The sequence below is a fragment of the Myotis daubentonii genome, chromosome 10, assembly GCF_963259705.1.
Source record: "Myotis daubentonii chromosome 10, mMyoDau2.1, whole genome shotgun sequence".
In the NCBI taxonomy this organism is placed as follows: Eukaryota; Metazoa; Chordata; class Mammalia; order Chiroptera; family Vespertilionidae; genus Myotis; species Myotis daubentonii.
The window spans coordinates 56,379,166-56,955,881 of NC_081849.1; the positions used below are offsets into that span (position 1 = coordinate 56,379,166).

The window sequence follows — 576,716 nt, forward strand, 5'->3', positions numbered from 1 at the left end:
ATAAAGAGAAGAATGAAGCAAAACCGAGTCCCTACTTCTGATGCTTAAAATATAACTTATTTTTCCATTATACAAAATTTAAACTGCCTCTCCTTTTCTAGTTTGAAAAATAAATGTACTGCAATCCTGCCTCATGAATCCCAATACACACCTTTAGTCTCTTTTAATAATCAATTTTTCTGTACAAAGCTTAAATAATATATTTTTAAAATGAAGTTAACCAACTGATCAGTGTAACACAATGATTAATATTGGCAGAGCTCAATGAAGGAAAGCATTCATTGATTTGGTGCTTATGACTCTGATTTCTTAAATTGTAACTTTAAATCTAAGAAATATTGGAAGAATGGAAGAAAAATATTTCAACTGCCTTCAGTTTTCTCCCCTTTGAACCTTATGCTGCTTTATCCCTGTCAGTTTCCTCCTAATGATTTTGGCAGATTACAATCCCAATGAATAATGTACACAAAATGCCTGGGGTGATTTAGCTTACAGAGTTTTATTAACATTATTGTGACAATTTAAAATAACAGAATTACCGTCTGCTTCTCAATCTACCAAAACAAATTGATCAAACATATGACATATGTATCACAAATTAATCTGTTGAATCAATTAATTCTGACAAATTATATTCATTTTCATTTCAGTTATGTCTTTTTCTGTAATGTATAGTCTTAGGTTATATGGTTTTCAATGGTAAATATAATCCTAGGCAGACAACTAATGTAATACACTTTTTATGATGATAAGTATTTAACTAAGCACAATTTTAGCTGAATGGTCAGACAATGGTACAATTTATCTCCTTATCTGTTTAATCTGTAAAAGGCCATATCATATGAAAAACTGGGCTAGTCTCAGAGGAAGAAGGAGGAAATATGAATAACTTAAGCAATGTAGATAACACCATCTTATGGGCAAATAGTAGCAATGATTTGAAATGACAGCTGATACAAATGAAAGAAGAAAGTACAAAAGCAGGACTGCATTTGGACATTAAGAAGACAAAATTTATACCCTAGCTGATTTGGCTCAGTGGATAGAACGTTGGCCTGCGGACCAAAGGGTCCCGGGTTTGATTCCTGTCAAGGGCAAATACCTTGGTTGCAGGCTCCTCCCTGGCCTGGGCCCTGGTTGGGCTCTTGCAACCAATTGACGTGTCTCTCTCTCATTGATATTTCTTTCAGTCTTTTCCTCTCAATTTCCCTAAAAATCAATGAAAACATATCCTTGGGTGAGGATTAACAAAAAGAAGAGGAAGAGGAAGAGGAGGAGGAGGAAGGAGAAAGAGAAGGAGAAGGAGAAGGAGAAGGAGAAGGAGAAGGAGAAGGAGAAGGAGAAGGAGAAGGAGAAGGAGAAGGAGGAGAGGAGAAGGATGAGGAGGAGGAGGAGGAGGAGGAGGAGGAGGAGGAGGAGGAGGAGGAGGAGGAGGAGGAGGAGAAGGAGAGAAAAAAATTATGACTACAGAAGAAATATGCATCTTTAACATACAAAATGAAGACATTAAAATTGTTCAAGATTTTGCTTACGTTGATTCAGTCATCAATTCAAATAGAGACTGCAGTCAAGAAGTCAAGAGAGACATGGAAGGGCAACAATGAAAGAATTGGAAAAGATTAAGAGCAATGGTGTGTCATTAGAGACCAAGGCTAAGATCATCCACACCTCATATTCCCAATTACTATGTACAGAGGCAAAGGTTGGACAGTAAAGAAGGCTGATAAGAAAAATGTACTCATGTGAAATGTGGTGTTGCAGGAGAGCTCTACAGATACCCTGGACCTACAGAAACACGAACAAGTGTATCCTAGAGCAAATTAAACCTGAAACACTGTTGGGGGCAAAAATGGCAAAATTGAAGCTGTCCAACTTTGGACACATCATAAGAAGGCAATGGAAAAGACAGTAATTCTGGGGGGGGGGGGAATAGAAGGCAGCAGAGAAAGAGGCAGATCAAATATGAGACGGTTTGGCTGCATACAGGAAGCCATAGGCGTGAGTCTACAGGAGCTGAGCAGGGCCACTGAAGACAGGATATTGTGGACAAAACTCATTCATAGGGTTGCTAGGAACTGGAGCCCACCCAACAGCGAATAACTCACACAGTTTTAGCAAACAGCAAAGGGAACGCTGTCCAGTTAATGCAAATGGCATCTTTACTCTTTTTCACTGTTTTTATGTTTTCTCCCTTTCTTTTCTGCTTCTCATTAGATGCTACCAATGGATATAATATCATTACATTTGAAATCATTTATTGTCATCTCTATCAATAAAGTAACTGCAACTAACTTTAATTTTAAGAGAAGATAATGAATGTGGAAAGCAAGCAAGAGTATATATTATCTTACACTAAATAAGTGGTTCATTAATTATGATATAAGATCATTATTTTTATAGTTGGTATTAACATATTGTGGTTATAGACAACTCATTAAAACGAGAGAATTGTGTACAAACTGAAATTATTTCCAAAGGCCAGAGGCAAGTTGTTTCATGCTTCTCACTCCCCAGAAAGCAATGCAGATGGAGAAAAAAACCTGAAGAAGGAAAACACAAAGAGGAAAAACAAAATTAAATCGGTACTTTCATTCAACTGAGTTAAAAATATGGATAAAATAAACATAAACATTTTCGACAGTTAGGTCATTCAAATTGAATGTAGCAGTTGTTCACTGACAGAATTTAGCCCACCCAGCTAAAAACATGCTATGTGAAGACAGGACTGGAAGTAAGATGTTTTGTCTCTGTGACTTTTTCTTTTTTATATATACTCACAAATCTGGGTCATTTATAGGGATGGAGCTATAATAAGTCAGATACTGAATGAAACAAAAATTTCTTCTAGCACTTGGGCATAGCATTTATTGTATTGTAGTTAATGATCTCATTGTTTATATAGCTTAAGAAACTTTTGGAAAGGGAGAAATAAAAACATTAAAAACTAATTTCTTTCTAAGGCAATATGATCCAGCATTTTATGAACTTCACCCAACATGAATTAAATTATAAACACTACTGCTGACTTACCTTCTCAATCTTTTGATCAGGTATAAAAATATAAATGCAAAATTATTTTTAAAATAGAAGCTGTAACTAAGTCATAATAAGCATTTATGTGTTTATTAAGTTTATTCTTTACTTTCAAGTAATACCACATATTCCCATAAATCACCAAAAATTAACCAAATAAAATTCTTGATTTCTACTGATCCTAATAAAAATGACTATACAGTCATCCTTAGTAAGAATTCATGGTTGTGCCCTAACCCTGTGGTCGGCAAACTGCAGCTCACGAGCCACATGCGGTTCTTTGGCCCCTTGAATGTGGCTCTTCCTAAGCCTTAGGAGTACCCTAATTAAGTTAATAGCAATGTACTTATCTATATAGTTTAAGTTTAAAAAATTTGGCTCTCAAAAGAAATTTCAATCATTATACTGTTGATATTTGGCTCTGTTGACTAATGAGTTTGCCAACCACTGCGGCCTAACTGGTTTGGCTCAGTGGTTAGAGCGTCAGCCTGTGGACTCAAGGGTCCCAGGTTCGATTCCGGTCAAGGGCATGTACCTTAGTTGCAGGCACATCCCCAGTAGGGAGTGTGCGGGGGCAGCTGATCGATGTTTCTTTCTCATCGATGTTTTTAACTCTCTATCCCTCTCCCTTCCTCTCTGTAAAAAAATCAATATATTAAAAAAAAAGAATTCATTGTTGTAGAAATTTTCACAATGAATAATCAAAATGCCACAATGAATGAATTTTACTTGAGGTAAAATCCAAGCACTGCTATATTCATTACATCATCAGATCTTTCCTAAGCTAACTCTTTCTCTTACAATTACATATGTACTAAAGCTATAGGATTGCTTATATGATCATCATTTTTGGTGTTACTAGTATGATAATGTAAAAGAATGATGCCCAAACAGCAAGGTTAATGAAATAATTGTGTAAGAGTTTCCCCATCTTTTGTGTGTGTGTGTGTGCTAACTTCCTCTCCAAACTATTAAAATATGACCAGTTGCCTCTTCCCAGGAAGATCACTATTTCTGAAAGATCCGTAAAATATACAAAGGAGCGCATTTAAGTAATAAGATCTAGGCATAGGAAACCTTCTGGAGTGATGGACTGAAGTGAAGTCAAGGCCATTAACTGAGGCCAGCCATTAATTCACAGAAAAAAACTCTGAACTGTGTTAATTTTTTCTATTAAAGACTGAACATGGAAAACAACAACAAAAAGATCCTCCTAAACATTGATATTTAGATTTTATGGGTCGATTGTTCAGTTTCATGTGAACTATCTTGTTCTTTCTAGAAAACCATTATCCTTTACATTCTAAAATCTGACTGTTTTCTTCAAATACATGCATTCCTTTCAGCCTATAACATCTACAATATGAAAAAAGTACCCAAAATAACATCAACAATTATATTGAAGCAGAAGTCAAGAATAATATTAACATTTTGGCGTTACCTCAGAAATCAAATACAATATATTTAAAATCTGGTTTTGATTTTGTTTCTTTTGACTGTAATTCAAGAGAAATGACCTCATGGGATTCTTATGATGGTTCCAGATAGAATAATACCAGGATTGAAGGGTATTTGTGAAAGGCCTTAGATTATGCAATGAATTACATTTGTCTATGATGATGGGTTAATATTGACAGAGAGATAGCTGAGAAGATAACTTTCAAGTGAGAGATAAATATGTAACATCAGGATAAATAGTTTATTTTGTATCCATAATAATCCTGAAGCAATTAATGGGTACCTTGTGTTGTATAGGGTCCTGAAATCTGAAATATATTTGACAATAGGAGTTTTTATTGGTTTTGAATCTAGTGCGTAGGATCATAATTATTAATAATTATTATTTCCATGAGTGAAGGTTGGGGAGAACAATTTCAGTGAAACCTCTAAAACTGTATGTAATATCTTGTGAATATGTCATAATTTTTCCCTTCCTCAATTCCTACCCCTTAGATAATCCAGTTTCACCTGAGGTTCCAGAAATATTAATAACTTCTGATATAGCAAGAGAGTGAAAAAGATTACAATACCAGTTCATGCCTTTGTTGTTAATCAACCATTTTACAACTAAATCTTTTCCCTTTTGAAACTATAATCAATCTCTGGCGGGGTAGCTCAGTTGGTTAGAGCATCTTCGTGATACACCAAAGCTGTAGGTTTGATCCCCAGTCAGGGCACACAGAAGAGTCAACCAATCAATTCATAAATAGGTGCAGCAACAAACCTCTCTCTCTCTCTCTCTCTCTCTCTCTCTCTCTCTCTCTCTCTCTCATAAATAAATAGGAAAAAATAAACTGTAATCAAGTCCTATTTACTTAGGGAACATTCCTAACAAACACAAAGATCTTGTACTTTCCAATTTTATAAAATGCTTTTAGAGTCTTACCAAAAATTCAATATTGCACATTTTGCAGTCTTATTTCATTTATCTGTGTTGTTGTTGTTTTCTAGGCCCTCATGTTTTATCCCTCAAAGTGATGAGGGGATAAAAGCTGATGAATCACAGGGTCAGATTCAGATTCAAATTAATGTTTAGGCTAGGCATTGTCATAGGTACCTTTTACAAGATTGTGATGTTTAATTCTCATAAGAAACCATGAAGCATTGGTATCCAGTTTGCTGATGAGGCAATAGGAACTCAGAATTTATGTGGTTTACCAAGAAATCACAAACTACAAAAATGCAGAGCTGAGATGATGTTTTTCATTTATTTAGTGTCCCTCCCCAGAAAATCTAACTGCACATCCTTGGAAGTCAGGTCAATGAATATGAACATCAATAGTGAATTCATTTCCTCTTCTTTAGTCATCACCTGCACTTGCCTGGTGATTTTTGAGTCAGAAAATGCTAGGTTTCTGAGACCTTTTCACAATCAATATTTTAAGCATAAATGGAGTTCTTATATATAATGAAATCCAGATTGGCACAGGAGCATAGAAATTACATGCAATGAATATGTCCTACGCAAAATATGTATAACCCTGAAATATTAACCCTGTTCCATTAGAAAATAAGTAGGAAAAAAGATTTACTTTTATATTTTTGAAAATATGTCTCTATGTGCACAATCTAAATACATTATTTATATAAAATTTTAAGCTATAAAATTATTTAATGTGTATTCAATATAACCACTTGATTATAACAGTCATTCCATTTTAAATTTTCCCTCATCCAATCTTTCTCTTAATTTTCATATCAAGCCGTTATTTTAGCTCTTCATAGTTGATGATTAAATATATCACTTGAGATCCATTCACTAACACATTTCTCATTCAACTATTTTTTAAATGAAGATGGGAGAATTATTACTCACACTAGTAGCATAAGAAAAAATGGCAACCATAGTTTTTTGCAAAATTCTTCTCTAGTCTACAGATACTATGTTTCTGGATATGTACAAACTCAACAAACACTTATTTTAGTCTAAATCTGAGCAAGTCCCATGATTTTAACACCTGGACCCAAAATATGTCAAGCCCTCATTGTGCTAGCACATCATTAATGGCCCTCATCTTCGGGCTATTTCCTTGACTTCCTAGGGCCCTCGACTCTGATGACTGAACTTTGGCCTGCACAGATGCTCTCCACGTTTCCTCCATCCCTTTCCAAAAAGTTCATCAATTGGCAGGTGGCTAATCTGAGTCACTAATCTACACTAAAACCCAGTGGGAACTGATGTATTATTCTGCTGGTCCTCCCCATTAAAAAAAAAATGGCTCTATATATGAGCAAGTCAGGCATCTCATCTTAAATGAAAGAGAAAATATAAGAAAGTGTGCATGAAACCCCTCTTCAAACTGCTACCCCTTAAATTACAAAGTTACACCTATGTCCATATCCATCTCTCTTGGTTTAAATCCACCTACTGTATATATTAATAAATGACCTGGTGAGCAAAGACAATTAAATATCACCTTGGGAAGTGGACACATTTTCATTAGAACTAGCTAGAAACATCTCACTTCTCAAAGCATTTAACCATTGGCTAAACATGTGAATAAAATGAAAGCTGTAACATACCCTAAAGAGAAATAAAATTTCTAAAATAGTTCAAATTTATGTTTATTCCCAAACATGTATTTATTTTTACAAATATGTATTGACATAGAAAACAGTCACTGAGACATAATATCTCATATAATTATATTCCTATTCTTAGTGGTAACATAATTATAACTAACCTGTTCATTCAAATTTTTAAATCACTAAAATGTTGAATGAACAAGTTAGAGAAATTAAATCGTTTTGTAACTAATGGGTAAAATTGCTTGCTAAATTCTATCTTGCCAAGGATGAAACTTAAAAATATTTTAAATATAAAATAGAATTTTTGTGAAGATTTGAAACTTGATAACTTTCAGATACTTTAAAAAAATGCATTACCATTTATGTGGCTGTGTCAATAATTCTCCTGGAATGAATATCTCTTTTTGTATCCCTAACAAATAATAAGCTGTCTATAAACAGAAGAGTAGATTTTTACTTAAAAAGTATTTCTTTGACATTGATAAAGTTCATAAAATACCAGTTAATTGCATATTTAACACAACCATAACAGTAACAATTTTGATGGAAATACATTAAACATACAGAAGCTTTTATGAAGTTATTTGGAGAAAAAAAGCAATTTGTTCTTAAATATACTTTTAAACATAATATACTGTGTGTGTGTTTTTTGAGATAACCATTATCTGTTGTACAGATAAGAGCTTAATCAGAGATCAAACTTGAATTGTTAGAAAATATCTCTATTTCCTATTAATACAAGAGAACAAATGAACACAAACAGAATTAGAGTAGAAATTGAACTCAAATGTACTTAAGGTTCTTTTGAAATGAAAATATTAGGAAGATATTAGGTAATGATAGATTCCCCCCCACCCCCAGAACTTTCTAAGAATACAATTTGACAAATGCCAACTCAAAAGAAATAGAGAATTATTCTTCCAATTATCCTGTATATGATTAAAATACTGACATGCACATGCAGAAAAACAAACAGCAGGGTTCAAAGAAAGAACTTAGAGACACTGAACCTCTTACTGGGAAGTTTTGTGTCTCTCTGTTTATTTCTATACCCTATTCAAGACCAGATACAATTACAGCTGTTTTATATGTGGTCTTATAAATATTTATTACTATTTAGACTTTAAATGAAACATTATTATTTTATATTAGTTCTAAAAATATATATATTAAAGTTTTTCATTAAGGAAAAACAACATAAAAAGAAAGTTTATGTGAATTCTTATGTGATAACAATGCCTTATTGGAAAAGAATATATACTTTCCTTAATCACTAAATATTTTCAAATATGAATTTTAAGTAAGATAATATACTAAACATACCACAGTCATATTATTTTTTAAAGAAAATAAACACAAATTAAAATTAGAACAAAGTTTTAAAGTAATTTGGCTGAACTCTGAAACCAGAAAACTCAGATATTCACTATTTTACTACTACTAGAGGCAAAAGACCTTTATAATTTTAGTGACAAAAATATAGTAAGTTGCTCTGGCTGGTTTGGCTCAGTGGATAGAGTGTTGACCTGTGGACCAAAGGGTCCCGGGTTCGATTCCGGTCAAGGGCACATGTCCAGGGATGCGGGCTCGGTCCCCAGTGGGGGGCGTGCAGGAGGCAGCCAATCAATGATTCTCTCTCATCATTGATGTTTCTCTCTCCCTCTCCCTCTCCCTTCCTCTCTGAAATCAATAAAAATATATTAAAAAATATATAGTAAGTTAATTTAAACTCATAAAAAACCCCCAGAAACTTTGCTGCAACCACTATTTCAGTTTCTCAGAAATGAATACATCTTATTATGTACAATTCTAAAATTCTAAGCTGCTCAAGAAGGTGTGTATCCCTTTCAATAATACTCCTATAGAATATCCTATTGTTTGTCCATATCACATTTGCACAATCACAATAACATTTGAAAAGAAGAAATATTATTAGTAAGAACATTTGCAATCACTTAGATGTCTCCAAAATCTACCTACAATTCAGCAGAGACCATTGGCATAAATTAGCTACTGTGCATGCAAACACATCTGGTGGAAATTGTATAAACCATAATTAGCATTGAGTGAAAATAGATGCTACATTTCTCAAAAACATCTGTGGATTTTTCATCTTTAAATGCAAATTGATGAATAAAGTCTCTTTATAGATATACAACATTACAATGATATATCTTACATTTATATAAATTTCCTGGGAAATTTCTAAATATTCTAAGCACATTTTTTCTATATCCAGGCTTCCTTCTTCTTGTTTTTCCAGATTATTATTACTATTACTAGAGGCCCGGTGCATGAATTCATGCATGGGTGGGGTCTCTCGGCCTGGCTGGTGATCAGGGCTGGCCACCGAGGGTGGGGGAAAGGCTACAGGAGGTTCAGATGGGGGCGATTGGGGCTGGCTAGCTGGGAGGAGGGGCCATGGAGGCTGGCTGGCCAGCTGGGGGAAGGGGCTGTGGGAGCACACTGACCACCAGGGGGCAGCTCTTGCATTGGTCATCTGTCCCCTGGTGGTCAGTGAATGTCATAGCAACCGGTCGACTGGTAGTTCTGGTCATTCAGTCATAATGGTCACTTAGGCATACACACACACACACACACACACACACCACACACTAGAGGCCCAGTGCATGATGCACTGGAGGGGGGATTCCCTCAGCATGGCCTTCCCCCCTCACAGTCTGGGAGTTCTCAAGGGCAGGAGGCGACCCAGCAATCAAGGGAAGGCGATGCCATCACACCTCTGCTGCTGCTACTGCCAGCAGTGTAAGCCTCAGCTGGCCCTGGTTACCTTGGACGGCCCTGGGTGGGTGGGCAGCCACCATCCGAGGCTTGCCTGCGCCTTGGGCCAGCTCTGGGCGGCTGGGAGGCTAAGGGGACTGGGGGACTCCAGAAGCAGGCACACTGGCGGGGCTGAGGGGACTGGGCGTCACCATCTTGTGGCTGTGGGCACCATCATCTTTGAGAGCGTGGCAGTCAATTAGCATATTCCCTCCTTATAGGCTGTGGGCACTGCCATTTTTGCAACAACATGAGGGTCAATTAGCATATTCCCTCTTTATTAGGATAGATTATTTTAGTTTGCAGTTTGTTATAAGGACAAGTGCAAAGAATGCCCAACTTACCACAACTAACAGAAAAATTAGAGACAATTAAAGTTGATAAGACATGGTATATATCCATGGGATGATTAAAATACATGCCTTTTCAAAACTAAAGCCTAACTTTATATTTTTCTAATCATTCAAATTCTTAATGCTATAGGAGACTAAGAACTTTTAGAACATTTTTCTTGAACTACAGGGGAGAAAACAATATGGAGATATGGAGAGAAGGTTGCAATAAGGTCAAATTAATAAAGGACCAAATATCACTTGTTCAGAATTAATGTTATGGTGACTGTTGACCATACTGTTGGGAAAAATTTTAAGAAAGGTGTACTTCATGGAAAAAAAAATCTTTTTATACTCATACTCTTCCTCTTGTACTCACCATAGACCCTCAAAGTCTTTCCTTTTTATAGATATCAGAAGGAAAAAGAAATCAGGAATATTAAATTTTTTAAGGAAAGTCTATTTTAGTTTTTATAAAGCTGGGAATAAAACAGAGTAAAAAACAATAAGAAGGCACTCAATGAACATTACCTACTTTGACTCTGCTGAGACTTTTGTGTGTACTAAAATTAGTGATGGTCTAACCATTGAAAATAACCTGACCCCTTGACTTAAAAACTATGACTGCATTTTTTTTTGAAGTACAGGAGAGTTTAGTAAATTTTTAAATCCATTAATTAATTTTTTAACTTTCATATTTCTGCAAATAAGTTCTATCACTAGAAATATTTCATTTAATTTACCTCTGTATGCCTAGCTTTACCACAAATTTGTTTCCCTCATATTTAGCATGTTTTGAAACTAAAAATTTTTAAATAAATGTTGTTAGATTAATTATGGCTCTGAAGTGTCCTAACAGAACTCTTTGTAATGGTGAAAGACATGATATTTAACCCAAAATTAAAATACTACACCATTCTAAACCCCTTTTACATTTGATTATTAAAATTTGAAGCATTTACATTATAAAATAAGAGCTTTGTTTCAACAAGAATTATCAAGAAAACCATTCAGTCCTACTCTACCAAAATGCCATCACAAGAGCATCGTGATTTTCACTGTATCCTAGGTAGTAAGAGCAGGCTTCTGGCATCTCTCTCACAAAATAATCAAGATCCTAGGTCATTTCACATGGATTATAATTTTTAACACTTGATATACAAAAATGTATATATGGAAGAGCATGTTTATAAATAGAGAATAACATTCAATACTGCTAATCCCGGTCTTTTAGTGTGTTGTTAAAAATTATTTTTACTTGCCTACTATTTAGGAAACAAAACAAGTCTCTTAAAAAATGGGTTCATTTTTCGGGGGGGAAATGCCATGTTTACAGAAATAACAGTGATGTCTGGTTTTAAAAACAGGACAGTATATCTTGGAAACATATGTTTTGAACAGATTCTTTTGTACTGTTTTGCTTGTGTCAAAGAGATCATTATAGCCCCAGTAAGTACCTCCAAGAGTAGGCTAAATAGAAGGCCAACAGCCAACGTATGGCTTGCAGCTTGAGGGATTTCTTTCAATGTTCTGCCAGATATGGGAACAACCAAAAGATTTCTCACGTAAGTCCTAAGTCATAAACTGCATCCTACCAGGCCAGCCATGCCAGAACTAGACCCAAGGGTATTCAGAGACCTGGCTGGTGGGAAAACAATGACTGCTTCCCAAGGAAGCCACAGCTGCTTTCCTGAGAGACACCCCAGATGCCTGAATTTCCCTTTACTTTCCATTTCTGACTACCTGTTCTGGCAACAGTTCCAACAAAGGGGGAGAAAGGCAGCAGAACCCAGCTGTTTTCAATAAACCTTGGCAATGTAGGTACTGATTACATAAACACTGCAAACATTCAAGGAGCATATTTTCTAGCTTTTCAGCTATAAGAAAGGTGTGAGCCTGTACCAACACCCTTTATCTCCTCCACTCCAAATAATGACGATGACGACCATGATGATGATGCAGAAGATAATGATAATAACAATAATAATGGCTTTAATATAAATATAAAGATTAGTAAAGGAAACATGATATAATGTATTGCTAGGAAAGAGCTCAAATTATACAAAGAGAATTGGAAAGATATGAAACTTCCACATTTCAGGAACAAGAATATATATTTTTCCCTCTATGGAAGGAGATAAAAATGTACACTTAACTTACTTGATGTTTTATTTTTCCCACAACCAGGCCAAAAAAAACAAAACAATCAGACTTTGCATTATCCATCTGCATTAAAGTAAATTTTCCTTTTCATTCACATATATTTGAAAATACTATTTTAAACTTAATATAGGTAAATTATCCAAAAAAGTATTTTGATGACATATTACATAAGGTTCTCTGTTTATATTAATATCAGATCCAGAAAAATAGAAAAGATGTTACATTATAATTAAGATTAATTTTCCCTGTTTAAAATATATCTATATCTCTATCTATATCTACATATCTATATCTATATCTCCACATTTTGGATCTGACATTTGAAAACTGGAAGATTTAAATAACTCACTTATACTCAGATGTCACAAATGCAGGTTTAGTATATTTAAATGTTTCCTATATTTGATATATCAGATCAAGTATCTATACAAACATTCTAATAACTGAATTGGAGCTCCAGTAAGGTATGTTTCTAGGTGTATGTTTAATTTCCTGTAGAGCAAAGTGAGTTTTTATTATTATGAACAGAATTGCCTTTAATTCTTTACCTTAAGATTCTCATTAATTTTTACCTCAATGGTTCACAAGAAGGATCTTTGGCTTTGTCAATTTTCTTCAATGTATCTGTTGTTTTTGCCATAATTTTCCTTTCTCTATGACAATGGTATATATTGTTTTCTATGGGATTTAAATTGAACTCTTTCAAAGAACAAATGATACTGAATAAAAGCAGTGGAGGGAATATTTTTCAAGTTGTTCTAGAAAAATAACTTTGGTAAAGTGATCAACTAAGTCAAACACAAAGCTACTGACGGGAAATCTGAATATCACTGGTAAATTAGTGAACAGACTGAGAATGATAAGCCACATATACATTGCAGTTAATTTGGGAAATAAAACTAGAACCAGAAGAACTTTGGGGAAGAAATAAGGTTTGGTTATCCCAACTCAAGTCATTGGTTTGCCTCAGGAGGTTACATGGAATTTCAGTTTCTGCCTCTTTAAAGTGGGAATAAAAGCTTCCCTATTTTTTCACAAGATTATGGTAAATATGTACCCAGTTATGGTAAATATGTACTCAGTTATTGAAATTGAAAAGTATTATAAAAATATAAGATAAACTATTAAGTTTGCTATTTTTCTTGCTAAAAGAATTCAATAACTAAAAAGTGAAAACAAAGAGAGGCAGATAAGGATTCATGAATTCTAAGTAGAATTTGGAACTTGAGAGATCTTAGCAATGACGGTTCTTTCTTATTGATAGACACATTAAAATGATTCTTTTAAAGCTGTGGATATATAATTATCACTGGGGATATATACTATCCAAAGTAGGGTAAGATTTTAGTAGGTAAGTACAATTATAGATACATTTACATTTTTTAACTCATCCTATAAAAATATGGAGTTCAATTTCTTGATGAGTTTTTATAATGCTAGCATATTTTTGGTGTTCTGCAATGTTTTTAATTATTTATGACACAAAAATATGGAATACATATCATTTCTCTCCCTCCCCTATTACCAAACTACTGTTTTGATATCTCCTGCTACATTAAATTTTCTATCCATAGCTAAAATTACTTTTAAAATAATTACTTTTACACAGTTGTTATTATAGGGGGATCCTGAGCAATATAATTGATATTATCTTCCTCAAAAATTTTATAATAAATAAAGAGATAAGCGTAATATGCTAATGATATGCTAAGGCCACTCAACTGCTTGCTATCATGTACACTGAACACCAGGGGGCAGATGCTCCGACTAGTACAATGACGGCGAACCTATGACACGCGTGTCAGAGGTGACACGTGAACTCATTTTTTTGGTTGATTTTTCTTTGTTAAATGACATTTAAATATATAAAATAAATATCAAAAATATAAATCTTTGTTTTACTATGGTTGCAAATATCAAAAAATTTCTATATGTGACACGGGGCCAGAGTTAAGTTAGGGTTTTTCAAAATGCTGACACGCTGAGCTCAAAAGGTTCGCCATCACTGGACTAGTAGGTTAGCTTGCTGCTGTGGTCTGGCCGATTGGGACTGAGCAGGACTGAGCAAGACAGGCCTGACATGCCCTGGAGCCCTCCCACAGTCCCTCTCCAGCTGGCCAACCTCCCGCATCCCTCCCAGGCCTCAATTGTGCATCAGTGGGGTCCCTTAGCCTGACCTGCACCCTCTTGCAATCCGGGACCCCTCAGGGGATTCTGGAGAGCCAGTTTCGGCCTGATCCCGCAGGCCAGGCCAAGGGACCCCACTTGTGCATGAATTCATGCACCAGGCCTCTAGTTCATAATAATATTGAATGTAAACTGTAATTGAAAAATTAAAAAAGAAAACAAAAAGAAAAATGCCAGCAAGGAATTATTATTCTATACCTTTGTTTTATTATAAACAACACCCTGACAATCAAAACTCTTGAAAAACAAAATATTTTAGTAAAGACCCAATGTAGGAAAATCTGGTATGTAAAGTCACAACTGACAACACACCTTAAAAACCTTGCACATTATTCTAAGCATTCATTATTTATTCAGTGCTAGGTGTAGAGTCCATAAGAAAAAATAGCTTGGCACCTACTTCAAAGATGAGTGTATGTACAAAAATATTACATTGAATCAGTCCTTATTATGTTGCATTTATTATACAGGTATTTATCACACTCTTGTTTTATGTCAGGCATCTCACTGCTGACAAGTCACTAGTGGGCAATATAGTCCTTATATTCATAGAACTTAGATCTACACAGTTTTCAAGAACATCTACAAATAGCTGGTATTTTTGTATAATTTTACTTCTAAATCTTCACTTAGAAATATCTTCACAATATTATGGTTAAGTAGAAAAAAATGTTTTATTAAAATGAGGTTAATCACAGAATTATGTTAAACTTTCCACTGACTTAGCTACCTTGTAGGATTCATAGATGACTATGTGAGAATCATCTTCCTTCAGCAGGTAGAATGTTTCCTAAAGAATCCATAACTCAGTGCTTTGAGTTGTAATATTTTAATATAAAGGAAGTGAGCTGGAATCACAGTTCCATCTTGAGCAAGTTATTTAATGTTACCATGTCTCAGTTTCTTCATCTGAAAAACACGCATCTTACAAGATTATTGGAATAATTATCAGAAATCATGTACATAAATATTTATTTCATTGCTTCATATACATAAGCGCTCAACAAATGTCAGTAGTTTTAGTTTCTGCTGTTGGGTAATTATTGTCACTATTTATACTAGTCAGTTTCTACGGCAGTGTTTTTCAAACTTTGTTTTGAAAATATATCATAGCAGTTCTTCCCCCATCCCATTATATTTAACTTCAATTTTTTTCAATTATTTGTAAAGACATATATAAAACATATTTCTTTTAAAAGAAAGATAGGACAAAACAACTATAGATAGAAATGATAATATTCACTTCTCTCAAGATGCCAAAGCTTGTGCCCTGGAAGAAACACTGGCTGAGAGCCTGAAACCTGGGATCTCATCCTTTCTGTCACAAAATGGTTGAGCATTTTATTTTCTCAGGACGTCAGTTTCTTTTTCTGTCCAATGACAGAGTAGAAACATAAAAGCACTAATTTGTTTTCAGTTCTATTATCTAAAAAATAATAAGTTGGTCAAGACAGTATTATAATGGTGGAGAGCTCCCAGGATAACTTGCAGTAACAATTAAATTTATAAGGAAAAGAACACATTAGAAATCCTTCTTTATCTTGCCCTGATTACTAGTACAATAAGGTAATTGAAAGAACATCAAAAAAATGACAGAGAAAAACCTTTTAAAAAATCATCCTCCAGAGAATAGTGTGGTAGAGACCTGGGGGTGGGGGTGTACAGAGGGGTGGAAAGTATTATTTATAATACTGTCAGCAAGAAAAACATATATGGTATTAAAAAAAATCATCCTCCACACATGTCGAGTATGTGTAGAGACTAGCAAAGAATGAAGAGAGGGATTCCTAATCACCCCTTTCTAGATATCAAGATCCTTAATCTCCTTAGACATAATCTGACCTCCTGGCAATCTTCGGTCTGAAATTTAAAAGTTAAGACAAGTCAATGGTTAGAGCACCTGCCCTCGCACCAAAGGGTCCAAGGTTTGATTCCAGTCAAGGTCAAGTACCTGGGGTGCAAGTTCCATCCCTGGTTCATGTCTCCCTCCCTCCCTCGCTCCCTCCCCTTCTTCCCTCCTTCCCTCACCTTAACTCCATTAATTTTCTTAAAAATAATAAATGGAAAAAATATCCTTAGGTGAGGATTATAAAAAAAAAAGTTAAGACACGCTAGGTTCATCTTTTAAACAAATCAGTGAGCGGGCAGCACCAAAAAAGGTACAGCAGTGATTCTTACAAAGCTTTTCAGAGCCATATGTTGAAATATAAACAAGTAATGGTCAGTTTTGATGGTTATTGGTAAATAATGATGAGTTTTTAGGACAACAGAAATTTCAGAGGGAAAACATTTTGCCTGCTTGTGTTTATACTTAAATAAATACAAGTTTACCGCAATAAAACTGGGGGGGGGAGGATAAATATAATTTCACATTAATAGACTGTCTAAGCCGAGTTATAAAATGAAACCTTCAAAATTATTTCTATCTAGTCCATAATTCATTGGGGGAGGAGGATTATTACGTGGATCCTTTAAAACAATTTTTATATTGTAAAAATATTGGGGGAAACTGGTAATCAATATACAATATGAAATAAGGGAAATTATACTTTAGTACAGTATGATTTTTCAGAAAGTGTCCTTGTAGCTGAAAATGTGTTTATAATTATGTCAAAAGGTATATTTTATGGATTCCAGGGAAATGTGTTAATAATTCTCATAAGTAAGTAAGGGCAAGTGGAAACTCTTTGGTTAGCTTCTGAAGTTAGCACATACGACAAAAGTTGTCCAGAATTAAATTGCCCTAGAAAAATCTCTTAAATAACCCCTGTAGTATATTACACATGGTTTTGTGTATACAAATCCTTTATGGTAAGTCTTTCACACATTCAAGTTTGAGAACTATTGTGCTGCTAGACTGAAGAAAGTAACTAACCAAAGGAAAGTCTCTAGGTAGATAGCTGGGTGTCTGGCAATGAAACTCTATACTGCTTTTAGGTTAAGAAGTAAAATTTAGAAAAAGTAAAGAAAAGAAAAGGATGATGAGCTCTAAATTGTTTCTGTTTATCTAGGGTTTACTGTTTATATTTTTTAAATTGAGCCTTTATTTTTCTAATGCTGAATTTTTAAATCTTTTCATCTCATGGTACACATAAACTAATTACTAAAATTCTGCAACACAGCAATATATATATATATATATATATATATATATATATATATATATATATATATATATATATATATATATTGCCGATCTAACAAAAACATAAACTAGGTATTTCATTCACACCATATGGCTATTGTCCTGTTGGCTGTTGTCATTTTTTTTTTTAATTTGACAACCTAAGGAAAAAGAAGTCAGCGCCCCTGACTAAATAGTCAGGTATTGCATGTATTAAAAATTCTTACAGCACACCAGTTGAAAATGGCTCTCTGATACATGGTAAGTGGATGCGTTTGCTTTTGTGAGGGTCATACAAGGTAGTGGAATACACTATGGAGCTAGCGGTAAGTCCCAGAATCTGAGAGTAGCTTAAAGGCACATATAATGTCACTTCACTTTATCTTAAGATGCTAGGGAATACTTAGTTTGTCTTCTTTGACATAAACATTTTGTTTTAAAGTGATGTTTTAACTGCCCTCAGCTTTTTGTGTCCCTTGCTATTTCTAACTGCATCTTTTACAGCAATGATCCTCTCTAAGACATATCCAGGCAGCAGTTTTAAGTCACACGCTCAAATGAACAAATCCAATATAAATTCAGTTACAAAAAATGTGATGTATCAAAATTTCCTGTTATAAGTAAAGTAATTTTAGATTTAGATTTGCATACTATCTTTTTTTTACCTAGTATGCCCCCAATGAATATCGAATAAATTGTATTATAAGCAACTGAAATTTTCTATGCTCTTCTCAGAGAAAGCACACACATTCAGAAATGTTATTTTCCTTTCGTTTTCTCTTTCTTTTTTTAAAATTTGCTGTGGGGTAGTGAGTTACAAGCTCCCATAAGACCTGAAGACTTAGTACAACTTGGATTGTGGACTGGATTTCTCCCACATGGGTTTGGTGGCCGGGTCACTCAGAATGGTATTAGAACATTTAATTTTCAAAACACACACACACTGCAACAGATGTGTTTTATAGGGACTGCAAAATGAAATTCAGAAGTAAGAGGTCTGGGTAATGTTCTGGTACAATATGGTTAGAGATCACCACATAAAACTAATTCCTGCTGATAATCATAACTTGTCTCTGTGAAAACTGGTTTATAATATTTGTGTATAGCACTATGGAGAATATCAAAGTTACCAAGATTTGAAACAGAGCAGCAGGAGCTCCAGAGCATTATGTAAATTAACCCTACAACATGGAACACATTAACTTGAGGGTTTCAGGAATTTGGAACTCCGAATGCCTAGGATGTGGGTTTAATTGAAATGGAATATTATGACAATCAGTTTTTCTCTAGAGACAGAAATTTTTAAGGTGCATGCAAACATATAATTGAGCACTGACATATTACAGCATAGCGATGCATTTTAAACAACCCATATCTGCTTCACAATACTTATTTCATTGAAATACTGCTGGATATTTAAAGATTCCTCCTTTAGAGTCTAGCCATCTGAATAAACGAACAGTACACTGAGGTGAGCCAGTCAACTCTCAGATGGGGCCAGGACTCAAAGGCTCACACATACACAAAGCACTTCTTCTGGAAAAAATGTTTCTGGGTTTTCAACATAAATCAGGGTCAACACATAATACAATCACACTCTAGCACATCGAAAGCTGGAAAACAGTCTACTAGGCCGGTGATGCTTCCAGTAAACCTTCGGGCCAAACAGCAATCAGAGAATTCATGGCTTTGTGATCAAACCCCATCTCTGTTCAAGTCCATGAAGGGGTTGCCTGCCCTTTTGGAGAAATTTAAATGGGAGTTAGAGAACTACACTTTCTCCATAGCTATGATTTTATAGGATTTCTTTTTCTTTTCTTTTTCTTTCTTTTCAACTGTAGCCACAAATGGATAAACTTGTGAGTAATACTAAATTTCAGGAGCCTTGAATTTCACACCTTAACAATTAACTTCTACTTTTTATGATAAAAGGATAAGCCAAATATTTTAAGTGAAATTCTATATGGAATCCTTATAAATAGTTGTGGTAATAAAATTAAATAATAAAATTTTTAATGGTAACAAAGATTGTTACAATATAAAAAAATCCTGTTAGTTCAAATTATATATTGGATTCATAATATGCCAAATAAAGTTGAGTATATTATTGCTTAGGGTTTTTTTTGTGTGTAAAATATCTATAATAATAAAACTGTAATATGCTAATTAGACCAGACAGCCGAACGACCTTCTGGACATCATTCTGGATATCCTTCTGGACAAAGCCATGGCAGCGGGCGTCTAGGCAGAGGTGGTTAGGGGTGATCAAGCAGGCAGGTGAGCATTTAGGGGCTCTCAAGCAGGCAGGCAAGTGGTTAGGGGCGATTAGGCAGACAGGGAGAGTGGTTAGGGATGATGTGGCAGGCAGGCAAAATGGTTGGAGGCAGTCAGGCAGGCAGGCAAGCAGTTAGGAGCCAGTGGTCCTGGATTGCAAGAGGGATGTCCCCTGAGGGGTCCTGGATTGTGAGAGGGTATAGGCGGGGCTGAGGGACCCCTCCCCCCATGCACAAATTTTGTGTACCGGGCCTCTAGTCAAACTTAAAAGAATTAATTATTGCACAGCAGAGTTAGAAGTTCCAGGATCAACAGATTAATACATAATGTTGACCAGGTATTATATTCCTAGATATGTGTTAGAACAAAGTGATAAAGAAATAACATAAAATTAAAAATATAATTATACACACACACACACACACAGACATATACGTGTGTGTGTGTGTGTGTGAGTGTGTGTGTATCATGCATTGTAAACGAGGCTGGGTTTGCTGTAGAGTTGTAGAGTGACAGATTATTGGAATTCTGGGTAAATGCATCCTTTGTAAACCTAAAAATATCTTACCTCAAAAGAAAGAAAGACACTAGATGCTGGGAGGAAAAGAGCAGGAGAGGGCTGAAAACAGAGCCAGAGCTAGCGTTTAAATGCTCATTTGAGCCATGAGAGCCACACAATGTGGCCATGAATCTATGAAGTTGTAGCTGGAAATGCTAATACTTTAAATGGTGTCCCATCCATGAGAAGGTGCAAGAAAAGCAAATTCTGGCCATCAAAAGTGGCAAGGAAGCTATTAATTCACCCTATGCTACAGATGGGGAAAAATGAAAGTGTTCTGTGAAAAAATGAAAAGATAAATTAGTTCCGTAAGTGACTGTGGTTGAGATAGCCAAAGATGAGAAGTCATATAAAACTGAGTCTATAACATGAAATTGCTGGGGCCCCAAAAAGAAAGAAATGTTGAATACCACAGAGATATTTTCATATACAAACACATGAGAATCACAGGGATACACATATCCCACGTGAGAAATAGCTCATAGTAAGAATTGAAGTGTGTGCGTGCACATACACTAAAAAAAAAAAAAAAGAAGAACAAAAACACCCTGAGGAAGATTTTTACATAATCAATAAATGGAGAATTTACACCACAAATATAAGAAGTAATGAAGGAGCTAGAAAGATAGTATAAAGTAAGATTTTAATAGGTAAATAAATAAAAATAGTAGCAACAATGAGAAACAAATGAGGGACTCAGAAAAATAGCAGGTAAATTTAAACATAAACTAAATAAAGGCATCTCAAAACAAAAATTTATTTACACAGAGAAAAATAAAATTAGAAAGCTGAAAGATAAAAATACCACAGAACGATATATAGAAACAAAAATATGAAAGAGTTTGAGACATAGAAGTTAGAATGAGAAATCTAACTTGTATCTAACTGAAGTTCAAGAAAGAGGAAATAAAAAGAATGGTGGAGAGGTGACATTAGAAGTGGCTGATTTCAGAAGTGAAGAAAAAAGACAAGTATTTTTCAACTGAAAGACCAAAATGAAGCCAAATTTAAAAAGACACTTAATGTACATATCTTAGTGAAATTACCAAAGACTAAGGACAAGGTGATAAATCTTAATGGAAACCAAAACAAAAGACATTTGAAATAAAAAAAATATATAAATAAAGTATACAAGACTTTTGGTGAAACAGTAATAAGATATCTTTAAATCTCAATGTATCTCTTTAAATATCAAGTGTCAATGATGAGAGAGAATCATTGATCAGCTGCTTCCTGCATGCCCCCTACTGGGGACTGAGCCCATAACCCAGGCAATAGGAATCAAACCATGACCTCCTGGTTCATAGGTCTATACTTAATCACTGAGCCATGCTGCCCCACATGTTGTACATTTTAAATATCTTATCAAAAGTTAAATATCTTACAATTTTGTCAGTTATACTTCAATAAATCTGAAAAAATAAATTTAAAAACATTGTCTGAATAAATCTGGATAGTGTTAAATCATGGGTATTTTTAATTTATTTGTTTTTTTGTATTTTTTGAAAAGATTTATAGTATAAAATATATTTTTAATTTAAAAAAAGGAGAGACTCTACAAGACTGTGAAAATTCAGAACAGCTGCTGGCTAGAAGGGGTACTCCTGCTGGCCTAAGCACCAGATTGGACCTGAGGCGGAGAGAAAGAGAATTTACTCAATTGAAGTGTGGAGTCCACAGCCAACCCTGTTGTAGAAGGGTTTGGCCTTACTCTCTTTGACCATATTTGACAATAAAAGGGAAATTGAAAAAGTAGTCTTTCTAGGGGGACATTCAAAGCCACACTGAAGAACAGAGATCTCATCTGATAATTTTGTAGGAGACTACTATTACAAAAGGTTAAAATATGTGAGATAAATTAAGCCGTAGATCATTTATATCAGGAAAATGTGGCAGAATCATGTTTGGTAAGATAAAGAAATATAAATTTATCAATTTATTGATCAAATTTTTACTAACTGCCTCCATTTGTGGGTTATCTATATAATATTCACCAACATAAAGTAATAACTAAAACATGTATTTAGAAAATAATTATTTATTATGTTTCAATGATCAACTCTACTTTTGGCCCACCTCTACTCTTATGGGATTTGAATTAGAATAGATAATGCAGACAATTACAATACAGGGAGCTGTGTGTAGCAGGATACACAATATAACCTAGGAAATCACTGTCAGTGTCAGGGAAGAATAAAGTGCTTAGAACATAGTACTCCCTCAATTAAGTACTTATGAATAAACTAGGGGTCTGGTGTGCGACATTCGTGCACTGGGCAGGGATCCCTCAGCCCGGCCTGTGCCCTCGCTCCCCTAAGCGGGCCCAAGCTGACAGTCGGACATCCCTGAAGGGTCCTTAGTGCTGTTGCGGAGGCGGGAGAGGCTCCCGCCACCGCCACTGCGCTCACCAGCCGTGAGCCCGGCTTCTGGTTGATCAGCGCTCCCGGTGTGGGAGAGCACTGACCATCAGGGGGCAACTCCTGCATTGAACATCTGCCCCCTGGTGGTCAGTGCGCACCATAGTGACTGGTTGTTCTACTGTTAGGTAGATTTGCATATTAGGGTTTTATTATATTGGATGATTGCATGATTGAATAAACTGCTGTTTAAACCGAGTTATTAGGAATAAAGAAGAGTTTGTTAGTTCAGAATTAGAGACAAAATATTTTGGGGACAGACACAACAATCCAAAGAGAAAAAAGAGACTACTCTTTGGAAGAACTAAAGGACATTCAGAGAAGTCTAATGCCAAAGCACTAGAAAAGAGTAGAGAGAGATAAGGCTTGCATAAGACAGGGCAGGCAACTAAAGGATTTTCATCATGGAGTGATATGATTAGGTTAGTCCTTTTTAAAAAAATTATTGATTGATTTGAGAGAGAGAAAAAGATTGCTTTGTTGTTCCATTCATTTATGCACTCATTGGTTAATTCTTGTATGTGCCCTGACCAGGGATCAAAGGGACAACCTTGACATATCAGGACAACACTCTAACCAGCTGAGCTACCCGGGTGTTCTTAAGCACCTGGCTATGGTGTGGAGAATAGAAATTGGCAAATTGGATGAGAGACCTGATAGGACCCTGCCTCAGTAAATTGATGATGACAATGGCCAGAACTAGAGTAGCAATAATCATAGGGATAAAGAGAAAAAGAAGGATTTGAAGGATTTAATGAGATTAAACCATGAGAGTGAATGAATTCTCCAAGGAATTTATACATAAGAAAATATTTTATGCTCTCCTGATAATCCCCTAACATAGTTCCAGACAAACCAGATGGCTTATTACATTTTCCCTAAATACATTCCAGATATTTTCTGTTGTGTAGATCTCTTCATGCTCACGTTCTCCAATTCTCTTCTCCAATCCCATTTCTTTAAATCCCATCCATCACTCAAGGTGGGCCTCAGTGTTGCCGCCTTCATGGAACCTTCCATGATCTCAGTTCTACTCCAAAATACAAAATCTCTACCTCCTCAAAAACTCCTCATTACTTTTATTTCATTTACTACATATTATCTGCTATGATGGCTATTGTGTATTTTATGTATCTACCCAACTACGCTTTAAGGTCAGGAGAAATACCAACTTCACTTTGTTTCTTTCTAAAGTACTTGACATGCTGTCTGTCTTGTGCATATCAAAGTTAGGCTTTACATGTAGTATGCTACAGAGTATGCAATAATAATATACTGTATTAATCCAGAAATACTTCATTAACTATGTGTTTACAACTTATTTTCAGTAGAAAGTTAACCTCTATTATAAAACTTTTAATTTTAGAACTGATTGTAAAGCCAAGTATATCAATCATTGATGTCAATATATAAGAATTTATTATTTTCATATATGGTTTTTAATACCATATAATAAATAAAATAAATATAAATAATCAAATTGTAATAAATAAAATTAATCAAAATTTAAAGTAGGTATCCAAAGTGATATGTAGGTTTATAATGATCCTGTTTTCTGTGATAATATTCATAAATCTTACAAAACAATGAAAACCAGAAAAGCATTCAATAGAGTTGATCTAACTGGAAAAGGAACAAATTTTTAGATATTAGAATTTTTAATAGCTTGGTTTCATTTTACATTCCCCCAAGATTAGAAGGAAAGAGAGGCAAATTGGATAAACTTTTTGGGGGAAATTTTTCTGAATCGACGTGCCTCCTTGGTACTGGGCCAATAAAAAATGTAGAAGGATCATTTGGCCCCGATTTGGCTTCTGGATATTGAGGACATGTGTGCCGGATCAGAGTTACTGCGTGATTTCCATGAATCTATTCCAACCTTTTTGGAAGTAAAATCCATCTGTCAGTTCCTTGAGCCAGAGCTCTGCTCTCATAAGTCATCTATCAAAACTTTGGAATTTGGCTGATAATGCTGACTGCTGCAGAGGTGCCTTTCATGAAAGAACAACTTTACCTACATCATAATCACAGGGAGGGAAAAAATGACACAAGGAAAAAAATTCCTCTTTGTCTTTCTCTTTAAATTCTTTATTTCCCTTGCTGAGACAAAGGGCAATAGTGGCAACCATACACATAATTCTCCCTCCCCTCCGCCCTCGTCCAAATCAAATACAGGATCCTGATTTCATAGCAGTCAACTCTGATATTTTTTCTCTTTGCTGATGAGTTGGATATGCTACCTTGTCTTTTTGCAGGCATACTACAAGTAAGTTGTGGAATCCCTTTTAAAGAGAGAATGAACATATGGGAGCTCTTTTATTTCTAAAATGATTGTGCAACTGAATGTTAAACATGCCATCCATAAAATTAAATTTAAGCATCTGCTTCCTTCAAGGACTAGCCATTTGCCCTCCCTCTGGAGAGAAGCGCAACACAAGGAACACAGTTTTGCTTCTTTTGTAGTATGTATGAATTAGCATGTGATTACTAGGTACATGTTAGGCAGTTTCACCAATTTCTTAACAATTTCTGTCCATGTAAAAACCAAAGATTCTTACTCTTTACATAGCATTACTCTCTTTACTTTCAAATTATTTCAAACTTTACACAAAAGAAGTATATAGACAAGTCAAATAGTTATCAAAACTTAGTTATTCAATTTTTAGAATAAAACCTCAAATCTTTCCCACAGATTTCTTTGGAGATATTTTGGTCTAAAACACTTTTACTGGAGAAGAAGGCAAGATGTAAACTTTCAGTTGGTCCCTTCCACTAGTTTTTATTCACTTTATTAAAGCATTTTTTAAAAAAGAGCGTTAATACTATGAACTCAATATATTTTGGAAGGTATCTAACATTTTTGGTCTCAGTGAAGATTTTGTGACCGGTTCAATTAGTTTAGAGATATCTGAAATGCAGCCTTGACTTTTGGTACTGGAAACCAGAATAATCTAACGTTTAGACTGATTAAAAGCAAACTTAGACAAAAGGCCCAAAATATTTTCAAAATAAAACAGGCCAAAGGAAAGAAAATGAGAGAGAAAGGAAGGGTTGGAATTTGGCGATCTTTAATATTCACCCCACTGTTTCTCAAAGCAAACACTTTTTTCTGTATTAGCCCTCTTTTGTAACTTGCTATTTGTGGGGAAGCATGGGATGTGGTTGGAATGTCTGTAAGGAGGATTCTCCAAAAGGTCAGGGGCCTCTGAGGGGACCTTGCGGAAGACGGCAGCCCCCACACCTTGGCTTTCCAAATAAGTCCAACCCCCCGGGTGTTTTGCTAGAATCTCTATGTTTGGTCTTTAGACACGGCCTTATAGAAGCATGTGCTTTCTCAAGGATACTTATGCTGCTGATTGTATCTAATAGATAATTTATCTAATAGTTCAAGCTGTTGTATCTAATAGTTAATTGTATCTAATAGTTCAAGCGGTTGTTCCAATAAAAGCCTAAGGAGGCAGGCAAATGGAGCTACTTGATGGCATTGGCCAAGTAGTCCCTTATCCTCTCTTCCACAGAAACATGTGTCGGAGTAATCATTCGTCCATCATTTAGGGTCTGCCGGTCAGCCCTGGCAGCTATCTGGCTAATGATTAGACAAGGTCAGTAGTTACTAGCAACCCTACTTGGATAGTCCATGTAGAGGAAATTGTTGCACCTACTAACTTCTTCTATTAATCTGTTAAATACATTGTATGCTTTCCACATTATTTTACAATGAAAATTTTCAAACCTACACAAAATGTAAAGAATAGTAGTACAAATCCTCGACATCTTTCACACATATTATGCCACATGTGCTTTCTCCTGTCTATCCTTCTCTCTAAATATTCTGAACATCTGAAATTGAAAACAGCAAGAAATTTGTCCCTATCTACTTTGGTATTCATTTCTTAATAATAAGGATTTTCTCCTGCATAACTATAAAAATATCATCACATGCAAAAGATGTATATAATGATAAAATAATTATATAATATACAGTCCATATTCATATTTTCCCCCAAGCCTCAAGACTAGTGTGTGCATATATATAATCTGGATATACTCAAGAATCAAGCATTGCATTTTGTGAAATTTTATATTTAACTCAAACTTCACTTCAAGATCTTATGGGCTTAAAGTATAATAGGTAGACTCCAATAACTTTTCAAATTTGAAATAAATGTTCAAAAGGCAATTTAAAGAATATATTGAAATCCAATTTCTGCCCAAAAATGTGTAAAACAACTCAAAATGTCACAATAGCCCTCATCAACCCAGGAACCAAGAGTTCACCCATTTCATTCCCAATTAGGGCACATGCCCTGGTTGCGGGCTCAGTCTCTAGCAGGGGGCGTGCAGGAGACAGCCAATCGATATACTGTATGTCAGTGATGTTTCTATCTCTCTATTCCTCTCCCTTACTCTCTCTAAAATCAATAAAAACATATTTTTAAAAGTCACATTGATTGGTATATCCAATTTGATCAACAGTATCATTAAACTTAGAATTAATTCTGAGGGGTATTAGTAATGCTAGTACCTGATATCCAATATCCAATTAACATAAAACTTTTGATATAACATAGTTTCAGTGATGTCATCATTTTCTATCCATCATATATATTTTCAAGTTGTAAAGAACTGCTTTTTTATCCTTGTAAAAATACATATTTTTAAGTGAATCTCATAAAGGTTAAGAATGAACATTTGTTAAAGACTGTAGCCAGTGAGGAAACCAAGAAGATGTTATAACTGGTTCCAAAGAGAATGTGAAGAACAGGCACATTTGCAAAATATTAAAATGAATGTACACTAGGAGGCGAAATTGATTTTTGTCATGTGGGGAAGGGAGGCTAGACAGGACTGAATTTACATGTCTGCAGATAACAGTTATTTCACATTACTATCAGTTATCTATAATTTATAGAGTTGTAAAACAGCTTCCCCAGAATAAGAATCTGAAATCTGAAAAAGTCTTTGCTAAGAGTCTAGACAATGTAGCGTTTTTCACTGAAGCACACTTCCTCCCCGCCATCCCCCCAATAATATCCCTGATTCATACCTGCCCCCAACCACTCAATTCATTATATAGGTATCTCCTGCTTTCCAGAAGTTTGGGTATATGCCACTTCACATTAGCATGGTAATGGATTTTTTCACAAAAGCAAAAATCTTCTTTAGATTCCATTTGGTTAGAGAAAATAGGTGCTTAGTGTAGGTCTTTCTGTGAAAGCAAATGGCCTAATGCCAACTTGCAGAACACAGGGGACACTTTTCCCTTTATGCCATTTTGGCTTACAAAAGATTTCGCAGGAATCCTCTAATATCAGATAGGAGGAAAAGCTGTAATGATGACTACGTTTAACATCACATCAACAGCAGTTTTATGGCATTGGAATTACTGAGACCTATACAATTAAAAGATTCCTGATAAAGGGTAAAATAAATTATGAATGTGCAAATATGCAAACTGTTTCATCAGCAGCTTTATTGGCAAATGTGCCAATATATGCTCTAAACAAACACCTTCAGGCTGTCAAACTGAAACTATTACTTGAAGCATTATATTGATGAGCTTCTGATATGTAACACTTATTCATGATTCTGTGCGCCAGGATTCTTATGTATAGATAATAAGAATGAACAGAGATTTGATTAAATGGAGAAGCCAGATACCTGCTTTTTCTAAGGAGGTATGCGCTCCTCCCCACTGACCAGCATCCAAAGATTTCAAGAATAAGAGCAAAATGTTAAAAAATGATTTCACAGAGCCTCTCTATTCTTTGGAACTAAAATAGTTCCCCATTATTCGTGGGGGATATATTCCAAACCCCCAGGGGATGCCTAAAATCACAGATAGCTCTGAATCATATATACAAGGTGGGGCAAACATAGGCTTACAGTTGTGACTGTGAAACACAGAGTTTACTCTTGCATTATTTATTAATTATTGTATTAATTTTCCAAATGAATGATTGTAAATCTACTTTTGCCCCACCTTGTATATTCTCTTCATATGTATCAACCACCAATTTGATGCCTTTTCCATCTTAGCTAAGCACGTTTCACACACACACACACACACACACACTGTGGTCATAACCTTTGCAATTTGAGTTGTGACAGCAAAACTAACATGAATTTCTTGTTGCTTCTTCACAATTTCATGAATAGAAGATTCTCATTCTTACTGTGGATCTTAGCAAGCTCAGCATAAAATTATTTTCTTTCCTTATTAACTTGAGAACTTACACCTTTTCAATTAAAGGAAGCACTTTATGGCTTCTCTTTGGTCTTTCCAAATTGCCAGCATCACTACTCTTGCACTTTGGAGCATTATTAAGTAAAATAAGGGTTACCTGAACACAAGCACTCTAATACCGCAACAGTTGATCTGATAATGAAGGCAGCTACTAAGTGATTAATGGGCAGGTAGCATATTCAGGGTGAATACTGCATACAAAGATATGATTTATGTCTTGGATGGGATGGAGTGGCATGGCAAAAGATTTCATCATACTACTCAGAAAGGGGCACAATTTAAAACTCATAACTTGTTTATTTTGGGGAATTTTCCATTTATTATTTTTGGACCACGGTTGACTGTGGGTAATTGAAACCATGGAAAACAAAACTGTAGGTAAGGGGGGACTGCTGTCCATAATAGGGCCAAATCTTTAACCTCTATTTTATATCCCTCGTTCATCAACCTCTTTCCATGGAACTCTGTGTGCTTGGAAATTCTCTATCTTATGTCCTTTCCTAACTCTAAGTTATTAGAGATGACTGTCCATAGGGAATATGAAGAAATGTTTTGGGCCTTGTATAGAATCAAAGCAACAAGTAAATTGGTCAGTAGTAGTAACAGGGTCCAGTTACAGCTACAAAAAATAAAAAAAAATGCTTCATATTATACATCTAGAAATATCGAGAGGCTTTTAAGCTTTTAAATTTTTTGGTACTAAAATATACAAATTGGTTGTGGAAATATTAGAAAGTAGATATATTTTTAAAAATAAAGATTCTAATTCAGGATTAGGAGGCAATATTTGGGGAGACATTATTAGGATTTCAAATAATTCCTTCAATATTTTTCTTTATGTTTTTCTTTCTTTGTTAAAATCATATTAAGTAGCTTGCTTATATATATTTTTCTTTAACACAATGTGACCATTTTTCTATGCAATTATATTAAAAATATTATTCAGGATTATATAGTATTACGTTGCATGGATGCTCAATTTTTTTTTCCATTCTCCTAAAACTGAGCAATCCATATGCTCCTAATAATTTACCTCCACAGAGAGTAAGATGATGGTAATCTCTGTACAATAATCCTTCAGTTAAACCGTGTATTTTCTTATGATATGTGTTTGTGGCTAAAATTACTGTATCAAAGACTACAAGTATTTTTAAATTTCTCAATATGTATTGCCAACACCCCTTGTAAAATTGTGTGAATATTTATAATTCTATCATTAATATAAAAGTACATGCATCTCATTACACTCATATTAGTCTTGGTATTATTTGATTTTAAAAATATATGTTAATCTGAGAGATGAAAAAGGCACCCTAATGGTTTTTACTGAGATTTTTTAAAAAAATAATTGTTTAGGTTATTCAGCTTCTATTAGAACTGTTAGTCTGAATAAATACAGATTTATGCTTAAGGTAATTTCTCATATGAGTAAATAAATGTCTTGGTTTATAAAATATTCAGGAGAGACAAGCAAAGGCAGTAAATATTTTAATGTAACTTGTTAATTATTTGAGTACTGGTTAAACAGATCGATCCAAATACTTATATTTATTCTGTGAACGTGGGCTTTTCCTTGACCGTTTTTTTTTTTTCAATAGCTCTCCTCTTACCTGGACATCTAGGCACCAAGCCCACTGTTTCACTCATAATACATTCTCAATAAATATTTATTGAATGAATGAAAGCGACAAGTCAGCCTCTACTGTGATATGCGGTTTCTCATTGAATATTTCACATGTGTAAACGTGGCCAAAATGTGTCCTGGTTTTATTTGCCCCAGTCCTGTTCATCCTTCGCCCTAATAAAAACCAGCCTTTCACACATCAGATTTTATTGGCTAAAATCTTATCAAACCTGGGTCTGGAAGATATCCAAAAAAGCAGAACTTTGAGTTCTATGTTACTTCTACATAACATCTGATAATGCCTACTTTACTTTAAATATCACTGGGCCAAGTCCATATTTAAACTCAGAGTGACACACCGAGGAGATGAGGTGCACTGAAAAAAAACAAACCGTTTGCTCTTGGATTACAGGGACATGGTATTGTTTGGCCATGTCGGACATGACCTTAAAAAAGTCCATTAAACTGTGAGATGTCAATTATTTTCTGACAATAGTTCTGAGAAGGTATTCTGAGTTGATTAGTAATAAGCAATAGCAGGTATAAAGTTAATAATAGGATAATTTTCTACTGGTCCTAATTTAACAAATAATAATTGACGTTCCAGTCCATTACTTAGATTACGGAGCCATGCTACATTTTTAGAGAGGAAATATGGGATCAGAATTTCTGTTTAGAGTTGGCTTTGGGGGGAAAAATTCTCTGCATAGGACTTTTACTTTATTATTAGCACTGAAGAAAATAGCCCTGGAGAATGTCAGCTTGCTCACTGACCCACAGCAAATCATTTTGTCACCTAACAGCACACTAAATTACTCTAAAAAACCTTAATTTTCATCTATTTTTTGGGGGAGAACATTGGATCTTGACTGTATCAGGTATAACTCATTATTAGAGTTTATTTTTTGAAGAGTTTCCTATCCATGAAAAATAACCCAACAGGAAACATCATTATAAAATAAAAAAGAAAAACTAAGAAACACATCCCCACACGCAATATCTCCAACAAGATATCAGCTACCAGAGGAAAGGTAAAGACCTTCCCTTACAGTTAGGGAAGAATGTTGAATTATTACCTGAGAAATTAACTGGAAAATCCAGACAAATGCAAAAATCCTGCCTTCACTTCATCTTTTTTTCTCCCTAGAATCAGCTTACCCCTACTTTATCAGTCTCTCCTACTGTTTCAGATATAACTTGCATTTCTTCTATAGTGTTTCTTTCCACAGGAAATGAAAGTCTATACTTTTCCAACAGGCAATAGTACAAGCTTCCACTTTGGTGGGCAAGTGATAAAATATATCGCATATTAACAGGTAGCTTGAGGCACATGTGGCCAAAACCTGAACTGAAGGCTCTCCAGATGATGACAAAACATGTTTCATGGAGAACATGGAACATCCCCAAAGATCCATAGCGCTCAAGGAAAATTAATTAAAACCAACTCTGCAAGCTATAAAGATAAAAAAGGGTTTAAAGGGAGTCTGAGAAAAGAGAGACACATAGGAGAGAGAAACAGAGACTGAAGCAAAAGGGGTGGCAGAGAATTGTGTAAGGGTCAACTAAAACAACAGCCAAGAGGCACAACTAGAAAACAAAATATTAAGAGTTAGGCAGAATCACATATTGAAAATGCATGTAGAACAAAGAAGTGAGAGAGCAAGTCACCAAGAGAAAAAAAGAAAGGAAAAAATAACAATGAGAATAAGTAAAAGATACCAAGAGATAAAAAAAAAATCATTAAAAAAACACCACCCCATTTGGCATTTATTCATGTTTGGCCATACCAATTACCTGCCAAAGCTGAAATTACAGTATTCCTCTGTGATTCGCCTTAATAGACTCAGCCAGGTGCATTATCTGTAGGCATTCTCATTCAAGAGAAAAATTAGCCAATCATGGATCTGGATGTTAATTTAAGGGACAAGAATAAGTGAAAGCTCTCCAAATGATATTTATGCAGTGGTCCAATCAAAATTGCATAAATTACTGAATTCAATTGCCAGGAAAAGGGGTTAAATTTAATACAGCTAGACAGCTGAGCAGCTGCTTTCATGATTTAAATAAAAACAAGCTGAAACCCTTGCTGTCAGCTCAGTGATATATGACTTGTAATGGGATGTTTCCAACCTTCACTCCCATATGGCCGCCTACACTTTAGGTAATGCTCCTTGCCTCCAATGTAACTCACTTTTCAAAAAACATCTGGGTCCCATTCCTGCTCTATTAGCCACAACGTTGCCTCCTACAAACGCAAATGATTCATTGGACAACATCCCTTCGCTTCAGGATCAAATTAGAGAGTTTCATTGATAATTTTATCATGTTTACAACTAGAGATACTATATGCAAACATGGCACATATTCAAGCCACAAAATTCCTTCACACCATGTTCATACTAGTATAGATAATATAGAGAAAATTAAAGGTGAATTTTAGTGGTTGGAATTAGAACAACAAATGAAAGGCTATCCAACAGGGTGGATTTTTTATCTTGCTACTGCCTTACTCCTTTATACTAGCAACTTCTCTTTGTCTGCACAGTCCCTCTATCCTTCCAAAAATTAAAGGTCAAGGAAGAATAAAAGACAAGCAGTCCTCTGCAAGTACTTCAGTGTGGGAGTGGGGTGGGGGGGAATGAGAATTTTGCCAGTTTCACAAAACTTTCACTCACTGCAAGGTCAAATAAAAAAGAATTCATTCAACTGCAGAATTAAAATGTCAGAAATGATAATGCTTATGGAAAAATGAAAAATTTAATATAGGAAAATAATCATAATTTGAACCAGGTCATTTTGTGTCTTGCAAACCAAATAGATGCTTCTGTCTTCTAATGAGATATTCACAACTCTTGTAGAATCCAAAATATCCTAGAAGCTATCCTGAGAAAGGAATTAGAAATATTCTCTTGATACTTGATACTTTAAGACTCTGCCTCCAGTGATCAATTTTCAACTGCTAACAATAGTTAAATGCAAACCATATTTTACATTTTGAATTCATGAACCCCAAATTCATGTTAAAACTTATACAGTTTACATTAATTTCTCATTTTGAAACAGTGTCTACACATAAGCACACACAATTTTAAGCCCTGTTTTCTAAAATGATTACTTTCTCTCCATTAAAAGTTGACAGAAAAAGGTAAAAGGGGAAGGAGGAGGGAATGAAAAAGAGGAGGAGAAGGAAGCGGGGAGATGAAGAAGCAGCAGCAAGAACCGAAGCCGCTTACTAATGGCTGACTGCAACAGCTTTGAGACCTCTGTGTCAGGAAGGAGATCAACATTAACAGCCAAAGCAGTTTTGTTGTGTTTTTCTTGCAAAGAAATACAAAGGTTCTTTCATTTTGCTCCTTACGTTATAAGTGTATTGGTATTCTGAAAACTTGAAAGTCAGAAAAGTTATAATAAAGATAATTGGGGAGTCCAGCTCCTGCTTAAAAACTGACGTGTTTTTCCAGGCCTGACCATCAGCCATTACAAAGGCTCTACCTGGCCCCCATCATGGTGGAAAGCTGCCTTCCCCACACCAGTCTGGGTGCACAGCCCATACATTGCTCATGCCTTGAGTCTCTGGAGGGAGTTGCAGTCAGGGTCTCTGCATCCACTCCCATCCTACCCTGCCTGGGATCTGCTCTCTCACATGTTGACATCTTTAGCCCAGGGAACTTTATTTCTCAGTCTCTTTATCGGAGGCCTTGCGGGGTAAGGCAGGGGAACCTTGAAGACACCCCTCTGACTCAGTATGCAGTACTTTTCCACTCCTAGCCCTTCCCCCTTGCTGTCTCCCCAGCTCAGGCTTTATAAACCTGCCGGAGCATTTTACTTGGCAAAGTAAAGCAACTCCCACATCTGTGTTGTTTCACCTGACCCTCCACCTGTGTGGGAAAAATGGAACAGGGGGAGTTGGTGCTTTCTCTGGTTTGACTCCTGCCTTATTCGACCATCATGTTAAAGGCTGGACTCCTTCATTTGGGGCTCATTGCTTTAATCAGCTACTCTGACACCGGGTAGCTCAGCCCTCTCTCTCCCAGCTCAGCTAATCCCCAATCAGTAATAATAAGTAAAATCCACTCATTTAAAATTTAAAGCACCATCAGAAGAGGCTTTAAGAGCATGGGAAAATATAAAGTGCTTCCCTCTCAATTTCTCATTAATTCCTGAATATATGAGTTTGATGATTGCAGTTGGGCAAACAGGTTCCCATAGGGCAAAAACATGGTCCCTGGAAAGCTTGTTCAACTTCTAATAGCTTTTTATCCTGTTTGTTTTACAATCAAACCTATAAATAGGACAGTCTGGTGAATGCTGCCTCTACATTTCTTGTAGAGCTTGTACTCTCTTGGTCTTCCACATTCCCCAGCTTATCTGAAGGCATAGATCAAATTGTTATCTCTTACATCATGAACTTTCTTTGAAGGCCCATATGAAGTCAGTTTAATGTGTTAAATGTGATGACATTTAAGAGTGTATGTATTCCTGTTTATCCAATAGCTCTGCATAAGGCATGGCTCTAATGAATTGATACGCATATTTCATTTTGCAAAGCAAAATCTAGTGGAGCCAGTCAGACCTGGGTTAGAATTCTAGATCTTCTAGGCGTGACTGGATTATCTGTGGGGATAATATTACTAGTCTTCTGTGATCGTAAACAAAAATAATGTGATCTTTAACACCTATTTTTTCCCTTTCTTCTATACCTCTTTTCATATGCAGCTGTTTACAAAGCTGCTCAGCTCTGTGGCCCAGCTATAGCATGATATCATGGCTAAAGTAACACCAATCTAACAATCAAAAATAACAGAGAGGTAATTTATATATTTATTGCAGGCTCCTAGAAAAATGCTCAAGATGTGCATGCACAGAAAAGAAAAAGCTCATAACCTTCTTTTCACTATCTTTCCCCCAAAAAAGTCATATTTGTCATAGAAGTGTACTGTGGGGAAGCACGGGATGTGGTTGGAATGTCTATAAGGAGGATTCCCCATAAGATCAGGGGCCTCTGGGGGGACCTTGCAAAGGTGGCAGCCCCTACCTTAACTTTTCCAAACAAGTCCAATCCCCCTGGTGTTTTGTTAGAATCTCTATGTTTAGTCTTTAAAGACCCTACCTTGTAGAAGCATATACTTTCTCAAGGATGCTTACCCTGCTGATCATATCTAGAGGTTAATTTTAGTCCAAGCTGTTGTGATAATAAAAACCAAAGGAGGCAGGTGAACAGGGGTACTTGGCAGTGATAGCGAAGTGCCTTAGCCCTACCTTTCATAGAAACATGTGTCGGAGTAATCTGTTCATCCGTCGCTCAGGGTCTGCTGGTCAGCCCCAGCAGTGTGCCTGCTCTCAATCTCTCTCACAAAGTCTCCAAATTGAAAATCATTCTGCTCTCTCCATTACTCATTTGCTCACTCTGTACAATGTTCCAAAAATCCAGCTGGTCATACCAATCTTCTTACCAGGCATGGGAGATGAAGATGATGAGTGTTTCTAAGTTTCTAACATAGGGGTTGTGAAGCTAAGTGACTTGCACAAGGTCACAGATTTCATACGTGAAAGATTTCACATTCACTTAAAAAAATATAGAACACACATACATACTAGAGGGTCCAGTGCACAAAATTTGTGCATAAGGGGGTGGCCCTCAGCCCAGCCTGTGTCCTCAGGCAATCCAGGACCCCTCGGGGGATGTTGGGCCTAAACCAGCAGTTGGACATCCCTCTGGCAATCCAGGACACTGCATGCACCAGTAACCATACTTTCCATACAGGTGAAAGGCATCTTGCTGTTGTATGGGCAGCTACATTTTTTTTTGCCCTGATTATAAAAAGTAGTACATAACATGATCCTTCTGTGGCAGTAGTACCATTTTCCCCAACTTATGAGTGGAAAAACTGAAGCAGAGAGAAGTTAAGTAATTGGCTTTGTCACACAGTTAAAAGTGTCAGAATCAGGGCTGACCACAAAATGTGCAAGCCAGAGTCCATGCATGTCATCCCTGCATCATCCTGTTTTCTCAGTGTTAGAGTAGCCTTGCCAGGTCTTAATTTTTAAATCTAAGAGACTGTTCCCAATATTTAGGGTAGGGTGCCTAAGCCTGGCTGGCAATCAGGCCATCTGTGGGGCAACCGGTGGGCGGTGCAATCGGGGGGCCCCTGCTGGTACCTGCCTTGGCTGGTGGACTGGTGCCGCCTGCTGGCTAGCCCCCCCCACCACCTGTCGCCTCCCTCGTGGGGGGCAAATGCACAATGTGTTGAGTGTCTGCCCCCTGATGGTCTGTGCACATCATAGCGACCAGTCATTCCAATGGTCATTCTGGCATTCAGTCAATTTGCATTTTAGGGTTTTATTATATAGGATATAAATAATCTTTATTGATTTCAGAGAGAAAGAGGGAGGGAGAGAGACATAGAAACATCAGGATGAGAAAGAATCATTGATCAGCTGCTTCCTGCATGCTCCACACTGGAGATTGAGCCCACAACCTGAGCATATGCCCTGACCTGCAATTGAACCATGAGGCCTCCTGGTTCATAGGTCAATGCTCAACCACTGGACACTCCAGCTGGGCTCACAGTCACTTTTCTCTCCTCTTTCATTCCATCCATCTCCTCACTGTCCCTGACCCAGTGCTCTCTTTTCATAAACCAAACTGTCTAATCATGCATCAACATGACAGACTACATGAGGCATAAAAATGTGAGTTTTCACCACAGGTAACTGGATAGACAAGAGGACTGATTGCAGAAGAGCTGGACATGATCAGTTAATGAATGTCAAGGGACTTTATGGAGAAGTAAGTTTCACCTCTAGAACTTGGAATGTCTGTGCTACGATTTGAAGAATGTGTACACACAGCAGTAAAGAAAACATCTTCCAATGAGTAGAACCTTGGCCTGAGGCTTTTCATATACTTCAGATTTTCATACGACTTCTCAGTCTATCACCAAAATTCTCTTAAAAATTTTCCAAACACTATGATTATGATAAAACTAAACTGAAGGGCGAGGCAAGTGCAACCTCTAACCTAAACAACTAAGAAACAGCCATCCTAGAAATTAAAAAAAATATTTAAACTCCAGCATAAAAAGAAATCTATATAATTAAGAAAAAGAAAGAGCCTTTGAATGCTTTTCTTTTATGTCCATTGGTAATCAACCTCAAATTTGCCTTGTAAGTCTTGGAACTTCCTGAAAGATTATTTTGCTATGAAGCTTTGTGTCTGCATATATTCAGACCAGACAATGGAGAGAGAACAAGGGAAAGTAGCTTCCAGAAGCAGCAGCTGAGATCCAGAACATGCGGGTGGAGAAACTGTGTCTACCAATGTTGTCTGTTCTTTCTCCTGTGGATAGTCAGGCTTATGTCAGAGTTTTCAGGCAACATTAACAATAGGCTCATACAGACTTCCCTTTCCTTTTATTACCCCTGTGTTCTCTTCATTTGTGTAAGAATTAGGTCTTCTTGAGATTTAAGATATTGTCTATAGTTCCGTGGCAATATCTGTTTGGCACATCTGGGAAAGATCTACAGAAAGATTTTTTCCTTGAGTATAAAATAATTTACAGTTGAAATCTGTCTACATACAACTACAAAATTTAAATTCTGTTTCAGGAAGTGAGATATAAGAAGGCAGGGAAAATAAAAGTTACACTTCCTTAAGAATAATGTAAAGGTAAAAGTTAAGGTGAATATTTTTCTTGCAGGTGTAAAAGATCCACAGCTTTCCTCTAAACAATAAATTTATATATATATATATATATATATATATATATATATATATATATATATATATATATATAATTTTGTTATAAACAGTCAAGCATTATTGGAAACACAAGCTGAAGATATTTGAGGCAAAAGATTTTCAGAATTTAGAGCACGAACTGTCTGTTTATGCTTTCTGTTAAAGATGAATCAGTCTGGACCTGAATAAATTAACAATCAGTTTATATGGGCTAACATCAAGGAAGACAATGGAATAGGTAAGCCATGTGACTCTACCTAGTAAGCTGTATGGCAGCCATTTGGTCCTTAGGCATTTGGTCCTTACTTTCCAAAATGGGTGTAATACTTTGGGTCCTCCACATCTTCTAAAAGAACACTACAGCAATTTGTGTTTCCGTTGCCTGCTGAATAAATTTACTTTCTTAAGTTTAATATTTTAGTATGATTTTAAAAACAGCGTTTATGTTAATCCACCAATCAGTAATATTTGTAAATGAATCAAGGTGTTTTACAAATAATTTAACTTGCTATCATTTAACTCTAGACATTTCTAAAAATTAACATATTTCAATACCTTGTTGAATTGAATAAAACTGTTTAATAAACCTCACGGATTTTTAACCTTAAAAGCAAACCTTATAGTTTTGTCTAGGACATGTAAGAACAGACGGTTTTTCATAGGTGTACATCCTCATCCATGCATTTTGAAACTAACATTTTGCCTTTCAAGTATTTTTTTTCTTTTTTTAACCCATTGTGAAGCCATAGCTGCTGCTGCCAAGAGAAACTTTTAAAAGAGAATAACATGTTTTCTCCTAAAAGATGAGCAAATTAAATGAAAGAAATAATATGAGAAGATAAGCATCTGTTTATTAAATACATGCTAATGTCAGTTATGCCAGGCCTCTTCATATTAGGGTTTCCATATTTGCAAATAAAAACACAGAACAGGCAGTAACATTTGAATTTTAAATAAATCTCAGGTAATTAGTCCCCTGAACAGCTTAGAAACAATGTCATATAAGAGGAATAGAGTATCGCTGAAACCGGTTTGGCTCAGTGGATGGAGCGTCGGCCTGCGGACTGAAGGGTCCCAGGTTCGATTCCGGTCAAGGGCATGTACCTGGGTTGCAGGCACATCCCCAGTGGGAGATGTGCAGTAGGCGGCTGATCGATGTTTCTCTCTCATCGATGTTTCTAACTCTCTATCTCTCTCCCTTCCTCTCTGTAAAATACCAATAAAATATATTTTAAAAAAAGAGGAATAGAGTATCTATGACTAATCAATAAAACTGAGACTGTATCAGAGAAGAAACTAAATATGTATAATATAAAATAAATAGGCGAAATAATAAGCAGAAACTGTATCACATGACAATTAATTACCTTATCCATGGTCGGCAAACTGCGGCTCGCGAGCCACATGCGGCTTTTTTGGCCGCTTGAGTTTGGCTTAGGAGTACCCTAATTAAGTTCATAACAATGTACCTACCTATATAGTTTAAGTTTAAAAAATTTGGCTCTCAAAAGAAATTTCAATCGTTGTACTGTTGATAATTGGCTCTGTTGACTAATGAGTTTGCCGACCACTGCCTTAGGTATACTTTTAAAAGAAAATGATTTGATTTCTTGAATTATAGAAATAAGGCAAATGACATTAAGTGTAGACAATGATAGATACCACTAAAACATTTCACCAAATTCACTAATCTGAGCTGGAAGACACATTTTAAGTAAAAACACAAGCACTGTTCTACGGAAGGATAGGAATTTGGGAGAGTGTGAGAACAGCTGAAAAAAATTTTTATATTGCTTTTAAAACCCACTCTATTTTATGGTATTTATAATTTTATATACTCTAAAAATAGAGATTTAGATGTAAAAAATTATTTAGTCTTAATAGGTAGAGAATGCTCAGATCTCAGGAGGTTGCTTTTAGCAGCCTACTCACTAGATCCAAATCATCAGGAAAGTAATCTCCAAATTAAATCTAAGCAACACATCTTTTTAGAGTTGGGTGATAAACACTTATCAAGGTGTCTTTGTTCTAAGCAGCTACAGCATTATTTTTCTCTAGACTACCCTATTATTGTGATATCATCTAGAGACCTAGAGTGCATCTGGTTAAAATTGATGGACTCTGGTTATACAGAAATCCTCTGAGTTAGACTTCCCCAAGAAGATAGAGCAGAGAGTTAAATCAATCCAGATCCATCTATTGTATTCTCTGTTTGGGACTTGGCAGAATCTCTGTTTTTCTAGCGTTGGCCCATGACCTATTGCTATGGATAGTATCAACGTCATTTGACACTAAGTTGAGAAGAACTTGCAGTGATTGTGGCTGGATAGTTTCAAAGAGTGAAGCTATACTGTGATCAAGACATAGACCACTTAAGCTTTAAACTAAATTTTAAATATTTTAAGCAGTAATATAAAAACCATTGACTTAAATAAAAATGAGATTTTAGCAGTCATCAAAACCCAGAAATACCATCACCTCCAGGAAGGCACAATATGAATATTTGTTCCAAAGCAGGAAAAGTTTCAAGATTACAATGGTAAAAATACCCACAATTCCCCGACACCACTCATCTAGCTTTGTCTCCCCCTACTCTGTCCATTTATAGTCCAATCAACTGCTTGATGTTTTCTAATCATTCATTCCATAAACTTCCACTCTCCTGCCCCTTGGCTTTTGATATTCTTTCTGTATAAAATGTTCTTTCCCTGACTCACTATATTTTAGGTCATAAATCAAACAAATAAAATCATCCTTGAAACATCACTTAACTCTTCTTAGCTAAAAGTAATTTTCTTATTTGTCTTTTCTTAAAGGTTTTATGCACAAGTCATAGCTGTTCTTATATAAGCAGCAAAATGGCATAAACATAATAAGTTATATGTATAAAAAAGGAGGAACAAATAATACACATATTTATGTTTGAAAAACAAATAGTGCCAAGGATATATATAAAAAGCAGAACAAGGGGGAATTAACTATCTTCATATGTGCCTTTTCTAATTTTTGGAATGAGGTGATTACCGGTTTAAAAATGGACTTAAATATAAAAAGAATATCTTTAATCAGGGTTGTATGTTAATGAATATTCTCTTTCTTATTTTTTGGTAATTTTTACTAGAATAGGGACTATGCATTGTTTTTATCTTTTAAAAATCTCTTACCTGATCTTGTATAATGAATGTATTAAGAATACTGTATAAACCCCTGCCCTCAATTCACCCAATTTACTAGTAGGTATATTCTGAAAGAAAAGCTGATAAAAAACAAAAACAAAAAACAAACTAACAAACAAAAAACAGAAAGAAAGCAAATCTTTCTATCATGTAGAAGTAATAGTTTACACCATTAATGTTTTGATGGAAAGACCAGAGCTGCTTTCCTATCTTAATCAAAAACAAAATATTCATCAACTCTTAAAGAGATTAAAATATAATTTTAATTAATTTTCTATCTTGAAAATAACAGAAATATATACCACTGTTAGACTATTTAAAAGGCATCTTACAGTCTATAAAATTAAAAAGTTAGTCTGTGGATTCAAAGGGCAACAATGTCAACAGCAGATGATCTGCACATTCTGGATCACTTGGAAGTTCCAGCTCTCTAGTAGGTCAGGTTATTGTATATTATATGACACTTTCCAGTGCAAATCCTTCATTTCCTTTTACCTGACTATAATAAAAGATGTCCTTCCTCCAAACTAATCTCCCACTCCACCAGAATCCCCATGTCAGCCCTCTCTCTCCCTCTCCCCCCCACCTCTCTCTCTCTCTCTCTCTCTCTCTCTCTCTCTCTCTCTCTCTCTCTCTCTCTCTCTCTCTCTCTCCTTGAGGAGACACTACTGTAGTGTAAATTAGAGCCTGGCTAGACTAATTGACTGCGAGGGAGGCTGAGATTTGCGGCCTTCTAAATAAGCCCTAGATTCCTAATTAGCTCAACAGGGAACAAAATAGCACTCAGCCTTCCTTTCGTCTTCTGATTCTCCCCTGAACTTGGCAAGACAATTTGCAACCCATGAGACTCAGTAAAAATAAATCACCATCACAGAGGTACAGTGCACCATAAATATTAAAAACCTAGAATCACAAACCTACAAATTGGAAGGGTTTCATATATATGTCCTGAGTGCCCAGAGTTATGGACTCTTTTCTCTACTGAAAAGGAGAAAAATGCCACAGTGATTACTCATGGCAATTTAGCCAACTCTATTTTTAGTTAATTAAGAATATTATTTAACTGTTAAGTACAAGTCTAATTTTCCAATCCAGAAATAACATAAATGCTTGTGTTTTCTCCCCATGATTAGTACAGAAACCAGAGCTCAAAAGAATGATGGAGGAAGAGAAGGGAATCCCCAAAGCATTAAATAATAGGTCTGCATCTCACAGATCATCATCCCCAGACAATCAGACACTACATAAATGTTTCCATTGTTCATTTCCTTTATTGCACATACAATGAAACTGTCCAGTATGATTAAGAGATGTCTTACCTTAGAAAATAGAGGCATTTTCCTAGAACACATCATTGCAAGCATTTTTTAAAGCTGATTAAATGGCTCATCTGTTTCATCACAAACCCTCACTTACCAAAGATAAAGAAATCATGCCATAAATCAAACTGAATTTTTAGGGATTAAGTCTTATGCCAAAATGATTACATATTCCAGCAATAGCTCTCTAAGGATGCTGGTTTTACAAAATAGCTTCCAGTGGTTAAAAGAGATAAACATTTCCAAACTGAATACGCTGCATTTGGTACTCAGTAGAAATTTGTTTCACTAATGAACACATTTGCTGCTGTGGTGGTAAACGCCACTGATGCTAATTAAAACAACCCCTCCCCCAAATTTGTTTTCTACATGTATTAACCTTGTTCCTTATATTCTTTGGTAGACTTTTAAAATTGTCAGTTAATAGATGACCACTTTATGACCACTCCACAAATTAAGCTGCATTATTTTCCAACAGAAACTATCAAGTAGAGCTTTCTCAATTCTTATAGCCTCCCCACTTCAGCAATAACAGACATGCTACATATATGATATATATGTTTTTATATGTTATATATTTTATATTTTTACTCTCTTGCCTCTACTTTTCATGGTAAGGGGATCTCTGGTGGATGGGCTCTCCCCTGTGCTCTGAACCCAGAGTCCATATACTTCATCACATACCGATCCTATCTTTCACATGCCTCATTTTTCTCTTTAAACTTCTAAGAGCTCATCTCTTTTTAGTCCAACTTTTATATATATATCAATGATTAGAAAGAATCATTGAATAGGCTGCCTTCTGCACACCCCACACTGGGGATCTAACCTGCAACCCAGGCATGTACTCTGACAGGGAACTGAACCACAACCTCCTGGTTCATAGGTCAATGCTCAACCACTGAGCCACTCAGGCCGGGCTCCATTCCATCTTTAAACAGGCTTAAGACTCTCTAAATTCCCTTTTGTCCTCTTTGCCTTTTTGTCCTCCTTCTAGTTAGCATTCTTTTCTCCCCTTGAAAGCTAAGCTTCTAAAAAGCGAATCTATATATTAACATGAAAATATAAACCCATAAAATCTGAAAGATTATGAATCTGTATTAACTGCTATTTCATCTGGTTGGTGGGATAACAGTAAAATAAGCGAAGGTTGTTTCACACTGTTCTCTTATTCTTACTTTGCACATTGAATAGAACTGAACTAGGTTTGGCGTGAAGGCCTGGAAAATTTTACATTGTAAAACAGTAGTCTTTAAGAGATGGAGGAGAAAGAAAGCAATTCGACATGGTTATCAGAGCTTTCAGAGATGGTCTAAGCAAACTTTTTGATTAGAGGGCCACAATGGGTTCTTAAACTGGACCAGAGGGCCGGAACAAAAGCATGGATGGAGTGTTTGTGTGAACTAATATAAATTCAAAGTAAACATCATTACATAAAAGGGTACGGTCTTTTTTTTCAATAGTTTTATTCATTTCAAACGGGCCGGATACGGCCCGTGGGCCGTAGTTTGCCCACGGCTGGTCTAAAGTCTCAAATAGTCTGAATTACATTTTTATTCTACCAACACCAGTCGCTAATTTTCATTGAACAATATGTGCAAGTACTGTGTTAAAGCCTTAACATGAGCCTTCTGTTTGTTCCTTACAACAAAGTTATAATGTAGGTGCCATTATTATTCTTACTTTCAAAAGGATGAAAGGGAGCCAAAGAGAGATCAGTGAACTTATTCAAGGTCCTGCATATAAATGAGTAGTTTTGGAACCTAATCTGCCTCTAGATTCTCTACATATAAATACTGTTGTGTTCTGTCCTCATAGCTATCATATGTAGAGAGAAATTACCATTACCAAAAATTCTCATATACCTCCTAGTTTTAGAAAGCAGAAAAGTATAAATGGCATTTATAGTGTCTAGATAGAATATCATTCTCTTATATATCCTACTATTAAAATGGAAAATATTTTTCTTTAAAAGTCATTAACATTTCAAATTTAGAAGTGATAAAATATGATGAAACAATGATAGCCCCAAAATTATAATTATAGGTGCATATATATAACTTGTAGCTTTCTCTTTAATACATATATACATTACTTGTAGATAGGTAGATATATAGATAGGTATACACATACACTTATATCTCCTTTCACACATATGAATAGCCACAGTCACATATTCTAATTACCCCCAACATACACAGACACACACACAGTTCTATTGCAATATGAATATAATGTGTACCTAGATAAAGGAAAGGAGTATACAGTCATGTACCACTTAATACGTTATGAGTAATGTGTCGCTAGGTGATTTCATATTTGTGTGAACATCATAGAGTGGATTTACACAAAATTAGATGGCATAGCCCACTGCTATAATTGTGGGTGCTATCCTGTCACAGGACTGGCTGCACAGTAGGGATGTTTACACCAGCACTGCCACCAACAGGTGAGGAATGGTAGTGTACGCCCTGACCCCTGGCTTTTCTTTTTGTAACACAAGTGTTTGACTTAAGCTCTCATTGCCAAGGCATCCATTTCAGAGGCAGCAGATTCAAGGAAGACTATCTCCAATAAACATGTTGCCAACCACAGGACTAGCTGAAGCTCCTTTGTTTCAGAGATCCTGTTTGAGTTGGATAACTGACCACTGGGTACTTGTTTTTTTTTTTTTCTTCCTACACTTTAAATTCTCATGCTTATATTTTAAATTCACCTATACAGAATGAACCTGTAAATCCCTAGGCCCCCAATAACAGCAGAACCCCAGGCCTGCACACCCTCCTTCTGTACTCTCTCTACCCACAATCTTACTGTGTGCTCCCTGGTATGCCTTGTAGTAAGTTCCAGGGGCTATAAGTAATAAAGTCTACTTTTCTTCAGTTTCCTAATGGTTATTGCTAAAGGGTGTCTTGCAATTATAGTAAGAACCATAGGATTGGTCCAGTCGTAAAGCTGGCTTAGAAAGGGGAGATGTCTGTGGGAAGCTCACTAGGACCCAGGTGAGTGCCCACAGGCATTTCTAGCCAATGTCATTACAATCCATAGACTGAGACCAGCACAAAAGAGTAATGCATTGCACTACAACCTTATAAGGATTACCTCTCACTAGGTGGTGGGAATTTTTTAGCTCCATTATCATTTCATGGGACTACTGTCATCTGTGCAGCCTGTTGTTATGTGGCACATGTCTATATTCTAAAATGTACTAACAAAATATTTCTTCAAACAAGATCAAATGTTTTTACTTCATTACTTTATATACTCAAAGATGTAATTATTTTCTATTTAATTCAATAAAAATTTCCATATATGCCAAAACATGCTAGACACTGGCTATAAGAAATGAAATTTTGAGTTTAGTGGGAGAGTCAGAGGTATCAATGACAACTCAAAAGATGTTTTGACAGAAGAGTACCTAAAATGGGCCAAGGATGAATGCCTATCTTAGCAGAGAATGGGCTGAGGAGAGAGGGAGATCCAAGAAAGCTTGGTAGAGAAACTGGAGGGCTGCGCTCTTAAAAAGAAGGAAGGAATTAGCCATGTAGAGGAGTAAAAGAATGTTACAAACAGAAGAAGTCACAGGCATGAATGTGGACCACACAAGAGTAGACAGGAAAATCAGTAGCTGCTGTAGGCAGAAGAAGAGCTTAATCACGTCATAAGATGTGTCACAAAGTCCATGATCTCGCACAATTTTATTTCCCCTCTCAGCTCAGTTCCCAGTCAGTCAGTAATTCTTTTCTCTCCGAGGATTATACTGATAAAATCTCCCTTGCCATCAAAATTTGGGATAAAATGAGCACCACACAGAGCACAAAGCAGCAGGCTGTTAGGGAAGGATCATAAAGAGTCCCGTAGAGAGGCGGAAAGCTACAGCATATAAGTCTTTTAGAATGGGCTAGCTAGAACAGGGAGCACAAGGAGTTTCAACTGGAATGTCAGCTTCTATTAATTGGAAATAGCTGTGCTGAGAAAAATTTCCATTTCCATCTGGTAGGGCCAATGGGTGGCCTGTAAGACTTTAGTGCCACCCAATAATTGCAGAAATTTTATAGCTGCTACTGATACAGATTCAGTAGGAATGAGTGCTGCAAGCAATTAATGACACTCATCATGGACACTGAATTTGAGAATGGGGACACACAAGACACATATTATCTTGTGGCTATTTCTGGGCCACATACAAGGTGCATTTTGGGGGAGTGGCAAGAAATAATACTGAATGGGGAGGTTATCTTCAAGAGTTATCCTCAGGAGTCTTGACTCTAGTATATTGCAGTCCCCTCAAAGAACTTTAACTAAGAGGAGCTTGATAATCCCATTCTATAATGACACTCACCGTTCTGTTGTTCTACTGATTTCCTCAATAGGGTCTCAGCTCTTTGCTATAGCAAGGAAATACATCTTTCTGTATCCTCAATGAAAAGCTCAATTTAGTGAATGAGTATTGATAAGTTTCCATGGAAAGCCATCCTCAGTTGAAGACAGATCTGAGTAGAATGTGCTAGAACAGCAATTTTCAACCAGTGTGTCCCAAGAATTTTTAAAACATACAATACCCTGATCTCTTTTCCCTTAAATTGTGAAATAAAAAAAATATGACAACAGTCAAACACAACAGTAGCCATCCAGTGTAAAGGAAAAAAAATTATACCTATTTTTGTCAGATAGGCAAAAAATATAATTTTTGGAGTGCTGAAGTATTTTATTAATTAGTTTACATGTACAATGAGATGTTTTTAAAAGGTTGAAAATCACTGTGCTAGAGCTAGGGTAGTATGAAGGCGATGGGTATTTAGAAGAGAGTTATGAAAAGAGGGGGTAAGATGCAAGAGATAAGCTACATCCACTTTACAAGATTTCCTAGAATCAGATTCCTGGATGAGAAAGGGGTGGGGAGCTCTCTCAAAACTTTTTCTCCACATGTTAAATTAGGAAAGAATTATGACCTAGTGTCATAAGATTATTGGTTTCTAGAATTTCGATTGAGAACTTTAGACTTACATAACATTTTCTCTTAGGAAAATGTCCGAAGAAAGGTTTTAAATTCTGACTTAGAATATATCTTTTCATATACAGCCTTTTCACAAGCTTGCATCTGTCAGTATTTATTCCAGGCTAGGAGACAAGTGATTGCATTCCACTTATGGATTTGTTCTCAATCTTTTAGTAATTGTACTTGAAGCCTTCACAATGTATTATAATTGTGGTGAGTTACCACATTTTGTGAAATGATTATTAAGTGAAGTTCAATATTTATATTATTTGGCTGACCTAGGCTCATTTAGATGATCTCTGGGGAATGATGTCTGTGAAGTTCTGTTTTAAACCATCACAATGTATTAATTTTTTTCAATGATCCAGCTGGTTGTCAAAAAATATTTATTGGACTATTCCTAGTATAATATAAAGTATCCTAAGACACTTAAGGAGTGGCTAGATTTTCCTGTTAAGGGATCAGACTCACACACTTGAAAAATTAAGGCACACAATATTAACAAAAAGTTATTCTGCATGTACAAAGCATGCATTAGATATGAAAATTAATGATCTTTTTATTCTATAATAGGTAGGACCACTGGTAGCATTCAAGCATTATTCAGACTGTCTGATGCCCTAACAATATATTTCAGTAAGAGGAAGGCTCAGACGAAAATGAGCCTAAAAGGAAATTGAATTATAAACACACATATTTATATCACTGAATTGATTTGTAGATACAAATCCGAGGTTAAGGAAACTTTTGAGATGACCACTTGAAACCATTTCAAAAGTTTCACCTCTGAATTTTATTGGAGGGTCAAACAGACCAAGCATAGTGAAATGAGGAAATGAAGAATTTATGTGTGAATGTCTTCGCTAAAAAATTGTTTCTGAACCCAAAAGCACATATATTTTTGTGCTTTTGATCCAGGCATGTTTTGTTTGAATATGTTAATAAAATACTTGATAGCTCTATTAGAATATTAAATACAGAAGCCCAGCTCACAATACTTATCTCTTTTTTTGAAATAGCCTTCACTGTTGCCATCAGCCATTCCCATATTACATAGCCCTGTTTCTTTGTTCATAGCGGACAAATTCAGGGGTGGACACGAACCAAATGTGATACAATTGGATTCTCTCTCAAAACAAGTTAGAATTTTGAACTCAGTCACAGAATGTGGGGGGTGGGGGGAGTTGCACCAATCAAGGGCTAACCAGAAGAAGTGAGACTATCCTGGGTACTGAAAACAAAGGGATTTCCGTGTAGGGTATGTTACATTTGTGATGAAACAGCTATGAAGCCAAACAGGGGGAAAGTGAGCCAATGCAAAAAAGGAGCCACTACATCCCTAGGTTGGGGGAATAAAGGGAGGGGGTGGTCTTTCCAGAGCAGGCCAACGCTCCACCACTGAGCCAAACCAGCCAGAAGCATGGAGGAATTTTATAAGCTATAGTAAGGACTGATATTTTGAGTGAAATGGAGACATTAATTAAGGCATTTGAACAAAGTAACATGCTATACATTAACATTAGCTTCCTACTGACTGATGGGTTGAGAATAAGCTGTAGGAAATCAAAATAGTGGTGGGGGGGGGGAGAGAGAGAGAGAGAGAGAGAGAGAGAGAGAGAGAGAGAGAGAGAGAGAGAGACTGAATAAGAGGCTATCAAAATAATCTATGCGAGAGATGATGGTGACTTGGATCAGAATGACATTGTAAGTGGTGAGAAGTGGTTAGTTTCTGGTTGTTTCAAAGCTATAAGCCAACAGGAATCCCAGATGAATTAGATATGGTGTGTAAGAAAAGAAGGTTCAAGGGTTTGAATAAGAATAATCAAAATAAAAAAATAAAAAACAATTGAGGGTGAGCAGGTATTTTGTTTTCCTTAGTTTTTCTGCAAAAATGTAGTAAATATCAGCAGCTCAGTTAAAAACAATGTGACACTTGACATGTCTATTGGGCATACAGCTGGAAGTGTTGTATCAGTATTGCTATATCACCATTAGTTCATAGGAATTGTACAATCTAGAGTATACTTTGTATATTTAAAACTAGAAGGCTGGATAAGCTTACCAAGGGGGTAAACAAATATATATAGAGAGGAGAGAGCCATAAGGCTGAGCACGCCAAGGTTAAGTGGTTTCAACAAAGGAAGAAATCAGCAACAGAGACGGAGAAAAAGAGACAGATGGAGTAGGAAGCAAACCAAGAGATTGTGGCATAGAGAGAGAGCCAAGTGGAGACAATCCTTATGTGAAATGCTGCTGTGAGATAAATAAATTGAGAACAATTGGCTCAGTAGAAGTCATTGATAAACTTTATAAGAACAGATTCAGAAGTGCAGTGAGGTTACATTTGATAACTGTGCAGTAGGCTCATGGAAGGAAGAACAAATATCAGTTTATTATCAAAATTGTTTTGAGATAAAAGAAATAAGCTTTGTAAAACTGACCATGTGGAATAGAAATAGAAGAATCACTGGAGTGTTATTTTTGTGTAGATGAGAAAGAATTAGTTCTTGTCAAAAGCAAAGGCCTGGGTAGGAACAAGGAAGGTACATTTCTCAGAATAGGAGATGTCGCAGAGGATGGAGACAGTAATGCTGATAGAAGTTTACCAATATTGTTTCCTTATTGCTATCAGCTAGGAATGAGAATGTGGAGTAGCTATTGACAATTCTAGTAGAAAGTACTGTACAATAATCATCTGGGAGAATGAGACAGAGAATGCATGGAAAAGGGAAAATTATTACTGGGTATGGTGAAGAACCAACTTGCATTTCCTGATCATAAATTTGAAGTGAAATGACTCAGCATCATATTACGCTTTTCTTTTCCTTTCCTATCCAGATGGTCAGGTACATGAATGGAATAAGTGAGGATTTGGAATTAATCAGGGTTGGGGTTTTGCAAAACTCCATGACAGGATAAAGCAGGCAAGAAGGTTGAGAATACCTGTATAAAGAGGTTATTATAATGATTGACTGTGGGTTTCAAGCTGCAGAAAGAGAGAAGAGGGGATATCAGGTAATGAACAGATAAAACATTCTATCAATTCAATGCCAAGATGTAGTGGAAATATTGTTACAGTTGAGATACTGGAGGTGGTAGTAAACCTATAAAATAGGGTGGTCAGTGAGTGGGATGAATGAAATTGAGAATTGGAGGTGCCAGCACTTATTTGTAATGACAAAGATCATTGATGTATCCATAGGGGTAAGTGTTGAGATAGTGTGTAGGGCTGGATCTTTGGGGAAGAGTAGTCCAGAGATTTGAAAAAAACATATATAAGAAAGTTTCCCATGGGGAGAAATTAACTGGGGAATATATATGCATATGTGCATAGCCCATGGACACAGACAATAGTGTGGCAAAGGCCTGGGAGGGGTGGGTGCTGGGTGGAGGGTGTCAATGGGAAAAAAAGGGGACATCTGTAATACTTCCAACAATAAAAATACATTAAAAAAAGAAAGTTGCCCAAATGTAGTTCGGTAGAATGAACATAACTAAAAACATTTTTTTTTTAAGAAATGAGGGGGCATATCCTAGTAGCCTATAGAAAGGCAACTGTGAGGCATGTGTTTGATATAGACTTATAGCATGAGATACAAATCTGAGTGCTTTTTACAAAGGAGAGAGATAATGGACTCAAGGCATCAGCAAAGAGCAAAATAGCCACTTACTTCACTCTTAGACCCACTGATTCAATTGGGGTGGAAGAAAAAATACACCACATGACAGGACTCCGGGTGAAGCAGTGTCCCCACGGCAGACCTGGTTTTAGTTAGGACAAGACCATGCTGAGCGAAATAAGTCAGACAGAAAGTCAAGAGCCATATGATTTCACTCATATGTGGGCCATTAAACTGAAAGCAACAAATGAACAAACAAGAAAAACAAACAAAAACTCACAGACACAGACAATGGTGGTTACCAGAGGGAAGCAGGGTGGACGGTAGTAAAGGGTAAAGGGGGTTAAACATATGATGATGGAAGATGATTTGACTTCGGGTGGCAGGCACACAACACATATACAGATGATGCATCGTAGAATATCACACTTGAAACCTACATAATTTTATTAAACAATGTCACCTCAATAAATTTAATGAAAAAAGAAATTGAAAGGTGTTTTAAGATTGGCTTGTTTAGATGTTACACTTCACAGTGTCCCTTAAACCTACCAATTCATTCTCTGTAGTATAATAGAACAATATTTTTATAAAGCAACTATGATTCTGGGAATCCTTCCTTTAAATTATTTTAATGGCTTTTAATTCCTCTCAGGATAAAGTCCCAAACCCTACAGTTTAAACAATCTAGCAAAGTCTGGCACTTTCTTACATCTCCAACCTCAACTCCTATCACATTGCCACTTCCACACTATATACACTGAGCACACTGAAGTTCTTTAAGTTACCTAAAGACTCCAGCCATGAGCTTTTGCCTTCTAGTCTTCAAAAATACATAGTTTCTTTCCCCCCCTAAAATACTTGTTGAACCTTCCTGGTTCCATAATCTCTATCATCCATTTCATTAGCTAAAACCCCTAGAGTTCTTAGCTTTGAAAATAATTTTGTCTAGCAAGTTTTCCCATGACCCTACCTTTCCAGGCTAGTGTCCCTCTACTTCCTTCCAGAACAACATGTACTTTAAAAAATATATAGTTTTATTGATTTCCGAGAGGAAGGGGAAGGAAGAGAGAGATATAGGAACATCAATGATGAGAGAAAATCATTGATCACTGCCTCCTGCAAACCCCACACTGGGGATCGAGCCTGCAACCTGGGTATGTACCCTGACTGGGAATCGAACCATCATCTCCTGGCTCATAGGTTGATGCTCAACTACTGAGGTACTCTGGCCATCCAAGAATAACAAGTAATTCTTCATCCAATTACTTTTGATAGAAAATAAATTTCATGAGCAGATACCTTGTCTTTCAGGTTTACTCTTATAAATACAATATTGATCACTGTGCCTAATAAATAGTAGACACTAAATAAGCAATGGTTGAATGTACGAATGGTGATCAAGTACATATCAGTATATTAATTAAAAAAGAAATATCAAAAAAAGAGAAAAGTAATACACAATGTTTCCAACTTATTTACATACAAATAAGTGCCAATCAGAAATATAGAGGATTAAAGGTCTTAATATGTTACTAAAGTATCATTGTACTCACAGCGAAGATCATTACAAAATGAGTAAAATTTCAGATGGTACTGGAAAAGTGAAGACTGTTTAACTACCCTCCAAATTACCATGAAGACACCAGAGAAAATAAGTAAATAAATAAATACGCCATAACATTCTTCCTCCTAGCAAGTTTTTAAATAAAAAGGGACATTTATTCTAGGAGAATCTTATATTTGTATTTCCAAGGCTCTATACTTTTAAAAGGTAAGAATGATAAAAATAACTACCCTAACTTTTTAACATAGTTTTTTTTTTGTTTGGTTTGGTTTGGTTTTAGTATTAAATTTTCTTTTGAAAGAATTCTTCAAATCATACGATGAATGAAATCCATGAACTCAAAAGAAGTGACAAATGTTCCAAATACAATAGTTATATAAACCACATGAACTAAAACAGAATGAGTGGCTAAGAGGATCACAATATACAACACAGGACTTCTATCTCATGTAGATTTTTATATAATTCAAGTATTAAGGTGTAATTGAAATGGATATATTATAATTATTCAATGTTATTATTATGAAATAAAATTTGGGGTGCATTTATTGAAATACTAATTTCTCTATGCTCTTTTTATAAAAATGCAAGATATATTACTGATATTATGCTGATATATGGGTCATAAAAAAATCAATTTAACTGAATATCAATATTTCTTGATTGTAAAATACAAGGAACATCATTTTCCACTTAAGTCACATTCTTTTTAAAAAAATCCTCCCAATAATTATAAATACAATTTCTTTATGGCACAGATTTTCTCAAGAGAATCAAATATAAAGTAATAAATGAGCCAAAGGATGTTACATTTTATTTATTAAACACAATTTACCCGAAACACTAACTGCTCAGGAAATTGTAGTAATAGGAAAGGCAATTAAAAGACTGAAGAGTGGTGGGCGGAGGTGGAGAGGTCAGGAAAGAGAGGCTTCAGTCACTGCTCCATCAAAAGTGAAATTATAAGCTTTCATCCCACTTCTTACAACTTCTGTGTACAACGGGTGTGGGCAGAGGAGATTACTACCCATTTAACAATTTATGCTAAAACATAAAGCTGCTGTTTAGCACCACACCCAATCACATATTGTAAACAGATTTATTTTATGGAGTTTTTCTTTGTAGTTAACCAAAACTGTATTTTAAATGCTCTGTTTAGCATAATATGAAAACTCAGAATAATAAACTAAAAGCACATGATTCTCCAATCTTCCTTAAAATTACAACATTCCTTACCACATTGACATATTATACCAATGTGATTTACACTATCCACATAAATTTCTGGTATCAAGGTGCTGTTTTAGGTTATAATTTAACGAAAGTTAAGGTATCACCTTTAGTTATAAATCAATACGTTTTTTCCTTTTAAGGGCTTCTAATTTTGAAGCACATATTTGAACTGAATTTTTGAAGGGGTTATACATTATGTGTGACCAAAGATAAGTTTTTCAATTAGAGACTTGGAATATTATTATACTTTACTATTTTATTTTCTCCTTTTTAAAAAAATATTAGATGAACTACATTATCTATGTAAAACTCTCTGCATTTAAAAATATTGATTACACCACTGTTTTATTTTTTAGTAGGTTACAAAATTATTATGTCCAATTGGGACACCTGCAATATTTATTTACTTGTTATTTATTTTAAATAAAGAGATCAGAGAAAATTCATCATAAGTTCTTTTTGGAGATTTCTGTAGTTTTCAATGATAAGTATAACATCCAGAAATCACAGAAACTGTTTGTGAATGAAATAATGAAATGCTACATTGCCCTACAGGTAATTTCTATGCAGAAAAGAATGGGATATGAAAGAGAACATTAAAGGTTAAAAAAAAAACACAAATTGCCGAAACCGGTTTGGCTCAGTGGATAGAGCGTCGGCTTGCGGACTGAAGGGTCCCAGGTTCGATTCCGGTCAAGGGCATGTGCCTGGGTTGCGGGCACATCCCCAGTAGGAGATGTGCAGGAGGCAGCTGATCGATGTTTCTCTCTCATCGATGTTTCTAACTTTCTATCTCTCTCCCTTCCTCTCTGTAAAGAATCAATAAAAAAATATATTAAAAAAAAAACAAACAAATTAAGATGAAGGTTTGACATATCAGAAAAGAGAAGAAAGCAAACAATATTTGAGGGTTATATTAATTTATTACATGTCTGAATTCACAATAACTAAAAATAGCCTTTAAAAAGATTGATAATTATCCACTTTCAAATGGTAATTTTAAGAAAGTTCAAAAGATATATTTTAACTCCTTTAATCACATTATAACTTAGTAAAAAATGGCATAAAAATTATTTCTTCAGAGTGAAATAATTGCCATACATTCTATCTTAAATTGTCTGCAATAAAACCAAAAAAAATGGATAGACCCAGCCAAAAAAATACTTTAAATTTCTTTTGGGAAAAAAATGTACCTTGGCTTAATTCATCATCAAGCCTTTTCTGTGGTACTCATTAGTATTGAATATAATAAGGCAGGTAGTTCAACAATGCTTAGTAGTTGGACTCCCATTTTCAAGTTTCTTCAAAGGGGCAATTATTATGGAAGATCTGTTCTTTGTGATTCTCTCACATGAAATTTTTGCTAAATATAGGCTTTTCCCTCTGGACAGTGATTTATTTCTCTACTCAGATGATTTATTGCTACTTTTATTTCTATTTGTCCTCTGTTCAGTGTTTGTCATTTCAGATTCTTTCCTAGGTACGCACAACTTCATAAAAATATTCTAGAGAAGTCTAAGAGAGAGATACAAACTTTTCTAATATAGGGAGCTTTCCTTTGTTAGTATTTATGAAATTATTCTCCTCACTAACATAATTACACATAAATATTTTATATGTTCTTTTATATACATTTGTATAACCTTTGATTAACAGTCTTAAGAAATATTAGAACATTCCATGCATCTGACAAGTGTAACAAAACATATACAGACAGCATCACAATATCTAGACAAACAGAACAAAGAGTCTATCACAGTCTCAAACTAGACTAGCTGATTTTTGGAATTCTAAGGAAGAAGCAATCTGCTGTCTGAAACATTGACACAAATTGACAGTCATCTTCTTTACTTGTGCTGAAACTATCACTTAATGGAAGAAAGAACTCAGAGAAAACGGGAAAGGTTCTTTCTTTGACCTCTTGGATAAAACCATCCCATTAGAGGTGCTTACTTTGTTTTAGAGAATTTTAGTAGGTGGAAGATTGTTTCTCATTAAGAGGAAATCACTTGAGATTTATTTAAAAACATATGCAGAAAATTGGCAAATAATTAATGTATAATTAATCCTCATTATTTTTTACTTGAAAAAGTCATTTCCAAACTTATTTCTCTTATGTTTCTTGGGAAAATATACTATAGATAATTATACTGAGACACACTGACTATACCAAAGTGTGTTCTATAATTAATTTAAAGATAGCTGGTTTCACTGAGTGAGAAAAAGCCTGGAAAATAAATTCAAAGTATTTTCAAACATATTAAAAAAGTGAATTTCTTCTTGTCATAATAATCTTTAGAGGTAAAAAGGCATCAAGATTATGACACTGGGAGGTCCCAACTATTTCATCTAAACCAACCCACATCTACTTGCATTCAATAATTTACTAAGGGATTTATTCCAGGGATGCAAGGCTGGTATAATATCTGCAAATCAATAAATGTGATACATCACAAAAACAAACTGAGAGACAAAAATCACATAATCATATCAATTGATGCAGAAAAGGCATTTGAAAAAGTCCAACACCCTTTCCTGATAAAAACTCTCAGCAAAGTGGGAATAGAGGGATCATACCTTAACATAATAAAAGCACTATATGACAAACCTACAGCCAACATCATACTCAATGGACAAAAACTAAAACCATTTCCCCTAAGAACAAGAAGAAGACAGGGATGCCCACTTTCACCACTCCTGTTCAACATAGTACTGGAAGTGCTAGCCATAGCAATTAGACAAGAAGAAGAAATAAAAGACATCCAAATTGGAAAAGAAATAAAATTGTCATTATTCGCAGATGACATGGTATTGTATATAGAGAACCCTAAAGACTCCATCAAAAAACTACTAGAACTAATAAATGAATTCGGCAATGTAGCAGGATACAAAATCAACCCAGAAATCTATGGCGTTTTTTATACACTAACTAGGGGCCCAGTGCACAAATTTGTGCACCTTGAAAGGAACTGTGGACTGCGAGGCTGCTGTGAGCACAGGTGTGGGTTTTGGCCCAGCCTCTGTGCCCCCATCCTGCCCCTCCCACCTCGGCCCCCAGTCCCTTGTCTGCCAGCAGCCCTGCTCCCACCACTGCTGCTCCCACAAGCTGAAGGCCCTGGCCCCACTCACACCCGCTGATGGTGCAGAGCAATTGGAGCTGGCATCACCAGCAGGTGCGAGTGGCAGCTGCTGCCCTGATTGCCCCTCAGCAGCCGGGGAGGTGGAGAAGCCCTCAGGGGCGATTGGGGCCAGCAGCTGCAGCTCACACCTGCTGATGGTGTGAAGCGATCAGGATCAGTGCCAGGTGCTGGCAGCGGGTGCGAGAGGTGGCTCTGGCACCAGGTATGGGTATGAGTGGGGCTGGTGCTGGCAGCAGGTGAGTGCTGGGAGGGACCGTGGCACAAGGGAGCAAAGAATTTTTAGTAACCACCACAGGCTTGCCCCAGTGACAGCGACTGGCACCCCACCTTGGTTTGGTGTCCCTGCTCACCTGCTCCACCATCCCGTTGTGGCCAATGCCCACCATGTTCTACACTCTGACACCTGCTGCCAACACCTGCCATGTTCTGTGCGTGCCCTGGTGGTCAGCACACGTCATAGCGACCCATTATTTGGTTGTTCCTCTGTTCGGTCTATTTGCATATTAGGATTTTATATATATAGAAGATAATGAACTCACAGAAAGAGAAACTAAAAAAACAATTCCATTTACCATTGCAACAAAAAAAATTAAGGTACCTAGGAATAAATTTAACAAAGGAGGTAAAGGATCTATACACAGAAAATTACAGAATGCTAAAAAAAGAGATAGAGGAAAACAAACAAATGGAAGAATATACCATGTTCATGGATTGGCAGAATCAACATCATTAAAATGTCCATACTACCCAAAGCAATTTATAAATTCAATGCAATCCCCATTAAAATACCAACAGCATACTTCAAAGACTTAGAACAAATTCTCCAAAAATTCACCTGGAATAAAAAAGGACCCCAAATAGCCACAGCAATCTTGAGAAAGAAGGACAAATTTGGAGAGATCACAATACCACATATCAAGCTACACTATAAAGCCACTGTTCTTAAAACAGCTTGGTACTGGCACAAGAACAGACATATAGACCAATGGAACAGAACAGAGAACCCAGAAATCGACCCAAGCCATTATGCTCAATTAATATTTGACAAAAGAGGCAAGAGCATACAATGGAGTCAAGACACTCTCTTCAATAAATGGTGTTGGGAAAATGGGACAGATACATGCAAAAAATGAAATTAGAACACCAACTTACACCATTCACAAAAATAAACTCAAAATGGATAGAGGACTTAAACGTAAGACGAGAAACCATACAAATCTTAGAAGAAGCCATGGACAGCAAAATAGCAGACATTTGTCTTGGCAATATCTTTACTGATACCACTCCTAGGCCAATGGAAACTATGGAGAAAATAAACAAATGGGACTACATCAAAATAAAAAGCATCTACACAGCAAAATAAACCATCAACAAAACAACAAGAAAGCCCATTGCATGGGACAACATATTTGCCAATGTTATATCCAATAAGGGTTTAATCTCCAAAATTTATAGGGAACTTATACAACTTAACAAAAGGAATATAAACAATCCAATTAAAAAATGGGCAAAGGACCTAAATAGACACTTTTCTAAAGAGGACATACAGAAGGCTGAGAGACATATGAAAACATGCTCAAAGTCACTAATCATCCAAGGGATGCAAATCAAAATAACAATGAGGTACCACCTCACACTGTCAGAATGGCTATCATCAACAAATCAACAAACGACAAGTGCTGGAGAGGATGCGGAGTAAAAGGAACCCTCTTGCACTGCTGGTGGGAATACAGACTGGTGCAGCCACTGTGGAAAACAGTATGGCATTTCTTCTAAAACCTAAAATTGGAACTTCCATTTGACCCAGTAATCCCATTTATAGAAACGTATCCCAAGAAAACACAAACACCAATCAGAAAGGATATATATATCCTTTATATTTGTATATTTATTTATACAGTGAGTGGCCAGATTATTATGACCAGCCAGATTATTATGACCACCCCATCAGTACTTCATTGGGCCACCTTTTGCTTTCAATACTGTGGCGATTCTTCTTGGAATTGACTCCACGGGATGTTGAAAGGTGATGTGAGGAATATGAAACCCTACCTGATCAATAGCACTGTCCAGTTCTGTGAGATTTGATGGTTGTGGAACCAGCTGCCTGATGGCTCTTTTAACTTTGTCCCACAAATGCTCAACGGGGGGTCAAACCCACAACCTGGGTATGTATTATGACAACCTGGGCATGTGCCCTGACCAGTAATCAAACTCATGACCCCTTGGTGCATGGGACAACACTCCAACCAACTGAGTCACACTGGCCAGGGTAGGATTTTTTAAATTATATATGATTATACAATTATCAACTATCTTCTTTGATTTTTAATTTGTTTGGTTTTGGAAAGCTCTATAATTATAATAACTCAGTGTGTAGTTGTCAAATAATAAAAAAGTAAATTAATTACTTAATATTGTGAGGTTCTTAAAATAATCTTTTTTACAACATAGGTGAAAATTAACAAGTATTAAAACATTGGGAACAAGGTAACTCAACCAACTATATTACTACTATAAGTAATAGGAGTATAGTAACAGTAATTCCAGACCTGATATTTCTGTTCCTATTTTCTTTGCCACTAAAATTTTCACATCAGACAGAGCAATTATTTTCATAAAATCACTTTCTCTGTTCAAGAATATAAAACATTAACTCTGAAGTTCTCTACTTGGCTTCAAGATAATTCATAATTTGGTCCTTTACATGACACAAGATGGATTATTTTCCCTATCTGTGTCATGGGAGATTTTAGTCAATTTTTTAAAACATGTTCTCAAGATTTTATTGTCATATAATAAAACAGAGTATGAAGCTTAGAACTGGATCACTCGACTCTTTCTCTTCTTATCTCCCCCCAGATCAAAATGCTTGCATCTCTTCATAGCCAGCATTCTCTTAGATCTGCAGTTGGGCTCGATGCCTGCAAGCCTCAGCACAACCTTCTGTGTAGTTTTAGCCTTTTGGTGGAAAATCGGCTTAGTCTGCCCACAATAGCCACTCTGCTTCCTGTCATAAGGATGCTTTCCCTGTGCAGAGAAATCTTGCCCTCCTTCTACTGTGTCACTTTGTGGGCTTGATGCCAGCCACACTTCTTACAGAAAGTCCAGTGGGTTTTAGGAATGTTCATCATTTGCCAGAGTGCAATCGGCAGGGAAAGCTTTAGTCGATTTTCATTTATTTTTATTATCTTTTTAAAAATATAATTTTGTTTATTTCAGAGAGGAAGGGAGAGGGAGAGAGAGATAGAAACATGATAAGAGAGAATCATTGATTGACTGCCTCCTGCACATCCCCTACTGGGGTTGGAGCCCCCAGCCCCTGGAGCATGTATCCTTGACTGGAATCAAACCTGGGACTCTTCAGTTCTCAGGCCGATGCTCTATCCACTGAGCCAAACTGTCTAGGGCTTTAGTCAATTTTTATTTTATTAAATTTAATGTTATTGTTAAAAAATAAAAATAAAATAAAATTTAGTCAATTTTTAAATAGGTGAGAACATTCATAAATACAATGTTGACATAAAACTAATTTTAAGTTCTTGTTTTAAGATATAGAAAAAATATCTTTAAACAGAGTCTTTATTTTTTTTTAATATATTTTATTGATTTTTCACAGAGAGGAAGGGAGAGGAATAGAGAGTTAGAAACATCGATGAGAGAGAAACATCGATCAGCTGCCTCCTGCACACCCCCCACTGGGGATGTGCCCGCAACCAAGGCACATGCCCCTGACCTGAATCGAACCTGGGACCCTTCAGTCCGCAGGCTGACGCTCTATCCACTGAGCCAAACAGGTAACGGATAAACAGAGTCTTTAAACATAGTATCAGTCTCTAAACAACAGTGCTTTCTAAACTTTGAATTATGTTTCCCTGATTTTAAAACAATCTTGAAATATTCAAATATAAGGTCAAGTTTATATGATGAGCCAAAATTGTGTTAGTGGGGTCATTTCTTATAATGATGCTTTTTTTTCCAATAGTAGCCTGTGATATACTAAAACTGTGTGAAAACTATCTTTTTGTTTGTTTCTCTTAAGTAGGAATGGGTGAATGAACAATTCTGTGAATAAAGGCAGAGATTTTTGTCCCTAAATCTCTATACATATTTACTTACTAAAGAATTGAGACATGAAAAGGGAATAGCAATCCTATTTTCATCCTTTTATATCTGAAATTTTCTTGTTTTCATAAAGATTCCGATGCACAATTTTTCAAAATTTAATTTTATCATTTTTGCATGCCTTCAGAATAAGTTATTAAATGTGATATGGTAATAGATTTTGGGAATTAAATCATTCTGGAAATAAAAGAAACACTATTAATGGAGAAGAAAGAACATTTCCATCTTTATAAACAGAAGGCTTTTTTTTTTTTTTTTTTTTTTTACATTTTTAAAGTCTCCATCAGTTTTGGCAAACACCACAGCAGTTTCATCCAACTTCTAAAGCTGGGACTTGATCCAAAATTCTGGTAGTCAGAGATCTGCTTAGTGTGTTGTTGCTCTATTACCTGACACTTTTGGCTCAATTTGAAACATTTTTTATTCACTCTTTATATTTTCTTTTCCTATTGTTGTATCTTGAGAATAATGAAAGAATTGCTTTTTTTCTTCCTATTTACAAAAAACACTTAAATTTTTAATACTGTATCTCCATATAGAAAGTAATTTACTTAAATTCATAATTCAAATCATTAAAAACTTTATGGTTCTTTGTTTTGCATTATATTAAAAAAATTACAGTTTCTTTTTTCATTTTTCAACCATTTGCATAAAGTAGATTTTTAAGAATGTTAGTTACATTTCCTTATAGAACTAAGTAATGAAATAAGATTTATCAAATTTTAAAATGTATAATTGTTTTATGGTTGAGTTCCTGAGATTGCTTTAAAAATAATAGACATATTTTAATAATATTTAATCAGATATATTTATAGACAAAAATCCAAAATATTACTAGTAAGTATACAGTTTTACTCCAAAAACTTTGGTTTAGTCATTACTTTGGTAATATATGCTTTGTGACTCACCAAGAGTACATAATTTCTGAAAAAGAAATTTACAAAAGCATTTGATATATAGACGTCATTGAATCTATTATATTTCCTCAAAAATATATATTGTTCCATGAGTGTACCTATAAAAAACTTGTTACCAGCATCTATGAACCTTTTTGAGAAATAAAATGTGCCTAAGAAATAATACAAAGAAAGAAAGAACTAGATTTTGATATTTTAAACTAAAATTTTTAGTGTCTCAATGTATTGATATGACAAAACAGAAAACAATACTCAATGCTAAAATGTACTGCAATAAAAGGTGGATAAATGGGTGTCACTTTATTAGAAATATACACAGCTACTGTTTAGTCTGATTTTTTTCATTTTTAAGTGACAGCTATGTTTTATTTTTCAATTACAGTTGAAATTCAATATATTAGTTTCAGGTATACAGATAGTGGTTAGACATTTATATAACTTACATTAAGTGGCTGTTATGATGTCATAAACAGGAGTTTTATTTATTTCAGCATTTTCATAAAATTGGTTCTTAAGCATTGGTTTTGTAGAATATTAATAGTTGTTGAGGATGAGGTGGCACAGAAAAAAGTTTGTGAAATGTGTTAATTTAGGAAAGTGTTGGGTAAAATAAAATCCATGAAATGTTCTTTTGTAGGGATGCTTAAAGCCTAAGAGGAGATCATCAAATGCACTTATTATCTTCTGACAAGACTCAGTTCAATGCCTCTTCTGTGCTTTCTATTACTCTGAGTGACGTCTATCCTGATTATAAGAAGATAACACTGGCTTGCATGTGTGATTATATGGAAGAATGAAGCCTTCAGGAAGTTGGTTCAAATTATGACTTTTCATGGTGAATTCCTTATTTTTTAAAAAATATATTTTATTGATTTTTTTACATAGAGGAAGGGAGAGGGATAGAGAGTTAGAAACATCGATGAGAGAGAAACATCGATCAGCTGCCTCCTGCACACCCCCTCCTGGGGATGTGTGCCGGGAGCCGGTCCATCCTTGCTGTTTCAAGGGACCTGGCATATATGGCATACTGTTCTTAATATGTTTGCTCACCTTCTTGGCGCAGTGTTTTAACCAAGGTCACCTCTCCCAGAAAGGTTGTTTCCCCAGGTAGGGATTTTCCCCTGAAGTTAGGGAGGGAATAAAACCTCTTAACTAAGTGCCAGGTGGGTAATTAATCACTTTAACTACGAACAATCATGCTTAAGCTACATAATCTTTACTCCCTGGAATGGAGGTAAGAAACGCCCTAACCTTTGGAATAGAGATTGATAGGATTGGAATCAACTGGTATAAATACAGATGTAACAAGACAGAACTTAGAAGACAGAACCAAGAGGCACAGAACCTAGAGAAGAACCTAGAGACAGAACATGGCAAAAGATCCTGGACAGAAACTGGCCTCAGAACCTAGAGACAGAACCTAGCGAGAGAACATGGCAAAAGATCCTGGACTGAACCTGACTACAGAAATTGGCAAGAGAACCTGACTAGAACCTGGAGAATGAACCTGGCTGGAGAACCTGGACAGAACCTGGCTGGAGAACCTAGTGAGGGAACATGGCTACGGAACCTGGCTGGAGAACCTAGCAAGAGAACATGGACACAGAACCTGGCTGGAGATCCTAAGCAGAACCTCTCTGGAGATCCAGACCAGAACTTGGCTGGAGATCCTGGCTAGAGATCCTGGCTAGGCTGCTGATCAACTGAACGCTATCTCCGTGTCATTCCTTCTTCGCCAACTCCGTCCACACCTTTGGGGACCCTTGGACCTGCTGGGATTGGACCCCAGCATCTGGCGCCCGAACAGGGACCCCTAGGTAAGCCCCACTCTCAGGATGGATAGGACTCCACCATAGGAAGAGGGTGGATAGTCGTCGCCGACTCCGTCCATACCTTTGGGAATCCCTGGAACAGGATTCCCCTAGGTAAGCCCCCCCCCCATTGAGAACCCCACACTCGGGATGGATAGGACTCCACCAGGGTACTGCAGACCCCCCTATAGAGGATAAGTAGGGTAAGAAGGTGGATAGTACAGAACTTAGATTGAGAAGATGTGCCATACTGAGTCCAAAGAAAGAAGACTCTGTATTGATTCTTAGATTGAGAAGATGTGCCATACTGAGTCCAAAGAAAGAAGACTCTGTATTGATCTTTAGATTAAGAAGATGTGCCATACTGAGTCTAAAGAAATAAGACTCTGTATTGATCTTTTAACACATATGCTTGCTAGCAGAGGAATTAAGGTTACTCCCAGTCAGACAGAACGTTTTATACAAGAAGCATGTCCATGTTTTTCTGAGGAAGGAAAGGTAAATGTAAAGGCATGGGAGGAGGTAGGCCCAAGGAGCCTTATCCTTAACCCCACTGCAGCCTTTCCACCCTGGGAAAGCGCGGGATTGGCAAGCTCTCCCTGGGGTGATAGATCAGGACTCAGGTAATAGCGGATAGCACCAGTCCTACTCTTAAAATGGATACAAGAGAGCATTTGGGTTTTTTTCTTTTTAATGCCTGCTTTTAAAAAATAAAAAAGGGGGAATTTGCCGGGAGCCGGTCCATGCTTGCTGTTTCAAGGGACCTGGCATATACGGCATACTGTTCTTAATATGTTTGCTCACCTTCTTGGCACTATGTGTTTTAACCAAGGTCTCTAAGAAAGGTGGTTTCCCCAGGTAGGGATTTTCCCCTGAAGTTAGGGAGGGAATAAAACCTCTTAACTACGTGCCAGGCGTGTAATTAATCAATTTAACTATGAATTGTTTAAGCTACATAATCTTTACTCCCTGGAATGGAGATAAGAAACGCCCTAACCTTTGTAATAGAGATTGATGGGATTGAATCAACTGGTATAAATACAGATGTAACAAGACAGCAAGACACAGAACTTAGAAGACAGAACCAAGAGACACAGAACCTAGACAAAGAACCTACACAGAACCTAGAGACAGAACCTAGCAAGAGAACCTCGCTGAAGAACCTAGAGACAGAATCTGGCTACAGAACCTGGATAGAACATGGCAAGAGAACCTGATTAGAACCTGGTAACTGAACCTGGCTGGAGAACCTGGACAGAACCTGGCTGGAGAACCTAGCGAGGGAACATGGCTACAGAACCTGGCTGGAGAACATGGACACAGAACCTGGCTGGAGATCCTAACCAGAACTTCGCTGGAGATCCAGACCAGAACTTGGCTGGAGATCCTGGCTGGAGATCCTGGCTAGGCTGCTGATCAACTGAACACTGTCTCCGTGTCCTTCCTTCTTCGCCGACTCCATCTACGCCTTTGGGAACCCCTGGACCTGCTGGGGTTGGACCCCGGCAGATGTGCCCGAAACCAAGGTATATGCCCTTGACTGGAATTGAACCTGGGACCCTTCAGTCCACAGGCTGATGCTCTATCCACTGAGCCAAACCAGTCAGGGCTTGAATTCCTTATGATAAGGTATGTTAGATATACTCATATTTCATTTTACCGGGTCATATAAAGAAAACAAAAAATTAAAATTTTACTTATGTCAATATTTCCCCAATTTCCATGATAGAAAAAAAATAATTTGTAATGATTTAATTTAATTTACATAGCCAAAACTAATAAATTAACAAAAATTAGAATTTGTAGAAGTGTTTAATAAATTGCCAGTAGCAGTATAAGTATGGAATAATATTTCAACATATTAATGATATCAAATTATAAAATATAACAAAATCTTATTTTCAATAACAAAAATATAAACAATGTGGGGTAACCCTAACGAAAAATGTGTATATTATACATAAAGATAATCTTAAAGCAATACTAAAAATATTTTCTTTAAAATGTGAATAACTTAAGACAAATTTATATTTGTAAGTGGAAAGGCTGATTATTTTAAAGTTGTTGAGTATTTTATTATTTATTAGGGGCTGGAAACTATTCCATCAAAACATCATTGGTTGTTGTTTGAGCCTTAACATGTTATTCTAAAATGTACCTAAAGATTCATTCAGACCAGTAACACAACCTGGCAAATAGAAATGAAGACATAGACCGTATATGATAATTCAATACATGATAAAGAACATATATAAATAAAGACATAAAATTTATCCAAAAACTAGTACAATAATGAATGTGAAAACAGAATTTTAACCTCCACATCATAAAACTAATAACTACAGAAAATAATAAAACAATAAATAATGGAAGAAACCACCTAAATTAAAATCAAATAGAACTGAATATTTGTTTTAAAAAACCTCAAAAATTAAAAGAGAAATTGCTGATCTTCCAAGCTGTAGACATAATAGTAATTGCAAGAGAAAGATGAACAGATGTTTAAAATTTCAAAACATCTACTTTTTCCAGATTTATTGAGATACTAGAGGCCCAATGCACAAAGATTCATGCAAGAATGGGCCTTCCTTCCCCTGGCTGCTGGCACTGCCTTTGCTCTGGCCAGAGCCACCTTTCTGGCTTTGTTTTGGCCTGGAGCTGCCTTTCTGCCTTCCCATGCTGCCCAGAGTCCTGGCGTGGCTGGGGCAGTGCAGAAAGCCTGCGTCGTTGCCATGATGACAACGCAAGCGTCCCACCCCACCCCCGGCTGCTTGGTGCCTGTGTATGCAAATTAACCCGCCATCTTTGTGGGTAGCATATTTATCAGAATTCTTAAGAATCCTTGCCGGACTGGTTTGGCTCAGTGGATAGAGCGTCAGCCTGCGGACTCAAGGGTCCCAGGTTCGATTCCGGTCAAAGGCATGTACCTTGGCTGTGGGCACATCCCCCGTTGGGGCGTGCAGGAGGCAGCTGATCGATCTCTTTCATCGATGTTTCTAACTTTCTATCCCTCTCCCTACTTCTCTGTGAAAAATCAATAAAATATATATAAAAAAGAATCCTATATAATAAAAGGGTAATATGCAAATTGACCCTAACAGCAGAACGACTGGGAATGACTGGTCACAATGACACACACTGACCACCAGGGGGCAGACGCTCAATGCAGGAACTACCCCCTGGTGGTCAGTGCACTCCCACAGGGGCAGCTCTGCTAAGCCACAAGCCAGGCTGATGGCTGCCAGCACAGCGGTGGTGGTGGGAGCCTCTCCCACCTCCTCAGCAGTGCTAAGGATGTCCGACTGCAGCTTAGGCCTGCTCCCCGCTGGCAAGTGGACATCCCCCGAGGGCTCCCAGGCTGCCAGAGGGATGCTTGACTGACAGCTTAAGCCCGATCCCCCAGGGAGCGAGCCTAAGCCAGCAAGTGGACATCCCCTGATGGGTCCCAGACTGCGAGAGGGCACAGGCCGGGCTGAGGGACCCCCCTGAGTGCACAAATTTTTGTGCACTGGGCCTATAGTATTTAATAACATTTCACTCAGGAATTTCAATTCTGGAAAGTTATTTGTAGGAAAAGTAAAAAATATTGAAACAGCTTTTAGGAATTGCAATTCTCAACCACAGATTAATTTATAATAGTCAAAATTTACAAGTGAGTTTAGAAATCTGAATGTTCATAAATAGGGGATATACATATCATTATACACATATTTTATGTAATCTTTAAAAATTCCAGTGTCAAGTTCTACAAATAATATGAAAAATATAAACAATACAATATTAATTGAAAAAGATCAGAGTATCACCTTGTATATAATTGTTTTCAATTATTTTGACATTGACAAACATTGTTGGACAAAACAATAAGGTTCCATGAGATTAAATATATAAAATTAATCTGATTTGAGATGACAGTGTTTTTATCCAGAATTACAAAATTTCATTTTGAATGTGATTGCACAATTACTAACTTTAACCTCTCAACCAATAGAGAAACCACTCTACATTATTCCTAGATGATTGAGCTAATGTCAGAGGGCTGCCCCCAAAGATACACTTTTATTTAGCTTTGCCCTCTAAAAGGCTCAGAGCGGATGAAGCTGAATTAAATAATGTGACTTACTTTATCTTGTCTAACAAAACAGAAGTTCTCCAACTACAAGTTTTTTGATACCTAACAACTCTTTCCAGGAAATAGTAAAATAAAGAATAGTAGTACTAAGCATAGTAACAACAGCAGTAAAACACATCATAAAAGGAACATAATTGGGAGATTACTAGTGCAGATATTTTTACAAATATTAATTCTGTAATAGTTCCTTTCACTCCAAACCACAGTGTGGGTATTTTTATTTCTCTTTTACAAATTAGGAAGCTGGAATCCAGGAAGACCAAATAACTTCCCACAGCAACACACAAAATTAGCTGAGCAAGAATTTGACCTTGGGTCTGAGGGGAGTCCAACCTAGTTTTTATGGGTTTTTTTTTCTCCATCTTTCCATATTAGCATAGTCTCCCTAAGATCCATCAAATGGAATAAACCTCTCCCTTCCCTGTTTCTCAATTGTGCTTTGAACTTGGGTAAGCACTGACTTTACAGACTACCTTCTATCACAGGCATATATGCCTCTCTTCCTCATATTTCCCAACTCTCTCTCTTTCTCTCTCTCTCTCTCTCTCTCTCTCTCTCTCTCTCTCTCTCTCTCTCTCTCTCTCTCTCTCTCTGTCTCTCACACACACACACACACACACACACACACACACACACACACACTCCATCCACAGAGGAAAGTACTAGGCTCAATAAATGCTAGTGAGTACTGAACTGATATTAAGAGAATTGCAGCCTTAGTCAGTTTGGCTCAGTGGACAGAGAGTCAGCCTGCAGACTGAAGGGTCCCAGGTTTGATTCCAGTCAAGGGCCCATGCTCGGGTTGTGGGCTTGGTCCTCAGTAGAGGGCGTGCAGGAGGCAGCCAATTAATGATTCTCTCTCATCAGTGATGTTTCTATCTCTCTCTCCATCTCCCTTCCTCTCTGAAATCAATACATATTTAAAAAAATTTTTTTTAAAAGAGAGCCTCAGTTTAACCAGTAAGCCTTTAGTAACATTTCTAATTCCAGTGCTAAAGATAACATGGGCAAGAAATGCCTGGAATATACCATCAGAGACCAACCACATTGACACAGACCTATAAAGAATGTAGAGCAGTGAAAACGGAAAATACTTTTAATACTTCTAAAGGATGAGAGTATATAAATTCTAGGTGGTGTTACATTTTACTATTGTAGTTATTGGCATTACGGAATACAGTTTTAAATGGACTTTTTTCAAGTCAAATATCTTAATAGAAATGGAGCTATAATTATACAGCATGGTAAATTTTCAGCATCTAATGACTCACGGAAGCTTGCCAAAACATGCAGATTTTAAAGGAAAAGGTTCACCTTTTCTTGATTTACTACAGAGTAAATTACAGACAAGTTAGTGTTGCATTTGGCTCAGGGGTTGAGAATAAGATATACAAATGTGCAAAAGAAAAATATCTAAATAGTATATTCCCCTCCCTGGGCAACATTGATCGCTAATGTATGAGAATGTAAAAGATTTTTAAATGATTATAAAAGAATTACTTCATGAATATTTTCATGAAATCATTGTCATGTATGAGTAGAGAATTACTAGTATATGCATTTACAGAATTGACAGGAAAATAGGCAAACATAAGTGAATGAGCTTTGCATAAAAAATAAATGATAGTTTGAATTAACATGAAATTCAAATGGTCAGCAAGGCTCTCCTAACTGTTTATATATTTCTCCTTTGGGAGGATGCTGAATTTAATGTTGAAAGGAAACAGTTCATTTATTGACATGATGCCCTTCTAACGGCAATACTTTAATTCAAGATAAGTCAATAAATATCCAAGCACATTTGATATGCAGTATTTTAGTAAATCCACAAAGGGAACCACAAAGGTTCATATCCTCTGTGGTTTTGAAGAATATCTGTTTAAAGCTAAGGCACACATAGACACTAATCCATTTTCTTTATAATTGTATTAATGTGATATAAAATGTATAAAGTCTATTTCATTAGTTACCACATACATTTTTATTTTACTACTAGAGGCCCAGTGCATGAAATTTGTACACCGGGGGGGGGGGGCACAGGGGCAGAGAGTCCCTCAGCCCGGCCTGCACCCTCTCCAATCTGGGATCCCTTGGGGATGTCCAACTGCCGCAGACGGACATCCCTCTCGCAATCTGGAACTGCTGGCTCCTAACCACTCGCCTGCCTGCCTGCCTGATCACCCCTAACCCCTCTGCCTGCCTGCCTGCCTGCCTGCCTGATCGCTCCTAATGCCTCTGCCTGCCTGCTGGCCTGATTGCCCTTACCTTGCCCCCCCTGCCAGCCTGATCACCCCTAACCACCTCTGCCTCAGTCCTGAGCCTAAGCCACAGTCTGGCCTCCCTCGGCCGGAGGCTACCTGGCCTATCAGGGGAAGGTGCTGCCCCATCACCCCATTGCTGCTGCCACTGGCAGCCATCATGGCTGCCGGAGCCTCGGGCCTTGCAGCCGGGCGTGGCTGCCTGAGCCTCGGGCTGGCCCTCGCAGTAGTAGCTGCCATCCGCAGCTTACCTGAGCCTTGGGCTGGCCCTGCTTGCCTGAGCCTTGGGCCAGCCCCCCCAGTGGCAGCCACCATCTGTGGCTTGCCTGAGCCTCAGGCAGCCGCTGCAGCTTTGTCTGGTAGGACGTCCGGATGGTTGTCCAGAAGACATCTGCCCTAATTAGCATATTACCCTTTTATTAGTATAGATCTAGCCAACTAAATCTGATTCTTCCTCCTCTTAATGATTTTCCTTCACACTACTCCAATCCTTAAATATGTCTGGTCACTTCTATCTCCTAATTATCCATATATCTTCCATGTTTTTGGTCATCATTTCCACTCATTCATTTAAAGCTATGGCCTCTTAATTGTAATACTTGCCTTCAATCTCTAGAGCAACGCTAACAACTTTATTCTTCTACTTAAAACTCTTCATCATTATTGGGTTGAAATTCAACTATCCTTTTAAATATATCTATATTGATTTCTGAGAGGAATGGAGAAGGAGACAGAGATAGAAACATCAATGATGAGACAGAATAGAATCATTGATCAGCTGTCTCCTGCGTGCCCCACATGGGGATCAAGCCTACAACACGGGCATGTACCCTGACCAGGAATTGAAATGTGACCTCCTGGTTCATAGGTCGATACTCAACCATTCAGCTAAGCCTGCCGGATGAAATTCAACTGTCTTAACACTTAATAGTGCTCTACAATTGTATTCCTGTCCATTTGTTACTTCATCACTCTTTGTCTCACTCACACTGAACTATTTTCATTTTCCCTAACTCCACATGATCTTTCACACCTCACGTCTGCTCTTGTCATTGTCCTCCAGGCCTTCACACTTTGCTGTTTCTACTCATCTTTCAAGGCTCAAGTGTAACCTCCTCTTGGAATTGATCTGTAGCCACTTTCTATTCATCACTCCAAGCTGTTCTTCTCCTCTCATTTCTTTTAATTTGTGGTTAGCTAGATTGGAAATTCAAAGCCTGTCCTTGTTATTTATGAGTTATGTACTAGTATGTTGAGCAAGTTAACCTCACTGAGTTTCAGTTATCATATATAGTATACATAATAAATACATATAACAAAATATTAGTATATAAATATACAGTATTGTTCTTATAAAAGTAAAGTACATTGTTCAGAGTACATTACTTCATTTTTTTTCTCTCTGTTCTGTGCTCCCTGTTCTATGAAAATAATGATAAGAGTTGCTTTGCCACTTTTATTTTCTGCTTGATATCTTCAAATAGACTGTGAGCTTCTTGAAAGAAGAAACAGTGTATATTACTCAGCTCTGTATTTCAACACATAATCTAGGACTAGTAAGGGCTAATATCTATTTCTAATGTAAGCATTTACGAAGGGCTAGTGATGTGCTCAGAGTTTTATAAATTAGAAGTATAGATTTAACATATCCTTTGCCCTGACTTAGCAGATAAGACATGCAAAGAAGATACAGGCACACCTAAGGAAGGAAGCTGTAAATACCATTAAATTAAACAACAAAGGCATGGGATTTCAGAAGACAAAAAATACTTCCATCTTAAGAGATTGAAATGGGGGAAATAGAGGTGAAGGTAAAAGAGTAGGAATGAGGAATATTTTAAGGAATTTATAGCACTTGAATTGACATTTGGAAAGCTCATTAGAACTTGAACAGAGAGAGATCCAAGAGGTATAGGTAGAAATCTCAGAGGTGTGTGTATGTAGTGGGGGGGGGAGGGGTTGGCGGGGGGGTTGGGGGAGAGAAAAGCACGCTGAGAGATTGCTGGGCATGTTTTGTTGCTAGTCAACAGGTTCACTAGATTGGAGTTCATGATAGCAAGAGTAGTGAGTGTCTTCTACCAAGAAATAGGAGGCCTAGGTCGATGTTTCCATAGCTACTCAGATTCATATATGTTGAACATATCCAAGCATATTCTCAGGCTATAGTAGCTACATGATGGGGTGAATTAATTACATATAGTGGTATTGGTATTTTTAACTAATTGAAACAGTAGCTGATACAGCCATTTCTCATTAATGAATTAAGATGAACAATTAAATAAAAAATAATTTGGTATAGCCATCCTAAAATCTTTAAAGAGTGAAAGCACAGAGGTAATCATCAAAAGAAAGAAACTATCTTCTTTCTTGCTGATATCACTTAAACAAAACTCACAGTACATTCAAATGTGAATAGTAACAGAGCATTACCTCATCTGATGAATGGAAGAAGCTATTTTTCTACCACTAACTGGCATGAGAAAGAGCAAAACTCCTGGAGGAAATTAGCAAATCTTAAAGGTGTGGATGACATTCTGTAGTATTGCTTGTCCAAAAAAAATGACACAAATTATGGCACTGAACTCTAAAGCCAAGCAGCAGCAGACATTTTCTCCATGGCAAAATGCACATTTTTCCAGGGACTAGTCTTTAAACATGCCAACATTTCAGTGTAAGTTTGCAGTATATTACAATTTACACTAAGGAGTCCATTGAATCTAGCTCTCTTCCTCCTTTGTTTTAAACATGCACACACAGAAACAAATTTTCCACTGCAAAGCACAGGAAAACAACTTTTATGTTCCAAGAAACAACTATATGTTTAGGAAGTGTGTCCCACATTTTTATTGTTTCTATGATTGTACGTATTCATGAGTGAAATTAAAAGTGTCATTTATAGAAATTTTAATGCCGATAGTGAATGAATGCACAAATTAAGGCAAATACTGTGTGTTTTTAATGCCAGAGCATGACAATCAAAACTATGCAACCAATTCTCTAAGATAACATAAAAGCAATTCAACAAGTAGAAATGTAGTGTTCTTTATAGATGAATTTTTTTTCAATATATTTTATTGATTTTTTACAGAGAGGAAGGGAGAGAGATAGAGAGTTAGAAACATCGATGAGAGAGAAACATCGATCAGCTGCCTCCTGCACATCTCCTACTGGGGATATGCCCGCAACCCAGGTACATGCCCTTGACCGGAATCGAACCTGGGACCTTTCAGTCCACAGGCCGACGCTCTATCCACTGAGCCAAACCGGCTTCGGCTAGATGAATTTTTTATAGATGAATATATAAGCAAAAGTATAGGAATGATAAAGATTGAATTAAGAACTGACTTCTCTACCTTCTATAATAGCCACAGTGCCAAGGGGCCACAGTAATTTGCGGACTGCATGAATATGTTTTAATTCTAATTTATTCTAAAACCTGAAGAAATAAATGAATAATATTTAATATATAACACTGAATCCATTCTGAATTATATATGTATTTGTACCAACACAATTGTAAATCTAATTTTTTAAAGATTTTCTTTATTGTCAAGAAAGAGGGGTAAGAGGCAAAAGTGTGCAGGAGACATGAAAGTCAGAATTTATACTAGAAGTTATTACTGGAGCTGAAAGGAAAAAAATGGTGTTAGAGAAGAGTATGGAGAAAGAACATTTCAAGGCTTTTTATAATATTTTGTTTACTTAAAAATATTAAGTGGCTGTGGTAAAAAAGTCTTTTGGGTACATATGTTTGCTATCATTTTCTTTGTTTATAATAATTCACAATGAAAAGATGAATAACTGAGCCCTTTGATTGAATAAATTGCCTCTTAACATTAGAATTTTTTTAAGAGTAAAATTTTAGAATTAAGATAGCTGTTAGTTTAGTCTTTATAATAATTTTTCATCTCTGAAATGAACAAACTTTCCTTAGGAAAAATGTTTCGTCTCAAGAGAAATGAGATTTTAATTTACAGAATTGTTCTTCTAACTAAAATATTAGACAGTGGACTTTCTTTAAAACTCATATTGGTTATGAATTTTTATAGGATATTAATGTTTTGTAATAAAAGTTGTATGGTGACAAAAGGTATGGGATATTTTTGCCAAACTTTTTTATTTTAAAGTGTATTATTTTGTTCCAACTCCTGAATTTAATAAAACAAATTTAGGTGTGTAAAAATGATAGAAAATTTTTAAGTTATTTAAAAATTAAAATCACTGGAAACGAGAGTAAAAAAAAATACATAAATCAAGCTGCCTGGTATAGGAATCTCAGTTTGGTAGGGGTTACAGAGCAGACATTTATTTCCCAATATATTGGCTGTTTTCAATTAGAAAGTCTATCCTCACTAGACTGTAAGCTGCATGAAGAGAAGCCTTTTTGTTCGTTTTGTTCATTGCTATATAAGATCTGGAGTAATACCTGCCATGCAGCATGTTTTCAATTAATATGGGCCAAATTAACCAATCAACTAGGGCTGCGCTTCATAAAGAAGGCAGAATGCAAGCCATGAAACTGTTATTGATAGTAACAATTATTTCTGTAGACATCACTGCTATTAGGAAGATAAAAATAGACGTATTGTGTATATACTTCCAATCAGTACAAAACCCTCGCAAACTTGGATGTATTAGATGAGAAAATATGAAGGCCCTGAAAATAAACCAATTATCTGCAATAACCAATGAAGAAACTGTAAGAACAATCACACAGGAAGAACAGAGGAAATAGTATTCTCAGAGCTACTCCCCAAAAGACAGCTCAACGTGCAGGTGGTTATGAGAAGAGTGCCTGGGTGACATTAAAGTGGCAACACAGACACAGAGAGATGCATCTTCACAATGACTTTATAATATACTGAAATTAACCAAGGAGTTTCCAGAATTTTATACTCAAATTTAAAAAATGAATATCTGTGATCTAAAGTTTATTCTAAATCACAGTTGGTGTTTTTGTTTGTTTATTTTTACTCTAAGACAAATTAGATAGAAATAAAGATAAAACTTTTGTCAACCTAGTGAAAGATAAGCAAGATGAATGATGTTTAAGTATGTGTTTTTGGCAGAAAATGAGGAAGAGCATGGGAAAAAAAGGAGAAGGAGTGGTGAACATCTGGGGTGGTTTCTTTTCTATGAAAAGGAAAAAGGTCATATCCCACCCAGTGAGAAGAGGTGACCCCCTAAAAAATGTAAGTGATCTTGCTTGACCTGTGACGCGAGCATGGGGATAACCTCGTCTGTTTAAATGCAATGTGTGTTTCTTGTTAGGAAAAGTGAGAGAGTTGTGCTCTGCCATAAAAGAATGTGAGGGATATGAAAGTGCTGAAAAGCAAAAGAAAGAAGTGGGGTATTTGGAACTTGATGCAGGCTAAGGAAAAAATAGAATCTCATGTTGTTGACCCTGCTTTTTACAAATGGTAGGTAGAAAAGAAAGATAAATATAAGTTTATGTGTATATATGCTCCTATATACACTAATAGATCCACAGGTACACACACACACACACACACACACACACACACACCTTTTTAATTATTTAATTGTGGGGATAAATTATTTTTTTCTGACACTCTCTTCCATTTAACATTAAAATAATGGTATTTACCTGGAAGAAGAGAATAGGCCCATAGGCTTGTCTCTAACAGCTCAAAACATTTAACATTATTTTCTATGAACTCCTAGAGTTCCAAGTCTAAAACATCAATTTATGTGAGTCCTACTTACAGTCCTTTTACAGTAAATAATACCAAGTCAACACTGTTATATAATGCTTGACAGTATTCTCAGAATATTTTTATTCTATTAAATAAGTGCGCTCTCTGATAAAAGCAGCTGAAAAATCCTCACATTACAATATTAATAGGAGAAAACTTAAATGTCTTGACCTACATAAACTCCTAATTTGTTTCATCTTTCAAAGATTCTTTCATCCCTTTCTTTTTACTAGTGCTCTCTATTCCCTCAATCCCCTTGAGGTCTCCTCCACAGAGCCCCATTATTTAAGTAAGAATGCACCCAGAGAACAGCTGTGGAAGGAGGGAGTTGAACTGAGGCATGAGGCCAAATAAGGACAGGCATTTTGGGTACAATCTCAAACCTATTGGTAGGAAAACTGAACAATTTTGAGTTCTCAATTATGTTGTTAAATAGTGATGACTTAGTGTTTGCCACATCAGTTTTATTATAGAAAGATAGGGGACAGTTTACAACTGAAGAATTTAATTTTTTCCTGGCCATTTTATAACAAAAATCTTATTTATTCAGTCATGGGAAATAAAAATCATAACATAAAATTTGGGGGAGTTTCTATATTAAAAGCCATATGTGTTTATGTGTAAATATTCAATAATAAAATAATGATGAAGTTACTCCAAATGAAAAATGTAATAATTTCCAATTTATAATTATAGATACTGTTTATCTTTTTCAACAGTCCCTGTCTGAATTTTTACTGGGCTGTGATTTTTTTACTAGCCCAGTGGACCCAAAGAAACAGAAACTTTGATTTTTTTAGATGCTGCCTGCATGAACTAAAATGAAACAATTAATCAAGTAATTTATTCAGACCTGGGTAGTGATCTATCTTCTTCCATCCCCACACAAAATATTCTCATGAAAATATGAGGCATTGCCACTCTGTCACAAAGAGCACCAACATTTAATAAGAAAGTCAACTCTGGCCAATGATTTAGTTAAACCCTGGAAAGCCCATTGGATAACAATTTCCTGTTTCTTATCCTTTCCTCTGGGATTCCCTCCTGCAATCTTCAAGCAGAGTGAGCCAGCTGACATTCAGTAGTTAAAAATAAATTTAATATTAAAAATAGGACATTATTTTGAAATATATGAATTCTTACTAGGCATTCTTATCTAGTGACATGTGGTTACACCTATCCTAAGAATGTATTCATCATCTCACCATGGATGTTCTGCCATGTGTCTTTCCCCCCTTTTCTTTAATCCTCCTGTTGCTCCCCACAAGAGGGCAGGCAGGGGCAAGGAGAAGGCAATTTTGTTTAAAAATCTGGTAAAACAAAGTTGATAGGACAGGAAGTAAAAAATAATGTCTAAAATGAGATTTGAAAATTATCTGCAGATTTTAAATATCTTTCCAAATCCCCATCTCTCCTTGATATGAAAAAATGAGGACTGGCACTTATTGTAAGCAAGTTGAGTCAAGTATTTCTTGTGTGTTTGGGTTCATTGGTGAAACATGAATGATCAAAGTTTCAACACTTGGCATCTTTTTTCCCCCACCTGGTAATATGGGTGATTGTACCACTTTTAAAACCTTATGATTCTATATTTATTTCCTTTTGACTCAGATGGTTATAGCAAACAATTCTTAATAATAATTGCCAATTATTCTATGAGGAAAATTATATTCCTGTACATATATCCTGGATACACATGTGATCTAGAATTTGGAATTGTGATTTCGAGTTTACTTTGGATATGCTACTAATTTACTAGGGTGCCACAGTTATATACAACAACTCAGTTTTTCTACTGTCTTATTGTAAATGGAGACTGGAGTGTAGAAAAGTTATATAGAAGATTCTATAAATTAAACTTGGTTTCCTCTACAAAAGGTACTAAGAATGTACAATGCATCATAGGTAAAATAGCATTATGGATTCATGAATGGGCTAGAAGGACACATCACTTTTTAAAGCAATAAACAATCAAATACATTATTTTTCTTAAAATTCATAAATTAAATAATGGAATACAAATAAAAATGTATTTGTGATAAGAAAAAGGAGAAAAGTGTAACTTCTGCTTAAAGAACACTGTAAAAAATAATTTGAAGGCTACCTGAATGAATTCTCTAATATTCTGTGTTAATTAACCCACTTCCATTACTCACCCTACATTTCCTTTCACCTCATATTGTATTTACTTTAAATGGAATAAAAACTTTTGCTATGAATTGACATTAACTTCATTAAAATGCAAAGTTTTTTTGACATTTTTAAAAGAATTTTTTTATTCTACACTAATAAATGGAAGGGTTTTGAATTTCAATGACTAAAAGGAAGTCAGATTTTAGTTATATGAATCCAGGGTAACTTCATTCATGGATCAAAAAAGACCTCTTGAGGCTTACAAAATCTTTATTATTTTCAAGCTACAAGAAATAGTTTGGTAGAGAGCTGGATAATGAAAAACATATTCTTCTGTGATCAATCCACATCGGGGTGCTTTCCAGCTGTGAGACAGTCTCTCAAACATAAAAGTTCTCCAAAGTTCTCCTTGGCCTGGAGCCCAAATTTATTTATAACAGAATATGACTGCAAAAATAGCATTACAAAATATAGCAATTTTTGTCACTTTTCTAAGAAGTTCATATGATTTATGACACTGTTAAGTATTGCTAATCCTTCAAATGGTTAGATTTTAATGTTTAGAATGAGTACAATTTAAATTTTCACCTATTATTTTAGATTGTATTAATTCTTGTAGGCTGAACAGTATGTCCCAAAACTAAGATTTCTACTTAATTATGCTGCATTTGTCACACTGGAAAGGGCTAGTGGAGAAACATAATTTACATATCTGATATATAAATTTTTAAAATAAGTTATAATCATTATAACAAAAGCAATGAAGTCTTTATATAAAATAGTTCACCATTTCTAAATGCATAAGTTAAAATCATGAGAAATAAAAGTCATAACATCAAATTTTGGGGAGTTTCTATATTAAAAGCCATATGTGTTTATGTTTAAAGTTATTCAATAATGAAATAATGATGAAGTTACTCCAAAGGAAAAATGTAATAATTTCCAATTTATAATTATACACTTCTCCCATCACTAATAAGACACATCTACTGGTAGTAGTGAGTAGTAATGCGATTCAGACACTACAACTGCTGTCTAGCCTAGTCACCTAATTCTAATAGTCTTGTGAGAGAGAAAGACATAATTTATATTTCATCATGACAGATTGCTCTGGGACCTTACCATGTGGGAATTCTTGTTTGACATGTCTTCCAACCAAATCCATTTATATGAATCAATAATATATCACATGGTAAAAGTTAAAACAGGCATACTATTGTTTATAATTCAGAATATTTAATCTACAGGTGATAGTGACAGTGGCTGATATAGCACTTGTTTTCTTAGATGGGCAAATCAATTTAAAATCTAACTATATAAGTGTTAATTTACTTATTTTAAAACTAATGTGGATGTTTCAAAATAAATCACTAACTTATATTAGACTTTTTGTCTTATAAAACTAATGGGAAGGAGACATTATAAATTACCTAATTGGATAATTGCATCAAAATGAAGAACAATAAAAAAATCCCCAAGTTGATTGCTTTTATGCAGATGGTTGCAATTACCCCTTCAAATTGATACCCAAAATCTACAACTCCAGGCCTGACCTATTATCCTGAATTTCAGACTGAGATTCAGGTATTTCATAGGTACCTCAGTATAAATGTATCAACAAATAAACTCAATATCTCTTCTTTCAAATCTTTACCTTTAAGGTCCCAATCTCAATGAAAGTGTGAGCTCACAAATCCAGAAATTTAGAAGATTATGGCAAATTCTTCCCTCAGTCATCCCCAACCTCTGATCAGTCAGTAAACAAGTCTGATAGTTTATTTCTTAAATCTCTCATTAGTCCCAACTTAAATTTGTCCCTAAATACCTAGAATTTCTCCAGAAGATCTAATGCCTCCAGTCTTGCTTGTCTTTTTTTCTCACTGCCAGAAACATTGTCCAAAAGACTGAATCTATCCATGTCACTTCTCTTTTCAAAGAATTTTAGTACTCTTAACTACAAAGTGGGGTAATTCTGCTCGTCCTGAATGTATGTCCCTTACTAATCATATCCCCTTCACTTCTTCCACATACATATGCCATTCCAAGCCATTTGTTGCCCCCTAAATATAGAAAACTTGCCATAAATTGGCACGTGCTTTTCTTCCTACTCCCCCTCTTCTACTTAATTTTTTTTAAAATACATTTTTATTGACCTTGGATTGCAAGGGAGAGGGAGAAAGAGAATCACTGATCAGTTGCTCCTGCTTACACCCAGACCTGACCTTGATAAGGGTTGGAACCCACAACCTAGGTATGTGCCCCAACTGGGAATCGAACCAGCAACCTTTCAGTGCACGGAGGACACTGAGCCACACAAGCTGGGGCTGCTTTATTTACTCTCATTCTTCTTCCTTAAGCCTCTGATCAAGCGTACCTCATTTGAGAAGCCCTTTCTAAATGACCAAGCAAGACTGGATATTTCTTCTTCTACACTCTTGCAGCATCTACTTTATATCTACTCATAGAGTTGTTCACTACACACAGTAACGTTTTCCATTTGCACATATCAATTTACTATAAGCTTCTTAAGGGCAAATTTTTGTCTTTAAATTCATTTTCATCAGAGCTTTCCAAATTATAGGTTGACATGTTCAATAAATAAAATCCCATCAATACTTCTCTGTAAAGGAAAACTCTTTGACGCTCTTGCATCTGTTGATAACCATACTATATCACTTTTCATGAGAATACAGCAACTATTATGATATGCCTTATAGCTACAAAAGATTTCACATCATTGTTGGAAGTAGCCAATGTTTGTATGTTTTTTTTTAACATTTTGTGGATAAAATAAAGTTTCACAACATTTAAGTAATTTATCCAAAATCTTTCAGTCAGTATGTGGTAAACTGATATTTAATCCAAGTAATTTTGATTTCAATATCATTAACTTGTGGTTTGTCAAATGATTTAGCTTAAATTCACAGTTTAAAAGCTTAATATTTCTTTTTCATTTAAATACTAGAGGCCCAGTGCACAAAAATGTGTGCACTGGGGGGGGGGGGGGTTCCCCTCAGCCCGGCCTGTGCCCTCTCGCAGTCTGGGACTCCTCAGGGGATGACCAACTGCTGGTTTAGGACTACTCCCGGGGGATTGGGCCTAAGCTGGCAATCAGACATCCCTCTGGCAGCACGGCAGCCCTTGAGGGATGTCCACTTGCCAGCGGGGAGCAGACCTAAGCTGCAGTCAGACATCCTTAGCACTGCTGAGGAGGCAGGAGAGGCTCCCACCACCACCGCTGTACTGGCAGCCATCAGCCTGGCTTGTGGCTGAGCAGAGCTCCCCCTGTGGGAGCGCACTGACCACCAGGGGGCAGCTCCTGCATTGAGCGTCTGCCCCCGGGCGGTCAGTGTGTGGCATAGTGACCAGTCATTCCCAGTCATTCTGCTGTTAGGGTCAGTTTGCGTATTACCCTTTTACTATATAGGATAGAGGCCTGGTGCACGGGTGGGGGCTGGCTGGTTTGCCCTGAAGGGTGTCCTGGATCAGGGTGGGGGTCCCGCTTGGGTGCCTAGCCAGCCTGGGTGAGGGGCTGATGGCTGTTTGCAGCTGGTCATACCCCCTTCAGGGTGGGGGTCCCCACTGGGATGCCTGGTCAGCCTGGATGAGGGGCTGATGGCTGTTTTTAGGCTAGTCACACACCCTTTAGGGTGGGGGTCCCCACTGGGGTGCCTGGCCAGTCTGGGTGAGGGGCTGAGGGGCATTTTTGGCTGGCCAGCAACTGAAGCTCCCAGCCTCTCCTTTTTTTCTTTTCTTTTTTTAATTCTGAGATTTATTTACCTTCTATAATTGAAACTTTATTGCTGTCACTGGAGCTGAGAGCTGGGCTCCTGCTTGCTCCAGCTCTGAGGCCATGACCTGCTGAAAGCAGGTATCTGGGGTTTGTTTAGCTTCTATAATTGAAACTTTGTTGCTTTCGGAGCTCAGAGCCGGGCCGCGGCAGGTGGGGAACCTTGGCTTCCTCCATCACTAGAGCAAGCAAGCCTCCTGCTCGCTTCACCTGCATGGCTGCCGACCACCATGTTTGTTGATGGTTAATTTGCATATCTTCCTGATTAGCCAATGGGAAGCATAGCAAAGGTACAGTCAATTACCCTTTTGTCTTTTATTAGATAGGATATTTATTTTACAATGTTATATTAATTTCTGATGTACAACATAGTTACTTAACATTTGCCTACCTAACAACATGACCACCCTAGTAAGTCTAGTAGCCATCTGACACCATATAAAGCCATTATATTATTGAATATATTACCAATGCTGTACATTACATCCCCATAACTAATTGATTTTATAACTGGAAATTTATACCTCTTATTCCCCTGCACCAAGATTACTATGTCTTAATTTTAAGCAGCTTTACCACACATTCCATGATCCCAGGTATTGGGCTGAAATCACTAGTTGAAATAGTCACCATCAAGCAATAGTCCAAAAGCAATAGTTTCTTCAAGCAGTGACTTACCATAAGCTCAGTAAAAAAGAGACATGGTCTATTATTGAAATACAAGCATTGCTAAAAATCCTTTGGGGAACACGTTAATTGCAACTTCAGGCACACATTATGAAGAATCATCATTATCCTCACTTGAGCTCTTTTACAGACAGGCAAGATGAGTAGAGCCAACAGTTTTTCCATAGGAGAACATCTCCAAAATTTTGAGTAGGTACTGGTAAAAGATGATCAGCAGAGGGGAAATGCTTCATACTTTCTAAACATTGTTCTGTAATAGTGGTGATCTGCAATTCTACCAAAATAATTATAAAATAAACTTTTATGGGTGAGAGGAAACTAAGGTAACTTTGAAGTTCATTGTCCTAGCCACAATGAGATGTACCTTTTTCATTTCTTTCCTCCAACATAACTCACCGAGCCATTGTAACTCAGGTGTTGTTTTCATTGAATTTTATCATAAAAAAATATTCAGAATGTTACAGGAGAGTCCTTATTTATTGCTATATTTTATGTAAAGTACAATGGGGCCTTGACTTACGAGTGTCCCGGCTAATGAGTTTTTTGAGATACCAGCTGTCTCTCGGCCAATTTTTTGCATCGAGTTGACAGAGTAATTTGAGCTAACGAGCTCCTTAAGGAGCTCCTTAACGAGCTCGGTCTCGTAACGAATTTAACTCGTAAGTCAAGGCCCCACTGTAATATTATGCATGCATGTATATATGTGCATAGGTGTTCTTCTGTGTGTGAACCCTCTCTAAAATAGAATGTTAGAAAGAGACTATTAGTTATTATATTTATTCCTTATCATTTTAGAGATAATACAAATAAAACAAAAGGACTAATTGACTTGAATAAGTTCCTTCAATCAGTGATCATCATTTTATTTAATAAACATTGTTCCATATTTTTAAAAATCAACACTACCCATTGGAAAGTATATTGGCTTCAGGATCAGCCAAAGTGAGGTCTAATTCTCCAAATTTCATCTCTGCAGGTTTCCAAATCAACGCTATATACATCTAAATTCCTTCAGTTCCATGTAAATTTTATAATGAAAAATATATATCATATGCTCTCTGGAAGGAAATCTTTGCCCATCATGGTTTGTCAAAGGATCCCATCCCCAAGCTCCTCACATGATCCTTGCCAGTCCTTTTAGGATTAGCAGCTGCTATGAGCAAACACATAGCAGTAAGACTGAGTAACTTGGCACACTTTAAATAGATCAAGTTTGGTTTTAATTTAAAGAATAATTTGATTCAGTAATGTTATTTAAACAAATGTAAAGTCTCTCACAAAAACTCACATGTAGTAAATGATCAAAGCTGTGCTTATTTAGGATTCTATTTGCTAAAAATGTCAAGATAATATTTTTAGCAAAAATTTCCATTCCATTCTTAGCTATAACAACTTTGGAGGAAGGGAGCTCAGTTAAAATTTCAGTTTCTATCACTTTGCCAGAAATAAGCATATTTTAGTAACCATTTAGAACATTTTTGTCTTTTAGTTTCAAACTAATTAAGATTTAAGGTAGGAGGCATCAATTACTAATATCAAAACAAATTGGATCAGACAAAAAGGCCCTTACTCTCTTTACTATCATGCTAATTATTTCACTATTAAAATCTTGTAAATAATACTGAATAATACAGAAATATGGTGATAGCACTATTGTTATTTTCATATTTTTAATTTTAAACACACTTTATAAAATGATGGGGAGCTTCTATTTTTCGTAAGACAGAGCATATTATTTTTTATTTTTTCCTATTGTTGCTGTTCTAAATCACCACAAATCTAGTAGCTTAATATTAGCATAAATTAATTATTTTACTGTTCTGGAGGTCAGAAGTCTGAAATGGGTCTTACTGTTCTGAAATCAAGTATGTTGGCAGAGCTGCCTTCCTCTCTGGAGGCTCTGAGGGAGAATCTGTTTCCTTGCTTTTTCCAGCTTCTAGAGACTGCCCACATTCTTTGGCCCAAGGCACTCTTCCATTTTCAAAGCCAGTAATAACCAGTTGAGTGCTTCTCACATCACCTCACTCTGACTCTCCTGTTTCCTTCTTTCACTTATTAAAACTCTTGTGATTATACTGGGGCCCACCCAGAAAATTCAGGACAATGTCCCCATCAGATGATTAGCAATGTTAATTCCAAATGCAACACTAATTTCACCTTGACATTAGTATAACATAGACACAGGTTCTGGGAATTAGAATATAGACATATTAAAGAGGTCATAATTCTGCCTACCACAAAGGGTTAAACAATCCTGCTACAAAAAATGAAAACCGAAAATGCTAGAATTAAATATAAATATATAAAAACATATATAAAATGTGTTTAAAAGCACTGAGGAGCTAACAAGAGAATTACAGATCCAACTGTCTGAGGGCAAACGGGAATTCAGAGAGTGTAAGAACAGGTTTGGGGCCGAGGATATCTGTGCTCTATCAAATGTGACTTAATTGTTGACATCTTCACTATAGGTGAAGTCGGCAATAAATGAAAATTTAGGACCCACGCAAGGTGGGGACTCCAGCAGAAAACCCTCCCTGTATTAATCTGGAACCCCAAATGATTTTATCTACCCTTTTAACACCAGGTTACTAGAGAGGAAGTTGCTTTGGCCCTGGGCTGAGGTGGGGGGAAAATGTCCCCAAAAAGTTGTAATCTCAAGTCAACCATTGCTCAGATGTACAGCCAAGTTTATACGAGTTAGGAGGATCAATAACTGGTCAGGTAGAACCTCCAACTGCCAGGCCAAAGCAAATATACGTTCTCACTGGAGGAAGTCACCTTCAGTTTAGCCCTTAATGAATCACTAAATATAATTTTTTAAAGGTAGTGACCAACATATAATAAAAGTAACAAGTTCACAAGAAAATAAAACATCCTAAGAAAAAAACACAATTGGTAGACAGTTGAAATAGACATGCTGAAATTATTAGATATACATTGTAAAATAACTCTTTTTTTCAAATTTAAAAAAAGATACAATTGAAAATATTTGTAGAAAATAAGAAATAATATATACCCTGCAGATATAATTATAGTTATGAGCCTTAAGATACAAAGATCATCCTGAATTACTCAGGTAGACACAATCTAATCACCTCAGCCTTTAAGAGCAGTGAAATTTCTCTGACTAGAGGCAGAAGAAGAAGAAGAAAGATGTGGCAGAACTGGGAAGTCACAGAGAGATTTCAAGTGTGAGAAGGATTTGAAATGCCATTGCTTGCTTTGACATGCAGGGGTCTCAAGGCAGGGATTGAAAGGAGGCCTCTTGGCAATAACAGCAGCCCTGCCTTGACAGCCAGCAAGGAAATAGGAACATCAGTCCTACAACAACAATGTTCTGGATTTCCTCAACAACGTGAAAGAGCTTTGAGTAAATTTTTCCTAGAGTCTCCTGCAAAGAACCCAGCAGACTGCCTTGATTTTGCCCTTACAAGACTTAGAGCAGAAAAACTAGCTGAGCCAAACCAGACTGTTGACATACAGAGCTGTAAAATAATAAATCTGTATTGTTTTAAGCCACCAAATTTGAAGCATTTGTTATGGCAATAATAGAAAACTAATACATGTAGTAAATCTTTTAAAATATAATTGTAAAAATGAAGAGAAAAGCAAAATGTAGATAGTTGCGGTATATTTGACTGAGCTATTTAGCAATCAACACAAATAGAAAAATAAGATCTAGTTACATTAACAGGCATCAACATACTTAAGAGAAATATAAATGAGTAACAACTATAACTGTTACTAGGAACAGATAAAGTCTCCTTCATAAAGAGTACCATAATGAACAATGTCCTCAACTACATCCATAGAGTATCCGGCAATAGAGTAAAAAATATCATCACATAATTTTTCATAAATTTATTAATTGTAAGTCAATTACACAATACCTAAGCATTTAGTGAATGTCAAAAACACAAGACCTCTCTAATATCTGAAACTTCAATTATCTAGAAAACTAATTTCTAAATGATGTTCCAGCAGCATTAATTTTAAGAGAACTATTAGGAGTAATATTGTCTAGTAACATGCTAGTGCCAAGGGGAGGACTCCAAATCCATGGAGAAAAACAAAGATCACCACAAAGCCACCCACTGAAAACCGAGGTCCAAACGCTTCTGGATACTGCATCTTGGTATAGGAGTCTCCAAGCCTTGAATGGGACAATGCTTTCACTCAGAGAAGAGACAGAACAAAATAATCTCCAATAGTGTACAACAGTTCTCCCATGGCTAGTGGATCCTCTTGATCTCAGTAACAGGGCAAATGACTTAGCACACCCTTATGTTACAGTAGAAGGACACCCCGTCCCTCCTTCCCTGAAGTCTAAAATATTGAAAGCTGAGGGTGTTCCTGAAGGACATTAACAAACAGGCTTAAGCAGAACAAAGGAGTCTTCATTGAGTCTAAAACAGACTCAAGTTGATAAGTCCGCATAAGTTGTTTGGGCTCTTTACCTCTTAATAAATTAGTGTTATAGACTCGAGATCCATTGTTATGTGGCCAAACCCGGAAATTTGAAGTTTGGGGATAAGACTGCAGGCTTTCCCAACAAACATGATTTTTAAAGTTTCATTAATGAGATAAGTAGGCAAAGGGGATCTCAACATAGTAGACATTTTTGTTGCTGTAAGACATGGTGAAGTCTTTAATAGGCTAATGTGCATATTTAATCTCCAACTTTGTTAGCAATATAATTTTTAGCTAAAAAATCCAAGATAAAACAATTTCAAAGTAGATTTCTGGGTGTAACTGAATAAATCATCCCAATTTACAGATTTATTGACTGCATATATGGTACTTAAATTATTTTAGATAGTATGTAGATAGCATAATTTACTGTATTACCATGACACTCCAATTTCCTCGTGGTAAAACCAGACTGTCTTCATATAAAGAGAATTTTTAGCATTTCACTCTCTATAACTGGCAGGATGGACATCAGAAAAATGAAATGCTAAGCATATCTACATGTGGCATTGTTATTAAACTGTAAGTATTTCAAAAAGGACTTCCAGTTTACAACTCTGTTTTTCCCAAGGAAGTGAATCTTTCTTGTAACTTGGACTCTCAATTCGGTGTCATTGTTTAACACAAATCAGGGAAATAGTCCAATATATTGGGGATCAATATTAACTGGAATCTTTGTCTTTTATGTTAAGATTATTTTTACCAGAACTGTAGATATGCACTATATCTAACATGTAAAAGGTATGAATTTATGAACCTGAAAAGTAGTCCATTCCATAATCCCAAGACACTGTAAAAACTTATTTAACCAACCATAAACCTGACAACTGACAGATGTCTAGATGAAACCAGATGCTTGTATTTAGTGTTGAGACATAAAAATAAACACAGACTAGAATAAATCATAATAGAGTAATCCAGTTTTCTACATTATAGAAAGGAGTGGGGATAGGTAAAGAGGTTCAAATTCTACTCAAATTATTGGGTACCATATCATCTAGTAATAACAGAACTTTCCTAAATTACTAAACTTTCTGACCACTTTAAACACCTCTTATAAACTTGATTGGCGTGAACATGAACACATTATTATTAAAGCTGCTAACAGTAAAATATAATATCCCAGAAGACGTTCATTCATTCATTAACTTACAAACAAAAACTCAGAAGTGAATTGATACAAGTATCTGCCATAGCAAGCAGCAGAAGAGATTTTGCCACCCAGGAAGGCAATGGTAAGTGTTGGCCTTGTCCTGCTCTAACTTGCTCTGACTTGTTTCTCCTTTCCACAACATTGTTTGTTGATGGGATTGCCTCTCTGAGGAATGGCAATCTTGGTAACCAATCCCCTCACCCACTACTGAAGCTACTAAAAAAGTGAGATAAAATAATTCAGAAATATTTGTTAGGGAAATACTTGAATGTTAGTGTGGAATTACTAGAGCCAAAAAAAAAAAAAAAAAAAGGGAGAAAATAGAAATCCAGACAAGTGAATCCATCATTCAGGACTCTTTAGTTCTTACAGAATTTACCATGTAAAAGAGGCTATGGGAACAAAATCAAAGTCTGGGGTCTTCTAAAAGAGTGACCCTGGGAAATCAACATTGAATTTGGACGGGGACCCCAATGCAATGGATAATAGAACTGAGCGTGAAAACCAAGTTTCCCATGATTTGTATGACCTGAAGCTTGGTTTTGGGTCATCCATATAGAAAAATCTCATGCCTCAAGGTTGAATTAAAGTTAACTGGATTGTTAGGGCCTGTGGCAATGGTAATTAACAATACACTTTGGTGTAAAGTAACATTTTCCTGGGACTCAAGCTACTTTCTAGAAATTAAACTTTAAACTTAATATCCATCACACAAAGATCACCAGAAACATAATGACAGAAGTCTCCATGAGTGAGAAGCAAGAGAAATGATAGACTGATGGGCACTCAAAGATACTGAAATTATTGCATAGTTATAGATATGTACCTTTAGTATTTTTAAAGAGATATCGTTTGAATTACATCTCTATCACTAAGCTTTAGTTTGGGGCACGAAAATGGTAAAGTTGCATAAAAGATTTGCTGAAGAACTATCTAGAAACTATAGAACTGAAAAATACTAGTACATGAACTAAAATAAAATATTTAGAGGTTTTCTTTGGAATAAATTAGACATACATGAAGCAAAATTAAGTGAAGTAGAATGCAGACCTAACAAACCAAAACGAAACAATCCAGAATGAAACCCAGGAAGTGGAGGGCAGAAGTGGAGGTGGGAGGTGGAAACAGAAGGGAGTTAAAATGACATAGCAATAAAGTGTTTAAATATGTTATTTAGAGTTTCAGAATGAGAAGATGCAGAAGCAGTATTTGAGGAGATAAAAGATAATAATATCTCAAAGTGATGAAATATACCAAATTATAATTTCAAGAAACCCAACGATCCTAAACAAGGTAAATAAAAAGAAATATAAAACAAGATATATCCTAATGAAACTGCAGAAAACCAAATATAACATTTTCAAAGTAGCCAGAGAGAAGCCAAAACATAGTCCTCTACATGAAAATTCTAATATCTTGTTGTTTTTTTCGTATTTCTTTTCATACTAGTTTCACAATGGGTTAGAGATTTTCCTTCTAAATATTATAAATGAGTTATGGTTAAGTTTATGAAAGGAAATAAAGGACTTTAAATCTCTCAACTGACCATTTTGCATTAAGTTCACATTATATTTTCATCATGGGAAAATAATAAAAATGAGCATTAATATAAACAGAGAGAAAATTTATTTTCTAAACGGATAGATTTTCAAAGTAGCTCAACACTCTTGTTTTCCCTGTCTTTACTGGGAAATGAAATGACAACCATTATTAAATGAGATGATAGATGTCACAGAGTGCTATGTCCTATTAAATGCATGGACACAAATGAGCTTGAAAAAACAATCTCCACATTAGAAAAACAAACAAAAAACCTTTCCCTTTCTGATCAAGAAAATCAAGTTAAGGAAACTACTGTGCTTAACACATTTGTCAGATATATGTTACATTTTGGTTCTAGAGCTACGTTTTCTAGTCTTTAAAAACAATTAAAACTTAAATGTTGTATGACTTGTATTTTTAAATGTGAAGTTAAATGTTATGGCAAATTGTCTGAAATACTGCTGCTTAGGAAACTCTCACTCCAAATCTACTCACCCATTTAATTCAAGCCCTTATCCCCCTTATCCTGGAAAGAGAGAGAGAAGTTGAAGACAATTCTGATAGAATTCTTTGTTACAATTTTATAATATTTTTCTGCAATTCTGAAATTTAAAAGCCCTAAAATCCAACTTTTTTTACTTCTTTCGTTTGGCCATAGAACCTAACTGAAATAATCAGAAGGCCATTGCTATTCTTCATTTAGACAATTTAGGGTAAATTTGCTACTTTTTTTCTTTTTGCTAGCAAATTTCCTACAAAAATATTTATTGTTGGAATAAGGTTGCTGCCACAGACACCCTAGGGGTGTTTCATAATACATGGTACATGCATCTTTTTAAAACTCTAAAATATGCTTAATTCTAAACACATCTGGCACAAAAGCTTTCTGAGTGGGATATATGCTTGTACTAAGCAAAAGTGAAGATCTGTTGGGGGCAAATGTTTATAAATATATCATCACCTCCAAACAAGGACAGATCATAATTAACAAATTATAAGATTGCAACTCTTGAGGGTTTCCTTTGGGGTAGGGTGCAGAAGGCCACAGGGAAATATAAAGAAAATATTCTCATCTCTACAGTTTACATTTGTGGAAAAGGCAATTTGCTTAAAGTTTTGCATTTAACAGTGCAAGATCTACACCTTTCAAAAAGACATATATTACTGCTCCATTTAGAAGACAGTATCTACCAATAAAAATCAACTTTAAATTTTAATAGGAAAAAGAAACACAATGGTGTCCTGATATTCAGTTTCAATAGTTCTTGTTTTTCTGTAACTTGAATTCAAGGAGATTTCAAAAATATGGGTAGATGGGTTATTACTCTCTATAGGCTACTATACTGGCTGTTAATCTCTACTTTAACCTCTATACCAGACCCACTTTTCAGAGCCCCAAATCTTGGGCTATGACAGTGGAAAATTAGGGGTTTATTTAATATTTATTTTCCTGCTGGATTTTCTAGAATTAAAAAGTCATTAAAAATGAGAATACACTAAGCAAAGGTTAACAAAGGCTCAAATTGCTACAGGAAAATTTACTACATACACACACACACACACACACACACACACACACACACACTAGAGGCCCAGTGCACGAGACTCGTGCACTTGGGGGGGGGGGGTGGTCCTTCAGCCCGGCCTGCACCCTCTCACAGTCTGGGAGCCCCTGGGCCTAAGCTGTCAGTTGGACATCCTTAGCACTCCTACAAAAGTGGGAGAGGCTCCCACCACTGCTGCTGCACTCACCAGCCTGTGAACCCGGCTTCTGGCTGAGTGGCGCTCCCCCTGTGGGAGTGCACTGATCACCAGGGGGCAGCTCCTGCATTGAGTGTCTGCCCCCTGGTGTTCAGTGTGTGTCATAGTGACCAGTCGTTCTGCTGTTCGGTCAATTTGCATATTAGCCTTTTATTATATAGGATAAATGAGATACCAAATTATACATCACTATCAGACATCACTTGAAAAATCAAATTTACTTTATGTATCTTGGTGGAAAATTGGCCTATTTATACGGTACCAATTGGGAAGAAAATAGACCAATAAAGGGTGACGAGAATAAAAGTACAGGTTACTAAGACTGATAAATTCTGATTTAAATATGTATTAACTTTTTATATAGAAAGGTGACAATAGGTCATATATACACAACTGTGAAGATCATCTTGTATGAATAAAGATCAGAGGAGAGAGATTAGGCATACCTGATGTTTAAATAAATGCACTTAAACTAGAGTGCAGTTTTTGAAGTAAGAATATTTCTTTTCAATTTCCATTATAAAAGGACAATAAGCAAATGTATAAGCATAGAATGATCATGTTATTCATAAAAGAAAGATAAATGTATTTATTGAATAATCTCTAAAACCAGATACAGGCAATTTATCCTAAAACGTTTCAATAGTCAGAGACAAATGAAAGAATTGGAGTAAGGCAGAGGGAAAAAATAACCAGCATGGGAGTAATCCCATTATCTTCTTTCCAAGGGGAACACGCTTTTGATTTGCCCCATTATTGGTGAATTTAACTTCATTACGGTGGTGTCTATCCTTTCTCCCCTGTAAAATTATTCTTTTTCTCTTTGCAACTGGTAAATACTACTTTGAGACTGTCAATAAACCATTCATTCCTCATTGGAAAAAAAAAGCCAGTCGTTAATTAAAAAGAAATTCACTCCCGGAGAAATATATACTGGATAAATACAGTTGGTCTTAAGCAATGATGTTGAAATTTTATATCCAAACTAAAATGCATTTTAACTTTGCAGTGCTATTTTTATTGGGAAGGTATTAGAAATGAGTAAATTATATCCATTATCTCTAATATATATTTTCACATATACATACATACTTACATATAAAAGTTATTTTTTCAGTAATTTTATATGTAATTTAATAAATGATTGTACCTATACTATTTTAATAAATGAGACTCTAAAAGCATCTCAGCTTAAAATTTACTGTGTAAACCTTATAAATGTTTTTTAAACTAACTTACATCACAAAATTCACAAACAGATTTAATGAAGATTAAAACATTCTTCTTATACACATATGCACATACATAGTCAAATCACTATAATACATCAGGTCTTTCAAACATATATTAAATAATAACTATTGAAGTAGAAAAAAATAACAACCCAAAACATGTAAAAAGTAAAATTCTTAAATTAAAAAATATATTTAATTTATCACCTCACATCTTACTTTTAGCTAGTCATCTTAGTTTTTAAAATCCAATTTCAACTTTCTTTTATCCCATATTTGTTTTAGTAATTTATTATAATTTATGTTTATGTTTATTATTGTATTATTAATCATTTAAATTATAATACAATTTATGTCATCTTATCTTTGTTGTTCTACAATTTGTATCTGTCCTGTAGAGTGACAAAAAAAAAAAACCACACACATAAAACATCCAAAAGAATAAAAACATATAAATTCACTGCAATAACTGTGTAAGTCAAATTTTATAAAGTAGAAAAAATAAAATATTCTCATTAGGAATAGGGAAAACTAAAATAGTGGATACAAGTTTTAAACATTAGATATTACTGTTTCTTAGGAACCTAATTCATATTGTTCTCAATATCTAAACCCAATCAAATGCATTTGGAAAAAAAAAAAGTGGGGAAATGGTAAAAAAAAAACAAAAAAAAAAACCCTGCAGTTACCTTCTGCCACTAGATGGAGCCCAGGCATCTATATGGCAAAATCCTCACTAAGTTTACAATTGGCTATACCTATTTGATTACTCAGAAACTGACAAATGAGCCCCTTGATCTGAAGGGGTGGGGGAAAATAGGTGTTATTTTAGACTGTAGTATCTAGGCAGATGTTACTTAATTAAAAGTAGACATTACTTCTTTTCTTTAGGGTCCTCCTTCCTGAATACATATTCTCCAAAACACAAAACACACAGACCTCTTTAATTTGTGCCTGCCTCTCAACATTCTATTCTGTAAAGGCTTATCAGAAATGACCAATAACTCTCTTAAGATCATTCTAGCTTTATTTTAATTTTTTCTGAACCTACTTATCATACGAAACATTCATTCTTGTTCTTGATCATATATGTCTCTTATGGGTGGTCACAATGATTTCATTTAACGAAACTGTCTTCTCTATCATGAGAAATGACAAAACTCTATGATCACTCCCATGGATATCAACTTCAAAAATACAAATGGCCTACTTGAGACAAACAAATACCATCAATTTGTTGTGGGTTGCACCTTTAGGCTGCTGGGAAGTAGGGCAATCGTAGAGGAAATATTTCTATGTGCAAAAGGCATGGTGAGGAAAAATTAATCAGACATTTGGTGCATCCTACCTTCAATAATTAAAGTGGTCAGATTGCCAAGTATTATCTTGGACAATATTAAAAAAACCTATAGTCCCTGGACCAAGATGGGAAAGATTTTGCGAATGGCAGCAAAATTTACAACTTTCCAGATAATAGAATTTTGGTATTAGCATCTTATGTAAACAATTGTTGTTGTTTTTATATCTTCACCCAAGGATATGCTTATTGATTTAAGAGAGAGGGGGAGGGGAGAGAGAGTGAGGGTCAAGAGAGAGGGAGGGAGGGAGAGAGAGAGAGAGAGAGAGAGAGAGAGAGAGAGAGAGAGAGAGACATCAATGTGAGAAAGAACCTTGACTGGTTGCCTCCCACAAGAACCCTGACTGGGGATTGAATCTGCAAATTTTCAGTATATGGGGTGATGTTGCAACCAACTGAGCCACACTGTCCAGGACCATTGTTTTTGGTAAATCCTGAAAGTTCACAATTTACAGGAAGATTGTGACTAAAGAGCAAGAGAGACAGAACTGCCCAGTTAATCCTTTCTTGAATTTTGGATTGTTATTGCTTAAGCCACTAATATTCCAGATAATTTGTTATGCAGACATCATAACTACAACAGGAGTAACATATCTGATAAAAATGTTGTGGGGACAATTTGAGGAAATGTATCTAAAGAGGTTAGTACAGTAACTAGTGCACAGTATATGCTTAAAATACGGAAGTAGGTGCTACTAAAATTGTGTTTGTGAATGTGAATGTGAGTGTGTGTGTGTGTGTGTGTGTGTGTGTGTGTGTGTGTGTATGTGTGTCCAGGTGTTTAAGCCCAGGGAAAGGGATAGAAAACCCTAATTCAGGAGAGGGTGTGCTTTTGCAACTTGTAGGCTAGACTGTTTACTAAAACATATTTTCTCTTCTGCTGGGCTAGATTTTATTTCCCAGCCTCATTTTAATTAAGAATGGCCATGTGACTGACTAATCCTGCCAAGGCAATGAGAGCAGAGATTATATGTGCTGCTTCCACCAGGGCCTGAAAACTTTTCTTTCTTTTTTTTTTTTTCTTTTGTAAGACCTTTTTAAAAATTGATGTTTAGAGGTAGAGGAAGGGAGAAAGAGAGTTTAGAGAAACATCAATGTGAGAGCAAAACAACAATCAACTGCCTCCTGCATGCCCCCTTTGGAGGATCGAGCACACGACCTGGGCAGGTGCCCTGACCAGGAATTGAACTGGCAACCTTTTGGTGCATAGGATGACGCCCAACCAACTGAGCTACACTGGTCAGGGCCCAAAAACTTTTCAATGGATAATCTTCTACTCTCCTTCTACTTTTTTTCCAGAATGCAGGGGAGGGTAAAAACATAAGATATAAGGAGCCTGGGTTCCTAAAGGACCACGTAAGAGCTACATACCAAACAAGAACACTAACATTGGTTTTTTGTGAGCAGAAAAATAAACTTCTATATTTGTAAGGCACTGGTACTTTAGAGTTTATCCATTGCAGTAGGTAGTATGATATTAATTGATGTACACCTTTATTGGACCCTCATATCTTCCTATCAGGATACCCTCTCTTACTGGCATGCTACTCCATGTCTGATTCTGGCTTGAATTGTAGGAATTTAGCAATACATAAGGAATTGAATTGATCTCAACTGTTAAAAGTACCACTGAGAATAAGATCTGTTTCATCAGGAACTTTCACTAAATAAATCAAAATAAAAAAGATCACATTTTCAATGTACTTCACATACAATTTCCTCTATCCTAATATATTTTCTCATTATATCCTCTTTCTGATATTTGACCACATTTTGTCTTTTCACTTAATGAGCTCAGCTACAGCTTCTGGTCCAACCTAACCTTGTGTTCTGATTTTCTCATTTATTAGCTGTATGACCTTGGACAAGTCAAAAGTTGAAAGGAGACCTTTCTTGTATAATTTCAATATTTAATCTGAAATGAGATAAAGTAAACAAATCCAGGATCCCATGAAAGTACCTAGTACTAGTAGCAGCTTAATAAATAACTATTATTCAAAATAAAAATTATTTACCAAAATGACTTACATTTATTACCAAAGTAAAATTACATTTCACTTTTTTGAATACATAATGATATTTAAAAGTCTATATTTTTATATCCCAATTCTCTGGCAGATAGTACAGAGGAAAATATCTCAAATTATGGTATAACTTGCATAATGCATTCTGGGCATGTGAAAGTTAAATGGGTCAGTAACCCCCACCCCCTTTTTTTTAACCTTGAAATATCTCTGCTGTAGAAAACCTTCATGAACATTATAAGGGAAAGCTTATAGCCCAAACATACAACCTGCAAATTAAATTCAACTCTATCTTACCATAATATTTTCTACTAATGTGATGATACATCTGACAACATTTAACAAGCTTACTGATATTTATTTCAGAGCACCACTTTGTAGCCTGAAATGGATACTCATCCCAGCAGGTGTCAAGACTCAACAACAATTCACTTTCAAAGTTAAATGAAAATTGCACACTGAAATTCTATAAAGAAAAAAACTCCACTCATCAACCCCCTCCCCGCCCCACCACCACTGCCAAAGACTTCTTGCACAATATTCTCTAAATGAAATTGCACTTAACTGATACAGTAAATGAATCTGGGGAAAAAATCCCTGTGGCTTAAAGAAACATCAAAGTCAATTTCATAAATGAGAAATAAAATGTGACTTCCTTTCAACAAAACAAACACCTTGATGCTGATGCTTTACCACATTAACAAGCAATTTAAAGTCCATATATTTCCTTTGAACTTGGTAGTAAGTTTCAGTGTGCCTAGTATGTTGATGTTAAATATGGACCTGACAACTGCTAATGTATATACCCTTTGGGTTACTTGATACTCTCTATAGAGACACACTACTGAATTTAAAAAAAAAAAAAAGGAATAAAAAAAAAAAGAGTTACTTCCATGAGTTCAAACATTCACTTGTCGAGAAAATGACTACAGAAAACCATCACTATTTAAAGTGCTTAGAAAATACTGATTATGCAAATGATTTTATACTAATCTAGACATTACCATTTATAGCTAAAAAGACAATTGTAATAAATATCTGTGAAAAGTGGTTAAAATAATTGTAGTTTGGTATTTGATAGTCATTTTTATTTGCACAATTTCCAAATTTCAATAGCATTTATTCCTAGAATATCTTTTCTCCAGTGCTGTCAATATATCAACATTTCCTATAAACTCAAGTTGTGAAATGCCCAATAAAAGTTACTATAGAATTCAAGTAAGCCCAGAGAAGTGTGAAGGAAGCCATCAGTGGGAGGAATTTATCTCCCACAGCACAAAGAGGATTCCCAACAACAGTAACGCTCCAGATGAAATAAAAGAAAGTTTCACAAGCACCTTTATTTTTTCCTTTGTATATAAAAAGAACTATTACTAAATGACTTAAAAAGTGTCCAAGGAAAAGAGGCAACCAGGAAAGAGGGACTCACAAAGCAGATTTGAAACTCCATTCATCATCTTGAAAAGATATGCGGTAATGTGCAATTTCAAATTCTTCTCAAGCTTCTGACAACAATAAAACACTTTTCAAGAAGTGTTATTTATGTCCTTGTGATTAATGTAAGAAATATGTATGTGCTAGCTTGGGTATTTACAATTACAATTATTTGCTTTCCAATAGTAATGTCTTTGAGGAAAAAACTATCACCTCATTCCATTCTCCTTTTGTGATATCAGAGTGACTGAAAAGTAGGTGATTAGAAAATAACAATCTGTTGTAACTTCAACCTCGCTCTCCCCTGGGGCAGTGGATTATTCCTACATCATAATATCTGTTAGTTAATACCCAAGGCTTCACCCAACTTCAAAGCAGAGATATTAAAGGCTCACTTTCCACTACAAGCAGGTGTATTTTTATTAGCATTCTCTTTCAAAATTGCTATGACTTCACTTGCGGATATCCCGCCAACAGCCATTATTGAAAGCCTGACTGTAATTGCTAGGTTACATGCAACGTCTGAAGCACAAAACCAATGTCACTTACAGCCCTCCAACAATTGACTGAGACCAAGTGTTACATCATTAAAGCTGAATTACAACACACCCATGGCGTGTTTTCCATGTGTGCTATTTTAAACAATAGTAGAGCAAAACCTGGCTATAAATTCACAGATCCCCAATTTGTTCGAACTCATGAACAATAAGAGCTGTCCGAGAGTCTTTTCTGGCTCCATTTGAGTCAGAAATGTCATGCACCAAAATTAAATGTCTGTTTGGATTTTACTGGAGATGGAAAGGCTAGCTTTATGTTGTAAATTTAAACAACCTGCCACAAAGGGAGACTCGCATTTGTATCGCTTGGGAAGGCATATTCATCTCTAATTGCTTAGAGTAACACAAATAAACGAAGGTAAAGTGTTCAGTTTCTTAACTGGTTTTGTGTAGAATAAATCAGATGAAGTGATGATGGCCTGGGTTTACTGTGGGCCCAGATTGGATTTCTTTTCTTTGATAGAGCTGGATACATTCAGTTATTGTTAATGATCAGGAAGCTTTCTGGGAATTCATGAAAATTCGGTAAGATATTCATTAGTGCTGATAAAAGAATATTAGCAGGATACTCCTGTTATTTTTTTTCTAATTAAGTTCTACCCATTCCATCATTTGGTGATCTAAGTGGAAATAATTTTTCTGTCATAGTGGTACACAAAGCTATCATAATTACGTTTTTAGGAAGGTGGACAAGTTTTTATTCAGCTTCAGTAATTTTTATGGTGCCTAGATTCCACCGGAAAATATTTAGTCACTCGCTTACTTGGATAGAAATCCATCCCCTGGAATAGAAATCATGGTCAACATGCCAGCATCTTTGTGCAGACAGGCCCTGAAAATATATACTAGGCAAGGCCATTGCCAAATGACTTGTGTCTGGCCAGAACTACCTTTCAAATGTTCTCTGCATACCAGTAACTGTTAAGATTTATTGCATCATGTGTAAATATATTTAAGCTTTCATATCAATAATTAGATAATATAGTAGCAGTCTACATTCTATATATTACCTGTCTTCAGTTATGGTTTCAGTAGCCACAATTAATATTCAGATTTCTCACCAAAACCTAACAGTAGTCTTCATGTTACTTTAAATATTCATATTAAACCCATTCATATTAAATATTCTACACACACACACATACACAAAACTAATTCATAGAGAAATTAGTTTAGCTTCTTAATACATCCCTATTATGAGAAAATACATCATAATAAACAGAAAATTTATTCCAAAATACAGAAGGAAACTGGGGCCCTGTAAAAATATACATTAATCCTAAAGCTAAGTGCTAAGCCAGGCTAAATCAACTACTCCTGTACTCTCTATTATTTAAATCCTTGCATTCATGTAAAAAGTAACCTCTATGCACACAAACACACATACATACACATCAAAAATTCTTCGGCTCATCACTTCTACCACATTTAATTCACAAATTATGAAAGCAAAAGGAATCCATCACATCCACTAAGGCAGGAAAAAAACAAACCTATGCTCTCACCACAAATATATGTCCACCCAGTTCTTTCCTTTATTTAGGAAATCTCAGTGCCAACTGAATCAAAGCAACCACACTATTTTAAGGTTTATTTGTTTTCTTTAAATTTGGCGGGCACTGTTCTTTCCTATAAAATTGGTTGACTCAATATGGAAAAAAATATACACCATTGACTTTCAGCATACCCACTTGTTATTCTTCATCTTGAATCCCAAAATTAATCTTACTGATTCATGTTTAAGGATTGGTGTTGAATAAAAAATATTTTGTGAAGTTATGTGTTCTGAGTTCATGAATTTGGGGAAATTTAATTTAAATAAGTGCCATTGAATATATTAGCCACATTCTTTAGATTCTAGGATCTGGGCTGTTATACTCATTCAAGAATTTGTCATCAGAATACTTGGTGTGTTTTGACACACACTGAGAAAGCAAAAGAGAATCTAAACTTCATGTGATTTCCAATTTAGACCTATCTGGTAAGACTTACTTTGTGTAGCCTTTACATAATTAAAAATACATTTATTAAGTAATTTCTTATCAGGCCCCACACATATTTCAGCAAATTATGATGACCCGGATATTATTTACATTTGGACTGTAATTTTTCCAAACCATACAAACAACACAATTTTGACACCTGGTCCTTTAAAGTTCATGAACTTCAGCATCTAAAAACATGTGCAAGATTGTCAAACATTCCAGTGCCCTCCCTGGGGCACCCAAACATATGTAACCGTGTATATCACAATGTTTCATGCCATCAAGTTTCCTTGGAAGAAATAACGGGGTCCTTTAATCAAGGCAGCAAGATGTCACATCTCTGAATCTGTGAGATAAGGAGCAAGGGCTTTGACGGAGACACTTAACGGCAACCACAGCTTTCTAAAGTTTGAGTCAAGCATACTTGCTCTTCTGAAACTTTCTTTCATTCAAAGCCCATAAATAGCACCAAATAAAAATGCTAGAAGTACACAAGAGGAAAGCCCTTAAGCCAAAAATCACATTTCAATTACAAAGCACATTTGATAATTATATAATTTATATTATCAATCATTGCAGGAGGAAAAAAGTCTAAGAAGGGGAAAGAGGAAATGAGAGGAGGGATTACCCATAAAATAAGGGTGTGCCCTGCCCTATAGTTTAGCACAGCCGACAGGGACATTTGATGACCTCCACCCCAGATGCTCATCTCTGTCTTGTCAGAGATCTTGCAGGTTGAACAAAGGATTTTTGGAGAACGGGGCATGTGGGAAGGTGGATAAATCCACCCTTACCTGAAAGATACGCAGCAACTCCCCAGAGAAGAGCTCTTTATAATTCTGCCAGGGGAAATGGGAGGGCCAACTGCAACCCACCTGCTCACCCTACACAATCTTACAGCCTGCTAGCAAAACATACACAAAATGCCGCCACAGCAGCAGCCGTGGTACTCAGGGACAAAATGTCTTTAGCAGTCTTTGTCCACCTGTCTCTGAGAGCGGCGACTGGCTGAGTCCTGCCAGCTGTTTCTTACATTTACCAGATTGCTGACCCTTTTGCCCATGGACAGATAAATTAAGGCACCTGGGCTCCACCTTCCCAGTTTTGAACAGCAAGAGGAAGCGACTCTCCTATGGATTCTCAGCTCCAGCAATTAACTGAAGAAAGCATTAAGGGCGGCAAAACAGACACAATGGAGGATCTGGGGTTGTAATTAGGCAGTGACTTGGGCTGGCTGGAGGGAATATGTCATAAAAACTTTATCTCAGGTGGAGAGGACTGTTTTCTAAGTACTTTATAAATACTTTCATGTATGTGAATGAATAAAGTTTTATTTTTTAGCCATCTATAGACATTTTAATATGTTGATTTAGTATTTTCTCTGTGTAAAACTCTATTTTACATTTTTTGAGGTAAAATTCACATAACATAACATTATTTTAAAGTGTACAATTTAGAAGCATTCAGTCCAATGTTGTGCAAGCAACACCTCTATCAAGTTCCAAAACATTTTTATTACTCCAAAAGAAAAAGGTATATTTTCACACATTCGTATGATACACATTTAAAAGTTATGCAAATTTAACTGCAGATAAGAATATAGTTGCATTTGAATCATTTCAATTACTGTTACACAAAATGTTTTGCCACTATGTCTCTGTTTTCAGATTTGGTAGCTGTAAAGCTCTGACCTTCTTAGATTATTTAATTTGAAGGTCAACATTTGATGGAGATGCACTTTCAAAACTCTTCCACATGCACAAAGCTCCATAGGTCTCCTCTTCCTTCACTGCGGTCCCACTCGGGAACCAGAAAACCTAGCACTATAACCATCCTAACAATTAAATCAACTTTAAAATAAATGTATTGTTGAGTGTGTAAGTGAATGAACAAATAAGAGGATGAATGGAAGTCTTATTTCAAAAGTGAGTAGATTTTATGAGCACCTATATTGAACCTTTCATTAAAAATGTAGTGCACAGAATGAATCACCTTTACCTAATCACACTGCCGTTAAGCATTTATATGTTACTAGAGGCCCAGTGCACAAAATTCGTGCACAGGTAGGGTTCCTAGCTGTTGCCGGCTGGGGGGGCCTCCCTTCCCCCAGCCACCTGCTGCCAGCCCCGCTCCCCTGGTCAAACTCCTGGTCAAACTCCCAGTGGAGGGGACAATTTGCATATTAGGCTTTTATTATATACAGACTTTAATACGGACCAATGTTTGATAGTAGGAGGTTGAATCCCAGCTACTTGGTAAAGAATCAAGAATTAGTAATGATACCAAGTGATCTGGCTCATGTATAAATTGGTTAGAGTATAGTTTTTGAAGAGTAAATGCTACCTGGTGTTTCTCAAATAGAAACTGTTTCAATTAGGAATAATCATTATATCATCAACACTAATAAAAGAGAAAAATGGTAATTGGCGTACGACGATACCCTTTTCATTGGCTAATAAGGGCTATATGCAAATTAACTGCCAACTATGATTGGCAGTTAACTGCCAACTAAGATTGGCAGTTAACTGCCAACAAGATGGCGGTTAATTTGCATATGTAGGCACAATGCAGGGAGGCGAAAGGGAAAGCAGGAAGAAGCCCCCTGCCACTGACAGTGATCGGAAACCCAGGGGGGAGCTAAGAGCTGGGGGGCAGGGCAAAGGCGGCCCCGGGGCCGCCTTTGCCCTGCCCCCCAGCCATGATTGGAAAATCAGGCGCCTTTGCCGCCCTGGCCAGTGAGAGCAGGAAGTAGGGGTGGAGCCAGCGATGGGAGCTGGACACGGTCGAAGCTGGCAGTCCCGGGAGCTAGGGGTCCCTTGCCTGGACCTAAAGCGGAGCCCACGATCGCGGGGCCGCTGCAGCTGGGGGTCCCCTGCCCAGGCCGGAGGCCTCAGGCCTGGTCAAGGGGCCGATCCGGTGATTGGTGATTGGAGGGTGATGAGGGTCAACTCCTCTGGCCGAGACATCAGGCCTGGGCTGGGGGCGGAGCCAGGGATTGGGGGTATATGATGGTCCCCTTGCCCAGGCCTGAAGCCTGGGTCAGAGGCGTCAGGCTTGGGCGGGGGGTGGAGCAAGCGATCAGAGGGAGATGGGGGTCCCCTGCCCAGGCATGATTCCTGGGCCAGAGGCCTCAGGCCTGGGCGGGGGCCAGAGCCAGTGATCGGGGGGAGATGGGGGTCCCCTGTCCAAGCCTGACACCTCTGGCGGAGGCGTCAGGCCTGGGCAAGGGGCCGATCCCGCGATTGGAGGGTGATGGGGGTCAACGCCTGAGGGCTCCCAGTATGTGAGAGGGGGCAGGCTGGGCTGAGGGACACTCCCCCCCCACACACACACACCCAGTGCACGAATTTCGTGCACCGGGCCCCTAGTTAATCAAATAATCATTAATTGGATTTACATAACCTCAAATAAAGTACTATGAGCTAGTGCTGAAGTTGTTTTATGTTTCCATTTTTAAATATATATTTTTATTGATTTCAGAGAGAAAGCAGGGGAGAGATATAATCATTTATTGGCTGCCTCTTGTATGGCCCAACCTGGAGACTGAGGCTGAAACCCAGGCACTTGCCCTGACTGGGAATCCAACAGTGACCTCCTGGTTCATAAGTGGATGCTCAACCACTGAGCCACACCAGCAGGCATTTGTTTGCATTTTTGTAGTTTGAATAATGAAAGAAACCTATCCTATCTCTCTAAACTCATCAATTCCCATGGATATTTAACAGATGTCTCCCAAATTTATATCTTTAGCTTCGACAACTCCTGTTCTTTCCAAAGTTACATTTCCACATATAGATACAGAGTAGGCAATTAGATATACAAGTCTGAAATTCAGTGGATAAGCCAGGAAGGGGTACATACAATTTTATGTCAATAGAATACAGAAAGCATTTAAACCTATAAAACTGGGTAAATTGCCCCAGGTTGAGGAGAGATGACAGAGTGCAAGTAAGAAGGAACCCACCAGGCACTATAAGACCTGAGGTTCAGGAGAAGAGTTGGTTTCAGTGGATGAAAAGAAGTGACTAGTAAGGCAAGAATAAAACTTGCAAGAGTGTGCTGGGGTGGAAACCAGAAGGAACAGTGAAAGAGGAAAGGTCACGGTTGTTGCTCCCAAATTAAATTAAAGTGAATTCATAAATGTCTTCCAGATCCATTTCTACTGAAGAAAGCTCACTCACCTTTAAAATCCAGTGTTAATGACTTCACTGGTAAACTTTCCCACCCCCCATCCTCCCCTACCTCTGCCATTAGACCAGGCCTTATGTCTCAGGCAGTTTAATCAATAAATAGCTCAGAATGGGTATATTTTGAGGAAATCAAGAAGATTAGGCATGCTGTCCTGATCAGACTTCTAAAAAATCACTGATTTTATTCAGGTATGCATTTAGAAAGGAATTGTCACATGTGTTAATATTCTGATCAACATTCATTGTTTTTATTCTTTTTGTGGGAGTAGAGTACAGTAAAAAAAAGTACAGACAGACATCAAAATTGTAACCCACAATCAAATGATCTTGGAAAAGTGAATTACCTCTCTGCGCCTCAATTTCCTTATCTGAAATGTGGGGATAATAGCATGCAATAACAAGTGCTGTGCAGAGTAAATGAAATGGGTAAGTTCTAAGGATACCCCTTGAAATTATATATTAGTCGGATAGTGTATCTTCCAACTCTCCACTGTAAAATGATCAATTCTATTTATTAATAACTATGTACCTTTTATGATAGAATATATCAGTCTCTTTCTCTTAATACATCCAATAGAAAAGTGCCTTTTTGTCAATGAGAGCTTGAAGACTCTACTTGTTCATTCACCCATTTTTCAACTTAATTTAAGGATTAAATAGAAAATTATAATAACTATATACTGTATCAAATATTTAACTGATTTACTATTCTAACTCGAGCTTACTTTTAAGTTTTATAAAATGTAAACCAGAGAGACCCAAATCTTTGCTTTAGAATTTTTGAATGAAAGGGGTCAGCAAAAGAGATTAAAGAATCTTTAGTAGGTCCAGGTTTATTTTTTGGTATTTATGATATCTTAGTCATTCAGGACATATTACCATCCAGGGAGAAATTTTATTCGGAGGACAAATTACAAAAGTGACGAAGTTCTGACTCATATTCCTTACCCTCCTTGCTTTACCTCACTGCCGTTTTATTTTTATGTACATATGGTTGAAAATGGCATGAGCTTCATAGTTTCCACTTTCCTTTGGCTATGATAGGAACCACAAAATCCTTGCAAAACTTGTATTTGATGTTAGTTCTTGCCTTTCAAAAATAATTATGAATCATGAAAAAGGGGAGGAGAGAGAAGCATTTATTACTTTGCACTAGAATAGTGAACAAAAAGTGTTCTTCTGGTAACCTGTCCTAAACACATTTTAAAAGTTATGGGTTCAATCCCTGGTCAGGGCACATACAAGAATCAACCAATGAATGCATGAATAAGTGGATCAAGAAATCAGAGTCTCTCTCTCTATCTCAAAAATCAATCAATAAAATATAAATAAAATAGATCCTTATCGTGTTTGTCTCTGATTAGTTCCCCACCAACTTCTTCCTTACAAAACCACTTCAGTGTTTACACTAAATTGAGAATCTAATAAAATGGCTCCTATGCTTAAAAACACTCCAGTGGCATCAGTGGTAACATCCTGAGAACAAAGTCCAAACTTCTGACATGTACTCTCTACACATCTTTTTCTGCTCTTGCTGATATTCATTTTTCTAATATTATCCCTGATGTTCTTCCACTCTCAATAACACTCCAGCCATGAAGAACTATTGTCAATTTTCCAACATGGCAGGCATTTTCTTACCTACTGGCCTTGGCCCGAACTATTTGGTTTGCTTGAAATGCACTTTCTCACAATCCTTCAGTTGGTAAATGCCCATTCATGCTTAAGACACAGATAGTCACTTCGGGTAATCTTATCACACAATGCTGCATTATTTATCTTTTTCTTCTATGTTTTTTCAATGTGCTTAACTTTAATGTAGCATTTCTCAAACTCCATTGGAATTACTAGCTGATTTTCTCATCTCCTCCCAGTTCTTAAAGACTGGGATAATATTTCATTTGCCATTCTCCCCCAGTATCTGTCTCAGTACTTAGTACTGGTAATTTTGTTGTTATTTTCATTATCCAAAAACAGCTAGCAATTGTTAAACATTTATGATGTAGCAGAAAGTATCCTAAGCACTTTATATACAATATTTCATTTAATTCTTGTAACAACTATATTATTATTCTCAGAAAGCTTACAAACTTACCAATATTCACACAGCTGGTAAGTATCAAAGTTAGAACCCAACTCAAGATTTGTGAGTCCAGAGTCCCTGTTCCTAACCACTATTAACATCTCCATCACAAAGTTGGTAATTTCAAATATTTGTTGAGTATATGAATGATTGATTGGCCTATTAAATCCAAGAAAGGTGAATGAAACATCAATGTTTTATAATAAAATTATTACTCAATATAGTTGAACATTTTCTTATAAACCAAAGAGAGGGTCCTTTAAATAGATTTTGTTTTTAATAGAAAAGAAAATACTGTTTCTTAGAAGATGTAGTAAAAAAAAAAATAGGTGTGTTAAATTCAGGTGAAGTTCAAAACCCACTGATAGAATTCTTTTCCATATAAAAACCATATTTTTCAAACTAGAAACAGGCATCTCAAACTGCATATACTATATATTAGCTTTCAATCAGCAATGTAAACAATGTAATATAAGCATTACATGGACTCTACATTAAGATAAACCAAACCACTTTTGCCATGACAGATGTAATCACTCAAATTCCATTGGGAAAGAGGTAAGGCATTATTTGGTCTAGATCTCAGTACTTTAGTTAGTAAATAACTCGGGCTTTGTATATTCATTTCCTCATAACACCTATTTCCAACATTTAAACATTACAAAGTGTTTCAAGTGTTCTGGGCTTAGGATTCAATGGTAAAACATGACATTTGTTAATCTTCCTTCATCAGGCAGTTTTTATTTGACAGTTATGGGAATAATTTACTTTAAGTACTCTTTCCTACAAAACTCCTAAATAATAAGAGGAATATTTCATTGTAACCCTTCCTTATACTTAAGCCTCAGCATTTTTTTTAAAAAAATCACAGATCTAAACGTAAAACAGAAGCTACTTAAAAAGTTATACTTGGAAAAATTCAAAAATTAGACTTTAGCCAAGTTGCTAATTTTTTAAAAAAATTATGTAAGGGTTAAAAATCTGAAAAATGAGTTGAGCATATGCAACATATGGCTTTGGAAAAATAGTTATTTTAATGTTGATTATAAGCAAAAAAACAAAGTTGTCTGAATTGAACTGCATCTTAGTATTTTTTAAAAATTAGATTCAATTGTTTAAATTAAAAGTGCATTTTCAAGTAACTATTTTCTATATTTAAATTGACATGCTTTTATGTATTATATTTATTTCTTATGCATTCATGGGAAAATTACTCTTTGAAGTGTCAGGGTAGGTTATTTAAAAAACATAGGTAGTACATTCATATGAATCAACTTGAAAAGATTCTGTGAAAAGTTCTCTGCCACATTTGTCCTCCTGCCATGCAATTCTTCTCCCCAGAGGACTCCAGTGTTACCATGTATGTATGTATGTATGTATGTATGTTTGTATGTCTACTTCCTGACAAATTTTATGCACACATAACCACATATAAATACAAATACTAAAAGATCACGATCCATGCCCTGGCTCCTCATTAACCACATAACTCTGGACAAGACACTTAACCTTTTAGATGTAGGGCACATCTATAAGGTGAAAAAGGATAAATAGGGTTTTCCCCATTCTAAAATAGTTCAAATGATGAAAGCTGAGAACAACAGTTATTTTCATCTCAAAGTTTAAGCATCTTCCTTTAACCTGTAATAGGGAATAGAGTTTTTATTCCATGGCACAAAGTTACAGGGACTCACATGCTATCTTATCTGTTTGCCTCTTCTGCTTGATGCCTATTACCTGAAAAAGTAAAAACCCTGCCGAGATGACCATTCATGGACTCAAAACTGTTTGTTGCCTCCCTAATTGATGTCTTGAGGGACTGTAGGCTCAGGGTGGCCAGATTGTTTAATAATTCAAGAAAAACATTAATCCAGGTTCTTAAGTCTCCTGATTTAAACATGTTGGTAACTATCAAATTTTAAATGAAAAACAAATAGCTCTGTACAGGTCAAGCAAAGTACAACTAGGGGTTGAATTTAGCTTACAAACCCTGAGTTTTCAGTATAGACCAGCCGTGGGCAAACTACGGCCCGCGGGCCGGATCCGGCCCATTTGAAATGAATAAAACTAAATAAAAAAGACCGTACCCTTTTATGTAATGATGTTTACTTTGAATTTATATTAGTTCACACAAACACTCCATCCATGCTTTTGTTCCGGCCCTCCGGTCCAGTTTAAGAACCCATTGTGGCCCTCGAGTCAAAAAGTTTGCCCACCCCTGATATAGATCCTGCTCACTGGCAGGCACTGAAGTAAAACAAAGTCTGTTATCCTCCCATCTTGATATAAAAGGAGACTATTACTGGTATATTAGATCTATCCTTATGTCAAAAGTAACACCTTATAACTTCTTTTGCCTGTATTCTTACAAAATAAATTTCATTCATAGTTCTTACTCTCAAAGATATTTTCCTGTGGTTAACTCCTAGTCTTTGTCACATTTGCTATTCCAGAATATCTTTGACATTCATAATGTTCCTATAATGTTTTATAACATAACTAGAGGCCCAGTGCACAAAAATTTGTGCACTCGAGGGGGTCCCTCAGAATGGCCTATGCCCTCTTGCAGTCTAGGACCCCTCGGAGGATGTCCACCTGCTGGCTTAGGCCCACTCCCTGGGGGATCAGGCCCAAGCTGGCAGTCAAACATCCCTCTGGCAGCCCGGCAGCCCTTGGGGGATGTCCACTTACCAGCAGGGAGCAGACCTAAGCTGCAGTCAGACATCCTTAGTGCTGCTGAGGAGGCAGGAGAGGCTCTTGCCACCACTGCTGTGCTGGCAGCCATCAACGTGGCTTGTGGCTGAGCAGAGTTCCCCCTGTGGGAGCACACTGACCACCAGGGAACAGCTCCTGCATTGAGCGTCTGCCCCCTGGTGGTCAGTGTGTGTCATAGTGACCAGTCATTCCCAGTCGTTCTGCTGTTAGGGTCAATTTCCATATTACCCTTTTATCATATGGGATAGAGGCCTGGTGCACAGGTGGGGGCCAGCTGGTTTGCCCTGAATGGTGTCCCGGATCAGGGTGGGGATCCCACTGGGGTGCCTGGCTAGCCTAGGTGAGGGACTGATGGCTGTTTGCAGCTGGTCACACCCCTTTCAGTGTGAGGGTCCCCACTGGGGTGCCTGGCCAGTCTGGGTGAGGGGCTGATGGCCGTTTTCAAGCTGGCCAAGCCTCTCCTGCGACAGAAGCTCCCAGCCTCTCCTTTTTTTCTTTATTCTGGGATTTATTTACCTTCTATAATTGAAACTTTGTTGCTTTGAGTAGAGTTCAGAGCTGGCCAGGGTGGGCGGGAGGGAAGCCTCCTGCTCACTCCAGCTCCGTGGCCGCAGTCGGCTGAAAGCAGGTATCTGGGGTTTATTTACCTTCTATAATTGAAACTGTGTTGCTTTGAGTGGAGCTCAGAGCCGACGCGGCAGCTTGGCTTCCTCCATCATTGGGGAAATTAAGCCTCCTGCTTGCTCCAGCTCTGTGGCTGCCGGCCGCCATCTTGGTTGGGTTAATTTGCATATAGTCGCTCTGATTGGCTGGTGGGCGGGGCTTAAGGCATAGCGAAGGTATGGTCAATTTGCATGTTTGTCTGTTATTAGTGTAGACTAGAGGTCTGATGCACAAAGGATCATGCAAGAATAGGCCTTCCTTTCCCTGGCTGCCAGCACCACCTTTGCTCCAGCTTGGAGCCGCTTTCTGCCTTAGCGTGCTGCCCAGAGGCCTGGAGCGGCTGGGGCGGGGCAGAACACCTGTGTCATCGCCATGGTGACGACATAAGCAACCCAGCCCAGCCGTGATCTTTGTTGCATCAATTTGAATATGCCCTCCTTATTGGCTGTGGGCGCCACCATCTTTGTCATGAAGTGATGGTCAATTTGCATATTACAGCTTTATTAGATAGGATAATTAGTATCCTATCTAATAAAAGAGAAACATGCAAATTGACCATACCCCCAAATGCTTCCCATTGGCTAATCAGCAGGATATGCAAATTAACTGCCAACTAAGATGGCGTCCGGCAGCCAGGCAGCTGAAACAAACAGGAGGCTTGCTTGCTCCAGTGGCAGAGGAAGCCAAGGTTCCCGGCCTGTGGCAGACCAGCTCTGAGCTCCAGATGCAACAATGTTGCAATTATAGAAGCTAAACAAGCTCTACATAGCTGCTTTCAGCTGGCAGCGGGCTCAGAGCTTAGAGCAGCAGTGATTGCAAAAGAGTTTCAATTATAGAAGCTAAACAAAGCCCAGATATCTGCTTTCAGCAGCCGAGGCCTCAAGCTGGAGCCGGCCTCAGAACTAAAGCTGGCTCTCAGCTCCAGTGACAGCCATAGAAAGTAAATTAATACCAGAAAAAAAAAAAAAAAAGGAGAGGCTGGGAGCTTCTGTCACCCGCTAGCCTGAAAACAGCCCTCAGCCCATCATCCAGACTGGCCAGGCACCCCAGTGGGGACCCCCACCCTAAAGCGTGTGCAGGCAGCCTAAAAACAGCCATCAGCCCCTCATCCAGGCTGGCCAGGCACCCAAGCGGGACCTCCACCCTGATCCGGGACACCCTTCAGGGCAAACCAGCTGGCCCCCACCCATGCACCAGGCCTCTATCCTATACTACAGGCAGGGTGGGACAGCGCGAGCTGCCACCCGGGCCCCATGTGCAGCCCTGGGCAGTGGGGCATAAGCCCCAGCCCCAGCCGGGACCCCCATGCCGCCTAAGCCCCGCACTGTTAAGCCCCGCCCCCTATGACTATTGGAGAGCAGGAAAGTTACACTGGGCCCTGGGTCGCTGTGGTGATCTGGCCATCGGTAAGTAGAAAAGTGCGGCCTGTAGGCAGCCCCCAGCTGCGCCTGATCCAGGAGCAGGAAAGCCCGGCCTGAGGGCAGCCCCAAGCTGGGCCTGATCCAGGAGCAGGAAAGCCTGGCCTGCGGGCAGCCCCCAGCTGGGCCTGCTCCCCGGTCACCATGGGGATTTGGGAGCAGGAGAGCAAGCCTGGCCTGTGGGCAGCTCCATGCTGGGCCTGTTCCCAGGTTTCCATGTAGACCTGGAAGCAGGAAAGCCCGGCCTGTGGTCAGCCTCCAGCTGGGCCTGCTCCCCCGTCGCCATGGCGATCCTGGAGCAGGAAAGCCCGGCTTGCAAGCAGCGCTCCCATCCTGGCCATAGCTCAAGGGAGAGTACAACATGCAGTGGAGGCCAGGAGCCTGAGAGATCCACACAGACGGGCTCCTGCTCCAAGCCTCCATGGTGTGGCTGGGGGCAGGCCCCCAGCAGACACACACACACACACACACACACACACACACACACACACAGGACGCCTGCTCCGAGCCTCTGCTGCCAGACTGTGGCCATCAGTAGGACATCCACTGAGGACTCCCAGACTGTGAGAGGGGCAGGCTAGGCTGAGGGAACCCCCACCCCCAGTGCACGAATTTCGTGCACTGGGCCTCTAGTGATTACATAATCTGTATTCTATTATATAATATATAACAATGTTTTACATATATATTTTATCAGAAGTGGGAGTAAACAAAGGGTGGGTCAAACTAGGTTTACAGTTGTTCGTATGGAAAACAATACAATAATTAATAAATAACAACAGAAGAATTAAATTCTGTGTTTCATGTACTCAGAACTGTAAATCTACTTCTGCCTCACCCTTTAAAATCCCTTGTGACTTGTATGAAATCCAAAGAGAACAGTTGAGCGTTTCAAAGTCTAATTTTTCTCCAAAGGCCCACATTCCAATGACCCAACTCCATCCAAAGGATACCTGAATTCACTCACCTGAACCCTCTCTCATGAGAAAATCTCACCAACACATATTTATATTATTACTCCTAAGGTCAAATACTTGCTTAAAATGATGCTGGCCAGAACTAAGTACAAGTATACTAAATAATGGATGAAACTGCCCAGAAGGCTGCATGAAGAGAGTAAAAATAATCTCAAACTCCTAAGTAAAACTAAGTATATCATACAGTTTTTTTGAAAACAGGCATTTTCCAAGATATGCTATTTTGCTATAGCTTTACCTAGATTGCTTTCTATTTGCTCCCTTATAATACTAGTATAGAATCTACATTTCTAGGGGCATTATTACTGGAGTTAATATGAATAAAGTATCTCTCCTTTTCACCTGAATATTTTCCTCTGAAATAATGAAATAAGCCTGAATGACTACTACCACTGCAGGTTGAAATAAGCCCACCATTTTAGCTGTCATAGGGCTGAATTTAAAATAAGTGGAAATCTCATACAAAACTATTCATAGCCTTCCACAATCCCTAAGAGTATTTAGCACACTGAGAAAAATAATTCTTTTGCATTGTGATTTGTACACAGCATCAATAACAAAAACAGAAGAGCAACCTTTAAAGTTTCTCTAAATTATCTGCCTAATGCATTTTGATTAAACACGTCCACATGTTTACTGTAAGCCACTAACTATGTCTTACACTGAGATTTCTTTGTGTGAGTGACGCCTCAGTGATTTATAATGAACACTTAGTGAGAGTAAAGGGAAAGAATTCTATGCCTCTGGTTACTTTTACGCTAGGCCCACTGACAATAATTTAATCTTGCTGAGTATTGATAGCATTCTCTGTGCAGAGCTATCACTGGCTTTCGGCACACGGACGCTCAGGGAGCCTTCATAAAGGCTTGCTGTCATTTACTTCAAAGAGACTGGCTTCAGGATCCAATGCCCAGTGCTCCTGATCACAGGTTTGTTCCCGGCTCCACTCCAATGCCCTGACTCCGTTTCCACTGGCCGGGAATCCCTCTGAGCTCCATCCTTACCGGTAAGAAACCTTGTCTGGAAGATGGATTTATAGCAGGCAATTTTTTTTAAAAAATCTACTTTGATAATTCATTTGTTTGGAGTGACATTGTAGGTTGGAAAGAGCATGGTGGTGATTACACGAAGGTGCAGTCAAATTCTCACAGGGCACCGTGAGGATCATAATTGTATTAGTCCTGTCTTTTATGACCTCATGTGTCATGTACTAAAACATCTCATAGGTTCAACTCTTCATTTCTTAAAGATTTCTTGGAATATCATTCTTATTAGTGAATTAATTATATGAATATAAATCAATAGCAATTATTTAATCTGCGTGGTATTGTTTTATTTTTAAATCACATAATCAGTATGAAATCTTAAACACTGAAGTAACTTTAGAAATCTACTTCATTCCCTTGACCTTACAGATGGTGAAACTGAGAACTAAGTGACTTTCCTCACATTGTTAATTCTTAACAGCGTATGTCTGGAATCTGAATCCAATTTTTTCTCCATCTCGTCACAAGTAATTTAAATACTTGTATAAAGCTAGGCCAAGCCAGTGTCAGACATTGTCATAAACAAACAAAATTTAAGAAGGTATTACCTTCTTGTGCTGTAAATGAGATTGAAGCCCTTGGTAGAAATAGTATAAATGACAACATAAGCTGTGTGGAAAATTTTCTATTAGCTTTTAATCTGTAGCAGCCAATTCCCCTGGACCTACTATATAGGCATGCAGAGAGGATGACACCCATTAAACAGCAAACTTAGGAGTGGCAAGTGAGTGTGTCAGGCAGCAACTTTCCAGCAGGTGCATGCTTTTCTCTGAGATTACATGTCCAAATAGTGATTAGTGAGCTGACAGTCTCCCTTGAGACCTAACAGGACGCCTAATATTTGAGAGTCAGAGAGTAGATCTCCACTTCCTCCCTGGAGAGAAGGTTTCAACTGTCAATGGGTTCAATACCAAACAGCCAATTTTGCTCTTCCATCTGAACATTTGCCTGGGAAAAGCTGGCACCTGCCATGTTTCACCTCAGAGAAAAGGAATGAACAAATTAGCTAGCTTTTCCTTTCTGTAACAATTTGATCACAGCAAAGTAACTTCCAGGATGTTGTTAAAGGTTACACATAGCTTTTGTTTGTTTGATTTACTCTAAAGGAAGCTTGGTTCACCAGTGACATGCAGAGCTTATGAAGGATAAATGCATGATTTTTGAAAAATGGTTATTAAAAGTTGTTAAGTTGTTATTTTTTGTTAATAGTATGAGATCATTAGATTAAATATGACTTTTTAACCTTTTTCACATTATGGCATGCCTGGAAACATTAGGTATTCTAAGTAACCGAATTTATCAGCCTACTTAAAGTTATTCCATGAATATAATAAAATTGTACTATATTTTATGTACACTTACTAATGGTTATTTACTCATGCAGTTCACTAATTAATAGACCTCAATCTAGAAACCAGAGTGATTAATGGGCAAATGTCTACACATGTACAAAGAATGCACATAAAAATGCAAATTTAAACTTACCTCTGTCACCTTTAAATACAGAGATACTTCCAAACACAAAATACCTCTCCACCATTATAAAAGTAAAAGCTGTAATACTTTGGGGGGGGGGGAGTAGCAGGTGCTTAAAAATTCATCTATAATAATAAAAGGGTAATATGCTAGTTAGACCAGATGTCCTTCTGGGCCTCATTCCGGATGTTCTTCCAGATGAAGCGGGGGCTGGAGGTAAGAGCCCAGGTTCCGGGTGCCTGCTGGTGGCCAGAGGGAAGTAGCCAGGGTCCTAGTTGCTGGAGGGAAGCCAGTGCCAGCAGCCAGGGGAAGGAAGGCCTACTCTTGCACGAATTTTTGTGCATTGGGCCTCTAGTTTAATTATAAAAGAAGAGGTAGTTCTAAAAACTAAAATTCTGTTAATAGTGATTCTCTGGGGTGGGGGGTTTGATAGCATTTCTTGAAGTTATGAATGAAAGTTTTAGTGATAAAAATGTATGCTTGAAATTGTCTCTATTTTTTTAGCCAGCAGTAGAAACAAAAGCAGACTTCTAAGAAGCATATCATATATTCGAGGAAAGGAAAGGCCATGTGGTTGAAAGTGCCAAGTGATAATTTGGATACCTGGGTTTTTACTATAATTTTCAATTTGGCTTTAGGAAAATTATGTCATTTTCATGCTACAATTGCTAATGATGTTAACTGGACACATAAACATAAAAAAGGTTTATAGCATCATATTAAATAAGCATTAATAAAAGTTACCAAATACCTAGATTTAAAAAGAAAAACTATTGCAAATTTTTATTAATATCTTAAACATACACATAGATAGAGAGAAAGAAAGTAGGCCAATGTACTACACAGTATGCACATTAGTTTTCAGAAGACAGGTTCCATTAACCTTGACTATCTTTACTTGTCAAGTAGTTAATATGACAGAAGAAATAACAGATTCTCTTTTACCATTAACCTTCGGAAAGGAGACCCCTATTTCCAGTATTTATAACCATTTGACACAATCTATTAAAGCAACGAAAAGACTCCCCCAAACAGAGATCTCCAATTTGCTCACTGTGAATAAAACAAATACATAATCCAAATTTGACCTCACTTTCAAAGGCATATAAGACAGTTTCCCTAGTTGTCTTGCCTATTTTTAAATTTTTTATGGTGGTAAATAAACCTTGGAAAATTCCTTGGTAGATTTTACCACCTGAAACTGCAGCTGTTGGCTGCCACTATCAAAGCCTCACAACTCCAAACTCACGTGCAAACCTCATCAAGGGCAGACATTTCTAATTGATTCCAGAAGTATTTCTTTTGCTGAGATCAGGGGGCAAAGGAAGAATAATGAGCAGCTTTTTAGAAGGAATTGGGGGTTAGGGTGTTGAGGAAAGGGGGAGGGGAGCTTTTAAAATCTCAAGGCTTGGCCAGAAATGCATAGCAATTTTACGGTCAATTGGCGAGAGCATCTGGAACCAGGCATCCTGGCCTCGTAGTTGATGGTAGTGAAACCAGCTTACAGGCAACAGCAAGCCCATAATGAGTCCCTGTCATGTACTAGTGGAAACCACGTTGACGTTCTGCCAAATATCCCTGCACCTTTTTCTCAGGGTCAGGATTCCCCTTAGAGTCCTCCTCAAATATATGAAACACTGTCCCGTGGATCGTAACCCATTTGAGCTATTCGTAAAGGCAACTCAAAAAAGGAAAAACTAAAAACTTAGGTCTTGTATGTGTTTAATTCCTCGAGTGCTGACAAGGCTTTATATCACAAAGCCATGTTTGCTTTCATTCGGGGGATATATTTCAAACGCAGCAGGCCATCTTGTTAGTGCACGGAGAGTGTCGGATGCTCAGGCCATAAATCATCACACAGCGCGTGGCACACGGGCTGGAGGAGGCTCTTTGTTATTTCAAATGCAGGACAGGTGATTAGAAAAAGGGGCAGGGCCTCTCTTTTTTGAATGCCAAGCAGAAAAACTAGGTGATGTGGAAATAATTTCTTAGGAGTAAATGATGTTTACCTTAAGCCCCTGCTCGTAATTCACCAGGCTGCCACTGGTCGATTACACCCACAACTAAGGCAGGGGAAAGGACAGCCATGAGAAATGGAGGGGATGTGAGTCAACAGGATGGAAGCTGGTTCAGTGGACAGAAATGGGCCATGCAGAAAACTAGACTGCTAACATTCCTGACTTTCTATTTTTACCCAAACAATATAATTAATAGAGATTGGATCGATTTTCCAACTCACTCAAAATCCAAAGTTTGCAATGGTGAACTAAATTCAACATGTTTGCTCTTCTGGTTAATCTACTCTTGGCAAGGAATCACTTCCTGCTTTCAAACAAGAAAAGTAAAGCAAGCAAAAAAAGACAAGACAAAGTAAACTAAACTAAAAAGTGCATTTAAAATGCTTCTTTAAAAACTCAATTTTAATGTAAAATTCTGCTAAAAACACCTGTTTTGATAATGTTAGTATAAATTAATCAGAAATATATAGAATGTGTGTTCCTCATAATACACATAATATTAAAATGGGGGGAAAAGTGCTTGATGGTGGAAATCTTTTTGAACCTAAAGTATTTAGTAAAGCACTTGGTGGATGTCCACATGAGAACTTTTAAAAAAGGGCCTAAGGGATAAGGGATGGATGGGCAAGAATAAAAATGTATTTATGTCTCTTAATTTTTAACCATCTTAATAAAAAACATGATATAGAAAACTATCATGGATTAATATTTTCTAGGGTGCACATTCATAGTAGAAAAATCCCACAGGGCCAATAAATTATAGGAAATTTAATGCGATAATTTATAATGAGGAGACTATAAAACTAGTCTCCTCATTTTATAAAACAAAAAAAAGCAGCAATATATTCTAATATTGCTTTAATTTGTTTACCAAGTATTTTGTTGCTCGTAGAAGGTATTTACTTTTAGAAGAATCACAGGAAATGGACAGTAATTTTTTAAAGAGGGGCCTCAAATAAATAACCCCAGATAGCTTATTTTCACCTGCTACTTAGCCTGTATTATGTAATTATAATTCTGTAGAATTATAGGTAATTGACAAAATATGCAACAATTTTCATTTTCACCCTAAAAAGAAAAATCTCAAGTGACAAAGTCTTTGCCAAGAACTTTTAGTAATTAACTTCTACTATTTGTTGAGAACCAAGTATGTGGCCCAATTTCTTTATAAACATCATGCAATGTAACTTGTCCAACAATTGTGTGAGATTAGCCATGTCAATCCCAAATTAGAGACCAGAAAACTGAGGCTTAACGCTATTAACTAGCTCAAAGTGACACAATAAGTTTTGGTAAGTAGATGAACAGGTAAAAATTTCCCACAAGTACTAGTCACAAAATAGGCAAAAACATTGTTGAATAAGTGAATGAAATAAGCAGTAGATGTATAATCCTGCTATAGGCACCGAAAGCAAATGTCTTACCTCAAAAGCAAATGACAAGACAGGGATGAGAGGCTTCAGATGGCCAAATCGACAGAGCATTAGAAACACCAAGCAACGGGAAGCTTCCACGACAGCTGCCTTAGGTCTGAAATAGTGTCGTTAACAGGCATTAGCTTTAAGTACGCTCCTCACAGGTTTACATGCTATAATTAATACAGTGATATACATTTCTTTTAAATTTAAAGAATTGTGCTGCACTTTCATATATTTGGGGAGCATGTGCCTCTGAAGCTGTTTGAAAACAGGCATTAAAGGAAGAAATAAAATGCATCTTTTTAAAAAACTGTTTATCGATTTGAGAGAGAGGAAGGGAGAGGGAGATAGAAACATTAATGAAGAGAGAGAATTCATGGATCGGCTGCCTCCTTAATGCCTCCTGCTGGGGATGAAGGCCACAACCCTGGACATGTGCCCTGACCCCAGAATCAAACCAGCAATGTCTTGGTGCATGGGACAATGCTCAACCAACTCAGCCACATTGGCTGGGCAATAAAATGCATCTTTTAAAGAAAATCTGTTCTTTACCAATGTATTGCTTAGTTTGAGCACTGATGAATCAGGGTGAAGCATACTCTAACTATTGAATAAAATAGTAAACAACTAAATTTCTAAGGTTTAAAGTAAATGACACTTCCCTCACTCAATGCTTTTACCTGTACACTTCATTCATTAAAAAGTGACTTGGTAGGAGGACTGATATAGTTAAGTACTCTAAAATAAAGAAAAGTTGCCGAAACCGGTTTGGCTCGGTGGATAGAGCGTCGGCCTGCGGACTGAAAGGTCCCAGGTTCGATTCCGGTCAAGGGCATGTACCTGGGTTGCGGGCACATCCCTAGTGGGAGATGTGCAGGAGGCAGCTGATCGATGTTTCTCTCTCATCGATGTTTCTGACTCTCTATCTCTCTCCCTTCCTCTCTGTAAAAAATCAATAAAATATATTTTTTAAAAATAAAAAAATAAATAAAAAATAAATAAATAAAAATAAAATAAAGAAAAGTTGAGTTCTGAAATATTGGGAATGTGAAATTTGTGTAATTATACCTAATTTAATAGGTAACATTATAGATCTTTGGTAATTATTATGATGAATATTTTCTGTATATATGGTATCTAAAATATATGAAATACATGCATTTATGTATTTGGAACAGTGTTGTCACATGCAGATAAACATTTATTCACTGCCTCATAATGATGGTAATAAACAGATACTTTATCAGCTTAAAATAGTTTGATATGACATTTATCTAACACTTGTTGGAAATTTTAGTATTTTTGTAAAAGACAAATAGTATTGTTATGAAGGTGAATTTTCTAACTAAAATATTAGAGAATCAATGTCATTAAAGTGCAACTATATTTATTTTAGAATACAGAGGTATATAAAAAAAGGAAACCTAAAGTATATTTTTTAACTTAAGACTTTCTTCTATTGTCTATAATTTATGACCCATTGTTTCTGTAAAATTGAATATAACAACAACATTTTAGTACAAAAAAGAGAACACATTTTTAAACTCAATAGATACAGGATAATAGTTTATAATCTGTTTGCATTCAAGTAATGTGATTAAGTTTTTTTGAGAAAAAATATTAAGAAGCTTTTTCCTTGTAATGTCATAACTCATTATGATAATTTTTAATGATATATGGGTAATTTTAAATTTAAATTTAATAAAACAAGATTCCTATTTTAAAACACATAGCTTTTGTTGTTTTTAATATATCTTACCTTTTAAACTTTATATTGTGAAATGAAACATACATATAGAGAAGTATAAAAAACAGAAATATGCAGCTAGGTGATTTTCAGCAAATAAGCAACCATGTAACCACCACCCATTATCAGCACCCAATGATACCTCTTACCTCAATATTTTCACCCTCCCTCTTTCTCAACAAGAATCAATCCCTTGACTTTTATGTTAATCATAGCCTTTCTTGCTCTTTTTAAAAAAAATGTTTTACCACTTTAGCATAAATTTCTAAAAACTATCCTATAATTGTATATCTTTCCTACATTTCATATATGGAATTATACTGTATGCACCTTTTTGTATCTGGCATCTTTCACTCAGTATTGTGTGTGAGACAGACCTATGATGCTGCAAATAGCAGGGGTTCACTCTTTCACTCCTGCACAGTATTCCTTTGTGTGGGTATACAAAATGCATGCAACCATTCACCTTGTGAAGAACATTTAGTGTTGACAATATATGTTTTTTGTAAACAATGCTGTCTGCACATTCCCTTCCATGCGTTTAGGTGTATTTTTTAATACATAACTAGGATTGAATTACTGGATTACAAGATATATATATATATATATATATATATATATATATATATATATACACACACACACACACACACACATACATACTAGATGTATGTTAAAATTATGTTAGAAAAATTCTCAGTTTTTCAAATTAAATATCACAAAATAAACCCCTCTCTTCAGTGTGTGAGCATTTTAACAGTTGGTATTATTAATTCTTTTAATTTTAGTCATTTGGGATGTAAAATCTTTGCTACTTATAACATTTGCCAATAGTATCTCCTACTTGGTTTTATTTTCTACGGTCTTAATGATAATTAATCTTTGAAAAACTGACTTTCTTAATAGTATTATAATCTAGTTAATCAATTCTATCTAATGCATCATAATTAGGTCTTTTTGTGCACCATTTACTATTTTTACATACTCCAAAGTTATAGACGTACATTACTATGCTACCTGCTGGAATCTGTATTGGCTTTCCTCTCACTTTTCAACCCATAATCTCCTGACCCCAGAAGTAATTTTTATGGTGTGAAATATTTGTCAAGTTTATTTTTCTTATTCCTATGTGGAAATCCAATTTTTCCAAGACCATTTACTGAAAAGCCAGCCTTTTCCCACAGCTCTGCAGGGACACCTTTATCACAAATCAAGTCTATATATAAGCATAGATCTCTTTCTAGGTTTTCTGTTCTAATCTTTGTGCTAATAAAACATGTCTAATTACTGTGGCTTTATAATAAATCTTGATAGGGAGTTATGCAACTCCTGTTTTTTTTTTACCTCAACACTGTGTTGGCTATTATTGAACTACCTACATATATTTTAGAAAGACCTTGTCAAATTCTAGGAAGAAACCTTGTACAATTTTAATTCAGATTGTATTGAAATGTAATATATGGCCTAATATATGGTGACAGAAGATGGTTTTACTTTGGGTGGTTGACACATGGAGTAATATACACATCTTGTATTATAGAGATGTACGCTTGAAACCTATATGAATCTATTAACCAATGTCACCCCAATAAATTAAATTAAAAATAAAAGGATGGAAAAAAGTAAATCAATTTGGTATTGTAATCGTTACAATATTGAGCATTCCAATCTATGAATATAGTTATCTCTCCATTTATTTAGCTCTTTATTTATTTTTCATAATATTTCAATAGTTTAACCATGTTTATAAAGAGATTTCATACTCATTTTTTTAGGCTTGTATTTACTTGGTATTTGATATACTTGATGCTATTGCATATACAGTCATGTATACAGGATGGTGGTCCTATAAAGCTGGGGATACTTAAGGGTAAATGGTTTGCACTTCTCTTCCCCAACCAGAGGGTAAATAGCTGAAATCACCCTACTCAGGGAGACAGATAGCAGAAATCCTCTTAGTGCAGTAGTTCTCAACCTGTGGGTCACGACCCCTTTGGGGGTTAAACGACCCTTTCACAGGGGTCGCCTAAATACATCCTGCATATCAGATATTTACATTATGATTCATAACAGTAGCAAAATTACAGTTATGGAGTAGCAATGAAAATAATTTTAAGGTTGGGGGTCACCACAACATGAGGAACTGTAGGTAGGTTGAGAACCACTGTCTTAGTGCCAATTGCCAACCACACCCAAGGACAGATGAAGTTAAGAGGATAAATCTCATTTTGATACATCAGCATAAAGCTGATGAATATTTTATTGAGATCCTCCTGTAACAACTCTTATTGCCCAGCCTTAAAAAACCCTAAAAAAAATGAAGGTCCAGAGTATCCTCTCCTTTCCAGGAGCAAGCCTGCGCCTCCCACCCCTCTCTTTCCCCACAGGCACGCATCTCCTAAATTCTAATGGACCCCATGAGGCTTGGAACCAGGGCAGCAATGGTCAGTAGCAGTTCATCCAAGGCAACCCCCTGAACCTGCCCCTAAGATCCCCTTTTCTCTGACTTCTTATTGAGCCAAAGCAGACCAGCCTAGGCTCATTTCCAAAACCCTTTATTGTTTCATTGTCCCCAGTCTTAATAAACATCCTCTAAAATTAAAAAAAAAAATTATAAAGGAGACAAAAAATTCTTATTGCCTAGTGAGTCTTAGCCCTTATAAGGTTGTAGTGCAATGCATTACTGTTTTGTGCTGGTCTTACTTTATCAAAAGTAAAGCCTAGAAATGCCTGGAGGCACTCAACTGTCCCTGGTGAGCTTCCGAGGGACATCTCCCCTTTCTAAACCAGTGTTGCAACAGAATGGACCCTAGTGATCATTACTATATCGCAAAACACCCTTCAGCAATAACCATTGGGAACCTTTGACTTACATGCAGGTCCTGGAGTGTATAAGGCACACAAGGACTTTTGGGGCAGAGAGAAAGAGATAGACACAGAGAAAGGGAGGGAAGGAGGAATGGAGGGAGAAAAAGGGAGAGGGAGAGGGAGAAGGGGAGGGGAAGGGGGAAGGGGAGTTAGAGGGAGAGGGGGAGGGAGAGAGAGAGGGACCTGGGGTTCTTCTGCTTTTATAGGGGTTCAAGGTGGGGCCTAGGGTTTCATGGGCTCACTCTTTTTAGGTGAATTTAAAGTGTGGGAAGAGAAAAAATAAGTAGTCCAATGGTCAGTTTTTCAAATCAACCAGGATCTCCGGAATAAAGGAGCCTCAGTAGGGAGAGGCCACATGGCTCTTTATCTGGTAGGATGTGGCTGACCAGCAATTATTCCAGAGAGCCTGCCTTGAAGTGGATGTCTCTTTAAAGTGGATGCTTCAGCAATCAAAGCTTATGTCAAGCACTTTTGATACAAAAAGGAAAGCCAACTGTCTTTTTGGTAGGCTTACACTACCATTAATTACTCACATGTTTGATATGATGCTGGTGTAAACAAACCTACTATGCTGCCAGTCCTATAAAAGTATAGCACATCTAGTTACAGCAATCGAATAAACCATTCAGGTTTGCATAAGTACATTCTATGATGTTGGCACAAACACAAAATTGCATAATGACAAATTTCTCAGAATGTATCTTAGTATGAGCTCCTGAATAAAGCCTGAGGCAGTTTAGATTTTTAAGTGATTATATACAAGAAGAATAATTGGATATTATTGTAGACAGCCTTCTTATTTTGTCTAGTATCTGAATCCAGAGAGACAAAACCAATCTTCATAAAAAAAAAATGAAGCTATACAATTGCTATTGGCTGATTGTCAATTCTATTAAGTGCATCCAAATGATAGAATGGTGATGTTTAGTATGTGATTCAGATTTTTTGGATCTGAGTAAATATTTCAGGTAGACTTGAGACACATTTTTCCATTTTCCTGTTTTATGGCTCAGTATGTACTTGACTTCTAGTGTAGAAAAGTAGGATAAAGAGCCAAACAAAATGAATGGTAAAATAAACACCATTTTTAAAGTATTGAAGGGAAAAGGTTTAGATTTCTACACATTGTTTACATATGGCTATGTGAAATGTGCCAGCTGCATCGTTCTCTACCAAATGTTTCTATGGAATGCATATTATAAACAGTTTCATTAACCGGAAGTTCATTTGGAATTGGATCTTGATGAAACTCCAGAGTCTTGTGCTATTCCAGAACCTGAAATTAATGATTATTGATTATCTCTTTGGAAAACAATAATACCACAACAAAGACAAAATTTCAAGAATGACAGACCTTTTTTTGCAATTTTTCATCAAGTAAATTCTATAATTTCTGAATTCTGGACCATATGGCTTGGCTTTGTGTTCTGTTCGATATTTTACTGTCTGTTTGACTTTCTTAATTTATAAAATGTGCTTTATATCATTTTATCTGAGTATTGTTATAAGTATTAATAACCACCATATATGTTAATTACCTAAATGTTGGTATTAGTATTAATATTAATGATTGATAAATACCGAGCAATAACAAAAAAGTATTTTTTTATATACCTCATGCCAAAAAAAACAATTTAAAATTGTTCAAGTGAATATATTTTATGGCCTGGGTAGTATTTAAAACAGGATTCCTTAAATAAAATATCCTGTGTGAGGGTAAAGAATATAAACTTTAAATATATACACATTCAGACATATATTAGGAACTATTCAAATGGCAAAGGAAAAATACTCAAATGTGTTCTATATTTTATTAAGTATTCAGAATTATAGTCTATGTTTTGCCAAATTAATCATTATATTTATAGATTTTCTTTAATAAACTTGAAAATCCCAATTTTCATTTAAAAGGCTTAGATTTAAAATGCACCCTTGACATAAAATCAGATAAACTGCTACTCTGTTTCATTGAAAATACAGGGTGAAATTGTAGTTTTGAAACAGAATTTTAGAACTGGAACCCGGATTCTTTGTCTGCTGGAATCAAAGAATGAATCCATGCACAGAAAATGGCATAGCAAAGGTAGAAATTTATTGATGAACAAGTACAGACTCCCATGTGTGGAGAGGGAAAGAGTCCCACAGAATGGACTCCCACATGGGGAGGGGGAAAGGGTCCCACTGAATTCCTTTTCCCTCTGGCTTATAAAGGCTACAGATCCTGGTGCCTTGATATCCCCTCTGATTGGTCACTATTCCCTTAGACTGGTTACTATAGTAACTCCTGAGGCCCTTCTCCTTCATTGTTCTCCTATTCCTTCTGGGCTTTCTTCCTCCTTCTTTATTTTGTAAATATAGACCTTTCTTAGCAACTTCCAGCTCCCTTGTCTTATGGAAATGTAGCTGCATCTGGCTTCCTTGTGTTATGGAAATATGCCTTCTTCCAGTCTGTAGCCCTGTGTTTTTCCATGGACCCCAATTCTAAAAATTCCCTAAGCCTGCCTATATTCCCCTAAAGTTCCTGTTTCAGTTTCAACTTTATTTCTTCAATAACAAATGTTTGGTGAATAACAAAGTTTCACATGTATTTTTAAAACTACATTATAAAATTATATAAAGAGAAAGAATTTCACATCTTGCCTTTGATCCAGAAGAAATCCGATGGAGGTCAAGGTCAGGATAAAGAAGCAGACCCTCAGAAGGAGAGTGAGCTGAGTCAGTGCCTGTCATACAAACACACAAACCAACAGGTTTTTTAGGCGAGTTACCAAAAGGTGCATGAGAATTGAAAGCTGACATGAAAAACAGCCCCAAATACACCATTTGTCACTGACATTTTTCAAAGAGGTTGACATTTTCAAGAAGAAGACATTTGGTTTCCCTAATGTCATTTATCTCCTTGGATGCTTGAAGAATGAATTAGACAATTTCATAATGATACTTTACTTAGTGTGTTTTTTTCCTAAAAATTCTCCTTTAAAGTTTGACTTTTATAATTCTTTGAAGTGCCCTCGTGTACAGAGAAGTCATTTAGATTTTTGTGAATAAATAAATACCACATTCCAATAACTATATTTAATAAGGCCTATTCTTTGAGGTTTTAAACATAAAGCTGTCTTGAATACAAAAATATGTAAAGGAGAATGTCTTTATGAGTGCAAACACATAATGAAGACGATTTCACACACACAAATCTATACATTTGAAATCTATATGTTTATATAATGTCAAATGTATTATATTTGGAATTATAGTAATAACAATTTTGCCATAATTATAAATAAGTTATGCATTCTTTAACATTTTCACTTTCTTATTTATTATTAATTTTTATTTATTGATGTTAGAGAGGAAGGGGAGAAAGAGAGAGAGAGAGAGAGAGAGAGAGAGAGAGAGAGAGAGAGAGAAACATAGATTTGTTGTTCCACTTACTTACGCATTCTTGTATGTGCCTTGACTGGGGATCAAACCCACAACCTGGTTTGATTTATTAGGATGATACTCTAACCCACCGAGCTGATCTATCCAGACAGGGCTATGAATTTTGTTTACATGTCAAAAATAATAATAGTGTTTATGGAAGACCTACTATTTTATAGCTTCTATGCCAGGGGTGGGCAACCCCTGGTACGTGTGCCAAACATGGCAGGCCAGTAACTTTTGCTGGCACACGAAACCCTCTCTTATAATCTTCCATTTACAATTTTTTTCTTAATATCGACTTTTTTATTTTTCAGTTAAATTCAGTGTAGGTGCATCATAGATAAATAAATAATTTTACATAACAAGTTATCTTAAAGACCATAGACATGGATTGATGAGAGAGAGGAAGAGCAATTTTTATCCTCTGCCTTAACTCTCCCTGCCTTCATAGATCCGACCAGTGTTTTGGTTTCATCCACATACGCTTGTGAATCTTTGTTCTCAGTGATGAATTTTCTTAAGTCTCGTATTAGGAGTAGCCTGATGGATAAAAGTAGTAGCTCATGCATATCTCTGAAGGTCACGAAATATAAACCTGATGTAAAATCTCTGTCATCAGTGATGCAGCAGCAAAAGTCCCACTGATAATATCAAACGGAGTCATAAAGTTTTCTGTCGAACTATCAGTGTACATGTATACATTAAAAAATAATTGTATTTTTCATCATCATATATTGTGTTTTTGTCATTCAAATGAATTTTATTATTTCTTCAAGATTCTTCACATATGTACATCTTAAGAGAGATCAAGTAGGCATAACATGTTCTCAAAAAATTAGGGTTGGCATGCAGAAGAATTTTGAGTCAGAGATTTTGCTGATTTGGGCACATACTCACAAAACGGTTGCCCACCCCTGTTCTATGCTATGTGTTTTATATACTGTAATTCTTTTTATAGTTTCAACAACCTTTTCCAGTATATCTGCTTCATATCTGAAAAAAAAAATAACTGGGACACAAAAATTTAGTAACTTTTCCTTAATCACCCAGAAATAAATGCTGCCATAAAATTAAACTAGCCCCTTCTGACACCTCCTGGATCAAAGTGTGACAGTGGTAGAATACATATGAGCAAGAAACTTAAAGGGAGCAGAGGCAGAGATCTAGATTGTAGTTATGTAGCTGATGCTTATGCTCAGATAAAGATGGCTCTAGATTGAAATCGGATCAGTAAAAGCAAGGAGTTGGATACATAGCCCCTAGATAATTTCCTATTGACTGATGGTGTTTACATTTCACCTTTATGAGAACACCAGAATGTAATATAACAGGTTGGCTAAAATACTGATCAACCATTACACAAACACTTTCTCTTTTTACTGAAACAACTACAGGTAATTTCAACTCATTACTACCTAATATACATACCTATAACCTCTGTTCAAATTCGTAAACAATAAGCAAATGCCACCAGTTGTAATTACTGTTCACATCCAACATCCCAGTTCCACACCATGGTATAAATCAGCTCTATTCCCTTATGGCCAAAGTTTGCTTTTGTTTGTTTTTTTAATATGTTTATTTTTTAATTGATTTTAGAGAGAGAGGAAAGGGGAGGGAGAGAGAGAAAGATTTACTGGATGCTGGAATCGAACCAGCAACCTCTAGGTGCATGGGACAACACCCAACAAGTGAGCCACACCACCCGGGGCTATTGTATCATAACTTTTAAAGTTGCTACCTGATACTGACCATATTTGGGGACAGTACTAATTGGATAAAGATATATTTAATTTCATAATTGATATAATATTTGATGTACGTGACATTTTAATGTGCACATTCCTACTTTATTATATTTCAATATAGTAGAAAAATTACAGTTTTCATTGGAACTCACACTGATCACTTTTCTAAGTTCCTAAAGTATATGAGTATATGCTTATTAATAAGGTAACTTTTGCTAATATTCTTCCTTTACTACACATTTATTACATTCATTTTGTGGCTTTAAGTTATAATTGATGATCATTTTGGCTTACATTTCATTTTTTTCACGTTATTTCAGTTACTACCTAAAAACTTTAGGAAATTAAACTAAATCCCAATGGCCTGCACTGGAAGAAAACGATATACAGAGGATATTGACTTGAGTGGTTTCACACAGAACCTTAGCTTAATTGAATTTGTACAAATGATACTCTCTGTAATAAGAGTACAACTAAACACATTAATTACTTTTTCAAAGGGTCTTGTTAAAACAAGTCAACATGAAAACATTAGTTGCAAAATATCAGTGCCCATAATGTTTTATAGAATCAAGGGAATTTAGAACTATAATAATCTGTTCCCAAATTTACACAGGATTTTCTCACATGCCTCATTAACTTGAAATATATCATCAAATAATCTGTATAAAAACATATCTGCATCCTTGCTCATGTGTCTCAGTTGGTTGGAAGTCATCCCATTCACCAAAAGGTTGCCAGTTTGATTCCCTGTCGGGGCACATGCCCAGGTTGTGGGCTCAAGCCTTAGTAGGGGTGTGTAGGAGGCAGTGATCAATGTTTTGCTCTCATATCAATGTTTCTCTCCTTCCCCTCTAAAAATCAATAAATAATCTTAAAAAAACATATCTGTAAAGACAGGTACACATTCTAAGACTCTGTTAAATATTCAAACAGTTTTGAGTGTGTCTGTTATTTAAAGGATAGCATTGCCTTTATAATTTTACTTTGGAAATATATTTTGATTTCAAATGCGTATTCATGATATCACCCCATGAAGTGGACCCTGGCAGCTAAGGAATTGATTTTTCAAGCATTACCATACCAAAATCAACATAAAAGTCTGTGGGTCATATCACTAAACCAAACATTACATATTTAAATGTATGCATTGCATGTTTCAGAAAGAAAGGACTGAACCTTCTACATCCTTGTGGTGGCCATCAAATTGCTTCTTTGACTCCCAAAGTTATTTATACAAAACTCGCACACATAAGACAAGCGAGTATTTATCTACTCTGGTATATGCATAAACAGAAAAGGCTGTGGGACCGCAGCAGGATCCCCAATTACAAGTCAGCCACAACTTTTCTCTGTGATTATTGGCTACAGCAAATCTGGAAAAAAATATTGCTGTTGGATTTTAACATCTTTGTATGCTTTTAAACATCCCTGAGACTAGAAAGGCACTATAGAATTTTGCAAATAAGCAATCTTTTTTCCTAGTTGCACAGCATGTTTTTAGCAAAGAAAAACACGTGTGGGAAACAAGAAAATGCACCTTTCAAAAGTTATTTGTGTCAGGAATGAAGCTGTCTCCAACTCTAATTTCTGTTTGAAAAGGATTTCGACACTTGATATTTCTCTTTGTCAATATATTGACATGAGTTTCTTATAGAGTTTTTACTGCAGTTGAAAAATCCTGTGAAAACCAGGCTATACGTTACATATTTTAATATAAATAGTGTCTGGCCACATTTTTATGCAGGAAGCACTCACACTTGCTTAGACATTCAAATCTCTTGGTTAACTTAAGATTAAGGGTCTCTATTTCAAAATCTAAATGGGTAAGTTCCCATTTTTCTTTCTATAAATTACTACAATTTATTCTGTGATTTTATTTAGTACTACTAAAATAATTCAGTAATGCAAACTGCACTCAATACTGGTCAGGATACCAAGTGTTAGATACAGGGGTGGGCAAAGTAAGTTAATAATAATAACAAATAATACCGTAACTAAAATAATAAATAATAATACAAGAACAAACTATGGGTCATGTACTCACAATTATAGACCTACTTTTCCCTATCCTGTATTTAGATACAATGATTTTGCTTTTCTTCTGGTTTCATTCAACTACCTAAACTCTACATTGCATATATATTTTAGTCATAAATTAGATGAACAAATTAAGATAACAAAGTAATCACTGATGGGTTAATTACATAATACTTGAAGAGATGATTGTGAGGCCTTAGGTTAAGCCATCAATAATTCTCAACATTAGGGTAGTTCGATATCTACAGGTGCATTGCTGAGAGTGATATAGTTCATGTTACTTCTAAGAAAGCTTTGTTCCTGAAATACATTCTTGGGTTCAAATTTTGTCTCTTGTGAAGCTAAAGGCAAACGAAAGTGCTACAATGTGGAATTGGTTTCATTAGTTGTAGCGCATATGTGTATGAGGGTGCCAGCAGTAAGCCAGTATATTTCCCACCAGGATAGTCTCATGACATTTCTGGTATCCTTCAGGGAGGGTATATGTATATATATATATATATATATATATATGCATTTTTATAAGTGTTTAAAGAATATTTTTTGAAAACAAGTTCAAATCACATATTTTTGTGTGAGAATGATTTATGGAGATCTAATATTTATTTTTGCCAACTCCAATCTATTTCCCTTTTTCTATTTATTATCATCTCAATTTTTCTTTCAAACCATCCCATCCCTCCTCTCAGTCAATGAGGATCCTATGGAGCTTACCCTGTCTTCCCATTCATAGACTGAATGGCCAGTGACCCACACTTGACCTCATTGCTTGGTTCAGTGATACCCAGGTGAACCAAGCCTTCACATCAGACTGCACTGTAAAACTTTCACTTCTGGCATTTTTTGTGAGGCAGTGCTGAAAGCTAGAGTGACCTGACAGCCTCCTTGCTACCATGAAGGCTGAAAACCTGGAGGAGAATGTGCATTTTGAGAAAAGCAGAGCTGTAAGAAAGAATGAGAAAGTTCCCGATGGCATTATTTGACTCATGTGAGCTGTCAAAATTCCCGACTTAGTGAGATTATTTCATGAGATATATGTTTCCTGGTAACAAAGTCAAAGACACTGATTTTTTACTCTTCTGTGATTCTATGTTCAAGTTCACCTACTTCCAAATTAGATACCTTACTATAATTTATTTACCTCTTTGAACTAATGTAAATCCTTTCAGGAAGAAACTAATATAAATAAATCTAGAAAACAATACACATTTAAAAATACCTCTGTATTTATCTTTTTATATTTTTACAATGTACTGTGTATTAAGCTATTTTTGTTTTCTAAAAACTGTAGGCAGTAAGAGTATTTTTATGTGGCAAACACACACACATACATACGCAAACAAATAAAAAAAACCTCCCCAGGTGGTAATGCCTGATTTAGAATCCAGATTCTAAACCCTGGTCCTGTGCTCTGGTTATCCTGAATATTCTGAATGTTTAGAAAGAAGAAGACAAATGAAGTCAACCCACATTGAAAATTTTCTAATGTCAAAGTGTCCGGGTATGCTTTCATTGAAGGTAAGTAGGTTAACATTAATATAAAGTATTTTCTCAAACATTTCATTCTAACTTCCAAAATACTTTTTTTTTTTGTAAATGCTGAGGAATTTATTTGTGGCAAATTACTTACTCTTTATCATTTAGATCAATAGTATACCATTTGATGGAAATTCTATACTGAAGCACTTTGGATATAATTTATATTCAATAGTCTAGAAGAATTAATTTACCTGTTTTAATGTGAGATATTTTATCAAGAAAAATGACATAATTTATCATACTATTTAAAATGGACAAAACTTACAGCTTTATTTGCAAAGGTCTCTTCATAAAAGACTAGCATCACAGCAAACTGTACAACTGCATAGATCTTCAATAGGTAAGGCGCTGACGATGAGTAGGGAGCTTCTTCCCCGGTAACCTAGGAAGACAAGGAAGAAGCCTTTCATTGATATCGCTCCCTGGCTTATTCCTCTCACTGAAATTCAGACTATGAAGAGAAGATATGCAAAAAGAAATCAAAGGTTTTGCTATCCCCCTCAACCCCCTCCCCCCCCACACACAAAAATGACTCTAACATTCATTTTATGAGATAGAAAAAGTATAAAAGTTAGAGCACTTGTTTTTTTTTCAGTATTCTGATTCTGATTTAGTCTGCCTTATGTAGAACAAAGTAAGAATTGATTTGGCAATATGTACTGGTGATAAACATAATCAAAATGAATGTGAAAATATGAAAATATAAATAGAAAAATATGTCCATGATTATATGTACATGAAAGTATAGCAAAAGTGAAAATGGAAGGTGACTTCGGGTAGTGGAAATAATTATGCCTCAAAGGGAAATGTTGCTCTATTAGAAACAACTTTCTCAAGCTACAGAGTTTCCAAGAAACACTATGATTCTATTTTTTAATTCAGATTTAAGCAACAATATGACTTAAAAAATATTAACTTTAGGTTATCTATTTAAAAAACAACAACAAATAGACCATAGTTAACTAGACTTTTTGGAGCCGAAGTAAGCAAAATATTTTCACTTATATCAAGTTAGCTCTTATTATATAATTGACTGAACATAACCAAAAGGATCTGAGAAATTTCAACCTAGAATCTTTCATAACTAGATGAGAAAACAACCTTACTTACATCAGGATATTTTTGAAAATAAGAATAACACCCATATGAAATATATTATTTTATTTCCTTGAAATACTAGCTAAATTTTACACTCATAGTTATCTTTGAAATCAACAGTTTTCTATTTCTTTTGTTTCTATATTACCATTAATGGCAGCTATTTTCATAAGGAACAACAATATAAATCCTGAATAACTGGAAAGACATTCCTTTTCCGTGTCTATAAGAGGAATTCCAGAATAAAACTGAATATTTCATTTGGTTTCCAGTGTTTTAAATCTCGAGACCTTGCTTATTTTTTGTTTTAAAATGGGATTTCTGTATTTAATGTTTCTATTCTACTACAGAATGAATAATGGTGTGGTCTAATCCGATAACTACTTCTTGGTGTGACTTTAGACCTTCCATTCTGGAGACCTCAGGTTTTCATGAACAAAATAAAGGCTAGACTAACTCATCTTTAAGGATCCCTCCATCTCCAGTGGTATAGGATTCTGTGACTGAGCTGCATGGGTTTCTGAACTACACAATGTCTCCTGGCCATGGATTTGGGTGGGTCTCAAAATCGCCTCTGCTGCTCCATCCCCTACCAGTGACTGTGAACCTATGACACGCGTGTCAGAGGTGACACGCGAACTCATTTTTTTGGTTGATTTTTCTTTGTTAAATGGCATTTAAATATATAAAATAAATATCAAAAATGTAAGTCTTTGTTTTACTATCGTTGCAAATATCAAAAAATGTCTATATGTGACACGGCACCAGAGTTAAGTTAGGGTTTTTCAAAATGCTGACATGCCGAGCTCAAAAGGTTCGCCATCACTGCCCTAAACAATGCTCCCTGGGAAGAGAGCAGTGTCTGCCTGGGCGAAGTCACCCCTCTTATTGGCCCCTAGGTGGTGTCCACTCATTAAGTTATACACCACCAGGCTGCATCTGTTTAAGAGAACATCTTTCACATGAAGTCAGCATATACATAGGCTGGCTGTAGACCTCATTATAAGAGACTAATCATCACCATCATCAAACCCAGGAACTCTACTTACCTCGGGGATTTCTTCACTCAGTCCGAGTCTTGGTTTACCTGGTCCCCATCCTGGTCCTTTAAATATGACAGAGAACTTATTGCAGACTCCAGGTGTGGCCCAGAATGTAGTCCACATGTAAACTAAATGGTGGAACTAGAAGAATAAAAAATAGCTTATTTTAAATAAAAAATCTCTTAAAAAGATTAACTATAATAAATCATGTATTTAATTTAATGTACTTTACATATTTAAATGCTACAATAATTTGATTATTAGTTAATATGCAACTGCATTAAAAATTATAATCTATTTATGTATTCTGCATAACTTTAAATTTAAATGTGTCCTTGTCAGTATTCAGAATTATAACTTGGAAATTAAAAAATAGGTCAATTATTTAGAAACTCAGCAAAGTAGGAAAAGTTGGTTCAGAGGCTTTGCTTCCAGTGGAATTAACTAGAATCCTGAGTACTCAATATCCATGTCAAACGACATCTTTTCTAACATCTTGCTAAATGGATATTACCTTGAACATGGAAAGATATAAATATTGCATATATGTCACTTATTTAAAAATAATTATTTACTCTATTGAGTTATAGACAAACATGTCATATGAAGGAAAAATGTTGAAAGCTATTTCTGATAGCAGACCTCTGAGTACTAAATAGGTTATATTCTGTAATAAGAAAAGAAAAACTTTGATGACTGAGTCAAAAGTTTGCCTTAAGGGTTTTAACAGGAATCCCCACTCTTCAAATAGCATATATTTGACATGTAGAGAAGTTAAAAGTAAGTCCATACATGATAAGTACCCAATAAATATTAGCTATTAGGATAATTAGCTATAAATGCCACACTTGTCATAATCTATCATAGGATTAAAAATAATCCAGAGGTTGAATATCAACTATAGACTCTAGAGATGAGTTGTATTATAATTGTAGTAATAAATTCATGTATAAAGAAGCTTTGGCTCCATACAAATTTGTGGTCTTGCTTGTATTTTCACTGTGTCTCAAAGAATTCAAACTTCTAGGATTAAAAATGGTTTTAAAAATTGCTTAAAATATTAAATAAGGAATCTTACTTAAGGAACCATTCAGGATTTAGTGAAGCAAATTTTGAGGAAAAAGAAAATGTTAGATGGAAACTTATCCTGGAGCTTTGCAATAATAATAGTAATAATGTAGAAAGTTAATGTATTTAGAAATTATACATTAATATATACCTGTTGTGTTGTTTTGAAACCTGACTGCAATTTTATTGCTATCATACTAGACACAAACCATGAGAAGTATATGGTAATGTTTTAAAATCAGGAGTACCTTCTCACTTATTTGCTACCCAATGCTCTGAAACTCTTGGACCCCAAAGAAGAGCAGAGTGAATTGTTTATGCCAAATAATAAAGAAAAAAAAAATCCCAAGTTTTTTTGTTTGTTTTTTATGCTTCTGAGGACAAAGTGTGAGACTTAGCTGGATATAAGGGAATATAAATGAAAGTAGATATATGTTTTTATAGGTTCTGGAACTCCTAATTATCACATCTTGCTGATTTGACATTTCTGACCATGTGAGTGAGCATGTAGGAGACTAAACCATGGACACTGATGTGACACTACAGTAAAGAAAATGTTTATGTGAGGGTTAGATGCCTGGAAATCTGACACTGACACAAATTCAGCAGCAGCTCATAAATACTTATTATGATTATCTGAATAGTGTCTCTCTCCAAATCCTAAGCATCCAACTTTTCGTGTAGCTCATGTTGTACAGTTTCCAATCTCTTTATTCAGCTTCCACATGAGCTGCTCTTCCCAGCAAGTGTGCATATTTCCAAGGCCTTTCTATTTAAATGCTCAGCCATGAACCAGCAGCACACACACAGCCTGGGAGCTTGTCAGAAACAGAGTCTTGGACAGACCCAGCCCTGCTGTGCAGAATCTGCACTTTCATCAGATGCTCCCACGATTCACACGCCCTTTAAGTTTGAAAGGCTCTGTCATACATGACAGAAACCAAGTTGTCCAATTCCTTGTTAATCTCCTCACAACAGAGACAAGACTACACAAGTGAAGAAGCAGCTCTCAATGTATTTTTTCCAAATTGGTTTTGATTCTGTAAAGCTTATTATTAAGAAAGTACCCTGAAATGCTTCTTTAGTATTCTCCTGAGACATATGTTCTTAATAATGCGAGAGAGAGAGAGAGAGAGAGAGAGAGAGAGAGAGAGAGAGAGAGAGACACCAAGAAACCAAGAGACACCAAGAAAGAAATGCTCTAGAGAAAAAGTAGCCAATTTTTTCTTTTGAAGTATGAGATAAAAATGTCTTTCACTTGAAATAGGAAGGTAATTCGCAATGGCCTTTTCTGTAAAGAGGCAGGAGCGTGTAAAATTTAAATTGAGTGAAGCAAGTTTTGGGCTTGGCTGGGAACCCATCTTGGCTAAGTTCACCCTTAACAAAGTGTGTGTAGTTGGGTGAATCATTTAAATCCTGAGAACCTCAGTTTCATCCACCAACAATTGGAGCTGGAAAGAACCACTACCTCAACATGTTTTAGTAATGCTTACATCAAATATTTATGCGGAGCTGCTAGCAATGCCCTGCACATAATAACAGCTCAATAAATATCAATTTATTTTTATTTTCAGTTTCTTAAAAATGTGAAAAAGTAGGTTTGAAAAGAAGACCCAACATGAACCTGTAATTTTCTTCTTTCCTGGCTGCCATACACCTAGTCCCTGGGACCGCGCTGTCACTGACTGACCTCTTTAGGGTTTCAAGTGTTCTTATCTTTTTTAATTTACTAGTTTCTAACCCCAGGAGTGTCTGAAGTGGTCTGCGGCTAATATATCAGAGCTTCACAGACATTCCTAATTTCTCTAGTGCCAACCATTGAGACCAGTGAACAATCAATACTACATGTAGGATAGAAAACAAGTCTTCGCAGGTGAGGGAACATGCAGACCTAACCAACCCATAATAGTTCCTGGCACACAGATCCAGGAAGAGTGGGCAAAGCCTCACACTGAATTTCTAACCAGAGTCATGCAGACTTGAAGCAAATATTTTTCTTACTGTGGGATCAGCCTTAATTATACATGTTACTACCATCCGTTCTGAATACATGAATATATTTCAGGTCTATTCTAAGAAAGCATATGTTTGCTAAAGAGCCATGTTTAAATTCTAGGTAGTAGACATGTTTAAAAATTATATTAATTGCTTTCTAATGTATTTTGGCCAATTTGATTTAGGTCTTTTTTTAAATGCCAGGGTTATTGTCAAATTCATTCATAACTAAAAAAAATTTTCAGGATAGTGTCATCCACTACTACCTTTTAAAAGTGTATTGATTATCATCCTTTTAATGATAGAATATGATCAATTCAGAAAGAATAAAACTGAGTACATTACCTGCACCTTGAGTGGATCAAATGTATTAATGGGATGTGTCAAACCATATACAACTTTTTTATCCTCTGGCTCAAATGTCCCTGGAAGACAAACATTAAGGGTATAATCTTTGACTTTCTGAGAGTTAAGGAGCTAATTAAAATTTGAATATTCTGGGTGGGAGCGAAACCAACGCCTGGCTCGGAGTAACAGCAGCACCGCGGCTGCGGAGGGTTTCTCTGGCCAGTGTCTCTCCCTCCAGTCTACAGCATGGGGAATATCTTTGCGAACCTCTTCAAGGGCCTTTTTGGCAAAAAAGAAATGCGCATTCTCATGGTGGGCCTGGACGCTGCAGGGAAGACCACCATCCTGTACAAACTGAAGCTGGGTGAGATCGTGACCACCATCCCCACCATAGGTTTCAACGTGGAGACTGTGGAGTATAAGAACATCAGCTTCACTGTGTGGGACGTGGGTGGCCAGGACAAGATCCGGCCTCTGTGGCGCCACTACTTCCAGAATACACAAGGTCTCATCTTTGTGGTTGACAGCCATGACCGAGAGCGTGTGAATGAGGCTCGAGAGGAGCTAATGCGGATGCTGGCGGAGGATGAGCTCAGGGATGCTGTCCTGCTCGTGTTCGCAAACAAGCAGGACCTCCCCAATGCCATGAACGCAGCTGAGATCACGGACAAGCTGGGCCTCCACTCTCTGCGCCACAGGAACTGGTACATTCAGGCTACCTGTGCCACCAGTGGGGACGGGCTCTATGAGGGACTGGACTGGCTGTCCAATCAGCTCCGGAACCAGAAGTGAACCGAACTCCTCTCTTCCCCCTCACTCCCTCCTTCACCCTTGCTTTCCTCTCATGTGGCAGATGTGCCCCTGTGGTGTGAGTGCCAGAAGCTGTCTCCATGGTCGGTCCCAGTGTGCTTCATCATGCTGTACATGTGCAGACGCAGCCTGCAACCGAGTTTTTATTTAATGTAAATAGTTCTTGTTTCCAATGAGGCAGTTTCTGGTACTCCTATGCAATATTACTCAGCTTTTTTTATTGTAAAAAAAAAAAAAAGTATCAACCCACTGTTTAGTACTGAGAAGGGATTTTGGGCACCCAGGGCGGGGCCTCTAGGAGTTGCTATGAGATCACCTCAACGCTCCTCCTCTGGGCTTTAAATCTGTGTTGAGATCCATTTTGGTGGTTGGTTTTTAACCCAAACTCAGTACATTTTTTATAATATAAATACAAGGTAAGGAGACACTTGAACACAGAGAAGGGAGAAATGTGCCTAGTGTAGGTTCTGCAGTAATGGCTTGAGTCCAGTCTGCCCGTGGCCTGTCTCCCATCTGGAGCGTGCAGTGGGCAGAACCAGCCACAGTACATTCTGCATGGTCACTTACGGTCCCTGATTGGCTTTGTCTTGCTGGGTCATATGCATCCCATAGCATTTGTGCTTGTACCTGTGCTTACACCACCGCCTATGGGGGTGGGCTGGGGGCTGCGGCCACCACTCAGGCCCCTTGGAGGGACCCCAGCCTTCCCTTCGGTCAGTGTGGGTCAGCTTAGGTGCTTTGGTAGGACCACTCTGGCCAGAACGGGAGACCCCCATGGTCCCTACACACACTCACTTGCTCCAGGTTGTCTGGATCTCACCAGTAGGAATGCAGACAGGTGACCGGTCATCTTAGAGCCTAGCTCCTCAGAGCCCCCGTCCCCATGTGCTTTCACTCCCTCAGCCTGCAAGGGTCAGACTGACATCAAAAACAACAACCTCTACTTTTTTCTTTTGTATTTTGATAAACACTGAAGAAATTAGAGCTGTTAAAATTTATCTTGGGGAAAACCTCAGAACTGGTTTATCTGGTGTCGTGGAACCTCTTACTGCTTTCAATACACGATTAGTAATCAAAAAAAAAAAATAAATAAATAAAATAAAATAAAATTTGAATATTCTGGTACTTTTTACTTACCAAAAATTCTATCCCATATAATAAGTGTGCCGGCATAATTTTTGTCTATGCAATAACGGTTTCTGCCTATGAGAAAAATTATAAAAAATATTTTTTAAAGAATAAAGTTATGATTCTTGAAATATCTCATCATAGCTGGGCATAATTTATTTAATAATAATAAAATAAATAAATTATTATTAATAAATAATAAATAAATTATTATTTAATAATAATAAAAGACACAATCCAATGGTTGTCAATAGGATAAAGAATATTAACCCACCAAACCACTACTCCAACAAACCCACTGTCTTCTGGTGTTCTCATTTCTTTACACACCTTCCCCATATGCAAATACACATTTTTTCCCTTTATTGAATAAGATATTACAAATGTGTCCTTATCCCCCCCAATGTCCCCTCATCACCCCAATCCTGCCATCACCCTCACCCTCTGTTATCCACATCCATCACTTATGCTTATATGCATGCATACTAGTCCTTTGGTTGATCTTTCCCCCTCACCCCCATCCTCCCCTGCTTTCCCTCCGAGTTTTGAGCATCTGATCGATGCTTCTCTGTCTCTACATCTGTTTTTGTTCATCAGTTTATATTGTTCATTATAATCCACAAATGAGTGAGAGCATGTGGTATTTATCTTTCTCTGACTGACTTATTTCCTTTAGCATAATGCTCTCCAGCTCTATCCATGCTGTTGCAAATGGTAGGAGTTCCTTCCTTTTTACAGCAGCACAGTATTCCATTGTGTAGATGTGCCAAAGCTTTTCAATCCATTCATCTGCTGATGGGCATTTAGGCTGGTTCCAAATCTTAGCTATCAAATACACATTTGAAAGTGAAAATATCAGGAAAAATCTCCCGCCAGTACAAAAGTAGTGGGGCTGGTACACAGATACACAACCTGTGGCCATACACGGTGTAAACAGTGGCTCTCAGATGGATGGGGAGCACTTTGCCCTTTAGGGGACATGTGGCAATGTCTGAAGACGTTGGTAGTCACCGCTGCGAGGGGATATTACTGGCATCTTGTATGTAGAGACCAACATGCTGTAATACACAGGACAGCCCCCTTGGCCCAAAGAACTAGCTTATCTTTTTAAAATTAATATTAAAATGTTAATAGTGCTGAAGTTGATATAAAGCAACGTATGTGGGAAGGCACTCTGAAATCCAACAGGGGCAACTCTAAACTATTTCTTTTTCAAAGTGGCCTTGCTCTTCTCCACTCCTTATGGTTCTTTTTATATGGAGGAATCCCAAGAGTATAACACTCTTGGCCTCTCCACCCCTCACTAATGACGCCCTTGTGGTAGGGGAATGGCTGTTGACTTTACAGGAGGCAACTGAACATGTGTAGCACGACCTTGTCCTCTCCTCTTTCTGGGGGAGCTTGGGCACCCAATTTGCCCCCTGCCATGGGAAAAGGGACCTGCCGTGCCCCTGTGCTGATTGCTGGAAACTTATGAAACAGAACAGTAGTATTTCTTCTTTTATTACCAGCTTTCTTTATCTCAACATCATGTGTGTAAGATTCGTTCATGCCACTGTGTGTCATAATAGTGCTGTCAAGGGGGCATAGTTTCCCATCACATGAACTGTCTGCAGTTTGTCTGGTTCTACTGCTGATAAACATGGACATTGGGTCTCTTTTGCTCCTGTTACATGTACTGCTGATATGCACATTCTTGTCCAGGTCCTTGGGTGCACAATGCAAACATTTCTAATATTTCTTAAGCTGGCATCTTTAAACTTTAGGCACTAGCCATGTGGGTCTTTCTCTTTGTCAAGCAAATGCAGTGCAGGCAAGGTTTGTTTGCAGAATTGAAGCAGAAAACTTAAGTGTTTCTTATTAGGCTTTTCTCAAATCCCAAAAGTTTTCAAAACCAGGCACACTCTGGCTCTAGATAGGAATGACTCTCAGCATCAGGTAAAGGAGTGGCCTTCAAGATATAAAGTGCACATCCATCCACTCAGCTGTTTAGCTCAGTTTTTGTTTGTCCTCCCACTACAACTGAGGAGATTCAGGCAAAAAGAAAAATCCAAAAGCCAGATAAGAAGTTGATGTTGGGGGGTGTTTTTGTTTGTTTGTTTCTGGTTCTAGCTTTGGAGATTCAAAGGAAGAAGAGATGCCTACTTACACAGTGTGTGCTGACTATGTTGGGTAATTACAATGAAATGATGAAAACTAATATCATTTTAAATAAATGAAAAAGGACAGAGAGAAGAGATCAATTTCCTTACCATGATGTACCCTGTGATGGCTAGGCGTGTTAAGGATCAGTTCCAAAGGACCAAGGTTATCAATGACCTGTTTAAAGCAAAAGGAATCTTTATTTATACACGCAGTTATTATTAAATGCACATGTAACATATAAGTGCTCACATTAAAAACCCTCATGGGTTAACATATATTAAAAGTTTCAGGGTTGGCATCAGAATTGGAAGTTTTTCTATCACTTGGTGCTCACATAAAGACAGAAATAAGCTCATACATCTATTCTGAGAGTCTACTATTAGGTTAAGAGCTAGAATGCCTCAGTTTGGTTCCTGGATTCTCCATTTATCACTCTGTTCTTGGGAAAATAACAAGCTTTTTATAACTTCATTTTGTCACCTTTAAAATGGAAGTAATAACAGTATCTACATAATAATGTTCTGAGAATTTTAAATGGTACTGTAAAATGGTTCTATTGCCAATGCATAATTCTCCTTTTATTTTTTACTTTTCAACTATGTCTTTGATTATTTATTTATTTTTAATATTTTTATTGATTTTTCAGAGAGGAAGGGAGAGGGAGAGAGAGATAGAAACATCAAAGATGAGAGAGAATCATTAGTCGGCTGCCTCCTGAAAGCTCCCCTCTGGGGATTGAGTCTGCAATCCCAGCATGTGCCCTTGACCTAAATCAAACCCAGGACCCTTCAGTCCACAGGCCAATGCTCTATCCACTGATCCAAACTAGCTAAGGTTGTCTTTGATGATTTATGTTAGCAGAACATGAATAGGGGAGAGAAAATACAGTATTATATTTATTTTGGGGGTTGGTTTCACCCAATAATCAGCCATGTAGCAACAATCTACTATTGTAGCTGTTTATCTATTAGGGTGATCCTGCTCATTCAAATAGAATCCTAACTTGTCTCTTACCTGTAGATATACCATCTACCAGTGTATCCTAGAGGCACAAATCAACGTCAAATATATAAATGGGTCTTCTTTTATAATTCAAAAGCCCCTTCAAAATTTGGTATTCTCTTGCAACATTTATCAGTAAGAATCCACTGTTCCAGAGTCTGTAAATTGTAAGGCATATAGGAACCAGGTAGGTGTAATAAACAAGAATAGCAGGCCATGTATAAAAAAGACAGTAGTTATGTTATATAATTAATATTGGGCATGTTGGAATCTTTTAAATCTCAATTACACTATTCTTTCTTCCATGGGCTACAGCAGATAACAGAATATTTTACTTTCCTTAATCACTATTTAAATGGGTTTATTAGAGCCTACCAATGACAAAAAATAATACACTGTTATATTTTACAAAATTACTCACCCCTAGTGTTAAGTTCCATTTAGAGTATATATAAGTTCTAAAAAAATTTAAATAATCCTTAAGGGAATGTGATATTGATGTGCCACATAAATTTGGTAACATTGACATAAATTCATGACATTGACCTGAATTTGGTAACAAGTCAGTGATATGGGGGAAAAAGTCAGAGGGGACTACTTAAGATAAAAAGGCATTTCAAATAGATAACAACCAATGTTGTGAGGAATCTTGTTTGAATACTGATTTGAACACAGTAAACATAAGAGACATTTTATAGGCAATGTGAGAAATTGATTATAAACAGTATTATATGATAAAAGTACTGTTTGGGAGTTATAATGCATCATCATTATGTAGGATATTTAACTTTTATAGTTGTGTAACTGAAGTATATGTGACGTGAGATCTAGGTTTTGCTACAAAATATTTTGCAATAAAAATAAAATTAAAAAAAGATAGCTCATGCAAATTATTCAAAACCATAATGATTTTTTAATGGAAGGGATGGAGATACATAAATTCATTCTATTATTAATTCTACTTTTCTGAATAGTTGAAGATTTTAAGATAAAATTTTAAGTGAAAGATGCCCTAACTGGTTTGGCTCAGTGGATAGAGCATCGGCCTGCGGACTTAAGGGTCCCAGGTTTGATTCCGGTCAAGGGCATATACTGTGGTCGCGGGCACATCCCAGTAGGGAGTGTGCAGGAGGCAGCTGATCGATGTTTCTCTCTCATCAATATTTATAACTCTCTATACCTCTCCCTTCCTCTCTGTAAAAAATCAATAAAAAATATATTTAAAAACAAATTTTAAGTGAAAGAAACTGTTACTCTAATAATATATAATAATGCACAATTCAAATAGATCCCTAAAATCCCAAACACACTTCTAGAATACAACTCTATATAGCAGGGCTTAATCACTGTTTGACAATCTCTGACATTAAAACACCCAATTTACAAGTGTTCTGCCAATGTGCAGAGCCACAGCAGCCACTCCATCCTCAGCTGGTGGGGCCTGTACCCTCTTGAAGTGGAAATGATGGTAGTGTGGCCACATAACAATGCTGCATGCGCCTGTGGGGCAGGTGCCACCATGTCCTTATTAGACCCACCATTAACCCAACTGAGGGTTACAGAAACACTGGCATGCAAAGGACATGTAATATTACTTGTTGTATGAGAATTTAGGCCTCTTTCCCTCTCTTCTAATGGAGTCCTATCGCCATTTTTAAAGTTATTTCCATGAGAAATGTATTATGAGATGCAAACAACAGATTTTTTGATTAATTCACAGAATTCATAGACAAAGGGCTATCTGTATTTTCTTTATTGCAAGACTTTAAAATACTGTGAATAGGTATCCTTTATATCAAATAGCATTTCTATGAAGTATTATGTCACTAACACATTATTAGTGACCAAGAATTGGAAATGGAGTAGGGAGAAAGAACCCTGTATTTTATTAGCCTACATTGCTTTGTACTTGGTGGAAAAATATTTGCTGAGAAGAATGGTGATGGACAGAGAACAAGAAAATGGGGTTTCTCAGTAGTCAGAACATTGAAATCGGATGCTTTGGTTGGGATTTGTCTCTCTGGCATAGAATCATATGAGAAAGGAGAATACCATTTTATCCTTGTTTGTCTCCTTGGTGCCTAACATATGTTACAAAAACAGCCAACAAAAGGGGGTGGAGGAGACTACAGGGCCGGCTTCTGCGACCCAGATGCATTTCTGATCATTGGCCCTGGCATGTGTGTGCAGCCAGATTTAAAGCCACACAAATGTTGAGTGCATTCAGATGACTGGAGCCTTGGCGGAGCGCATTGTTTTTTAATGTCAAGCTCTTTTTTCCTCAAAGAAAATCTTTTGCTCCTGCAGGCTACAGCATGGTGATATCAATATTGAAAGTTCCTTTCTTTCTTTTTTTAAAGTTAAAAGCCAAGTACAACACAGGCAACCACAGTTAAATTTCCTGGTAGTGCCTGTGAGTACCTTGGAGCTGGGAAAGACCACCTCCGTGTGGGAGATGATTCATCATTCAGACAAGCCCAGTCAGAACCTCTCTGGTGGAAAACCCTTCTGATTCAAAGTCAAAGAGAAGTCATTAATAATTAATAAGGGTTGAGCATAACGACTCAATTATCGCCCACTTTTGCAAATTCAGTCATTTAGCAATTCCACCAAAGCTCGCTTTGAATCACTTCAGAAAAATACTGTGGAGATACTTGCAGCTATTTTCATTTTTAGAAGTTAGTTATTTGTCTTGTCTTTTTTTTAAATTTAAATGTATTAATTTAAATTATGAAATTTTAGAATGTACAGAGGACTTAAAAATAATATAGTCCAATATTCTATTATTTTAAAAAGCATAAAAATGAAGCTCACAGAAATTAAATTTCTAATGCAAGTTTAAAGGGCTTGGGAGGAAGCCCTAGAGTGTTTTCTGTTTTAGTTCAGAAATTGTTCCAGTTTTCTATCATTTTGCTTTTAAGAGGTTTAGCAATTTTTCTATCAAATAAAAGTAATTTACTCTTTTAGAACTTTAATGGAAAATAATAACTAAATACTTTTTGACTACATTTCTATTAAAAATGAATCCTGGAATTTATAAAAACTGCAGGGATTTCAGCTTCTATCCTGCCTCTCATGGATTTTAGGCACTGTTGGTGCTTCTTAGGTCTTTGACGCAATGCATCTGTAGTTTTCTCTTAGGGTTTTATAACCTGAGGGCCAGAATGATTTATTACAAAAGTATTTCATTTTACACATTTCTTAATGTTTCTTATTCTTCTTATTGGGAAGCACTGACTGGTTAGATTTCTGTAAGTCAGTTAAGAATACAGAAACAATTAACCAATGGTCAAGTTGAAGAACAAGCAGCCATTTTTAACAAAAATATTCAGTTAATTCAAAACAAAAAGTATTTTCTTTGTCTGAATTGCTTGGAAAATTGCCTCTTTTCACTTCAGTATGGCTACTGAAGTTGGAGAAAAGCAATTCTAAATACAATTTTAAAAAACCCTCTTAATTCTATTGTTTTGTTTAATTTTAGACTAATAGTGGGAATGTTGCCTTATCTGCAAATTGGCACTAAAAATACTGGAACATATTATTGAAAGGCCATAGGAATATTTATAAGTACTTACTTTTCAGAAAGAAGGCAGATGCTTACACTTAATTACAATGTTCTTTCCAAATAAGAGATGCTTACACATATTCATGCTTCCTGTCTGAGAGGGGAAAATCATAATAGGGAAAATATGTCCGCAGAAGCGTGTGCTTTACAGAATCCACATTATAAAGACAAATGTGCTAACAATATGATAAATGCTGAGGAGTGACTGGGTTGGGGGTGAAGTGAAATAAAATCTCCATAGTAGGAAAATGCCTGCATTCAGATGAGCATAGGTTAGAGTGATGACATTGACTCTAACTAGTCAAGACTTTTCTTCACAGCATCATGCATGATTGATGTTCCAGAGGGACCCATACCATTGTGGGCCTCCATGTTTCACTGCAGTAAGTATTTAAGGGAAATACTAAACCAGCTCCTAATACATTTATCATCTTATATAAAAATCATGGTTATGTTTTATTGAACTAAGAAAGATTTGCTTGAAGTGCAGTGTGAAAATGAGAAAAGTTTTCAGGTAAATTAGTGGCAATGTTCAATACAAACCTAAACTAGAATTAAATAGACTAATAGTTATACCATGATTACTGGTTTTTCCTGGTCAAATTTTCTTCTTTTCTTTTTTCTTTCCTTCTTCCCTCTGTCCCTTTTTTCCTTCTCCCCTTTCCTCTCTTCCCTTCCTCTCCCCTCCTCTCCTTCTCCTCTCCTCTCTTTCCTTTCCCCCCCATTCTTTCCTTTTTTTTCCATTTCTTTATCTAAGCATGTGTGCATGTGCATCTGTGTGCAAAATATTAGAGAATATTTTCTTTGGAAAGATCTTTATAATCAAATATAGGCTCATGCATATCTTTTTGTTGGTTATTTAAGTTGGTTATAAATATTTCTATGACCTTTCAATTATATATTCCACTTGTTAATCCCATTTACAGATAGAAAACCTGTATATAAATGTATTATTAATATACATTAAAACATTATGTTAATATGCATTATTAATATATATAAATAAAACATGTTAATACATATTAAGATATTAATACATATTAACATATTTATCATATTTTGAATATCTACTCATGTGCCAATCAACAATTATTTTAAGTACCAAACTACCAATAAAGGTTTTCTCTTAGCATTAAAACCTGTATTTATACATTCTTATCAAAGTCTCTTATTAAAAGCTACTTCCATAATAAGCAGAGCAAGAAATCTCTTGCCTGCCAGTCCATTCATTCAGCAAATATTACTGAATTTCTATGGAACTTACTAGGTTTTAGAAATAAAAATAAATATAGCAATAAATATTTAAAAGTAATAAATAATCAGGAAGATTATTTACAGTCCACTGGACTCTTCAGTGGAAAGGTAAAACTATTTCAGAAAAAAAGTTTTTACAAAAAAAGTTATTTTCCTCAATTATTTTGTTTTTTTAGTGGAAGGATGAGAAAATCATTTTTTTTTCTTTTTCAATTACCATATTGCACAGTGCAGATATTTGAATTTCTAATCAATTTGAATTTATAATTGGCACCAGAATTATCTAACAAGAAGCAGAGGTTCTAATATATAGTGATGGAAGGAGATTTAACTTTGGGTGGTAAACATACAATGCAATATACTGAAGATGTATTATAGAATTGTACACTTGAAATCTAAATAATTTTATTAACCAATGCCACCCCAACAAATTTAATTTAAATAAAAATGCAAAAAAACTTAGTTTGTTTTCTAGGTCAAAAGCTGAAAATTATCTTTGGAAAAAATATATGTTTTGTATAGCTCCCAATAGTGCAGCTTTGCAAAGAGTCTCATTGATTGTTTCTGGGGAATGCACAAAAATTCTACCTTGTTGATAAACTTCTTCAATTGACTATCTGGAAATCAAAATAATCTATGTGGGTTCAATTTATTCAACAGGTATTTATTGAGTGCCCGTGTTAAGATTTTTTTTTTAAAAGATTTTATTTACTTTTTTCTTTTTTATTGTTATTGGTTTGCGAGCGCAAGGAAGAGGGAGAGAGAGATAGAAACATCAATGAATAGAGATAGAATCATTGACTGGCTGCCTCCTGCATTCCCCTTACTCGGAATTGAGCCTGCAACCCGGGAATATATCCTGACTGGGAATCGAACTGTAGCCTCCTGATTCATAGGCGGAAGCTCAACCAATTAGCCACATGGGCTGGGCCTGTGTTAAGATCTCTTGAAAGATCACAGTGTGTAACAATGGAAATTACCACTTAATAGCTGATAACTTAATTATTTATTAACTTAAGGGAGAAAGAGTGACAATATCAGCTTTTATTATTTGAATATATATAGCAGCGGTTCTTAACCTGTGGGTCGCCACCCCTTTGGGGGTCGAACAACCCTTTCACAGGGGTCGCCTAAGACCATCAGAAAACACATATATAATTACATATTGTTTTGTGATTAATCACTATGCTTTAATTATGTTCAATTTGTAACAATGAAATTGGGGGTCACCACAACATGAGGAACTGTATTAAAGTGTTGCAGCATTAGGAAGGTTGAGAACCACTGATATATAGGAAAATGTTTTTCACTTTCAAGAAAATCTATGGCAATTCATGTAAAGTTTTAGAAAATTGATAAGACCCATGAACATTATAACTTAACATATTAAAATAATTGTCCCTCTTGTTCTGAATTAGTGGATCTCTAAACATTCATTGTTTTCCTCGTTAAAATCTTAATCAATCTGAACATTTATGGATAATTTATATTGCAGAGCATCTGGTGATAAAGTGTAAAAATAAAATCTTAATTACATCCCCCACTAGTTCTGCTGTGTTAATTCAAGACAACAACTCAAGTATTTAGACAGATGGCAGGGGCAGCCATATTAGCCTACGATTTCTCTACAGGGAAGCAAGAGAAAGCAAAGCTCATAGGCTATGTGCTTGCCTGCCTATTTTCACACTTTGAAATCCTCAGCAAATGCTGATTTATTCACAGCCAAATGTTTTCCTATCTGATTAGGCAGTTTTCTACTTCAGTAAGCATGTAATATGGAGGTAGCTAAATTTCCACACTAAAGAGTGAAAAAACAATATTTTTAGTTTGGAAATAAAACAATCTGGAAGAATCAGGGCTGTTGGGATCATAAAGAGCTTCATAGGGAGTAAATTTCTGATGTATCTGTACCACAGGGTTAACAAGTTAAAGGCTTGGTTTTAAGAAGAATGAGACTAGGCTATGTTTATATAATAAACAACAGTTTTAAATGACTGTGTTTATAATAAATGATCTTGAAGGCTGATTCTTGTCACTTAAGATTGAATTATTCCTCAAATAAGAGGACAAGAGCTGGACAAGTTAGCGTTTAAAAAATTGTCTCAGTTTACATTTTGGATAACACTTTTGACTTTTCCTGGAAAAATGAATGCAAGTAACTGCTGAATGTGTTCATTCAAAGGGAGGTTGATTCCAAGTGACTGTTTTTTAAAAACACCTATTAAATTGACAGAAGGAAAATGGGGAACATTCATAAAAATAATCATGTAAAACTTCATTCCTGTGACACCATTTTATATTTACCAGTTTGGACACTCAGTGAGAAAATGAACCACATTAGTAGTAATAGTAGTAGTAGTAACAGCATTCTGATAAAAGAAAGTAACTGATAAATTGCGAGGTTAAGTAGTTTTTGTTCAATCCCATCCAAGTAGTTACATAATGCATTCTTCAAACATTCAACTCATTCTAAAACTCAGTACATTGTGGCTGCCATTTTGAACAAATTTCCAATTTCAGGTGTTGCTTCTAGATTCATTAATCAACAAACGTTAATGGATTACCAGCCATGTACCTGGCACTGTCTAAGCATTATGATTTAATCATACTTTTATGATTAAACATATAAATCTGCATTTCAAATCTTACAATCTCATAGGTCAGATCTCCTGATTGTCACCTATTATAAAGTTTGATCTGTTAAAAACATTTGTATACTAATTTTTGAAAGTATACTCAAATATAATAGAGTGAATTCTCAATCAGTAGAAGTTACAAATATTTGTTTTTCTTAAATTCAGTTACCCTATGTCCATTTGCATATTTTTCTTCTAAAGACTAGCTAAGGTGTATCATCTGTCCCTTGTCCCCTCAGGATTTTCCTTTAATCAACACATCCTGTCTTAGTCAGTTTGGGATGTGATAACTAAATATAACAGGCTAGGAGGCTTAAACAACAATCATTTCTTTCTCACAGTGATGGAGGCTAGGAAGTCCAAGATCAAGGTGCCAGCAGATTCAGTGTTTGGTGAGAATGGCCTTCCTGCTATATCCTCTCTCTTTTAATGTCTCTTTTTTAAAAGGGTACTAATCCCATCATGAGGGCTCCACTCTCATAACCCAATTACCTCCCATCTCCAAATATCATCAATTTTGGAGGACACATAATTTAGTCCTCTCTGATCCAAGACTTTGCTATGAGTATTTTCTTCATGTTCTCCAATAAATGTATATATTATAAAGAATCTAGTTAACATGATCAAATCATTCATTAGTTAAGAATGTATTTGCTGCCGAAACCGGTTTGGCTCAGTGGATAGAGCATCGGCCTGCGGACTGGGGGGTCCCAGGTTCGATTCCGGTCAAGGGCATGTACCTGAGTTGTGGGCACATCCCCAGTAGGAGATGTGCAGGAGGCGGCTGATCGATGTTTCTCTCCCATCGATGTTTCTAACTCTCTATCTCTCTCCCTTCCTCTCTGTAAAAAATCAATAAAATATATTTTTTTAAAAAAGAATGTATTTGCTGATGGTCATTCAAGTTCAAGAAAGTGGGAGAGCAAAAATGAATAAAATATAGTATTCGTCTTCAGTAAGTTTACTGTCACCTCCTGTATTCAAACTTCAACACGTCAATGTTAAGTCTAATCCCTTAGGGGTGTTTGTTCAAATGGAGATTTTTACCCTCACCAGAAATTCAGATTCTGTTAGAAGGGGGCCATCATTCTTTATCTTGAGTAAGCACCCAGATAATTTTGATCCATGTGGTGATCACAAGAGTTATACTTGCTTTTATGCTAGCTCAGACTTTATGTACTAATTCTAATTTGTAGTATTTTGGCTTTTCTATAATAACTACCATTTGTTGAAAGCATATTATTTCCAAGACTATACACTTAATACAAACAGTCTTCAGGTTACGTGGTTACGTCGCCATCTCCCATTTATTTATAAAAAAAATAAAAGTTCCGTCATTTTGACGTATGTACATATGTGCTTTATGTTTTTTTTTTATCATTTATTTACCACCAGTAAAGGTCAGGAACTGTTATCTTTCTTTTAAATGTTTTTTTACTGTTTCACTTCATTACTGCTGTATATGTGCTCTATGTGAGTGATATAGGTGCTTATGTAGGTGGGTTCTGACTTAGGGCGAAAATCGTGTTATGTCGCCATAGGAACGGATCTCCCATGTAACCCGAGGACCTACTGTATATACATAATTTCATCAATCCTCATAACACTCCTATGGGGTAGGCATGATTACTTCCGCTTAACAGATTAGGAAGCAAGGTTAAAGAGTTCAATTTAATCTACTAAATATTCATACTTATTCATAAAACAAATATTTCTTAATTTTCCATTTGGAGGTACCCTTTACTTTTGATTACAAAACATGTACTTTAACCATTATGTCTTAGCCATTATGTCTCCCTTGTTCCAAAGATGTCCTCCTCTCCAATTCTGACAAGCAGATCCCCATAATATACCTGTGTCTGAAAGCCTCACACTACAGCTCTTTCACAGGAGACATTTTTTTAAGATTACCTCTGAATTTTTAAACAATATATGGATGAGCTTCAGGAAGATTAATAACATATCTTTTGAAGTTTTTTCTTCCCCTTTGGGAAAGTCACTAGAATCCAACAGATTCTTGAAGAAGACTAATCCTCAAAATGCTACTAACAAGGGGTGCTGATTCAGGTCAGAGGGCTGATAGCCTCTTTGGCACAGAGTAGGTGCTTATGAAATATTTTTGGAATGTGTGTATTTCAAAGACATTTATGTATCTAATACATTTGAAAACACTAAAATTTTATACATGAACAATCACAGTGGGTAAATTATTTTAAAATGAAGTGTATAATAGAACAAAAGATCATTTATCGAGAGAATATGTATAGGATTTGGATTAAAGACAGTCCACAAAAGAGAGAAAACCAACAAAGTGACAATAAGGTTTTATCTTGATGTCGACTTTAAGGAACAATGGAAGTAAAGAAGAGCAGCTGATTTGAGTCATAATGAAGTACATTTTAGACATGTTGACTCAGGGTGGTGCCAAATATTCCTGTGAATGTGTTAAGTGAGACAGTGGAAACACTGATTGCAAAGCCTTATGAGCATTTATATTACAGCTATAGACTAAATATGAAATCACATAGAGACAGTATAAAAATGAAGTAAATTAAATTTTAAAGAAGGAAGAATATTGAGAGAAGAGAGGATTGGAACAAGAAATTTAGGGAGGAATAAAGGAAGTAAGGAAATAAGGAGAACAAAAGTAACTAGAAATATCCCAACTTATTTTAAGGAAAAAACAAGGGGGGTGGGAATAGGAGTAGGTACTTTTTGAATAAGAACTTGATAGAAAAAAAGCATAAAATTTGATTTCGTTAAAATAAATATTTTCAAAAGCATGTATTTTGAAATATAACTTCTTCTCCCAAATTCCTTATCAATCCAAAAGATGTTGGACACTGGAAACAGGGGGATGAGAGCATGAGTGTGGGGGGGAGGTTGGGGGTTAATAGGGGGATGAGGACTCATTTGTAATACCTTAACCAATAAAGAAATTAAAGACAAAAGATGTGTAAACATAACTGTTCGAAATGTACACTCTATAAGGAGATAGGGCATAAGTATATTCCATATATAAATACAAATATATACATACATAATATATTAATATCAAACACTAATTTTTAGCTATCAAGGAACTCAGAGAATAATGGGAGAGACAGAGTTAAGCAACAAATACAATATAGAATTAAACGTCATCACCATTAGTTGGATTCTCCCCATATGCAGGAACTAATGTGTTATTACATTTATGTCCCCCCACAAACTCATGTTCTTAATCTGTAACTGCCAATATGGATATAGAAATAAACACAGGAATAGTTTAAAGAAAAGTACACTTAACTCTAGGAGGTGAAAAGACATTCCAGAAGAAGTAGTAATTGAATTGTATTATGAAGAATGTTTGGGAAAGGAGCTTCCCAGAGAGAGCATGTGCAAATACTCAGAACGAACAAGTATTTGCTGTACTTCGGAAGTAAAAAAACGGTGTAGTTTAACTGGGCCAGCTAATGGGATGAGAATGGAGGAGTAAACAGAGCTTATATCCTAAGGGCCCTGAAACCTATTGGTGAATTTTGGGTGTTTGATTGTAGGCAACAGAACCATTTGAAATCTCATGTTGTTGATGTTTGTTCACACCTTAGGAGTGTTTTAATCATCGTCTTCTAAATGGATCATCCCAGTTCATGTATTGAAATATAAGGGAGAGAAAAGAGTTTGTAGGAATAGAAAATAAATAGAATTCTATTGTAACCATCTATGTAATTAATAATAGAACCATAAATTAAGGTGAGGCAATGAAAACGGAAAGAGAAAGAGAGATTAAAGAGCATTTTAAGAGGAAAACTCAAGTGTATAATGAATAATTTAAGAGAGTATATAGCTGAGCTAGTAACAATCATGCCAGAAAGATAGGCATAAATTGGGGAAGTTCTGGGCAAACTAGGAATTCTCTTAGAAATGTAAAACCAATGATGCTATATTTGAGATGAGGAAAGGAGAGATAATTATTTACCAGGTTTTGAATCATGGATCTATTACCATTTAGCTGCAACAACAATAGATAATCTCCTTAATCTCTACATAGTTTCAATTTCCTCACTTTGAATGGAGACCATAGGGTTGTATGATCATCAATTAAATAGATCTTGTGAAATAGTAGTGTAGTAACTGACACACAATCTAAGCTATATAGGTACTTGCTCTTAAAAGAGAAAACACTTTGTGAAGAAGAATTTGAGTTGGGCCTTGAAAAACATATAATAGCAACGTGTAGAAAATATGAAAATGAGAGAAACTATGATTATACATCAGATATATGTGGGAAATGGAAAATGGTCTAGCTTGACTGAATTGCACGGAATGGAAAGTAATGGCATGTGCATCAAGAGAAGGCAGTGCATGAGAAACAGGAAACGCAAAAATAATTTAGACTTTTACTCAGCAAGCAATGGAACATCACCAAACACTTTATGTGGGACTAACCTCAGGGAATAGATTACATTTGAAGAAGAACATGTAGATGTGTATAGAGGTCACATGATAATTTGGAACAGGCAAGATTATACCTCATTTCTGTGTTAACTAACCTACAGCCTTGATCTTTTCACTATGCCATATAGGATCTTTATGAACCCTGTTGCCATCTATGGAGATATATTTAATATACACATTGTTTGAAGAGGAAGTGCAATGGGTGAGTAATGGCCAAAATGCAAGCACTGAAACCAACCATGTTACCTTATATAAACTCAATATTCTTAGTTTTAAAAGGGACAGTGTTTGTCACAGAGTTGGTGAATATAAAAATTCCAGTTTTCTAAAATTGTCTATTAAATTTCTGGAATGGTTTCCTGCTGCATGTACTTCTACATGTACCCTTAAAATAAAATCCCATTAACTGAAGTTACTTGAATTTATATTCATTCTTTACAACCTATAAAAGTTTAATTGGTCTTTAGTGATTCAAATTACTTTATGGGAATTAAATACAACATTTTTTGCTTGGAACATACTGGATGCTTAACACGTAGTGGCTATTTTATTATAGCATTAAGATCAGAAATGACCCATCTATAGGGAAGCTTTATAGTATAGTGGGTAAGAGCAAGGAATATGGATCCTGACTACCTGTTACAAAACCCAGCTTTGACATTTACTTATCATGAGATTCAGGGCAAGTTACTTGTATATTTAATTTTTAATCCTCACCTGAAGATATTTTTCCATTGATTTTTAGAGAAAGTGGAAGACAGGGGGAAATATTGATGTGAGAGAAACGCATTGATTTGTTGTCTCCTACATGTGCCCCAACCAGTGCCTGGGCTGGGGAGGAGCCTGCAACCAAGGTACATGCCCTTGACCAGAATCAAACCCCAGATCCTTCCGTCCACAGGCCAATGGCTCTATCCACTGAGCAAAACCGGCTAGGGCTAAATTTCCTAAATCTTTGCTCATGCTGTTACTAGTGTATTGTTTTGTTGCCAAAGAGCTACATTTTCCTCTTCCTCTCTATATGTCCTAGCTCAGCAGTTCTCAACCTATGGGTCGCGACCCCTTTGGGGGTCGAACGACTCTTTCACAGGGGTCACCTAAGACCATCAGAAAACACGTATATAATTACATATTGTTTTTGTGATTAATCACTATGCTTTAATTATGTTCAATTTGTAACAATGAAATTGGGGGTCACCACAACATGAGAAACTGTATTAAAGGGTCTCGGCATTAGGAAGGTTGAGAACCACTGTCCTAGCTTTTGCAAATTTCTGGCTTCTCTTGTCACTTCAGTTATATTGCTTCATTGTTCTACTGCATATTCCATTTGCTTTCTAATTCTGCACACTGCATTTATGCAATTCTCCTATACTCTAATTTCTATTGACCCTACATATAGGTCTAACATAAATACATCCTCAATGAAAGATATGATTGGGACAGTTGGTGGAGTATAAAGGTTGCTAAAGAGAAGAATTTGTTTTCTTCAGAGCTTAACCATTTTCAGTGATGTTTGTGTTTGGTGGATATAGTTGGCAAAGTAGTATTCTAATAGAATGGCTGTCCTAAAGAATGTGATACAAGTATAGGGGTCAGAGATGGAATTTTGATCTTCGGACTGGAAATTTAAAGTGGGACCCCTTCATGGAACCACAGAAGGAGGAACCACACTATCTGCACATAAATATCTCTCAGTTTAGCACTATACAGATCATTTAATTATACGGTGTAAATATTCAGTACCAAATAATTATTTCTGTTACATTTCTCTGCCCAAGCATCATCTTATATGTACATGAACACATGATGGTAAATTTAAGATAACTGAAAGATTATAGATAATGATACTATTACTTCTATATTGTAGAAATCAGCTAACACCCAACTATCATCTAACATCTCTAAAATAGTTATAACATTCCACACTTATTACATTTAAAACATGTAATAAGATTTTCTGATTGCCTTTAGTATACTCACAAGGAAAGAGTACAACTATATGCTGCAGACATTTCAAATGAATGAGTAAACAAAAATGTAGTCATAAAAATTAAGCAAGTGTATAGTTCCAAGCAGAATTTTTATAACTTTCAAAAGAGAGGAAGGGAAGAGATACTGTTGTTTCTTCATTAAAGTAACTCAAAAGTAAACAAAAATTTGATTATAAACTCTTGTTTGTTTTATGACCTTTTTTTTCATATAGAATCTTTCAAAGGCGTTATTTATTTATTTTTGTGCATCTTAGACTAATTGATTGAAGGGAATGAACTTTTCTTCACTTTTATAAAATCAGTACCTCCTTCAGACCAGATTTCCTTCTGAGTGAGAACTGATTTTATGGAGGTCAGCAGAAGTGAAACAACTGTACGAGTCAAATTTCCATTCAGGAATGTGCAGACTTTGGCCAACACTGTCATGTCTATGGCTCACATATTGTTTCTGTGAATTAACCATCAAGTAAGATGCCTGAAATGAAGCAGTGCTTAAGTGGACTAAAGAGGCATAAAGTGGGGATTCTTTTTAGACTCAGGCGATTGTTTTCAGTTTTTATTTTTAAATCTAATGTGTATTATTAACCTTTAATTACAAAGTAGAGAAAGCACATGATAAGAATAATTTTTTTAAGGCTGTCTTTTCCCCACTCTATTTTACTTGCCCCTTTCTCTAAAAGCAGCCACTGATACAAATCTCTTGGTTTTATTTCCTAAATTCTTTTATTATTTGTAAACAAGTGGTAATATGCTGTCTATAGCAATAAATGTAATTAAATACACAGTTGCAAAAAAACCCTTATAAATATATCCACAGCTAGTAATATAATTTAAAATTCCAAGATCCAAACCTTAATTTCAGAAAGTGTGCTCTTGCTTCCTGTGCAACTCAACTGTAGTAACTGCACATTGTAAAGTACGTTCAAAAGCATGATGTACAATACAAGTGAGAGTTCTGATGCATTGCTTTTGAGTTAGAAATGAAGCCACCTGGAAGTTCTGAGCTTGAAATAAATGCCTCATCAATGGCTTTCCTCCACTCTCCCTTTCTTCCTGAGATGGTACTCAAGCCCTGGCTCGTGATCCTTAGAGGGACACAGGAAAAGGCAGACTTTACTTAGGCACCATTGTTCTGTATCCAAACTAATTCGTGAACCCAACACATGGCATGACCTGGAGCAGAGCTGTTATAAAAATGTAATTCTCCTTGAACCCCTCCATGTAAATCATCAGAAAGCTTCCCTCAATGATTTAAACAAATTTGGTCTTTGACCTCTAGAGTCAGAATTGACCTCAACAACTCTTTCAGATGGTTGTAATATTGACTGTTTGATGTATGTCAACTACCATAAAATCCAATGCTATTTCATAACAGATCTTCTAATAATGCCACATATGCCCAAAGTCATGGTAACAGTCTCTTTATTCCAAGCAAGTCAGTAGCATGAAATACTGCAGATTAATGAAATAATGCTCTTTGTTGCATCAAGCTTTGGCATCTAATGCAACTGTGATTTGCGGTATTGTTCAACCAGTTGCAACACCTGTCAATGTGCTTCCTATAGAACTTCAAAAGACCTCTAATAAATACCAAATGCTTGAAAGGGTTCTCATGTGTATACGTAAGAATTTTTCTGGGTCTGTGATTTTTGTGGTACTTAACAACCAGTTCAGTACAATAGTTCGTAAACCAATCAGTTCCATAATGATCTTTCTGCAAACATTCAAGTCTGACAATTTGAGATATCACAGAAGACTCAAAAAATTAATATTTATTCATTTTACTGGTGGGAAAAAACCTAGTCTAACAATATATTTAACACCTTTTAAATAAAATTCAAACTCTAAAATTAAAGCAAGATTTCCAAACAAAAGTATTTTTATAATTTTTTAGGCATTAAAATTTTGTCAAGGAATTTTAAAGAACTTCCCACTTATATAATATGTAAATATTATACATTTATATATGTAATTAAATACTTACTAATATATAATACTAAATTATATTATAGAATAACATAAATAATATTTATATGTAGATATCACATATATTTAGAAACATACATAAATTTTATATATAAATTTATATCTTTATATTAAAATAAATTTCAACATCTTTTGGCAAACAATGTTTAATAAACTGCAATACAGGAAGATATTGTATTGAATAAAGTATTAAAATGTTTTGGTACTTAATAGTTCAAAAATGGTTTTATTTAATTGAGACCAACTGGCCTCATTGCTTCTTATAAACTTTGCAATATATATTCAGTAAAAAGGAATAAAAATGAACAGATGTTTCTCCTTAAAGAATGCAGACAAAGATTTTCTTACACAATAAATCAGCTGCTAGTGGATTTCCAGGACATTGCTGCAGGCTAGTTAGATATAAAACTTAAAAATATATATAAAATAAAAGGACTTACCTCTGTGTGGATCCAAAACTGGTAGAGGAGATTGAACTGAAGATGAACAGCATATACCGAAGGTGGTACAAAGAGGGCCAGGGGAGAGTAGAATATCTGAAAGATTAAAAATTTTTAAATTTGCACATATGATTTCTCAACATACTGTTACTAATGGTTCAACATCGGAATAAACACTTCAGCAAATATATCTTATTCTTTCATAAATTTACCTTATTTCTTATGTTTTATTGTCATGTTTGACTTTGCAACATTAGTTGGCAACATTAATTTTCCAGATGGTGATAAAGTTGGAGACATATTAGAGTTATTTTGCACTTCATGTTGTCTAGTTAAAATACCATACGTGGTGTGTTATATCCTTAATCCTTAAAAGACTGGATGTGCTTCCTGGACTTAAAGAGATTTTCTATACAGACATAAACACTTACTTTAAGTAAAAGAAATGCAGGATCATGTGTCTTCATACCTCGACAGCTCCCAAAGTCTGTATGTATTATACCCTGGCATTTTTAGTAGTAACATGAAATTATAATAAAACAGTGATTTTTTTTATCAAGAGAGGGTAAAATAAATTTTCCCTTTTAAATTTGTTTTTATGTGGTTGATTGAGGGTACAATACATTCTAATTTTTCCAAAGTTAGCAAGTCAGGGGCTATGATATAGTGCCATAGTGCAAACAAATTTTAAAGTTGAATATTTCTTAACGGATGGAAATGTCTCTGCCTTAAAAAAACCAAATTATGCTTAAACCGCAGAGCTGGTTAGAATCAACTAATAAGCACAATCTGCTATATTCTCCTAATGACTTTGATCCCCAAGAGTGGTTTCATGTTTTAGGAAAACATCTTAGTAAATAAAAACACTAAATAACCAAATAGGAATAAAAAGAAGCTGACTTCCTCTTTATGGTTTGTATTTTGTAGAGTTAATATTTCCAACATTCTAGATATTTTAAAATATTTCTTCTGAATGTTAAATTTTTATTTCTAAATTATTTTAAAGGTTTTGTTCTCAATTAGGCCAAATATATTTCAACAATGTTTAGTAATGAGTATGCAGTAGAAATTGGTCATTTACATAAACTCTTCTGGTTTCTGTTTCTAAACTTAAGCCATGAAAAATCTCAACTGTCATTTCTCTGATCAAACAAGATCAGTTTTATCATTTATAAATGCATCAATAGGCAATTAATTAGATTAGTGAGCAACAAAAAAGTATTGGGTTCTTCAAGATGTGCACTTTTAAGCTTTGGTTCTACTACAGAATCTCTCTATGACATTCACAAAGTTCTTAAACTTCTCAAGGCTTCCGTTCCCTCAAATGTATTGTGAAGAGGAAAGCCATTTGAAATCTAGCCATCGTTTTGGTTCCAAAAGATCTGTGATACTGTAATATGAATTTTTTGTAATATATAAAAATAGTTCTCTTACAATTGGTTCAAAAAACTAAACACATATATGACATATGATATAAGTACTCTGAGTTAAGGAGTATTTTGCAGTCTTTAAGATGTGAGTAAAAATGTAAGACAACTTGGATGCTTAATAAATAGTCTATTTGGAAAGAGAGTGCATACCAGATGAATATTCATGGTTCATTATAAGACCCCAAAGTATGGAGAAACAATCCTTTAGGATAGTAACAGCCATTATGGAAAAGGGGGTTCTATGCTCAAATACATTGTGAAGTGGTGAGTTAAACAAGTGGAGTTCAGCGCAGAACTTCTCAGAGCCGTTACCACTCTGTCGTCAACCACAAGCCTGTTACCCTATAGGATACTTTCTTAATAAGTTTTCCGTAGGATTGGATTTCCTAAAAACACACTTGAGGAAACAATGTCTCAGTTCTTACAAATCATTAAATATATGAACTGACAATTAGAAAAATGAACTCAGCATGAATGTCAGAAAATCACCTTTCTAATAAGAAATAAAGAAAGGAAGTAAGGTCAGGGAGTGACATGAATCACATGAAATTTAAATTCTTGTGATTAACGTACTGTACAAAGAATCTAATGATATAATCAAAATTCTAATTTCTATAGTTTAGTAAATGCCATCAAGATCTGAGGATTATCACTCATCTTCTCTACCTCCAATCTTTGCATTCCCAAATTATAGTTTTTAAAACCAATTTAAATGCCCCTTCAATCAGAAAGCCTCAAATGGTACTAATTTGACAGAATAAATTTCTCCTTCTTCAAACTTAAACTCTCAGAACCTGCCAGGAGACATTATACTATTTAACAAATATATCAATTTCTGATATGCATCCAAACTCATGTCATTCTCACTCCAAGGTTCTTAAGGTTACACTGGTCTACCATAGGTTATTTTATTATCTTTTGATAAAAGTCATATCTAATAAGTTCTTTTATAATTGAATTTTATTTTTATTAATTTTTATTGTTGAAAATATTATATATGTTCCTTATTTTCCCCACTGACCCCCTAGATCCCCCCACAACCAGCCTCAGCCCTTCATCACCCTATCATCTATGTCCCTGGGTTGTGCAAATATGCATACAAGTTCTTTGGTTGATCTCACCCACACCACCTTCCCTCGAAGATTCAAAAGTCTGTGCCAAGCCTCTATGTCTCTGGATCTATTTTGTTCATCAGTTTCTGTTGTTCATTAGATTCCAAATATGAGTGAGATCAGGTGATACTTATCTTTCTCCCACTGCCTTATTTTGCTTAAAGGAAAGGAATAACCCAGACCTGTGTGTGTGAGGAGGAATGATAATAAGCCTCAGGGTGACCTCAGGCTAAAGGAGAGAGAAGATGAGTGTTTTAGTCTATTCTTCAATTGAAGGAGGCAAGTGGGGTTTTGTGAGGGGTACTCTGATCAAGGAACAATATGGCATTTAGGGGGAAACGTAAGTATTTTGGCATTGCTGAAGGTATTGGAGAATGTGGCAAGAGACTGGTTGGGACCATGGCACTCATATATATATAGATCTCAAGGAGTCCGTGATCATCCTTGCTATCACCGAAAGAAAGTGTAAGCTTGTGCTAATGAGGGAATGTGCAATTTTCTGAAGAAACAGTCCACATCTTTCATCAGGGAGTCTGTGATAAAGATAATTTAGATATCAGTCAAACCAAAGGAAAAGCCCTTTAATGCCATTCTAAAGATACTGATTTTATCCGAGGCCAGGAAGGTGCAGTTAATGGTGTTTTTTAAAGCTTGTCAGAGATATAAAAATGGGTTTGAAATCTATTTTAATAGCCCGTGAAAGATCATGCGCTGGGGAGGGAGAGGCAGAATACTAAAGGAGATCTAACTATTTAAACATGAAAGATTAGAGGGACAGAAGAATATCAGAGGGCACCCAGATTTCTGGCTTATTTTTTGCACAACGTTCACCAAAACACTGAACAGGAGGGAAAAAAAAGGTTATAAAGTTCAACTTAGGAAATGTTTTGTTGGAGTCCTTGTAGTACTAGTATATCCCACGGAAGCTGCTTAGTAAGCAAATATGTTGTGCAAATATCAATTGAACTAAAAATGACACTGGATTTGCAGATGTGGATCAGTGGAGCAGTAGGTCTAGAATCCAGATCTAAGTAAGTTTAAAAATCACTCAGAGAAACTGATGGAATAGAGGTAGATATTACTTATTTCTTTCTTGAACAAGGAAGGAGTGAGCTGGAGGTATTCCCTGGAAAGAACATGTGGATGAGCAAGGAGATTTAATTTTTAAATGTGGAATATGTTAATATATTTATGGTGTATTCAGAAGGAACCAGCTGGGAAGAAGAGGGACAAATGCCAAAAGTAGCTGGTCAGACAAAGTCCAAGAAAAGAACTAAGATAGAAGCAATGTCACAATCTAAGAACTAGACCTGCGGAAGAGAGGTGAACATTTTCTATAAAAGTAGATAAAAATCATATGATCTCACTCATATGTGAAATATAATGAACAATATAAACTGATGAACAAAAATAGATCCAGAGACAAGGTAACACTGAACAGACCATCCAACCTCAGAGAGAAGGCAGGGGAGAGGGGGTTAGAGATCAACCAAAGGACTTGTCAGCATGCATATTAGCATAACCAACAGACACAGACACTGGGGCAGTGGGGGCTTGTCCTGCGGGGTGGGAGTGGCTGGGGGGGGGTCAATTGGGGGAAATGGAGATATGTAATACTTTAAACAATAAAAAAACAATGAGGTACATATGTATGTACTTACATGAGAAAAACTCCAATAGAAATATAATGTGAGCCACATATGTAATTTTTTAAATTTATAGCGGCCATGTAAAAATCCAGTAAAAAGAAACCAGTGAAATTAAAAAAAAAAAGTGGAGGTAAGAAACCACATGTACTTATAAATTCACAAATCTTAATGAAGATATCTGAACAGTAATTAGAGAGTGGGAAAACCTCACATTTCTCTGTGAAGTTTAAGATACATCCATTGGCTGACAGAAAGGGACAGCAGTGGAGAAGAGGCAGCAGTTCTGGCAAGGCTTCTCCCAGGCAGGCAGAAGGCTCCTGTGTACAGTCTGGTGAGCAGCACTGAAAGCTCAGCTGTTTCTGGAAGCCGTATACTGAAGAGCACTGCACTGCCCAGCTGGGGCTAGAGGACACCATGGCGCTCAACACTCAGAGTGTGGGAGTGAAGGAGGTGGGTGACCGGATTCAAGCACAGCTTGGGGAGTTCAATGCAGATGTAACCAAAGGCAGGGCCTGCTGTCCAAAATCATGGAAATTAGGTTGAGAGAAGCAGGAAATAAAGCCACGAAGCATGACAACTGAGAGAAAAGCAGAGACTGAGAGAGGAAAGCTGCCCTTGAATAAGCTGCTAAGCATAAAGGTTGAAGTTCAGTGAATAATTAATTTTTAAAAAATGAAAAAAGTATCTCTAAGTTCCAGGACTAACGTCTATGTTATTTTAATAAAGTAGTTTAACGTTACTAATATCTGCACGTCTATGATTCTCATTTTCAAATAATACTACTGTAGAGACAACAATTTTTCTTCATAACTGAGAAAAAAAAGATTGAATCATCAAGCAACTATTGCACATTTCTTATGTCTATGTTTAATAGTGACACAGAACCCAATTCTCTGGTTGCACATAGAAAGTAGTGATCTCTATCATTAAAACACATCTTAAATTGTACTTTTGGAATAAGTGCTTTAGGTCCATCGTTCTGTTCCCATGTCTATGGGTGTATCCATTTCCCCTTTTGCTCATTCCACCTTCTTATACATCCTGTATTCTAGCCATACTCATACTGTTACGTGTTGAATTGTGACCCCCAAGAAGACACAGGACCCCCACTCCCTACGAATGTGACTTATTTGAAAATAGGATCTTTATGGAGGTCAATAGTGCGGTGAAGGCCTTGGGGGGAGGGGGCAGGGTGGAAGAGGTCAATGGGGAGGGAATGAAAGGGGATATCTGTAATACATTCAATAATAAAGATACATTTTTTTTAAATGAGGTAATTAGGGTGGTACTAATGCAACGATGGGTTTCTTTATAAAAAGGGGGATATTTAGACACAGAGACATACATGCACATAAGAAGAAAGCCATGTGAAGATGAAGGCAGAGATCAGGGTGATGAATCTATAAGCCAAGGAGCACCTAAAATTGCCAGCAACCCCCCCAAAAGCTAGGAGAGAGGAATGAAACTAATTTTTCCTCACAGCCCCCAGAAGGAACCAACCCTGTCGACACCTTAATCTCAGATTTTCAGTCTCCAGAACTGTGAGACAATAAATTTCTCTGTCACCCAGTTTTTGGAACTTTGTATGGCAGCCCCAGAAAATGAATGCCCCAGAAAACTAATATATCTACCCTACATTTTATTTGTCATTCCCTAAATTTATCATATTTTTTCAATATTTTGTGTTTTCACAGATACTCTCTTTCTACAGTATTGTTTCATTTACAACACTATCCGAGGCAAAATATTACACTTCTTACAGATTGGAGTCAAGCATCCTTTCTTTTGTGATGCTTCCCTGGGTAATCAGAGCATACACTTCTCTCTGGAACCTTAATAAACTATAATACAAGGCTGTTGACCTGCGTGAATCCCTCCAAGTACAGCAATCACCTTAAGAACAGAAGCTCATGTCTTCTCATTATATCCCCTACCTCTGCCACCATGACTGGCTCCACCAGTCAAAACTGTATGTGGGGGGAAAAGTGAATGGATGCACTTCTCAAAATAAGAAGAGCATGTAAAAGGAGTTAAATATTTCAGCCAGTTATACATTGTTTAAAAGTGATAATAGGCCCTAGCTGGTCTGGCTCAGTGGATAGAGTGTCAGTTTACTGATTGAAGGGTCCTGGGTTCTATTCTAGTTAGGGGTGGGTACAGGCTCAATGGCCAGCCCTGGTCTGGAAACATGCAGTAGGCAACCAATTGATGTGAGACACATCAATGATTCTCTCTGCCTTTCTCCCTCCCTCCCATCCACTTTCTCTAAAAAAATTTAAAAAAATCAATGGAAAAATATCCCCAAGTGAGGATTAACAAAAAAAAAGTGACAATAGGATAATTCTGTTTTATGTAAAGTTCTTCACTATTATTCCCCTTATTTAGCCTTCTTTATAAGGACTAAATAACTAGCAGATTTCCATAAAGAAAAACACTGAAACTCAGAATAATTTAATTTTTATCAAATTTCAAATTATCCTGGTAAACTACAGAGTAATTTTCCTGATTCATGACAGAATAAGGGCTTTGAAAATGGTCAAGACACAAACCGGCAGAGGGCTTCACTTATTTTACTATGTGGACATGAACTTTCTTATTAGCTGGCTTTGAATGGATGAGTCTCGGAGAAGAAGGCATGCCTTGGAGTTCTGAGACATGGTACAAGGTCTGAGAGACGTTTTTGTTTCTTTACTTCATGGGGGGTGGGGTGAGTCAATGCTTTCCTCCTGTGACATAAGAGTTATTAGATTTTATCCCAAGTGCATTTGACTATATTATGTCAAGGTTGTTAGCTTCTTGCATCTTTTATTTGTTTACATTTGTCAATATATAACTCTAACTTCCGCATATTGAAAAAGTCTTTGTTTATGTAGTTTGGCAGGAAGTATGATGTAATAAAGAGATCTTAGATTTCACTAAAGGTTCCTATATAGCAGTGGTTCTCAACCTTCTGGCCCTTTAAATACAGTTCCTCATGTTGTGACCCAACCATAAAATTATTTTCGTTGCTACTTCATAACTGTAATGTTGCTACTCTTATGAATCGTAATGTAAATATCTGATATGCAGGATGGTCTTAGGCGACCCCTGTGAAAGGGTCGTTCGACCGCCAAAGGGGTCGCGACCCACAAGTTAAGAAGCGCTGCTCTATAGTCTTATATGTAATAAAAAACAATATTATACATGTGAATCATACTTGATATAGTTCAAAGAATTTCCACATTCTTTATTGAAGGTGATCTTCAAAATAACAGTATGACAAGGCAGAGCAAATGTTAACTGTCCCATTACATGTACAAAATCACTGTGATTGAAACAATGATGGATTGATTCAGAGTGGCAAAGCTAGTTCATTACTAGGCTACAGATGTGATCCAGATTTATTTATTCTTAGTAAATTGCTATCTACTATTTCTAAACTAGAGGCCCGTTGCATGAAGAGATTCATGCAATAGGCCTTCCCTTCCCCTGACTGCTGGCACCGGTTTTCCTCCAGCACCCGAGACGCAGGCCTTCGCTCTGGCTGGAGCCTTCAGTTGTCGCTCTGCCGTTTTGGCCTACATATGCAAGTTAACCACCATCTTTGTTGGGTTAATCTGCATACTCTCCTGATTGGCTGGTGAGCATAGCGGAGGGACAGTCAATTTACGTGTTTGTCTATTATTAGGTAAGATGTAATTAATATATTTTTTAAATTATGCTCAAAAATAGTATTATATATTTATGTATTCTCTAATTTATAGTAATAAAGGTTTTAATAAAGGTTTACACTAATTGATATTAAAACTATATTTCTTTCCTCTGATGGTGATTAAAATTTACTTCTTGTTACATTGTTAATATAATATAAACATATTTTATAATTCCATTTAAAATTTACTTACTTAAAAGTTAGTTATTTAAACTAATGCATTTATCATTAAATTCCTATGCTTTTAAGAGAATACTCAGCTCATTAAATGTAGTTTACTATTTCCTATTCAATAGCTTCATGTATCACAAGTATGTTAAAATATACTAACTTTAATGTAAGTATCTTACCTATGCTCTAAATTTCTATTAAATGAAAAATATTTAAATGAATGACAGCTTTGAATTATTTTATACATTGTGCCATTATCAGTTTCACATTGGTCTTACTTAGCTTAGCAAAATATTTCCTTTGACAAATTGCTTTTTGACAACTATACACCTTTTATTTCATGTATTCATGCTATGTACAGTAATTGGTACTATAATTGAGATATGTAAGCGTCTTATGGAATAAACAAACAAAAAGCAACCTGGGCAAAGTTAGAAAGGCATCTGTAAGAGACGAATGGATTGAATATTGAAGGATATAACAGAAATAAAGGTAAAATAATTCTCCATGCAATAATAACAGCAAGTACAATGAAGTATCAAGGTATTGTGATATACAGACTAAGAGACCAACATTGGTACATTACTCTTAACTAAATGCCACTAAACTCCACATCTTATTTAGATTTCATTAGTTGTTGGTTTGTTTGTTTTTCTAATGTTCTTCTGTTTTAGGATTTCTTCCAGGGTGCAATATACATTAAATCTTTATATCTTACTAGAAGCCAGGTACATGAAAATTCATGCACTGGAGGGGGGTCCCTCAGCCTGGCCTGCCCCCTCTCACAGTCCAGGAGCCCTCAGGGACGAAGATGACCCATCGATCAGGGGAAGGTGATGCCCCAATCACACCTCTGCTGCTGCCACTGCTGGCAGTGCAAGCCTCGGCTGGTCCTGGTTATCTAAGCCTTGGGCGGTCATCGGCGGCTGGGAAGCTGCCATCCAAGGCTTGCCTGCACCTCGCTGGGCCTGGGCAGCTGGGCAGCCAACATCTGAGGCTTGCCTGCACCTCGCTGGGCCTGGGCAGCTGGGCAGCCAACATCTGAGGCTTGCCTGCACCTCGGGCTGGCTCTGGGCGGCTGGGCAGCTGACATTTGAGGCTTGCCTGCACCTCAGGCCGGCCCTGGGCAGCTGGGGGGCTGAGGGGACTGGGGGAGAGCCTGGCCTTGCCACACGCCTGCCTCCCTGGTGGGACTGAGGGGACTGGGCGCCACCATCTCATGGCTGTGGGTGCCGCCATCTTTGAGGGCAGGCAGTCAATTAGCATATTCCCTCCTTATTGGCTGTTGGCACCACCATCTTTGAGGGCGGGTAAGTCATTTAGCATATTCCCTCCTTATTGGCTGTGGGCGCTGCCATCTTTGTAATGATGTGATGGTCAATTAGCATATTCCCTCTTTATTAGATAGGATAGCTCTTCTGATCTGTGACAGTTTCTCAGATAATGCTTGATTTTCTGACCTTTATACTTTTGAGGAGTACTGGTTAGGTATTTTTTAGAATGTCCCTCAATTGGGTTTGACACTTTTCTTTGGTTTGATTGGGGTTAGAGGGTTAGGGTTTTGATGATGAAAACCACAGAAGTAAAAGGCCATTCTCATAGTATGTCAAATGGTATATACTATCAAGACAAGCTTTTTTTATTTTATTTTGGCCAATGATTTTCTTTTTTTTTTTTCTTTTTTTTTATTATTAGTTAAGGTATTACAAATGTGTCCTCATCCCCCCCATTAACCCCCAACCTCCCCCCCACACACAAACTCATGCTCCCATCCCCCCGTTGTCCATGTCCATTGGTTTGGCTTATATACATGTATACAAGTCCTTCTGTTGATCTCTTCCCCTTACCCCCGCCCTCCCCTACTTTCCTTCTGGGGATTGATAGCCTGATTGCTGTTTCTCAGTCTTTGGGTCTGTCCCTTTTCATCAGTCTATGTTGTTCTCTATAATCCACAAATGAGTGAGATCATGTGGTATTTATCTTTCTCTGAATGGCTTATTTCACTTAGCATAATGCTCTCCACTACTAGGAATATATCCCAAGAAACCAGAAACGCCAATTAGAAAGGATATATGCACCCCTATGTTCAGAGCAGCACAATTCACCATAGCTAAGATTTGGAAACAGCCTAAGTGCCCATCAGCAGATGAGTGGATTAGAAAACTGTGGTACATATACACAATGGAATACTATGCTGCGGTAAAAAAAAAAGGAACTCTTGCCTTTTGCAACAGCATGGATGGAACTGAAGACAAGCTTTTTATTACATTTTATCAAAGGGTAAATGCTACCAACAAGACATTTCCCAGGATGTTACCTTGATCTGAGATTGTGTTTGCCAAGTTTCTCCACCCGACCCTCTGTCCCCTTTTCCATACTCCTTCTTACTAAAAGACTTACTAAACACAGGCCACACTCAAAATTCAGGGCTAGGGAGGCATTAAGCTTCACTTCCTAGACTGGGACCAATCTACATATATTATTTATAATTCTTTAAGGGAATTTGTCTCCTATTTATTTGTTCCCATTTATTTATTTAGTCAATCATCCTATATAATAAAAGCCTAATATGCAAATTGATCAAAGGGCAGAACCACTGGTCGCTATGACATGCACTGACCACCAGGGGGCAGACGCTCAACGCAGGAGCTGCCCCCTGGTGGTCAGTGCACTCTGGAGTGCCGCTCAGCCAGAAGCCCTCATCCCCTGAGGGCTCACAGACTGTGAGAGAGTGCAGGCCAGTCTAAGGGACCACCCCCCACCCTACCACCCGAGTGCACAAATTTCGTGCACTGGGCCTCTAGTTTATCTATATCATTATGGACCAAATTTCATAGACATTTATACTTTGGTTTGTAACTCCACAGTACATTATATATTTTGTTGTTCACACTGTTCCAGATTGGGACCAGGGGAGCTCTTTTAAGTTGGCGCCTGTATTCCTTTGACATTCCCCATTCTTTTATTTTTCCAGCACTTCTGTAGCTATGTTTTCAATATACAATTGCACCATTCAGGTATTTTATTATAAAGTTGGCAGAAAACAAAATGTTAATCCCTACACTGTTATATAGTACACAATATCCATGGGTCTAGACGTATTTTATTATTTGCAAAGTGGAGAGACTATCATGTTTAAGGCATTATATTAATTAAGATGTGTAATGAAAGATTGAAGTAGCATGCAAAACCAATAAATAAGCCTCACTTAAAATGATACTCACTTAAAGGTGCAGCAGCTCTTTTTGGATGAGTAATATTAAATCTAAGATTAAAACTGGCTAAAAATGCAAAAAGTATGGTCAGAAATTTTTTAAAATTAAATTTGTATCTTTCATTACTTTAAATGACAGATCTGCCACGCTAATTTTCATAGTACTGTCAAAGAAAAGCCCTCTGAAGCTCAATTTTGCTTTTCATTTCATAAATCAATTTTATCTTCAATGACATGACCCATTTATTTGTTCTAAAATACACTGTTACCTTAGTTACTACCAAATTATATGCCTTATGTAGCAGTATTGGATGAAAGAATCTTATAAAAGAGTCAAAGAAAATAGATACCTGATTACTGCTCTTTGACTTTAATGTCCAGAAAGGCCTTTCACAGACTATTAATTTTCACAGACCCTTAAACCATCTATGTTATCTTCAAACGGACCTGCAAATACTAGAAAAGAATCCATGCTGATTTACAATACAGACCTTCATTTCCTGAACTACAAGTCCGCAGAATCCACCCCCACCCTCACCCCCCCCCCCAAAAAAAAAAATTAGCAGCTTGTAATGCATTCCCAATGTTCATTTTCTTAATCAGCATGGTATTTTTCTGTGTCCTTGATCACGTGATATGAGGTTGCAAAGGAAATTTATTCCTGCAATAAATAGGTGTGAACCTGCATTTCACTTAGATTTTCTCCAATCTGTAACTTTGGGTGCATTGACTTAATGGGGCAGAAGATACAGTGAAACCAGGATAGAGATGACCATATACTGGACTGAGATGTCTGAACTCAAGTTCCAACCAGCAATGTTCAACACTGCATGATGTAGCGAGCTCCTGAGATTCTTTGGTAGCTTTCAAAATGGATGACTTAAAAATAGTTTTTCCAAGATTTCTCTTGGTTCTAAAATAAATCTATTATGCTCTGATAAAAATTTTCCTCTGATGATTCCTCAAATGATTAATTCACCAAGGAGCAACATGAAATACAGTTGCATCCTCTCATGGAGGCATTCTTCCCCCAAATGCAGGTATCAGAGTTCTGATTATTATCCTTATGCAAAGAGAAATACATAAATTAGGAGAGAATAAAGTTTTTTGAGATTATTATTTTAATCAGTCTGATATTCAGCCTATTTTGTACAGGATAATAAAACTTTGTATTGATGCCACTATTTCTTAGGAAGGAGGGGTGGGCAGTATCCCTTCTTTCCATCAGGGGCCTGTTCTTTGCACCATTCATTGGAACCCTAGACCAGTCTTGAGCTATGCAGCAATGAAATAGGTAGAATTTTCTTCCACTTTCAATCATCCAGAGTTTTCAGCACAAGCTATAGGATATGGTAAAAATACTAGTATGTATACTAGTATGTATCTATAATAATAAAAGCATAATAGGCTAATTAGACCAGACATCCTTCCAAATGTCCTTCCGGATGAAGCCGCAGTGGTGGGGGCCGAGGCAGCCACAGCAATGGCAGGGGCCACGCCCCTTGCACGAATTTTGTGCATCAGGCCTCTAGTCTATATAATCCTTTTACACACCTGCTTACAGTTGTGTTATGGATTACATTATGTGCCCCCAAAATTCATGTGTTGAAATCCATATCCCTTAATACCTCAAAATCATATTCCATAATACCTCAGAATGGGACCTTATTTGGAAATAGTCATTGTGGATGTAATTAGTTATGAGGTATTAATGGAGTAGGGTGGGCTCCTTATAAAATCAATAGAAATATGGACACAGGCACAAGGAGATGGCCATACGAAGACTAGGGTTATGCTCCCCAAGGCCAAGGAACTCTCAGAACCTAGGAAAGGGGACTAGACCAGCAACTTCCCTAGAGAGTTCAGAGGGACCATAGCCATGCCCATACTTTGATTTCAGACTTCTGGCCTTCAGAACTGTGAGACAATACATTTCTGTTGTAAGCAGCCCAGTGTGTGGTACTTTGTTATGGCAGCCCTAGGAAATTAATACAAGCTATAACGCAAGTATGTGGAATTGGGAGCAGCGGTGAGGATTACTTTTAATATCCATTTCAGCAAACCTATTAGTACCATCCTGCCTTACAGATTTGTTTTGCCTATTCTGATGTTTGAGTAAGAACACATGCCAATAAGTATATTTTTCTATCTATTTGGGCATCTGGTTTAACACATGGGACTCTAACACTTACTAGCTCTGGAATTAACCTCACTGATATTTGATTCCCTGACTTAAGTAACATTTGATCTAGCATGGCATGGGCCTATTTGTGAGGATCCAATGAGATAACATAAGTGAAAGACAATACAGAGGCATGTGGAAGAGGATGTAGTGTACAGGTTAAGATCTGGGATCCTGAAGCCAGGTAAACGAGTTCAAATTCTACTCCTCCTTTTATTAGTTTTGTGACTAAACTATGGATTCGGTTCCATCATTTAAAAATGAGAGTTGTAGTGATATTCGTATCTTAAAGTTGTCATGAATTTAAATAAGTTAATACATCAAGAGGTCAGCAAGTGGATGAGCTCTGCCCAGTGAATCAGAGGAACCTTCAAACAAGGGGGCTATTCGTGGTATTCATTAGTGTTATTATTTTGTGTGTGAAAATACTGTAGAGCCAAACTTTTTGTTGAGCATGATACTAACTGCTCTAACAAGTAGATAAAAAGCAAAGGGTTTAAGTAGATTTCCCTGGGACATTCAGAAATGGGAACTCATTTTTAAAAAAACACTTTTAAAAGTTTGTAATAAAATTTTTGTATATATTTGAATTGAGATACATTGTTGATCCAGCACTTCCCTTATTTAATAGTAAATAAAAAATAGACAGCCACTTTCTCACCTTGCTCCCAGGGTGAGTTTTATCAGTTAAATAAAAGAATGTCATTGGAAAGCACCACTTGCTTCATTTTAGTGTCCGTACTTAGAGGGGAGAAAGAAGGATTTTAGCAAAAACACCTTATTAGTTTACTCAAAGGAAATAGAAACAGCTGAGATGTTTTAAAAATGAATTATATTATCACATTTATTCAATTTCATACAACTTACCCAGGAAGTATATATTTGGAAGGAAGATTGTCTCAGAGCTGTGGATAAGTTATAGTCTTCAGAACTGTGGTGTGTTTGGTGTGCAGCCCACATAATATTAACCTCTGCAAAACACATAATTTGAAACGAGCCATGAGAATAAGAACAAAGCAAGTTCCATTTTCAGTTATGTATGCTGCTCTGTTGAGTGCGGAAGAAAATCTGGAACATCTCTGAAAAAGCTAGCCAATATGATTATAATTAAAATAAGCTGCCTCAAATCACTTTTGGAAGCAGGGAGGGTATAAATTACAAATAAGTAAAAAATTGAAACATAGCCAATAAACATGTATAGTGTATATGATATAATTAAAGGCCTCTAGCAAACTGAAATGACTTCCAAAATTTACACTTTGCTAACATATTACAATATGACAGATCATAAAAACTAACTGGTAATGTTATAATAATATAGTCAGTGAATAGTGATGATTTTTCAGCATGTGATAACATATTTCTAATTAAAGAAGAATACTCTGATGGGAGAAACTGCTGCATATATTTTGGAATAAAATATTACATAATATTATTTCCTGATGGCATTTTAAGAAATTTCAAAGTCTGTCTATTGAAATAAGAGGCAAAGCAAAATAATATTTGTTCCTCGGATTTAAGGTTTCACTTTTATTTACAGAAATACTGTATATTAGCTAATAGTTACATGGTTTTTTGCATGCTTTACCAAAACTCTATGCCATTTCTAAAATTGTCCCTCATAATTGCTTTATGCTCATAATAAAAAAGGAAACATAAGTTGTAATTTTCATCAAGTATTATACTAATTATCTCAGTTGCTCATATTTTAAATTATGTTCTTAGCTAAACTAACTTATATTTAGTCCTTTGCTACAAATACAAGAGGTAGAATTAACCATGTGATGTGATCATTGTATATCTGTCAGTATTGATTAGAAATTAAATCTTTGGGATCCTGAAGCCAGGTAAATGAGTTCAAATTCTACTCCTCCTTTTATTAGTTTTGTAACTAAACTATGGATTCAGTTCCATCATGTAAAAATGAGCGTTGTAGTGATATTCGTATCTTAGAGTTGTCATGAATTTAAATAAGTTAATACATTAAGAGGTCACCAAGTGGATGAGTTTTGCCCACTGAATCAGGAGAACCTGAACAGTGAACGTGAGTGAAAATTTGGGGTTAATTTTCTTTGCAATTGCCATATACTAATAGTTGTAATTCATGGCATATGACAGAATAATTTGTTACAGATTTTTATAAAAAGTATATCTATATCATATATACCTATATTATATATGTATACGTTACATATATGCTATATTACATATAGTACTAGTATATATGTGATATATATATACTATACCACATATAGTATATACTACATGTGTTGTATATTAATAATTACATATATATTTGTATATATTTCACATATGTTATACATTATATATTAATTACATATTATATGTTAAACATATATTATATAAACACATATTATATATACATACATACACTGTGTTCCAAGAAATATATAACAGATGGCAGCTCAATTTTGAAAATGAAATGTATTTTAATAAACACTGCCTTTATAATTTTTCAAAGTGTGTGTATACATTTTCTGGGGGGCACCCTATATATTTAATCTGGGTGGACTTCTTAGCCATTTGTCTAGAAAATGAAATCTCTCTGGAGAACCTGAAAATGAGTTACCTAACAAAATTTGCAAAAGAGTTTTGGTAAAAATATGATAGCTCAGAGATATAAGAACTTATTTCTGTAAGAATGAGAACATTGTGAACAGAATTATGAATCAATATCCCTATCAAAAGTCATTTCTATTAAAGTCATGTATTTGCAAGTATATTTATAAACCATTTATCTACTAGTATATGTAATTTAGATCCTGATTGGTTGACATTTTTTTTAATCATATATGATCCTGTATTTTTACCAAAGCAATTAAGAAAATTCTTCTTATACAAATAATAACTATTTCACCATAATGACCCCTAACTTCCCAGGCATAATTCTTGAAATAACCTAGAACCTAAATCTCTGGTTTATTAACTAGGCTATCTAGCTACAGATAAGAGATACACAAAGAAACCTGTGGCACTTGATAACTTTAGATGTTATGTGGAAATTTATTAAGAGGTAATATATTTGATGAATGTCCTAAATCTTTTAATACTTCTTAGAGATTGAGCCCCTGAAGCAATCTAAACAGTATTTTCTTTTTAGAACACACCCATTATTTCAGAACCCATGACTTACAAACTTCATCACAAATAAAATCACTGTCCATTTTTTTTGGAACTTTCAGGATTTGTTTTAAAAAAGTCATCATTATGCATCCAGGGTATGAGTTCACAAGGGGACAAACTAACCAACTGAGGTTTAATTAGAGGGTGATAAGACATATTGAAACTACCTCCTTATAACCTCCACAGAAGCAAAATGGCTGAACAAAGAATCCACAAAGGTGGAGGTCAAAGACCTGTCTCTTTAGTTGTTTTAAAAGCATTTACTTCCTATCACAAACTGTGTGTAACACAAGCCTTCATTCAATGAAGTACAGCTGTATAAACAGGGTACAGTAACTGGATCTTACTGCCTTACCTCTGTCACTTTGCAGAATTGGGGGAAAACAAAAATAGGGGATTTTTTTTCACAGACTATATTCCGCTTTCTTGGAGTAAATAAAAATTTTTATGAAATGTAACTTATTCTAAGTTATTATAATAGTTCTTTTATAAATAATATCAGAAAAAGTTGATAGTGCATTTGTAAATATGTTCATCTTTCCTAATTCTTGATTTGATGAAGTAACTGTCTGTTCTAATGAAAAAAAAAAAACAACAACACACAAGTAGTAAACTGAAACATATTATTGCAATAAACTTTCTATAAAAGAATATAAGTTGTAGTTAATAACAACTTTCTTTTCCTACAAGCTAATTACTATTATACAAACATGGTATATTATTATGGCTTTTCAATAATATAATTAGAAATAATTTTACTGCTTTCCATTGCCAAAATGTAGATTTATAAAAATATATTATATTAATACATTGGCCAATCATTCAATTTGTTTGGCCAAAATTTAATGTATTATGTGTTTTCATGTGTGTTATATTCTTGACTTTTTTCTAGTTTTTAAAAATTAAGCTTTAACTTACATACAATGAAATCCTTCCCTTGTGGTATTTAGTTCTATGCATTTTTACCAAGCAAGTACAGCTGTATAATTACTGTCAGAATCAAGATACAAAACAGATCAAGATAAGATTCTGGACTTTGAATTGACAATTGTAATGGGATAAAAGTCTGGGGACCTAGGAAGAGGTGAATATGTTTTGAATGTGGAGAAATATGAATCACTGAGGTCCAGAGGGCTGCCTATGGGTGGTAGCCTCTAAGATTGTCCCCAATAATTCCTGTCTACTGGTATTCATCCTCTTGTTTAATCCCTCCTCTTGAGTGTGAGCTGGATTTAATGATTCACAGTCTAGTGAATATGATTTTGGCAAAGCCAATGTGATGACACCCTTGGTATCCTATCTAATAAAAGAGAAACATGGTAATTAGTGTACGACCGCTACCCTTCCCATTGGCTAATCAGGGCAATATGCAAATTAACTGCGAGCCAGGATGGCGGCCGGCAGCCAGGCAGCTTAAAGTGAACATGAGGCTTGCTTGCTTCAGTGATGAAGGACTCCAACGTTCCCCGCCTGCCGCTGCCGGCATCTGAGCTGCAACTCTAAGCAACTATGTTAAAAATATAGAAGCTAAACAAAACCCCAGAAACCTGCTTTAGTCCGCCAGGCTTCAGCCAGCAGGATCGCAACATTGTTTCAAATACAGAAGGTAAACAAAGGCCAGAAACCTGCTTTTATCAGTGGAGGCCTAAGAGCTGGAGCCAAGCCTCAAAGCTAAAGCTGGCCCAGAATAAAAAAAAAAGAAAAAAAGGACAGGTTGGGAGCTTTAGTCACCCGCCAGCCTGAGAACAGCCCTCAGCCCCTCACCCAGACTGGACAGGCACCCCAGTGGGGACCCCCACCCTGAAGGGTGTGTGACCAGCTGCAAACAGCCATCATCTCCTCACCCAGACTGGCCAGGCACCCCAGTGGGGACCCCCACCCTGATCCAGGACACCCTTCAGGGCAAACCAGCCGGCCCCACCCATGCACCAGGCCTCTATCCTATATAGTAAAAGGGTAATATGCCTCCCAGCACCGGGATCAGCTGAGCCGATAGGCCTCCCGGCACCGGGATCAGTGTGACAGGGGGCAGTGCCCAAACCCCCTGATTGCCCTGTGGCTCTGTGTGTGACAAGGTGCGGCACCCCAACCCCCTGATTGGCCCTGCTGTGTGTGTGACAGGGGGCAGCGCCCCAACCCCCTGATCCGCCCTGCTCTGTGTGTGACGGGGTAGAGCCATAACCTCCCCATCGGCCCTGCCCTGAGTGTGACAGTGGCGGCACCCCAACCCCCTGATTGGACCTGCTCTGTGGGTGATAGAGGGTGGCGCCCCAACTCCCACCCCATGGGCCCTGCTTTGTGTGTGATGGGGTAGAGCCATAACCTCCCCATTGGCCCTGCCCTGAGTGTGACAGTGGCAGCGCCCCAACCCCCTGACCGGCCCTGCTCTGTGGGTGATAGAGGGCAGTGCCCCAACTCCCCTATCGGCCCTACTCTGTGAGTTACAGGGGGGAGCTCCTCAACCCCCTGATCGGCCCTGCTCTGTGCGTGACAGGGGGGAGCTCCCCAACCCCCTGATGGGCTCTGCTCTGTCCTTGACAGGGTAAGGAGCCCCAACCCCCCTGATGGGCCCTGTTCTGTGCATGACAGGGGGCAGTGCCCCAACCCCCTGATTGGCCCTGCTCTGTGCGTGACAGGGGGTGGCGCCGCAACCTCCCCATCGTCCCTGCCTTGAGTGTGACAGGGGGTGGCGCCCCAACTCCCCAATCGGCCCTGCTCTGAGCCCGACCAGGGGCTGCACCTAGGGATTGGGCCTGTCCTCTGCCACCCGGGAGCAGGCCTAAGCCAGCAGGTCGTTATCTCCCGAGGGATCCCAGACTGGGAGAGGGCACAGGCCGGGCTGAGGGACCCTCCCTTCCCCCCGAGTGCACAAATTTTTGTGCACCGGGCCTCTAGTTAAGTTATAAAAAGACAGTGTCTAGATGTCTTAGGTGCTTCCTCTTACATGCTCACAAACTCTGTCTGAGGAAAGTCAGCTGTCATCTGTGCTGCCTTTTGGAGAAGCACATAGGGCAGGGAACTAGGAGTGCCCCAAACTAACCAGTTAGCAAGAAACTAAACTCCTTAGTCCAAATTCCACAAGGAACTGAATGCTGCCAACAAGTATGTAAGTGAATTTGGACATAGATTCTCCCCAGGTGAGCCTTCAGATAACACTGCAGTCAGCAGACAGCTTAACTGCTTACCAATAACCTCATAAAGACCTAGAACCAGAAGCACTCAGCACTCACGTAAACTGTACCCAGATTTCTGACCCACAGAAACGCTGAGAGAAGCCACTAGTATGTCACCATGCAGTTGGTAACTAATACAGTGGTCAATTCTCCTCAACCTTATTCTCAGTACTAATGTCACTGATTTAGTTTCATTCCAGCCATTATAGCAATGCAAATTAAAGGCTATAAGTCTTTTTTGAACTGCCTATTGAAAATCTGTACCCACACTTTAATTGGGTTATTTACTATTGAGTTTTGAGAAGTCTTTATATATTCTGCATACAAGTCCTTTACTAGGTGTGTGATTTGCAAGCATTTTCTCCTAGTTTGCAGTTTGACTTTTCATATTTTAACACTATCTTATGAAGAACAAAAGTTTTAATTTTGATGTAAATCTAGCTTATATACTTGAGAGTCTTGTGAAAAAATATTTTTAGTATATATAACAAAGAACAGGGACAATTTTATAGAAATTTTTCAGAATGAGAAACTTGGAAGGGTCTAGAAACAAAGAGAGTCTATAGATATTATACATCTAAAGTATGTCTACATAAGTCAGTCCTCTCATGTCTTGTCAGCTATAGAATGGAGAGAAATAACTCTTTAAATTAATCTGAGACATAAACACAGGTCTACAAGGAACTTTTAAAGCTATAAGATAGCTATTTAATTTTCAATAGTGGATAGGCCAGGAGGTTTTGAGGTATTCGGAATTTGGAAATTCCTCAAGTTACAAAGGAAAAAATGTTACAGGCATATTTGCAAAATGTTAGTGATGCTTGGCACCAAGATAGGTATGTTAGCAACACTCTATGCAACATTTAGCAAATTGTGTGGTGACTGTGGAACATGAGAACTGCAGAATCTTTTAGTTCAAAATTTTAATTTTAGAAATAATAAAAATGAAATTAAAAGGGGAAAGGAAAAAGTCTCATTAAAGGAGAGAAAGATTTTTATTCTCTCTCTCTCAGCAGTGATTTTTGATGCATTTACTACCCCGTTGCATATTTTTTATTAATTTGTAATTTACATACAATATCCTATAATTTTAGGTATACACAGTAACTCTCTCTCTCTCTCTCTCTCTCTCTCTCTCTCTCTCTATATATATATATATATATATATATATATGAAAATGTTCCCCACAATAAGTCTAGTTACCATCTGTCACCATGCAAAGTTATTACAATATTATTGACTATATTCCCTGTGCTTCACATTACATCTCCGTGACTAATTTATTTCATAACTGAACATTTTCTCCTTTAGAAATAGAGGTGACTGGGTCCAAGTATTCTCAGATGGCACATATTTGGTAATATCCAATAAGTAAAAGACATTAAGGAGCTCAACACACCCTATTAAATGATGGTGCTAAACCTCTTGAATTGGAACAACTGCCTTATTGCCTTTTACAAGAAATCCAACACTGTAAAAACACTGGACTGGACTGTTCAACTTTTGATTGAAAACAATTGTCACTTTGAATTAAAAGATACCATATATGTAAATCCTTTAAAAGTTTGTTCCTTCTTTTTCTAACAGATGAGTATGATCAATAAATGATGTCAATAAGTTGAGTTAAGCAAACAAAGAATAAGTCACATACTCAAATTATCAAACTTTATAATCTCTAACTGGAGAATGTGAATAACATTGAATATAGTCTCAATTATTTTCCTACTCTCTACTCTTAGAATAAATTAGCAATGTCATCAATTTTTTCATCACAATTTTATTCACTTCCCATAGAAGCATATAGAAGTGTGATGATAAATTGATATGCTAATTTATGCAATGAGTAGAGACTGATATTGTTATATTTTTCTAATCTGTTCTTTGTCCACTTAATACCAAAACACAAATTACTAAATATATCTAAAAATGTTGATTCAGTGAGAATAAAATCGATAAGTTGGCTGGATGTTCATATTTTTGTTCAACACACTAAATATCCAGATGTTTAGCATCATGGAAACCAGCCGTCTGAAGGATTAACCAAAATGTTCACTAAACTTTTTTAAAATCAATTTTTTAAAATTACGGTTTCCATTCAATATTATTTCGTATTAGTTTCAGGTACACAGCATAGTGGTTAGACAACTGTTCCCCGATATTCCTAGTACCGACCTGGCACAATACACAGTTACTACAATATCACTGAGTATATTGCCTTTGCTGCTCTTTACATCCCCAGGACTATTTAGTAACTACAAAATTGTACTTCTCAATCCCCTCACCTTCTTCACCCTGTTCCCCAACCATCCTCCCCCCTCCCCAAATTTCCACTTTTTAACTGTATGTTTGGCAACATGCAGATATTAAATCATCTCTCTAGAGGAGGTAAGAAACGGTGGCTCTAAAATTGTCACAAATACTAAACTGTCACTCTACTCTTTCCAGTAATCACAACTTTAATACATTTTTTATTTACATTTTAAAAAGCTTTTAAATTCTGGTTTGCAGATTTTTAAAATGAGGATTCTCCATTTACATATTTATATTCTTTCAAAATTTAAACCAATAAATAAAAGAAGGTACAACTTTTCAGTATGCTACAAAAAAATCTATAAAAATTTATAATCTGCCGAAACCGGTTTGGCTCAGTGGATAGAGCGTCGGCCTGCAGACTGAAAGGTCCCAGGTTCGATTCCGGTCAAGGGCATGTACCTGGGTTGCGGGCATATCCCCAGTAGGAGATGTGCAGGAGGCAGCTGATCGATGTTTCTCTCTCATCGATGTTTCTAACTCTCTATCTCTCTCCCTTCCTCTCTGTAAAAAATCAATAAAATATATTTTTTAAAAAATTTATAATCTTTTCAATCAAAACCTGTTTCTATACAATGCAAAAACAAGAAGTAATATAATGATTATTATTGAGTTATTTGGACAAATACTAAAATTAAAACTATATAAGAATGTTATTACTACCTACCACATTTGCATGCAAAAATTAAAAATATTTTAAAATTTCAGAATTTTGATATATCCATGTATATGTCAGTTTTATTCTATTTTAAATCCCGTTTAAGTCTAGGAATTAAAATTATATTTAACAAAATTTCACTGTAATAAAGATTTACAGGGGTGGGCAGGAGGCAGCTGATCGATGTTTCTCTCTCATCGATGTTTCTAACTCTCTATCCCTTTCCCTTCCTCTCTGTAAAAAAAAAAAAAAATCAATAAAATATTTTAAAAAAAGATGAGGTAAGGAATTGGTGTGCCTCTTCCGAACTCTCTCTTTTCCCCTCTAATTGCAAGCAACATGCAGAATATTTAGTGGAGGATGCTGAAGCCCTGAAGTATGCAAAGGCAGAAGGAAAGATGGAAGAATCATGGATACATGTAGAGATTGGTGAGTGCCAGAAAGAAAGGGGGTTGGGGTTGACAGGATAAAGACTGGAAGGAATTAGCTAAGGAACACGTATGCATGCCCCATGGACACGAACAATACTGTGGTGAAGGCCAAGGGAGGCAGATGTGGAGGTGGGTGGAGATGGGTAAAGAGGGGAATTGGGGACATTTGTAATAGTATCACATTAAAATTTGTAATAAATAAAACTTTTATAAAAAGTTAAAAAAATACTTAGGTTTTGGTGCAGTTAGTGATTTGATCTTATAATATATTTAGATTCTAAGGAGTCTATATAGATTAAAAGCAAGAAATCTTCCAGAGTGTTTAATGACACATATTTGGCATTCATAGTGATCTTACTAGCACAATCATGGGGCAGAAATCTTGGGAGAATAACTGTCTTTATGTCAATACAGGCAGCTAGGATTGGCAAGCACTCCTACGACACTCCTGTGTGGCATACTCGCCTGCAGGGAAACACAATGAACTTCTGCTATATTATGTCTAGAACAATGATTTTTATAATTTGTCTCCACAAGTCACAGAATCCAAGAACAAATAACCTCCAAAGTTTGAAAAGAGAGCTACATAAGGAAGTGAACAGGGAAACAAAACCACCAGGGATTGTCCCGAAAAAGAGAAACAGGACAAAATTGCACTAAAACCATTAGTTAGAAAGCGGCTGCAATCTGTTTTCATTCTCTCTCTAATTAACCTCTCATGGATGTAGATTACCCTTGTCAACAACCATTAACACCTACCAGGATCTCTTTGCCAATAGTAAGGACTTTCTTTTGCTCTTACCATTTGCCCTTGTGTTTTGAAACTAAATGTTACTGCGTCATAGCAAATGAGCCTGGCTTTCATGTTAGCAACATTCAATATTACTGAATTCACTATTACTAAATGTCTCCATTGGAGTAAGTCAGTCTATCCTTTGTGAATGGTGTCATTTTGACATAGGTTAGCACTGTCACTGGTCTTTGAGGAAGCAATCTGCACCTGATAGATTTCCTTTTGTACAATGGGGAACTGTTGTTCCACATTCTGTTATTACTTGTTGACACATTTTAGAACTGAATGTTACTTTGATGAGTTACTTTGCCATTTCCTCTTTCCCTCCCAGGTAACCTTAAATCTGAATGTATGAAAGAAGAGGTACCAATGCCTATGAAGTCTTAGTAACACTGGAGAAAACATTCTCATGTAATATTCTTTGACCTTTAGGTATTGAGAGATGGGAGTGGTTATGCAGGAACATATCCCCCGTTATTCTCATAGAGGTCAGCTCATATTCTGCTTCATAGGTCCCCCGACTATGACCCCCTTGCTATAGGACCTTTAAATCCAAATGCTATTTATGAACTGAATTCATTATCTTTTGACTATGTTTCATGTCTCCCCGCCCCCCCCCCCCCCCCCCGCCATCTTGTAATATGACTATTGTATCTTCGATCACTCTCTTTTTCCTCCCTTTAACCTCCATCAAGATGCTACTATGGGCTTCCATCAATCACTTCTATGTATCCTTCCTTTCCTATCCAATAACCACTTCCCTAGATTGAGGCCTACTTGCTTCAGCATAAACAGAAAATATTCACTGCATGATGTCTGTGTATCAGATGTGCTGCCCTGTATGGCTCACAAGCTAGTTCATGGGTCAGCAAATGCCTGTCAGGGGCCAAATCCAGCCCACCCCATGCTTTATACAGCCAGCAAGCTAAGCACGGTTTTTACATATTTAAATGATTAAAGTAAAATCAGAAGAGTAACCGTTTATAATGCATGAATGTTACACAAAGAAAATATGTATCTGCCTCTTTCTCTTTCTCATGCAGCTTCTACTCCCTGTGCTTTGTGAACACCCTCAACACTTCCTTGGTCCCTGTCTTTGTACAACCTGTCAAAATGTTATTCGCTTTTCAAGGACCACTGCATATTTCATTTTCTTCAGGAAATCACATTTAGTCCTCCCCAGCCACAGTTATGCAATGCTTATTACTCTGAGCAGAGAACATCACAATTTCCCTGCTACTTTGCATCCTGCTTATTTTATTAGCTTCTTAATGAGAGATTAGTTTGTCCATCTTTGCATTTCCACAGCACCTACCATTGTGTTTTTGCATAATAGACACTCATATATTTTTGCTTTATTTAACCAATGATTATCAAATAAAACTGGTTCGTTTGAATAGTTAATAAACAAGTGACACTATTTAATTTGCTAAATACATGTATTTTAATTAGTAAAATCAATGCTTTTTAAATTTTTCTTTACATGGACTAACTTCTTCTATTTCAGTCATATCCAAACATTCCACTTTGCAAAACATGATCCTTTGACCTTCACTTTCCTTAATTTGTTTTTATCTCAAATATCTTAAAAGAGCAGATTATTTACTTCCTTACCTCCCATTCATTCTTAAACTCATTGTTAAAATCACTTAATTCTTTCCAAAATCATTATTGGCCTCTTTTTGGCCCAAACTAAAGGCCTCTTTTTAGATATCATCCTAGTTGAACTTCCTGAAACACTTAACCACCGCTTCTGTCTGGAAAGGCTTTGCTTCGGGCTTTACTAACACCCTTGCTCCCAGTTCTGCTTCTTCATTCAGGCCAAGTGCACTTCCCTGACTTTCCCTTATTCTCACCCACCTGAAAGAAACCAACTTTTGTTTTTCTTTGTTCCTCATTCTCATTGTTTTTATTTTATGTCATCAACTGAAGTGACTTTGACAACCAATTATCCAAAGGTTGATGACTTCCAAATACTTCCCATCTACAGGTCTCTGTTTACTTCTGGCTCTGAATACCTTGTGAGGATTCTATATATGTTGTGCCCTGAAACAACCTCATTATCTTGCTTTCTGTACCCTTGGTGTTCTTTCTTACTGGCATCACCATCATCTTGGCCACCCAGGCAAGGGAGGTAACAGGGAAGACCTGAGTGGAACTAAATCTCAAACTTTTTGTATCCTTTGACTCTCTTTAGATAATTATGATGTACTTAGCACATAATCAGGACAAACCCATTATTTCCCAATGAATGAATTGTTAAAAATGACTTCACACTAGTTTGTGATAATGTTTTCTATTATACTAGCTAATAGACCTAAAAGTTGGTTTTGTAACTAAAGGAACAATTAGATATGAAAAAATCTGAAGAAAAATATGAAATGGCAAAGGTAACAGAAAAATATTATTATTATTACTATTATTGTTAGTGAAGGTCAATAATAAAATACGATATTCTTTTTTAAAAGATTTAGTATTTTAGAGAAATTCGTAAGGAACAGTACATGAAAAAACTGAAAAACTGTATTTGACAAGTCAAATTCTAAAATAATGGGATAGTTTTCATATTAATGGACATTTTTCTAAAATTTTAAATACCGCTGTTCCTCTGGTCTTGAAATTAGCATATCAAACTTAGAGTCCATTCACCTAGATGCTGTTTTTAGATTTATTCACGATTTTCAGGATGTCATGACTAGAGTTATCTCAGTTGCTCATAATTTAGCTCATCCCATTATAAAATTAATCTTTACATGGAAATATATATATTCTGATACATTTTTGAGGTCAGGAAAATATAAATGTGATACATCATTTTCTTTTCTTTATAGAAGCTTCAACATTACAAAAAAAATATGGATATACAAAACTCCCTAAGCATTTTAAAATTCCAAAATGAAAAACAAAGACATGATCAAAATACATAGGGCTACCCATGCAGTTCTGTTGCAGTTTAACCCTATTTGCTTGTAAAATCCAAAGGAAGTGAATCAAGTTTTCAACACTCCCTCTCTCTCCCTCTTTTTTGCCTTTCCAAATATGAGTGGTTGTACTCTGAACTGGACTCAATCTGCCAAATATAAAGAACCATCAATCTTATTGGGGAAAAAATTCTCTATCAGAGTAACTTTGTATTTAACTATATTTCCTAAAATAAGTTGTTGTAAATAATTTATAATATCATTAGTATCAGGAACTATTATTTTTAAAGTTATTGTGCATGCAATGGCGATCAATTAACTTGGTTTCAGGTAAAGATCACAAAGAAAAATATGATCAAAATATAAGGCTCACATTGAACATTTCTCCACAAATCTAACAGCCATGAGTCCACAATAACTTGCCTTATCTCTGAGCTTTGCAGTACAATGTGAATGTGAGTAGACACAAATCTACTGGTAGATAACACAACAAATTAGTATAGGTCAAAAGAATGATTTTAACACATTTATCCTAGTAATTCGGTCGTTTCTTGAGATCAACCTATGTGAAACCTTGTCAAATGACAAAAACAAACAAACAACAAAACAAAAAACAGGAAAAAAAATCAACAATTCTCCTGGTGTTCAAAGTTGCATAACATGTTTTCCTATAATGATGTCACGTTTGATGCTGAAGACCATGTGAAGAAGATTAACTGTGACCAAATTAGCATTCTTTTAAAGGCCAGCTGATATGCACATGCAAAACATGAAACACACGTTCTTTGAGCTGCAACTAAATGATTCTCAAGCATTATGCTATAAATAATGTCAGCCTCATAAATATATACCTTATAAATTATAAATTGCTTTTTATTTGTTTCTTTAAACAACCAACGTGTCAACCTCGGTAAATTTCATCTTTGAGAAACTTGCAAGGAAAATGCTTTGATTGCACTTTTTTTGGTTGGATAATGCCTCGTTTGTTCTTGTGTTCTGGGCTGTCTTGATGAAAGATTGATGTCTAGTGTCACTGTTAGGAAGTGCAAACTGTTCAGCCTCACTGCAATCTATGTCCTCATCCTCTTGCTCCACAGGAGACCACATACTTTGGCAGCCAGCACTCAGATGGGAAGTGTTTTAATGGCAAAAAGTGATGCCAATGAGACCTTTCCCACAATGCTCAAAACTTAGTGGTTGGAGGCTGAGGCACCAAATGGCACTACTGAAAGAAATAAATGAATATGTTAGCTGAAAGGCAGCAGTGCTAAAAGAGATTCAAAATTTCCTCTACCATTAAACTTTTCACCAAAATATCATCCTTATGATAGCTTGGGAGAATCTGGGTCTGTTTAACCTTGACCCTTTTTTTTTTTCCAGACATGAGAGTTTAGTGATCAATTGTGTTAATAATAGCAATTGTCAGTGTGCTGTTTTATAAGTACTTTCCACAGTCTAACATGATCCAGCCCTATCCCCACCCCTACAGAGACTAGAGCAACGGGAGGCAACCCTTTTCAATGTAAATAAAATGAAAGGAATGTATATAAGATGACACGAAACAGGTGTTTAAGAAGCATTGCAAAATGTCAGACATATGTCATAGCAATATCTTTACCGATACAGCTCCTAGGACAATGAAAATTAAGGAGAAAATAAACAAATGGTACTACATCAAAATGAAAAGCTACTACACAGCAAAACAACAAGAGAGCCCACTGCATGGGAGAACATATTTGCCAATGTTATATCCAATAAGGGTTTAATCTCCAAAATTTATAGGAAACTCATACAACTTAACAAAAGGAAGATAAACAATCCAATAAAAAAATGGACAAAGGACCGAAATAGACCACTTTTAAAAACATGCTCAAAGTCACTAATCATCCAAGAAATGCAAATCAAAAGGACAATGCGGTACCATCTCACTCTTGTCAGAATGGCTATCATCAACAAATCAACAAACAACACATGCTGAAGAGGATGCACTGCTGGTGGGAATGCAGACTGGTGCAGCCACTGTGGAGAACAGTATGGAGTTTTCTCAAAAAACTAAAAATGGAACTGCCATTTGATTCCCAGTAATTCCACTTCTAGGAACATATCCCAAGAAACCAGAAACAACAATCAGAACGGATATATGCACTCCTATGTTCATAGAAGCACTATTTACAATAGCTAAGATTTGGAAACAGCCTAAGTGCCCATCAGCAGATGAGTGGATTAGAAGACTGTGGTACATCTACACAATGGAATACTATGCTGCTGTAAAAAAAGAAGGAACTCCTCCCATTTTCAACAGCATGGATGGACCTGGAGAGCATTATGTTAAGTGAAATAAGCCAGTCAAAGAAGGATAATTATCACATGATCTCTCTCACTTGTGGAATATAATGTACAACATAAACTGATGAGCAAAAACAGATCCAGAGACACAGAAGCATCAAACAGACCATCCAACCTCAGAGGGAAGGCGGGAGGGGGCGGTAAATGGGGGTGAGAGATCAACCAAAGGACTTGTATGCATGCTTATAAGCATAACCCATGGACACAGACAGTAGGGGGGTTAGGGCATGTGCTGGGGGGGGGGGGCAACCAGGGAGAGGTCAACAGGGGAAAAGGGAAGTATATGTAATACTTTAAACAATAAAGAATTTTAAAAAGAAGAATAAGCATTGCAGTCCTTAGTGGGGGGACGGGGGAAAGGTACTATTGTGGAAGTAAGATGTTCAGAAACTGTGTGATTGGAGCAAAGTCACCTTAAAGTCCACAATAGTCTCATCTCTGAGTTAAGGGATTGCTTTTCATGAAGAGAACAATTTGGCTACACCATGATATCAAGTAGGAATAGAATGTGGCCTTTACTTTCTTAGAGATGAGTTGGATTCTGATTGCCATAAAGAAGTGAATCATTTGATTGCCTCGGGTTACAAACGCAGTAAAGTCACCAAATCCAGTGAAAACAACTAACCACATGGTGGTCTGACGGTCTTATTATCTCCATGTTTTAAGCAAATGACTTACTTCTTTGAACCAGCCAGTGAAATAGACATCCAATAGTTTGCAAGTAAAATCATTAAGCAGAGCCTGGTTGCTGTTTTTCAGTGGTTGAGCATGGCCCATGAACCAAGAGGTTACTTGCTTGATTTCCTGTCAAGACATATGCCCAGGTTTCTGGCTTGATCCCCAGTATGAGGCAGGCAATTAATGTTTCTATCTCTTTGTCCCTCTCCCTTCCTCTCTCTCTAAAATCAATAAAAACATAGTTAAAAACATTTAAGTAGAAAATTTCATATTGATCTAATAGCCATGAGTGATTTTTCTAGTAAGCTTTTTAGTTATTGTTTATATTTTAGTTTTAAGCTTTTGCCTAGCTTACTACCAAGACTTTATCAAATACTAGAGGCCCAGTGCATGAAATTTGCGCACGGGTAGGGTTCCTAGGCCTGTCCGGTGATCAGGGCCAATCGAAGCCATCCTTTCCCTGTCTGCTGTCTGCCAACGGGCCTTTCCTTTGTTTGATCCTATCCCCTGGTGGTCAGCGCATGTCATAGCGAGCGGTTGAACTCCTGAGGGAACAATTTGCATATTAGCCTTTTATTATATAGGATAAGTAAAATTTACCAGATGTTTTCTGTTGTCTTCCTATTGCCCAACAATCTCCAGTCTCCCTGTAACATTGAATCACATCCCTCAGGTTCTAGCTCACTCTTAGCCCTTGTTCTCCCTGCTCCCCAATTTACATTCCCCTAATCTGTTTGATGACTGATCTTCAGGAGCCAAATGATTGGTTCTTTGTTTAAATCAATCAATCAAATAATCAGAGTAAGACTGTTAGTCCACATGAGATGAATTCAATTCATGTATATATTTTACCTTTACAAAGTACTACTTGATTTAAAAATGGTAAAGTATTTTTTTTTGTTTAAAGTAGCACTTGATTTAGAGATAAATACTACTTGACTACTTGATTTAGAAAATCATTTATGTGAATTTTCAGTTTTTATTACTAATGTTCAAAGTGAAGTCTAAAACAATTTAATAATATTTATGTCCTGGAAAGGTAAAATAAAATATTAATATCACCTATTTTAAATGAAGAAAACCACTTAGAAATTCATAATATCTTAAAAGTCCCTTTTCTAAAATGTTACAACAAATAGTTCTAAGACAGAGACACATAAATTTCTGCTCAACTCTTTCTTTAATTTACATAATCATGAAACTATTTTTCGTAAAAGCCTCAGTAAAGTTTAGAGAAATACCATAAATGCTTTCTAGTGTATCAACTGAATATTTTCTATTTCTATTTCAGTTAATTGAACTTACTGAAAAGGGTAATTTTTTCTCAAAAATTTTGTTCTACTGTCTTGAAATTGTCACCAAAAATATTTTTTGAGTGTATGAAAAAAAGAAAGAAAGAAAGAGAGAGAGAGAAAGGAAGGAAGGAAAGAAGGAAGGAAGGAAGGAAGGAAGGAAGGAAGGGAGGGAGGGAGGGAGGGAGGGAGGGAGGGAGGGAGGGAGGGAGGGAGGGAAAGAAAGAAAGAAAGAAAGAAAGAAAGAAAGAAAGAAAGAGAGAGAGAGAGAGAGAGAGAGAGAGAGAGAGAGAGGGAGGGAGGGAGGGGAGGGGAGGGGAGGGGAGGGGAGGGGAGGGGAGGGGAGGGGAGGGGAGGGGAGGGGAGGGAAGGGAAGGGAAGGGAAGGGAAGGGAAGGGAAGGGAAGAGAAGAGAAGAGAAGAGAAGAGAAGAAGGAAGAAAGAAAGAAAGAAAGGAGCAAGTCACTCTATGGACTTCACAGTGAATATTTACATAAATGAGACTATTAATATGTTAGTCTATTCACAGCCACACACACAGTGTCTGGTATTATCATCAATGCATAAAGTTATGAGCTTCTGTACCTTTTTAGCAAGAAAATGTGCTCCTACCAATACAATGCACGTGAATAATATGCTACTTCCTTTGGTTTTACTGAAAGGCCTGCTGCCGGCTCATTCACTCTCCTTTAATAGAACCAATGGATTTGGCAAATTTCTTACTTCTGTTTGAAAAATTTATTTAGGAATCAAAATGTGAAATACTGACAAAAATTAAGTCAATACTTTGATGCAATAATTTGGAGGGGGTAAATATTAGAGCCAAAATAAAAATAAAAAGTTCAATAGATACTGTAAACAGTTTTGTTGTTTAATTACAATGTTTTATTTCAGTGAGAAATGATGCTCAATATGTTAGGAAAATTGTATAACATCACATTTTACTCTAAGAAAATAAAATATTCAGTAGAATCTTCACTGGGCTTTTGCAGCTCTTCACTAGGGAAAGCAAGAGATACTGTAAAGGATTTTACATATTTTTAACGGAAAAGAAACCTAATATGATATAAAATTATAGTCACTGTAATGAAAACTATAAGCCTCAAAGAGGACAATATTTATAATTTGTTGTCTCTATTTTTAAAAAGGCAACAATGATTTAAATAATCTTTCTAAAATGGATAAGGAAGTCTGGATAAATATATATTCTGATTAATAGAGAAATACAACTTATATGAATTAACAATTTTCCAAAGAATTAGACTAACATAAAACAGGCTACAAGAATCTACACTGAGATAATTAAATCTTCTCTGTTGCTTCAAAACTATGTAATATTGAGTTACCTCAGGACCATTTCATACCCAAGGTATGTTGGCCTGCACATGTGCAGACAATGGTTAGTGAAAAGCCCTGGGTTGCAGAGTGCCTAAGACATGGCCTTTAACTTAATAACATTTATTTGTTATTATAATGTGTGGCATGGCTTTGGGGATTATTGTGCACCATTGAATGAAACAGAACATTGACCTTATGCTATTGATTCAGAGCTGCTTCAAACCAAAATATTGTTCAATACTTTGACATAGTTTAAAGGCATTAGTATTTCTTTCTTTCCTTCCTTCCTTCCTTCCTTCCTTCCTTCCTTCCTTCCTTCCTTCCTTCCTTCCTCCCTCCCTCCCTCCCTCCCTCCCTTCCCTCCCTCCCTCCCTCCCTCCTTCCCTTCCTTCCTTCCTTCCTTCCTCCCTCCCTCCCTCCCTCCCTCCCTCCCTCCCTCCCTTCCCTCCCTCCCTCCCTCCCTCCTTCCCTTCCTTCCTTCCTTCCTTCCTTCCTTCCTTCCTTCCTTCCTTCCTTCCTCCCCTTGTTTCTCCAAGAGCCTCCTTGGGGCTCTTCTCCTGTATAATAACCTCTGACCTATTGGTGTTATGCTCTTAGAGATGATTATAAAGGACTATTTTCACTTTTAAAAAGAATATATGTATACCGTAACACTCTAATCTAGAATGAGGATTTTTCTAATAATGTCAAAGGAACAAAGTTTCAAATGCTTCAAATTCTAGTATAAACTAATCCCAGTCATTGTATTAGGAATATATATATATATATATATATATATATATATATATATATATATATATATATATTTATCACTTTCAGTTTCTTCATTAGAAGGACAATGAAATTTCGACAGATATTTGTTGTAGAGCATTGTATCAATAAAACATCATATTCATTTGCACAAAACCTCTCAATGAGCTGATTCTTATTTGGTATAGTATGAATAGTCAAAAAGTGGCTAGCAATTGTGGGAAGCCGATATAGGATTAAGCCTCGGACTGACCTGTTGGCAAAGCCACAAACAAGTCCCAGCTTAGAGGGCACAGTCCTCTTAAGCATAATTAGGCTTGACCTTATAATGCTCCCTAGATCTTATCTGGGAAGCTAATGGGCTGAGGGAAGTGCAGCAAGAGCAAGAACAAAAACAAGTGAAACTCATAAAAACAGTGTAAACAAGTGAAACTCACAAGAACAGTGTAACTTTGGTAACCACTACCTTATTTACCTCTGAATATAAAATAAAGGCTCAGTTTGCTTCAGGATCTTTCTCTGTGGCCTCAGCCAGGCACAGGAAGATCCAAGGAGACTAAAGAGAGCTAGAGAGTTCTGAACGCTGTCGCCCCGGACTCCGTCCGCACCTTTGGGAACCTCTGGACCCCTGGGGCTGGACCCCAGCAGCAATAGCATTAGCCAGTAAAATTGAGATTTCTTTTTAAAAAATTACAAATCTGAACAAAGAAAAAAGGAAATGAATAGGAAGGAAGGACAGAAGAGAAGGAAGGGAGGGAGGAAGGGAGGGAGGGAGGGAGGGAGGGAGGGAGGAAGGAAGGAAGGAAGGAAGGAAGGAAGGAAGGAAGGAAGGAAGGAAGGAAGGAAGGAAGGAAGGAAGGAAGGAAGGAAGGGTAAAGAAAAAAGAAAGGAGGAAGGAAGGGGAGAAGAAGAAAAAGAAAAATTGAAACCAGATAGTAAACAAGTATTACCTGTCATAGAGTTATTACAATGTATTATCTATAGTATCCTGACTCCTAATTTTCACTATCAGTTAAAGATTAATATCCTGCTTAATTTTGTACATGGATCTCATAGCTACTTTTGCTATATCAAACACAAAAATTAAATTATGTCCCTTTGCATTTGATGTGTATAATGCTAATTGCATTAAACTTGTTTTTAATATAATTTTCTTTTCTTCCCCAGTTATTAAATATTCTGGCCCTCCAGTATCTTATCTCATCTGACTGATAGTTCTAGGATACTCTTATTTCTTGCTATAACTTATTTGCTGTCCTTAGAATATCAATATGACATATGTCCTTGTTTCATAGGCTCTGTACTTATTTTTTTAAAAAAGATTTTAAATCAATTTTGAGGGAGAGAGAGAGGGAAAAGGAGAGGGAGAGGGGGAGGGGGAGGGGGGGAGGGGAGGGAGAGAGAGGGAGAGGGAGAGAGAGAGAGAGAGAGAGAGAGAGAGAGAGAGAGAGAGAGAGAGAGAGAGAGAAACACTGATTGGCTGCCTTCTATACCACCCTGACAGGGGATGGAACCAGCAATTTAGGCATGTGCCCTAACTAGGAATTGAATCGGCAACCTTTCTGTTCACAGGACAATTGAGCCACACCAGCCAAAGCTGCATTCATTTCTTTATTCTTTTCACTGCAATATATGCAATCCCTCGACATTAACAAGTTTTCACATAGAAGAAAAATGAGATGCAGAGAGAGTGTGACACTTGCCCAAAGGCAACAAAGTAATTTGGTGACAAAATTGGACTAATACTACTAATAATCACCTCTTACATATGTGTAACAATTTACAGTGAGCCGCATGCTTTACTGTAGTTTATGTATTAAAACTACACTCTCAACAAATTAACAAAATAATATAGTATATGGGAAAAACAGAAATGAAATTCTGGAGGCTGAGATTATAGTTTGAAGACATTTGGGTGATTTTGGACAAAACTAAACATAAGCATACCATAATAAACAGCAATTGTGCTCTTTGAGTATTTAACCAAAGAAGTTGAAAATATAGGGTGTCCCCAAAATGTATACACATAGTTTGAATAATTATAGAGGCAGTGCTTATTAACTATGTATTTCATTTTCAAAATTGAGCTATCAGCTGTTAAAAGTGTGTATACATTTTGGGGGGACACTCTGTATATTCAAACGAAACCCTGCACATAGCTATTCATATTGGCTTTATTAATAATAGCAAAAATCTGGAAGCAAACAAAATGTTCTTCAGTGACATTTTGCGATATAATAGATAATGGTGAATAGATAAACTGTGGTATATCCAGACAATGGAATATTATTCAGCACTAAGAAGAAATGAGCTATTGAGTTGTGAAAAGAAGTGGAGGAACCTTAAATGCATATTAATAGGTGAAGGATACCAATCTAGAAAGGCTACATAGTGTATGATTCCAACTAAATGACTGTTCAGAAAAGGTAAAACTATGGAGGGAGTAAACAGATCAATGGTTGCCAGGGTTTGGAGCAAGGGGAGGGATGAACAGGTAGAGCACAGAAGATTTTTAGGAAAATGAAAATACTTTGCATCATACCATAACATGGATGCATGTTATACCTGTGTACAAACCCATTCAATATACAATACCAAGAGTGAACCACAATGTAAACAATGGACTTTGAGCAATTATGATGCATCAATGTAGGTTCATCATTTGTAACTAATGTACCATTCTGGTGGGGGATGTTGATAATGGAGAAGGCCACGCATGTGTGGTAGCAAAGGATGCAGGGGAAATTTCTATATATACCTTCCCCTTAATTATTTATGTGAACCTACGAATGCTCTATAAAAATGAAGTTTTAAGTTTAACAATTTTTTAACTTATTTCCAGGTTTTTTTTTTCTTTTGTTCTTGTATTCTATTCTCTAGAAGATTTTCTCGACTTTATCTTCCAACCTTTGTTTGGGGTATTTTATCTGTTCTCATATATTTAATTTGTAAGATACCATTTTCGTTCCTGCACATTTCTTTTATATAGCATTCTATTCTTGATCCCTAAATACAGTACCTACTCTTCCTAAAAACTATTTTCTTGTGCTCTTTGGATTGTCTCTGTTTCCTCCAAGTCTCTTTTGTTGCTATTGTCTTATTTTTTAATTTCTTGAAATTTTTGCCTCTATCTTTCTCAGACATTTTGAATATTTATAGGTCAGTAAGAAATCTGCCGATTTCCCTGGGTTCTTCAGTGTTCCTGGGTTTTCCTCAGTTCAATCATCTTGCCCTCAGCTCTACTTTGTATCCGTAAGTTCAAGACCTTCTAGTCCACTGTGATCAGAAAGTAAGCTTTTCCGTATTCTCTTTAAGTAGTAAATTAAGTTTGTCTAGCTGATGTGGGGTTTTGGGGATCACTAATGCTTATACAGAATTTTAATTGATCCTTCAGCTTTCAACTCCAACCACACATACTACTGTCTTCAATTCTTGAGATTTTTATGGATTCTCTGGTGTAGATTATCATTGTTCTTGGCACAAAACTTTGTAAGCTTAGGTTTCAATCTTTTTGATTCACCTATTTAATGTAAGTCTTATACATCAACTTTCATCTTCCAAATTTTGTTGCAGTACCCTCCATTTATTGCTCAATATTCTGGAGGTTTATGGCTTTCTTTTTCCTCTTGTTACTGTAACTGTCATGAGGTTAATCTCATTACTATAACTGTCCTGAGGCTTCGCAAAGAAGCAGAGATGAATACAAATGATCATCAGCCATGTTTAAGTGGAAGCTAATGACCATGTTTTTGTATAGTAAACTGATGTAATAATCTATGGAGTTACCTTTTAATAATATTAATAACATAACGAATATTCAGTCATTTGAAAAAACTTATTTTTCAGTGAAGTTTTGACAGTTTAATATCAAGACTCAACTTTTTAAACAAAGAATTGGAAATGCAGGTTGGTACTAAAGGAGGTTTATATGTGCTCTTATGGAAAATAATATAATTAATAAATCTTATATAATAAAACCCTAATATGCAAATCTACCTAACGGCTGAATTACCGGTTGCTATGACACGCACTGATCACCAGGGGGCAGATGCTTAATGCAGGAGGTGCCCTCTGGTGGTCAGTGTGTTCCCACAGGGGAAGCGCTGCTCAGCCAGAAGCCGGGCTCACGGCTAGCGAGTGCAGCGGAGGTGGTGGCAGCCTCTCCCCCCCTCCTTGGCTGCGCTAAGGACCCCTTGGGGTCCTGGACTGTGAGAGGGCACAGGCTGGGCTGAGGAACACTCCCCCCCACCCCTCAGTGCATGAATGTCATGCACTGGGCCTCTAGTAATAATATAAGAATAAACTGGTTTTTGTGTACTCACACCTGTAAACCTACCTGTGCCATACCTTGTAATGATTCATACTGCATATTATGTTTCAAATCAGTGTTTTCTAAAATATAATAGTTATTCATCGGTTAAATAATTTTAATAAAGGTAGGTCCTCTTCTTAGAGATACATGGTACTTATTAAGATAAAAGTTCAAATCTTTGCTATGGTAAATTTTAAACTTTTATCTTAGTAAGTACCATGTATCTCTAAGAGGAGGACCTATGAATAACTATTATATTTTAGAAAACACTGATTTTGAAACATAATATGCAGCAGATGAGTGGATTAAAAAACTGTGGTATATCTACACAATGGAATACTATGCTGCAGTAAAAAAGAAGGAATTCTTACCATTTGCAACAGCATTAATGGAACTGGAGAGCATTATGCTAAGCAAAATAAGCCAGTCAGAGAAAGATAAATATCACATGATCTCACTCATTTGTGGAATATAATGAACAACATAAACTGATGAACAAAAACAGATCCAGAGACAGAGAAGCATCAATCAGACTGTCAAACCACAGAGGGAAGTAAGGGGAGTGTAGGGGTAAGGGGGAGAGATCAACCAAAGGACTTTATGTATGCATATAAGCCTAACCAATGGACACAGACACCAGGGGGGTGAGGGCATGAGAAGGGGGTTGGGGAGGGGGCAATGGGGAGATAAGAACACATATGTAATACCTTAATTAATCAAGTAAAAAATATCAAAAAAAAGAATTGAAAAAAAAGATAAAAGTTCAGAGTAAAGAAAATTTAACTTTGTTTAAATTTGGGTTTTCTAAACACTTAAAAATGTGACAATTTCCCTATAAAATTTCTATCAATATCCAGTAGAATATTTTTTCTGTGCAATACATTCTTTGAAACTCTGCTATGGGTTTAATATTAACCCTGATACAGTTTGCAGACTGTATGTAATATGTAATTAATTTTTATTGCAATTATCATCAACTCTTTTAAATGTTTTAGAAAAGAGCTATAGGGGGTTAGCTTGCCATGATAACGATATTACTTGACTCAGATTTGGCTGATATGTTTGCAAGGATAAGACTATGCAATTAGTTCTTTAAAATGCAATGTTGCCCTGCCTTGGGTGGCTCAGTTTGTCACAGGTCCGTATACTGGAAAGGTTGCTGGTTCTCTCTCTCTCTCTCTCCTTTCCCCTCTCTCAAAAATCATTAAGCATATACTCAGGTGAGGATTAAAAAATTAAAATGTCATTTTTTGTTGTTGTTGTTAATCCCTTGACCAGGAATGGAACCTGTGACACTTCAGTGTGCAAGCTGTGCTCTAACCTCTGAGCAACACAGGCTAGGGCAAAAAATGTAAATGCCTTTTATAGGATATATTACTATAGTAGTATCATTAATATTCGGACTCTATCAGGTGTAATAGTTATATTTTATGCAGAAAATACTAATATAAAGAAGACATTACTCCTGCTATCTGTGCACTTTATCTGGTTCCATAGTTAATGAGAAGTCCCAGCCTTGCCATGTTTTATTCTTTGGTACAGACACACATAAGTTGAAAAAAAAAACAACCCACCTGAGATGCTTAAATTGTTATTTCAATGATATACTATATAATGAGGTAAACTGGGATAAATTTACATAAAAATGATTCAGAACTAGGAAGCAAAAAAAAGATTGTTTAGCTCATAGGACTGTTTATTCTTTCACTGGCCTACAAGAAAATGTCACTTGAATGACCAAAATAGCTATTTTTCTGCTGTTAGCTCTTAACCAAATATTGGCACCTAAGAGCAGTGTCTCTCCTTCAGCAAATCAAGCCAAATACAACTCCAGCCCTAAAAAGACATCCTGTCCCTCCTTCCACAGCCAGCAGTCTCCTTCCACACTTCCAAAGGAAAACAAGAACAAATATTTGCAGATTTTTGTCTTGTACCAAAAATGAGCATTAATAAAAGCATGCTTAGAGGAAAGCACTGAGAGAGTATATAAAAACAATATTGTAATGTCAAAGTGGGAAGCATTAATTCAAATATGCAGGAGTATTTTTAGACAGTCCTGACAGTTTGCACGAAGCTTAGGAGTGGTGTGACTTGCCTTCATAGGAAAGGAATGGCCTAGCATGGGAATTTTATTGGCAGATATCATAGCTTAAAAATGCACATGGGATGTCTGTCTTATAAAGCAACAAGTATAATATTTTACATTTTTTTCATTTTATGATAGGAACCAGTTATTATACAAGAGAAAAGTTTTCTTGCTTTTCTCATTATTCATCTTACTTTTGCTAGACAGTATTAAACAGAAGTCTGCATATTATCTTGGATTTTATGGCTCTCTATGGTTTGCAAACTACTTTCACATACATTGCTTCTTTTAATCCTTGCAACAACTACCAAGAGTGTTATTAATATTTCTGCTTTATCTAAGAGAAAACTGATGATCAAAAGGGATTAGTGAATTGCCTAAGACTTACAAAACCACTAAATGATAAAACTGCGTGTGGTACCCTAAACTTCTGCTTCCAAATCCAAAGAGGACACTCCGCCTCCCACCCTTGTGACATGTTCTTCCTCCTTTTAATTAATTTAGCATAGCTCCGACTTTACAAAATGTCAGCCTATATTAGGGAGTTATGTTCCATCCTGTGTCAGAATGAAGCACACAAAATTATTTTTCAGGACAGAAGCATGCAAATATCAGCAATTCCAAATAGTTCAATTTAATATATACAGAGCCCCTGTGAAGATATTTGATAATTTTCAGCACTACTCATTTGCAGCACTACTCATATCGAAATGTCCTGTTTTAAAACAATATCATAAAATATTTAGTGTTTCTTCTTGTTTTAAAACATCAGTTCTAGCACTTGAAGCTGTGTCTGTGTACACACACTGGTTTCATCAATTTGATTGAGTCAGTTAAGCCTATGCAACTAAAACCCTCCAGTGAGTTAGTTTGACAAAACTATTTGTTTGTTTTTGTTTTATTGTATACCAATAAAGATGGTTCAAAAGGGTTCGTTTGCCTAGAAGCAGTGTAAGTGATGCAGTGAGAAAAGGTGCTTGTGGGCAGGGGTTCAAGGGGGTTCTCAGATGACAGAAGCCCTTCTGCGAGGCCTCAGGATGCTGAGAGGGGGGAGGGTGGTCATGTTCAGAATGCTCTCATTTCCTGCCCTCTCCCCAGGGAGGCATAGATATCATAAAAGGTCCTGAAATGAACTTTTCTGGATCTTAAAATAATTCCTTTTTAACTTTTAAGGATGGGCAAAATTTAGGTTTGGTCTTTCCATTAAAAAAAAAAAAAAAAGATTGGCAGTCATTTAAAAAAGAACAATCACACTGTCCAAACCATGAATTTAATAACCTGTGTTCATAGATTTTACAATGTTTTTAAGCAAAGTACAGTATGGTCCTTTTTTAAAAAAATCATAGACTTTACTCAGTTTTAACTGAGGGAGAAAAGTAAGAGTAAGAAGAGAGAGATACCCATATGTCAAGCTATTTGACAAGGCATACTGTCACAATTACTGTTTAAGACATAGGCAGATTCCTCAGTCATACTGGGTTCTATCAGATGGATAGCAAGTTTTATAGCGCAGAGTCAAAATGTAATTGTAAGCTATACTATGATATGATTAATAATTAAGAATTTTCATTATTTCAGGCACTCACTAATTATATTTGTATATGTTCATAAATAAATAGCTATTGAGTGCAAATTGTAGGTATAGCAAGCTTACTCAGGTACTTTACAGCCCTGTGAATATAATTCTGAACGGAAGGGGTACATGAGGTTCCAAAGTGGCTATTTATATATATTTTTTTAATTAAACTTGCTTGTCCAACCTTGATCCCCACACTTTCTATTTTCAAAAAAATAAACACATTTAATAAATAAAAGTTTTAGAGAAATAGCTTCATTTGTATTACTTCTCAATGTTACAACTTCATCTTTACTACCTCTAGATAATAATAACCATAATAGATTATACTTAAGGTCAAGCATAAGGAGCTTCAGTAAAAACTATATGCCACGGTGATCTATTTAGACATTAGCATAACCACAAAGGACCTACTTTACCAGAGCACTAACTTGTCTATATCTGAGCCTTAGGGGTTTTCATGAACATTTATCAAATCCTCCTGCAGAGAGACCTGGGCTGCTGGTCTCTCTAGAATGAGCGCGTCTTTTGGCGCTTTGCTGGTCAGACCACTGGGAGATCAGGAAAAAAGCATACTCAGTAAGTGATTCAGGGTTTTAGAATTCATTTCCCTTGCCAAGAAAGGAAAACCAGAGTCTTTGGGGGACTGAGAAGCTCACATATTTACACATGTATTTACTTGAAGAAGTGTGGTGCAAATTCCCAGGACTCCTAGGAAAATAAGAATGCTGTTTTGTGGTTATATTTGGCAGAAGGACTAGAGATTCAATGTTATGACAGACAAATATTACAAACACTGAAATAAATGAAATAAGACATTTATCTTATTTATGCACCACAAATGTTTCAAATAATTCATAAGAGTTTTGCAAATGAATACAGGTCCACAAACTTAAGGTTGAATGATATTAAGTTGGACTCAGAAGAATCCTAGAGAAAAGTAAAAAATGTTGTAAAATAAAAACAAGACACAAAATATAGATGATATTGAAGGTCCATTTTATCACCTACATCAATGTACAATTTCTAAGTAACTTAAGTCCTGTGGTCTATTTTATGACCTACATCAACATAGAATTCTAAGTAAAATAGGTTTTAGAGAATATCAGAAAACAAATTTCATTGTATTTATTCCCCAGTACCCTAAATTATGCCTAATATACCAAGCAAGCTCAATAAATACCAATTGATATGGATATATTGCAAAATTTTGGTAAAGTGAAATTATTCTATTCTAATTTATTTCATATTCTGAAAATAATGAAAGATTTCAAGCCTACAGAAATCAAACAAGTGTTTTTATATAATTGTTCCATCAAATATGTCATTGAGATAATTTATGTCAGCCTGAATATCAATTCTACTTATGTCATAGACATTTTATTTCTATAGTATAAAACACTGAGAAAGTTCTATAAATTAAAATGTCAAATTAAGTGCTAAAATATAGAAAAGAAATAACTTTAAAAAACATATTTCCTGTAGCAAAATGATATAAGCCTTGACTACCGAACACTAACAAATAAAAGTTAATAGGCATGGCTAAATCACAGTCATTCGAGTTGCAAGCCATGTAGGAACTCTAGATCTATGTTACCTCTATCTAAATCTGTCTACAGTTCTGGTTCACTAACTGTAGAAGTTATAAATTTCTGTTATGGAACTTGCTATCACAGGAATAGGGATAAATTAAGCTCTATTGTGTGATTGGCCAAAATGTCCTAACAAACATTTCATATATCCAATCAATTTAATAGAATAATAATATTTTATAAATGAATCCATGTAAAATAGGGAGATAAAGAGTAAAAATAAATTTCTACAAAGTGCAGTCAACCCTGTCTCTAAAGGCATATTCTAAGGGTCATTGACCAATGTTATTAGCAGATAGGAGCAGTCAGTAGGCATAAGCTGTGGGATGACAGGCTGACTAATTCCCTGAAAAGGTCCCTTTCACTGAGTTTTACTGTAGGATGTGAATGAAATTAACTGAATGGGATCACCTGGGGTATCAGATTACTATGGATTAGATCATTGGACTAAGTTATGAAATGAAAATACATTCCACTTTCCTTTACTACTGAATCATGGGATAAAATGTTGGTGTGCCCATTAGGGATGTAATGATTTATCAGTATGCAGTACTTAGAGCACACAAAACAGGTATAAAAGACTATATTTTAAGCAGGGCTAATCTTTTTGTAAGTACAGGCCATGGGTGGCTCTCAGTAAGAAAGCATACTAGACACAGTGAGAACATACTAGAATTTTTTTTACATTAGTTTTTTTACACAATAATACTTGATACGTACTCCTCTTCTCTTCCTACTGTAGTCCCATAAGCTGAACCATAGTCACTTCACAATAGCTGCTTGAAGGGAAAGACCAGAGCTTCCTGCTTCCTTCTACCCTTACTCCTACTGGCATCTCTCTCTCTCTCTCTCTCTCTCTCTCTCTCTCTCACTCACTAATAATGATAAATTGGGTGCTCCTTAAGATTCTATAATTTTACTTTCATCTATTTACTTTTAAAAGAAGAATTAACAAGCATCTCTTGAACACATAACAGGTTCAACGCTGGGGAGCCAAGGAAAAAATATAGATAGGGTCCCTTTTCTTCCTCAACAAGTTCATCTGGGGATGTTTTCAATGAACTGTTTGAGTCAGTACCTCTATCTAGTGTGAAACTGGACAATGCAATACCTTTCTGAGAAGGACTAGATCAGTGATAAAATCTGAGTTGAGCCCTAGTTGGTTGGCTCAGTGACTAGAGCATTGGCTTGAAGGCTGAAGGGCCCTGGGTTCAACTCTGGTCAAGGGCACATGCCTGGGTTGCGGGCTCAATCCCCAGTGTGGGGTGTGCAGGAGGCAGCCAATCAATGATTCTCTCTCATCACTGATGTTTCTCTCTCCTTCTACCTTCCTCTCTGAAATCAATAAAAATATATTTTAAAAAATTTGAGTTGAGCTTTTTATCAGGTTGAAAGGGAAGGTGGGTGTATCAGATGGGGAGAAAAATGGTCAATTAAAAAGCAAAGAAAATATTCAGAAAAATTAAAATAATTATGTTTCTCTGAAGTCTACAGAAAGGTAATGAAAAAAACTGCCATTTCAACATTCAGGTATAGGACTCTTTACAAATTCTTCAAACAAAACTAATGCACACCCATTAGAGTTCCTGTTTGTGTACTGTTCTGGCAGAATTGGAACAGAACCAGGTAGGAGTTTAGCTCCTCCCTCCATGAAAACATGAAATCTTAGCCTGAGTTACTTGGTCACTTGACATAGTAAACTAGATACTTGGCTGTTGATGGTCTTTTAAAAATTAAAATAATTCTATTGCTTAAAAATCTAGACTTTAGCTAATCCTTTTAGGCAAAATAAATCTCTAGTGTGCTGCATGTGATATGGTACATTTGAAAATAAAAATTCCTCATAAAATTTTTTTAAACAAATAAATCAGACCAATCAATGTTCATGAAATACTTAATTCCTCTGGTAGTTTCCCTACTAGTAAAGTTCCTACACAACCCCTGAAAGATACTGGCCAATACATTCTCAAAAAGAGTCAGTTGATTAGTTTAAGAGGAATATCTTCTAATATAAAAACATTCAGTGGCCCAGCCAGTATGGCTCAGTGGTTGAGCGAGCATCGACCTATGAACCAGGAGGTCACAGTTTGATTCCAGGTCAGGGCACATGCCCATGTTGCAGGCTAGATCCCCAGGAGGGTGCATATAGGAGGCAGCCGATCAATGATTTTCATCATTGATGTTTCAATCTCTCTCCCTCTCTTTCTCTGAAATCAATAAAAATATGTATATATAAAAAAAAGCATTCAGTGAAATGAACCTAGAAAAATGTAGGCTGAAGTTTGTGGTTGTTTCAGGGTATTAGATGATAGTATTGCTGGTAGACAAGTAGTTACAAGTATTGCGCATTGTGTTGTCATAATAAGCAGTCTTTTTCTTTTTCTTTTTCTTTTAATATATTTTATTGGTTTTTTACAGAGAGGAAGGGAGAGAGAGATAGAGAGTTAGAAACATCGATCAGCCGCCTCCTGCACATCTCCTACTGGGGATGTGCCCGCAACCCAGGTACATGCCCTTGACCGGAATCGAACCTGGGACCTTTCAGTCTGCAGGCCGACGCTCTATCCACTGAGCCAAACCGGTTTTGGCAAGCAGTCTTTTTCTTAAAAGCAGTCACCAAGTATGATTACAAAAGAATAAATGCTAAGTACAAGGACAACAAAAGCAGTTATGAAACTAATTGATCTCTAGGACAGTAACTCTTGAATAGAAAATAATAACCCAATATTTATAATTAATAACATAAAATAAGGCAAGTTTGGAAGTGGTGCCCTATGTTTGTTGCAATTTGCAAACACAGACTGGAAGTCAATGACTGCTTGACACGTCCTTGAGTGCACATTGTTATCTTTTTTCCTATTAAATAAAGTAGCTCAAGAAACATTACCTTTCATAGGAAAAATTTATTGTATTAGTAATATAACCCCAGAAGAGCTTAAAGACTTTACTGTGATTTTTTTTCTTGAATATATTTGACATGTAATCATTGTGCAAATTTAAGGTGTACAGTATGTTACTTTGATATATTTATTATATGATTATGACATATTATAATATGATTGCCAATGTAGAGATAAATAATAAAAAGGAAAAGAGGCCTGGATTTATAGTAAATGTGTACAACAGGAGAGACACACTGGCTGGAATTTCCCACCACCCCCACTCAACCTGTGCACTAGACTTTCTTTATACCCTGAGATATTCTATCTCTGCTCTTCCTGAAATTGTGAGACCAAATTGCTACCATTGCAACCACCAACTGCATTACACACCCAGGAGCCTGCAGGGAGGGTTTTCTCAGTCCTCATGTGACTCCAAGTCACACATGGACCATGTCCTACCTTTGGGCTTTGCAAAATACCTCTAACCTTTTACCTTGTGAATCTGATGTTGTTTTTTAAAGCAAATACTATGGTGGACCTGTGAGGCCCCCAGGGATGTACACAGAAGTGTGGAAGAGTTAGAGGTTCATGGAGCACCTTTGACTAATGGGAACCAGAACCAGCGGAAGAATTTTGTATCCCTTTCTAACCCTGATGATAACCCTTGGAGAGTTTATCAAGACTCTTGGAGAAGGACCAATCAGCTAGTCAAGAAGCTGGAGCCAGCTGAGTACTATACTCTATTTGCATTTCTGTCTCTCTTCTTAAATGCCTGGCTTTCATTTTCCTCATTCCCTATTCCCTGGGGTTACACTAGTACTTCCGGAGAAAATGCCCAGCCAAATAGAAAAAGCATATGCTTCGCCTCAGGCTTTATTTCCTGGGGAACCAAGGCTAAGGGGTGGGCTGTACTCATCTACTGTGAGGGTCAGGATAGACTTCCCTGAGAAAGCTACAAGGGTACTGACATTCTCAGGGCCACAGATAAATTGGAGATTGCAGTAAGGAGGGCTGGAGTTGGGAAGGAGATAATTCCAACTTGCATGTGCAAAGTTCTGGTTAGGGCAGGGGTATAGTGCTTTGAAAGAAATAAAAGTAGGTCAGTAGGGAAAATTATATGAAAAAACTAACAGCTAACACTACATGCCAAGTACTGCTCTAAGCATTTTACAGCTATTATCACATCTAACTGTCACAAGTCTCTGAACTAGGTCCCATTAGTGGTCCCATTTTATAGATGAAGAAAGGCAGAGAAAGGTTACTGGAATTGCCCAAAGTTGTGTAAATGGAGTGGTGGCATAGAATTTGAGAACACAGACTTGAATTCTATACTGCCTGGGTTTGGATTCCTGCTCTGCTACTTACCAGTTATGTGACTGAACTCTCTGGGATGCAATTCCTTCATCAGTTAAATGGACTAATAATCATATCTCCCTCATAGTATTGGTATAGAATTAGATAAGTGTTTGCAAAGACTTTCAAGCAGTTTTAAGTGCTCACATATTAAATATTGTGTAGCTGTTTTAGAAAGAATAAAGTCAGCCAGGCTGGTATGGCTCATTGGTTGAGCATCGACCCATGCACCAAGAGGTCGCCAGTTTGATGCCCTGGTTGTGGGCTCTATTTCCAGTGGGGGAGTTGCAGGAGGCAGCCAATCAATGTTTCTCTCTCATGGATGTTTCTATCTCTCCCTCTACCTTCCTCTCTCTGTAAAAATCAATAAAATATATTTTAAATTAAAAAAGGGTAAAGTCAGTTTCAAGCAAAATTCTGGGTCCAGATCCCATGCTTCATAAGCATTATTCTGATTTTTCTTAAAATATGTTTTTAATGAGTTTTAGAGAGAGAGGAAGGGAGGGAGTGAGGGAGAGAGAGAAAGAGGGAGGGGAAGGGGGAGGGAGGGAGGGAGAGAGAGAGAGAGAGAGAGAGAGAGAGAGAGAGAGAGAGAGAGAGAGAAAGAGAAACATGGGTGTGAGAGACAAACATTGATAGGCTGCCTCCAGCATGCCCCCACTGAGGATTGAACCTGAAATCTGGGCATGTGCCCGGACCAAGAATAGAATCTGAGACCCTTTGGTGCATGGGAGGATGACCAACTAACTGAGCCACACCGGCCAGGGCTATTCTGTCTTTAATTATGTAAACAACAACGATTAGTAATAACTTAGCAAGGTAAGTACAATTTAAAGGTATAAAACAGTATTTGTGGCATGGACTTGTTGATTCTTAAATACCACTTCTATAATATTCTCAAATATGGATAATACAGTTTTACTGTTCTACTAAACTTAATAATATATAACAAAGGGTGGAAGAATGTAAATCCTATTTAATATAATATTCTCTCCGGGGATTTTACACAAAAAGCGCCATCCAGACAACAAAGAAAGGTTGTATCTTACTTGCCCTAATAGGAGTGTTGAGTTTACTATGGCTCCCCCATTTCATGTGGACATGTGGAACATATTGAGCAAGCAAAATGGTATGTTTAAAAAACATAAAAGGCCTAAGAGCAAGGGGATTCTGTTGTTGGAAGAAAACTTGGCCGGTCTTATAAGGCTTACTAGTAATTCGTGGGAAAGGAAGGCAGGCAGGCAGCTACAATATCTGTCCTGACAATATAAATGGACACAGTATTATAACTTGTTTGGACATAGGTGTTTCTTAATTATCCTTGTTTTAATTGAAGACACTGTAGTGCTCTTCCTTTTCAAAAAACAAACAAACAAAAGAAACAGAATCAAAAGCATTTCAAATATATACAAAAGTAGTAAAACTTCACAATAGTGCATGGAAATTTAATAATAGCAGGATTTCTGCAAATATTTACGCCCCAACACTGTGTCTATAATGGCTCTTCCAGGCAAATACAAAATCCAGAATTTTACACAGGGTATTTGCACCATATTAAATAACAGGTATCTTTAGTTTTGGGATATTATTTTCTGATGCAGTATGAGATTTGTTAAATAAGTTTTATTCATAATTCTATAATTTTAAGAACACATAATTGAAGAAGAATATATTTAATCCTTTTTGAAGAATGATTTTATATGTTTCTGTTTTAGGAAAATGCCCATCATTCATTACAGTGTGATCCTACGATGCTGGGTGAAGGATATGTCCCACCACTCACCCCTGCAAAGACCCCACCACGTCCCTCACAAACTTAACTTCTCCTTTGACCTCAGTAGACTTAATAGTCAGTTTCTTACTTTTACATCCTCCTTTGCCTCACTTAACAAGATGTTCTAGCAGATCTGCTCACAAAGATTTCACAGAGCCACTCTGTCCTTTGGTACACAGTAGTCTGCCATCATCCCCGAGGGATAGGTTCCAATACTTGAGTAGTAACGAACCATTTGTGGGTAGAAGATATAAACAGAATATATATATAACTTAACTGAGCTCTTATCATGCACTGTGGCCATAACTTTTGCAGTGTGAGGTATGACAGCAAAACTAGCGTGCATTTTTTCTTCTTCACAAGTTCACAGATAAAAGATTCCTTCTTACCTTAGTTCTGAGCAACTTTAGAATATGACTTTTTTATTTCGTTAAGTCAAGAACTTAAGCTTTTTCACTTAAAAGAAGCACTTTTTGGTTTCCCATTGCCTATCCATTACTATTCTTGTGTTTGGGGGCATTAAGTAAAACTAGAGGCCCAGTGCACAAAAATTTGTGCACTCACGGGGGTCCCTCAGCCCGGTCTGTTCCCTCTCACAGTCTGGGACCCCTCAGGGGATGTCCACCTGCTGGCGTAAGCCCGCTCACCGGGGGATTGTGCCTAAGCTAGCAGTCAGACATCCCTCTGGAAACCTGGGAGCCCTCGGGGGATGTCCACTTGCCAGCGGGGAGCAGACCTAAGCTGCAGTCGGACATCCTTAGTGCTGCTGAGGAGGCGGGAGAGGCTCCCACCACCACCACTATACTGGCAACTGTCAGCCTGGCTTGTGGCTGAGCAGAGCTCCCCCTGTAGGAGCACAATGACCACCAGGAGCAGCTCCTGCATTGAGCATCTGCCCCCTGGTGGTCAGTGTGTGTCATAGTGACCAGTCATTCCCAGTCGTTCTGCTGTTAGGGTCAATTTGCCTATTACCCTTTTATTATATAGGATGGAGACCTGGTGCATGGGTGGGGGCCGGCTGGTTTGCCCTGAAGGGTGTCCAGGATCAGGGTGGGGGTCCCACTGGGGTGCCTGGCCAGCCTGGGTGAGGGGCTGAGGGCAGTTTCCAGACTGGCCACACCCCCTTCAGGGTGGGGGTCCCCGCTGGAGTGCCTGGCCAACCTGGGTGAGGGGCTGATGGCTGTTTGCAGGCTGGCCACAGCCCCTGCAGGGTAGGGGTCCCCGCTGGGGTTCCTGGCCAGAATGGGTGAGGGGCTGATGGTTGTTTGCAGGTTGGCCACAGCCCCTTCAGGGTGGGGGTCCCCACTGGGGTGCCTGGCCAGCCTGGGTGAGGGGCTGAGGGCTGTTTTCATACTGGACACACCCCCTTCAGGGTGGGGATCCCCACTGGGGTGCCTGGCCAGCCTGGGTGGGGGCTGAGGGCTGTTTGCAGATTGGCCACAGCCCCCAGCCACCCAAGCTCCCAGTGGAGGCTTGCTGGAAGCAGGTATCTGGGATTTATTTATCTTCTATAATTGAAACTTTGTTGTCTTGAGTGGAGGCCACAGCCAGCCAGGGAAGGCAGGAAGCTTGGCTTCCTCCATCGCTGGGGCAACCAAGCCTCCTGCTTGCTCCAGCTCCGTGGCTGCCGGCCGCCACCTTGATTGGGTTAATTTGCATATAGTCACTCTGATTGGCTGGTGCGCATGGCTTGGGGAGTAGCAGAGGTGCGGTCAATTTGCATGTTTTCCTTTTATTAGATTAGATAAGGGTGACTTGAACACAGCTCTGATATACCATGCAGCCTATCTGATAACCAAGACGGCTACTAAGAGACTAAGGACAGGTAGTGTACATGGTATGGAGACACTGGACAAAGGGATAACTCACATCCTAGGTGGGAAGGAGCGGGACTTGGAAGATTGCATCATGCTACTCAGAATGGCACACAATGTAAAACTTATGAATTGTTTATTTCTGGAATTTACCATTTAATATTGTTTGACCCATGGTAACTGAAACCTCAGAAAGTAAAACCACGAATAGGGGATAACTAATATATATTCAATATCTATTTTTATATCAATAAACTATGTCAATAATAACTTAGAAACAAAAATTCTCTGCATTACAGGCTGATTTCTGTTTTCCTTTTCTTCTTTATTTGTGTTAATGTAAACAGAACATACTTAAGGAGTATACTTTTCAAGTATATTTATGAGTTGTTTTCTTTGAATGTTATAAAGAATATAGTTACTTGATTGGTTTGAGAATTCACCACAAAATAGAGCTCTGATGACCTAGACAAAGTCTCATGCATGTTCTAGAGCTGCTGTCTGCTTTTGGAAAGTACGTTTGGCAGTAATAAGACCACTGTTGTTATGCAAAATAATATTTTCTTTCAACTTTCCTCTTCTTGACCTTATTTTTGAAATGAGAGCTTTAAAAGTTCCCTTTCATTAGCTATTTTAATATCTTCTGACTTTTACTGTGTCTGTTAAAGACTGGCTTGAAAATCTCATGTGTAAATGCATAGTTGTTCTTGTAAAAAGCTAGGGAGATAGACCATCTACTGAAATAATACATTGATACACATTATCTTCACAGATGATAACTGAAGAAAGTCAGTTAATATTTTATCCATAATGTCTAACACAGGTGTTAATAAGTAAAAGCATATGTAAAACCAAAGACAACCACACCGACAACTATGAAACCAATTTTAACAAAATAAACGAATGGATTATACTGTCTGGCTGAAGAAAAGCTGGACTCAGGAGACTCACTGGTATTCCTTCCAGCCACCTGGCTGCTATGTAACCTTGGTAGTTCAACTGAGCTCCTTAAGCCCAGTGACAAGAGAGAGTCTGAACAGGACAGTAGAGTTGAAAAGGGAAGGGGAGATACAATGTGGTCTTAATAGTAAATTGACAGGATTTTATGAATGCCTGAATATAAACGGGAATTAAAGCATTAGTGTTTTTTAGATGCATGAGATAGCTTTGAGATGGCAATATTGTTAATGTAGAGCCAGGATAAGATAGGATTTAATCTTAACACGAGTTAAGGAAGAAATGTTTAGTAGATACAGTTGGAAATACGAGCCTCGATATCAGGAGAGAGGCCAGGTGAGGATTTGGATGAAAGTCACATCTGTCATAATTGGAAAGGCAAGTATATTTCATTTGGGAATAGCTGACTTATAGGTAAAAGGACCTAATAATAAATATCTAATGGAAACAATTTTTAAGGACTAAGCTGAAAAAGAAGAATGGATGAATGACTGAGAAAGGATGGTCAAAATGTAGGAGAGTAAGAATCCTATATAATAAAAGCCTAATATGCAAATTGTTTGGAAGTTTTACCGGAAGTTTGACCACTCGCTATGACATGCGCTGAGCATCAGGGGGCGGCGTGGAACATGGTGGGCGTCGGCAACAGGACACTGGCAGCAGGCAGCAGGCAGCAGTGGAGGTGCTGCTGGCTCTGATGGGACCTGACGAGAGTGGGACCTTGGTGGACTGGAGGAGCAGGTGAGCAGGCAGTGCCAGGCCAAGGCAGGTATGAGCAGAGGCCCAATTGCCCCCCAGACGGCAACCAGCAGCTGTGGCGGAGAGGTGGGGCTGCTGCCTGGCTCCCAGGCACTGAGGGAGTCGGGTGGGAGCCCTGCCCGACTGATCGCCCTGTAGACAGTGACCAGCAACCAGCAGCAAGGGGCGGGGGTCCTGGCCTCGACCAATTGCCCTGCAGACTGCGGTCAGCTGTGGTGGCAGGGAAAGGGGCCTCTGCCTGGCTCCCAGGAGCTGAGGGAGCTGGGCACACCCCCCCCCCCAGTTGATCACTCGGCAGGCCGGATGGTGGAGCAGGTGAGGGGGCAGCACCAGGGGGCTGCCAGGCTGGGGGCTTGAGCAGGGCCAATCCCTGCAGGCCTCCCCAAGGGACCCCACCCATGCGTGAATTTGTGTACCAGGCCTCTAGAAGGTTTAATAAAATAGAAGGCAGACATTAGGAGATTATATTTAACCTTCTTAGGAAGAGTTTTGGTCAGTGTTGGAAGCAGAAACTAGATGAAACAGCTTTGAGGAATAAAGAACAAGAAATTTGAAAGTGCAGGCAACACAATATTAATAGTCAAAATAACCATATTGTATTACTGTGACTTCAATTTTTTTCAGCTTTTAATATATTTACCTGTTACATGGGCTTGTCAATTTTTTAACAGTAAGAAATAATAGATTCAACCTGTTTCCAAAATTTTGCAACTTTGCTATCCATGATTATTATCTTAATAGATTGAATTCCACAAATTAAATCTCAATTTGAGTCATATAAAAGATGAAAAAAGTCCAGAATATTCTCACTTGACCTCAGTTCTTTTCTTGAACTTGTTTACTACCAAAATTCAACTTAGGTGTGATCTCTGGTCACTTAAAGACTTTGCTATTTTCTCAAATTATGTTTTTAAAATTCTTAAGGACAGCAAACTATAGAACATAAGCATTTAATTGTATGTACTTACAGAGCTTGAAAGACAAAAAGGTGAGATAAATGTTGTCATCCTTTTTTAGAATACCCATAAATACAAATATTTATTTAAATGTACCCTTTTCTTTGTGGGGAGTACATGGGTAACACATTTCTCTTCCTCTGTTGTATGGCACGTATATGTTTTTATGAATAATTAAGTGTATTCATAACCTTATTCAATCTAAATTGCCGATTGTCCCAGAACAAGAAGCAGGTTCTTCTGGGACAATCGGCTACTTCTGAGTAAAAATTAATATATCATTTAGTCCACAAAGATACATTTGCTCTCTGGACTAAATGATATATAGCAACTCAAACACATTAAGATGAACACATCTCCCTATGTGGTTTATATATACCTTTAGAATAGTGTGCACATAAATCAGAATTGTACCCAATTGTCAACATTATCATTTCTCTATTTCCTCCATAATATTTGTATTGCTATTACACACTGGTATGATTTCACAATTTTGTAAGCTAGAGATGAAAAATTAAATACCTTGGCCATTAGTGGGCAGAGATAATACACTGAAGTATAGGATTTTAAATTTAACATTTTCTGACTTCATTGTATATCTAGTCATAAGCTATGCTACCAAACATTAAAAAAAAAGAAAAAAGAAAGGAAGGACAATAATTATGGGTCTACATGGAACCTCTTATGAGCATATTCCATCCTGGATAACTATAAGAATGAGGTCATTGCACAGGATCCTTCTTTCTGCTTTAATTATGAATGAATAATGTCATGATTGTCATGTCTCAGCTATACTTGGCAGGGCAGAGAGCAGAATCTGGACTCTTGCATATTGTTTAGTAGCTCTAGCTATAAATGAGGATTACCACACAATAAAACAGCATTGTTTCAGAGACAATGTTAACTTTGTGATTAATGAGGTGAGGGATGAGGAACATATGACTGTTTCCAGGTCCATTCCAGCATTTTCCTTAACTTCAACCTCAGCCAAAACTGTCAGCACTAATGACAAGATGACCAGATAATGTTTCACCTGTGAGTGGGGCTCTTGACTGCAATTTAAAATTTCCAAAACTTCCACAAAGCACAGCTCTTATGTAAAGCCAAGATTTTTTTTCTTTCAAAAAGCTTAAAAACAAATGGGACAGCAAATCTCTAAGGAGGAAGAGCAGCAGATCTATTTGCAGTTCGCGAAGCTGTGGAAGTATATAGACTGATTAGCAGGGTGACTTGGCCCAGAGACCAGAGCACAAAAATAAATAATTTTGTATTAAGAAGAATCCTAACAATAAATGGGAGCTAATTCTGAATGATTTAGCCGTTCAAAATGCTGAAGGCTACACTTTTGATGAAAAGTTTTTGAAAGATGTATTCAATTTTAGCAGCTCATGGTAGACTTTCAATTCTGAGGTTAAGGACCATGACTCCTCCTATATCTGAACTTCACAGAACCTAGTGTTCAGTGCTGTGGGCCACTCGCAGCCTTTTGGAGTGAAGTTCTAGCTCAGAGAAAAGACATTTATGTCAATAATAATCATAGTGTCATAAAGTCTCCCACTATAATTGACTTTCTCATTAATTCATTATAGAGAATACTTGTAATCTATTCCCAAAACATTTTCAAAAAGCAGAATGGAAATATATTTCTTAAATGGAAGGATCTCCACTCAGATGTATGCAATTATCAAATTATTTTTACCCATTCCCTCCACTGTGAAATAAAAATATAGAACTAAATATGGGAGATCCTTTCTAACACACTGAAACCTCTACTATCATATTTTAGAATTGAAATAACCTTAGATGTCACCTAGTCTAAACCATACATTTTAAACATAAGTAAAATGTAGTGCTGACTTGAAAAAGGTCACACAGTTCTACTGTAAAATTGTTGAAAGGCCATGATGTCACAATTGATTTAAACATATATTTATTTTGAAAAATAGGGTTTGTTTGACATTCTCATAACATTAATATTATCATATTTCTTGACAATATTTAAAGGAAGTTTGTCAGGGCAATTAAAAAAAGTTTGTCGTGGCCTATTTTTAAAAAAGTGACTTGTAGGTCTACTCATAATGATTTTTCAAAGACTTAATTAACTTCTAAGAGAGTTCATTAACTAGAAAATTGGGATATTTTGGTTTGATCATATATATTTTAGAGAGAGAGGAAGGGGAGGGCTAGAGAAATAAAAACATTGATGAAGAGAAACATCATCATTGGCTGTCTGCTGCATGCTCCACACTGGGCATGAGCCCTGACCAGAAATGAATCAATGACCTGTTGGTTCCTGGGTCAATGCTCAACCACTGACCCATACCAACTGGACTAAAAGTCACTTTTGACCATATATATGGAACACACAAAAACAGGTAATCTCACATTCTATTTTTACAGTTTCACACTAAATTCTTTACATATTTGTAATGTACATATTTAATTAATATGGCCAAACCTAATTTTCCTCAATGTAAAATATCAAGAATCTATAAATCTACAATTACCATATACTTACTAAGAAAGAATTTAGGTTTATTAAATGTAAATCTAAGCATGCCTTTCCACCTTATTTGAATTTTGAATGCAACTCAGCTAGACATGACTGGAGGCCATAAAAGATGAAGTAAAATTATTTGAGAAGCATGATTTAAATAGGATTTAAATGAGTTTTAAGTATAAATGGTTGATTTCCCACATGAGATCTAAGCAAAAAGAAATGCAAAACTTTTAAGAGCCTTAATTTTCTCTGCAGTAAAAATGCTTCCAAACCATCAGCACTAGAAATGTATTTTAGTTTAATAACCAAGGTAAGTGAAATGCTGGGTCTGGTTCAAATTGGACTCAGGCAAAACTTTTGGGCGAGTAAGTTTTAGGGTGTCACTTTAAATGGGAGCTTATTGATATAAATATGTACAAAGTAGGAATACATTTTGAAGTGGAATTCTAATTTCTCTTTTGTTTTGCCTTTATCCTTAAGGACTGAAAGATGGCCTCAATTATCAAGAACATTGCTGTTAAAATAGGCAGCGACTATTAAGAAAGTATTGTGGAAACCAAAGTAACAGTTTTCCAAAACAGAATCTCAGATTTCAAAGATTTCTGTAAGGTTACATTAATCCACATATGGATTACATCATTCTTGACATTTCACTGAAAGTAGTAAGCTACAACTTCCATGAAAAATTCAGTCTCTGAAGATATTCTTTCTATGGAATGCTTCTTCATGCCCCAATGTGTGTTTAGTCGACAAGAAGTTTGAGGGTGGGCAAGACGTGGATAAAGGAGATTGTTGCTGTTTTGTCTTCATATTTCAGTGGCATAAAATAAGTTTTTATCTCTACAGCTTTCCACTTTAAATTAGACTCTTTTTAAAATTGAGGGAATTTAAAATACTAGGTGGTTTTATCTTTTTTTTTGTAAAGAGGGCTTTCTGTCTAGCTGTTGGTTTGTGGTCTTTGAGAGGAGGATGAAGTGCAAAGTTATCAAGGAGCCCTTCTATCAAACTTTGAAAGTTGTTGATAAGATTATGTCTGCTGGACTTTAAAAGATTTGAAACACATCTCCAAATACTAGTATTGTGAAACATATATAAAACAAAACAGATGAAGGTTTACACAACAGCCTTGTCCAAGGTTAATTTTATTATCCTCCTCCCAATTTTATGGAATTAGGAAATGGAAACCCAGTTAAAGCAACTTGCCAGTTGAGCAAGATTTGAACTCCAACATTCTGAGCCTAGAGACCACCTCTTAACCATCATGATCTACTTCTTACCTGAGTGTATACCTTCACAAAGCACCCGCCACCAATAATCTGAGAATGCTTATTAAAAATTGAATTACATCAAATTGTGGTAAATAAATTATGTATCTACAGCAAAATCATTAGACTATCATTGAATATCGATTCTAGAAAATGCCTTTTTAAGAAAAGACAAATTCTCAAAACTGCTTTATGTGTTAAGTGAAGTTGACAGTCTCAAATTAAATGAATGAATGAAACTTTGAAGAACAAAAAACAAAACCTAGAGCAATCTATAATAATAAAAGTGTAACATGCTAATTAGACCGATGTCTCTCCAGATGTCCTTCTGGACGACCTTCCGAACGAAGCTGGGGCTGCGAGGGAAGCCCGGGTTGCGGGTGCCAGAGGGAAGCTGGTGCCAGCAGCCAGGGGAAGGAAGGCCTACTCTTTCATGTATTTCGTGCATCAGGCCTCTAGTATATAAATAAGAAAGCAGCCCCACTGGTGTGGTTCAGTGGTTGAGCATTGATCTATGAACCAGGAGGTCACAGTTCAATTCCCAGTCCAGGCACATGCCTGGGTTGCAGGCTCGATCCCCAGTGTGGGGCATGCAGGAGGCAGCCAATGAATGATTCTTTGTCATCATTGATGTTTCAATCTCTCTCTCCCTCTCCCTTCCTCTCTGAAATCAATAAAAATATATATTTTAAAAAATGCATCTTTTGACTGCAGTAGCTGGATGCCAGTGAAACATAACTAAATCAGATTATAGAATCTCCTCCACCCAATAGTAAATGTTTTAATCCAAGAACTCTTGCATATACATTCACTCAGTCTTCTTGTATAATCCTACCATGTGTCAAGATGTATCTATGTAAAGTTGCATATGATGAATATACATGAATAAAAACTTGGGGCAGGGAAATGTGAAAAAAAATGTATCTTTATCAGTAGACTTTTACAAAAGGTTTTTCCTTTCCAAACATTAAAAAGAAAAATTTGGCAATTCCTGTGGGCTCCCTAATATTTCTAACTAAAATATCAACAGAATACAAACAGTTCACTGATACTCAGGGAACCAGTAAAATAACATTTTTTTCATTTTATTTATTTTATTTTTACTTACTTATTTTTAGAGATAGGGGAAAGTAGAGTGAGAGAGAGAAACATGAATATGAGAGAGAAACATTGATTGGTTGCCTCCCTTCAGCACCCCCACTGGGGATCGAACCCAAAACCTGGGTATGTGGCCTGACTGGAAATTGAACTGGCAAACTTTTGGGGAACAGGATGACACTCCAGCCAACTGAGCCACACCGGCCAGGGCTAACATTTTTTCCTTTTTGCATCCCAATTTGTTAGCATTAGTTATCACAAGACAGAATATTTCCTTGATATTCCAGACATTCAAAAGTGACCCTTCCTTTCTTTTCTAATTTTATGTCTATTCAGAATCACTGCTTTGAAACTGATGTTCTCATATACTAGTATGAATATAATAGAACTAGAGGCCCAGTGCACGAAATTCATGCATGGGTGTGTGTGTGTGTGTGTGTGTGTGTGTGTGTGTGTCCCTCAGCCCAGCCTGCACCCTCTCCAATCTGGACCCCTCAAGGGATGTCCGACTGCCCGGTTAGGCCTGATCCCAGTTGGACACCCCTCTCACAATCCAGGACTGCTGGCTCCCAACGACTCGCCTGCCTGCCTGCCTGATCACCCCCTAACCACTCCCCTGCCAGCCTGATCAATGCCTAACTGCTCTCCTGCCAGCCCAATTGCCCCTAACTGCCCTCCCTTGCAGGCCTGGTCCCTCCCAACTGCCATCCCCTGTCAGCCATCTTGTGTCCACATGGGGGCGGCCATCTTGTGTGTTGGAGTGATGGCCAATTTGCATATTACTTCTTTATTATATAGACAAGAGGCCTGGTGCACAAAAATTTGTGCACTCAGGGGGGAAGGGGGGGGGTCCCTCAGCCCGGCCTGTGCCCTCTCGCAGTCTGGGACCCTTCGGGAGATAACGACCTGCTGGCTTAGGCCTGCTCCCGGGTGGCAGGGTGGCAGAGGGCAGGCCCAATCCCTAGGTGCAGCCCCTGGTCGGGCTCAGAGCAGGGCCGATTGGGGAGTTGGGGCACCGCCCCCTGTCACACTCAAGACAGGGTCGATGGGGAGGTTGCGGCGCCACCCCCTGTCACACAAAGAGCAGGGTTGATCAGGGGATTAGGGAACTCCCCCGTGTCATGCACAGAGCAGGGCCCATCAGGGGGTTGTGGAGCTCCCCATGCCACGCACAGAGGAGGGCCCATCAGGGGGTTGAGGAGCTCCCCCCTCTCACTCACAGAGTAGGGCTGATAGGGGAGTTGGGGCACCGCCCCCCGTCACCCACAGAGCAGGGCCGATCAGGGGGTTGGGGTGCCGCCACTTTCACACTCAGGGCAGGGCCGATGGAGAGGTTATGGCTCTACCCCGTCACACACAGAGCAGGGCCCGTGGGGTGGGGGGGTTGGGGCGCCACACCCTGTCACACACAGAGCCGCAGGGCGATCAGGGGGTTGGGGAGCTCCCCCCTATCAGGCACAGAGCAGGGCCGATCAGGGGGTTGGGGCACCTTCCCCTGTCAGGAACAGAGCAGGGCAGATAGGGAGGTTGTGGCCCCGCCCCTGTCACACACAGAGCCGCAGGGCAATCAGGGGGTTTGGGTGCTGCCCCCTGTCACGCTGATCCCAGTGCTGGGAGGCATATTACCCTTTTACTATATAGGATAGAGGCCTGGTGCACGAGTGGGGGCCGGCTGGTTTGCCCTGAAGGGTGTCCTGGATCAGGGTGGGGGTCCCCACTGGGGTGCCTGGCCAGTCTGGGCGAGAGGCTGAGGGCTGTTTTCAGGCTGGGACTGAAGCTCCCAACAGCACCTTTTTTTCTTTTTTCTTTTTTAATTCTGGGCCAGCTTTAGCTCTGAGGCTCCAGCTCTTAGGCATCCACTGCTGAAAGCAGGTATCTGGTTTGTTTAGGTTCTATAATCAAAACTCTGTTTCAATTCCAGCTCTGAGATCCCAGGCTCACTGAAAGCAGGTTTCTGGGGTTTTGTTTAGCTTCTATATTTGTTACAATGTTTTTTAAACTGCAGGCTCAGAGGCCGGCAAGGCAGGCGGGGAACGTTGGTTACTCCATCACTGAAGCAAGCAAGCCTCATGTTAGTTTCAAGCTGCCTGGCTGCCGGCTGCCATCTTGGCTGGCAGTTAATTTGCATATCTCGCTGATTAGCCAATGGGAAGGCTAGAGGTCGTACGCCAATTACCATGTTTCACTTTTATTAGATAGGACAAGAGGCCCGGTGCACAAAAATTTGTGCACTGGCGGTGGGGGGGGGGGGTGTCCCTCAGCCCCACTTGTGCCCTCTCACAGTCTGGGACCCCTCGGGAGATAACGACCTGCTGGCTTAGGCCTGTTCCCGGGTGGCAGAGGGCAGATCCAATCCCTAGGTGCCTGCCCCGCAGCTCTTGGTCGGGCTCAGAGCAAGGCCGATTGCAGAGTTGGGGAGCTCCCCCCTGTCATGCACAGAGCAGGGCCCATCAGGGGGGTTGGGGCTCCATACCCTGTCACACACAGAGCAGGGCCGATCAGGGGTTGGGGAGCTACCCCGTCACGCACAGATTAGGGCCAATAGGGGAGTTGGGGCACTGCCCCCTGTCACACATAGAGCAAGGCGGATCAGGGGGTTGGGGCACTCCCCCCTGTCACACTCAGGGTAGGGCTGATGGGGAGGTTGCGGCTCCACCCCATCACACACAGAGCAGGGCCCATGGGGGCTTGGGGAGCTCCCCGCTATCAGGCACAGAGCAGGGCCGATCAGGGGGTTGGGGCGCCTTCCCTTGTCACGCACAGAGCAGGGTGGATAGGGAGGTTGTGGCCCCGCCCCCTGTCACACACAGAGCTGCAGGGCGATCAGGGGGTTTGGGCGCTGCCCCCTGTCAAGCTGCTCCAGGGGCCAGGAGGCCTTGCTGCTCCTCTGATCCCGGCGCTGGGAGGCCTCGCTGCTCTGCTGATCCTGGTGCTGGGAGGCTACGCTGATCCCGGGTTCGGGAGGCCTCGCGGCTCCGCTGATCCCAGTGCTGGGAGGCATATTACCCTTTTACTATATAGGATAGAGGCCTGGTGCATGGGTTGGGGCTGGCTGGTTTGCCCTGAAGGGTGTCCTGGATCAGGGTAGGGGTCCCGCTTGGGTGCCTGGCCAGCCTGATGAGGGGATGATGGCTGTTTGCAGCTGGTCACACACCCTTCAGGGTGGGGGTCCCCACTGGGGTGCCTGGCCAGTCTGGGTGAGGGGCTGAGGGCCGTTTTCAGGCTGACGGGTGACTGAAGCTCCCAAACTCTCCTTTTTTTCTTTTTTTTAATTCTTGGATTTATTTACCTTCTATGGCTGTCACTGGAACTGAGAGCCAGCTTTAGCTCTGAGGCTCGGCTCCAGATCTGAGACCTCCGCTGCTGAAAGCAGGTATCTGGTTTGTTTGGGTTCTATAATTGAAACACTGTTGCAACTCCAGCTGGCTGAAAGCATGGGGATTGTTTAGTTTCTATAATTGCAACATTGTTTCTTAGAGTGCGGCTCAGAGGCCGGCAGCAGCAGTCGGGGAACCTTGGCTTCCTCCATCACTGGAGCAAGCAAGCCTCCTGTTCGCCTCAGCTGCCTGGCTGCCAGCCGCCATCTTGGTTGGCAGTTAATTTGCATATTGCCCTGATTAGCCACTGGTAAGCGTGTCAGAGGTACGGTTAATTACCATGTTTGTCTATTATTAGATAGGATGATTAAGTCAATTTCTTTTAAGTCAAAAGTGTAAGAGAATAAAAAGGCAGTGTTACCAAGAGGTTACTAATTTATAACAATTTTAAGTTGTTTACTCAAATGTCAACATTTTCCCTCAGTCATCCCCATTTTAAAAATAATGAGCACATTGGTCTACTCAACTCCCTCACTCCCTCTTATTTGGAAACTAGAATTTTAGCCTGAATCCATGTTTGAAATTTTGGTGAAATGTAGGCATTATGAGTAATACATAAAGGCAATTTTTTGTAGATAATAACCTAGAGCTTTATTTCCCCAGAATTTCTTTGTGGTACATACTCATTTGAAATTACCTCCTACATGCACTCTTAATATCCCTCCTTTGTTTCTTTACATATACTTTTAAAATGTTAAATCAGTTCCAAATGATGTATCACTTAGTTTAGGGAGAGAAGGCGAGTAGAGAAAAAAGATATTCTAAATTTCCAAGGCATGATTTAATACCAAAATAGGCTTGTCCATTGCTGGTGGCTGTTTAGCTCCATATTATAGAGATAATAATACCTTATGAAAAGACCAGGAACACATTATTACCTAAATATATGGACTTGTCAATGTGAAGCAAGCTTTCCCAACTTTATTGAAAGGTGTTACATGACCTAAACATTTCCAGTTGGAGTGCACAAAGTTAGAGAGGCTTACGCTAGAGCAGAAAACCACAAACAGCTGAGACCTCCTTCCGCAAAGGCTGTAAGTCCAAAACCTGACTGCAAGTCAGAATCACCAGAACATTAAACCAACACAGACTCCTTGATCTCACCACAGAGTTTCTGCTTCTGTTGCTGTCATGATCCTGTGGAGTATCAGTGAAATGTAAACGAAACATTATAGACGTTTTCTCATTTGTAGAGAATCACAAAATATGAGGTTGAACCCATGTACCTTTACCTAGTGCATATTAAAGAGATACACCCCCTCCAAAGAAGTGCTCCATATTTGACCAGCAACCATCCACTCTCAGGTAAGGAAAAAGAAAGCCTATTTGTGCTGATAGCTTAATCATACTTGTGAGGTAACAGAGCTCTATTATTAATTGGAAAATGAACATGGAAAAGTGGGAAAGCCCTGGACAAGGAGTTAGAAGTTGAATTCATGTCCCTACTTCATTCCCTAATTTGTTAAATGGCCTTGAGCATGTCGCTTAATTCCATCAGCCTTTAATTCCCTTTTCTATAACATGAGAAGGTAAGACTTGGTAATCTCCAAGGGTCCTTTTGTAAGAGGAAATATCTCTTCTTCTCAAGCATTTCTCTCAAATATTATTGAAAACACCCTGAAGTATGGGGGAAACATTTCACTGCGTTTTTCCTTCCCCAACTCACTGTGGATCAGACTGCAAAGTGATCACTGAAGCAAACCAGCCAATACACTTTACAAAAACCAGAAGAGTAAGCCCAGCACATGCATACAACCTGGCTGTGACTTTTCTGTCTGCTGACAGACATCAGATCTTGTCACGAGTACAGTCAATGGGGTGCAAAATCCTGTGGAATTTGCTGAACTGAACAGGACACCACACATAACCATGGGAACCTCAGACACCAGCCATGTCATGTGTTGTCATCGCTGATCCTGTTCCTGTTCTCACTCCAGGGCCAGCCAGAGAGTCTGTTATTGATATTAAAGAAAATACTGTTCAGATCAGATCAGATCTTAAGCAATTATTTTGACTTAATCAAGACCTCTTTTATTTTCAAGTTAATGATTTGGTTTTTAAAAAATACACACACCAGATCACCAGCTTTATCCTAAAATTTTTGCCCTAGAACCCTAATCTGTCATGCTGTTCATCATCTGGGTTAGGTACTGGGGATGTAATCTTGTACAGTAACTTTATATCCTGTTATGTCAGACAAATGAACTCATAAACATTGCGCCTGTGAGAGGTACAGCTCTGGGCCTGAAGAATTTAGACACACAATTGCTCATGCACAGTTTTCATTAAAATAAACTAAAAATCTGTATAGACAAAGCAAAGATGCATTGTTTTATATCATCATTCTCTACACCGAAATGATAGATGTAAAAACACCACATTTAATTAGTCTGAAAAAGAGGGGCTATCACAAAATAAGAAGTGCTTTTAAATGTGTGTAAACAGAGATTAAAGTAACAAAAGTGAAATGAGGCTGGACCAGAAAAGAGAAGTGAGTGAGAGTTCAGAAAAATAGAACTGATCTGATATAAAGGCAGATGATGTGAAAATCATTTAAGTCCACAGAATTCTAGAGTTGAAAAGACAGGAGAAATAAGTCCTAGAAGAAAATGAGTCACTAAGAGATTAGATGAACTGCCTAAATTCCCAGGACTAGAATTAGGGGCCCCAGACTCCTGAGACAATGTTCTTTCCAATATATCACATAGCTACGGTTTTAGATTATTTCAATATTTTTACTGAATATAGGTGGTTCAAATTTGAAGGCGATTATCATCTTTTTTCATGGACTATTATGGGATGAAAATGAAGAAGCCACAGTGGTAGTTTGGATTAACACTTGCAAACATAATTTAGTAAGAGTTATTCAAATGAAAATTGGCATTTCTTCTCTTGCATCGCATCATGCATTCTTGCATTTCCATGTATACTGAGAGCCTACCATGTGCCAGGGTATTTTTTCTCTAATAAAGGAGACAGAAATATAAATAGAAGGGTACAAAAAAGGTATAGAACGGGGATGGTGATGAGAAGTTATTAATAGGACTGGGATTATAAGAAGGTGCCAGATTATGAAGAATGTGTCCTTGGTTAGGATTTGAAACTATGTTTGGACAGCCAAGAGTCTGTAGATAACTTTACACAAAAAAAGCTACACGAAGAGGTGTATTTAAGGAAATTGCACTGGCCTGTTGAGATAAATGGACAGGTGAGATAGCACAAAATTCAGTTTTCCACATTAGAGTATGGGGGTTTCAGTCATGTGGGAAAAAATATAACTATCTGAAGTTTAGAGAAATTCTCTTCAGGGCATCTTTAGCTTGAGGTGTATAAGAAAGCTCTTGCCCTGCCAGTGTGGCTCAGTGGTTGAACATTGACCTATGAGCCAGGAGATCATGGTCCCAGTCTTGATCAGGGCACATGCTCAGGTTGCAGGCTCAATCCCCAGTAGGAGTGCAGGGGGCAGCTGGTTGATCAATAATTCTCTCTCATCACTGATGCTTCTATCTCTCTCCCTCTCCCTTCTTTTCTCTGAAATCAATAAAAATCTAAGAGAAGGTCTTGAGTTACTGTAATTAACCTCCTAAAGTTTGGAGAGAGGTATGGAGTAGTAGAAATGTGGGACTGAATAGCCTTCAGAATATAGTTTATGGCATCAGGGTAAAGGAGAGCTCTAAAAAAATATGAGATGGATAAGGACAGAATCACAAATGTCATAGAACAAGGAATTATTGCTTTTCCTACTACTTAGTAGCAACTCCATAACAGGATATTCTAATCAGCGTAAGATTAAATTGACTGTGTAAAGTACCCCAATTTTGGTTGAAATTCTCCTTCTGCCTTCATATTCATTCAAACACCTCCTAAGATTAGCTGAAGACTTTAGTATCAAACTATAAATTACTTTGGATGGAATCTTCTGTATCTGTCTATTTTCATAGGTTTAATCTCACAGTTTATATTTTTCAAATTCTGTAGTATTATATAAAGAAAATTATTGGGAAAGTCACCAGTTAGTGACACAGGCAAGTGATGACTGTTGGTTGAAACCTTAGTCAAGCTCCAGTCAAGGTGAAAGTTAAGTGAGAACTAAGTATGTGTTGGCCATGATGATTGACTAATGAATAAGAAACCCTCACAGCTATAGGTTCATAGGTGTCAGAGAGAAATGGAAGCAGCTACAGCATTAATATATATATTGCCACATCATTACAGGACCATGGGGTTGAGAAAAATTACTACTAGGCTCTCTCTTCCCTGCTTTAAGTAGAAATAGTGGCTTATAAAAGAAAAATAAAATAGGGGGAAAATCTAAGAGATGATGGTTCTTAATATAAGATATATTATTGCAGGGATTCCATCCACAGTTGCTAATGTTGGAAAGGACTGGAAAAGTGAAAAGGAATCTTTGTCAGCAGGGAAGGACTTTAAGAACACTTTGAGAGTGACATAAGTGTTGGGAATTACCACCCAGACCTTGAATCATTGCCAAAGATATCAAAGCTTAACATGAAGAAGAATTAGACATTTTTCTTGATTGAGAAAGGCACAGAATATCTCTATCAATAAATAGAAATATTTCATAATGATAAGAACAATCCATGAGAAAACTCTGCATTAGTTGTATGTGCATAACAACATAGCTTCATAATTGTTATACAAAAAGAAAGGACAACTAGAGGATAAACAAATAAATTCCTATTGAAATGAGGAGGCTTCATGTACCTCTCAACAACTGATAAGACAAATAGCCCCCCCCCAAAAAAAAAAAAAAAACTTAGTAAGAGTAGAGAAATTATGTTAACTTTATTCATTGTATTTTTTAAGATCCACTCATACGGAATTTTATTCTTTTCTAGTGATCTTATTGCAATTTTTGGACTAAGTACTGGACCATAATCCAGTTTAATGATTTTCAACACATTAAAAGAGTTCAGAGTATATTCTCTGAACACAATGGGATTAAGCTAGAAATTAATAATAAAAATCTAACTGGTAAACTTCCAACTGTTTGGAAATTAAGTAATACACTTATAAGTAACATGATGGTCCAGAACAAGTCACAATGAACTAAATAATAATAAAAAGATAAATCACAATTGTGGGTTCATATAAAGCTGTGATTTGTGGGTAATTTGTAGTTTTAGCACACCTATTGACAAAGAAGAAGGGTAAAAATCAATAATACAAATATTTATATTAAGAAAGTCACCTATTACCTACATAGGGAATAAAAATAAGATATCACTATAAATCCTACAAACCTAAGAAAAACTTGATCGGATGACAATATGAAAATTTTCATGCCAATGTAAAAATTTAGATAAATTGAACAAGTATCAACAAACAAAATGTAAGGAAAAAGGAAACAATCATTATAAAATCTGTAGAGTGGTATATTTCCAGCCTCAGATATTTTTGTGGATGAATTTTTCCAACCAAAAAGTCAGAACTAGTGCCAAATTTAAACAGTGCCATATACTAGAAAAAGCAGGGACACTTCTCACTTTTTTTTGTACCAAATCCTGAAAATGAAATTATAAAAAATGAAAATGATAGGGTGGTATCTGTGAAAATAGATAAAAAACACTGAAGTAGAAGTTGTCTCATAGCTGGAGGGAAAAAAATACCACAAAATTAAAAATTTTATTGAAGACCAACCTGTTTAATAGGTCTTATGATTTCTGTTCAGCTGGATTTATACATCAATGAAATATGTAGAGGGATAAACAATAAGTTCTAAAGGGCTGAGAAGACCAAAGAAGTAAATGAAATAGGGATCTAAGATGAATTAATATGCATACAGAGAGATACAAGGAAGATGGTGATAAAAAAACAACGTTTTCTTCTTAAGTACTGGAAGAAGAGAGAAGAGTAAAAACGAGATACAAGCGTGACTGTCAACAACGTAAGCTCAGAAGATAAAAACAAAACCAAGAAATTCAAATTACCTGGATTTGTGATCATGAGTTTTTAACAGGCTTCATCAATTTTCTCAAGTTCAGTTGTGTCTCTGGGGTAGTTTGTGCTTTGGTGGTCAGGGAACCCTGCTCAGTGTTAACAAATGCACATTGTAACTCACTTCTTAAAGCAAAACAGAGATATTTCTCCTACTTTAATGGGGGGCATGTGAAAAAGTTGGGGCCTGATGGAGATTAATGGCACCCGTGGAAGAAAACGTAGATGACAAATTATAGGCTTCACACTCTTCACATGATCATTACCAGAATCATGTTACTCCTATGTTGTAATCAATGAGGAGTCATTTTTTTTTATTGACAAACAAAGCTACCTTCTCAATGAGAAATGTTTTATTTTATTTTATCAACCTAGCATTCATAAATAGACATATTTGGGGTACATGAGTCTAAAATATGCTAAAGCTATTGGTATAGTTACAGAGTCATTTATTGGTAGTCTTATTAAGTAAAGCTCAATTCTACTTTATAGCATTTTTACAATTTCTGTGGGGTTAAGAAATACTTGTCAGCAGCAGTTCTGAATTTTATATTCAGAATTGTATGACTGCAATGCAAATGCTTTTTCCAATGTACCATGCATTGGATTCTTGCTAAATTATTTGGAGACAACACAAACCATCCTCCATATGTGCAGATGTGTTGCTATTAAATATTTGCAAGCAGGCATGCTGTTAGTGTGCAGTTCAGTGTCTAGAGACTCTATCACCCAAGCTCAGCAGTCTTCAGGAGTATATCAACACAAAACCTCCAGAGGGTTGGGTAGAATTTGGATTTAGGAGGCAGAATATCATTTCTAGAAAGTGGTGTGGACTCTGTGTAGTTCAAACCTGTGACTCTGTGTTTATGAAAAAACACTTTCTCAGGAATTGAAATAAAATATTTGAGAAAATGACAATACCTAGTGAACATGAACAAATAGAGACTTTACTTGACAGAACAAACATTCCAATGACTCCTGATTTTTTGTGAATGAGCCTAAATAAATACCTAAGGAAAAAAAGTTTGTTTTGTAAAAAAGAAAAAAGCTAAATATAGAGAGACTGACAAAATGTGGTAGCTTAAAAAATAGTGCTGTAATTAATTTAAAGAAACTAGAGCTAAATTATAAGAACCCTATGATAATACATCCTGCAATGTAATAGCAATTTTATTGTCATGGCAAATAAAATTAGTAATGTTCACTTAGATTTCCAAAATTACCTCTTTATATTATATCTCAAAAAAGAATTATTCTTTTCACTACAATATGCCCCATTATATGAAAAACTTCTTACTCACTGGGAAAAAATGGGAATAATTATTTTGCTTTAAGTAACTGTTTCCTCTACCTCTGTTTATAAATATGCAAATAAGACAAAAACAAAGAACCATTGGCAATAGTGTCTTTCCTTGCTGCCCTGATTTCTTGACAACCACAATGCGCCTGCTTCAGCCTTTCCATTCTCTATGAAAAACCTGTCAAATCCCACTTAGCCTTGAGTACATGAAAAAAAGTTAAGTATAAAAGGATATAGAACTAGCTTTTCTAAAATTGCCTCTAATGCAGCGGTTCTCAACCTGTGGGTCGCGACCCCTTTGGCAGTCGAACGACCCTTTCACAAGGGTCGCCTAAGACCATCCTTCATATCAGATATTTACATTACGATTCATAACAGTAGCAACATTACAGTTATGAAGTAGCAATGAAAATAATTTTATGGTTGGTCACAACATGAGGAACTGTATTTAAAGCACCAGAAGGGTAAGAACCACTGCTCTAATGTATCATTGATACTAATAAAAGGGTGATATGCTAATTAGACCAGGAGACCTTCCGGAAGACTTTCCGGACGTCCTTCTGGACAAAGCCATGATGGCAGGGCCAAGGCAGAGGTGGTTAGGAGCGATCAGGCCAGAAAGGGAGGACAGTTGGGGGTGATGAGGCTGGCAGGGGGGTAATTGAGGGTGAGCAGGCTGGCGGGGGGGGGCAGTTGCAGCAGTGGGGGGCAGTTGTGGGCGAGTAGGCCAGCAGTGGGGGCAGTTAGGGGCAATCAGGCTGGCAGGGGGGTAGTTGGGTGTTATCAGACCAGCAAGGGGGAGCAGTTGGGGGCTAGAAGGCCAGTAGGCAGAGTGGTTAGGGGCAATCAGGCAGGCAGGCAGGTGAACAGTTAGGAGCCAGCAGTCCCAGATTGTGAGAGGAATGTCCGACTGCTGGTTTAGGCCTGATCCCACAGTTGGACATCTGGGATCAGGCCTAAACCGGCAGTCGGACATCCCCTGAGGGGTCCCAGATTGGAGAGGGTGCAGGCCAGACTGAAGGACACTGCCCTGTGCACGAATTTTGTGCACTAGTCCACTAGTATTTAAAATAATGGTTGTTTAACAAAAATTTGAAGTAAAAAGTTCTATTTTATGCTCCAACTTGGTGAAAAAAAGACTCAATATGAATTGTAAAAATAATTAAAATTGGAAAAATAAATGTGAAACCAAATAGAATAATTTAAAAGACAACCCAGTGAATGGGAGTACATATTCACCAATGATACATCTGATAAGGAGTTAACATGCAAAATTTATAAAGAACTTACACAATTCAACACCAAGAAAAAAACAAAACAGTCCAACCATAAAAATGGGCAATGGCTCTGCATAGACACTTCCCCAAAGAAAAAATGTAGGTTGCCAATAGGCATGTTGAAAAATGCTCAACGTCACTAATCATCAGAGAAATGCAAATTGAAACCACAATGAAATATCACTTTACATCTGTCAGGAAGGCTATCATCAATAAATCAACAAACAACAAGTGGTGGCAAGGATGTGGTGAAAAGACAACCCTCATGCTCTGTTGGTGGAAAAGCAGACTGGTGCAGCCACTATGGAAAAAACTGTATGGAGGTTCCTCAAAAAAATAAAAATGGAACTATATTATAATCCAGTGATTCCACTTCTGGGTGTATATCCAAAGAAATCCAAAACACTAATTCAAAAGAATATATGTAACCCTATGTCCATTGCAACATTATTTATAATAGCCCAAATACAGAAGCAACCTAATTGACTATACATAAATGAGTGGATAAAAACACAGTGGTACATATATACAGTGGAATATTACTGAGTCATAAAAAAATAAAATCTTACCATTTCTGACAGCATGAATGGACCTAGGGTGTATTATGCTAAGTGTAATGTCAGTCAAGAAAAGACAAATATCATATGATTTCACTTATATGTGGGATCTAAAGAGCAATATAAAAAACAAACAAAATAGAAACAGACTCATAGATACAGACAACAGACTGATGGATGTCAGATGGGCAGAGAGTTGGAGACTGGGTTAAAAAAGTGAAAGGATGGAGAATTAAAAATTGGTAGTTACAAAATAGTCATATGGATATAAAATACAGCATAGGAAATATAGTCAATAATATTTCAATAACTATGTATGGTGCCAAGTGGGTACTGGAATTATCAGGGGGACCACTTTACAGAGTAAGTGATTGTCAAACCACTACCTGAAACTAATACAAAGTAATAGTCAATGTAAAATGTAATTTTTCAAAAATAAAATATTTTTAAAAAAGAAAATGTAAATAATAATAAATGAGAATAGCCTACCCATGGAATAGAATACAGATAAGCAGGTCAAAAGCCATATATGCAGTCACATAAGCTTTTTGACTGGAACATCTTATGACTTCCTTGTGCTAGCAAATTCAATTTGGGGGATAAGTAAATATATTAGATAAAATTGAATACATACTTAAATTGGTAAAGATAAAGATGAAAATTTCACTTTCACAGCAGTTTTGACTATACATAAATGAGTGGATAAAAACACAGTGGTACATATATACAGTGGAATATTACGGAGTCATAGAAAAATAAAATCTTACCATTTGTGACAGCGTGAATGGACCTAGAGTGTATTATGCTAAGTGAAATGTCAGTCAAGAAAAGACAAATATCATATGATTTCACTTATATGTGGGATCTAAAGAGCAATAAAACCGAACAGCGATTCTGTTTATATAGCATATTCTGTTTAGGCAATTTACTTAGATATATGATTTTTTTTTAAAGTACACTTAAAAATTACAAACTTCCTAATTATGCAAAAGTCCACTCTCTTCTTACATATTATAAAAGCCAATAAGGAAATTTACTCTTTTATTTAAACATTTTTCTTAATCACTTCTTAATCACTTCTTATATTTTACATTCAAACTATTTTGCCAACTGTTGGACATTCTGAGAAAAGGAGTACATGTAATAGACATGACTTTTCAAAGTAGTGAAAACTATATTCCGGGCCCTTTCAACTATTTAAATTTTTTTTATAAATTCTTGGTTAAAATATAAATTCACAGTTAAAATATATCTTCACCTATAATGTGATTAGAACAGACACAAGGAATCAGCTTGGGAGAATAATGACCTAACCAATTAAACATCTTTTTAAAAAAAATCAGCAAGGACTGAGACTTAAGACTTTAATGGTTTTTCACTTTAACAATGTGCATATAATTTTCCCCAAGATCTATTTAGAATGAAACTCTTTCTAAAAAGGGAAGGAAGCGGCACATTTTATTGCTGGCCCAAAAGCAGAGAGCAAGGCATAAAGCCACTAAGTTTATTGAAATGTGGAACACATTTCCCCCAATTATTCAAGAGCTATTTGACCAGAGCTTCAGCTTAACAGAAGGTAGAAGGTAGCTTTTAAAATAGTATACTCCTAGTGACTCTGTTTAGCTGTGGCATTAAAGATGCTCTTTGGAATTATGGTTTCCCAGGCAAATTATTTAAAAACACACACACAATTTTGACTCTTTGATTGTTAACAATGTGTACTTAGTGCACAAGGCCATTTACTTAGATATATGATTATTTTTTTAAAAAAAATAGACTTAAAAATCATAAACTTGATTTGATTTACCTTAGTGCAAAAGAAGAGGAGTTTTGCTTTTAATGGAAAGATAATAAAGGAAGTTCATCTCTGTTATACACTCTACCTTCATGGTAACATTTGAAAAGGATTTTAAGCACTCAGACTCAACAAATTTTAAATAGTCTATTATTAAAATTACCATGGGTCATGTAAAAGTTTTATTATCTATTTGACAAAGCATGGGAAATTACTGGGCTTTGATATAACCTCACAAAATTATTAAAGATCGTATCATACATTTTATTTAAGCCAAAAGCACCTAATAGTGCTGAACGGTAGTAGGTACTTAACAAGTATTTTAAGATTATTAAATTTGGGATCCTACAAACTATTTCCAGTATAGTTTAGACTGCTAGCAAGAAAGGTTATTTTTAACATGTTTAGCCCAACAATATGTATATATATCAAACACATTCTATTGTGATCCTCAAACTATAAGTAAACAATAGAAATAGAATTTGTGGTAAGTTCTTCTCCTTGTTATTTAAAAATATTAATTGAAAAATGACAATGTCCAAATGACCAATTATGTAATCAGTTGGTTTATTAAAGCTAAATATTTCTATTCAAATAGGTCAGTTTGGAAAATAAATATAATCAGTTTATCCCACTTTCATTTGTAATAAAAATGATAAAGATTCAAATAAGTTACACACTAATGTCCTCAAATTATGACCACTATCTTAAGTAGTGAAATATATGGTTTTTAATGATAGTTTTTTAATTTAGGAAAGGCTCTCAGACATGTTCAATATAAAATAACTGATAAATATTGAGCCATAAAATAACAGTAAAATAACAAATATTTATTATAAGACTGTGCAGATACATGGGAAAGCCTTCTTTGGGGGAAAAGAACCTAAATGATAATAACACTGGTATAACTAAGAATCTTCTTTAATTGAGAATAATAAGAAGACTCTAAAATTAAAACTGTTATTAGAAGCAGTGGAAAGCAGGCAGGAACTGAAGCTGAGCCTTGCAGTCTTGGCTATTGTTGTATTATTGCAGAGTCCCATAGGCAATCCTCACATGTACAGTACATCCTGGATCTTTTGATTCTTTTGTCTACACTCCAACCTCCTCAGCCAGGAACCTTCAGCCAGGAAAGATTTATGGAGCTCCCACTAACAGGGTCAACCCTGTTTTATCACCAGAGGCCTTCTTCGTAAAAATAATAACATCCATCTCAGCTCCGTTGAGCCTATTCTCTTGGCACCAACATTTTGTGTTTATCTTAACAACCAGTGTACACTCAAAACCCCCAGTTGCAATGAGTGCAGTCATCAATTCTACTGGGCACAGTAGCCCAGACTCCTGTGTTCTGTCAACCCTTTGTCATCTAAGGTAATGAATAGGTCAGAGTGTCTGTACACTTCAAAAGTTTGATAGGATTTGCATTTTGAGATGAAAATAGTGAGCTTTAAGAAGAACAATTTGCAAAAGCAAATGTATCTCGGCATATGAAATGGGGAGATTATTAAATGACCCAAAACACAATGGAGATAAATGAAAATATTACAAATAACTAAATTAAAAAAATAAAACATACTTAAATGAATTTGTTTTTAGAACGTATGCTTCTCCATGTACATAGCATTTTGAATTGAAAGGTGTCTGATTTGAGGAGACTGATCAATAAGTTACTGCACTGTAATATTCTGCTTTTAGGAGACTTCCCTAAGCTATTTTAAAATATTAGATTTATAAGAAAATGGACTCCAGAATGGTGGTAAACATTACATAGTTTTAGATGGAAAAAACTCGCTCTTTTTTAGCAATTTAGTATTGAGGATAGCTTATGAATCAACTAAGGTATTGTTCCTAAAATGTTCATAATTTATTTAAATCATTAATTTTGTTCTCTGGTAATATAAATTTGTAAGATTTTATAAAATGTTTTGGGATTTCCTCTTGGAAAGGAATGTGCACAATATCCAAAGAAATGCTCAATATTTTACTGTAATTGCATAAAGTAGTTCTCTCAGAGAGATCATTCTTAACAACCTTAGTCCCCTGTGCTGTGATGAGAGAAGCTTTTCATGGGTATTTGGCCAGAGGATTTTTTGTAGAGTTAATACTCCCACTCTTCTTCCTTAAGTGTCTTGGGAGTTTTAACATCCGCAACACAGACAGGAACTTGGTTTTATGCCTCAAGAAAAGAATGGATCTTTTTTCATATAATAATCTGCAGTGCAATTACCAATGAAAAAGTAATATTGTGCACCATAAACTGAGCAATCTGCAAGGAACATTTTAGTAATAGACAATTTCAAATGCAGAAAGCATAAGGAATTTAAATCAAGTGAAGATGGAAATCGATACAAGAAAATAAAAAATAAACTCACCATTTCATAGACAAAATAAATGGGGGGAGGGTGGAACAGAATACCTGTTGTCTGCTGCAGACCTTGAGCTCATCAGAAACCCGTGTTTAAAAAAAAAGTTTCAGGATTTAAAAATCAAATTTTATAAGATGCTTGAAGGCAATAAGTAATTAGCTATATTGATGAGACTAGGTATCAGTACTAACTTAACACAGATCTATAATAAAGGATCTAGCTCACTAAGACATTGCACATTGGCAACCTCAACAGTGATGGCAGTATTAAAACATTATACTATGGAGAATTTCCTGTGTTACACAGTGTATTCAAGCATAACATCTTATTTGATACTCATATTAGGATTATAAATAGAGCAAGATGTGTTTTTGCTTTGGGGAAACTGAATCTATATGAAGTGAAATGACTAGCTTAATTCACAGCTAGAATTCTATTGTCAAAGATGTCAGTTATTTTTTCACTCTATTCCATACCAGGGTTAGTACAGCTCCCCGCCCCCCCCCCCCCCCCCCCTGGAGATAAGACAAAGTCCTTCTGCTGAGCCACTAGCAGGCCCTTTTGTGGTCCAATACAAATAGTAGTAGTAGAAATAACAACAAAAACAATAGTATTGGATATGTCCTGATTTTCCACAGGGCTACACAAGTTCTGTGGAGGCCGGAAATTGAATCTTCTAGAATTGAGGTTTCCAGAATGTGTCCCTAGGTACCCCAGGGCCTCTCAGAATTATACTTGACATCTGTCTGATACTACACAATTTACTAGCTCAAAGTGTTCACAGTTCCAACATCACATTGGACTACATTTCTTTTTAGGATACCGTGTCTTTCTGATGTGAGGTTTTCATAAAATGTAAGTACCATGCATAATCTAATGCAAGAAAGGAGATAAGAGCATGGGTGTACAATCTGATTCCCAGATATGCACACATATTCCAATAGACACACAGATCCCATTAGGAGGTCACTGTGGTTGTTTAAGAATAAAATAGACATTTTTCAATGTATATGCCTTATTTTTTCAAATACTTTAAGTTGTTTCAGTCTAACTATCTAATAAAGAGAACTGTTAGTTTTTTCAGCCTGTGGATGCTATGAAAAAGTAATTTGAGACACTATGAGCATCCTAAGCCAAGAAAGTTTGAAAACTTCCATTCCAGAAAAAAAATATCTAAATTTCTCAGTAAGTGGCTTCTTGGGGTTCCTTTATTAGAAAAAAGAAAATACCTTTGCAAATGGAGAACATAGGAAGTCTTATTAAATTATTTTCTATTTTCCATAAAGTAGAAGATGTAATTAACTAATTTTTTTCCTTTTAACAAAAGCCTTTTCTTTAGTCCTACTTTGTTTTTTGCTTGTTTGTTTGGTTTTTGCCAGCTCCTTTGCCTTCTCCTACATCTTAAATGCAGTTTGCCATGTTTGACTTCACCACGTTTTCCCCTTACTACGGGATATTTAGGATGTTTTATAAGTGTTTGTTATTACAAACAATGATGTAATAAACAGTTTTCCAATTATTTCCCTAGGAGTGAAAATAAATTGTGCTTGAAATTTCAGGTAAAAACATCCGATCTAGATTGACATTGCCAAATTTCTCTAATAAAGGTTTATATCAAAGCTTTAGTTTTATTTTTACTTAACTTCAAGCTTACTTAAGGGTTGCAGACAAAGTACAAGGAACTCCCATATAATCATTAACCAAATTCACCAAATTTTTTTGGCATTTAGTCCCATTTGTTTATTAGTCTCTTCTCCTCTTTCTCTCTTCTACACATACACTCATACATACACATTATTGATTACTTTTTACAATTTCTTAGTAACTGGAGATCCTTTATCCCTAAATCTTTTCCTGTATATTTCCTAAGACCAGTAGTCACATAATTCCAGTACAATGATCAGGATTAGGATATGGTTTTACAGATATTTATCTGTAATGTATGTTTCTTATTTCCTCCACACTAAATTAAGGTTCTTAAATTCCATGAGTGAGTCCCCCAGCACCATACACCTTCAGATATATTACACATAGTGAGGACCAAGTTTATAAAGTATCTCCTGATAACTTCCCCAAGACAAAGAGAAAGGGGCTTTCAGGAGGCACCCTCTACAAAGTTCTAATTTGAGAACAGGCTTATCAAAATTAAAAAATAAGGGGTAAAGGATATTGGAGCGCAGCTATGTACAAGTTTTAGCATATGCTAAAACTGAATTGAGTACCAGATCGAGTGCATTATGGTTGATTATATTCATGCTACAATTAAAGTAATTACTTAATTTTAAAATTAATGCACTCTAAATATGTTTAATGACTGAAATTAAAATGTGCAATTATAGTATAAATACTTGAAATTATGTTGTAGTGGGTTTATACTAATTACCATGTGTCAGCTGAAACAGCTTTAGTGAACACTTTGCTAAGTGCCCAGTGAAGCTATTCACAGCCCATCCAGCAAAGGTTCTCCTGGACCAAGTGTCACGTGGGAGAAGCCTGCTCACTCCACTTGAGGGTTTGAGCAGAGAAGAAGTTGCCTTTTCTCCTCAATAGCCTTGAAAATTACTTAAGTGGAAAGCTTATACAAAATGCTCAATGCATGAATATTCCATTAACTATTATGAAAAAGATCTTGAAAGCTCCATTTTAAAGGATCATTAAAATATAGCTACAACCTACCATTCTAAATACAGTGTTCTGAAGAAACTGTGACACTGCTGCAATCACTTTTGCGAGTCTACTGACCAAGATTTGCAAATTGCATGAATGGACAGCTGTAACTAATTATAAATAAACTCTAATTCATGTTGCCTTGGCATTAGAAATTTTACCACGCCAGTATAATTTGAAGTATGACTGTTTTGTTTTGTTATTTTAGTAAATAAAACTTTTGGTAAATACAACTCTCATAAGCAAAAATACAGTCCCCCACCATTGATACTTTTGTTAGTACACACTTGCCTTACAGCATTTGGCCCTGAGCTTCAGATTTTTAAGATTCCATCACATTGCCCGAACTGGTTTGGCTCGGTGGATGGAGCGTCGGCCTGTGGACTGAAGGGTCCCAGGTTCGATTCCGGTCAAGGGCATGTACTTGGGTTGCGGGCTCATCCCTAGTGGGGGGTGTGCAGGAGGCAGCTGATCAATGTTTCTCTCTCATCGATGTTTCTAACTCTCTATCCCTCTCCCTTCCTCTCTGTAAGAAATCAATAAAATATATATTTTTTAAAAAAAGATTCCATCACCTTAAATTCTAGGACTCAGAAGGCTTGGATTGCTTTCCTTTAGTTCTAAAGTCCCCCACCTCCTCTCAAACTAACTTGGGCTTGGCAGTGCCCAATTGGATTTGGCATCCTTCCAAACACTAGCCCTTCCCCTTCATGTTTATACTCCAGTGTATTTCAGACATAATTCAGTCCATATGTTCATGATTCGTTTACCCTTATGTCATCAGAATATTGTTTGCTTAGAATTACTTGATGCTCAAGTAGTTTTACCAAACTAATTTATATACCATTTTTCTTTAAAATAGAAGAAGGGCTTTTGTAAGCTTTACACAGTAACTAAGGAGAAAAAGTGGTTTTAATTTTAAATTCTTACAGTTCATAGTTTCCTATACCTCTATTTTTAAGCACATCTACCTACTGTCTTAAGACTGCTTGAGCTGCTATAACAAAATATGATAGACTGGGTGGCTCAAACAACAGACCTTTATCTCTTACAATCCTGGAGACTGGGAAGCCAAAGATCAGGGAGCTGGCTGATTAAATTCTTGGTGAAAGCCCTCTTCCTGTCTTGTAGACAACTGCCTGTCCCTGTGTACTCACATGGCCTTTCCTAGGTGCATGCACATGGAGAGAGGGGAGTCTCTCTCTTTCTCTTCTTAAAGGCTCTAATCCCATGACCTAATGTAAACCTCCCAAAGGCTCCACCTTCAAATGCCATTGTATTAGGATTAGAGCATAAAAATACAAATTTTGGTAGAATTCAATCCATGATATCTACAAAATACTAAAGACACATTCTTATTGGATATTGTCAGAATGAGCGGTACTGCAAATATCATATCTATCCTGAAGGTAAATGGAAAGACTTCAACTCTCAGGTGACCATCCTACTGTATTGAGAGGACAATAACACAGGCAGTGAGAGAAGCATTTGACAAAGCAGAACTGGCATGTGCCTGATGAGCATCCAGCCAGTTTTGCCACTAAATAAATGACTGGCTTTGCACATCAGCCTTGTAGAGCATGTTAAGAGTCTATCAAAATTATATACAACAAAGTGGCAAATGACTACATTTCAGATAGAGGTTTTCTTTAGAGCAGAGGGTAGGGATGCCTAATAAAAGACTTTGGTTTTCTAAGATCCAAGTTTCTTCCTGCAATGTAACCCGCTGATGTCACTTGACTGTCTCTTGCTGTTGGCTTGTAGGAATCAAGGCTGGCGGTGGCCGTGAAAATGCGAATTCTCTGCCTACTGCAATTGCTGAGAGAAGGATGGACAGGCAGATATTGTGATAAAGCAAACATAACAAACAGTCCAGTGCAGGATTTAGGTGGTCAACGGTGATGAGAATGTCCACTGGTGGTTTTGTCAACTTTGCTAGTTGATTGAAAATATGCATAAAATACTGATTAAATATGCATTTTAAAAGTCTGACTTCAAAATTAGATCAGAACTTTCTAAGGAAATTAGCAAAGACTTTGAGTTACCTCAGCCCTGTGTAATATTCATTCATAGTATTTCACTCTCTTGATAATTATTGAGCATGTTCTCAGTTAACCCAAAACCTCAGTGGCTTGCTGTCCCTCACAATGCCCCTAGCCTTGAACCTATACTGCATTCTTGCCCAGCTCTCTGCTAGCTGTAACACCTGAAATGGATCAGATGAGAAGCATTTAAGGTGTGTCCGAGGGGAAAGAGCAACAAAGTCTAATTCAGAGAACAGGAACCCTCATCTTAGTTGTTCCAGCTATTTGTTCATATAACCAGTTTCTTGAGCACTGATAATTTTAATGCATTTCACCTACATAACAATCCTATTGTTTCTATCTTCCAGATGAGGCAAGGTGAGTCAGAGAAGTTAAATATCTTGCTCAGGGATACATGATGTAGTTGAGATTGGAGCCCTGCCTTGGGCTGCAACCACTCCTTTCCAAGTGTCTCCCGAGCCGTGTTACTTCATTGAGTCCTTGTGTCTATAACAAGGCTATTTCACATGGATTTCTTTTCATCATCAAATAAAAAACATAGTTTAGAAAGTGTTTTAAATTGTAAATGATTCCGTAAATGCAGATACAAATATTATCAAGGAATAAAGAATCTTTGAGCTGGCTTTGACAAGTTAAATAAGGTATAGGATCTCATAATAGGAAAGCCTTAGATTAATCTATTTTTATTTAAGCATTAGACATCTATTCTTTTGATAATTACTAATAGTGGTAGTGTGCATATACATTGAGTCACATTAATTTTAAAACTCAGCTGTGAACACAATTATTAGATTCTTTTTACCATGTTTTGATGATGTAGAGAAAGGACACATATAGAAATAAAGAGAAGCCAGAACTGCAATAAAAACATCCTTGCCACACTAATAACACAGCCTAAGACTCACCTGACTTGTGAATTTCAATATATTGTTTCTACTCCTAAGACAACTGCAATATAATAGAGGAACATAGGGACTATAATTCCTTAACTCAGTGGTTTCCCAAACTGAAAGCCTGTCAAAATGAATATAAAAAAAAAAAACTAAAGAGGTTTTTAGGTTTTGGGTCTACCTCTAAGAGACTATTAAAGAGTGGGTTGATAAGACTTGAGCAATCCAGTTTTTAGAAACTCTACTAAGAGATTTTGATAAACAGCATATTTAGAGACCAATGCCTTAATCAAACAATATGTTTGTAATAAAACTTTTATTTTGGACACCACATAATATTTGATGGGAGAAATATCTGTGGTAAGAAGGCTTTTCAAATTATATTATGTAGCTATGTACACTCCCTCTCCCCCCTGCCCCCCCTCACACACACACATACACAGTCTATGTGGAAACTTAGCTCGGTTCCTCTCAGTGAATTAAATCACAGTAATTAAAAATAATATGTCAAATGCTTATGAAACCATTAGTTTGGCTATCCAAAAGTTAATTGTATCTACTATTACAGAAAACAACATAAACTATAAGCTGTCCAAAATGACACTTTAAAAAAAGAAATAGTTAAGATGACTTATCACTCAAAAAAGAAGTTGATATGACTCCTTGAAAAGTTTTTTTTCTGTGAAAAAATGTGATGGTGATAATTTGCTTTGTATACTAACAAAAGAGGGTAGTTAACAGAACTATTTAATGGTTCCAAGTATAACTGTATAATTTTTGCATTAGAAAACCGATGAATGCTTTTGGGGGGGGGGAGACATTATTCTGCTTATTTATATTGTTTAAGTCACTTGTATACATAGAGAAAGCAAAGAATGACTTTTCCGTGCTTATGTTTCTGCAGTTTGTTATGGATGAAAAATAGTTTAATTTTGTGTGCTCAGAATAAAAGAGGTTAGAAGGTTACAAATCATGTTTGTATAAGGTATTACAGCATCTCTCTAGTGATGGAAAATTAAACTTACTGATGCATTGACCAAATCAAAACAATGTGCTTACTTTTCTCTCTAGAAAATCTGCAGCCCAAATAGCAATTTGGCTTCTTATTCCTTCACTTAAAAAATACATTTTGATTTACCACAAGTGTCTAATTTAATCAGAGGCACAAACATGTAAATGGTATCTGGTTCTTGTTTCACTGTGTTTTCCGAATTTAAATGAGAAACAGTGAGAAATGCACTTTCAAAAGACATATATTGTATATTTCCCCAAAAGTGTTTAAAAATTTCAAACTTTTTTGCAGCAGTATATAAAATATAAGAAAATTTTTATATCAGAATATGAAAAAAATTATTTGACATATAAAAGTCACATCATCCACAAAGAGGTTATAAAAGTGCATGATTCATGAGTGTTTAAAGTAGAAAATATGAAGGTGTGTTGAGTCACAAATATTCTCCTGTTCTTACGCTTAAAAATGAACAATGCGCCCTAACTGGTTTGGCTCAGTGGATAGAGCATTGGCCTGCGGACTGAAGGGTCCTAGGTTTGATTCCAGCCAAGGGCATGTACCTTGGTTGTAGGCACATCCCCAGTAGAGGGTGTACAGGAGGCAGCTGATCAATGTTTCTCTCTCATCGATGTTTCTAACTCTCTTTCCCTCTCCCTTCCTCTCTGTAAAAATCAATAAAATATATTTTAAAAATGAACAATGCTAAGAGTTCATGGCTTTTAGATCTTTCTGAAGAAGATCCTATTAAGTGACTATTTAAGGAGTGATAAAAACTTAAATTCAACACATTTGGATCCTTCTTTTCTGGTGGTAGGTTCAAGAACAATGTAGATGAGACTCTCATTCCACTGACCTATCTACCTATATGAGTCCAACCCAGGCTTTCCCTCATGTGTACCCTCTGCATTGCACAGAACCGTGCATTGCTTTGAAGCCAATGCCTACCTCAGAAAGGGTTTATTGGGAGGTACATGTGCATAAAAAATCATTAATATGGTGGTCACTTATTCTGTGAACCAGAGATGCTCCAAATGGGTTACTATACCATTGAAAATTACTCTAAGATACTATTTTCACCTCTCATTTTGACCAGTATTTAGAAGTTTCACAATACACTGTTCTTGGAGAGGCTTTGAAAAAACCTGTGCTCTCAATAATGGCTGATGTGCATTCAAAATGGATCAATGCCACTGAAAGGGAATTTTGCAATAACTATAAAAAATATATATTCATTTTCCCATTGCAGTATCCTTTGAAAAACTCTTAGATATACACTGCCAAAAAATAATAAAGAATACATAGACAAGGCTATTTATTGCTGCCAAAGATTGAGATAATCCAAATGTCCAACAATAGTGAACTGTCTGAATAAACCATGATACATCCCAGAATGTAATGTTCAAATGTAATCAAACAAGGCAGATCTCTATAAGGTTCTTCAAAATTTCTCCAAGTTATATTACCAAGTAAAAAAAGTAATGTACAAATGTACAAGATTATTCTTATCATATGAAATTTTTATGGAAAGGAATAAAAAATATAATTATATGTACACACACATACACGCATTTGCTTTTTTACTTCCCCCCTCAAAAATAAATAGTGTGGTGAAGGCCTGGGGTAGGGAGAGAACCAGGCTAGGGGAGGGGGGCTGAGAGGGGAAAATGGGGTGAATCTCTAACCTTTAAATAAATAAATAAATAAATAAATGAAAATAGTTTAAAAAATTTTAAAGAAGCAATTGAATTTTGAAATAATAATTAGTAAAAAGTTTATTCAGATGGGGAAGGACAGATGTAGGTGTATAGACATGTGGGATATATGAAAGCAAATTCTCTCTGAATATACTTGGCCTTATAGTTTTGACTTTGGATGGAAATGTTTCATATAATTGAGAAACAAAGTTAAAATTGTGAAAATCAAAGCTTAGAAACTGAAAACAATTAACAAGTGTTTTCACTTAACTCAAAACTCTATTAATAAAAATAGCAAAGAAGTCTTATTTCTAGAGATTTTAAACAAAAACGTTTGAGTGTTTATACCTAATGGAATATATACAAAGGACAAACTGGTTTCAAGGAGTTTTCCCTATTCTGGTGATTAGATTAATTCTATATTTAGTATTTCATTTTGCATTTAAAATAAATTTTATCAAAACTACTCAGTAAGAATAAAATGTAAAGAACACATGAGAGGCAGTACAGTGTTTGAAGTCTTGTAGTTCACAAATCTAAGTTCAAGTCTCAGGTTTGGGATGACTGATTTAATCCACTTATCCTCTCTGGGCATGCATTTTCTCCTTGGCTAACCCAGGGTTTTAAATCAAATGATCTAAGTGTTCTAAATTCGCCATTCTGTAATTAGATGGCCCAAGTTTATTTTTTCTCACCTCTCCCAAATTCCCTGATCCTTTGCACCTTTTGCGACTAGAGATCAACTGCAGCCAGATCCTGCCCCTCCTCCTCCATTTCCAAACATTCTTTTACTAACCCTCCCCCATCACACACACATTCTGCCCACATGGGTGAGTGCCAGAGTCAGGACACTGGGAAGCAATTTATAATCATATATACTGCTGCTGTCACCTCGCAGAGAGAGACGATTTATAATAAACAATGGACCTCTTAAAATTATCAAAGCAGTGGTCCTCAGCTCCCAGGGTCAGTTCTCCAGAGAGTCACTGATGGTTTCAAGGGTCTGGCTAACATTTGCATCCTGCGCTGCCTCCTCATAAAGTTCCCTCTCATCTCTTTCCCTGGATTCTGTAAGGGCCACCCTAGGAAATGCCAGGGCAAATCATTCCAAGGAATAAACGATGTACTGCAGAAAGGAAGACTTCAGTTTGGCAACTAAGTTGCAAAACAATACTTTAGGTAAGGAGATGTTAGGTAGGCAGAAACAAAAATGAGGAAAGCAAATCAGGCAAATTCATTTAGAGAAACAGAATTCTTTTCTTTTGATATGTAGTCACAGTGACAAGTCAGAGCAAAAACAACACTAAATTCAATGCATGATCTGTGTTCACACTTAGTCTCATCATGAGTTATATTTCTGAATCTGTGCTAGTAATATAGATTTAAATTTAGGGACATAACATGATAACAATAGAAACTTCCTTGACAAACCTTCCTTTACCTGTCCATGCCAGTGCCTTAGGCCCACCATCATTGGTGTTCTTTTTGGAATCAAAGCGTTGCTTTAGAAAAACAGAACAAATTAGAGCTAAATTGGCCCATTACTTTGAAGACACTCATTTATTCTCTCAGCTTATTTACTGGTATTCATTCAGTTATCTGCGGCCAGTGGGAAGGTATACCTGTTAATCTGGGATCGAGACCATCATCAAACGAACTGCCAGTGCTAAACATCCACTGGGTCATTTACTCTCACAGCCATCTTGACGGGGAGGATTTAATATGATTTGACCGATGGAGAAAAATAGGATAAGAGAAGTTTAAAAATTATCCTTGAACATACAACTGTTAAGTGACAGAACAGGGATTTGAAGCCAGATTTGATTATTCTGTCTAGTATTTATTATTGATTTCATAATTGAATTATTTTTCAGAATATCACTCAAATGTTGCATTTGAATATTATAGAAATAGACTTAACATAACAATAAAACATTTCTGGTTTATACAATGTGAAGCAGGGCATGCAACAAATATAAACACTGACTACTATTCTCTAACTGACAATATGACAAAATTTCTCTAAAATCATTAATACAAAGGGAAATACATTTCTTGCTTCCATTTAAAAATATCAATAAAAGTCACATTACAGTTTCTTGTGTAATAAATAAAATAAGCATGATTTTATTTTTCATATTACATATGGAAACTGGTATAGTTTTAAAAATCACATTTTTTTCAAGTCCTTCCCAAAGCATCATAGCGGCAATTCCACTCAATTTATGTAAAAGTCCTCTAGTTCTTCTAGTAGAAATGTAGGTATCTATCTGAGTACCAGCAGAGGGAGTGGAAATATAAGAAGAATATGTTTTGGGGATGAAATATAAGAAGACATTTTAAAAGGCAATAGTTAAAAAAAAAATAGGCAAGGCAATAGTTAATTTTCTGACCCAGCACGCTAACTGCAAAAAATCATGCTTTAATGCATAAATTCTAGTGTAAACATCATATCTTCTCTATCCATCCCCAGTTGAATGCATCAACATTTATAACTAGAAAGTTTATAAGGACAAAGGTGAGGGGAGAAGAGTTAGTGTCACTACCTTCCAAAAAACATTTGATATTTTCCAACCCTGGGTTTCTCTGATGGTTTCTACAGAGCCACGTGTTAATAAGGGAGGCTTTAATCTGTAAAGATGAATTTCAACCTCAAAACCCCCACTGGTTTTAATGGGAGTGACACAGATAACATGTCACAGCAGACTTTGGAAAGGTAACCCTGAGTGTCCAATTATTTTAAGTGCTTTTCCTATTCACTGTCACTCAACTGACCATAGTGGATTTATTTGGCAATAACATTCCTCTGACATGAACTTCCGGAGGAATTGCTCCATAATTCAACCCTAGTTAATGTTGCCTTAAAAATTAAGTGTTTCCGTAAGTTTTAAATAGATAACAGTACTTTCTAACAACTACATTCTTGAATACAAGTATATCACTTAGACAGAGTTAAAAAAAATTGGCAAGAAAGATTTTTCCTTTTCTAGTTAAAATGGAAAAAAAAAGTATGAGAAAACATCCTGTCATAGGTCCCAGAAAAAAATCCCCAACCTGGAACTGGAGATGTAATCATTTTTTTAAAATATTGCCTCAACAAATGCAAAATACTCAGTTCAATATTTATCATTTTAAAAAGATGATCAAATTTTTAGTACTATTTGTAATCACTTTTCATTCTACTCTGAAGTGTTTTTTTTAGGAATATTATGTGTTCCAAGTCCTCAATTTTATAATGTCAGTTCTAATTTCATGATTATACATGGCATTAATCCAGTTCCCAAGTATGATCTCCAGTGGGCACAGACCTGCACCTCTGGGTTTATGCATGCTCCAAACCAAACCCCCTACTGCTCGACCGCTACATATTTTTATGTAATAATGAAGATACCAGTGAATGGAAACCTTTCATTATACTCAAAATAAGTGTCTATTTAAATAACAGGAAAGACTATTCACTTTTCTTTTTGTTCTTCTCGAGGTCACTGGGATTTATGAGCGGCAGAGATGATGGACCATACAATCAAGTGAGAGTGAGACACAGACCTGGTATTCATATAAGATAATATAAAGCTAACATGTGTCTGTCTGGTTGAAATGCAGTCAATAATTTAGGAGAATTTATAGATATCTGTGCTTACTCAAGACTACAACTAAAATTACTCTCTGTGACTTCAACCAAGCAGGAGGATGTTATTTCTATATCGTTCAATGAACACAAGGATTATGTCACTCTTCTTTACAATTATGTGTGTGCGTCTGTATGTAACTAAAACAAATAAAAACAGACAGCAGGTGTCTGATTGTGCTATAGAGCATCAAGGCCTTGAATGTTTGTTCCTGGGGACAAAGAGGAGTTAATGCGAACATAATACCTATAACTACTTCTATAAAAATTAACTGATGTCAAATCCCTATGCAGTTGTAACTTCAAAATATTTCGGATAATTCCCATCTCTTCATGATTTTCGGAAATATTTTTCTTGCTTAAATTATTAATAACAGAGACAGTCTAAGAAGTCCAAATAGACTCTTTATATCTGTTTTCAAAGAAGAAAAGTAAAACAAAAATGACTATCAGATGAGCTTTCTGATGACTTTTTAAAGCTTAATAGCTTCAGCATGATACAAAATTCGGTATTTTAAAATGAAGTGTCCACCTACATACTTGGTAAGCTGCCAAAATCTAGACTGCCACAATGGCAAATTTTAAAAAGAACTGGAAAAACACAATTTTAGTCTTATGAAGATCAACATTACCTAGAAGGAATACTTGTTTTCATTTAAACTGTGATTTGTCTCACTTTTATTAAATTCAAAATTAAAGTTATATTAACTAAAGTTACTTAAAAAAGACACTTTGAGCTCAGTGACTTGAATTTACCTCAAAATTTCTAAGGATGAACTGAGTGAAGTTATAGTAGTTAAGCATTTCTGTGCCAGGAACTGAATCCTATATAATAAAGGCTAATATGCAAATTGACCTAATGGCGGAACAACTGGTCACTATGATGCGCGCTAACCACCAGAGGGCAGATGCTTAATGCAGGAGCTGCCCCCTGGTGGTCAGTGAGTGCCCACAGGGGCTCCTGGCAGAGCAGACCTAAGCTGTCAGTTGGACATCCCCCGAGGGCTCCTGGACTGCAAGAGGGCGCAGGACAGGCGGAGGGACCCCCCAAGTGCATGAATTTTGTGCACCAGGCCTCTAGTATCTACACAATAAAAGAGAAACATGGTAATTGGCGTACGACCACTACCCTTCCCATTGGCTAATCAGCGAGATATGCAAATTAACTGCCAGCCAAGATGGCGACCGGCAGCCAGGCAGCTTAAACTGAACATGAGGCTTGCTTGCTTCAGTGACGGTGGACTCCAACGTTCCCCGCCTGCCGCTGCAGGCCTCTGAGCAGGCAGTTTGAAACATAGTAACATAGAGAAGCTAAAAAAAACTCCAGAAACCTGCTTTTAGTGAGCTGGGATCTCAGAGCTGGAGTTGATACAGAGTTTCGATTGTAGAACCCAAACAAGTCTGGGCCCGAGGGTTTCCGCTTTCCCAGCAGCAGAGGCCACAGAGCTGGAGCCACAGCTAAAGCTGGCCCAGAATAAAATAAAAAAAAGAAAAGAAAAAAAGGAGCGGTTGGGAGCTTCAGTCACCCGACAGCCTGAAAACAGCCCTCAGCCCCTCACCCAGACTGGCCAGGCACCCCAGTGGGGACCCCCACCCTGAAGGGTGTGTGACCAGCTGCAAACAGCCATCATCCCCTCACCCAGGCTGGCCAGGCACCCCAGTGCGGACCCCCACCCTGATCCAGGACACCTTTCAGGGCAAACCACCGGCCCCCACCCATGCACCAGGCCTCTACGCTATATAGTAAAAAGGTAATATGCCTCCCAGCACCGGGATCAGCGGAGCCGAGAGGCCTCCTGGCACCGGGATCAGCGGAGCTGCGAGGCCTCCTGGCACTGGGATCAGTGTGACAGGGGGCAGTGCCCAAACCCCCTGATCGGCCCTGCTCTGTGTGTCACAGGGTGTGGCACCCCAACCTCCCCTCCCCCCCACGGGCCCTGCTCTGTGTGTGACAGGGTAGAGCCATAACCTCCCCATCAGCCCTGCCCTGAGTGTGACAGGGGACGGTGCCACAACTCCCCTATCCGCCCTGCTCTGTGTGTGACAGGGGGGAGCTCCTCAACCCCCTGATGGGCCCTGCTCTGTGCGTGACAGGGGGTGGCGCCACAACCTCCCCATCGACCCTGCCTTGAGTGTGACAGGGGACGGTGCTCCAATCCCCCAATAGGCCCTACCCTGAGCGTGACTGAGGGTGGAATCACAACCTCCCAATCTGCCCTGCTCTGTGCATGACAGGGGGCGGCGCCCCAACTCCCCAATCGGCCCTGCTCTGAGCCCGACCAGGGGCTGCACCTAGGGATTGGGCCTGCCCTCTGCCACCCAGGAGGAGGCCTAAGCCAGCAGGTCGTTATCTACCGAGGGGTCCCAGACTGGGAGAGGGCACAGGCTAGGCTGAGGGACCCCCCTTTCCCCCGAGTGCACAAATTTTTGTGCACTGGGCCTCTGGTAAATGATATAAAGGAAGGCAATCACTATGATTTTCACTTTATAAATGAGGAACTGAGGCAAAAAGAGGTTAAGAAACTTGCCCATGTTGCACAAATTCTATGTGATAGAGATGGGATTCAAACTCCAGGAGGCAGATTCCAGTCTATGCTTGTAACCAGTACTATACTGGCTCTCTATGACAGTGTTTATGGCACTGCTGTCTCCAGTGTCCATATGTCTGTGTTCCAGTCATCTGCATTACTCCCAGAGCACTGATGGAAAACTATCGATAATGCTCTGTGGTGTGTTTTAGTCTGTTATTGTTCTGAACCTTAGTTTGCTATTTACTTCCATGTCTTTGTGTAACAAAAAAAAAAATGAAGGCAAGTTTCACAAACAATATTTGGCCATAATATTGACCTGAAATAATATCCTTTATCTGTATGTTAACTACAATATCACTAGTTACAGAAACTTCTAGAGAGCATAAAAAATCAAAAAATCAGATAATATTGGGAGAAGAAAATGGAGCCAAATCTCAGAACCTATGAGTCTAGATATAGATAGAAATAAATTCTATATAATAAAAGGCTAATATTCAAATTGTCCCCTCGGGAGTTTGACCGGGACACCGGGAGTTCGATCGCTTGCTATGATGTGCGCTGACCAGCAAGAGGTGGTGCAGAACATGGCAGGTGACCAGCAGTGGCGGCGGGGCACTGAGGGAGCAAGGGAAGGAGGAGGCTGGGTGGCGGGAGGTGGGGAACCGTGTGGTGATGACACATGGGCAGTGAGGGAAGGAGGAGGTGGGGAGGTGGGGAACTTGATCACTGGCCAGGCCTAGGGAGCCTACTTGTGCATGAATTCCATGCACCGGTCCTCTAGTATTATAATGGATATGTAATATAGTAGACATATTACATTAATATTTCATTAAAAAACAAAAGAGTGAGAACTCTTATACTATGAAGTTAGGCAATATATCATAGCACACACTTCCTCCTAAAGTTAAGAAAAACTAACTTTCCATAAAATGAGTAAAAGGATGATGGTCTCATATAACAGAGATTTGACCAGATCACTTAAAAAGGAAATCAAATTTCTGCCAGATTTATTAAAACAATGCTTCTTAAAAAAGAAACAAAAAAAGAGAAAAAGATAACATTTCAGACACTCAAGGAAAGAAAATGTGAGCCAAGGATTTTATATGTAGCTAAACTGACTTCCAAGAATAAAAGCCAAGGACAAACTGTTATCAGCATACAAAAAGTCAAGAAATATTGTTCCCAGAGGAATCTACTAAAGAACAAACTTCATAAAACCATAATGATTGGAGAGACATTGATTAAAGGACTGGCTGCATAAACAGCAGTGCTAACCTCACAAAAAAATAGCAAATGTATAAAGGTATACCAATCCTGACAAAAAAATACAATACCACTTATAAAGTGATCTTGTCTCCCAAATCAAACTTGAATCTTATCTATACTCTAAAGATTACCAATAATTAATAGAAAGTAGAGGATGGCAAAATACTAGTATGTTAAGCTATGCTACAGGGCTACAATCAGCAAAACCAAGATAGGGGTGTGTGTGTGTGTGTGTGTGTGTGTGTGTGTGTGTGTGTGTGTGTTAAGGAAAGGCATGATTTCTTCAGCAAACTGCAAGGAAAACAAAAAGAAGAAAGAAGTGGCACTTAAGGTAAAAGGAGATTTAACATTTTAATAAAGCAACCATTGCAATGTAAGGACTTATTGCACCTTATTAATAATCCAAGGTGCAAAAATGTTATGACATTTGTGAGACAATGAGAAATTTAATTATTAAATGGCTAGCCCATGATAATGAGCAATTCTTTTAACCATTTTTTATATATGACATTAGTCAGGTAAATATATAAAAGAAAGGGGAGCCTGGTTGACCTAGCTCAGTGGTTGAGCATTGACCTATGAACCAGGAGGTCACAGTTTGATTCCTGATCAGGGCATATGCCTGGGGTTTCGGGCACAATCCCCAGTATGGGGCATGCAGGAGGCAGCCAATCAATGATCCTCTCTCATCATCGATGTTTCTATCTCTCCCTCTTCCTCTCCTTTCCTCTCTGAAGTCCATAAAAATATATATTAAAAAATAAAAGACAGGGGAAAGGCTTATTCTTAAGATATACGAAATTATTAACAGATCAAATGAATGCATTGACACAATGTGAGTCTTGCATCACACAGATTTTGTGGGTATGGATGTGGGTGTGAAACGGGTAGGATAAGTCATGGGGTGATGTGTTGGAGTAAATGACGGGCCATAGGTGCCTATTTTTATCTTTGCTAAAAACTCACCATAATGGAAATTAAAACGAAATAAAGACATTTTCAAAGAAACAAAAGTTAGTAGAATTCATTACCTACAGATCTGTGTTAAAAGTAGCACAAAAGTAAGTTTTCAAGAAGGAAAAATTATCCCAGATAAACACACAAAAATGCAGGAAGAAAAGTCCCTAGAAAAGGTAAATTAGTGGATAAATATAAATGGATACTGTTTAAGATAATAATAATTGTCTTGTGGGTTGAATTACATATAGAGCTAAAATACCTGACAAAAACTGAACAAATGTTTGGAAAAGAATTAATGGAAGTTGTCTGTGATCCTTGCATTGTCTGGGAAGTAGTAAAAGCACTAATTTATATTTAACTGTGATGAATCAAGGATGCAAGTTGCATCTGTAGAGTAACTTCTTATCTTTGGAAGATTAGAGACAATGGTGATTGATTTATTTGTTTGTATTTATAAACAGTCAAACTATTGAAATGCATTCCTTTGAGGCAGCTGCTCCTTGCAATAAACACCCTCTTTTGTCTTGCTGGTATGTCCATTTGGGATGAGTAATAAACAAACATAGGAAACTAAAACTGAAGAGATAAAGAATACGGTAACAAGGTTGAACTCAACCCCATCAACAAGGGAAGAGTTACAAATGCCAATGAAAGCTTCCAACAACACCAACAAAAGACTGAAGCAAACCCATGCACACCCCAACCAAGAGCAGATTCTTTTCAATTTGACCCCTCACCCATACTAGGCTTAACTTAGTCTAGAAATGTTTGTTAAAAATTGACAATTTTTTTGGCTTATTTCTAATTCTTTGTGTCATGTAAATAATAATGATCATTTAACATACAAATATAGCTCACTGCATTCCATTCAGGTAAATGAAATTAGATCTGGAAGAAAGTTTCTAGATAATTTAGTTTCTTTCATGAACATGGATGAATAACAAACAGACACTAATGTTAAAAACTGGCATAACAACTTAGCCTATGTGGGAACTTTAGAAGGCAAGCATGTAAGGATGGTTATAATTGCACTGCTTTTCATTGCATAGACTTTAACACAGAAATGACCTCATTTGAGCCTCATGACAATCTAAGGAGGTAAAAGGGGGATAGTGTTATTATATCAAATTTAGAGGCTTTGAAAGAATAAGTAACTTACTTATGGGCAAAGAGATACTACTGATTAAGAAAAGGAAGTGAACATACAAATAATTTAAATAAGCTAAATAGAACTTATTTTATTGCCATATGCATCCGTCATCCAAATGTCTCACACTCAGAATGACTCAGTACTTAATGCTTTTTGAATTTACCAATCTCTTGTGTTGTCTTTTAAAAGAAAATTAGCAAATGACTAATGTCTCTCATTACAAATCACTATGATGAACTTTGATATTTCTTTTTTCAACTGAGAATTATATTAACTAGAGATCTGCCTACACACTGAGGTCAGTGTCCCCAGACAATATTTACTAAGATTTTTTCTATTTCAATAATTTTCATCTATTTATAATTTTTTAGGAGTAATGTTAGGAGTTTCTGCAAAGACTATGACATCTTAGAGAAGTAATAATCTTCAACAAACTGGAGACTATTCTATTATCAGTTTATTTTATCCTTTCTTTTATAGTTTCCATCCTCCCTCGCCCCCCAGCTCCCTCACACCCCCAGCCCCATTGGCTATATTCTGTGTAGTTTCTCTTAATACACTATTGAAAAATTTTCTCTTCTGCTTTATACAATCTGCTATCAAGTCTAGGTACTGAATTTTAATTTTAATTTTTATACATTTTAAGAACTTCTATTTATTTTGTAAATCTTCAATGTCACTTAAAATTCTTTTCCTATTGTTTATTTGTAAGATTTTATGTCTTTAAATATATTAAGCATTGTTGTTAAAAATATGTGTTAATATTATTGGTATCTCACAACTCTGCAGGTGAAATTAATTTGTCCATTTAAAAAAATTTTTTTGCTGGTTGTAAAATAAAACTGTTTCCTTATGTACCTTATTTTCTTTGATGTATTTTGGTCATTGCTGTTGAAAAAAAGCAGTTGAGACATAAATAACCTCATAATTTTTCCAGTAGTATTTAGTTTTACCATTTTAACCTACACCTTTCTAACCTACATTTATGGCTTGAAATGTCTTAGATAAACCTCTACATTTTGGCTATAATTATCTGTTTGGGCTGGAGTTTAACTTATAAACAATTAGGAACCAATTTTGTTTTTATCTCTTTTTATTTTTTTCTATTTATCCAGTATCAGACAATTTCCCCCACATTCTGGCAGGAGTGTTGGCAAAGAGATGAGTTGGTGAAGAGATGAAATCTACCTTACCTTTGGAGATTTCAGCCTAATTGATAGGGTCCCCATCTTTGGCAGACCCTGGGTTCTTACTTCTATCCCCTTGTTTCTGAAGGCAACCAAAAATACCACTCATTTTCACAGCAATTTCTACAGGACTGCCACATGCCCACACTTTGAAAGTGGATTAGAGTATTACTTTAATTTTCCATATCCTTACTGTCTTCAAGATTTAGCTTGGTGATTCCTCACTATTTTGGCAACTCTCTGAAGCTAGGAAGACAGTTTTTATATTTCATTCAGCAGTTTTAGTTTCCCTCAGAGAGGAAGTTAGTCCAGTAACCTGGCCTATTATTAATAAAGCAGGAATCTCAGCAGAACTGGAAATCATTGATCACGCCCTTCTTGAAACACTTTCTTCATTCTCCTTAGGGACCCTGCACCACACCCTCCTGTGAGTTTCCCAATCTAATTTGCTGCTTCTTCCTGGTAAACCAAACACAAATAATAAAACATCACAGGGCTCAGGTTTTACAGTGTCCTCGCTCTGTAGACTTGTTCCTTTAAATCCCAATCACTTCCACAGCTTTAAATGCCATCAATATACTAAAGATGTACTCATTTGTGTCTCTAGCCTGGGCTTTTTCTCTGAAGTGCCTTTTACCCAACTTCCTCCTTGACATTTTCACTTGCTCCAATAAGTATCTCAACTTTGACATGTTGAAAATGGAATTCATGAACTCCACCTGGCTCCTTAAACCTACTGACCCTGCTTCTCTTGACGACATATTCAGAAGTAAAAATAACTGTGATTTCAACAGCACACCAGTTGAAATCACAATCATAAAGAGAAGGAATATATGTTTCATTCCGGAAGTAGTTATTTAGAGCACTCTGTTAAGAAAGATGGTATAGTTTCAGTGAGACAAAGCACCTTACAGTCTGCAATTCTGGAATCCTGGAATATTATCACATCCTTGTTTTTTATTTATATATATATATATATATATATATATATATATATATATATATATGAACAAGAATAATTAAAACAACTATCATGGTTATGGGGTTTATTGTGTGCCATAAATTGAACACATAATTATTTCATTTAATCCCACAACACTTTGAAAAGTATATAATAATACCCACTTTACAGAAAAATAAATTGAGATTCAGGGAAACTAAGTGTTATTATAAGGTCACAGTAATTAATAGATGGCAGAATCAGAATTTGAAATCAGAAGTAACTGTCCTTAAAACTTCTCCTTTTATCCTCTGTGTGAAACGGCCTTTATGAAAAGGAAGGGCATCTAAAAACTAGGAACAGGCCTGGCCAGTGTGGCTCAGTGGTTGAGTGTCAATCTATGAACCAGAGGGTCACAGTTTGATTCCCAGTCAGGGCACATGCCCAGGTTGCTGGCTCAGTCCCCAGTAGGGGATATGCAGGAGGCAATGAATCAATGATTCTCTCTCATCAATGATGTTTCTATCTCTCCCTTCCTCTCTGAAATCAGTAAAAATATATTAAAAAGAAAATAAATAAAAACTAGTAAAGGGAATAAATGAGTGTCTTAAAATAGTATAGGAGTATGTAAAAATGCTTTTACATTTTGAAAAAATAACTGTCACATGCAGAGCTACTTAATGTCAGAGATAAGAAAGGAAACAGTGCTGATGGTATATTTTGCAAGAATAACTAAATTAACCCTTCTACCCAACATCTCTCCCTAATGGCCTTTAGAGGCATTGGATGAAATATAGATACTTTTCCTGAGGTATGTTAAGTTTTGTCATCTTGCTCACTCTTCCTCCCACCCCACCCATCACCCTTCTGTTAAGAGGGGGAGGCTATTCTGGGAGATGAGGGAGGCATTGCTGCCCTCCATGATGCCTGAACACCTTATTCAGTGTTGGACTCCTCTTTCTGCTGTTGCCTCACTCACAACCTCCTCCCACCACCTGTCTATAACAGGAGAAATGCAAACCCTACAGAAGCAGTTCCTCCCTTGGGTGCATTTACAAAGGATAAAAAAAGGAAGTGCTGTGACTTTTTACATTTCTCTTCCAACACAAGGACTCAGTTGCTGCCTGCTTATGCTCTGGAGACTATTACCAGGCTTCACCCTGGGGTCCAGCTCTCGTGCATTTCCACTGACCACTTTCTTTTTATTAAAGTTTGGCTACTGAGTTCATTTTGAATTTACTTATTATCTGAGCAAGTTCTCATACTTTTATCTTTGGACATCATTTTCTCTCCGGAACTACATGAGGTTCAGAGAAACACAAAATCCAAATAGCTTCTTTCCTCTCCTTGGTTCAGTTGTATGTTGGAATTCAGCCAACGAAACGTCAACTTCAAATCCCAGAGCCCTTTAAAATTCCCAAATTAGGATGTGTTTTGTTGTCATTCCCATGGATGTATAATTTGGCTTCTAAGTAGCACACAAGGCATAGTAACCATGTAGAACATAAAAGAACATTTTGTTGTATAGGAATGAATATTTGAATGAGGGCAATATCTATCCTAAACTGGAATATTCCAATATTGCACTACCATGGCTTTCTCATGTTGAAAAAACTCCACTCTTCTTGCTTTATATTTAAAGATATTATTAAGATTAGTTCATAGGAGAATTAAGAAATATACTGCTAAGCCCTAACCGGTTTGGCTCAGTGGATAGAGCATCGGCCTGTGGACTCAAGGGTCCCAGGTTCAATTCCGGTCAAGGGCATGTACCTTGGTTGCGGGCACATACCCAGTAGGGCGTGTGCAGGAGGCAGCTGATCGATGTGTCTCTCTCATCGATGTTTCTAACTCTCTATCCCTCTCCCTTCCTTTCTGTAAAAAACTCAATAAAATATATTTTTTAAAAAGAAATATACTGCTAAAAGATGGCATTGTTCTGTAGGATTTAGAAGCAATTTTACAAGTAATTTTGCTATTTTTCTTCAATTGTATTTTTCGGCCTGCAGTAACTTGGAATATTCACAAGCTATTTATTAGTCCCAGCATAGATAAGTAAGATAAAAAGCAGTCTATTTCCATTTTATGGTAGAAATAAATTCATCAAAAACATTCAAGCATTAACATTTTAAGGATGATAGAGAATTATCATATTGAGTAATCATTTGATTTAATTCAAATTATTATCTTTTATGAATTGGCTTTACACATATAAGGATTTTTAAAGCATTGCTGAATAGTTTAGAGAGATGGAAAAGGATTTCTTTGAAAATCTTTAAAAATCAGACTGCAGTTGATAGCTGTTATGTTTACTATTTACAACTTCCCCTAAAGATACAGGTATTGCATTCCATGTCTTTTAAAATGTAACCTTATACTTCTGTTGAGCACACATCTGGACTTTTAGCCCAACTCATCATTTCCTTCTATATGTCCAAAACCTGTCAGTCATTTCAGACAAGATACAGCCCTGGAGAGAACTGAAAAAGTTACATTCCTTTTTGGTCCTGGTTTTATAAACTCTTCTTTACCTTTTCCCCAGGATATCAGTAAGTATAAAAATAAGCAGTCTGAATTCCATCTGGCTCTGGAGAAAGGAGCCCAGGGTGACCAGGGCCATGTGCTTCATTAATATTTGCTTTTATAGAATGAAGAACAAAGCCTTCATATGGAAGAACAGACACTGACTGTCCACACATTTATAAAACAAGCTTTTTTTTTTTTTTTGCAAAGTAAATACAATTTGAATATAGGAAGCAGGAAGCTTGAGCACCAATGAGGCATATATGTGCTTTCAAAACATAAGTCTCTGACACTCCATAACATTAAAATATTCAAATGCTCAACAAAAAATTATGATTAGCCTCACAATCATTAATTCAAATTTCACTGAATCACTAGAATTTAAAATGTTATAATTATACTTCAAGAGTTTAACACATCATCAAATGAATAAAATAAATACAATAAAATTGAAGATGTCTGACTGGTTTGGCTCAGTGGATAGAGCGTCAGCCTGCAGACTGAAGGGTCCCGGGTTCGATTCCAGTCAAGGCATGTACCTTGGTTGCGGGCACATCCCCAGTAGGGGGTGTGCCAGAGGCAGCTGATAGATGTTTCTCTCTCATTGATATTTCTAACCCTCTATTCCTCTCCTTTCCTCTCTGCAAAAAATCAATAAAATATATTTTTTTAAAAATAGAAGAGAATTATTGTTGTTAATAAATTTAACCTAATGGTGTGTGTGTATTGTGTGTTATATTTAACTATACATGTATGTACTAGATTATTTCATATTTAAATGCATTTATAAATGTTTTATATATGTTGTTGTATGCCTATGTGCATGTGTGTGTCTGTATGTATGTGTATGTGAATATATTTATGCTTTTATTAAAATACACAGGAAAAATAAAGTGAAGCTACAAAAATGGTTAACTATACAGTGTGGTTGCAATAAAGTAGAAGAGGGATGGGAACACTTATCTCTCAGGATATAGTTTTATCCTTGAGCATTGTTTTATGTATATAGTCAAGAAAATGAAACTAAAATGAACTACAATAAACAAATTAATTTAAATATATGTCAAATTGTTACCATAATCACACAAATAATTATTTCAAGTAACTTTTGAAACAGTCCTCTAATTAGATGCATAGTGGGAATGTGCTTTAAAGGGGAAAAAACAAAACTGAAAGAAAAATATGAACCTTCTATCAATCAGTAAATGTTTTGTTTGTTATTCTGACTCTAAAAATTTATTGTGTACTATATGACATAGCAAATAATTAAATACATGAATATTCTTACAAGTCAAGATTTTCAGTGGAAAAAAGCAAATGCAGATATGGAAAGTTAAGAGCAAAACACTAAAATATTAAATTTGAATTTGAGATATCAATAGGAAATTATATATACATATGTTCTAGGACTGTCCACTATGCGACAGAGAAATGCCAGCTAATGCATAATACATACTTTTAAAAAATCATCATGTTGTAACCCCCATAATAACTTACTTAGACAATATTCAAAAACAGAGGCTAAAATTATATGACTGGTTTGGTAGGAATGAGACATATCCATGTGTCACAGTATAGGTTAACTGCTAATTACTTACAAAATTGCCATTTTAGACAACTGAATTTTAGTGGTCTATAGGAAAATTTGTATTTTCCTTAAGTTATTGTGTCAGTTTGGATATGCAAACTTTTTTCTAGAAATTTATTGTATTTATTTCACATACACAGATATACACATATACCATATATACAATTACATCCATATATTTATGTATTGATTTCTTATTAACTACAAAGGGGGAAATGTATCTTTATGGGTTTTGGCTAAAGGAATTCTAATCTTTCTCTATCTTTCTTAATGGTGTGGCAAATTGCTCTACAGGGCATGCTGATCAGAAGTACCTAACATAACTTATGAACTGTTATTGCCAAAAATATTTACTCTAAGTCTAATCAATCTAAAATCTAGATCTAACTTTCAATACAAGTCAATCAATGAAGAATCATGGTGCTTGAGAGGACTACGATATGAGAATAATATTGCATTGGGAAGTTGGGGGAACCCCACTTTATCCTTATGTAGCTTAAGCATTACATTCAAAAAGCACCAGCTTGGCTCAGAGGTTGAGAATCGACTTATGAACCAGGAGGTCATGGTTCCATTCCGGATCCCTCATCCAGGCACATGCCCAGGTTGTGGGTTCGAACCCCAGTGTGGGGCATGCAGGAGGCAGACAATCAATGATTCTCATCATTAATGCTTTTATCTCTCTCTCTCCCTGTCCCTTCCTCTCTGAAGTCAATAAAAATATATTTTAAAAAATTTGACACCTTAACAACCAAATCACTAAATTTATTTTTTCTTACCAAAATATGTGAGAATTTGTACATGTTAATACAAGCTAAAATATGTATATTGGATATATGTATTAATATATGCTGTATTTAATGAAAAAATTACATTTCATGAAGAGGCTAGAAATTGGCAAAGCCCACAGACTCTGAGATCAACAGCCTTGCATCAAACTATCCAGGCTATGGCACAACAGTCTGAAAGTTGGACAAGTTACTTAAACTTTGTTTTAGTTTCTTCTTTTATAAAAAGGCTGTGACAGAAATCATCACCTGGTTGTTTTAATTAAATACGAAAATCTATGAGAAACACTTAGAAGCACTGAGAACGAACTAAGTAAATGTTAATCTTTATTAATATTACTAGGGGCCCGGTGCACGAAATTCGTGCACTGGGTGTGTGTGTGGGGGAGTGTCCCTCAGCCCAGCCTTCCCCCTCTCACATACTGGGAGCCCTCAGGCGTTGACCCCCATCACCCTCCAATCGCAGGATCGGCCCCTTGCCCAGGCCTGACGCCTCTGGCTGAGGCGTCCAGCCCGGGCAGCAGGGACCCGCAGCTGCAGCGGCCCCGCGATCGTGGGCTTCGCTTTAGGCCCAGGCAAGGGACCCCTAGCTCCTGGGACTGCCAGCTTCGACCGTGCCCAGCTCCCATCGCTGGCTCCACCCCTACTTCCTGCTATCACTGGCCAGGGCAGAAAAGGCGCCTGATTCTCCAATCATGGCTGGGGGGCAGGGCAAAGGCGGCCCCAGGGCCGCCTTTGCCCTGCCCCCCAGCTCTTAGCTCCCCCCTGGGTTTCCGATCACTGTCAGTGGCAGGGGGCTTCTTCCTGCTTTCCCTTTCGCCTCCCTGCATTGTGCCTACATATGCAAATTAACCACCATCTTGTTGGCAGTTAACTGTCAATCTTAGTTGGCAGTTAATTTGCATATAGCCCTGATTAGCCAATGAAAAGGGTAGCTCGTACGCCAATTACCATTTTTCTCTTTTATTAGTGTTGATTTCAAAAAGTGACAGGTTTTCTATGCCTAATAGGATAAGAAGTTCTGGTACTTATTGGGCCTTAACAGATTCACAAATGTTTGGTGTGTGTGTGTGTGTGTGTGTGTGTGTGTGTGTGTGTGTGTGTGTTGTTTGTTTGTTTACTATATCTAGTTCAGATAGAGTAGATATAAAATCTGGAATCCTATAGAATTTAAAGATGGCAAGAAGACTTCTTATTGCCTATAAACACCTCCTTAAATTTTAGTGAATTCAGTGTTCATCTGTGACCCAGAAGCATTAAGTAAAACCCCTGGGAGTGGTATCTTTTAGCTCTTCCTGCTGAAGGTTTTGATCGGTGTACACACTGAAGTATGCCTTTCAAGTCACTAAAAAGGTGGCGGGTTCTTAAGATCCTAGTAATATATATTGGCATTAAAAGGGTTTACCCTTATGCTGTGGTTATATATATTTTTTACATTGAAATTACTTGAAAAAAATCACTGTAACAGCCCAGCTGGCATGGCTCAGTGGTTGAGCATCTACCTATGGATTTTTTTCAAGTAATTTTCTAAGTTCTGAAAAAGAGATTTCAATTTGTAAACTGAAAAACATTTAGAAAAATTACATTTAATTAAGATAAGAAGGCAACAAACTTTAAAATATAGATAAAATGTAAAATTTCTAATAGATTTCCTTCTCAATAAAAATGTGAACTCCATCAGGGCAGCAACTTTTATTTGTTTACTGCCACATTCCCAGAAATTAGAATTCCTAGAATATAGTAGATACTCAATATCTGATAAAAACCAGAATGCCTACTTAACAGTGTTGTTCTGGGATTTAAATAATATAATGTGTTATATTATCACTTAGTGGAGTACCAAGAAATAAAAATAAGCATTAATTCAATAGTAGTAATACTTAAATAGTATTATCAATATACCAGTCATTTTCTTAAGTTTTGACTCATTTAAGTTTTAGTAAAAATCCTATGAGATGTGTAGTGTTATTAGTTCCCTCAACAATTAAGTAGAATAATAAGACAGAAATTAACCTGCCCCAAATCTCAAGTAATAAGTGGCAATACTAGGAGTTGAACTCAGTAACCTGGCTCCAGAATATATGTTTTTTTAATCACTATATTGTTGCTTCTCCAATGGCTCTCATTAATAGGTGACTTTTAATTAATAGTATTACTATTAATACTATTACTAGTATCATCATCTCAGATATAATGAATTTTAAACAGAACTCTATTTGGCTTTTATACATACTACTTTGAGAAAAGTTGATTAGCATATTAAAAGATTTGTAAATTTACAAATTAGTGACAATGAGGGGAGTTTCTATTGTCAGTTTTAGAAATCACTTTATAAACATCTTTGTATTTTCTCTGTCATTAGTGTAACTAATTGATAATGTCTAATATCTATAGTAGAATGAACAATCAATGTCCTGATCTGTCATTAGCCAAGCTATTTCAGGTGCCCAGTAAAGGGCTGGTATAAGATAGGTGGTCATTAAATCTTTGCTGAAAAAAATAACTCATGAATGAGCTCTGTATGAATGACAAGTTTATAACTGTGGAAATAAGTTTTTAAGTTAAGTGATGATTTCTCCAGGAATCTTCACTTAGTGTATTCTCTTAGTACTTCATAGAGAAGTCTTGCTCATTATGCTCTTTTAATATGCTAACATTAAATTCAGGCATAATTATAATTATTTACTAAATGAAAAGAATAGAATTCCACTTGGTTTGAATTTTTGAGGTGTAAAATTATTATTCTCTAATGTTTTTCCCTCCCGTGCCCATTTTAACACTCCTAAGTCTTCAAAGAAGCCTCCATCTAGCTGGCTTAGAGTTTATCTATTCATTCATCCATTCATTCATTCATTCATTCATCCATTCATTCATTCATTCATTCACTCATTCATTCAATTTTACTCAGTTCCTATACTCTAAAGGCCTTTTTTTATTTAGGCTTCCTTACAAAAGTGGGAGGTAAATAAAATCAACAAAATCTTTCTGAGAGACATTAATCCCAAAGTTACATGTGTGCTAAATAGTTACACTTACACACACACACACACACACAGGTTACACACCTAGATCTCTTGAAACCAATTTCAATGTTCTCTCTGCTATATAGCCAGCAAGAGTACTAGGTCTTTGCACTAAAAGAAAAACAGGCATGTTCTCTATCTCAGGGAGAGTCACAAGTCAGAGAGGGCTCATAAATTAATCTTTATCACTGCCTTCCAGTTTCATTTTAATTACTCATTTCCCAGCTTTTTTAATCTCTGGAAAATATTTCCATATCCATCTCAAATGCTCCCAAGGATTCCTGGAAATACTTGTACACATTAGTATCAATGTTAAAAAAGTAGGCTTATGGAGATTCCTAAAAATCTTATCCTTCATCATCAAGTGTGTAACTTCCCTGCTTGATATCTCAATGCATCTATACCTTTAACACCTAGATGATGTCCAGAACCTGTGTTTCAAATGCGTTTTCTATACATTACCTACATATAGAACCTAAGAACACCAAAGGAAATTTAGGCTGTGGCTTTAAGGAGGACTACAGCTACCAGAGATAAAAATAAATTATTTTTAGGAAGAAGACTCCCTCAAATGGGGCTCTGTGAGGGAAAACAATGGTAACCTTTCAGTTCATACACATTTTAAGTGTTTTAATGGACAGATGTTTAACAGTAAACATAACATAGCCTCTGTCATTGAGATGAGTTAGACTTAGAGGAAAATGGTTAACACAGGTGCCATGTTTTTTAATAGAAAGTGATGATGAGAAACTGGAGGTCATAGGCAAGTTAGTGGGAATTGCAATGCATCCCTCACATATATTCTAAATGATGACTTCTCCAAGGACTGAGAGAAAGTGAGAAATCATGGGACTAAACAAGGGGAATGGCAGATATGAGCAGACTTCACATGAGTGGTAAAATAAGAATAGAATCAACGCTATACTAGTATTTTTAAAATAAGGAGTGAGGCATAATATATGGCAAAGAGTTATAAAAATAGGTATATTCTGGTATATAAATGAGAAACACAAATGTAACTGAATGTTTAGTGATCTATTCTTCAATATAGAGCACAATCCTGGTATCATTACAAAATAAAATAACTTCAAATTAATGCATCTGCTTATGTTCTTTTTTAAAACAATAGAAATTAGGGTGATCTAAATTTAGCTCCCTTAGAAGTCAGGGAAAATATAAAAATGAAGTTTAATAGTCATATACGAAGGCTCAATCACAATAAACTATGGGATAAGTGTTTATAACTAATTACATAAAATTATCATCCACCTTGCTTAAATACAGAAAAAGAGGAATAGAAAATACACTAAACAGTTTACTTATTGACTAAAAGAATAGGAGTTTTGAGGGGATTTTATAGTTTGTTTATTATAACAGTTTTACAGATGAAAACTTTATTTCAGAACTACACTAAATTGTGCTGTAGCCTGAATGTATAATCAGTGACTCAGAATAAAATAATAATAAAAGATAGTTAGGTGAATTCTAATTTGCAACCCTTATAGAATGTGTGAGGATGCTGGCTATACCAGTCAGGGTCCAATTAGAAGACAGAAACCATGCCTGTAATTTGAATAAGGAACAAGTGCTGGAGAGGCCGTGAATGTAAACTGGTAATAATGCAAACTGGTACAACCACTATGGTAAATAGTATGGAGATTCCTAAAAAAAATTAAGAATAGAGTTACCATATGACCCAGCACCCTTTCTTTTGGGTATCTACCTGAAATTTTTGAAAAGATTTATTCGTAAAGATATATCTACCCCTATGTTCATTGCAGCATTAGTCATGGTGGACAAGACATGGAAACAACCAAAGTATCCTTTGATAGATGACTGGATAAAGAATATGTGGTATATACATACAATGGAATGCTACTAAGCCATAAGGAAATATGATATACTGACATTTGCAACAGCATGGATGGATCTTGAGAATATCATGCTAAAGGAAATAAGTCAGAAAAAATAGGAATTATATGATTTCACTCATATATGGGATATAAAACTGAAAGCAACAAATTTTCAGGCAAGATGAACCAACAAACAAAAACTCATAGACACAGACAATAGTATGGTGGTTACTAGAGGGGATTAAATATATGGTAACAGAAGGATATCTGACTTTGGGTGGTAAACCCACAATGCAATATACAGATAATGTATTATAGAATTGTACTATTGGAACCTACATAATTTTATTAGCTAATGCCACCCCAATAAATTTAATTAAAAGAATAATGATTAACTATTTTAAAAAGTGTTAATTACTAAAAGAAGTAAACAAGTAGTTAAGCGATACAGAGCAGCAACTGCAGAACACAGCTATTGCCCATAGAGCTGAGGGAGAGGGAACAGGCAGAGCCTCCCACTCCAAGTCTAATAGTCAGATATCTTTGGAGAGGCTGTGACTACACAGGAACTCTGCTGGTGACCGAGGTACTTCGAGAATGCATAGGCCCCAGAGGGTGAGGGTTACAGGTAGTGCTCTGATCTTGTTCCCTGGAGGACACGGGATCTTATCAGAAGATAGGCTAGAGCTTAGCCATGAACCAAATGCTTACCAGGCTCTCCATATACTTAGTCTGTTGTTAAGACAGGGAAAACAGCACTCTGGAAAATGGAAGCTAAGTTTCTTCTGCTGTTCTGGCTTTTTAGCATCCCCACAGTCCCTTAAATTGGCCAAATCTAACATCAACTCAACTGGCAAAGAAGAGTCAGGCCCAACTCTGGTAGCACAGAAATAGCAAAGAAGCATTTGGAGAAGAAAGGCAATAAAATTAACAACTTGTCTGCTGCTCCTTCCCCCATCCTTGCTGTGGAAACCAATAATGGTAAATGTGCAAGGTCACACAAGTATGCTTACAGTCATAAATAATTTCTTGGTTCTTTTTTCTAAATATGGTTCCCTATTATATTAGTCTCACTTCAAACTATTTACCAAGAAATCATGTAGGTGATATTACTTAACAACTTAATGTGGGGTTTTTTGTTTTTTTTTTTTAAATATATTTTATTGATTTTTTACAGAGAGGAAGGGAGAGAGATAAAGAGTCAGAAACATCGATGAGAGAGAAACATCGACCAGCCGCCTCTTGCACATCCCCCACCGGGGATGTGCCCGCAACCCAGGTACATGCCCTTGACCGGAATCGAACCTGGGACCTTTCAGTCCGCAGGCCGCCGCTCTATCTACTGAGCCAAACCGGTTTCGGCTTAATGTTTTATTGAGACATAAAGTACATAAACTTTAAGTGTACAACTTAATAAACTTTTACAAACATATACACTCATGTGATTACCAACTAAGACAGTTAAAGTCTATTTCCAGCACCTTGGAAGGCTCACTCTTGCTCTTGCAAAGCAGTAATCATTTATATTTTAAATGTTCCTTAAAAAATCTTTACTCGCTATTTTACATGTTTAATATAACTAATAGAAAGTATAAAGAAAAATAATGCATCCTTTTATAAATGGAAACTATGCATGCAATGTTACTTTTCATTAAAAGTCTATCATTATCATTCTACATTTCTTTCTTAAGTTGTAAAAGTACTCTGTAGAAATTATTGTGCCCTGTAAAGCAATTTGCCACACCATTAAGTTAATAATAATTAGCAATTTTCTCATTATTTCAAAGAAAAATTAAATAAAATAACACATATAGCCTCCAATACCCCTCTCTCTTTTGCATAAAAATTAAGATGCAAATGAAGTTTTTGAGAATAAATTCTTTTTCACTAATACCAAACTGTCCCCTTAATTAAGGTGAGAAAAGTCTCCATGTATGCAAACAAATAACAACATAACAGATACCTAGCAATAATTTGGGTTATTAAAGAAATAATTTAAATACATGTCAAAACAGAAATTTAAGTCTATTTCTTCAAAACTCATAGCATTTAACATTAACAAATTTGGAAGATAGATATATCATTTTATTGTAAATAGTGAGAGTAACACATTAAATAGAAGCAGTCGTTTCTCACATTTTAAAATATTTGGATTTTAGAACTGTTCAAACTTTTCAGTTGAATAAATTTAACCAATTAACCAGTATGAGCTTAGTAATCCAAGAGGCTCAAGAAATTTGATATTAGAAGTTTTTCTTATTCCTATGAATTACTGGGTTTCTAAAAGGCTATTTTAATATTTTTATCATATAGATTTTAAAAATTGACCCTCATTTTGAAGTTTGACACATTCAGCTCCATATTTTTTTTTTTTCCTACTAGCTTTCCATCACAAGTCAAAAGTCTTTGAACTTATGATTAGGCTTCATAGCCTGAAGGTGGTGAGTATTTTTCCAGAAGGTTTTCAGGTTTTTTTAAATGCCTCCCTCTACTGGACTCAGTTCAATTTTTTCTAATGGGAAGCTTACTTTAAACAGCCTTGATTTCATGTTTTTAATACATTATTTTACTTTATTGCTCTTCACTGAGAGCACTTACTATCAACTTATTTTTTAGAAGTTTTATATTTGGTAATATTTTGTTGGTTCTTTGTTTCCTGTATAAGGGGCTTTCAAAAATTAAGCAAATTTGCAGATTTCCCAACACATCCGGACACCACAGTGTGATATTAGGAGATTCCTGAAATTAACTAATAGAATGTAAATGCTTTGTACATTACCCATTTGCTGCATAGAAAATGAGGAAGATTGCCAGTGGGTTAATTTTAGGGAGAAAAATGACTGTTTTGAAATAAAATACAAAGTTTACTACCCAGACTATATTTTATTCTTAATCACATTCAATTTGGGAGTATCCTCTTGCATTTAAATAAAAGGAAATGATGTCAGGAGCTGACCTATTATTTTCAAAGACAAAAGTTATCACACACAAAATAAATTACTTTTTCTAGTTTACATGTTCAATTCAAATTATTTTAATGAATTTAACACTTTTTATAGTTTCCTGAAATGTATATGTTTAAACTTTTTAGCAAAAGTAATGTTCTATTTAGTTTAGCCGCCTTAAGCGGACGCCTGTGGATGCTACTCCTATTTCCTTTATCCTCACTTAGGAAGGATATTTGGTCACACATACTCCTACACACACAGCTCAGTTATTCACTCTGATCTCGGGACTCTTCTTTCCATCTCCCATCTATTTTTTTATTATTATTATTCCAGGTCTCTTTCTCTTCCTTCCTTCCTTCCCACCCACTCAACTCAACCACCCACTGAAATCCTGAGTTCTGCTCTTAGGTAGTTTTTCAAAATTAGCCCTTCCCCCCATTTCCCTTCAGAAAGACTTCTGCATGCCTTATTCCTCCTTGGAGACCATTTGCTCACCTCAGCTCTGCAATCATTCTCCAACCTCTACTTACCCCTACAGAGGTTTAGACCATTTCTTGCACTTCCATTTCCCTCTCCATAACAAAATATTTCTTTGGAGGGGCAGCAAATAATCCCAAAAAGTAAATTCTGAGAACCAGTGCAGCAACAGGGCTTTGAATTAGATGAGTAATTTTGCAAAGTTTTGGTAATACTAAAGTGCACTATGGTGAACGCCTAGCTGATTGTATTTTCATTTGTAATGAGGAAGTACTGCCAAGAGTTTCAATCAAGCTTACATATAACAGCACACATTACCTAGGATTCCATGGAATTACAGAGCTCTTCTGAATGACCCTGGATAATTGGGATGTGAAGTTTGAATTTGAGTGCAAGTGTCTGCAGACTCCAGCAAGCTCACCATAATAAGAACAATGTAAAGCAATATATAAGGTGTCCCAAAAATGTATGCATACATTTTGAATAATTATAAAGGTAGTGTTTATTAAAATACATTTTAGTTTGAAATTGAGCTATCAGTTGTTAAAGTGTGCATACATTTTTGGGGACACCCTGTATAAAAAGTAATGTTATATCCATCAATTTTTAAAAAGTTTATTGTAATAAATTAAAAAAGTATGAAAAATGCACCTCTAATAATTTCACTTTTTAAAAAGTGACTTCAGATGGTTCCCATTTAATTGAAAAAATTGAATTATTAATCTTTACATACTGCAAAATAAACAATGTTATTCATTTATTCATTAGTTCAATAAATACTTACTAAACACCAACCATGAGTCAAACACAGTTTAACAAATTATCAATAAAAGCTTTGATTTGAAACTTACCGTGGGCCATGCGATGGAACCAATAGTAGCCAAGGTCAACTCCTAAGAAAGTTAAATACCAAGTCCATGGAGAATCCCAAGGCAAAATGATGAGCCTGTAGTTCTCCCAGATATAAATGTAACTGGTCAGTTCAATGCTCCTGAAAAACAATCTGGAAAAATAAGATTCACAAGCAATGATTACATTACCTTTGAGATGTAAAATTATGCTAAAACATTTTAGATAATATTAAAAAATTAATATAGTCACGTGTAAAAATATAATCCTTCCCCCTTCTTTGTTGTTTCTGACTACTCACTCCATCATGTCTTTTAAGAGGCTTAATTTTCCTGGTATCAAAATGATTCACATAATGTTTCCTTGTTTCATAGGTATCACTGATTACACTTATTTGCATTCCCAATTTCATGGAACTTAGGATGTCATTCACTTTTTATGTCTCTTAAAATGCTTTTCTTGGAACCCATAAACATGACAAAACTTTGACTTGCTTTCTGTCTTGTCATTTCTAAATCTTAATGAACACAATGAGGGTGCTTTTTAAAGGAAGTTACTGTAAAAGGTAGAAATTATAAATAGCATATTTTAAAAGGTGTCTGCAAATTACCTACTGCCTTAAAATATGCGACTCCCATAATATTTTCCTTTAATTAAAATTACTGCTGGCTAACAATTCTCTCTTCCTCTCTACTATCTCCTTCCACACACACACACACACACACACACACACACACACACACACACTTTTAATGGTTTTTATATGTTATTCTTAATATTACAAATTGGATAGTCATAGCATTTCAATATTTCTTGCAATATAAACTACAGATCGTATGGTATAAGGCAGTGGTCGGCAAACTCATTAGTCAACAGAGACAAATATCAACAGTACGATTGAAATTTCTTTTGAGGGCCAAATTTTTTAAACTTAAACTATATAGGTAGGTACATTGTTATTAACTTAATTAGGGTACTCCTAAGGCTTAGGAAGAGCCACACCCAAGGGACCAAAGAGCCGCATGTGGCTCTCAAACCGCAGTTTGCCAACCACGGGTATAAGGGAATAACCTTCTCTTAGAAATAAAGTACATATATGAACCTAGTTAAAATAAACAATTGTTTTTAAAACTCAGACAACAGGCCCTAACCAGTTGGCTCAGTGGAGAGAGCGTCGCCTGTGGACTGAAGGGTCCCAGGTTCGATTCTGGTCAAGGGCATGTACCTTGGTTGCGGGCACATCCCCAGTAGGGGGTATGCAGGAGGCAGCTGATCGATGTTTCTTTCTCACCGATGTTTCTAACTATCCCTCTCCCTTCCTCTCTGTAAAAAATCAATAAAATATATATTTTAAAATAAAAAAAACAGACAACAGAATATATCTTGCCACCCACTGTACCAAGCTGTAAATTTTAAATTCTTATTTCATGATCATTCAAAAAGTACATAAAATAAACTTCAATTTTATAAAGTGTGATAACTGTTTTCTTTAAATTACTGTGATCAAATTTAAGATCAGACTCAAGATAATTATTCCCTCTATTCTTTTAAAATTTGATAGAATTTACTTTTCTATTTTTTATTTATATGTAAAATGAATTGATAATTCTACCTAATAACATTTATTTATAAAACATGAACAAGTGATGAAATTCTTAAATATTCTAATTTTAAATTAAAGTTGAAGAAGTAGCTTAAATTAGTATATTGTTAAAATTCACATTTTAATAGTATTTACCTTTATACAGTTACCTTCTTTGAGTTAGCATGTTACTGGTCCTTTTGGAGACCAGGTGTTTAATTTTAATGTACTTTTCATTTAATTATGATATGACTTTAATTATTAGTTAATGACATTAAATTTCTCATTTTATATGCTTCTATCATTTAATCTGTAAAATAGGTTACTTTACAACAGCAGTGATATAAATAATAGAAATACCAAAATACCTACACTTTTTCCCTAAAACCCAATTTTCAATTAGAGATTATTTCTGGTTTGTAAAATAGCCCTTGTACCCAGAGGGTAAGAAGATGCCTAAGAAAGAGACAGAACACTTCAGGTTGGTAGATGGCAAATTTAATAAACATGAAAACTTACAACCAACTGCAAGACAAGTAAATCTCCGCACCAGCCCACCAGAATCTTTAAAAGGTTTGGTGCCAGATTACTGCAATTAAGCGAGTCATAACCTTTTTGCTGTTGGAGGGTCTTGCCTTCAAGTTCTTTAAAAATATACGCAATACCTGTGAGGCACAATGAAGTGATTTCAGTAAAATTAGGTATGTCTGCGTAGAGCAGTGGTTCTCAACCTTCCTAATGCCACGACCCTTTAATACAGTTCCTCATGTTGTGGTGACTCCCAATTTCATTGTTACAAATTGAATATAATTAAAGCATAGTGATTAATCACAAAAACAATATGTGATTATATATGTGTTTTCCGATGGTCTTAGGCGACCCCTGTGAAAGGGTCGTTCGACCCCCAAAGGGGTCGCAACCCACAGGTTGAGAACCGCTGGTGTAGAGGCTTTAACTAGGTTCAGTCACTTATTCAATCCAGATGGTCTCAACAACACCTTACTCTCTCAGGGCTACATCCTGAAACAGCTGCTGATATGGGACCAAGAGGCAGAACATATATTCCAAGGATAGGAGATGAGGTAAGAAGCTTTCAGTTGTGCAGGTCCAGTTCATGGGCAAGCCAGCATTCCTTTTGATGACCTTCAGCAATTATATGGCTGGAAAGAGCATTTTGGTCCCTGAGTGTGGGTTTTGATCCAAAGGAACTACCTGCCCAGAATTCCTCTCACAACCCGGGCCACATTCTGGATATTGCACAATCCCCTGTCAAAGTGGTCCAAGCCTGCTTACAGGACCTGCGTGGGCCTGGCTCCTGGTCCAGTCCTTCAGAAGGCTGACCTGTGCAGGTGTGCAAACTCCTAGACATGACTAGGCAGTCAAGAGTGTCTATTTTTGGTCATGTAGACAGAGTTGGGACAAGCAATCTGGGATGTCCACACTCATGTATGTGAGGTCCCTTACAAGACAGGACAGGCCATGGGGCCAGGGGCCCCCACGCTCTTCTGGAAATCTAAGGAATCTAAATGGAAACCTTGTCTTCCAATTTGTTATAGTTATTTGTCAAAGTAAGGAGGTGGGGAGTAGAACAAATTTTATTTTAAAACATGTTTTAGACAAGAGCATCTCAGGTGTCATTACTGACATTTGGACAACATAATTCTTTTTGTAGGGGGTCTGTCCTATGAGACCTGTTACCTGAATTATGAAATCTTAAAATTATTTCCTGTTACCTATTAGTAAAAGGCTAACTATATGAATTTTAATTTTGGGGTAAAAATGGTAACTAACAACAATTTTATATGGTTCAGTTCAATAATTTCTCTAAAACAAGGATTCTAAACCTTGACACTATTGCCATTTAGGCCAGATAATTCTTTGTTGTGAAGGCCTGTCCTGTGAATTGTCGACTGTTTAGCAGCATGCCTGACCTCTATTTACTAGATACCAGTAGCACAGCCCTCTCCCCAAGTTGTGACAACAAATGTCTCAGGGGTACGGATTTCCCCAGTTGATACCCTAAAAAAAGACTGATCCAGCCGAAACTGGTTTGGCTCAGTGGATAGAGCGTCAGCCTGCGGACTGAAGGGTCCCGGGTTCAATTCCGGTCAAGGGCATGTACCTGGGTTGCGGGCACATCCCCAGTGGGAGATGTGCAGGAGGTGGCTGATCGATGTTTCTCCCTCATCGATGTTTCTAACTCTCTATCTCTCTCCCTTCCTCTCTGTAAAAAATCAATAAAATATATATTTTTTAAAAAAAGACTGATCCAGAAAGAAAAATTAAAAATGAGAAAATACAGCAGAAAATTGAAATAACCTACAACTTTTTACATAAGCTTTAGTACACGCTGTCAAAATTGATCCATTCATGGATTCACTCGATAAATTTATATTAAGAGCCGACTGGGTGCCAGGGATAGAACAAGACAGGGAGGACATAAAGGTGAACAGAACAAATATAATCACCAGCCTCATCAATGCCCCATCAGTTCAGAATCTTTGTGTGTGTGTTTTTAAGTTACTGTCTCTTTTGTCAGTTCCGGTCATGAGTGAAATAGATTTTAAGACACGGAGTCTTTATTAAACAAGAGACCCTGCCTGCACGTGAAATACTTTTTATTTCCTGTACAGGTGCCAGATCTTGAGCAGACACCCAATTTATTACTTTGTCAACTTACTTATTAGGGTTGACACAAATCGAGCTGAAATATACCTGGCATCCTACAGTAACGGCTTTATTTTTTTTTTTTTCACACTTTAGCACGAAGCCAAACTTTCTTCAAGGTGAAGGGAAAGAGGGGAGAAGCTGTGGGAGTTAAATTCCCTGCTTCCTATCAGCAAGATGAATATGATCTTCTTCCATCAGAAACGGGAAAAAACAGCCATGGGCTGCCCACAACTACAAACAATCCAGCAAAGGGATACAGCTGGGAAAGGATTATCCAGCTCTGGAAAGCCCTTGGTTCCAGGAAATAGCACCTACATTTTCAAAAATGTTCCCACCAGACCTTGAATCATAAACCAAAGTGCCTTCCTCTTTCGTTTTCAAATTCCTTCCTCTTCTCCCAGCCCCAACCCCCAGCATATGACTCTGCACTCTGGAATTCAAACTTCAACTCTGTAAACCCCATCCTGTGGGAAGTGACATATGTACTATGTATATAAATATGAGCTTACTATATCATGTGGAGATGGAATATTGGGAAGTTCAGGGGCTTTGAATAACTAAAGACTAGATCCCTTTTACTCACTAAATTTGAATGCAAGACCACAAAATGTTCTAAATGTAAGGAGACATTAGAATCCTCTAATCAATCTATAGAGGTTTCCCTTTCATTGTCCTATTTCCTTCATAAATTCCCCCCAAAGAGCAATTTTCTCTTCGGTCTGAGGTTGGTCTTTTGGAAAATGAAAAGTAACTAATTCTTTATGTGTTTATATAACATTGTCTCTCAACGCTAGAAATGTGTCCTGTCAATATTTAGTTACTATAAAATCTGGTGAGGTACTAAATTGCTCTTCCAGTATGATCCTGTATTTTTAAAAAGATAAAGGTAATTTTATAATGTTTAGAGTTTTAAATAATTAATTAGAATGAATATTATTTGGCGAAGAGATTACTAATTAAAGCTAATTAGTTATGACTGCCATCTCGGCTTGAATGTAAAATGGAAAGGTAATGTTGGACATGTCATTCCTTCTTTCATTAGGCTTCATAGACAATAAATTTATCTCAATCTCAAATACTTTCATGCTTTAATCATTAATCAAGTAAATTAAATTTGATGCTCTCATTGCAAACTGTTAAAATTTCAAAGCAACTTCCGGCATTATGAATATGTTGCTCGTATTCACAGACATCTGCCAATTTATACTATTTCACAACTGTCATTAGAGCTGTGTACACTCTCCGATTTGGCCAGATTATGCAAAGTTGAAAAAAATAAATTTTTATTTCTAATAATATTGTCCCATAAATCAGAAAAAAATCAATATTTAAATGAGATTATTATAAATATTCTTAGGAGCTTCAGGGAATTATAAATAAATATATTTACATTATATAAATATTTGTTTTACGAGAAATTTTGTTATTTATTAATTTCAAAATCTCTTAAGCCTGGCCCAGGAACTTGCACTGTTTATCTGTAAAGATGCTGCCACTTTTGCTCCATCTAGTGGAACATTAATACTTGCTCAGTGTTTACAAAATATATATAACCTCTACCTTCTGCAGACAGATAACATTTGTACTACTATAACTTACTATGAAATGGCATTACATTTATGATACAATTATTTAATTTCATTTCATTTTACTACAACACAAAATCATAGACTTTTATATACACAATGTGGTAGATTTTGAAGTAAATTTGCTGCACTTTCCATTTTGCAAGAAGTAAATTACTTCAAGTAATTCAATTACTCTATTGAATAAGCACACAAATCCAGGCTAATAAACACCAGGAATTTTACATTCATTAGGAACAATTATTCTAACAGCAATCTCTGAAAGTACACAAGTAACAACAAACTCTATTTATAAGTTTTCTAAGGTAAAAGTTTAGAGGAAATAAGCATTCTCCCTAGCAAATACAATGAACAAACCTGCAAGTTTTTAAATTTTATTTTCTCTACTAGGGGATGTTCTTTTAATAATTTTCTAGGTTAATAAATATATTACTATCAACATTAAATATTGTTGTTAGTATTACACAAATACATATCTATGATTATGGACAAAGAATAACTATTTATTAAAGTCATCATCTAAAATGATAGTACTCATTTGTTAGAAGTCTGATGTTGCCAAAGGCAGTATTATCTCTCATCCTAAAGTCTAGTATAAAAACCCAGTATACAATTTTTCTTTATTCTCCAGTCCCACCCCAAGGAGTCAAAAGTATTTCAAAGAAGTTTAATTTCCTCTTCTTTAAAATTTTTTTTTGAAATTTTCTTGTCAGGAATGGAAAATTCCAGGGCAGTCATGGCAGTAAAACTGTGCATATGTACCGTTGAACATTACCCAGCTAACTCCATACTGAAATTTGGCAGTGACCCATACGTATTAAAAGTGGAGAGTCCCCAACTTACTTGAAAATTTACCTACTTAAATTATCCCTCCAACCTATTGCAATTTGATTTATAATCTGCTGTTTCAACAGAATAAATGAACCCATTAAAAACAAACATACTGTAGATATTTATATCGGGAATAAAATTTCTCTGGGGAGGATGCAATTTATGGAAGCAGAAACATTGGAAGGAAGTAACAAATTGAGGTCCTGGTTTTCTAATGAAGGATTGGAAATTGAGTTCTGCTTAAAGAAGCAGGAAAAAAAAAAAAGGATGTGATTATTTTTCACTCGTTAGCATTTAAGTCAGTAGCAGGATTATTCACAAGTTTTGTATAGATTTAATAAAAATAGATTTTGTAAAAATGTTGCTAGTAAAATGTTAAGTTTAATATTTTTTAAGCCACATATTCAAATGATTGACAGAAAGGCAGATTATCTGCATGTGATACACTGGGTTTAACTATAATAAGAAAAAATATTTGTCTATAACTTCAAGACTAGATTCTGATTAGGAGGGTTGCCCATGGATTCCAGAAAAGGAAAACAGATGCAGGCCTGCCCAGAATCCGGTTCTTAGGACAGATGGACTTTTATTACACATGATGGTCTGTTCGAAAGGCTAGTAAATAAGATATAATCTTGTCTATGATTACTATTTCCCCTGATGTAAAGATTTGAAAGGTACAGCATGCCGTTTTCTCTATCAATATGGTATGTATGCTACTAATCTTCAAGATATTTCAAATTTTATGTAACAATAAAATGGAGATCCTCAGATAAACATTGTTTTTCCTCTAAGTCTGCATACAGCATTTCTATTACATGAATGGCAAAGTGGAAAAATATGTTCAGGGTTTCACTTTGATTCCCACAGCTTCTCTAGTCAGAGGCTACATGCCTATTTGGAATTATTATCCAAAGTGTAATTCCTCTCAAATGAATTAACAAATGGTATACTACCATTTTTCTTGCAATCGTGTATTTAAAGGACACGGCAAGCCACCGTTGCTCCTGTGGAAAATGAAATTAGTTCCTCGGAGAGGATACAACCAATGCCGTGTTAATCTAACCTTCAGCTGTTAATGATTTGTGCAAGGATTCCCCTTGATGCTGAGGCTTCAACTGAAATATTGTTTTAAGCGTTTCTGTTAAATCCTCCTCGTCTTTTGCCGAGGGCTGGACCGGAGTGGGCCCTGAGGACCAGCTCTCCTCCCTGCTTACATCTGTGTGATTTTAATAGCAACAAAATAAACAAAAATATCTTAAAATTTTATTTTCAGATCATTTGCTTTGCTGAGATCTTTTAGACAAAAGGCTATGTTAGATAAAAATCCACTGTAAAACTTATAAAACTGTACACATTTCATAATTTAGAACTGCTGTTCGCACCTACCAGAACAAAAAAGAATCCACTTGCTGTCCTCATTCAAAATATAACTATAGAAAAATATGCTCCAGATTCAAGTTCACAACCTTTTACCTTTCTTTCAAAGGGCATCAGAGCTTGTGTTAGCTTAAGGAGTGTCATGAAGAGTGGAGTGTGAAGGAAAAGAATTGCATATCTCTCTCTCTCTCTCTCTCTCTCTCTCTCTCTCTCTCTCTCTCTCTCTCTGTCTCTCTCATTCTCCTCATCTTCCTTATACTTTGGGGTGTTTTTTTAGCAAAAATATATTTCTGGTTCTTGCATATCCTGTTATAACTTTGTACTATCTTAAAAGCACAGTGCTGAGCAGAATTATAATACTGAGGATGCAATTCATATTTCCAGTAGTTGCAAGGTTATGATAAGAGAAAAATCAAATTTCACTTTGACCAAAGTCAAACTTGAAAAAGTAAAAGAAATGTTGAAGCATTCATTCAACTTGATGTCTCCCAGAGTGTTTAATAAATCCATTTCAACTCAACAGAATATGTGATCCATAATAGCACCTGCAAGGTATTTCTCAGTTACCAATTTATTTTCCGATTTCCACAAACTAAACACTTAACTTTCTCAGAATAAACTACAGTAACCAAATGGGTTTTTTTTTAATAACCAAATGTACATATCCTTAAAGTATGCTGGGTTATTTTCTTGTTCAATTCTATTCAAGGGAGAGATGAAATAGAGGATATTGCTAGTATATATAATTGTAAATTCTTATTTAGGGTATTCTTAGAATTAACTGAAAATAACTTGAGATATAGCCTCAGTTTGTGAAACAATGTGCAACCATGAAAGAAATTTGACTTTCAGGTTTACTTCCTCTCTAGACAATTTTATGCAATTGTATAAAATGATCTCACCTTTCCTCACATATCTTTAAGTTTTTGTTTTATTTTTTAAAATCCACCTTGGTTTCCCACTGGGCGGTTCATGGAAACATTCCTAAGTAATGAACACTGGTCAGAAGTAAAGCTCTTAAAACAGTAAAAGCAGCAATGGGTGGGAAGTAGGAATGAGAACATTCATCAACAACACAAAGCTAATGCTTCTAAGGGAATCTTCCCTCATCCTCTGCCTCTTGAGTAATCCTCATGGGTTTCTCCTCTACACACATTATAATTTACTCTTTCTAAATAGTAGTAGGTGTGGGGGTCCAGAATGAGTCACCCAAGTGTTCCCCTGTGGTATGTAGATTGTTTTGAGCTAAAGTCAGCTTTAGCTGCAAGCTCAAGAGAAAGTTCTCTCCCTCGCCCCTTGTATACCTAGAAGAATTTGAATGAGATGTCTTGCCCATAAGAAATTATCAGACAACTATTTCTGACCTACCTATAGAGCAGGATAAACTGCTATTTGTTAAGGTTCTGCTCTTCTTTTTATCTCCCAATGACCTTTTGAAGCCCCCAAGGCACCTCACCTTGCGGAAGAGTATGATCCTTCAAGAGAAGTCTATGCCTAGACTTCAGAAATGACTCAGAGTTCACCACATTCTAAGCAGAGGGAAGCATGTGTGACCTCTGGGCAATGGTGAGAAATAGAGTATGGAAGGAACAAACACTGCAAAAGGGCGGAAGGCATTACGGGACCAGAAGCAAACATGGGTAGGCCCAGACCTCCACGGATCAGGGAAGGGATTCATGCATTATCCTCAGGCAAAATGGAACCTGTAAAGAGTTTTCACCAGATTCACATTATGGAAATGTTTAGCTACAAATGGCCCATAGACAGGGTACCACATAGGAGACCACTGTAGTGATCCAGTTTTATGGGATTTTGACTAGGGAGTGTCTGCACATCAGATTTCTATAGTAAGTCAAATGAATCACATTCTTTGGACATAAAATTACAGGGACACCAATTAGCTCAGTAATCAAAGTAAATAATATTTAGAGCTGTCTTTTGTAATGAATGAAAAGAAAAATCCATAATGAACAAAATATCAACATTTTATATAATGACAGTAACTGAATTCTTTGGAGACATATGTGTAAATAAATTCATTTTCCATCGTATTTGAGAATTTCGGTTGATTCCTTCAGGGTTGCTAACCAACTAATTCACCTTGGAAGCTGAGATAGAACACCAGCTGATATCGATGTTAGTGCATCATCCAAACGACCTGGGGGCTTCCCTTTGCTGATCCAGCTGACAACTAGTTCAAGCAGCATCAAGGAAATGAAAAATGGAGTTGCCTGAAAAGAAAATTGTAGAAAAGAGATGCCATTGTGCTCAGTCTAAAATTCTCTCACATTTCCTCATTAGTCATTCCAGAAGTGGCGATCCAGAGTGACATTTTATAGAAAGAGAAGGTACACACCTTTCCTAGAGGATCATTTTCTCCTAACAAATGAATTTGATTATTTCAGACGTATACTAAACAGGTGCTCCATTCTATCAACTACTTTGGAAATAAAATATAAACAGATGTAACCATGATAATTGCACCAAGAACATAAGAGTAAGAGGGACATGTTACAAATTAGATCTAAAAAACACATTTTAAGATAAGTGCAAAAATCACAAGTCTATTGTACATATAACTAAGCTAGACTCACTTTAAAAAGTAGTCCTTAAAAATGTACACACTTCTAGCTTTTCATATCAGTATTACAGAAATGACAAAGTTAAAACTGTAGGAACAAAGAATATTCTGAGTATTTCAAAGAATAAGGTCATTTTAAGTGTTTGAAATATCACTCAAGTTTTATTTGTTCAGCTTTATTTATTTTTATTTTATATAATAGATATTTTTAGGATCCACTACCAATGACCAAATATTGGACTAGGTTTGGTGTTACAATATAAAAAAATAATGATGTTTAATGCATAATCCATGACACAGACAATAGGGTGGTGAAGGCTTGGGGCAGCAGCCGGGGCCAGGATAGAAGAGGTCAGTGGGGGAAAAGGAGGACATATGTAATACCTTCAACAATAAAGATTTTTTTTAATATTGATTTTTAAAGACATAAGTATCACTTTTTCTTTTCTTAAAAAAATCAGAAGGTAAGAGTAATATCAAATCCTGAAAAAAAGTTATGGGATTCACTCATTTGGAAGCTGACCATGAATTTCACAATTTTCAAAAAATAAACTACCGAGAACATTTTCTCTGATGTCATTTTTTTCTCTTCTATTTCTGGTCTAAACTAGTAAGTGTTATAGGAACTTTGACAGGGTGGGGAACCTCAGTATTCAAGTTCTAATTCTGGATATTTCCATTGCCAATCATAGCCAGGAACCAAAAGTGAAAAGCGCCTCTAAACACTTCAGAGTTTCAAATAAAACTTGATTCAAGTTCAAAGTTAGGAAGTCAGAGTTGGACTCAGTCAGCTGTGTATCCATTCTGCAGAACTACTCTACCAAATTAAAGAGCAAACAGTTTCCTGGGAGGTAGTAGACAAGTTTACCCTTGGAAAACAAAATTGTTGCAAAGTTTACTGATATCAGTTTCTGTCGGCTAAATTTGTAATGTCACTGTGTCCAGGATAACTTTAAAAGCTTCTGTTGTGTTCTGGAGTGACATATCAGGGAAAGGGAGTTTAACAGAAGATGGTGATGGATATTATATGGAAATGCAGTTCAAATAGAAATTCTACTTTTGCTCCATGTCTTTATGAAATGGAATTAATTTTATTAGAATTTCATAATTTAAAGAGTGAAAGCAAACCAAACCTCAAGATGTGTTTGACTTCTTAAGAAAAAGCAAGAGCAGCCTCTTCCAAGAGAGTCTCACCTGTTTTACATAATCAGGCACCTCTTCCAGGGTTTGGAATGACGTTTCATTGGGCTTCATCACGTAAAACATCATGCGGATTCCCTGGGAAAGGGAAACATCCCCTTGGGCTTCTGGGTTCTTCATCTCTGCCCTGGTCTGCTTCCCAGCTGGAGAATATTTGTGATTCCGTGGTTTAAGCCAGAGGCTGGACAGAGAGGACAAGACGTGCTTCACAGAACAAGCCCTTTGTCAAAGCACGGCTGGAAACAAAACTCCGCAGAGACATGCACACAGCAGATCCTGTGCAGAGACAGGAAAATACTGGGATCAAGAACCAGTTCAAAGTTCAGTGGGCGCTGTCCCAGGAACCTGGCTTGTGGGGGAGGAAGAGGGTAAGCCTGCCCAAATCAAAGATAAACAGTGGAGTTTGGCTCTAGGTGAACTGATTAAAACAAGATAAGCAAAAGAAAAGCACAGATACCTCCTTGGAAAGTGGAAATTCACTCTGAAAAAGTGGGCAGAAACTGAAGACTCAAATCCCATGAAGAAAATTCATTTTTTTTTCCCTTTTGAAATTCTCAGGGGGTTCAAGTTTGTTACCTCCCCTCAGAGTCATATTTTCTCAAAGGATAGAGTGCTCTCATCTTATTTAACAAGACTAAGCTTGAAAGTCAATAAGCACTGAATGTATCATACTGGTATCTTTCTGGAGCTGTATCGTGTTAATTTTGAAGCGTTGCAAACTAATTTAGAGGTATTTGGCTCCTTACATTGTTTAATAGAATGTTGGCTTAGTCACATCTCTATGGTTCAATGTATGGGGCCTAGCTGATTGAAAAAGCTCCCAGGATGGGGCTATGACACCTCATCTCTGTTTTCCAAGCAGAGCTTCAATGATTAGTTTCTAACAGGGAGACCAGAGGGCATTTATTGCATCACTAGTGAAGGAGGGGAGCTTCAGCAGCCTCAAGCCTTCACCTAGAATGGCTGTACTCATCCTTTGGCTACCACCTAATCTTTTATTTTAAACATGTTGTTATAGATTTGATCAAACTATTAATACTAGATTTGATCAAAGTACTGTTTTAGGGGGAAAAATAGAAACTATAGATAAGCACCAAATAAGTTACTACTCAAAGACACAGTCTGTTTCGCTATCTCATTTTTAGACATGAGCAGAGCAAGGACGATGGGCCAGGTACAGAAACACCAGGGCGGAAAGTCCTGAATGCCTAGCAATGGGCAAAAATGGGAAAACAAGAACCTCACCCCCAGGGTAACTGTTCTTCCCCTCGCACAGTGGTCGGCAAACTGCGGCCCCTTGAGTGTGGCTCTTCCACAAAATACCACGTGCGAGCGCGCACGTACAGTGCGATTAAAACTTCGTGGCCACACTCAAGGGGACAAAGAGCTGCATGTGGCTCACAAGCGGCAGTTTGCCAACCACTGCTCTAGCATATGACTGGTCAGTTTGGACCCCTGATCTTTCAGATCACTGCTTAGGCATTTCAGACCCCCCCCCCCACCTTCTCCTCCCTAAAGATAACATCTAGGCCTCAGTTGTATTTCAGCCCCAGGCTCCAAAAAACAGCAAAACCTAACAAGTGATACCTTAGTTGCCTCAGGACCAACTACCTTGACTAATAACCCTCTGCCCTGGCACCGTCCAATCAGTGGAGACCAGGACCCTGAAAGAGAACACCTAGGAAGTTGATGAATATTCTATTAAGACCCTCCCCTGAGACCTTCCCTAAGATTTCTATCTGCAAGAGAGAGATCAATATCCTCAGGACAGAGAACCAGTGTGCGAGTTCCCTGCAAGGAGCACACCCATGCCATTCCCTTCCCTTCCCTTCCCCCCTAGGTTTGTATCCCCTAACTCTATGGGACCCCACAAGACTTGCAACCAGGGAGCAATGGGCAGTGGCAGCTCATCCTGTACTAACCCTCTGAATCTCTCTCTTCAAAGCCCCCTTTTCTCTTACTTCTCAGTAAACCAAAGAAGCCCAGTCTAGGTTTTCCTATTGCTGCTTCTATACCCTTCCTTATTTTACTGTCCTAAATACATTTTTGCTGCAATACCCTTTGGCTCAGTGCTGCGTAGCTCTTCCCTTTGGATATCCCCATCTTCCATCCCATTTTCCTTAAATAAATTCAATTTTTCTTTAATCACCACCTGAGATGACTACTATTTAGCCTACCTTCATACCACCTTTCACCTGTGACTTAGTGTTGCTAAAAATTGTGCAGTAAAAACCACTGGGCTTATAAAGAAAATGGGATTACAATGCAATACTAAAAAGCTTTGTAATGACTCATGAGGAGAAAAAAAAATCAGAACCTAATAAAAATGGTGGCACATTTTTACACATGCATTCTTACATGAAGAAATGCAAAAATACTGCAATAAATATGCTGCTTTGTCTTGAAAAGGACCTGAAGTGGACACTGGAAAAGAATTACAAATTGTGAGTTAATGTGGAGTATTGCAAGGATGCTGACCTGAGGTCAGACAGAAAGTTGTAAAACTAGATATGGATACATACCATGGCTCATAACTCATAGCTGAACTGACACAGGTAGACATTTAAGGCATGTGCACATGGGTGTATTTTGTGTATTCCTAAACCTTTCAGCTCAGTTGGGTTCAACCTTTGACATTCACCTGGTGTCTCTCTGATAAAATCACACGTAAGTATAGATGGCAGGCTCAAGTTATTCCCTAATATATTAATCTTGTTTGGAATAAATTTTCACTTTCAAAATGTTGCAGAATTAACTGTACTTTCAGATCATTCCCATGGCAAATGAATATATAAGAACATACATCCTATACAATAAAAGCCTAATATGCTAAGTCTGGTTGTCCGGTTGTCCATTCAACAATCAAAGTGTAATATGCTAATGATATGTTAAGGCTGCTCAACCATTCATTATGACGTGCACTGACCACCAGGGGGCAGTTGACCAGTCGCTATGATGTGCATTGACCACCAGTGGGCAGACACTCTGACCAGTAGGTTAGCTTGCTGCTGGGGTCTGGTCAACCAGGACTGAGGGAGACAGGCCGGACATGCCCTGGAGCCCTCCCGTGGCCCCTCCCTGGCTGGCCAACCTCCTGCATCCCTCCCTGGCCCCAATCATGCATCAGTGGGATCCCTTGGCATGGCTTGCACCCTCTCACAATCCAGGGTAAGGAACCCCTCCCCCACTTGAGTGCACAAATTTCATGCATCAGGTATCTAGTATTTAATAAAACTGATCAGAAACAGATTAGACACAGTGTTTTATTACTTGCTTTTTAAAATGTTTGAAATTATAAATGTAATGCATTTCAGGAGAAAAACATCCAAACAAAGCAGCAAATAAAGTAAAACGTAGTTGTACCTCTTCCTCTCAACACACACATATTCCTCCCTTCAACTTCGTAAGAACAACTTGTCCTAGTGGGTATTTTGCCAGACCTGTTTTCCCTACAAAAGTTTTGATTATCATTATTATTACCATCATCATTTTAACATACACACATTGTTTAATTTTATTTCTAACAGGCCATATTAAAAATAAGATATAGCAACTTTCCTTCTTGGAGTCAACAACTTATCAGAAAGATTCTTCCACTCAGTATATTGTTCTATAGCATGTTTTTTAAAACTGGCTGCTGAGGGGTGTGTGTGTGTGTGTGTGTGTGTGTGTGTGTGTGTGTGTGTGTGTGTTATGTATTCCAAGCAGGAAAACAAAATCATTTTAAGTATTTAAAGTAGCAGAATTTGAATACAAAGAATTAATTACAGAGATGATGGAAAAGGTAAAAAGCCAAGTCTGAACAAAGGGACAATCCAGAGATTAATATCAATAGGAAGCCACTTGCATCCTTAAACTATAGGGACAAAAGGAGGAGGTTGTGTGAGTTGAGCTTAGGGAAAGTTAGAACCACAATGAGCCTGTTTAGCAGGAGCAGAGAGGGAATGGAAAAAACTGCTGTGGCTTCTCCCTACCAACCAATCTCCCCGCAGTACTTACTGGCCTAAAAGAGTCAAAAGCCAGCTGAGAGAGGAGCATAGGAAAATAAGTCTGAGAGGCCCGTCCTTGGAGATACACAGTAAGAAAGGAGGAAGGAGAGAATGCATCTGAGAAAAAAGCCAACCAAAGACCCTCACACCATCATTAACTCACTTAACTGCTTCTCCATTGTTGTGCAATCAAGTGTAGTCTTCCAGTTTTAGTTAATAAATATAATGTACCAATGAACATCATAGTATAAATATCTTGTACATTTGTGCACATCTTCGCATTAAATAGATTCCCAGCAGTGGAATTATGTGTTGAAGGGTATGTAAAATCTATGCTTTGACAGTTGCTGCCAGATTCTCTTCCAAAATTGTCTTTCACTGTTGCTAACACTGGCTACTATCAATCTCTTAAAATTTTAGCCAATTGATTGGTTAACAATGTCATCTTGTTTTAATTTGCATTTCCCTAGTGATTATGATAAACATTCCATTACACTTATTAGCGATTTCTTTTGCTTCATGCATGATTTATTTTAAAATATATCTTACACATGATTTCATTTTATTGTCTTGCTGTATCTATCTATATATATAAAATAGAGAAATATGCTAATTAACCTGGACACCGTAATGGGTTGACTGGACAGGAGGCGGTTGCATGCCCAGCACTGGGGACAGGGCGAGAGGGGCCTCCGTGTGCCTGTGCTGGGGGAGGGCCTGATCAGCAGCGGCCATGGCTGCTTCAAGGGCCAGAGGGAGGCAGGGCTGGACTGGCAATGGCCGTGTCCACGGCTGCTGCGGGGCCCAGTGAGTGAGGTAGGGCCGGACTGGTGACTCAAGGGTGGGCAGTGCCGTGCGATTTTGAATCGCACTGGGCTCCTACTATATATAAAAACCTAAGAGATCATTATGACTGAATGACCCAACAGCCAGTCAACCGGTTGCTATGATGCACACTGACCACCAGGGGGCAGATGCTCAATGCAGGAGCTGCCCCCTGATGGTCAGTGTGCTCCCACAGCCAACCTCCCGTGGCTGGCCAACCTCCCGCAGTCCCTCCAGCCGGCCAGCCCCAGATCGGTCCCCACTGGGATTGGGCAAGATGGCCCCAATTGCCAACCAGGCTGAGGGACTCCACCAGTGCACAGATTTGTGCACCAAGCCTCTAGTTGATTTATAAGCTATTTGCATTCTATACTTATGTATTTCTTTCATGCACGTGACAAATGTTCTCTCAGTCTTTATTTTCTTGTAATTGTATTACATATATACTCTCATAAAGCAAGTGTAACTTCATGGGTGCCATTATCTTTTATTTTATTACTTCTGCTTTGGGGTTTTGCTTATGAATGTCTTCCTCACCACAATTCTATAAAAATAATCTTTGTTTTCTTAAGAATGTTTGCAGGATTTTTGGGTTGTCCAAATTCCTTTGGTCACCTGGAGTTTAGTTATGTCTATGGTGTGAAGTCAATATTTCATGTTATACCTTCCCTATCCGCCCTGGATGGATCACAGTTCTTCCCATACAATGAGTTAAACTCAGTAATGTCCATACTATTCTCTGCATATCTAGACTGTTTCCAAGCTCTCCACTCTGTTATCCTCATATGTCATATTCTTGTGCTGTTTCCATGTTGTCTTAGTTATTGTACTATTATAAAAATGGTAACTTGTTGAACAATTTCTAATGAATGAATTTTATTTTTCAAAATTTTAAAACTATATTTTTCACATTTGTTCAAATGGATCTATTTAGAGTAAACTTGAAAGAATTCTATTAGTATTTTAATTGAAGCTTCATTAAAATAAATTCGTTTGGAAGAACTAATATCACAGGCACTCAATAAACTTGTCTGGAAAAAATAAACATAGATACTACATTTATTTATTTATTTATCTATTTATTTAACTTCTTTATTGTTTACATTTATTTCTTTATTCATCTATTTATTTAAGTTCTCTATTGTTTACATTTATTTCTTTATTTATCTATTTATTTAAGTTCTTTATTGTTTAAAGTATTATATAAGTCTCCTTTTTCCCCCATTGACCATTCCCTGGCTGCCCCCCCCCCACTCCCTCGCACATGCCCTCATCCCCCACCCCCAGTCTGTGTCCATTGGTTATGCTCATATGCATGCATACAAAGTTCTTTGGTTGATTTAAATTTAGTTCTGTGTTTAAATGACACCAATGCTCCTCCCAGTCCTTGTATTCCTTATTTTCTCCATTCTTTTTGTTGTTCTGGGGTAAATTCTTTCATTTCTTTTCTTTTCTTTTTTCTTTTCTTCTTCTCTTCTCCCTCCCTTTCCCCTCCCCCTCCCCCTCCCCCTCCCCTCCCCCTCCCCCTTCCCTTCCCTTCCCTTCCCTTCCCCTTTCTTTCTCTTTCTTTCTTTCTTCCTTTCTTCCTTTCTTCCTTTCTTCCTTTCTTTCTTTCTTTCTTTCTTTCTTTCTTTCTTTCTTTCTTTCTTTCTTTCTTTCCAGAAGGTTACATATATAAGTGTATATCTTACTATAATATTTTTAACTGTATATAACTTGGCTAAATATAAAGTCTTTTATTCTAAAATTTACACCTCCCCCCCAAAAAAAAAAAAAATTCAACAGAGACAAAACAACACATTGATGGAAAATGTGTCAGGTGAAGCCACAGTTCATAGAATAGAGTGCTTTAAACCTATACCCAAACCAGAATGAGGAAGCCCAAGATAGTGCCAGGTGCCTTCTTATCCAATTATCTATGTCAGATCTCTGCCCGGAGCTTCCTAGTCAATGGGGGCCTGCTTGTAGTTGTAGTTGTAGTCTTATTTACTTATTTATTTATAAAGCTAATTAAAGTGTAAATGCTTGGGGAGAGCCTGATGCAAGCAACAAGCGTCCCATGAAAATGCAAAACATGAAAACCTGCTACTCTTAGTGCTCTCAATTGCAAATAAATCAGCACAAACAATTTCTGACTCTTTTTTGTATTGAAAAGACATAAAAACAAAAACAAGTGATCAGAAATCTCTAGGGACTTTGATAACTGTCCATTCAGGAAGAGAAATCACAGCAATCTGAACAGAGACAGTTTAATATAAAGAATTGTCAGCTACAACAGGGAAATGGAGTAATGAGGAACTAATAAAAATTAAGCAAACTCTCAAGAATAATGAAAAAGCAGATATTAGGAGCAGCCATTACTTTCAGGGCTAGACTGAGGAATTTGCTAGAAATCATGTTGGAGGAAGTCATTGAGAGGATCAACCCTGAGCTAAACCCAGGTAAAGGGGATCCTCACCCCCTCCCGTCTTTGGCATGTATACTCTGCCCACCATTCCAATAACTTAAGCTGTTTTCAAGGACACAGCCTTAAGCAAGCAATGTGTTGTTGACATGACTGAACCCAGTTAAGGCTTCTGTATAAATTTTTAATATTCTGGCTGGTGGGTGTGGAGATCTAATGTTACTCCCTTGCTTATTTAACCTGTCACCTGCCAATCTGGAATGCTACTCCTCTTTCTTTGGTCTTTCCTTACACTGGGCATATAGGGGACAGTTTCAAATTTCACCCAGGAAGCTCCTGCAAGTTCAGACCAACAAATCAGCTCTCTAAGATGACTGTGAAAGCATATCTTCACCAAGAGTATCTCAAGGAGGTTCTCTATAAAACCATCCAGATCCCATTTGTTTTCCATATCCATATACTGTTTCTGACCATTTCCATCTCTTGTTTTCTAATGCTTTCTAACTTATTTGCTCTAGCCTATACCTTGGGTATATTTTTCTTCAGTCTTCTCGCTCTAAATTAAATACTACAGTGACATTATTTGTTTTTTTAAATTCTTCTCTTAACTCTCTTAGTTCCATTATGTCTATCTCAGGGGTGGGCAACCTTTTTGTGAGTGCATGCCAAAACCAGCAAAATCTCTGACTCAAAATTCTTCTGCGTGCCAACCCTAATTTTTTGAGAACATGTTAAGCCTAATTGATATCTCTTAAGGTGTACGTATGTGAAGAACCTTGAAGAAATAATAAAATTCATTTGAGCGACAAAAACAGTATATGATGATGAAAAATACGTTTATTTTTTAATGTATACATGTACACTGATAGTCCGACAGAAAACTTTATGACTCCGTTTGATATCATCAGTGGGACTTTTGCTGGTGCATCACTGATGACAGAGATTTTACATCAGGTTTATATCTCGTGACCTTCAGAGATATGCACAAGCTACTACTTTCATCCATCAGGCTACTCCTATTATGAGACTTAACAAAATTCATCACTGAGAACAAAGACTCACAAGCTTATGTGGATGAAACCAAAACACTGGTCGGATCTAGGAAGGCAGGGAGAGTTAAGGCAGAGGCATAGAAATTGCTCTTCCCCTCTCTCGTCAATCCATGTCTATGGTCTTTAAGATAACTTGTTATGTAAAATTATTTATTTATCTAAGATGCACCTACACTGAATTTACCTGAAAAATAAAAAAGTCGATATTAAGAAAAAAATTGTAAATGGAAGATTATAAGAGAGAGTTTCGCGTGCCAGCAAAAGTTACTGGAGTGCCATGTTTGGCACGTGTGCCAGGGGTTGCCCACCCATGGTCTATCTCTTATCATGTAATCTTTTTTTTTTCTTAAAATTTATTTCTTTGTGTGCATAAAACCTAAAATTATTTTTAATTTCCTAGGAGGTAATACTCAAAGTATGTCCTTCATCTATGTTGGTAATTTCTTCCCCACCCTCATTCCCAAATAGCCCTTCAATGGTTACATATCTTCTAATGCTTCATTTTCCCTTTAAAAAGATGTGATAACTATTCCTTGATATTATACCTCCAGGTAAATGTAGCACTTTGGAGTTTAGATGTATCTTAAGTTGAAGGAGTGGAGGAGAAGCTATAAACATGATCAATCTCCATCAGGCCCTGAATATTTACTTTTCTTTTCCCTGAATGCTTTTTCAGTGAGTTGGAACTGTGGTAATTATCTTAGTTGTCTTCTCCTTAACCTCCAGTCTTACAAAAAGACATGCCACGACCCTTTAATACAGTTCCTCATGTTGTGGTGACCCCCAACCATAAAATTATTTTCGTTGTTACTTCATAACTGTAATTTTGCTACTGTTATGAATCATAATGTAAATATCTGATATGCTATATGTGTTTTCCGATGGTCGCGACCCACAGGTTGAGAACCGCTGATTTAAGGTATTCCTCCTGTGATTTTTACTTTTTCAGGCTGCTGAGTGCTCATGACCTATTGCAGAGGGGTTCCAGTCAGAAGATTTGTCTATTGGTTTTGGACACTTGGACAATTGGGGGAAATGAGAATTTGTTTACAGAAAAGGTTCTAAGTCCATGGGCTTTTTCTTTTGTGAGAAATTCTATTCTCTCCAACATGTAGAATAACCCGTTCTCCTCTGTTGTCATTGGCCCTAAAGGCCCAGATGCTTCCTACTAGGGTGGGTCTATCTGAGCCCTAGTACTCACCACCAGGCCTGACCACACACAGATTACAGGGCTCATCCACTGGAGCAGTGGCATAAATTGGGTTGAATAAGCAGCTCATGGTATAGACATGTTTCTATTAAGTGTTAAATAAAACCCATTAAAGTGAATGTCAAGGTGGAAGCTAGGAAGGAGACTCTCACCTTTGCCTTGGTGCTCACATATCTCCAGCCTTTACCCTTCTGAGTGAGAGGACATGTAGTTCTTATCCAAGAAGCCCTTATGACCTCTTTCAACATAAATTACCTCTGTAAGGGCCCTACCTCCAAACAGAGCTATATTGGGCATCAGGGCTTCAACAGATAAAGTTGGGGGGCGCAATTCAGTCTGTAACACCTCACCATATATCCTTCTTTTTAATCAGCTGAGTCAATTTTGGGGAATGGGGCTTAAAACCTCTTGCATCACTAGGTTGAAAAGTTTATTTTTCTAAGATTACAAAAACTATGTTCATTGCAGAAATATAGGAATATGCAGAATATGTTTAAGAAAAAAGGTCATCATAACCCTATCAATCAGATTAGAGCTTCATTAATATTTTAATCTTACATTTAAGATTTTTTTACATAGATGAGTTCATACTCTATGTGTAATTTCTGGTCCATTTTTTTTAAATTTGGAAGCCACATGATAAATGAAAAGCCTCAAAGTAGAAGATGTGTTGATCTCCAAATTATTATTTGAGGGGACCTACCCATCCACTAGGACATTAAATACAATTTAAACTTGTAATGTGTTATGTATTTCAGTTATTATTTGAGGATAATTTGCTATTTGAGGTGAAAGGTGCTCTAACTAATACAAACAAAAAAGCACTGGAGGGTTCTAAACAGAAGAGTCACATAATCTTACATAGTATTAAAACCATCAGTCTAGTTTCTGTATGAAGAACAGATTTTCGGGGAGTGGAACCAGGGCCTGTTCAGAAATGACTGATATGGTCCAGGCACCACACGTCTGTGACTTTCACAAGTGCAAAGATTCTAGATACATTAGGATGCATAGTTTAAAAGGTTGGTTTAAGCAGATGAAAGAATGGAGTTATTTAGTACCATGAACAAACTGGGGTATTTGGCTTTAAACATAAGGGGATGACTGCAGACCTCTAAGTGGAGATGGTTCCAGCAGTTGGATATATAAATCTGGAGTTCACAGCTGAAATAGGAGAATTAGCTATGAGTAAATAGAAAAGTACCGATTAGAATAGCTATAAGCTAAACATAAGGATGATTTCCATATACAGACTCTTAAACCATGTTCAGGAGCTTCATTTCTAATTTGAAAATCATATCTATTATATTTATTTTTCTTGTATGGCAATTGTAGTTGCAATAGAGAACAAATATTACAATTTGAACATTACTATGAGTAATCTTATTATATAAGTAATGGAAGTTCATGTCCTATTCCTGTTTTAATATACAGCACAGTAAGCATATGTTTTAATATCAAGAAACTGCCAAACTGTTCTCCAGTGTAGGTTCTCTTTAGTGTTCCCATCAGTATTAGAGTTCCAGTTGCTCTGCATGTCTTCTAGCTCTTGGTATATCCAGGCTTGTTTTTGTTTTTCATTATATATTTTCAGATCTACTAGTACAGGACTGCATAATTTGGGTAGGATATTGTTGTCATAATACAAAGTTCACTATTTTCATTTCTATATATTTTGAGTCCATTTTTTAAAAGAATATAGCTACACTGCCAAAATTTTAATATTGTCTCCAAGAGTCTTTGAATCCTTTGTATTAATACTTTTCATTAGAAAATGGCACCATGTGAAACTTAAATCAATCTTTCTATTTTCTTAGATCAGATTTTATTACTCTTGGCCAAAGTCCTTTCCATGACTTAGAAGGCAAAGATCAGGTAGAACATGATCCTTAAAGAAATTTATGGCATATATTTGAGTTCAGAGAATAGAAAACAAATACGATTTCAGAAGTTATTTCTTTAAAATCCCATCAAGCCAGTACATCTCATTGTTATTTTAGCAGTAGTCTGTGCCAAGAGAGCAACTCAAGGTGCTGTACACATATCAGTGTCAGAATATATGTAACTTGCTCTTTATAGGATTGATTTTGAGTCAAAGTTGGAATTAATCCAAATGCACAGGGCAGAATAAAAGAATGTGGAAGATCTCAAGAGTATTTTTTTGAAATAACTCATGAGATTCTCCACAAAGAGAAGAATTTATTTTGGAAAATATATTTGGAAAACACAAAATAACATATATATGTGTATGTGTGTGTGTGTGTATATATATATATATATATATATATATATATATATATATATATATATATATATATATATCTATCTTAGAGAGAAATGTATATTTTAAAGATTCTGACAAGTCCAGCAGCAAGTAAATTTATTTTAATTTGCTCAACTTGCAATTTATCAATGATAATTTACTAAAGAATTACTGTTGATCTAATACTTGCGAACACCTGTGAGAAAATGTGTTACATGGGGATTTCTGTCTCACTTACGGTCTCTATAGGGCCATATCTCTGGTTGGGAAAGAATGGACACCTACCTTTGGTAATGGGAATTAATGACCATGATCTGAGGGAAAAATCACCATAAAAGACTTGTATGTGCCATGTAGTATAGTGTTCTATACTACATGCAAAAGTGTGTTTTTAATAACACCAGCAGATCAGACAAAGTCCTTTCCCTAAATATCCATCACAGAACCTGCAGCCTGCTGTTGAAAAGACCTGTGAACCTTCTTTTATGAAACAGAGTTGAAGCAATTCATCGTAGACATAAATCCAGTTCTTATCATTCTCTAGGACATGTGGTTAGGAATTTCTCTCTCGTTTCAGTACCAAGAATAATATGTTTCTCCTGAACAGCATTTGTGCTATTTAATTTTATGGATGCTATGAATCACCTACCTAATCATGTTTCCCACTTCAGATGGTTTAATATGTAGCTTAGTGCTAAATTTAGGGCATAAATCTGGCAAGTATATAAGATTCTAGTGGTGGCATACTAAACTCACCCCTGAATTCACAGTGACTCTTGCTGGTATTTTCCTTGCTTAATTTTATCACCTATTTCTCTCTGTTTTATGATAAAGCTTTATCGAGTGTATTGGTGTAAGATGCATATATTTCTTCTTGTCATGTGGCAAATAATTTTTTAAAGTTTCAGTCAAATTAGAGATAGCATCTAGGCCTCAGTTGTATTTTGGCTCCAGGCCCAGAAAAGGAGCAGAACCAGATGAAGTGATGCCATGGCTGACATCAAGACCAGCTGCACTGATCAACTACCCCTCCCCCCACCTCAGCCCAGACCAATCAGGAGAGACTACAAACCTTACCAAGACCCCAACTCCCTTAGTCCCATGAGTAATGATTTCCCCCCTATATAACCCATTCCCGGGAAGCCATACTTGAGCCAGGTCTTTTAGTATTAGTTCACCTGTGTCTTAGCACAGGCCACTTCTTACAAATCAACCCCTACTTTCTTTGCTGCATGCTCCTGCTTGTGTCTTATTGGGTTTTGATGTGGACCCCTTTACTCTGGCGACACTAGATGGAATAGCCTACTACTCACCTAGGTTATGGGTATTGCCTATTGCTTCTAGGCTACAAATCTACACAGCATGTGACTGTAGGCAATTGTAACACGTTGGTAAGTATTTGTGTATATAAACTTAAAAATGGGTATGGTAAAAATACGGTCTAAAAGATTAAAAATGGTACAGCAGTATAGGGCACTTACCATGAATGAAGACTGCAAGATTGGAAAGTGCTCTGGGTGACTCAGTGAGTAAATGATAAGTGAATGTGAAGGCCTAGGACAGTGATGGCGAACCTTTTGAACTCGGTGTGTCAGCATTTTGAAAAACTTAACTCTGGTGCCGTGTCACATATAGAAATTTTTTGATATTTGCAACCATAGTAAAACAAAGACCTATATTTTTGACATTTATTTTATATATTTAAATGCTATCTAACAAAGAAAAATCAAGCATAAAACTGAATTCGCGTGTCACCTCTGACATGCGCATCATAGGTTCGGCATCACTGTACACCAAGCACATCAAACTCATGGTCTGCGGGCTGCATACGGACCACAACAAATGTTTTTGCGGCCCAGCCAATATAACGATATGTAAGAAATGTTTTAATAAAAATTTCATAATTGAATTTTTAGAATATCCTGTTTTATATAATCCTATCTAATAAAAGAGAAACATGGTAATTAGCTGTGCCTCCTCTACCCTTCCCATTGGCTAATCAGGGAGATATGCAAATTAACTGCCAGCCAAGATGGCGGCCGGCAGCCAGGCAGCTTGAAGCGAACATGAGGCTTGCTTGCTTCAGTGACGGAGGACTCCAACGTTCCCTGCCTGCTGCTGCCGGCCTCTGAGCTTGCAGTTTGAAACATTGTTACAAATATAGAAGCTAAACAAAACCCCAGAAACCTGCTTTCAGCCAGCCGGGATCTCAGAGCTGGAGTTGAAACAGTGTTTCGATTGTAGAACCCAAACAAACCAGATACCTGCTTTCAGCAGCTGAGGCCTAAGAGCTGGAGCCAAGCCTCAGAGCTAAAGCTGGCCCACAATAAAAAAGAAAAAGAAAAAAAGGAGCGGTTGGGAGCTTCAGTCACCCGTCAGCCTGAAAACAGCCCTAAGCCCCTCACCCAGACTGGACAGGCACCCCAGTGGGGACCCCCCATCCTGAAGGGTGTGTGACCAGCTGCAAACAGCCATCATCCCCTCATCCAGGTTGGCCAGGCACCCCAGTGGGGAGCCCCACCCTGATCCAGGACACCCTTCAAGGCAAACCAGCTGGCCCTAACCCGTGCACCAGGCCTCTATCCTATATAATAAAAGGGTAATATGCCTCCCAGCACCGGGATCAGTGGAGCCGCGAGGCCTCCCAGCACCGGGATCAGCGTGACAGGGGGCAGCGCCCAAACCCCGTGTGTGACAGGGTGTGGGGCCACAACCTCCCTATCTGCCCTGCTCTGTTCCTGACAGGGTGCGGTGCCCCAACCCCCTGATCAGCCCTGCTCTGTGCCTGATAAGGGGGAGTTCCCCAACCCCCTGATCACCCTGCGGCTCTGTGTGTGACAAGGTGCAGCGCCCCAACCCCTTGATCGGCCCTGCTCTGTGTGTGACAGGGTATGGCGTCCCAACCCCCCACCCCAGGGGCCCTGCTCTGTGTGTGACAGTGGCGGCGCCCCAACCCCCTGATCGGCCCTGCTCTGTGGGTGATAGAGGGCTGCGCCCCAACCCCCACCCCATGGGCCCTGATCTGTGTGTGACGGGGTAGAGCCATAACCTCCCCATCGGCCCTGCCCTGAGTATGACAGGGTGCGGTGCCCCAACCCCCTGACCGGCCCTGCTCTGTGTGTGACAGGGGGCAGTTCCCCAACTCCCCGATCAGCCCTACTCTGTGTGTGACAGAGGGGAGCTCTCCAAGCCCCTGATGGGCCCTGCTCTCTGCGTGACAGGGGGGAGCTCCCCAACCCCCTGATCGGCCCTGCTCTGTACGTGATAGGGGGGAGCTCCCCAACCCCCTGATCAGCCCTGCTTGTGAGTGACAGGGGGGAGCTCCTCAACCCCCTGATCAGCCCTGCTCTGTGCATGACAGCGTACGGAGCCCCAACCCCCTGACTGGCCCTGCTCTGTGCGTGACAGGGGGTGGCGCAACAACCTCCCCATCGACCCTGCCTTGATTGTGACAGGGGGGTGCCCCAACCCCCAAATCGGCCCTACCCTGAGCGTGACTGAGGGTGGCATCGCAACCTCCCGATCCCCCCTGCTCTGTGCATGACAGGGGGCAGCGCCCCAACTCCCCAATCAGCCCTGCTCTGAGCCCGACTAGGGGATGCACCTAGTGATTGGGCCTGTCCTCTGCCACCCGGGAGCAGGCCTAAGCCAGCAGATCGTTATCTCCTGAGGGGTCCCAGACTGCGAGAGGGCACAGGCCGGGCTGAGGGACCACCCCCTCCCCCCCGAGTGCACAAATTTTTGTGCACCGGGCCTCTAGTTAATAATAATGAGCTACAATGTTCGCTAATGACTGATTACTACAATCGTGTTGCATTCATTTCCCTTACTCATCTTACAAATGGATGCACCATTTCTCTCCACTAATACTAGCAGCAAATATTTTAACAACCTCTTGCCATGTCATTAGTCTTGGAAGACTTGTTTGGTGTGTGCAACAGAAATATTTCACTTTCGGAGAACAAGAAAATAGTTTTATTTGCATTATGCTTATTAACTTGTGCAGTTACTCAGTGTCTGGTAAGCAATGTTCAAGAAAAAATATTTTTATTAAAATGTTCTATTATTTTATGTTAATGATTACTCATTTATTTCAGCCCTTTGTATTCAGAATGTCTCTATCAAAATAAACCTACATTTCTATTGAAATTGAAGATTTTGTGTGTTTTTTGTGGCCCACATAGACTTAAACCTTGTTTATTTGGCCGTGCTAGCCTTTGAGTTTGACATGCTTGCTGTACACAATGAACTCTAGTATCACACAAACATGTGAGTAATGTGTTGCTCTTGGACTTTACCACAGTTATGATGTCACTACGCAATAGGAAATGTTCAGCTCCATTATAATCTTTGGAATTAGCACTATGGACTGAACTGGCATTAAGCAGCACATGACTGTAACAAATGTTTGTTTTCTAAAATTTAGATACGTCCTGAATCCTCTTACTCTCACATCCATTTATCTTCAAGTCTTGTCTATTGTATTCCTGATACTGGCCAGGAAGATGTCTGTTTCCAACCTGGGCCCTGTATATCAGAGCTATAGGGCGAGCAAGAGCAAGAAGCATGTTTGAAGCATCAAATCCCAAGGATTTCCCAACTTTACAGATCTTACCATACTATGACAAAATTTGTTTATCTAAGACTGTACAATGCCCTACTCTGAGCATTCATGACTTGAGTATTGGATTAGGAACCTTGATCATGCCTGCATTAGGGCAGAGGCCTCTAAACCCAATCCCAATGGCAAAGAGAGCATAGCTGGTAGGTTCCAGTTCCATATGAGTTCCCTCCTGCAGCTCAGTCTCTACAACTATGCAGGGATGCCGGAAGTGTTCTTACTTAAAAATGCATCAAAATATGATCTGTACTAGCCTTTCCTGGTTTTCATCTTCACCATTTTCGATATTCTTTTAAGATAATATAAATATATACTACGCTGCTGTAAAAAGGAAGGAACTCCTACCATTTGCAACAACATGGATGGACCTGGAGAGCATTATGCTAAGCGAAATAAGTCAGTCAGAGAAAGATAAATATCACATGATCTCACTCATTTGTGGACTAAAATGAACAACATAAACTGATGAACAAAAACAGACCCAGAGACAGAGAAGCATCAATCAGACCATCAAACCTCAGAGGGAAGGTAGGGGAGGGTGGGGGTAGGGGGAGAGATCAACCAAAGGACTTGTATGCATACAAGTATATAAGCATAACCAATGGACACAGACACCAGGAGGGTGAGGGCATGAGTAGGGGGGTTGGGGGGGGGGCAAGGGGGCGATAAGAACACATATATAACACCTTAATAAAGAAAAAAAATGTTGAGGTATGATCCTTCTACTCCCGCCTTACTGAGAGTTTTTATCAAAAATGGGTGTTGAATTTTGTCAAATGCTTTTTCTGCATCAATTGATATGACCATGTGGTTTTTTCTTTCAATTTGTTTATGTGATGTATCTAGTTTATTGATTTGCAGATATTGTACCATCCTTGCATTCCTGGGATAAATCTTACTTGGTCATGGTGTATGATCTTTCTGATGTACTGCTGGATCCGATTTGCTAAGATTTTGTTGAGGATTTTGGCATCTATGTTCATGAGGGATATTGGCCTGTAATTCTCTTTCATTGTGTTGTCTTTACCTGGTTTTGGTATTAGGGTGATGCTGGCTTCATAGAATGAGCTTGGAAGTGTTCCTTCCTCTTGAATTTTTTGTAGTAGTCTGAGGAGGATAGGTTTTAGTTCTTCCTTGAATGTTTGGTAAAACTCCCCTGTGAAGCCGTCTGGCCTTGGGCTTTTATTTGATGGAAGCTTTTTGATGACTGCTTCAATTTCTTGCATAGTTATTGGCCTGTTGAGATTTTTAGATTCTTCCTGATTGAGTTTTGGAATGTTGTATTTTTCTAGGAATTTGTCCATTTCCTCCAGGTTGTCTAGTTTGTTGGAGTAGAGCTGTCCATAGTATTTTTTAACAATCGTTTGTATTTCTGTGGGGTCTGTTGTTATTTCGTCTCTATCGTTTCTGATTTTGTTTATTTGGGTCCTCTCTCTTTGCTTCTTGGTGAGTCTGGCTAGAGGTTTGTCAATCTTGTTTATCCTTTCAAAGAACCAGCTCTTGGTTTCATTGATTTTCTGTATTGTTTTTTTGGTCTCTATGTCATTTATTTCTGCTCTAATCTTTATTATCTCCTTCCTTCTGCTCACTCTGAGGTTTTCTTGTTGCTCTCTTTCTAATTCTTTGAGTTGTAGAGTTAGATGATTTACTACCATTTTTTCTTGTTTTTTGAGATAGGCCTGTAGAGCTATAAACTTCCCTCTCAGGACTGCTTTCATTGTGTCCCATAGGTTTTGGATTGTTGTGTTTTCATTGTCATTAGTTTCCAGGATGTTTTTAATTTCTTCTTTGATCTCATTGGTAACCCAATCAATATTTAATAGCATGCTATTCAGCTTCCAGGTGTTTGAGTATTTTGGGTTGTTTTTATTGTAGTTTATTTCTAATATTATGCCATCGTGGTCTGCGAAGATGCTTTTTATGATTTCAATCTTCTTGAATTTGGGGATACTTTGCTTGTGACCCAATATATGGTCTATTTTTTAATATGTCTTATGAGCACATGAGTAGAATGTATATTCCCTGGCTTTGGGGTGAAGTGTTCTGAAGATGTCTATTAAGTCCATCTGATCTAGTGAGTCATTTAGGATTGCTGTATCTTTGCTGATTGTTTGTCTAGAGGACTTATCCAGTGCTGTAAGTGGTGTATTAAAGTCCCCTACTATGATTGTATTGTTGTCGATCTCTCCTTTGATATCTTCCAGGAGTTTTTTTTTATGAATTTGGGTGCTCCTGCATTGGGTGCATATATGTTTACCAGGGTTATATCTTCTTGTTGTATTGATCCCTTTAGTATTATGAAGTGGCCTTCCTTATCTCTTGTTATGGCCTTCACTTTGAGGTCTATTTTGTCTGATATAAGTATTGCTACCCCAGCTTTCTTTTCCTTTCCATTTGCCTGAAAGATATTTTTCCATCCTTTCACTTTCAGTCTGTGTGAGTCCCTTCTAATGAGGTGGGTTTCTTGTAGACAGCAGATGTATGGGTCATGTTTTTTTATCCATTCAGCCACTTGATGTCTTTTGGTTGGAGCATTTAGTCCGTTTACACTTAAAGTTATTATTGAAAGGTACTTGTTTGTAGCCATTTCTTTTTTTGTGTGGCTGTTTTCTTTCTGAGCTTTTTATTTCTTCTTTTTATACCAGTCCCTTTAGCATTCCTTGCATTGCTGGCTTGGTGGTGATAAACTCCCTTAGCCTTTTTTTGTCTGTGAAGCTTCTTATTTCCCCTTCTAGTTTGAATGATAGCCTTGCTGGATAGAGTATTCTTGGATTCAGTCCTTTGCTTTGCATCACTTTGTAAATTTCAGTCCATTCTTTTCTGGCCTGATGTGTTTCTGTTGAGAAATCATTTGACAATCTAATGGGAGATCCCTTGTATGTAACTTTCCGTCTCTCTCTTGCAGCCTGTAAGATTTTCTCTTTGTCCTGAACATTTGGCATGGTAATTATGATGTGTCTTGGTGTGGGTCTTTTCGGGTTCACCTTGTTTGGGACTCTCTGGGCTTGTGTGACTTTTTTCTTCCCCACTTCAGGGAAGTTTTCTGATATTATTTCTTCGAATAGGTTTTCTAATCCTTGTTCATCTTTCTGTTGTTCTGGCACCCCTACCTCAACATAATAAAAGCCATATATGACAGGCCCACAGCCAACATCACACTCAATGGACAAAAACTAACACCATTTCCCCTAAGAACAGGAACAAGACAGGGATGCCCCCTCTCACCACTCCTGTTCAACATAGTACTGGAAGTGTTAGCCATTGCAATTCGGCAAGAAGAAGAAATAAAAGGCATCCAAGTTGGAAAAGAGGAAGCAAAACTGTTCTTATTTGCAGATGACATGATATTATACATACAAAACCCTAGAAACTCCATCAAAAAGCTACTAGATTTAATACATGAATTTGGCAATGTAGCAGGATACAAAATTAACCCCAAGAAATCTGAGGCATTTCTATACACCAGTAGTGAACTTCCAGAAAGAGAGATTATAAAAACAGTCCCGTTTACCATCGCACCAAAAAAATTAAGCTACCTAGGAATAAACTTAACTAAAGAAGTAAAAGACCTCTACTCAGAAAACTACAGGACGTTGAAAAAAGATATAGAGGAAGACATAAACAGATGGAAGAACATACTGTGTTCATGGATTGGTAGAATCAACATCATTAAAATGTCCATACTACCCAAAGCAATCTATAAATTCAACGCACTTCCCATTAAAATACCAACGGCATACTTCAGAGATCTAGAACGAACTCTCCAAAAATTCATCTGGAACAAAAAAAGACCCCGAATAGCTACAGCAATCCTGAAAAAGAACAAAGTAGGTGGGATCTCAATACCAGATATCAAGATGTATTACAAAGCCACTGTTCTCAAAACTGCCTGGTACTGGCACAAGAATAGGCATATAGATCAATGGAATAGAATAGAGAGCCCAGAAATCAGCCCGAACCAATATGCTCAATTAATATTTGACAAAGGAGGCAAGAACATACAATGGAGCCAAGATAGTCTCTTTAATAAATGGTGCTGGGAAAATTGGACAGATAAATGCAAGAAAATGAAACTAGACCACCAACTTACACCATACACAAAAATAAACTCAAAATGGACAAAAGACTTAAATGTACGACAGGAAACCATAAAAATTGTACAAGAATCCAAAGGCAAGAAAATCTCAGACATATGCCGAAGCAATTTCTTCACTGATACAGCTCCTAGGGCACTTGAAACTAAAGAGAAAATGAACAAATGGGACTACATCAAAATAAAAAGCTTCTGCACAGCAAAAGAAACCATCAACAAAACAATGAGAAAACCCACTGTGTGGGAAAACATATTTGCCAATGTCATAGCTGATAAGGGCCTAATCTCCAAAATTTATAGGGAACTCATACAACTTAACAAAAGGAAGATAAACAATCCAATCAAAAAATGGGCAAAGGACCTAAATAGACACCTTTCAAAAGAGGACATTCAGAAAGCCAAGAGACATATGAAAACATGCTCAAAGTCACTAATCATCCGAGAGATGCAAATCAAAACAACAATGAGGTACCATCTCACACCTGTCAGACTGGCTATCATCAACAAATCAACAAACGACAAGTGCTGGAGAGGATGTGGAGAAAAAGGAACACTTGTGCACTGCTGGTGGGAATGCAGACTGGTGCAGCCACTATGGAAGACAGTATGGAGTTTCCTCAAAAAACTGAAAATGGAACTCCCATTTGACCCTGTGATCCCACTTCTAGGAATATATCCCAAGAAACCAGAAACACCAATCAGAAAGGATATATGCACCCCTATGTTCATAGCAGCACAATTCACCATAGCTAAGATCTGGAAACAGCCTAAGTGCCCATCAGTTGATGAATGGATTAGAAAACTGTGGTACATCTACACGATGGAATACTATGCTGCTCTAAAAAGGAAGGAACTCTTACCATTTGCAATGGCATGGATGGAACTGGAGAGCATTTTTATGCTAAGTGAAATAATCCAGTCAATGAAGGAAAAATACCACATGATCTCACTCATTCATGGATAATAGAGACCATTATAAACTTTTGAACAATAATAGATACAGAGGCAGAGCTGCCTCAACCAGATTGTCAAACTGCAGCCGGAAGGCCGGGGAGGGTTGGGGGACAGGACGTAGGGGGGGTAAGAGATCAACCAAAGGACTTGTATGCATGCATATAAGCATAACCAATGGACATAAGACACTGGGGGATAGGGGAGGCTAGGGGACTGTCTAGGGCGGGGGGGAAAAAATGGACACATATGTAATACCCTTTGTATTACTTTAAGCAATAAAAAAAAAGAAAAGAAAAAAAATATTTGGCAGTTTTGTATAAACTTTCCTCCAATTTAAATAAATTTCTCTTAAATGTATTTGTATTGTTCCTTGAAAACAATTATATATATTTCTTAGAATTTCTCTTTTTTCAGAAAGCATATCTGGCATTTCATGTACTTAATACTTTACCTCTGAAGCACTGAATATTTCTGAGTCTGCAAATACATAGATATGTGGTGTCTTTTTGATAAGTCAACATATCTTGAGGTAAATCAGTAAACAATGGCATTCCTCCTACAAGGACAGTATGGTTCCCTCTCTCTATTAAATTTTTAAATACACATATCATTTGCTATTCCTAGGCCAGTGGTCAGCAAACTGCGGCTCGGCAAACCGTGGCTCGCGAGCCACATGCGGCTCTTTGGCCCCTTGAGTGTGGCTCTTCCACAAAATACCGACTTATGCGCATGGGCCACAAAGATTCTATCGCACTGTATGTGCGCACCCGCACGTGGTATTTTGTGGAAGAGCCACACTCAAGGGGCCAAAGAGCCACATGTGGCTCGCGAGCCACGGTTTGCCGACCACAGTTAACTGGTATCAAAAGAAAACACAGATGTCTTACAAAGAACCTCCTCTTCATCTTAAAGAAAGCAATACTGGTTCCAATGGTGAGTTCATGGCAAACTGATTTTTAATATTTTTTTATTCATTCAGGGACACTTTAAGTTATGCATTTTATAAATTAATTAGCCATTTGTTATTTGTATTTAAATTATTTCAGTATACATTAAATACTTATCCTTGTTGTGTTATTTTTAATTACCATCTGTATATAGACAGTAATACTGAGTATTCATTTATATTTATAATATAAAGTTTCTCCTTTAAACAATTTGATTAATTTTGAAATGAATTAAAGTCATTCAATAAACAGTTGTTCTGACAAAATGTTCAAAATTGAGAGTTGCTTAACTAAAGTTTGACTCATATTTTATTATCTCAGTTAATCTTTATCTTATGAGGCATGCATTATTCTATTTTACAAACATGAGACCTTGGGGTCAAAAAGAGTAGCTAAACTATTCAAAGTCAATATATTTATAACTCTTAAAACTGTTTTTTTCTAAGTGAGAAATTTAATGAACTGAATGCTATTATTAACATAAAGGAAACCGTGTAATATATATGAAATAATCATTTTATGTCAGAAAAAATATCTCATGTTGGCAACAGGACAGGCCCTGAGGCTTCAAAGAGGCTGTCATATTCCACCCCGGCGACAGGCCCACAGGCACTTCGGTGAACATGCTAATTTCTTAGTATAAAGTGCCATTTCCCTGAGTGACCAGATTCAAAGATTCAAAGATTAATATGCTCAAGGAAAATACAATATTTTTTACCATCACTGTACATGAAAGGTGACAAAGGTCAAAGCTAATATTGAGGCCCCTGCAGTTTTGTTAATGAAAATTATGTGAGCCCATCCTTGGAATTGAATGTGCTCAGCTTCTTAGCAGAAATGACTTAAAAGGGACACCAAGCAGGATATAGAATGTAGTCATTCTGACCAGTCTGGGAGGTGAAAACTGAAATCGTGACATCTGATTCAAACACTAGGAATATTAAAATATATATACTGTAAGTTAAATTTTTAAAAACTGGAATTTTCCCACCTACTAACTTCAGAATATTTTTACATGATATACATTTTTTTTGCATTCTGTTTAGTGGGAAGCAGTGAAATATCTAAAAGGCAATGATATCCATCAAACTTGAGTGGGAGCAGACATTTATCACACATTGGAAGGAAGCAGTAATCTCGGCTATTTCTCACTCATCCATACTTCAAAACAGAGAACCCCCAGATGCTTCCTGTTTGAGGTTCTGAATGCTGGGCCTGAACTAAACGCAACTCATGACATGATGTGCAGTTGGAGAGAGGCAAGGCAGAGAGAGCAATGTGAAAGAAGCAGTCACTTATTGGATTTGAAATGCTATTTAGAACTGATCCAAAGCAATTTACTTCTATCATTTAACGTTATCTTAGAAAAGCAAAACAAGCTAACAAAAAAGAGAACATCCTTCAAAAAGTAACTCTCATACTGTTTGTCCAACTACTTGCAGATTATATCAAAACTGGAAGTGGTCTATTTTTAGAGATTTATATGACATTTATTATTAGTCTGCTTACCAGTGTAGCACAGAATCTTGGTACTGAGACTACAAAACCAAAAGCTGCACTTTGGCTAGCACCAATAGGTTAGATGTAGCTTTTCTCTTACTACAGTGTGAGTGTGTGTGTGTGTGTGTGAGTGTGAGTGTGTGTGTGTGTGTGTGTGTGTGTGTGTGTGTGTGTGTGTGTGTCGTACTTCAAAAAAACACATGGCACTGATAAATCTAAGAGCAAATGGAATATGTTTAGATTAGGCCATCATGACTGAGACAAGTTGTTTGATAACTCTTCAAAACCAATGCTAAGTCAAGGCCTACTTTATTCTCAACATGCCACATGATAAAATTCAGGCAGTCAGATTCATGTAGGTTGTAAGAATGTTAAGCATAATAGCTACTATCACTTGTACCTCAATTTCCTACAAGTTTCTTTATGGGAAAATTGGGAACTCAGAATCAACAGCATGCCAGTCTCAGAGCTGGAAGAAGACAGCATAGGAAAGAAGCTGCAAAGAATCGTAGCTGGTTAGGGAACCTGATTAACAGGCTGAACAAACACTGTCATCATTCTTCTGCCAGATCGCTCCAGGGTCAGACAGAAAGTGTTCTTCCTCAAATCAAATAAAACTGGACTAATTTAGAAAACAAAACGCCCCATACTGAACTAGCAGAGCTGACAAGCGGATCCTCAGTGCCACACTAGGATACAGTGTGAATCCCCAGGCTCTGGGCTTGGTCTGGTATACATTTCAAACCAAAAAAGTCACATAATGCTTTGTTTCTTCTATTTCTTAACTAACAAATCATTTTTAAAATAATTTATAAAATAATTTTATCTTTCGATGATACTTATTTTTTCAATGACTGTTTATTGAGACTCTTCCATTTGCCTGGCACCTCACAACAGGGGATACAAGGTGACTGTGAATTATATATAATGAATATAACATAAATAGTATGTAAAATAATACATGCTTTTTACTCTGCTACATATTATATATATAATTATATATTCAATGACTGCTTTCATTGGAAGAAATCACCACAGAAAACATAATATTATAAAGCATGATCCTTCCTCTTTACCTCAATCCTACTTTCTAGAAACAAAATTCTACTATTCACAGTAGAAGCTATTTCCGTGACTACTCTACTCTAATTTTGACTCATCAGTTACCACAGTTTTTACTGATCCCCTTGCCCTGGAAACTGAAGAGTTAGCTCACTCATGCCATCACACTCTCCCACATCTCCTCCTTTAAATGTCCTTGTAACTTTGAATACATATATTTCTAAATCTGTGTTCCTTGTTCAATGATGTTTAATGGTATCCCTTGCCTCTTATTTTTTTAGCAGCCTTGTTTTCTCTCCACCTTGTTCATGCCAGTTTCACGGCCAAGTCCCTTGGTGAACTTTGACAAAGTCCATGCTAATACATGAATCTTTTTGCAATGCCAACCAAGTCATACATGATTTGTCCACTCTAAAGGTTGTAAATAAATAAGCAAGATCTGAATTGCATGCCTATGTAAATAATGTTCACTCCTGTCCAAAAATTATACATTGATTATATTTCTTTTTTTGTATGTTCAAATGTCAGGAAACCTGGACTATACAAGGAAAATGTTAAGACACTCACTGAACTGTTTAAAATCATCCCACATTTTAGTTTACTTCATATTTGGAATATAATTTACTTACTCAATTTATTTCCCAAGTTGTTTTTAATTGCTTTTTTTTTGGTACTATTTGCCTTTACAATACATCAATTTTTTTTCTACTTTCAATTGTATCATTTCCAATGATTCTCAAAGTGTAGTATGCAAAGCTTTGTGGTTCTCCAAGACCCTTTAGGGGCTAAAAGGTCAAAACTATTTTTATAATGGCACTAAGACATCACTTGTCTTTTTCACTGTGTGTAAAAGCACTGGTGGGTAAAACCACTGACCATGAACAGGCAGTGCACAACACAAAGGAAGATAACAGTTGTATTTTAGAATGTCCTTGCTGAAACAGTTAAAAATGTTAATTTTACGAACTCTCAAGCTTTGGTTGAACATTTCTGTAATGGTCTGTGACAAAATGGAAAGTACCCCTGAAGCAGATTGCTGTTGCATATTGAAATATAATGGATGTCTCCAGAAAAGACACCTTTATGACTGAGTTGTGAGCTTAGCCACTTTTTTTTCATAGAAACCATTTTAACATCAAAGAACAATTGACAAACTATGGTTATGCAGACTTTAGTATTTAGAGATATATTCCAGACATTGAACTAAATAAGCCCTCCAATTCAACAAGACGAAAAATAACTTGGAAAAATGTTTTAGGCCATCATCAGGTTGATGGTATAATTCAGTGACAGATATTTTCCAAATGACCAATGCATGTTGTTACAAAAATTGTCCATGGATAAAAGATTTATTCAAAGTGCAACACAGACCAAAGTATTTTTAAACAGCTTTGTTGTGGTATAACCAACATACACTAAGCTGTACATATTTAAAGTACACTGTTCATATATCTATCTGTACACCCAGGAAACCATTACAACCAAGATGATAAACATATTAGTCATGCCCCAAATTTCATCATGGCCTTTATACTATGTCCTTCTACTTCTGCCCCTCACACACCATCCCCCAAATCCATCCCCTTCTCCAGCCAACCACAGCTACTTTCTGTCACTACAAATTAGTTTACATATTCTAAAATGTTCTTTAATGGAATAATGTAGCATGAACTAAGCTCTTTTTCTCCTGGCTTCTTTCACTCAGCATTTGTGAGTCATCCAACCCACTGTGTGTATCAAGTTCATTCATTTTTATTGTCGAATGATATCCGTCATATGCGTATACCACCATTTGTTTATTTATTCATCTGTTGATGAACTGTGAGTTGTTTCCAGTGTTTTACTATAACTAATAAAGCTGCTGTGAACATTCATGTGTATATCTTTGTATGGCATATGCTTTAATGTCTCTTGGGGAAATACCTAGGAGTGAAATGGCTGGATTATGTGGTAAGTGTATGTTTAACTTTTTAAAAACTGCTAAACTGTTTTCCAAAGCAGTTATACTATTTCACAGTTCTACTAGCAGCATACGAGTGTTCCAGTGCCTATTCTTTGAAATAATGGGTATAGTCAGTCTTTTTAACTTTAGCCTTTAAAATAGGAATGAAGAGATCTAACACTGTGGTCTTATTCCACATTATCCTAATGAATACTGAGTATCTCTTCATGTGCTTATTTGCTTCCTATATGGCATCTTTTGGTGAACTGTCTGTTCAAATCTTTTGCCCATTTTTCTATTATTTTAGTTGTTGCTTTGTTTTATTCTTTTATTGAGTTTTAAGAGTTCTTTACATATTTGTATATGAATCTTTACTTTACATATATATACATGTATATACGTGTGTGTATTTATGTATATATATTTATATATATATATTTATATATATATATATATGTATATGTATATACACGCACATATGTATATGTATATACGATTTGAATTTATTTTGTCCCAGCCTCTGTCTTCTCTTTACATTCTCTTAACAGGGTCTTTAAAAAATGTTTTATTTTGATGAAGTCTAACTTACCTACATTTTATTCTGTGTTTTGTGTTTTTGGTGTTATACTTAAAACACCTTTGTCTAACCCATGGAAACAAATATTTCCTTCTATATTCTACATGTTTCATAGGTTTAGGTTTTACATTAGGCCTATGGAATGTTTAAACTTAATATTTGCATATAGTGTAAGGTGTGGATTAAAGGTCATAATTTATTTTGCATTTGGATACTCGATTGTTCCAGCACTACATACTGAAAAGACTATATTTTCTCCACTGAAATGCTTTTGCTTTGTTAAAAACCAGTTGTACCTTTTTTTTTTTTAATCCTCACCCAAGGATATCTTTCCATTGATTTTTTTTTTTTTTAAGAGAGTGGAAGAGAGAGGGAAAGACAGAGAGAAACATTCATGTGAGAGAAACACATAGATTGGTTACTTCCTGTAGGAGCCCTGACCAGGGTGGAGCCTGCAACCAAGGTACATGCCCTTGACCAGAATCAAACCTGTGACCCTTTGGTCCGAAGGCTGATGCTCTACCCACTGAGCCAAACCGGCTAGGGCAACCAGTTGTACTTTTATATATGTACACATTTCTATGTATTCTGTTCCATTAATGTATTTCCCATCTTTATACCAATAGATTTTCTTGATTATTGTAGCTTTATAGCAAGTATTAAAATCAGGTAGTATTAGTTCTCAAACTTTGTTATTCTATTCAAACTTATTTTGCATATTCTAGATCATATTAAATTTAATATAAATTTTAGAATTTGTATGCCATTTTTTACCAAAATAATAAACTGATAGAGTTTTAATTGATATTACATGTAATCTATAGATCATTCTGGATAGGATTAACATTTTAACAATCTTGAGCCCTCTGTGTATAGACATTGCATAAGTTTTGTTATCTTTGTCACTACTTCATAATTTTTATGCTATTAAATGATATTTTTGCTTTTAATTTTTTTGTTATTTGCTAATATATAGAAATACAGTTTCATAATTTTTGGTGCTATTGTAAATGGTATTTATTTTTCACTTTCAATTTCTTGTTGTTACTTGCTAATATATAAAAATAAAATTAATCTTATATTTTACATCCCACTACCTTGCTAGCCTCACTAGTGAGGTTTAGTAAGTAGTTTGTACATTCAGATATTATATATATGTGCATATATATATATATTTATTTATAGAGACATATACATATATGTCATCTGAGGATAAAGACAGATTATTATGTTATGTTTTTGTTTTTATTTAGTGTACAGTATTTTCCAATTTTCTTTACGATTTATTTTTTGATACATAGTTATTGCTCTTATTTATTTTCCAAATATTTGTTTTCTAGAGATTTTTATTATTGATTGCTACATTACTAGTATATTGTTTAAAAGATATTTTTGTAAGACATGTATTTCAAATTTATTGAAGCTTGCTATATGTTTTCTGTATATTCTGTCAATACTTTGTGGTGATTTTTTCTTCTTTTTCTCCCTAGATCTTTATTGCTAGAGAGTTTTTGCTATAAACAGAGCCTTAAAGAAAAGGTGTTTTTCTTTTGTTTTGGGGTTTTGTTTTGTTTTTTTACATAATTGTGGTTCTAGTGATTATTAGCAGAGGTTGATATTACCATCTTTGTGAAGACATTTAATCATCCCTGTAATTATTAATGGTGCCAATTAATTCATTCTAAAGTTTTTTAAATTCTTATTAAATTACCAGTGTGCAGATATTGATATGAAAATAAATGGTAATGGAGCTGTTTCTAATTTCCAGGAAAAATTTAAAGCAAATGCTTGTCATAACTCCTGTTGCAAACAAGTCTTACATAAGAGATTTCTTATTGATTCAAATTATAAAAATCCCAAGAAACTTTGGATGAAATGAGACACAATAGGATATGACTTTTACAGAACTCATTAATTTTTTAGAATCACCATAAAGTGCAAACCTATTTCAAAGCAAGTTACAGGAAGTTGGAAGAAATACTGACATGAACTCTGAAAATGGAGATATTTGGATGACTTCAATCTTCATGGCTACGAGATCTTAAAGTCAGGAAGGCCTGTTCTCTAGATTTCACGGAGGCAAATTTGGCATAGATCTGGCCTGCCTGGAAAAACTCCACTGTGCTGATGTATAAAGCAGAATTAAAAGCATGTCTCCTTGGCGTGATATGGCCACATAGAGAAGGATGCATATGGCTCTTCCTCAATGAATGTTCTTGCTGCTTTGAGCTAAGATTTCCGTCTTCCCACCCCCACCCCCGCTCCAATAACCTTGCAAATATTTGTACAGCGTGTACCTGATAATATTTTTAAAAGGCACAGGCCCCAGAGAGTTAAGAAGGCATAATACTGTATGCCTAGAACAATAATTAGTAAATGCTCTAATGTATTTTCATTATGGTTGGTTCCTGGAGTCTGGCCCAAGTTCTTATAAAGAGCAAAACCTCAGTAAATATTTTTGAGTGAATAAATAAATGTCAAAACATGCTCCTTTCCTTCAGAAGAGAACACTTTTTTGTGGTATTTTCTCTATGGACTTTTTCTTACTGCAAGGTTATCATTTAATGTAGGAAACACTGAACCTAAGCATATAATTATGGCCATTATCCGGGCTGGTAAAAGAAAACTCTCCTTACCTCCAAAAAGAACTGCAATAGGGTTGTATAAACAGGACATACAAGATGAGTCACAGTAAAATGTAATAGCAGAATCAATAAGAGCTGAAGAAATTAAAAAGAGTGAGCAAAGACAAGATAGGATATGAATAGGATGTTGACATTTGGATGAGATTAAGAATAAATATGTAACTGGGAGTGTGTGTCTATAAGCTCTGGAGGCAAGTTCTGTGAACAAATCAATTCTTTCATTTTTCTAGGGCTGGTGCATTCCTATAGTGAGGGTGAAATCTGAAGAGGTATATAAAAGTCAAATATGGAAGACTATAAATATCAATCTATAACAATTAAACCCATGTTTTTGAAGAAAAGTTTATTTATGAAAATGGTATTAGTAGAAAATCAAATCAGCAGAATTTGATTTTAAAAAGACCAATCTATCACAGTTTTCTCTTGTGGAGTGCACTCTTGGTGTCCTATTTAAAAATCCATTGCTCACATTATAATTAGTAACACTTATTACAAAGCTACAGTAAACAAAATATATTGTAATCGCTGAGGTTGAAAATATAGACCAATAGAATAGAATTCAGAGTCCATAAATAAATCCATACATCTATATCCAGTTGGTTTTTTTAGAAGAGTGCTAAGATGATTCAAAATGAACAGAATAGTCTTTTCAACAAATGTGGCAAGATAACTGATATCTATATATAAAAGAATTAAGCTGAATTATTTTCCTTATACCATATTAAAAATTAACTCAAAATGATTAACAACCTAAACATAAAACTAAAATCACAAAAGTCTTACAGGAAAACATAGGGTTGAATTTTCATGACCTTGAATTTGGAAGTGGATTCTTAGATACAACACCAAAACCATGAACTACAATAGCAACAACAGAAACAGATAAATTGGACAATCAAAACGAAAACTTTCATGCATCAAAGTACACTGCCAAGAAATGAATTGATGACACACAAAATGTGAGAAAATATTTCCAAATTATAATATCTGTTACCAGTAGAATATCCAAGATACATAGAGAACTCTTACAACTCAAAAACAAAGGTCAAACTTCCCAATTAAAAAATGGGTCAAAGACTTGAATAACCATTTTTAGTAAATAAGAAATACAGGCAGCCAATAAACATGAAAAGATGCTCAACATTGTTCATTAGAGAAATGTAAAACAAAACCACAGTGAGATATCACTTCCCACCCATTAGAATGACTAATATTTAAAACAAAAACAGAAAATAACAACTGTTGGCAAAAAGGTGGAAAAATTAGAACTCTCAGACATTGCTAGTAAGGATGTAAAATGGTTCAGCTACTGCAGAAACAGTTTGGTGATTCCTCAAAAAGTTAAACATCAAATAAGCATATGATCCAGCAATTCTACTTCCTGATATATACATCAAAGAATTGAAATTAAGTGCTTGAATACTTACACATGTATGTTTATAGCAGCACTATCTGCAATACTCAAAAAGTAGAAATAACCCATGCCCATCAATAAATGAATGAGTAAACAAAATGTGTTCTATACATGCAATGGAATATTATTTAGTCATAAAAATGAATAAAGTACTATTAACATAGTACAACAGACACAAAATGTCCAATTATATGATTTCATTTCTATGATATATTCAGATAGGTAAATTCACTGAGAGAAAATTAATGGTTTCTAGGGCAGAGGTTCTCAACCTGTGGGTCGCCAACCTGTGGGTCGCGACCCCTTTGGGGGTCGAACACCCTTTCACAGGGGTTGCCTAAGGCCATCAGAAAACACATATATAATTACATATTGTTTTTGTGATTAATCACTATGCTTTAATTATGTTCAATTTGTAACAATGAAAATACATCCTGCATATCAGATATTTACATTATGATTCATACCAGTAGCAACATTACAGTTATGAAGTAGCAGCGAAAATAATTTTATGGTTGGGGGTCACCACAACATGAGAAACTGTATTAAAGGGTCGCGGCATTAGGAAGGTTGAGAACCACTGTTCTAGGGGCTGGAGAGTGAGGGGGTTATGGGAAATAGGTGTTCAATGGTTATGGGGTTTTCTTTAGGGGTGATACATTTTTGGAACTAGATAGAAGTAGTGTTGCACAACATTGTGAATGTACTAAATTTCATTGAGTTGCTCACTTTAAAAAAGGGTTAATTTTAAACTTATCTTACTTCCCCTCGGGACTGATAAGCCCCAGTCCTGAGAAGGAGGAATATGAACATAAGTAATTCTGACATTTAGTGGTTCTTCTATATTAAATCATTTGCTGGATTATAAGTATCACCTCAGAAACTAAAATGAGATGAATGAAGTTACTGACCGATCAGAAGCTTTACAAAATTTTCTATAATCTGATGGGTAGGAGTATGAGTGGGGTATGAGAAAAAAATTAGAGCTCTATTTTCAATAATGAAGAAAGGCTCAAAGAATTACAATCTGAAGTAAGGATAGAAATAGATCTCTCTCAAAAGACAAGCTCAACCACAAATTACCTCACTCATAATTGGATTAAGGCTATGTGCTTTTTATGCTAAAAGAATCCCAGAAGCAAACTTGAAACCTTTCTGGAGGAAGATAAAGTCACCCAGTTCTGTAATAAAATAATGAATGTGCTTGTCAAGGTAATAAGAGCAAAGGTGGAGTGGAAGGGCTGGATTTAAAGTGGAGATAACGGATCCAACCACCTACCATCAATCTGTATGAGGGCACAGAAGGACTCAGAAAGAAGAGGCAGTTTTGACCCAGTATTATAACTTGGGCATCTAGGAGGCTAGACATGGTATAACTTGAGTAGGACATAACACAGGAAGAGTAGATTTAGGAAATGAAAGAGCTAATAAGTTTTGATGGGGATTTATTACACCTTGAAGCATCTGTTGAGATGTGTCCTATTACAGGAAAAGTGTCTAGGAAAACAATATTTTTTATATGTCTGGACCTGACTCTTTGCAATTGCCATCACGGGGCAGCCTGACTATGCATGATGGGAATGCCACCTGGTGAAAGTCATCTGAAATGGCTCTGTGGTGAAAGTCTAAAATGTACAGTCATGTTGGTAATGCACTCTTCTAAGCGCGTAAAGGATGAGTGAATTTATAAAAGTGAAATGGAAGTATTACTTTACATATTTGAAGGAGAATTCATAAACCTCATAGTTAATTTTTTAGAAATTGGTATCTCAGTATAGTTTTCCCATTCCACTAGAAACTCAATGATACTCAAATCACAGTATGTGCTGGAAATACAGTCTCCTCATTAGTTTGCTACTTTACAGAAGACATTCCTGCCTGGATCCCAGGTTATATATGGAGTTTTAATAATATTTGAAAACTGTGTATAACTAAAAGATTTATATTTTCCATTGTTTGCTAGCCTTTATCTAAATTACATGTATCTGAACACACTAAATTGTCATTTTCTTTCTCTCACTCAGCACATTTATATAAGAATCCATTTTCAAAGACTTTTGAGAAAAAGTGGTTTATAAAGCAGGCTGGGCCATATAAGAAAGCAAACAACTGATACAAAATAATCAGTTTAGAAACAGATTATCTAAAGGTAAAATATGTAATTATTACATTCAACACAAATACAGGTCTTATAAATATATTTCATATTCATTATAATAAAGAGGGGCAGAGATCTAAAAATTCTGACTATACTGAATAGGCATGAAGAATGAATAAGAAGGGGGAAGGGAGTTGCATAGCATTTCTTGAGGGGAAACATGTATACTTTGGTTTTGGTAGCAAAAGTCCAATGTTTGATTTGGGCAATCTTTTTTTTTTTTTTAATTGAACTATGCCCATTTTCCGAAAAGTGGTGAAAGAGCGTAATAGCCAATCAATACCAACTGCTCCAGAATCTCAGATCAGCTACTGAGATTGGGGCCCACGAACACGCCTTCCTCCCGGAGCTCCCCGGTGCGGAGAAAACCGCACAGAGCTCAGCAGGGCTGGGGGGCGGGGGGAGAACCTCCGAGGAGCAGGTGCAGCTTGGGAAACACAGGCAGGGAGGGGGGGACCAGGGGAGGGGGGTTCAAGCAAAAGGAGAAATGAATTCTGCCAGGAAATGTTTCTGAAACATACAAAACCATAAAGCCAACCTTGAGACACGAACTAAAACGATACCCGAAGGTCTGAAGCCAGGGCTGCACCATGTGGGGACAGCAGGTGACTCGGGAGCAGCTGGAAGTGGTGGAAGGCAAACCGCCACGGTCCGGCAACCTCCTCTCTGTGGCGGTTTAGTGGGGACGGAGGGAAAAGCCCTTTCCTACAAAAACTCGCTAGGACATGGAAGACCGTGAGGCCTCATCATCCATACTGGTGTGTCCCAGATCAGTAAAACTGCTCCTTGAAGTAGATTTTCATTGCTTTCAGAGAGGAAGGGAGACAGAGAAACGTCAATGATGAGAGAGAGTCACTGATCGGCCGCCTCCTGCACCCCCCCCGGACCGCGCCCGCCACCCGGGCAGGTGTCCTGTCCTGACCCGGAGTCTAGCCCCGAGGTCCACGCTCAGCCTCCGAACCACACCGGCTGGGCCTAAACGTTCTCCTTCAGATGCTCCATATAAAATCAATTAATGGGAAATGCGCATCTGATTATATTTTGATTGTCAATAAATCCTTACTAGCAGGCCATAGCATTCAGTAGCCCACTGCTGACTTTGCACTAGAAATGTGAAAGAGACACTATGTCAGTTGTCAATGTCTGCAAACGTGATTGCCCCATAAAGTGGGACATGTTTAACGTCACCCCCTATTTTCAGCAACTGGATCTGTAGACATTTTGGGGAAAGAGCTATGACCCGCAGCAAAAGGCAACTCACTGGCTAGGGAAGGAGGTGGCAGTCATTGAGATATCGACCTCAGGTGAAAGCAAGGAGGAAAAGCAAACATTCTCCCCCAAAATGGGGAAACCTGGCGCGGAAACTGGTTCACACCATGGATTGCCAGTGCGGAGTCAGCAGAAGGTTCCTGAAAAGTAAGGAATTCTATTTACGGTTTCGGTCTCTGGCTTCGGCATCCTGAGGTGCGGACGATGGTGCAGAACTGCTCCACCTTCAGAGCCCCGCTCCTTCCGCTACAACCGGCGGGGTCACCGCCAGACGGCGGGCGTGGTGCCGGCGCCCGCTGCAAAGCTGTGGCGGCCACCACAAAGCCGAGGTCCGGCGGGAAAGCCCGCCCCCTGTGCGTGCAGACCGCCCCCCACCAGAACGCGGCCCCCTGAGCAGCGTGCGTGCAGCACGTGGTCAGGTACGTGGTCCAGCACGTGATCCGGCACGTGATCCGGCTCGTGCTCTGCAAGCACTAGTACCGCCCTGATCTGTTCGTGGTCGCCCATCCCTTCCCCTTAAAGCAGAGGTTCTCAACCTTGGCTGCACATTGGAATCACCTGGGAATCTTTTTAAAATCCTGATTTCTGGGCCTCATCCTCCGGAAATTATGTTTCTTTGTTACTAATGTTGTGGCCCCACCCCATGACAAAGAAACAGAATTTCCGGTGGATGAGGCCCAGGAATCAGGATTTTAAAAAGATTTCCAGGTGATTCCAATGTGCAGCCAAGGTTGAGAACCACTGCCTTAAGGCAACTTTCCTCAAAAAAAAAAAAAAAAAAAAAAGAAAGAAAAGAAAAAAAAAGTAAATAAAAATATAAATGAACAATGTGTCAAACAAAATTACTGTTTTATAAAATGCTTTTTTTTTATTGGTCTTCAACAGACACGGATACAAAGTTATAAAGTACAAGTATTATGTCTTGAGTATCTTCATGTTCCTTCTGTTCAAAACCTCTTTGATCAAAACACAGGATTTGGGGAGGTCAATAGACTTTAACTATACGGCCCAGCTCTGCCATTTAGGGGCACTTGTGTTTAGGCAAAATGCTCCACTTGCTAAGCTTCAATGGTCTCCTTTGTAGCCTCGGCCAATACGCACTTCAATGGAGCTGCTGCAAGGACTCAAGGACATCGTGGATTAACCGCGCTACAAATAGCAAACGGGTCCTGCACAATCAGCAAGGACAAAATTGGATTTTTACAATGGCAATGAAGACTTCTGTTGTAGTAAGCTATCTATCCTCATTCTTTAAAATTTATCTGAGAGGTTATCTATCTTGCTTTATATGAGTTAGCGCAGTATCAAAGAATTGTGTCACATAAATCTGTAGCGAAAACGTAATACTGTTAGGTAATTAATATATTTAAAGAAAATAAAGTGGTTAATTTCGCCCTGCAGAGAGCTGATAATCTCCTTTGAGGACTATTTACTCTGATAATAACATGGGTCCTATTTAATAACTATGAAAAGCTGATTTTGACTAATTTTGCAAACTTAATTTCTGTATTTTGGAATTGGTAGTCATACTTTTTTAACTCACTGTTTCTCCTTCATAAGCTTTTCAGAAAAATTATAATTGGGGAAGATATTTAATGAGGACATATATAACTGTGATGTAACCTATACCGTTGATTTAAAGTAAAGCTTATTCCATGCTGATGTGGAAGCACTCTGAAGGTTTTACAGCTTTGCTATGCAATCTGACCTGTGCAACACCCCAAAAATGGAATGCTTATATGCCACGTTTAAATTCCATCTTACAATATGGTATGCCATTCTTTTTCAACATAACACAGTGATTTCAGACAATTGTAAGCTTGACACCTGATTTCACTTTAACAACACCTGCCCAGAGCGTAATTAGTAGCCCATTTTTATAAAAAAGGACTTCCATACTTCACAGATGGCATTCCTCATACCAGACAAGCAACGATGTATATTTGGAAACCAGCCAGACTGTCTGCAAAAATTGTGAGAATTTCAAGACAGGCATCTGAGCAGAAGGAAAAATTTCCCTTTTCTTTCAAACCATAAATGAACATCTGTTAAAGCCTAGTCCCCTTAACTTTTCTTTCTACTTATTCTCATCCGACGTGGTACATATGAGCACAATTTCAAAGACTATACCCAAATTTTTGGTTTGGCTGTTAACCCATATATTGTTCATTTAAAAATGTCCCAGAGCTATACTTTACAACTAATTTGGATTTACAGCCACTTCTTTGAATGGACCTTGTATCATTTTATTCAGGCATTAATTCAACAAATATTTATTATTGTTACAACATGCCAAGCTCAGAATCAGTGTTTGTAATTGTGAAAATTATGCATTGAATACCTCCAGGGGGTGTCATTCACTTCAAAATTAGCATATAGTGTGACATTGATCACCGTGGTCAACAGGTGTGGGCAGTCTAATATCTTGAGACAGAAGTAACTCTTTTACAATTCACACAAACTCAGCATATCAGCTGGTGGTGGAGCCTCCAGAGACTGTTCAAGGTGCAAGACTCATTGCAATGAACACAGTGAACAGAGTTCCTGCACTTATGAAGCCTGCAATCAATGGTAGAAGAAATTGGCAGATACTTACCTAACAGCTAAGAAGAAAAACAGTACTACTTAAAGGGGTAGAATGTGACAGGTGGTGCCATTTTATTTTAGAAGATCTGGGATGGCCTGAATGAGGAAGTGGACACCTTGGAAATGAGGTAGTAAAAAGGAGATCTATATGGTGAAAGAGCATTCCAGGCAAGGGGATTCAGGAATGTAGACCTGAATGAGAGGGGAGTGAACTCAGATATGATGAATGCTTCTAAAACAGCGGTTCTCAACCTGTGGGTCGTGACCCCTTTGGCGGTCGAACGACACTTTCACAGGGGTTGCCTAAGACCATCCTGCATATCAGATATTTACATTGGGATTCATAACAGTTGCAACATTACAGTTATGAAGTAGCAACGAAAATAATTTTATGGTTGGGTCACAACATGAGGAACTGTATTTGAAGGGCCAGAAGGTTGAGAACCACTGTCTAAAAGAAATTAAGTTGATGTGACTTTTATAAAATGTGTAATGTCATGAGCCAATTTGTCTTTTTCTATATTGAACATGTAAGTTTTATTTTTTATATTGACAGTTGACATTCAATATTATTTTATACTAGAGGCCCGGTGCATGAATTCATACACAGGTGGGGTCCCTCGGTGTGGCCAGTGATTGCCCAGTCCTGATGGGGCTGGATGGGGGCTGACCAGCTGGGGAGGGGCCACGAGAGAGACCCAGGGCAGGTCCAGTCCTCTTGCTCAGTCCTGATCAGGCCAGACCCCAGCAGCAAGCTAACCTACTGGTCAGAGCATTTGCCCCCTGGTGGTCAGTGCATGTCATAACAACTGGTCTAGCAGTGGACTGAAAAATCAACCAATTGGTCAGAAACTTAGCATATTATGCTTTTATTATATAGGATTAGTTTCAGGGGTTCAGCATAGTGGTCGAATATGTAATTTCTGAAGTGATCCCCCTGATAATTCTGGTACCTACTTGGCATCACACATAGTTATTACAACATTATTGACTATATTCCCTATGCTGTACTTTACATTTCTGTGACTTTTTTATAACTACCAATTCGTACTTCTTAATTCCTTCACATTTTTCACCCAGCTCCCTTCCCATCTGGCAACCATCAGTCTGTTCTCTGTATCTATGAGTCTGTTTTGTTTGTTCATTTATTTTTTTCTTTAGATCTCACATATAGTGAAATGATCAGATATTTGGCTTCTCTGTCTGATTTATTTTACTTAGCATAATACCCTCTAAGTCCATCCATGGTGTTAATAATCATAAAATTTCATTCTTTTTTATGGCTGAGTAATATTCCGTTGTATATGTGTACTACATCTTCTTTACCCAGGTGACTATTTTTTTTAAATTTCTTTATTGATTAAGTTATTACATATGTGTCCTTATCCCCACAGTAACCCCCTCTCCCCCACTCATGCCCTCACCCCCCTGTTGTCTATGTCCATTGGTTAGGCCTATATGCATGCATATAAGTACTTTGGTTGATCTCTCCCCCTTACCAGTTGACTATTGATGGGCACTTGGGTTAAGAAGTATCCTTTTAATCTTACCATTTTAGTTAACATGCACTCTATTCACTTTTAAATTTTTTTAAATACTAAAATATTATCTTAGATAATATAGAAATGAGATAAAATTATTTCATTCCAATGTTTACAAATTTAAATAAAATTGAGCTCTCACCTAAAGAAAGTCAAAATCAAGCAAATAATTTACCCACAATTACTAGTTCAGCTTTAAATATATACTGTGTGCTTAACATTTCATCAATAAAATAAAAGAATACAATAAAAGCAACTGATTAAAATGCAATTATTCCTCAAATAGTTAAAAAAAACTATACCAATTGAGTATTTGTGTTTGATAAACATCTCATTCTAATCTAACTACCACTCACCTCAAAGATTAACTTAATTACTTTAACACCAATTTATTAGGAAACAGGTCACAGCATAACTGAGGTATTTTTAAAAATCTATATACTATTTAGACTCACCAGTCTAGGTATGTTTACAAATAAAGGTGAGAATATTTTACACTAAATCTTTCTCATCACTAACTTAGAATACTCTGCCATCTTGTTACTGATTTTATTCTAGCTTTGTAATTACCTCCAAACTCCTCTGAAAAGGAAATTAGAATTTGCCGCTATAGATATACCAGCAATTTTTTAAAATGTTCTTGAAAACCAGTATCATTAAAAACATAAAATATATATTTTTATCATTTACTTTGTTCTCTCTGCCCTTTAATCTAATTCTATTCTCCTAAGGAAAACCTTACTGAATTTCACAAGTCATTCCACATTTATTTTATATAATGTCATTCAAAAGTTATTAAAACTATGGTTGGAATTATTTTAAGTGCATTTAGTTTGTGTACACACACACACACACACACACACACACACACACAATGGCAAGCTTGGGTCTTAAGTCTCTGAAGGGGAAAACAGGCTGACAACCCTAGGTAAATATGGGAAGTAAGAGGTAATTGGGGTCATGTTAACAATGAGTTAAAAATATGTGGATCAACTTTTGGAAAAACTTTGTAGTGTTCATCCCTCTAAATCCTGCTGGAAAAATGACTCTAACCAAGATTTCATACTATTTTCAGAGGAAGGTACTTTCATGCTATATAAATTTCCACAGAGCTACTAAGTCTGTGACAGAATTATATGAAAAGGGCATTATATAAAACGATATCATAAGGAGCCAGGATCCCAGTATGGAATAAAAACAGAGTTCTTTTAGATTTTGTCATTTCTGGAGTGAATTAAACTTGATAGTGCATGAGAAAATCTTAAATTTCTTGGTAGGAGTGTAATTCCAGAAGGATGTTGAGGTATTATCTAGCAAATCTATGCACCACTTTTAAGATGGGAAATATTAAAACACTCCAAAAAGACTGCCAGTTCTAATTAAAATTAATCTAGCTTGATTGTTTATTTGTAATTTTGTCATAATTGTGCTAAGGTGTTCTAGCATCTTATGTGGTGGGTAATTTTAATCCATCATGGATAAAATGATGCCCCCTTTTGGTCAGAAATGGCCTGTCCTACCTGGTGGTTCTTCATGTTCTCTAGAGTTAAATTTCATCACATCACCTTCGAATAGCTCACAATTCTCTAACAAATGCTTCACATTTCCTCAATGTCCAATATATTCAGAATCACTTTTTCCTATTTCATTTATCACACTAAATTGTAATTCTTCTATATCATTCTATTTGACCACAATCCTTAGGCTCCCTCTTTAGCTGCTTCTAAGAGGCCCTTTCCTCTTATTTCTGGAAATTATTTTCCTGCCGAAATGAATTATCCTCCACTTGGTCCCTATTGAACTCAATTCAATTTATATTTTCCCACTTCTCCAATTTGTCAAGATGTTTTGAATTTAAATCCTACAACTAGAAAGTCAGTCCACCCACATAGATGTCATCAGTACAAATACACTTCTAACTAATTCAAGTGATTGATAGGAGAGTGTCTGTTTTATGCCTGGAAGATGTTAATCTGAATAGTCCTCCCTCCAAGGCTAACAGAAATATTGCTAACTGCTGTGATAAAATTTATTACACAAAGGGAAAATGTGATACAACTGGTTATTTCATGTCTTGAATATTGTCTACATATCATGCTAGACTAAGTAAATTAAAGTAATTTTTTCATCAGTATCATCGTTCTAAAAGAAATGAAATCAATGAAATAATAAGGTTTGGGGAAAATTTTATTCACCATTATTCTCTATTTCTAATTGATTGGGGGGAGCTGCTGTATCTTTCCATACATTTCTGCTTAAAATATGGAACAAATGAAAAACAATGTTATAAAGTTGTAAGCAGGACATAGGTATCCAATGCATGTGCAATCATGCATGACACAAAATATGTCAAGTTAATATAATCTGAGTTGTTGTTTTTTTAAAATATATTTCTTGATTGATTTCAGAGAGGAAGGGGGAGGGAGAGAGAGAGAAACATCAATGATGAGAATCAGTGATTGGTTCCCTCCAGCATGCCCCCCACTAGGGATCGAGCCCGCAACCCAGGCATGTGCCCTTGGCCGGAATCGAACCTGAGACCCTCAGTCCTCAGGCCAATGCTCTATCCACTGAGTCAAACCAGCTAGGGCTAATCTGAGTTTTTTATTGGCAATGTCCATCAGTACTGAGAATGCTTATTAGTTTATTTAGCTTATTTTCACACCAACAACCTTGGATATTTTGACTTATTTGACTAATTCACACATATTATACTTATGTTTTAAAATGTATGACTATTTTACTTATCTCATTGTGGTGAATAATATTACATTTTTTCTTACTTTTATCTTTGATTTAATAAAACGCACAAAGAAATCTATTTGGCTTATTCCTCAAATCAGGGAAATGGCTTAGTGTATGCCCGTTACTATATGGTCTATGATATTAGAGGACTGCTTTTTTTCTTATAAAACTTTCAGAAATATACACGTAGATGATTCATTAATTATGATCATCTGGATTCCCACAAGTGCAGATGAACTTGGGATATATTAAGTATTTACATTAAAACCTGTAAAAATTTAGGAAAACACAGTAGGGAGACCAAAATTATTTACAAAGGATCATTTATTAACCACTTTGTTTTTTACAAAATACAAAGATTGTTGTTTTGCATGAATACATCATATATGAAAAAAAATAATGTTTTTACTGAATTTTATTTGAAGACATTCAGAATTTTATTGTCCACCAACTTGAGGAATCAATTTGGTTTTGCAACTTGTCTAACACCATCACCAATCAGGGGGAAACCTTTTTCTTGTAAATTAAATGATATTCATAACAGCTAACATTTTATAGAAATAAAATCAGACAATGTCATACAAAGCTCTTTCTGCAAGGTAACTGATTTGCCTATGATCCTATTTTTTTTCAAGCTAGAAGATAGGAAGAATTGAGGAGCTAGGTAACTTTTATAATAATGTATTAGCAGCAGTTGATAGAAAATGCAACATAAGATTTGTTTTGTCTGTGGTACAAGAATATGTCCTATCAGACTCTAATGTATTTTTCTCTACTTGAACACAAGTAAGCATGTGCTGATTGTCTCTGGGATGACAAAGTGTATATAAAGACAGGAAGCTGGTCTGGTTGTCATCGTCAGTGCCTATTTTCATCAGCTAATATGAATGCATTGCTAAACGTAGTGAAGACAGGAAAATGACTTAAGGGTAATATATACAGAGTTAAAATACATTTTTTTATCCACTTAAGAGTGATTTCAGGCACTGTGGTGGTTCAGGATAAAAATGTTTCATGTTTTATTCTCGAAAGCAATTTAATTGTCAGTGCAAGCAAAAGCCAATACCTGCCCACTGTCATACACATCACCTCATGCATCTGGAATGTTCAAAGCAAGTTCATCTTCTGCATCTTCATTCTGGAGGCATGTGGAATGAAAATGTCTCATAGTTTGCTCTTGATAGCAATTCCACTTTCAGTGCAAGCAAAAGCAAACATACCTGCTCGCTGCCATACACACCACCCACACATCTGGAATATTCAAAGCGAGTTCACCTTTCTCCATCTTCACCGGGAAGCATCTTTAATAAGTGGCACTTAGTGTTAAACCCTCTAGAAATCATGAGAAACTGACTCGAGATGCCTGCATGGAATAATATTAAAAAATCACTGTCATAGTCATCTCTCTGTGTAAACGATGTTTGAGTAAGGCTTGCCGTCACAACACTTCTTTCCTGAGAATGGAGCTGGTCCTCACTGCGTGTATCATAAGTGTGCGTGCTCCGAGCTGTGGTCACTGTCGTGGCTGTCGTCATTGGCTAGAGAGTCCCCTGTCTGCTGGAGGGTGGCCGCGCCAATGCCCGAGAGCTCGGAAGGGAGGAGGGTTCCTTTTTTCACATTCACCAGTTCCTTTTCTCGGGCCGCAGCTCCTTGCTGTCCCCCTTTTACTCTCTTCCACTTCATTCGCCTGTTCTGGAACCAGACTTTCACCTTTAACAAAGACAAGGAACAAACAAGCAAAAGAAAGGAAGAAAATTAAATGGGCACTTCCCCTTCTTTTTTTGTTGCCAATGAAAAAACAGTTCCTCAATGTCTTACACAAAGACACGATGAAGGAATGAATATGAAAATACACCAACACTGAATTTAATCAGATCTCATGTTCATGATAATACTTTTTAAACTTTCAGAAGGTCCATATGAAGTGCTACATGTCAATTTTATGAGATGCCATATAAAAAATAGATGAGAAAGAACTGTTGTTTTAGGTTGTTCACAGGTATCTGGCTTTACCAAGGGTTTCTATGAGTTAGAGCTAACATCGTTTAAAATGTATTTTCAATTACAGTTGACACACAATTTTATATTAGTTTCAGGTGTATTATTGTATGTATGTATTATTGTACATAATAAATAATATGTACAACGCAGTGACTATATATACCTCACGAAGTGATCACAATAGTGCTAGTACCATCTGGCACCATCCACAGTTATAACATTTTAATAATTATCTTGGTGAAAATCTTCCCTCTCTCCCAAGGTCTTCGACTTGACATCTAGCTGTCAGTTCCTGAACCAATTTAACACATGCTCAGGGACAACGGAGGGAGCTGGGTCTGAAAGGGCACTGTGTGCACGGGGCCGCTGCCGCTTCCCAGAGCTTTCTTTGAGCACTGCACCTCGGAGTGAGTCCCTTCTTTTGAACTATTTTTTTCTGCCTTTTGTACTTTTATTTTACTTTGTAAATATGTAATTCCTATAATTTCCTAAAACTAAGGTCAAAATAAAAAAAAAATTTTCACTGATATTTGTTAAATACTAATACTGAGATGAGACATTATATAATTCACATCAGCTTTGTAGAGATGTTTTCCTCCTAACATATTAATTGAATTTACCTAGTACATTTAAATATAGATATTTAATTATTATTAGATGCCTATCCATGATCAGAACCAGAAAAATATTGGCATCATTTCACTGTCTTCTTTAGGAGGAACATTTTCCCTTTCATACTGCATTTCTCATCATTGTATATTCTTGTTAAGCTAAGTGTCCTCTCACATTGCATTTTGTGTTTATCATCCCCAAGTCTTTATTTAAAGCAAACAGTTTTTAGAACATGTTATTTTAAAAGTACTGTTTAAGTTCAATTGTCTTTTAGGCTTCTTGCCCTATCCATATTGATTTAAGGGACTGTATTCACTCATTTTTTAAAAATGACTACACTATTCCATTGTGTAAATATACCACAGTTTATCTATTCTCCTGTTCATGCACACTTGAACTACTTTTTTTTTCTTTTATAAATGGTGCTGCTATAAATATTCTTGTATTTGTGTTCTGATAAACATGATCAAACCTCTCTAAGTATATATCCAGGAGTTGCATTGATGTGTCACAAGTTGTGTGAATGTTCAACTTAATATAATACAGAAAAATTATTTTCTAAAGTTGCATCAATTTAACCTCCCACAGTCCAGTGTGTAAAAGTTTTTATTTGCCCACTAGAGGCCTGGTGCATGAATTCATGCACTGGTGGGGTCCCTGGGCCTGGGCCTGCGGGGATTGAGCTGAAACCGGCTCTCTGACATCCCCTGAGGGGTCCCAGATTGCAAGAGGGCAGTTCTCAGATGACACACCCCGGAATCAGGATCCCTCCTCTCTGGTTCTGGGTGCATCACCCGAGAGCTGCAGCTGCCATGTCACCACATGTTGGCAGCTCCTACATTGAGAGTCTGCCTCCTGGTGGTCATTGTGCATTATAGCTATCGGTTGGACAGTTGGAAGGTCACTTAGGCTTTTATATAGAGAGATGTATTTGCCAACATTAGGAGTTATCATTTTTCCAATACAATGATTATAAATGTTATCTAAGCATATTATTTTGCATTTCCTAGTTACTAATGAAGTAAAGCATCTTTACAATGCTTATGACCCATTTGCATTTCCTCTTTTCTAAAGTGCTTCTGTATATTTGGTTTGCATTGAATTCTTTTTAATTTAAATTTATTCTTTATAGATTTTTAAAGTATGTTCTAAACGCTAATTTAATGCTTTGTGGTTATATGGCTGATATTATAGTCTCTCAATTTATTACATCTTTTTTTGAGTCCTTCGAGTGCCCTTTGATGATCAGAAAATCTAAGATTTCATATATTCAAATTTATCAATTTTCTGTTATGCATATTACTTTGATGTCTTCATGAAGACCCATCTTTCTGCCAAGGACAGTAAGAAAGTCTTCTATGTCTTCTAAGAATTTTAAAGTTTGTATTTCCAATTAAAGTGTGTAATCCCTAAAGTGTTTGTTTTCATGCCTATTTCAAAGAAAAGATCTAAATTTACTTTATCCCATATAGATAACAAGTTGTTCCAGGACAATTTATTAAATAGCCCATCATTTCCCACTGATCACTGTTTGACTCTGTTCTAAATCAAGTTTCCATATATGCACAGCTTTTTTGATGTGACAAAACCAGTCTTAATGTTCTAATTTATAATAAGTCTTTATATCTGGTCTGGATAATTCTGTTTTATTCTACTCCAGGAATATTTTAAATATTCTCCATTTTCATTTCAGAAACAATCTGAATTTCTCTTAGCATGGTGCTAAGAGAAAGCAAAAAGAAATATCAATTTCCAAAAATGTTTTTATTTTAATATTACTCATATCACAACACTTCATTGAAACTAGTAGTTTTCTCAGATGCCTGTACCAAAAAATATTTAAACTAAGATTTAACTCTGGTTAGTGGTCTATTAGGCCATAATTGAAATCTTGTATCATGTAATGTATTACCCATACATATATTAATCAATTTGAAAATAAAATAATAAGGAAATTTGGAAAAAACCTGATGAATAAGTCTAAATACAGTAAAGGAAGATATATTAAAAACTAGCTGATATGTGTGCATGTACTATTATTATCTAATAACCACACATACTTACTTATGACTATGCAACCATATTAATAGGTGCTATTTATGTATTATTTGTAATATATACTTTCCAGATATTTTAAACACTATTCCTATTTTATAGATGAGGAAGTTGAGACTCAAAGGTTAAGTGATTTGCTTATGATTACAGAAATAGGTACACTTGGTGCCAACATTTAAACCTGGCATTTATTTTGCTCTAGATTGTACTTTTATTTTTAATTATTTTTGTGCCTGTTATACTTCAAACTCCCATTTTTTTAAGCATTCAAGACAGAAAAGTAAAGCATATAAAATATGTGAACTCCATCCATATGATTACTATCATTCAGGTAACTCTCCTTCTCAATATAATTAGGTTTATAAATATGACACGGTTTTCCTGTACTACAATTTAGGTAATTATACTACTCACTTTAATTACCTTTGCAAGCTTTGATATTGCATGTTGCATTAGATCTTTTCCACATGAGTTGGGTTCCACTCCTGGCTTCACTTCTGAGTTTCTGCATGAATTTGAGAAAATTACACTTCTCTCTGCCTCAATTTTCATATTTGTAATATTGGAATAATGAGTCTTTCAAGATTCTCCATAGGGATATTTTCTCCAAGGACAATTCCAGATGGAAGAAACACATTATCATCATTGTCACCAAGAGCTGAAACATCCAGTCAAAATCATCTTGGCAGAAAATGAGAGGAATAGATTTCTTAAAATCTACTCTTATTTCCTTTTTCTGGGAAAGAGGGTTCAGTAATTCTATAATACCAGTATAAAACCTGTCCTGCGAAATTTTATATGAAAAACTGTAAGAATATGGTATTGATTTTAGAAATAGTATAGGCTATTTTGTGTTGTTTTCTGTTACCATGTGAAATTTTGTCACTTCAACTTTTAAAACAGACTGATACAAGACTTCATGGTTTTCAATATTAGTTATATATTCATACACCTATATGGATAAATGAATACTACAGATGTATAAATATATATGTGAAAGCATTTGATAATTATATAGTAATCCTAACATCTTTATGTACTATGTTCTTTAGGAATTAGATTACATATTTGATACTGGAATTCCATTAAATTAGCAATGGAACAAAAAGAAAGCAACAAATACATAATGGGTACAACTTATGAAAATGGAATGGAGGGGTGCAGAACTTCAAAAGTTAGTGTATCCAAATTTATTTTCAAACTAGAGGCCCGTTACACAGATTTCTGCACTGGTGGGGTCCTTTGGCCTGGCCTGTGGGGATCGGACTGAAACTGGCTCTCCGACATCTCCTGAGGGTTCCTGGATTGCAAGAGGGCTGTTTTGGGGTAATGCACCCTGTAATTGGGCTCCCTCCCCTCTGGTTCCGGTTGTGTCACCGGAGAACCACAGCTGCCAAGTCACAGAAGCTCAGCAGCTCCTGTGTTGAGCGTCTGCCCCCTAGTGGTCAGTGCATGTTATAGCTACTGGTCAGAGTGTCTGCCCCTGATGGTCATTGTATGTCATAGCTACCAGTCGGATGGTAGAACAGTCGGATGGTCGCTTAGGCTTTTATATATAGATATATTATAAAATATTGGGATAAAATGAAAAAAAGAGAGGAAGATTCTGGGAAAAGCATATGTTTTTCTACCTAGCATCAGTATTATAAATAAGTCTACAAAAGCAATTACAGAAATTGCAAGTCAATATTGCTATAATAATAACAGCACAGTTTTATAGTTTAATTTAGGATCATTTTATAATCCAGTTTAATTGGTTGGATTGTAAAAATAGTTTTTGTTTTGTCGTTAAGATAGAGAAAGTGTAGTCATTAAAATGCCTAATACCTCATTTTTAAAAATGTTATTTACTTTTATTAAAATTTATAAGTATATTTCATATAATATACTGAGTAAAATTAATCTCACCTGTCCTTGGTGACTTGAAGTCCCTATATATCATCCATGCATACACTTAATATTACTGAATGTCTAGTAACAGGTACTGTGATCAATGAAAGATGGGAGGGATTGGAGTGAGGAATATACAAATAAATAAGACAGAGTTCCCCCCTTGAAGGCATTCACAGTCAGAGAGAGAGAGAGAGAGAGAAGTAAATAACAGTTTATTGGCTAAATATGAAGGATTTGACATAAGGATTAGCTTCATATTTTATGAAATATACTTGAAATGTTTGCTGGTTTAGTTGGTGTCATTGCTAATCCCTTACTAATAGATTCCCCCAAAAGGTCCATGAGATGGCATAGAACACTATCCTGAGGCTCAACATCCCACACTTCTATGCTGCCACACAGCTAATATATCACATAATTTTTTTCCTCTGGGAATCTCATGCTGTTGTTACTGGCATCCTGTGTGCCTTCTGAATATTTGCTCTAGTAACCTAGGGTAAAACCCCAGGTTTTAGAAATTTAGTCATCAAATATTAAATTGCATACAATTGAAACAAATCTATTCCTCTTAAAACATGATATATAAATTTTGTGAACTTTTATTATTTTATTTTAGCTTAAAGCTAATTTTATCTGCTAGTCTATGATTTCTCTGGAAAATGCTGAAGAAATGAGGGTTTTTAAAAAAATATTTTCTTTTTTTCAAGCTTTGATCTATGGCAAGATTCCATATTAAGTATGTTTGTAACAGCAAAATAACAATCCACATAAAAATAAATTCTTTATCTCCAGAATCTGAGTAATGAAACGTAATATTATTTTTGAAATCAGTGCAATATGAACCAAATCTCATAGGTCTTTAATATCTCTGCATGCAGATAATATTTTCAATAAACTCTTATTAAAAAGTAACAAAAGTATATAATAGCCTGCTCTATTAGTAGTGAATATTTATAGTGTTGTTATAGACTTCATGTTTCAGAACATAGGCTTATTATAAAGAAGTCTCACTTTTTATCCTTTCATTGACAAAGTATTTAATATTTATAATTTCTGGGTGATCAAACTACTCTAAATAGAAAAAATATTAATTCACATCTTGACTCTATTTGCCAAAGAAAGCAGCCAAGTGATTAATTTGTTTGAATGATGTATTTCAGAATCTAAAAATCATATTTTTGCCTTTAATAAAAGTGCTGTATATCAGAATCCTTGTTGCCATTGGCTAAACATTTATTTTATCTCTATGCAATTTATTTACTCATTCACATTACAACATTTTTGGTATAAGGCTCACAATATATCACCGGAGAACACAAATGAAATATGTATCCACTGTCACATAATTTTATAAGATGACCAGAGGCAAATTTGTCAATAGTAAGTTGAATCTATATAACTCTATAACCCATAATTATATGATATCATAAATGCCCATCTTTTGAAGAAATAATCATAACACCAATATATGAATGAAAAATAAACTTCAGTAACATATCTAGATGTCTCTAAACATATGGAATGTGTAGATTTAATATTCTAATTGTTTTCATTTGTATCTGTGAGCCTGAAATACTGTAGACAATCTCTAACAAATATTTATTCAGATCTTTAACATGTGAAAACATGCAAAGTGTAATTGTATTAATACCATTTTTAGATTTAATCACATCTCCCGTGACTAAATTTACTCATGGCAGTTGATCGGGAACCCAATGTAAATAGTCCCTAGAAAGACTTACCCAAGTAATACAGTGGCAAAGTCAGTAGATGAACTGAAGAAATGGAACCAGGAATGTTCTATAACAGTGATTTTCAACTGGTGTACCATGGCACACTGGTGTGCCACAAGAATTTTTAAACATGTAGTACCTGACTATTGTCAAATCTCTATATATAATCTATATACATAAAAGGTTAATGTGCAAAGTGTCCCCTCGGGAGTTCAACCAGGAGACCAGGAGTTCGAACACTCACTATAACATGCACTGGCCACCAGGGGGTGGCGCGGCATGAAGGAAGGCCCTGGCTGGCAGCCAGAAGGCCCTGATCAGCCCTGATTGCCGGCCAGGCCTAGGGAACCTACCCATGTATGAATTCTGTGCTCCGGGCCTCTAGTATAAAATAACAGCCAACATGACAATAGTCATCTGGTGTGAATGAATATAAATTATACCTATTTTTTTTTTGTCAGATTGGCAAAAATATATTTTTTTGGTGTGCTGTAGAGTTTTATTAATTAATTTATGTGTGCCATGAAATGAAAAAGGTAGAAAATTGCTGCTCTATAAGGTAATTATAAAAATGGGGGGAAAGAAAGCTTCTTTACTCTTCCTGCCTGAATAGATAGATTTGTACCTGATTAAGACAAGGCATCCTCAGCTGTTTCCGAAGGCTCCTGGGAGCCTTTAAAGCACATTTCAATCAAGTGTCTAAAATAAGGAGTATTTTCTATTTGTATATATATATATATACACAAATATATATGTATAGATAGAAATATACCTGTATATCTATCCATCTATCTAACAACATTAAAACACACACAGGTTATATAATCTCAAGGCTGGTTCAATAAGGGTAGGACCTTATTTTCCTGAGATTTTATTTCATACCTGGATATTTACATTTTCAAATGGTTAGAGATGAATTACTTATTTCTCAGTCTCCTACTTTATACAGATAATATGTCTTAAAATTAACTAATTATGTGATTGATTCATTGATCTGCTCTTTATTGATCTTGCTTTATTATTGATTTCTTAAATTATTTTTCTTACTACACAGCCTTTGTTTTGTAAAACTCAAGGCAGTACTGAATCTGGCTTTTAGGGCTCAACACACACTATCAATATACATTTCCCTTTAAAAACCCGTGCTACTTGGGAAATCTCTCTTTCACTTCAAACTAATAATTCATCCCTTATCTCACTATCAATTGTTTCACACTGGGCTACCCACGTTTTCCATTTGGAATCAAATCATGTTTAGTCTTTCAAAATAGCCCGGACACCATGATTTAAGTAAAATAAGTATCTTACTATTACTCTAGGTGACTGTTAGATACTAATCCAAAAAAAAAGAGAGAAAATATCCTAAAATCACTGGCTATACAGGTAGTCTTAAGTTGCCTTGAATGGACAATATGTCAGGTCATGGAGATAATTGATTAGCTAAATAACTAAAAGTATTCACATAAATTTACAGAAGTAAACCTGCAAAGGAGAGGGACTGTGCAAAAAGCTGAGCAAAACCACTGTTTATTTGGCACATGAAAAATCCTCCTTCATAGTCATCCAAAAAATGGATGCCTATTTTGAAAATACTTGGCATTGAGCCATTTAATGATTTATGAGTAACAAACAAAACATAATCCCTCTCATTTCCACTAATGGAATATGATCCAATGAGGTGGGATTTTCCATTTATTTTGGCAGAGGTATCATGAATCCAGCCTGTCTATTCTGTAACCTCAGTTTACGAATCGGCAACATTGCACCTCTGCTTAGCTCTGTGAAATGACTTTGTGAAGTGGAAGGATCTCCCATTCTTTCTATATTTGGCAGCCTTGACTCTATAAAAATGTCAGTTTTGTCACTCCTTTTACAGTTTCATACAACTGCCGTCTCTCTTCTCTCCGCTGTGAGATATTAAAAATTTGGCGGGAGCTCCATCCAAGTGTATCTGGATGGATGAAAAAGCCAGAATAAGCTTGTCAAACTTAAAAATATGTTGGGACAGGAGGTCTCTACACTGACTGGCTCTTCAAAATATTCCAAGTGGCTCTGCCAACTGGAGATTATTAGCTGTTGATTGAGAAGTGGATGAGAATATGTTGTAAACTGAAAGCTGTAAATTAGAAGCTGGAAGATTACTGGAGTGGTAACTATTCTGCGAAACAACATTATACAATTAAACATATTTGATGTTCTGCCCTGGCAACCAATCTCTCTCTCGCGCGCGCTCTCGCTCTCACTCTCGCTCTTGCTCTCGCTCTCACTCTCTTCCTCTATCTCTAAAATCAATAAACATGGACTTGGATGAGGAAAAAAAAAATTGAAGTTCAGCCTTGTTTTAGTGTCTCCATTTTTCTTTAACATAAAATACAATAATTTTAGTTGGTACCTATGTGCTAGCACAGCTAACATGGAATTACTTTGCAGGATGAGCCTTCTTTTCTTTCTTTTTGGTTAGATGGAGTTTCAAGGAATTATAGGCTCCCCTGAACTGTAAAGGCATTGCATTATGGAAGACACAGACATACGAATCTTACTTAGCTGTGAGGTTTTATTCTTCAGGTAGGGATTTGAAAGTTCAAAAAGTTCAAGTGGGGAATTATATTTAACAATTCAACATATCTTTTTTCCTAAATGAAAATATAATTATTATTGTAAATCTTTATAACAACATGTATGTGGTACATCATAAAATGTGAGGCAGGTACATTGCCTGGTAATATAAGGAAGATAAAGGAATCTACACATAACATTTCAGCTATACATAGACGTGTTGTATAGGCAAATAGGTAAGATTTTAGATCAAAGTATGTATAAAGGGTACTTCTGAATATAAAGTAAGTTTTCATTTAGGAGAAAGTTATTTCTATAACATGATTTTGCTAAGGATTGAAATTATTTAATATTTGGTATTTTTCATTTATATTATATACATATGAATTCTATCTCTGTATTTATATTTTGAAAGGCTTTAAAAATCAAGAAAAATATTTTTGGACACTGAAAATTCTGTTAAAGTTAAGGAAAATATTTTACAATATGGTGTTAGATAAAATCTTTGGAATATACATGTAAATTACTTCACTAAATCTCATGTTATTTTAATGTATGGAAAAGATAAGGCTTGCAGAGTAGAAATTAAAAAAATGTACATATCTATAATTAGAATACTTTACATGTGGACATCCCATAAAAAGGATGTTACTTAAGAATTTATAGGGTAAAGAAAGATTACATAGGTAACTTTGTATGGCATTATTGTAAAATCAAAGTGATGAGATAGATATATCACAATTAAAAGAAGATAATTTTACTTTATAACTCCATGTTTATAACTTTAAAAGCCCAACCTAGAGGAAAAAAACAATGAAATATCTCGCTGGAAAGAGAGCCCTGGCATCTGGGAGGAATATGCTTTCAGACCCTTAAAGAGGTCCAAAATTTAGCAAAATTGATGACTGACAGCATGCAACATTTTTATAATAAATTTAGCATAGTAAAATTCAGCCCAGAAAACATAAACAAAGCTTTATTTTAAGATACTGCAGGTGCACAAAAGTGTAGAATTATACTGAAGACTTAGCATCACCAGGAATCTTCTCCCATACAAGCCACTCTTGTGACATCCAACACTCATCACACTTGTTAATACTTGTTCAATTTTTCCTCTTTTGTGAGTTCTAGCATAAACTTGTCCAGCTTATTTTAACAATAAGAATCTGGCTCAACAAATACTCGTGTTACAAAATAATTAATTCACTATGTCTTGCATAGCAAAGATGTTTCCCCTCTGATGATAGTTGTGTTAGATAGTTTATACTAAAAATTATTTCATATCCATTATGACATACAAACCTGAGGAGAAGAAAGAGAAAATAGTTTTAATTTCCATTTTGTGCTTTAGAGAGATTTTTTTCCTTGTATAAGAATATACAATTCCAATTGGTAAATCTAGTATTTTTGTTCAGATTTTTCACATAACAATTCAATTTTCTGTGTAACAAATAGCAGCCCTCTAAAGACTTAGTTTGTGTATTTAAATTCCACATGCATACAGCTCCTTCTTATATGAACTTATAAAACTCCAAATTCAAATGTATAGGATAAAAAAATCTGCATAATATAAAATTTTCAATTCTTTGAAAACTTTATTATCTCTCATTTTGTTGTTATAGTTATTCTCCCCTCCCCCACAGGAGGCTAAAGTCAGATGGTTTAGTAATGGCCTCCAACAAAATTTGCCTTCCTTCCAATCTCTTAGGTGGCCCCTTCCTACATGGACACTGAGGTTGGTCATGTGACTTGCTTTAGACAATATGACATTAGTAAATATGATGCAAGCAGAGGCTTTAAAATGCCAATGTCCATTGGATTTTTCTCCTAATTACTCCTAGGAATGATTTTACCACCATTTGAAGAATCTCAGAAAGTCTATTAGAAATGAAATGACACACAACAGAGACACACTGGCCCAGCTGAGGCTGCCCAGACCGACCCCCCCAGTTGAAGGCCAGCAGTACAACTGTCCAATTGAGCCAAATCAAAATTCTTTTCTCACAAAATTATGAGCAAATTAAATGTCAATTATTGTTTGAAGCCATTAAGATTCTTAATTGGTTTGTTACATAGTAAAGTTTAACTGATAAAACAATTAAAAGGGACCTTTAAAAAAAAAAAGATTACACTTTTATTATATACTTTGTCTTGGATACAATGCTTTCCCCCAAGAGTAGCAAGTCAGTTAAAAAGAAAGAATATCCAAAATACCTTCCAAATTCCAAAACAATATTTACAAAATTGAAAAAAGAAATTATTTACAGCCAAAAGCAAAACCTCTGCTCTGTGATCAGATAATGACAGGTAATCATAGGCCATCCCCAGAATAGCAAGCATAGAATCTTGACTTTTCTCTTGAGTAAGAGTGCAGTACTGCAGCCTATCATTTTTGTAGAATGGGAGCAAACCCTACTTTCTTATTTCCTTTATGTATCATATAAAACATGGTTGTTGCTCAGCCGGTGTGGATCAGTAATTAAGCATAGACTTATGAACCAGTAGGTCACAGTTTGATTCCCTGTCAGGGCACATGCCCAGGTTGTGCAGCCAATCAATGATTCTCTCCCATCACTGGTGTTTCTATCTCTCTCTCCCTCTACCTTCTTCTCTGAAATCAATGAAAATAAAATAAAACTTGGTTGTATTTTCTAGAATTCAATGTCTCTGTAAAAGAACATTAATGTATAATTCCTACCTCCTTTTTTCCTGTTCCCCGTTAAAAAATAACAATTAAAAAACTGAATAAAAAAATCAGAGATGTGTGATGATGCAGATTTTAGACCCTACTGTCCAGCACACCAAATGTCGTACAATTACGGAAGGGGTTTTGTATGTGACGTTCACAGGAAGGGAAATGCGGTGCTTCATAATATAGGTACTAGTCATAATATTCAACAAAAAATAAACTGCCAATAAATAAAACCACATAAAAGTCTTCCTCCATATATTTTCCACTACCCAGAACTATCCTATATAAATGTACAATATAGAAATTAACAGAAGTAAAACAGATGATTTAAGAAACTGTATAAAATAGCTTGGACTTCTACAACAGCATTCATTTGTACACACCCTGTTTCTATTTCCTTGGTTCCAATGGGGTCTCTGGAGGAGGGGCATACAGTGAAGGAGGAAATGAAACTCTAGCCCTGAGAGTGCCAATCATAACTGCACTGTCCATAAAGATGTTTGCATTTGCTTTCAGGAATGTTTTTTCTAAAGATTAGCAACTGTTAACCATCAGTAGGCTAGATTCTCCTAAGACAAATCAGAACTCATAGCAGAGTGCACTGGGAGCTACTGGGGAGAATTACTTGCCATTCAAATAAAATCCAAGAAAGAACCTAAAAGTCTTATTACTGGAGTCCACAGAGTACTAATAATGCCAAAGTGTTCTCTAAATGAATGGAGAAGAAGTTTGAATTTCTGAGACCAATACAGTTTCAAAAATATTTTGGGGTGATAAGTCAGAAATATTTACCAATGACCTCTGTGCTCTTGCTCCCATCATTTCCCAGCCCCCTTGAACTAAAGTGGCACAATTGACTATTTCCAGACATTAGAGTGTAAATGGAAGTGACATGGGTCATTTCCAGGTGAAAGCATTTAAAGGTCAATGCATGAACCTCCAACTCTGTCTTACCTCCGGTAGTTACCAAGGACACCACATACTGAGAAGCCAGAGAGCCAGGCAGGGTCTGGTGAGTGATTATTTGGAATGTTGGACTTGGAAAGTTAGTATAGACAGTAAGCAAATAATGAACTTTTTTGTTATATCTTTGAAGTTTGGGGGTCTGTGTTACTGCAATATAAACCTTATCCGGAGCAACTGAGGAAACTCACATGGTGTTGCCTACTTTCTATTACACCATATAAGGAGATTTTTGAAATATAAGCAAACAAAATTACCCACATTATATAAAATAAAGAGTATTTTAAAGGCAGAAAGGGCACAATCACAGATTAAAGAATGATTTCTTAAACTGAATCAGTATCATTTTCTTTAAAACATTGTTATATTATCCTTAATTTTGCTATTTTACAGGGCAAAACTTTCATCATGAAATAAAACACCTGTCTTCCAAATGATATTTAAGAACCATTGGTCTAGATATTGCAAAAGTCCCTGGAAAAGAATGTTGACCCAAAGCAATTAAAAATATCATATAATGACAAAGTCTGACTTTACCTGTCTTTCAGTGAGATCCAGATTCACAGCTATCTCATATCTCCTCAGTCTGGTCAGATAATTATGATGGGCAAATTCTGCTTCAAGTTCTCTGATTTGCTCTTTGGTAAATGCTGTCCTTTCCTTCCTGGGTTTGCTATTGACTTCTGACTTGTAATTGCCTTCCTGGGAGTCTAGGGAGAAAGACAAAAGCAAGAGAGAATTAGGTTTAGCTCATTCATTCAAACTCTTCAATTATGTCATTCATACCAGACGCATTTATTAACTACTTTTTCAGGTACTGTGTTAGACATGGGGAAAACAGAGACCAAAAACAATAATTCTGATCTCCCCTAATCATGGTGAGTTTACATATTTCTTATTTTTTCAATATACCTTCAAGTGACTCACAGCCTAATTAGGAAATGTCTAGTTTATTTTCTTATGAAATATGAACACAATATTTAATTGCTTTTAATTTTACAATGATCAAATAAACCAAAACTTATCTTGAAAACAATTTTAGATATAAAATGTTGCCTAATAATTTAACATATATACTTGAGTTCTAAGTATGGATAAACAGAGTAATACTAAAAAATAGTGGTGACTTGGTATATGTATATTGGAGCAATTCAAATGTTTAGCAACTGAATCATAAAAGTTGGTGCAAAATTAGGCTAAGCATATGTGTGTGTGTATTCATTAGCCTTTCAATTTCAATTTTTCAGTCTCCTTGAGGGCAACAGCAATGCTCTTCTTTTATTTTTGTACTAGAGGTCTGGTGCACAAATCCGTGCACTCGGGGTTGGGGTACCTCAGCCTGGATTGTGAGAAGGTGCAGGCCAGGCCAAAGGATCCCACCAGTGCACAATCAGGGCCAGGGAGGGACACAGAAGGTTGGCCAGTGGGGGAGGAACTATGGGAAGGCTCCAGGGCATGTCCGGCCCATCTCGCTCAGTCCCAATCGGCCAGACCCCAGCAGCAAGCTAACCTACTGGTAAGAACATCTTCCCCCTGGTGGTCAGTGCATGTCATAGCTAGAGGTTGAGCGGCCTTAGCATATCATTAACATATTGCACTTTGGTTGAATGGACAACCGGACACTTAGCATATTAGGCTTTTATTATATAGGATAACACTTAGTCCAGTGAGGGTGAACCCTTTGAGCTAGGCGTGTCAGCATTTTGAAAAACCCTAACTTAACTCTGGTGCCATGTCACATATAGAAATTTTTTGATATTTGCAATCATAGTAAAAAGACATATTTTTGATATTTATTTTATATATTTAAATGCCATTTAACAAAGAAAAATCAACCCCCAAAATGAGTTCGTGTGTCACCTCTGACACGCATGTCATAGGTTCGCCATCACTGACTTAGTCCAACATGGAATCTATGATTAAATTGTGTCCATGTAACTCAAAATATAAGCAGAGTTTAAATTTTTTTCATGATGTATGCGATAGACATAAGATGCACAACACCTAACATCAGCTATCCAAACCCCAAATCGTGAAATGCCATGTAGAGTTAATAATTTAGAGCCTATCATTCCATCTTTATTCCTAAGTATTTAAGACATAATCTACATATAGTGTTTCATTTATCCACATAATATCCCTGAGATGTAAATTAGAAGACATTCTTAATATACTGAAGAAGAGAATGTGTGTATGTAATGGAAACCAATTCCACATAAGCCAGTTAATAGGTAATCATACCAGCTCTAGGAATTCATGTTAAATTTATCCTCAGTAAGATATCAATATAATCAAAATAAAAGCATGTTTTTGCTTTCTTGAAAATTATTTCAGTTTTGAGTTATTTTTGAGCATGTATATGCAAAGAGTGATGACTTTATCAGGTGGGAGTACAATGAACTCTTCTGTGAGCCCAAATGATGGTCAATCAAAGGTTACAGAGAGTGACCTTTTCACTTATTTTTAATTGACACATGTAATAAATAGTGAGGCTTTATGAAGGATCTCGTCAGGCAACATTTGTTTCTTCATCTAATGATGCTTAAATACACTAAGGGGGCGAAAAAGATTTTTTTCCATGTTTTTCTTTTCTTTCTGTCTGGCTAGGGGAAGTATAAGTGAAGTCAGGAGAGCCCTGCATAATGAATGTCTACTAGACAAGGCCCTCTAATGTAAATAATTTTGTTTTGACTCTTACCAGAACCTAAGCTTGCCAGATGTGAAGTTTTCTAGGTCTAGTAGCAGCAGCAGCAATAGGTTTGCATCAAAATTCTGGCACACTGGCCATTACTTTTCCTCTGAGGGATCACAGAGTATGTTTCACTGACTGGTGTCCTGGCACCGTCAGAAATGCTTCAGAATTCACTGACCACATTTCTGGGCTTGTCACGGGCTCCCCACCTTGGCTGGGCAGGCAAGGCTGTAGGCAGAGCGAAAAGTGGTTTGTGGTGTGTCACACACAGGCCGACTGCACTTTATAGTAAGTCCCTGGGACCAGGTGAGTTACGTAATAAATGATGTGTGAGCTCTCACGTAGGCCATGTTTACTTACCGATTTCCCAACGCCAACTTACCAGGCCCTAAGTGAAACCTACAGTCCAACACCCATTTCTTTTAGCTACAGATTTGCCAACCTCCACGTCTTCTGGAGCATTTAGCTATTCTGGTATTGTGTGAGCAAAACTTCCCAATGATTTTTTTTTCTTTTAATTTAACTTTTCCACTGGCTCTTCTGGCAGACTGCAAACTCAGTCACAGCCCAGAATACTCAGATAAGTCCCTCTCACAAGGATCCATGTTCTCACGTGAATCAAAATGATTTTTGCCAATTTGGAGCCATGTTCAGTCTGAAATCTGTGGCTGATTATTCATTACATGGGGACAATGCTCTTTTCCCTTCAGTAAAGCAACTTTGAAAATGAACACCAGAGCCAGAGCATTTTTTCTCATGAGCAGTTCAGTGTGAATGATTCATGGTTAACACATTCCCTTATATAAGCATGAATGAACAAATTCACATTGAGAAAAGCCTATTAACTTGTATTTATTTTTGAAGCTGATTTTCTTGAACTTTTGTGGCATTCAAAAGTACTTCAAAATACTACAAACACACATGCACATATATACATACACACATACTCATACACACACACAAACAAACACAAAAACACACAACACTTGGGCCAATGCTTAGAACAGTCACATGTAGGGGATTTATACACATGCCCACTGTAACTTGAAATATACACAGGAGGTTTATACATCCAGTGACTGAATTTAAACAAAAGTCTGGCTATAATTCAACATTTAAATCCAAAAGCAACGTACTGAACGCCTGAAATCCAAACCAAAGTAGCTCATGAAGTGAAATCCACTGGCTAAAATGAAGTAAACTGTGCACACTTACATTTATGATAATGACAAATGGAATAATTATATAGTAATTAACGTGAGAAAGGGTGGGGGTGTACTTAACTTCATTACTTAAGAGAAAGATGGTCAAGGTAGCTGAGGCTGCACCAATGTTAATTCTGTGTACACTTATAGCTCTGTAATTGTGATTCTGCTGTGGTTTTTCACCCATGATACTCCCACTTTTTTCTTTCCTATTGAAAACATCTTCCTCGGAATTGCATTTCTGTATTTATATTTCCTATAATATTAAGTTCAAAAAAATCCTTTGGCTTTTTTTTTACATTTTTCAAAACCCATCGTTTGCTGATTCTGAGGCCTCTATTCCTATCTCCCAACTAGCTTTTCTAGGGTGGAAAATGGGTGGAATCTTTGCAAGAAGCTTTTGGCAAATCGCACATGAGCTTCCATCTGTTTCCCAGCTGTTTCAACTGAGGCAAAACTCCCTCCGTTTTCTTCAACCTCCCATATCCTATGCCAAATGGTAGGTGCTGAGGGGGAAATCTGGAAACTGCCTTCCCTTTTTCCCTACAACCATAAACAAAATGTCGTCATGTGCACAGCATATATTCCAGTGTAAAATATTACAATTGTTGTTTCCCGTCTCAGATACTTTAATGCACACGTGGGCGCACTCAGTGCCTGGAGGAAATGTTGACTTATGTATTCAGGTAGAGTTGGCAGTCCCTGTACTTCCCTAACCTTTTGCTCCCTGGGACTATGCTAATGGAAGAAGTCTGCAATACTTCCGTGGAGGATAAAAATTGCCCCCCAAGGATTAGTTCTGTCTACCATTTAGAACTTCTCCACATGTGACTTTTTATTTCCCCTAGTGCAAAAGGAAGCCAAAAGATAATGTTTTATTGAAGACAACTAATGTGAGGGCTTGTTCTGTTCACTCGTGGCACAGAATGCTTTTGAGCAAAAGAGACATATTAAGGTATGATTGAGTATATTTTTGGCTACCCTGCGTAAACTTATTAACTTGTTTAAATGAAGGTCGTAACTTACCTATGTCTGTAAAATATCAAAATGTAAAGGAATGTCTCTAGCTTAGACTAAAAATGAATACTTTCTCATATTCCCTAAGAAAGATTGAATACTAAGCCAGTCTCTTTAGTCCTTTACAACTTCTTGTATCAACGTTTTGTAAGCTATTCAAAATGATAGATATTCTGTTCTTATGAACAAAGCTGAACAAATAGTAGGTCTAGGAAGCTAATGATTATTTTTACATAGGTATAGGGACTGTGGATGGAGAAAAGGAAATTTATAGAATAATCTTACTGATGTTAGTAATTTTCACATTTAAAAGGGGAAATTGCCTTCCTTTGGGGAAATTTATCCAACTTGCTACCCCAGCTTCTTAATGAGTAGCCATTTCTTCCTCCCCAGATTTTTTTTTTTTTAGAGTAAACAACTTTCTAAAGAGGTTCTTAAACCCTCTTAGACTGATCCAGTCTCCAGATTTGAGAACCATAGCCACAGTGAGCTACTACTATTAGTGAATGCATCTAATATACACTGAGATATGTATGGGGAGCATAGGATTGAAAACCACTATGCTAAACTAGACTAGAAAATAGCACCAAAAGCATCCACTATTTCTTATACCTTTGATATGAAAAAAGTACAGCTATGATTATAGTTTCTCTTATAAAGCAAATTCCAATTTTAAAGACAAAAAAGAAATTCTCATTTTTTAGTAATAGTTTAGTAATAATAAGAGTAATAATCGTAGTTGTAGTCAACATGCAAAAATCATTCTACAGACTGGGGCAGTGGCTGTCAATTGGTGGATGTACTTTCTCTAGCCAGCCTCCCTATTCACTGCCTCCTTGATTATTCATGGGATGTCCAATATGCTCTCAGGGTTGAAACAACTCAGATACATCCCAATGTAGTGAGATAGAACATATATTCATTTTTGTTATATTTGTGTAGCCAATTGCATGTTTTGAACAAATAATTTATAGAAGATACCTGTTTACTTCTGTTACGGACCCTGAAGTGCCTACATGGTGGGTTATATTGAAAGATTAACTGTATATAGCTAAACAAAGGATATGTAATAGAGTAGTTACTATTAGGTAATAGTAAATTTTAATTTAACTGTTTCCCAAAACATTTGAATTATTTTTTTACAATTAATTCTTAAAGTGAGATTAATCAAAATTTAGTGTACTTGATTGTGACAGTATTTAGTAAGAGCTATTTATGTAAGCAAATATTACAATTGGTAACTTTCTACACAATTATGCCATACAAAGTAATGATATACAGGGAAAGCATATGGAGGCTTGAGATACTTTATAAAATCATCCACACCTATATGCAGACATTTCCTCAGAATTAATGATCTTGCCTGGCACTGCAATGCACTCCTGGGATAAACTCCAAATATACTGAATAAACACACACACACACACACAAAAAAAAACTATGCTTGTTAAAAATTTAAAGAATCCAAATACACACAAAATGAGAATACAATGCCACTTACTTGAGTCACATTTACCAGTAGCATAGAGTTTGTTCTCAATTCCAAGTTGAAAGTATCTACCACAAAAACGAAACAAAACACCTAGTACATGCTTTCTGTGTAATCTTGTTACACACTCTAGCCTTAGAAACTGGTTACAGATACCCAGAACTGACTTTTTGCTTCTTATTCTATCCCAGAGAGAAAACATAAACTACAGAAATGTCATGGCCGCCCATCCAACAAAGCAAGGTACACATAAATGCTTGGATTGTGCCTGAAAGCAACGGAATTCACAAGGATCGCCATTTGCAGCTCCAAGGGGACTAGGAGACTCTGGAGAAGTGTTTTTGACATTCTTCCTGATCCTATTAGCTTACAGAGCACACCCTCATCAGAGATCCCATCAAATGGTCTTTGTTCCTTTCTTACAATGCTTACCACATTCTGCCACACACGGATCCTTTACTTTCTTTGCTAGAATATGTGTTTGATACCAACTACGGTCCTCATTTAGTCAGTAATTGGAATAAAGAATAAAGTAAGCGAATAAAGATAACTAACACTGGACTGGCATTCACATTTACATTTTAATACACGTGCAGTATCAACTAGACAAGGGCATGAAAAGAATGCACACCTCTACATGCACCCCTCCATTCTTCTCCTATTTCAGTGATGGCGAACCTATGACACACGCGTGTCAGAGGTGACACGCAAACTCATTCTTTTGGTTGATTTTTCTTTGTTAAATGGCATTTAAATATATAAAATAAATATCAAAAATATAAATCTTTGTTTTACTATGGTTGCAAATATCAAAAAATTTCTATATGTGACACGGCACCAGAGTTAAGTTAGGGTTTTTCAAAATGCTGACACGCCGAGTTCAAAAGGTTTGCCATCACTGTCCTATTTGGTTCTTAAGTCAGCAAATGGTTTGAAGTTATATGATGATAGTGCATCCTTGAGAGGATGAGGAGTAAAAAAATATTTTTTTTTCTTCAGAAATTAGGGACAATACGTAAGTTGGCAGTGGCCAGAAGAATTGTGATGTTTCTAATGTACAGCTGTCAACAGGGCAAAAGGGACTGAGACTCCTTGCTACATCAGACAACAGCATGCAGCGTTTGCAGTGAAGTGCCCAAAAATGCATTACCAATTCTGCCAGCAGCTTGGTAAATCCCTTGGACATGTACCAGGAGAGCCTGCATGTATGCCATGGTCTGAGCCTTTTCTGGCAAGTCACCACAATGACTAACATGTTTTTCTATAGCAGCAACTCATAAATTATTGAGCTTCTCATTTATCTTCATCTCTGCTTTGCTTCTCTGGATTCTAGACTCTATGTAATTTAATATTAAGAAATTTACCTTATTCATTTTCATATCCCCAGTGCTAAGCACCTCGTTCTGAATTAATGCTGGATGCTTGATTTTTATTCTCTAGTCTTGGAATATGATTGCAGTTATTCCCTAAGGGGCCTTGTTCTAAGAATTTAAGCAATATTCAGCTTGAAAAAAAAGAGAAAGCATAAGAAAATATTACTTTACTAGAGGCCTGGTGCACGAAATTCGTGCACGCCGGGGGTGGGGGGTTATTCCCTCAGCCCGGCCTGCACCCTCTCACAATCTGGTACTACTGGCTCCTAAACACTCGCCTGCCTGCCTGCCTGATCGCCCCTAACCACTCACATGCCTGCCTGATCGCCCCTAACCACTTGCCTGCCTGCCTCATCACCCCTAACTACTCATCTGCCTACCTGATCACTCCTAATCACTCTGCCTGCCTGCCTGATCGCCCCTAACTGCTCTGCCTGCCTGCTTGATCACCTCCTAACCACCTCTGCCTTGGCCTGCATTGCCACAGCTTCATCCAGAAGAATGTCCAGATTGACGTACAGAAGGTCATTTGGCTATCTGGTCTAATTAGCATATTATGCTTTTATTAATATAGATATTAATTTTTCAAAGCATGTTTTACACATCTTTCATATATAAGTAATGGTAAGTGGGAACTGGTAATATTACCTCCATTTTATATATGTAATGATAACTCTAAAAATTCAGGTAGGAAAGTACCAAATCAGGGTGACTATTATAAAATTTAAAACCCAAGAGATTCAATGTCATACCAAGCGAAGGAACAGATTGCACAAGGGCTATAATTCTCATTCTCAGCAATATTGTCAGTTTAGACTGGATAATTATTGTACATTTATGTTCAGTGAAATATGAACTATCTACAGTAATAATAGACAAATATGTAAATTGACCATCCCTTCACGATGCCCCATAGTCAATCAGGAGTGAGTATGCAAATTAACCCAACAAAGATGGCGGGCCTGTGGGCGGCGTGCACGCGCGCAGGCACCGAGTGGCCGGGGGCGGGGCAGGAATGCCCTCCTGGTCGCTCCAGGCCTACATGCGCAGGCACCAAGTGGCCTGAGTCCCAGGAATGCCACTAGAGTGTCCGGTCCTGTCAGCCCGGCCTGGGGGCAGCTGAAGTTCCCAGTCCTTTTCATTTCTGTATTCCCTGGACCAGAAGCGCAAACCAAGAGCATGGGGAGCACCAGAAATTCTGGGAATTGTAGCTGTACTAGCAGCCCCTGGACCAGAAGCAGAAGCCCAGAGCACAGGGAGCACCAGGAATGCTGGGAATCGTAGTTCTGGTGGCAGACATGTTGTGGGATCTCCTAGACACTAGAGCAGTGATGGCGAACCTATGACACGCGTGTCAGAGGTGACACGCGAACTCATTTTTTTGGTTGATTTTTCTTTGTTAAATGGCATTTAAATATATAAAATAAATATCAAAAATATAAGTCTTTGTTTTACTATGGTTGCAAATATCAAAAAATTTCTATATGTGACATGGCACCAGAGTTAAGTTAGGGTTTTTCAAAATGCTGACACGCCGAGCTCAAAAGGTTCACCATCACTGCACTAGAGCAAAGTGAGCCTGGAGCAAGTTACTGTTGCTGGTGGGGAATGGAGGGAAAGCAAAGGTGAGAGACAAAAGTAAAGTCAAAGTCAGAGTGTCTAGGAAAAATTAAAAGGAAGATACCCTGCAACTTCTAGGAAATCTCCACCAATGGAGCAAAGAAAAAAAAAAGACCTCTATTCTGTGAGCACAAAACCAAACTGTGCTGGGGTCTCAGACAATTCACTCATATGATTGCAAAGACAGACAGAAACTCCCAGATTGGAAAGGGCTCCCCTGAGGGCTCCCAGATTGGAGAGGGTTCAGGTCTGGCTGAGGGGCCCACCCCCCGTGCATGAATCTTCGTGCACCAGGCCTCTAGTATATATTATAAAACGCCTGTGGCCCTAATGCTGTAAGGACCAAAACCGGTGCGGGTGGGCGAGGCTGCGAGCATGGCGAGGATGCGTGGGTGGGCGGGGCCACGCGATTTCACACACTGGGCTTCTAGTTCAAGATAAATGGGTGGTGAAGGCTGTATTGGACACTATAGGATGTTTAACAGCATTCCTGCCATCTACTCTCTAAATGCCTCCAGCCACCACCTAACCCACTGTAGTGTTGCCAGATACTATACAAGACTCCCAGTTCAATTCAAAATCCAGATAAACAATGAATAATATTTTAATATAAGTTTATACCAAATATTGCATGGGACATACTTATATTAAAATATTGAATTTCATCAGAAATTCTAATTTAACTGGCATCTATATTTATATTGGTTTATCTGGCAACCCCATCCCAGCTGTGACACTCAAAAATGTCTCTAGACAATACCAATATCCTTCAGGTGCAAAGTTACCCCCAGTAGAGAACAACTGAATACAGATAATAATTTGAAACAAGACATCAATAACTCCAAGTTACACAACTCTAGAGGAATGACCAACTTGATTCAGAAGTTAGTGTGAACTTCTCATGTGTAAATAAACCACCTTTCTACCACAGATAAGCCTTATCTACTCCAAGCCAATAACTAGATTGTCTGCAGATTAAAATTGCTCAAGAAGTGTTTCTGTCAGTGCTAATTGTGTTTCTACAATATAGCAATGCACATAAGAGCTATAATAAATTATTTTATTAAATAGTGATTTATTTCATAGGTATGGGTCTTATAACTTAAGCAGGTTCTTACGGAACAGGTTCTTACAGATCATTTATTTCTACTAGCTCTACCTATAATAATAAAAGCGTAATATGCTAATTACACTGGACAGCCAAACGACCTTCCAAACAGCCTTCCAGACAACCTTCTGGACAAAGCCAGGCTGTGAGGGCTGAGGCAAGCCGCTGAAGCTTCGAGGGCCAAGCCCCTTGCACAAATTTCATACATCAGGCCTCTAGTTTATGGATAAGAAAAAATAAGCCTCAGATTGACTAAAGTGCTCATCACAGGTCACAGACTGTCATGCAATGCTTCTAGGCCTCAAGTGTCATTCATTGATAGAAACAGACATACACACATTTTCTAAACTCCCCAAATATCTTTACCGATTGCATGTCCTTTTCACAAAAACAAGGATTGGAGAAACATCCCCACTTAATTGTGATTCTAAATATTGCTATGAATGCTGAACTACTGAAACAGAATCATTTTTACACAAGATGTCAAATGCACAGATGTTAAGAGCATAATCTGTGACACCCCCCCCCCTATTCATTTAACCATTAACCTACCTTTTCCTCATTTTAACACATAGTTAAAGTGAAGGGCGTGAAACTGAGTAAACAATTTAGTACAGTACTTATATATTGTGAGCAGTCAATTATCAACTGTAAGTTCTAGCCATTATTTGGGGAGGATGGTGGTCTAAGGACCTCAGTAATTGAAAATGATAGATATGATAAACAAAAACTCAGATACATAAACAAAAGTATGGTGGTTACCAGAAGGAAGGAGAGTGGGGGAATCTTAAAGGGTAAAAGGGGGCAAACATATGGTGATGAATGAAGATGTGATTTGGGGTAGTAGGCACACAACACAATGCACAGATGATGTATTACACAATTATACACTTGAAACCTATATTATTTTATTAATCAATGTCACCCCAATAAATTTAATAAAAAAGAATCTTAAACTATAAATATGTATAACTGGGGGCACAAACTGTTTCAGATATTTTTATTTGAAGGTTTTAAGTGGTTTGATAATTTCTTGTGGTATGCTTTAAAAGTAACACATACAGAAATATAATAAAATATGCTGAAACTGCAACAATAAAAGAAAATGATGGATTTGACAAAATTAGAAGTTAGAGAGTATTTCTTCTCTAAGTGGAGGAAAATTTTGTTCTGAAAACAGAACTCAACCTAAAACCGAGGAGTTTAAAATGTACACAGTCACTAGCTGGCTATTTTACATTCAAAATTCATGCATCTCTAAAAGGATCTGTGTGTTGTTTCTGGCTAGTCCACAAATGGAGCTGAAGCTTTAATTATGATTTTCCAATGAAACTTTGGAGGTGACACTTTACAAGGCCTGGTGGGATCAATGTATGAATTTTTGTTTCCCCTGAAAGTTTTATTGGGAAATTCGATGAAACTTAACCCAACCTGGCATACCAATAAACCAGAGTCAGATAGTGTGCGTCCCTGTGTGTTTCTTTTTCTCTAAAGAATTCTGGTGGCCAGATCTATAACTTTAGGTAAGCAGGTGTCACATTCTGCTTCGATGTTAGAGTATACAAAATGTTTTTACTAACACTCTTAACTGGGTTAAAAAATCAGATCAGAAGTATTTACTGAACAACAATTATCAATACACTGTTTTAAATACTTTGTTCTTATGTGTTTGCTTGGAAATACTGTCTGCTTATAACTTGCTTCACGTAGAGGGTTTAAAAGGTAATTTAGGTATTCTTTAACCTTAGAAATAATCATCTTGGAAGATTAATGGCAAATAATTTATAAGTTGATTTTGTTTTAATTTTACAGTATAAAAGACAAACTATTAAAATAATAAATAATACATAACAGTAATACAATAAAAAGAACTGAAAAACCCCAACCAACTTGGGGTTCTGGCCCATGCATCAAGCAGGAATTAATTGCCTTTTGACTGCTGCTGGTAGCATTAAATGCTCTGTGATCTACTTCTCTCTGTTGCAGCTATACTGGCAAGAAGGGAAACAGACAAAGGGTGACTTATCTGCAGTAAAGTCAATTTGTGATTGTTTTTGTAAAGACATTTTCCTGATTAGAAGTTTAAGAAAATTAGAACTTATATTTATGGAATACTATTTGATACTCCCCACAAATAGATTTGTATTCACATTGACTATATTTGCTTTCTAAAAATTAAAAATAAATAAAATAAAATCAGTGCTCTGTGATTAAATAACTTGTGCGATTTAATGATTTCTCAAAATAATAAAGAATAAGTCTGATGAAAATATGTTGACCATAAAAATATGAAAAAGAAGTTTCTGATGGATCTCCAAATAGCATATCATCCTCCTCCTCCTCCTTATCACTATTATTATTACCAATTTTGAGTTGGGAAAAACTGCAATTTATTTGGAGAAAATCTGAAATATGAGATCTTAGTAGGGGGATAAAAGAATAATTAAAAATAATTTTTGATAGTAAAATGTTAAAAAACTGCTGGTCTATGCAGTAAAGAATATTCAAGTACAGGTGGTTGGTGACAAAGGCCAGTAAAGCCAAAATGGTTGCCATGGTGTAAAAAATTATGAATAAGAGAGGAATGATGAGGCCTCCACTTAGTTTGTAAATGCCATTCTGAGTGATGAAGGAAGCGGTTGGGCTCAAAGAGATAGATTCTGAAGTTCCACTTGGACATAGGAAAGTATGAATAATAGTTGAGTCCAAGATTTGCCTGTCTGTGAAGAAAGAAATATTGGGAACTGACAATGTTGTAGAACTGTGAGGATAATAGATACCAATTTATTCTATAATCCATCTTTGAGCCAAATATCTATACCCTATACTTTATATTGAGAGCATAGTGGGTTATATATTTATTGTTTTGGTTATTAATTTTGTATCCTGCTACTTTGTGGAATTCAGTTATTAGATCTAGTAGCTTTTTGGTGGAGACTTCGGGGTTTTCTTTGTACAATATCATGTCATTTGTGAATAGTAATAGTTTTACTTCCTCCTTTTCAATTTATGCCTTTTTTTCTTATTATTATTCTTGTCTGATTATTGTGGCTAGGACTTCTAGCACTTATGTTGACTAAGAGTGATGAAAGTGGACATCTCTGTCTTGTTCTTGATCTTAAGAAAAACACTTTTATACTTGTTGATATATCTCCTTGAGTAAATAAAACAAGAAAAAATAAATAACACTACATCAAACTACATAGCTTCTGCACAGTAAAAGAAACCATTAACAAAATGAAAAGGGAACCCACTGTATAGGAGGACATATTTGTAAATAAAATATCTGAAAAGGGGTTAATTTCCAAAATATATACAGAACATATACAACTTAACACCAAGAAGGCAAACAATTCAATTAAAAGGGCAAAGGACCTGAAAAGCCACTTCTCCAAAGAGGATGTACAGATGGCCAAGAAACATGAAAAAGTGTTCAAGATCACTAATCATCAGGGAGATGCAAATTAAACCACAGTGAGCTATCACCTCATACCTGTCAGAATGGCTACTGTCAATAAATCAACAAACAACAAGTACTGACAAAGATGTGGAGAAAAGCAAATCCTAGTACACTGTTGGTGAGAATGCAGACTGGTACAGCAACTGGAAAATATTGTGATGTTTCCTCCAAAAATTAAAAATGGAACCGCATTTTGACCCATCAATATCACTTCTGGGAATATATCCTAAGAATCCCAAAATACCAATTTGAAATAAAATATCCAGCCCAATGTCCATTGCAGAATTATATCCAAGAGCTGGAAACAGCCCAAGTGCCCATCTGTAAATGAGTAGATAAAAAAGCTGTGGTACATTTACACAATGGAATACTACATGACCATAAAAAAGAAAGAAATCTTTACCTTTTGCAACAACATGGATGGACCTGGAAATTATTATGCTAAGGGAAATAAGCCAGTCAGAGAAAGAGATATAGCATATGATCTCACTTATATGTAGAATCTAATGAACAAAATAAACTGATGAACACAATAGAATAGAGGAACAGACTGATAGCTGTCAGAAGGGAAGAGCAGGAGGAGACTGGATAAAAGAAGGTGAAGGGATTAGCCAAAGATCATACATGCATAACCCATAGGCACAGACAACAATGTGGTGAGGGCCAGAGGGAAGGGAGAACAGGGGGCTGGGGGGGTAGGCAAAGGGGTGGAAAATAGGGGATATCTGTAATAGTGTCAACAATTAAAATAAAGTTAAAAAATTTTGATTTTGGAGTATGCATAACCAGTGTTTTTGTTTGAGCACTTTATGGGAAATGCCTGAATAATATTACTATTACTCCATTTCACTGGGGGAGGAGGGCAATTATAGATAGATATGCATATTTGCATGAAACAGACCCTATCTACCCATGAATCCTTCCTTTAATCCCATATATGGTATAAAACATTCTGTATAAAGCCTTAAGAATTGCCTACTATATAAGGAGTTTCTAAAACACTCTTTTGAAGGTCTTAAGTGCAATTACACATTTGATATAGAATCATAAGAACTTAAATACAATGATTATCTATGCATTTGTAATATTTTAAGGAGAATTTGAATGTAACATTAAAGGAATTACACGAAGAAAATAATTTTCATTGAATAAAAATATAATTGAAAATACAAATACAATAATTACTTTTACATTAGTTTACATTATTATATTAGAAATATATATATATATGAAATGTCTTCTACATCTATTTCTAATCTCTACCAAGATAGCATATGAACGTATAGAGTTGAGTTGATGAGAAAGTTAAGCTTTCATCTAGGTCTTGCAGACAATTCATGGGTTTTAATTTTATATCAAATTGAGGCATTCCATCAAAACTCACAATTTAATATTTTTTCACATCATACAGCACAGCTTCAAATGCTCATGAGGCACAGATATTAAATAGCATTCAGTGTTCCACTATACTGTGGAGGGAAAGGGGCTTAAGTATCAACAATTTTTGTTGTACATAACACCTATGGGTTAACACCTGTGTTGTACAAAAGAAGTACACAATTTACTCCCAAAATGTAAGTTTCCAACACACACAAAGTGTTTCATCTGCTTATCTTGCAATTGTTTTCAATCAATGTGGAAAATCCTAACAATAGGATATATTTTTTAAAAATTTGAATTGATTAACCAAATTGTGGTTATAATTAAAGTTGTATATGTTTTATAGCTTTACATATTGTTTATATCTTTTACATAATTTGACAGGAAGAATGATTTAGGGAAAGTAGCAGGAGCTTTGAAGCTAGACAACCTTTGTTGGAAATGCATTGTTGGTACTTACTAACTGTGTGGTCTTTTGAAATTCAGATTCCCCATTTATAGAATCCACACATGATTGTTGTAAAGAGGAAAGTTTGGGAATTTAAAATGCATATATCTGAAACGTAGTACCAATTCAATAATAACACCTATTACTAATAATATTATTAAACTTAAAATATATCATGAATAGGATTTAATTAACTGAAATTTTTACTAAATTTACTAGCATTTTAATTTTATTTGAATCATTAACTGTCACTTCACACTTAGTATTTAGTGAAATACATCTTGACTTTTAAAAAAATAAAATTGATTTTAGAAAGGAGGTGATTATATTTTCTAGCTCTTTCTACCAATACATATTTAAAAAGATCCAGCTGTGCTCATAATTTTTTTTGGCCAATCAACAAGGTTTAATTATGTTTCCTTTTAAAAAATATATGGGCTTTACAAGTCTGTATGATTTTATTTCTTTCATATTTTCTTTTATAGCTTTGCTACTAAAAAGTGGAGTAAAATTAAAGCATACTTTTTTTCTGGTTGTAATTAAGTGCAATGCCAAAATAAGAAGTGTGTGTATGTTTGCATGTGTGTGAGTACCTAATTCTTTATATTCTAAACATTTAAAATATTTTATTTAGTCATTTTTCACATAGGTATTTAGTCAGCACTTCTAGACTTCAAAATTTTCAATCATGTATGCAATATTTTTATTCTCTTTATAAATGTTTTAGAATGAATTATACCCAGTTATGAACTGGTAGGAGGGTAGAAATGATCTGGTTTGTATAATTTGCCACTTTCTATGATGGAAATATTCTCACCACAGTGAATTTCAAGTCACTAAGTTAAGATAATGTCAACTACTTTCAAACTTACAATTGGCTCCCTAGGTCTACAAACTGGTCCCAGCACACCACTGCAACACCCTACTTTTTCACAATGTAAATTCTGTTATTCAGAAGCTATCTTAACATCATGGATAACAATGCTATACTGATTTCCTCCTGAAAAAGAAAGATTAGGTTAAGAGAGTATGATTAGTCAATTTAAAAACAACTTTAATGACTAGACAACAGTATTTAAAGCAGTATTCTAAAGTTCAACTCTAGAATGACACCATTTTTCTATGATTCATGAATAACCCTTCTTGCTTGCTTGATTTAACAATCAATTCACCACGACGGGTATAGAGACTATCTATTTTCATGTCAATGTGTGCAAAGAAAAGGCTAGGAGTTGCTAGAAATAAGTGAAAAGGCTTTTTAAAGCATATGCAATACATAATAAACTGCCATTGCTAATCATAGATTATCAGAGCATCCAGCAATGATTTGCCTCATCTCAGTATTTTGTTATTTAAATGAAATAATAGCTGTATCAAGCCTAAAACACAGATTAAAGATGTCAAGAAGAAAAGGGCCACCTTTCAATATCCAAATATCAAAAACTAAAGAGCCCCAGCGGTTTGGCTCAGTGGTTAGAGTGTCAGTCTGTGGACCAAAGAGTCCTGGGTTCCATTCTGGTCAAGGGCATGTACCTTGGTTGCAGGCTCCTCCCCAGCCCTGGCCCTGGTCAAGGCTCATGCAGGAGGCAAACAATGGTTGTGTTCTCCCACATGGATGTTTCTCTCTGTCTTTCACTCTCTCTTCCGCTTTCCCTAAAAATCAATGGAAAAATATCCTCGGGTGAGGATTAAAAAAAAAAAAAAGAAAGAAAATTAAACGTATAGATAGAAATGGTCTCATGCCAGTGAAAAGAAAGTCCAAATTTTTCACAACTGCAGAAATATTTTTCTTTTAAGATGGATATTGGAATTATTTTCTCCTGAATTTCCACATGCAAATTACTTAAAGAAGTTAAAGAAAAGGGACAATAGAGTACCTAAATTATTAGCACTGTCAATGAAAAAAAAAAAACCAAGACATTTCTCACAGTCTTTTTTGTTTGTTTGTTTTAAAATATATATTTTTATTGATTTCAGAGAGAAAGGGAGAGGCAGAGAGGGATAGAAACATCTATGATGAGAGAGAATCATTGATCGACTGCCTCCTTCATGTCCCACATCGGGGATTGAGCTCACAACCCGAGCAATATGCCCTAACTGGGAATTGAACCGTGACCTTCTGGTTCATAGGTTGATGCTCAATCTCTGAGTCAAGCCAGCTGGACACACAGTCTCTTGACTATCATGCTATTTTAAGTACTTGATAATGTAAGTACAATACACAAAGTACCTGGTTTCTCAAAAGAGTTAGTTTACAAATTCTAAACAGAAGAAAAATTAGCACAGAAACATAAACCTTGTATTCTGAGGAGTGTATGAGTATTGTTTTTTTTGTGTGTGTGTCACATGAATTTTGTGTCCCATGCATTTAAGTGCATGTTGTGTTCATGTACTTGTGGCAATACTAAGGAGACATTTTCCTGTTTTTAAGGTTATGTTTAATTACAACGTCAAAGGAACACTTCCAGACTGGGCATTTACTATGAAATATTGGAAATTATAAAGAATGTGTTTATGATTAAACTCCACACACAAATGTAGCCATGCAATAAACATTCATTTATTTACACTAAAACACTAAGTTTTCTGGCCATAGCTATAGAAATGAAAATGGCAACAGATGGGGCATAAAAACCTCAGTGCTCATCCCTGTTCATTTATCTAATAACTAGAGGCCCGATGCATGAAATTCGTGCAGGAGTAGGCTTCCCTTCCCCCAGCAACTGGCACCAGATTCCCGCTGGCACCTGGGACCGGACTTTCCTCGCAGAGGGAGGTCCTGCCCACCCACCACAGCCCGCTGGTTGGTGGCCTGGGCCTCCCTCTTTGGGGCGATTCTGGAGTCCCCCCATTGATCGCCCTGCCAGCCAGCAGCCTTGCCTCCCTCTGTGGTGAGATCGTGGGGTGATGGCTGGACCCCGACCAGTCGCATCGCACCCGCCTTGGCTGACCTGGCACCAGTGAGTGTCATAGCATGGTCTTGGATGGTCGTTCTCCTGTTTGCCTGTTCAGTTGATTTGCATATTACTCTTTTATAATATAGGATTGTCAACCCTCTATAGTCAGTATACTACCAGTGTCATAGATTTCTTAAATAGACAAGATAATATACATGAAAATCCTTTATAAACTTCCCCATAAATAAATACAGGGCTTTATCTGAGACAAAGTTCCTATAGCATTTTGAAAATATATTTTCACAACATTATTGTACTTTTTTCTCCCTAAAACTCAATAAGGTGACATGGGATCATCTCTCCACCATACCACCTATACATTCACCTCTTTCCAGTCTGGAAATATACATTTCCTAACTGCAGAAAAGGCTAGCTTTATGGCATAGAAACATTTGAACTTGAGTTTTATAAAGTATGTCAAACTCGCAAAATCCATGATATTAAAGATCTGGCTACTGGAAATACTGTATTTGTGATTATATTTATTATATTATAAACAGAGTTCTATAATGCTCTTAGCTATAAGTTAATGCCTTATTAAAAGAAAGTTTTCATAATGAAAAGAGAAGGCTCTATAATTCATAATTATGTTTAATTAAAAACTTGAGAAGAGCTCTAGCATTTTTTCACTTAACCAAATGACACTGACATAAAATTAATACTCCGAGTATGAAAGAGTGATGATTTAGTGAGTCTGTGTTAACCCTTCTCTATAATATAATAATTGCTTTTAATAAGTGTTTTCTCTTTATTGACAGCTCATTATACTCAAGATACTATATTAAATGTTTTGTGCATTTGTCAAAATACATTTGCCACATTAAATGCAATTTATATGCAATATTATTCACTAATTCTATGTGTTTATATAGATGGGCATACACACAAAGAAACTAATTAACAATATATTTATTATGTAAAACAAACTATAGTTAAAGCTTATACCTTACCTAATGTTCATAAATAAGACTCAAATATTAGAAAATTTCCTTAAGTTCGGTATTTTAATAATTCCTTAGAAAGAAAATTTTATTAGCTTAAGTAAGGTCTTTCCTGAAAGTGATTATGTTCTAAAATATTAACTGAAGTTTCTGTTGAGAAAGAAATTTATCATGCAGTTCCCACAAAACTTATGTTACTTAAAAAATATATACATATAAAATGCTTGTTGTAAGAATATCATCATTAATAATAACCCACCAAAATAGTATCTCAGTGTGTTCTCTGTGCTTTCTACATTAAAATGGTAAGACATTTCCAGACAAATGCTTGCTTTAGTAAATATATGCTTTAGTAAATTCTGTAGCTAAGTTCATCAAGTATTAAGATGCTGCTTATTATACAAAAAGTCTACTTTTATTGTTCAATTTCTTTGTCTTCTCATACTATGCTATTTCTTTTCCTTAGTAATTTGTATGCATTAACATAGTGAAATCTCAAAGATCATACTCTAGGTTCTAAAATGTAAAGACAGGAAGCTTGATTTTATGGAACATGAAACTAAAGATGTTGTGAACAGTAATTGTATACTAGTGGCAAATCTACACGACTAACATTTTACAATTGTTTGTAATAGCCAACAACAACAAACCACAAATAGTGTATTACTGAAATTTTCCTAAAATTTATTGTAATTAACTTCTCATTTAAAAGGATAACCATTTAGTGAAACAACAGGACTTTTAAAATTTAATTAAGTTAGAAAAGCACTCACTTAGTCTAAGATTACCATGTGTGCACTGGCTCCTCTTCTTACAAAGACATGACTTCAGAATGCTCCTTTATTTTTAAACTCAAATAATGGAAACATAATAATCTCAGAAAAATTTTCTTATCCATTCACTGAAGTTGAAAAATCTGGCCTTCATAATACCATTACATGGTGACCCTACCATGCTAAAGATAGTCCCATAGCACACAAATTCATCCCATGACATGTGTTTGTTAATTAAATTGATACATATTGAAAAAAATTAAATTAGGCAAAGTTTGTCTCTTCTATATTTAAAAGTCTTTCAAATGTAATATAATATTTCCTTCTCTGAATTATCATCATTAGCTGTATAAATAAAATATTTACATATTAAGCAGCTCTTTTAAAACTTTATTAGCATTGTTTAATTGAATAACAGGACAATTTTGAATCATATAATCATGATATGGGGAATTGCTTTTTTTTCCCTGTAAATATGCAACCAACTACAGATAAAAAATAATTTTATCTGTTGTGGATGAGTTAAAAAAAAAAAAAAACGGAAAGTGAAGATCACATCACACAATAAGTGAATGACAGATTTCATTGGGAAGGTTACGACGGTGCTCCTTCTGGAAGCGGTATGATACTGCTGGGACATAGAGGAAAGGATAACAGGCCAGTGAAGGGGATCTGGGTCCTTTATTGTTACCATTAAAGTCTTACATAAAACTGTCTCCACAATCCATAAAAATGCCATGGTGCTTCAGGAAAAATAGAGACCTAACATAATATTTTATTTTGGCTGGAACTGAAGTTCCAGGACTGAAGGGTTGCTGCCAGAAATAGGAACCAGCTTTGAGAAAAATTTCACTGAACTAGAATGCAACGCATGTGCCACAGCATTAATACGCTAGTGCTTCCGGATATGAACCAAGGGTCCTTTGTTAGGAACTTTGCAACACAATTAATCATCAGGAAGAAGTAAAGAGGTTTGAGGGTGGAGTCTAGCTACCCAGGGAATTCCCTTTTTCTCTGGCACCCACTTGCCAGTGCAGCCATAAAACAGGAGCAGAAATGGCTCACTCTGTAATGTAAATGATTAACAATAGCTGATTTACATGAAACTAAGTTGTGCACTAGCTAAATCATAGTGGATCTGGGTTCTTGGGAGGCCCTCCCACATCCTCCTGAGTGACCTAAGCAAGTCACCATCTCTTTGGGCTTCCTCATCTCTGTTCCCTCTCAAAATGGGGCATTCTCCAAGGTCTGTGCTTAGTCTGCTTATCCTCTATAACAAATTCCCACAACTTAACCCTTCACCATTTTCAAGGTGTCAATTGCCATATGAATCCACTCAATAAATACTTATTGAAGAGGTACAAACAAATTAACAAATTCGGTGAGTAATATATCATCTAACTTCATTAAGGAAACTATAAAAATAGTGAGTGTTTGTGTGTGTGTGTGTGTGTGTGTGTGTGTGTGCGCGCGCGCGCGCCCGCGCGCCCGCGCGGCTGTGTGTGTCAGGTAAAGATGTCAGGAAAAGGATTTCTTTTAAATTAAATAAACCACTCAGAACATAAAATAATAGGCTGAGTGCCAGAAGAAAGATAAAACACCTTTGGATAATTAAAGTAGGAAAAAATCACATGAAATTTAGAAATCATGAAAAGTTTCATAAACAGATTACATTTATACAGTTTCTTAAAGAAGAGAGAGAGAGCTTCTACAATGGGAGACAGCAGAAGAGGACTTCTTAGGTGACGGGAAAATAATAGCAAAAACTTAAGTTAAGCTGACTAGTGGGTGCAGTAAGCCATGAGTACCTGGAATATGAAGAAATGATGTAATCATCCCAGAAAAAAATAGGCTGAGGCCGTGTGGTTTCTTGAATGACAAGCTAAAGAAAGTAATATGTTTTATAGCAGAAAAAAAAATATCTGTCACAGTAGTAAGTAAGGAAGGGATGTGGCAAAAGTATAGGTAGGTGCTGGGACTATGGAATCATGGGACAAGTAAGGGTAAATTAGAATACTTCAGAGATCAAGGGGTGAGATGTATCCATATAATTTTTTAAAAGATATTTTTATTGATTTCAGAGAGTGGAAGGGAGAGGGAGAGAGAGATAGAAACATCAACGATGAGGGAGAATCATCGATTGGCGACATCCTGAATGCCCCACACTGGAGATCAAGCCTGCAACCCAGGCCTGTGTCCTGACCGGGAATAGAATCATGACCTCCTAGTTCATAGGTTGGTGCTCAACCACTGAGCCACACCAGCCGGGCGGATCCATATAATTTGCAAAACAATTCTTTCTAAACTCTCAAAGGTGGTGTCCAGAGAGGCCTAAGCTTACAGATCAGTGCCTCTGAGGATTATCAGGGTGGATGTCAGGAGAGTATCTCACCAGTCACACTTTACTAATTGCCTACTGGCATCCCAACTTGATTGCCCCACAGATTTCAAGTTAAATTCTTCCTCCAATCTAAACTCTTTTCCTTTTCCAACCTCTCTATCAGTTTTCCCATTTTCAGGATCAAATTCCTTAATGGATTTTTATTCTTTCTACTTTTCTCCATTCCCCACAACCTATAAGTCACAATGTTCTGCATACTTTTCCTTCAAAATGGCAAATGTCTGAGTCAGGTTCAGCATCTTGTGCTAAGATTACTTCAATAATCACTTAGCCCACCACACTTTTTTACCTGCTTTCTAGATACTTCTGAATTTGCTTTCACTCTGTCTTTTAAAAGATGTTCCTATTTTATCAAGGTATTATATGTTCCAATGATGCTGGTGGCATTACTGTATCCCAAGAACATGTCAAACCAATTCCATCTCCTATGAATACAATTATTCATAAAATGTTTACTGAGTTCTTCTCACTTTACTGAGAGCCAATAATGTGGACACAAAGATGAGTAAGAGATTATTCCTGCCCTTGAGGAGCTCTCAGCATGGGAGAGAAGAAATAGAGAGGGGGGAGGGAAGAAAAAGATACATGGATTTTAATTATCCTCTTGCTTGTATTATTCTGTACTTATAAATTTTGAAATAAAAAATCAATTAGACTGAAAAGTAAGTCAATACAATGAAGGAGATGCTAGTAGAGCTGTGGGATTTCCATAGTGGTTTCCATAGAGGAGAAGAGAAAAGAAGGGAAGAGAAGAGAAGGAAAAGGAGGGAAAGCACTCATCTGCTTGATTTCAGTTAAGCAGGAATCTCACAGAAGATAAGTGTAAGCCAGAACTGGGAGGAGGAGAAGAGTTTGTCTAAAGGAGGAACCGGGGATTGAATTAGGGTCACAGTGAACAGAGGATGGATAGAGCACTTGAAATGCACTGGGAACACTGTCTCAAAGTGTTAGAAACAAGGATGTGGGGAAAGAGGAGCGATGAGGACAGGGCCAGCCTGGGAGAGCCTTTGATTTCCATGCCAAGGATTTTATCTTGAAAATAGAAAGCGATTGATGGTTTTTAAACAAGGGTAACACATATTGATTTTGAATGTCTAATTTTGGTATCTAAAATTAAATTTAATATGTGCTCCCTACTCTTATGAAAATCTGCATGCTCCTACCTAGAGCGATTAAAGGCAAGAATCATTTAATATTGCATCCCTACTAGTAGTGCATGGTAGGCATTGGACAAAGAAAACCAATCAATCAATTCTAGCATAATCCTGAAATGGTCAAAGATGATAAGCTATTGTCTCTGGTAAAATTCCAAACCAATACCATTTGTAATCACTAAAAATATATAATTCTTTAAAAATATAATTTCTACAGCATTCTTTATGCTGAGATAATAATAGTAGCTAACCTATAAGTAGTACCTCTTATGTGACAGGCTGTATTATAAGGTATACATTTATTGACTCAAATCATTCTTAATTTTAGAAATTAGGAAACTGAGGCACAGAGAAATTCAGTAACACATGCAAGATCACATGGCCAGTAAGGCACAGTGCTAGGGTTTAATCCTAAGCAATCTTCCACCAGAGTCTGTGCTCCATTCTGAACCCATATCAAAAGTGATCCTATAGAGAGAGATGCAAAATAAGGAGAAAAAAATACCATGGCAACATTTAATGGCTTGTACCTTCTCAATCTAAAGACTTCAGAGCTGCATACAATTTCACAATTGCCAAGGTCTTTAATTACATGGGTGACCCCATCATTAATAGAACAATATGATTACTTGGTAATTTCACTTCCCCATCACAAGACCATATCCTAGAAGGAAGGAATGAACTAGAACCCATTCAATATTAACCCATTTTCTTAGCCTTAGAATCTACCAACACGGAAGCTAAACAGCTTGCACAATACCACCTTTAATAGTGTGATATTAATGTTGGGTCTGATGATAGGGTATTAGGTTTCAACTGCTTTTAACCTATAGGCTTCTCAGCAATGAATTAATTTTCTTTGGGTTTTTATGACAATTTGTTTTCAACTGCAGTTATGCTTTTTTACTGCTCAAAAGGAACCATCCCTACTTGTTCCAGGGTCAACTGTATGATAGGTGAACTGAGAGTAGGATATTTCTTAGGATGCCTTTTTAGAACCATGTCACAAAGTAATTATTCATATTTCCTAAATACTCTCACTAAATAGTTTACAATAATTTCAACAAAATGTATGTGCCATAAAAGCATAGAACATATGTTGTGACATCTTCTGTAAGCACCAGTCATGTAAGCAGATCTCTTCTCAGCCAAAAAAAAAAGGAGTTCCTCTTTGGAAAGGAGCATTAACATCTCATTAGAAGAGAAAATATCTACTATGAGTATAAACTGTATCCTGGCCCATATAAAAAGTTAAATAAACTATATTATTATATTATCTAACTAACTACTAAGGCAGCATACTTTTTAAAATTAAATTAACCTTTTTATTTTGAGATCATTGTTGACTCACATCTAATCAAAAGTAGCTAGTACAAGGAAATACTAAAACAATAAAATAACACCTGGAAATGAACCCTTTACCCAGTTTTATCCAATGGTAATCTTGCAAAACTATAGCACAATATCACAATCAGAATATTCACATTGAAACAGTCAAGAGACAGAAACTTCATCCCCATAAAGATCCCTCATGTGGCTCTTTTATAGCCACACTCAATTCCCTCTCGTCTCCACTCTTTCCTTAACTCCTAGCAACAACTAATCTATTCTTTGTTTCTATCACTTTTGTCCTTTCAAGAATGTTACATAAATAAAATAATACAGGACATAACCTTTAGAATTGGCTTTTTTCACTCACTATACTTTTCTGGAGATTCATCCAAGTTGTTGAGGTTCATCAATATTTCCCTCCTCTTTAATTACTGATCCTCTTAAATAGGATCTTTCACAGAGAGAGCAGTTGTCTTAAAGTGTTTTAGTTTGTGAAGCTGGCTACTTCTTTCTTGGACCATCGCCTAAAGATAGCAGACTTTTTTTGGCGCCTTTTGTGTTTGTGTCTGTTGGTGTTTTGAGGTTGCTGGATTATTTAGCTCCAAGTCTAGGACATAAAAGGCAACAGCAAACCCAGGGAACTTCCCATCATGTCATTGTCTCAAAGTCTCAAAATCTCCAGCCATTCTCCCTTCCTTTCTCTCTCTTTCTGAATCTTCTTAAGTTTGTTTTAGAAGTAATATCCAGTGTTTTTAGTCATACATTGTGAAAGGATATGAGAAATGTATATTTATTCTGTCTGGAATCAGAATCTTAGCAAATCTACTTTTAATATTTAAACTTACTTATAAACTATGCAATGTTATTTTAAAATATGATTGGTGTAGGAACCTTAAGGTTGCATCTTTCTTGCAAGCTGTGTTTATTTGCAAGTACCATAAAAGGATCAGCAGTAGGAAAAAATGATCTTGCACTCTTCCGTGTGTATATGGAATGCAAGTTTCATATCTATGTCTGTTATATGTCAAGAGATGCCTAATGTCTAAACCCAGAATTTTAAACACTGGAGAGTAAAGCAGATCACATTTATTTATTTTTAAAAGTTTCATGCCATTTAGATCATTTTCTTTCTACAATTATTCAGGTACTTCTTTTATTCTTTTATCAAATATTTGAACAGAAACTCTGTGCCAGACATTGTCTTATGTACTTGGAGCTAAAGTCTCAATCTTTGCAATCAAGTTCAGGTGATGCCTGTTAAATAATAACGTTGATGTAAAATGACTCATTCAAAAGTAAAAGGCTAGGCTAGGAGACTATGGAGAGGAAGGGAGAGACTACCTTTTCTAGAGTGAGTTAAGGGATTGCTTCCAGGAGGAAGTGACTTCTAGGGTGGGTCTTAAAGAATGAGTGGAATTTCTGTAGCTGGGGAAAAGAGGGTATTCCAGACAAAGGAAATAGCAAGAACAAAATCTTACAAACACAAAAGAGCACAGTGTGTCCTTCCCTTTGGAAAGCAATGCTCTCCTGGGGTTGAATCCAGGACAAAGAGAATGCTGGGGAACTGGAGGAAAAAAATTGGCAAAAGAATATGGGCTGGAAGCAACAGGGAGTATATTAGTTTGAGGGTTTCAATCAGGGCAGAATTAGATGGTTGTGACTGAAGAGTAGGAACCTGGCCTTATTCTTTAGGTTGGCTCAACCCCATCTCTCCCCAAGGGTTTCTCAATTCAGGCACTGCTGACACTTTGGACCAGATTACTCCTTGTTTTGGGGGCTGACCTGTGTACTGAATTGGAAGATGTTTAGCAGCATCCTTAGGCCCTAACCACTAGATGCAATAGCATTCCGCCCACCTTCAAGTTGGGACAATTATTTGTCTCTAGATACTATAAATGTGTCCTGGGAAATAAAATCATCCCAGTTGTAGAACAACTGATCCCCTCCAAAGTTCTAGTGCTGTGCCTGACCCAGTCAGTGGTCACTGAAGGATATTTAAATCAATGATCACACTTGCAAGATAAAAAACCTGAGGAATAAAACATTGGCATAAACTGGAGAGGGACTCATAATGATCAGGTAAACAAAACTGCATTTCTAAACTAAGAAATTAGAGTAAGGGAAATATTAAACAGTTGTTCAGAATGTAAAATTGATAGATTTTTTAATATATATTTTATTGATTTTTTTACAGAGAGGAAGGGAGAGGGATAGAGAGTTAGAAACATTGATGAGAGAGAAACATCAATCAGCTGCCTCCTGCAGACCACCCACTGGGGATGTGCCGGCAACCAAGGTACATGCCCTTGACCAGAATCGAACCTGGGACCCTTCAGTCTGCAGGTCGACGCTCTATCCACTGAGCCAAACCAGTTAGGGCTAAAATTGATAGATTGGATGACTAAATACATGAATAGCATTTCTGTTGGTAAGTGGCTATCTTCTTTCCACATTAAACTTGTCATAATCTGTGACTGAGATCTTGAAGCTAAGCTAATAGGCATGGATGGAGAGAGATATATCCAAGTTATTTCAATTTTCTTCTTAGTTGATGAATACATTACCATTCTTATTCAATTGACTTGGCCACATAGGCACCTACATGATATACTGGGCCTAAGCTTTAGACACTTTTTGATTTTTAAATCAACCACTCATTTTATTTTGCCAACGGCAGGCAGTCAATATGCACATTTTAAATGACTGAAGGGGTGGCCAGAATGAATCAGTCATCCTAAAAGTATGAGCAACCATTTCAAAGTGACATTCTTAAATGGGTTTTCCATTTATGGCTGGGCAAACACAAGCAGTTCCCTACATAGCACAGAATGCATTTATTAGATGGCTGGCAAGGATTAGAGCAGGTGCTATATCCACGAAAGTTGTTCTCTGAAAGAAGCTAGCATCACAAAACTGAAGACTGTGGTTTGGGCATTATTAGTACCACACTACTCCAGTGAGCTAATTGACAAATTTTCCAGTATCAGATAATGACTGGTTGGGGTAGCAGACAGAGGTGCTACTACCACTATAGTTATATTTAATCACATAATATGAGACAGCAATAAGCAATGGAACAAGTCAAGTTAAACAGGGTACATTATGAATTTTAGAGTTTTACATAACTTTGAAAAGTTAACTATTTTCCTTTCAGTTCAGGCAAGGCCATCCTTACACCATGGAGTTAAAAAAGGGCGAAATCACTGTTTCCCAACACAATTTATTCTCTTGTTTGGTGTTGACTAAGGAAATACAGAACAGAAAATCAGCACCACTACTGATATTTGCCTCTGGATTATTATTGAAAGGGAAAAATAAAATCAGCCAAACACTGTCATTTAGAGGCCTTCAAAGAAGGGTACCATATATAATAATAAAAGCATAATATGCAAATAGACCAAATGGCCAAACAGTGGAACGACCATCTGGACGACCATGCTATGACACCCACTGGCACCAGGCCAGCCAAGGTGAGTGTGATGTGATTGGTCAGGGGGGCCCCACCATTGCACCATAATTGCCCCACAGTGGGAGGCCCAGGCCACCGACCAGTGGGCTGTGGCAGATGAGCAAGGCCTCCCTCTGCAGGGCAATCGATCACAGGGCTCCCGGACTGCGAGAGGGTGTAGGCCGGGCTGAGGGACCCACCCCCAGTGCATAAATTTCATGTACTGGTTCTCCAGTGTTAATATAATACATACCACTATTTCTTTAGAGAAGTGTTTGCGTTTGTGTTTTTTAGTTTTCCATTTTTCCTAAACTAAAAGCTATATATGGAAATAAATGTTGAATCAACTCTACTTATAATCAATAAAAAAAGCTCTCATAGCACCAGGAGAATATCAGCTGTACAATCTTTTTGTGAGATTTTAACTGTCAGCAGATCCGAACTTTTGAATGATACTGGATTCAAAAGAAAAAAAACTAAAGATAGGACTGGAAAAATTAAACATATTTTGTAGTTGCCAGGCAATATAATATTTCAATGTTGAGTAATGCATTAATCCCCTATAGGAATAAGCAGACTTTTAGTTTCCATAGTCTTATAAGCCAAATTCTGATATTTTTGGCTTAGAACAATGGAGCAAGCCCCCATTCCTTCAGACTTTTTCCACATCCTCTTTAATACCCACACAGTGCTGTGACTGAGAGACTGAAGTAGTTTGGTAATATATTTGTATTTCATCCTGAGATTTATAAAGAATGGAACAACTCCAAAAGATGTATGACTAAATGTAGTGCATATGAAAATTTAAAAACCCAACTCCGTTAAACCAGTCAATGTTTCCCATAGTTAGAAAGTAGTAGTCTAACAAAATGAATTCGTCATGTCCTGGAGGTCAAAGTCTAAAGTATCATCAATACTTTGGGAACAGAAGCTCTATGATTAAAAGGTCTATATACCTTTTTATAAAATAATTCAGAGATGTAAATTACTCTAGCCTCCAATGTATTAGTGTAGCAGTCATTTCCATATCTGTAAATAAGCAAAGCTATACCTGCGGATAAAATGTCAACTTTCCCATTGTAGTTCCCAAATAGGAAAGCCACAGAGAACATACTGGTGAAACATTTCTCTTTCACAGCCACAAACTGTATTTTGCTTAAAAGTTTCAGGAAAGTCTAAAACCAATATAGTTATACATTTATGGGTGAGAAGTTGATGAGTAGAAAGATCCAATTTTCAAAAAAGAAGGAATGAAATAAGAAATCTCATCTTGTCCAAAATCTGTCTCTATCAAGCTAGAGAAATTTCTACAATAATCTTTAACATATCTGAATGGTATAGCACTAAATTAATTTTTAAAAGAAACAAAATGGATGTGCCAGTTTTATGAAAGCAGAATGATTACAAATCACCGAACAATGCACTAGTATAAGGCAGGCAGTGGGAAGCATGGGTACGGTAATGGGTAATGGCATCATACCAGTCACTGGCAGACACAAAACAACTTGCTGTCTTCATCTCCCCAGTTACACTCCTGATCCTTTCAACATCATCTATTTGAAAAAATATATCCCATGAGTCAACAAGCTTACCAAACCTTGAGATGAAGAAAATTTTTAGTTCAAATAAAAATTTTAATTCAGATCAAGTGTTTATTTTGTAGCATTATGATTGTTAAAAAATATCAACTATAGTTATTAGTGTTACAGAAGCAAATAACTATAGATAAAGGACACAGGTTAAGAAAAATTTGCTCTGTTACTGAGGCAAATACATTCCTTAATGGAAAATAAAGGGTAAACACAAAATGCAGGGAAAACAGCAATACACCACCCTTTGAAATTTTATTTTTGAGATATATTTTCAGTTTTCTCTTTAATGTTTGTTTATTTCCTTTGCATCTTATTTGTTTTTGGTCTTTTTGGAGTTTACCATTTGCCTTGCTTTTACATGAAATTGTATTTTCCCTAGTGGATTGCTGATTAGAATGCATGTGCATTTACTTGAAAGGTACTCATTTATTTTAGTTAAGATAAATAAAAACACAGCATAAGTCCAGAATTCTATGAAATTAAATAAGTCAGCTAACAAACGAACAAAAAAGCCCTCCCAATCGGTGCTTGATGTTTACTCCTTAACCATGACCCTGCCTTTTAATAAAAGTTCTTATATGATGATCAATGACCATTTAATTTGAAGTAGAACATAAAGAAAAATATAAAACATCTCTAGTGCTAATTCAGTTTTGGGGGGAGGGGTTCATGGCCTCCAGATTCCTAGACTTTCCTCTTCAAATTTCCTATGTTCCTATTATTCATGCTTTCTACTTAAGAAATTTTCAAGGGCCCGACAGAGTTTATTCTTGGCTTCGTTTCTGCACTTTTGCTGAATGTCAAAGTTTGAGGTTTGTTTGAATTCCTGCTCTGTGGAGAGCTTCTGGACTTTCTAGCAGGTGTAAGGACCTCATGGCTCCTTCTGTTGCATCTCATTTCCACTTATTCAATACTTTATCTTGGAGGATGAAGCAAATGTGACTTTCGTGTTTCCTGGCAGTCTCTTGCTTCAAAGGACTTAATGGTGATTTGTTTATTTCCCAGGAAATGGAAACCAGTCAGTGATGACAGATTTATTAGTTAAGTGGACATCACACACAAAAAATCCTTTTCTTGCATTTCAGGCTTCCTTCTAACCACACTCTAAACGTTCAAGACAATGTTATATATTTTGGCAAATCAAGCCCATGTGAATTAATATAGTCATATTTGTGAATTGATATGACTTCCTCCACATACATTTCCAGAATAACTTAGAGGAAAGAAAATGAGCAAAGAAAACTAATATTAATCTAAAATATGAGGGGGGAAATGGCATTCTAATAAAATGGTAACACTAAATATCTTTAGGAAAATAATTAAAGGAATAATAAAGCAAAGGTGATGAATTGGAAGGATTCAAGTAAGATGTTTGGAATTTAGAAAGAGCACTTGCAACAGAGGAAAACCCTGAAATTCCAAACCATGAGGTAATTTTGAGTATAACACTATCAATTTAATTGTCATATTAATCACTGATAGAGTATTACTTAATGTTTAAATTTTCAAAATAAATTGGAAGAATAGGCCTCAAATCCAGAATGGCCCAAATTCTTGCTTCTTAATGAATTACTGATTTTAGCAGGAAGTAAATGTCTTTTTACTTTCTTTAGCAAGAAAGACACCAGTCATTATCTCATCAATGGAAATTCCTCTCTTCCACATTAATTTTTTTTTTAAATCAGCGAATTAACCTTCAATACTCATTCAAATTATATGTACGTTTGTAATTAAATTATCATATTACTAGCCTAGGAAAGTAGATTTACATACTATCTTTACCCTTATTGTAGAAAATAACCCACGTAGCAATCTTCAAAAGGAAAATTTCAGGCACTTGAAATCTTAACAAAGAATCAGGGTGACATTTTCAAACAGCAGATTATAGAAATAAGAGAAAGAAAATGAATTGGAAGTTATTAGTCCCAGCTTTGCAGACATTATTTTAGGGGTTCTACTCTTTAAGCCTCAATGTTCTCATCTTTATGATTGAGGAGTGGTTTTGATGAATTCTGGATTCCCTTCCAATTCTAACATTCTGTGAATGTTTAAGTATAGCCTGCAGGGAAGTCTCAATAGCTTTCAAGATAAAGACGAAAAGTCTTTTCAGTTGTTTCACAATCCTCATCTAAAGTCAGTGCCTGAAATATGAGAGAGCCTATGCATGAGTCATGATATGCAAATATCTTCCACAGTGTCTTCTGGGGGCATAATCCTCCTGAGCCTTATCAAGATGACGTCAATTTCATGTCCAAAATAATACAGCATATTTCACCAGCTAGCAAAATAGCTTACCTTTCACTCTGATTTTACCAAATGACATCCTAGCAACAATAGTATAAATTACAGAGTTTGGTTATCTACAATCAATTACTGCCCACAAACCTTGATGCATAACACAAAGGAATGCTCAAATCAGAACAACTGAGGATCTGAACAAAAATGACCTTGGAATAAATTATGTGACGATTCCAGGAAACCAAAACCTACCCTGAATTTCATGTCTATATTAATCAAGAAGGAGCCCGGCCGGCATGGCTCAGAGGTTGAGAGTCCACCTATAAACCAGGAGGTCACGGTTGGATTCCTGGTCAAGGCACATGCCCTGGTTGCGGGCTTGATCCCCAGTAGGGGGCGTACAGGAGGCAGCCAATCAGTGATTCTCTCTCATTATTGATGTTTCTATTTCTCCCTCTCTCTTCTTCTCTGAATTCAATAAAAATATATATTTTTAAAAACTACAAAAAACAAAGATTCTTATATTTTTTTCCAAAGGTGATTTGATCCTGTTCACAGTGTAATAGATTCTCATGCACTCATGACTTCAGAAGTTGATCTTAAGAAGTGAGATAAATTGAGGCATGTTTCATCATTTCCTGAAACTTCCCTGGATTTCTCTGGATATTTTCATCACGTATGCTAAGTTATTATATCCTCTATCTTATTGTTACATCCAGTTGTTTCCATCTTAGTCTTTGCTACTATGCTGTGGATCTTTCTAGAAACCTGTTTGTTCTAGTCATTGTATTGGACTCAACAGTATAAAGTACTTACAGAACCATGTCCCTGGCACATAGTTGGCATTTAGTGAATTATGTCAGAGTCTGTGAATTATAATAGCACTGAAACACCTATGGCATTGGAGTGTGTGTGTGTGTGTGTGTGTGTGTGTGTGTGTGTGTGTCTCCTGGGCCAGGGAACAAATAGTCTACAATTTGCCACTAATTTCCATTTATCTAAATAGTTTCTAATGAATTCAACTTGATCTAAAATACTAATGCTGCTTCCTATGGTTAATAGGTGATTCAAAATGAAGTGTATTTCCATTAGAAAGTGTAAAATGAGAGTTTTTAAAAAATATTAGAAATACAGAGAAAATGTGAGACAGAATGTATATCTGATCTGAGAACAACACAAGAACAACACGAAGAAAATCCCTTAATCAGACTTCTGCTTGTGAATCCCCTTTGAAGCAGCTACTCCCTAGGTTAGCACCTCATTAGGACACAGTTAAATTAAGGATCCACTTTATTCCAGCCACTTTGAATAACATTTACATTTTCTATTGGTTTGATTAGGTTTGGTTTGGTTTTCTCACATCCTGAGCTTTCAAAGTAAAAACATTCAATTTGGAAGTCACCTATTTCTACTATGCACCAATATGCATTTAACTATGTGATTGCATTTAACTAACATACTTAGTAATGCTTTTTAAAAAGAGATGCTTTGCATATGCAGACTGTTCCTTCTAAGTGGTTTCTGTAAAAATGAATAAACAAACAAATAAATAACCTCTTATCTCTACTTGTATCCATGAAAAAGGTACACTATTTTTTCAGTTGGGAAAAACTAAAATGCATTTAATTAAAGCAAAAAAAAAGATTGCTATTAATAGGTTACCACACCCACACATTTATATACCAATGACTACCAATATAATATGAGCAAATTATCAATATAAAAGTAAATCACCAATTTCACCTACTGTAAACTACTAAAATGTTTTACCCACTCTTCTACACTGCCAATAGAACTTTATTACAAATTACATTTGGTCTGGCCTTCTTCTGTTCCAAAATCTCTGTAAAACATTGAGTTACCTTTGGTTGTGTGTAGTGTGTGTGTGTGTGTGTGTGTGTGGTCCTAAGATACCCTAAATGCAATCATTAACAATTTTCTACATTTTCATACTTGAATGTACATCCTCAACTTATAAATTCTAACATGAATGTATCTAGTGATATCATTGCTTAACTTAATATTGCCTTTCCTCCCACAAATCACTAGCAGTTCAATCATCAATTAATTACCAATTAATCTCTATTAAAAATGAATCCACTAATGAATAGTCCTTGTACTTCCCACATATTCAAAACTCTGTGGTTGTGGCACTTCATTGTGTAATATATGGCCACAGTCAAATAGACCCAGATGTTTCACTGTAGACATAAGACTCCATGTATTTCACTCTTCCTTGCATTTGCTCTTTTTCTAATGCCAAAGGAACACTTATCCTCACTTTCTTCTCAGAAAGTTAAAAATTTCTCCTAATAGGCTCTTCTGTTGGTCAACTACCCGACTTTTGCAATTCTAGAATTCATACCAGAGACCATATTTGAGAGGCTTTGAAAGTTAATAATGTTTTATCATTAATTGCCCCTGTCTGATTCTATTATGTTTTCATACTTTCCCCCGGAAAATCTAGCCTAATTCCTGGCATGCTCCCCACCCGTTCCCAGAAAAATGTTCTCCTCCCTATTCCTCAAGAGGCCTGGAAGAATCTCCCTAGTTGACCCTACATTTTTTAATATGCTTTCATTGTTTGCTTTCCCACTTCCAAAGTTCCATCTTTTTACATTTACATCCATTGTTATATTGTGTCTTACTTCATTTTAATATTGTATATATAAATCAATAATTTAATGTCTATCTTTTGCTGTTATTTTGATAACTAGCCAAATCTCAGGCTTGTAGATTATGTTTCATTAATAATTATTTTAGGATGCACTTTGACCTCTGCAGAACTATAGATGTATTTTAAGTAAACACTTGTTTGAGTAAGCGCAGCATTTATCCAAAAAGTTTTACAATATAATGCTCTTTGCATTTTACTTTCAGATATGCTCCAACTGTTACAGTTAAAATTTTTTCAAAAAATATTGAAAAAATTAAATTACCGCTTATATTCAATATTATTTTGTATTAGTTTCAGTTATACAGAATAGTGATTAGCCAATTATATACTTCACAGTGTTCCTCCATGATATTTCCAGTACCCAAGTTATTTAAGTAAATGCATATTAACTATTGTCCAGCTTTTTCAGAAGTGATAAATATATACCATGTAATCACAAGTATTTCACTTTAGGAAGCATCCATAAAAATCAATCAGAAACAAACACAGATAATTACTTAAACTAGATATCCATTAAACTCTCTTATGGGTTGCTCAAGAACCTCCTGAATTTGCCCTACTACTGGACGCCTGGAACTAAAAGTCTCAGAAAACCCCTAACACAGATCACTTATTCATCATTAGGGAAGCTTTTCCTAGGTAGCAAATAGGATGCCAATGTTGGATATCACACTAAAAGAAAAAGAAGACACTGACTTTTCCTTTAGGACTGCATGTAATTCAAATCAAAACTAGAGACCTGAAATAGGAACAGCAAAGAGAACCATCAGGCAAAATTTAAGTGTATTATTATGCAGTCTATAGACATTAATTTGGAAAGAGAAGGGAGGCACAGACCTGAGAAGGTGTCTCAAGCAAGATCTTAATGAAAATAATGAATATATATTAGAAAAATGCCCTAACCGGTTTGGCTCAGTGGATGGAGTGTCGGCCTGTGGACTGAAGGGTCCCAGGTTCGATTCCGGTCAAGGGCATGTACCTTGGTTGCAGGCACATCCCCAGTGGGAGGTGTGCAGGAGGCAGCTGATCGATGTTTCTCTCTCATCGATGTTTCTAACTCTCTATCCCTCTCCCTTCCTCTCTGTAAAAAATCAATAGAATATATTTTACAAAAAAGAAAAGAAAAATATATTGCAGGCTATGGGATAAAAATACAAAATAAATTGGCAGATAGCATAGAACTAAAGGCACACACACACACACACACATGCATGTAAAACTAATGAAATCTGATTAAGGTTAGTGGATTGTATCAATATCAGTTTCCTAGATTATAGCAGTATCAATTTCCTGTTTTGGTTATTGAATTATAATTATGTCAGATATAACCATTGGGTTGTGGGAAACTGGGTAAAATGTATATGGGATTCCTCTGTATTATGTCTTACAACTGCATGTGAATTTACAATTTTCTCAAAATAAAAATGTTTTCTAGTGTTAGACATAAACAACTTTATTGAAGAAATATTAGTTAAAACCAATGTCAACAAAACTGGCCCTGCTAGTCAATAAAACCTTTAAAGATTGAGGTGGAAGATTATAGATGAAAGCCAATGAATTTACAGCCCTAAATTCTTATCCAAGGAAATTATATAGTAAGTAATGTTCTTTAGTCGATGGGGGGAAATGTGGAAAATCGTGTGGAAAACTTCTTATATGCAGCTACGACTGTATACATTTAAGTACCCACATTTAAAAGTATAAGAACACATACACGATAAAAGAATGGATAAAAGAATGCTTTGCCAGGAAAGTGCTACCATAAATCTATCTATTTACCTGATTATAAATTTAATATATATGAGATTATATTATATGTTTAATTATATATCAGATTATATAATACTTACATTTTATATGTATGTTTGATATTAAACACAATTTGCATACAAGAATCAATACAAGTAAAATCTAGTAATATATTATTGATGGACATTAGTCAAAATTTTACTTTATAGTCAATATAGAATTGTGTCAGGGAAGAATGAAAAGAGATAAAGATACTCAGAAGACAGTACACAGGGGACCTGGGAAGAAAACAAAATTAAGTGCAAGAGACATTTAAGTGGGAATATGAAGAAATATATAGAAGGATGTGCAATAGTATGGATTTGGGCTGAGCTGTGTTGGAAGAAACAGCATAGCTAAGTCCTGAATATAAAAGAAGAAATCATCATCATTTGCAACCATCAATATGAAGGCCTTTTGAATGTAAATTAAAATTAACTATATACATGAGGAATTATTTTGAAAATAAAATGATATTTTGCCAAAAAAGAAAAATTCTTGGAAAAACCAACTGTATTTCTCATGTTTAATTTTGTGCTTTGAGGTTTTAGTGAGAAGTAATGATCTGGAATTAGCATGATAGGTCAGTGTGAAGAGTGTTCCAGATGTTATATGGTTCGTTGTTTGGGGGAGGAGCAGATGGGTCTGATGTTTACAGTTTGTGGGAAAGATGGGTGTGGGTAGGAAAGCAGGAGAAACAAGAAAAACACATCTGGTTAGCAAAGGCAAAATGCCAACCATTAATATTTTTTAGTATCTTCTGTGTAAGGAGATTACAGGGTGGGCAAACATAGGTTTACAGTTGTGAGTGGGTGGCACAGCTTATATTTGTATTAGTATTTATTAATTATTGTATTATTTTCCATTTGAAAAACTGTAGATGTACTTTTGCCCCATCCTTTATATTAAATTTAAAAGATCGATACTTATCCAACAATGGAGATAAAGTTAATGACCTGAGACAAGGGAGAATTGATAGCTGTTTATTTGTTGCTATTTATTACTTCGAACACAAAAAAGCAAATGCATTATAGGTAAATCTCAATTTGGCCAAATTTATGTGTATTAAATTTAAAAAATTAAAACAGGTAACATATTCTTCACTTCACAAATGGCTACCCAAAATATGATTCTGTTTACAAAAGTATATATAATTTATTGGTATAATACAGCAAAGTCCATGTGCACATTGCCATATATTAAACTCTGGTTTAAACTAAAATTCTATAGTTATTGTATGAGGTGTCAAAAATATGCAGGCACATTGGTAATCGAAAATAAGAACTGTGTCCTTGGAAAATGGAAGCTAAGAAAGTATCACAGTGTTCATATTCATAAAACAAGAATGAAAAACTACTGAGGTAATAGGACATAAAGTCAGATTCAGAAAGAGGTAGTTTACACCCAAGTAAAGCACTTCGTGAAATTGCACTTTATTCCCTCAAATGCAGTAGCCAACATTTTAAATGATGCTGAAATTTATTTTTATTGGGAAGACTAAAACCTTAAGGTTTAAAAATATTTTATGTGATTTTCCTTGTAAGGGCACTAGGCTGAAGTCAGGATATGGAAGCTCAGCTGCCACTACTTGGCTGAATGGACAGACATTACTTAACTTCTCTGGGCGCTTTCTCTCCTCTAGGAAATACAGTCATTGAACTGGGTGATGCCTTGGGTCTCTTCTAGTGTCTTAATGATTCTGATTCAAATGATCTGTTCCAACATTACTGATTACAGCTTATTACAAAAAACAACAACACAATTAGCCTACCCTGAAATCCAAGAGTAATGCCTAGTTGGTGTTTGATCCTTCTTGTCGCTGCTGTTTATTACTGAACATTCAGTGCTTTGTTATTCCTGCACCCCTTTCCCTACTCCCTCCCATGATCTAGCAGTCAAGCAATCACGAGTCCTTTGAACTTCTCTTATTTTAGGGATTAAATCACTGCGAATACAGGAGCTTTGAGAGAGTTAACTCGGCATTTACAATTTTAATACAGCATTTGATTCTACTGTTTATGCAAAAGCAACTGCCACAGACCATCACTGTAATAATTTAAAATGTCTCTGAAATACATTTCTGAATTGCCCACTTTGAACTGTGGCTGTAGGAGAGGTAACTAAGCTAAATAGAGTGTAACTAACTAATCACTCAGAATTTGTGAGTTTTGCTTTTCTCTCTGGCCTCAACTTAAGCAATAATTCTCAACAGTTTGTTAAATATAAATAAATACACAAACAAGTTATTTTCTTTGAAAAAGGAAATTGTCATCAAACTAAAATGGTTTTTATGCATTTTGTGGGGAATATGAATACATTTAAGTGGTATTTGCATATTTGCCATTCATGAGGCTCTCCAAATGGAACCACTAGAAATAACAAAGAGCTATGATATGTAAATTCCTTCTGCAATAAACTCTATAGCGCAGCAGAAAAATGTAGCACCCAACCTCCAAGTAACAGCTGAAACAGAGACCTAAAATTTCACTGTCATATTTAAATCCCTTCTGTTGAAGTTCTGTTCCCTCTTGACTAAACGCTGCTCTGTCCATTTCTTTTGAAAACAGGTGTTTGATAGAGAAGTGGCAGGGTACACTCAGGAAAGAAGGTTAGGAGACGCCCAAGCAAAAGAGGCTACGGAATGGGAATCTTCGGGGTGATTAAGTGAAGGCAACTTGAGTCTTTTACACAACCTGGTCTAGAGTTCACCCTACATTTCAGGAAAATGGCATGATACTAGTAATTCAAGGGACAGTTACAGATTATATTAAATCTTTGGCGGTCTTTTAAGCAGGCAACATTTTCTATAGCACTATTAGTAGTAAAAAACAAATAAAGAAGCAACATAGACAGAAATTGCTTTCAGATGGTGCACACCCACAACATAATGGCTCCTACATTGATACATAACAAAAATTACAACACCTACTGAGACAAACATTATTCTAAGTAACTTATGTTAATTAACTCACTATAATTTTTTGGAAACTAAGGTAGAGAGAAGTTAAATCACAGCTCGTAAGAGACAGAGTGAGACGCTGTGTTCTCCTAGATCTACCCTGGCCACTCCTCAGAGGCCTGTATCCCTTTAGGATTTCATACTCTTTGTCTTCTGATGGCATCTGGCCAATAGGAGGCAATAGGAGGAGACTGGAAGGCATGAAGACAGATGACTGGATTGACATTTGATATCAGCTCCAATCCTCCACCTGAGGTCCCAACGTTCCTAGGAGGCCCCTCTCCTGTGCCTCTCACTGGATTCTGGATTTTTAAAAAAGCTCCCCTTCCTTACCCCCTCGGGTTTAGATACATTAATGTTTTCCAACTGTGGGCAGGCCCTGGGTGATTCACCATTTCCTGTTGCTCTGCTAGGTGCTACCCACCATCAAATAATCATTAAATTATACCTTTGCATGTGCCACCTATTTCCTTGTGTGATAGAATGACTAAAAAATAAGATAAATCCTTCATGATTTATCAACTAATGGCTAAATATGCAAAAAAAATAGTGTGCTGCTTCTTTTAATTTTCTAAAGCATCTGGACATCCAAGAAGAAGTTTAATAAAGCTCTATTTCCAGAAACAAAAAATAGTTCTGGAAGAAAAGGTATCTACAATTCCCTGAATTTTGAAGGTAGACATGGAAAGATGGCAATCCTAGAAATGTGAATGGCAGCAGGCCCTTAGATTTGGATGCCTAACCTCTGGCTTTGCTGACATTTCACTCTATCTCTATAATTTACATCTATATGCTGCCTAGTTTAATGCAATCAGACCCATTTATATTTCAAATAAGAAAAAAGTATACCAAAGCAAATGTAGTTTACACCTGTAGTTGCAAAGATTTTAATCGTGAAAAACAGTAAACACACTGAGAGCTTATTTTACTTTTGAAAAATATTAAATAAGGAGAGATGTCACAATTTCAAACTATACAGTTCGTAATAAAGTTCTTTTTAGAGGATTCTTAAAATGTAAAAGCCATTTGTCACATTACTGGTTTCTGACAAAATCAAAGATACATTTTATCTATTTAGTTCCCACTAAATTTTTAATGGTATAATTCTATTTTACTGAACCACATGATTTTGCTATCAAAATAAAATCAACCAGCTGTAAAATTTACTTCGTATTCATTGTTCGTTTCCTAAGAGTCAGGAGCATTTTATTTTGTTCAACAAATAAGAGTGTACCTCAGTGTGGTTTGCTAGTTTTTCAAGAGGCTAAGAAAAATCATCCAAAAGTTTACTGTGCAGTCCAGCCAGTGTAAGAAGCCATCTCTACAGACACTGAGTACATTTCACCACTACATTTGCAAATAACTATCACTTTGCAAAAATAAATTTTTATTTGGGTGTCATTTCTGGCAAAGCTTGAAGGCTATATTTTCAAAGAGTAAAATTCCAGGCCTTTAAAATTCTACTGGCATCCACCAACCTAAGCTGGGCCCGCCTCTAGGTTTCCACAGAGCCTGAGCAATGACTTCATCTTAATCATTTTCTTGCCCACAGTCATGTAAAGATAACTGGAGCTTTTTGCTTATGGTATTATGGGAAGCTCTTGAAGCATGTGGAGAATAATGAGCTAGAGGGGAAAAAAGAAAACAAAAACTGCAGGAGAGTTGGCATGTTTGACTTTAATGACTATCATTGATTACAGCTTCATCCAGTTGGACTCTCCACACAGCTGTGTGTGCTTCAAGCCTAATATTTTATTTTGCAGCTAGAATATCTAACATCCTATTACAGTGTTTAAGGTGGATGCTCTCGTTCAGATGATCTGTTATCAAACAATTAAATTTGGAATTCTATCTATTAGTATGTGTATTTCTACGTAAATATATTATTTTAAAGTGTGCTTTTAAATATATGCTCTCATTAATACAACACTCTCCCTTTTTACCATTACCCTTTCTAATAAAACACAGGATAAACGAAAACCTATTAGAAAAGACACCTTATACTCATAATTTCAATCTGTGTAACTCTCTAGGTTCAATAAACAAACCTACAATATTTTAGAAAGAAAACTGATGAAAAATAGGATTTTTTAAATACATTTAAAACATTGGAATTAAGCTTTTCTATGAAATTTTGAAGAGAAACAAATTTTGAATCTAAATCTTTAGTCAAAACCCCAATGGTTTTACTACTACAAGTACTACCTAGTAAACATGTTATATTTGTAATAAAAGTAAAAACTCCAAGGATATAAGAATTAAGTCATCAAAATACATAAATATTTAGAATTATCAAACTTTTAAGAAAATGCTAGCTTTTAAAAGTAGCATAGCAATATCATATAAGCTAAAGATCCAATTTTTAAATTTTAAATCTATATAGTAGAGAGAGAGCAAAATTATTATTAAGGAATTTTCCTCTCACTCATGCAAACCCTTTCCAAAAATGCATACATATAATACAGATTTTACCTGATTATTCTTGTTCACATGCACATGTAAGAGACCAAAGAACATATCATAAAGTATTTTCAGAATCTTATAAAAATAAGTATTCCAATACATAGTACCAAATTTATAGATGGTAACATGTATAAATTCAGAAATATTAAAGTGCTGTGGAAAATGTAACATTATTAATGAAGGTTTAATGAATAATAGGCTACTTTTTATTATATATTTAAAATTCCAAATATAGAGGAAAAATAATTGACCCATTCAATTACATCTGAACGTTTACTCTTACCAAGTAACTTTCTGTTAATTTAGTTAAAATGCATTAAAGGCATTAATTGGAAATACTCTAAAATAAAAAAAATCAATGTGTTTTGAAATTTACACAAATGATTCAATAAATATATTATTGATTATTTTGTATCATAAAATATCATCTAGCATAACTTTTTTAAAGTGAAAATAAATCCCTTTTTATAATGTAAGTAGAAAACCATAGAGGAAAGGTTATCAGATTTGAATTAATTTTGCTTCAACATAGGTCATGCAAATTGAAGATTGAGACCTGAATAACCGTTACCATTGTAAGTTTCACTCCATGAGAGAAATAAAATATTCTGCAAAGTTTTATCCAGTTGGATTTTGAACCTCACCCATGACTATCATTTAGGAGTAGTGTAGAGAATGTTGCCACTAACTTTCTTTATTGTGTTACTCCAGGTTAACTTGGGAGGTTCAGTTTGACAAAAAATTTTCCAAGAAATAGTCATAAGAGCATCATAACAAAAATAGAAAAAACACACATTAGTGCTTCATTTTTTTTACAACTATAGCAAAAAGGTTATTAGTGATGACTAAACCATATTAATGACTACAACACAAATAGAGAGAAATAAGTTGTGATAATAGAATGCGCTCTGTTGATTAAATACATCAGACTTACCTCAATTTCTAAATTGTGGACTTTGGCCTTTGTTTGTGTTTCATCTTTTTTTAATGAACCTTTGGAATCACACCAACACCATAATCCAGGAAATATAATTTAACTGGCCACTTAAGAATTAATCCTTCTTATTTTATGATTACAATCAGAGGTAAATATGCTACTCTTGGTAGTTTCATTTCATATGCTGATATATTTTACCCACAAAATATTTTATAACAAAAAACAATATGACAAAAATACAGAAAATTTGAGAGAGATAAATCATCCAAAGTTAATACTCAACAAATACTAAATAATTCCTATGTGTATTTTATTTCCTAATATTTTTTCATCTTTAGAATTTATCATTTATAGATGTTTGTAATCATTATAGCAATGCTTGGAAAGGAGACCCATTTTGAAATTTTAGAAATAAATGACTGAAGTGAACAGAGTCAAAAACTAAAATACATTATTGTATTATATTGGTTTTTCTCATTTGAAATGGAAATCTACAAAGCCCTCACATCATTGTTTTGTATTTCCAGCTGCCATTTTAAATATAGTAAATGAATAAAATTGGCACCATTACCAGGCCAAGTATGTATTTATATATGGGTATTTCTTACACAATTTAGCTCAAATGGGAAAAAAAAAGTTAATTTGAATAAATATGGCATTAGTCTCTCAAATTTTCCTGAATCTAAGGGAAGAAGTTGATCTCTTTTACTATTTCATTTTTGCTTAAAATTAATTTCTGAGACTCTTTAGGTCACACAACAAATATTGTAAGTTATTATAAATTGCAATGCTGTGATGAAGGGTCTATGTTTTTAAACACAGAGGGAAAACACATTAATGCTTAAAATATATTATTATTATTTTTAGTAAGTAAGCTTACAGGATGCCAACATAGTGGTTTCCATTGATAATTACTATAAACAAAGATTCAATTTTTTCAATATTTAGTACTGAGTTTTGAACCCAAATGAAAGTTTTAGAAGTGTCATGCCTTACATTTAATGTTTTGCCTTTACAAATAAACTATAAAGATATTTACACAGAACTTGAAACTATTCCTATTTCTATAATTAATTTATTGCTGACTTTCAACAATAAAACATCTTAATGTTACTCTTAACTTCTTAGTATAATCATTTGAGAAGACGCATATAGGTCAGTGGTACTTAGGTTTTTTAATGTCAGGTCACCATTTAAAAATGTTTATACCTAAAATTAATCTACCATTGCAAGAAAAAGACTAAAAATATCTTTTATTGCATAGATTTGAAACATTTAATTTGTTCAATATTTTCTTATGGTAACCAAGAGCTAATGGACTATTTTTAAACTTCTAAAGCAAATGTTAAAAAATAAACATAATCAGTAACACAGAAATGAATGATAAAGTGACTTTTTTTCCTTTTAGAAAACATAATGTTTGAATATCTAGAAAAAGTTAGAATAGAATACCAAAGTTAGGGTAGGTAAGATATTACTCTTTATTTAACTTCCAGCTTGTTAATGTCATTCTTGTCATTCTGCATAGTCAGGCATATGACAGACATAATTTGACAATAAATGTTTTATATCTTGTAGCTATAAATAAAATATTTATCATTTTACAAGAATCTAATATGATTCAAAACCTTATAAAATCCACATGCCCAAATCATTCTCTTTTTACATAAAATTTTTAATTCTGTATAAAAACATACTTATATCCATTCAATTAATTTGAATAGAAAATATTTACATGTTTATATTGTGTATTATCTTCATATAAGCTAAAGTTAGGTTGATTAATCTACTTGGGTTATTTTAACTGCTAGTGGGCATTTTATACCTATTACTACATTGCTTGGCAAACAATCAAATGTAATTGAAGCCAAGTAATTCACCCTATTTATAGACTTTTTTTCAGAATCACCTGCTTTGTATAGATTGTTTTAAGTACAGTTGTAAAGTTTCGATTTTTAAGAGTCCCTTTGAAGAGGTGGCAGATGTTGGCTTTGGTAATAACACTGGCAAGCAGAGCAGGTTCAAAGTTGCAAAACAATGTTCAACACATATAAAAAATAACAGTGTGCTTTTCTATTAAGTTTGGTTATTTTCAACTGTCAATAAATTATAATGAAAGAATAAAGTCCATAAATATTTGTTTCTAGATCCTTAAGCTTCTTGAGTTTGTATATGTGTGTGTTTGGGATGGGAAATGTGTGTTAATGCATGCTGGTAAGTGTTACATATGGTAGTTTTAGCATCATTACCATGGATAAAATTTGGGTTGTTTTTCAATATTTTCTGGTGCTTAAAATCCTATTAAAATTCCACACGGTCATGCACACATTCAAGATATCTGGGTATCAGATGCAAGGATACAGAATTTGGTTCCGACTTTGCACTGGACTTATGTACTGCATTTACTCTGAACTATAAATACATAGTTATTATAAACTGCCTAACAAAATATAAATGGTCTCTATTAGACATATGACTTTTATCTAATATAATTTAAAAATTGCAAATGTTCAGAAATTAATTTAATCTTTGGAAATAATGAAATAATAAAACTGCGCTATAAGCAATGAGACATGTTAATAATATATCAGAATTATAGTGATTTTCTACATCACTTTAATTTTTGCTAGGACAAGATACCCTTACAATACTATAAAATAAAAGAATTGTGAACATGAATTATGGAAGACCAAATGCAATATCATCACAGGAGAAAGATATCTTGAACTGAAATATATCTAAAGATATAACAAATATAAATGAACTCAAATAGTGAAACTGGCAAACTAAATGTTATTTTCAATGAGTATACATATATTTAACTGGAAACTATTGGGATACTTCCTTTTAACTAGTCAACATTTCTTTCAAAAGATCCCATCAAAGAAAATGCTCATTCTAACTCCCCAGCGATTCTGTCCTTGGTGATGACTAATTGTAGTTCCCACCTAAGATGTAATCTGTCAATACTTTATGTAGCTGATGTTAACTTTTGTGTCTGTTGATTTTTCCTGCACTCTATTAGCTTCAACATGTGAAAATAACCTTATTTTGTTATATGGTTATTTTCCACCAAAGGAGAGTAGAACTATTAATATAACCAATTTTCTTAAAGTTGTTATTAAAATAAGTAAGGGAAGTAGATGCTTAGATCCCACTTTCCCTGTTTCCTCCCAACCCAAATAACATGTGTCTATATGAAAGTCCTGTTTGCCCTAAGCAATTTAGGTGCAGTGGTTCAGTTCAGGAAGCATAAGGAGCAACAATCTCTTGCGTAGATTTCTCATTGCAGAAAGTAAAGCGAACAGTAAGAGCTTCCGGCAACTGCAAAAGTGAGCTGACAAATCTGAACTGGAATCTGTTTCCCAAAAAAAGTTATATTGATATCAAGTGCTATGTCTGATCAGATCACGGCATTCTAAAATTGCTTTTTTTTATAATGAAGATGTAAGCCTTCTTATTATGATTAACCTCTTAACTCTGTCTTGAGAGTTTCACTTATGGCTAGTAACAACTATTAATAATTAGTGATACTACTGGTAACTTCCTTAGGTATAAACTAATTTGTGATCCAGTATTAAAAGTTTACCTCTGACCTTGGAAAGTAAAGGTTAGATTTCCCATAACTCATCCTGAAGAACAACTGATAGCATTGCTGCAAAGGAAAAATGAAATAATGTGGGCACTCATTGTCATTTATGGGGGATCGTACCTAAAGCATTATAAAATACAAACTTTTTCCCAGTCTTTCAAACCAATGTCTTGAATTGCCTTCTAGAACTGTTAAACCAATTCCTCAAAGGGAGAAAATACGTAAATATTACATTAAACAAATGACACTTTCCGAAAAGATGGATGGCAGGTTGCGGCGCTACAGCTACTGAAGAAACCTCACAACTCACTTCATTGTAAAACATCCATTAAGGGCTTTGAGGGTTGCCTGGAAAACTTGTTTCTCTGGATTGTGACAATTTCCTTGGCAGGCTGTGCCTTCCAGCATCCCTTTTTGCGTGGCTACTCAACGTATCCCCGGGAAGATCAGCCTCTTCCGCGCACCCTCGCGTACCCCGGCCTCAGGGATGCAGCAAACCAGCACAATTGGGGCTACTGTTAGTTCCCAGTACTTTCTCCGATAATTCTCCATTGGAGGAGGAAGCTACTTTCCACTTTAAAAGTCGGATTCTCTCTTTAGATTAGTCAGTGCTACAATACAACTCGTATGTACAATGACTCGTATTTCTTCAAGAGTCTGAGCATGTATTTATTAACAATTTTCTGACACATTCCTTAAAATCTTCTGAATTCCTAGATTATATCTTTTTCCCCAAGAAAGGGAAATGTTTACCATTTAGAAAAGGGTGCTATTTAAAGAACTCTGAAATCAGAATTTTTTTTAAAAAAAAAATCAAAAACTTTTTTTTTTCTTCTCATACGCTCTGCCAAGTTCCATTGCAAGTTCCAAATATTGTGCAATAATTTGGAAATCCAGTTAACGATGGGAAAAATCGAGCCACTCAGAGCCGGGAACTTGCAGGGGAAAAAGTCAAGGAGCGGCGCCCGCACGCATGCCCAGCGGACGCTGCATCCCAGGGTCTCCTCCCCTCACCATCGCTGAGATGGAAGGTCACGCTTTGCAATCGATTTCACATACTGTCACTTGTCCTTTTTATTCTCAACCCTCTGGTAAACCAGTTTGAACCTTGGAGAGCTTAGTGCTGCTGGCCGCGGTTCTACCCTCTCAGCAACACGTGTCCCCAAATCACAGGACCAAGGCAGCCCCGCGGAATTCGGCGGCGGGGAGCCAGAGAGGGCAAAACAGGTACCATGTTCCCTGCCTCCTCACTCTGGTGAGAGCATCTTCCCTGACGTCTCCCCGCCCCTTTTGCCCAGGGTGCCTGGCGCGCCTTACCTGAGCTATCGCTTTTTCTCTTGCTGCCACTTCTCTTCTCCGCCTCCGCGGGTGACAGCGCCTGGCGTCCGTAGTCCCCGGGCGCGCACGCGGCCCCGGTCGGGGTGCTGGAGCCCAGGCTGGAAGAGTTGGAACACAGGACCGGCGGGCTGCTGCCCATCTCCGGGGGCCCTCCCGAGTCCGGCTGGAGGCAGAGGCTGTGCCGAGCCGCGCTCGGCGGGGAGGACATCTGCGGGAGGTGCCAGTTGGTTTGCAGAGCTTGGTGCTGCTGCTGCTGATGGTGGTGGTGGTGATGGTGGTGGTGGTGGTGGTGTCCCCTGTGATGCTGGCTGGCAAACATGCCCTCCTCGTTGGGGTATCCCGCGATTATGCAAGACGAGGAAGAAGTGGAGAGCTCGGGGTAGGACATATGGTCAGATCTTCCATGGAGGGCGAGAGAGGACTGGGAGAACGGGTGCAAGCCTTGCGCGGTGGCGTGAGGGCTGCGCAGGCAGCCAAAGAGCGGGTGTTCCATAGCATGCAAGTCTTGGGTTCCAGGCAGAAGACTTCGCGAAGGTTGCAAACGCCACCACCCTCTGTCACTTTTCACAGTAAACCCTGCGACTTTCCCTCTCCCCGAGCAATCGCCACTGGTGCTTCAGCAGAGCTGGGATAGTCCCGGTCCCGAGCCCTAGCGGCCGGTCTCCTTTACATATAAACACTCGGACCTGAAGGAGCTTCCCTCCGAGCGACTCAAATGTCAAGAGTAGGAGAGGTTGAAGCCAAAAGAAGGTGGTCCCAGGGAACTGCTTTCAGGGGGAAACGGCTCTGAGAGGTTATAAATAGAGTGTAACGTGAGCTGGGGGCTGGCTTAGGAGCCCGGCGCTGACCACATGCAAACTGCCTCCAAAATTCCCGCTCAGTCTGCGCCACGCGCTTCCAGTTCCACTTCCTAAAGCTGCTGGACGCACACAGCGTCCACGCCCGCCCGCCCCTGCCGGCCGCCGGGACTGCGAGCGGCGCGCCCAGCGCGTCCACCCGAGCCCGGCGGCAGCTGCTCTTCCCTCCCGGCGCCCGCAGCTCGGGCGCGGCGCTAATGCCAGGCCCAACCCCGCACTCCCGGGCCCGCCGCTCACTTCGCTCGGGAAAGGTGTCTTGTTCGCCACTGGGACACTGTCACCTGCAGGCAAGCTAGGGCTGCGCCTAGCTATTGAGGAACACGAAAGGACCACTAGGGTTCAGGGGAAAGATCAGAGTTAGATGGGTGCGCGCTTCCAGAAAACGTTCCAACTTCTCATCTCCCGTCCTGGGCGCACTGGCGCACCTAGCTTTTGGCAGCTGGTGTCTGTGGGTGCCTTGTTAATGGGCTCGGACGTCAGGACCCAGGTTTCAGGAATGCGCCCCGCGGGCGGAAGGGCCGTGATGAGTGCGGGATGTGTGGGAGGACAACACGAGCAGTAGCAGCTGCAGGTGTCCAGCCCTGGCATCCTCATTGGCGGTGCCTGGTGGGCTCTCTTTCCTCCTGCTTTCCAGGGCCCGTGAGTTTCCACCAGTAACTTTTCCTGGGTCAGGAGTACCCCAAAGCTTTTTTGGCCTGATCACAGGAGATGTGTAGATGGCACGCACATGTCATCTTTCCCCTTAGGAGCCAGCCCATCTCTCCTCATTTCCATCCAGAAACGAATCTGCTAATAGCACCCCCTCCCCCACCTCGGCCGTGGTCCATTTACTAGGAAATGTTACACTTCGATTTCCTCCAAAGTTCACTAACCCTGGGGGCTTCAGATCTCCCTGGTTAAGTCTGCATCATAGAAAACGAGAAAACCTGACCAGTGAATTAGTGCAAGCATCAGCTGGGCTTTGATGCTGCCACTTGCTTGAGACATTGTCTGCTGGGGGCAGAGTCGTTTACACAAGGCGAGCAAGGCCCTCCCCCACCCCTCCATCCCGCGTAATGAGCTGCAGGAACAGTCAACTCATGCCTGGGACATGTCGCATCAGGAGAATCTAGGCGCTCACTTATCAAGCCTGGGATCCCGAATGTGCCACCAGCAGCGCCCCGTTATTTTCATTGTCTCACGTGTCCAGAGGATGGGGACCAGTTCTTTGAAGTTGTTAATGGGATTAATGGGGACAGCAAACTAGGCCAGCCATCTGGTTTGAATTAGGAAAAAAGTATTGATTAATCTTTAAGAAGTGTCCCCAAGGCAGACAGAACCTTTTCCCTGGCCCAGCCCCTCGGGCTTCAACCTATCTCCCTTTCTTTTAAATTGTACTGTGGAGTAGTGGCTTCGCAATAAACCCCTACATCCGTGTGAAAGTTCGAATTGTTTTCCATTGCTCAGAGGTGGGATGGGGTGGGGGTGATCAGGAATTCTGAGATTTGTAAGCGCTGCTTTCTTTAACGGAAATTGAGCCCTATTTTGAGGGAAATTAGTTTTGCAGACTTCGTTAAAAAAAAAAAAAAAAGCTAAAACTTTTGTTCACCAGCTGCTCAGCTTTTCAGTCTGGGTCTGAGCTGGAACCTGCTGCAAGCATTTGACGGTAAGACTTTCTTTGCCGATATTTTGGGAATCTAATATTGTTTTAGACTTCCAAAGGGGGGTGTTCTGCAGGTTGCACGTTTCTAAGGGTTTTAAGCACTCACAGGATGGCGTCCAGGGCTTAGATCTTAAGAACGTTTCTTCCTGCCACTCCCCATGCCCTTGGCTCTTTAAGGATGAAAAAGGAGGAGGTATAGTCTTCTAATATCGTCGGAATATATTTTGAATTCTCATTGTGTTTATGGTTTCAATATGTGCCCTAATATTAAAACTTGAAGTACAAAGGGCAACACTAAACTTCCCAAACTCGGGTGGCTCCCCCATAGATTCTGGGTGAAAGCATTAATGGCTTTATCCATAGAGAAATTTAGGCAACCACCTCCATAAACAGTAACCAGAAATATTTACATACTGTAATGCCCTCTACTAAAAGCATTGTGGAAAAACGTCAGACAAGACTAAAGATACACTTGATCTGCAGACATCAATAAAAAAAAACACCCATAAAGTCCGTTTGTTTTGCATTATAGTGGTTTAGAGGAAGCAGGGGATTCAGAAGTGAATGGATATGAATTTAGCCAGTGGGTTGCAAGTAACTAGCAACTAGCAAAAGCACAAACTTTCCATCTCCAGAAGTTGCCACTTTTCCTTGAACCTGTCTGGTGACTGCTTGCTTTTTTCTCACTCACTGCATCAGATGTTAACAACATGTCTTGAAGTTTCTGTACAACCTGCCCTTGTCAACCAGATTCTGGAACTGTGGGGGTGGACATCTGGGGAAAAAATAATTAGAAAAGGTTAGAAAGGGAAGGAGTATCTTTGGAAGGCACACAACTAAAAACAAAGCTGGCAGAAATATTCTTTTTTAATTGAAGACCCAAAATATGTAATACCAGTAAGAATTATGATGTCCAGATTTCTAATAGAAAATGTAATATAATGAAAATGTTATTTGGAAGAGAAAAAAGTGTGATTCCAGGGGAAAGGAATAAAAAAGGGGTCCTGATATATTCCAAAACTAAATATGACTTTTTTCTCTGAATTGCCAAATATATATATTAATTATTCCAGAAGTTATTTTCAAAATGTTCATGTCTCAGAATATTTGGAATAGGATAAAATATTGATTTTTATTTTGTAGGCCATAGGAAATGTTTTGAAAAATGTAAGAACAGGATAAATCCCTAGCATAACTACTTTATGTTCATATCAACAAATTTGATGTTGAAAGTTGACTTTTACCTACATAGGCTAATTGTATCAAGAAGAATGGGGCAAAAAATCCCACAAAAGTTACTGTAGAATCTATATAGCATTTAAACTATATGTAGCATAGCATTTATCTTATATGTACAGTATGCTTGAATTTTCCTGAAAAATGTTCTATTAATGCAGCATGTTATGCAAGGTTTGATATTAAGCAGCACATTATAACAAGAGGTTGAACATAGGCAAAATGTAAACTTCCTATCTTTTGTATGAAATATAATCAAAATTATTTTAAACATATGCTCTTTAAATTTGATAAGTGTGTATATGTATTATTATTCCTGTTTAAACGAAGTGATATTCAATAGTAAGAGCAGAGATTTTTAAAATTAAAACTATTTTATTTTAAGGGGAATAGAACTTAAATTAAGCAATCTGAATAATTTATATTTAAATTTTATTTTAAGAATCACGATGATTCTTTTGAGTTGCCATTCTTCTGTACATTTATGACATGAGGTTTGATGGAAACAAAAATATTTAAAATTAAATATGATCATTAGCCACAGATATTATAAACTTTACTTTGCATTTTACCAGGTAGATAAATTTACCTTAACACATAGTAGTCATAATATGTGAATTTAAATATGAAAAATTAAATTGAAACTTGAATTGTCTCTGAAGGTTTTATTGAGGATAGAAATATTATTTCAGCTATATTTCTCTAAGAAATAAATTATGTCCTTCAGTTGTTTTTTATGAACTAAAGAATTTTGACATTATTAAAATATGCTAAATACTAAATTATAATTTGTTATTTATAATGCACTTCATTTTTTAAAACTAAGGAATTGCCTTTCTCCAGGTATTGAGCATTATAAAGTTTGAGGAATAATTTTGCTGTGATTAACACATGTTATTTACTGATTCTATATACTTTTACTGATTTTTAAAATAAATTATTATTTTTACATAACACTAATTGGTACTTAAAACTGTTATGTTTCTACAAATACTAGAAGAAATGAATACTTAAATATTACTTTTGAAAAATATAAAATAATATCCAACATACTTTGTTTTTCTAATTTCTATCTTCCTACATTTAGATTTATGATTTCTCTCAGTAGTTTCAATTCAAGTACAATATAGTAAATAACTTTCAGAAAACTAGCATGAAGTATAGATTATGACTGATTTAATTAAAATGTCAAAATTTAAGCAATCTTCCATAATCCCAGTTGCTTTCTATATACATTTTATAAAATTCTACTTATTTGTATGTGTGTGGGGGGGTGGGGAGTGTTAAAATTAGGAAGACACTGACTACCTCTCAAATTTCAAAAACTTCTAACTGAACTCCCTTTGGTTCACGTGTTTTAATTTTAGAATATTCAACAAAGTTTCCTTATAATGATGTATGTGGGGATTAATTACATTCAATTTCTATATTTTCACTTGCATTTACCTTGTTATTTTTATTGATAACTGCATTTCAATGATTTACAGTTGACAACTGACTCCTTTGCATACCTTAACTATAAGATTATAAGATGTACAGGCATACTGACTGAAGACAGTTTTATATAAAATACGCTATAAATTCTATACCATGAAACTCATAAGCACTAAATTTTTATCCATAATATAAGGGAAATAAACCATTTATTTCTCCCATATCATAGAAAGCAATACTGTACTTCTAAATGGACTGAATTTAGGACAAGTTCAAAAGTCTCAAAGAACAAAAACTCAATCGAAACTAAAGATAGGAATTATAGGTAAAATCTTAGTAGTCTTCTGTTTTAAGATTTCCAACTTGAAGTGTTTAATATAAATACTATAATCTTGGCACTATGAAAGGTTATTCTTGCATGTTTTTATTTTTCATGCTTCATCAATTTGTACCATGTTTTATTCTTAAAGTGGCTCTGATTTTGAGCTGGGTTTATGATTTTAATCCCTGAGAACCTCTGTGTTTTAATATAACTCCTTCGTAATGTTTAATTACACACACTACTTTTATATGATTCAGACTCAGCAAAGAAACACCAGCTGTCTTTGATGTCAACATCTTTGTTCATAGGAAAAGGGAACTTTTTGAATATTTGAGTACTAAACAAAGTGCAAAGTTAAAGCCAAATACATTCACTCTTAAAACAAAGTATTTTTAAGAGTTTAATATTAGTATCTTGATTCATTTCGGATTTGTAAAAGATTTTGAGAAGTGATGCAGAGTATTATTAAACAAGGCAATGACCATATGGAAATGGACTAAAACAGGATGAAAAAATGACAACTGTCTACTTCTGTCTCAGTTGACCTACAAAATCAGAAGGATGATAGGACAGAATAGGCCAGAGAAAACCAGAGAGGTTTGACAGGGTAAAGACAGAGAAATAAGATAAACTTAACTATATGGTAAATAATTCTATATTTAATAATATAAATAGGCAATTCATAACTTACATACACTTACGATAATGGTAAAAAGACCCTAGGTGCATGTCTTAATTTAACTGGAATTAAAAAAAAAAAGTCCTGAGGAAGGTTTATTTTTAAAGATATATATATTTTTGATAAAAGTAATAATAACAAAATACTGCTCTTCTGAGACAGTTTCAACTAATCACACATGCCTAATGTGCAACTAAAGTAAAGATGTGATCAATGCCTTGGACATGTGCAAGCTACTGAATGTCTGAAGTTCTGAATAATCATTACTTTCTTGTCTTACAAATCTGTAACCTGAAACTCATTGTAGTCAATTGTTTCCTACATTTTATTTATTTTTAGAGGATGCTTTCTGCTAAGTTAGGGGAATAGTATATGGGAAGGGGAAAAAACTATTTTCAACAGTTTTCAGTCACTGAGAGAAAAAACAGTATTGGGCCAATTGCATCTTAGAGCACTTCAAAGCACAAATGAATTTCTGGTAGAGTCAAGCACTAACCAGAACTCAGAAGAAATATCAGCTCTGAGTTAAAGAGTCCAAGATAAGGCGATTCCTCTTAGCATTGGCTAACAGTTCTTTCCACCATCAAGGTGACCCGTGATCAAAGCGAAGCTTTTTCATACTATGTAAGAGGGTGTGAATATTATGATGAAGCCTCTTCAAACTTAGAGAGGCTACAGAAGATTCTTTCCCTTACTTGGCATATTCATTTTGCAAGACCCTTGCCCTATAATTTGAGTTGCAGGAACAATGTTGGTCCATTCGATGTTTCTAAGGACTAAAACTTGAGCGCATAAGTAATTAATTAATAGAAAAATAGAAGCATGACTGAAAAAGTCTAAATAACTTTAGAATATGTTATAAAATTCAGTAAAACTTACTACTGATCTTGAAAATGAGCTGCATGAGTAATGAGAAATCTGACAGCTTTTCCTTCCAACCTAGAGCACCTGTAGTGATCGGCCACAGCATTTCTGCAGGTAACATACTCCAGTTGATTATGTGTGCTGCTGAGGTTAATGTTTCTATGAAGACATATTCAAAGCCAATTCAAAGCCAATTATTAACTGAGGTTAATGTTTCTATGAAGACATATTCAAAGCCAATTTAAATAAATTTGACTCATAAACAAATACTATAACACCGCTACTTATTTCAGAGAACTTTAAGAATATTTCACTCAGATTGTAAGATACAGAAATAAAAATAGCACAATTATGCCTTTCCAGGATAATTACAATATTTTTCCCATCACAGTTATTGTCTGTGGACTAGTAGTAGATGTCAAGAGTTTATGAGATACTGAGATTACTCCATTTTGTTTTCAGAAAAATCCTGTATCCTACAATGTAGAGTTAATGTGATATGATCAGAAGAAAACACCGAGTCCCTTGGGATTTATAAGACCAGATTTTCCTAAGTGCGTGACATACCATCATCTGATAGATCCCACCAAGGCAGATGGCTCAGACCTAGGTGGCATAATCTGGGCCTGGAATTGTTCTTACAGGAACAAAGATAAGATCATAATACAACTCTGCAAAAATGTCCAGTGTTGCATGTGCGGTGAAAAAGTTGAATGAGTACTTTTAAAAAAGACATAGAAGCATGGAACAGACTGTTGAACCTCAGAAGGAAGGCAGGGGAGGGTGGGTGGGTGGGAAGAGATCAACCAATGAATTTGCATGCATATATGCATAACCTATGGACACAAACAATAGGGTGGTGAAGGCCTGGGGTGGGTTTGGTGGGGCAGGCTAGAAGAGATCAATGAGAAAAAAGGGGACATATGTAATATTTTCAACAACGATTAAAAGAAGAAAAACAATGTAAAGAAGCACATCAAGGCATGTAAAAGGTATATACTGTAAATGTGAGTTTGTTGACTTAGCTGTCAGTGTTCTTTCTGTAATAATATTAAATATTTGCCAATTTATGTGTGGTTCATCATTTTTTGTAAATGGTTAGCAGGTGTTAAATCATTATCATCTGAAATGTGTGACCAAATATAACATAGTCATGGCTAAAACAAAAAAGCAGGTAAGGTTCCTTGCCCTGTACTAGCAATTCTAGTCATCAAAAATTACTAAAACCCAATCTCATGTTGACAAGTCCCATGTCAGTCTCTCTCCAAACAACGTCATTGCCCACTGAGTTGCTCAAGTCAGAAGCAGGAACACAACCTCAACAAGCCCCTTCTTCCTTATCCCTCCCATATGCAGTCAGTTAATCAAGTAGAGTAGTCCCAATCACACCTCTTTAATATTCATTAACTCCATGCTGCGCCCATCCGCAATGCCATTACTTTATTTGGAGCCTTCACCCTTCTCACTTGGATTGCAGAGGACCCACCATTTTCCCAAAGCATTCTTCCATCTCAGAGGCAGAAAGGGGAACTTAATCTTAGCTCTGTCATTTTCAATTCTGAGTGCAGTCATTTGTTAACTCTAAAAATAATTATAATGAATAAATTCAACAATATTGTGAGTGTGTCTAACATAATGCCTAACACAAGCTCAAGTAAAACAAATCTGGCACAGCTAGAGCTGCACTGCCAAATCCAACCTCATGTGACTGTTGAGCATTTGAAACGTGGCTAGCCCAAGATGCACTTTCAGATGAAAACACACATCAGATTTCAATGATTTCATGTGGAATTAATAGGCTTTTATATAGATTACATGTCAAATGATAATTGTTGGATACATTGGACTTAAAGTATATTAAAATTAATTTTCTTTTTACATTTTAATATGGCTACAAGGACATTTAAAATTACATATGTGGCTTGCATTATATTTGTCTTGTACAGTACTGATCTGAGGATGTCATTTAACTTTTTCTCTTTTATCCCCCCCCCTCACAAATATGTACCAAATTACATATATATCTGTCAAAATGATGTAGGGCCTGAAATATCTCTGTAAATTGATCCTCTTGACCTCATGGTTAGGAGCTTCACAATGTGGTATCACACCTGGAAACCTCCAGAACAAGACCTCAAGGAAACACAGGAAATTCCTGGAGTGGCAAAACATCCTATTTGAAGAAATTCAGTTATTCCTCTGTGTATCAAGAGCATCGTCATTCATTAACTGCTGATATGCTTGAAAGAGTTCATTTAGCAACAGCCTTTGCAAAGAACGAAGAGCCATGTGTATTATTCATGATGGACTACACAATGCTGTCACAATGAATTAATAACCTCTATATCTTATTGCCTTAGCAAAAGTTTAGTCCTTATTCCTGCAGAATCTGATGCAAGATGGTTGGCTCACCAGGCAGTAACTGATCTTGTGAATCAGTCATCTCAACATGTTTCTCCCAAATACCACAGCAGGGGTAAAAGAGGTGGAGGGTCACATACCCGATCTTCATACTTTGATGCAGAGTTGATACATGTCATTTCAACTCATAGCTTGCAGACCAGAACAAAGCCATATACCCACAAAGGTACTGGAAAATACTGTGGAGCACAGGGCCATTTGGTGAACAGTAAATGTTTCTGCCATGCCACACTTCAAATTTGTTACCAATAGGCTTCACTCACACCCCTGAATACTGTATTCCTTGAGTCTTCCCGGTGTCTTAATGTTGGTGTTTTTTTTTTTTTTTTTTTTTTTAGCATAATGTCTGGCATAGAGTAAGCAATCAATAAATGTACTCAACAGAGCACTGAGATCTGCAAGCTTCACTTTATCATTAGACTTTAGTTCTCACGTAACTGCCATATCACATTAGGAAAGTATAACAACTTAGCTGCAAAGAAAATTTAACTGAAAAAATGTTCAGCCTAGCTTCAGTTTTGTTTATTGTATATTTAGCTTCGATTTTTGCTTTAGAGCAAAGGTTCATTCCCAATTTCATTTGGAATTAGAACAACCATTGTGTCTACATGTAATGACAGTGGTTTTGTATTCTTGTATTATATTTTCAATCAGTCTGTCCACTCTGTAACAGTCCATAGACTCTGGAAATGACACCTTGGGTGGTGTCTTGGTTTTGTAGCTTACTAGATTTTTAATTGTGGCAAGGCTAACCTTTTTGAGTTTAGGTTTCCTTATCCTCATCTCTCTCTGAAGAGAGAGAGAGAGAGAGAGAGAGAGAGAGAGAGAGAGAGAGAGAGAGAGGGAGAGGAGGAGGAGGAGGAGGAGGAGGAGGAGGAGGAGGAGGAGGAGGAGGAGGAGGGACAGAGAGATAAAAACACCAGTGTGAGAGAGACACACTGACTGACTGCCTCCCACACAGGCCCCGACCAGAGCCGGGAATCAAGCCTGCAATCGAGGTAGAGCTCTTTACTGGAATGTAACTCATTCCTTCAGTCCTTGGGCTGACATTCTATCCTCCGAGTCAAACCAGCTATGAAGATGTCTATATAGCTTCATGTTGACAAATGATATAAACTAGCAAGTCATCTACGTCTAGTAAGTGTGTCTATAAATGATAGATATTATAATCATTATGATAATGTTCATTATCCTTAGTCCTGAGGATCTTGCATTATCAACAAAACTGCCCCTGTAACAAAATTTGGGAGTATTTATTTATATCTAGCCATTCATTCCACTTTCCCCCCAATCAGCACTCTAATATCTTGAGACATATTGTCCTAGGAGAAAAATCCATAAATGTTTTGTTGAATGAGCAAAATAATATGCTAATGATAAGTAAAACTTCTATCAATATTTTGTGTATGATGATCATACATTTAGGTTGCACAAATTTCCCTTGAGTTTTCTCTTTGCCTTAAAATATGATTTAAAAAAACTCACAGCATATAAAACTTAGAAATTGGGGTGGATGACAAAAACTCTTCATTAAATAATATTTTATTTCTATACATTTAAAAGATGCTCTATGAAATAGAAAAGTCTTTGTGGTTTGAATAAACTTTCTACATGCTACTTCGTTCCATTATTATAATCATAACCAATACATATTCTCAATTGGCTAGTAGCTTGTGTCAAATACATGGATTATCTTTGCTATATCTTTATCTTAGAAACTACGTACCGTTCCTCTTTTTAAATAACAACTATTACTCAAAACTGTATCACTGTGCTATCTCCAATTTGGGACTAACAGGAGCTAACTCAAACATGAAAGATTCAAGTGTCTGCCTATGCAGTATGGTGAAGCATATGGAGTATATTACACCTAAGACTGAAAGTTTACACTGGCAATGTCTGGAGTATAAACTAAGGTGTTATCTTGGACAAATTCAGTCCTTAATGGCTTGAGTTATAGTAAATTTGAAACCAATTTTTCTCCCATGTGTGAAAGTAGAGATTGGGTGAGGAACTTCTTGTTTTTCAATGGCAAGGTATAATCCTTGGTGGGTTTAGAACAGTAGAAGGTGTTCTCCTATTAAGGTGTGACAAGTAAAAGTTCAGAGTTTCACATGACACCTTCTATTGTCTAAGAAGCATGAGTTGCCACAGTATTAAAGCAGAAATTCAGTTTCAGTATCTGCAGGTTCTCACACACACTATAGAGTTCAAGCTGTTACCTTTCATCCCAATGGATGCCATTTTGGGAAATATGTTACATTTAACCAATAATGCAAAAATTGCACATTCAAATGTCTAACACATAACCAAAACATTTTTTTACTTACTTGATACTGAATATATTGCATAAGAAAACACATTTTAACATCCATTCCACTAAACATCATCTCTCTCTAAATACATATCCTTGTCCCTCTCCTCTTTTCCCCTCTCTTCCACCCTCCTCTCTCTAGCATATGACGTAGATACTGTTATTGGTATCTTTAACTTACAAATACCCTTGACATCATCAAAGTTTAAATCATGGTGGAAATTCATTGAAATGTAAAATTAAAAACAAATCTTAGAGCTGAGAGTTTAAAGCTCACCTTTTTCCTTCATATAAAAAAGGATACAAAAACTACTGATAACTTATGGATAACCCTTAAAGTTATAAGTTAAATCAGTGGCAATTTGTTAATGGGATGTGATAAAATTTCAATCTCAGAGAGCCAACAAACCTGATACTACATTTTATTTTTATTTATTTATTTATTTTTATTTTTATTTTATTTTATTTTTTATTGCTTAAAGTATTACAAAGGGTATTATATATGTGTCCATTTTTCCCCCCCGCCCTAGACAGTCCCCTAGCCTCCCCTATCCCCCGGTGTCTTATGTCCATTGGTTATGCTTATATGCATGCATACAAATCCTTTGGTTGATCTCTTTACCCCCCTACCTCCTGCACCCACCCTCCCCGGCCTTCCCCCTGCAGTTTGACAATCTGTTTGAGGCAGCTCTGCCTCTGTTGATACTACATTTTAAAGCAGCATTGACATTTGCTATTATTTCATTACTAGAGGCTCAGTGCATGAATTTGTGCACCAGTGGGGCCCTTCGGCCTGGCCTGTGGGATCAGGCCGAAACCAGCTCTCCTACATCCCTCAAGGGGTCCCGGATTGTGAGAGGGTGCAGGCCAGGTCGAGGGACCCTACTAGTGCATGATCAGGGCCGGGGAGGGATGCGGGAGGTTGGCCAGCCGGGGAGGGATCGTAGGAGGGCTCGAGGGCATGTCCGGCCCATCTTGCTCAGTCCCAATCTGCCAGACTCCAGCAGCAAGCTAACCTACAAGTTGGAGCATCTGCCCCCTTGTGGTCATTGCATGTCATAGTGACTGGTTGACCACCGACTGTCTGCCCCCTGGTGGTCAGTGCACATCATAGCGAGCAATTGAGCAGCCTTAGCATATCATTAGCATATTACGCTTTGATTGGTTGAACGGTCTACCAAATGACCAGACACTTAGTATATTAGGCTTTTATTATATAGGATTATCAATTTTAAGCTCATATTAAGGATCTGAACGGTTCTCTCATTTTTAGTTAGCTAGGGATGAAGAACCTATAAATATAAATGATATTCAAAAACACAGACATTCACAAAATCTAGGTGAATAGCCCTTGAAAGTAACAGCACAATTCCATAGTTTTCAAATCTTTATTGAAGTGTAACATATAAAAAGAAAAGTGGGCACGTTCCTATTTTGATGAGAAAATTAGTCTAAAATTTCTTTAAGATAAAAGACCTAATGCAGTTCTGTAGCTCAGATGTGCAGATAAATAAAAAAAGAGAAATTTGTCAGTTGGATTATTAATTATTTATTATGACTTTCCCTCCAAATCTCACCAGTGCAGTACCCCGCCAGGCTACAATGGGCAGTCAGAGCAAGATAATTCCTCCCCTCGTGCTTGCCTTTGCTGTAGACTTTAATGTAATATGGCCCCTAAAAAATTATAAATCACTTTATTTTACCACAAGAGCCAAGCTCATATACAAAGGGCACATGTATACAACCACAAAGAGATATAGCTACACTGTGTGTATATATGAAATTTCATCTGAGTAAATGAAAGTGTAATTATTAAAGCACTTGTAATATAAATATCCCAAATTGACTGTCTTCTGCCCATTGTTATTACTGCATACACATTTTATTTTAAAAATACTATTTTTTGAAGTTTTGCTTTTCAACTATAGTTTACATTCAATATTATTTTGTATTAGTTCCAAGTGTACAACATAGTTGTTAGACAGTAATATACTTTACAAAGTGGTCTCTCTAATATAAAATGTTAACTTTTATTATGCATGATTTCCAGTTGGATACAAACAAATTTAAGCAAAATTTATTTCACATTTGGTTCATTTACAAAGTTAACTTGGCTGTTAATAATTTGACCCACAATACGAGAGCCCCACTGTATGGGAGAACATATTTGCCAATGTTACATCCAATAAGGGTTTAATCTTCAAAATCTAGAGGGAATTTATACAACTTAACAAAAGGAAGATAAACAATCCAATCAAAAATGGGCAACGGACCTAAATGAACACTTTTTGAAAGTAGAAATAAAGAAGGCCAAGAGACATGTGAAAAAATGCTCGAAGTCACTAATCATCTGAGAGATGCAAATCAAAATGACAATGAAGTACCATCTCACACCTGTCAGAATGGCTATCATCAACAAATCAACAAAGGACAAGTTCTGAGGAGGATGTGGAGAAAAAGGAACCCTCTTGCACTGCTGGTGGGAATGCAGACTAGTGCAGCCACTGAGGAACACACTATGGAGTTTCCTCAAAAAATTTAAAATGGAACTGCCATTTGACCCAGTGATCCCACTTCTAGGAATATATCCCAAGAAATCAGAAACACTAATTAGAAAGAATATATGCGCTTCTATGTTCATAGCAGCACAATTTACCATAGCTAAGATTTGGAAAAAGCCTAAGTGCCCATCAGCAGATGAATGGATTACAAAACTGTGATACATCTACACAATGCAATGCTATGCTATTGTAAAAAAGAAGGAACTCTTACCATTTGCAACAGGATGAATGGATCTGGAGAGCATTATGCTAAGCAAAATAAGCCAGTTGGAAAAATATAAATATGACATGATCTCACTCATTTGTGGAATAGAATGAACAACATAAACTGATGAACAAAAATAGATACAGAGACATAGAAGCATCAAATAGACCATTGAGCCTTGGAGGGAAGGCAGGGGAGGATGAGGTGGGGAGTAAGAGATCAACCAAAGGACTTGTATGAATGCATATAAGTATAACCAAAGGACCCAGACAGTAGGGGGGCAGGGACATGTGGTGGGGTGTGGGGGAAGCAGCTGGGGAGAGGTCAATGGGGGGGGGGGGAAGGAGACATGTGTAATACTTTCAACAACAAAGAAATAAAATTTGACCCCAAATTTCTAAGTGGTCTCAGTTAATACATCTTGAAATAAATAATCTGAAGATTGAGAAAAGTGGACTTTTCTACTTCATATCAAAATGTACGTGTGAAATACTAATATTTTATTGTCCCCTTTAACTTTTAAAAGATTATTCTTTTATTTTGTGTAACCAGGGTTAACTAAAAGTAACTGTCCATAAAAGTCTCTGTGCAAAATATATATTACTGAGGCAAAATATATATTAAAATTTAAACTTACAAAGTGAGTAGAAAATATTTCCATTGGGTATAAATTATTTTATTATCTCTAAGTCCCATAATCTACTAAAGCTATAACATTTTTATACTTTAAAAGAAGTTTTTAATTTATTCCAAAAAACAATATCTACATAAACATTTTCTCATAAAATAATCATCCCAGATACTAGGAAGACTTTGCTCTATGATCTCTAGTGGACATATATTTTTATTATAAAATGATCAAGCCAAAAGCTTTGTGGTAAAAACTACAGTTGTAAGGAGAAGAGTTTATAAAGATGCATGTAAGATTATAAAGAATATATCATTTTATATTTTTTATCTAAAAAATGTCAATAGTGAATCTTTTTTTATCTTGATTTATTTTGTTACCATTCAAAATTTTTATTATATTTAACTCACTGCAGTTGTGGTAATAGGAGGTTTTTAAAAATATATACCTGACACTGTGATGAGAATATTTGACTCTAAAGCAGGCCATATATTTCACTTTTAACATGTCAGACGTGGCTTGAATCCAAAGATGAGTGCAATAAATTTACACTATAAAATTTGCCATCAGCTTAGCATTTTCAAATAAAGGTATGAAGGCTATGAATATGTACCACTTGTTTGTTCTTTAAATTTACCTTACTGTTATGCCCTTTGATAATGTCTGCATGGAAAAGTTGAACAAGTGTGACATTTAAGTACATACTCTACATGGGCTGTAGAACCTGACAAGGTAAGGATTGAACATTCTGCTCCACTATTTACTATCAAATGGCCTTGGAAAGGTAGCTTAACTTCTGAGGCTGTTTCCTTCCTATAAATAGATCAATTGTAGTTAGGACTAAATGAGATTGAGCATATGAATAACTTGTATTTGGACATTATTAGTCAATCATTAAACTTTAGTTCTCCTGTATTTATTTCAATGTTACCTTATAATTTACCTTAGTTATCAAAATAATAGTAATTAGAATGGCAGTTCTTGACAGAGGAAAGGGGGGTTGGGGACTGGATGAAAAAAGTAAAGGGATGAAGAATTACAAATTGGTAGTTAGAGAGATATAAATTATAGTTTAGGGAATAGTCACAGAGATGTAAGTTACAGTTTAGGGAATATCATCAATAATATTGTAATAACTATGTATGAGGCCAGGTGGGTATTTGAAATATTGAAGGAACCACTCTGTAAAGTATATGATTGTCTAAACTATACTGTACACCTGAAAGTAATCCTATATAACAAAAGGCTAATATGCAAATTGTCCTCTCAACCAGGAGTTCAATGAAGAGGCAGGGCCGGCTGGCCAACCACGTGTGGCCCCTATCCCCAGCCGGCCCCACCACTGATTACCGCCCCCCCACCCCAATCAGGGGCAGGGCCGGCCGGACAACCTCCCAATGCCACCCCCCTCTTTCCCCAAAGCTGGCCTGGCCCTGATAGGCCCCCATTGGGGCAGGCCGGCTGGACTCCACCCCCTGCATGAATTCATGTACCGAGCCTCTAGTACAGAATAATATTGAATGTAAACTGTAATTGAAAAATAAAAAATAGTGATTCTTTTTTTTTTAATCCTCAGCTGAGGATTTTTCCAGTGACTTTTAGAAAGAGTGTAAGGGAAAGGGAGAAACAGAGATAAACAACACTGATGTGAGAGAGACACATCAATTGGCCGCCTCCTGCATGCTCATGACCAGGGACTGGAGCCTGCAACCAAGGTATGCGTCTTTGACTGGAATCAAACCCGGGACCCTTCAGTCTGCAGGCTGATGCTCTATCCACTGAACCAAACCAGCTAGGGCAAAAATGGTGATTCATACCTGATGTGTTACATATATACTCACATGCATTAACTCGGTATTTTCACCAGTGTATTAATTTAAGTACCTAATTTAAAAATTGCATATTTTAAGACTCTTACTCTTAAAAGAATGTGAGTGCATATGCTATGAGCATACATAATATAGTTAAAGAGCTTCTTACCCTGTTATTATGGCTCAGTTTAAGCATTGACCCATGAACCAAGAGATCATGGTTCGATTCGCAGTCAGGTCACATGCCAGGGTTGCAGGCTCCATCTCCAGTAGGGGGCATTGCAGGGGGCAGCCAAACGATGATTCTCTCATCAGTGATGTTTCTTTCTCTCCCTCTTCCTTTCTGAGATAAATATAAATTTAAAGTGTTTCTTACAAAAAATTTTCTTAATTTCAGACATGTTATATACTAATATTTATAAACGAAGCTACAATATTCAGATGACACTAAAATAATACTAGAATTTTTAGGAACATGTTTTTAAAAAACGTCCACAATTTTTGTTTTTATAGCATCATATTTTGACAATAATATAACCTGCAAATAATATTAACCATTATCATAAAAGTAATTTATATGTATAAAAACCAACAAGTTAATTTTAACACTTTGACTCTGTACTAAAAAATTCATGTGAAAATGTCAACAAATATGCCTTTAAATATTTATTTTAAAACAGGTATCACTGCTTACTACAATAGGCACTAAAGGATACACAGATTTTTAAAAAATATATATTTTTATATTTGCCAGAATTTGGTTGTACTGATTCATTTTTATTTATTTATTCTTAGAGAGAGGAACATCATCTATCTGCTGTCTCCTGCATACTCCATAATGGGGGTTGAGCCTGCAACCTAATGGGAATTGAACCAGGCGAGACCTCTTGATTCCTGGGTGGACACTCAACCATTGAGCCACAGCCCACCGGGCGGTTGTATTGGTTCTTATTTGAAATAAGTGACAACCATCTATGTGTTAAAATATGTATTGTTACTGATATTTTCTTTTGCTTCACCTTTTCCCATTGGACCTCAACATTTTAATATATATATATATATTCTGTACTAAAATATTTTCATTTTTAATTACTAAACACTTATGTAGCTTTGCTAGAAAACTGTTAAGAATCTAATACTTCAAGTACTGTTAAGGCACACCTCTTAAAATTCCAAATAACTTGAAAGAAGTGCTCAGTCATAAAGGTAATATTTTAAAAGTATAGACAGATTCCTGTCTTGAGGAAACTTGCTGTATGAATGGTAAGACAATATTTGTATGCATGAAACAGCTAGATAATAATACAAGGATATATAAAAACATATTCTTCTGTTATTTGTTAATGTAAAGAAAGGCTTTACATATCAGAATGGCCTACAAAGGCTCTGTAGGAAAATGAAGCAGCCTAAATTTGAAGGGAGTTTGGAATTTCACTTAGAGAGAATGTTTATGCATTGCGTGAGGCAGCAAATTAGATAGATAGGAATTGTCAACTAATTATATTTTAGGATCAAAGAAGTAGTTATTGATGGCCATGGTGTCTATCCTTTCGAGACTAGAATATTATAGTTGACAGAATCAGAAACATTAAAAAAGGAATCCCATCTAGAGAGGAAGGTGATCAGTTGTATAGTAAATACATGAGACGTGAGCTAATTCTTGCTTCTTAAACAGATTCCTTTATTATATGAACTCGAGCTTGCATTAGAAGTAAAGATAAAAGCAAGGAGTGATTGACAAATGGCCATTGAAGCTATGATTATGAATAATTTTTCTGAAACAGTATAAAAGGTAAATATAAATATAACATACTGTTTATTGCAAATGCTACTTTAATGAATTTGGAGACTCCCTGATTAATAGCTTTTGAAGAGATGGAAATATACATAATCTGAAATATTTTTAAAAAATAATTTGGCTTTTAAGCACATTCTTTCAGCTTCACCTATTTTAGCTCTGCTACTCAAATTGTACTGTCTTTAAAATTACAGTATTGTGATAGGTACAATATCCTAGACTGGATTTCAAAAACGCTGTCAAGTAATATCAATAGAGTTCTGTGTAAAAAATACTGTTGATGCTAAATGAAAGACAATATTTAATCATGTGTGATATGTACAACATAAAGGTACAGGAAGCAAAGCTATGAACAATTCCTATTTAAATTAAAATTGCATGAGGAATGAAAGCTGGGGACTGACATTACTGAAAAATATTAACAATATTTTATAATATTTGAAATAAAATTTTAACTATGATATTTGACATAAGAAGACTATCAGAGTTTACACCATTAAAGGAAGTAAAATAGGTACAAGTCATTTCATTTTATTTTTTTAAGTGCATTGTTATTGATTTCAGAGAGGAAGAGGGAGAGAGAGATAGAAATATCAATGATGAGAGAGAATCACTGATCGGCTGCCTCCTGCACACCCCCACCGGGGAGTAAGCCCGCAACTCGGGCATGTACCCTTGTCCTGAATCGAACCTGGGACCCTTCAGTCTGCAGGCTGGCACTTTATCCACTGAGCCAAACCAGCTTGGGCAGTCATTTCACTTTATTAACCATATCTGCTCCATAAAAAAATTTCAGGTTTTAGTTTTCCTGGAATTCCAATGAGATTTTGATAAAATGCATTTTCTTTGTTGCATAATATTCCTGATATATGTTTTATAATTTATGACTCTTATTTATGCACAGAATAACTTAGAAAACTTTAGTAACTTTATTCCTGTATCATTTGCGCTAAGTTAAGTTCCTATAAAAACCAGAGTTAATTAGCCAGTGTTTCACACGCAGCTCAATCCATTCTCACTTGGACATAATGAATTTCCTAAGATATAGATTATTCTAGAACAGGAGTGGGCAAACTTTTTGACTCGAGGGCCACAATGGGTTCTTAAACTGGACCGGAGGGCCGGAACAAAAGCATGGATGGAGTGTTTGTGTGAACTAATATAAATTCAAAGTAAACATCATTACATAAAAGGGTACGGTCTTTTTTTTTTTTAGTTTTATTCATTTCAAACAGGCCGGATCCGGTCCACGGGCCGTAGTTTGCCCACGGCTGTTCTAGAATCTTCCATTTTTCTTAGCTATAAAACTCTACCAGTTGTCAAACCTTACCCATTCTATCACTTAAGTGTGCTTTGGTTCTTTACCTTTCTCTTTAAAATCATCTCTTACATATTTTGTAAAATGTTTTCTACATTCTTTTGCTTCTAGTTTAGGTCTTGTCAAATCCAACCTACATACTGTTGTCAGAATAATAAAACCCAAATTTGTTAATAAGATTTATATATATACTAGAGGCCCGATGCAAAAAGATTCGTGCAAGAACAGGCCTTCCTTTCCCTGGCTACCAGCACCGCCTTTGCTCTGGCCCGGAGCCGCCTTCCGCCTTCGTGTGCTGTCCAGAGGCCCGGCATAGCCCGGGGTGGTGCGGAATGCCTGTGTTGTCATCATGGTAATGATGCAAGCGTCCTGGCCCAGCCGCCACCATCTTTGTCACATCAATTTGCATATTCCCTCCTTATTGGCTGTGGGCACCACCATCTTTGTCAGGAAGTGATGGTCAATTTGCATATTCTGTCTTTATTAGATAGGATAAATAAAGCATACATACAATGCCTGACATATAGAAAGATCCCATTTTAAGGTTGAGCAATGTCATTTCCTTCTTTAAAAACACCCTTTCTAAATTGCCACAATATCTTTTTTTCTTCAGAATTAAAATCATTTGCCTGGATGGACTGATTGAGTTAAGTTACTACAAGAGACCAGACTCAGTGGAGAAAATTGATTGCTCTTTTCTTCAGAAGTAGAGGAAGTTTTTCATTGATTTCATCCTGTTTAGATCCACTTACTCCTGAGCCAATGATTAAAGAAGGGGTGAAATTACTATCATAGGTTTATCAATATCTGGAGAAGAATAATCTGGAGTACAATGAATATTGAAGATCCAGTCGTGTAGTTCCTTCATGTGACATATCTATGCATGCTGCAGCCCCAGATTTACCTGTACATACATTATGATAAACTACCTCTGGTTTCAGAAATGTGTCATCTCTTCCTCCTCATTAGCCATCTTTCCTCTTTGCTAAGAATGCCCTCCACCATATCTTTATTTGACTAATCTTAAGCATTCCTTAAAGGTTAGCTTAAGTACCAACTTTTCTGAATATATTTCCCTGACACTACCAGGTTGAATTAAGAGAAACGTTCATATGTTTGCTTCAAGCACAGTATTTCTCCACCTCCTGCACATTGAGATTACTTGGTAGACAATTTCAGAATACTGATGGCCTGGAACCAATCTCAAACACTGATTCCATTGGTTTGGTTTGGAAGACTGAACATGAGACTCTTTTTTAAATCTCAGGTGATTCTAATGTGAAGTCAGGGTTGAGAATATTGTTGCAGCATACCACTTGCCACATCTGATTGTTACTATACATCTGTCTTTCTCCTCTACTAGGCTGTTTTCGCCTTTGTAGCCTAAGCACCTGAAAGAGTGTCCGATACAAAGTCAGTGCTCAACATTAGTTGATGAAAAAAGGGCTGAGTTTCAAAAGATGGTTATCTTAATTCAACAACTATTAATTGCTTACTGTGTGCTGGACTTTATAGTGTTGGTGTGCAGAAGCAATAATACAGTGCCAGCATTTAGGGCAGTCATTATTTAATTGGTTGCTCAAAAATGAGCATCTGGATAGCAGCATCAGGCCACTGCATCTTATTTTTCCAGAACTTCCAAATGAATAGAATGAGTCAGTCTTTCTTTAAATAATCTACATTATCATAAGTAATTGAATACATAATTTAAAAGAAAATAGGGTCTTGCAAACATATATTTATGAATATTGAAAGTCTATAAGTAGACCCCTTTTGTCTTTTCTTTACTCAAATATTTAATATGTAGGAATTTCCTTTTTTAATCTAAGCTCAAAAATAAAAATATTTTTTAAAATTCCAATAAATTTTACTTTGGTTTTCTATCTAAGAAGGGGCAAGTATTCACTAAAAAGAATGAGAAAATTAAAAGCAGTCTGACTTCAGAAAGTTCCTCTGAACCACAGTTTAAATTTTTTTAATGGTTTTAAAATATTCTCAAGCTGTCAATGGAAAAAAGTGGCTTGACATTGAACACATACCAAGTCAGTAGCATAGCTATTTTATAATGTCTGATTGGTCAGTGAAAAAAAATAGTTTAAAATTCAATCCATGTGATGGAAATGCCACTTAGAAAAAGGCCATTCATAATGCAGTGCTGCGGGAAAATTGTGGTTAAAACAGTTCCCATTTCATTCAGCAGTAGCATTCTTAAAGAATTACAAATGGAATGGGTCCTAGAATGTTACATGTTGAGTATTATTAATATAAATTTACCATAAAAATCCGCCATTAGGAAGAAGAAAAAGTGTCATTATTTTTTCACCCTATGGGTTTAAAAAACTCCATATGTTAAAAAAAGATTTTCAAATTAATTTCTGGGAATCCTTTGGGAATGTCCATTCATAATGCCACTTGAACATTCACACATTAATTTAATTGAAATATATTGAATACTTGCTGCTATTGTTTCTCATATTGAAAAAGATTGCCTAAGCCATCTGTCCAACTTCCAGTTATATTAGTCATTGATTTTTAAATTCTATTTGGGAAGTATATGGGTGAATATAAGTGATCATAGTTTGCAAAATTACAGATTACCAGAAATAAAATTTATTGCTACAAAGGGTTTATATGTCAAATAACCCTCTCCCTGCTCTGAAAAAATAAAATAAATCAAGTGGTGAAATATTAAAATTACTTCCTGTGATGGAAAATTGTTATGAAAAAGCTAAATAAATTTAGAAATCAGATTTGTTTCATATACCTTAGCACTAGTCAGTTTTGAGGCTTGCAAACTTTCAAATTGATGCTAATTTTAGCTAAATGTCAATTGCCAAGTTGTGAGAAATCCAAACTCATTTATTTACTTTTATGCCCATATTCATATTAACGTTTGGGCCTTTTCATTGTTGATTAGTAGATTCCAAAATAAAAAGGGTAGGGATAAGGAAAGAAGCATTATCAGTAAAACAGAATTTGCCCTATATTGGCTATGAACTATGAAAAAATGATTTTAGTAACAGATTAAAATTCGTGGTTAAAATGAAAATTTCAGATAATATGTGATTTTCTAAGACCTCTTTTATATCTTTTTGCATTATTGTCCCAAATCAAGACTTAGTTCTACCACATAATTGTTTGAAATTCATTCCTTTCTCATCTATAGAATAAAATGAAGCATTATAATCTACTTCAATAACTGTATGATGATTAATACAAATTGTGCAAGTTTCAGGGACATAATAGTTATGAGGTGATAGGTATAAAGTACTTTCAGATGGAAAGGAAGGTATTCTATAGCTACACTAGTGGCCCAGTGCACGGATTCATGCACACTGAAAAGAAATTAATTAGAATATTTTAATATCGCTATTCACCCTTTCTCTGTAATAGAAATGTCAACCAAATTCATGATCAACAATGACAGATTGAAACACGTGTGTGATTGGTGCTAGAGAGCTTTATATGTATCGTGCCTAGTGATGCACCCCAACTTCTCTTTCAGGTAATTGTCAGCAACACAGCAGTAAATATCAACATGAAGCAGATTATTATTGTAATCACGCAGGGAGAACAAAGGGTAAAATTTTTAATTGCATAAGTGTTTGATTATATTCTGTGCAGTGAGAACACCTGAAGTCATTTTCAAGGTCCACTATTTCTTACTTCTTTTCAGTTGGGTCAAGTTTCTGAACTTTCTAAATCTCCGTTTTCTGGCTAATGAAAAGAAAATAGGATTCTACTGAGTCTCCTATCAACCTACTCCAGGACCTCTGTGAGAATCAAATGAGATGAGGCACAGGAAAATGCTTCACAGACATTTGGTTAAAGTGTAAAATGTTTGGACCTGGCTATAAAGCAAGTCGTGTTCCTGAGCTGAAGAAACTCTACGGAGGCTAGTTGCTAGGGCAGCCGTGGGCAAACCAAGGCCTGCGGGCTGGATTCGGCCCGTTTGAAATGAATAAAACTAAAAAAAAAAAAAAAAAAAGACCGTACCCTTTTATGTAATGATGTTTACTTTGAAGTTATATTAGTTCACACAAACACTCCATCCATGCTTTTGTTCCGGCCCTCCGGTCCAGTTTAAGAACCCACTGTGGCCCTCGAGTCAAAAAGTTTGCCCACCCCTGTTAGGGCAGGAAGCCAGCATTGCTACATGACGTCATTACCTGGTGCCCACAGTGACTGTTTCCAGGTGGGCTGGGCTGTGGGCCACATTTTGTGCTATGGGGTTTTGGCAATGTTGGCTGCAATTTGGTGGGATTTTGCTCCTGGTGGTGGTGGGGCCTGTGTCCCACTTGGGGGAAGCCGAGTGTTGGTTTGTTGGTGCCAGGTCCACGGTGCCCTTTGTTTGTAAATGGCCAGTGCGTGTCACAGCAGCTCCTGTGATTTTGAGCATGTTTTCATATGCTTATTTGCCATCTATATAGCTTTTGTGGTGAGGTATCTGTTCAGATCTTTGGCCCATTTTTTAATTGGTTTGTTTATTTTATTATTGTTTAGTTTTAAGGGTTCATTGTATATTTAGACCATAGTCCTTTATCAGATGTGTCTTTCGCAAATATTTCTCCCTGTCTGGATTGTCTTCTTGTCCTCTTGACATTGTCATTCACAGAGTAGAATTCTTGTTTTATTTTAATGAAGTGCAACTTATTAAGTCTCTCTTTCCTGGACTGTGCCTTTCGTGCTGTGTCTAAAAAGTCATCACTTGCCCTAGGCGGTTTGGCTAAGTGGATAGAGCACTGGCCTGTGAACTGAAGGGTCCCGGATTTGATGTCGGTCAAAGGCATATACCCCAGTTGCAGGCTCCTCCCCAGCCTGGGCCCTGGTCTGGGCTGGTGCAGGAGGCAACCCATTGAGATGTGTTTCTCACACATCAATATTTCTCTCTGTCTTTCCCTCTCTAAAAATCAATGGAAAAATCTCCTCAGGTGAGGATTAAAAAAAAGTCATTGGATTAGAAAACTGTGGTACATCTACATGATGGAATACTATGCTGCTGTAAAAAAGAAGGAATTCTTACCATTTGCATGGATGGAACTGGAGAGCATTATGCTAAGTGAAATAAGCCAGTCAATGGAGGAAAAATACCACATGATCTCACTCATTTATGGATAATAAAGACCATTTAAACTTACGAACAAAAATAGATACAGAGGCAGAGCAGCCTCGAACAGACTGTCAAACTACAGCAGGAAGGCCGGGGAGGGTTGGGGGGCAGGAGGGGAGGGTAAGAGATCAACCGAAGGACATATAAGCATAACCAATGGACATAAGACACTGGGGGGTAGGGGAGGCCAGGGGATTGTCAAGGGCGGGAAAAAAAGGAGATATATGTAATACTCTTTGTAATACTTTAAGCAATAAAACAATTTTTTAAAAAAAGTCATTGTTGTGCCCAAGGTCAACTAGATATTTTCTCATGATATCTTCTAGGAGTTTGATAATTTTACATTTTATATGTAGGTCTCTGATTCATCTTGAGTTAATTTTTGTGAAAGGTTTAAGGTCTATGTCTAGATTCATTTATTTTTTGCATGTGGACATTCGGTTGTATTAGGTTTTAATGTTTGTTTTGTGACCTGTTTTTTGTGATAAAAACTTTGAAAATTTTATTACATCCACAGTTAAGCTTAGAAATAGCTATAAAGGACAAATAATCAAGAATTATAACCACAATGTTTATGAAAAATACCTTTATAAAAGCATTTGGTGAATATACAACACAACTTTCATAGAAATAGGCATTCCCCTATTACATTTTAAATGAATTCATAATGGAGAAATAGTGATTTCACAAATAACTTTAGTAGTATTAGTAATTATTTATTGGACAAATTCACACCTAAATCTAAACAAAAAAGATGCTATCTGTAAATAGGATGACATAGTTCCTTATAATAAAACCCAAGTTATTTCTTTACAGAAATGAGAGAAAAAGGAAAAGCAAGACAAACAAATGTCTAGTATGTTCATTTAGCCTCTAATTTTAATAATTTATATATTAATTTTTATATACCCTCTTTAAGCATCACTACTAAAAATAGCCTAAGTCTAGTGGCTTACTTTAGAATGTTAACTATCCATCCTTTAATTGTGAAAAATGCAGGTGTACCATTTTCACACCAAAAATGCAGGTGTACCATTTTCACACCAAAAATGCAGGTGTACCATTTTCACACCAAAATGAAAGGTTTTAAATAAACATTGTCTGATATTGTGATACATTAAATGTCTTTTCATCAAAAGGCAAATAATACCTTTTACACTGTGAATGGTTAGGATATAAAGTAAAAATTTGTGGTATGTGTAGGTATATGTGTGCCTGTATGCATACAAATACTGCTTTTTCATGTATGTAATGAGAAGGTAAATAATTTTTTCCAGAACTTTGAGAACTGCATATTTACATGTCTTCCTAAATCAAGCACAACAAGATGGTGTTAAAAATAATTAAATACACCCAGAAATAAGAAGAACAGAAATCATCCACAAAAAAGTATGCATATGGACAAGAAACTTAAGTACGTGCATAGAGAAGTTAAATCGATTAAAGTGTTCCTGGATGTAGCTCCATGCACACATTATTTCAATAGGTTATCCTTTGGGGAGCTTAAAAGAACATATTTTGTTTTTTTCTATCTTAGGTAGATTATTTATATTATTAACATAAGCAGATTTCCCCTTTCTCTTTCCTCTCAACCCCTGATCCATTTCCCAATCCCCCACTGATTCCATGTCAGCATGCTCTGTTTTTGACTAGACAAATAGTATACAGATTTATTCCTATAGAAACAACCTCTGGTAAAATCGTAGAGTATCTGCTTGAATAATACCCAAAAGTTAACTGCATGCTTTCCACTGGCCAGAAATAACTCACAGCAAATGAATCCACAAACCAGTCAATGGAATATTATAACCCTCTTAGGGGAGCCATTGTACTATGAGAGAAATTCGAGGCAGTGAACTAGCCTTTATTTTACACACACACACACACACACACACACACATACACACACACACACACACACACACTCTACTGTGTATGGTATAAACTATGGTAAGAAAATGTCAGACTATTGAGCTGAAAAAAATTTCCACTTGAAGTTACATAATGTTATCTTAATATTCATTTCATTTACATCGTATCATGATAATTTATTTAAAATTATTTTATTTATTTTTGTAACATTGACAATGAACTGGATTATAATAATTCTAAAACAAGAATAGACTGCTGTTACTTCTTAGATATAAGCTGACTTGGATTAGAAAATTGGTAATATGGGATCTGTGTTCCTTAAACCACATACCAGAACTTATTTCAGGGGAAAAAAATCTCACACTTTTAATGCTTGCAGGCATTCTGTATTTCTGAGATCATCTATATAAGCATTAATCTGACAAATCTCTTTTACTAGGTTACTTTGGAATTTGGTGGCAGGGCTAGGGTGGAAAGTATGGAAAAGTGAAGATGAAAATAAAATTTTTAGAAATAAAACTCAAATTTGTCAAATGGGAAAAATCATTAACTTTTCAAGTAAGAATGTCTGACTATTGTTATATCATGGTTCTGCCAATATGCAGATTCATCACTTTATGCTGACTTTTGGTATTATTTTTGGAAGCTCAAACCCATTTGAAACTTTTTATGGATATATTGGAAGAGTATCTAATGCGCCTGAAAAAAAAGGTAAATTGTTTTAAGGAAATCAGTGCACAATTAAAAGTGGAAACATTCTCAATTTGCATGAATACAATTTAAATGTGTCCCTTAAATCTAAATGTCATTAAGAAGGAAGAGTCTCCCTTCCAGTTCAGAGGTCTGGAAAATCTTTTCCACTTCCATGATGATAATCCAGGGTATTTCCAGACCTTTGTTTCCTATTACACTCGATTGCCTTCTATCTCATCACCTAAAATCTGACGTGTCCTGGAATATCTATATACTTAAACACAAACACACACAAGCTTAACACAATATGTACATTGTGTTCCCTGTAGCCCTAGTCATTTTTCTTAGTTCAGCGAAATTCTGGGCTTGTCAAATCTCTTCAAAAGCAGATTTACTATGTCAAGAATGACAGTGACAAAGGACAAGATGAAAGTGAGGAGAACACACCCTTGTCTCCCACCATGTCCATCCCATGTCCCCTGAGATTATGGATCTCATCCCATCATTCTTCCTGCAGAGGTGATGCTCCAGGAGATACAAGGAAGTGATGAGATTTGCTGCTGGTTAGAGTTACTGACTACACAGGACCCTCCACAGGAACCTCGCCTTCAGTTTCTGTACCTCTTAGAGTTATTATTCCTGTGTGCTTTTATGTCTATATTCTTAATGCAGAAGACAAAAAAAGAACAAGGATTAGAAGGAGATAAAAATAGATCCCTGTTTACCTAGACTTTTCTTTTAGTTTGCTAAGAAGTATGAAGATTTTTTAAAACTTCAGTGGGCTACTTTGTTCTCTATCAAGGACAGGAGAGCAGAAAAAAAAAGAGCTATTGAGTTCACTCTGCTCATTAAAGGAGACAAAATAAAGTAGTCTGGTGAGAACAGGCAGAGCCAGCATAGGGTTATTATGCAGCCAGATTCATGGCCTCAGAGGAGCACAAAAAAACAGGAAGATTCTTGGACAGAGAAGTATGCTCCTAATAGAGCCTTCCTTTTTACCCGCATTTCCACGTCTCGTCCTCCCAGACCTCTTGTCCCAGATGTGGTACAACCAACAGTAGCATAGAGCCCATGAAATGCCAAATAATGCAACCAGGTAGGGTCTTCTTATTCCAGTGTCAGAGCTGGAGTGTGATTGTGGCATCGAAGCATAGGCTTTTAACTAGATTTTATTTATGTTTAGTAATTCTTTTTGCAATCTAGTACAGTTATTCTTCATGCAAATACATAGCCTAAATAGAACATTGTGTCTCAGGTGCATATATAGTCACCACTGACAGCACTGGTTTTATTCATTTCCTCAACGAAGATTTATTAAGCACTATATGGATGTTTCTAATTTGTAAGTAAAGGAGGATAAAAGAATCATAGGTTTCTTAAATTGGCAACTATCTGAATATGGGTGGGATTAAAATGTGTATGTTGAAGTTACTCCTTTTCTAGATTAAAGGCTTAATGTTCTCATCCAGAAGACAGCAAAGAATGAATTTCAATTAATTTATTCACCAATATTGATCTACCATGACTTCTCCAATTGTTGTGCTGTGGTAAAGTTTTCTTACTTTCAAAACATTGATAACTTATATCCTAAGTATTAAGACAAATGATAGATTTCCAACTGTCTCTGTCTTTTTGTATCTCCAGATAGATAGATAAATAAATCCAAGACATATATTAGATATGAGACAAATATATTAGATATTAGACTATATATTTATATCTGTATTCTCTAAAGATAGAAAATGTCTATAGAGAAATTTGTATATCTATCTATCTATCTATCTATCTATCTATCTATCTATCTATCTATCTACAGAGACAAAAAACCTTTCATTCTTTTTAAAAATTAGGATATATATTTTTAGTAATACAGATCTGTGAGATAAATGTGAGAAGTGTATGTATGTGTATACACTTACTATATCAAAATGATATAAAAATGAAATATAAAATGGGAGAGTACTATATATTTCTGCCATAAAAATAATAAATAGAAAATATGATCTAAAATACATTTATCCCCATGCAAATATAATAAGATTTATTTTAAATTCCTAAGATGCCTTCCTAATTTGAAGAAAGCAAGCCTGTCCTATATTTGCAAAAGATAGTACATTGAAAAGATGTATTTCTGAGTCCTGTTCAGGTGCAGAGAAATGTTAAGAGACAGTTTATTGTTAACTATATACATTAAACTTTTACATCTATAACTACCACATGGCATTTAAATATCTGTATTATTAAAAAGAATATGTGGAATTCAATGTTATTAAATATTAACATTTAATTTTTTCAATGCATAGTCATAAAAATTGATACTCTCAGAAGGAACAAATACACTAAATCAAAATATTTAATAGAGTTGAAGAAATACAAATGGGCAATTAGAAGCACTAAGCTAAATTTATACTTCTTGTCAAATCAAATCAATTGTTTTGATTTTAAATTTGAAATATTTGAATATACAATATTTTGGTATGAAAGAGTTTTGTTCAAAGACGTTTTGGCATTCCTCATAACACCTTAAAAATGTAACATTTATAGTATTTGTGATATTGTGTTTGATACATTGAACCACAAATAAAGATTTTTTAAAAACTAATTAGGTAAAAATAAAATGCTTTTGCTGTTGTTGTTAATCCTCACTCAAGGATATTTTTTCCATTAATTTTTAGAGAGAGTGGAAGGGAGGGAGAAAGGGAAAGGGGAATTGAGAAAGTGAGAGAGGGAGAGGGAGAGGGAGAGGGAGAGGGAGAGGGAGAGGGAGAGGGAGAGGGAGAGGGAGAGGGAGAGGGAGAGGGAGAGGGAAGGAGAGGAGAGGAGAGAGAAACATGGCTATGAGAGAGTCACATTGATTGGTTGCCTCCCACACCCATTTGACTGCCTCCTGCTCATGCCCCTACCAAGGGCAGATTTTGAACCTGCAAACCAGATAATCGCCCTTGAGTGGGAATTCAACTTGTGATCCTTTGGTGGAGGCCTGATGCTCTAACCATTGAGACGCACTTGTCAAGACAAAAGGCTTTTCTTTTTTACAACCTCTACCTACAAAATTATCATCAAAGTTAGAGGTATTTAACATATGACTTGCAAAGTAATAGTCTGGTTATAATCCAATCTTAATTATGTTCATATATTGCAAGGTTCTTTTCTTGAAAATAATAGCTACTTTGAGAGCCAGTTTATAAACAATTGCATTTTCCTATATGATTTATTTATTCAGAGACATATTTCTAGTTTGCCTTTCCATTAGTGAACTACCTATTGTTTTAAATCAGGGGTCCTCAAACTACGGCCTGCGGGCCACATGCAAATACAAATATTGTATTTGTTCCCGTTTATTTTTTTTTTTACTTCAAAATAAGATATGTGCAGTGTGCATAGTGTTCATAGTTTTTTTTAAACTATAGTCCAGCCCTCCAACGGTCTGAGGGACAGTGAACTGGCCCCCTGTTTAAAAAGTTTGAAGACCCGTGTTTTAAATAGTGTTTCTTTTAAAAAGACAAAATACATTAAACACAGCCAATCTTGCAATAATAAAGTGCTTATTATTGGTAGAGAAAAACTCACTCAGGCTTGTGGTCTGGGGGCTGATGTAGCTAGGACATTCTCAGCATTCCTGATTTATGACTGCCATTGCCATGATGACAAATTTTCAAATAATCGTGAAATAATTTAGACCTCTGGTATTCTAGAATTCCAAGTATATTCTAAATACATATGTAAATATACATTTATATTCAATTAATACATAAATGTGCATATAGATAAATTTTTTCCAAATAAACACTATCATAATACGAAAAAGAAAAAAAGTGAAAAACCTAATGGGTGACTGAAAGCCATTGACTTGATTTAAAAACCAAATAAAAAGATCTGTAAACACAGAAGCATAGACTGTCTGACTACTGTCTCATTCTTTCCCACACTTACGTCCTGATGTCACAAGAATATATATTTGGGTTCCCAAATTCTTGACTCCCTAAGGGAATTTTAACTTTCATATGATTCTCAGCAGTGAATATGAACCACCATTTCACACTGCATAGCATTTCTTTCAGCACGGCAGATGCTAATGACGGCATTTAACTGAATCACACTTCTACATGATAAAATGCATTTTAGGTATTTGGGTAAGAGTTGAAAATAAAGTAATATACAGAGGCAAAGAAAATATTCCAATGACATATTTAGTTGCCATCTTCTCTGTTTTCACATTTTTGACATGGAATAAATACTTACAGATCTCCCAGAATTGAATTTAAAAATTTAAAAAGTCAAGATGTTAAATTCTTCTTTTTAAATATAAAAATGGTTAAAGTGTTATAGATTTTAGTGTCTCAAATTCAGAATGCTTCTTGAGTAAACAACATGGCCAGTATTGTATACAATGTGATCTTGATAGGGAATAGAGAAGATACAAATATTATTTTGATGAATATTCCTTATCTGCTTTTAGTATGAAGCAATAATCTAAAATGACACATTTTAGATGGTCTTTAAATTTTTCAGCATCTAATTATCAGTAAATGGACATCCTTAGCTGATAGATAAGCCCTATTAATTTTGTAATCCTTTAAGCAAACAGATTTTGACAATTATTTTTATGTACATTATTTCAAAATCTATATACTAAATGTAGAAAATAAACCAACATAGCATAATTCCTTCAGATAGTTACATTTTAATTTCAAATATCAGATGTAGAAACAAACTTCTAAGAAGTGTTTTATTATTGTTGTTATTGTTGTTAGGGAATGGCCCATAATATGTACATGTGGAAAATCCCTATTTTTCCAGTGGTCAGATGTTTTGAACTTGTGTTGACTGAACCATATAAATGGCTGACTCTTAACAATAAGGAAATTAAACCTGAAAGATATATTTCCTTGTTTTGTTTCTCTTCTTTTATTCCCTCTGAATTATTTGCTTTTCCTATAAACTTCAGGATTCTGTTATATTTTAAAACTATTCATTAACCTCTTGAAGATGTGAACAAGATAGTCTTAATGCGTTTTGTGGCTGAAAGGTGATAGAAAAAATACTGCACCACATAATTTATTATTAATTATTTAGTCCTGCATGATTTTAAAAGTTTAGAAGTTCTGGAATGAAAAAATTGCACTGGAACTGGATACAGTCACAGCTATAGACAAGAAAGGCAGTTTACCCTAAAGAACTTTTATTTCCCACACCTGTAGATCATCACTGGGACCTGCATGTGGCAGAACAATACAAAAACAAAAACCAACTTAAAATAAGGAAAAACTGAAAAATAAACCTAAGTGTTGGAGAAATGGAAATTGGTCTGGTACACTGAATTTAGATATCATAATTATCTGGAGCAACAATTCACCAAAAGTATGTCACAAATGCAATGCCATTTGTGATAATTACTTGGAAAAATCAATTCTCAATATGTTTAATACCTAAGAATATCCTCCCAGCAGATTCTGCAAATATGGAATTGGCTTTGAAATTCAGAAAGAGTGGAAGAATGTTTTCCATTTGAGACAAGGAATCACACCCTGTCAGTGCCACCTACCAATTGCAGTTCAAACTGCAATGAAAAAAGCCTTCGACTCTAAATAACCAAAATAACTTCTTTAAACATGTAATACACAGTTGTATCTAATAAGAAATATTTTATTTTGAACTATCATTGTATACTTTTTCTATGGCCTCATGATAATTGATGTGGATGGTTTCCAGTTAGCCAAAAGTATGTAGTCACATAGTCCATGAATCTCTAAATATAGATTTGTGTGTCACACAATAATACAACTTTCTAAATGAATTACTATTTGAAAATTCAATTTCTTTTCAGCAGGACCAACATTTTCTCCAGTACAATACAATGGACATAGTTTGCCATGTCATGATTTCCTATATAACTGGCCATCTTATGGTACTCAAGATCAAGAAGAATCCCCTTATCTTGGTACAGATCTGAGCTTGACATTTAAAGGCCTAGTAGGTTAGTCTTTCTCTTGTGGTAGTTGAAAATAACTGAAATAAAACATTACTAAGTAATTTAAAAATTATCATAAGATGTTTTTATATAGTAATTAGGTTTGGAGCCTGTGGAATGGAAAGTAGATTATTCAAAATTTTACCATGGAGCCCTACTTTAGTTAAAAGACATTAAAGTCTCTCATGGGCATGTGGTATAAGCTTTTATTTCCAAAACTAACAGTCAATTGGCTCCATTCTCATTTCCTCCCATCATCTTCTTCCTATTCCTCTTTCTCCTTCTCCTCTTCTGACAGAAGCAAGAAATTATTTGAGCTTTTTAAATATATATATATATATATATATATATATTATTGATTTCAGAGAAGGAGGGAGGGAGGGGGGGAGGGAGGGAGGGAGGGAGGGAGGGAGGGAGGGAGAGAGAGAGAGAGAGAGAGAGAGAGAGAGAGAGAGAGAGAGAGAGAAAGAAACAGCAATGAAGAGAGAGAACCATTAATCAGCTGCCTTCCACCTGCCCCAATATGCTGAGCCTGCAACTCAGGCATGCACCCAGAACACAAATCCAACCATGAACTCCTGATTCATAGGCTGACGCTCAATCACTGAGCCATGACAATGGGGTAAAATCATTTGAACTTCCTATCTAATAATAGACAAACATGGTAATTGACCGTACCTTTGCTACACCTCCCATAGGCTAATCAGCATGATAGGCAAATTAACCCAACCAAGATGGCGGCTGACAGCCATGCAGCTGAAGCGAGCAGGAGGCTTGCTTGCTCCAGTGATGGAGGAAGCCAAGGTTCCCTGCCAGCTGCGGCCCAGCTCTGAGCTACGAAAGCAACAAAGTTTTAATTATAGAAAGCTAAACAAACCCCAGATACCTGCTTTCAGCAGGCCTTGGCCACGGAGCAGGAGCTGGCTCTCAACTCCAGTGATGGCAACAAAGTTTCAATTATAGAAGCTAAATAAACCCCAGATACCTGCTTTCAGCAGGTCATGGCCTCAGAGCTGGAGCGAGCAAGAGCTGGCTTTCAGCTCCAGTGACGGCTACAACGTTTCAATTATAGAAGGTAAATAAATCCCAGAATTAAAAAAACAGAAAAAAAGGAGAGGCTGGGAGCTTCAGTTGCTGGGCAGCCTGAAAACAGCCCTCAACCCCTCACCCAGACTGGCCAGGCACCCCAGTGAGGACCCCCAACCTAAAGGGGGTGTGGCCAGCCTGAAAATAGCCATCAGCCCCTCATCCAGGCTGCCCAGGCACCCCAATTGGGTCTCCCACCCTGAAGGGGGTGTGACCAGCTGCAAACAGCCATCAGCCCCTCACCCAGGCTGGCCAGGCACCCAAGCGGGACCCCCACCCTGATCTGGGACAGCCTTCAGGGCAAACCAGCCAGCCCCCACCCATGCACCAGGCCTCTATCCTATATAGTAAAAGAGTAATATGCAAACTGACCCTAACAGCAGAAAGACTGGGAATGACTGGTCACTATGAAACACACTGACCACCAGGGGGCAGACCCTCAATGCAGGAGCTGTCCTCTGGTGGTCAGTGCGCTCCTACATGGGGGAGCTCTGCTCAGCCACAAGCCCGGCTGATGGCTGCCAGTACAGTGGTGGTGGAGGGAGCCTCTCCTGCCTCCTCAGCAGCGCTAAGGATGTCTGACTGCAGCTTAGGTCTGCTCCCTGCTGGCAAGTGGACATACCCCGAGGGTTGCCGGGCTGCCAGAGGGATGTCTGATTGCCAGCTTAGGCCCAATTCCCCGCGGAGCAGGCCTAAGCCAGCAGGTGTTCATCCCCCGAGGGATCCCAGACTGCGAGAGGGCACCGGCAGGGCTGAGGGACCCCCACCCCCCGAGTGCACAAATTTTTTGTGCACCGGGCCTCTATTTTAAAATAAATGTCCTTGGGGAGTTCAATGTGTCTCTCTTCTCACTACACAATTAGAAAAGCATTTATCAATATTCCAGCTGAAATTTAGAGAATCTCCTTAATTTCACCCTTAAAATATAACAAAGGTTATATATGTACATCTATAATAATAAAAGTGTAATATGCTAATTAGACTGGACAGCTGAACAACCTTCCGGACATCATTCTGGATGTCCTTCCAGATGAAGTTGTGGCAGCGGGGGCTGAGGCAGAGGTGGTGAGGGGAGATCAGGCAGGCAGGCAAACAGGAGCGATTAGGCAGGCAGGCAAGTGGTTAGGGGCGATCAGGCAGGCAGGCAGGCGAGTCGTTAGGACACCTCTGGAGGGGTCCCGGATTGTGAGAGGGTGCAGGCTGGGCTGAGGGACCACCCCCTTCTCCATGCACAGATTTCATGCACCAGGCCTCTAGTTAATATATAAATCATATGTATATTAACACTGCTATATTCCAAGCCTTTATCAACACTGCCATGTCCAATGCCTTGCTATTAATTTCCTTGAGCAATACCACATTTACAGTTATTTAAAAGAAATTTTTCCTCTGTAAAGAGATGAGTATAGTTATGCTGGAAGTCACCATACCATCTGACCTAAGCATAGACCTGCCTTTGAGAAACCCATGATGCTGCTTTTTCTTCAACAATCCTTCAACACAATGATTGGGAATGTAAGAAAATTCTATTTATAATATTCCACTTTCCTCCAAAACCAAGAACAGAAGGTTATATGCTAATAGATTCATGCATATTATTTCTGATTTTCACATGTATGCACCAATGGTATATACACGAATAGTTTGTATTATTAGGTAAATAATAATATTATTAATTCACAAATACTGGATAGAATTTTAGGTCCTGTCCTGCAATTTCTTACTTTTTATTAATAATTATTGGACCACTTTGTCTGCCAATACATAGAGATGTGCTCCATTATTTTAAGTATTGCACCGTGTTCCTTTTATAAATAGATCACCATTTGTTTAACCAATTCCTTATTGATAAGATATTTAGATTGTTTCCAAACTTAGCTGTTAGAAATAATTCTTCAATGAGAATTCTCTCATAAAGAATTTTGCATACTTGGGCTTAAATAGCTATTGTGTAATTTTTGAAACTATCACTATTGGCTCAATGTGTATGCACATTATTCAATTTACTGATGCTATCAAATGCTTAACAAAAACTGTAACAACTTACAATGCCAACAGAATTGTCAGAAGATACCTGTGTTATACTCCAGGGCAAACATGAGTATTATCACAAATTCTCTTTTTTCCTTTTAAAAATAAAACAAATAGTACATGCTAATATAATCTATTTCTAATACAAATACAGAACTGTAATAAAATTAAAAGGCAATATTTATTATTCTCTGTGAGCTCTCTCATTTTTCTGTTCCTGCCATTCACACATCAATCTCACTCATCTCTCTACTGCATTTATCTCTGTGCAGTGGTTAGGCTATTTTCAGGTTTTCCCTATTACAAAATTACTCCATATTAACTTTATACAGAAATCTTCACTACTTGTGTATTTGTGAAGAATAGATTATCTAGAATGGAAATTATGAACTCAAAGAATATATACAGCTGTAATTTTTATCAGTATTTTCAAAACACTTATTAATGCTTAGGTAACAGTTTTTCTGTTACATTGAATTGTGTACATTAGCACTTAAACATTTCCTCTATGTTTGTGACTGTTCTTAATCCCTTCTCTCTGTTTTTTGATTAATTAATGTTTAATCCATTTTATTGTGTTCCTACCCAAAATAAACAGTATATTTTTTATGTTTAATTCTGTTGTTTTAATATTTTCTAAAATTTAAAACTTTTGTTTCATTAAATCTTTCCTTCATTTTCCCTTAGGCTTTATTTCAAAGGTCCCTTAAAATTATTTGAATTAAAAATTTAATGCCTTTATTTTTATCCACTATACCTAGTTGTCTAGCAATTCCATTCTCATCTTTTGTAAACAAATCTAATGTTAGGTGGATACTTTGTTGTTCAGCTAAATGACTACATGTTTTTTTTTTCCCCTAGATTTGAACTTCGAAGTAGAAATATAGAGGCATTAGTTTAATTACCTGAAACAAGTAATTTTAATAGCTTTATTCTTATAAAATCTTATAACATTAACTATACTTTGCTAATGCTATGGATAAACAATAAGTTTAGATTTAGTAGTTTGAAAATGGTAATATTTAATAATGTAATAATCTTTATATAAAACTTCTTTGCAATATTGTTCTTAAACACTTTCTCTTAAATACTTTATTTTATTAAAATACATTCCTATAATGAATATTACTTGTAAAATATATGAAAGTACAAAGAAAAATGCAAATAATTGGTTATATAGCTACTTAAGTATAATATATGTTAACATTTGTGACAAAATAATTTGTGTCGCAGACTCGGTCTTTTACAAATTGTTTTATGATTTGAATATTTTTACTTAATAATATGTCATTATTGCTTCCCCATGTCTTTAAATTGTGGCCTCCACCACTAACTTACTGAATTATGATTGCAATTATTTGATTATATTGTAACTTATTTATTTCATATTAATATTCTTTTGGGGGCATTAGCATTAGAATCTAAGTGAATAAATATTTATTGACTGAAACCTATCAGTAGGTTGTGTGTTTTGGCTACATAAATAGAAGTCATGGTGCTTCTCTTTAGAGAATGCATAATGTACATGTCATAAGTATAGAATATAGAAAAAATGTAGGAGAAATTAGCTCTGCTTGGAGAATATTTTTAAAAGGTGAATATTTCAGTTGGATATTTAACATGAGCAGGAAGTTAATCTGGGACCAACACGGAGACTTACATTCTAGAAGTCACAAAAGTACTGTGAAGAAGTGAAAAACAAAAACACATGACTTTGGGTTCGGACAACATAATGCGATGCTTAAATAGTAAATCGGAGGCAAATTATGAAGATCATTTATGACATGCCAATGATTTTGAGGACAATATTGGTAGGATAAGGTTATTTAAAACTTTTTAAATTATTGTCTAGAAAATCATGCATTTAGAAAAGGGACTACATAGAAAGTGAGTTTGTAGGTAAAGAAATAGGACAGTGGGTGTGTCAAAACACTGGGCAGGAGGTAATGAGGGCATGTAGCAGTGGTGGAGGGGGTACAGAAGAGAGGATGGTTTCAAAGATGTTTAGGAGGTGGGCTCTATCAGACATGATGACAAGTGATTGATATGAATATTAAAGACAGATGAGAGGGAGAACAAAGAAATTCTGCTTGAGTGACCAGATACCTGTTAGTGCAATCAGCAGCAATGGAGAAAGCACCAGGAGGAGCCATCGTGGGACAGATGGTGAGCTTATCTAATAAGTACTTGTTGAGAATAGAGCCAGGCATTGTGTTGGGTTGTGGGCATATGACACTCATGCAGCTCCTCATGAAGGAGCAAGAGAAATACTGTAATACTGTAAAAATTTTTGTAATTCAGTGTGGTAAGGGTTTTCAGCAATAATTACTCAACCAGAAGTGTTCTCAAATGACATTCACGAATTCTGCATTGTTAGGCTAAGGGAGAGTTCTCAGAGATGTTAGGATTCCAGGAACTGTACAGGAGGGCCTGCTCTGTGGTGGCTTTAATGTGCAGCAGGAAGGTGCATGCAGGAACCTGGTCTGATGTCACCAAAGTACTGGATGTCCTTAGGGGACTGCGTGGAGATGAAGCTGCTAAATAGAAGAGCAAGGCTTTGTGATGAGTTGGGAAATGCTCAGAAGACACATCTATCTCTAGATCTGGGCTAGAAACAGGCATGAATTTATTGATCTCTTCCCAATTTCAGTTTTCCAGATTTAAAAAAGTAATATATGACTAGTGACCTTATCAGGACCCATGTATTTGTTGGTGAAATGTATAAATAGTCACAAGACATGAGATAAATAAAGGATATTTTGTTAAACAACAACAAATTCAGGTGGTTTTCTGCCAAGGAGCTTTGTAGAAAATAAAAAGAGCTTTATGGATTTTTGGGATGACAGATAAAGGATTGTAGCTCTGTATATTCTCTTGGGTAGGATAATACACTTTTGATGATGGTTGGACTAAAAGGAGTAGGTGAAATTGTGCAGATAGAAGACAATGAATTATAGAAGTAAGAAGTGTTAGTGGACCAAAACTAAGAAAAATTACCATGTAAAGGAAATTTATTCACGGAGGGAAATCCAGAGGGATAAGCCTGAGTTATTAGAATGGAACATTTCAGAAGAAAATGTCAACCAGATCAAGTATGATAGCCTAAGCCAACAAACAGCCATGTGAACAAGAAACTAGAAAGCATGTATAAATGCTATGATGAAAAGCAAACAGGATGATGTGGTCAAAGCGCCCAGGAGGCTGCAATGCAGACGTCAGTCAGGGAAGCCTCTGAAGAGTTGCCCTTCATGCTGAAGACAGAACGTCATCAAGGAGCACACATGAGGTTCAACAGTCTGTTCATGTTTCTATGTCTCTGGGACTGTTGAACCTCAGAGGGAAGGCAGGGAAGGGTGGGTGGGAAGAGATCAACCAATGAACTTGAATGCATATATGTTCTAGTATAACCCTAGGACACAGACAATGGGGAGGCGAGAGCCTGGGTTGGGGGCAAGGAGACAGGAACGGGCTGGAAGAGGTTAATGGGCGGGGTGGCGGGGAAGAGGACCTATGTAATACTTTCAACAATAAAGATTTTTTTAAAAAAGGAGCGCACATGAGAGAAGCATGGCTTCGGTGGGATCCTGAACATGTTTATGCCTGTAACTAAACCTCTGTGGAATTCTGTAGAAGCTATGGCTTGCCTCTCAGAAAAATATTTGTAAATAAATAACAAAATACATAGGACTATAAAGGAATTCAATTACATATGGTGTCTCAAGAAATGTATATAAATTTTGTAGATTATATTACATTTTGAAAATGAAATGTATTTTAATAAGCACTGCCTTTATAATTATTCAAAGTGTGTATGCATTTTTGGGATACTCTGTATGTAAATATTATTTAAAATGTGTAATAAAACTCATTTATTTTTGATGTTGTAACATGCACTCTTAATTAAATTATTAAAAATCAAAAGCTAGCAGTCAGGTCTAATAACTCACAATATTAAAATAATGATGTATAGAAACAGTCATTCAAGATATATTAATAACTATATGAAAATATCCATGATTTCTATCAATGAAAAAGTAGCAGGTATTGCTAATACAACTGTGGGACATAATTGAGAAAAAAACTAAATGAAGAGGTAAACTTTTTCCTATTTAGGAGATATCAGTTACTTTCCATAGAGTTTGTGTTCTTATGTGATGGACACAATTATTGAAATATATCATGTAATATTCTCCAAATGACAGCTTAAAAAACAGTTGTTTGTTACAAATTTCTAAGTAACCATGAGATAAAATGATGTAATCTTTATTTCAGATCCATGTCAAAAATGAAATGAGGTTATTGTACAGAGCATCTTGAAGAAGTGTTGTTTCTTTCTAAGTCACAAATAAATATTGCTATTTTATACACTAGTTTGTGTTCCTCCTAGGAAAGTCTCTGCTTTTTAAAAATATTAAGTTATAATTGACATACATTATATTAGGTTCAGTTTACAACATAATGATTCAACATTTGTATGTCTCAAGGCAATATGAAATGATCACAATAAGTTGTCAACACTGTCACAATACATAGTTAAATATTTTTTTTCTTTTGATGAGAACTTTTAAGATTTACTCTTTTAGCGACTTTCAAATATGCGGTAAACACCTTAACTACAGTCGCCAGGCTGTACACTCCATTGCCATGACTGATTTATTTTATAACTGGGAGTTTGCACCTTGTGACCCCCTTCCCTCATTTCGCCAATACCCCACTCCCACTTCTGGCAACAACCAATCTGTTCTCTGCATCTAATGGCAAATTCTCTGCTTTGTTGATTTTAACAAGCAGTACCTATCCACCTGTGATGAATATCTATCTGACGATATTATTTCTTAAGTATATCAATCTGAGCACATCCTTACTACCAGGGAAATTTAATAGGACAGTCTACACCACCCATATACAGTCCTAAGAATGTATTCCAGGCTTTGAGGTTTTTGTTTTCTATTCTTAACTGGTACTCAAGGCTGCTTAAACAAAGCATCAACAAAGGTGCCTGTCTTCTTTGAAGTTATTTTCTGCGGAAATCACAGCCACTGACCAAATGATTTGGAAAGATTAAGTTGTGCTTATTTTATGGCATTCTAAAACAGCAGGGTTAAACACTGGGCCAGCTGCCAGCCGCTCAGCACCCACACTTTCATGTTTGGCTGCCAGATACATCCACACGAATTATTCTGGAGCAGAAATGTGCAACGGCACCATTCTGGAGAGCAGAAATACATTTTTGAGTTTTAATGCTTTGAGAAATGACTAATTCAAATATTATCCACTTTTACATGCAGACAAAATACTTTTTTAGATTAGCATGATTTTGGTGGCTGGAGGAAGTTTTTTCCTTTCCCTTGGATGAAAGCCATCCTTCACACTAGTTAAATGTCCTTTTTCTCTGCTCCAGAGAAATGTGGGATTCCTCTCTCCAGCTCCGTCAAAATCAGAAGGTGTACTTGGCCTTTTATTTCTAATAGAAGTGACATATATATATATATAAATAAATACACATTTACATACACACACACATACTAGTATATGGAGCATATTTGTAAATATAATGTAAAATGTGAAAATTATAAAGGAATCAAATGACTATGTTGAGACACCCAATTTATTCTGTTAATTTATATTGGAAACATTTTCCTCTCTAAACTCCACCATAGTCACCAGACTGAGTTCTGGCTGTACATTCATTTCAGACATCTCAAAGTCAGGATGAAACAGCTACATAGGCTGTGCAGATTTCTGTGTGGGCCTACAGAGAACCATAGCCTACCACTCGAAGCTTGAGGTCAATAGACACAGGTAAAATTTCATTAGCAATACGAATGATTTAAAAGCACCAGAAGAGCAACAACAAGAAGCCTAAAGCAAGTATGTGACCAGAAATAATGAATGGTTACAGGAAAGCAAATCTGGGAGTTTTCAGACAAGGGAAGTCACCGTCACTTTAAGGTCGGGAAACACATTTTTGGAGAAGGCTGGCCTTTAACTGGGCTGAGGATATTGGGTATTTCTTCAGATATAGAGGAGAGCAATACCACATCCTAGAGAAGTATTTGCCTTAAAACCGGAGAGAAGGGGATCTATAGGTCACATAGCGGGCACCGTAAGGAGTTGACTATATTGACTGACTTTTTCTTTTTTAAAAGAGATGTAAGAAAAATAAGGTTAGTGAAGTATGTGGGGTCTATACTTGATGGATGGCAAATGCCACACTGAATAACATCATTAATGCTATTATGGATAACAGGGAAAGAATGAATACTGTTGGGCAGGCACACAATCAGCTGAGACAGAAGACTCGTGCAATGCTGTACAGGATGAAACGAGGGGAAAGCTGCATGTAGGCAGGCAGAGTCCTCAAGAGAAAGCTCTGGATAAAGTGCTGGGAGGTAACCAAAGCACCATACATGTCAATAAGAAGAAAGTCGTGGTCAGAGTAAAATCAATAGGACCTGGTAATGGAGGCCAAAGGGAGCAAAGCTTCACCATGTAACTGGTGAAGGAAAATGCCAGTGACAGAATCTAGCTGGCATCAACACATAGTTCAGAAACAGTGCGAGTCAATGCATACAAGAGGTACCACTCCTCAGGACTTACGTTGCCAATGCAATTGCCAATGCAGACAAGAGCGAGGAGAAATTATTGGAGGGAGGTTGGATAAAGTCAATTTTAGTTTGAGTTCAAAGGAAACAAAACTAAAATGGCTGGAAAAATCATATCATTTGCTTTAAGACTTCTAATAACGAGTTGCACTGAAGAGACAAGACAAAATATTTTGCACATTTTGCTTCAGGGAGTATGGATATTTAAAATTTTCTATCAAAACTTTTCATCATTTCCTCCTCATTTTTGTAGCAATATTTTGTCTCTTTATTAAATAGCATTTTTCTCCCTATAAAATCCCTTGTCCCTTCATTCCATCCAGGTAGCTGATCATTGCTATTCATTATTTAGAGATTTTTGCAGGATAGAAAATATAAGGTGGATGATGTATTCTCCTCCTAAAATCAGTGAGGAACAGTATGTGGTTCTGTTCTGAGCTGGATAGAGGTGTGCTTTTGAGAAGCAGAAAAATATGGCTTTTTTTTTTTTTCTGTGACACAAGCGAGGAACAGAGATCAGTAAGTCATACAAGCTTCTGGAACTTCACTGAGCAGTGGGCTCTCGGATTCTCAGCTTTTTCAAAGATGCCCAGGAAGGAGCATCAGGGCTCTGGGAAGCAACAATATACAAGCCTCTCGGCAGCAACCAGTGTCAACTTTGGCCATGTGACCAGAGATTTTCCGTTTCTTAACACTGGAAAACTGGTACTACTCTGTGTAGGGGGTGTCCCCAAAAAGCTAAGGCTGAGTCTTCTATCCCCTTGCCAAATGGAAGATCAGTTTTGAACTTATTCTTATTAAATAAAAATGAAAATGTATTATTTCTTCTATGATGATTTTTTATAATTTATCAATGAAAATGGGTAAGTTGGAGACTTAAAGATCCAAATATGTAGGTTCCCCCCCCCATTCTTTCTTCTACCAATTGATATATACTAGTATACTACACTTTTCCAAATTTACTTCAGACTTGGAATTCATGCTACTATACTATACTCTGCTACTTGAAGGCCTGAGTGGCGGCATAACTCTACAATATTTACTTGCCAGGGGTACCAACCTTTTTTTTTTTGGATATATGTCAGTTTCTATCATTCTTTCACACTATAAATGATGCAGTTGAATTATGAAGAATGATTTCCCATAAGACATTCTGGCGCAAGTTCTTAGCAGCATAGTCTTGGAGAAGAATAGGTAAATGTATCTGGTATTAAATCTAAAGTCTCAGGAGACGCCAGCCATAGCAGTTCTCTTCCTGAGCGTAAAACACTTGGTGAAATACCAGTTTTAGGCCGAAGTATTTGTGATTCTGCTGTCCCAAATGAATCCTGATCATTTACATTTACAAACATTTTTAATGAACATGTGTTGCATTATGTGTATGCTAGGCTATCTCAAATCGTTTTCAGTCAGCTGAAAATGTAAGCCATACAGTCAACAACAATAACAAAGCCATGAAGATGGTGTTTTTGCCTCATATAAAAATATTTTATCAATTTTTTTCATCTTAAATTTAAGACAGCCTCATGAAATAAATGCCCTTGTTTTATAAATCATTCACTGCCTCTTTCAATTACTTTACAGCATTACTAAATGATTAATAAAATTTGTATTACATTATAATTAAAGTTTTAACTGGAATGAGAAAATGTGAATGTGTCAGATTGTGTGAAGTGATGTTGAAATCTTGCCATAAATGGTCCAGTCAAGCCTGAAAAGCTAATATTATTATTTTTATTAATGACTAAGTAATTTGCATTTTTGATAACTTCAGTAAGCCTCATGACTGTCCAAGTCTGCCGTTTACTCTCACTTTCCCCCAAATTATTTTTGGCATTTCGGTTTCCATTTAACAAGTAAGCAAGCTAAGCTTCCATTCTTGGAGATGTTATTTAATAGATACCACATGTACAAGGCCATAAATAAACACCATTCACTGCAAAACAGGTTAATAACACAGTGCAAATAGTGTTGCTATAGTCCTATATTATGTAAATAAGAGCAAACTATTTTTTATAGCAATTAAATGAACTTGCCATAAACCAACAGAGGTCATCCCTCCTCAGGTGGGGATTAACACCAAGTTAAGTTTGTAATAATCTCCCCTTGAGGAAGGAGGCGTTAGCAGATGCTCTGCGGAGACTGCTCATTTGTCTATCCAGCCAAGTGCTATCAACGGGAGGGAAGGCTTGGGAGACCTATTTGAATTAACACGTTTGGAAAGTTAGTGGAAGTATAAACACATATAATGTTAAAAAAAAAAAAAAGAAATGAAAGAACCACACATACAATTCTTACCTAAAGCCACACTTTACTTTTGAGATTATTTTCCTAATAATTCCATTTCTCAAAATTCTATCCAGGCCCATAATCTAGATGTGGATATCTATAATGATAGTTTATTGGTACAGCAATTAAAAACTCTTTTGAGATTTATGTGTTGCAGGTTAGTAAACAAAATGTGATCACCGTTTCTGGAGAAGTTGAAATAGACCTCTTCGAACCGATACAGAATAGGAGTGGTTTCCTCTTTGGGACTATTAGCTCAAAAGAAGGCAAAAAAGGGGAACCATCACAACCCTCCCACCGCTGGTTAGTAAGAAAGGTTCCAGGACTTGGACTAGAAAAGAGTGAAGGCCAGGGAAGACAGATTGTAAGAGAGCAAAGGAGAGGACTAAACAGCTGCTCTTTGCTTTCACACAGGGCCCTCTCCCTCAGGCTTGCATCCTGTGACGCCTCTCCATCCAATGGGTCTTTTTCTCCCTCTTCACTACTCACCCGCAAGAAAGTAAACGCTATTTTCAAATTCAGAACTTCTCCTCTGAGGTAACTGTTGGTACTTATTAGTGCTCTCACCAACTTCCTGCAGGCTGCCAGCCCTTCAGGCACATATTGGATGCACTTGCTGGCCCATCTGTGGTTGTGGGGGCCATGTGGCTGGTGCCGGTCAATGAGTTGTGAGAAGTGATATGTGTACTCTGGGGATCTGAGTACCTAACCGCAACTGCAAGAGCCCTTTTCTTTTAGAACAATGATGAGAAGAGTCCCCTGATGACTGTGATGAACAGAACCCCTCTATTCCTGTGATGGTCAGGTCACATAAGCAAGGAAAAAAGTAAAATTTTTATTATTTTAAATGACTGACTTGGTGGTCGTTCGCTACCACAGCATGAGCTTGCCTATACAGCATCATGTGTTACAGACGGAATTGCTTTAATCTTTGGTCTGGAATCCGTAGGAGTAACTCTAATGGTAGAATGTGTTATGGGAAAGGGAGCAAGAGATCCTATGCTGGGGAATAACTGGGCAAATAGAGCTCATACACACACTAGGAAGCACATTATATAAGCAGCTACACATTCTGTCCTATCTGCAGAGTTGATTACTGGTGATGGTTTAACTGATGGATATTTTGGGGTTTTCATTTATTTGTTTGTTTGTTTTGATTGATAAAAACATACAGGTGTTTACTAAAAGATTTGATTCTCAGACATTACCTAAAAACAAAGAAAGTTAGAAGCCTTGACTTCAGAATCCACTATTTAAAGCACAACATTGGGGGTGGAGTTTTCTTCCCTCTCTTTGACAAATGCAAAATGAAGAAGTCAAAGGTAACTACTTGGAAATTATCAAAGGGTTTACAAATAAAACCCAAGCACTTATGTTGATAATATTGCCCAAGTCTCTCTGAGAAAACTTTCTAAAGCTTAAGTAGGAAAAATGCATTGTAAGAGCGATGACAGTGGCTCACCAATAATCCTGTAAAATATGAGTAATAGCATTGGAACAAGAATAAAGATTTTAGATTTTTTTGTGGGGGAGGGAACAAACACAATGACTGCTCTTTGGTTATAGACAAATCAGATCTCAAAAACTATTTTTTACAAACAATTTTTCAAAGACACTGTCAAGTCTTTCCCTAAATGAAGCGAGATGCCAAATCATCAGAGAATTAAAATGCATTTATTTAAAAAAAAAAATCACCCTCAAGCAGAAGGGCATCTGATGTTTTACAGACATTCCAACACCTTCAGGAAATTTGAACTCACACCAAAGGGTCTGATAGTCATTTGAGTCTCCATCTGTACTGGAACACATGTGCACACACAATGCACATTGAATCACTCCAGTGGAAAAAAGAAAAACAAACCCTGGTCTTAAATTATAGAAGTCTCCTACCATTCTTCTTAACCACAAAGTCTTTGGCAGCTTGAAACAGTGACTTAGGGTGATCTGGTCATAAAGCTTCCTTCGGTGCTAGAAGCCACAATATTGAGCTACAGGCAACGGCTGCTCCAGGGACACGGTGACTAGAAACTAAAGAGCACAGAAGAAATCTAAGACTGAGGGCCAGTTTTGGAAGCGAACTAAGAAGCAGGCATTACTCCTTCTGATTTGTCTCCGGTAACTACTTCTCAGTTTCTTAAGTTTAATTATGTGCTTCATGTTGTCAGCTCGTTGCCAGAATTTGAGTGTGCTAAAATTAATTTTCCTATTTCTTTCTTGTAACTGAAAATAGCCCTGCCATTTTCAAATCCTTGATCTATAGAAAACGATTTTCTAATATATATTCTGACAGTAAAATAAATGGGAATTTTAGATTCATTGCATGGGGCGGGGGGGAGGGGGGGAGAGGATTCCCTATTAGATTGCTTGGAGGCAATGTATGTGAAAACATTAAATTAATTGCTACCATTTATTATATATATTTTTGGATCCCAATTATTGCTACCTACTATGCATCATTTCATTCAATCTTTGTAGCAAACCTATTATAATTTCTCCCATTTTATAGATGAAAAAACTGAATCTTAACAATATTGCAACACATCCAGGGCCACACCACTTGGAAATACGCAGAAGAGGAGAGCCAAACTCAGACCTAATGCTTAAAGACTGTTCTGCGTCACCTTCTTAACTAGCCTTTTCTTTCCTACACTTATGAAATGTTTGTTTCTCTTGAAAGGGACATCTATGTACCTTTGAAAAGAGTAACTAGTGCTCATACCAGGGTTTCCTCTGGAAAGGTGATGCAGATGGCTGAGTGCTGGAGAGCACATTCTGGAGCCAGGGCCACCATCTCCCAGCTGTGGGATCAGGAGCTAATCATGTATATCCCTGTGCTTCAGTTTTTGTGCCTTGTAACGTTGTTGTGAAGATTTATTTATTTTGTATTTATAAAGCCCTAACTGTGTTTAGCAGACAGCATTCAAATGTAGATATTCTTATTACATGTGTCTGTGAACACCATATTCACATACTTAAATAAATCATAACGCACAAATAAGCTATCCCAGCTCAGCCACCCAAATGACACAGAAAGTCCTTTTCAGAGGTTAACTAGAATGTCTCAGTGCAGCTGTGACTACAAGAAGTCCCAGTCCAGAGTAGGATGCAGTGAAAAAGTGATGGTGTGCCACACTGACTCATGAACTTTTAACTCAAACGTTGTCCCATATCCCCTCCCCCAAAATCATGACACAGTAATCCTGTTCTGAACTTTATCTTACATTTCAACAGTTCTTTGGGCCATCTCAGTTGATACAGTTCAAATTTCCTGCTGGCCAGGTAGCACTAATATCTGCATTTCCCTTTTATTCCCTCCACATCTTCTCAGGGCTTTCTTCACTGAGGAGGCACTTCCAGATCTGGGGTGAAAACTGAGACCGTGGAGCAGCAGTGGGGGCAGCCAAGCCAGGAGCAGGGAAGGACACATTAATCAGGCTCCTGAGCTGCCCCTGATGAGAATGCTGGGAAGTGGAGCAGTCTTCCCCTAGGGGGGATGGGAAGTGCTTGCCTTCTTTCTTCTTTTCTCTTTTCCTGTGGTGCCTCCAAAAATGTGCAAGCTCTGGCTCCTAGCCAATGGGGTGATTTCTTTGCTTAAGGAAAAGTGTAAAGCATTTTCACATTAAATGAAGAACTTCAGACATCTCCAGAATCTGTCCTTGGAGGGCTTGTTAAAATTCAACAAAGGCCCATTTATACTTTAAGAGAACCTCTTCTTCCTTCACTAGGTCGCCTTGGGGATTTTCATTTCTTTCTGCAACACCACTCCATTCTGTCTTAGCAATTCCTCTCAGAGGAATTATGGCCAAATGTATTTCTCTTTTGTTTTTAACTCTTGGGTCTCTCTTGTTTATATTTAATCTCATGTGTGTTCATAGTTTTCTTAAACAAAACTAAGATATTTGAATTTATTTTAACTGCCTTGTCCACTTCTTAGGAGTGACAAAAACATTTATGTTTGACCTGTGAGATTATTAAAATCATAAGAGATTTACTAAGAATCTAGTTTTTTTTTATTTTGTGATTTCTCATTCCAAGTTTTATAAGACTGTATTTTTAATGTGCAAAATGGATGTCAGGAAATAAATTTAGGAGCAAATATCCAAATTAAAGTTAATTCTTGCCCCCTATATTTATAAGGGCAATACATATACCTGCCTTTTGGGGTGGGGAATAAAAAATATTCTTTATAAGAGTGAATAAGATTATAAATTATAGGAAGTTAAGAGTTCTATTCACCGCTGTGTACCCATTAGTCAACAGAGTGCCTCCTGTGTATTAGACATTCAAAATGTGTTGTCTGAAGGAATAGATGAATAATAGAAAAGATAAAATATTCCTCTTTAAAGACAGTTTTTAATTGACTCTTTCATCTTTTATTATCAGAATTTAAACATGTTCTTTATAACCGTTTGTTAATTCGCAATGAACTGTATACCATTACACCTTGTAGGAAAGAAATGAACACAGCATTTTTCACAAGTATGATAGACTAATCACATTTCTGGGGCTTCTCGGGTATAGTTAGTGTCTGTAGATGGATGCAACATGGCCAATTAGTTCTACATGGCTGCATGGCCTATCTGCACTTGAACCAGCAGCTGTCTCAGAATTGCACCCAGTGACACCCTCAATTCCATACCTTCAATGTAACATGAAAAGAAAGACTACTTTTTATTATTATAAGAGAATTCCCACTTAATACTAAAAGAATGTTTAAGTGAGATAATTTTCTGCCTAATTATAGTGATTAGTTCTTCTGGAATAATGTAAACTGATCATGTGCATGACTGTGGACACTTTTCTCACACATAATAGAGAATGTAAGTAAATATCAGTCATGTAACTTAACTGACTAAAAAATTACTTGTTTTAATCATATGGCAGGACTTTAATGAGAATTTTGAGGGAAAACCTGAAATAGTGATATTGAAAAATATTTATCTCAAATCTACCTATCTTCTACCATGTATCTATCATCTCTCTAACCTATTTATGAGTTGAGTAGCCAAGGTGGAGAATGTGTCTTGTAGCCGAAATGGAGTCTTCATTGAGGACACTGGTTCCCCAGAGCCCTCATATTAGTGGCTCATTCACCTTTCATACTGTCCTTGCCCTGGCCTGGACATGGAACAGATGCTCCTCTCCCTTGCTGCCACTTCTGGGCAATCCTTTTTCCTTCTCTCATCAATCCTTTCACCTTTGAAGCTCATGCTGTGAGACCTCATATTACCCTTTCTTGTTGCACTCATTTACTGACTTCTAGGTCACTCTCCCCCACTCTCCCTTAAACTACTCCTGTCTTATTCTTGGTGACTTCAAAATCCATGTAGCTGTTTCGTCTTTCTAGCTTCTCAGTGCCTTGACTTCCTCTCTAAAATGATCACTTTCCATCTACATAAAACAATCAATACTAAGGTTACATCATATGGTTTCTTTTGCTAACAACTAGAAAGTTTCAGGAACAGGATTCTGTCTCCATGATCATTACCTTTTGCCTTTCCAGTTAGTGAGTATTTAAATCCCACTGGAACCAAAATAAATTGATTATACCACATTTTCATTACACGCCTTATGAATTTTCTTTCTTATTTATCTTACATTCCATAACTGATCATTAAAATTACTCTCTTTCTCCTTGCACTGTCTATCTTACAGACTTTTATCTATGGTTAATTCATGGTTAAGTCCACTTCTCTGTGTCCTCCACATCTGCTCCCATACAGCTGAATATGGCTACAGAAAAACACAGTCATAATGATTGTCTTCTTTTAAATTTATGATCTCTAATCTCAAGTGGGCTCTTAATGCTGCCTGGCAATCATATTACATTTCCCTAGTCCATTCATTCTCCCACTCTTCCTGAAAAATATTTCATACTTTTTTCTTCTCTCCTCAAACTTCTAATACTTCCTCTTAAATTTTAACTACCAGCTGATGACCTTGCTTCCAGAGAAAACAGAAACAACAGAAGAAAGCTTCCACAAGCTCCTTCCATAATAACTAACCACCTACTTGGCATCTGTTCCTTTGATAGTGAGTGACTTAAGCGTTTTTCTAGCTAAAGTCAATTTCTCCACTTGCCAGAAGACTGCTTGCTTTCTCTCCTACTTCTAGACATTGCTCATCCTCCTCTATAATTTTCTTCCACTTTTTACTAGATTATTTATATCAATATACAAACATGCCCTTATTTCTCCCATCTTAACAAAAGAATTTTATTGACCCTATCCCCAGTCAGCTACCACTAAATTTCCCATTTTTTAACATGTAAAACTTTTAAATTGTTGTTTAAATTAATAGTCCCTAATTCTTCTCCTAAAGCTCTTTCTTAAACTTTTTTCAATCAAGCTTCTGAATTCACCACTCTAATGGCATTTCTCTTATTGAATAACCAATGATCTCTATATTGCTAAATCTAAGTCAGTTCTGGTTCACCTTCTCACTTGACCCAGTATCAGATATGACACAGCTGATCACTCTCTCCAGCTTGAGATTTCCTCTTGTGGACTAATATATATATATATATATATATATATATATATATTACACTCTTGCCCTAGCTGGTTTGGCTTAATGGATAGAGCATCAGCCTGTGGACTGAAGGGTCCTGGGTTCAATTCCAGTCAAGGGCACATATCACATTTGCAGGCTCCCCGCCCTGGTCGGGGTGCATGGGGGAGGCAACCAATTGATGTGTGTCTTTCACACCGATGTTCTTTTCTCTGTCTCTTCATCTCCCTTCCACTCTCTCTAAAAAAAATCAATGGAAAAATATCCTCAGGTGAGGATTTAAAAAAAAAAAAAAGGATACTACACACTTTAGGTTTTCTTTCTCATTGGTAGTTCTTTCTAGGCATATTTTGAGGATTTCTCTTTTTTTTAATATATTTTTTATTGATTAAGATATTACATATGTGTCCTTGTCCCCACGTTACCCTCTACCCCCCCCCCCGCTCATGCCCTCACCCCCCCGTTGTCCGTGTCCATTGGTTAGGCCTATATGCTTGCATAAAAGTTCTTTGGTTGATCTTTCCCCCTTACCCCTCCCCTCCCCTACCTTCCCTCCAAGGCCCGACTGTCCAATCAATGCCTCTCCGTCTCTGGATCAGTCCTTGTTCATCAGTTTATGTTGTTCATTATATTCCACAAATGAGTGAGATTGTGTGGTATTTATCCGCTCTCCAGTTCCATCCATGCTGTGGCAAATGGTAAGAGTTCCTTTTTCTTCTTCCTCTTCTTAAAGAATACCTTTCAGCATTTCATATAATGCTGGTTTGGTGGTGATGAACTCCTTTAGCTTTTTCTTATCTGTGAAGCTCTTTATCTGACCTTCTATTCTGAATGATAGCTTTGCTGGATAAAGTAATCTTGGTTGCAGGTTCTTGCTATTCATCACTTTGAATATTTCTTGCCACTCTCTTCTGGCCTGCATGGTTTCTGTTGAGAAATCAGCTGACAGTCGTATGGGTACTCCCTTGTAGGTAACTGACTGTCTTTCTCTTGCTGCTTTTAAGATTCTCTCTTTGTCTTTTGCTCTTGGCATTTTAATTATGATGTGTCTTGGTGTGGTCCTCTTTGGATTCCTTTTGTTTGGGGTTCTCTGCGCTTCCTGGACTTGTAAGTCCATTTCTTTCACCAGGTAGGGGAAGTTTTCTGTCATTATTTCTTCAAATAGGTTTTCAATATCTTGCCCTCTCTCTCCTTCTGGTACCCCTATAATTCTGATGTTGGTACGCTTGAAGTTGTCCCAGAGGTTCCTTACACTATCTTCATATTTTTGGAATCTCTTTTCTTTTTTCTTTTTCGGTTGGGTATTTTTTGTTTCTTTGTATTTCAAATCTTTGACTTGATTCTTGGGATCCTCTTGTCTGCTGTTGGATCTCTGTAAATTATTCTTTATTTCAGTCAGTGTATGCTTAATTTCTAGTTGGTTCTTTTTCATGTCCTCCATGGTCTCACTATACTTATTGAGGGATTCATTAAATTTATCAGCGGTTTCCATAAAATTCTTGAAAAACCTTATAAACGTGGCCTTGAACTCTATATCCAGTCGTTTGCTTTCCTCCATTTCTGCCATTTGTGACCTGTTTCTTTGTCTCCGCATTTTGGCTGCTTCCCTGTGTTGATAGAGTGGCCCTGTGCGCCAGGTGTCCTGTAGGGCCCAGTGGCTCAGCCTCCCCAGTTACCTGAGGTGGACACTCTTGGTGCACTCTTGGTGCCTTGGTTGTTGTAGGATCACTGGGAGGAATTGACCTCCAGGCCAATTGGCTGTGAGAATCAGCTGTGTCTGGAGTGGGAGAACTTCTGTGCTGAAGACACCCTTCTGGGGCAAGACTTGCTTCAGTGGGGCTTTGGTGCTCACTGAGTCTGCTCCCTGAGTGTGTCCCTTATGGATCTGAGGGGTTGCAATCTGACCACTGGGTACAGTGGCTCCTGGATCTAAGGAGGTGCTAATTCAGCCTCTGCCTGAGGCCACACAGCAGGAGCCATGAAGAGGCTCAGCTGTGAAGCAATGCAAGCCACTGCGGGGCCTTGGGTCTTCTCTTGGAAGTTCCGGGTCTGCCTGGCTCAGCTGCAGTTAGGTAATTATCAGTTTGCAAAGGGCCGGTACATTCACATGCAAAAGCCTCTGCTGCAGCCTGGGTGGGGCGGGGTCTCAGGGAATCAAAGGGCGGAGCAAAGAGCTATGGCTGATTCTCCGCCCAGCCCTAAGGAGTTCCAAGTCTCAGTGACCCGATAATTACTGCAAGCACCTCTGAGGGAAAGCCGCCCTCAAGTTCGCCCGCTGCCCGACAGTACAGCTTCTCCCGGTATGAGTTCTGGGTCCCCAGAGACTTCCCGGAACCGGAGTTCAGAGCAGTTGGGAGCTTGTGATTCAAAAAGACAGCCGCGTCCTCAGGTGCCACCTGCTTTCCGCGCGCGCACGAGCCGCCGTACCTCTGCACTTCACCTCCGCAGCTCCTCTGGCTCTCAGTGTGCTTTTCTTTCCTTCTAGTTGTAGAATTTACACTCAGCCAGCGTTCCTGTTGTTCTGGATGATGTCTGCTCTGTCCTTTGAGGTGTTTTTCAATTGTTGTGGGAGGCGGCAATTTCCTGGTGTTTATCTATGCCGCCATCTTAGTTTCTCCGAGGATTTCTCTTAACCTCTTTTACCATGGATCACTGGAGTGCCCCAGAGCTCAGTCCTCAGACTCTCCTCTCCTTATACTCACAATTTTCCAGTCTCATCTTTTTCATCATTTCACAAATCATTTCTCCATTGAAAACTCCCAGAAAAACATCTCCATCCTTGACTTCCCTCAACTCAAGGTTTCTTCACTTAGTTATTTAATTGGCTTCTCGAATTTAGTAAGTCCAAAGTCACACTCGTACCCTTCCTTTCAAATATGCTTCTGAGCAAGGCTTCTCCGTATCAGTAACTGACAACTCCATATTTCCATTTGTCTAAGCCCAAATCTCTGGACTCAATCTCTCTCATTCTCTCATAGCCTGCTTTCAATCTATCACCAAATACTGCTCACTCTACCTTTAAAACACATCTATGATCCAAACATTACGAACTCCATTCACTTCTATCAATTTAGTCCAACTAATCACTTCTTAAATGAAAAATTATAATAACCTTCTAGCTAGTATCCCCATTTCTGCCTTTGTCACTTCAATCATTTATTATCAATATACCTGACTTACAAGTCATACATTCAAATAAGCCACTCTTCTACAAAACCTTCCAATGACCTCTCATCTCACTCAGAATAAAAGCCAAAGTCCCTACATCGGTTTACATATCTGGTCCTGGTTATACCTCTGTGCTCATCTTTGCTGACTGTTCCCTGCAGGTCATAGTGGCCACATTGTTCTTCTTCTCACACTCCATGCATATCTGCCTCCAAAGCTTTTCCATTTACTTTCTCTACAGAATAATTTTTCTACAATAAATGCACATGGCTCGATTTCTATCTATTGAAGTATACAGAGCCTTCTCAGTGAAGCATTTACTGACTCCCATCTTTAAAATTCCATTCCCTATTCCTCTTACTTCCTTTATTTTTCTCTATCAATATCTATCTCACTATGTATCTTACTTTTCTTTTAAAAAAAAGTATGCTACCTATCTCCTTTTGGTAGAGAGTGGGCTTCTTTCTGTAGTGTTCACTACTGTACTTCTAGTTAGTCAGTAAATATTTGTTGAATGACTAACTAAATGAATAAATAAATATACTAATGCTTCTGAGTGCCCAATAGCCAAAGTCATTACTGAGCTTTCAGGTAAAAAAAGACTATAAGAGAGAAAAATAGAAAAAAAACTGTTTTAAATGTTTAAAAAATATTACAGTGAAGTAGAAGACTCTTTATTTGAGAATTCTATTAGTATATTCAAAGACCTAAAACATAAGTCCAAACTTTGTAGGATTCTTTCCTATATTTACAGCTACGTAGTTTTACATTAGAATCATTAATTGGTAAGAGTTTGACTGGTAAAGATAAAATTCAATGCATCTTTCAATAATAACTAAACACCAATTTATATAGACCAAAACTTACAAGGCTCCACTAGCAACAACAAAAACAGAATAAGATAATCTAGATTTTTTTATTTAGTGATACTCATTAATCTTATGGTGTTATTCCTCTATGGATAAAATAGATAGCCTAACATTTAGGGCTAAAATAAAGTACCACATGGAGTGATGAAACCTGTCATCCATGATGTAGATTTTTCACTTAAATTTTATATAAAATAGTGGACAATTACATTAGCCCTTACAAGGTCCTTTTTTACTATAATTAATTATTAGCACTTTATATGCTTGTGGAGTTTTGGTACCACAGTTAACCAGCCTGTGTTTCCTATCCTGCCAGTAACTACAGAGTTACTTCTGAAGATCTGATCTTCTTTCTTTTAGTGAGTGAAAAGCACCCAGAGACAGCTTGAAGAATTCCAAATGCTGTCCAAAAACCAGACTGAATTAGCTGAGGGAGGAGAAGGGAAGTGGAAAAGAGCAGTCACATGAGTTCATGGGCCTGGCTTTTTATCATGCCTACTCCTGGGGCCACATCAGTGGCCTTGCTTTCGTGCCAGGAGCAGTGCAAGTCATAATTAGAATATGGAATATTGCAAAGAAAGGGGAAAAGGCCCCATCTGTGCAGCCACTTTAACTACAAGCCCAGAACCTGTTTTACAGCTGAGACACAAAGACTGTATTAATCCATGTGGTTAGTTCCTTCTCTGTACATACTGTAGATTCATTGTGTCTGCTTTTTCTAGGTGGAGCAAACACAGACATAAAATATTTTGTTCTCTTTTTGCTGTTATACTTCCTTTCTCACCAGATGCAGCAAACCCTTTCCTAAGCCATTCTGTCTGTGCTGCCCTGCATGTTGACACCAGTCAGCTTGCAAGTGAGCGGGGCTGTCAGCGCTGGATATTTTCTCCTCCATTGTCACTGGTCTAATGACATCCTCTGGTTTATGCGCTTTTCTCTCCAACACCACCATAAGCTGGAATAACTCACACATTCTGGGTGTTAGGGACCGCTCCTATAATTCATGCCAAGTAAAGGAAATCCCCAGACTTATGGACAAACAGTGTAGCACATGTACTGAGAAATGTGCAGTCTCCATGTGTAAACTTTGTATTTAATGTAATGGAATCAAGCATTTCAATGTGCATGATGCTTTTTTTTCCAGATAAAGAAGTAATTAGGGATGAGAGATCCTAGCACAAAGACCATTATTCCAAAATCAGCATAAAAGTAACTGAGAGTTTTATATATTTCAATGGATTTCAGAGTCTAGGATGCTATGGGAGCTTAACAGACGATGGTTAATTATTATTTAACCACAAGCATTGACTGAGTTATAATGCTAATGGATGTCTCTGGAAATACTCTTTAAGTAGCAATAATTTATCCAGACTTGGTTTCAGGGTTTGGTGAAATGAGGTAATGTCAGCCAGCAAGTAGCTGCTCCTATCCTCTCTTAGCAACAATAGTTAGGCAGCCATCCACAGGCAGAGAGCCTTTGTGGGAACTTTGGGATCCAGGTAGGACACCGTGAAACCCGTTATACCCTAGACTGAGGAAGGCCAATTTGAGAAGGCAAGCTCATACGTAGGGGCTGACTCAGCAAACATAGTCCTGACTACAGCCCTAGAAATAGCGCCAACTTGGCTACAGTCACATTTGGCTTGGGTCTGGCCACTAGTACCATCCACCAAGGGGCCCATCTGGAGCCACACCCACCTGTTTGCCTTAAGTCATGGACTGCTGACATTGGTGCTTGGTGTGATCCTGGACCTGACTCCATGCCCTCTTTACTTTGGTCTAGAAGCAGTCATATCCACCCAGGGACCAGGAAGCAGCCCTGTAACCCTACTCCCAACCTTCTCAGCCATGATCTGAGAGTGGTCCTGCCTGTCCAGAAGGGAGACATCCATGACTCTGGAGGTAGGACTGCTAACATCAATCCAGTTTCAGAACCTCAGGCAGTCCAGTGGTACTTGCATAAAAACAGACACACAGACCAATGGAACAGAAGAGAGCCCAGAAATAAACCTATGCATATGCAGCCCACTACTCCTTGCCATGGACACCAAGAACACACAGTGGGGAAAGAAGAGTCCATTCAGTTAAGTGTTGCTTGGAAAACTCAACATACACAAGTGAGAGAATGAAATCGGACCCATATCTTAGAGCAGTGAATGCGAACCTTTTGAGCTCAGTGTGTCGGCATTTTGAAAAACCCTAACTTAACTCTGGTGCCATGTCACATATAGAAATTTTTAGATATTTGCAACCATAGTAAAACAAAGATGCATATTTTTGATATTTCTTTTATATATTTAAATGCCACTTAACAAAGAAAAATCAACCAAAAAAATGAGTTTGCGTGTCACCTCTGACACGCGTGTCATAGGTTTGCCATCACTGTCTTAGAGCATAAACAAAAAATAACTCAAAATTTATTAAAAATGCAAATGTTAAGACCTGAAATTGTAAAACTCCTAAAAGAAAATATAGAGGAAAACCTTTTGACACTGGTCTCGGCCATGATTGTTTTGATATTACACCAAAGCACAGGCAACAAATGCAAAAATAAACGAGTTGGACAACATCAAACTAAAAAGTTTCACTCCAGCATAGGAACCAAGCAAAATGAAAGGGCAACCTATGGAATGAGAGAAAATATCTTCATTCACATATCTGATAAGGGGTTAATATCCAAACATATATGGAACTCATACAACTCAATAACAAATAAAACCAATAAAACAACATGAATTTCAAAATTGGGCATAGGACCTGAATTGACTTGTTTTCCAAAAAAGATTTACAAATGGCCAACATGTATATGAGAAGATACTTAACAGCACTAATCATTATGGAATTGCATAACAAAACCACACTATTACCTCACACATATTAGGATGGCTATTATTAAAAAGATTAGAGGTCTGGTGTACGAAATTCGTGCATGGGTAGGGTTCCTAGGCCTGGCCAGCGATCAGGGCCAATCAGGTACCCCGCCTCCCTGCCTCCTCCTTCCCTTGGTCCCTCAGCACCCTGCCTCCACAGCTGGTCACCCACCCGTTCCATGCTGCCCCCTGATGGTCAGCACACGTCATAGCAAGTGATTAAACTCCCATTCTCCTGGTCGAACTCCCAAGGGGACAAGAGGTAAGTGTTGGCAAGGGTGTGGAGAAAAGGGAACTCCTTTACACTGTTGGTGAAAATTTAAATGATACAGATACTATGGAACACAATATGGAGATTCCTCAAAAAAATATTTTTTAAATTACCATATGAACTTCCAGCAATTTCACTTCTGAATAAATATCTAAAAGAAATGTAATCAATATCTTGAAGAACTATCAGCCCTCTCTATCAGCCCTATATTTCATTGCAGCATTATTCACAATAGCCAAGGTATGACAACAACTTATGTTTCCATTGAGAGATGAATGGATAAAGAAGATGTGGTACATACATACAATGGAACATTATTCAGCCAGAAAACATAAGGAAATTCTGCCATTTACAATAATTTGGATGAAACTGGAGGACACTATACAAATTAAATAAGGTAGACAGAAATATTCTGTATGAGCTCACTAATATATGGATTCTAAAAAAGTTGAACATATGGAACAAGAAAGTAGAAAAGTGGTTGCCAGGGGCCGAGGGATGGGGAAAGTGGGGAGAGTTGGTGAAAGGGTAAAAATATTTTATAAAATGAGTAAGTTTGGGATATCTAATATTCAACATGGTGATTGTAGTTAATACTGTGTTGTATACTTGAAATTTATTAAGAGAATAGATATGTGTTCTTAACACATAGAATGTGATAATATACTTGATTGTGGTGATCATTTTACAATGTATAGGTATAATAACTCATTACATTATAATCTTAAAAATGTACATTTTTAAATTTGTCCATTATGCCATATTAAAGCCGAAAAAACCTGAAAAAATCAAAAATCATTTGTAAGAGCTAAACAAAAATAAAATAAACTACTGTCAATATCTGAATTTTTGTACATATTCTTTTATTAGAGATAACAGTACAGTTCATTCTTAGCTGACATATGAAACACATACACATGCACACACACACATATATCTTCATTTATTCTTTGATCAATAAACATCAATGTTAGTGTTTAGAAGAGCCAACCATCAATCATCAATCTCATTATAACCAAGTTATTGTAGCATCCTTCTCTACTTACATGACATATCCTGGAATCTTATGACAGGTTCAACCCATGTGCTTATTACAAAATTTCTTCTTCATCAGTACACAAGAAGCCAATATTTTCTAGGTTCCCTTGAGTTCTTTCACAACCTGGAATGGATACTGTTGTTGCCTTGTCCATTCTCTCAGATCGCTTTAACTAGTCTGTGTGCCAGGCCTCAGCTCTGACATACTTTGATATTAATGACTGGCCCCTCGTCCTCCAGACACTTGCTGTGGGCACTGGTGCTGCCTCACCTTCAAGATGTTCAAATGCCCAGGATTTTTACAGCTCTTTTTTATCTCACCAAATCCAATGCACAGCAGCTCACTAACGACTGAAATTGCACTCATGCTTGACTTTCTTATCTTGTTTCTCTCATCCATTACTGATTTCTCCTGGCATTACTTCCTACATAAATCCTTGGCTCAGGGTCTTTGTCTCAGAGAAGCTAACCTAAAGACAGTTACAGTGTTCTGACGAATGGATTTATAAAAGGAAATTTATCACTTCTGATCTATAGTATTTCAGAGCCAGTATGTCTCTTCAATTTTTTTTATCCTTTGGCCGCAAATTTGGGGGCCATGTTTTGAAAGCGCCCTGAGTCACCTTTTGGTGGAGCTTTGCTCTAGAGAATTTTTTACCCTCTTAGACTTTTATGACTTATATATCAATTTTTAAAAATTATTACAACATAGCCTAGTTATCCTAAGAAAATCTCTTTTATTGCATTTATATATTAATATTTTAATGCCTCCAATAGATTTAAAGAAGAATGCATGTGACTTTTATGTCTTTAGATACTCTTTGTTACGACTAGATATTCTAGATATTCTAGTCATAACAAATGCTTTGTAAATATTGAACAGTGGCTGAATGGTTGAGTGGTTGAATATTCAAATGAATTAGTGAAAAAATGGAATTGAGGCATATCTATCAACACTAATAAAAGAGAAAAATGGTAATTGGCGTACGAGCTACCCTTTTCATTGGCTAATCAGGGCTATATGCAAATTAACTGCCAACTAAGATTGGCAGTTAACTGCCAACAAGATGGCGGTTAATTTGCATATGTAGGCACAATGCAGGGAGGCGAAAGGGGAAGCAGGAAGAAGCCCCCTGCCACTGACAGTGATCGGAAACCCAGCGGGGAGCTAAGAGCTGGGGGGCAGGGCAAAGGCGGCCCCAGGGCCTGTATCTGCCTCAGAGCCATGATCAGAGAATCAGGCGCCTTTGCCGCCCTGGCCAGTGATAGCAGGAAGTAGGGGTGGAGCCAGCGATGGGAGCTGGGCACGGTCGAAGCTGGCAGTCCCAGGAGCTAGGGGTCCCTTGCCTGGGCCTAAAGCGAAGCCCACGATCGCAGGGCCGCTGCAGCTGTGGGTCCCCGCTGCCCGGGCTGGATGCCTCAGCCAGAGGCGTCCTGCAGGGGCAGGGGCGGAGCCCGCACGATCGCGGCGCCCCCCGCTGCCACTGCAGGTCCCCGCTGCCCGGGCCGGACGCCTAGGCCAGAGGCATCAGGCCTGGGCAAGGGGCCGATCCTGCGATTGGAGGGTGATGGGGGTCAACGCCTGAGTGCTCCCAGTATGTGAGAGGGGGCAGGCTGGGCTGAGGGACACTCCCCCCTGCCCCACACCCAATGCACGAATTTCGTGCACCGGGCCCCTAGTATATATATAAAAGCCTAAGTGACTGGCCAACCAGCTGGTAGCTATGATATACACTGACCACCAGGGGGCAAACACTCAATGCAGGAGCAGAAACCACAGACATGAAAACAGGGGACAGACTGATGAATCTCAGAGGGAAGGGGGGAGGAGGGAGGGCAGGAAGAGATTAACTAAATATCTTGTATGCATATTAGAGGCCCGGTGCATGGATATGTGCACTGGTGGAGTCCCTCGGCCTGGCCTGCGTGCTCTCGCTATCTGGAACCCCTCAGGGGATGTCAGATTCAGGGATCTGACATCCCTTGAGGGATCCCGGATTGAGAGAGGGCACAGGCCAGGCCGAGGAACCCCACTGGTGCATGAATCTATGCACAGGGTCTCTAACATTATATATATAGTAACAGAAGTATTTCCCAATCTTAGTGGACTGACTCTATTTCCAATGTGAGGAATAGTTCATATAAGTAACAAAGTCTGTTACCGCTTAAAAATAACTCATAAACTCTCATGGTTTTAGAATAGTACTAATATACCCAGATTCTTAGAAATATACTGCCAATTCCTAATAGTTGAGTTAGAAAGTCTTAGAGAAGCTGACCAGATTTGTATTTTGGATATTGTGCTATTTTCTTGGCCTCTGATCTTCCTGAAGTGTTGGCAAATGGCTCCAGTTCCTGCTCTTCACATTTGCTTCCTGAATGGAGAAACCCTGGGCACTGTTTTCCTTTGTTCAGGTGGTTAATTATGTTTCAGGGTGGTACTTGCAGGGCAGAACAGTTTTATAGTTCATTGCTTTAATCTGGCCTGCTCTGCCTTGTTCCACTTGCGGTCGGTGAACCCAAGCTCTGGAGAGGTTAGTTTCCCACCCAAACTGCCCACCCAAGCTGGGAGCTTGAAGTTAGCATTTGCTTTCCCTGTCAATTTCATCTTTTTCCATTTGCTTTTTACCCCTTTCTGGTTCTCGGTTGTCATGGAGTTGAACCCAGCATGGTTTTCCCTTAGTTAACTGCTGTGTTGTTCTAGGCATTAATATCATTGTCAGCACAGTTGTGTGAACAAGTTTTATTGGTTACTTTGGGCTTCTTCTGCCAGTAGGAAGACGAAGTCTATAATAGCAATCAAATGCCTTGGAGAATCATTTATTCCATATTTGTCACTTGCCAATTCCACTGAAGAGGATCTTGACTCCCTATTTAAAATATTTACTATTTCTGAATTTAAACATTAGTAGAACATGAATAAAAAGTATAAAAAAATAAATTTTACACATATCCCCATCACTACTCAAATATAAAAAAATTTGAAATATTTTTCAGTCTCTTTTATTCCTTACTGTGTATATATATATATATATATATATATATATATATATATATATATAACCGTTATTTTTCAAAATCGAGATTGCAACACATAAGTGATTTTTAATTTAACATCATATTGAGCAATTTTCCAAAATCTTTAAATCTTATTACATATGATTTCTAATGATTAAAACAATTTCTTACATAAATGAATCAACTTATATGTACACCACTCACTTTTTGATGCACATATGAAATGTTTCCCACTTTTTCTATTATGAATACTTTCAGATTTTAATGGTCCTTATATATCGTTATGTGCATGTAAAATTATTTACTTATGGTCAATTTCTAGAATTGGGTTATTTGGGCAAAACTATATCAAAGCTTTTATGTTTTATTCTTTTCCTATAAGATTTTGGCAATGAAAATACTATTTTACAGCTTTTATAGAACTAATAACTATTGTTTCTAACCATCACTAAACAGATTAAAACTAGATGTCATTGTGGATATAATTTGCATTTCTATGAATAAGATATTCTTTATAAACTCAAATCTCACATTCAGTACCCCCCTTAGATCATTGGTATGTTATTTTTCCCTTCTCTTTTCACAGTTTTCTTTTTCTCCAAATCGTTTTATTTCCTGCTTGTTTCAGTTTGTGAGCTCACATTAGAGGCTTTCCTAAAATGCCTGGTAATCCTGGATTTTTCATTGTTTTTGAGAGTGAAGGGCCTGAAAGCTGATTGATTATAAGCTCTCTGTGCATGTGATGGAAACTACTGATCTTGAGATTCAGTGTGATTACTTGACCGGGCCATTTGCTGGGGCTCCCTTAATGTCAGTCCTTTCAGAACTCGTCTCTTGAGGTGACCAGATTTCCCACTTACAAACTCTCTAAACCTGTGCCCAGAAGGTACTCCTGTATGGAGTACTCTGGTAAAATGCGCGTGGATTTGAGGAGGAAGTTTCATCATGCAGTTTGCAGATGTTCCGTGATCTCCCTGGGGTCTTGTTGTTGTTGTTATAGTGCTCCTGCCTTCAACTTTTCCTTGTGCCCCCCAGTCCAGAGATCCTCTCTTTCAAGTTCTCAACAGGGTGAGGGTGAGGCAGTTACTCAGGGTAAAGAGTGGGAGAGGAGACCTTAAGCACACAACTGTTTCTCAAATAGCTCTCATTCAAACCTTCCTTTCTCAGCCATCAACCCTACCTACAGAGGGACCTGTGGACATCAATTTCTGAGTCTTTTAAAAATTTTACAGTTAAATCAGGTCCATCTAAATGTGATCTATGTCCTTTAGGATGCTTTGGTCATAATGGATTTTATTTACTTATTTGAACACTTTGTGATGCATTTTCTGTTTCCAAACAGTACCTCTAATAAATATAAAAATGTAAAATCAAAGTTATTTTTCTCTAATGGGTATTCCTATACTCTTCTGTGCCTTGTGCAACCTCATTGTACATATAACTCAAGACTATTCTCCACTTAGGAAAAAAACACACGTGAAGCGCCTGTTTCTTGGAACAAGGCCATCTGAAGTTAATGGGCATAAGATTTAAAGATTAAAAACGTTTCTCTTTTTTTTCAATTGTCTTAATAATAGAATGCCAGGCCCCTCTAAGTAGTACATGGAAAACTTCCCTCAGCTACATGTTCTTCCTCAGAGATCTGCCCATGTGACTACTAGTGCCCACCAGAGGAAACAGTCCTGATAAGAAAGAATAACAAATGGTCTGCCGGGGTCCAACCCCAGCAGGTCCAGGGGTTCCCAAAGGCGTAGACGGAGTCGGCGAAGAAGGAAGGACATGGAGACAGTGTTCAGTTGATCAGCAGCCTAGCCAGGATCTCCAGCGAAGTTCTGGTCTGGATCTCCAGAGAGGTTTTGCTAGGATCTCCAGCCAGGTTCTGTGTCCATGTTCTCTTGCTAGGTTCTCCAGCCAGGTTCTGTCCAGATTCTCCAGCCAGGTTCAGTCACCAGGTTCTAGTCAGGTTCTCTTGCCAACTTCTGTAGTCAGGTTCAGTCCAGGATCTTTTGCCATGTTCTCTCGCTAGGTTCTGTCTCTAGGTTCTGAGGCCAGTTTCTGTCCAGGATCTTTTGCCACGTTCTCTCCAGTGAAGTTCTTCTGTCTCTAGAGAACGTTCTTTGTAGGATCTGTGCCTAGGTTCTGTCTCTCTTGGTTCTGTCTTCTAAGTTCTGTGTCTTGCTGTCTTGTTACATCTGTATTTATACCAGTTGATTCAATCCTATCAATCTCTATTACAAAGGTTAGGGCGTTTCTTATCTCCATTCCAGGGAGTAAAGATTATGTAGCTTAAGCATGATTGTTCGTAGTTAAAGTGATTAATTACACGCCTGGCACTTAGTTAAGAGGTTTTATTCCCTCCCTAACTTCAGGGGAAAATCCCTACCTGGGGAAACAACCTTCCTCAGAGACCTTGGTTAAAATACATAGTGCCAAGAAGGTGAGCAAACATATTAAGAACAGTATGCCATATATGCCAGGTCCTTTGAAACAGCAAGCATGGACCGGCTCCCGGCAATGGTCCTTGGCATATTTGAAGCTGCCAGTCACGTGATGTTGCTTTTCCTCCTTTTTACTTCATTTGGGAGGGTTGACAGGTATGTTTGCATGAGGTATGGAACCTAAAAATTTGCTAGAGAAGACCTTATTTTATCTTATCTATACTGTTTCCATGTTTAATCCAATAGCCCCAAGTCTTCACTATTGTTACACAAGCACCATGAGGATTGCCACCAATAAGAGTGCTGACTTTTGCCCTACCTGGTTTGGCTCAGTGGATAGAGCATCGGCCTGCGGATTGAAGGGTCCCGGGTTCGATTCCAGTCAAGGGCACATACCCAGGTTGGGGGCTCAATCCCCAGTGTAGGGCGTGCAGGAGGCAGCTGACTCGTGATTCTCTCTCATCATTGATGTTTCTATCTCTCTCTCCCTCTTCTTTCCTCTCTAGAGTCAATAAAATATATATATATATATTTTTAAAAAAAGAGTGCTGACTTTTGACCATGGACTTCTAAGGCAGCTGTGACCCCTTCCAGCTTTCTCACAATATTAACATAACCATGCCTATGCTGTGGCTTTACTTCTATTTCTTCAGTTTCACAATTACATTCAATGTACATTTGTCTCTAAATTTACATCCACCAATGCCTTTCAGTGCTTTTCATTTTTGATCATCCCTGGGGTTTCATATTAAGTATTATAGATTTCTGCTAATCAAAATGTGAGATATGCTGCATGCCTTTTTTGCAATTTACCTGCATTTGCCCTTGAACTCACTTTTTAAACAAAATCCTCACCCAAAGATATTTTCACATTGATTTTTTTCTTTTTTCTTTTTTTGAGAGTGGAAGGGAGGGGGAGAGACAGAGAAGAGAAACATCAATGTGAGAGAGACACATTGCTTGGTTGCTTCCGACCACGGCTGGACATCGAGATTGCACCCGAGGTACATGCCCTGACTGGAATCAAACCTGGGACCCTTCAGTCCGCAAGCCGATGCACTATCCAGCCAAACCGGCTAGGGCTTATTCACTTTTTGGGGGGCTTGTCTGGTTCCATTACATTTTTCTAAAATATATATTTTTTTATTGATTTCAGAGAGGAAGGGAGAGGGAGAGAGAGATAGAAACGTCAGTGATGAGAGAGGATCATTGATTGGCTGCCTCCTGCACACCCCCTAATGGCGATTGAGCCCGCAACCTGGGCATGTAACCTTGACTGGAATTGAACCTGGGACCCTTCAGTCTGCAGGCCTATACTCTATCCACTTAGCCAAACCAGCTAGGGCCATTACATTTTTTTTTACATTTATCTTAACAGATTTATGCAAGTTAATTGAATAAATTCAGCAATAAACCCTAAATGACTGTTAAAAATGATTAAATAAAATAAGCTTTATCAACCATTTTGCAGCTGTCTAGTCATTATACTAGTAATTTTGCCTGAATGTACTTATAAATAAATGCCTGCATCACAGCTAACCAATTGTCAGTTCTGGGAGAAAATGATTCAAGGAGAGCCTTTTTCATGTCATTTATTTTTATGGGCAATTGTTTACTATGGCTTCTGGTTAGTATTCCCTTTTTACAATATTGTAAACCCTGGATTACAATATTAAGACTAAATTGATCATTAAAAACTTTCACACAGATACAACTCACATTGCTAAGTTTCTACAGTATATAAATTCTTCCATTCTCTTTACTTCTAACATTATATTAGGAATATTATTACTCTCTTTTTACTGTTGGGAAAATAGACCCAATAGGACCCACGTAAATTGTTAAAGTCATTTAAGTTTCAAGAGTCAAATATTCAACTCAAGTTTCAGTGTTCTTTCACTATACTATAGTGGCTCCCATATCATTGTGATCATCATACATTTAGGTGCACAAAGTCCACTTAAACTTCCCACTTGTACTTTGCATTAATGGGAGAAGGAGGAGCAACTATGATAAAAATAAAATGTGACAGTCTAAGGAAAATTTGTTCAAATTGATTTAAAAATAGAATTTATTAAAATGCAATAAGAGCAGCCCAGCCTGTGTGGCTCAGTGGGTGAGCATCAACCTATGAACCAGGAAGTCACGGTTTGATTCCGGTCAGGGCATATGCCCGGGTTGCAGGTTCAATCCTCAGTGTGGGGAGTGTAGGAGGCAGCCCATCAACAATTCTCTCTCATCATTGACATTTCTATCTGTCTCTCCCTCTCCCTTTCTCCCTGAAGTCAATCATATATATATGTGTGTGTGTGTGTGTGTGTGTGTGTGTGTGTGTAATATATATATATATATATATTCAAAAGCAATAAGGACAATTGAAAAAAATGATGAACACTTGAGTAATGCAAATGATGCCTTGCCTCCTGAGCAAGGCCAAATTTCCAAAAATGTATATGCATACCATACAACAGCAGCTTCGCAACACTGCTAAATACTGTCTGGGAGCTAGACTTCATAGTAGAAAAAAATACACACAATAAATACTAGGATGCATTAAGATCGCTTATAACTTTTATATTTAGTGATCCTCAATTATGTAAATATACACTGTGTGGCCAGATTATGACCACCTGACGTTTGTAGGCAAATTAGTTATAATTTCACTTTGAAGTTGCTAGAGGGCCAGACCATTATAAATAGGGAAGCAGGTTGTTTACCACAGCAGAAGTGATTTTTTTCTGAAGATATGGGTAAACAACACGATTTAACAGCCTTTGAACGTGGGATGACCACCTGACGTGTGTAGGCAAATTAGCCGTCCACTGCATCATATGGGATAAGGAAGCCAAAGGCCTGTTCGAACACCTTTGCTGTCGGCAGTTACCAAGATAAAACGTCTCCAATTAGCACAGAAACACAAGGATTGGATAGTTGAGCATTGTAAAAAAGTCATGTGGTCTGATGAATCATGTTTCCAGTTGCATCATGCAGATGGCAGAGTGAGAATTTGGTGGAAACAGCATGAAAGCATGCACCCCACATGCATGAGTACAACCCTTCAAGCTGGTAGGGGCAGTGTTATGGTTTGGGGCATATTTTCCTGGTATGATTTGGGCCCTTTAATTCGTGTGGAACAACATCTGACTAGCACAACATATCTAAGTATTGTTGCTGATCAAGTTCTTCCTATCATGTTGATGGCGTATCCCAATGGAGATGGCTTCTTCCAACAAGATAATGCACCATGCCATGGTGCTCGTATTGTGCAGGAGTGCTTTCAAGAACATGAGGGAGACTTTACCTTGCTTAGGTGGTCCCCACAATCACCAGATCTCAATCCAATTGAGCATTTGTGGGATGAAGTTAAAAGAGTCATCAGGCAGCTGGTTCCACAGCCATCAAATCTCACAGAACTGGACAGTGCTATTCATCAGGCATGGTGTCAGATTCCTCGCATCACCTTTCAACATCTCGTGGAATCAATGCCAAGAAGAATCGCCACAGTATTGAAGGCAAAAGGTGGCCCAACGAAGTACTGATGGGGTGGTCATATGGTCATAATAATCTGGCCACTCAGTGTGTGTGTGTGTGTGTGTGTGTGTGTGTGTGTGTGTGTGTGTGTATATTTTTCCCCCATGTTCAAAGGCTGTTAAATCACATTGTTTACCCATATCTTCAGAAAACAATCACTTCTACTGTCATGGTAAACAACCTGCTTCCCTATTTATAATGGTCTGGCCCTCTAGCAACTTCATCGTGAAATTATAGCTAATTTGCCTACTAACGTCAGGTGGTCATAATAATCTTGGCCACTCAGTGTATATTTGTGTGGTGTTGACCATCATATGGTTTTAATTAAGAACAGAAAAAGTAACCTTGCATTTTGGATATTTTTCACCCATTGGGTCAACTCTTTCCAATAGATCATATGCCACATCATGAAAAATAACTGCAATGTGGGTTTTATATAATTTTAAAACTATGTCCCTTAGGGAAAAAAATGTAGCCAAATGTTTCAATCAGATTAACTTGGCTTTATGGCAATTTATATATTGTGATTTAGTAAAGGACTTAAAAAAATAAGTAAAATTTAAAATAATTATCAAAAGAGCTTAAAATCTAGTACTTACAAATTTTCATGTCATGACCCACGCAGAAAATCATTATCTTTTATCAGCATATTGATGCTATCTGGAAGTGATTTTAAGGGGTGGGGTGGGGGGTCTATATGAGGCTTGATGAGAAACATTATTATATTTTCTACATTGTATTTACCAGTAACAAGAAACATGAAGGTACAAAATCTAAATTTATGTTTTCAAAAGTAACATGTTTTAATGAGTAACTTAAACTTTCTAAATGAACATAATTATTGTATAAATTTGATGCTTGAAAAGGCTACCTGCAATCATTTCCACCGATACAAATTTTAAATGGCTATAAAAATGATTTAAATTTTATCTTCTTGCCCTGGCTGAGTGGCTCAGTTTGTTGGAGTGTAGCCCTGTACACCAAAAGGTGTAGTTTGATTCCCAGGCATGGCGCATACCCAGGTTGCAGTTTGATTCCAGGTCAGGGCAATAATTGGGTGGGTTCCATCCATCGGTGCTCAACAGAGGCAGCCAATCAATGTTTCTCTCACACACTGATGTTTCTCTCTCTCTCAATGAAAGCATATTCTTGGGTGGGGATTAAAAAAAATATGTGTTATCTTCTGCAACCATAGCTGTAACCCATTCACAGCCCACTGATAAGCCATGGCACATGGTTGTAAAATGGTGCATTATTCCATGTGCCTCGGCTTCAAACTCTTAGAACAATCTCTGCACTCTAATATTTTGCAATTCATTAAAAATAATATGGAAAACAAGTCGTAGAAAGTTTTAAAGTGAATTTACAGATCTCTTATAATCCTCAATGTAATGCTTCAATTCTTTGTATTGCTTTTTGCTGCCATTTACACAAGAATTTTCATTTGGCTTTTAAACAATATTTACAAACCTTTATTGAGCATTTAGTATGGCTAAAAATTAATCTCAGTGCTTTGTGTATGAACTAATTACTACAGACCTATACTGTATAAGACAGGTGGTATGATTAGTCCACTTATATTGCAAGAAAACGAAAAGACACTGCCCAAGTTTGCAGAGTCAGGCAGTGAGGCTCAGCATTTATTCTCTTAACCTTCAAAGAGATGGAACACCAGCTCACTGCAGAGATACCCATTCTTTTTCAGACACCTCTTATGTTTACACCTATTTGCATCATAGTGAACTAATATTTGGTTCCTAATAATTACCAAAGTCTAGCTTTCCCTATTAGGTAACTGAAATTGATGCCTCACTGAAGACTGCTTCAGGCTGCCCTTGAGATATTTGGAGACAATTTTTTATACTACAGTTTCTCTTATTTTTCAATTGTAGTTATTCATTTGATATATCTTTGAGTCCCTTCACCTCTCTAATGGTTCTACAGGCATGAGTAGTCCTCTTCGAGGTATGAAATCATGATTTCGGCCTAAAATTTCTGGTATCTTTTGACGATCCTAGAGCAAGAACATACGTATATGTTCAGACACACCAACTCCTATTGATGAGAAACTAGATCAGCATTTTGGCAGCCTCATTACCTTGTTGACACCAATTGTAAGTGAGTAGGAAGGAAGGACCAGAATACTTAGGATCTTGTGACCTATAGAGCTGATGTTTATTTTATACCTCCAGGGTAAGGGAATGTTATGAACTGCAAAGTTCCTCCTTCTGGGTTCTGTCCTTTAGCCATGCTCCCTGCAAATGAACCTACCCTTTCAAGTACTCCCTTGCAAACAGCAGTGACATATGGCCTCAACTGTGCAAGTGAGAGAAATAGTGTGGCCTCAGTGGGAGGCAATCAGCCAAGACAAATTGGGGGAGAGATGAGAGATTGTGAGACTAAAGGCTCTTGTTTGAACTTGGAGTTGAATGAGACCTGCCTGGGACAAAACTAGCACATGAGACAAATTAAGGAAATAAAATATTTGGAAATGTGCTCTTGGAATAATAGAAGACTTCGAGGTCTGGCTTTTAACCAGGGCCTGAAATTGGTGGTTCTTTGGTCTAAATGAAACATTCAGTCATTACAATCTGAACAAATACGGTTAAGTCATGTTCAGAAGGAGAGATTGACTCATTCTTAAACTAATTCCCTGAAAACAGAGTATACAATTTTCTAACAATGTGATTTTAATGATATTGGCAAGAGATTTTAATTTTTGACTTTCAAACCATTCTTGACAATTAATCTGAGGATATTCATAAACCATCTATAAGGAAAATGCCCATATTGGGTCAGAAAATCCAGAATTGTATCCCTGCACAGCTATTAGACATGTAATATATGTCTGCTTTAATTTATTCCTATGTAAATTAGGATTAATTTTTTTCACAGCATTAAATGTAATGTTGCACAGGAAAACCATTTGTAAAGTGTAACCTACTGTTCAAATGTCAACTATTATCATTAATATGTATAACATTGTTTCTTAGAGATTGTTTTCTATGTATGAAGTTCTTGAATACTGTAAATAATTATTAAACTGAGAATCTCCTACAAATTCTTTTTATTTTTATATTAGAGATTGGTGGCCCACCAGCAAGCTCTTCTCTTCGTCCATAGCAATAGAATTGTTGTTGGAACTGTTCCCAGACTCTTTTACAGTTAGATGTGGCCAGATGTCTCAGTTTATATGAGTGAAAGTGACATGTGCCTCTTTCAGGACAATTTCTTAAGACCAGGCAGCGCTTCCTGAGTTTTTATTTCTACTGCCAACTAATTCTAAATTGGGCATGGTGATAATATATGAGGAGGACACCTTAGAGCAGTAATGGCGAACCTTTTGAGCTCGGCGTGTCAGCATTTTGAAAAGCTCTAACTTAACTCTGGTGCTGTGTCACATATAGAAATTTTTTGATATTTGCAACCATAGTAAAACAAAGATTTATATTTTTGATATTTATTTTATATATTTAAATGCCATTTAACAAAGAAAAATCAACCAAAAAAATGAGTTCGTGTGTCACCTCTGACACGTGTGTCATAGGTTCGCCATCACTGCCTTAGAGGATGGTGGAGAAAATGTAAATGAAACCTAGGTCTCTGTATCACTTTTTGGATCAAAGCTGCCTGATACCCTGGAAACCCCAGAGTATACTCTTTTGGGTATAGAAGTAAACTAGCTTTTAAGCCACTAAGTCTTTACTGCCTGTTTGATACACAGCTTAGTCAGTCTTAAGTAATTTTTAAAAACTCACATCCTTGATGTTTTGAAATAGTTTTGTTTTTTCTATAATCCTGGAAAACACATAGGGGAAAATTAGGAAATGTCCTAAAAATAAAACTCTCAAATTGGCAGCATGGAATGAAATGCATTGATAACCTACTATAAGTTAAATAATCAAGAAGTTTGATTTTTTAATATTGAGATAATTTTATACTTATAAAATAATTGCAAAAATAGTATAGAGGCTTCCATTTACCCTTCATGCTGCTTCCTATGTTAAAATTTTATGTAACTGAAAAACTAAGAAATTAACTTCTTAAGTACAGGCCTTATTCAAATGTTACTATTTCTTTCATTAATGTCCTTTTTCTGTTCGAGACCTAATCCAGGATTCCACATTGAATTTGTCATGTAGTCTCCTCCAATTGGTGACATTCCTCAGTCTTGTCTTTTACGACCCTGATACATATGAAGAATGCTGGTCAGTTATTGTAGAAGGTCCCTCAACATGGGTTTGCCTACTGTTTTCTCATGATTAGATTAGACTGAGGCTATTAATGAGAAGAATATCACAGGAGTGGTGTGCACCTCTCAGTACATCATATTGGGGGCGCATGAAGTTGATATATATGACTTTAATCATTTAGCTAGTGATATCTATAAAGGTTTTCCACTCTAACTTGTTATTTTTTTTGTTTGCTTGTTTTTCCCCCTGTTGTAATTACTAAATACTATAGAGAAATATTATGCAAATATCATGTTTCAGCTTAAAATTTTACCCACTCATTTTAGCATCCATTTGGGGGATCTTGCCTGTGGCAATTTTTTACTGTGATGTTCTAATGGTGGTTTTCTATTTTCTGTTAGTACTTTTAAACTTTTTAATTAAAATTACTCTGTAAAAAAGTCATCAATTTTCTCGAGTTATTTATATATTAAGTTATTTATATTAGATTTTTACTTGGGAGTTTTCATTTCAAATACCACAGTAACTAATTTTGCTGTCCAAGCTATGCAAAATTTGTCCACTGGGAGATCCTTCAGGTTAGCTTCCGTGCCCTTTCAATATGCCCACATCCTTTATTGTCTTTCTTTGTCCCATTCCCTTATTTCTGGCACTACTTAATGCTCTAGCTTATCTTGTATTTTCCTGCCTCAACACGGGAAACAAGCATTTTCCCAGGATCCCTGGTTCCTTTCATTGGAGTGGCATTTAGAAACCAGTTATCTGGGCATGAGATGTGCTAATTTGCTAATAGAGGTCAGTGGATAAAGAAATACATGTATGTATACAAATTCATGCCAGCCTCACACATATCCATAGCTGTTTTTCCATTTACCAGTATGTATATATGTTTTAAATAATGAGTCAATATGGATGCCATCCACATCAATACAGCACCACAGGATTCTAACTTTCCAAAACTTTCCTTATTAAAAACGTTCTCTCTGTTAGCTTGAGACCTGGCTCATATTATTTACAATCCACTTACTTATTTGTTCAGCCCTTGTATACAAATGGGATAGTTTGTTTTAGAATTCTAACCCATACCCCTGAGAGAAATTTCTAGAACATTGTTTCAATTTCTTTTGTCCCCAATTTCTTTAATGTAAATGATTAAGTGATTTATATGGATTACCTCCTTTCCTTACTCCCCCAATCCCCACATGCTGGCTGATTTATTTTTTTTAATTTACACTTAGTAAAATGTACCGTTTTATTATGTGCGATTCTACAGGTCTTGACAAATGCAGAGTCATTTGTTCACCACAACAATTCCATAAAGAACAATTCTATCACTCAATATTCCCCCCCACACTCAACTTTTATAATATCCATGTCTCCCATTTTCCAACTCCTGGCAAAAAAACAGACTTGTTTTTTACTATAGGTTTTGCCTTTTCATTAACATATAAATGAAATCATACAATACTGGCCTTTGGGGTCTGGCTACTTTCACTAAGCAAAGTTAAGATTCATCCATGTTGTCTGAATCAATAGTTTTCCCCTGTTTATCCAGGAGCAATGTCAGACACTGTCTTACCACATGGTTCAGACTGGAGAGGCCTGGCCTCCTAAGCCAAATCAGAAGAAGGGAGAGTAGATGCTGGGCTGGTACAAACAATTGGTGCTCACTACAAAGGCCCCTCGCATGGTGAAACTCAGTGGAAGAACCTGAATGAAAGCGAGAGAGACTTGGATTGCTTCAGCGTTATCACCACGGGGCTGTGAGAAGCAATGGCTTATCATTCCTCAGCATAAGAAATGTGATAAATGAGTGAAGTACTCAGAATTCTTTAATAGTATGTCCTCATATAAATTACTATAACCATAAAACTAGTATGTAGCATTTATGGATTTTAAAAATTAAAAACCCTGCCCTGACTGGTTTGGCTCAGTGGATAGAGCGTCGGCCTGTGGACTCAAGAGTCCCAATTCGATCCCGGTCAAGGGCATGTACCTTGGTCGCAGACACATCCCCAGTGGGGAGTGTGCAGGAGGCAGCTGATCGATGTTTCCTAGCTCTCTGTCCCTCTCCCTTCCTCTCTGTAAAAAAATCAATAAAATATATTTTTTTAAAAAATTAAAAACCCTGTTATCCCTATTTTTACTAAAAACAAAGTTTATGGAAACATTTAGATCAATGTTATTGATACCTGAAACATTAGAAGAGAAAGAATAGCATGGATTTGTGAGTCTGGGCAGAGTTGATGCTAGTTGAAAAGTCCAAATGAAAGGGAAAAAATGGGAATTAATTGTTGGTGAACCATAATTTTTAATTACTATGACTCAAAAATGTATTCCTTAAAAATGACATTATAGGACCTTAAAAAAGCATGTCCTGCAGAATCTCAACCGATGAAGTCACAAAGAGAGTATTAAACTAATTTGAAATAAATATTCCTCTACATGGAAAGAAATAAGCAGACCTAGTGAATATGCTTACACCCTCAAGGTTTTTCATTCCGAGGGACTTTAGGGAGTTCCTAAAATATCTCCTCTAGATTTGTTTATTCTTAATGCAAGAAGAACCATGAATATAAGCAAACTTAGTGTGTATTGCAGGCGAAATGTTCATAGAATGATAGAATATAGAACCTGAAAGAGATCTGGGCATCTAGCCTATTTCTTTCTTTTTTATATATATATTTTTTTTATTGATTAAGATATTACATATGTGATCTTATCCCCACGTTACCCCCTACCCCCCCCCCCCCCGCTCATGCCCACACCCCCCCGTTGTCCGTGTCCATTGGTTAGGCCTATATGCTTGCATATAAGTACTTTGGTTGATCTTTCCCCTTAACCCCACCCTCCCCTACCTTCCCTCCAAGGCCCAACAGTCCAATCAATGCCTCTCCATCTCTGGATCAGTCCTTGTTTATCAGTTTATGTTGTTCATTATATTCCACAAATGAGTGAGATCATGTGGTATTTATCCGCTCTCCAGTTCCATCCATGCTGTGGCAAATGGTAAGAGTTCCTTTTTCTTCTTCCTCTTCTTAAAGAATACCTTTCAGCATTTCATATAATGCTGGTTTGGTGGTGATGAACTCCTTTAGCTTTTTCTTATCTGTGAAGCTCTTTATCTGACCTTCTATTCTGAATGATAGCTTTGCTGGATAAAGTAATCTTGGTTGTAGGTTCTTGCTATTCATCACTTTGAATATTTCTTGCCACTCTCTTCTGGCCTGCATGGTTTCTGTTGAGAAATCAGCTGACAGTCGTATGGGTACTCCCTTGTAGGTAACTGACTGTCTTTCTCTTGCTGCTTTTAAGATTCTCTCTTTGTCTTTTGCTCTTGGCATTTTAATGATGATGTGTCTTGGTGTGGTCTTCTTTGGGTTCCTTTTGTTTGGGGTTCTCTGTGCTTCCTGGACTTGTAAGTCTATTTCTTTCACCAGGTAGGGGAAATTTTCTGTCATTATTTCTTCAAATAGGTTTTCAATATCTTGCCCTCTCTCTTCTTCTGGTACCCCTATAATTCTGATGTTGGTACGCTTAAGTTGTCCCAGAGGCTCCTTACACTATCTTCATATTTTTGGAATCTTTTTTCTTTTTTCTTTTTCGGTTGGGTATTTTTTGTTTCTTCGTATTTCAAATCTTTGACTTGATTCTTGGGATCCTCTTGTCTGCTGTTGGATCTCTGTATATTATTCTTTATTTCAGTCAGTGTATGCTTAATTTCTAGTTGGTCATTTTTCATATCCTCCAGGGTCTCACTTAATTTATCGGCGGTTTCCATAAAATTCTTGAAAAACCTTATAAACGTGGCCTTGAACTCTATATCCAGTCATTTGCTTTCCTCCATTTCTGTCATTTGTGACCTGTTTCTTTGTCTCCGCATTTTTTATGCTTCCCTGTGTTGGTAGAGTGGTTTTGTGTGCTAGGTGTCCTGTAGGGCCCAGTGGCTCAGCCTCCCCAGTTACCTGAGGTGGACACTCTTGGTGCACCCCCTTGTGGGCTTTGTACACAGTCTTGTTGTAGTTATGCCTTGTTGTAGTTATGCCTAGGATCACTGGGAGGAATTGACCTCCAGGCCAACTGGCAGTGAGAATCAGCTGTGTCTGCAGTGGGAGAACTTCGGTGCTGAAGACACCCTTCTGGGGCAAGACCTGCTTCAGTGGGGCTTTGGTGCTCACTGAGTCTGTGCCCTGAGTGTGTCCTTTATGGGACTGAGGAGTTGTAATCTGGATGGTCCCCCTCTGACCACTGGGTACACTGACTCTTGGATCTAAGGAGGTGCTAATTTAGCCTCTGCCTGAGGTTACCCAGCAGGAGCTACGAAGAGAACTGCAGATTCCCCCTCCTTTTTTGGAGTTTGGAGGTGCCCTGATGAGGCCCAGCTGTGAAGCAATGCAAGCTGCTGTGGGGCCTTGGGCCTTCTCTTGGAAGTTCTGGGTCTGTCTGGCCCAGCTGTAATTTGTTAGGTAATTTTCAGGTTGCAAAGGGCCAGGGCATTCATATGCAAAAGCCTCTGCTGCAGCCTGGGTGGGGCGGGGTCTCAGGGAATCAAAGGGTGGAGCAAGCAGCTATGGCTGGTCCTCAGCCCTGCCCTAAGGGGCCGTGCGTCTCAGTGTCCCGATAATTGCTGCAAGCACCTCTGAGGGAAAGCCGCCCTCAAGTTCAGAGTTCTGCCTGCTGCCAGACAGTCTAGTTTCTCCCCGTATGAGTCCTGGGTCCCCAGAGACTTTCCGGAACCAGAGTTCAGAGCAGTCGGGAGCTTCTGACTCCTTCCCGATTCAAAAAGACAGCCGCGTCCTCAGGTGCTAGCCCCTTTCCACGCGCGCGCGAGCCTCATACCTCTGCACTTTACTTGCACAGCTCCTCTGGGTCTGTGTGCTTTTCTCTTTCCTTCTAGTTGTAGAATTTCCCCTCAGCCAGCCTTCCTGTAGTTCTGGATGATGTCCGTTTTGTCTTTTCGTTGTATTTTTGAAGTTGTTGTGGGAGGCAGCAATTTCCCGGTGTTTACCTATGCCGCCATCTTAGTTTCTCTAAACTAGCCTTTTTCTTTCACTTAACATAGGCTAGTGGATATTCTAGGCTAGAACAAAAGGTCTCTTGCCTAGCTCTATTTCCTGTGATTTTTTTCCCTCTCAATTTTTTACATAGCTTTTATCTCCATAATATTTGGTGTTTCCCAGACACAGCATAAGCAATTCTTAAGCCCTATCACCCGGAAGGGTAAACTGATATTGAGAAGCCCTGGAGGTCTTAGCTATGGAGACAATGGAATGAGCCAGGAGAGAGCCAGGGTCCTTTAGTTTGCTCATAGAATGCTATTCAGCAGCTCAGACCATGAACAGTTTTCATTCATTCATTGGGTAAATATAGGGTGTCCCTAAAAATGTATATTCACCCTTTGAATAATTATAAAGGCCAGTAAATTAAAATATACTTCATTTTCAAAACTGAACCATCAGCTGTTAAAATGTGTATACAGTTTTTGGAGACACCCTGTATGTATCAAGATCTGTGTCAGATTCTGAGCTACACACTGAGATGGACATAATAAATAAATAAAGGATAAATAAAGGTCTTTTCCTACACCTAGGGACTTTTATATTTAATTCATTTAAATGTTTATTGTAGGGATAAGAGAGAAAGAGATGTTTCTTTTCAAGAGCATATTAGCATTTCTAAATATAAGTACTATACACACCCATGGCTAGGGTGTGTGTTGGATGACCTACAACTATGATGGTTGTTGTCTTTTTCAGGCAAGAGAAATAATAATCACTTCTGATCTTCACTTCCTGAGTGAAGAGATACAAATATTTACAGAGAATTTCTGAGGAACTTCCTGTTGTAACGCAGTTCCTAGAGACTTGGAAGAGTTATTTGCTTACATCAGTTTTTAGGAAGTAATTCACAGAACAATTCAATTGCAAAGCTTAATATTGTTCTTCAAGCTACACCCTCTCTCCCTCTTGTAGATAAACACTGCCCAGACTTCCTATTAAATACAATCTTTTTCCTAAAAGAAGTTGTGGGGCATTAATTTTGAAATAATGAAATGCCATCTGGAATGATAATTTATAGAAGAGAAGCTAGCTAAAAAAAAAAAAAAAAAAAAAAAGCATTAGCATTACGGAGACCATCCATGCAGAAACTGAAAAGTATTTCATTAGATTTTAACAAATAAACTACTTACACTCTTAGTCTAAACATAGAATCTTATTCAATACTTTCTGAATCAAAAGTCAAAGGAAAACAGATAAATACACAAATAAATATTCACCAAAGTATGTGTGTATATATGTATACATCAACACATATATATTTATATAATAAATACATACATATAACTTATTTGTGAAATGTTTCTGAATGTTTAGACATAATTTGATAGAGATGGCATTAGAGATTTAGAAATAAATAGGAAATAATTTCAAAATAATATAACACAAATTTTGAAAAGATTACCTAACTTCTACCTTTTTGTGAACTGTTTACAAAATAGCAAGTAGTTTTCAACTTGCTGACAATATTTTCTAATCACTACTGTGAGTTCTAGTGAATTAAATTTCTATTCACTTCAAGAGCATATTTTTAAATCATAAAGGTTTTTAAAATTACACATGGAAAATAATCTTCTGTTATGTTAGCCAAAAGAGACAGAATACTTGATTTTCTCCTAACTACGAACAACTGTGTGGTCATGCATATTCAAAGACATTGGCAGTCATAGTACATGCATTTGAATATGAATATTCATCTTTTCTGTTTTGCTGTGATACTTATGATAGTATTATATGTCACCTTGACCTCTGACCATCACCAGGGATTAGAAAGATGTTATGTTGAGTGGCAATTGATTAAATTTCACAGCACACCTTCTCATGACAAGAAATTATGATCCCCACTAGAAGTAATGAGTGAGAGAGTTTTATATTTGGCAGTGTCAGGAAATAGGGAAAACTACCTCGGTACATGAGGTCAAAGTTTGAAAGAAAATATAAAAGAGAAGAGTAAAATAAATGTAGAATCAGAAATCACATTAACTGACACCTATTTCAGACTGTGCTTCATGCACTCTCTCACATAGTCACTTTCAATCTCTATGGAAACTTCAACTAAAATTATTCAGGGAAAAGCTGGAGATTTTAGACATTCTTTTATGAACCTTGCACATATAAATTATGATTTTTTTGCATATTCCAAAAATATTTCTTATTGCATTTCCTACATGATCATTTTATTTGGTGGTTAGGAGAATATACTGTCCATTATCAAAATGGACTAAAGGCAGTCTTTAAAAAATACACAAGATTTCTCTTGCCCAATAAATTATTTTCTCCTGCATGACTTAAAATGATTTGTTCTCATTGATAATTCAAATTTCACTTGCTTAACAGAATAGATATTAACCTTCCCATTTGGTTAATATTCACTCCATATATTACTTCATAATTAGTAATAAGACTTTGTTTTTGGTTAGACATTTACTACTGAGAAAAGTAGATATATCAAATTTGTGATTCTTTATAAATTTATAAATGTATAAATTTTATTTTAAATAGTGATTAGAAAAGAATCAAGGTAATCTGAATTGCGTTGTCCTTATTTCCTTGACTTTGGGGGAGAACATTTTAGATTTAGTGCCTGAACTGGCAGTGTCAGGCATAGGAACAAACATCAACTTACATTGGAACTGATATGAGAAAAACTATAAATATATTAAATAATCTTGAAGAATATGGTTCAGGTTATATACTTTTCCTCTAAACTATTTTTTAACTAAACTTTTTTTTTTTTTTGTCAAATGTGGTTCTAAGTCACCTTGATTTATTCTATATATATGATGCTTTTCAGAGATAAGAAGAGGCATATCTTTCGACTTTTCCCTTCACCTCAATTTCTTTTTTTGTTTGTTTGTTTTTTGTTAATCCTCACCCAAGGATATTTTTCCATTGATTTTTTAAAATATATTTTTATTGATTTCAGAGAGGAACAGAGAGTGAGAGAGAGATAGAAACATCAATGATGAGAGAGAATCATTGAATCATTGATCAGTTGCCTCCAGCACTCCCCCTACTGGGTATGGAGCTCGCAATCCAGGCATGTGCCCTTGACCAGAATCCAACCAGGGGCCCTTCAGTCCACAGGCTGATGCTCTATCCACTGAGCCAAATTGGCTAGGGCTTAACTCAATTTATTTAATTGTTTGTTCTGCCATCAACTTCTGCAACTGCTAATCTCACTTAAACATTTTTTAAAGTGCTGCTAAAGTTCTAAAAGGAAGCTATCAGACCCTAGAGTCAAGCTCTGGTAACGGACTGGAAAAGACTTGAATGTAGCAACTAGAACTGCCTATTCAACATAAACAGAGGCATCTGGGCCAGGCCCCATTTTGGTTGCAAGGAGAACAGTGATAAAAGGGGCTCTCTGGCTCTCAGAATTTCACACATTCAGGGAACAAAATAACAAACTCTACTTCCACATTATTTTAATAATTCCTAAAATCAGCAGTTTTCAACTTTTTTTTAGTGTGGGAAATATGCTAGCTGGTGTTCAAATGCATTGCACTGCTGTGAGAATATACAGGGTTATGAATATTTTTATTCCACTAGTTACTAGTTGTAATTCCAAAGTATGGTTATTATCATAGAGGCTACAGCAGGTTGATGACTGCATGGCATGAAGGTCAGCAATGCAATATCAGGACCCAGCAGCAAATATCAGTACTGACTCTAGTCTCTGGAGAAACATGGTTAAAGCAAATGTGATCAAACATTTTTGGAGGAACTGAAGTTTCAAGTCAGTATTCGAGAGGAGGACTTAGGGCAGATTAAACCACACACCTATTCAACTGGTGTAGAGGTCAAGGACTTGGTCTTAAACTTAAGACAAAATCCTTGAATTTAGAACTATAATTTATGATCAGAAAAGATCTAATGGACCCAGCAATTTGAAAACAAGCCATGGCTTAATCTTCCTTTTAACTAAAGGCAGGACCTCAAGGACAATTAAGACTGTTAAGAGGAGGCAATTCGCCAAAAGTACCTAGCCCATAGTCTGGCACAATATAGTTACACAATATACTTATCTCCTTTTTGTATGTCATCCTAAACCAAGGGAAATTTAACCTAAAGTACATTATAAAAATGCAATCTGTATCATGTTTTATCTTGTACTAGAGCAAAATGTAACAATCACATTAGTCCTCTCTGAAAATAAATTCTTTCTATTCGCTAATATATTGATAGAGAAAATTAAAAGAGACTTTAATTACATAGAGAACAGGATGATGGCTGTTAGGGTAGTGGCCTGGGTGCGGGGGTGGAGGGATTGAGCAAAAAAGGAAAAGAAACTCATGGGCACAACAGTGTGGTGATTGAGAGGGTGAGGGGGTAGAGAGGTGGATGGAATGGTGATGGATGGAGACTTGACTTGGGGTGGTGAACGCACAATCCAGTGTACAGATGATGTGTTGTAGAATTGTGCACCTGAAACCTGTATAATTTTGTTAACCAGTGTCTCCCCATTAAATTCAATAAAAGGGAAAAAAAGAAATGCAAGAAAAATAAAAGAAACTTCAATTAAATGTTACTAGGCTAAGGAATTGGTTTAAATAATAACAATTGTGGATGACACTTAAAATATTTGATTTGAGAAATTATCTCCATCCCATTTATTTTGTAAAACTACAAGCTACAGAAATAAGGAAAACAAGGATATCTTCAACTAAAAGCTCTACATGGGAAGCCATTATATCAGAAAATTGAATCACTGTGTGAGGAGGCCATCTGCATACCCACTTTCTGCACTGAATTTCAAATGTTTGGAAAAAAGCAACACCCAACCACCATCATCTGACTCGTTATGAACTGTCAGTTTCATAAGGCTAAAAGGTTTCTACCAATGATTTTTCCCCTAGAAGAAAACACCATTTAAACTTTATGTCTCATGGTTTACATTCAAAATATAAGCACTTGAATATCACTCTTGTTTTATTTGTATATTTGAATAACTCTTAATATTGACGTACTTTCAAGAAAAATCTTCTTTAGAAATTTAAACAAGATGTTCAAGAATGCAAAACTGGTTTTTAGTAAACTGAGTTGAACTTAAAAGTGATGCTGTGAGGAAAAGAGCAACAAAATGTTTCCTAGTGGTTATGTACGATTGTTTTATTAGGTTTGATAAGACTAAACAGTCCAAAGATTTGACAGTCCTGACACCTGGCATATGAAAGATGGAATTCCTGAATGGAAATTATTCTTATTGAACTTCTCTGAAGAGTTTTGGCTGGAAAGAAGTATCTTTTCCAAAGCCAGTACATTCTCGGCACTCCTTCAACTGGCTGAAAAATGAGGTACTGAATTCTTTGCTTAATGGGAAATCTACTGTTGTTTTAATACATATTTTTGGAACCTTTCTTTAAAAAAATTTCTGTCATCACTTTTCTTTTGTGGAAATAAATATGATACCATATGGGAAAAAATGTTGTAGCTCCATATGTATAGAATAATATTCTAAATTTAAGGATGAACTAACTCTAACCTCTATTTAATGATTAGAAAATAACACCCATACAAGTGTATATGCAAAAATCCAAAGTAATATAGCTACTGTATACTTGGCTGTGTTTAGGTAAAGTCAAAGGTGTTTATAATATTAATAATAAGATATTTTTATGCAGCTACATTATTTATCTTACTGATTTTACTGTGTGATGCACAACAGGCCCATTATTGTACTTCAGTTCCGATATTTATATACAATATAGTTCAAAGAACTTATTCCTCTCCTTCCACCTACTGCTTCAAAAAATCTAAGACAGAAAACCAAATAAAAAGAGGTCATAAATCGCAATAGTACAGATGTTGAAAAGTGAAAGTACTTTTTTGTGTGGATTTGTCAATGTATCACATACATTTTAAAGTTATGAAATCCATAAAGAATAGTCTCATGATTGAAAACAACAAAAAAAGAGAATATGGATTAATTAAACAAAGAAATACAGAATTCTGCAGAACTGATTTAGAGACCAGTGGAGGAAGCTATCCATTTTCAAATGTTTAAGACACAAAGTATTTTGTGATTCTGGATTATCTTCTCTACTCAGCCCAAGTCTCAACAGTAGGAGTCCATATGGGGCCCCTACTTGGTATAGGGACCTAACAGGTATCCTGAAACATTTGCCTTTTTAACCTCTTTGAATATGTTCCATATGAGTCTAACTGGTAATAGGAGATGGACCCGGATTCATGAACCGGAAAAATGAGCCAAGTGAAATTTTAGCCTAGACATGATTAACATCTCTTATCAAATCACTTCAGATGGCAGAGAACTTACTTCCGAGACATTTTATCTTTGATCCAAACATGATTTCTCTCTACCCTTTCCTCATTTTCCTCTGGCACCTAGAGAAACATTTATCTTCTATTCCAGATGGTTTTCAAACATGTGAAGATAGTACTCATGTTCCTTAGCTTACATGTCCAATTGAATACTATATTCTCCAGAGAAATTCACAGCTCTTTCTATCTTTTTTTAATAACTAAATTTATTGGGGCAATATTGGTTAAAAAAAATAACACAGGTTTCAAGTTACAATTCTATAATAATCTGTATATTGTATTGTGTGTTTACCACACAAAGTCTAATCTTCTCCTGTTACCATATATTTGACCCTCTTTACCCTTTTCTAGCCCTCCATCCCCCTTCCCTCTGGTAATCACCATGCTATTGTCTGTGTCTGAGTTTTTGTTTGTTTGTTTTTCTTATTTGTTCATTTGTTACTTTCAGTTTATATCCCACATATGCATGAAATCATATGGTTCTTAACATTTTCTATCTGAGTTATTTTGCTTAGCATGATATTCTCAAGATTCACCCATGTTGTCCCAAATGTCTTTTTAATGGCTGAGTCATATTCCATTGTATATATGTGCCAAATCTTCCTCATCCAGTCAGTTATTGAGGGACACTTGGTTTTTTCCATGTCTGAAGAACTCATACAACTCAACACCAAAAAAATAAATAATTCAATTAAAAAATGGGCAGAAGATCTGTCATTTTTAAAATGTGAATTAGTATCATGTTTGTTCCTCATGTTAATTCCACATCTTAAGTCATTTTTTTTTTATCACAATACATTCTAAAATGTGTCATTTAACACACCTCAAAGACATTCCAATTTCTGTAGAAAATAGGAACACTATCTTCCCCCCTTACTAACATTTCCTGTGATCAGAAAATAAAATATGTTTTACAATATTTACAATGAACCACTCTTCCTCCGTATTTCCAATCTTGATTTATCAACAGGATTACCTCCTTACCATTAATGTACTCTCTTTAATATATATGCATGCATATGTGTATTCTTACATATCTATACATACATATGGAAATCCTATGACAACCTAAAACAATGAGGCATTAGACAAATAATTTTGAGTTGAACTAGATGAATACTAATCATATTTGATGGGAGTAAGTTCCATTGTTGTTCATTTGACAGTTGAAATTTTTCTTTTTCTTATAACAATTGATGGATAAGACAGCAATGCAATACCTCATCTATAACTGAGTTTTTTCTCTCAAGTTTTTATGCTTTCCAGTTTTCAACTTTATTTTATCTGAAGTCTCAAATAATTAATAGCATAGTCATTTTTTATATACTCCCATGTACCAATACCTGGCTTAATTTCAAACTCCTGTTAAGATGCAGTATCAATCTTCAGCTCTGGGACCCCTGGCAAGTGTTTCAGAATGGTCCTTATTATTAATATCAGTGGTAAGGAGGCTCCTTTCCCTCTGTTGTGATGCTTAATTGCATTATTTATACTTCTTTACACAAATAAGGCCCAGATGCAATCACTTGATATCAATAATTAGAGAAAGGAGGAAAAAAATCTTCAAGATGAATGATTCCAGCTCTCACCTGTAAGTGTATCTGCTGGATAAGTTGGTATTGTGAATATTGGTTTTGTTATATATTCACCCTCAATAAAACTTTTTAAATTTCCTTTTGAATGCATGTGTTATGTCTGAGGAATGTTTCAATAGTACTAAAGATTTATCACTCATTGAAAATGTTGTCAGAGCTTTCATATGCATTGGATATTTGGATAGTGAGCTTTTTAAATTCCCAGTCTCCTGGCGCCTTTTGCAGGCTCCAGACTAAAACTGATCTAAGATAGAGAAGAGATTTATATTTAAGCAAGTGGAGAGTTCTAATTAAAATCTTGTCCTGGACATGCTAATAACTGAAATAAGACAGTGTTTGTGATGAAGTGACCCATTACATGAAGAATGAGGAGAAAATCAAGGGGCATGTTTAAGTTTTCATCCAAGAATGATGGAGAATTCTCACATGGAATATGATTTAAAGGGGCTGCAGGAAACAAAAGTAGTTGCATTATGATCAGTTACAATCCATGATTCTCACTACTTTGGAGGCGGTGGCAGGATCTCAGATGGTAAAACAAGATCATGGGCACTGAAATGCAAATTTGAGCAAGATGCCCTCTTCCAAGCCTGGCGAGGGACCAATGGTTTCTTGCACCCTTAAGAGGCCATTCCCACTTGACCAATGCATATTGACAAATGGAAAATTAAATCGAACAAACCAGGAGGCCCCTTCAAATGTTCTGGATTATACACAATCCTTGGGACCTGGGGATCTGCAGTAAGAGAGATCACATTTCTAAGTAGTATCTCAGAGTCAGACTTATTTTGATTTAAAAATTTATATGTTTTGATATCTTAATGTGTGGTTTCATTTAACACATAGTATTTGCTCCATTTTAAAAAGTTAGTGGAACAGAAGAAAATACATGGCAGTCGTTGATTCAGGACAGGTTCTGGGTGAAAGCGCCATTGGAGGGGCATAGAGTGGGTGAGTATTGAGTCAATAATATCTAAAGACAATTCCTAAACAGCCTGGAGTTCCTGTGCCTGTCTCTCTCTCTCTCTCTCTCTCTCTCTCTCTCTCTCTCTCTCCCTCTCCCTCTCCCTCTCCCTCTCCCTCTCCCCCTCCCCCTCCCCCTCCCCATAGGACTTACATCCCTGTCAGCAGTGTAGTTGTGCACAGCACAAACACCATGAGGGTTTTAGAAGATTACTAATCTTGCTTTACTTTTCTTCCTGGCAAATTCTCTGTGAGTGGTTATTTTGTAATCCTTAATAGATAGGCGTTTTATGCCTCTAGAAATATACTGCAATTTTATGGCTCTTCGTGATGAGTGAATTTTTCAGCAACCATATGGTGTGGCTGGCTCCGACTCTATCAAACTCTAATAACCTTCCAAGTCTGGAGCAACTTGCTCATTCCGATCTTTCTTAAGCCTCGTATATTGACTGCAGCCTTTGATAAGTCAAGTTGCTGAGTTTTCAGTCTCTGCCAGAAGGTTTAAATAAGAGCTTGAAACTCATCCTTTGGTTGAGCTCTATTTCAAAAAACTTACTTTCTCCTATGCCATAGGCACAATCAACTTATGGCATAAGTTTTCATATTATTTTTAAATATTTTGGAAAAATTTTGTTTCTCAAACATTTACATGAAAGTTCTTGAATCTCCTGGGGTAGTCTCTTACTATGCCTTTTCATTTTATGTATATCAGAGTACTTTCTTTCTACCACATACTCATAGCTTATACTTACTGAAATTTTTTGAACTGTGTTTATCTTTGCAATTATCTCATAGTTTAATGTAGTAAAATATTAGGTAGTGTCAGGAGCTTATTATAGAATGTAAAACTTTTATTTTTATACATATAAAAATCATTTAATTAATATCTATTATATGCCTAGCATGGCACCTTCCCTGATAAAATTTAATACCTAACTGGGTACAATTTCAGAAAGCTCTATCTCATAGTTGTGTGGTGAACTGGAAACAGAAAAGGTGAGAAAGAGTCAAGTATTATTCATAAGTTTCTGGTTTGTGTTGCTGGGTGAATGGAATATTTATGTGACAGTGGGGGAGAAGTAAGAAAAGTAATGAACACAGGTTGAAAATGTGGGGTGTAGCCTTCTGTAGGTGACCATTTCCAGAGAAAGATGCAACTCTAAGCAGCTGGTAGCCGATACTCCAAGTAGTTTATGTCACTTCTGAAAAAGGGATCTAGGTGAAGCATGCAGTATGTATTGCAGGATCAAAGTAAGACTTTTTGTTTTGTGAAGAAATATAGATTAATATCATGTAAAGGCAAGTGATGGGAGAAGAACCTTTGAGGCAGAAGGGTAACCATGTGTGAAGTTTCAGGGGTAGGGCAAGACTTCTTTAAAAAAAAAAAAATATATATATATATATATATATATATATATATACACACATACACACACACATATATATACATACATATACATATATATATATTTATATATATATATATTATTGATTTTTTACAGAGAGGAAGGGCGAGGGATAGAGAGTTAGAAACATCGATGTGAGAGAAACATTGATTAGCTGCCTCCTGCACATCTCCTACTGGGGATGTGCCCACAACCAAGGTACATGCCCTTGACTGGAATCGAACCTAGGACCTTTCAGTCCCCAGGCTGACACTTTATCCTCTGAGCCAAACCGGTCAGAGCAGGGCAAGACTTCTTAACAACTTGAAGTCCACTGTGAAGTAGAGCGAGAACTGAAGAGGGTGGCTCAAGACCCTTTAAGGTCCTGTTAAGAATTTTGAATCTGAGTGTAACATAATGTGAAGTCTTTGAAGACTCAAGGGGCAAGAAGTTTAAGAAGTCAAAGTAATGCCTCTTTAAAAAAAAGTCTCTATGGGGGACAATATTAAGAATGATTTGGGAAAGAGCGAGAATAGAACCAGAGAAGCCTCATAGTGACTGTGAAAATGAATACCAGTGAAAAAGGAAACAAAATTTATGCCAGAGTCAAAATGAACAGGACTTAATAGTGGATTAGTTATGAACATTGAAAGAGAGGAAAGTGTCAAGAAAGACAAATGAAAACAGAATTCTGGGCGGAGATTGAAGATCTGAAAGAAGTTGCAGTTGAGTCAGAAACTGTGAGATGCCTAATGGTGATATCAAGGTGGTTGAATATATGGGTATGGAACTCCAATGATAATATGAGGCCAGAAAAATAGGTTTAGGAGTTATAGACTATACTAGTACTTAAAAACAAAAGAAAGAACGAGCTCAAATATGAAGAGGGTATAGGGTGAGAACATAAAAGATATCAAGTAAGAGACATGAAAGATATTATCAAGTCGACTAGAGTACCCAACTTCTAAATATTCAATATAGCAGCTTCACCTTCCCTTTGTGTTCCTTAATTCCCCCTCTGTCTCTCATTACCCAAACCCCTGCACCTCAACTTGCTGAGTTCCAGACTCTAACAATACTTGTGGTACTTGCTGCATACTGTTACAAGAATGACACTGGAAACCCTTGTCATTCAACTTGCGTGGGTTCTAGAAAGCCTTGTGTTTAAATCCAAATGCTTGCTCCCAATCTAAAATGTTTCAGAAAGTTTCTTTTCTTTCCAAACTTGTCTATATTATAGTTTTGAATTTTTAGTTATGCTTATTCTAGAGAAAGATGTTATTATTCCCATTTTTCTTGTCTTTAACACCAGTCTGTCTTCCTTTTGAACAGAGATGTGTCTCAGAATCTGTGAGCTACCTGAACGGAGTGATCCTGTCTTATGTATCTTACTAAAGGCCTGGTGCATGAAATTTGTGCACTTACGGGGGGTTCCCTCAGCCCAGCCTGCACCCTCCTGCAGTCTGAAAGCTCTAGGGCAGCCGTGGGCAAACTACGGCCCGCGGACTGGATCCGGCCCGTTTGAAATGAATAAAGCTTAAAAAAAACAAAACCGTACCCTTTTATGTAATGACTAGGGGCCCGGTGCACGAAATTCGTGCACTGGGGGTGTGTTGGGGGGGGAGTGTCCCTCAGCCCAGCCTGCCCCCTCTCACATACTGGGAGCCCTCAGGCGTTGACCCCCATCACCCTCCAATCGCAGGATCGGCCCCTTGCCCAGGCCTGACGCCTCTGACAGAGGTGTCAGGCCTGGGCAGGGGACCCTCATTTCCCCCCATCACTGGTTCTGCCCCCAGCCCAGGCCTGATGCCTCAGCCAGAGGCGTAGCCCCCCATCACCCTCCGATCGCAGGATCGGCCCCTTGCCCAGGCCTGACGCCTCTGACAGAGGTGTCAGGCTTGGACAGGGGACCCCCATCTCCCCCTGATCACTGGCTCTGGCCCCCGCCCAGGCCTGAGGCCTCTGGCCCAGGAATCATGCCTGGGCAGGGGACCCCCATCTCCCTCTGATCGCTTGCTCCACCCCCCGCCCAAGCCTGACGCCTCTGACACAGGCTTCAGGCCTGGGCAAGGGGACCATCATATCCCCCCAATCCCCGGCTCCGCCCCCCACCCAGGCCTGATGCCTCGGCCAGAGGAGTTGACCCTCATCACCCTCCGATCACCAATCACCGGATCGGCCCCTTGACCAGGCCTGAGGCCTCCGGCATAGGTGTCAAGCCTGGGCAGGGGACCCCCATCTCCCCCTGATCACTGGCTCTGGCCCCCGCCCAGGCCTGAGGCCTCTGGCCCAGGAATCATGCCTGGGCAGGGGACCCCCATCTCCCTCTGATCGCTTGCTCCACCCCCCGCCCAAGCCTGACGCCTCTGACACAGGCTTCAGGCCTGGGCAAGGGGACCATCATATCCCCCCAATCCCCGGCTCCGCCCCCCACCCAGGCCTGATGCCTCGGCCAGAGGAGTTGACCCTCATCACCCTCCGATCACCAATCACCGGATCGGCCCCTTGACCAGGCCTGAGGCCTCCGGCATAGGTGTCAAGCCTGGGCAGGGGACCCCCATCTCCCCCTGATCACTGGCTCTGGCCCCCGCCCAGGCCTGAGGCCTCTGGCCCAGGAATCATGCCTGGGCAGGGGACCCCCATCTCCCTCTGATCGCTTGCTCCACCCCCCGCCCAAGCCTGACGCCTCTGACACAGGCTTCAGGCCTGGGCAAGGGGACCATCATATCCCCCCAATCCCCGGCTCCGCCCCCCACCCAGGCCTGATGCCTCGGCCAGAGGAGTTGACCCTCATCACCCTCCGATCACCAATCACCGGATCGGCCCCTTGACCAGGCCTGAGGCCTCCGGCATAGGTGTCAAGCCTGGGCAGGGGACCCCCAGCTCCCCATGGTTGCAGGCTCCGCCCCTGCCGAGGCCTAACAGCTCTGGCCTAGGCGTCCGGCCCGGGCAGCGGGGACCCGCAGCTGCAGCGGCCCCGCGATCGTGGGCTTCGCTTTACTCCCAGGCAAGGGACCCCTAGCTCCCGGGACTGCCAGCTTCGACCGTGCCCAGCTCCCATCGCTGGCTCCACCCCTACTTCCTGCTATCACTGGCCAGGGCGGCAAAGGCGCCTGATTCTCCGATCATGGCTGGGGGGCAGGGCAAAGGCGGCCCCAGCTCTTAGCTCCCCCCTGGGTTTCCGATCACTGTCAGTGGCAGGGGGCTTCTTCCTGCTTTCCCTTTCGCCTCCCTGCATTGTGCCTACATATGCAAATTAACCGCCATCTTGTTGGCAGTTAACTGCCAATCTTAGTTGGCAGTTAACTGTCAATCTTAGTTGGCAGTTAACTGCCAATCTTAGTTGGCAGTTAACTGCCAATCTTAGTTGGCAGTTAATTTGCATATAGCCCTGATTAGCCAATGAAAAGGGTATCGTCGTATGCCAATTACCATTTTTCTCTTTTATTAGATAGGATGTTTACTTTGAATTTATATTAGTTCACACAAACACTCCATCCATGCTTTTGTTCCGGCCCTCCGATCCAGTTTAAGAACCCACTGTGGCCCTCGAGTCAAAAAGTTTGCCCACCCCTTCTCTAGGGGGATGTCCAACTGCTGGCTTAGGGCCTAAGCTGGCAGTTGGACATCCTTAAGCCGGCAGTAGGACATCCTTAGCACTGCCACAGAGGCGGAAGAGGCCACTGCGTTTGCCAGCTATGAGCCTGGCTCGGTGCTTCTGGCTGAGTGGCACTCCCATGGGGAGCACACTAACCACCAGGGGCAGCTCCTGCATTGAGCATCTGCCCCCTGATAGTCAGTGCACATCATAGCGACTGGTCATTCTGCTGTTTGGTCAATTTGCATATTAGACTTTTATTATATAGGATGGTTCCAATGTTTAACCTACTGTATGACAAAGCAGTGGTAAACAAATGTTTATTGAATAAATAAATAAATAAATAAATACTTCATAAATAACTGTGAAGGCAGAATGGGTCACCAGGAAAATTATTATAGCAAACATAAAAATAGGCAAAGACTACTTATAATGAAAGTCGTTAAAAGTCATTGTACCCAGATAGTATTTTGTATAGCCTACTCTGACTTCTGGGGCAGGCAATGGATCCAGAGATGTTGGTATGTACTGCACATACATTAAAGCATTTAATTAAATATTATAAAATAGTCACGTTTCATAACACTGTCAAAATGCACATGCTAGGATTATGGTGGGGATTCTTTAACAGCTGCGTGATGAATACGAGGCACTACTGAGAATGCCTGAGGTTACAAAAAAAATGCAGAAAAGAAATGAATCACTTGACATAAAATGACTAAGAAAAGAAGCAAACATTTTTCTATTAGTCAAATGTCAAAGTATGTAGCAAAACTCAAAGCTTAAAAAAAAAAAAAAAGCAAAATCAAAACAAGATTGCTCAAGGCAGAGAAGTATCAACCAAATAATAAAAGGTTATTCCAAAACACTGATTTCAGCTCATTTCTCTGTTCACCAGCAAACTGGCAGTAACTGAGTTTAACAATTTACTTTACCAAAGATGATAAATGTGCCAGAAATGTTTATCATAAACAGTGGAGTAAGAGAAGACTGCAAAACCAAAAGACCATGGCTAGAGGTGGGAGGAGGCTGGCTGGAGCTTCAAGGGGAACCAAGGCGCTATGTTTGAGCAATCTGTATTTTCTGAAAAGCAGGCACTGGGATTTTTCCTATTTGCTCTTTTCTTAAATTACTTTTCTTATATAAGAAAGTACAAGACATTTATTAATAACAAGTAAAGCTAAGTAATATTAGCTTGATCAAAGCAAGTTTATATTGTAGGATTTCATAACTGAAAACCATTTGAAATTATAAACAAAATATTAGGGGTTTTTCCCTGTCCAATATTTTTGGGACATTTTGAAGGGAACTTTTTCATTATTCAAAAAGGAAATGATTAATCTGCTCTGTCAATTGCCAGATGGTAGCATGAACTTGTAGTTTAAGGACAGCTTTAAATGTGGGGGAAGGAAATCCTTCCTATTTGCAATGTATCAATAATTTGGTTGAACATAAATTATTTACTGTGAAATTGCATGAGATTGTGTTTCCTATGTCTTCCCTGAAGTCACCACAAATAAAGTGAACCCCAAAACGTATTACATGCTGACAACTTTATGAGACTATTCAAACATTCTTTCTTGAAACTATTTTTAATAGTAAAACAATTTCTCTATTTGGCTTTTTAGAACTTAAATGACACCCAAAATATTTCTATTTGACTATGTACTATCTGTTGTTAATAGACTCATTTTACTAAAATACTAGAGGCCCAGTGCGTGAATTCATGTACAGGTGGGGTCCCTTGGGTGGCCTGCAGAGGTCAGGTTCCAGCTCACGCCCCCATCCTCGAAGCCTTGCAGCCCTGCCTGGCACCCCGCCGTGGCCTGGCACCACCCTCTCACCTGCTCCACCATCCCACCTGTGGGACAATTGATAGGGGCTGGGCACGCCCCCCCCACACCCCCTCAGGCTTCCACAGTGCTTGACAATTGATAGGGGCTGGGCACGCCCCCCCACACCCCCTCAGGCTTCCACAGTGCTTGGGAGCTGGGTGGCTGCCACGCCACCCACCGCTGCCGCTGGTAGCTCTGTGGGGTGATTGGCCGGGCGATCAGGCCCCCGCTTGTGCCCACCTTTTTCTGGTGCCATCTGATCACCTGCTCCACCATCCTGCCTCGCTCACCTGCTCCACCATCCTGCCCTGGGCCCACTCTCACTCTCGTTGGGGCCCATCAGAGCCAGCAGCGCCTCCAATGCTGCCCACTGCCAGCGCTGTGTCACTGATGCCCACCATGATCGGTACTGCCCCCTGGCCGAAACAATCCGCATATTAGGCTTTTATTATATAGGATTTATTCTAGAATTATTTCCCAGCATTTTTTAAATATAATCAAACGTACTTTGAAAAAAATCAGAATTTTGGAATATCTGCTTTTATGAAAATACATCAAACCATACATAATTCAGAACACAAACCCACTCTGCAAAGGCTACAAAGGTGAAACAAACATCTACCATTTCTTACATCCACACAATGGAATATTATTCAGCAATAAGAAGAAATGTGTTATTAAGCCATGAAGGAATCTCAAATAGATATTCCTAAGGAAGAGGAGTCTATCTGAAAAGGCTACATATTGTGTGATTCCTACTATATGACAATCTCCAGAAGGCAGATGGAGACAAAAATATCATTGGTTACCAGAGTTTAGTAGGAGGAAGGGATGATGAATAGGTGGATCACCAAAGCTTTTTAGGACAGTGAAATTATTTTTCATGATGATGGATACCTGTCATTAACATATGTCAAAACTCATAGAATGTACATCACAATGAGCAAACCCTAACATAAACTATGGACTTCAGTCAATAATCATGTATCAATATTGGATCATTAATTCTAACAAATATATACTACAAATGCAAGGGGAAACTGGAGGTGAGGGGATATGTAAGAATACTCTGTACTTGTCAGTTTTTCTTTAAACCTAAAACTATTAAAAAAAATATCAAGTCTATTAATTTTTTAAACATCTATGATCTTTTCCCTCCCAGATTTTAAAGTCTAGTTTGAGGCAGATATATAAATAACTATCCTTATCAGTTTCCTAGGTTTGCCATAATAAATTACCAAAAACTTGGTGGCTATAAACAACAGAAATTTCTTTTCTCATAGTTCTGGAGTCCAAAAGTCTGAAATCAAAGTGCTGACAGGATCCTGCTCCCTAGCAGGGAGACTCTTTCCAGTGTCTGGTGAACCTCTTTGGCTCCCATCAACCCAATCTCTGACTCCATTTTCCCATAGTCACCTTTTCTCCCTATGTGTCTCCCCTTCATGTCTTGTAAGGACATTTGTATTGGATTTAAAGCCGACAGGTATAATCCAGGATGATCTTGTTTTAGGATACTTAATTACATCTGCAAAAAGCCTTATTCTAAATGAGGTCACTTTCAGAGGTCCAAGTTGTTAGGGTGTGAATGTATCTTATGGGGGGGGGGGCGGTCTCCATTCAACTCACAGCATTACCCATATCACGCTTTGCATTATAATAGCATATGAACACAGGGTTCTTGGAGGGAGGTGTGAAAATGTCATAGGGAATGTGACATGAGATGACTGGAGTTTGCTAGAGTAGGCCAGAAATGGAATGGAGTGAGAGGTAAGGGGATGTCATCTCTGAGGATGACAACAACAAGACCACAACAAGGCATGTTTCGATAATGGTAAGAAGGTCAGTGTCCCTAAAAGAGAGTCTGGACCAAGTCTGAGATGTTGGACTGCGGCCAGGATATAAAGGCGCTGACAATCCTAAGAGAAAAGCATTTGTTCCTCTTTCTTCCTATCCACAAAGTTCTTAAAGATAAGATCAGATTTGTATCTTAGAAATAGGACTTTTGGCAATAGAATTAGGGCTTTAGGAAGCAGAGGTTAGTGGTAGGGAGATGAATAGGCCACATTGAATGAGATCTTACGCTGAGACCTCCACAGTGGGGGAGGACAGAGATATGACAAATAGGAGCTGTTTTGAAGGTAGAATAGACAGCATGGAAGGAATAATTGAATTTAGTGAGTGGGGATGTGAGGGTGAATCTTCAGTTTACAGTTTCAAATTTAAAAGATTTAATTTCATGCCATTAAAAAAGAGCAGGGATTTTCAAAAGAAGGATTGGCTTTATGGGAGAGTAGAAAGTTACATGCTAATTTTTGGACATATTTAATGTTGGTGTATCTTGTACCCGAGTTCTGAATTTGATATATCAAAACATTTTGCTTCTGAGCAGTAAAGGACAATGTAAAAAGAAATGTAAGCTTTGGGGGAAATATTAAAAATTACCTTTAGCATTTTCAGCCTGGATTCCTCCCAGTCAGTTCCTGTCACAGATGACAAGCTCAAACAGACCACATGGCCCTGAAAACAAAAGGAATGACGGAATCAGCAAGTATTAAGAAGTTTTACTGGTTCCTAGAGACAAGAAAATATTTTAGCCTTTTGAAGGGATAGAAGAAGTCTGAAATTACTGCTACAAAATAACATCCCAATCCTGTTAGAGATTGCAGAAAGAACTAGAGCATAAGCTTTCACTGGGGAGGAGGTCTTCAAACCCACAGAATGTTGCTTTAGTACCTTTATTTTTATCTTTGCAGAGCTGGTGCAATGAAAGAAGAAATCTACATTCCAACATAAAAAATAAACATAATATCACTGTGACAGGGACTGATTCAGTATGGAAACACTGACTGTAGAGGCATTCTGGCTTACTTCAAAAGACTTTCAATAACTGCCAAAAGAGTTTATTTGGATAGTTTCAGTTTCATGTGTTTAATCAACTAAAAACTCAACCCAGAGTCCAGAGTGTGACACAGCATGTGTTCCAAAGGGGGTGTCCATGTGTTCACATTTTGGGGGGGACCAGTGTGTTTGCATGTGTGGATGTTTGAGCTTGAGCAAAGGTGTATGTGTGTGTGTGTGTGTGTGTGTTAGAAAATTTTATTATTTTATATCATTCATTTCTTTAATAGGCTCACACTCATAATCTTCCCAGCTGTGATCGTATCAGGCCTAAATTTCCATGATTTCTATAACACTTCATCATGATCTAGATCTTACAATAGTATGTCGCAAAGGGATTCCATAACTGAAGATAAGACTAGAAAGAAGAAAAATATAACTGCTTTCCCTCTTTCTGGTTAACAGACTTCACTCAGTTTGAAGTCACAAGCCTTTCTTTTAAGGACTTCTATATCCTATCAGTTGGTTTCAACCTACTAGTATGTACATTTTGGCATGCTGGTACCCCTACCTCTTAGCACACAATACACAGAAATTCTGATTTTGTTTCTCAATGTAAGTGAGTTTAAAATGATTCTAGTATGCCGCAGTGAATTAGGTTCCATTAATCAGTTCAAATATGCATATCAGCATGCAGCTTAGTGGCTGTATAGCATACAGAGGCAATATATATATATATATATATATATATATATATATATATATATATATATGAAATAAACTTTTTCAAAAAAATGGGCAAACTAATTTCAAGAATGACTGTATTGTTTTACGTTCCAACTAGCAATACAGTGTTAATGATGCTAGAGTTGTGACATGTATCCCTTTAGTATCCTATATAATAAAAGCATAATATGCAAATCGACCAAATGGCCAAACAGTGGAATAACCATCTGGACGACCATCTGGAACCACGCTATGACACCCACTGGCACTAGGCCAGCCAGGACAGGTGTGATATGATTGGTCAGGGACCCGGCCATTGCCCCATGATCACCCTACAGAAGGAGGCCCAGGCCACTGACAGGCGGGCTGTGTGAGTGGGGCCTTCCTCTGTGAGGAAAGCCTGGGTCCCGGGTACCAGCAGCTGGAGGGAAGCCCAGGGCCCAGGGCCCGGGTGCTGGAGGGAAGCCGGTGTTGGCAGCTGGGGTAAGGAAGGCCTACTCTTGCACGAATTTCATGCATTGGGCCTCTAGCCATATATAAAAACAAAAACAAACTAGTGTTCTGTGCATCCTGCCTGTAACCAGGATTCCAGCCAGCTGTCCTGCAAATGTTTGCTTCTGATCAAGATGGGGCTCAGGTGATGGTGCGTGTGACTCAGCACGACCAACCACTAACTCTAGAATGTGCGTGTTGAGGACACTGAGTAGCAGCACTTCTGCAGGTGAAGAACAACTTCTCTTTAAAACCAGTATCATTCGACATTAACTTTTCTTAGTAGAAGCATCAGAAATGGCTCTTGTGCCTCAAGAACTTAAAATGTGGGTGGGGAAGCGAAGATTGACACAGAAAGCGTAGATTACAGGCCAGGCTGTGTGTACAGACCTTCCTTTTTAAAAACATATTTTTTCATTTATTTCAGAGAGAAAGGGAGAGGGAGAGAGAGATAGAAACATCAATGATGAAAGAAAATCATTGATCGGCTGCTTCCTGCATGCCCCCCACTGGGACCTAGCCTGCAACTCAGGCATGTGCCCTGACCCGGAATCAAACCATGATCTCTTAGTTCATAAGTTGATGCTCAACCACTGAGGCACGCTGCCCAGCAGACCTGTCTTTTTGAACCAGGGGAAGACACTAGGTTCCCTCTCAATCTTCAATCCACATACAAGTGTGATAGTTATATCAACTGATTGAGAAAATAGTATGGATGTTTTTTCTACATTGTCAGTCAATTTTTTATTATCCTTGCATCATCCCTCTAAATGATATGCACTCTTTCCTGAAGGAAATAGCTCAGTACAACTTCTTTCCAATTCCTCTAAAACCCTGAGCAAGGGATCACAGATACTGCATTTGCCTTTTCTAGAAAAGATAGGCAAGACTTGTCTTCTTAACAACTTTGTGAATTCATATGAACTACTCACATTTTCCACATTTCCATTTTTTCAGTCATTAATTGTGATAAAGAGCAACTGTTTTGTCACATATGGTCTCACGTGGGGCACTGTAAGCCAAGTGCTCATCTGCCTGGTCATTCAACCTGCCAGTATTAACAATATAAGAAGTCCCTGGGTGAACAGATATTCACCATTCTCTAGCTTGCCACTCTCTTTGGGCAGCTCACAATTCCTGCTTCACTTGTGAGTTTACCAGAGCTGACAACTGATGCTACTGACTTGCTAAGAGATATAAGAAGATAAAAATAAATCCACATTAAATTTTATCAGCCTCTTCTCTGTTGTCAGGAAATTGCAAATGGTTTTAGTAAGCTATTAATCACTGCACTTGTCCCCCCCTCCCTACCTTCAACCACATCTCTAACACTTGGGGAATGATTTAACATATTTTACCGTGTGCCTGGGTCTAAAATAGACCCTTATTTGCATTAACCTCATTCAACCCTTCAAACTATCCTATAATGTAGGTTAAAGTTTATTCAAATTTTCCAAGGGAAATTAAGGCTCAGAGAGGACAATTTTCCCAAGTGCAAAGGACTATCAAGTGTAAAACTTGGTATTTGAACACTTTTGATATGATTCCAGAGCCAAAACTTTTAATCACTTGATTATACTTTCTTCCAAAGAAGAACTATGGAACTAAAAACAACTGGATGTGTGAGGCACCAGGGTGTATCTCAGAGACATAAATTTTAAGTGTTCAGCATTTGTACTCCCTCTTCTCTTTCTCCTCATTTTCTAGGTACAACTTCTAAATTGTTGTGTGGAGGATCACTAAGGAAATTACAAAGGAATTTATAAGTTTGAGTAATTTGTGGAGAATGGAAAGGGAGCTGGCACCCACTGAATACCAGGCACACGTTATTACACGTATGTTGGGACTTGTGCCTATTGCTATGTGGCACTGGCCCATTTTGCAGATGAGGCATTTGAGTTCTTAGGTTTACCCAGTTGTATCACTTCTGAAACTAACGATGTAAAGATATTGTCCCTGCCCTCCAGACGCCCTCTGCCTAGCAGGAAGCCAGATGTGAACACATTCTTTACAATAGAGAGAAATAAACGTGATTAGAGAAAGAATGCTCTAAAAAATAAATAAATAAAATAACATATACTTACTGAGACCTCATTCACTCATCCAAAAGCTTTAAGTAAAGATAATAAAGATATTTCCATGAGATTCTACTGAGTTCTAGACTTCTCATTTGGAGACTAGACCAACTACATTTAGGTTGGAATTTAACTCATATTAAAGTATTCAAAAGTAACTTTTAATGTAAAGCTTATTCAAGCAATCTAAGGACACCATTAAAATGATATTTTCTGCAGTCCTGGGTCACTTTCTCCACAGACCTTCCATGGATGCTGTTAAAAGCATGACCATTTGCGAGGTTAACCAGGTAAAACTCAGACAGTTTTCTGTAGTTTGAGGCTACAGATGTAGTAAAATCAAAGCGCTGACATTTTTATCCCACCAGGCTGTTCCAGATACAAGTTCTACCTTTTGACAGGATGCCAAGGAGTTAACCATTAAAGTAGCGTATCTGGCACCACAATATCTGGCTTTTTAAATACTCTTTTCAATAAAACATAACAACATTGCACTGCACTTGAGTTTTCAATTGCTTTTCTTTTTGATTGTCTCTGAACAGACACATATTTGATTGGCAGGATGCACTTAAGTTTAATGTTCCCAAAACCAAAGGTAAAATGTTGTGCTATTTTAAATAAGTATTTTAATAGAAAGCATGGACGATAGTAAGAAACACAGTAAAATCTAGTGACTTCCCACTACATCCATAAACTGTCAGCTGTTTTAGGATAATGTGAAAACAATGCACAGAGAGAACCTACCCCAAAATCAAACCTCAAATATTCCTGAATCAAATACAATTAGAAGGAGCAGTTGAAACTAAGAAAACAAATTCTATGTGGGTGACCTGTAAACAAAGAAATATTAAAGCCATTCCCAAATATTAATGAAACCAAAATCTATGGAGATGAACAATGGCATTATAATATGGCATTATCAATACCGAACAGAGTAGTATAAATAATAACCTAATTGATAACTGTAAAAATATTTCGAAGTATTATGAAACTAAATGCCTATGTGCATTCTACAAGGAAGAAAATGAAATACCTGTAACAGAAGCTGATTCTATTCATAATAGTATAAATGTACTTTGCTTTATTAAGAAATGCTTTATTATATTTGCTCTGTCTTATAAAGAGATATTGTAATACTTTTTATCCTCAGTTTCCAGAGAGTAAAAAATCATATATGCTCTCCCTTGCTCCCAAAGCAAGAAAACAAGACCATTCTTTTCACTGGCATTACAATTCACTATGCCCCCCCCCCCCCAACATATCACCTCTTTTACTATATCCACATTGAGGGTATTGAAAATGTAAACCAGTCCTTCTGTCTTTAAAACATACATAAGAAGTCTTTCTTTAAAAAATCATAAAAAAAATAAGTAAACTTTTTTTCATATTGGGATCTAGGGCACTGTAAGAAAGGTATTCCAATTGATGGCAGAAAGCCATTTTGGGGAAACAAACTGTATATAAGCATGGGACACAGCCTTTGTAGCTCTGAAATCACTTACACAAAGAACTCATATAGAAATTTGGCTCACCTCAGCAACACTTTTTCTTTAAATTACACAGAAATCTGAAATGCATTGGGTGTGTGTAAGGGCAAACTGTGGCCCTGAGTAAAAATGTGTATTTAAAAGAGGAAATGTGGAAGTAATTATTACCTTGATGTATTTACCAGAATGCAGCACAGAATGTATTCGGGGAGTCTCGCTTGGGCATTGAGGGTTTTGCAGCACACCTATGACTCTAGAAAGCCAGCATTTGGCATCACGTGATCCAGGAGTTCACCTATACCTAGGCACTGTTGCCCTGAAAAGCCTCAGCCAGCTTGGCTGCTGAGATGGACTGAAATAATTATTTCAAATGAATGAGTCACACTATTCCTGGCTTCAACTCTTCTCTTGTTCCAAATGAACAAATCAGTGTTGCAGGCAGGCACTTTAGAGAAATAAACAGGAACTTTTGTTTCCTTCCATTTAGAGGCTAAAAAGGCAAGACAAAGGAAGGAGTGCTAAGCAACTGCAAAAAAAAAAAAATCTAGTTGGATTTCATGATTACTGCAGGGTCTTTAAATCTTGTTCTGATGATGCCAATATTCATATTTCCTGCTAACCGAACCTAAAAGGAGGCTCTGGTCAGTATTAGCAAGTGTCCATATGCCCAAGAGTGGGAAGTATGTGTGAGGGGTGGGCTCCAGTGTGCTGGCTACAATAGATAAGCTCTACAAAGCAACCTGAGGTGAGGAGAGTGCGCAGTGGGAAGCCAAGCCAGAGACCTTGAGGAAACATCCAAGGCAAGAAGCTGTGGAAAACATAGGAAAACCCCAATTTAGAGGTGCGGACACAGAGCTACAAGTTGGGCTCTGAGAAAAAAGCTGTATTAAAACAGGCAGGTCATACACAACAGAGTGTCTCCTATGATTTGAGCACATACCAGTGCATATTTTGAGCTTATATTACGGGACCACACTTGTATCATCCATGGAGATGTTGAGCCAACCAAGTAGTATAGAATCAAGATATCTACATTTGCCTTGGCTTCCAGAACAATGGGTTATAACCATTGCCTCTTCACAGCACAGTTTTAGGACACATTTCTACTCACTCTTATTCCTCTATGATCACATTTCATAGAACCTCTAAGAGAACTTGGGAATAATGGATACAAATAAAATGCTACACTTATGAAGTAAAAGGACTTGGAGTTTCATGATTACATAGAAGCTTGAAAGACCAAATCTACTAACTAGAAGGAAGCAGGGCTTGACTGAATCTAGAAAAGCCATAGAAGTTTTCTGCTGTGGACAAATGTTGGAAAGGCCATTCCAGGTAAAGGAGAAGCCTGTGTCAGCAAATGAGTGTGCCCCAGGAACTGGAGTCACCTTATTAGGGATGGACCACAGCTTATTTGTGGGGCAGTGATAGAAGCCAGATTAGATACATTCAGGCTGAGGCCAAATTATACAGGAGCTAACCAATGCATGCTCTGGTATTGGAACTCTGTCTTCTGGGTATTGATGAGCCATTGAAGCCACTAATGAGGGATGGGGGAGGGTCAAATGTTTAAACACACACTTCAGAAATCTCACTCTGGCAACAATGTAAGAAATAGTTTTGAAGTGAGAAAAGCTGGAGGTAGTGAAAACCAGTTTGAAACGGGTTATTGTAACAATTTTTTTTGAGGGGGGGTGAGATTATGGAATAATCAGCAACAGAAGAACAGAGGAGAAGATGGATTCAAGAATGTTCAGGAGAAAGTGTGTCAGTACTTATGGAAATGGAACATACTAGAAAGAAGCAAATCTGCTGTAGAGGGGGAAAACGAGGCAAGGCTAGCTTTTAAAATGGTGTGCCTGTGGGGCATCTGGGAGGATTTGCCTGGGATCAGATGGAATTGTCCCTTATAGAATTAAATTCTATTATTCAATTTGCTTTTCGTTGCAAGTGACACAAACCCAATTCAAACTAGTTTAAAACAAATCAAGGGTTTTAGGGGCCTTTTCAAGGGGGCACAGCTGGATTCAAAGGTCTAACCAGGATCCTCAGGTCCTTATCGCTCAAGTCTCCTTGTTTCTGTTTGGCTTCAGTTTGGGAGGCTCCTTCCCAGGAGGCAGCAAGATGATCACTGACAGCCCCAGTTCCACATGCTGGTGAGCAGGGGGAGAGCACACTCTTCCCAGTCTCTCTCTCAGAACTTCTGGACGCTGCTTAGTCTGGTTTGTCCTCCACTAATCGTGTTGCCGGGGCATGAAATCCTCTAACTGTCCAACCCTGCCTCACATTCCCCATTTGGGGGGCCAGATCCCAGGTAAGGCCCTGACTGACCTTTCCCAGCGGACCAGAGGGATAAAGAGAGGTGAATCTCCACCGGAAGGGGTGCTCTCAGTGCCAAATTCTGTTCTTACTGAAACTCTAACCAGAAGGTAATGAGATACTCTACCATTTAATATTTGAAAGGTTTGATACCAAATACTGTATCATAAGAAACAATACAGTCCTAATGAAATGGCAGTCAGGTAAAGAAAGTTTCTCCTGCAGATGTAGTCAAATTGCTAGGCCCTGGAGAAAGGCAGTGAAGCAGACAGTAAACATGTGGACAAGATGAGTATCTACTAAGTCAGTCCTGCTTTCGAAGGCCCAGAGCTGGGCCCCATATAATGTTAGGGGAACCATGGCTTATCAGAAACACCAAAATACAAAAACTTTTCACTTCTTTTTGACCTTTCAGGGAAGGTCTTGAAAGTTCAGTAACCGACTGGATGAACAAACCATTACTTAGGAAGAATGTTTGGAACCAAACCTCCCCGGCCCCCCAACATACACAAAGGATGCAAGATTGAGACAAACCAGTGTGCATGTTTAGGGATCAGAGGGGAAGCAGAGGAGGGGAGAAACCCCAATCTCCACCCTGGAAGCTAGGAAAAGGGAGCTGCTTCTGTTGATGTGGCTGCCTCAAATGACCCCCAAACAGGTGTTCTGGCAGACTGGGATTCTCCAAATAACTGAATTCCATCCCCCCGTACCCCCCTGCTGGGGCATGTTCTCTTGGAAAGTGATTGGAACTGCCCAGAAACCCTAAGTTGGAAAGGTAAGGCTGTGGGAAGACACCCTGTCTGCCCTGGTTCCCTGAGGAGCTTGACCAAGGTGGCCCCATTCTGGGTTCCGCAATTCCAAAGACTGTGCCAGCCTTCTGCCAGCCGGATCTGTGCCAGCAGATCCCAGTGCCTGCTGGGTTTACCGGAGCAGCGCAGCCCAGGGAGGGTAGTGCCTCTTTAACTTCAGGCTTCAAGGGCTCTAGTGAGAACCGGTAGGGCCCTGTCTACAGCCTGATTTATAACTTTTAAGTATTCAAGCATGCACTAGGGGGGGCCTCGGGCTTTGCACATGTTAGGAGCAAGCCTGTCTCTAGCATTTACCAATTCAAAGGCTTTTATAGTGTAATAAATAACAAATATAAAATGAATCTAATTTTGATCATGGTGCAAAGAGAAATGTTTGTTTTCCCAAAGGGTGACTATTACTGAAGGAATACACAATCCCACTTTCACTGGATTTGCCCTTTAAATAGGTTTGCCATTTCTCTGTAGGATAAACCACCATAAGGGGCATTTAAAAGTGCCTTTTATATTCTATTTGCTTTCAGTATTTTAAAAGCTTATATTTGTTTTTTATTGGTATAATCTTTTCTTTTCTTTCTTTTTTTTTTTTTTTTTTTTTTGCACTTTTGTGCACTGGAATGGGTTTCCAAGAATTTAGGTGAAATTTCACTGGTAGGGAAAAAAAGGATAGACTTTTGTGTGATCATCAAACAGGAACAAATTCGGTTCTTGTTGGGGTCACCTTCCAGTCACCTTTACAGTCACCTGTTCTGGTGCTTTTTGTAAGTAATCACTTGCCTGTGCTGCCCACTAGCCAATGTGTGGCCCATTCATGGAGCAGCCAGGAACTTCAGAAGCCAATTTTCTAACATCCCTTCCCACTCCTCCCCCCACCCCACCCCCACCCCGCCTTTCCCACACACACCTTCTGTTGCAGGATTCCATACCATCCAAAGGCCTTTGCCCTGGGTTTTGTCAAAGCTAAAAATATGAAGGGACAATAAATATGCAATCTACTTCAACTGACATTATTTTAATTCTAAAAAATGTTCACAAGGAGAGTAAATATACTCCGTGCTAACTAATGGATATTAGAATAATTATACAAATAAAATATGAAAGAATAAGTTTCTTTAAGATAATGGATTTTAACTGGTGTTAGTTTCCAATATGGAAGACTGTGTTAAAGTTTTCAAAGCTATTTGGAGTCTGTAGATGTTTCAGTTCTCATAACCTCAAAAACAGATGTCTGCAAAGTCTCATTGTGCTTTTCTACAAACGGAGACTAGGAAGAGTGTTTGCAGAGCACAGATTACCTCAGCCCTATCCTGTGCGTCTCTGTCTTCAGTTGTATTCTTTACAGTCTGTGGTACATAAACTTTTTATAGACAGTGGGAGGAGACAGTAGCTGAAGTAAAATTAAGTGTCTTACCGTGAGAACTTTTATTACAACTTCCTCTGTGACATCGGAACCCCCAAAGAATAGAAAATCTTTAGCCACAGGATGCTCTTGAGGCAATTCTGACCAATAAAAATGTTTACTTTTGATGACCACTGACCACTGGGGGGGGGGGGATCATTTCTGGTAACTAATCCATACATCTAAGTGCTGTAAAAATCACAGAATTTGGGTTCAGATCAAACTGCATCTTCACTAGCTATGTATTCTCAAAGGAAATATTTTGTTTCATCTGTAGATTAGGGAAAAAGCACTGACCCAATAGGAATAGTCTGAGGAAGAAGCAAATACAGCCAAGAATCTGGCATGTAATAGGTGATCAACACTAATTAGTCATACATCTGTGTCTGACCATGATTTTTAGTTTTTTAGTTCAACATTCATAAATTAATACTATTCCAATTAGTAGTAATTGACATCTGACACATGTGCCCACTTTTAAAAAGCAGTAACTCATCATAGGTGAAAACATAATTGAATTAATGCAATTTTATTTTATAGCATCTATTCAATTATATTTAACTAATATGAGTAGTGGAATAAATGACTGTAAATACAGTATCTTCCCATTTCATTTAAATGTTTCTTTTTCTTAATATTCCTTTAATAGAAATATATATATATATATATATTCATATATTAAAATCTTGTCAGTTTCATTACAGTTATTTTGAAATTAGATATTATTTTCCCCCCAGATTACTTTATTATGCATTATAAATCTTTCACATCTGACCATCTAAATTTTCTTCCTGAGTTCCCATTTAGTAATTCAAATTTAACATCTTCCAAAATGAACATCAAGTTCATTATTTTTCCTTGTATCCTACCCCAAAACAGCTGTTCCTTTTGATTTTGCTATGGTACAATTTTTTACACATCACCTAACCTTGATTTTTCCTCCCTTCCCTTTAACAACGTATCCAAACTGCTGCTAAGTTATTAAAATATTAATTTGAAGACACTGTGCCATGGATTTTATACACACTTTCTATATACGTGTATATATGTCTATGTACATATATAATATACATAGCACATATATGGAGAGCTAGCATATGTGTATATATGTAAAAGATAACATACTTATGTGTATATATACACATACACTCACTCTTCATATATGTAATACCTATCACATATGTTTATGTGTACATGTGTGTGCATATCTATCTATCTAAGTAGGTAGTATTTGTTGGGTAGTTACTGTACAAGATACACAGAACCTGTATCATTGAATACCGGAGCAATGTTTCATTTATTCTAATCTTCCAATCAGCCTCTGAAGTAGGTACTATAATTATTTCCATTTTTTTCAGATAATGAAAAAGTTTCTGGAACTTACTTAAGCTCAAAAAAATAGCGGGGAAAAAAGAGTTAGGTTTCAAATCCAGATCAGTCTGACTGCTTCACACCTTGCTTGTCCCATCAATCCCATCCTCCTAATCACAATGTCCCTCTGCTCTTGAGCTGTCATTAACTGCTATTACATTTCACCCTTAATGGGTTTCTTTACAATAAGATCCTGAAGCAAGAAGTGTCCTTTCTCCTCAGTTTGGCATGTCGTAAACAAGAAATACATTTTCTGCAATTCTTCCTATAATTGACTGTTTACTATAGTCATCCCTCAGTATCTGTGGAGATTGATTCCAGGATCCTTTGAGGATACCAAAACCTGCAGATGCTCAAGTCCCTTATATAAAGTGGCATAATATTTGCATATAACCTATGCAAATCCTCCTCAATAATTTAAATCATCTCTAAATTACTTATAATACCTAATACAATTTAAATATACTGTACTGCTTAGGGATTACTAAAAAAAAGTCTATGTGTTCAGTAGAGATGCAACCATCGTAGGCCTAACTGCACAGTACATGTCACAACAACATAACATTTCCCCCCAAAATATTTTAGAGCCATGGTGGTTGAATTTGCAGATGCACATTGGATACAACGTGTCAACTGGATTTTTTCATCCTTTAAATCTTATTTTATGATATTGTAATGTGGGGACAAGAGGGCTAGATGAGAAAGTCCACCCGTCATTTGTGATACAAACAGTAATTCAATGGCATTCTACTTCTTCATCTGGAATGCAAAGTGGTGATGAATAGACCATCACTACTCAGGGAACCTCCCACAATTATGGAATTACTCTACAATCTATAATCAGTACTGTCCAATACCGTAGCCACCACCTACACTTGAAATGTGGCGAGACTTACTAAGGAATGAATGTTTCTGATTTATTTAATTTTCATTAATTTAAATTTAAATAGCCACATGTGGGTAGTGACTGCTGTGGACACTGCATGATTTGAAAAATCTCTGGAGAGTCTCAGAGATTAATTTTTAAAATTCTGTGTAATAGTGTTTATTTCTAACCATGGAACCAGATAGGTTAGAAACATACATTTTACAGAAATCCCGTTAAAACTATATTATATAATTGATACTAGAATTTTCTGGAAAACAACTAAATTCATGTTTGGTATAAGATATTGTTATGTGACTAAATTAGTTAATAATAATAATGAGAAATACACAAAATCTGCTTTCCAGTGTGAAGAAAGGGAATGAATGTCTCCGTTGTATAAAGGCAGAGCCACGAATCACATTTGGGCATATCTCTTTACCTATTTATACCTTCATTTCTACATCAGCAAAACAGAGATAAAAATAAATATAAGGTGGGGCAAAAGTAGGTTTATAGCTGTTTGTATGGAAAAATAATACAATAATTAATAAATAATAATACAAGTATAACTTTGTGGCTTGCATACTCACAACTGCAAACCTACTTTTGCCCCACCATACATTTTATCAGTGAATTGTGAGCACCAAACGGGATTATGTGTGTTAAACACTTACCAGTAGCATGTTTTCTAGGTCATAGCAGATACACTTTCTACACAATTGTTATTATAGTCTGCAGGATATAATAATTTTTTTTCATTCCCAATTGAATTTTCTTTTCTTTTCTTTTCTTTTCTTTTCTTTTCTTTTCTTTTTTTAAAATGCCACAAACAACAATAAAAAACCACAGTGAAGTATAAATCACAAATCAAAGTAGGGGAGAGTTCAAACACTGCACACACACAAAAAAAGAAAAAAAAATAGCCTTCACTTCGAAGGCCCTTTTCTCCTAACCAGCAAGTTAGAGGATTTCTCCATCCACTTTTGGTGCTGGCAAGGAAACCATCCTCTCTCTCATCTCCTTTTGCTCCATGTGTTCATTTCCAAGGCTCACCACTGCGGGTGTGAGCACCCATCCTTCCAAGGAGACCCAATCCTTTAGAAAAGGACTTGGGGCCACCAGGTTGCTGGTGGCTCCCTGCCCCATAAGGACTGCCAAATATGTGGGAGCAACTTCCTGCTCGGTATGGGCTGTGCCAGCAGCTGTGTGGGGTCCGTTCTCACCATGGGCCTCTCATTCATTGCTGAAGCATTCTTGGAAGGCCAAGTTCCAAAGCTAAACAAACTACACTGATAAATTTTGCAACAATATGCATTGACATTTTATAGCATGGTTGTAAGGGGGTTTTAGAGTCAGTATAACACACCCACTAATATTCACACACAACTACAACAATGTTACCAGGCTTAGTAAAATTAGACCCATATTGATATAGCATCCTCATGCAAAGTGATATTCCACAGAGGTCCTTATTTAAAAGGAGCCATAGAGTTTTCTATAATTGTGTTTGCTCTTCTTTTTTTAGAATGTTACTGGTGACTCCCTATTTGTCTTATAGATTCTCTCCTCAGACCTTCTAGTATTTTCAAGGTCTGTAAAAAATAAATTTTACTGTGAAGCTTGTGTAGCATAATTTAACCAGAATAATTAGTCAATGACAATTTTTTTCAAGTGAGATCTATTATAAAATTCATGCATTGAGGAGTCTGGTAAAGATGGTGGACAGGCATAAGTCTTGGTTTATCCTAAATGTAAAAATATTTCTATGTTCAGAGGTAGAACGTGCATTGCTTCCCTTAAGAACCTTTTCCAGTTGTTTAATCCCTCATACACTCAAGAAGCACATGCTCAATTCAGTGGCAACTTGAAAACGTGTGACAGATGTACAATAAAATGCTCACACTAAGGGCTCAGAAGGAAAATGAAATGTTTCTAAGTAGGAGAGCTCAGGCAGTCATTTTTTCCATACTTTCTTGTATGTGCCACAAGCTCTGGAATGTACCAGGAATGCATATGGAATGATTTGGTGTAGACATTCTTTCTTCAGATTTTATTGGATTTACAGGGAAATATAAAATCACTAGGTTTATCTTGCCCATAGATTTATACAGAAATGAAATAACATGTTTGATACTTAATGGATATATTGCTTTCTATGTCTAAGAAGGAAAACTTCTTTCTCCCTGAGAAAAATCACATATAATTAATGCCAATTATAATGCAACTTTTAAAACCCCACGTTTGGTTTAGGATGTAGCACTGGAAATCAAAACACATCTTCCCCAGGTGCAGTGAGGTACAGTCATGCCTCATTCATCAGGCATTGTTCAAGGATGGGGTGCTCCAGGTAAAAACAAAACAAAAACAAACAAACAAAAAGACCCTGACACTTGAATTTGATTCCTGTATGTGTAAACTGAAAATAAAAAAAATCACAGAAACTATTTTTATAAACTTCTTTTAAAATATTATAAGTTACCTTCATATACTATGTGTCCCAAATATAATTTAATCGAGTCTGAAACTGAGCTCAGCCACTGATTAGTTATATAACTTTGGCATGTTAGTAAAATCCAGCTCAGCCATTTACTAGTTTTATAATTTTGGCAAATTAGTCAGCTTGTTTTCTCATCTGTCAAGCAGAGATAATTATATCTATGTCACAGTTTGAATTAGCTAATCTATATAAAACACCTCATAAAACACCTAACTCACAGACCTACCCAGCATAGCCTCCTGGCCCGGCCTGTGCTCCCTGCAGCCAGACTGTCTGGATTTGAATGCTGCCTTAGCCACTTCCTAGCAAGGAAACTTGAGAAATCTTTTTATTTAACCTCACTATGCCTCAGTTTCCATGTCTATAAAATGGAGATGATAAGAGTATATAGGATTAAATAAGTAATTCATGTGAAACCCATAAAGCAATGACTTCCCTATACTAGTATACTCAATGTTCATTTAAATTAACTACAATTAGTAAATGTTTTCTGAAGCATTTCTGAATGATCCAACTTTATATAGTTTTGGCAGGGGTATGTGCATGCATGTGCATGTATGTGTGAGGGAGTTATTGTGGATTCTTTTTCTCTGGTTATTTACGTTTAGCTATTTCACTAATATATTCCTAAGTATCAGCTATTCATGTTCTCTGAGGTAGGTCAATATCTATCTCTATGCTTGGAGTGTGACATTTTCACATGACTTGGTGTTTGTTGGTTGGTTTTATTCTTCCTTCTTGGTTCCCTGTGAGAACGTCACACTCATTCCAGCAAATATTGCAGAAAGCCTAAGGTGGCTGAGAAAAGGAGAGGTCTTTTCGGGACCTGCCAATGCAGCAACAGAGAGCGCCCAGCAAAAAATTGGCGTCACTCAGACAAGTAGTGAAACTTTAGTTGCAGATAAGATGGCTGTTCTCATACTTCTATCCTCAGATTTTCACAAGAGATTGGTTTCTCTGCCTTCAGCCACACTTTTCCTGAAAAGCAAGAATTTGGGTGGGAGTCAAAAGATGTGCCCACCTGAAGTCCAATTCCCCCTCTGGTCCACCTGCCTGGTGTCTGTAATTCTAGAATTCCTTGTCCATAGTGCCTCAGCCCCCTTCTGGATTACTGCCCTGGGATGCACTTCCCCAGACGCATGGTGGCTCTGGGGAAGCTACATATGGGGTAAGGAAAAAGCTCAGATACCCTGCCTAGACTGTCCGTATGGATTTGAACAGGGCAGCCTTATGGGGAGGGAGCCAGGACTGGGGTACATTCTTCCCAAGTCTGAGTGGCATCTCTCCAGGACTCTGGTCTCCTTCCACATACCAGAGATGTGCTGTGAATTGGTGCATGGAAATTGTCCCAATCTGAGTGAGTGTGGATGTGGGGGGGGGGCGGTGAATGCTCCCTGCAATGGAAGGGTATCCTGTCCAGGATGGGCTCCACCTTGCACCCCAAGCTGCACTCTAGCCACCCTGGATCCTGAACTGAAAGTGGGTTGGGAAATAATGACCTTACTTGTTTTTATTAATCTTTCTTAAATGTATGTATAACTCACATTTGTTTCAAGGTTTAATATTAGAAGTGTTTTGGGTCTTTATTTAGAAGTTCAGTGATTTTCTGTGTGTGTGATCAAAAATATGCTATAGGAACTTAACTCTTGTCTATATCAATTAGCTTATGGTAAAATCAGTTTCATTATATATCATTCTGCTTAAAGATGAAGTTCCCAAGAACCTATTAATGACATTAAGTGAGAACTTACTGCATATTTAACCAAAAAAAGAAGCAAAAATAAGTTTATAAATACCCTTTTCATTGTTGTTAAACACTGGAGACTACTCAAATGTTCTTAATAGGAGAATGACTAAAACTGGTATATTTATTTAATGGGACACTACTATCCTATCTAATATCCTATCTAATAAAGACGGAATATGCTAATTGACCCTCAGACCCTCTCAAAGATGGCGGCGCCCATAGCCAATAAGGAGGGAATATGCTAATTGACTGTCCCACCCTCAAAGATGGCAGAGCCCACAGCCAAGGAGGGAATATGCTAATTGACTGTCCACCCTCAAAGATGGCAGTGCCCACAGCCAGAAGATGGCGGTGCCCAGTCCCCTCAGCCCTGCTAGGGCAGCAGGCGTGTGGCAAGGCCGCTCCATGCACCTGCCTCCAGAGTCCCCCAGTCCCCTCAGCATCCCAGCTGCCCAGGGCCAGCCAGAGCCACAGGCAAGCCTCGGATGGTGGCTGCCCAGCCACCCAGGGCCACCCAAGGCTCAGGTAATCAGGGCCAGCTGAGGCTTGCACTGCCGGCAGTGGCAGCAACAGAGGTGTGATGGGGTGTCGCCTTCCCCTGATCGCCAGGTCACCTCCCGCCCCTGAGGGCTCCCGGACTGTGAGAGGGGACAGGCTGGGCTGAGGGACCCCTCCCTCCAGTGCATGAATTTTCATGCACCGGGCCTCTAGTCCTATATAATAAAAGTGTAATAAGCAAATTGACTGAACAGAATGACCAGTTGCAATGACCCACACTGACCACCAGGGGGAAGACGCTCAATGCAGGAGCTTCCCCCTGGCGGCCAGTGTGCTCCCATAGGGGAGCACCTCTCAGCCACAAGCTGGGCTGACGCCTGGTGAGTGCAGTGGCCCGCCTCCACGACAGTACTAAGGATGTCCAACTGACGGCTTAGGCCCACTCCCCACGGGCCTAAGCCATCAGCCAAACATCCCCCTGAGGGCTCCCAGACTGTGAAAGGGCCTCTCCCAAGTGCACAAATGTTGTGCACTGGGCCTCTAGTATTCGTATAAAAAGGAATGAATTCTGATACCAGCAACATGGAAGAATCATAAAAACATGTTTCTTGAGTGAATACACTCAATATGTACCTTACACACACAAAAAGAGTACAAATTGTATGATCTATATATATAAACACCTAAGCAACAGAACAACCAAACAACCGAACGACAGGTCACTATGACATGCACTGTCCACCAGGGGGAAGACACTCAACGCAGGAGCTGCTCCCCGGTGGTCAGTGTGCTCCCACAGCCAACCTCCTGTGGCCCTTCCCCCTGGTCAGCCAACTTCCTATGGCCTAGATCGATCCTGATCACAGGTCAGGCTTGAGGGACCCCCACCCATGCACGAATTCATGCACTGGGCCTCTAGTCCTATATAATGAAAGGGTAATATGCAAGTTGATCAAATGGCAAAACGACCAGTCACTATGATGTGTAATGACCACCAGGGGGCAGATGCTCAATGCAGGAGCTGCCCCCTGGTGGTTAGTGCACTCCCATGGGGGAGTGTGGCTCAGGCACAAGCCGAGATGATGGCTGGAGAGTGCAGCAGCAGTGGTGGGAGCCTCTCCTACCTCCGCGGCAGAGCTAAGGTCCGACTGCAGCTTAGGCCCACTCCCTATGCGGAAAGGGCCTAAGCCGTCAGTCAGATATCCTCCCTAGGGCTCCCAGACTGCTAAAGGGAGCAGGCCAGGCTGAGGGACCCGCCATCCCCCCCTGAGTGCATGAATTGAATGTCATCCACTGGACCTCTAGTTCTATTTATATAAATTTTACAGCAGCAAAACTAATCTATGATTTTAAAAAATCAGAATAGTAATTGCCTCTGGGGAAATGATGGTGGGGACAAGTGGGGAAGAAAATGACGAAACACTGTGGCATGAAGGGAATGGGTATGGATGTGCTTGTGTATAAGGGAAGATTTCTTGGAGATGAGGAAGCAGAAGTTCTGGGAGCTTGGGATATTTCTCCCATAGCGGGAAGAGGAATTCTATCAACAGTAAGGATTCCCAAGATGATGGTTTCCAGGCAAGTGGCAGAATGTCAGGGTAAATAGTCTAGTACAACTAGAAAAGCCCTACTTCAAGCACCAGGGCTGTAGATCAGGGCAAGAATCCCAGGGTCCCGACTTTGCACAGGTTTAGTCTTCTTCAAGTGATCAGCCAGACTTAATAAGGAAATCAGTAGGGATAAATATGGACTGACGACACCCTGACTGTATTAACTTAAGTAAGACCCTGGAGTTTTCACAAGAATTGGTAAGGGTAAACATTCCAATGGATTGAGACTGAATTTTATATTCTTTTTGGTAAGTGAGGTCTCGATCAGAATAGGAAAATTAAGTCATGTTCTGAATCTTAACTTTGGGTTTATGTTTAAAAGTCTATTCCTGCTTTAGAGTGATGAGGTTTATGCGTGTGGCCCGGAAGGCAAAAACATCACAGATGCATGGAAGTTTTATAGAAGTTGGTGTCAGCTCTATATAAAAAATATTTCCTAAGGGAGTTATAAAACCAGTAGGGGTAATGTGTTCATCAGCTAATATACAGGTTCTGGTTCACTTAAAATGTGATATTCTCTTTGCAAATTAATAAATGGTATTCTGAGACATTAACACAAAAATAAAAACAGAATGGGCTGCTGCTGTGAACTTACCTATGTTGATTTAGTCCTTCAGAATTACTAGGTCCCTCTCATTGTGGAAATCATTTCACAATATATCATACATCAAATAGTCTCATTAAATAGCATACCTTAAACTTACACTATGTTACATGTCAATTAGATCTTGATAAATCTGGAAAAAAATTTTATTGGATTCTTTTGGGTAGATATCTGTAGCCTCCTTACTACTGTTTGGTATGTTATGATAAAATAAGTCTCAGGCCAAATTTGGCCACACATCTATTTATTAGCAAATACACACAAATCAGGAATTCAACCTGAAAACTTGACAAAATTTATTTTTTCTTTTGGACACCCTTACAATGAATTTAAAGAAAAGGATCCCATGAGGCAAATGCAAAAACATTCCAGTAGCGGAATTGTTAGTCTGCTAGTCAGAATGGGGGACATAACTGTAAACACAGGACACCATTATGAATAATTGAGCTAATCAAAGATTCCACCAAAAGCAAAAGTGATCTGTCTGTTATCTTACATAATACTCATTTCATCACAGGAAACTCACTGCTGACTTCCCTTAGGCTAATTATCATGTCATCTGACACTGAGCGGGAGATCAAGAATCAGGACAGCTGAATTGGTCCTGACCCTCATTCTGCAGTGTAGGATTCTGATAAGTAAATAGTTAACCATCCCTGGCATATATAGTCTTGCTTAGGATTCTTCAAATTAGCTAAATGTTCCTAGGGCACAGATAAAAATGAACACGTCCATTTATATCACTGTAAACTGATAAATCTCAGATAATGTATAGAAAATATGCCTGCTTCATGAAGCCATGAGCAAGTGACCAAGCAGATGTGTAAGATCAGCTGTTATGGTCTTTGCCATTCGACACATCCCTTCACTGAGTCCTTTAGATCCTCATCCCATTCTAAAGTTCTCTTTTTAACTGAGGTAACATACAAGTGGAAGAACTAGGAATGGAAACTGGGTCTCTTTCTGGTCAGTGTCTCATTCAGGTTGTCTGAAAGACTTAACAAGCTATTCAACATAATTATTAATCATTTATGATTGTTATCATTCAAACACCCATCACTTTTCTTAAGTATTTCTTTCATATCATTCTCTTTTTTGTGTGATTTTTATGATAAGATTTATAGTCTAAAGTGGTTGTTTATTTCTCAGACTAATGACAAGTCACATTTTATATGAAAATATGGTATTAACTTCCTCTAAAATATCATGTAAGAATTACGATTTATATTTACTGAAGTTAACTGCGAGGCTTTCAGTTCCTTCATATCTCGCTACTAGAGGCCCGGTGCACAAAAATTTGTGCTCTCGGCGGGGAGAGGGGGTTTCTCAGCCCGGCCTGTGCCCTCTCGCAGTCTGGGACCCCTCAGGAGATAATGACCTGCTGGCTTAGGCCTGCTCCCGGATGGCAGAGGGCAGGCGCAATCCCTAGGCGCAGCCCCTGGTCGGGCTCAGAGCAGGGCTGATTGGGGAGTTGGGGCGCCGCCCCCTGTCATGCACAGAGCAGGGCGGATCGGGAAGTTGCCATTCCACACTCAGTCACGCTCAGGGTAGGGCTGATTGGGGGGTTGGGGCACCGCCCTCTGTCACACTCAAGACAGGGTTGATGGGGAGGTTGCGGCGCCACCCCCTGCCACGCACAGAGCAGGGCCAATCAGGGGGTTGGGGCGCTGTCCCCTGTCACTCACAGAGCAGGGCCCATCAGGGGTTTGAGGAGCTCCCCCCTGTCATGTACAGAGCAGGGCCGATCAGGGGGTTGAGGAGCTCCCCCCATCACTCACAGAGTAGGGCTGATAGGGGAGTTGGGGCACCGCCCCCTGTCACACACAGAGCAGGGCGGATCAGGGGGTTGGGGTGCCGCACCCTGTCACACTCAGGGCAGGGCCAATGGGGAGGTTATGGCTCTACCCTGTCACACACAGAGCAGGGCCCGTGGGGGGGGGTATTGGGGGGCCGCACCCTGTCACACACAGAGCAGGTCTGATCAGGGGGTTGTGGCTTGCCCCCTGTCACAGACAGAACCACAGGGCGATCAGGGGGTTTGGGCGCTGCCCCCTGTCATGCTGATCCTGGTGCCGGGAGGCCTTGCGGCTCCGCTGATCCCAGTGCTGGGAGGCATATTACCTTTTTACTATATAGGATAGAGGCCTGGTGCACAGGTGGGGGCTGGCTGGTTTGCCCTGAAGGGTGTCCTGGATCAGGGTGGGGGTCCCCACTGGGGTGCCTGGCCAGCCTGGATGAGGGGATGATGGCTATTTGCAGCTGGTCACACACCCTTCAGGGTGGGGGTCCCCACTGGAGTGCCTGGCCAGTCTGGGCAAGGGGCTGAGGGCTGTTTTCAGGCTGGCGGTTGACTGAAGCTCCCAACCACTCCTTTTTTTCTTTTTTCTTTTTTTATTCTGGGCCAGCTTTAGCTCTGAGGCTTGGCTCCAGCTCTTAGGCCTCCACCTCTGAAAGCAGGTATCTGGTTTGTTTGGGTTCTATAATCAAAACACTGTATCAACTCCAGCTCTGAGATCCCGGCTGGCTGAAAGCAAGTTTCTGGGGTTTTGTTTAGCTTCTATATTTGTAACAATGTTTCAAACTGCAAGCTCAGAGGCCGGCAGCGGCAGGTGGGGAACGATGGAGTCCTCCGTCACTGAAGCAAGCAAGCCTCATGTTCGCTTCAAGCTGCCTGGCTGCTGGCCGCCACCTTGCATATCGCCCTGATTAGCCAATGGGAAGGGTAGAGGAGGTACGGCTAATTGCCATGTTTCTCTTTTATTAGATAGGATTTATACAATAATTTGGAATACGTGCAATCTTTCAGAATGGCCATATAAAATATTTACCCATATTTTACTCTTTTACAGATTAAAAACCATGAATTTTAATATATACAGGTAAGATAAAAAGTTTAATATAGGTATATTTATTCTAATCTATTAATTTAAAATACAAAATTAAGCATCATACTTCTAAATTTGAGGATTTAATGGAAACCAAATATTATGGCTGAATGATATCCTTGGTAAAGTCACCATTTCAAAACAATTAAAATTGCTTTAATTTTCACAGTGTAATTGAATCTATTAGATAAAAAATATTACACAGTAGAACTAAGATTCAAATTATTCTTAGGTAACTTTTCCATTCACTTACTGATGAGCCTTCCTTCTTCCTGTCATCACCTCCAAGTTTAAGGGAATATGAAAACCAACAAAAGGAACAAAATGTTCTGTGGCATGAGGGTTGGTGGTTTTATGGGAACTTAACAGGATCCCTCTTTCTCCTAACTGTTCATGTATTCTCAATGAGGACAGCTAGAAAAGGCCAAAACAAATGTTTCCTTTCTGGGGTTTTGAGGCCTCCACTTCCAGTTGAGGAATAAAGGCACACATTTAGTGGGCTGGTCTGTTGCAATAAAAAACTACTATTCAAGGTTTGAAGAGTTGGATGAGTGATATATTTAAAGCCCAAAAGATTTCCCCCCTAAAGAATAGATTTTGATAGATTATTGATAAGATGTCTCATTGAATTTTAACAAAACAGATCATGTGGAAAAGGAATTTACATCTGAATGTCTGTACAGTGCTTCAAAAATGGATACCTTAAAGCAGTGGTTCTCAACCTTCCTAATGCCGCGACCCTTTAATACAGTTCCTCATGTTGTGGTGACCCCCAACCATAAAATTATTTTCATTGCTACTTCATAACTGTAATTTTGCTACTGTTATGAATCGTAATGTAAATATCTGATATGCAGGATGTGTTTTCATTGTTACAAATTGAACATAATTAAAGCATAGTGATTAATCACAAAAACAATATGTCATTATATATGTGTTTTCCGATGGTCTTAGGCAACCCCTGTGAAAGGGTCGTGACCACAGGTTGAGAACCACTGCCTTAGAGGGTGCTACGACAGAGTGAAAATAGACTACCATCTCCTTGAGGACAGAAGTCTTGTGTTATTTATCTTTACAACCCAACAGTCCAGCCAGGGGATCGGTTGAGTGGGAACCATCAATTGGTGCCTTAGAAAGCACTTCTGTAAAGCTGGAGTGGAATTGGTTGGTGGTCAAAAAACTAAGGCTCTCCTTCTAACCCTAGGTCCTGCTAACAAGCCTAAATTTCCTCACTTATGACATGACATAATGATGTCTGCCTACTTCCCTCCAGGGTTTATTTTAAGGCAAAAGGGAGTTACGTTTGTCTTAAAATTCTATGTGCTGAATTGCTATAAAGGGTTAATATTATTGTACTAGTGGCCTGGTGCACGAATTTGTGCACATGGAAAGAAAATTAATTAGAAGAAATATTTTAAAATCGCTATTCACCCTTTCTATATAATAGAAGTGTCAACCAAATTCACAATCGATAATGATAGATCGAAACACACGTGCGATTGGCGCCAGCGAGAGCTTTATATGTATTGTGCATGTGCGAGCCAACTTAGCCATATATATATATATATATATATATATATATATATATATATATATATATATATACACACACACACACACACACAAAATATACTTGCTTAATTAGACCTGCTTTCTGATTTAGCTAAACATTTTCCAGACCAATGAAGCACCCCAACTTCTCTTTTAGGTAATTGTCAGCAACACAGGAATAAATGTCAATATGAAGCAGAGTATTATTGTAGATCACGCAGGGAGAACAAAGGGTAAACTATTTAACTGCAGCAGTGTTTGACTATATTCTGTGCAGTGACAAAACCTGAAGTCATTTTCAAGGTCCACCATTTCTTACTTCTTTTTAGTCAGGTCAAGTTTCTGAACTTTCTAAATCTCCGTTTTCCGGCTAACAAAAAGAAAAAAGGATTCTACCTAATCTCCTATCTAGCTACTCCAGGACTTCTGTGAGGATCAAATACAATGAGGCACATGAAAATGCTTCACAGACATTTGGTTAAAGCGTAAAATGTTTGCACCTGGCTATAAGGCAAGTCATGTTCCTGGGCTGAAGAAACTGCAAAGAGGCTTGTTGCTAGGGAGAAGAAGCCAGGAGTCGCTATGTGACGTCATTACCCGGTGCCCACAGTGACTATTTCCGGGCTGGGCTGGGGGCCACATTTTGCGCCATAGGGTCTCAGCAGCGTTGCCTGAGATTTGGTGGGGTGTCGCTCCAGGGTGGTAGCAGGGCCTGTGTCCCACTTGGGGGAAGTCAAGTGTTGCTTTGTGGGCACCAGGTCCATGGTGCCGTTTCTCTGTAAATGGCCAGTGTGCGTCACAGCAGCTCCTTTGTTGAGCGTCTGCCCTCCTGGTGGTCAGTGAGTGTCATAGCAACTGGTCGGACTGTCGGACACTTAGCATATAATATATATAGATAGTATGGGCAATTATTTTTCTGATTCCTGGACAAAACAAAGATAGTGTGTTGCTTGCTATCCCTGAACCCAGAAGGTGAGGCCCAGCAACTGGAGCTTCATAGTATGATCCCATTTTTTAAAAGTATGATTTATGTACAAGGAGATGGACATATTTTTGGTGTAAAACTTGATAATTCTTGACAAACATATACACCTATATAACATTAGGTTGGTCAAGACATAAAACATTTCCACAAACCTAAAAAGTTCCCTCCTGTCCCTTACAATAGCAGACCTCTTTCTTTTTAAATTTATGCTACTGTCACAGAATTCCATTAATTAATTTGAAAATATAAATATAAAACACAGTGTATATACTTTTGTGTTGGGTTTATCTTGCTCAATATAAAGTCTTTGAGATTCAGCTTACATCAGTTTTCTTTCTTTCCTTGCTGAGTAGGATAAATTTATCATTATTTGTTTACCCATTCACTTGGTAGACACTGATTGTTTCAGATTTAAGCTATTATGAATACAGTTTCTATGAATATTCTTGTACAATTTTTTTGTAGGAACGTGGTTTTATTTCTCTTAAGTATGCTGGAGAGAAATTGCTGGATCATTAGGTTGGTTTCTCTTTAACTTTACAAGAACATGACAAATACTTTCTAAGGTAGTTGTAACATTTTAAATACTCATCAGCAATAAATGCATGAGAGTTCCAGTTGTTCAGTATCCTGTCCAACATTTGGAATTATTTGTGTGGTGTGTGCATGTGTATGTGTGTGTGTGTGTTTGGTAATTTTAGTGGGTGTTTGTTAAGCAGTACTTCTTATGGTATTAATTTGCATCTCCCTGATCATAAAAAATATGCACGGTCATTCACACATATTTTTAAAGTCTCTTGTCCATTTCTAATTGCTCACTAGCCTTTGTATTATTATTCTGTAGGAGTTTTTGAGCATTAGTAAGACAAGTTCTTTGTAAGATGTTAATTGTGAATATTTTCTTCCATTCTATGGCTTAATTGTTCATGTTGTGATATGTTTGTTGAGCAAAATCTTAAAATTTTTGATTAAGTCTAGTTTATCAATGTTTTTGTTTTTGCAGTTAATACTCTTTCATTTTTAAATATATCTTTCTCTGTAAAAGTTTGCAAATACATTTCTTTTTTTATTTCCCCTGCCCTTTACAGTTTTAGCTTTTATATTAGGCTGATAATTCATCTCATGTATGTATGGTATGAGGTTTGGTTCAAGGTTTATTTTTTTCCATATGTTTATCCAGTTTTTCTGTGCCATTTGTTGAAAAAGACTTAGTGTTTCGTTCATTAAATAAATTCAGCATCTTTTCAAAAATAATTAAAGATACAAATTATATATTTACTTCTATTTCTGAACTCTATTCTGATTTGTAAATCTATTTATTTATTATTATGCCAACATCATATAAAGCCCGATAGTTAAGTCCTCCAACTTTGTTCAATTTTATCATTGTAAGCAGTATAAACCTGGATATTTCTGAAAACTTATTCTGAAAATCTGTGTCTTCAAATAGGAGTGTTTTGTTCACTTACACTTAATGTCATTGTTGGAATTATTGAGTTTAAGTCTACCTTTGTACTATTTTATTTATGTTTGTCTTATCTATTTTTGTTCTTTTTTCTGCCTTTCCTGTGTTCCTTTAGGATAATAACATTCAAGTATTCTGTACTGTCCCCTTTAATGACTTTTTATCTATACCTCATCGCTTTATATTTTTCATTATTACTTTATAGAAAGAATATGCATTCCTTATGATCGTTTTTAGAATTTGAACTTTTTCTACATCTAAGATTGGCAGAAGAGATAGTTGGCTATTTAACACTAATATTTGTTCTAAGCTCAAATTATAAAGATATTGGAAGACAGGATATTTTCAGAATGACTACAAGAAAAGTAATTCTTTTAAGAGAAAAAAAAAGGAGTATAAGAATAACAAGTATAAAGTACAATTGAAGTTCCATTTATATTATCTGGACTGAAGAGTAAACATACAAATTTATATTAGATTTTAGACAGGTGGTACTGCATGATGAAATGATCTAAATAGAATAGTACATGGCAAAAGTTACTATAACTTAGAAAGGAAACTATCTTAGATGAAAGAAAAATATATTTTACTTCAAACCTTTACATTCAATACTTTACATTTATATGATGTTAAGATAAAATGGGTCTTACTGTTTTCTTCTGATTTTACTCATTCATTCATTTATTCATTCATTCATTCATCTGAGAATTAGCTTAGTTTACTATGAACATCACCACAACTACTGAAAAAACCTTTGTCAATTCCTAAAGAGAAGGCCAGGAACACTTACTATTTCTTTTTTGTTCCTTCAAAGCAAAAGGAGGCCTGGCCTAAATTAAGCTGGGAGTGCTTTTTGCAAAGCATACCAAGCTTTATGGGACTTCAAGCTCAGCATTTTAGGCACAGTATTTCAAACTAAATCACAAGAAAAAAATGCAGCACTATATTGCTTCTTTTAAACAACTCAGTATGGTGCTTTTTTTCCCCCTTTGGAAATGGGATACAGCTGCTTCCTGTGTCATGATTATGTTTGAGGATCTTTTTGGTAAACTGAGGCGTTCGTGAAGTATTACTATTAAAATATGTAATATATAAGTCTTACTACATTAAGCACTTACTGAGCTGTATGAAAAAATACAGAATAGTGATTTTTTAAGGAAAAATAATCAAATTCCAACTTTCTAATGCATATTCTTAAATATTCTTTTTTAAATGCCACATCTTGTTTTTTAGATCATTACGGGCAATTACAATCAGATTTTTATTTTTAAGAAAAAGAATACTCTTTACTAAATAATAATTAACTGTATAAAAAGAAAGTTTTACATATTATACCAAATGTTTAAATACAAATGTGTTTTACAACCAAACTTCTCCCAAAACATTCCCTAATTTAAGAGGAACCAAAGCCATTTAGCTTATTCTTTATCTTACAGAAATTTTTACCAAAATGCGTATTAGCTTATTGTTCATGGCATATATTCCTTCCATATATTTAAGGAAATTGCTTAGGCTTTTTTTATGATTGCAAGAGTAAAAGATGCTCATTACAAAACTATAGTAAAAGCACAAAAAGTGAAGAATTTAAAATATCACTTGATGAAAAATAGTCCATGTTAATATCTTAGTGAACTTTATTTCATACTTTTCATATATATATATATATATATTTTAATGTCAAACATGCACACAAACACGGTATATAAAACACAGATATAAACATATGTTTAATGAGTTCACAGTATACTTTCCAAATATATATTGTTTTGTACCCTAATATTTCTTTCAAATACACTTCAAAAATGTTACATAGCTATAAATATAGATTCAATTAGACTTATACCCATTCCACTGAAACCATACTATGATAAGATAACTACTATCTTCTCATTCCATGTACAATCCTTATTCTTCATTTTACTTACACTGTAGATCCCTCTCTTTGTCTTAAACACATGTCTATTTGGCTTCCAGAGCCTCTTCTAGTTTTATTCTTCTAGCTGCTCTTTCTTAGTCTCCTTGAAGAGTTTCTCCTCAATCCCAGTCTAAACACCGGAGTGTTGCTAGGCTCCAGTGTTTAAACCTCTTCTCCCCGTCTCTATACCCATTCTCTTGGTGCTCACATAGTGTCTGATACCTTTAAATCCATTTACAGGGTGGCACCTCCCAAATATATATCTCCAGCTTGACCCTCTCCTCTGAATTCCTGACTGATACATACAACTAACTATTTGACATCTATATTTGAAGATTTCACTGGCATCTCAAACTTAAAGATTCAAAACTTCAGAGTTCAAGTTTGAATCTGACGGATATTATTCACCAAACCTATTCCTTTTTTTAATCTCAGTAAATGGTAACTCCGTGCTTCCTATTTTTCAAGAAACGAATCTTGAAGTCATCTTTTAATTCTTTTATTAATATCCCACATCTGATCTCATAAAAATGCTGTCCACTTTCTAAATAAGCCTTCAGTCTTACCACTTCCTACCTCCACTACCGTACCCAGGGTCCAAGCCCTTGCCTGCATAATTACAGAAACCTTACAACTGCTCTCCTTCCTTCTATCTTTAGCTCATTCTAATCTATTCTTAAAATCTCTGTCAGTGAATCTCATTATAATGTAAGACAGATCACATTACTTCTCTGTTTCATCCCCTCCAATGGCCAAAGTCTTTCACTGGCACCAATTTTCCTCTCTGATCTTATCCCCTATTAGTCACCTTTTGCTCACTCCCTTCTGTCATGCTGACCCCTTGCTCTTCTCAGGGGACTTGTTATTTGCTGCTCCCTCTGTGTAGGATCCTATTCCTCCAAATATCTGTGTAGTCTATTCTCTCACCTACTTTATGTCTTGATGCAAATTTCACCCTTTCAATGGGTCCTTCATCAGCCATCCTACTATAAATCCATCACCCATTTCCCTGTGTTATTATTCTCCTCAGTACTAACATAATATACTTACATATATGTATTTACAATTATATTGTCTGTATATCCAGTTAGAATGTAAGTTCCAAGAAGGCAAGAAATTTTCCACTTGATTTATTTCTGTATGCCCAGTATATAGTATAGAATGGTGCCTAGAATATTATGAGCACTGAAATATTTGTTAAGGGCATGGAAAAATAAATGATGTTACATCATTATTTGTAACTACTAATAGTGTTTCATTACATGGATGTTACTTTTTTAAACCAATTCTGGATTGATGCATGTTTAGGTTGTTTCTGTTTGTTATTATTGACAACATCTAAGTGTTTCCTTTAAGGTAAATCTCTGGAAGTGTAATTACTGCATTAAATGATTGGCACAGCTTTAAGGCTTTAATTGCATGGTTAATAGTCCTCCAGAAGAAGTGCAAAGAGTCACACTCCTGAACAGTATACAAATACTGTAGTTTTGTTTAATGTCATTTTGTCATAATTTTGATAAGAAAAAAAATGATTTCTGCCAGGGCCACTGTGTGGAGTTTGCACGTTCTCCCCATGGCTATGTGAGTTTTCTCTAGGTCCTCAGTTTGCCTCCACATCCCAGAGATGTGCATGGGAGCGGAACCGGTGAGTCTCAGTTGTCCCAGTGACTGAGTGTGGGTGCATCCTATGATGAGTGGGTGTCACGTCCAGGATGGCCTCCCACTTTGCATCTTGAGCTGCTAGGAAAGGCTCTGGCCACCCACAACCCTGAACTGGAATAATCAGGTTGGAAAAGAATGATCTTATTTGTTTTTATTCATCTTTTTTTTTAAAAAAAAAATATATATATATATATGTATATATATATATATATATATATATATATATATATATATCCATTTTTATGTATTTTTATTTATCTCAATCTTTAAAGTTACAAATGTTTTGGGTCTTTTTTTTTAGAAGTTTGATGATGTTTTTCTGACCAGAAATGTGTTGTAGGAACCTACCTCTTGTTTATCTCAATTAACCTATGTAATAGTTCCCAAGTACCTATCAATGACATTGAGGACTTGTATGTTAGTGTCTCTAGTCCACTGTATTGGCTATCCTGATTCTAATCATTCTCTTGAATGCTTTTCAAAATAATATTAAAAACTTGGCATATCAGTGTATCAGTGTTCTTTATTTGTTTATTTACTTATTTTGATGAGAAACATCAATTTATTATTTCATTCCTTGATTCTTGTTTGTGCCCTGACTAGGCATCAAACCTGCAACCTTGGAAAATTGGGATGATACTCTAACCAACTGGGCTACCTGGCCAGGGCTCTCAGTTTTACATCCATGCAACATTTCTCACAAGCTAGATGGTAGCATCTCTCTCAGCCAACAAGTGAATGGATAATGGACAGCTTTTGTTAATAGTTGTGTAGCACTATCTATACTAATAAAAGCCTATGTGGTCATGATGCCCTTACGCCATAACAATGCATCACCAGGAGGCTGCATGCTCATCGGGCACGTGTGGGTGGGTACGGTGCACGCAGGTGGGCAGGGACTTGATGCTGCATGCGCTGCCCAGAGGCGGGACCCCTGGCTCAGGACTACCTCTTTGGGGCAATCCATCAAGGAGCCCCGGATGGGTGGGTGGGGCCTACCACTTTGGGGCATTGATCACAGGGCTCCCACACTGTGAGAGGGCACAGGCCAGGCTGGGGAACCCCCTCCGAAGTACACGAATTTTATGTACTGGGATATATATATATATATATATATATATATATATATATATATATAATGTTTTCAATGGTTCAGAGAAAGGAAGGGAAAGAGAGAGAGAGAAACATCAATGATGAGAAAGAATCATAGATAGGCCACCTCCTGCACTCTCCCTACTGGGGATCGAGCCCAAAATTAGGGCATGTGCCCTTATTAAGAATCAAACCATGACCTCCTGGTTCATAGGTCAATGCTCAACCAGTGACCTACACCAGCTGTGTGTGTAGCACTTTCTTTGACTGCACAGAGGAGTTCCTACAAATTCTTCAAATCAAGTCAATTTTTTATACTCATATGTGCTTTCTCCACATTTACCAGACTCTGACTATAGATTCAATAACAGGACTGATACTAGTTGTTGTTTTTTTCTTTAGAGCGAAATAACAAATAAACAAAGTCCATCATAGCTAAAATTATCTTTTTACAAAGCAAGTCACTTGTAGCTCCCCTCAGTCTTTAGATGGTAAGTGAATTCCTCGATGAGTGCAGGTTTTCCCATCCCTTTAGGGAGGTGTAAGATAGTCAGGAGTGTGTAGCTACTCTGTGGGTCTAATGTGAGTCTTTCAAACTGAAGCTTATTTCCTTTGGCTGAGATTCTGACAGGCCTCCTTCCTGTGCTCTTGTTAGATTTTTCTGGCTACATTCATAAAATAGAGAGCCTGTCTCTTTGTGAATATTGAATTCCTCTATATGATAACTTGTGATTTTAATGAAGCTTTGTTAATCTTGAAAATTTAGGCTCTTGTGTGTCTAGTCCCTCTAATCTCCCTGAGCTATTTTTACTGTTGTTAGCTAACTGTTACTATCTTATCTCTCAGTGTAGTCAGATTTTCTGTGAATTCTATTGAAAGAGGGCCTATTGTCAGGCATCTTCTTCGATTCTAGTATGAGAATTTTTAACTATCTCATTTCCCCTGACTACTCGAGTCAAATACAGTATACAAACTTAAAAAAAAAAAAAAGATGCCTCCATATATATTCAAATTACTTTAAAAATTTTTAAATATATTTTTATTGATTTCATAGAGGAAGGGAGAGCGAGAGAGAGAGAAACAAAATGATGAGAATCAAGCCTGCAACCCAGGTGAAACCCAGGAATGTGCCCTGACTGGCAATTGAACTGTGACCTCCTGGTTCATAGGTCAACGCTCAACCCTGAGCCACACTGGCCGGGCTCAAATTACATTTTAAGAAACATATTCCTTCCCATGACTTTAGAAATAGTAATTACTTTGGGTAAAAGGTATTAATATGGTGACTGAAACTACATGGAGCAAGAGTGACAGATAAACACAACTCTGTATACATGGGCTTTGCTTTTTAAGGAAAAGGAGTACATTTACCTAAAGCAGCTATTGCCAAAAGAGCTGCTGTTGCCAAAATTGTTGGTCTCTGCATAATTTAAAACTATTAAAAATTGTTGTTGCCAGAACCAGTTTGGCTCAGTGGATAGAGCGTCGGCCTGCGGACCAAGGGATCCCGGGTTCGATTCCGGTCAAGGGCATGTGCCTTGGTTGCCGGCACATCCCCAGTGGGGGGCGTGCAGGAGGCAGCTGATCCATGTTTCTCTCTCATGGATGTTTCTGGCTCTCTGTCCCTCTCCCTTCCTCTCTGTAAGAAATCAATAAAATATATTTTAAAAAAAATTGTTGATGCCACAGAGCATTATTTTGTGAATTATAACTATCGATATTTGTCACACTAATACTTAAAACTAAGAATTGGAGAAATTGTGGTTTGTTTAGTAATCTATGAGAGAATCTGATTACAGGAGGGTTATTCCAAACTTTTTTGAAGAGGTCAGCCTCCAGGCTATTCTCCTTGGTATATAATTATCTTATATATCAAAATATTGCCAACTACAAAATTAGAGAAGACAAGAAACATTTTCCCCCTCTAACATTTTCAAAATACTAAAATACCTAAGCAGATGATATCAAATATATAGTGATAGAAGATTTGACTTTGGGTGGTAGGCACACAATGCAATATACAGATGATGTATTATAGAATTATACACTTAAGACCCATATAATTTAAAAAATAATTTAATATTTCCTAGGATAAAATAAATTTATATTTTTACTGTAATTATTTGCTTAGATATTGTTGGCATAATTTTAAATTTATATTTTCCAGATGAAGAAGCCCTCTACCTTTATTCTTAAGCCACCTCTAATGCATACAATTGAGTAAAATCTGCTTTTTTTATTTAAAGCTGAAATACAGCATTTAAAAATAATATTTGGTTCTCCCTGACTGCCTATATTAGTTTTCCTAAGGTTGTCATAACGAATTACCACAAACTTGGTAGCTTAAAGTGACAGGAATTTATTCCCTGACTGCTCTGAAGGCGAGAAGTCTGAAAATCAGTTTAGCAGGGTTGCTTTCTTCTGAAGGCTCTAAGAGAGTCTGTCCCATGCCTCTCTCCTAGTACCTGATGGCAGCTGGCATTCCTTGGATTGTGGGTGAATCACTTCAATCTCTGCCTCCATCTTCACAGGGGTTTCCCCTCAATGAGTCTGCATCTCAAATCCACTCCTTTCTCTTATAAGGACACAGCCATTGGGTTTAGGTCTCTCCCTAAATGCAGGATGATCTTAACTAGAGATTCTTAACATAATTACATCTGCACAGAGCCTATTTCCAAATGAGGTATGAGGACTTCAAGATATCTTTATAGGGGACACAAAATAACTCACTAAACTCCCTCTCCAGAATTCAAAAATTTATAGTAAGTCTCCTTAATTTTTATGGAAATACTTGTATAGGTACAATAAGAATATCTTTCTAAGGTTTTGCCTAGGGTGTTTTGAGACTGAAACTCTAATCAGGTATGACAAGCTGCCTTTAAAGGTCAGGGAAAGGCTTTACTTATAGAGCTAGTGTCTCCAAACTTCTCCCAAGAAAACTGGCCCAATACCTGGCTTACAAGGTCTCAGCTTTATCCTTAAGGCTAAGTCTCTTCAAAACCTTGGGAAACTTCCAGAAATAGGAACTCACTTCTCTATATTAGGCTTGTTTTCTGGCCTTCGAATAAAAAAATAGAGGTGCTTAAGAACTAAAATCTAAGGCTCTTTATGAAAATATCAAGGCAGAAGTTCATTTTTGGTCTTTGTAGCTGTTTAGTACTCTAAGCCTCAGGAACTGTGATGCAAAGTCAAGGGCCCTGTATGATACATAAATACTCTTGTTGCTCTTAGGTTAAAAATGAGGTCAAAACTAATAGCCACTTTTTATGAACAGGAATCATCTTTGAGATTATTATGATCATAAGAGTGACAGATTGTCATAAAATATATAAATACTACAAACTGTCAAAATTGAATATATACAGTTGTTTATCTCTTCCTCTAGAATGAAAGCTTGATAAAGGCAATGATTTGCTCTTGTTCAATACTATTATGTCCAGAAATTACAGTAATTCCTGGTACATCTGAGGTGCTCAATAAATTAAAACTAAGAAAATTAAAATATATGTATACATTAATTTATTTTAAAATAACAATAGACCAATTACAAAAATAATCTTTAATAAAAATGGGTAGTTTTTTCTTAAAAGACAATGGGTCGGAATTGTTTTACATTTTTGCCAATATCTTTAATATGTAGCTTAATAGAAGCCAGCTAGGTTCTCATACCTGCATCTGCATTGAATTTGTTGCAGTACGTTGCAGTGTCTTGTTCTGGTTAAAGTATATGAAAAAAATATGGTCTTACTCCAATATGTAGCTTAGAAAAGCAGGAGAATATTTTAATGCCTTTTTAGATAATTGTAAATATTCTTCTTTGATCTATATCCCAAATCCACAAATGATAGTTACTTTTTAAAATAGTGTATATCAATTAGATTTTAATTAGTAAGACCTTCAATGTGATACCTTCTCAAAAACAAAAGTGAAACGTTAGGGCTTCTAAACAGTGGCCCTGGATAAACATCAGAGCCATGATTGGGGTGGGGTATTCTCAAGTCCTTTCTCATTTATCTAAAGCTCCTGGATCAGATAGCAAACTTTTGGAGCCATATGTGCAATAGAAAATCCAACTCAATTGCTAATAAGAGATGGGAGTTACCATTAGACAATTCAGGATAACCCATGAGCAGAGGGTGAAATGTTCAACTTCCTGGGAGTCAGGTGGGTTACATGAAGGAAGTCAGAAATCTGAACTAACTCAAACTCAGGCTTCTCTGGGAGATAGAAGGGAAGAATGCAAAATAAGCAAGCTAGAGCCACACCTCCTTTATCTGGTATCTATATGAGTAGCTCAGGAGAAAATATTTCTATCTTAATCATCCAAAAGCAGGTAACAGGCAGCTGGGGACCACTCCTATCCTATATAATCCTATATAATGACAGGGTAATATGCAAATTGACCCTAATGGCAGAACGACTGGTCACTATGATGTGCACTGACCACCAGGTGGCAGACGCTCAATGCAGGAGCTGCCCCCTGGTGGTCAGTGTGCTCCCACAGCGGGAGCCCAGGTCAAACACAAGCCCGGCTGAAGGCTGGGAGCACAGCAGCAGTGGTGGGAGCCTCTCCCACCTCCTCAACAGGGCTAAGGGTGTCTGACTGCAGCTTAAACCCAGTCCCCCAGGGAGCCAGCCTAAGCTGGCAGGTAGACATCCCCCCAGGGCTCCCGGGCTGCCAGAGGGCACAGGCCAGGCTGAGAGACTGCCCCCCCGCACAAGTGCACAAATTTTCATGCACTGGGCCTCTAGTAGCTATATAAAGCCCACTAAAATTATTCAAACTAGCCCATTCTAAATGTTCACCCTGCCTTTCCTTTCCCAAGCGAATTCCCAGGAAAGGCTCTGGCCTAATGCTTTCTCCTCCCACCTGTCTTCTGCCTCCTGCCTCCTGGTGTATTTCCCATGTGGACCTGCCTGGTGTGCTGTGCCTCCTGTCTCCTGGACCTATGAGTATAATAAACTGTTTCCCTGAGCCCCTCCTGTGTCTCCTCTTGTGATCACACATGACTGACCATACATAAAAAAGACAAAACATTGCTCTTTTTTAGAGAATGAGGGTATGTGGAGAAGGCTACAGAACATTTGTGGTTTCTTTGCTCTGGTCTTAGCCAGGTCACTGTTCCACCTACTCTCTCTGAATGAATGAAGCGTGAATGAAGTAGACTTTTTCAATGATTTCTTTTCAAACTCCTCTAGTGGTAAGGTGTTTTTTTTAAAAAAAAAAAATGTATTTAATTGCTTTCCATTTCTAGCTTGTGAGTGAAGTAAATAAAATATGGATTTGTGGGTAGGAATAATTTGGTTCAAACTCCAAATTTCCCCAAATTATTAATATTCCTTTGTTGGAGTTATTCCCCCACCTCCCACTGTGTTCATGTTTTTATTCACTAAAAAGATGACTATAGTGCTTCCTTCAGTGGCATTAAATCCATAGTGTGTGTAAAACACCTGACTCAAAGAAGACAGTCTCCCTTTACAGCAAAGTTCACAGCTGCTGGACATGCTGAGACTTTCTAAAAGTCTACAGCTGTTCATCAAAGACTGTAAAAGGAATAAATAAACTTTCTTCGTTTCTGGATCATAGGTCATAGGCATTGTTTAATTCCTAAATTTCTATCGACAAAGCTCCATTCAATAAATAATTGTTCTGTTGATTAGTTTGACTTCCTTCTTTCCCTGACTCTATTGAAAATAAGATAACCCACCCATCATTTGGCAATAATGCACTTAAATTCTAAATTGTAAATATATTAATTTTTATTTTTTGTAATTATATTTTTGAAGACATAAAATAAATAACAACATATTAATTTCCATGGTTTACTTCCTTCATATCCTCATACCATGTTTGAAGATTGAACTATCTTGTAACTATTTTGATTGGAAAGTTAGAATGGGTGGTGTCTTGTGCTATTTAAAATGAACTTTAACGTAATATTTTTTCTTTTAACATTACATCTTTATGCCCATTGCCTCTTCCCACATTTTTTTTCCCTCACCTAAGGACATGTTTATTGATTTTAGAAAGGCAGGGAGAGAGAAACTTCTATGGTTACTTCCCATACCCACTCTGAATGGGGATCGAAGCACAGCCTAGGTATGCACCCTGACTGGGAATTGAACCTGCACCTTTTGGCATACGGGAGGACTCTCCAACTAACTGAGCCACCCAGCCAGGGCTCTTCCCAGATTCTTGCTGCTTACTCACTGTGAACCCAATTTCCTGGTGACTATAATGATCCTCGGATGTAAAATGAGCTGTCTGCAGTATTTTCACAACCATTTTATGAAATTAGAGCATTGTCCAAAAAAATAAATGAAATACAGGGAAATGGGGAAAAAAAAATCAAAAAACTTGACATGATCCATCCAGGTAAGAGCTAAATTGTTTATGTCTTTCCAAGTCATTCTTTTCTTCTTTTTAACAAAACAAGGGCCAATAATGCCAAAAGCCCCACAATTCCCTTTGGTACAGCCTACTTGCTTTCATTGTCAAGACAGGAGAAGGTAAAACTTTCCAATTTTTTTAGGCACTCACAACTCTGAAACTAGCTTTGACCTTTTGCCAGTATAAATGAATTGCTTTAAGATAGTAGCTAGTTCACAAAAATAATTAATTGGAATTCCCAAGCCAGATGACATTAATGCCAGAGAATCCAAATACTGAACCTAGTTGTAGATCAACCTCTGACCATGACAGGGAGGAGAAAAAAGAAATAGAAAACAAACAAAAAAAGTGGGTCCAAAGACTAAAGACAACACTTGGTATTAGATAATTCCTCATATTTTAGAATCTTGTATAATGTCTAATGATTTCACTCTACATGCCTCAGTCTGCCCTAGCAACACCAAATGTGCTTTTCTTGGCATTCTTTACAAACTACTCTAATCTCAGTGCAAGTTTCCTAGTGGAATCCTGTCTAGCACCCAGTTAACTTAGTGAAGCCAAAGTTCTCAATTCCTCAATCACTTACACCAGCCAGAAGCTCCTCTGACTGGCACACATGTTTTCCCCACCAGAGCCACGGTTCTCTGAGGATCTGTGCTGATTCTACACACACTTCTGGTTGCAAGTTCATATTTGGATCCAGGCAGTAAGATCTGTTCAAACTCCAGAGCCCATTAAACTTCATCATCTTGAAGTTCACTGGCATAGTTCATATTTTTAAGAAACAAAGTATGAAACACACATTCCACATTTACTAAGTATAACTTTCATCACCAAGAGAATATCCATATTCAAAATATGAGCTTAGATTTTACCTAAGCTTTATGAAAGAAATTCTTCTAAAGAAAGCCTTGATTTCAGTTGAGTAAATATTCTTTAATTTGTAATTTCTCAAAATATTAATTATTTCCAAAAAATAGGAACATAAAAATGAGAAATTAGAAGATTCATTTATAGAGGTAACTTTAAAAATGAACACCGCCTCATTTTATCCTGGCCTTATATCAATTCTGGTCAATGCTCTAGAGAACACTGAGGCCATAACAATGTTTTAAGGCTGTTGTTGTTGTTATTGTTGTTTTACTTTTTAACATATTAAGAGTCATCAAGTGAATAAATGCAACTAGCAATGTTTATACTTGAGGCATTATCTCCTTGGGGGTTTATGAATCTTGAGGAGCCCAATATTGCTGTCATTAGAGATATTAATTTAATGTTTACACATTCAAAGTTGACATATTAATCCAAAGAAAACTAAAAAAAAAAATCTATTTTCATATGCAATTCACTGAGTAGTGCTAAAGTGACTGAACAATGAGTATGCTTACAAATTACTTTTTCAAAGTAGTTTCTAAATATGATTTATTTCAATTTTCTTTTAGGAAATCAGTCCCTGATATATCTCTACTGTCAGTTCTACATCCAGAGGTCTGAGAAATGTCATAGGTAGAGTATAATGTGAATAAAGGAAAGAATGCTTGTAACAAACAGGAGCAGCAGCAGCAACAAAATATGATAATAAATAAGGGCCAAAATATGCCTCTTGTCTCTAGCAGGTACAAAGACCTTCTTTGATAATAATAGTAAATAAATAAATAGTTAGCCATAGAAACAGTTAACATTAGACTACATTAGTCTATTTTTAAATTTCTTAGCTACTTCTAATTATTATTTAGGTAGGTCCTCTAGAGGCATGTGTAAGAACTCATGAAGAAATGGTTGAATTTAGGCTAAGCCCACATCATGGCTCTGATGTGCTGATTTATGTTTGTAGAAAAGCATCTCTGAACATCCTAGTGCATTCTTTTTATGTAAAAGGATGTCTGGTATATTTGGGTAACCTTCAGATGATTCTAATATTGTAAATATAGATGATAGATGACAGATAGATGATAGATAGATAATTCCATAAGATAGTCTCATTATTCTCTATCATTCGTCCCCTGTATTCTAGGTTCTATCTAGACAGTATTTCCAAAGGATTGCAAATAGGAACAATGCACGCAAATTGTGGGCACTTTTATTCCACAAAGTCAGATAACTCGGCTGCCTGCCACCAGGGCCCTCTCTCCTCCCTGCTCTCCCTGATGAAACCACAAGAGATGATATCTATACTACTCCAGTGTATTTTGTGGTCAATTACAAAGAACAAAGGGTCCTGACATGTTGCCGAATTTCTCTGGGGTCTTTTAAACAAATAGCCTTCCAATAGATTCCAGAAGAGAAAATATCAGGGCATGTGGTTTAGGGTCTTTTATTCACACCAATTTTGAGAAATGGCTACCTTGCAGTAGTCCTGAAATCCTAAACTACCTACGGAATGCCAGGTAAATGCTAATTCTGGACACATTAAAAAGAAAAAAAGAGAAAAATCTTCACCATGATGGTCTCTCCCTGATGCAAGCTGTTTCTACATAGGCAAAGATATTATCATTCTTTAAGATGCATGAATCAAGATGTATGACTCAGTGTCGATGCTACCACTGTTTTTTCAATCTTAAAACTCTCAATAGCAACTGAGGGTATTCTTTATTCAGCTAAAAATCACTTTACTATCTAGTGTGATGCTGCACCATCTAATAATATGTCCAAGTGCAGAGATATTATGGAGCATGTCATGAATGCATTTGTGATTTTTATACTACCTTTATAATGACCTAGTTCTTGTTTGTGTGATTCTCATTTAATTAATACAACATCAATTATATGTTATCATATTATAAGCACTCATGCTAATTTTATCTTCCTGAAATGTTTGAAGACATGTTTTCATATGTCAAATCAATTTGGAGTGTTAAATATTTTATTCAGAATTATTTGGATCATTGCTAAATAATTAAATTGAAATGAAAAATTTTAGTGAGTGCCTACTTTTTAATTATTTCAAAATTAATTCTGTGTATAATCAGTGAAAAGTCATATATCCAAAACTGTATCACATCTTGCCTAGGACAACAGAGAACAGCAAACAATTGGTTAAAAGCAGTAATAAAATAAATGTACATTCTAGTTAGTCAATCAGAGAAATAGTCCAAAGGGATCCTTTTATCTTTGTTAAAGAGGGGTTAGCTCTAGATGAAAACACCTACATGGTTAAAGATAAAATTTAGAAACACATGTCAAGAAATTCATTGCATAAAGTGTAGGTGGAGACACACATTTTATTAAAATTAATATGCTAAGGGACTTTGTGACTTCCAGTCCTTTTATCACTTTACAGTCTTTTATCACCTTACAGCCTTCTTACTGATCAATTGCCTATTCAAATGTTCCTTTTTGCTTCCCCCAGAGGAGGCAACTTCGTTTTTCTTGTAAACAGATCCATTTCCTGTTTCGGGCTGACATATAGATCTTCTTATGCTTCCATTAAAAGGTGTCATTAGTTCTATGGTACTTGACAACCATGTCTTCTTTCAAAGACTTGGAAGAAGTAGAAGGAGATTACTCCCCCTATTCCTGCTGCTACAAGATTGTTTATTTGATCTCTGGATGAAAGTTTCTCCAGAATAAATGTATTATGTACCTTTTAAATCTAATTCAACAGAGATTAGGCTAGCTTTCCTTTCTAAATGTGGCATAATTAGTTGCAATGATCCCAGGTATCAGAACCAGACATAGCTGAGTCAAATCCCAATTCTGCCTCAAGGAGCTATATGATTTTGAGGAGGCTTCTTAACTTCTCTGGATGTCATTTTCAACGAAATATAAAAAATAATTTGTTTCCTTGGGAATTGTTTAGATGATTAAAAGAGATAATATTTTAAATACTTCGTTTAGTGAGCAGTGAATATTAGGAATTTAATAAATATCAGTTTCCTTTCCTCTTTCTGTTCATGTTGTTAAAGTGCTTATATTATTTCTCCTAGAAAAGAAATCCTATTTTAAGGAGATATCATATATTAGGAGGATAGAACCGGTTCTGGCACCATGAAGACCTGGGCACTCTGACTACATGGGTGATGGTTTAATTCTCCAAAACTATTTCCTCATCTGCTAATACAAGCAGTACCTACTGAGCCTTCTACTTATTAAATTGAGTACTATACTGTAAAGTACTTGTGATAATGCCCACTGTAACACTGGATAGTATGTATTTAACAAATGGTTGTTTTTCTACTCTAACTTTTCATATAACAACTTACATAGCAATAAATTTCCAAGTAGGACAGTCCTGTATTATAGAATAATCATAAAATTTAGTACCATGGCCAGTGTGACAATATGTTATAAAAGTTATCAACACTAATAAAAGAGAAAAATGGTAATTGGCGTACGAGCTACCCTTTTCATTGGCTAATCAGGGCTATATGCAAATTAACTGCCAACTAAGATTGGCAGGTAACTGCCAACAAGATGGCGGTTAATTTGCATATGTAGGCACAATGCAGGGAGGCGAAAGGGAAAGCAGGAAGAAGCCCCCTGCCACTGACAGTGATCAGAAACCCAGGGAGGAGCTAAGAGCTGGGGGGCAGGGCAAAGGCGGCCCTGGGGCCGCCTTTGCCCTGCCCCCCAGCCATGATCGGAGAATCAGGTGCCTTTTCCGCCCTGGCCAGTGATAGCAGGAAGTAGGGGTGGAGCCAGCGATGGGAGCTGGGCACGGTCGAAGCTGGCAGTCCCAGGAGCTAGGGGTCCCTTGCCTGGGCCTAAAGCGAAGCCCACGATCGTGGGGCCGCTGCAGCTGCGGGTCCCCGCTGCCCGGGCCGGACGCCTAGGCCAGAGGCGTCAGGCCTGGACAAGGGGCCGATCCTGTGGTTGGAGGGTGATGGGGGTCAACGCCTGAGGGCTCCCAGTATGTGAGAGGGGGCAGGCTGGGCTGAGGGACACTCCCCCCCACACACACCCAGTGCACGAATTTCGTGCACCGGGCCCCTAGTAATCTATAATAATAAAAGCATAATATGTTAATTAGACCAGATATCCTTCTGAACATCCTTCCAGATGACCTTCCAGATGAAGCTGTGGCTGCGAGGGAAGCCCGGGTCCCGGGTGCCAAAGGGAAGCTGGTGCCAGCAGCTGAGGGAAGGAAGGCCTACTCTTGCACGAATTTTGTGCATCAGGCTTCTAGTTTCACTATAATAAGGAGTTTATAAAGGGTGGGGCTAAAATTTCTTCTTTTATTATTATTTATTAATTACTGTATTATTTTCCATATGAACAACTGTAAACCTGCTTTTGCTTCACCCTGTATAACTGATCATTCAAACTTGAATATTTTTAAGAATGAAAGAGGATATATACAGTTACTCTAACAATAACCCTGTGCAAAGAGGCAGTGCAATTTAAAATAGTCTGGGTGAAAGATCAAAATAAAATTAGTAACTGATGTCTATAATATTCTTAGAATATAATTACAATATAAACTAGCTTTTGAATGTACAGTAGGGTTTTCTAAGAATTTGAATTCTCCACCAAAGGAATTAAAAGTGAAATTTTAAAATTGATTTTTAGACAGGAAGGGAAGGAGGGAGGGAGAGAGGAATATCCATTTGTTGTTCCACTTACTTATGCATTCATTGTTTGATTCTTGTATGTGCTCTGACTCAGGGTCGAACCCACAACCCTGGCATATTGGGATGACTCTCTAATCAACTGAGCTATCTGGCCAGGGCCCAAAATGTTTTTCCTTTAACTCCTAGGCACGATTCAATGAAACAGGGACACTCTAGTTAAACAATTTTAAATACTCTACAGAACTTCTCAGTGTCTTTTTTCTATATATAGCTTCTATCCCTTTTACAGCCTGGAAGCTAGAATGGAAGCAATAATGTAAGTAATGGAAGACAGAAGGTATGAACATTCAAAGAGTAAAAAATATTCCAAAGATTCTTGTGAATGATATCAAGGAAGAATAAATTAGGGGATTTAGACCACATAGAAAGTGTAGGATTGGACAAATGGATATGCAAGGAAAATAAGATATAAATCAGATCATCCTATTCCTCTACTTACAAGATTCCAATGGCTTCTTTATATTGGAAATAAAATAAAGTCAACCTTTATTTCTTATAAGATCAGGCCCCATCTGCTTCTCTGACCTCTTTTCATGTCCTTTTTCACTAAACTAGACTTTTTTATTCAGTTCCCTACATATGCCAAGCTCAATCTCACCTTAGAAGTTTTGCACCAGCTATGCACTCTGGAAGAGGCATAAGGGAACTTTTTTCGGGTTACAGAACTATTTTATGTCTTTATTGGATTATTACATGGATGTATGTATTTATAATAATTCATAAAAGTGTATACTTAATAAGTTCACTGAATTATATGTAAAATATGTGCCAACAAAGTTAATTCAAAGAGAAAAAAAAAACCCTCTAACTCAGTTACAGAAGTCAACAATAAAGTAGAATGGACCTAAAATGTTTTGAGGATAATTTTTCAAACATTTATCAATTATTTAAAGTAAATTGGTAAAATTCAACTTATTTGGTATGTAGAAGCTGATTTTCCCAGACTTTAAACATAAACAATTGGATATGGGTTATAGTCTAAAGGAAGTCAAATTTGGCAAGAAGCAGATAGCATGAACTAAAACTGGGTGGTGGACTTAAAATTCAATAGGGAGATATCACAGACTTCATCTATGATTTTCATCCAGGAACAGATCCAGACAGCTGTAGACTGTGTAGGGGGCCTTTAAAATACAGTTACAAAAATCTATTTTTTTAAAAATCTGATTTGAGTTAAATTTCTTAAGTCAGATCTCAGTTCATCACAGCAAAAGAAAACAAAAAACACCCTTGGCTTCTGCTCTTACAACCCACTCTGTCTACACATAAAAGATATACTAAAGGAAACAAGCTAAGACATAAGGAAAATATGTACTATTGAGAAGAAACTGTGAATTGTAAAAAAATGAAATTACTAGTGATGTGTGTGTTTGTGTGGAGTGTGTGTGTGTGTGTGTGTGTGTGTGTGTGTGTGTGTGTGTGTATTCTTCTGCTGTGGCCTTGATGAAAAGGAAAGGGAAGAATTTGTGCTGTTGGCTCACTACCCCCCAGGTTTTTAGAATTATGTAAGGATAATAGTATTTCCCCACCCATCCCCTGAGGAGCTTTTAAGACTAGCATCTGTGAGGTGCATTTCCTAGATAAATGCGAACTGCCCTTTGACTCTCTTCAAGATAAGAAAACATTGACCCTTTCAACCAAGTTATTTATGACATTCACATAATGTGAAACAGTGCTTAGACCTGGTGGGAACGCCCAGAGGTACATATACTGAAGGCAGTTAAGATTCCCCTCTACCACTATTCAGGAGAGACCACCACACAAGTTGAACAATGCCCAACGCTCATTAAGAAGTATGATGAATTTAATACAATTCAAATTAGAGAAGATCTCAGGGGAACATGTTTAGAAAAGAAAACCAGATGGGGCTCAAGTGTAGAGCATCCAGGGAGCAAGTGTGGGAGTGTGGGATGCCCCATCATCCAAGATTCCGGAAATATGAGAAAATGTGATTTATCTTCTTGGTGAATTAACACACACAATGTGTTGGTGGCATAATACTGAGTTTCAGATTTCATAATGAAATTTTCCAGATTGTGAAGAAAAAAGAAACAAACAAAACAACACTGGACATTGGAAGGAGTCATCCCCACTTCCAAAGAGACTTACCAAAGTAAAGGAGAATAAAATAAAAGGAAAGTGCACACAACATATCAACACTAGCTATCAAGTGGGAAATGTCAAAATGTGCGCCACCAAGAAAATAAGGGCAGAGCTATGACTCTCCCACTTGTTGTCCTTTCCTTTTTTTTCTTTCTTTTCTTGTTTGTTTTGGTTAATCCTCACCGGAGGATATTTTTCCATTGATTTTTAGGAAGAGTGGAAGATAAAAGGAAAGACAGAGAGAAACACTGATGTGAGAGAAACACATCAATTGGTTGCCTCTGGCACAAGCCCTGACTAGCGCCCGGGCCTGGGAGGACCCTGCAACCAAAGTACATACCCTTGACAGGAATCAAACCCAGGACCCACTGGTCTGCAGGATGATGCTCTATCCACTGAGCCAAAGCAGCAAGGGCATCATTTCCTATTCTTATTATCTATAATAATAAAAGGGTAATATGCTAATTAGACCAGATAGACCGGACATCTCTGGACGTCCTTCAGGACACCCTTCCGGACATCCTTCCAGACAAAGCCACAGTGGCTGCGAGGGACAGCAGTGGCAGCAGCAGTGGGGTGATGGGAGCGGCACATTCCCCTGATCATCTGGTCGCCTCCTGCAGAGGGAGGCCAGACTGCGGCTTAGGCCTGCAGGGAGCGGGCCTAAACCATCAGGAGGACATCCTCTGAGGGCTCCTGGACTGTGAGAGGGGGCAGGCCAGGCTGAGGGACACCCCCACACACACCCGAGTGCACAAATTTCATGCACCGGGCCTCTAGTGGTATAATAATGCTAAATGATGAACTTATATACTGGACTGGAGGATGGGAAAATGTTGATTTTTTTCAACAGAATATAGAGAAAGAAAAGAAAAACCCAATTAGCTATTTTTAAAAATTAACACAAAGTTTAAATATAAACCCAGAAATAGTGAACCTGGAGTTGTCAATTTGATTTAGTCTTGGCGATGTTACACTTGTAAAATTAAACCTGACTAGACTAGTCTAAGGCATAGGTGAGGTCCAAGTGTTTCTCTTCAGTCAGATAAGGGCTGCTAAATCAGAGGAAATGATGGAACATTTTTGGTTTACCTTGTTTTGTTTTACAACATCTCATGAAAACATTCTTAAAATATACTGCTGTTCCATTTGTATCACTAATATCTTATTCTGACAATTTTAGCAAGCTCAAACCCAGGACATGTATTCCCAAATACGTGGGGCTTGACTTACGAGTGTCCCGACTAACGAGTTTTTTGAGATACCAGCTGTCTCTTAGCAGATTATTTGCATTGAGTTGATAGAGTAATTTGAGTTAACGAGCTCCTTAAAGAGCTCGGTCTCGGAATGAATTAAACTCGTAAGTTAAGGCCCCACTGTAAAGAGAACAAGTATTCTGAATTTCCAATATGCTTCCTTCACCAGAAAATATAAAATAGTAAAAATTAAATTAATGTCACCTGAAATTCTATCACTTAAATGGAATCACATAAAAAGAAATCTGTCAAAAAATCAGATCTCATTCTACATGTAATTGTATGAGTTTTTCTATATTATCTATAATAATAAAAGCATAATATGCTAATTAGACTAGACGTCCTTCCAGATATCCTCCCTTCCAGACATCCTCCCTTCCAGACAAAGAAGGATGGCAGGAGCCAAGGCAGAGGCGGCAGAAGCCCCCGGCTGCAGTGGTGGCAGGTGGGGCCCAGGACCCAAGGCCCTTGCACGAATTTTGTGCATCAGGCCTCTAATTATATATATATATATATATATATATATATGTATATATATATATATATATATATATATATATAATGAAAAGTTTTTCCTGTCAAAATTTTCTGGCTAAAATAGTAATTTTAAAAAATATATATTTTAATGATTTTTTACAGAGAGGGAGGGAGAGGGAGAGGGATAGAGAGTTAGAAACATTGATGAGAGAGAAACATCGATTCAGCTGCCTCTTGCACGCCCCCTACTGGGGATGTGGCCACAACCAGGGTACATACCCTTGACCGGAATTTGAACCTGGGACCCTTCAGTCTGCAGGCTGACGCTCTATCCGCTAAGCCAAACCAGTTAGGGCTATAATAGTAATTTTTAATGGCTGCTTAGTACATTACCTGGATACACCATACCTGACTACAAATATACAGTATTTTAGTAAATTTTGGTTATTTCCTTTTTTTTTTTCTGTGCTTAAAACCAATGCTAAGATAAACATATGGAATTATTTGAACTAGGATATGCATTTTAATTATATTTATGTGATATTAAGAAACAATATAATTAAGGAATTAAGGCTAGACAAAGTATTTTAATTTCATGATATATAATGTATCAGAATTCCATTCTGTCCCAAAGAAATAGGAATCATTTAGAGAGGAATGAGAACACAGGAAGCCTGATGTCACCTACAAGCCTTATTAGAAATCTAAGGAAAAATGTGTCACATAAGAAATAAGTAGCTCAACTATCACTCACATTGGCAAGCTAGAATAAGAAACGGGGATGAGCAGAGATTCTCAAAGTGGGGGATAAGATCATCTGAAAGGCAGCAAGGGATGCACAAACTATGGCAGTTTGACATCTACAAACGAAGTTGTACCGAGTAAATAAAGGATATGTTCTATATTTAATTGACAGAGCAGATATAAATAAGTCATCAGGGACCCTGCTGAAACTTTTGGCTTGAATGTGCAAACTGTCATGCTAAGCTGACATGTGGTAGCAAAGACTAATGGTATCCAGTACACAGTGTCCATTGGGAGGAAATTGGAAGCAAACCTGGGAACTTCAGAGCAGTGATTCCTATCCCCATACTTGTATCCCCACCCCCTTTTCCAGGATGGCAAGAATAAGAGTGTTGCGGATTCCTAGAAAAATAAAACTTTTGGGGATATATATAACATGGCTTCTACAAGGGGGAAATAATGCTCCACTAATTAACTCAAACACAACTGTATACTCTGTTGATTAAATAGAATATACAATAATAGATTTTGTCCAAAATAACAGATTTTGTCTCGTCCTTTCCTTGTTGCTGCTCTCCCAGCTTATAGCATTGAGCTCAGTTTTCAGTTAATCTGCAAACATCCTCACCTTACATAATACATATTTTATCCCATCACTAGGGTAATGTGTCTAGATGTATCTAAGTGGTCCCGTTCCTACTTAGATAGGAACTACAGGACAAAATAGGAATGTTCCACCACAGTTCAGGCCTTCCTCAGTAGGGTCTCTTCTGGTCTCATCTTGCTCTCCAGCTCCAGAAAGGCCTGACAGCCTACATGCAGCTCTCCCCACTAGGTGCATGACTCCATGTCTTACATGCGCTATTTCTTTTTTTCAGAATGCACTTCTAGTCCCTTGACAGCCAAGCAAATTGTCATTGGAGACTTTACTTAAATCTTCCCTCCAGTTAAACCTTCATAGACATCCCTCCAAGGTAGAGTTGGAGGTTTATCCCTCTGTGTTCTCATCAGAGTATTTAGTCGATTACAAAGGTGAACCTTCTTGAAGGCCAAATAAGCTTCCCTTCTGTGTCCTTATAGTTTCTTATAGTGCTTTGTACTTAACAGGTTCTCAACTAAGATTAATTGAATGAATGAGTCTCTTAGATTTCTCAGAGGTGATACAGACACAAGAAAAGGCAATTTTATTTCTATAGGTGGTCAAACAACAATTTGAAAAATTGGTTTCCTTGTTATTATGGAAAATGTTTTGTCTTAAGTACGGAAGTGGCTTAATGACAGGAAGCAATGTGAGGGAATAAACGATAATTTCTCTACTCAGAAAAGTGTTAGTGTTAAGGTTCCCTAGGGACTGAGGCTGGAACATAATCTCAACTAATATGTTAAATATATTTTTTAGGAAAAAGAGAGAATCCTTTAAGTTTTCTTTTACCTAATTGTCAAGGTCTCCTGTATGTAGGGAAATACTGAGTTGATAAGCATAACATGAAGACTATAATAAAAGCAATGGAAATAAAGAATAACAACATGACTTTGATGTAAGAAAATAAAGATAAGAGAGTTAAAGCAAAATCCATTCATCCAATTTATTTTGAGTACCTATAATAGATAAAGTCCTATTTTAAGGGTTGCAGGGGCTACAAAAGTAAAGAAGACTGAGTCATTGTACTTACTTTAATGCATGAATAAAAATGTTAAAGTGAAATGTATTATGCTTTAAATTAATAATGTTATATAGATTTTTAGAAGAGTAAGAGATACTTTTTACTTAGCAGAATTAGGAGTTCCATGAAAAACATGATATGTGAGCAACTAATGATGTCTTGATGTGATTTTTAAAGGTAAAGATTAAGAAGGAGGTTATTTAAAATAAAAATTAAATAAGTAAAAAGGATCAAATATGACTATAAATACAATTGGAGACAACTAAAATTAAATAATTGACAACAAAAAGAAAATATTCAGAAAGTTAATATGAAATGAGAAAAAGGATAAGATGATTAAGGTTGAGGGCAAAATGAATTTATAAACTACTACACTGTGAATTATAAATTATAATAATTAGAGCCTAGTGCATGAATTTATGCACCTTGAAAGGAACTGTGGGATGCAAGGCTGCAATGGGCAGAGGAGTGGGTCTCGGCCCATCCTCTGTGCCCCAGCCCACCCCTCCCGCTGCGGCCCTGGTCCCTTCTATGCCCGCAGCCCCGCTCCCACCGCCACTCCCATGCGCTGATGGTGCCAACCCTGGTCACACCCGCTCACAGCGCAGAACAATTGGGGCCGGAGCCAGCAGTGGGTGCAAGCGGCAGCATTGGCACTGGCACTGGGTGCAAGTGGGGCCATCGCTCGCAGCAGGTATGAGAGGTGGCTGCTGGCCCCAATCACCCCTCAGGAGCAGGGAGAGGTGAAGCCCTGAGGGGGAATTGGGGCTGGCAGCCGCCACTGGCACCTGGTAATGGCAGCGAGTGATTGGGGCCAGTACCGGGCATTGGCAGTGGGTGCGAGCACCGGGTGGGACCGTGGCACGCAGGAGCAAAGAATTTTCAGTAACCACCAGAAGCTCGCCCCGATGACAGTGACCGGCGGCCTGCCTTGGTCTGGTGTCCCCCCTCATCTGCACCACCATCCCTCCACGGCTGACTCCCGCCATGTTCCATGCTCTACCGCCTGCTGCCAATGCTCACCACATTCCATGCGCACCCCTTGGTGATCAGCGCATGTCATAGCGACCAGTTGTTCGGTTGTTCACCATTCGGTCTATTTGCACATTAGCCTTTTATTATACAGGATGACTTAAGAAAAAGATCATAGAGTCTGGAGAATATCTGACTGTTGCTGCAATCTCAGCAGCAGCAACAACAAAACCTTGCAATTATGCATTTTCAATTCTATTGGAAATAAAGAATTTTACTGGCAATAAAGCATTTATTAGAAATAAAGCATTCATTGGGACTCAACTGTCATATAAAGCAATGGTGTTATACTTGGATTAAGTCTTACATTTTAAGCACTTTAATTTGCAATTTATTTCATGTACATGGGTCTTACATCAGGTAAAAAAAAAAAAAAAAAAAACAGATTCTGCTATCCTCATTATAAGGGTAGAGGGGCAGAGCCCTAAGAAGTTTAACTTTGTTCAAGCTTACATACTAGTAAGAGACAGGCAAGTCCTATACATTTCTATATGCAAACTCAGTTTCCTTTTACTTATTCCACTTAGCGTTCAAGGGAGGCAGATATAAAGTACTAGAAAAAGTCCTAAAGGGGCATCATTAAGATAATCAAGAGAATCAAGAGGATTCTTGAGAAGAATAACTAAAAAATGTATGTATATTAGGAATCTCATTTAAAAAGCAGATATTGTTAATAAAATTATTATTGCAAATAAATTGAAGATGGCTTAGATTATAAAATTCTGATAACTAGAACTCAAAGATACTTTAGATCAGAAGTTACAGCAGTAGCCAGTTTGCTCAATGGGTAGAGTGTTAGCCTGTGGACTGAAGTTCCCCGGTTTGATTCCAGTCAAGGGCACATACTTTGGTTGCAGGCTCCTCCCCGGCCCAGGTCCTGTTTGGGCTCATGCAGGAGGCAACCAATAGACGTGTTTCTCTCACATTGATGTTTCTCTCTGTCTTTCCCTCTCTCTTCCACTCTCTCTAAAAACCAATGGAAAAATATCCTTGGGTGAGGATTAAAAAAGAAAAAGAAGTAACAAACACAACCTGTTGGCCATATCTGTCCTCCAGACATTCATGATCTTCACAGTATATTTCAATATGATATTTCAAATAGCTATCAGAATTTTGAAATTGGGAGATTTTATAGAAAGATCCATATTTGTAGCTTCTTTTGAAAATAAGAAGCTCTAGAACAGGGGTCCTCAAACTACGGCCTGTGGGCCACATGCGGCCCGCCGAAAACATTTATCCAGCGCGCCAGGTGTTTTTGCCGCCGCTACCTGTCCTGCTTAGCAGCCGACTCGTCCCGGGCCTGTAGTGCGCATGTGTGGAATGTCTGAGGGACAGTGAACTGGCCCCCTGTTTAAAAAGTTTGAGGACCTCTGCTCTAGAAGAAGCTGGCTCTGGCTCTGGCTTAACAAGACACTCAGCCGGACTGAATGGGGGCTTCACCAGCTAAGAGGGGGATTTATTCTCTGCTTCAACATACTATCTATCATCTGATGTAAACTACTAAAGTACACTACGCCCCAGTGAGTTATACTCAGACTTTACACCTTTATACTATTTGGGAAGCGTTTGAGTGTTGGCCACTGCTCCAGAATCTAAGCAGAAATTTTTGAGGTGCCTTTTGATGCTAATGGTAGGCAAGTCAGTTACACTCTCCTTCAAAAGAATTCTTTGGATGTGCTAACAGAGAATGAACATTGAACAAGACTTTAGAAGACACTCTCTACCCATAAAAATAGACCTCCATGTTAACGGCAGAGCTCCATGGGGAAAACCTAAATACGCCTGCTTCTACAGAACGTGACCCTCGCTCTTTCCGAAGCCAATGTTTTTATTCTCCCTCAGATTCCGTGAGATTTATATTCATTGATTTATTCAAGAAACATTTACTGAGTTCTCACTATATGCTAGGTATTGCTTAAGTTGCTAAGGCAAAAACAATGAACAGAATGGTCTAAACCCCTGCCTTTATGGTTAGTGAGAATAGACAGAAAATAAATGATATAAACAAATAAATATATAGTAGGTTCAGGACAGGGTATTGTGAATGTGTAAGAAATTGTAATTGGATTAAGGGCGATCATGAATAGCCTCTTTGAAAAAGTGACATCTAAATAAAAATGGGGAGGAGAAAAGGAAAATCAGTAAGTATCAGAGAGAAGAGTATTCCAAGAAAACATGCTCTCCTATCAATTGCCCTTTGTGCTCATTAATTAAAGTTTTTTTCTGGCTACTGAATACCAAGAGACAATCATTTTTGACCCATGTGTATGGTGTGTCTGATGATTCCAATTCCAATGTTGTAAAGTTTTTATAAGGTATATTTTAATGCCTCAGGGCCAAGGGATCATGTCGTACTGAAGCATTTAATAAACTTAGTATCCAAAGTTCTTTGGATTTCATCAACTTTCCATAGAATGCAAGATTTCTTTTGTTCTTAAAAAAAAAAAAAAGGTATCAAGGAGCTGTGTACTAAAAGCAGACCATTATTACCAGAAAAATGAAGAATTAATTTGTTTTTTTTCTTCAAGTGAAGCATGGGGAAAACATTTTCCTTATTTTAGGGATTCTTTCAAGACTCTTAGATTAAGTACCACTTTTTTAAAAAAGGAAGAAAAGAAACTTCTATTTATTTTGCAGTGTGCATAGGCCAGATATTGTAATATTTATTTTGCCTTATAAAAATTATTGAACAAATGAGTAGATTGAGACTTTGGGCTAAAGAATTATTCAAGTTTATATAGCTAAGAAAGAAAAAAAGACAGGATTCTACCTCACCTGATTTTAAAGTTGGGTTTCTGTATTATGAAAAAATTCAGGTTGTTCTAGAGTCCAGTGGTTCTCAACCTTCTGGCCCTTTAAATACAGTTCCTCATGTTGTGACCCAACCATAAAATTATTTTCGTGGATACTTCATAACTGTAATGTTGCTACTGTTAGGAATCGTAACATAAATATCTGATATGCAGGATGGTGTCAGGCGACCCCTGTGAAAGGGTCATTCGACCACCAAAGGGGTCGCGACCCACAGGTTGAGAACCTCTGTGACCATAATGTGACCATAACCATGGCACTTACTTAAGGTGGCTCTTTAATATATCTCTCTGAAAGAAATTTACAGCAATTTTTGGCAGCGTTGTGTGAAGCTGGTGGAAATATACGGAGGGGAGATTGGTAAAGAAATTGCCAGTGAAGGTGTCTAGTACTGACTGATGTCCTCCTGCAGATTTATCTGTGCATCATTAGACATCGCTCCTCTCCTCCAGGACACTTCTGGAAAAACTCCCGAAACAGCAGTTAGCAGTTTCTGTATGCAGAAAATTTAAGCAACAAGAACTAAAGAAAAAGAGAGAAGGGGGGTAAAAGAAAAAAAAAAAAAGAAGGCTGAGTTCCCAATGGATTCCATTGTGCTCAGGACAGAGCAACCAAACACTGCTCTCTGCAAAAGAAATGTCAGACCATGGTGCTTTGGAGGACCATACAGCCCTCTCACGTAACTGTTCTGATGAGGTGTCACCTATTTCCATCCAAAAGCTGTTGTAATATGATAACACCTTTGGGATAAGGCACTTTTCTGTCTATGAAATTATTGAATGCAGGCCTTATTCACCTCCCCACATTAGGATTGGATGCTCAAAATCTGACTTTGGGCCCCGCAGAAACGAGAGGAGGCATCCAGCATATGAAAATCTTCCATCTGGAAAACTCCTTAATGGGAAATAAATGAACTAGATGATCCAATGAGGTCCTCCACATCTTTAATTTCCATGATTCTGCCTAGGAAGTATTTTGGAACTTTCCTAACCCAAGGCAGATTCCACTGATTTCTAAAGTGTGGAGAGGAGGGGGAGGTGATTGGCACTGAAACAAGGGAAGGAGCTGCCCTTGATGCTAGAGGAAGATGGAAAGCCCAGGCAGAAGGAAGTGGGGTAATTGATCTCACACCACCTTATCTTGTTTAAATACCAGAAGGGGGAATGGAAGGACCAGGTTGCCAATTTGCTGACTCTTCTGGCAATGGAATGGTTGCTGAAACTATCCTCCCAGTAATTATCTGTTAAGAAACAAATGCACTTTCCTCTTTAAAACCCAAGGCCTATTTTTACATAAAATAAGCAATTAAGTAAATCCGTTTTGGTTCTCAGTCACTTCTTTAACTTCAGTTTCTAATCTGCTTGTTGTTAACTGTCCCTGTCCTTACCAGACAGAAATAACAGCTGGCTGGAGAAGATCTCAATGTGGGGAAACCGGAAAAGGATTTGCAACATTTGGTAAATAATACATTTTACTGGACAAAAGAAAAATAGGAAGGGATCTGTATCATTTCTGAAATGATTAAAATATTAATGAACATTTTGCGGTTTCAACTACATTTGAATTTAGGAATATAAAACAAACTCTCGCTACTCCATCTTTATGGTTGCCAATGTTATTGAATCTTATGGAAACTTTTATGACAGAACCAGTTTTTCAAACCAGATCCACCTTCCCCAACACACTGTACCATTTAGCATTAGCAACTAGAGCCTCACCATTTTCTATACTTGGTAGACCGGTTGTTTCATGAGTAAGGCAATTTCTTATTTTAAATTAAATATATTTTCTATTAGTTTTTATCTATAGGATTCTGAATCCTTCCTACTTGAGATCCGTCTCCAGTCCCCAGTTGCTCACTATTTTCAGTGCTCTTTTATTACCTGTATGCCCAAGATTTCCTAGGCTCTGCCCCTGCCTTCTAGGAATTTATTTCTGATTCTTCCATTTCGTGTAACTGTTACAGGGAAAGAATCACTCATTTTACACATGTTTATATTTCTTTCAAAAATATTTCAATGATTTCTACAAAAATATGAAGAGAAGTATTTCCTGAAATAGAATTTTTGGCTGAAAGGGACATTGGCTTTTATTTAGCCTGGCATTTTTACGGGACTGTAGGTGAGTGTTTTGTGTCTTTTAAACTCTTGGTGAATATCTTTCTAAGAGAAGAAAGAACGCACCAATCTCTTGATCTCTATTCCAGAACCTAACAGAATGACTGTTAAAAGTAATGTTAGGAAGTCTGAAGAAAACTGCAATTCGAGAATCAGTGAAGTATGTGAACCAGTGTCCTAGTGTGGGCTCTGTTCTTGCTACCCACGTGTTGTCTCTCATGACTCTGTTACTAACAGAAAGTGGCAGCCGTGACTGATTTTGAAAACATTAATGTGCGACCTCTTGAATTTTCTTCCTCCACATGGCAGGAGCCATTATCATGGTGCAGTTCACATACGCTATGAGGAGTCCTCAGTGGCCTTTGCTTGTTAAGAACCAACTCTTTCTGACTGTTGCCTAGGAAAGCAGAGAGCTGCTCTTGCCGTCTGAGTCCTCACCTGATATATTCAGCTCTAGGTCCCCAACATTTAGTACACTGGAGGGCTTGGGAAATGTTTGTTAAATGTTAACTGAATAAATGGAATGAACAAATGAAGTCTGTTCATGTAGCAATAATGTTTTCCCTTTTTTTCCTGTCACAGAGCCACCAGCTGTTTGTAGAACCGTGAAGGTTGGATTGTATTAATATAAACAAACAGGGTCTGCCCCGAATTATACGTGTGACCTTGTGCAGGGGACTTCCCTCTCTAGACCCTGGTTTCCTTTTCAGTAAAGTGAAGGAATTAAACCAGTAATCTCCCAAGTGTCTTCCTGTTATTCCATGCAGTGATTAGTGCGTGATGACAATAGCACACGTTCTAGGGTAATTTACAGAGTTGGGGCAGCCGACTTGCCACTCTCCCTTCCTTAAAGAGGACATGAGTTGAGTTTAACAGGCAAGTGGAGAATGCAAAAGTAAGTGTTTTCTCCCTTACTTTGCAGATGGATAGGCTTTCTGTTCAGATTTCCAGAGGCTAAGAATTAAGAGCATCAGAAAATATTTTTTTTAATGCCGGAAAATATTTTATTTAAATCAATTAACTGGATAATTGTTGGTTTTATTCACAGGAAGGACAAGGCTTTTCATATTCATGAAACATTAGTGACTCCAGCCCCATTTAATTTCCACACATCTGTTAAGTATAGAAAAAAAAAGAAACCTAATGATCTAACAGAAAAACACACTAAAGGCTAACATTTGGTTCACAGACCTATCTTTCTGTTTGCCAAAATGAAGTTTCTGAAGCTTTCGTAGTAATTGTTGTGACTGAGCAGAGCAATGGGACTTATGTACATTCATGCTGTATACACATGTATTTGCGCCTTCCAAGCCCATATTAGAACCTGCTATTTATTTCCTGAACGAAACCTAAATTAGATAGTGATATTCTGTGATGTGCCGAGAAGTGGATGTACAATGTGTTCCTGTTTAAAAGGGAGACAATGAGTAGACAAAGACAAAGAAAAGCACTAAATAATTATGCTCCGATTTATTTTTTAGCAAAGTTCTTGCTGAAAGGTGTTTCAGGAAAACAAGGACATTCAGGAAGTAACCCTCAATCTCTGTGGACAAATGTATTTATTGAGAGCCTGCTTGGTGAGCAGTGCACAGACTTCTGGACTTAGTGCCCTGTTTCAGCTTTTTTCCCTTCTAGTACTACTCATTGAAACGTCCTCAGCTTCTTCATCTGTAAAATGGGGTTAGTACAGAATGGTTGTGAGGATCAAATGAGAACAGGGTGTGTGTATAAAGGAACAGTGAAGAAGGGCATGGAAAGGTCAATGTAAAGTCCACACCAAAAGTGTTACTCTATATGACTGTTTTCGCTTCTCACAAATTTCATAATCCCCTTGGTTGCCACTAGGAAAATATGAAAATTACCGTGTCATAGTGGCTTATAATGTTGCTTTACCCATGTTATAACATACTCATAATTATAAATTTACCACCACCACCACCAACAACAACATGTGCCCCTATCTTTATCTGCAGGTAAACACATAATAACAGAATACCCCAGTGTGGGGAAAAGAACTGTATGTTCAAATATTATTAAAATACCTGAAACACAATTTGTACATGAAATTAGCTACATAAGTTGTGAAATATATGTACAGTTTAACTTGTTTTGCAATAGTCTAGACATTGTAAATGTTAAGTATAAATCAAAATAAAGATAAACTATGAATGCCATTTTTTGTTAGCAAAATCTATCACTACCATATCAGAGTGCTGTCTTCCAATTTCAACACCTCTACTTCAAACTTAGGAGAACTCTTAGAATGTGTGTATTGTTGGTGGAATTTGCATTTCCGCACCCCCATCCTCCCACCCCCATACCACCCCCTCCCCCGCAAGCCTTTTATACTACTACTTCTTATTGGTGCTACCTGGCCAGGAAAAAAGCACTCTGAGATATTAAGACTGATCTGGGCCAAAAGAAGGGAAATCATCATATTCCCAATATCTCCCTGAGATTCCATCCTTATGTTCCCCACCAATATAGGGTTTGTTTTTCTGCAAAGCTCCTCCCAGAAATGGCAATTAGAAAACAAAAACTGGGTCTCTCTACCTCTTGAAATCTCTTCTACAGAGAAGAAATTACTCATATACATCTCCCAAAGTAGATCTGTCTGCATTTTTCTCCATGATATATTTGCTGCTGCCCTTTACCAAACACATGGCATCAGAAGTCAGTGCTGCAAATCTTGCAGTTGGTTTATCCTGCTGGTTAGGTTCTCAGCTTCAGCTTTATGTTTCCTTAATATCAAAATAGTTTCCTGCTGATACACCTACTGAAATTCATAAAGAAAGAAGCTCTTCAGTATACCATGAAAACATATATAGTTCTACCAGAAAAACTAAATCTAAGCACACAGGAATGTGAGTAAGAATCCAAAGTGGTAGAAGAAAAATGCCAGGTAAAGGTATGGATGGAAAGTGTGTCTCCTATGAATGTCCTCAGCCTGTTCAGTAAGAGGGTGGGTGGAGGGGATCAATGGGTTTACTCTAAATCTAAAGCCCACATTTGGAAGGCTTTGCTTCCACATGCATGACTACAGAAACTTTAGTTCATCCTTTAAAAAAATATTTACCTGGTTATTTCTTGGAGTTTCTGGGGGCTACTTGATCTGTGTACAAAATTTTAACTGTTCAAGTTCATTCACCTCAGTTTTTATTTTGAAAGTCATGTGCCCTTGAGCCACTTAAGAAAGGCTCTGCTGGCACTGACATATTGCTTTTTCTCCTGAAAAACCAAAGCATTGGATCACATAGCCTTCTTTCCACTAACTTCTTTAGTGACATGCAATAACGTGTTCCATGACTAAAAGCCTATTTGATGACCTGAGTCAATATTAAGAACCCTTTCTACATTAAAATAAGCCTCCTTAATGGTCTCTTTAATTGAATGCTTAAATATGTCAGTGTATATAGTCACAAAAGATAAAATTCAAAGAGAATTGTACTTGAACTCGTTAAACAGTTTAAAACAAAAATCATGGAAGATCTTTTCACTGTAAATGTCTGAATTTGACCACAACCACTTGTAAACTCTAATATAGGGTGTCCCAAAATTCACGCAAGAAGTAATTTTGATAGAAAACACAGGTTTATAATTAAAAATTGTAAATTTTTTATTGATTCATAAAGTATACAGTATAGGGTTATGTATGGAATAGCATATAGGGTAAATGACTTTGCTGGCACATATGCACTCTTTTGTTGCAATTTTCCATGACCGTTTTGCATAAATGTGGCTGAATTTCATTGATATAGCGCTCAATTTCCTCTTTCAAGGCGTGGGTGGTCGTGGGCTTGTTGGCATAAACCTTAGACTTCAAAAAACCCCAAAGAAAAAAGCCCAACAGCGTTAAATCGCATGATCTGGGCGGCCAATTCTGATCACCAAAATGGGAAATTACACGACCAGGAAAAGACTCATGCAGTAATTGAATTGTTTCTCGGGCTGTATGGCATGTGGCACCGTCTTGTTGAAACCACATGTCGTCCACATCCATATCTTGCAATTTAGGCACAAAAAACTGGATTATCATGTTGTGATAGTGAGCACCATTAAATTCAAATCTTGCGTGAATTTTGGGACACCGTTTAGAAGGATGCGGCATTTAAAATTTTGCCAATCGATTATACTGCTATATTTTAGCAATTTTAAGTCAATTCTGAAAATATGGACGATAATTTTATAAGGAAAATCACATTCAATATACAATAACTATTTATATATAGAAACTGCTAAATTATAAAATACATATGCCAAATGTCTACTTTTGTCATACTTGTTGTATTCTCCTACTTACTCTATAGCAACCCTGAGTAAATACTATAGGGCTGGCATAGAGTATGTGATAAATTATATTTTATAAGTGAATTTTAATACATATTGTAATTGGCTTCTGACTAATAAATTATCATATTGCCCATGGTAACTTGCTCAGGGGCTACAATTCCCAAAGTCAAGTCATAGAGACCAGTTCATTAACTGCTGTTGTCTCTTTATGCCTAGGCCTTAATAATTTAAATTTTATTGCTAATAAAAAATTCATACTATGATAGTATTGTTTTTTAAAAGAGCTGAATTATCTTATAACTCTTGGTTTTTTTTAAGACTCCCTGGCAATATTTTTCTGTGAATATCTAAGCATTGGTTCTTTAGGATTCCCTGGGAACAAAAAGTTTGTTTTAATTTGAAATATGCCAGATTCAGTTAAATAATTAACTAGGGTCCACAGATTTTTACCTTCTCCTTCATAATAAAAAAAGTACAATTATATCATTAAAACTTAGTTATATTAAAATAATAATCCAACTAACTAGGGAGGCATAATGCTCAGTAGAATCTAAAAAGGGACTTGTATGTATTGACCAATGTTTCTTTCTCTGATTATGTTTGTTTTTTTTTTACTATGGTAAAATACACATAACATAACATTTACTATCTTAACAATTTTTTAAAATATATATTTATTGATTTCAGAGAGGAAGAGAGAGGGAGAGAGAGATAGAAACATCAATGATGAGAGAGAAAATCATTGATCAGCTACCTCCTGCACACTCCCCACTGGGATTCAAGCCTGCAACCTGGGCATGTGCTCTAATCAGGAATTGAACCATGATCTTCTGGTTCATAGGTCAACACTCAACCACTATGCCATGCTGGCTCGGCGTAATTTTGTCTATTCTAAGTACCTCCTATAAGAGAAAGCATGCAGTATTGGTCCTTTGGTGACTGACTTATTTTACTTAGCATAATGTCCTTAAGATCATCTATGTTGTGGCATATGTCAAATTCCTTCTTGAATAAATGCTGCATAATATACCATGTATATGTATACCACATTTTGTTTATCTATTCAGAGCCTACTTTCAATTCTGAGTACATACCAGAAGTGGAATTGCTGCATTATATGGTAATTTTATTTTTAATTTTTTGAGGAACTGTCGTACTATTTTCCACAGCAGCTGTACCATTTTACATTCCCACCAACTATATACAAGGCTTCCAAGTTTTCCACATCCTCACCAACACTTGTAATTTCCTATTGTTGTTTTGTATTTGTTTGTTTGTTTATAGTAGCCATACTAATGCAGGTGAGGTGGTATCTCACTGTAGTTTTGATTTGCATTTCCAAAATGATTAGTGATGCTAAACTCTATATTTTTAATTATATAGACACAAACCGTTTTTCCTTTGTGTCATTGATCAACTACCTCCTGCACACTCCCCACTGGGATTCAAGAGGAAATTGACAATTCTAGAGGAAATTGTCTAAATAAAAAAGAAATTCAAAACTGTAATTTCACCACTATATGCACATTTTTAAAGGATTAGTATAAATTTGAAGAAAACAGGTTAATGAAATAAATAAGTTAGTTTATTCTACAGTCAGTCTACAGCTTTCCAAAGTAGCAATTAAAGTATTCATTCACTCATTCATCAAATACTAATTGAGAGTCTCATTTGTATTTCAGTGTGTGCTTATGGAAATGTATAAATCAGACCTATTGTTCCTGCCCTCTGACAACCTATCTCTAGTTTATAGGGCATTATCTTTTGTTAGCCATGTATAGGTCAAAATAAAGATGTGCAAGTGGTCCCACTGAGAAGACAGACAGATCTAGTTCAAATATTTTTTCTTTGTCTTTATCAGAGGAATGTCTAGAAAATGTTGCTTAAGCTGGATTTACTCATCTGAACAATAGGCAAAATTATTTACTGAAGAGTTTTGTGTATTGACCACGTGGGCAATATAAAGGGGCAAACTGTGTAGATGCCCAAAATGACTTTAACAGTTTTTTTATTGGCATATATATAGTTAAGAGTTCATGAATATCTTGCTCCAGCCCAGAAAAATGGAGGCTTCCATTAAATTAGAGATTTTTGAATAATCATTGAAAAAAGTCAGTAAGTGGAATTAAACTCTGTTGTCAATACTTAGAAGTTACAAAAAACAAAAAGTGCCAGGAAAAGTGTAGACTTAAGAAAGGTAAAATTGTTTTGTAAGAATCATTCATCATCTAACATATTTACATTTTACTTAAAAAGAAAAAAAATTGATCCCAGGACCTGCTATCTGGACTATAACATTCATTAATGCATTCATTTGCTTAATTAAGGAAAATTGGCTCTCATGGAGAAAATGTGCTGGTCATGGGAAGTGGGACCATTCTGATCCTGAACAGCAAGTCCTCACTGCAAATTCATTAACTGGCTGAATTCCTAGGTGTCTTGCCTACAGGTAAGAAAACTTGGTTATGTGGGACAGGGCACCCTCCTTTTGACAATAATTATGTCATTGCAAAATTGCAAAGTAATTATTTGTTTTTATGGTATTACTAGAGGCCTGGTGAATGAAACTTGTGCACTGGGGGAGGGGATCCCTCAGCCCAGCCTGTCCACTCTCACAGTCTGGGAGTCCTCAGGGGATGTCCTACTGACGGCTTAGGCCCGCTCTCCACCTGGCCTCCCTTTGCGGGAGGCAACCAGCCCATCAGGGGAAGTCACCACTCCCATCACCCTGCTGCTGCTACCATTGCCAACCGCCACAGACACCAAGGTGTTTTCATCAACACAGACTCCAGACCCTTCACCACGAAAAAATGACAACTTCCTTTAGGCATTTTTAAAGATGTTTCTTTCATAGGATATGACATTTCTTTCTTTTTTTTTTTTTTTACCCTCTCCTGAGGATATTTTTCTATTGATTTTTAGAGAGCATGGAAGAGAGAGGGAAAGACAGAGAGAAACATCAATGTGAGAGGGACACTTCAATTGGTTGCCTCCTGCATGAGCCCTGACCTGGGCCCCAGCCAGGGAGGAGCCTGCAACCTTGATCAGAATTGAACCTGGACCCTGCGGTCCTCAGGCTGAGGCTCTATCCACTGAGCCAAACTGGCTAGGGCAGGATATGACACTTCTTAGCCCCTCCAGCAGCAGACCTTCATTTTTTCCTCCAGGAGTGAGGAGGAAAAACCCTAGATCACCTTCTTGGATTCTTATTACCCAAGTTACCAAGAACACTGCGAGTAGCATACAGGGAGCTTAGCCAATGAGTGGTAAGAAAAGGTGTTTCCTCTGCAGCTCAAGCGCAGAAGCGGGACTGCTGGTGCACTGTCTCCCAGGAGGGCGGGCCCCCCTGTGTGTTGTGTCTCCACTCCGGGCCCACGCCCCGGCCATCTGTGTGCGCAGCCTCCTCCTGAGCCAGTCATATCGGTTATGGTGTCCCAGCTAATTTGCATATTACCTCTTTTTAATATATATATAGATAGACACTAGATAGAGATAGAGATAGAGATAGAGATAGAGATAGAGATAGATTAGATATAGATATAGATATAGATATAGATATAGATATAGATATAGATATAGATATAGATATGGCAGCCTCATAATCCTGGAATGGTATTGGTCTTTTGCTTTGTAATGTTAAAAAGAAATTAAGTTCTGAGACATTAAAACTCACAACTTGATCCTGAACATTGACATTAAGATAACTGGACAGCAGAAGGGTATTAATGCACCTCAGGAAATGCTCCCTCACCCCCACCAAGGGAATTCTAACTCCATGCCCCTGGGAGACACTTTTCTAAAGCTTTAAACACTTCTACAAACCTGATTTTATAAATTTCAATAATTGTTGTTTAAATATTTTGTCAAGATACAGTATTAATTTGGGTTTTTTTTCTCATCTGAACACTGGGTAATTCTAGAAGAAAACTATTATACTTGAATCATTATGTTTCCAAATTTTGATACACTGCCTTTATATATTAGCCTCAATTAGCCTATAATAATATCATAAAACTGATTCATGTCGAAAATAAAAACTTAGACAGATGCAAATATTTACTAAGGCTTTAAGATATAAAAAATTTAAAAAACATTTTGAAGTAGGAAAATTGCACTGATATGTATGCACTGCTTTTTTGGATAATATAGCATTAGATATTAATTATGATGGCTTTTCCCTTGAAGCATATTTTGTCTTTTTGGTGTATATAGACAGAGTACTTTCGCAATTGTACTTTTTTGCCCTCAATAAAACTATGGCTGCATTGTTCATCCTTACATTTATCTCTGTATTGGAATGCTTCTTGAAGTTTTCTTTTAGATTTTTCAGTTTCATATTCTATAGTAGAATTTGTTTGCTTCTCTAATCTGCTGCCAGGAAGTTAAATATAATAGTAAAGTTTTATTGAAAAGTGGAAAATAGGAAAATTTGAAAATTGGAATCCTATGCCTTGCTTCTTTTTTGAGAAAATGTTTTTGTACCTATGTGCTTTGGGACTTGACATTAGTCATTTGGTTGACCCTAGGAAAGGATGTGAACTGAATCTTCTTAAGTAAGGTCATTTTCATTGTTAAATTTTATTGTATTCTTTGTACAAAAATTATCTTCAAAATTCCATCTATCCTAATTTTTTTTGTTTTTATAAGGAATCTTACCTATTTGTTAACATTTCCTTAAATGTGTTTTCTCCAGATGTTGAAAGTAAAAAGGTTCTTGTTATTTTTTCCATTGTCACTCTTTACTACTTTCCATAGGCGGCATATTGTGCACGCCAAGGACTGGAGGAAATAACAGATGTGTGAGCCCCAAATTACAGGCACAAAAATAACTTTTATAAAATAGGTTTTAAATGACACCACTTTCCAAAAAGCCAGCTCTAATTGACTCAAGCCTAGAAAGCAGTAACTTTAGGGAACATCAGACACACGTACACTGATCCCAGAAAGTGTTCCACAGTGTGACATTAGCTGGGATGATGACATTCCCAGCTTGCTGCCAGCACATTCCAGAAGGCAGGCTGGGTATTTTGGTACAGGTCAAGACAGTTTCTTCAATAGTATTGTTCTGACATTGTTGAGATGCTATTTTATTTATGTAACAACTTCCTGAGAATGCCAACTCCATTGCTCACCCACAAGAGATAAAAGAAAAGACAGAGGCAGAGAAATAAGAGGGGAAACTCCTCCAGTTTTTTCTTTGAATGCAGACAGAATCCTCACCCGGGCTTACTGACTGGAGCAGCACGGGTTCCTGCTGTTCGCAGAATGTTACAGATGGCTGCCCAGGCAGGAAGCCCTCCCCCTTCCCTTAACGGTGCTCTGGGGAATGCAAGGGGCCTGGAACCAGCCCTCTCCTTCCCTTCCAAACCTCTTCTTCAAACCCCCACTGAGTAGAAAAAAAGAGGGAGAGAAGGGGTGGGGGGGAATGCACGTCCCTGGAAACATTTCTGCCAATCTGTTTTTTATGGAATCTTGAATTAACCTCTTCACTGCCGATTAGAATAGCGATTTATAACTTTGCCGGCATCTCTTTAATGTCCTGAATCAATTCCACCAGCTCATTGAAGTGCCCTACCATTTGGGTTCAATTATAATGGCACTTTTGAATTATGCAACAATTTCAAGTAAGCAAAAGCAGGTTTGAATTCTGAAATAATTAGTAGTATTTTAGCACATCAAATATTGTATTAATAGTGTTCCCTGATTCAATTTTTGAAAGTTTTGTGTTTCCCCATAGTTTTTCCTTTTCTTCTTTCTTTTTTTTTAAACTATATATTTTAAAAACACCTTGCCTTTGTTTTGGACCTATTTAATAAGGAGTTATTTTCATAACCACAGTTTTTTATTTATAATTTGAAGGCAATTTCATTATCATAGTTCTATTTTTACATATTTAAGGCATACTTTATCTGTATACTAAAATAAGGTGTTTCTTGAAGATAACTTTTATTTTGGACTTACAAAGTTAAGAAACTCAGCTAATATAGGGTGTCCCAAAAAATGTATATGCACACTTTGAATTATTAAAAAGGCAGTGTTTATTAACATACATTTCATTTTAAAAATTGAGTTATCAGCTGTTGAAGTGTGTATACATTTTTGGGGAACTCCCTGTATATATCCCTTATGCCCAAAGAGGAAGCATAAACCACATACTTTATGCAAAAGTATGAAATGCAGTATAAATTGTAACCTCATAAATATCATCATAGTAAAAACGAAATATGCCACATAAGGACAGACTTATTTTGAAACATTTATATTACACCTGATTCAAAAATAAATTGTAGGGGAGGAAAAATAATTTTACCTCTACCCTTCTCTGTTCTTGACTGAGACACTCACCCTAACTGGCCCTTGTAATAAAAGACAGATTAACAGGAGAAAACGAAACACAAGTTTAATAACATATATATCTCTTTTACACATGGAAGACTCAGGAAAACTAAGTAACTAATTCCCTGAGTCGGCCCAAGCCACCACCTTAAATACAGATCTCTAGCTAAAGACAAAAGAAGATATTGGGGAAGTGGTGAAGCCAATTATGGGAGGTTATCAGGAAAAGCACAGGTCAGTAGCTTCTCCACTGATAAGAGTTTGTAGAGATTTAGTGTCATTCTTCTCTTTCTGGTACTGAGAGAGAGACACCCTTACAAATGGAGAGTTCCCTCATCTCATAATAGGCTAAAGTCCTCTCAGTTTTCAGAGCTTTTCCTATATCTGCTGTTTCTTTAAAATAATCAGTCTAAAATAATCCTTAGGCCAAAGAGACATATTTTAGGGTGGCAAGTTGTGTTCCCCCTCAAAAGTTAGACTATCAAACTCTATAATGCCGATGATAGAAAGGTTAGATATTTCATCATATGGAGAATAAAATATTCTAATCAACTATAGTTATACTCCATAAAGAGACAGATAAAAGCTTAAAGAAGAGACACTATTGAAAATGCAATTTAAGAATAACAGAAGAAAGAGGTAAAAAGAAGAAAACTAATTTCATATTAAGAAGTCCAGATATGCTGTGATTGACTAAATTTATATATTAATTAATTCACCAAATATCGAATGACTGTGTTTCAAGCACAATATTAAGGATTTAGTCATGAATAAAACACACTATTTGCCCACAAGATACTGACAGTGGAGAACAGGACAGTCTGGGTTTCCATCACCTTCTATCTAAGGCCCTTTTATCTGAATTCTTGGGAAGGCTATATGAAGACAAGTCAATTCCACCAGTTCTCAGTTTAACAATTTGCCAGTAAATACACATGGCATCCATTCCGATTGGTCACTGCATCTATTCTGATTAGTACCAAAGCTGTGCCATTCATTAAATATTTTTAATAGCATACCTGTTCTATGCAATAAAAACTTGAATCATTTGGGGTTTCTTCAGTGGACCCAGAGAAGAAAGACTCATTTGATGTAAACACCAAGAAGAAATTATTCTGCTGAGATGTACTCCCCATGATCAACTGAGAGCCCAAATTTTATGAATAATAAAAGCCTACTGCCCATTTGCTAACGGGCTCTTCACATACTCTGTACACCTAGAAGAACCTCAAACTGAACTGTAGGCTTCCTACACTATGCCCTGCTTGCTTAAGCTGCCTCAACCAACCAGCTGAGACCTATAGAATCCAATCAGAACTGTACAATTAGAATACCTCATTTTACATAAAATGAATCTAATTGAGAACCTGAGCAGGAACTCTGGTATAAAAGGCAGCCTCCCCCTTGTTTCAGTGAAACACAATTTACATTGCTATCCAAATCTATGTCTCCTGAGCTGCAGCTCCTTTTGCTCAAATAAATTCTTTTTATGCCTTATTACAGTCCAAAATTAATTTTAGTTTACACTTCAAACATTTTAAAATATTTATTTACCTTACATACAGGGTGGGCAAAAGTAGGTTTATAGTTGTGAGTATGCAAAACACAGTTTATTCTTGTATTATTACTTACTACATTACAATTATAAACCACCTTTGCCCACCCCTGTATGTTCCATTTCTAGCTAAAAACTAACACAGAAACAAAAATTAAAAAAAAATACATTGAATTTTTTAGGAATATTTTTGTCTTTTGTGGGTTTTTTCCCTTTGTTTTGTTTGTTTGTTTGTTTTTGTTGTGTTTTGGGTTTTTTTGAGAAAAAGAAAGAGACATGTGAGTAGAAAGTCTCAACTATTTTTGGCCTGGCCTTGATGTTATTCTATGATACTTACAGATAAAACAGTCTTGCAATTATAAGGGAAAGCTAATGTCAGAGGTGTTGACCACGGTCCCTGAAAATTTGAGCTCTTTAATTACTCACCTGGCGTGAGCAACCTCTGAACTTCTTATATAAGCTATAATAATAACTCTCTCTGTTTAATCTACTTTTATTTTGGGAATCTGTTACTTGCAGTCAAAAGCATCTGAACTGAAATAATGTATTTAGAAGGAGTGGGGTGACTTTTGTCCCATAGGAATAAAAATTGAATGACTATGTTATATTCCTAATAAAGGATTTTGTAATATGTATTTAATTCATGCAGGTTTTCAAATCATAAAACTTCTTGGGAGGCATATTAAACTCTATAAAACCTAGGTTCTAGAATCAAGTATTATTTCTTGAATAAACAGTCCTCTTCCATGCATTCTTGTATTTCAGAAGTTTATCTGACTTTGATAGCTAACTTCAGGTGACTCAGCTTTCTGGTTTCAGAGTCAGTGGTGTGTGGTCTATAGTCATACCATACAGTTTGATCAACCACAACATAAAACACTCAATAGAGATATAGGCCAACACATTCAAGTGAGAACCCAAGCCAGAAGCCAAAATTTCCATCTCCATGAGCAATCGTCATTGATTTTAAATATGTGCTTGAGAGAAAAGAAAAAGGCCTATTGGGTGAATTAGAGGCTATCAACTTCAGTTCACTAGCAGTATCATAATCATTTTCACACCAATAAGTAAAAACTCAGCCAAAGGGAGGATCTAGAACATTCTATGTTCATAGCACATTTTGTCTTCTAGCTTACAGATTTCCTTTGCTATAGTACAATTAGTTCCAGTTCACATGAAGACAATGATATAGAAGAATACACACACACACACACACATATATACATATATATATATATGTGTATATATATATATACACACACATGCAATCTGAACAAGTGACATCACGTAATTTATTACTAAATTATTGGGGCTTAGGGATTTTTAAAAGATGACTTGATTTCCTAAGCACAGAAGATAATTACACAGATAGATACCCTCAATAAAAATAAGCACACACACACACAAAAAAAATAAGCACACACACAAAGAAAGCTGTGTGAATGATCTCATCTATTTTAGTTTTTACTGAATAGTTGAATAGAAAGCATAATAAAGATACATGGAAGTGGAAAAAAAACCTGGAGAATAGTATGGAGTTTCCTCAAAAAACTAAAAATGGAACTCCCATTTGACCTAGTAATTCCTCTTCTAGGAATATATCCCAAGAAACTAGAAACACCAATTTGAAAGGATATATGCACCCTCATGTTCATAGCAGCACAATTCACCATAGCTAAGATTTGGAAACAGCCTAAGTGCCCATCAGCAGATGAGTGGATTAGAAAACTGTGGTACATCTACACAATGGAATACTATGCTGCGGTAAAAAAGAAGGAATTCTTACCATTTGCAACAGCGTGGATGGAACTGCAGAGCATTATGCTAAGCGAAATAAGCCAGTCAGAGAAAGATAAATATCACATGATCTCACTCATTTATGTAATACTAGAGGCCCGGTGAACAAAAATTTGTGCACTGGAGGGGGGTGGGGGGAAATCCCTCAGCCCAGCTTGCCCCCTATCACATACTGGGAGCCCTCAGGGGATGTCCTACTCCCTGCTCCCTGCTCCCCTTGGGGAGCGGGCCTAACCCACAGTCTGTCCTCCCTTTGTGGGAGGCGACCAGGCTGATCAGGGGAAGGTGCCAGCCCCATCACCCCACTGTTGCAGCCACTGCCAGTCACCACAGCCACCAAGGTGTTTTCATCAACACGGACTCCAGTCCCTTTACCATGAAAAAAGTGACAACTTTCTTTAGGCATTTTCAAGATGTGTCTTTCATAGAATATGACATTTCTTTCTTTCTCTCTTTCTTTTTTTTATCCTCATCTGAGAATATGTTTCCATTGATTTTTAGAGAATGTGAAAGAGAAAGGGAAAGACAGAGAGAAACATCAAAGTGAGAGGAACACTTTGATTGGTTGCCTCCTGCATGAGCCCTGACCTGGGCCCAGGCCAGGGAGGAGCCTGCAACCTAGGTGCATGCCCTTGGTCAGAATTGAACGCAGACCCTGCAGTGAGCAGGCTGAGGCATTATCCACTGAGCAAAACCAGCTTGGACAGGATATGACATTTCTTAACCCTCCAGCAGCAGACCTTCCTTTTTTTCTCCAGGAGTGTGGTAAAAAACCCTAGATGACCTATTTGGACTCTTATTACCCAAATTACTAAGAATATTACCAGTGGCATACAGGGAGCTAAGCCAATCAGCAGTCAGAAAAGGTGTTTCCTCTGTAGTTCACACCAACTGCCGGCTTGGCCCCTGCCCAGGCCTAACGCCTCTGGCCGAGTCATTAGCTCTGGGCAGGGGACCCCCAGCTCCCACCATGGCTGGCTCTGCCCCTGCTGCCCGCTGGCACCGCACTTGCCCAGACCGAACACCTCTGGTTGAGGCATTAGGCCTGGACAGGGGACACCCATCTCTCCGCGATCTCTTGCTCCACTCCTGCCTAGGCATAACTGCTCTGGCCGAGGCTTTAGGACTGGGCAGGGCACTCCCAGCTCCCTGCCCCTGCCATCAAGGATCACTGGCTGGCTCCACCCCTGCCCAGGCCTAATGCCTCAGTCCGTGGCTTGGTGCCTATGTATGCAAATTAACCGCCATCTTTCTTAGCAGTTAATTTGCATATTGCCCTGATTAGCCAATAGGAAGTGTATCAGAGGTATGGTTAATTACCCTTTTTGTCTTTTATTAGATAGGACAATGAACAACATAAACTGATGAATAAAAACAGATCCAGAGACAGAGAAGAATCGATCGGACAGTCAAACCTCAGAGGGAACATAGGGAAGGGTGGGGGTAAGGAGGAGAGATCAACCAAAGGACTTGTATGCATGCATATAAGCCTAACCAATGGACACAGACACCAGGGGGGTGAGGGCATGAGTGCGGGGGTAGGGGAGCATTGGGGGAATAAGGACACATATGCAATATCTTAATCAATAAAGAAAAAAAAATTTTAAAAAAGAACCTATGCTTCTTTAGCATAATAGATAAAACATGAAGTGCATGAAGTGTGTTTTCAAGGAAAAAACTCAAGTCACACTGGAAATGCCTTAAATGTCTACATATGTAATGATTCAGCAAAGCCCAACGCACTAATGACGGCCCAATGCCGCATGCCACAATGCTGCAAAGCAAAGCCATTCCTTTACGTTCCCCTATCCAAGTCCATTAAGAAATAATGGTTCTAAGATGAAAGTCTTGTTAGGGTTTCAATGAAAATGTTTGGCACACCATGATGAAAAGTCAACAATCTGCTTTTTAACGAGAGACACTGGAAAAACGTTGGTTAACATACCACTGAAAATATTAATTCTCCTTAATGGCAGGATGCAACATAGCTTTTTATAGTTTTTGATCCATGTCATAAATTTGGCTATGACAAGGGGATACCCCGGCTTTAACTCACTGGCAAGAGTATTAGCTATTTTCCAGGCCTAAAAGGTTTGGCCCTTAGTATTTTTTGTAATGGGCACCAAAAGACCAGATTTCTATTCTCACAGGGATAGGCTGTCTGTGTGCACATGTGTGCAGCCAAGCACAGGCAAGCACATGCATGTGTGAGTGTGTACTCAATGTATATCTGTTGTCAGTATGAATAGTTTTTTAGAGATTTTGGAGAGAGAAAATAAAAATGTTACAAGTCCCAATTCCTGGTATCATTGCCAGGATTCCAGAATGCGCAAAGTTAAATCAATGAGAAAGATAACAGCCTTACAAACCACATTAACTTGATCATTATATGCCAGATAACATGCTTCCCATTTCAAATGAATGTGTTTGAGAAAGTACATTTTTCTTATGTTTTTTCTTCAGCATCAAAATAAATACTCAGATTTTAAAGATGATAGAACAACAAGGTGAGAGCAATGAATTTTGGCTTCACAACTTACATTTCAAAACAGTGTTATTCTTGTTCAAAATACTCAAATAGTGTCTTCTCTTCCTAAAATAGAAATACATATGTAATAAATATAACTCCAGTGCCAGACCATAACATTTTATACTGAACGACTTCTTTCAACTCTGCCAATGACTATTTGTTTTTCTTCAACACTATTGAAAGGCAAAGGACTTTTTAAAATAGGATAACTACAGTGATATTTACTAGAGGAATAATTCTTTGTTGCTATGTGTTAGAAGGACACACAGCAGGTACTGGAATAACATCATTTAGTTCAATGTTGTTCTGTTATAATGATGAAGGGGGGAAATTGACCCCCAGCCAGGGCCACTGTATTTGTGGAGTGCACATGTTCTCCCCATGTCTGCATGGGTTTTCTCTGGGGACTGTGGTTTCCTCCCATGTCCCAAAGATGAGAATGTGAGGTACACTGGCTGATCCACATTGTCTGAGTGAGTGTGGGTGTATGTGATGTGTCTTACACCCTCGGCTCCAGGATAGGCTCCAAGAAAAGGAAGGGGTTGGAATAAAGGAATCTTACTTGCTTATATTCATCTTTCTTAAATGTATGTATAACTCACCTTTATTTCAATGTAAGATTAGATGTGTTTTGTCTTTACTTAGAAGGGTGGTGATGTTTTGTGACCAGAAATATGCAGTAAAAGCTTAACTCTTACTAATCTCCATTAGCCTATGGTGGAATCAGGTTCATTAGGTGCCATTTTGCTTAAAGTCACAGTTCCCAAGAACCTACTGACAACATTAAGTGAGGATTTACTGTAATTGTAGTCATGTTTAAGTTTATTCCAAATTGTTTGTATGTATTCTTCTTAAACAATAGCAACAAAACGTCATAACTTCATAACTTTAAAATATGCTAATATCCCTAATCGGTTTGGCTTGGTGGATAGAGCCTCAGCCAAGTACTGAAGGGTCCAGGGTTCGATTCCAGTCAAGGGCATGTACCTCGGTTGCAGGCTCATCCCTGGCCTGGACCCTGGTCAGGGCTCACGTAAGAGGCAACCAATTGATGTGCTTCTCTCACATAGATATTTTTCTCTGTCTTTCCTTCTTTCTTCCACTCTCTCTAAAAATCAATGGAAAATATCCTCAGATGAGGATTTAAAAAATAAAATATGATAATAGATTTGTTTCCTCTATTTTAAATTTCAATGTGGATTCAATGTCTTAGAGCAATAAATGAGAATAAAAAGATGAAAAGTGAACATTTATAGGAGAAATATATAATAGCTTCCCACAATGACATCTTAAACTTTTTTTATGAATAGGAACAAGAACAGAGTTAATTATACTGTAATGTTGCTTCTTTATACAAGTAGTTCTTAAACTATCATAAATGTAAGAACACTTAGTGGATGTGGGGCTGGAGGACTTGTTAAAAATCAAGTTTTAGACTCAGATTCTTTTTTTTTTTTAATCCTTACCCAAGGATATTTTCCCACTGATTTTTAGAGAGAGTGAAAGAGAGAGGGAAAGACAGAGAGAAACACATCATCAGTTGGCACACACCCCAGGTCCAAGCCTGAAAAGAGCCTGCAACTGAGGTATATGCCCTTGACCAGAACTGAGTCTGGGACCCTTTGGTCCACAGTCTGATGCTCTATCCACTGATCCAACCAGCTAGGGCTAGACTCAGATTCCAATTCAGTAGATCTGGGGTAGAGTCCAGGAACCGGCATGTTAAACAACTTTCTCCCTACCCTTTAATACTAATGTCAGTGGTCAATTCCTCAACTTTGAGAAAACACTGTTTTATAACCTATGAAGAATTAAATTTTGCACAAAGAGTGTGATTCTTATTTATGCCCCTATTGGTTTTGCTGTTAAAAGAATAAACTTCATACTTACACTCCAAAAAAGTGTGTTCCTTCGAAAGAAGAGCCCCTGTCAATGCACGTGCAACCATGTTGGCTTAGCAAACACCTGGAAGGAATGTTAAAAGACAATATTAATATCTGAGCAATGATTAAATCAAATTAACTTCAAGTTTGCAGCCAATCCTGACCTTTTTATCATAAGTCCTATCAATGGTCAGTGTATTTTTTAAAAAAAATCATCAGATAGAAAAGGGATAAGAAAACATAAGTTATCTGTTTCTTTTCTTTGTATTTCATATATATACGTGTGTGTGTGTGTGTGTGTGTGTGTGTGTGTGTGTGTGTATTAGAGGCCCAGTGCACGAAACTCGTGCACGGGGGAGTGGGTAGGGGGGTCCCTCAGCCCGTCCTGCACCCTCTCCAATCTGGGACCCCTAGGAGGATATCCAACTGCCTCTCTCAATCCGGGACCGCTGGCTCCTAACCGCTCGCCTACCTGCCTGCCTTGATCATCCCTAACCCTTCTGCCTGCCTGCCTGATCGCCCCAACTGCTCCCCTGCTGGCCTGATCGCCCCTAACCACCTCTCCTCGCCCCACACCTGGCACCCAGGATTCCCTCCTCCGGCTGGTCGCAGGCACCCTGGACCCGGGCTTCCCTCCCTCTGGCCAGCTGCAGGCACCCAGGACCCGGGCTGGCTTCACCTAGGCCGGCCGCAGCCGCAGGGGAAAATGGGCAGATGGCTTCACCCAGGCTGCAGCCACTGGCACCCAGGACCATCGGGCGGATGGCTTGTCCCTCTCCCGGGCCGCAGCCTGGCTGGTCCCCGTTCCTCTCTCGAGAGATCATTTGTGCCTGGCTGGTCCCCATTCCTCTTGTGCAAGCTCATTTGTGCCTGGCTAGTCCCCATTCCTCTCTCCCCAGTGTTGAGTGTCTGAGCAGTTATAGCGTGATGGTGTGAGGGTGTGATGATGTGAGAAGTGATGACTATTTGCATATTAGCTCTTTATTATATAGGATTTTTATTGACTTCAGAGAGGAAGGGAGAGGGAGATAGAGATAGAAACATCAATGATGATAGAGAATCCATCAGCTGCCTCCTGCACGGCCCCCTACTAGGGTTTAATCCGGCAACCCAGGCATATGCCCTTGACTGGATTGGAACTCAGGACCCTTCAGTCCACAGGCCAACACTCTATCCACTGAGCCAAACCAGCTAGGGCTTCTTTGTATTTCTTAAACAAAATGTGATGGAGATCTAAAATCATATACCTTTTTTTAATGGCCTGAAATAATCTCACTGATGGACTTTTTTGTTGTTGTTTACATGTACTCTTGCAAGATATGTAGTTTTTTGGAGTGAACATATGTTTAGCTTACATCCATAGTACTATGTGATATATCACATTCTCTTCAGTACTTTTTATTGACATTATATATTTAAGGTCAATTTACATTGCAATGAGTAATCTAATCCACAGACTCTGACGGCTATCCATATCCCAGCTTGCCTCAAAATCCCCACAAAGATGGTACAATAGATATCCCTTGCATATCCTGTGATGGTACAATAGATATCCCTTGCATATCCTGTGATGGATTTGCATACATTTCAAGGCAGATACTACCAATGTATATTTTAAAACAAACTTTAGCAAAGAAGAATCAATTGGAGTTTCAAAATTCATTTGGTAACCTTAGGACACTGGAAAAAAACATATTTATAATAACCTCATGACATGTATAGCTTATTCCATGAAATAATTGTTATAATTCACCCATTCTTCCCTATAATGCTCTCTAGAGTAATGAATTGATTTAAACAAAAAGGAAAGAAAAAAAAGAGAAAAAAATTCTCTTTATCGCTTTCAAGGAAAGAAAAGTAAACCCTACCTCCCTCAAAACCCACTAACAGTAATGTGAATAAAAACACAGTCTTTTTCACCGGTGATTATCAATCCAGCTATAAAATTGGTCCAGATATATACAATGGTCTCAATCAAATTTAGTGCATAATTGAATTCTTTTGGGAAAAAAATTGTAGCTTTAGCAATTTTTGAATTTTATGAATAAGTACAAGTATTTGAGATTCATATATCTTTTAATAAGACATATGTTTAATAGATCAGTCTGTTGTGTTCATATTTACTGAATAAACTTTCACATCCTAGCATTTAATGAAGTGTTACTGTAATTTTATTTGTTTATCAGGCCTTCTCTCTTTATATTTGGAATTATCCTGGCAGTAAATACACAAAAGCTGCTATGCAGAGATCAGCAAATATCTTTAAAAACTTAACAGCAATTTAAAGTAACCTTCACAGTACATATTAGAAATCCTTGCAGAGCCTCCTGAAAACATAATCCATGTGGCCATTTCTGTTCTTGATTTGATTTCTACACACTTTTAACTGTTGACTGTCCAGAGTAATGGCTTGAGTAGCATGTGCAAACAAAATGAGATTTCACATAATATATTTTAAACAATTGGAAAGAGCATTTTTATTGATTAATCATTTCAGTGAGAGAGGAGGGGGAACACTTTTTTAGTGGAAGCAAAAATCTGAAAAAGCACATAGGAAGTCAATGTGGAAATGAAATTTGAGAGCAGACGAAGCTGAAATGGTATCTCTGCCTTTGAGTTTGATGTACACTTAAGAAATTCCCTGGCTTAACCCTAAGTGCATGGCATTTCTTTTTCACTGGACTACATTCCCAGTCACTGGGTCATGTACAAACTGACTGCAGGACAGGACAGACCTAATTCAAAGGTGTTGTCCACCATGTAGCTAATCACTGACAGAAGCAGACTTTACAAGTTATTAAATAACAGTGAATATTTTTTCACTTAATCCTCATTATCCTCTAAGGTAGCTGTAATTCATTACATTTTACTAATAAGGGAAATAAAGTTTGAAAAAGAAGAAAATGCTTTATGGTTCTATTTAATATCACAATGCTCTTGAATATTCAACAGTACAGATGATCCCTGTTTGTGCACTCTTATTCATGGGCAAAACCCTAAGTGTTCTTTGAATCTTGGGAACCTCAAAAGCAAGTTTCACTTGAGGAATTCTTATTTTAAAAAAAATCAGGAATCACAAAGACAAACAATATTTTATTGGCTTATTCAAAAAACACAATAGTTATTTTCAAAAGGAAATAACAGATAAACATTGTTTATATAAGGGTAATTCAGAATTACTTGGCTGCACTCATGTTTGTTGATAAAGCTGAAATGAACTTTCACTTAGATATACTTTGAAGCCCAGTTTCTGGCCTGGTTCCAAGGGTGGAGTGAAGGAGAAATCTGTCAGCAGTCAGTCCTGATTGTATTCAGAGTCCTATGCCGAGTACAGAAGACATATTTCCTTCCTTGCACAGATCCAAAGAAAGGCAAGGTCTGTCCCTGCTGCTTGTAACACCTTTTGCATTTTCTTTTCCTTTCTGATAGCCAGACAGGAGGAATGAGAGCTGTGATAGTGCTATTTAAAGATCTTTTCAATTATTATGTTATTCACATTGATACTAATGTGATACCCATGTCCCTAGTTAGGCCAGGGTGTCTCTGTCACCCTCATCATTCTCAGTGTCATTTAGAGACTCGTTAGTTTTTGACGAGTCTTAAATATACCATGTAGATGTGTAAAGCCTACACAGGTTTTAAATTAACCATGTAGATGTGTAAAGCCGACACAGACGTCTGCCAAAAGTCCATTTCCCCCCTAGTTTGTTGACATAGTCCCATAGTTCTAGCATTTCACGCATAGTCAACAGAAATTCGGATATCCATATACCTTTAATATATGCCTAATGAATCTCTAAGAAAAGGATAGGAAATATATAGTATTTCTCAAACATATTTGATTTCTGAATCATTGGAGGCTAGTGCCCACTTATTTTGTTTTGCCTCAGAAATTAGCACCATTTGGGTGACATGAGGAGGCTAACCAATGAATTAGCTAATGTGGAATATCAGTAATCTGATTTAAGTTCTGCAGTGGTTCTCAATCTTGGTTTCATGATAGAATCATCTGGCAAGCTTTTAAAAATACTAATTCCCATGCCCTGGTACTGTCAGAGTTGAGAATTATTGAGCTAAGCAATCATTTTTATTAAAATGAAGGCATATGTCTCTTGAAAGTTTCAAAACATGGGAGTTTATAGGACTATTGGACCTTCTTGAATTCAAACTTCATGTGTGGGCATAGTGTAGTGTATCTTAGGTTAAACCTTCATAATATTACTCAACAAAGTGTGGTTCAAAGGTATAGGAACTTGCTAGATTCCATCTGAGCATCACTGGATTGTAATGTCTTTTTATAAGACTTCCTTGGGAGGTTGGCATGCACATTTAAGATTGGGGGAAAAAATGATATATAATTTCAGCCATAGGAAAATATTTTGAAGTTAGGAATTCATTATTTTTGTGATCCAATTTTACACTAGAAAATAATATGAGCACTATATTGAGGAAGGGACAGGGGACTATTGCCCCACAAATTTATAATGTGCAGGAAGACAACCAAGTGATGATTCAGATATTCATTTTAGTCCTTAATTCTTTTCATCTGACACCTAGTTTCATTTTGTAATAAACATGCTATCTTTTTACATGTGCTTTCTTTCTGTGGCACTACACAGAATTTTTCATTCTATGTAAGAAAACTGCAATAGAGGCAGTCCAGCCAAATATCAAGGAATCAAGGCACTTGGTTATTGGCAACTGATGACTGAAAATTTTTGCAGAGGAGAATATTGAGTTTCCAACATTGAGTTTCATAATTCTTACAACCACAGTCACACTGAATCTTTAGCAAAATACCCTTAACTTCTATGTGGGACTAATTTGCTTCTCTTTAGTGCTTATTTTAATTTCTCTTCTTATGTTCCTTTTCAATCTCACCCGACCCTTCTTTGAAACTGGAGACAATCAGGCAGGTAAACTCTTTTTAGAGGTTCTAGGGATACTTGCTGATCTTAAAAAGCACATCCTTGAAAAGACCTTTGCTATACAAACTTTTTGGTGCATAAGAAGGTGGAAACTCTTTAATCTGACTACTGGTTCATTGGACATTTTGAATAGACTCGCAATAAAAAAAGAGTTAGTTTCCTTCTCTGTCAAAACCTCTCCCTTTCCTAAGCACTGCACAAAAGAGCTAATAGCTAAAACTTATTTGCATATTCATATTTATTAGCAACTAAGTACTCTATAGTGCTAATTCATAAATTTTCATAAGAAAACAATTGAGGGCACTGAAGCACAGTTTAAAAAAAATAAACTTCATTTTTAGACCAATTTTAAATTTACACAAAAATTGCAAAGATAGTACAGAGTTCTCATATACCCCATATCCAGAGGCACTATTAACATTATAATTAACATCTTACATTAGTATGGCTATAATTAAGGAACCAACATCAATAAATTATCCTTGACTTAAGTTCAAACTTTATTCCTTAGTTCTTACTTAGTTCTGTGCAAGAGATTGTTAAAGTAACCTCCAGATTACACTATAGTAGTAGACAGAGCTTATCTTTTAATCTAAACGAACTCCAGAGGACCAAATTTAAGTACTACTTTATAATGCCTTATGAGAAAAAGGTATGCCCATTAAATCAGACATCTTGAGAAGAAGCTACACCAAATAAAAAGTCTTTGCTCTAATTCTGGGAAAGCCATTACACTCTGAGGAAGATCCAGACGCTGTGGAAAACTTACATTTGTGGTTAAACAGACCAAGTCCATCTCCATCGTTTATAAGTAGGCTTCAGTTTCCTTTCTGGAAAATGGGAATAATTCAAGGTCTATTGAGAGGATTTTTGTTAAGGGGAAGGGAGTATTATTCATTGAACATCTCCTATATGCCTAATACAAAACTATTTATTTTTTTTCACTTCCTTTCTCTCTTTCATATCCCAAACCATATGTGTCTATGTTTACTATTTGTAAAGAGAAATTTCTTCACTGGAAAGTAATAAAATGTAGGAATGGCCACACAAGTGAAAACTGTGATACTTCTCTTGCCCTGCGGAAGTTGATTGGCCACCATCCTGCATGATTTTCTTATCTTTGGCTTTATGACAGTATCATAAGATTTGATTCAAATGAGCATTTAAGACCACTCTGGTTCTAATTTTATATTGTGCTGTCTCCCTATCATCAGTTTCAGGATATTTAAATAACTGATATTCAAACCTCAGAAGGATGGTTCTCTACACAAGGAATAACTCAATATTGTAAGGCTTCTTTCCAAGGGTTAGTCTGGTTTTCCAAAAGAGAGTTGGCTTCCTATGTTCCTACTGCTTCCTGGTGCTAGTAACAGCATTGGGAAAAGAGAGTTCATTTTGCATACACACAACATGGATTTAACAAAAGAGGAAAAATGTCTGTCCAGCCAGGAAAACACATTCACACACCCCCACATGGTCATGCCACCCACATGCAAAAGTCTGATCCTGGGAGCTGCCTTTAGAATTGTCATCCTGTTCTGCTATGGATACTGGGGCTAAGTTTATACATATTCAGTAGTGTCTCAAGCCCAGGGAACTCCTCTTCCATTGTTATTCTGTGAGTCCCTTTTTCTTTCCTTCCCTGTTACTGCTCCTATCTCTCTCAATATGTCCATGCTATGAATGTTCTAAGATGGTCATTTAATTGCTTTAATTAAAATGTGTTAAAGCCACAAAAAGAGCTTTAAACATTAGATATTTTAAACTTTGTTAGATTTCCCTCATTAATTATAAACAGGTATATTCCACTTGTATTCATATGTAATAAAATTTCTTAAACATTTTTCTACTAATATATAAATAGAAGCTTAATTTATAAATATGAATTATTTCCCACTTAAGATACTAGCTATTTCATTTCTGCACGAAGGAAAATTTATCCGTATCATATATCAATGGATTTAGAAAATCAAATTATACAAACATAGGACTCAAAGGGACCCTGAAATGTTGTAAAATTCATTTCAAAATACTTTGCCATTCCAAATAATATTGTTGAAAATTTCCAGAAAAGAGATTTTATGACTTTCTATAGTGATGTGATATATTTTTAAATTCCTCCTGTCTCATGTTCATATATCAAGGGAAATAGAGGATTATAATTTCCCATTAATATCCCAACAAGCTAACACTAACTCTGCAACAGTGGGTAAGTAACTTACATGAGACCTAACTGCCAGTATGTGTCAAAATCTATATATATAAAAGCCCAGCAACCAAACAGCAGAATAACCAGAACTGGTCAACCAGTCGCTATGACACGCACTGACCACCAGGGGGCAGGCGCTCAATGCAGGAACTGCCCCCTGGTGGTCAGTGCAATCCCACAGTGGGAGCTCTGCTCAGCTGACTGGGATGAGCAATGCTCCCACAGCAGACTAATCCCCACAGGCCATGCCCCCCACCAGTACACAAATCTGTGCACCGGGCCTCTAGTAGATAATAATAGAGACTAAGAATCTCTGTGCATCTGGTGGCAATATATCCTAGTAGTTGAGTGTGGGCTTTGACAACATCAATTTTCTAACACTGCCACCTTTGTTTTTCTTTAACTATATGATCTTGGGAAAATTACTTATCCAGTATGTCTGTTTCCTCATCTTTAATTAATGTAATAATACAGCTCACTTCATCAAGATGAATTAATATACTTTACGGGGATAGAAACATACTTAATAAATGGGATTTGTATTATCTCTATGAAGTAGACATGTCACTTCTAGAAATATTTTAAATATTTAATCTTTATTTAATCTCCTGATATGTCATTTATGAGCCATCATTATTCCCATTGTATGGTTGAAGAAAAAGGGGAAAGTGAAATTAGAAGCCTGCTCCAGAGGATTCCATTTGACAGTGGCAGAGTAGAAAGTTGAACTCAGGGTTATCTCACTACAAAGCCTATTTCGCCATCTGCCTCCAGGATGAGGCAATTATCATCCTTCCCTAGAATGACAGCATTGAAGCTCAGTCTGCATACCTTATGTTGTGGTATAGTTTTCTTTTTACAATTATTTTACCTATTATGAAACTACTGATTAAATCTATTTGCCTCCGTTGAAGGCTATAATGAGAATTTTAGACTTTTATAAAAAGAATCTATAAAATACCTTAAAATAAACAATTATTGGGTGTTTTTGTTTTGTTTTCTCTGTTTATTCATACCTTTACATAATAGCAAGTATGTGTTAACTACTATGTGACTAATGTTATAGGTGAAATGAAAATCAAAAAGTATTAATGCTAAGTGTCACTTCTAAAAGTATTATCTAAGGAGAAGAGATGAGACAGCTCTTCATTCAATTTATGATAAAATATTCAACATTATCTAATTAACTACTATCATGAGTAACATAGGAAAGAAAATGCTTAAAGTAACAAATGATTTTAGGTAGCTCAATAAAGTAAGTTATGAGATAAGAATAAAATAATGAAGAGAATTCACCTACAACATACAAAGCATTCCAGACAAATGATACAGTGCAAGGGAAAGTGTGCAGGTAGAAGTGAGTATGGCTTATTTGGTGTGTGTGGGGAGGGGGAGAGAGATGAGGAAAAAATCTCATTGGTGCTAAAAATGGAGTTGAGAAGATAACAGGGCTGAGACTGGAGAAAACTATTTCAAAAATATAGTATGACCAACTTGGATGATAAATTGCAATGTTTGCATTTTATTCAATAAGTATTTGGGGTCCACTGACAGTTGTGAGCCAAGAAAGTTCTGCAATGAAATCAATATTTTAGAGATATTTCTAAATGATTTGGGGTTTAATACTAAATTATTTTAATAACTTTCCTTCCATCTAAACATGATGGAGTAGGGAAAATGGGAATAGGACTATGTAAATGGCACCAGTCTAAGTGGAGTAAGAGAGTGTCAACTTCCAGTTTGAAGTTTCTGTGCATAATTATGTAGAAGAAAAAATGAAGTTCACTAAAATTTTTCTGGTGAGAAGTGATGGAAAGCTAAAACAGAGAATAGAAAAGTGGTTGCCAGGGGCTGAGGAGTGAGGAAGTACGGAGAGATAGTAAATGGGTACAAACTTTCAGTTATAAGATGAGTAAAGTCTGAGGATTTAATGTATAGTATGGTGACTATAGATGATACCACTATATTGCATAATTGAAATCTGTTAAGAAAGTAGAAGACAAATGTTCTCTCTCTCTCTCACACACACACACACAAAGGTAAATATCTCTGAGATAATTAATATGTTAATTAACTCAATAGGAGAAATCCTTTCATAATGTATGTGTATGTCAAGTCATCATAATGTATACTTCAAATATCACAAATCTCTGTCAATTAAACCTCAATAAGTCTGAAAAAATAAAGTACCCATATTTCTAAAGAAAGTGCAAAAAGAATATTGTCAAAATAGCAAAAGCCAGGAAGAGGAAAAATATACTTAATTTAAAAAAAAAAAAGAAAGCAAAGAGGATGACAGAATAAAGTCCGAACTTAGATACTAGTTATAAATATATATGAATAGATTAAACTTCTCAATTGAAATTTGACCAAAAGTGGTAGGAAAAGTTTAAAAATAAAAGGATGGGCTGGTAAATTCAACCAAAAGAAAGAACAGGCAGGCATTTTTAACATCCCTGAAAGAACTACAGTGCAAGTAATTAAAATAATAACAAAGGGACTAACATGCAAATAATAAAATGGATAATAAATATTAGTACCTGTAGGATACCCACAAAAGATGTCTAAGTGATCATTTTATATCTGAAGTAATGTTTGTCCCCATAGTTCCCAGTGAATGTAAATTTGTACAAATATTCTAGAGAATAATGGGGGAGGAGGGGTCACAACATTTTAATAATATATATAGTCTCTGACTCAGAATTTCTTTACTAGGAATTTGCCTTAAGGAAATAATCATGAATGAATACAAAGATTTGGGTGAACAGATGAACAGATGTTCACTTAAGCTCATTGTTTATATTAACAATAAATGGGAAACATGTAAATGTGCAACAAGAGACTTCTGAAATTAAGTATATATCTTTAGGGTGAAATATGATTAAATATCATTCAACTTTTAAAAATTATAATTTAGAGGAATATTTAATGACAAGAGAAAATATCCCAATATATTAAGTTTATAGAACAGAGGTAATGGGAAACAAGAAGATGTGATATATATATAATTTCAAAATCCTAGTGGATATGATTTTCATCCCTCTCCTTATATCCTTTTACTTAACTTGTTACCCAGCACCTACCATGTACCTTAAAGAAACCTCAAGTCTCAGCTATGCAGAATATCTGATGACAAATTAGTAAAAGACATGGCACCTACATCTGAGATCAGGACAGAGAAGTTAACACTACTTTGCTCCACTGAGAATTGCAGCACTTGGACCATTCCATCTCTCCTTTCCCTCCTTTTACCAAATTTATATGTGAAGAAAGAGATTAAAATCATGTATAGTAAGCCTATAAGTATAAAGACATACTTAAATATAAATGAGATGATCAGGAATATATATATAATTTTTTTTTCATCATCAGACAATTCACATGGATTCAGAAAATAAATTAAGCTAGTTTATGAAGTTGCATTTCTCACCCATATTTTTTCAGGAAGAAATTTATACTTGCTACATTAAAATATTCTTACTGGCAGTTATTTTTGAAAAATAACCATATATTCAAAAATTTGGTGACAAGAGTGGCATTTACATTTTTGGAAATCTCTTTGATGTCTTAATTGAAGACAGTTGGATTCTTACATTTTCTTCCCTGCAACTAATCTGTCGCAGCATGATTTTTTGTGTGTGTGAAGTATATAAAGAAAATCTATTGTCCCACAGATATGTAATTAGAAAAGGGAGGAGAATTTTCAGATAAACTGCAAATATTCTTCTTTAATACTATACCAAAATCTGACAAGGAGTGGTTTCTTAATACTTAGTTGAAATGTAGAATTGGAAATCACATCAATCAACTTTTCTTACCCTGTTATATTAAAATCCACTAGTTTTTTCTTACATTTAAATGACTACTTTACTTATATGTGATTTTGTAAAGTTATATATTTGTCATGTGGAAAACAGATAACTGATTTATGTAACTCTTCCAAACACTGACATATTTCATGACACATTATCAAAAAATCACAATCATAAATGTCCTCACTAACTTCATCAGAAAAGTGTTTAAAGTGTCAGGAAACTAGAAAACTCATGGTGATAGGTACAAATCTTCTAGAGTACTCATTTTCATCTGACAGCTCTACTTTTATCAAAATTACTGTCAGTTGTTTTTTTCAAAGTGCCAGTTTCGCTTTATTAATTTTTGAGGATATGTCTGTCCAATTCCCAAGTCTAAAGAAACATAATTTGTCATTCAACCATTATTTTGAGTGAAGATAATGTTCCATGATAGCATTTAAAGTCATTCTGGAACAAATAATCTATATATATAAAAGCCTAAGCAACTGTTACGACCGGTCAACCAAATGACCTTTCGACCAGTCCCTATGACACGCACTGACCATCAGGGGGCAGACGCTCAATGCAGGTGATTCCCCCTGGTGGTCAGTGTGCTCCCACAGCCAACCTCCCGCGGCTGGCCAACCTCCCATGGTTTCTACCTCCAGCCGGCTGGCCCCGATCGGCCCTGATTGGGACTGCGCGAGAGGGCCCCGATCAGCCCTGATCATTGGCCAGGCCAAGGGACCCCACCTGTGCACGAATTCATGCACCAGGCCTCTAGTGGAATTATAATCAGCCCTAAAAAGGAAAAGAGAATTCTAAGTAGAGGGTTGAGAAAATACATAAATGCATTAAAGTGTGTGGCATCCTGTGGACCCTGTAGTGATATTACTTTGTCTGGAGCATGGGATAGATAATCAGAGCAAAGCTGGCAGGTAGAGGAGATTTTTTTAGATATTATAGAATCTTGAATGTTATGTTGAAATTTTGATCTGCTAAATCTTTTACTTATAGAATCAAAACTAGCCTATTAAATTTGGATTACAGATCATAAAATATGGTAATATGCTTTTTACACACTCAGCTGTGTATTTTGGTAAATCTTTTTTTTTTAGGATTACAAGTGTCATTGAAAAAATTTGCACAGAGATGTAAAATAAGGCATTATAACATGACTTTTGATCACCTCTAAGCCTAAAAGTCTTTTAGATAATTAGAATAATATTTTTTCCTCTTTTGGCTAAGTTATTGAATTCTTTACAGATAAGCAGAATCAACACACATTTTCACCCAAAGTCTGCAAAGGCAGCCCTTGAAAATAGGTTATCTAGACACAAACTTCTTTCAGTTACTTAAAATGAAGCACCGAACTTGAAGATTTCCCATCTATAGCTTGTTCTGGAAATTGGTGTCTACCTTTTCACTTAGATTCTAAGGATCTTTCTTAGTTGTTATTCAACACTAATGTTTAGCTCTGACATTGCCTTAACAAGATGATTTGAAGATAAAAAAAAAAAATCAAAGTGTGCAAAAAATTCTTTGCTGTTTAAAGTACTTCTAACTCAATCTAAACTTCATCAATAGCTAAATGATTTCTTTTTGTGATTGTTGGATCAGATAGGAGTTTTATCCAAACTATTTATCCTAATCAGCAGTTGGAGGAGAAGAATGTTAAATAAACGATCTTATTTTGATTCTTTCTCTGGATGTTTACCAGGCTGTTGACAAAACCCAGAGAATGTTTAATGACTTGGTGAGGGAACTTGAAACAGAAGTGGGAACTGCTCTCAAGGAGACTCATTTGCTTTTTTTTTCAATTTTTTTTTTCAGTGCAACAAAAGGAAAACGATGACAGGCCACCTCTTGGTACCCAGTTTGAATTAGAAAATTCATCATGCTCCTTGTCGAGAGTTCAATTCTCTCACATCGAATTGAATAAACATTCTCAATGAAAGCCAGAAGGACATAGATAAAATTCAGATGTCTTTAAAAAGAAATTTTACACAGGGGATCGAAAGGGATAGGCTCTCTAAAGTCTCACACATGGACTTATGCAAGGTTGCTTGTGTTGTGCCAAGAAATAAGGCGTGTGGCCTCCGCACTGCATTACAACTGAGACCCCATGGTCACAAACTTAAGAGAGTTATCGCTTAGGAATGTAGTGATAAATAAGCCATTATAATATTAACCAAGGAAACAGTTTGGATGCACATCCATTAAAGGAATTACTGGAGTTATTCAATTTTAAATCCTTATTAATCTTTTTATATCTTGGGTAATACAAATTCCCTAAAGCATGCTATTTAAAGCTTAGGAAAAATGCATCCTCAAGGACCAACTGCCAGCAAAGAAGCAGTTTTCAACATCTGGGAATAAAAATCACCACCAAATATAGATCATTGGGTCAACTTGCTTTGGGAAATGGTGAAATTAAAAAACGTGAGTTACAACATTTACACGAGCTTGCTAGTTTCATGGCAACTAATTTAGAGTCTATTCCATTACGACTGGGAAATTATAGAGGTGATTGGTATATTATTTTCCGAACTGGCAACAGAAGTCTGAAAACATATCAATTATTTGTTTCAGTGTATTCTTTATTTATTTCATTTTTCTCTCATTGATATAAAAATCCAAGCAAAGTAACATTCTTATTCTCTATCTAAATAAACTCAACAATTACTACACAGAACTTGAAAGTGGTATTGAGTGGTTGCTCTCACTTTAGAAAAATGAAAGCCAAGATCTAGGAAGTGGGCATAATTTTGATATAGGTGTTACTCTAAACATTCTTGGTCAATTATTTAATACTAGTGACCCGGTGCATGGATTTGTGCACACTGAAAGGAAATTAATTAGAAGGTGGCCGGCAGGGCAGGACTGAGCGAGACAGGCCAGACATGCCCTGGAGCCAACCTCCCTCAGTCTCTCCCTGGCATCTGCAGAGTGAACTGGGTCCCTCTGGTAGGTAGGGTTCCTCAGCCTGGCCTGGGAATCAGCCAAAACCAGCTTTCTGACATCCCCCGAGGGGTCCCAGAGTGCGAGAGGGCACTCTGCAAAGTTGCTGTCGTACAGGGTGTGGAATGCAAATGCAAGTGTGCAGTAAAGCAGATTCGGCGCTGACAGTGCCCCAGCAACAACATAACCTATGGCCGAAGGTGGAATTGCATGGCCCCACAAAGAATCGGGCTCCCTCCTCTGGTTTCGGGGTGCGTCACCCAAGAACTGCTGCTGTCAAGTCACTGCAGCTCAGCAGCTCCTGCATTGAGCGTCTGCCCCCTGGTGGTCAGTGTGTGTCACAGTGACCAGTCATATGGGCAGAGGTACACTTAGCATATTAGCCTTTTATATAAATATATATTGTTATTTCAATCCTCTCATTTTTAATCAGTTGTTATTTAATCATCTTCTAATCTAGATTTTGCTCTCATTATTACTGAATGTTTCCTTTTACTTCTATAAGGAATGGTCAACTGTCCTCACAATTTACTGTTAATCTTTTGTAGTATTTCTCCAACTCAATAATAACTCAACCAAAATTGTTCTCATGAAAAATAATGACTTTCTCATTGCACTGAGCATATATATCATTTACTTTTTGAAATAAATTTACTGAAATGACTCTTAGATGCCTTTGTTTCTCACTCACTCTTTCTTCTTTGTTTACTTTTTGGACACCTTTTTTCCTCCCCAACCCCTAAATTTATAGGTTCCCAGGATTTTATTATTTACTCACTAATTTTCCCACTCTCTATGCTCTCTACTAATTTTCATTCTCAACACACACACACACACACACACACACACACACACACCCTGCCAGCCAGAATTCCAATAAGAAACAGCAACAATCTTGTCATCCAGCTGCATCCTGCATATATCCATTTGGCTTTCACATAAATAACTGCAATTCAATCTGTGCAAAGTTGAACTTTCCCACTGACATTTCTCCTTTCGATATTCAAAAACTGTATTAGTTGCACTACCAGTTATAGAAACCTGGGAGTTTCTGGAACTTGTCTATTCCCTCTCCATCATCCCACTACCAATCAATCTTATACTTCTGAAAGTTTTACATATGAAATATCTATTAAATCTCTCCTATTTTTTCCCTATCCATACACAACTTTTCCAAATCAGACTTGTATCATCTTTCCCTTGGATGACTGTTAAAAGATCCTTCATCTGACTTTCTGTCACCAATACTGTGTTGTTGTAGTTTTTAAAATTATCCTCTATATTGTAGTCAGCAAAATCTGAAACAAATAAAACCTATCCTACCCTACCCTGTTTAATAACTAGTAATGTCATACAAGGTACAAGCACCTAAATATATAGAATATTTTAGCACTAATAATTAGGAGCTTGAGTTTATATCTATATAACAGAAAAACCAGAAATGATGCTAGAGTTGCTTATAAAAGAGAGAACTATATTTATATCTCATAAATATTCTGAAGATAGATTTACGTTGATGTGGAGGTTTCACAATATCATCAACGACCAGGGGCCCTTTTTTCTTGCTCTGCCAAGTTGAGCACAAGATTTCCATTTTCATGATTACTTTGTGATTCAAGATGGTTTCTGGAGCTCCAGCCATCCTACCTGTTCCAGGTATCAGAAAGAGAAGATACAGAGTGAATATGAAGAACAAAAAGCATCTCAAACAAATTCCAAGAATTTTTTTCTTAAAGTGATACACAATAGTAATAGAAAAAAAAGTGAGTTTTATAAGATGGACCTTAAATAATGAGGTATTCTTTTATATTATACTAGAGGCCTAGTACATGAAAATCCGTGCACTCGGGGGGTCCCTCAGCCTGGCCTGTGCCTTCTCGCAGTCCGGGACCCCTTGGGGGATGTCCACCTGCTGGCTTAGGCCCACTCCCCGGTGGATTGGGCCTAAGCTGGCAGTCAGACATCCCTCTGGCAGCCTGGGAGCTTCCGGGGGATGTCTGACTGATGGCTTAGGCCAGCTCCCCACCACTCCCGCCGTGCTCGCAGAAATCAGCCCAGCTTGTGGCTGAGCAGAGCTCCCCTGTGGGAGCGTACTGACCACCAGGGGGCAGCTCCTGCATTGAGTGTTTGCCCCCTGGTGGTCAGTTTGTGTCATAACGACTGGTCCTTCCTGGTCTTTCTGCCATTAGGGTCAATTTGCATGTTACTCTTTTATTATATAGGATTATGTTATTTTATTTTATCTTACATTTATATTCTAGGCTTTTATTATATTCTAATGTATCATATATATGTTACTTATATTCTATTTTTCAAAACCAATCATTTCTCAGTTATTGGTTACATTGCTCCCTCAGATGATTTTAAAGATTAAATTGCATTACGTCTAAAGTGGCAAAACAGTGCATGGCATATAGAAGATGCTAAATTAACTATATCTTTTTACTGTTAATGACAATCAGAATATTGAAAAGACCCAGAATATCTAAGCATGGAAGGTCCTCTAAGAATTATTTACCCCTGGGATATTTAAAAAATCAAATTATTTTATTGATATTTGATCCCCTGTTGTTCTTTCTTAACCTATGCCAGCTAGATACAAAGGTCTCCACAGATTTGACCAGGTAAAGAAAAAAGAATAGAAGGGTGATGTGGAAAGGAACAATGGGGCATCAGAAGATAAGTAAAGAAGTGTCTACTAGGCCCAAGAATAAACATCTGCAGGGCTACCCAATGAAGAAGGGAAGAGCACAGTAAAGGCAACATAAAATTGAAGCAACCCAAATTATCTCCCCCAAGTGAAGGTCTAATTGGTAGTCTTCTAGAATTTGCATGTTCTCTAAGTACTTAATGATGATTTGTGGTGATAGCATATAAATTTATACTTTCTAATATAAAGGGTTATAAATTAACTAGAGGTCCAGTGCATGAAATTAGTACATTGGGGGGGTGGTCCCTCAGCCCAGCCTTGCACCCTCACAATCCAGGACCCCTTGGTGGATGTCCAACTGCCAGTTTAGGCCCAATCCCACAGGGACATCCTTTTGACAATCTGGGTGGGACCACTGGCTCCTAACCGCTCACCTGCCTCCCTGCCTGATCACCCCTAACCACTCTGCCTGCCTGCCTCATCACCTTTAACCCCTCTGCCTGCCTGCCTGACTGCCCTTAACCACTCGCCTGCCTGCCTGCCTGATCACCCCTAACTGCCTCTGCCTTGGCTTCCACCACTGCGGCTTCATCCGGAAGGATGTTCGGCTGTCCAGTCTAATTAGCATATTACGCTTTTATTATTATAGTCAAATATTAACTAATAATAATTTCTAGTTTTTTATTACTCAGTGAACTAATGTTTTGTAGCTAGTTTATTCAAAACAGCCTCCATTATAAGTTTATTGTGAAGAATAGCATGATTAGAAAAATATAACAAGAACAATAAATTATATACAAAATGACTAATACATTGCCAAGCATATCTTGAAATCCTAATAAGTAGTTTGGTATTATATAATGATGATGAATCTGTGTGATATTACTATTTAGAAATTTGCTTTCTAGGAAAAATATGTTTCCTAGCATGTTTTTATAATAGGATGTTGAGTGGGACTTTTTTAGTTGTTCTGGATTTTATCATTATAATTGAAAGATAGGGACAAATTGCTGGTCCTGGCCCACTCTAAAACGAACCAGATGTCTTGAAAAAGACACAGTACAGTGTTTAAAGATAAAGAGATTCACTGTTTCCAACTTTCAGGTGCTAGATAAATAGGTAGATGATAGGATGATAAAATAAAACATAAATAACAAGTGAATCTGGGCAGTTAAGAGTTTTCTTCTCAACTATTTTATATTTTCTACAAGTTTGTTATATCTGAACTAAAAATAACCACAAAACTTTTTTAAAGATTTAAAAATCTGGGGATCAAATCCACATACAATTGTCTTGGGAAGATACCAAATTAGTTTTGCTACCTTCAACCATTCTTTATCACTACCTCCCTTCAAGCCTTTATAAGCAGAGGGAAATTGAAAAGAATCAATGAAATCATGATTTAACTAGACATCATTCATTGGAAATTTTAACAGTTCTCTCCTTTCCCTAAGGTGCAGGAGGTGAATGAAATAATTTATGCTTTTTATCTTGTGAGGGGTGCCATAAAAGCCACTTACAAAGACTAGGGCATGCCGAAACCGGTTTGGCTCAGTGGATAGAGCGTCGGCCTATGGACTCAAGGGTCCCAGGTTCGATTCCGGTCAAGGGCATGTACCTGGGTTGCAGGCACATCCCCAGTGGGGGATGTGCAGGAGGCAGCTGATCGATGTTTCTCTCTCATCGATGTTTCTAGCTCTCTATCTCTCTCCCTTCCTCTCTGTAAAAAAATCAATAAAATATATTTAAAAAAAAAAAAAAAAGACTGGGGCAAAGCGAGGCGACTGATATCGCATTGCCCAGTTAGATATCTGCTTCTGCAGAGGATTAGCCAATCTGCTTTCTGTGCCTTTTTAGTTGAGGGAAAAAGAAACAGGAAAGTGAAAGTTAGAGAGAGAGTGAGAGAGGGAAAGAGGAAGGAGAAGGAGAAACGGGGGTGGGGGTTGGGGGGGCGGAGAAACAGAGACAGAGATTGCATGCTTAGTATGAATTTTCCAAGTCAAATGGACACTGAAAAAAAACAGCTAGTACTAGCATGATCTTGCCAGGACCACCCTTCCTTCCAATTCTGATTGTCTCATGGGGCTTATACATAAATTCTTTCCAAACCCCGCTGAAAGTCTTCCCCTGCACTTTCCCTGACCTGGGACATCCACTTACTATTCTTCTCTTCCAATACTGCTGTCAGCTCCTGCTCTTGGTGGTAAAGACTATTGCCAGCAGCCAGCCTCTTGGGTGTGGTGTGTGGTGATAGTTGGGAGTATCAGCCTTTCCTTAAATCAGCTTTGCTATCTGAAGAGGGTGTCTGAGCCCAAACAGTTTACATCCTCTTTACTGACAGAAGCCAATTTCAGAGCAATCCAAAAATATCAGTGATCATCCACTTACACTTGCTTTTAAACATAAAATATCAGAATCAAGCTAATCTGGCCAGGATCTAATATGACAAATAAGTTCACACTGCCCTTTAAGGAATGGAATTCATGATTTATGGAATTGAGACTTTGGATCTGTAATTTTTTAGAATTATATCCTAATGTCCTTGTTGTAGAATGAGATAAAATATTTATTTCACTATTAATATTCTTTAAACACTCTTACTCACAGGCTGAAAAACATTTTTGGCTCCTCACTACCTATAATATCCAGAGCCATGAGTTTGCATTAAAGGCTATATGCAACTCAAGGCAGTCACTCTTGCCTAATACTTCACTATTCCCCACATGAATTATCTACCCCAATCTGTGAATTCCTTCTTCATACTGTCTCTGGTATTTGTCTTCTTTACATTCCCACAGCTAACACTCTAGTCTATTCCACTGTAACCTCACATCTGGATTATTACAACAGCCTACTTAGGTAGTCTTGTCAAAACTGTTCTCAAACTATACTGCAGGTTGCTACCATATAATTCTTCCTAAAACATGATTTTAACCATGCCCTGTTTGAAACCCATCAATGCCTCCTAATTTTCAAGGGCAGAATCATTGTTTTAAAATTTTTCCATGCCTGACTCCTCAGCAATGCGCCAACCTTCTCTACTCACCAAAAAACTCCCCATCTATCTGTTTTTGTTTTCCCTTTCCATACAATGTGCTCTACTCATTCACAACTGTTTTGTATAATTCCTCCGTTTACCTGGTTCTTTGTTTTTACCTATAGAAATCCTCCTCATTCTTCAAAGCAAACTTTTCTTTTCCTCTCTATGTAGACATCCAGAGAATACACATTCACCTAGTAGCTTCTATTTATGAAGTTTGTTGAGTTTTATAATTTTTCTGGCCATTTGGAGCACAGTATTTGTAAAAGACACATAGACTCTGGAATAACAAGATTCCAGTTTGAGTTGCAGGTCCACCAACTGCCTATGAGTCTGGACATACTACACCTCACCTTTCTGATCTTCATTTGCTCATCTTTAAAAATGCAATACTATATTTATATACAATTTAAGTAAGTAGTCTTGTGTTTCCAAATAAAGTTCAGTCTTAATGAAAGCAGAATTGCACATCTTATCACCTATATTGCGCAATCTCTAGAACTGTTCATAGCACACAACCAGTCTTCTAGAGCCATCTTGGAACTGTGACCTTAGGGGGTACATAAAAGATTTTCTAAGTAATACATGGACATGGAGAGCTTAAAAATCAGAGCATATTCCAAATCCTCGTATTTCATCGGTGTTCTTTCCCAAGATTCACCTACCTAGGTTACTGCCAAGAAATTAATGGCTACATGTTCTCTTTTACGTGAAAGAAATCTATCTTTCATTCATAACTAATGATGGCCAAACCTCCAAGAAGATGAGAAAAATATTAATTCAAAATATTCTAAATATTATTATGACACCAGTGAAAATGAATAACACTCCAATTTACAAACTATTTTTTGCATATTAGTTTCAAATTCTTTGCAATGAGGAACACTGAATTGTAATTTAGTTACCCACTTATAGATTATCAAAAATAATTTTAGTGATAAATCACCATGTCATTTTTGGCATATAACAAGGTGGTGTACAAAAAACTGAATGACATGGGTAAAATAAAAGTCCCTCCACTCCATTTCCTTTTTTTTTTTTCTTATTTATGAGTACACAATTCCTCAGGGCTTAGATCTATTAAAATGAAAAATGGTAGTTAATAGATGTTGAAACCCATCTTATCCCAGCAATATAAAATATTCATCCAAGGATTCAAGGACTACATTTTTTTTAAAAAAAGAAAAAGCTCTATTACATTGAGAAATGCATTTCTTAAAAACCATCACTTTAAAATTTCATAATTACTTTAAACATGTGTAAAATATGCTACTTGAATCAATTATTAGAATAATAGAAATAATTATAATATATAGGACAAAACACTTTTTTCTTTATTTTTATTGTTGACACTATTACAGATGTCCCCATTTTCTTCTCCTATGGCCCCTTCATCCAGCCTCCACACCCCCCTTCCCTCTGGTCATCACCACACTGTTGTCTGTGGCCATGGGTGATGGATATATGCTCTTTGGCTAATCTCTTTGCCTATTTTCTGCATGTGACTCCACAGTAATTTGCCAAATTTCTTAAAATGTATAACAAATTTTAAAAAGAAAATACTTTTTAAAATTTTAAAAACTGTATCCCAGGAAATGAAGATAAACTTAACTTGCAATTTCAATGTCTACTGCTGTGGCAGAGAAGTATAACACAGAAATCAGTGAAATAATTCAAGGCTAAGAATATGTTATATCATGAAAAAATAACCCTTGATGGAAATTAGGTTAAAAAGGAGCTAGTACACACATTATAAAAAATAGAGTATATATGTCATCAAGTTGCTATATTTATTAAAATAAACATTTCAAATACTGGGGAGATTGTCTTAATGTAATTTTTTGCATTATACTAAATGACATCACTTGCAATAAGTATTTATATAAAATATTTAATTGTAAACTTGAAAATTTGCTAAGATACATATACCTTTATAAAATTCTTTTGGAGAATATTAAAGAAAAATGTTTAAGGTGTACCATTTTAATTCAACCTATTCTTTCTCTCAAATTAACCCTGGCAATTAGGTGAGAATCTAGTATATGTAAAAAAGACACAAAAGAAAGAAAACAGGTTTTTTTTGGTAAGCCATATTGGTAATCTTTCAACATATACATTTTCACTAAAAAATAAAGCAATTATTCTTTCTGTCCAGATGGGAGAATCAGGATAAGGCTTACCTTCCTGGCATAAACTACTGAAAACTGACAAAATATATAAAACAATTGTTTGCAGATGTTGGTCAGTCACCATTACAAGACTATTATCTTGATAAACAAATGTGGTGAGTCATATTATCATTGTGGCTTTCTCCCTAGAGGCACTTTCTAGCCCAGCCATGGGCAAACTACTGCCCGCGGACCGGATCCAGCCCATTTGAAATGAATAAAACTAAAAAAAAAAAAAGACCGTACCCTTTTATGTAATGATGTTTACTTTGAATTTATATTAGTTCACACAAACACTCCATCCATGCTTTTGTTCCGGCCCTCCAGTCCAGTTTAAGAACCCATTGTGGCCCTCGAGTCAAAAAGTTTGCCCACCCCTGTCTAGCCCATAGTGCAGGGAGCCCAAGTCTAACTCTTCAATGGTGGTTTAACTGAAGGGGCACAGATCAAATTTCAAGAAGGTGGAGGCAGCTGGAAACTGAGGAGTGGAGTATAAGAAAAAAGAGAGCCACAGGACAAAAGAGTCTCAGAAAGCTGCACAGAGCACCCTTGAATCTGTGCTGCACTGTAAATTCCCCATGCACAGGAAAAAGTCCTCTTGTCCAAGACAAGAAAGACCTGACACATGTAAGCTAAAAAATAAGCAGTTTGCACAAGGCTGAAAGACCTTTAGGTTTTGGCCAGCCAGGACAGAGAGGTTACATTGAACACTCACGTCATTCAGTAGAGACAGAAAAAAGACAGTTGTGCAACTTAAAAAAAAAGTCCTACAGTAAAACTACCCTAAACTTGCACTAATAGAAC

General features: G+C 37.1%; 3 protein-coding genes across 6 annotated transcripts; 1 reads left to right on the forward strand and 2 right to left on the reverse strand.

The window, feature by feature from the left end:
* Window positions 1-480: 480 nt before the first annotated feature.
* On the reverse strand, window positions 481-279,965 carry AGMO (alkylglycerol monooxygenase). Of its 3 annotated transcripts, XR_009454758.1 has the most exons (15): window positions 279,654-279,965; window positions 277,979-278,109; window positions 267,832-267,983; window positions 173,291-173,394; window positions 158,975-159,070; window positions 141,765-141,831; window positions 139,522-139,587; window positions 137,572-137,651; window positions 134,170-134,304; window positions 132,288-132,404; window positions 125,913-125,995; window positions 124,489-124,548; window positions 118,664-118,769; window positions 1,466-2,540; window positions 481-1,021 (listed from the first exon to the last, which is right to left on the reverse strand). XR_009454758.1 is itself a non-coding variant. In XM_059712463.1 (14 exons), exons 1-14 carry the CDS (start codon window positions 279,777-279,779, stop codon window positions 2,466-2,468), a joined length of 1,398 nt encoding a protein of 465 aa, XP_059568446.1. In that variant the 5' UTR covers window positions 279,780-279,965; the 3' UTR covers window positions 481-2,465. The 3 variants fall into 3 exon arrangements, 2 of the variants coding, with proteins under 2 accessions (XP_059568446.1, XP_059568447.1); XM_059712463.1 differs by having other exon boundaries at window positions 481-2,540; XM_059712464.1 differs by lacking the exon at window positions 124,489-124,548 and having other exon boundaries at window positions 481-2,540.
* Window positions 137,732-139,493, forward strand: LOC132242997 (ADP-ribosylation factor 1-like). The gene has a single exon (XM_059712462.1). It carries the CDS (start codon window positions 137,821-137,823, stop codon window positions 138,364-138,366), a length of 546 nt encoding a protein of 181 aa, XP_059568445.1. The 5' UTR covers window positions 137,732-137,820; the 3' UTR covers window positions 138,367-139,493.
* Window positions 279,966-321,762: 41,797 nt separating the features above from the next.
* On the reverse strand, window positions 321,763-385,236 carry MEOX2 (mesenchyme homeobox 2). 2 transcript variants are annotated; one of them, XM_059712465.1, is made up of 3 exons: window positions 384,323-385,222; window positions 336,499-336,671; window positions 321,763-323,166 (listed from the first exon to the last, which is right to left on the reverse strand). In XM_059712465.1, the coding sequence occupies exons 1-3, from the start codon at window positions 384,834-384,836 to the stop codon at window positions 322,942-322,944; spliced, it is 912 nt and encodes a 303-aa protein (XP_059568448.1). In that variant the 5' UTR covers window positions 384,837-385,222; the 3' UTR covers window positions 321,763-322,941. The 2 variants fall into 2 exon arrangements, with proteins under 2 accessions (XP_059568448.1, XP_059568449.1); XM_059712466.1 differs by lacking the exon at window positions 321,763-323,166 and adding an exon at window positions 324,138-326,629 and having other exon boundaries at window positions 384,323-385,236.
* Window positions 385,237-576,716: the final 191,480 nt, after the last annotated feature.

Excerpts from the sequence above, each read along its gene's own strand:
- AGMO (XM_059712463.1), bottom strand. The coding sequence starts at position 279,779 with ATGAAGAACCCAGAAGCCCAAGGGGATGTTTCCCTTTCCCAGGGAATC. Across the intron at positions 173,395-267,831 it reads GTTCCATCGCATGGCCCACG|AGGTTAATATTATGTGGGCT; the intron begins GTAAGTTTCAAA and ends TGTGTTTTGCAG. Across the intron at positions 141,832-158,974 it reads AGTTTTGGATCCACACAGAG|GTCATTGATAACCTTGGTCC; the intron begins GTAAGTCCTTTT and ends TGCTTTAAACAG.
- LOC132242997 (XM_059712462.1), top strand. The coding sequence starts at position 137,821 with ATGGGGAATATCTTTGCGAACCTCTTCAAGGGCCTTTTTGGCAAAAAA.
- MEOX2 (XM_059712465.1), bottom strand. The coding sequence starts at position 384,836 with ATGGAACACCCGCTCTTTGGCTGCCTGCGCAGCCCTCACGCCACCGCG. Across the intron at positions 336,672-384,322 it reads GAGAAAAAGCGATAGCTCAG|ACTCCCAGGAAGGCAATTAC; the intron begins GTAAGGCGCGCC and ends CTTTCTCCCTAG. Across the intron at positions 323,167-336,498 it reads TGGATCTCACTGAAAGACAG|GTGAAAGTCTGGTTCCAGAA; the intron begins GTAAAGTCAGAC and ends TCTTTGTTAAAG.